A 576,716-nucleotide genomic window follows, 5' to 3' on the forward strand; every position below is an offset into this window, starting at 1 on the left:
AGTGCTCTTGTGGCTATCTCAGGATATTTAGCCTTGACTTTGATCCAGAATGATGGCAGAGATTTTATGTCAAATATGCTTTCCAGCCGGCCGTCATTTACAAGCTCGAGGAGCTGATCTCCTTCCCGCGCTGACATGGATGATCACGGGGAATGACCTCGCATGCGTTCAAGTTCAACAGTGCGTGACAGGGAATGAGGAAAGGTGCAGCTGACTCATATCGCCAAACCATATGGTTTCCTCGCAGCCCAGAAGCAAATGCTTTGCGGCCCAGTACCGGTCCATGGCCCGGTGGTTGGGGACCATTGGTATATAGTGACATGTATGTACTTTGATAATAAATTTACTTTGAACTTTGAATTCTTTGAAGAGGTAATGAAGACTACATATTGACGAGGAGTGGGTAATAGATGTGAATTACATGGACTTTAGTAAAGCCATTGATGAGATCCCACGTGGTTGACTGCTTCAAGATATTAGGGCCTATGTGATACAGGGTAAGTTGGCAAACTGAATCCAAAATTGGCTTGGTGATAGGAAACAAAGAGTTAGGGTACAGGTTGTTCAAACGATTGTGTCCCACAAGGATCAGTCCAAGGAACCTTGTTATTTATAACATATGAATGACCTGGCTAGAGATGCAAGAGGCGCACCACGCTCGCTGCCATGCGAAGATACCTAAGGGCCCTGTCCCTCTCTCTGCCACCACTCTGGGCCTCGCTCTCCACCGTCTGCCATGGACCTCACCGTCACCATCAAACCTGCTGACAAAGGTGGTGCCGTAGTAGTCTGATGGACGGACCTCTACCTCACTGAGGCCAAACGGCAGCTCTCTGACACCTCCTCTTACTTACCCCTGGAACAGGACCCTACCAAAAAACATCAATCCATTGTCTCCCGCACCATCACCGCCCTTATCAACTCCGGGACCTTCCATCCTCAGCCGCTAAACTCATTATTCCCACACCCCGTACCGCTCGGTTTTACCTCCTCCCAAAGATACACAAGCCTGACTGTCCCAGTAGACCCATAGTTTCTGCCTGCTCCTGTCCCACCGAACTTGTATCTGCCTACCTGGACTCCATTTTGTCACCCATAGTTCAGTCCCTCCCCACCTACATCCGGGATACATCCCATGCCCTCCACCTCTTCAATAACTTCCAGTTCCCCGGTCCCATCCGCTTCATTTTCACTATGGATGTCCAATCCTTATACACCTCCATTCCCCATCAAGAAGGCCTCAAAGCCCTCCGCTACTTCCTGGATAATAGACCTCACCAGTTCCCCACCACCACTACCCTCCTCTGGTTGGCAGAACTGGTTCTCACACTTAATAACTTCTCTTTTGGCTCTTCCCACTTTCTTCAGACTAAGGATGTAGCTATGGGAACTCGCATGGGACTCAGCTATGCCTGCCTCTTCATTGGTTATGTGGAACAGTCTGTGCTCCAAACCTATTCTGGTACTGCTCCCCAACTTTTCCTTCGGTACATTGACGACTACATTGGTGCTGCTTCCTGCACCCATGCTGAGCTTGTCAATTTCATCGACTTTACTTCAAACTTCCGCCCAGCCCTCGAATTCACTTGGTCTATCTCGGACACTTCTCTCCCCTTTCTCGATGTCTCAGTCTCCATCTCTGGAGACCGACTGTCCACTGACGTCTTCTACAAGCCCACTGACTCTCATAACTACCTCGACTATACCTCTTCCCACCCGGCCACATGCAAAAATGCCATTCCCTATTCCCAGTTCCTCCGTCTCAGCCGCATCTGCTCCGAGGATGAGGCTTTCCGTTCCAGGACACCTCAAGTGTCCTCTTTCTTTAAGGATCATGGTTTCCCTTCTACTGTCATCAATGATGCCCTCACCCCCATCTCCTCCATTTCCCACATTTCAGCCCTCACCCCATCCTCCCGCAACCACAACAGGGACAGAGTTCCCCTTGTCCTCACCTACCACCCCACCAGCCTCCGGATCCAGTACATTATCCTCCGCAACTTCCACCACCTTCAACAGGACCCCACCACTAAGCACATCTTCCCCTCTCCACCCCTCTCTGCTTTCCGCAGGGATCAGTCCCTCCACGACTCCCTTATCCCCATGTCCATCCCCACGGATCTCCCACCCAGCACTTATCCCTGTAAGCGTAAGTGCTACACCTGTCCCTACACCTCATCTCTTGCCACCATTCAGGGCCCCAAGCAGTCCTTCCAGGTGAGACAACACTTCACTTGTGAGTGTGTTGGGGTCAACTATTGCATCTGGTGCGACCTGCTCTACATTGGTGAAACCCGACGCAGATTGGGGGACCGCTTCGTCGAGCACCTCCACTCTGTCCGCCACAACAGACAGGATCTCCCGGTAGCCACTCACTTCAACTCTGCCTCCCATTCCCATTCAGATATGTCCATACATGGCCTCCTATGATGAGGCTAAACTCAGGTTGGAGGAGCAACACCTCATATACCATCTAGGTAGTCTCCAGCCCCTTGGTATGAACATAGAATTCTCCAACTTCCGGTAATTCCCTCCTCTCTATCCATATTTCACTCTGCCCCCTCCCCCAGCTGCCTATCACCTCCCTCATGGTTCCGCCTTCCTCTTCTACTACCCATTGTTTTCCTGCCTATGGCGTCCCTGCTTCCCCTCCCCCAGCCCTTTGTCTTTCAAATTACTGGTTTTTCAACTGAACCTACCAGCCTTCTTCCAACCCTCCCCTACCTTCTTTCCTCAGTCCTGACGAAGGGTTCTGGCCAGAAACATCGACTCATCATTTCCACTGATGCTGCCCAACTTGCTGAGTTCCTCCAGCGTGTTGTGAGTGTTGCTTTGATCCTAGCATCTGCAGATTATTTTGTGTTTACGATGCAAGAGGCAGGATCAGTAAGTCTATGGAAGACATGAAGATTGGTTGAGTTGTTGATGGTGTGGAAGGAAGCCTTAGGCTGTGGAGAGATACCAGTATTTTGGTGAAATGGGCTGGAAAAATAGCAGATGCAATTAAATCCAGACATATTTGAGGTGATGCAATTTAGAAGCACTAATGAGGCTAGGAATTACACCATGAATGGTAGTACTTAAGGGAACGTTGATGAACAGGAAGATCTCAGAATAACATAAGTAGACAAGGTGGTTAGGAAGACATTGGGATACTGGCCTCTATTAGTCAGGACATTGAACACCAGAGCAGAGAGTTAATGCTTCAACTTTATAAACCATGGTCAGACATCAGCTGTGTGCAGTTCTGGTCACCAAGGTAGAGGAACGAGTATGAGGAGAGACTAGTGAAGCTAGGTCTCCAGAGGAAGAGGTTGAGAAGGCGTGTAATTGAAGTATACACTCAGTGGCTACTTTATTAGGTGTACCTTTATATCTGCTCATTAAGGTATATATCTGATCACCCAATCATGTGGGAGCTACTCAATGTATAAAGGCATGCAGACGTGGTCAAGAAGTCCAGTTGTTGTTCAGACCAAACTTCGGAAGGGAAAGAAATCTGATCAAAGTGACTTTTATCATGAAATGGTTGTTGGTGCCAGAGTGGGTGGTTGATTAACCCAGAAACTGCTGATCTCCTTGGATTTTGAATACAGCAGTTTCTAGAGTTTACAGAGAATGGTGCGAAAAACGTAAAAAAATCCAGTGAGGGACCATTCTGTGGGTGAAAATACCTTGTTAATGAGAGCAGCCCGTGGAGAGTGGCCAGACTAGTTCAAGTTGACAGGAAGGTGGACAGTAGCTCAAATAACCACATGTCACAACGGTGGTGTGCAGAAGAGCATCTCTGAATGCTCATCACATTGAAACTGGAAGTGAATGGTCTATACTACAGCAGCAGAAAATCATGAACGTGCACTCAGCGGCCACTGTATTAGGTCGAGGTGGTATCTAGAAAACTGGCCACTAAATGTAGAAGAGCATGACAGCGAATTATAGCACCAAGTGTAGGAAGCATTACACCATGTCAGAGGTGGATAAGAATAGAGTATATAGAATAAGAGTGGGAGGGGGGAAGAAATCTGGAGAGGATATGAATAAGATCTTCTTCAGACAGGTATTTGGAATTCACTGCTTGGGAGTGACTTATGTTAGGCCACTGACTGCATTTAATAGGAACACCCAAATTCTTCCAGCATAGGGGACTATGGACCAAATACTGGGTGGCAGGGTTAATACAGAACTATGCCTATTGGGTCAGCATGAATGAGTTGGGCTGAATGGCCATTTTCCACGCTGTATGATTTTACAATTCTCTCTGTGATTATGGGCAATTTACAAGTTAAACCATGCCAAGTACAACATAAACCTGAAATATTCACCCACTTGTGCCTGTAAACGATTCCGTAAACCTCCATCTGTCCAAGCATTACCTTAATGTCTACGGCATGGAACGTTCTGATTTCCGGTGGAGGGGCTTGCATTTGGAATGTAGCGTCAGCCAGTTGCGCGCCTATAGGACCTGACTTCTTGACAGAGTGCCAGAGGTCAGGGCAGGCAGGCTGATAGGAAACAACATGAGAACTAGTGGAGGAGCAGGATAAAGACCAGGACGATTGTTATCCTGAGAGAAGACAGCAAACATATTTCTCTAGTTTGGCACATCAGCAATCTCACTTTTAAATTTTGGCCTCTTGTGAGACCAAGCAAGCCCCTTTAATGGTCTCCAGAGGACTGATGACAGTAGGCTGAGTCTGTAAGGTTGCTTACTGAGCTTGGATGAACGATGCAGCACCCAGTTCCTGGGTGTTTTCTGCTTCTGTGTAATCAAAGGTGAAATATCAGCTTCAGCAATTAGATGATGGTTGAGTTCACAAGCCTGATAATTGCTTATTAAATATTGAAAGGCCTAGATACCATGGACTTGGAGAAGATTGGGGAGTCTAGGATCAAAGGGCGTAGCCTCAGAATAGAAGGACATCTCTTTAGAACAGATGAGGAATTTCTTTAGCTAGAGAGATGTTGAATCTGTGGATTTCATTGTCACAGACAGCTGTGGAGGCCAAAACATTAGGTATATTTAAAGCAGAGGTTGAAAGCTTCTTGATTAGTAAGGGTATCAAAGGTTACAGGGAGAAGGCAGGAGAATGGGGTTGAGAGGGTAATAAATCAACCATGATGGAATGGTGGGGCAGACTTGACAGGCTGAATGGCCTAATTCTGCTTCTAAGTTTTATGGTATTAGAATGAAATTACTGCCATTTCCATTCTGCAGTTGAGGGCTCCAAAGCACATGCAAAGAACTGTGTAAAATTGTTATCAGTCTCCTCCATGGACCTTGATGTCACATTTTGGCTTTCTGGCAATAATTCTGCCTATCAATCAATTTTTTCCTTCAAAAATATTATGGTCTACCAAGTTATGCCACAGCATTCCTGCTTTTTTTTTTAACTCCATGCCTGGTTAATAAAGGCACCTCATACATATTCTTCACCATATCAGCATTACCACCTTATGGAATTCACGGTTCCTCAATAGTTCCTAGGACCTTATCATTCATGGTGTACATCCTATCCTTAATAGTCCTCCAATGTTTATCACCTAATCCTTCAGGATTAAATTCCATCTGCCATTGCTCTGTCCACCTTGCCAGCTGATCAACTTCATCTTGTGACCCAAGTCTATCTTCCTCAGCATTAATTTTAATGCTATCTGCAAACTTATTAATCACACCTCCCATAGTTCTCAGCAGCAGCACTAGTGCATGACCTTGCTTCAGGGAAGGTGGGGAGTGGGGTTGATATTTGTATCTCCTTACTTGGTCTGTAGTCCAATATGCCAAGCGATGCACCCCAAATCTAACCTCTACAGCATACAAAATGTCAGACCTGGTCGTTGCAAGTGTCAAACTGAGTAACTTTCTGTTTTCCCTTTCCTCTTGCTCTTCTATAATTGCCATTAAGTTAGATTACTCCTTTAACTGAAAGTTGGAAAGGTGGTGGAAGGAATGCTGTATGCTTACACTGTCAGAAGTTTATAAATCAAAGGAAGAGAATGGATGTGGGGAGGATGATTGAATATGTAAATATCATCAGCTTCCATGTTCTCAGATCCTGCCACAGGCTGTGCACTCTAGGGATGGTAGGCACACTCTCCTTCATGGGGGAAAGGTGATGCTCCTGTGCCTGATCCTGCCTATTTTCTGCTGCTCGTGTTTGAGTATCATCTCATCCTACAAGAGAGATGAAAGTTAATTCTACGTGAATGCGATATATTGTGTTCCGGTGACATGTTTTTTGTTGGATCACTGGCAGAGTCTGCAAGTTGGGAAACATGAATATGAAGCTTGAAGAAGGGTTTGTTGTCCAGGGGTGTGATGTAGCATGCATTAGATTTCAGTACTGAGATTGTGATTGAATAGCGGAGCAGACCAGATGGGCTGAATGGCCTATTTTTGCAAAGTGTCTGGAGTCAATGGGATTACAGTGCTATCTGATGTGTTCAATGTCAGTGAGGTTGTTGAACTGTATTGGTCTTGTTCTTGGCTTTCTTCTCCACAAATGTCTTAACCCACTGCTTTTCGAGCAGATCAACATGGCATCATGATCCCCTGAGAACATGGGACATCCTGCTATTTTCCTACATCCTTCAACAAAGCTGTAGTTACAAAACGTATGACTTGTGGCAAGTCAGACCACCACCTGCTGCTGCCGTAATGGATGCCTCCCTTCCAATGGTGTCGGCTAGCTCTATGCAGCGCAGCTTAGCTTGCAGTGGTACTGATCTCTCATGATACTCCTTCCTGCTGATGCGATATGGCAAATGAAGGAATTTCATGCACCGTCTGCAGCTTATTGGACCGGCAGGGTGAAAAGTCACGATTCCTTTGTCTTTTCTTCAAGCACTGTCCAATTTAACCTCTCAATTGCAATCAGGCACCAGTGTCATATATGCCCAGCTCTATTTCTTTCTCATTTACTTCTGTTTTTAACTCATCCTCTCACTTAGGACTTTGTCACTCCGCTGTATATTCCTCTCGAGTCCTCAAATCAAACCAACGTAAATAAGCTTTAACTTATCCAAAAGGCAAGAAGCTGCTTTCTGCCTGCGACCCCAAACACAATGTCCCTTGAGTATGGAATTCCCACTGTAACTCACCTTACCCTTAAAATTCACCCCTCAAATTCACCCCTCAAACCTCCATGCTCCAGTTCACCCTCACCTCCCATCCACCCTTTCTGAGAAGCACCTGTGCTGTTTTCCTGTATTAAAGTTGACAAACGAATTACTGTTATATATGTAGACATTCCACCACTGAAATAGCACACTTTCACGTGTCCCAAAAACTGAGATTGTCTTGATTATTGAAATTAGTTTGCTTTATTCATTTTGAAACACATAAGTATCAAGATTGTTTCTGTACATGTAAATTTAGATCATTCACACTAAATATATTACAAAAAAACCAGGACCATTTGAATTTCCACAAGAGTTGATTTTAATGTTCAGAAAGCACAATCAAAATAAATAAAAAAACATATACAGTATAGTGTTACCACTAAAACATTGCTGTGTGGGCAATACATATTATTCTTTAGCCCCATAGCCAGTATCTGTAGGAACAAAGTTAGACAAATCAGAGTGGTGTGTCAATGTAGTGTGCATCGTCTGAAATCCCCTTTACTAAATCACACACTGAGCTGAGGAGTTACAGCATATTGGCAGAATACCCAGTCTTTATTATGTATAATTTGGTTTTTATTTAGTCAGGAGGGAGATGCTTATGTGATATAAAGGTCAGAATGCTGGTACTTTTATAACTGTGCAGAAGTTCCATATAAATAGACACAAAATATCACAGGAGTGTCTCATTGCTACAGAGAAAAGTCAAATTGTATTCAGAAATTGATAATGTAATACTAGGGAGGTTCAACAAAGATGCAACTGAACTATAATAAAAGCAATTTTATATATTTAGAAAACTTTATTGCTATGTTTTAGTATTTTTAATGCAATCCTACTATCCTTTCTTAACATGCTTTATCCCATCTGCCAAAATGCCGTAAAGTACATAATGCACAACTACATTTATTTCATATAAGAGAAATTTAGTTTAAAGGCTTTATTTATAGGTATGCCTTATGAACCAAGTCTTGAAAATACACTAGTAATTGCAAATACTGGTTTAGAAAGCAAATCTCAACGTGGGATGTTGGATAGCTTACCATTTGTAGAATGAATCTGTTGGTGAAAATACAATAAGCCTTTAAACTTGTTCAAAACCCTTATCAATGCATTCATTCCCTTTTTGTTCTGAAACATCACATAGAGGGAGGAAGGCTGGATTAGGATGAAGTTTATATGTAGTCAGTAAGGATGGGGAGTATACTTTTTTAGATTTAAAGAAAATATAAACTTGCATGAAATCAAATAAGTGCCCAAACCAAAATTCTTTAAGAAATTTCCCAGAAATGGTAAAACTAGCATAATGTCAAAAAGTGTCAAGCCGTTTCTTAATGACTAAAATAGATTACCTCACAGTTTAAATTAAAAAGTTTCTCCTGGATATTATTAAGGATTGTAATTTACAATTAAACACTAAAATCCAAGTAAAACACAAAAACTCTCCAATTCTTTAATTTCCTGTTAGACCAACAGCCTGGAACATTGCTTCTCTGCTTATACAACGCAGAAATCTTTTACTTCTGATTCTTTTAATAATTTGGTCATTTCAAAAAAATAATCATCACAAAGAATTTATCTACACATTTGTGGAACAAAAGTTACATTGTAACACACCAACACTGTCTTCTTTTAAGGCACAACACATCGTTTATGTATATTCTTCTTGTCAAGCTTTACAAAAAGTGACTATCCTCATGAAAGCAATTATGTTTTTGAATCCAGCTGCTAACTTAGTGTAAGCTCTCACAGTAACTAAGTTACACATACTGCAGGTCTAGATGTGATTGTCAATGTAGCCCAGTGCACTTCTAATGCAGGTTCAGCCTGGATAAGCAGACTAAAGTTTGCTAGAAACCCTGCATTATTGAGACAATCCAATGGCAAGGAATGCCGTTGAACAACTTCATGCCGGATGCACTGGAAGCAGCTTCATGTTTCTTAAAAGAACTAGTTCATTGTATGAGCTGTTCAAGCATCCTGGGCATTGTATAATCACTTGAAGAGTTGTAAAATACACACAACTTTTACTTTTTCTATAATGAACAATATTTTCCTAAGACCAACATAGTTCCTTATGCAGAGGTTCAATGTACCAGTCACTGTTCAGCAGTTTGAATTCTCAATAGCCTCACATGACAGAATCAATTCTCTTCATTTCTTAAGACAAACGTGGAAGCCAGAGGTGCTGTAGATCACGGAGGGAAACTTCACATATTCCTAAGGGTTGCTAATAGTTGTTGACTTTGTATCTCTGGCTGTGCAGCACAAGGCAGCTACAAGTATTCAAGTTCCAGTGCTTGGTTCAAAGCCAACAGATCAGAGTGGCTTGATATCCTCCAGAAAGGCATATTGTGCTGCAGGAAGAAGAAGATGAAACAAACTGTTCAGCATTCATAGTCATCGAACTGCATTAATAACATGCTGATCAATTTAAATTCTGCACTCTTAAGCATGTCTTAGTAAATATAAATATTGAGAGTAGATAGAGTATTTTGCTGCAACCAATTGTGTTAAAGGAACTGTGCATGAAATTTCAGAATCCGCTTCACATTTTTTATATTATCAACAAGTTGTCAACACCCTTGCCATATCATTTCAGATGGCTTTTGGAAAGGCATAAGACTATAGAGTGATTTCTTGTAATATCACACCATGGTCTTAAATTATTTATGTGCCTTTTGCTTTGGTGCAAATGCCATGAAACATGGTGGGAGATCATTCTTATATGTGAACCTATGGATGCCTGTGCTCTTTTTAGTGTGTCTGAAACAACTACCGAGGGAGGAGACATGGGAGTGATTGAGTTATAGAGTTGTACCCCACAGAAACAGGCCACTCAGCCAATCACACCTATGCTGACCTTTTGCCAGCTAGTACTTACCTGACTCTGGAGATTTATTGCTTCAAAGATCCATTATATCCACCTTCCTGATACTAACGTGTCCTGTACGATCAACCTCCTCTTCCCTGAACTTGCTACTTGTGTACCCTTGTCTATGGTGAATGCAGGTGAGAAGCATTCACCAACAATGATTCTCACCCTGGGGTCCATGGCCCCCTTAGTTAATGGTAGGAGTTCATGGTATAAAAAAGGTTGAGAACCCCTGAATTCTAGGACAGCCACATTCCCTTGCATCATACATAGATTACTCTTTTGGTTTCTCCAAAGGAGACCCTACTCTTTCTCTGGCTACCCTCCAGGGATATTTCATGACTCTTATTTGCACTTTTAATCCCTTTCTTAAGTTATCTCCTACTTTCTAGAGATCCCTGAAGAATATCATTTAATTCCAGTTGCCCATACCCATCACATACTTCCCTTTATTTCCTGATCAAATTTTCAGTATCTTTTCTCATCCAATCTTGATGGTGGTCAATCACTTGTGACACTCACAATGACTGCAATTAGCTCCTTTTTTTTAAGGCTATAAACTCCTGTGTAAACATCACTGATCAAGCAAAAAGGGAAGTCAAATTCCATGAGTTCATGTGGACTTTTTCCTCAGTCACCTTTAATTTTATGTCCTCTGGTTATGAAAAATTGACATTAAATTTATTCAGGGTAACTAACACAGCTGTTCGCTCAAAGCACCAGTGACCCAGGTTCAATACTGACCTCTAGTGGTGACTATCTGGAGTTTCTACAGTCCCTCTGTGAATGTGTGAATTTTGTTCTGGTGCTCCAGTTTTCTCCCGCATCCCAGAAAATGTGTTGGTTAGTGGGTTTAATGGTCCACTGTAAATTGCCCTTGTGGGAGGGGAGGGGGCGTGAGTTTGATGGGAATGTGGGAAGGATAAAATGGGTCAGGATAGGATTAGTTTTGAAATGGATGGTTAAAGATTGGTGTGGACTCAGTGGTCAGAAGGGTCTGTTTCTGTGCCCTATCTCATTGTAGCTCTATCACTCGAACATATCATGCAATGTGATCTAATTTCCCATCAGAAGTCTTCAGGATGAGATCACATGTTAAATCACGACTCTTCCCATGAACTTGGTGAAATAAGAAATCCCATGGCACTTATTCAAGAAGAGTGGTGTCATCCTGAAGGAATAAATAAGGAGCAATTATTATCAGTAGTAGGAAGAGGACTGAAATATAAGGCAATGTCAAAACAATGGGCGTGATCACGAATTTCTTAAGGTGTCAAGTCATTTTTATATGTTTGAAGGTATGATGCAAGTAGAATGGTAACTTTCAAAATGGAACTGAATGGGTACTCAAAAGGAGGAGAATCCCAGAGATATTGTGAAAGACAGTGATGCAGGGCTTTTTCAGAGAGCTGACACAGGAGCAATGGGTGGAATGTCCTCCTCTCATGCCAATTCTGTTATTCAGGCTCACAATTTTCTCTTACCAACATTATCAGTCAAAAAAAAATAAGAGATTTGCAATGTCCTGGATTGCAAAAGGAGCTCTGCAATTAAAGTAGGCAAGGGCCAAAATCAAAGGTAATCACACATGCTACAGTTCTAATGGGTACTGGCTGCTGTCGGATTATTTCAGGCTTCAAAAACATGTTGGGAGCCTGACACTCACAATCTAATTTTGTTACTTTATTCACTGTGTTACCACAGATCCCACAACAGAAACAGTTATATCTATTCTCTCTGATACCTACTGAAAGTTAGGTGAACATCAGGACTGTGCAGCAGGAGGGGATACTACATGTGGATTTCAAGCTACTAAGGGATGCCCAATCTCTGCCCTTTAGCCTTGCTGATCGATTTATCAAGTGGATCTCAAACACTGGCCTTCATCCATTTACCAAGTGCAAACAGACTCTGTATGGTAGCTAATTTATGTCAGTTGAGAGGAAAAGGGATCTTAATAGCTCCTTACATATTCACCAAAACAGTAGGATCGACAACCAAAGCAAACAATATTTTTGGTTGTGTAAGTAGACCATCATTATCTTGCCCTTGCACAAGACTCTGGTTAGACTGCATTAGGAATCCTTTGATCAGTTTTGGTTTCTTTTTTTATTTAGAAATATAGCATGAGTCTGCACTGCCCAATTACACACATGTGACCAGTTAACTTACGAACCCATACGTCTTTGTAATGTGGGAGGAAATTGGAGCACCCAGCAAACACTCACATGATCATGGGGAGAATGTCAAACTCCTTACAGGCAGTGGCAGGTATTGACCCCAGATTGCTGGCACCGTAAAGCATTATGCTAACTGTTGTGCTAGTGGGCCACCTCTTTCACACAGTGAGCTTTAGAATCCTTAGCTGTCGTTATTCTTTGCAGGAATACTACATTTTGTGATCTATTCATGGAAGGATACGATATTGCCACATTATTTTCCTCTTGAGAGGATATTTTAAGTAGATTGCTTGGGGAAGACCAGAGGATATTTGAATAATCTGCAAAAGCAGAGTTTCTTAATTCAATTTTAAATACTTATGAATTTCCTGGAGGAGTGCAGATATATGGGATAATCAACCGTTTTCACTGTGAATGTGGAATCTCTCTATGCCTTCAGGGTAACACTGATTGTGATGAAGTTGCACATTGAGCACTGTCTGTAAAATCTGCTGGTCTTTTCAAACTCATGGTGAGGCACTTTCCTGAACCTTTGGTGGACCTGCTGCTGAATGAGTTCCTACTTGCTGATAGAGACTTCCAGGATCTTGACCCTAATGAAGATGAAGGATGGGGGATGTATTTTTCAAATCAGGATTTGTGTGAGTTGAAGGGGATCCTTTCGTGGATGGTATTCTTATATGCCTGATGCAATTGTCTTTCAAAATGACAAGGATTTAGATTTGGGATGTGCTTCTGAAAAAGCCTTGGTGAGGTGCTATTGTGCATTTTGTGGATTATACAGACTCAATATCTAGGGTTGTGCCAATTAAATGGGTTGTTAGTATTAATTGCTGTTGTGTATGAGTGTTATTGGGGAAGGAATCACCTACAGAAGTGAAAAACAAACCATTTGCTTCCTAACACATGCCTTACAGATGAGAGAAAGGCTCTTGAGGACCAGAGAAGCAAGTTCACTAGTGCTCTTCCAACAAATAGTGTAATTGGCCAAAAGGAGGATTGAAAAGTTGTTATGACAATGTACACCCAGTAACGTGTGCTAAAACAGGACCTGCATGGTTCCTAATTGGATCATGCTAAATTCAGTACAGTTGCTGTTGACACTTGGCTGTGGAGTCATCATAGAAGGACATCAGCCCTTAAAGGCATCTGCCTTATTGCAGGAAGTGGAACAACATTGTGACTATCATGAAGGGCAGGGTGGAGAAGGCTTCACACAACACACCAAAGCTGTGATGTATGAGGTGGATACCGAGAGAGAGAGATGCCTTGAACCCTGAGAGTTGGGCAGCTGTCTGGGATGTCTGGAGGTCCACTATGCAGTAGGTCACATATGTGGCAGCACTTTAAGAAATTTCATGACCTGACCAAAAATGTCAAGATGAGCTCTCAACCAATAGAGTAGTAACTGTTCTTTCAAGGTGATACCTGCTCAGATACACAAATCAATCACACAACTGTTACCCTTCACATCTCTCACCTCATTGTACACCATCACCCTCCTCTCTCCTCACCACGGACATTCTGCCCCCTTCCACTACCCACACTGACCTCAAACCACAAAAAGCATGATAATGATTGCCTTTCATCACAACCATATTGGCAGAAACGGGAAGGGCAGCTGCAGAGATGGATGGTATTTGCAAGTGCTTGTTCTTCACCAGTAGTGAAGACAACCTGCACCAATTGGGCGGTGGGGATTCGCAGCCCTGAACCACCTCAAGTGCAAGTACGTTTGGCAACCTCCCAGAAATGTCTGCTGTCAGTATTTCATTGTGACAACCACATCCCCTCTATTTGATGACTTCATTACCCACATGACCAAAAGGGTTTTCCTGCCCCGGCCTACTAATGAAAGAGGACATGGAACAAGAGAAGCATCAGGAACAAGAAGGGACATTGGATAGAGAGAGAGAGGAAGGGGAAGAGGATGATAAGACCTCAGAGTGCCTTTGGATCAACAGATGAGTGTAGAGGAGCATGTGTTATAGGGAGACGCACGGGGCACTAGTCTTCTGCAGTTTGGACCACTGACAGGAAATCTGGTGCAGTAATTCAATAGAGTAGGGGGCGGAGGGTGTCTATGCATATGTATTCACCATGGCGCTCAGATGATGAGCCTGCCCTAGCAAGGCTGGTGCGGGTGCACGGTTGTACTGTGCTGCCATTAGCAAGGCTGGTGTGGTTGCACAGTGTACGTTGGCAAAGCAAGGCTGGTATTGCTGCACAGTGACATGGTACTGTTAGACTTAGCTCAATGCATGCACGGGCATAGAAGGACAGAAGCACTACAGCAGTATACCTCTGTAGTGTGGGGCCAGGATCAATGACCGACATTCTGCAGGACTTGTCGGGGAATGTGACAATCTGGCCTCACAGCCTCACCTAGAGCTAGTAACAGCTGTTTTGCAGGTACCATCGGAGGTCTTAGGGCAATTCAGCTCTTGGGGCAAGAGAGCGGCTCTCTGACATCAGGAATAGATCGATGCTCACGCTGTTCGGAAAGATGCCGCTTGGGAGCAGATTTGGATGGAGCAGGGTTGCTGTCCGCATGCGGGTCATTGTGGCTGAGCCACAAAGGGATGGTTCCACCTGAGCTGTTGCTGATGCTGCAAGGCACAGAATGTGGAACAGTACAGCACAGGAACAGGCCTTCGGCCCATGATGTCTGTGTCAAGCACGATGCCAAATTAAACCAATCCCTTCTACCTGCATTCTCTGCATATTCATGAGCCTACCTGAAAGCTACAGTAACATTCACAGGGAAACTCAGCAGGGCAGGCAGTATCGATGGAAACAAATAGACAGCTGATGTTTCAGGCTGAGACCCTTTGACAGCACTGGGAAGGAAGGGAGAAGATGCCAGAATGAAAAGGTGGGGGAAGGGAAGGAAGCTTGCTGGAAGGTGATAGGTGAAGCCAGATGGGCGGGAAAGGTCAAGGGCCGGAGAAGAAGGAATCTGATAGGAGAGGAGAGTGGACCATAGGAGAAAGAGGAGGAGGAGAGAATCCAGGAGGAAGTAATAGGCAGGTGAGAATAGGTTAAAGATCAGAATAGGGAAGGGAAGCGGGGTGGGAAATCTGTTTACCAGAAGGAGAAATTGTTGTTAATGCCATCATGCTGGAGGCTACCCAGATGGAATACAAGGCATGGCATCAAAGGTTACGGGGAGAAGGCTGGGAACTGGGGTTGAGGAGGAGTAAAAAAGAAGTATCAGCCTTGATTGAATGGCGGAGCTGACTCGATGGGCCAGATGGCCTAATTCTGCTCCTATATCTTCTGGTCTTATGGTGTTGCTCCTCCACCCTGATGGTGGCCCAGTACCTACTTCCATTTCCATCCCTAGCAGCGCGGTCTAGGCACCGACCATTGTCTGTATAAAGAACCTGCCCTACATATTCTCTTTAAACTTTCCCTTCTCACCTTAAAGCTGTGCACTTTAGTTTCCACATGTCTACCCTGGGAAAAAGATTCTGGCTGTTTATCCTATCTTTGCCTCTTATGATTTTACAAGCTTCTATCAGGTCCCTCCTTTGGTAGTGTCAGTACCAAAACCCACAATGGATGAACATCTTAGCAGATAAATGCTGGAAGGACCATATCCAGTCAATTTTCATGCTATGTTAAGGTAATGTAAATATAGTGACTGGCTTGAATTAAAATCAGTGACATAAATGTTCTGTGTTATATACATTTACAACTTTATGAATGAAGTATATTTTTTGGAAAGAAATCTTGGTTTTGGATAACTTGGTCTGTGAACTTTGGAAGACGCCGAAGCAGTCTGCAGTGAGTTAGCTGCCCAGTCAGACTGTCCTAGAGCCAACAAAATATAACTTCCAATAGAGATAGAAGTGACAAAATAGCAGAGTGTTGTTCTGAGAAATGAAGGTTGTAGACTCCTCCTCTGAGCTCTAACTTGTGTTGATAAAGGCAGAAATCAACACTGTATGACTCATGATTTCATAAGGCATCTGTGTCCAATGGGGGAGAAATATCATGTACACTAACAGCATGAGAGCAAGCCTACTAAAATGCTTGTCCAATTCTAACATGAGCACTACTTTATCACAAAATGATTACAAGTTTTTTTTTGAATTCCTAAGCATGCAAAGGGTAATTAAATATACTATTTGGTTTGGGAAATATTTGATGAAAAGTTCAATGGGCCAAATGGCCTACTTCTGTTTCTATATTTTATGGTCTAAAAGAGAGTATCGTAGAGAAATTCAAGGTTCATAGAATCATAGGGATTCAGCCCACCAAGTCCATACCTAATATTAAACACCTATTTTCACTAATCTTACATTAATCCCATTTTAAAATTCTCCTCACATTTTTATTAACTCTTTCCAGATTCTACCACTCACCCACACACAAAGCGCAATCTGGAGTGTCCAATTAACATATAGGTCATGGGTTAAGGGTGAAAGCTGAAAAGTTTTAAGGGGAAAGGGGGGGTGGAATTTCCTCACTTAGAGGGTCGTGAGAGTGTGGAACAAGCTGCCAGCACAAGTGGTGTATGTGAGCTTGATTTCAACATTTAAGAGAAATTTGAATAGGTACATGGATGGCAATGGTACAGATCGATGGGAGTAAGCAGTCAAAATGGTTTTGGCATGGACTAGATGGGCCAAAGGGCCTGTTTCTGTGTTGTACTTTTCAATGGCCCTATAACAATCTGCCTAACTTTGGGATTTGGGAGGAAACTGGAGCAGCTGTTGGAAACCCACGTGGTTGCAGGGAATGAGCAAACTCCATATGGACAGTATCACAGTCAGGATTAAATGCAGGTCTCTGGCATGCTAGGCAGTGACTTTACCAGCTATACTACTGTGCAGCCCTGAGTAAGTTTATCATCCTTCATAACCAGAGAACATATGCTAAAGAATAAACGTACTAATTAGCCCTTGTGGGTGATTCTAGAACCAGAACATGGTTTCATCAAAAAGGGGTTGGAGATGAGCAATTTCTATCATAAGCCTGTAAATCAGTGGAATTTTCTTTCCTAAGTTCTACAATGGTAGATTCAATGAATCTAACGAGCTGGTGGTAGACCTGAGGAGAGCTAAGGTACGGTGACCCCTGTTTCCATCCAGGGGGTCAGTGTGGACATGGTGGAGGATTACAAATACCTGGGGATATGAATTGATATTAAACTGGACTGGTCAAAGAACACTGAGGCTGTCTACAAGAAGGGTCAGGGCCATCTCTATTTCCTGAGGAGACTGAGGTCCTTTAACATCTGCCGGACGATGCTGAGGATGTTCTACGAGTCTGTGGTGGCCAGTGCTATCATGTTTGCTGTTGTGTGCTGGGGCAGCAGGCTGAGGGTGGCAGACACCAACAGAATCAACAAAATCAACAAACTCATTCGTAAGGCCAGTGATGTTGTGGGGATGGAACTGGACTCTCTCACGGTGGTGTCTGAGAAGAGGATGCTAAGTTGCATGCCATCTTGGTCAATGTCTCCCATCCACTACATAATATACTGGGTGGGCACAGGAGTACATTCAGCCAGAGACTCATTCCACCGAGATGCAACACAGAGCGTCATAGGAAGTCATTCCTGCCTGTGGCCATCAAACTTTAAAATTCCTCCCTGGAGGGTCAGACATCCTGAGCCAATAGGCTGGTCCTGGACTTATTTCATAATTTACTGGCATAATTTACATATTACTATTTAACTATTTATGGTTCTATTACTATTTATTATTTATGGAGCAACTGTAACGAAAACCAATTTCCCCCAGGATTAATAAAGTATGACTATGACTATGAATATATTCTAGCCTTAGCCACATAGATTGCTGCACCACACCGGGATTCCTGGGATATGGGAAAAAGGCAGGAGAGTGGAGTTGAGGTCAGAATCATATCAAACATGATTTTGTTCAATGGCAGAGCAGATTTGAGGTGAAGAATGTTCTACTCCTCTTCCTATTTCATATGCCTTAGTCCAAGTAAAAAATACCCAAGTTCAAAATATCTAGCTGTCAGAACGTGATGTGAAGTTATCTTTGAATAATCAATCCAATACTCACTCCCTAACATGCCAAAGTCTTTCCCCATTTGCAAGTCATAGAACTGTGATGGAACACTTTCCACTTGCCTGGATGAGTGCAGATCAATTGTCAAGGTGTTCAATATAATCTAGGACAAAGCAGCCCGATTGATTCACCCGAAAAAGTCTATTTTCTGCACTGACAATACACAGTGGCTGCAGTATGTGCCATCAATAAATTTAGAACATTTACTCTTAGAGTGCCTTCTAACTCTGTATCGTCCTGTATCAGTATGGACAAAAAGGTTCAGTCCATGTGCTGAAACTGGAGAGAGTTCAAAGGAGGTTCACGAAAATTATTCCAGGATTGAACGACTTGTCATATGAAGAGCAATTGACGGCTCCGGGCCTGTATTCACTAGAATTCAGAAGAATGAGGGGTGACCTCATTGAAACCTATTGAATGGTGAAAGGCCTTGATAGAGTGGATGTGTGGAGCAGATGTTTCTTATGGTGGATGAGCCTAAGATCAGAGGACACAGCCTCAGAATAGAGAGGTGGAGATGAGGAAGAATTCCTTCAGCCATAGAGTGGAGAATCTGTGGAATTCTTTGTCACAGGCAGCTGTGGAGGCCAAGTCTTTACATATATTTAAGGCAGAGGTTGATAGATTCTTGACTGATTAGGGCATGAAGGGATATGGAAGAAGGCAGGAGATTGGGACTAAGAGGAAAAATGGATCAACCATGATGAAATGACGGAGCAGACATGATGGGCCTAAAGACCTAATTTTGCTCCTGTACTTTATGGTCTTATGGAAGTAGGTTTCCCTTTGCCACACACTATCCTAATTTGGAAATATATTCCCATTCTTTCATCATTATTGAGTTAAAAACCTGGAACACACTCACCAACAGCACAGTGGGAGTACTTTCATCAGAAGGAATGCAGTGGTTCCAGAAGGTGGAACAATCTCCTTAAGGGCATTTATATATAGACAAAACCTTCTGGATTTACCAGTACAGTACTGCCAAAATCCCAAAAATAAGCAAATATCAACTGAGGATTATAAATTTAACAACAATAGCTAATCCGTTATATATTATATCCTGAAGAGTCTTCTATTCTCATCACCCACACCCTCAGATTTGGTAGAACAGCAGAACTTGAAAGGTTGCTGCCAAAAGATAAGGAAAAATAGTTCTGATGAAAGGTTATCCACATGATACATCAACTTTGTTTCTTTCTCCACAGAAGCTGCCTTCATTTTTTTTTATTTTGGATATCCAGAATCATCAGTTTTATGTTTACTGGCCCTGTTCCCATCTCCAGTGCAACACTACAGATCATCGCTTCTGGATGTAAGTGTTGCCCTCAACCACATCTCCAGCTGACTGGCCTCACTTTCTATATGCCTATCTTTTGCCTAACAGGGCCATCTTGCTTCCTCCAGCAACTGAGGTCCTTTGGAGTATGCAGGCCTCTCCTTCACATGTTCTACCAGTTTGCTGTTACCAATACAATCTTCTGTTTGATTGTGTACTGGGGCAATGGCATCACCACAGGTGATGCCAACAGGCTCAATAGTCATAGTCATAGTCATACCTTATTGATCCCGGGGGAAATTGGTTTTTGTTACAGTTGCACCATAAATAATTAAATAGTAATAAACTGATTAGAAAGGCTGGCTCTGTTATAGGAATCAAGTTGGCCACACTGGAGGCTGTGGTGGAACAAAGGACCCTACAGAAAATCCTGGCAATTCTGGACAATGTTTCTCACCCTCTGCATGCCACATTGGCTGAACATAGGAGTAATTTTAGTAACAGACTAAGACAACTGTGCTGCTCCAAAGAATGTTATACGAGGCCATTCTACCCTCAGTCATTAGGTTCTATAACGAGTCAACCTGTAACTGGGGAAGAGATGACCCCCTCCTATTATTCTGTTTGAGGTAACTTATTCTTTATTCTTTCTCACTTCTAAGATTTGTATATCTGTGCACTTATAATACTGCCGTGACACTGTAATTTCCTTTGGGATCAATAAAGTATGTCTACCTATCTGTCCTGTCCTCGTTTAACCTGACTGGCACCTTCAGCTTGCTGAATAGTGAGCCAATGAGGCTGACACATGTACTCCTGCTACCATCCATACTTAAGTCATGTTTTGGTTACTATCCAATATTTAGGCCAATGTATCAATTACTTTTTGTAAAATAAGCATTTATTCTTTTTCTATTAAAAGTTTCATCTTCTCAGAAAATATCTGCACTTGCCACAAATATATGTTACTCTAACCAGCATCCAAGTTCATAATAGAAACGTTGACTCCATTATAAACAATTTTGAAGTATTTAGATGAGCTTATTGTAAAGTCAGCTATATCTTTTATAGCTCTTATTTAAATTTGCAGCAAATGTTTCTGAATCCCCTGACTGATTTTAGGGGGAGGGTCATTGCAAATGCTAGAGGAGATGCAAAGGCTTATTAATTTCCTCTTAGCTGTAGTAGCTTAGTTTTGTCAATCAGAGTTTGGGATGATGTGGACTCAGAAGTGGAAATGAAAACTGAACGAGCTGAGTTCAGATGAGAGAATGTGGGCAGCAAGATGATCCCTACAGTCCAACTCTTGGCTATACACTGAAACTTTAAGCCAGAATATCCCAGACTGCAGTGAATCCAGTGTCTAATTGGGACACACTGTCACAAGATTTACCCCCAAAGCTTAATAATTGAACTATAACTTCACATTATTATTTATTTAAAAATGTATTTTGTTTCCCTGTACCTGATGACGCTCCTCCCAAAGTTACACATTATGATGCCTTCTGCTTAAGACTACAGTATGTCTGTTAGCTCTATAATGAGTTTTTCAGGACACAGACACTAATGGTTTATTATGAGTCATTGTCTGATTTTCCTATTGTGATGAAGTGCTTAAAATGCTGCTAACAATTGTCTTAAAAGGGTTCTTGTCTTCGTGAAGACTGTTGTGGACACAAAGATAAGTTATTGAAGGGTATTAAATATGGGCACAAATTAAGGACACAAATAATTCAAAGTCTGATTATTTGTCTCTCTCTTTGGCCTCCTCCAAGAATACACATCTTTGATCACAAATTTGATCAGACTCTCAAATTGATCCCAGGTTACTGCTTAATTAACTTCCAACAGAAGTTTCTCCCCTGAACAATTATTCATTGGTAATCATTCAGGAAAGTGCCGGGAAAGGGAACAAAAGATTTTTTTTGGCAGATCAGTAAAGTTTTGATCCTAGAGGGTGTTGCATTTCAACATTAATGCTACAGGAGTGCTCAGATCCTTTAGCATTAAACTCCCATTTGGCTGATTCATAATCTTGTGTCTGTCAGAGCTCAGGCAGCTCAATGAGAGGGGACTTCAGGCTATCAATAGGCTTAATGCAGGGAACAATTATTTAGTCTCTTTTGGATCATTAATTTTGCTTCACCTCCTGTAGGAAACCACAATACGTATATTGTAATTTCTGATTTCATTCCTACAGATGTGGAATGTAGTTTTCTTAAATGGAAATCATGCAACTCTACATGGAAAAAAACAATGCAGACTGGATGAAGTAGTTTAAAACAAAGGCCTTAAACTATACTTTGCTCCCATTTCAGAAAGCAGACATAAGCTGCCAGCTGTGTGAAGTCAGCAGTTTCTACATATTGGTCCCCTAAGGAGTAACGGTGATGACTAATGAGTTCAGTGAGTGGAAAAACTGTTACAGTAAACAGTCAAGTTTTTAGCTTTGATATTAAGTAATGTCCCTTACTTTCTCTATAGCATTGGTTTGTCTCTAAAGACACACACATTTCTACAGATGTACCATGAAGAGCATTCTAACTGGTTGTATCGCTGTCTGGTATGGAGGGGCTCCGACACAGGATCGGTAAAAGCTGTAGAAAGTTGTAAACTCCGCCAGCTCCATCACAGGCGGTAGCTTCCCTTGCATCTAGGACACCCACAAAAGGTGAGGCCTCAGAAAGCTGGCACCTATCATTAAGGACCCTCACCTCCCAGGACATGCCTCTTCTCACTTGTCACTGCTAACATCAAGGGGGAAGGACAGGAGTCCGAGGGCGCACACTCAACATTTCAGCAACAGTTTCTTCCCCTCTGCCATCAAATTTCTGAATGGACAATGAACCAATGATCACTATAGCTTTTTTCCTGTTTTTGCACCACTTACTTAATTTAATTTTTTTAATATATACTTTTTATTGTAATTTATAGTTTTTATTTTTATGTATTGCAGTGTACTATAGCCGCATAACAACAAACTTCACGACATATGCCAGTGATATTAAACCTGATTCTGATTCTGATACTATGGGTGATTTTAAACTCTAAAAATATCCTGCAGTGCATTTAAATCATTTGCTGTATTTTGGACAGCAAATTGACATTGATACACTGCATTATACTTTAGTTTAAATTCTTTCTGTGAGGGTTGCTTTTGAACACATTAATTACACCCATGATAAGACTTACTTCAAATTCAATTGTGAATTAATTATTACAAAATCCAGTAATTAGTGGGATGGTATCAGAAAAAAAATGACTGCAAAAGGTGCTATGTTGATGGCAGATCTACATATTCTGACTCCTAATCATTACAATAGATTTGACTTTTAATGTTCGTTACATTAACTTAGAAAGATTCCTACTAGTAACATAATTGCTGCAGCATGGGCAATAACTATCGTTTTGCATTGTGCTTGCTCACATTCTAAGAAAGCTTAAAGATTCCAAAATATGTAAATTTCTACTGATGTATTATGTTTGATGAACCAGCCAATCTGAGAGTGGATTTATTGTTGTATAATATCAAGATTCAAAATTCTAATTTATTTTTCACATGTATATGGAAACATACAGTGAAATGCATCATTTGCACAGGATGTGTCAGGGCAGCCCACAAGTGTTGCCACGCATTCCGGCACCAACATAGGATAACAATCAGTTTTATCTGTTGAATTCAAACTTTTTCCAACTGCTTATACTTTTGAATCACAGAAAGATAAGCTCCTATACCATTATTATTGGGATTTGTTCCTTTATTTCCGATTTCCAGCAGCAAATGTAGAGGTTCAGGAAATGACATTAAACAACCTTGAATCAAACTGTTATCAGCTGCATCTGTAATGCTATCAAAATACTTTTGTCCTTGTTGATGTACTTCCACCAACAAGGAGATGATTATTTAGCAGTGAAATAATGAATTAGTGTGACACAAATATGTTTCATTTCCTGATGATGCCTAGCATATCCAACACAATATAGACGTCACGATTTTGGAATTCTTTGGCATTAACTCCAAGAACTGTATAATCTGATCATACTACAGTTCTGTTTCTCTCCTTAGATTTTCCATTTCTCTTCACCCACATTGTTTAAAAGATTGGCAGCAGGAGTGCAATTTATAAATCAAAGTTCCATTCTCTTTTTAATTCTGTATTTCTTTCCAAAGGTACAGGGAATAATTGGTCAACTGGTGGGACATATTTCTTGATTTATCTGTAGACTTCAGAATATACAGCTCTTCTTAAATGAAACAAAGGAATACAACTTCTGCCAGGGTTCCATCATCTAAAACATGTTTTTTTCTACAAATTAAAACACACAAATGAAATAGTAGGCATCTAAAAAGACAGAGGTTCACCTGGGTTTACTTTCAGACCTAAGTAAAATCTACATCTTTCTTTTCAAATCTTTTTATTGTATATATAGGAAAAATAACATGAGTACATTGAAGTGACAACACTTACAATGCCTCAAAAAAAAACCCCATCATCTTAAAGATTAAAACCAAAATTTTGTGATAACAAAAAAAAACCTACTGAGCAGAAAAGTGAGAGAAAAAAAAGAGAACCTATTAGGTGTACAACCCCGGAGCCATGCGTCATACAAAAAGCTTCTAAAAATAAACATCAAACCGCCAGCAAGAAAAGAAAATATACTAAAAAATTTACAATTAGATCGTGGAAAAATTATATCAATTAACTCAAATGATAATAACGAGCAAATGAGCCCCATCTTTTCTCAAAATCAAGTAAAGGTTCAAAGGTTCGACTTCTAATTTTCTCCAAACTAAGACATAGCATCACTTGGGAGAACCATTGTGACAAAGTGGGAGCTGATGTATCCTTCCACTTCAACAAAATGGCCCTCCTAGCTATCAATGTAACAAATGCAATAACATGTTGGTCAGACACAGAAATACCATGAATATTTTGAGGAACTATTCCAAAAAGCACAGTTAATTTATTAGGTTGTGAATTAATTTTAAGTGCTTTAGAAATTGTTGAGAAAACCGAGTTCCAGAACTGTTCCAATATAGAACAAGACCAAAACATATGTGTCAGTATAGCTATCTCATTTTTACATCTATCACAATGACTATCAACATTAGGAAAGATTTTAGAAAGTCTCTCCTCTGTCAAATGATAACGATGTACAATTTTAAATTGAATCAATGAATGGCTAGCACAAATTGAAAAAGAGTTAACCAACTTCAATATCTGCATCCAATCCTCCGTCATAAAAGTCAAATTAAGTTCCTTTTCCCAATCCTGTTTAATCTTAGACAAAGGACGCTTATCCTTTCTACATCTATGCTACAATTTGAGGTGAAATGCTGAGTCCATACTTGGTCCCCAACCTCGTCCATAGTATAAAATAAGTGCTATATTGGACTATAATGAAGAAATATCCACAATACTAAATAGGTGCTATATTCTTCTATAATGGAGGGAATGTTGATCAGCTCAGTAAGCGGCCAAGGAATGGCAAATGGAGTTTAATTCAGGTAAGTGTGTGGTATTGCATTTTGGAAAGTTAATTCAAGGAAGGGCTTCTACAGTGAATATTAGGGCCTTGGGGAGTGTTGTAGAACAGAGGTACCTTGGACTTCAGGAGTACTTTGGTCCCACCAAAAGTAGAGTCACAGGTAGACAGGGTGGTGAAGAAGAGTTTTGGAACACTGTCCTTCATCAGTCAGGACACTGATGATCCACAGACCTGATTGCCTGTGTAGGCCCATTGTCTCTGCCTGCTCCTGCCCCACTGAACTCATCTCCTCATTCCTCAATTCCATTCTATCCCCTTGGTTCAGTCCTTTCCCACCTACACCCACGACACTTCTCATGCTCTTGATCTCCTCTCTAACTTTCAGTTCCCTGGCCCTAACCACCTCATCTTCACCATGGATGTCCTGACCCTATACATTTCTATTCCCCCATCAGGAAGGCATTAAAGTTCTCCACTTCTTTCTCAATAAAAGAACCTACCAGTTCCCCTCCACCACCAACCTCCTCTGTCTGGCAGAACTGGTCCACACCCTCAACAATTTTTCCTTTGGCTCCTCCCATTTTCTCCAGACTTGAGGGGTAGCCATAGGTACCTGCATGGTTCCCACCTCTGCCTGGCTTTTTGTTAGCTATTGTAGGTAGAGCAGCCTGTAGGAATTATGTATCTATTTTCTATCTGCCTGCATTGTATTTTGTGTTGTGTGTTGTGGTAATTTGACATATGGGTTTGGGTGTGGTAGAAGTAAACAAATACAGTCACGTATTCACCTTTTGAGCTGTTAGTTTAGTTAGAGAAGGACTGAGCAGGGGATGGATTTTTTTTGTTGATTGCTAATTCTGTTTTCACTTATTTTGCTTATATTGCTAATTCTGCAAACTTCATTAATATCACTAATTTCCCTATTGTTCTTTTTGATCGTTCGTCTTTGCTGGTTTCATAATCAGGGAGAGAGTGTACTTTTTTCCCCACTTGAAACTCAGTTATTTGGAAGCGCATTGTACGGTGTCAATTCCCTTACTTAGCCTCTCAGTAGTGTTGGTTGTTTTCCAAGTAGCCATTACATTTTGTCAACAAAAATAATTATACCAAATGAACACCAGTTTATGGCAAAGAATGCCTTGGACCTGTTGGTGAAATGAATTGCAACACTGAGGAGCTGGTTAGTCATCAACAGGAGCAGCTCGCGGTAGGTTTATCTGCGGTCTTCTGTTGAGTTATGCTGGGTATTTGTGGTTCTAACACAGTTTTCGATGGTTGGCGTTACCTTTTCAGTGGGGACTGATGTAGTGCTTGCCTGAGGGTTTGTCGCTTTGTTTATTGGTCAGCTGAAATATTGTCCTGGTTGCCGACATTTGAACTGAATGCTGTTTGTTTGGTTTGGTTTAAGGGCAATGGATGCACGGACAGTTTGCTTTTTGCCCACACTTATTGAACGGATTATCACCGGTGCATTTTGCAAATGTGCTGTGAGCCAACAAAGAGTTAACTGCAAGTTGCGCAATAAGGAGAATGCAACCTGAGTGAATCGAAGCATGGAACTGACATCAGCAACCCTGATGACGGGGCTGGCACAAGAGAAATTAAACTTACTCTCAATGCTTTGTGGAATGGAAATGAAAGTCTTCAAAAAGAATATAATACAATGGTGAACAAAATCAGAAGTTTAATATCATCAAATGAGGATCTTATGAAAACTAAGGAAAATGCCTTTAAGTGCAATCTCATCTTGAGAATTTGACTAATCTCCGTGAAGGTGTTGCTAAGCAACATCAAATACTGATTTCTTTGTTTCAAGGAGGAACATGAAAAGCAGAATGTATGTTTCTCAAGCATTGGTATCTATAGCAGTGCATTCAAAAAGGACGTGAACCAATAGTTGACCCAAACATGTTACATTGAAGGTCATGTTGCTGGAATAAGTTAATATATGACACATCTTCCAACAGATGACATTTCTCAAATTCCAAGACATGTTTTGGCTACGCATATAACAGATGACCCACAAGATGAAGTGAAACTGAGCGTGTGTGTGTCCAATGTCAGCACTTGAAGCTCTGCTGCAGGAAGAAAACATTCTGTATCAACTACCTCCTCCGCACGCATTAGAACAGAGGCTGATTCATCTGCATTAATGGCATGACAATGATTATTGAGAACAAGCATGTGCTGGAATAGCAAGAGCTATTTCTCTTGGAACAGCTATGGAAAAGGAAGGAACAGTTTAAGTTGGAGGAAGAAATTGCCATATATATGGCTAAAGTTAACAGTAAAAGTTAAAGTGCTTCAAGTGTGGCAAGTGCTCAAAGTGCTCCAGCATGACAGTCCCATGGTGTGAGTTCCTATATTGAAAAGGCACAAAGAAAAACATCTACACCCAATGTCAATGCTGATTTATTCATTCCTCAAGCGTCTGTGAAACATGAACAAAACCCTCAAGAGGTAGTTCAGGGTATTTACTCTCAGTCTGCACTAATGAGATACTCTGAACTTGTGTCATATCCAGCAGCTCAAAGTGCTCATGGGGACATGTACTAATGCAGACATTCACATATAGCATAGAAATACTCTTGTTTCAGACAATAGAGGTTAAACAGTATTATTGATATTATGATGATGCAAAATGAAATAACAACCTTATTGGCACAACAACGCATTTGCATTCGTGAAGGCTTTTGAAAGCAAGACCAACAGCCATAGAGACTGACTCTATTTCCTTGAACAGTACACTAGGGGCACCCTAGAGAACTTGTCAGAAGTTGCCATCATGCTGACCCTAAGAAAGGATATGTCAAGGCTAAGGCTTTACTAAAGGAACATTTTGATAATGAACAGAAAATTGCCTCTGCCTACATGCAAAAGGCTCTTTCCTGGGTACCTATCAAATCTGAAGAGGAAAAAGATCTTCAAGACTATGGTCCTTTTTCTTTGAGGCTGTTGCAATGCCATGGAAGAAGTGCAGTACATGTGTGAGCTGAACATGCCTGCCAATAAGTTGATTGTACTAAAGAAACTATCCTATAAGCTTAGGAATAAATGGAGAACGGTGGTCTGTAAACTGCAAGAAAAGCACAACCATAAGACTACTTTTGTTGACATTGTTATTTTATTGAGTGACAAGTAAAGATTATTACAGACCCTGGTGTCTGGGAATGTACAAGATGCTGCATCACTGGCAATAAGCAAAGATGTGAACAAAACTAAGCCACAACTTTGTTCTAAGGCTTTGCCACCACTGTGGCCACTGTGAGAAGTAAAGTTAAAATGGAACCTGGAATAATGGAAGGGAAATGGTCTCATCAGTCAACAGGGGTTTGTCTGTTCTGTGAGGGTGAACACACATTAGACATGCCCTCAGCTGGAGAAAAGGGCTTATAGTGAGAAAATTGACTTCCTAGAGGAGAATGGTGTCTGCTTTGGCTGCTTGTGTAAAGAACACATCAACAAGGATTGGAGGAAGCATCTTTCATGGAATGTATGCAGTTTTATGCATCCCTGTATACTTCATATTCACTCTAATGAAAAGGATGCAGAATCAAAACAGGCCATGAAAGAATCAGACACAACAGTTAGTAGTGCCCTGGTATCCAATGGCCTTAAAGGGAGTGGCGATCATGACTGTAAGCCTCCCATAACTCCAGTGCAAGTGAAGTCTAAGAAGGGGAACAAGACAGTGGTTACTTATGTTTCTCTAGATCAAGGAAGTACAGCAGTGTTCTGCATAGCCTAATGACCAAGCTCAACCCCACAGAAAAAAGGATATGCATTCTTTTACCCACCATTGTTCAAGAGAAAGTCATGAGTAGCTACATTGTCTCAGGATTAGAAATGACTGGCTTAGATGATGAAAACTATTGTGAAGTACCTAACATCTATACACAGGAAAGTATGCCTGTCCACAAAGGGAACATTCTACGACAGAGGGATCTCCAGGAATGGTTTCACCATTTGACAGAGATTGATTCAGAAATTGAGCTGCTGATAGGGATGAATGTGCCTAAAGCACTAGAGCCATTGCAACCGATTTGCAGTGTTAATAATGGACCTTATGCAATTAGAACAATGTCAGGTTGGGCTGGTGGATGGTCACTACCACATTAATTTACTTCTGAGAAAGAAGCAGGTTGACATGCCAAATTGTAGGAAGATTGCAGACAGCATGTTCTAAATCTAAGTAGGAGGTTCAAGAAGGATTTGTCATATCACAACTTTCATGAAGGATGTCACCGCCAAAGATTATGCTGAAAGACCGCCAGCAGAAGATCTAGAACGCAGTGATGGGAAAGTCTGGTATATTCCACATCACGGTGTTTATCACTCCAGAAAAAAGAAACTTGTGTTGTGTTTGACTGTGGAATGACTTTTCAGGGAACATCACTTAATACTCAGCTCTTACAGGGACCAGATCTTACTAGTTCACTGAGTGGAGTCATAACCAGATTCAGAAAAGAGCCAGTGGTGATAATGGCAGGTATTGACTCTATGTTTCATCAGGTTAAAGTGCCAGCAGAAGATGCAGATCTGCTGAGGTTTCTCTGGTTGCCTGATGGCGACCTCAGCCAAGTTATGATGAACTTTAGAATGGTGGTACAACTCTCTGGAGCACCTTCATCACTAAGCTGTGCCAATTTTCCCCTTAAGAAATGCACAGAAGACAGCGAAGAACAGTTCAGCTGTGAGACAGTGGATAAGGTTTTGCTTCCATGTTGATGCCTGCCTTGTGTTAGTGTCCTCTGAGAAAGAAGCAGTGTGTCCCTAACATGACCTTGTATCCATTTGTGCTAAAGGTGGCTTTTGACACACAAAGTGGATAAACAAATTATAGTGTGCTAGCGGTGATACCAGAGGAGCAAAGAGTGAAAGACATGAAGGATTTGGATTTGGATCAAGGTATACCTTTGGTGGAGAGAGAACTGAATGTGCAATTGCACATTCAGTCTGATACTTCGAAGTTTAAGATCACAGTCCAAGATAGACCATTCACCAGAAGGGGGATCCTCTTCACAGTTAGTTCCATCTATGATTCTTTAGGAATCTTGAGTTCAGTGGTCTACTTTCTCAGAAGAACCTACAAGATCTATGTAAGAAAGAGCTTGGCTGGCTGGGATGACGCTATACCTACGTCAGTTGCTCATGAGTGGACAAGCTGGCTGGAAGAGCTCTGTCAGTTGGAAGACTTCTAAGTTGTTAGGTGTTTGAAACCCCTGGATTTTGGAGAAGTTACTGCTACACAATTATACCACTTTATAGATGTAAGTGAGGATGTCTATGGAGCAGTGACCTACCTATTGTTGCACAACACATGCTGTCAGGTGCACAGTGCTTTTATCATGGAAAAATCTAGGGTAGCTCTGTTGAAGTCAGTTTTTATCCCTCGTATGGAGCTCACTGCTGCTTCAATGCAAAACATATGGATGCATTGTGGAGGAAGGAGTCACACATGAAGCTTCATGACTCAGTGCTTTGGACTGATAGTACTTCTCTACTAAAGTATATCAAGAATGAAACTTCCAGATTCTGAACCTTCATTGTAAACAGTTTCAGAAATTCTTACGACCTCACAGGCATCTCAATGGTTGTATATAAACACTTGAAGCAACCCGCAAGATGTGGCCTCCAGAGGGTTGAAGGTGAAAGCATTCCTGAAGAATGAAACATGGGTATCAGGGCCTCAATTTCTTCTTCATCTTGAAAGGAAATGGCATGTAAATTCCGATTGTTCTGAAGAACTCCTGCTAGATGATCTGGAGTTCAAGTGGAGTGCTACAATGAATGCTGTACAGTTTGAAGAGGAGGTGGATGTGGTAATATGTATCACCCATTAATTCTCACCTTGGACCCATTAGGGGAAGACAGTAGCCTGGATTCTAGATTTAAGAATCTGCTCTTGTTTCTGAGTCAGGAGAGGAAGCAATTGAGCATCACTCTTGCTCATTCTGACTTGGATGAAGAACAACAAGGATATTCTTTGGAGAGAAAGATTGAAATGGTCTGATCTGCCAAGGTTGTCTCTCAGCAGAGGAGCTCAGAAAGGCTGAAATGGAGATCATTGGGTTTTGCCAAAGACAGAGAAGTGTGAATAGGAACAGCCATATTTTCACGCTCAATCCAGTACTTGAAGACGGTGTCTTGAGAGTTGGTGGACAGCTTAGTAGGGCAGCTATGCCTAAAGAGTCTAAATATCCTGTTATACTCTGGACAGGGTCTCTCCATATCTCAGAAATCCTTCCAAGCACATACATCAAGAGGTGAGACATGGTGGCCATAACCACATGTTGTGCAGGCTGTACCAAAAATACTGGATTCTCGGTGCTCGTATAGCTATAAGTATCCTATCTAAGTCTGTTATTTGTTGATGGTTGCACACAGCTCCAGGTTGCCAGCACATGGCAGATTTACCTCTGAACAGGGTCTTTCCAGATGAACCTCCATTTACATGTGGAGGAGTGGGCTACTTTGGACCTTTTGTGGTGAAGAGGTATGGGGACATATTTACCTGTATACCTATATGAGCTGTTCATGTTGAAGTGGCATCTTCTTTAGACACAGATTCCTTTGAAAATGCACTTTGGCAGTTATAGCAAGACAAAGACAGGGTCATGACCTGTGGTTTGATAATGCAATAAACTTTGTTAGAGCTGAGTGTGAATTAAGAGAAACCATTAAGAAGTGGAACCATTCACAGATCAGTGATGCCCTTCTTCAGAAAGGAATTAAGTGGATTTTTAACTCCCCATCTGGCTCACATAGGAGAGATTAACCAGGTCTATGCAAAAGGCTCTCAATTCCACCATGGAGGTATGGAATCTTGACAAAGAGGGTTTCCACACAGTCCTTTGTGAAACAGAGGCTATATCAGTTACTAGAAAGCACTAACATCCAACCATCTGTTGTTTCTGAAGACCTCACTATCCTTACCACCAGGAGAGTTCCAAAAGGAAGATGCTTACGCTCGTTGTAGATGGAAGCTGGTTTAATATATGTCAAACTCATTTTGGAAATGATGGACAAGGAATACTTACCATAGCTACAGGAACATCAGAAATAGACAGGTATAAGGTGCAATTTCCTCCAGAAGACATTGTGCTTTTAGTTGACAACACAGAGCTTCACAATTCATGGATCATGGGAAAGAGTCATTCAAGCCTTTCCAGACGGAAGAGGATTTGTGCAGCAGGTGCGCATCAAGACCAAGACCAGCTATCTGGACAGACCTATAACCAAGACCCGTCTTTTACAGGAGGCAGAGGTTTGAGGAGCTACAGCTCTAGAAGCTTCACTTATTTTGCCTGGACTTATTGACTTGACAGAGAATGGTGGTATTGATCACTCTGTACTGGTCTAAGTGCTTGTAACCTCTGGACTAGATGACTGTTACATGGCTTGAAGGAGGAAGAACAAAGAGGACATTTGCATAAATGTTAAGATGCTTTTCCATGAAGATTTCATGCCTCCTACTTTTGCAGTATGTAATTATTATAGTGTAATAATAATGAGATGGCTGAGATGGAGAAGCCATGTACTCTATTTATTTTCTGTCTGTATTGTATTTTATTGTGACATCTTCCCTTTCTGTTCAAGTCCTGAAGAAGGGTCTTGGCTCAAAACGTCAAATGTTTGTTCATTTCTGTAGACGTTGGCTGACCAGCTGAATTCATCCAGCATTTTGTGGGTATTGCATTGGGTGTAAAGACTTAGAGCAGTTGTACAAGATAAAGGTACAGCAACACTTGGAGTATTGTGTTCAGTTTTTACTGTCTGCTATAGGAATGATGTTTTTAAATGAGAAAGAGTTCAGAAGAAAATTTTGTCAGGACTTCATGAGAGTTTGGCAATCAGGGACTTTATTCCTCAGAGTGTTGGGAACTGAAAGGTTTCAGTCTATGAGATGATTATAAGTGGAATATACTCAGTTATTCCCCTCTCAGGTTGAGCAATCTGCAACTAGAAGACATGGGTTTGAAGTAAGAGATTTTTGAACAAAGAATGTGATCTATATGGATTGAGCTACCAGAGAAGTTGTTGAGGCAGGTACAAACTTTTAAGAATCACTAGAGTCTGGAGTAATTCCGGAAGACTAGAAAATTGAAAATGTCACTCCACTGTTCAAGAAAGGAAATTATAGGCCAGTTAGTCTTTCTTCAGTGGTTGGGAAGATATTGGAGTTGATATTAAGTATAAGATCTCAGGGTACTTGGAGATACATAATAAAATAGGCCATAGTCAGCATGGTTTCCTCAAAGGAAAGCTTGTCTGACAAATCTGTTGGAATTCTTTGAAGAACTAACAAGCAGGAAAGACAAAGGAGAATTGGTTGATGTTGTATACTTGGATTTTCAGAAGGCCTTTGACAAGTTGTCACAGATGAGGCTGTTTAACAAGCTATGAGCCCATGGTATTACAGGAAAGACTCTAGCATGGGTAAAGCAGAGGCTGTCTGACAGGAGGCAAAGACTGGGAATAAATGGAGTCTTTTCTGGCTGGCTGTCAGTGACTGGTTGTGTTCTACAGGGGTGTGTGTTGGGACCAATTCTTTTTACGTTATATGTCAATGATTTTGATGATGGAATTGATGGCTTTGTTGCAAAGTTTGCAGACAACATTAAGATAGGTAGAAGGCCAGGTAGTTTTGAGGAAGTAGATTGGCTAAGGAAAGACTTGGATAGATTAGGAGAATGGACAAAGACATGGCAGTTGGAAAGATGGAATACAATATCAGGAAGTGTATGGTCATGCACTTTGGTAGAAGAAATGAAAGGGTTGATTATTTTATAAATGGAGAGAAAATACAAAAAAAAAACTAAGGTGCAAAGGGATTTGGGCATCCTTGTGCAGGATTCCCTAAACACTAATTTGCAGGTTGAGTCTGTGGTGAGAAAGGCAGGTGCAATGTTAGCATTCATTTCAAGAGGACTAGAATTTAAAAGCAAAGATGTAATGCTGAAAGTTTATAAAGCACTGGTGAGGCCTCACTTGGAGTATTGTGAGCAGGTTTGAACTTCTTTATCTTGGAAAGAACGTGCTGAAACTGGAGAGAGTTCAAAGGAGGTTCATGGAAATTAATCCAGGATTGAATGACTTGTCTTATGAACAGCATCTGATGGCTCTGGGCCTGTATTCACTAGAATTCAGAAGAATGAGGGGTAATCTCATGGAAACCTATTGAATGGTGAAAGGCCTTGATAGAGTGAATGAGGAGAGGAAGTTTCCTATGGTGGGAGGGTCTAATACCAGAGGACACAGCTTCAGAATAAAGTGGTGTCATTTTAGTTTGGAGATGAAGAGGAATTTCTTTAGCCAGAGGGTGGTGAATCTGTGGAATTCTTTGCCACAGGCAGCTGTGGAGGCCAAATCTTTATGTATAATTAAGGCAGACGTTGATAGATTCCTGGTTGGTCAACGCATGACGGGATAGGGGGAGAAGGCAGGAGATTGGGGCTGAGGGGCAAATTAGATCAGCCATGATGAAATGGTGAGGCAGATTTGATGGGCCAAATGGCCTAATTCTGCTCCTGTATCTTAAGGTCTTATGGTCTAATAATGACTTTTAAATGACAATTGGACAGGTAATGTGGATAAGAAAGGTTTATAAGGTTACGGGCCAAATGTGACTAGCTTGGAAGGATTATTTGGGTCAGCATGGACCAGTTGAGCTGAAGGGCCTATTTTAATGTTGTATTGTATAACTCTATAACTCAATCTCTCCAGTCAACCTACTCATTTGAAGCAATTGTACACCATGTGCTTTGTTCGCATTTTAGGTTTTGTGGTTAGTGTGCAGAAGAATGCTGTGGAAATGGGAAAAGTGGATAGAAGTATTAAGGAACACACATCAAAGTTGCTGGTGAACGCAGCAGGCCAAGCAGCATCTATAGGAAGAGGTGCAGTCGACGTTTCAGGCCGAGACCCTTCGTCAGGACTAGACGAAGGGTCTCGGCCTGAAACATCGACTGCACCTCTTCCTATAGATGCTGCTTGGCCTGCTGCGTTCACCAGCAACTTTGATGTGTGTTGCTTGAATTTCCAGCATCTGCAAAATTCCTGTTGTTTGCGAAGTATTAAGGATTTGGAGGAGCATTTCAAAAAATCCTCAAAGCATGCCTGGTGCTGATGACTTTAGAAGATTCCTGAATGGAATAACTCCTTATTTCTGCTTTGCCTATTCCCAAGCAAGTTATGCCAGTGGGATTGCTTCTGTACTGTCTGGTTTCTGGTTGATGTCAGCTTGAAGGACACATGAAACATGGTATAACCTAGTTCTAGGAAGGACCTTTATCAAATCTCTACTAGGCATCTGAAATTTATTGCTGATTTTGGGGCCCCTGTGCTAATTTACCAGCGGTACAGCAGGTAACAACAATCAAATCCTCCTCTATGTTTCATTGCCAGGAACTGAAAATCAACAAAAAAGTAAGCGGACACAGTTTAATACTCTTGTTGCTTGAAAATTGTATTTACCTTCATTGTAATGCTTCCTAATTTAAAAGAAATAAGCAAAATCCCATGGTTCACCAAGCAATTCATATTTTTCACCTATAGCTCTCTTGTTACTCATTTGATCATAACTATAATAACCAGTGAATTGATTGGCAACTGGAACCATATAAGTTTCCAACTATTAATCTTCAATCTTTAATTGCATGCAAATTAGATTTTTCATTCTTTCTTCTTAGAAAGATCTCTTTTACTATTGGTTCCATGGTTTGTCCAATGCAAGATACAACTATTGTTGCTTTTTAATGTAGTAAGAAATTCTAGTAGCATTAATTATTTCAATGTAAATGATTACCCTTGCTGTGTTTAAATTCAGCATCTTACAATTACATGTAAAATTTCAATGATTTAATTTTTGAAGAAAGGCACATCACAATCAGTAATAAAAACATGCAGAAATCTGTTTTGATTCACTTAATTCCTTAAAGACAGACATACCATTTCTTTAAAAAAACATGCGAGAAAGAAAAGAGTTAACCACCACCTTAAAAAGGAAACCAAATCCATTTTTTAAATAATGTTAATACCATTAATTCTAGTTCACAAAGCAACTTGTTCAAAGCACTATCTTCATCATGCTCTACAAGCTAATACATTAAGGCACACTTGGAAAAGTCTTTTTCCAACATCACATGAACTCAAACAAAGCAAAGCCCAGAGTAATAAATCTAAATGATGCACCAACAATATTTAGCAGACTTGTTACCTTTTTTGCTGCCTGTTCTTCTTCTACACCATCCCCAATAACAACATATACTACTTTTCTGCCAAACCTTTGCATAATTCGTTCAAAGCAACTTTCTTTGCCTGGAAAAAAACGAGGAAGAGTTCAGGGTGAATTTACCTGAGTAGCGGCATGCTCTTCATCTCGGGCATCTCCAATGACAACATAAGTAACTTTAGTGCCAAATTTGGACACTATACGCTGAAAACAGCTTTCTTTGCCTGAAAAACAATGCATGGCTCAGCCTTTCAACAATAAACCATATTATTATAGTGTATTCAATTTCTCTCAAATTACCTTTGAGAACATGCTCAAATATTTTTGGCCAAAAATATAAAAATGTTATTTGCTGCAAAGTCCTTTGTATTTCAGATGAGAAGTGTTAAGTTCTTCTCCTTCAATTCAATTGTAATGACTCAAAACCAGCATGACACCTGTGACTATTTGTCACTTGCCAGTGGGATTAACAGATTGGCCTTGTCATTATATTTACTCATGAGAGCTGGAAGTTGATCACAATTTGGAATATGATTGTTCCCAATATCTAAATAGTAGTTTTCCTTTCTCTTTCTCCCTCTCCTTACATGAAGGCACCAACTTATGCTGGACCAGAAGGCTCTACTATGTTTAAGGATGCAAATTCTCAAAAAATTCTTCTATACAGGATGATGGCCAATTGATGTTACTTTTGCCTAAATCCAACATACAGGAGGTGAAATTAGCATTTGGTAGTTATTAAAAATGGGCAATAGTGTATCAGTGTCTGATTTGTCAATCCATTGACCTTATAGTGCCCATATACTGTTGTGTTCCACAGCCATCAATGGAAGTTTCAGGATGTGGTGGTGAATGTCCTACCCTAAGTTTTACCATTAAAAAGGGAAGATTTTCAAAATTTATTACTCACTTCAGAGTATTAATTATTATGTTCTTGCTGTAATAAAATATCAAGGATTTATTAATATTGTACTGTGCTTCCAAAGTTCACGCTTTATCCACTGACCACCTTTTGGGAAGGGTGTATTGTACATTTTCAATGATGCCCCAATCATTTTGTTGCATTGGGAAGTTTTCTCAGATGATGGTTCCCAATGTAAGATCTCCTTGCATTTGTTACATATGCTCCCGTGCCTCTAAAATGGGCAATATAGGCTACAGTTTCTCGTGCAAGATGTTGCTTCTTCTGAAGATTCATTTCTCCAGATTTTACCACCTCCTGTATTCTGTGTAACTTTGGTACATAATTATCTGGCGTACTTGATGATATAAAAACTTAACAATATTATGTTAGTAACACACACAAAATGCGGGAGGAACTCAGCAGGCCAGGCAGCATTTATAGAAAAAGAGTAAGTGGTTGAAGTTGCGGGCCGAGACCCTTCATCAGGAATATTACATGAATTCTTCATACAGTAATTTCTAATTATAATTTCTTTATACAGTGTTGACATAAATTAATGTTAAATCTTGTGCAGTATCTCTCCTATTAGCAAGTAGTCTCTTGTAGAGTCAGGGTTTATACGCAGGTAGCATTTGTGGTCAGTTAAACATCCCCCCAAATGGTAATATGCACTCACAGATTACTACTAACTTGAAACCACTCTCTCTTATGCTGATTACTTTTTTTTAGCCACTTTGATAATAGACCATTACAGTAAATAATAAAACAAAGCAAAATAAGTGAAGGCTCATCATAACTCTTCATAAAATTCATGTTATTTTCAAAAATATGCTTGTATAATCATTTGGTGCCCTGTCCAAACACAGCAAACAGTATTGGATGGTGTTGAAATATCATGGGTTAACTCGGTTTAGTTTTCTAATTTGATTGTTAGATCATTTGGCAAAAGGTGAGAGGCAGGGTAAAGCCTCAAACCCATTTGGAAACATTAATACTTAACCATTGACTTGGTGTATGTCCAGTTTTCCTAGCTTGGTACACAGGGGACTTGGTCTGCTTTCTGTTTCAATAGTAGCAAGTACCCTCAATTGCCCACATCATGCACAGACAGAAGTTCTATAATAGGGGCTCTGCACAGATTTGATGATGGAAGTCAATTGTTTTGAAAGACAGGTCCAAATACTTATTATTTATTGAACTATCCTGTGCAAACTTAGTTGTTTAGGGTAGCCTTTGATTACATGACTAACCTGGAAGGTCAGAAAAAAAAAAGACGCAAGCGACTATAAATGCTGGATTATGGAGCAACAAACAATTTGCTGGAGGTACTCTGTTTGCTGAGCAACATCAGTCCAGGTGAAGGGGTTTGAAATGAAATGTCCACAATTCTTCCCTCACACCAACAGATGATGTTCAACCCACTGATTTCCAGCAGATAGTTTGTTGCTCTAGGAAAATTGTACGCCCAGTTACAACCTGCTCATGGGCTTGGGAAGCAGTGAAATCACTTGGGACCTGGGTATTTTATGGCCATGCCTTGTGTCTTAGAAACTACTGCATCTGGCTCAAAACTAGCCCGTGACACTTGATGGGATAGGGTTTGCGTAATGAGACGGAAAGAAAGAGAAAGAAGATGTTCTCTCAGGGTCTCTATTTAGCATCAGTATCACCAAATGATCACGATTCTTGAATGAATCTGGGGTTCTTGACCTGAATACATCACAGGTCATAGCACCAGGACAGTGAAAGTGATGACAAGAGTAACTTCCTTAAGTTTCTGATAAAGGGTGTCAACTAGGATGATAAATGGCTGGTGGCAGAGGCAGATGGTATATGGTTGACTGGTGACATTTTTCTTAATCACCCCCTACTTTGTCAGTGCCCAAGTTAGACACACAGTAGGCCTGAGCAAGGCCATTGTTACTTTTGTGGGATGCCAAAACTCCAAATGTATTGCGAAGGTCACTTGCATCTACACTTTTGTATTTTTGCTGGATGATTCTGTGAATCCTTGTGATTCAGCATTAAATAAAATTAAACCAAACCAGTAGTTTGCCTTTATAAACACAAGAGATTTTGCAGATGCAAAATACTGGAGGAGCTCAACAAGACAGACAGCATCTATGGAAATAAATAAACAGTTGACGTTTCAGTTCTGTTGAAGGGCCTTGGCCTGAAATGACAACAGTTTATTCTCCTCTGTAGATGCTGCCTGACTTATTAAGTTTCTCCAGCAATCTTTATGTGATAGCCTTTGTAAACTTAATGTAAATACTGTACTGATAGAACATAGTAACCTAGACATTCACTGTGATAAGTGACAGGTGTGCCCTTGTACTTTGTGATGTACTATAATCACAAAAAGTACTTTCAGTGATCATCATTCTGAAAATATTCTCTAATGAATCCTTACCTATTTTTGTTGCACTGTAAATATTTTCAATGGGGAAAACACCACCTAAGCTGTACAACAGGACTTTGGCCAGTGCTGGTACAAGTTGCGTTGTGGTTACCAAGACATTAATACAGTTACTTCTGCAACAAAGATAGACAAGTATAATCAGCAGCACTCCTTGTTACATTAGTACTGAAAAGTTATTCATATGATCAAAAACAGTGAGATTCAGTTTGGTAAGCTGATAAACACTCAAGTCTCAGTTCAGTACACAATCTAAGAGCACACAGTTCACGAGAATAGACTGCATCGATGGATGGTGCTTTACACTGAGATCTACTCTCTAAGAACGTAGGAATGTCTAGCACTACAAGCCTGTTCTGACATTTCAGTTACATCATAGCCATTTTGTGCTCTTTGGCTCTGCATCTGACTATGTCCTAAATCTATTGGACAACAAATGTATTGATAAGTTGATTAACAACTGACCGTCAGCTGTACACCACAGAAAGCATCTTATCTGGATGCACATTGGTTTGGTGTGGCATCTGCTCTGCCTGAGGGCAAGGAAACCACAAAGAATTGTGGACATTGCTCAGCACATCACGGAAACCAGCCTCCCAGACATTCTCTCTTCTCCCCCCTCCCATCAGGCAGAAGACACAAAAACCTGAAAGCACGTGCCATCAGGATCAATGACAGCTTCTCTCCTGCTCTAATAAGATTATTGAACAGACCCCTCGTACGATAGGGTGGATTCCTGGTCAAGCAATTTACCTCGACATAGTCTTGCACCTTATTGTCTCTCTGCACTGCACTTTCTCTGTGACGGTAACACTACTCTGAATTCTGGTATTTTTTTCTCTATACTACCTTGATGTGCTAATGTAATGAAATAATCTGCATAGATGGCTTACAAAACAAAGTTTTTCACTGTAGTTCAGTACTCATGACAATAATAAACTACTTTACCAATTTACTAATTGCAGATTTAAAATTAAGCACCATCATCATTTAGGTCTTGTCACAGAACCAAGATGTGGCTGCATCCCACAAGCTTTAGCAGCAAACAACAATTATTCTTATTTAGGAATTTCTGTTGTTTCTAATGAGAGTTATTTTAAGGTAAATCCTACCTTGAACTGATGATTGAGAGTGATTTAAGTGCATTTGACAGCCAGGAATCTGTCAGAGCCTCAACCTCAGCTCTTAACTGAAGCCAAGCATCTCTTTTTGCTGGACCAAGTAATCCTAAAGTAAAAAAGAAGGAAATGTGACTAAGAAATGTACATTGAGAATCTGTTGGCTAAATCTATGCCTAGTATCCAGTCATGCACCAGATATACAATAGGTGGAAAATTATGGATATAATCCCCATGATTTTCATTTTACAATCTTGGGTACCGAGAAATTTTTGGTGCACAGTAATTTATATTTGGTACAATTGCCCAATCAGGTTCTCTGCATATTACAGTACAGTTGGACATTTGAAATCAGTGTAGATTGGTTTACACACACCAGAATGTGACTTGTGATTTCCAATGGAAATCAGAAATGGGCTTTCCAACATCTTGGGGTGCAGCAGTCACTCAGAGATGTGAACACTTAAAGGTACAATCCCGATGCTAGCCAGATAATTGCAACAGTTGTTATGGCTGCCATGGAGAGGAGAGGCTGAGGGGAGCTGGGAGATTTTAGCATGTCTGGTGGGAGCTCTTGTGCATCAGCAGATGGTATTGGTAGAGCCATCAGCCAGACTTCCCACAGCATGGAGTAATGCTGAAGGAAGTTTCATGGTCTGCCAAGATGGCAGTTATATACAGGCCTCTCAACAGTGGGAGGTGGACCACAGATTACAACAGGAATTAGAAAAGGCGTGTCAAAAGGGCAATGTTATGATAGTCATGGGTGACTTTAACATGCAGGTCGATTGGGAAAATCAGGCTGGTAATGGATCTCAAGAGTGAGCTTGTTGAATGCCTAAGAGATGGTTTTTTAGAGCAGTTTGTCATTGAGCCTACGAGGGGATCAGCTATACTGGATTGGGTGTTTATGTAATGAACCAGAGGTGATTAGGGAGCTTAAGGTGAAAGAATCCTTAGGAACCAGTGAACACAATATGATGGAGTTCAACTTGAAATTTGATAGGGAGAAAGTAAAGTATGAAGTAACATATTTCAGTGGAGTAAGGGAAATTACAGTGACATGAGAGAGGAGTTGGCCAAAGTAAATGGGAAGGAGCTGCTGGCAGAGATGTCAGCAGAGCAGCAATGTCATGCATTTCTGGGAAACATGAGGAAGATGCAAGGTATGTGTATTCCAAAAGTGAAGAAATACTTAGATGGTAAAATAGTACAAACGTGGCTTACAAGGGAAGTCAAAGCTATTGTAAAAGCAAAAGAGAGGGCATACAACATAGAAAAAATTAGTGGGAAGATAGAGGATTGGGAAGTTTTTAAAAACCTACAGAGAGTAACTAAAAGAATCATCAGGAGGGAAAAGATGAAATATGAAAGCAAGTTAGCAAATAACATTAAAGTGAATAGTAAAAGCTTTTACAAGTATTTAAAAATAAAAGCGAGGTGAGAGTGGATATAGGACCACTAGAAAATGAGGCAGGAGAAATAATAACAGACAGGGAGATGGCAGATAAACTGAATGACTATTTTGCATCAGTGTTCACTGTGGAAGACACTAGCAGTGTGCCAGGTGTTGTAGTGTGTGAAGGAAAAGAAGTAGGTGCAGTTACTATTACAAGGGAGAAGGTGCTCAAAAAGCTTAAAGAACTAAAAGTACATAAGTCACCTGGACCAGAGGAACTGCATCCTAGGGTTCTGAAAGAGGTAGCATTAGAGATTGTGGCAGCATTAAAAATAATCTTTCAAAAATCATTGGACTCTGGCATGGTGCCAGGGGACTGGAAAATTGCAAATGTTACTCCACTCTTTAAGAAAGGAGGAAGGCAGCAGAAGGGAAATTATAGGCTAATTGGAAGAAGGCAGCGAGCGGGAATAAAAGGATCCTTTTCTGGTTGGCTGCCAGTGACTCGTGGTGTTCCGCAGGGTTGGTGTTAGAAATAAACGTGTGGACTATTTTCTAAATGGGGAGAAAATCCAAAAATCTGAGTGCAAAGGGACTTGGGAGTCCTTGTGCAGAACACCATAAATGTTAACTTGCAAGTTGAGTTGGTGCAATGTTAGCATTCAAAGACTGTAACACGGTAACAGTGACTGTTGGTCTCCCCTTTTACTGTGAAATGGGTGACATCTCTCTACCCCTTGTTTGTGAGAGGGAGAGAGCGCCTCTGGCATGTTGAATTGTCTGGTAAACACTGGATTTTGTTGACTGCAGATCGTGGTCTCTCTTTGGGTGCTTTGTTATTGCTTGGTGGGTGGTGGGCACTGATGCTCTTTTGCTGAGCCATTTTGGAGTGAGGGGGAAGGTTGATACATGCGGCTACTTGCGTGGGGGAGTGGGAGAGGGTGCTTTGGGGTTCTAATATTTTTCTGTTGTTTATTCTTTTGGGGTTCTATTTTCGTGGATGTCTGCAAAGACCAACTATGTCACGACGTATACTGTATACATTAGTATAAACATAACCCCACCCCCCCGTCATTCAATAAGATCACGGATGGTGTCTGCCTTAACACAACCTTCAGCTCTTCTCATATTCTTTCATTCTTCTAATTTCCAGAAAACTATGTTGAATGCAATTAATGGCATAACTCTAACAAATAGATAACTGCACAGAGTTATCCTCCTTTGAGTGAATAAATTCCTATTCATTAGTCACAAATATCCTCACCCTTAATTTGAAGCTATGGCTCCCTAGTTCTAGACTCTCAGACAAGGGAATCATTCACCTCATATCTAACCTGATAATTTGTATGTTTACATTAGGTTACCTGTTTTTCTTCCAATTCCTACACCTAGCCTACTGACACCCTCCTCATATGAGAAACCTACAGAGATGGCCTCACTGATGTTCTGTTAAGCTCTGATGGCTGGTATCTTAGGCCCACACAATCTCAGCTGGTCCTCCAATTTGTTTTATGAATAAAGTACCTCTGTTAGCAGCTTAACTTATCAATTATTTCCAGTAAGTTAGAGGGAGAATAACAGAGACATTGATACATGGTGTCCCAGAAGTGCAGACTGATCAGCCGATGAAATTTAGACACAGGATTCCTTGCAAGGGAGAAGCCAATATTATGTGTTAACCAATTGACACCATGTATTATGGAGCAAATAAAACAGGATAAAGAGCTAGACTTCCAGGTGATAACCTGACTAAAGAATGAAGATAAGAGAAGGAAGAGGTCACTCTGTAAATTGAGTTGACTCTGGCTGATAAACCAGAACATAGGATTTTAAAGATATTACTGTATTTCACTGGTGCCATGGGGAGAGAACTGTACCAAACCATAAACCATAATGAGACCTTGGAAAATGCATTAGATTCACTACAAGCATATTGAAACCCACCAAGAAATGAACACAGTTAACCTTTAATGGTTGTTCATGAATGGGAGCAGGGAGAATCCTTTGATGCTTTCTTAAGAGAGCTAAAATTGCTAGCATATAACTGCAATTACACAGATTTGAAGAATTCACTTGTCAAGGACCGTATTATTTGTGGAATTCAGGGATGCAGCCTGAAGGAACGGCAACCACACAAGCAATTAACTTTAGAAAAGTACATACAGACATGCAAAGGAAGATTGCAAATGTTGGATGGCCAAACGGAGGAGGTAAATGCAATGAAGGACAAAAAGTATGAGGGGAAAGTACAGTTCAGGTAGTTCAAATGTTGCAAGTATTTTAGGTCCCAATATAAGTAACAGACAAGCCCTTTTATAGATACATGACCTGGATAACAAATCATTTCAGAAGATTTTAAAAGATTAGCTTTATTTGTCAAGTATATTGAAACGTATAATGAAATGAGTTAGTTTGCATCAACAGCCAACACAGTCCAAGACGTGCTGGGGCAGCCCGCAAGTGTTGCCATGCTTCTGGCACCAACGTATCATGTCCACAACTTACTAAACCTAACTTGTACCTCTTTGGAATGTGGGAGGAAACCAGAGAAAATACTTGTGGTCACAGGGAGAACGTACAAATGCCTTACATACAGCAGCAGGAATTGAACCCCGATCTTAAAGCTTTAAAGTGTTGTGCTGATCGCTGCGCTACCATGCTGCTCCATGGTTTCACCATTTCTGCAAATACTGCATGATGAAGATGAAACCTTAGGTCCAGCGACTGAATGTGATGAGCTTTACAGTGATAGAGACAGGGTCAGATACAGTTGAAAACCATTTCCCAGTGTCAAGCAAGGTCATTTTTTCCAAGCCCTGGGAAAAAGCCATTAGACACACCTACATCAAGATGTTTATTGAATGGCAACCAGTGAGATTTCAACTTGATTTAAGAGCATAAACAATGTGTTTTTGAAGTAAGCCATCAAGAGTTAAGATGGCAACACACACAAAATGCTGGTGGAATACAGCAGGCCAGGCAGTATCTATAGGAAGAAGTACAGTCGATGTTTCAGGCCGAGACCCTTCATCAGGACTAACTGAAAGAAGAGATAGTAAGAGATTTGAAAGTGGGAGGGAGAGGAGGAGACCTGAAATGATAGGAGAAGACAGGAGGGGGAGGGATGAAGCTAAGAGTTGGAAAGTTGATTGGCAAAAGGGATACAGAGCTGGAGAAGGGAGAAGATCATGGGACGGGAGGCCTAGGGAGAAAGAAAGGGGGAGGGGAGCACCAGAAGAAGATGGAGAGCAGGCAGGGAGTTATTGTGAGAGGGACAGAGAGAAGAGAGAGAGAGAGAGAAAAGGGGGAAAATAATAAATAAATAAATACGAGATGGGGGTGAGATGAGGGTAAGAAGGGAAGGAGGGGCATTAACGGAAGTTAGAGAAATCAATGTTCATGCCATCAGGTTGGAGGCTACCCAGACAGAATATAAGGTGTTGTTCCTCCAACCTGAGTGTGGCTTCATCTTTACAGTAGAGGAGGCCATGGATTGACATATCTGAATGGGAATGGGCTGTGGAATTAAAATATGTAGCCACTGGGAGAACCTGCTTTCTCTGGTGGACAGACCGTAGGTGTTCAGCGAAACGGTCTCCCAGTTTGCGTCGGGTCTCACCAACATATCGAAGGCCGGCACCAAGTGGTGCCTCTTTGAGTTCATCTGTGGAACCAGATTAAATTCCTCTCCTTAATGTCTATTTTTTCCCTTTTCATGTGGCTGGGGTTCTATGGAGGTCCCTGATCTGCAATGTTACTCCAACTGCGGGTTTTTTATGGCGGTTAAGTTCCCACTCCTGGAGCTTGCCGGCCGGCAGTTTTTCAGGCATGGCTTGGAAGAGCCTGAAAGATGCACCTCCCGGTTGTGGCCCTGTGGATGACTGATTCCAGGCTGGTGTTGCTGACTGAGGCACCACAGGAGAAGGAACATCAGAATTTCGCTGCAGTGATATACAGATGGAGGTCTTTGTAGTCAAGTGCTTGCACTCCCTCCTTCTCTTGATGGTGGGGAGAGTTTGCTGCTGATTCTCAAGTTAAAGAATCTCAGAATAAAAAGCGAAGTGGCAGACTGTAACGCGGTAACAGCAACTGTTGGTCTCCCCTTTCACTGTGAAATAAATGGGTGACATCTCTCTGCCCCTTGTTTGTGAGAGTCTGGCATGTTGAATTGTCCGGTAAACACTGGATTTTGTTGACTGCAGATCGTGGTCTCTCTTTGGATGCTTTGATATTGCTTGGTGGGTGGTGGGCACTGATGCTTTTTTTCTGAGCCATTTGGAGGTGGGGGGAAGGTTGATGCATGTGGCTACTTGCGTGGGGGAGGGGGTGAGGGGGCTTTGGGATTCTAATATTTTTCTGTTGTTTATTCTTTTGGGGTTCTATGTTCGTGGATGTCTGTGAAGACCAACTATGTCACGATGTATACTGTATACATTAGTATAAACATAACCACTTGAATCTCCAGGTAGTGGAGTTGAAACCAACATGCTGACGTACACCTTGGCCACACTGAAACCCTCTGGAAGTTCTCTCTTAAGGCGGTGAATTCAAATAATCCAGACAGATCATAGAATAGAAATGTACAGTACAAAAAAGAAGTTAGCTTCCTTGAACTTCAGTAGTCGTCTTCACAGAAAACAAATGTCTCCTTGCCCCAGATGAACAGAAGCAGGGATAAACTTAAAGACCAATTGCAGAAACTAACTAAGACAGAGGTACAAACCCCTTTCGATGGGCCTGGCCCTGGTGTCAGCACCCAGCATGGTGTGTGTGGAGAAATCAATTGGCAAACTGGAAATTTGCTAGAACCACAAGATAATAGATCTCTGAAGAGGAGTGAATTCTATGATGATAAAAAATGCTTTGACATATCTGAATAGAAGAAACATTTCTTGTGTGCTGAGTATAAAGAATAGGTTCTGACATGTAAAGCTCAGTGAAGATAGTTCATGTTTAGCATCCTTCAATATGCCATTCCTAGGATAGCAGGAAAAGAAATTTGAAAATGGAAATGAATTTGAAATCACAACAGCATCAGAGAAAATCTAATGAAGACTAGATGTTGCTCCTGAAGATCTCTGTGGTGCAAAGTTCAAAGCAGATGATATCTCTGTCTTCACCAAAGGGATAACTGTGGATGTTAGGTGACTGGAAGCTGAGTGTCCTGAAGAACAGGCGGAGGGATAAGCAAATTAAGTTGAATGAATAATAAAGTTCAGGCTCAAAATGAAGATGCCTTCCCAGGTCACATGATCACCAGAAATGGTCTGAACCTAGATCCAGGAAATATCAAAGAAACAGAGAATGTGCTATGCCAAACAGATATGGCAGGAGTGCAACAATTTCTGGGGTTCTTCATCTATCTCAGCAAGTTCCAATGAAACCAATGAAGGAGATGGTTAGAGCAGGTGATTTCTTGATGTTGAGCTAAGACTATATGTAGATGCCCCAGAAAAGGGCCATTCGCATTGATCTTGCAGGAGGTTTGCCAGAAGCACGTAGTACAAATGGTGTCTGTTAGACATGGACAAACGTTACATGTAAACGAAGTAGGAACTACTTGTTGCGATCTATAGTTTGGAGACATTTCATCAAATCACATACAGGAGATTTGCACAGTGAACATAAGTTACTTATCATCATCACTGTTAAGGCCATCAGACAACATTGGTGAGAATGCTTCTGAGGATCTAGGCATTCAATGTATACTCAGTACAATTCAGTTCTGTATACACAGCTATAAATGTAGCTGAAGCCACAGCTTGCCTTCAGGACATAAGACATGTTGAGTGCACTGTGCCTGAGAAAACTAACATGTTGAGTAAACTCCAATCTCTAATACTGAACCAGGAGACTGAGGAAGCTTCTAAGCAAGATGATAAAAGAAGATGACCTTTATTTGGCACATGTACGTTAAAACATCGAAACATACAGTGAAATGCGTCATTTGCGTCAAATCAAATCAGTGAGGATTGTGCTGGGTAACCCGCAAATGTTGCCACATTTCTGATGCAAACACAGCATGCCCATAACTCACTACCCGTAACCCATACATCTTTGGAATGTGGGAGGAAACCAGAGCACCCGTAGGAAATTGGCACAGTCATGGGGGAGTTAATAAACTCCTTGCAGCAGGAGTTGTACCCCAATCTTACAGCTGGCACGCTACTACATTGCACTACCACACCGTCCTATGATGCCGATCCTAATTCAGAGAGGCTAGGAAGAGACACAGTCTTGTTAGAGCTTTCTTATATGTGAGAGGTAAGATGGGTATTCCAGTGATAGGACCTTTGGAGGCAATAGGGTAAATATTCACAAGATATGAGGGGATAGCATGTTAGAATGTCTTCACTCCTGACTTCTCAGGTGGGCAGTTAGCCTTGTAAAGTGAGAGTAAGTGACTACTAGCCAAGAATGAATGGGGAGATCTGGGACTGTTTGCAGAAACGTGAGATGTGCAGAGCCCTAGTAAACAGCTAACCAAAGGAAACACATTGCCCTTACTATGTCCCAGACAAAACCTGGGCAAAGTTTGTATCAGATATGTTTCATTTAGATGGGAAGTTGTATCGGGTGACAGCTGATTACTTATCAAATTTCCCAGAGACAGACTTAGAAAACCCCCACTTCCTTGACAATCATTCACAAGGCCATTGTACAATTGTCACAAACAGTATCCCTGAAATACTGATAACAAATAATGGGCTACATTTCACAATGGACAATATTGTGAGGTTGTTAAAGCACTGGAATCTGACATCAAGACAACTACACCCCACTTACCACAGTGTAATGGAAAGGCGAAAAACAATGTAAAGGTGGCTCAGGAACTGATGACCCAACACAAGATCATAAGACAAAGGAGCTGAAGTAGGCCATTCGGCCCATTGAGTCTGCTCCGCCATTTTATCATGAGCTGATCGATTTTCCCACTTAGTCCCACTCCCCTGCCTTCTCACCATAACCTTTGATGCCCTGGCTACTCAGATACCTATCAATCTCTGACTTAAATACACCCAATGACTTGACTTCCACTGCTGCCTGTGGCAACAAATTCCACAGATTCACCACCCTCTGGCTAAAAAAATTTCTTCGCATCTCTGTTCTGAATGGGCGCCCTTCAATCCTTTAGTCATGCCCTCTCGTACTAGACTCCCCCAACATGGGAAACAACTTTGCCACATCCACTCTGTCCATGCCTTTCAACATTCGAAATATTTCTATGAGGTCCCCCCTCATTCTTCTAAACTCCAAGGAATACAGTCCAAGAGCAGACAAACGTTCTTTCTGTGTTAACCCTCTCATTCCTGGAATCATTCTAGTGAATCTTCTCTGTACCCTCTCCAATGTCAGCACATCCTTTCTTAAGTAAGGAGACCAAAACTGCCTACAGTACTCCAAGTGAGGTCTCACCAGTGCCTTATAGAGCCTCAACATCACATCTACTCTCACCTGTCTTTTACTCTTTATATACTTGAAAAAGTTTTTAGTATCCTCTTTGATATTATTTGCTAGCTTCCTTTCATAGTTCATCTTTACCCTCTTAATGACCTTCTTAGTTGCCTTTTGTAAGCTTTTAAAAACTTCCCAATCCTCTGTCGTCCCACTAATTTTTGCTTCCTTGTATGCCCTCTCCTTTGCTTTAACTTTGGCTTTGACTTCTCTTGTCAACCACAGTAGCATCCTTTTTCCATTTGAAAATTTCTTCTTTTTTGGAATATACCTGTCTTGCACCTTCCTCACTTCTTGCATATACTCCAGCCAATGCTGCTCTGCCGTCCTTCCTGCTAGTGTCCCTTTCCAGTCAACTTTGGCCAGTTCCTCTCTCATGCCACTATAATTTCCTTTACTCCACTGAAATACTGACACACCAGATTTCAGCTTCTCTTTTTCAAATTTCACAGTGAACTCAGTCCTGTCATGATCACTGCCTCCTAAGGGTTCCTTCACCTCAATTTCTATAATCACCTCCGGTTCATTACACAATACCCAATTCAGTATAGCCAATCCCCTAGTGGGCTCAACAACAAGCTGTTCTAAAAAGCCTCGCAGACATTCTACAAATTCTCTCCCTTGAGATCCAGTGCTGACCTGATTTTCCCACTCCACTCGCATGTTAAAATCACCCACAATTATCATAATACTACCCTTCTGACAAGCCTTTTCTATTTCCTGTTGTAATTTGTAGTCCACATCACTGCAGCTGTTTGGAGGCCCGTATATAACTGCCATCAGGGTCCTTTTACCCCTGTGATTCCTTAGCTCAACCCATAAAGATTCTGCACCTTTCGATCCTATAATCACCTCTTTCTAATGATTTAATATCATTTCTTACCAATAAAGCCATGCCACCCCCTCTGCCTACCTTCCCATCCTTTCGATACACCGTGTATCCTTGGACGTTCAGCTCCCAGAGATATGCATCCTTTAGCCACGTCTCAGTGATGGCCACAATATCATACCTGCCAATCTGTAGCTGTACGACATGATCATCCACCTTACTCCTTATGCTGCATGCATTTAAGTATAATACCTTAAGACCAGTATTTGGTACTGCAATTTTATTGCACTGCAACTCATCCCAATGGTTACAAATTTGCCCCATCACCTGCCTATCTTTCCTGACATTTTTACTATTCACTATCTTAGATTTATTTCTGTTTTCCCCTTCCTCCGCTCTACCATTCTGGATCCTATAACAAGGATCAGTCCTTTACAGAAGCACATGAACAAGATCACTTATCCTAAGGCTGTTAGATCCAGGAAATGTATGAAGGCAATAAAAGACAAGCAAAAGACAGACACACTGCTCCAACAGAGGTGAAAAGACTCGGCACTGTCAAGAAGTGGTGACATTGGCAGGATGAAGTCCACATCAGACTAACACTAGGTGTGATAGAAGTCAGTACTGTCTTGACACACTCCATTCCCCATTCTGTGAGGCCATAGGAGAAGGTATGAGGGTGATAGAAATGTTCCATATTAAAGGTATAGGTATCCTCTTGGAAAGACCACTGAGCAGGCTTGTTTGACTGAAACAGATGTGAAGATATCAGATGCATCACTACCCCTGCAGAATGAGAACAGCACAGCCCAACACTGCCCCTAAGGAAATGCAAATCCCAAGGACAAGATCAAGAAGTCCAATCTGTCGTACAAGTATCGTGAGGACTTTTTGCCCAAGTAAGTCACGTAGACACTGGTCATTTGGATTGTTTCATTTTTGTCTTTCACTATTAAAGAAGGAATTGAACATATCCATCATATACTTAATTCTGTTGACAATAATTGTTTCTTTAATGCAGTTAACCCTTGGTTCATGTGACTACTTGATGCTACTGCCACAAAAATGTTTGGTGAAGGAAGTTCCAAAAACAGGCTATTGGAAAGATGGTAACTGTGAGGATGCTGGCTTCCTGTGTAAGCTGTTTTATACCTTGCAGATAGCTGAAATTAGTGACTATTTCCAGTAGCTTACAGGGTGGATAAGGGAGATAACAAGACATAGAGCTTGTAATAATTTTGTATGTGGTGTGGTAATTTTGGTGGGGATTCAACTCCAAAGCTGTAAGATGGGTGATAAAAGAGACCACAAGAACACTTTGTTCAATAGCAGTGCTGAATTGGATAACAGAACTGCAAGACCATACGACAAAGAAACAGAATCAGGTCATTTGGCCTATCGAGTCCACTCTGCCATTTGATCACGGCCAATTTATTTTCTCTCTCAGCCCTAGTCTTCTCCCTGTAACCTTTGACTCCCTTACTAATCAAGAACCTATCAACTTCTGCTTTCAGTACACCCAATGACTTGGCCTCTGTAGCCATCTGTAACAATGAATTCCACAGTTCCTCCACCCTCTGGTGAAAGAAATTCCTCATCACCTCTGTTCTACAGGCATGTCCTTCTATTCTGAGGCTGTGCCCTCTGGTCCGTTAATGGAAACATCCTCTCCACATACGCTCGATTAAGGCCTTTCAATATTTGGCAGTTTTCACTGAGATTCCCCCCCTCATTCTTCAAAACTCCCGTGAGTACAGGCCCAGAGCCACTAAACACTCCTCATACATTAACCTTTTCATTCCTGGGATAATTCTTGTAAACCTCCTCTGGAACCTCTTCAACGCTATTTTATCCTTTGTTAGATATGGGGCCCAAAAACTGCTCACAGTATTCCAATGTCTGACCATTGCCTTAAAAAATATCAGCAATACACTCTTGTATTTCCATTCTAGTCCTCTTGCATTGATTACTAACATGCATTTGGCTTTCTTACTACTGATTCAACCTGGAAGTTAACCTTTAGGGAAACCTGTACTCGGGCTCCCAAGTCCTTTTGCACCTCTGATTTCTGAATTTACTCCCCATTTAGAAAATAGTCTACACCTTTACTCCTTCTACCTAAATGCATGGCTAGAGACTTCCCTACATTGTATTCCATCTGCTACTTCTTTGCCCATTCTCCTAATGATAAGGAAAACAATACCTTAGAATTTCTGTTGTTTGCTGAATCACCAAGTCTCAGCAAACAGAAGCAGACTCACCTCCTACATTGTTTTTGTAAGTGTTATATAGTTCTTTTACACGCCTGTAACGGAAGGCTAGTTTTCTCATCCAATCGACACCTCCTCTCACACCAGTTGCTAAGCAGAGGTTTGCACTGGTGGCGGCTGCATGGAAACCATCAGTTGCAAAACTGTAGGTACTGCAAATAGAGCAAATAATATGCATTCATTATTCAAGTCCTTAAATGGCAATATGAACTTGTGATTGGATAAAATCCTACCTTAAATCTTGTCCATTGTCATCAGAGGACACATCATCTATATGAACTTGATCACATTCCTGTTAAAAGATGATCAAATGAATAAAACAGAAAAATCTTCACTCTGTTGAACTAATTTTACATGTGATTACTGTTTTAAATCAAGTTGAATTCAATGACATTTGATAATACTATTTCAATCATATTTCACATTACAAAATGCAAGAAGTTTGGTTCAAGATATAATTATGGCACAATAAATTAATACATCTTGTTCAAGTTTCCTACCTTCAATATTTTTCCTTTTATCATAAAAGTTCTTTTAATGATGTTTGTTGTTGATTTATATTGCATTGATTGAAACATAAATAAAACCAGATGCTCTGGTTAGTTAAATTGATATATTTTCCATTAATACTTATCTATTTAATGCTACATGGGTGAAGAAAGCTAAGAAATACAAAACTCCACTGGAGAAGGAACCTTCTTCGTGTTATGAGATTGAAAGTGTTCCATATTTGGAATGAAACTTGATAAAAGCCATCTCTGGACCATTGTATCACTCAAAAGTCTAACAGGACTTTTCCCAAGAATGAACCATTCTTGTGTTAGACTTCACTTGAGCAACAGATGCACATGATGTGATATCAACACCTGTGCAATGCTACTACTGGTGAACTGCGGATGAAATTAATTCATATTGCCCTGGGGCAAAACAACCTTGTTAAATAGAAATGATCATATTTGAACAGTGCAGCACAAAGTGGGAGCTCACTAAATAATTTTGGTGAGATCTCACCTAATGATTTCAACTCTCTTATTTTTGACCTCATCATTCTGAGGTTTGAGCCCTGGCCTGCAGATTGCTCAGCCATCCAACGCACAGAGGTCCCATTCTCCCAAACTCCCTGTGGGTCTCATCAAACTAAATCTCTGCTCTCCCATTGAGGTGACTAAGGAGCCTCTGATGCTTCAGGGCCTTGTTCTACTGACATTCCAATATCCCTGACAGAGACCCCAATATCCTTTCCACAATCAACACCCTCAGCCCCACAACTATTTAATGGCTGGCTTCAATTCCTTGTTCATTCCTTGGTATGTAGGTCATCCAAGCCATTGGTCTCCCACCCTCAAGCCCTGATGGCCTCTAAGCACTGACCCGGTCCACATCTGGATCTTCTAGAGCAGGCCTACATCCCCCACCATTTTCCTTCATATATTCTGCATCAGTCAAAGAAAATGTCTAATCTTGGTTCAGTAGCACCTAAGGCTTTGGAGCAAATCTCTAACATTACACCAAAATCCCCAGGGGATTCTAAAAATAATGAGAAAAACATCCTCAAATTACTGAATTTACATCTCATTATGTCTGTTCTAGACACAAATAGATTTTATTTCCTCAGTCCAACTCTATAGGATCTATAATTCTGCAAGTTATGCACTTTTGAGCTTGTGAGAGTAAGACAGTATTCAACCAGAAGATGGCAGAGTTGTTACATCCTTCACAACCATTGGCTCGTACACATTTTAAACATTTGGCAAAAATGATAGTTATTGTTTCCATTCATAAACTTATTGTGGGAAGTAAAACATAATTTATAATTGCTTTAATGTGTATCATGTTACTATCTTTTAATTTAAAACAGTCAATAATAGTTAATTGTACCACCATACAGCCTACAGAAATTTGATTACATAGTGCAAAATTGCATAATCTATTGCTGAATGGCAGGGATCCCATATTATTGATTGACACTGATTAAAACATTAATATGTCCTTCTGTGATCGGCTTGTATTCCCAAAACTGTGCATTTTGTATGAAGTATTTCTTTTGATGGAAATATACAATCAGCATGAATCATTTTAAATGCCTAGAGATAATTAAACTTCACATCGATCATGCCGGAGTTTTGCCAATGCATATTTTTTTGTTCATTAACACATTATACAGGATGGTTATATGCTTGCGAAAATTATCTTGCAGTAGCCAAGATGCATTTTCATTGTCTTTTTATATTACCCTTGTCTGTTAATGGAACTTAATACACTGGAATTCCATGAATATTTCTAGTTGAGACTGAACAGAGAACTTGAAGTTCAGGACATTATGTTAATGATGGTTAGTTTTCAGAAGCCTATAATAAATGAGTGTCAGGGATTACGTTCACATCCGTGACTAATAAAGTATCAGCAGTGTGGAACAGTGCACTGCTGTTTGCAAAATAAAATGAAACCATCAACAAATCATTTTAATTTCTCAATCAACCCAAATGCCTGGTACTGTCTGACCGCAAACCTTAAGAGCTATATATCGTTCATACGGACCCAATAATTTACTGCATATGAAACTGACCTCAGCACAGCTGAATCAATGAATGTTCTCCACAAATAAGTGAGTAGAGATCACAGTAACATTCTTGTACCAACAGCCAAATATGATGAGGTTAAGCAAATATGGTCCCAAGTGTCAAGTAACTTGATGTTTAATATACAAGACTAATGTCTTACTTAATATTTTTGATGAAATTTATATATAAAAGCATAGGGGAAAATTTAATAAATTGTTCCAACTGCAGTATCCTAGAAATAGAGTTATTGTGAACCTTATGATCAAATATTGTTCAAGTGACACAACAAGTATTAGCTCTTCACTGCAACACTCACCACTATTGCTTACAGTATTTCTAACTCTGTCATTAATATGGAAACCAGAGAAAACATTATTGTGTGCTTTCTGTACCATTCTCAGTTGATAGTGTTACAGAGCAGGGATCCGCTGCAGTGAGTTGAAACACCATGCAGCACATGTGTAAGAGATGACAGAGGTGCAGGAGGAGATTGATGGAGAGAGTTGGATTTCAGGTCATGGTGGGTACATGGAGACCCTGCTAATCCTAAACACAGGGGAGCTCTGTAAGTGTGTCCTGGTTATTCTTAGTAGCAACTTATAAGTCATGTTGTTTTTTCATGAGGCCATTTTAATAAAGTTTTCTGTACTGCAGTTCATTTTGGCAGTTTGTATTAACAGTGAATGCCTGGCAATATCAAAATCTTCTGCAGTCTGGTTTATGCGAGTATGCACTGTTGCACTGCTGGAGATTTCTTTTTAACAGGCTGTGAGAAAGTCAGGGCTTGTGCCTAAAGCAGGCTCGGCAGTACTTTATTTAGATACTGACATGGTAGGTCAACATGGAAGATTAGTAGTGTAGAAAGCCAAAGTGAGTACAGGCAACGCTTGCGTTATGGCCGTTCATGTTACGGTCTTTCGCCCTTACAAAATTTACAAATCACTGTCCAAAAAACTGGGATAGGGACTAAAATTTACTCTATGGAATTTATGTAAAAAAAAGGTAAATAAATAATAAAATTTATTTTTGTCAATTCTCTTTTCTTGAGATGTGCCTATGATAATGTGTCATGTTCTGAAAAATTGCAATAAAGACTACTCTCTAGGAATACAAGCCCCTATAAAGGAGAATTTGCCTGTAAAGTTAGTTGTGTCTCAGAGTGACTGAAAGGGAATTGGTTGCAATAATTAAATAAGTAGCTGAAACATAAATAAATGTTTCATTCTTCTGAATTACACCAGTCATGTGATCTCTTGACCTACAGGAGTATCTGTTCCGTAGATCCACAATTCTAACTTACACATCCTTGTTTCCAAATCCTTCCAGGGTCTTCCTGATTCTTCCTTCCAGCCCTGTCACTGACCTACATAGCTGTATTCCTTCAACTTTGGCCTTCTGAACTCCCCAGTGTTAAGCACTCAGTCAATACTATTCATGCATTCAGCTATCAAAGGTCCTTTCCAAACATTACTCTTTCTCTCACATTTGACCTTAAAACTACTTTTATCAAGCTTTTGATTGGTTTGCCGAATATTTACTTGTGATTGCCAAGGTTTGTTCAATAATGCTTCTGCAAAGTGCTTTGGATGCCTTATTAAGTCAAAGGAGGTTAACTGCCCTAAGTTGCTTCAATTTGATGTTGGTCTAACAAAGACCTGCCCAGTGCCTGAATGATTGCATTTTGAACCCTGATTCTGTGACTCCCATTGAATGGATCTCTCGGTAGAAATTGGGGTATATTTTTACTGATCGTCCTATAGCAATTTTCCTCACACATTCTGCCTGACAAGTTATTTTCACTGATTTTCTGGTCAGCTTCAAAGGGGGACACTCACCACTGACCATGGAGGAAACAATGAGAAAGCTCTATGGGATCTGTGCAGTGCATTTCCCCTGTTCCACTGGGGTTATTTGCTATCCTGAAGCATTCTGTTTGGGAATTCAATATCCAATAACAGCAATGCCCTAAACCCCCAACCAGATTGAGAATTCTGGTAAATGGAAAACAGTAGAATTGGAAATAAACGTCTCTATTTAAATAAATTTTAACACATTTTACAGAAAATGAAATAAACATCGGGTCACAGTTTCGAGAAATCTTGTAAATTAAGGTCAGTTATTTTATCATTTTAAAAATTATGGATTTGCTATATTTGCTATATCAAAGTCAGCTGTCAATGTAATGAGGACTTTACGTTTCACTGAATGTTTCAGACTTTTAAAAGCTTAGAATTTCACACTCTGGATTTAATGCAGAATCATGCATCGAAGCAAACTGTCAGCAAGTTGAAGACTTTCACACTTAACAGTACATGTATGCATGCCCAAAATTTATGTTTATTTAATGGGGCAATGGAATTAGTTCTACTTTGGTCTTGAGTCTGATTTCTGCCTCAAGAACACTACAATAAGAATATTGAATATATTTACTACCTGGAATTACACTGCAAAAAAAAAACTACCTGGAATTGAATTAATGTGAACAGAAGTTTCACTGTCTATTTACATAAAATGGCAATTTTCATAGTATTACTGACAGTTTAAGAGGGGGAGCTCAAGGTATCTTCCAAGGCTGATGATTAAAATTTTAATGAAGTAAAGTTTTTATAAGAAAATGAAAAATACGGGAGGGGAATCTAAAACCTATTTCTGCTGAAACAGATCAGCTTTGGTTTTTTATGCCTTTGAGATCTATGTAGGCTTGGTATGAAAGGCATGTGCAACCTTGGCTGCCATGGCATGGACTAGTCTGAAAGAGGGTGAACTGTAAAGATTTCCCAGGGAAGGTGTTGAACAAGGCAACTTCCTTTGGGCAGATGGCAAGTTTAAAAGCACCTGTCCACTCTGCTGCTTGGTGTGTATTTTCCAACAAGAGATGTGTGAGATGGCTGCTGGGTGCAATTTCCAAATGTGTTGGCACATAACTCCCTCCCCGACACAACGTGTCCACCCCCAATCTAATAACCAGAAATGCTCCACCTTTCCTGAATTCCAAGTACATTCCTGTGGACAAAAAATAATTATAAGGAACAGCATATAAAACATTTATCCTTTTATAATCTTTAGTTTTATTTCTCCATTTTCATGCACATTTTTCTAATGTGTGTGAAGGGATGATAAAGAATGAACTTTTAAAAATCATAAACAGTACAAAAGATTTCAATAAAAGGATTCCGAAGAAGGAAAAAATAGTTCACATTATGAATTGTCTATACTAAGATATATTTCCACATTGTCAATACAATTGATATTTGCACAACACTATAATTAAACAGAATATGTTGCTAATTTTATTGGGGTTTAAGATTATTCAATTCATATAGTCCACTGAATAAGACTTTGTACTAAAGGTTCTCATCAAGATGGTAATAAAACTCACTTCTCTAATGTTTACTCAAATGTTTTGTGATTAACATTATTACAGCAACACTAGTGCAACAAAACATTAAAACAGGCATCTTATAAAAGAAACCTATTTTCAAAGTCTGCCTCATTAAGAGCCTGATTTGTCCAGCTGTTGTACTTCTTCCATTGAATCAGAAAGATGAGGATTTAATTAACACAAACTCTATCAAATATTCTGGTTGAGCACTGAGGGGCCTATGGATTGCCAGAAGTGCTACCATTTGGATATCAAACTACAGCTTGCTTGCCAGATATGTCAATGCAGAAAAACTCTTGGGACTGTTAGAAAAGAGCATCTTTCCACAGCAATGCAGCCAACGTTTACACCTCAATCATAATTTTCACTTGCTGGAGACAAATTGGCTGCTGCATTCCCCTTTTAAACAACAGTGACTGCACTTTAAAAGCATCTTTTCGGGGGTGCAAGAATTTTAGGATGCAAAAAGAAATGAAAAACTGCTATGTAAATGCGGTTACTTTTTTCCTCAGGTGCCTAAAAAGTTAACAGGGGAAACCAAAAGTTTACAGGACTATCTTGGCAATGTTATTTAAATGTTGGTAGAACATAATAACATAAGAAATAGGAGCAGGAGTAGGCCATCCGGCCCATCGAGCCTGCCCCGCCATTCAATAAGATCATGGCTGATCTGTCCGTAAACTCAGCTCCATCTACCTGCCTTTTCCCCATAACCTTTAATTCCCTATGTAAAAATCTATCTAACGGTATCTTAAATATATTTAGTGAAGAAGCCTCATCTGCATCCCTGGGCAGAGAATTCCACAGATTCACCACTCTCCAGGAAAAACATTTCCTCCTCATCTCCGTCCTGAATCTTCTCCCCTGAATCTTGAGGCAATGTCCCCTAGTTCCAGTCTCACCTACCAATGGAAACAACTTTCCTACTTCTACCTTATCTATCCCTTTCAAAATTTTGTATGTTTCTATAAGATCCCCTCTCATTCTTCTGAATTCCAGAGAGTATAGACCCAAGCAAATCAATCTCTCCTCATAAATTAACCCCCTTCATCTCTGGAATCAACCTGGTGAACCTCCCCTGCACTGCCTCCAAAGCCAGTTTATCCTTCCTCAAGTATGGAGACCAGAACTGCACACAGTACTCCAGGTGCGGCCTCACCAGTACCCCGTATATTTGCAGCATGACCTCCCTGCTCTTGAATTCAATCCTTCTAGCAATGAAGGCCAACATTCTGTTTGCCTTCTTAATAACCTGTTGCACCTGCAAGCCAACTTTTTGCGATTCATGCACAAGCACTCCGAAGTCCCTCTGCACAACAGCATGCTGCAATCTTTCACCATTTAAATAATAATCTGCTCTTCTATTATTCCTTTCAAAGTGGATGATCTTGCATTTACCAATGTTGTATTCCATCTGCCAGATCTTGGCCCACTCACTTAACCTATCTATATCCCTCTGCAGACTCTCCACATCCTCTGTACAATTTGCTTTTCCACTCAGTTTAGTTTCATCAGCAAATTTTGCTACGCTACACTCAGTCCCCTCTTCCAAATCATTAATGTAAATGGTAAACAGCTGCAGGCCCAGCACCAACCCCTATGGCACCCCACTCACCACAGACTACCAACTGGAGAAACACCCATTTATACCAACTCTCTGCCTTCTATTGGTTAACCAATCCACTCTCCATGCCAATACACTTCCTCCAACTCCATGTATCCGCATCTTATTTATAAGTTTCTTGTGCGGCACGTTATTGAACGCCTTTTGGAAATCCAAGTATACGACATCCACCTGTTTCCCTCTATCCACTGCACTCGTTATGTCCTCAAAGAACTCCAGTAAGTTTGTCAAACAGGACCTGCCCTTTCCGAATCCATGCTGCACTTCCTTAATGACAGCTTCAAGCATTTTTCTGACTACAGATGTTAAGCTAACTGGCCTATAGTTGCCCGTCTTTTGCTACATCCTTTTTAAAAAAAGTGGTGTGATATTTGCTGTCTTCCAATCTGCCGGGACCTGCCCAGAGTTTAGAGAATTTTGGTAAATGATTACCAACGTGTTTACTATAACCTCCGCCAATTCCCCCAGCACCCTGGGATGCATCCCACTAGGACCAGGGGACTTATTTACCATTAGGCCCTCTAGTTTGCTCATCACTATGTCTTTAGTGACAGTGATTTTATCGAGGTCCTCACCTCCCATTTTGTCCATAACATCATTCTTTGGTATATTAGACGTGTCCTCCACTGTGAAGACCAACAAAAAATAGTCGTTCAATGCCTCAGCCATTTCCTTATCCGATATCAATTTCCCCTTCTCGTCTTCCAAGGGAGCTACATTGACTTTAGCCACCCTCTTCTGCTTTATATATTTATAAAAACTTTTGCTATCTGTTTTTATATTTCGTGCTAATTTACTTTCATACTCTATCTTCCCTTTCCTTATTTCTTGTTTAGTTGTTCTTTGTTGCTTTTTAGAAGAAAAAGTACAGCACAGAAACAGATCTTCTGGCCATTTGGTTAGTACTGAACCATTTAAACAGTCTACCCCCATTGAGCGCACTAGGACCATAGCCCTCCATGTACTTATTCCAACCACTTAAATGTTGAAATTAAGCTCACCTACAATCCCTCATAATCAATTTCTGTTCCTAACTGCACCCTCAAACACTTGGCACAGCTCCAATTTTGCACAAAGCTCACAGCTTGCATAATGCATTCAGCTAATCAATCATGACAGAAAAGTTATTCCAACATATGCATGGGATTCAGTGACACATTTGGAGGGAAAAGTAATGTACAACCGGAGGCAACAGTAGCAGCAAGCTGCTCAGGGAAATGTTTAACTCATATGGAAGAGGAAGTGCTCACCATCATTGAACCAGCCAAAATCAACAGCCAGCCTTGGCTAGGTGGTGATGGGAGGAGCAAGAACATGGAGCATGTTTGCTTCTAGCCAGAGAAATAGTAAAGGAAAATGTAACTGCCAGTGTGGTCGACAGAGGTTCTGTTGCAAAAGACTCAAATGAAGACTGTAACAGTATTGTTAACACAAAGCTGATGGCTGTTCAGAATGAAATAGTTTGGTGCATTGGTTGGACTGTCAGAAAATCTATCCACAGATTCAACCGTTGCAGAAGGTCACACATCTGGGACCCCAATCTTTCCAGCAACTGGAAACATCCAACCATTATAAGCATCAAGCATTTCAAGGTCAAATCAGCAACTTTGTTGCCTAGGTGGAGGATGATCACATTGCCTGTGAGTAGCGCAAAGGTATTTTGTAACATGATTCACAGAGAGTGCAAGAAGTACTTATGAGAGCATAAAGCCAGGCTGCTCCATCGCATACTGCAGGCATAGCCCAGGGTAGTCCAGGCTGCAGATTCAATGCTTGAATATGGCAATGATTTCTTCAGTCACTCTTTATTTGGCAGCATGGCATTTGTTGACTATCATGTATGGGCTACACAACAGTGTGAAGAGTCACATTGTTAGCGTACAGCCCTTTCCAAAAACATTGTAGTGTTTGTTCAGATGGAGATGACACAGCAGCTGTTGCAATATGAAGGTAGCAAGGATACTGAGCACTGAACTGCACAATGTGCTGTGCATTAACAATGACAGGGAAAGGAATGCCTTCTGCTTGTGGCCCATCTCCAAGCAGATATCTGATGCCCACAAAGCTAGTGCATGCGGTTAATGAGCACATGAAAGACTGTAATTCTTGTGAAGCCACAGCCTCACTCCATCTGCTGCTCTCTGTAAGTAGCTGACAATTGCTTTACATTGCTATGGAGAAGGAATGTGGAGAAAGTGTTCATCCTGCTATTGAATGTGTGAGGTTAATGCACTAGCTGCAGAGTGGCACTGCTGGCATCAGATCAACACTGCCCTGATGTCATGACCTGCATTAATGCACTAACAGCCTTACCGATAATTTGGTGGTAGTGTTCACTACTTATTTAGCTGAGTCAGTCATCCCATTGGAACAATTTGGGATCCATAGTTCCTAAACAATAGGGACTCCAGAGCCAGTGGACAATGGGAATGAGAAAAGGGCAGATTGTTATTCCAAAATGCTTTTTGAACCAAAAGCTTATCTTAAGTGCAATGAATTAACATGACATTCCTGTGTACTGCAAGGGTTTAATTTTTACTGGTCTCAGAACTAGTCCTTCCTATGTTTATTGAGTGACAATGGCATAACTATGTAACCTCTCATAATACTCAGGCACGAGGATTCATCTCTGGCATCTAATTTAATCTACTACAGCTGATGCCTAAATTTTCCATTCAATATCACTCAATCAATTAGCATCTCTGTGGTAGGATTACATTTAATTTGCTGAAAGGATTTCAGTACTATGGTTTGTCATTTGCTCAGTTTCTCAGCTCTCTTCCTTTGCAACAATGGCTTTGACTAATTCCCAAATCTCTGTTAAAGTCCTTGATTGTTTACTGTCTGCGGTGCCACTGAGTAATATAACTGATTTATTTTACTGTTGTTCTATTCACTTCGTTACAATCACCAATTCTTCGACAGACATTCATTCCATTGTTGCATAATAAATGCGTTTGCATTATTTACTTGTGTACAGGGGAATACTCTGCAAAGTTAAGTGAAGCTACTGACTAACATGAATACTTAATAGCTATGTTCCCCCTCTGAGCCTCACTCAAACAGGATTGATCTGTAACTGATACTGGATTTCTTAAGTACAAAACATTCAATGTGGAACATACTGTCATTTTTAGCCTAAAATTATTACTCATTTTCTCCTCAGATTAAAACATTTCTCTCCTGCACTCCTTAAAATTGTTCTGCAGCCTAGTTGCTGATAATCTCCTATACTCAATCTCTGAGTTGTTATAGGGCATAGTTATAGGGCATGGTTTTTTTTAAACCAAGCTTTTGCTCTTTTTCTATGAAGAATTAATAAAATGTCCTGGCCGAGAACCGGCACAACAAATCCAACAAGAAGGCAAACTTGAGTGTCAGGCAAAGCTGGAACTTGAACTAATGGCCTCCTGGCTGCAAGTCAAAGACAAAGGCTTAACTAATTTAGCTATTGGGCAAAGTCTTGCAATTCAGTCAGTCTTTTCTTTTTTAAAATCACACATTCACTAACAACTTAACCTAAATCTGATATTTCAATTAAATGGTCGGAATAGATTCATTGTTTACCCCAAAATAAAATGAAAAATTTGCTCTAAATTATTAAAGTTACCACCTGCAAAACAATATCAATTTTAATAATGTTTGTATCAATCTGTACAATATCATTTAATACAATATCAGTAAAAAAACATAGGATTCATATTTGTCCTTCAATCATCAAAAAAAAACTTTGATTAATTTTGTGAAATATGAAGTTTGGCACAGTTGCTGTAAAAGTGAAGACATATTTTGGAAACTTCTGGACACTAAAATGAACTCTGTAGTTGATAAAATGCTTGTACCTCTAAATCATTGAAAAACAAATGTGTGTCAGCCAGATTGAAAATCATTTCTTCCATCCGAAGTCCAAGTGTAACAGCCATTGGTGGATCCTGAAAAATAAAAGTTGCCATCAGAAACCACCTTGCTTTACAGTTTAGAGGGCTCATTATGTTGTATCTCCAGTTCACATAATTCATGGAGGTGAGCAATAACCTGAACCAGCACTTCAGAGTTTAACATGTACATTCACCACATACAACTTCTTAAGGAAAAATGTAAAAACTAAAGGAAAGAGATTTCTTTTACTAAATGGTAAGTTTATGTTAACTTGATTATGTCATGAACTCATAGGAACAAGATTCAGTAATGAATTCATAGTAACTATGAACCATGTAACTCTTGAAATATCAGATTCAATAGCAATACACATGGCAGATTACTTAATGAGAATGTGTTTACAACAATACCAAAACTTGCCTATGAAGCTTCCACTGAAATATTTAATGATCTGTGAAGATCTAGTGTGGTATGTATATACCTCAATACATTTTGCACTTCGGAGATCAAATTGAGATATGTGGGAAACAAGAAGACAGGATTTATTTTGTGTATCTATTGTGTTTCCTGCTATCAGCTCATTGTAACTTCTCTGTGATTTCAAGGGCCTAGAACTCTGACTGAATCAAAGTGAGTGTGAAATTACAAATGGACTAGCCACTACAGGAAACATAATTTTTCTTTCTGTAGGCTTGTTACAACTCATCCAACACATTTAAATTTATTCTCAGTTGTACTTGCTTTATATTTTCTCTTTCATGTTTTTTCACAGAACTGATACTCATCATTTTAAAATTTAAACCATTTTCACAAGTGGATATTGTTAAACAGACGATTGCCTAATATTGGTGATCAAGTGCCCTGACAGGACGGTGGAGATTATGTTCTCCCCACCATTATTTTGCTCTTGCCACCATGCAGCCAGTGTTTCTTAAGGATGTGATTCCCAAGGCTGCTTAAAGACATTCTGTGAAGTCACCTACAGTCAGCAGGCTGCAGCCTTTCAGTGTCAACAGTGTTTGGACTTCTTAGCAACTCTTGGGCCAGCAATAACACATGGCATCACATCACAGGGCTAATTGGCTGATGTCTTTAGGAAATATGGCATATTTTTATGTATACATTCGGTTTAGAATGATTATTTTTATTTTTTGCTTTGTGGCCAAATGGACAGTATGACATTCAACAACTGAAGGGAAGTAAGGGGTAGAAAGTTGGTAAATGGGATTCCTTTGCATATATTGCATTTGGGTGAGTCTAACCAGAGAAAACATGAGCATAAAGGCCCCTGTCTAAAAACAAGAGAAAATCTGCAGATGTTGGAAATCCAAGCAACACACTCAAAATGCTGGAGGAACTCAGCAGGCCAGGCAATATCTATGGGAAAGATACCCATATCTTTCAGTTCGGGCTGAGATCCTTCGACAGGACTTGTCTAGGTTCTTTAACTTGTCCTCTTCTCCTACCCAACAGTTGTCCACTGTGTAATCTAAACCATCCCGGAGATAATGTTGTATTGTTTACAGCAGGTCTTGACATCCACTTCACTGAATACCGCAGAGTTCCTCCAGTGAGTCAACACAGTGAAACAGTCACAATGGTTCATCACATTTTGCTTGTCAGCACGGTGTTAGTTGTATGAATGCTGTCTAGTTTTGCCTGGGTTGTGCACTGGAGTGATCAACCATGTCATGACAGCTCTTGTTCGCCATATCCAACCTCCAGCTTTCTACTGGGGGCTCAAATATATGAGCACAGCAGGCTGCAATGAAACTGACCAGTGTGATGCTTGTTGTTAGTAAACCGCCAGCCATGCTTGTTCAAAAGTATTAAGCAGTGTTCAGAAAACAACCATGTGTGCAGTCAATGGCTTCCTCCCATGAGGAAGAATGTGATCCTTCCAACTCTAGTCTGCTTTCTGTATCCAGAAGGAGAAAAAGAAATGCAAGAACTTAGGCAGAGAGTGTCACTGACTTGCAACTGTGAACGGCTACCCTCAGGACTTTTCCAGTACCTCTATTTCCAGCCTGAAAGTGCCCTGGTGCATTAGAGCACAAAGCAACAGTTACATTAACAGCTATTGGTAAAACAGCCCTTATCTTATTCTAGTGTTTTTGGTATGGATGGAGCAATTTGCAGATTTCAGAGAGGATGTTCTTAAATGAAGTTCCTCTCTGACATCTAGGTGAACACCCTAAAGTGTACAAGCCTCATCTGATATCCCTTCTACCCTCTCTATCTAGTTGCTTGGCTGGTTCTGTATACTCATTCTTCATTTTCTCAGTCACGTGTACTTCAGAAGATGGCAGAAGTATGAGAATATTACTGCAGACTGTTTCAGAAAGTGGATTATACAAAATCACATTTTGTTGTGCTAATTTCTACGGAAAATAAATAGGGACTTACCCTGTGGATTATAAAGTCTGTGAGCACGTTATTGCAAATATTTTTATTAAAATTTCTGTTTCATTCATTTTGTGTGCCTCATTTATTTCTGAGTATCAATATAAACTTTTGATGTAGATGCACGTAGTACAATTTGAAAAAATAAACTGGGCAAGTTGAAGTTTCTACATGCAGCAAAAAAGTTAATCAAGTAACTGTAGTCTTCTTTGACACCTGTCTTGTTCTGTCAAGAACCATTATTTAAGGGTTCAGCATTTTTAAAAATTCTGCAGACCAACTGGCATCAGCTGCAGAAACCATCATCAACTGCAGGTCAGAATAGGTCAAATACCAGTCCTCCTGATTTGTTGTTATGGTAACTAAACTAAAATAAAAATAGATTTACTACCATAAGATTTTTTGTAACTCTACAATGAACATAATAATTTGACATTCTTGAGTATAAATATAGTGAAATATTTATTTCAGTCATTTAATTTTACCCAAGCAAAAAAATTGTTGGAAAAACTGATCTTACTGTACATCGGATGAATATTTTGAAAAATGCTACGAGAACATAACTATTGTTTTTTTTGCCATACTTTAAGTAAAGTTCAGAATTTTTTACAAAACATCTATTTTAATAATTTTGAACTGAAATGAGAAGTGGTCTTTTACAATATATTTTAAATTTGATTGCTGTGACTATATTTCCTACGAAAATAAGACTATGGATTCCACATGGTTGTAAGAAGAAATACATATGTTAATTATAGTTCTTCTTTACCCTTCTACCAGCAATTACACTCACATTGCCTCAGTTCTATTTACATTTTGGCAAGTTGGCCATTATTTTGACATTGTTTTTCACAGACTGTCTCATTCTCATTTAATGGCTCAGTAATTCTTCCTGTGTGCATCTAGTAAAGTATTCCAAAGTACTCTTGAAACTGTCACTGCACTGATAAAATATACCACATACCCTACAGTCAATAGCCTTCATCCTCCCACCTATCCTGTTACGGCTATATTAGCTGCAGTTCTCATTCTAATGTAAATCCTGAGGAGTGAACTGTGGATGGTAATAATTAAAAATTTATTGATGTCTAGACAACTGGAAGATTCATTGATACCTTTTGTTCCATGGCCGAGAAAGCAGAGACCAAATTACTCCTGTTATACATACCTAATATGCTGGTTTTCTTATCATTGTGACTTGACATTTAGGTTCTTGCAACATATATTTAAAACAAGCACTTTAAACAGTAATAACTCAATTACATAGACCAGCATGACAAAATAATAGCTACATTCATGACCTTAGTTATTATCTATAATTTCCCTTAGCAGTTACTAGATTTTGGTGTCCAGCAGCAGCAGCAGACAAAAACAGTGTATTCTGATGTGTGAAGAACAAAGATCCAACTTGACTTTGATGAGGTGTCCAAACATGAAATTCTGAGCAGTTTGATTCACTGGTACCTTTTCTAGGTTAGTTAAGTAGCAAACCTATTATGTTTCTTTTTCCTAATTTAGAAAATACAGATTTCCGTAAAATTTGACAGCAAAATAAATAGTTTTCAAAATATCCTAATTGTAAGGTAGAAGAAATTTTAGTCACCCATTGATAACAAGGATAGTTCTGCAAATATGCAATTTTTAAAAAGTTATTGTGAAAATCTGATCCTAGAAATCCCAGAGCAAAAAATGGAAGCATTTATGTTCCACAGTGACATGCCAATATAAAAATTCAAAACTGAGATTTGTGGATTCACTTTCTGCATATAAAGATTGCAGAATTGGGACAGTTTTACAGCCATTGTCCAAGATGATAACATTTGTAATCGGAACAGTTAACAATCTTATTAATGGTTTAGGATTAAAAATAAAATATCTGTTTATTTTTGTCAATGTTACAATAAATAAAGCAGAACATATGGAATTATTAAATTACTCAATGCTTAATTTTTTATTGCATAACAGATATCGATTGATTAAGCAAATCAAGGTAAATTGATTTCAATATAGGCAAGTGTGAAGTCATCCAATTTGGATTTTAAAAGAGTGGAACAGAATGGAGAAATTTTAGATTATAGATGAAGAGTTAGACATCTGTGCACATAGATCATTGAATTGTCATGAATGTTATAAAACTAAACAAAAAATCTAATTGAACACTAGTCTTTTTATCTCTGGGATGTGAGAATGTGGATGTTGCTATTATCCATCTCCGACTGGCCTTGGGAATGCGATGGTAAGGTGCCTTCTTAAACTGTTGGTTCTTCTAGTATAGGTACTCCCAAGATTGCTTTTGGGTTTGGGAGCCCCAGAGTTTAGATCCAGTGATAATGAAGGAAGGACAATACGCAATATTTCATTGAAGAGAGTGTGCAGTTTAGAAGAGAACCTGCAGGTGGTGGTGTTCCACTAGCTAGTTGCCCTTGTCCTTGGTTGTAGCTTTGGCAGGTGCTGACAAGATAACCCAGGCAAATAAATGCAGTGCATTTTGTTGATGATACGTACTGCAGCCACTGAGCTTCTGTAGTAGAAAGAATAAATGTTAAGGTTTGCCAATTGGGTGCCGATCAGACAGAGTTAGAATGACACAGAGTCGGCCCACTATGTTCACAAGAACGAGCGAGAACCAATCTATATTAAACTCATCTTCCTGCACTTGGATATTTTGTAACTATCAGCAAATTACTATTTGGGCCCTTTCTGTTTTTATTACCATTGCCTGGGATAATAAATAAAGTGCATGATAGATTCTGGAATCAATATGTTCACACTGATTGGAGCTTTGAAGGACAATGGCTTCCTGTAATTTTCCGCAACACAATTGTGACTCAGTACAGCACAAGTCAACACTCAACCGCTCTATGCTCTGTCATTTGTTGACATTTCTGGTTGGCTTATCCTTCATTAGAAATAAATTGATTTTTATTTAGCTTTTCTTGCAAACATTTCCTATACACTGACAAAAGAAGAACAACCTACATTTCTACAGAACCTTCAGTTTAGCAACACATCTTAAATACTTTACCGCTACTCTGTCAAACATTATCTGAGATAGATCCATGAGAGCAAATATCTATATAGGGAGAGAGACAGATAAATTCTGGGGTTGAGGCCCCAGATGATCCTTGGTGGAGTGACTAAATTCAGTGATGACTAAGGAGTCAGAAATAAAGAAGTGTAGGACTGGAAGAGTTTACTGGAATGATTTTGAAGGTACGACTTCAATTAATGGAGAGCCAGTTGTGGAAATAATAGGTGAACTGAATGATAAATCCAATCTGCTATCTTCCTCTGGATTGTGTGTGATTTAACCTTCCAGACTAGCCTGCCACAAGTGATCTTAACATGGTGTTCCACAACTTCTGCAAGTGTCTCTCCCCAATTTAGAAATTATGGTGTGTAATTAGAAACTTCAAAAATGTTTACATAATATTTAAAAAAATATTCAAGCAGGACAATCTGAGCCATAAGCAAAAGCAGCATTTGTTAAGATATGAAAACTGCACTGCTGTACTTTTCAATGGTTTTGGTGAGAACAATGGAACCTACATGATCAGTGTACCACATGAAAGAAAACATGTAGTTGGAGAGTACTGTTTTGAACTGCAAGACAGACTTTAAAGTCTGAATGTGATGCAACCAATTTCTTTTAAAAAACACCTACAGATCTCAATGTTGTGAATGTGCTTTTTATTGAACTACTGCATGATTTAAGAAGGCTTCAATTAAAAAGAGAGTGGAAAAATAAATCTCTGGTAAACAGAGCAGGAAAACTGTGGATTTAAAGTTACTTTAATTCTTCTGAGATTCAAAGTCTGAGTAGTGCATTCTAGTTAACCATAAAAACGTAAGACATCAAAGCAGTATTTGGCTCTTTGGCCCATTGAGTCTGCTCTGTTATTCCATCATGGCTGATTTATTATCCTTCTCAACCCCATTCTCTTGCCTTCATCCTCATAACCTTTGACGCCTTGACTAATCAAGAACCTATCAACCCCCAATTTAAATATACCCAAAGAGCACTGTGAAAATAGATTCCACAGGTACACCACCTGACGGTAAATGCAATTCCTCCTCATCTCTATTCTAAATGGATGTCCCTGTATTCTGAGGCTGTGCCCCTTTGTTCTGGATTCCTCCACTATAGGAAACATCCTCTCCATATCCATCCTATCTAGGCATTTCAATTTTTGATAGGTTTAATTACAATTCCTTCCCCCCCCCCGCCATTCTTCTAAACTCCAGTGAGTACATTCTCAGAACCATCAAACGCAACTCATACATTTACCCTCTCATTCCCAGATTCATTCTATGAATCTCCTCCAGACCTTCTCCAATGCCAGTACATCTTTTCATAGATAAGGGGCCCAAAACTACTCACCACAGTGCGGTCTGATCAATGACATACAAGGCCACAGCACTGCATCTTTGCTTTTATATTCTTATCCTCTCAAAATTAATGCTAACATTGCATTTGTCTTCCTTACCACCAACTCAATCTGTTACTCAATCTGCCTCAGGATTCAGGGGAGAAGATTTAGGACTGAGATGAGGAGAAACTGTTTTTCCTAGGGAGTGGTGAATCTGTGGAATTCTCTGCCCAGGGAAGCAGTTGAGGCTTCTTCACTAAATATATTTAAGGAACAGTTAGATAGATTTTTACATAGTAAAGGAATTAAGGGTTATGGGGAAAAGGCAGGTAGATAGAGCTGGGTTTACAGACAGATCAGCCATGAACTTATTGAATGGTGGGGTAGGCTCGATGGGCCGGATGACCTACTCCTGCTCTTATTTCTTATGTTCTTATGTTAACCTTTAGGGAATACTGTCCAAACATGTGGAAATCTGTAAGTGCTGGAAATTCAAGCAACACACACAAAATGCTGGTGGAACGCAGCAGGCCAGGCAGCAGCCATAGGAAGAAGTACAGTCGACGTTTCGGGCCGAGACCTTTTGTCCGTCCTGATGAAGGGTCTCGGCCCGAAACGTCGACTGTACTTCTTCCTTTGGATGCTGTCTGGCCTGCTGCATTCACCAGCATTTTGTGTGGGAATACTGCCCGATGACTCCCAAGTTGTTTTGCACCTCTGATTTTTGAATTTTTTTTCCATTTAGAAAATAGTCTACACCTTTATTCCTTCTACCTAAGTGCATTACTATACACTTCTCTACACTATATCCATCTGCCATTTCTTTTCAATGCTCTTTCCTTTATTCTGTCTCCCTTCCTTCTTAAGGAATGGAATGACATTTGCAATTTTCCAGTCCTGTGGAACCATTGTGGAATATAGTGATTTTTGAAAGATTACTATGAATGCCTCCACAATCTCTTCAGCTACCTCTTTCCAAACCCTGGGGTGCAGTCCATCTGGTCCAGGTGACTTATCAATCTTCAGAACTTTCAGCTTCCCAAGTACCTTCTCCTTACTAATAGCAACCACACTCATTTCTATGCCTTGACACTCAAATTTTTGGGATACTGTTAGTGTCTCCTACAGTGAAGACGGACACAAAATGCTTATTATGTTCATCTGCCATTTCCTTGTCCCCCATTACTACTGATCCAGTGTCATTTTCCAGCTGTCAGATATCCACTCTCTCTTTTACTACGTATTTATATATCTTAAAGTACATTTTATATCCTCTTTTATTTTACTGGCTAGCTTACCTTCATATTTCATCTTTTCTCTCTTTATGGCTTTTCTAGTTGTTTTCTTTTGGTTTTTAAAGGCTTCCCGATCCTCTAACTTCCTACTAATTTTTGCTGTATTATATGTCCTCTCTTTTGCTTTTATGCCATTGTTGTTCTGTGGTCATCTCTGCTAGTGTCCCTTCCAATCAGTTTTGGCCAGCTCTTCCCTCATGCCTCTGTAATTCCTTTAACTCCACACTGTAATACTGATACATCTCATTTTAGCTTCTCCCTCTCAAAGTGCAGTGTGAATTCTATTATATTATGATCACTGAGTCCTAACAGTTTCTTAACCTTAAGCTGCCTAATCAGGTCTGGTTCATTACACAACACCCAATCCAGAATGGCCTTTTCCCTTTCACATCCACAGAATCCCCTGTCTGTTCCTCAAACTACAGAATCTTCTATAACTATTGCACTCCTCTTCTCCCCCTTCCCCTTTGAGCCACAGAGCTCAACTCAGAGACCCAGCCACTGTGGTTCCGTCTGGTAGGTTATCTCTCCACCACCTCCCCCCAACACTATCCAAAGTGGTATACATATTATTGAGGGGAATGGCCACAGGGCACTTTGCACTGGCTGCCTATTCTCTTTCCATCAAATTTGCTACCAAATGAGCAGCAGATAACTCATCTCTCATGTGGTGTTTCCATAATTGTTGGTTTCTCATAACGTGAGTATCAGTATCCTCGGTTCCAACACTTCTTAGGGCTTTTTAGGCTCTGCTTCTCTCATCTTCAGTATCTTTGCCAACCAGAATCTACCTTTGAAATTTCTTAATTGACCAAGCCTCACAACTTTTCTAGTGGAGTGTTTTCCAAATTTTCAGTCCTGTTTGTGGAAGAAGGGATTCCTGTTGAGGTGTGAGTAGGGTGGTAGACGTTAGATTGGAGGCAATCCTGGGCACAGCCCCATAACCTAGAAATTAGACTTACATGATAACTCTAAGGACGTGTACGACTCTCCAAGCCAGCAAATTTAAAATCTTGTGCAGTGTTCCCTCTAATTTTTAGTAGTCAGTTGTGCAAAAATCTTATGTTGTGCAAATTTTTTTCCTGTGACAAAAGTATGTGGGCGCTGAATGCACACATGGCACAGTTTATGTAGGTTTACAAAATATTTGACATAAAACTGCACAGAATAACAACAAAATAACATACATATTAAGTCAGTCAGTTATTTTATCTCTCTCCTGTCTTTGGCATGTACCCATTCTTTGTAAACTGTATCTAGACTAACAGAACTTCCATCCAATTGACAGCTTTTGATTCTCATTAACATATCCAAATGACATTCACCTAAACGGTTTCTCAGCTTGTTTTTGAGTTGATTCATTAGGCTAAAACCTCGCTCACAGTCCGCACTAGACGCAAGAAAGTTTCCCCCAACGTCCATCAACTGTGCAGAGTCGCAAAACTGTTCATTTTGAAGTACAAATGCCACCATTTGAGCAAAGTTTGGATTTAATTTTTTCTTGCACAGAAAATTTGAAATCATTAAACTGTCTAACTATTACAGTATTTTCAGCTAGAAAATCATACTATTTTAGACATAAGGCATTAACTTGTTCATCGCCAAATATGAAGTCACAATCTGCAATTGTGGAGAAATCAAAAGCTGACCATTCTTGTATCTCATCTTCAGGAAACCTTTCTTCTAAATGAACACAAAGACTATTTATAAAAGTCAACTGTGAACTTGTATCTACTGTGATGTTTTCTTCACATTGTTGGCTTAGCAAAATTTTAACTTCGTCACTCGCAAAACATTGTCTCCCAGATACTGCTTTCTTATCTTGTTGCCTTATCTTATCTTTCTTATCTTATTTTGCCTTGCGCAAAATGAAGTGAATCAATAGGTGTCAGGCCACTCTTTTGCAGAATCTTGCACAGTGCAGCCAGTTCATCAAAGACATCACTTAAAACCTGTAAAGCTACTTTGTATGTGATGTTTATCAATTTCTTGTGACAGTATTTAGCCGATTAACTAATTAACAGAAACATTTAGCTGAAAGATTATTTTCAATAAGTATAATTATTAATGACTACATTATTTTAGGTAACTAACCTTTTGTGCACACATTAATTTCCTTTGTGCGCTGGTTGAAAAACGTGTGCGCGTGCGCACAGCTTAGAGGGAACATAGCCCCTGAGTTCCTGACATCATCTCTAAATCACTTCCCTCCAAATTTAATGCTATACCTTCTTGCTTTACATTCACTTTCTCATTCAAATCCACTAATCGCTTTAGAGTGGATGAAAACATCAAGAATACTGCAATACACCAGAATTACAGTACATCATAAGGAATGGAGTGATTTGCAACCTATCAGGCACTAAGGCTGGCCGGAAATTAAGTAAGAAGTGGTTGTGATGTCTATTGCTAATGCTATTGATATTTTTCTCATGCCAAAATTGTACTGGGTGAGATTATTGTTCCAAACTTGTTTTCCCTGTGCTTTTCCCCTGGCTGCTCTGGCTTCCTTTCACATCCAAAAATGTGCAGATCAGTCAGTTAATTGGCCTCTGCAAATTGCCCCTATTAAATGGTTGAGTCTGGGTGACTTGACAGAATGTAGGGAGAACGGGATTAATGTAGGATTACTGTAATTGTGTGGTTAATAGACTTCATGGGCCAGAGGGGGCTGTTTCTCTGGTATGAGTCTATGACTCTAAAGTAAATTTAAGGGCCAATCATACCAAATTTGGCATGCTGGTTGATCGAATGAAAGAGTGCTTGATGGTGCAGGAAGACGTCAGTGACTGGCTAATAGGGCACAAAGTGGCAAATGGAATTCAATCTAGATGAGAAGAAAATTGTACACTGAGACAGCACAAAGAAAGCTGGTAAAAAATGGGAGCATTAGTAAGAATAGACAACCACAATTTTTTTCCCCATGATTAAAATGCCTCGTATTTAAAGTGAGAGGAAGATACAAGGGAGTTGTCCAAGGCAAGTTCTTTTACACAGAGATTAACGGGGGCCGGAATGCTCTGCCAAGGGTGGTGGCAGAGGCAGTTAGCATGGGAGATTACAGGACTCTTAGGTAGGCACATGAATACGCCAAGAAAGGAGGTTAATGTCGGGGGAAGAGGGAGTTATTGGTATAATTAGTTTGACAGAACATTGTGGGGTGATGTGCTGTACTTAGCTGCATCCTATGTTTAAAGACGAGAGTGATCTCAGAATACAAGTGTACAGATACTTGAAGGTAGAGGGACAGGTATATACTGTATGGTGATTAAGAACACATAAGAAATACCCGTATTTATCAGTCAATGCATAGAGTATCAGAACAGAGAAATTATACTGGAATTGGATGAAACACCAGATATTTCACAGCTGAATTACTCTCCATAGTTTTGGTCACTAACCCAATGAAGGATGTGAAGAGTGGGAGATTCCAGTTTCCATGGTATTGACAAGGACACACAGAGTGCTGAGTGCCCGGACGCAGTGGAAAGTGTTTGGGGAAGTTTCCTAAGTCAATGTGTAGAGGACCCCACATGGAGGATGCACTACTGGAGCTCTTCTTAGGGCATGAGCAGGGACACTAATAACAAATATGCTGCAGATGCTGCGGTCGAAGCAACACTCACAACACGCTGGAGGAACTCAGCAGGTTGGGCAGCATCCGTGGAAAAGATCGGTCGACGTTTTGGGCTGGAACCCTTCGTCAGGACTGTAGAGGGAAGGGGCAGAGGCCCTATAAAGAAGGTGGGGGGAGGGTGGGAAGGAGAAGGCTGGTAGGTTCCAGGTGAAAAACCAGTAAGGGGAAAGATAAAGAGGTGGGGGAGGGGAAAGGCAGGAAAGGTGAAGGAGGAATAGGGCTAAGCACAATGGGTAGTAGAAGGAAATGGAACTCCTCCTTTTTACCCAATTAGACAAAATTCTGGAAATCACTGTTTTAAATGAAGGCAGGAACACTTGTCATATTTAAAAGGTACTAGGATGAGCTCTTGAAAAGCTTTAAACTAAAAGGCCATGGAGAGGGAGATGGGAAAGTCAATTATTTTTGGTAAGCATAGGCAAGATGGTCCATGGAGTAGTATTATTATGTAAATTAACATCTCAGACATAGTATGCTCGTTAATTTCCGAATATGCGGGTGATACATAGACTGCCAGAGGACCACGGAGGCTGGTCATTTAAGAACACAAGTGCAGATGGAATTTAATACAGAAAATGAGTCTTAGCAGAAAGAATGATTTGACAATATTAAAGTGGTTGTATTAAATAAAGATTAAATGCCATAGTTCTAAAAGATATGCTGGAAAAATGACCTTAGTGTGAATGTGCCTAAATTTTGGAGATGGGGAAACCCAATGGATTGTGGTAAGTGAAGTTAATTGTATCCTGGGATTCTTTCTTAGACAGATAGATGAACAAACCGAGGTTGTATTCCATCTTTAGACAACGCTTATTAGGGTCATAATGCCAGTTTGCATCCAGTACTGTCACTATACTTTCGGGAAGAACAGAACTGCTGCCTCACAGTGCCGGATATCTACATCCAGTACTCACTTTGGAGGCTGTCTGTTCTCCCTATGACCACATGTTTCAGGGTTCACTTTGTGACCATGCTAATTTTGTCCAGGTGCTTTGTTTTGTTTACCCCCTTCCCAAAGACATATAGGTTGGGAGATTAATTGGCCAAAGTAAAGTGCACAGTGTGAGTGAGTGATAGAATCTATGGGAGAGAGGGTGGTGGTGGGGGGTGGGGTGGGGAGGATGGAAATATAAAGAAAATAAAACCTGAAATTCACATAGGAGTAGTATAATTGGTTGGAGTAGTGAAATTCACATAGGAGTAGTGTAATTGGTTGGAGTAGTGAAATTCACATAGGAGCAGTGTAATTGGTTGGAGTGGCAAAAACTCACTGTGCCAAGTGAGTTGTTCCCCTGCTGCATGTCTCGACAGCATTAAGGATGTGAGTATTCTAGAGAGCATACAGAGGAGATTTACATTAACGGTTCCATGCATGAAGAATTTGACATAAGGTTAGATGGGGGATGCTAGAAATGTTCTCATCAAGACTAAAAGTTGAAAGGAAATTTTGATAGAAGTTTAGAAGATCATAACATGCAATACGATGATGGGAGGTATCTCATTAGAGGGCAGTTAACTTTCTACATTAAAACTTTAAACAAATAAAAAAATCAAGCTGTATACAAAGGAGGTGAGAGTAATATTTTCTGCAGATGCTACCTGTGCTCCAGGGCTCTGCTTGTAATGGACTCAGTGAGTAAGAGATTTTAAAACAGCTTTATACCCATATCATGGGGAATGTGTGGAAGAATGGGAATCAAGATTGCTTTATTAGGAGTTACCATAGAGTTGATGGGCTGAATGGATTCCTTCTGTGCCACAATAACTTTATAATTTTATGATAAAATCTTGTTCTTGGATGGATGTTTAAAAGTGTGGATAAGTAGGTAGGCTTCAAAATGACGTTAGACTATTTAGTGCATTGAGATTGCAGTAAGAATCACTTCGGCTCAGTTTATATCACACCACAAATCTGATGGAACATTTATTTCCTGATGTGAATTATGCTTGTGTGTATGACACCATATCCATGTCAAATATACAGTAAACAAGGTCATTATTTGGGGCTTTAATATGACAGTTTTTGAAAGGCTGTAAATAAATAAATAAATCTCTAAATGAAATCTTTGCAAATTAAGTTGCAAGTGGCATAAACCAAAGGCCTCTTCTTTAAATACACACATATTACGATTTGAATACAAAACCTGAAAAACAGTGCACCAATTCTCCGCAGTTGCATTGTCAGTCTGGGGAAAGGCACATTTCAGGCTTCAGAAGACATACAATAACTTGCATCAAGTTTGAATAAAGTCAAATGAACACTTGCTTATGACTGCAATGCTGTACAAATAGTGCTCGTTTTTTGCCTTTCTGTTGTTATAAAAAACTTATAGTACCCTGTCCATACTTGTAAAAATAAAGCAATTTTGACATTGCACTCAATCTAAAAATATTTCGAAACTTTGTTTTCCCTGCTGTGAGATTAATTTTTATACTTTGCTCATTAGACATCTGCAATCAAATCAAAATGACACAGATAGCCTGAAAAATTGCCAAATACATAATTTACACAGTGCAGAAAGTTAAAATCAGCAAAGTGCCACTTCAATAAATAAGAGCATTAAATTTATGTTTTCCTCCAAAAACTGTTAAACTGCCGTTTATTTCATTTTCAACAGATTTTAAAAATGAAAAATTTGAGTTTTTGGGGAATGTTCCTCTTGTGGATAATTTTTGAAGCTGGTGTGAGCTGGTTTCCTGTGGAGTTTAATTTCATGGAGTTGATAAGTAAAATGAATGGTTTTTTATTAGTTTCTTCTTCCCAGAAAGGATTAGTCTATATTTAATTGTCACATTATAATCAATTTTGGAGATGTACTTTCTATGACACAGAACACAGATCAGTAAATCACAGAAACAAGGTCTCCGGCCCATGATGTCTGCACTAATCATGATGCCAATTAAACTAATTTCATTTGCCCATGCGTGGTCTATATATCCCCTACCCCCATTCCATACCAATTCATGTGCCTGTCAAGCGACTGCTAAAATGTCTTATCAATGTTGCTATCGTATATGCTTGTACTACCTCTTCTTACAGTACATTTCCAGCACCTACCACTCGCTGTGTAAATACCTGCCACTCACATGTCCCTTAATTTTTTCCCCTCTCACCTAGCTATGCCCTCTAATATTTGACTTTACAACCTGGGGAGAAAGAAAACCTTACTATCTATCTGACTATGTCTTTCATAATTTTATATATTTCTATCGGGTCGCTTCTCAGCCTCTGTCACTCCAGATAAAACGTTGCAAATTTGTCCAAACTTGCCTTATGGCTAATACATTCTAACTCAGACAACATCCAAGAGAAACTCTTCTGCATGCTCTGTGAAACCTCAACATTCTTCCTGTAATGTGATGACCAGAACAGCACACAGTACTCCAAATGTATCTAACCAGTTTATACAGCTGCAGCATGACTTCCCAAGTTTCATTCTTAAAGCCCCAACTAATCAAGTGAAGTGTACCATATTCCTCCTTCACCACCCTACCTACTTGTCATACCACTTTCATGCAGCTATGGAGCTGTATCCTAATATTCTTCTGAACACTGACACTCTTAAGGCTCCTGCCTTTTACTATATACTTTTCTTGTACATTTGACCTCTCAGGGTACAGCATCTTATACTTATCCGAACTAAACTCCATCTGCTGTTTTTCTCCCCTATTTCCAACTGATTTATACTCTATGTATAACTTGGCAAGCTTCCCAACTATCCACAGGTCCACCAATTGTTGTGCTGTTGGCAAACTTACAAATTAGCCCACACACACACACACTCAGTAGACACTTCATCACAAACTCCTGTACAACTCCTCATTAGTGCAAATATCTGTTGGCCAGGAAGGAATTAAAATATGGAAGAAAACAGCAAACTCAAATAGGTTAACGTCAGTGGAAGTAGGCAAACTGAATGTCTTCATTCCTGCCACATGCTCGAAGGAATGGAGGCTGCCACCTTGAGAAGCTGCGATGTAACCTCCATTTTGTGAAGTTTTTTTGAACTGAATTTTGCTCAGAGATAACTTAATCAGAGCAATTGAATGTGGACACAAAGAGTTTCTGCTATCGATCTGCTAGACCTGAGATCGTTCTCAGATAGTTCTTTATGGTGTACAATGACAGGTTTGCAGAAATAACCTTAGTCCTGACGAAGGGTCTCGGCCTGAAACGTCGACTGTACCTCTTCCTAGAGATGCTGCCTGGCCTGCTGTGTTCACCAGCAACTTTGATGTGTGTGTTGCAGAAATAATCTTGTTATCTTGGCCCAGTGTTTGTATTTGACTGGTTTGAACCAGAGTCGACTAGAACAAAAGAAGTATCCTAAAGCATGAAGTTGTGTAGCCTTTGGCTACATCCGATAGGAATCTGACACAGGTTAGTTAGATAACCTTGAGCCAAGAAGATTGAAGTGCAACATTTGAACTGATAAGGAAAGACAATAAGAATTAGGGGCTTCAAATGCAAAGTGGTGAGAACTCCGGAAACTAACTATTGCAAAGAAGAATCCCCATGCCAAGAGGTGGGAGAAAGAGGATTGATTGTTTGGCCAATGGGAGATATTTTATTTCAGTGCTAGAAATTGGAGAAGTGGTCTGAGTATTGGTACAGAAGGAACAGTAGAATTCATGTCTTAAGTTGTTGGCCTGGGGTCAACATAGTTATGTTGTTGTTTGTACAGAGACAATGAAGTGCAGGCCTTAGTGAGAGTTGTGTAGTGGCCTAACCTAGATCCGTTGATGATAGGTCAACACACAGTCAGTGGTCACTTTATTGGGTACACTGATACACCTGCTCATTAATGCAAATATTTAATCAGCCAATCATGTGCAGTAACTCCATGCATAAGGCATGCAAACATGGTCAAGAGCTTCAGTTGTTGGTCAGACCAAATATCAGAATGGGGAAAACATGTGATCTAAGTGGCTCCGAAAGTGGAATGATTATTGGTGCAGGGCAGGGTGGTTTGAGTATTTCAGAAACTGCTGATCTCCTGGGATTTTCATGTACAATGGTCTTCAGAGTTTATAGAGAATGGTGCAAAATACAACAGACATCCAGCGAGTGGCAGTTCCGTGGGCAAAAACACCTTGTTAGTAATAGAAGGCAGAGGTGAATGGTCAGATTGGTTCAAACTGACAGTAACTCAAATAAGCACATGTTACAATGGTGACAATAATAATAAAAATTAAAAACTTATTTATAGGGCACTCTTCATACAAACAATGTTGTGTGCCTTCAGGCTTCTGTAACTTCCTCCTGATGGTAACAATGAGAAGAGGGCATGTCCCGGGTGATGGGGGCCCTTAATAATGATGCTGCCTTTCTGAGGCACCACTCTTTGAAGATGTCTTGGATACTACAGAGGCTAGTACCCAAGATGGAGTTGACTAATTTTACAAGTTTCTGTAGCTTCTTTCAATCCTGTGCCACAGCACCCCCCACCCCCCAACAAGACAATGATGCAGCCTATCAGAATACTCTCCACAGCACATCTATAGAAGTTTTCAAGTGTTTCATGAATAACAGAAGTCCCAACATCCCCGTGAACCTCACTGGCCACAGACCTCTAGTTAGAATAACAACCCACCACTACATTCTATCTTCTGTGCCTAAATCAATTTTGAAGTTGATCTACCAAGTCTCTGTTGGTTTCATGTGCATTAATTTTTATATCAGTCTGCCATGTGGAATTTTGCCCAATGCTTTATCCATGTTGACAAAACCATTTTCCCTACTCTCATCAAACTTCTTCACTTCCGCAAAAAATTCAGTCAAGTTTGTAAGACATGATATCTGCCACATAAATTCATGCTGACTGTCCCTAATAAGCCAAAATGTGAGTAAATCCTATCCCTAAGAATCTCCTTCTGTAATTTCCCAAGCACTGATGTAAGAAGTAACCAGCCTATAATTTTACTATTTGTCCCTTCTGCCCTTCTTATGATTTATACCTTTTAGGTATCAGTCTCTTTTCACTTTCTCTTTCTTATGTTCTTTGTTCATTTTGAACTGGTGGGCTGCTGAAGAAGGATTCTTTACAGTCGTGACCATGCCTCACAACAGCAGATTAAACTCAAATGTGGAAGACAGCTTTGTACTTTCTGAGATTCCACTGTGGGAATAGAGACTTTATATGCAGATATAAGGTCAGAGCTAGAGAGCTATTGGAGCAAGTTTTAACAAGAGTGGGAAATCTACAGGTACTGATTCAATGGTGTTCCTACCCAATATTACTTTTCACTGCCTTCCATCGCTAATCACAAGCTTCCAGTATTCAATCTAAGTTAAAAATATCACCTAATTGTTATGTTTCTTTCTACATTCCAAAGTAATAGTTGTTATTTCTGCTCTGTAGAGTTTCTCTTGTTAACTTTTTCCAGTAACATGGCCAAAGACCTTAGGACTTTATAACCAGCGGTTCACAGTTTCAAATTAAATAAGCAAACTTGCAACGTGTAAGCTTATAGACCACTAGATGACAGCCTGGTAATTCTGCTTGCCTTGGGAGTGAGCACTGATGACCGATTCTGCGGCAGTGGTCCAAATTCCCCCACAATGTTCTAAAATGAACACTGCACGGGGAATTGGTTCATTATATGCACCCCGACTCAGAAATCATTCTCGGCACGCAAAGGTGACTCATGTCTGGAGGCGTTCAGTTGAATTTCTGAAGTGACATAAAACAAGCCAGAAATAGTTGTCATCATATTTCACTCTGGAAAGGAAACATTGATTTTCAATTGCAGAATGTTGAAAATATACAGCCATTGAATTTTTTGACAAACTCCTTTGTTAGTGAGACTTTTAGAACCAATCTGATTGATATACAGGCAGCAAAGTAAGGAAAGATAAAGAAGGAGTTTGCTCCCTGTCTATTCGATCAGTTCTTTATCTGCGATCAGTTTTCACAATGAATCATATAGTCTTTGTTTTTGCCAAAGCCCAGGCAATTTTATATTGACATCATTCATTTGCTATCATCGTTATTATTTGATTATTGCCAGATTTTATTTTAGACATCTCTGTGGCTTCTTAGTGAGGCACAAGTTAATAATGTTAGGATCTAATGGTAATAACTCTGTCAGCTTGGGCAGCTGAAATAAGTATTTCCCCAGGATCTTCAGGCAACCGTTGTGACAAAGTAATCACGTTTTCATTTAATTCAAATCCCTCATTAACCCATGAGAAGTACCTGCTACCTACATGAGGAAATATCTGGAATTCTAACCAGGAGATGGCAGAGAATGGAAATGCTGGAATCTGGAGCAAAATGCAAACTTCTGGAATAACTCAGCAGGCGATGTGTCATCTCTGGAGGCAAAGGGATAAGGGATTGGTGGGTGGATTGAGCCAGGTCCAGGAGGGGAGGCGGGAGTGTTGAGAGTGGTAGCTGATAGACAAAACTAGATATGGTGATGGGCAGATGGAACTAGGTGTGGGAGGGTGATAAGTCTCAGTAATGGTGGGGGGAGCAGAAGGAGGGAAAGGATGAACAAAGGGAGAGGGATTCTGGATGTACTGATGAGTGGGTAAGGAAGAAAGGGGGTGTGAGTGAAATTCAGTTTTCATAGGCTAAGTGGAACATGAGGTGTTGCTCTTTTACTTTGCATTGGGCCTCACTGTGACAGTGGAGAAGGCTGGGTCAGACTCGGAAGCAGAAGTTGGATTGACATGCACCCAGAAGCTCAAGATGGCCAACTGCAATAATCAAGGTTGGAGGAATGTGTATATCTGCCTCACCTGGATGGTGATAAATGGGAGGTGTGGGGACAAGTGTTGCACAGTCTATAGTTGCAGGGTAAATGCATGGGATGGGGAGATAGGAGTGGGAAAGAATCTGTGGAATAGCGCCTGCAGAAAGCAGAAATGGGAAGGGAGGGGAAGGTGTAGCTGATGGCAGGATTCCATTGGAGTTGGTAGAAATGGCAAAGGCCACATTGGATGCAGAAGCTGATGGTTTGAAAGGTGAAGAGAATGTTATCTCTGTTTTGCCTGGGGAAAGGCGGTAGCTAGTTAGAGTGGATGTGCGTGAAATTAATAGACTCCAGCCAATATGGTTATTGACCAACTTATGCAGGAATTGTTCTTCTATCAATGAAAAAGAACCCAGAAATTCAAGCTTGATCTATAGTTTCTTCATGGGCAAAAATTTGGCCAATTTGCTTTCAACATGGCTTATGGACCTGGCACTATAGTTGCACTAAATCTTTCAAAACGTGGAACAGTATCACAGTTTTGCATTTGCTAACATTATATTTTAATCCATTGATTATTTCTCACAATATTACAGGTTAATTACTTTGATACACTACAGGATTTAGTTTTTGTTGCATATTTGTAATTTGTAAGGAGATAGCAGATATATGTAGTAAGCACAAGGTTGTGATTGTGGGAGATTTTAATTTTCCATACATAGACTGGGAAGCCCATACTGTAAAAGGGCTGGATGGTTTGGAGTTTGTAAAATGTGTGCAGGATAGTTTTTTGCAGCAATACATAGAGGTACCATCTAGAGAAGGGGCACTGTTGGCCCTCCTGTTAGGGAATGAGATAGGTTAGGTGACAGATGTTTGTGTTGGGGAGCACTTCAGGTCTAGTGATCACAATGCCATTAGTTTCAATATAATTATGGAGAAGGATAGGTCTGGACCCAGGGTTGAGATTTTGATTGGAAAAAGGGTAACTTTAAGGAGATGCGAAAGGATTTAGGAGGAGTGGATTGGGCCAACTTGTTTTATGGGAAGGATGTAATAGAGAAATGGAGGACATTTAAAGGTGAAATTTTGAGGGTACAGAATCTTTATGTTCCTGTTAGGTTGAAAGGAAAGGTTAAGAGTTTGAGAGAGCCATGGTTTTCAAAGGATACTGGAAACTTGGTTCGGAAAAAGAGAGATATTTACAATAAATATAGGAAGCATGGAGTAAATGAGGTGCTCGAGGAATATAAAGAATGTGAAAAGAATCTTAAGAAAGAAATTAGAAAAGCTAAAAGAAGATATGAGGCTGCTTTGGCAAGTAAGGTGAAAATAAATCCCAAGGGTTTCTACTGTTATATTAATAGCAAAAGGATAGTGAGGGATAAAATTGGTCCCTTAGAGAATCAGAGTGGACAGCTATGTGCGGAGCCAAAAGAGATGGGGCAGATTCTGAACAATTTCTTTTCTTCGGTATTCACTAAGGAGAAGGATATTAAATTGTGTAAGGTAAAGGAACCAAGAAGGGTAGTTACGGAAACTGTGATGATTAAAGAAGAGGAAGTACTGGCACTTTTAAGGAATATAAAAGTGAATAAGTCTCCGGGTCCTGACAGGATATTCCTTAGGACATTGAGGGAAGTTAGTGTGGAAATAGCAGGGGCTCTGACAGAAATATTTCAAATGTCATTAGAAACGGGGATGGTGCTGGAGGATTGGCATATTGCTCATGTTGTTCCATTGTTTAAAAAGGGTTCTAAGAGTAAACCTAACAATTATCGGCCTGTGAGTTTGACATCAGTGGTGGGTAAATTGATGAGAAGTATTTTTAGAGATGGTATATATAATTATCTGGATAGACAGGGTCTGATTAGGAACAGTCAACCTGGATTTGTGCGTGGAAGGTCATGTTTGACAAATCTTATTGAATTTTTTGAAGCGGTTACTAGGAAAGTTGACGAGGGTAAAGTGGTGGATGTTGTCTATATGGACTTCATTAAGGCCTTTGACAAGGTTCCACATGGAAGGTTAGTTAGGAAGGTTCAATTGTTAGGTATTAATATTGAAGTAGTAAAATGGATTCAGTAGTGGCTGGATGGGAGATGCTAGAGAGTAGAGGTGGATAACTGTTTGTCAGATTGGAGGCCGGTGACTAGTGGTGTGTCTCAGGGTTCTGTACAGGGTCCAATGTTGTTTGTCATATATATTAATGATCTGGATGATGGGGTGGTAAATTGGATTAGTAAGTATGCAGATGATATTTAGATAGGTGGAGTTGTGGATAATGAAGTAGGTTTTCAAAGCTTGCAGAGAGATTTATGCCAGAAAAGTGGGCTGAAAGATGGCATATGGAGTTTAATGCTGATAAATGTGAGGTGCTACATTTTGGTAGGACTAATCAAAATAGGACATATATGGTAAATGGTAGGGCATTGAAGAATGCAGTAGAACAGAGGGATCTAGGAATAATGGTGCATAGTTCCCTGAAGGTGGAATCTCATGTGGTTAGGGTGGTGAAGAAAGCTTTTGGTATGCTGGCCTTTATAAATCAGAGCATTGAGTATAGGAATTGGGATGTAATGTTGAAATTGTACAAGGCATTGGTAAGGCCAAATTTGGAGTATTATGTATAGTACTGGTCACCGAATTATGGGAAAGATTTCAACAAAATAGAGAGAGTACAGAGAAGATTTACTAGAATGTTACCTGGGTTTCATCACCTAAGTTACAGAGAAAAGTTGAACAAGTTGGGTCTTTATTCTTTGGAGTGTAGAAGGTTGATGGGGGACTTAATAGAGGTATTTAAAATTATGAGGGCGATAGATAGAGATGATGTGGACAGGCGTCTTCCATTGAGAGTAGGGGAGATTCAAACAAGAGGACATGAGTTGAGAGTTAGGGGGCAAAAGTTTAGGGGTAACATGAGGGGGAACTTTACTCAGAGTGGTAGCTGTGTGGAACGAGCTTCCAGCAGAAGTGGTTGAGGCAGGTTTGATGTTGTCATTTAAAGTTAAATTGGACAGCTATATGGACAGAAAAGGAATGGAGGGTTATGGGCTGAGTGCAAGTCGGTGGGACTAAGCGTTCGGCACTGACTAGGAGAGCCGAGATGGCCTGTTTCCGTGCTGTAATTGTTATATGGTTATATTGCATGGTTTGGGAAAGACAACCTAATCTTCCACCTGTCTTGAATTTTACAGCTGTGGTCTTCCTTCTTCGCACTCATTACATTAAAAGTCCATTAACAGCACGAAAAGCCTCACTCATGAATGGCAGCTGCTTTTCTGTACAAAGTTACTTCTTGTAGAAAAAAACACTGAGCTGTAATACTTTGTATGAGGTTGTCATATTTCTCAAAATTACAATTTTTTCTCAACTTACTGAGCCTTGGGAACAGTATACATTCAGAAATATGCAGAACATTTTGGCAGAGCAATTTTACAATGGTAAGCAGAATTTTACTTTTTTATTTCGTCATCTTCCATTGCCTATAAATTTAAACTCATTCAAAACACTGTGGCTTGTATTCAGCTCATATCACCCAGTTTACTCTGACTCTGAACACAAGAAATTCTGAAGATGCTGGAAGTCCAAAGCAACATACATAAAAGGCTCGATGAACTTCCTTGGACTTTAAAGTAACAAATAATCTGGATGTTAGGATGAATGTGAACTGCATTATCAATCAAAGACAGAAAGCAGGACCTGTTAGGATAGAAATGGAATCCTATCCTATCTGTTCTTTTAATGGAGTGTTCATGCAAAGGTCTGCAGAGAAACCAAGAAGCTACCGATGGTCACCTTCAAATGACAGAAAGGTGCCACAGTCCCTCCCCAATGAGAATTGGTGGCCATTCAAACTGAGTGGGCCATTACCAGACACATTACTGTCAACTGATCCAAAGATTCTTTTCACCTGATTATTTTTGATTATTGCCACTGAATCAAATAACAGTCTAGTTTCAGTCAAGAGAACTGCAGTGTTGGGCAGCAAGTGTAATCTGTCATGTAAAGATAAATATATTTTTCATTTTTAGTCAGTGTAGTTTAATATTTTGTGTAATCCAGCTGTAGCATTGTTAAATAAGGACATGGGAGGGGTTGATAACTACCTTCATTTCAACAAAAGAATACTTTAGCCCTGTGATTTGTAACAATACCCAAAATTCTATGCTGTATCCATTAACTTGTCTGGTGCAGTGAAATAGTGCTATTCCTACTGGGCTAGTAATCCAGAGAAATGAACTAATGATTTGGCAATATGAGTTGAGATCCCCACCATGAGAGTTAAACAAATCTGGAATGAAAGACTAGCGCGAGTAATGGTAACCATTAAACTACTACGTTGTGAAAAACTCTCTGGTTCATTAATTCCTTTAGGGAAAGAAATCCGATGCATTTTTCCAGTCAGGTCTATATGTAACTTCATAGCCATAGGAATGTGGTTGACTTTTAACACACTGTTGGAGTACCTTCACCACACGGAATACAGTAGTTCAAAGAGGAGGCCAAATGTCGCCTCCTGAAGGACTATTAGGAATGGGTAATAAATAATTGTGTTGTCCATGTCCTGTGAATAAATGGTAAAAAAAATCTTTTGTACATAAATTAACTGCTCTATTTCATAGCTGTTTACATCCTGCTTCAGTTCTAGTACTGAGTAATAACAACTGCTGACATATAGAAAACTCCCCATTATTGCTATGGTCACATATAGCTTGGATTTAGAACTTTACTTAAGTACAGAAAGAATTCAAAGAGGTGTTTTGGGAAATCTTAGAAACACTTGAACCCACAAGCTGAGCAAACCGGTGCTCGTTGGTGCCTGAAGGGAGACTGCTCAGGAAGGCATTGCACGACTCATGGCCATGGGGTGGGTCTGAATGGCCTGTCTGCATTTCCTGCCTCTGAAGCCCCACCAGATCCATATCTGTTCCACATAGCCTCCCACCACACTTGCTGCCTGAATGGTAGGGCAGACAGCAGTCATACTGATATGGAGTGTCAGATTACATATAAAAACTGACAGAGAATGAGGCATCGAGGGTGTACCCTACAATGGCATCTACTCCTTAAAAGTAGCAACTATGATGTCCTTGGGAGATATGTGGGGATACCTTATGCAGTGCCGCAGATACTGCGGTTACAGGGCAGGGGAAGGATTCAACAAACCCATCATTACACTTTTACTGTTTGATGAGTGCCCTGGAGTCTACCAAATACAGAGCCTGGGTGACCGAATTCATCTGACATGGACCTGGGGCACAGAATCCTGGAGAATAAAATGAAAATAGGCCATGGGCCCAATTGAGTCGTGGACCAAAAAACCAGGGTTGGATTAATTGGATCTAAGTAGAGGGGATAAAAAGAGGGACAGAGAAGGGGCAGCCAGAGGGACAGAAAGGGGACAGTGAGAACAGGGGGAGGTAGTGACACAGATAGGAAGGGGCAGCTAATGGAACAGTGAAGCGACAGTGAGAGGGTCAGCGAGGTGGAAGTGAGTGGGATAGGGAAAAGGCAATGGCATAGACGGGGAGCGGGCCAGTGAGGGGCAGTGACTGAAGGGCGAGTGGTGTTGAATGGAGCAATGCAGAAATGATGAATGGAGCAGAGTGGCGGGGGGAGGGAACTGAGCAGTGAAAAGTCATTGAGGGAGTAGTGAGTCAGTGAGAGTGAATGAAGCAGGGCTAGAAATATCATTATTTGTTTATGTAGGATCATCAATAAAACACTTTGCTTAAGAATGCTTAGGATTCAAAGCATGTTGGAGCATCTAAGTGTTCAAGGGATTACTGCAGCATGGAACCGGTTTTTAACTGTAACTCTGATGCCTAACAAAGTTTGCAGAAGGATCTGTTGCTTTGCCGAAGTTCCAAAAGCAATACTACCTTTGGGACAGATGTTACAATAATAGCATTTCAAGCCAAAAGAGATTTCTCTCCTTTCAAAGTATTTGTGAAACATATTGAAGTTTTAGTGAATAACATCCACCCCTGTTTATAATTTGGCAATTCTTTGCAGAACTTTGCCAAGTCCTTTGACAAAACTTGAAGGGATAAAACATCAATGTTTGGCAATATCACGTAAACAACCCATTTGAGACATTTATTTTGCCGCCTTCTCTAGGCAGGGAATATATTTTCCCAAATGTGTTTATGCTAAAACGATGCAAGTGAAATAAATCAACGTGGCTTCCAAGATCTTTGTACGGGTTTACTGAGAAGTCTCTAAAAGGACAGTTTTAGTTCACGATTTGCAGACATGTCAAATGGTTTTAGCTATCTAACATCACAAAGCTGCATGTAATTTGTGCCTGAAACCTTTCCAACAGACTTGGAGAACCAGTGCATTGATATCACTTTCATTTATCACTTCCTACAGTACAACTTCAGCCACTGACAAAACCTGACTTAGAAAGTTCCCTACTGATCCCAGTGTCATAGTTACTACTCTTTCTGTGGGTTGCTAGCTGTTAATGTGATCTTGCCAGACCAAACAAAATTACTTCAGAAGCTCTATTTAAAAAAAACAGAACCTTCACAATGTGCCCTAGACAGAAACATTATTACATCTATTTACCTAATTATTGAAAAAACAAATGAAAGGAAAATATTCGAATGTTAGTAAAAGCTTTGCAGAACAAAGTGTGTCTACCAGTAACATTTTTCTATCAGTAATCTCACTACTTTTCTTTAACTGTCTGGTGATCATCAGGAACCATAACCTTGACTGTTTCAGTTTCAATTGTGAAACTGACAGGACTGGAAGAAGATTGCTGTTTTTGTGCCTAAGCAAATATTCTAAAATGTGTGATTTTGAAAGATGAAGCACACTTAATTGAAAAGAAAGCACAGATATTTGAGGGAGCATTTGAACATTTCCTGCCAACCAAATAACCCTGCACTTGATTCCTGCAGCCAACCACTTTTAAAATAATGGACATTGTTTTCCACAGCAATGTCGGCTATGTTACAAGTTCTCAGAACTCCAGGAATACTTTTCATGCTTCCCCTGAGAGCAGTTCCTCAATACAGGTGGAAATAGCTCCAGAAATCTGTCCAATATGTTTACATAGCTAAATAACTAGGGTGATGGTACTGGCCAGGGCAGGCTGAGAGCAGAGAAGGGAAACTGGAACAGAAGAAGTAGTAGAAATAATAGCCATCTTGCTCATTGTATCTCACTGGAAGGACAGCTTTCGAAGCTCTTCAGAGAATCACACACATAGATAACCTCCACTCTGACTGATTCAATTGATATATAATGCCAAAAGTGTACTGTGATGTTACAATGTCACAGGAAGCTTAAGCTAAACATGACAAAATTTAAATATTTAGTTAAAAATTAAAATAAGATCATGAGGTACAGGAATAGAATAAGGCCACTTGGCCCAATACCATCATGGTTGATCATCCTTCTGCAAAAAAATACATCTCCACTTGTGTATTTAATAAGTCAGTAATATTGTAAATATATTGTTTGATTAAGCATTCTTTGTTGTTTACATAATTCAATAAACGTTATATGTTAAAGTACATGAATGGCATATGTCATTACACCACCTCATCATAACTACGAGCCTTGCTAAAGGTAAAAATGAAACTAAGACGCTTTATTTCCAGCTTTGTGTTCTTCTTTCGATTAGTTATAACACTGGCAACGAGGAAGTTTTAAGTGAACCCGAGGCAACTACCTACCTGCTGAAGTGCAATGAGCTGTTAAGTTTAAAAAAAAAGCACAGAGAGACATTTAAGTTAAAAACTGTTCTTCGGAAGGGGAGAGATGATCGAGTTAAAAAAAAGGCAGAAATAGGATGAAATTCATAAACAGTGAGTACTGGATGATAACAATAATAAACGATGAGCAGAAATGGATGGTTATATCAGTGTGATGCATTAAATTGCACAAAAGATAGCTGGATATTGTAAATCGAATGAATTTTGAAGCAAAGGAAATAGCCAATGAAAGACAGGTGTCAGTTTTGCGGATTCCATTGCATGGAAAAGCATACAATTTGCTAAGGAGTTTGACTGCTCCAACCAAACCAGCCGAAATCAGCTTTGCAGATATTGTGAAAGTAATGCCGGAATATTTAGAACTGAAACCATTGTTGATTGCAGAATGCTTTAGGTTTCATAAGAGGAATCAAAAGGAAGGGGAGTCCATTTCAGTTTACAGTATGTGGCTGAATTGAAGAAATTATCAGAGCATGGCCAGTTCAGTAATGGGCTTAATGATGCACTTGGAGATCGTTTAGTTTGTGGAATCTCACAAGAAAGCATTCAAGAATAGCTCCTAACTGAATCACAACTCACATTTAAAAGAGCAGTTGAAATCACTGCATTTATGGAAACATCAGCCAGAGACACGACTGAGTTGCAGTCACAAAAGAAAGAGAGTATGAACAAAATTGCAATGTCTAAACAGAAAACTGCTTGGCCAAACAAATATACCAGACAAATGAAGGCAAAAAGGTGAAACTTGTAGAAAATGCAACAAAGTGGGACACGTACAAGGAGAATGTCAGGCAGACAAAAATAAATGGACTACACAGGGAAAAGATAAAGATTATAAGTCAATTTACAGTTTCAAATAGAGCACAAATCTGCATGCTGTTGATAAAAAATCTGATAATAATGAGAGTGACACAGGACTGGGTAGCCATGAGGTTTGTATTGTTAAAACTAACAAGAGACAACCAATATGGCTTACACCAGAAGTGAATAGCAAATTAATTAAAATGGCACTGACACTGGTTCAGCTGTTTCAGTCATTCCACAAAATTAGTTTGAACAGCATTTAAAAGATAAAGAAGCCTACAGATATCCAAGTAAGAACTTATACAGGAGAAAAGATAACTCCTGTGTGAATGACATTCATAACAGCGGGCTTGTATGTCATAAAAATAGGAGGGCCGGCATTGTGGGGGTCAGCATTTGCATGCCACATCCTCTGTAATTGAGTTAACTGAAAGTGAATTAAGAAAGGTACTGGATGATGCCACAGCAGTGTTCAAGGATAGCTTTGGGAAACTCAAGCATATCAAGGGTAAAATAGAATTAAATGAAAATGCTGGACCCAAGTTTTCCAAAGCCCATCTGGTTCTATATCATCCATGATATAATAGCTAGTGAGCTAGAGCACATGGAGGCTGATGGAATTATTTTCTAGGTTGAGTGGAGCCCATGGGCAATGCCGATGGTCCCAATAGCCGAGAAAGATGAGTATGTCAGAATCTGTGGTGATTTTAAGGTCACCATCAACTCAGTACTGAAAGTAGAATTCTTCGAGGAAATAACAAACAGGGTGCACAAAGGAGAGACACTGGATGTCATTTACTTAGATTTTCAGAAGGGATTTGATAGGTTGCCATACATGAGGCTGCTTAACAAGATAAAATCCTATAGTGTTACAGGAAAGATACTGGTTGGGTAGAGGAATGGCTAACAGGCAGGAGGCAGCAAATGGAAATAAAGGGGGCCTTTTCTGGTTGGCTGCCAATGATTTAGATAATGGAATTTGTGGCTTTGTGGCAAAGTTTGTGGATAATCTGAAGATAGGTGCAGGGGTAGGTAATCCTGAGGATACAATGTGATTGCAGCAAGATGTAATCAAATTGGTAGAATGGGGAGAAAAGTGGCAGATGGAATAAAGTGTTGGGAAATGTATGATAATGCAAAAGGAATAATAGCGCAGACTATTATCTAAATGGGGAGAAAATTCAAACATCAGAGGTGCAGAGGGACTTGGGAATCCTTGTGCAAGACTCCCAGAGGGTTAATTTACAGGTTGTGTCTCTGGAAAAGAACGCAAATGCAATGTTGCCATTTATTTCAAGGGCAATAAAATATAAAATCAAGGAGATAATGCTGAGGCTTGACGAGACACTGGTCAAGCAGCATTTGAATTACTGTCAACAGTTTTGGGCCCCATATCTCAGAAAGGATGTGTCATCATTGGAAAGAGTCCAAAGGAGGTTCACAAGGATGATTCCAGGAATGAAGAGGTAAACATATAAGGAGCATTTAGGCCTGTACTCATTGGAATTTAGAAAAATGGGGGGGCGGGGGGGGGAATCTCATTGAAACCTACCAAATGTTGAAAGGACTAGATAAGGTGGACGTGGAGAGAATGTTTCCTATGGTGGGGTATCCAGAACAAGAGGGCATAGCCTCAAAATTGAGGGGTGACCTTATAGAACAGAGGTAAGGAAGAATGTTTTTAGCCAGAGAGTAGTGAATCTGTGGAATGAAAAGTTCTATTTTAACTTCATCAGTCCACAGGACTTGTTTCCAAAATGCATCAGGCTTGTTTGGAGGTTCCTTTGAACCTTTTGAATAAAACTTTTTGGCCGCAATGAGCAAAGGTATGTTTGGAGAAAAAAGGGTGCAGGATTTCATGAATAGTACCCCTCTCCAACTGTTAAGCACAGGGGTGGATCGATCATGCTTTGGGCTTGCGTTGCAGCCAGTGGCATGGGGAACATTTACTGGTAAAGGGAAGAATGAATTCAATTAAATAACAGCAAATTCTGGAAGCAACATCACACTGTCTGTAAAAAAAGCCAAAGGTGTAAAGAGGATGGCTTCTACAACAGGATAATGAACCTAAGCACAACTCAAAATCCACAATGGACTACCTCAAGAGGCACAAGCTGAAGGTTTTGCCATGGCCCTCACAGTCCCTTGACCTAAACATCGAGAATCTGTTGATAGACCTCAAAAGAGCAGTGCATGCAAGACGGCCCAAGAATCTCACAGAGCTAGAAGCCTTTTGCAAGGAAGAATGGGTGAAAATCCCCCAAACAAGTCTTGAAAGACTCTTAGCTGGCTACAAAAAACGTTTACAAGCTGTGATACTTGCCAAAGGGGGTGTTACTAAGTACTGGCCATGCAGGGTGCCCAAACTTCTGCTTTGGGCCCTTTTCCTTTTTTGTTATTTTGAAACTGTAAAAGATGGAAATAAAAAAGTGTTCTTGCTTAAAATATTAAAGAAATGTGTCATCTTTAACTTTATGCCTTTTGGAAATCAGGTCATCTTTTACTCGCTCAGCTATTCACAGTAACAGAAATTTTGACTAGGGGTGTCCAAACTATTGCATGCCACTGTATATATAGTGTTGTTGTTGAGTGCCATCGAATCGTCGTTGTCTCATGGGGACCTTATGGATAGTATAGTTGTCTATAGGGGTACAGAAGTAGATTGCCAGGCGTTTCTTCTGAGCAGATATTGCAGCTGCCCAGTTTGAGACCCGGCTGGATTCAAACTCAGGACCATCTGTCTCCAAGTTGAGTGCTGATACCACTCCACCCCCAGCCGGCCCATGTACACTGTATAATTCAATTATATACAATGTATATAACTGTGCAAAAGTTTTAGACTATATTTATATAGCTAGGGTGCCAAAGACTTTTGCACAGTACTTCAGTAATTTTATGTATTGCACTATACTGCTGCTGCAAAAAAGAGTCTTCATGACATATGTGAGTGAAGATAAACCTGATTCCGATATGGGTCTCTATTGTGCACTGAGAGTGGGAAGGGGGCAGGGAGAGGGGAATCAAGTTTGGGAAAAGGGAAGGGAGGGACATTCTGTAATGATCAGTTAACCAATTGTTTGGAATCAAATGATCTTGCCTGGTGTCCCAGGGCTTGGTGTATCTGCACCAGCACTACCCCTGGCACTCCTTCTCTGCCACCTGTCCCACACACCTCCTGAGGTGATCCACCCTCACCATTCCCAACATCCTTTGCTTCCAACAAGCTTTGTGCCTGAACCAAAAATGTCAACAGATTTACAAACTTGATCTCTGCTCCACGTTGACAAATACAGCACTGTGCAAAAGCCTTAGGGCACGTGTGTGTGTGTGTGTGTGTGTGTGTGTGTGTGTGTGTGTGTGTGTGTGTGTGTATGTGTATGTGTGTAAACAGTACTGTGCAAAACTGTTTGGCAAATACAAAAAAATTCTGTAAGATGAAGATGCTTTCAAAAATAATGAAAAGTTTCTACGTATCAAAAAATTTACTATAAAGAACAGTAAACAGAGTAATCAAATCAATATTTGATGTGACCTTTAAAGTTGCATCAATTCTCTTAGGTAATATGTTGTGCAGTTTTATAAGAGAATCAGCTGGTAGATTGTTCTAAGTGTCTTGGAGAACTTGCCACAGTTCTTCTGCAGACTTTGGCTGTCTTGCTACTTCTGTCTCTCCAGGTAATCCCAGACTGCCCAGAGATGTTGAGATCAATACTCTGTGGAGGCTATCCTATCTGTTGCAAGCTCTTTGTTTTTCTTTTCATTGAAGATTCTTTATGACCTTGGCCATATGTTTGGGGTCATTGACCTGCTGAAGGATGAAGTTGGGATCGATCAGATGCCTCCCTGATGGTATTGCATGATGGATGAGAATTTGCTTGTACTTCTCAGCATTGAGGATTCCATTAATTCTGACCAGATCACCAACTCCATTTGTGGAAATGCAACCCCAAACCTGCAGGGAACCTCCACTGTACTTCACTACTGGCTGCAGACACTAAGCTATGTACTGCTCTCCAGCTCTTCTATGGACAATTTGCTTTGTGCCTGAACCAAAAATGTCAAGTTTTGACTCATCAGTTTAGAGCATTTGCTGCCATATGCTCTGCTTTTTGAAAAGTTTGATCAATTACTTATAACGATGATGCTGTTTGAAATGATTGGCTGTCAGCTTAATAACTTGTACACTACTGCTGATCAAAAGCCTGTTACTGTTGGTTTGAAGGGGAAAGCTATTGCTGTAATAGCTGGTATATTTTTTGTTTTATTAAATAAATTGGAGAGATAGAGTTAAAAGGTTTAATGTAGACTAGAAGTGCAGGATGTGGTTCTGTGTTAAGATGTCATTAATTGCCTTTTCAAAAACCTACTCTTCAGCACTCTAGCAACACACACAAAATGTCGGAGGAACTCAGCAGTCCTGCCGAAGGGTCTCAGTCTGAAACGTTAACTGTACTCTTTTCCATAGATGCTGCCTGGCCTGCTGTGTTTTTCCAGCATTTTGTGTGTGTTGCTTGGATTTCCAGCATCTGCAGATTTTCTCTTGTTTGCCTCCAGCACTCCAGATGGATAGAATGTAAATTTTGCTTGTTACTCACCTGGACAAAGTAATATTTGCCAGTTATTTTAGATCAAGCAGGCAGACATTGTTCAAGCTTAAGAAGAGAAAAATAACTTGTACTGAATGCAAAACCTATGTTTAAATGTAACAGGAGACTGCATTACGTAGTAAAAACAGCACTTCTTTCTGCATTAATTGACTGATTTAGACTTAAGAACTAGACAATAGACTTCATTTTATTATTATAAAAATAAAAGTCCTGGCAAAATCATTGACACATTGACCCCAATTGACCATTGCACAGATTTTCAGTATAAATCAGTAAAAATCTTATTATTCTGTCTGCTGTACTGACTGCAAAGTTCAAAAGTAGGCCTCAGTACAATAGTCTCTTTCAATAGTAGATGTTATTGGTTTGGTTTTCTGTTTAATGACAATGCTACAAAAGTAGAATACATGCTGAGTGATGGCTGAAAAGTCTATTTTCCACTTGCCAAAATTAATCCTCTGAAAGTCAGAAACACAGTTTGCTCAAGCAATTAAGTCAGGCAAATGGTCAACAAGCAAAAACCTTTTCTCTCTGACTGTAACTGCATATTATATCTAACAAATGATTTTTAAGATTAATATATTCATACCTTTCTAGTGTCCTTTTACTAGCACCCAACCAATTTTGCATTTTTAAAACTCAATAATTAATTTTTGTATTTTGCAGTACTTAAGATGAGATTGGCAATTCAAACATTTAAAAAATGAGCAGAAGTTACTATTTTAGAATGCATTAAAACAATAAAAAGGCAACATATCATAAATGTAACTATTTTGGCAATACATAATGTTTCCTGTACCTATTATTCCCTTTGTACATACAGTATTTGTACAGTTAGGGTCTTTTTAATGATCCCTGAACTTGTGTGATTTTACGGTCTTGTTGGCTTTTTTCCTCAAACATTAGGAAATACTACCATAAAAGGTATCATCAATAATAAATTTCATTAATGGTCACATTCAAAGCCACTTCAAGAACAGAAAACATTCAACATATGCTTCAGTTTTTGTCAAGGACTTTTTCAAAAGCAATGGCTTTTACTTTACTAAAAGCCTATAATAATACCCAACAGTATTCTAAGAAAATTAGTGTCTATCTGCTAGAGGAAGCAACAAAGTCCCACAAGCCAAATGAACAATGTTACACAACAAATATTCAGCATCATTTTGGAAAATACCCAATATAAAGTTAACCATTTAGGAGACATAGAAGGAAATCCCAACTTTTCCTATTAGTGCAAAAATCTTTGTCATGAATAATGAAAGCAAACTGCACGGTTGGCTTAATTTCTTACCTTACCATACTTTTGTGCATATGATCCTGTGAGCAAAGAATGAAAGATGATGATAGTCTCATCTAGATCCCAGACAAATACTCGCTGTAAATACAAAGATAATCAGTGAAATAATACTTACTTTACATTGCATTGCAAAATATTACCCTTTGGTGGAATAAGTTTTAAAGATGCAAATGAATGAACTTGACACTATGTATACTAATTATATTTCTCACATCAAAACAAAATGCCACAGACAACACTAAATAGAATTAAGTAAATTTAAAGGTTTGTTCACATAAATGAAATTTAAATCTTTAGAGATTTAATCGGGGGATGGGGGGAGGGGAAGGAATACAAGGTAGAAGGAAATTAGGTGAAGCCAGGTGAGGGGGATGGGGGAAGAGGGTATGAAGTGAGAAGCTGGGAGGTGATAGGAAGTAACAGTAGAGGGCTGAAGAAGAAGGAATCTGATAGGAGAGGAAGAGGAGAGGAGCTGGAAAGAGGATGGGTACCAGAGGGAGGTGATAGCAGGTTAGGAGAAGAGAATTGGTAAGAGGGGAGCCAGAGTGGGGAATGGAAGAAGGAGGAAAGGGGAGGAAGAAAATTACTGGAAGTTGGAGAAATCAATGTTTATGCTGTCAGATTGGAGGCTACCCAGACAGAATATGAGGTAACCTCATCATGTCAGAATGTGAGTGGGATTGGAATTAAAATGGTTGACCACCGGGAAACCCTACTTACTGCAGATTGTGTGAAGGTACTCAAGAATGTGATCGCGCACCTTCACTCCATCTGCAGTACCCAACATTCTATCAGCCTTCCTAATTACTTGTTTCACTTGAATACTTGCCTTTTGCAAATAATATTCTAGTTATTAGAATAGGATACCAGGAATTCTCTACATCTCAGTATGATTCAATCTTTTTTTTTAGATAAGATGCTTTTTAAAAATACTTCCTTTTTGAAAAAATTAAAATTTTTAACATCTCCCAAATTATTTCATATTCTATTTAGCAAACCTTTATCCAAAATACTCAAGTCCTCTTTTCACTTTGTAGCCTGATTTTGCCCTTTTCACAACTTCCTTTCCTATCTAATTTTGTTTAATCTCTTATGCTGTTCTTTCTGTTCCTTTTACTGATGAGTTATGCACTGATTTCCCTTCTAATTTTGAGTATTTTCGAAGTGCTCCTTCCCAGGCTGCTGCTGTAGTTTTTTTCTGATTGCCCTGATGATTCCCTCCCTTTCTTCAGCTGACAGTAAAACACAGCTTCAAGTGACTAATCATTGGTCACACTGATTAGATATCCTGATTACCCTGCCAGCCCAATGGAGATCTCACAGATGAAATCTGTTGAGAGTTTTGAAAAGATAATTGATTTTGAGGCAGGAGTTCAAATCCCACCATAGCAAATGGGGAATTTTATTTCAAGTAATTAAATAAATCTGGAATAAAAAGTCAGTTTCAATAATAGTTACCATGATACTATTGGATTATTATGTAAACTCAACTTGTTTATTAATATTCTTTAGGAAAGAAAATCTGGTTTTCTCATAAGTGACTTTAGAATTACTAAAGAGGTGATTCTTAACTGCTCTCTGAGATGATCTGGCAAGCATCTAAATCCAATACTAGTGCTTCCTCTCTCTCCATACTTGCTTCATAACCTGCTGATTTTTCCCAGCATTCTCTGCATTTATCACAGATTTCCAATATCTGCATATCTTTTTTGCTTTTCAATTAAGCTTCAGAGAGAAACCAATAATGCACAATAAATGACAGTCTTGCTGGTGACACCCCAATCCTCAAAATGAATAAACTAAACAAGAATACCTGCAATAAAATACTGAGCTTGTGTAATTGTACTGTGACCCACTTCAATGGTCCTAAAGCTGAATCATCTCTGGTAAAGTGGAGACTTTGCCTTGTGTAAATCAGAAAGGTCAGAAACAATGAGTTCAATGTGAAATTGCTCTCTGATTCTGGTTTAATTGCATATTTTTTTCCAGAGACTTCAATGTTCTAACCTCAATGTAAGCTGTACTGTCAAGACAGTATCAAATATGATTACAAAGGACATTGACAGGCTACAGCTACTAAAATAAAGATGACCACCTTTGGAACTTTCAAACAACTAGATAAAGAGATTCTTCTTTCCTTGTCATCACTGTCTCAAACTCCCATTACCACTCCTACCTGGTTATAATGGTTAGACGCTCCTACCGGAAATCAGGTGAGCATTCCTCGGGGAACAAATTGCCTGGCGGGGCATTTCGACCAGCAATTACAACCTAGTTATCTCATGCATCTGCTATGGGAGGGTTTGTGAGGGAACCTGTGTTTACTTCCATGAAACAGAAAGACCTATGTTGCTGAGATATAGAATGATTTCTGGATCTGAGCCCTAACTGGGATAGTTATCTGTGGGTTGAAATGTAAATTTAAAGGGATCAAAAATTTAAGTGCAAATTATATCCTTAAATGCCCCAGAGGTACTAATCTGAAAGGTAGCACCTCACGTAAGTGGCTGCTGTGTTGTGTTAAGACCACTCGGAGGGTATTGAGGCAACTAATATCTTTCAAATCAATGGTGATGGAGAAACAAAAAGCTTGGAAAGGTAGCAGATTTACTGCTTGCCCCATCGGCTATAAATTTACTCATACTGCCACAGGACAAATTGTGCATTTTAAGGTGATCGGGTTTTGGGAAGGAGGGGGAAGGGGACACAGCAGGACTCTTTATTTGAAAATAATTATACCTCCTTAGGAGACATGATGCAAAACCTCCAGTGTTTGTGTGTGAGATTAAATGGACAATTTTAAATAAAAAGGAAGCTAAGCTGCTTCATATCTTTAGACAACAAGTGAGGTAAATCAGTCCAATTCCAATTAAATTACACGATCCGGCTTTCTTAATACATAAGTGAGCTAAGGAAAGTATAAAAAGTTAGCCCTTGTTACAATTGCATCCATTCATGTCTTTGAAGTTCATACTTGATTTCTTTCTATGCCGAGGAACAATTTTAATTTATGTGCACAATTTCAGTGTTGGCATATATTTAACTGGAACTTACTTTCTTAGTATTGAAGTGAAACAGCAACATTCGGGAAAATGTAATGCATAGACATAAGTGCAAAATGCACAGCCCCATTACGACAATGTACTGACAAAATAATGAAAAAGTATTTCATTATACCAGAAAGTAATTTTTAAAGTCATGTTCCATAAACATGATGTCTCTTGAATAATAGGCTATTATGTTGCAATATTGCCATTGTGATATATATTTTGTTGCTTTGCTCACTTTACTTCCTTAAGTTGACACCAGCTCCTCTGAAAAGCATGTGACAATCCAAGCTCGCAGTGATAAATAGTTCAGTATAAACAGGCCTTAAATCTGACAGGCTCTTGGTCTTTTGGGATAATGATGATTGTAATGATGATGATAAGTGTACTTATAAAGCACTTTAACATGTCCAAACACCTTAATGTCTCACATCATTTATTTCTGAGATGCATCATTTCAGGTTCTGTTAGTTGACCCAGCTGGGAGAAATATCAGCAGGAAACAATTCAAACCAAACATTTTTAACTTGGTAAGTTGAACTTATACTCTGCACAGATAAAAATTTTTGGAAGTAATCCTATATTGTTATGTACAGTGATTTAAAAGTTGTAATTGTATCTCTCCCTTCCATATCATGATGCATTGAATACTCCTACAAGAAGTCTATGCCACCTTTGTTAGTGTTGATATTATGGAAGAGTCATTACACCTGTAGATGGCGCTGCAGCAGAGGACTGCGGTGTAGTGTAACATTCCTTCAAACTTTCTTTCATTCACCCTTCCCCTTTTTTTACATTCACTTCACTTTGTGAATATGTGTCCAATGACAATGTAGCAAACTGGGTGCATTACTGAGATAATTTTTTAAAAAAGTAATTTATCCTTTGCTGCTTGTTTTCACAATGTGTTCTTGAAACACAAACATGAGAAAGTCTGCAGATGCTGGAAATCCAAAGCAACATGCACAAAATGCTGGAGGAATTCAGTAGGCCAGGCAGCATTTATGGAGGAATTCAGTAGGCCAGGCAGCATTTATGGAAAAGAGTGAACAGTCGGTCTTGGCCTGAAATGTCGACTGTTTACTCTTTTCTATAGATGCTGCCTGGCCTGCTGAGTTCCTCCAGCATTTTGTGTTGTTCCCTATTCTACATTTGTTCAAGTTGTAAGTGTTTACCTCCATTCCATGCCTACCCTCCCACCTATAATAATGAGTCCTGTCAGGAAGCTTCCACGCAGTATCTAATTAACTTCTTGACTCAAGAATTTGCCTAGTGATTCATGTGCTGGCACAGCTGCAAATTCATCTGCTGTTCTTGCTGTGACTGCTGTCCTGCTGCTGTGTTAACAGTCTCCTCATCTCTTTTCCTGACAGAATCCTTTATTTTGTCAAGAAGTCATCCCATGAATTTAACAAAGGCAGGCAATTTGCCTAATCAAATCCCAGGACCTTGTCATCCTTTTCTAATTCATCCTTGTCTACCAATGCAATTAACTCCACTCATAGGTCTGATACTGCGATCTCCTTCACTCTTCTGTGGTTTCAACTCTAGGCCCCAGGACAAGGGCAGTGAATGGTGTTTGCTATCCCATTGTGCACCTGGCTGGCTCCGCGCTCTTAGTGCAACCCCACAGCTCTCACCAAACTGCTGCGTGCGATTAATTAGACTCCCTCATAACATTCCTGAACTTCAATGATTAGTAATCCCCATCCCTTTCCAGCACAACCTCTCCTCTTGGATCTAGTCTTCAGCTAAGGGTAGAATACTACATTGGGTAAGTTAGAACATAGGACATAACAGCACAGTACAGGTCCTCCAGCCCACAATATTGTGCCAACCTTTTAACCTACTCCTAGAACATTCTAACACTTCCCTCCCGCACAGCCATCCATTTTTCTTTTACCTATGTGACCCTCATGTATCTGTGCATCACCAACCCTGGCAGTGCGTTCCACACACCATCCACTCTCTGTGTATCTGTCTCTATCACCACTCTTAGCAATGCGTTCCATGTACTCTCCACTTGTGTTAACAGTTAACTCTGACATCCCCTCTCTATTTTTGTCCAATCACCTTTAAATTATGCCCCCTGTACCAGCCTTTTCTGCCCTGGGAAATAGGTGCTGGATATCCACTCTTTCGGTGCCTCTGGCACACACATCGAAGTTGCTGGTGAACGCAGCAGGCCAGGCAGCATCCCTAGGAAGAGGTACCGTCGACGTTTCGGGTCAAAATCCTTCATCAGCACTAACTGAAAGAAGAGCTAGCAAGAGATTTGAAAGTGGGAGGGGAATGATAGGAATGATAGGAGAAGACAGGAGGGGGAGGGATGGAGCCAAGAGCTGGACAGGTGATTGGCAAAACGGATATGAGAGGATCATGGGACAAGAGGCCCAGGGAGAAAGAAAAGGGGGAGGGGGGGAAAATCCAGAGGATGGGCAAGGGGTATAATCAGAGGGAAAGAGGGAGAAAAAGGAGAGGGAGTGAAAAAGAATGTGTGTATATAAATAAATAATGAATGGGTACGAGGGGGAGGTGGGGCATTAGCGAAAGTTTGAGAAGTCAATGTTCATGCCATCAGGTTGGAGGCTACCCAGATGGAATATACAGTGTTGTTCCACCAACCTGAGTATGGCTTCATCTTTACAGTAGTGGAGGCCGTGGATAGACATATCAGAATGGGAATGGAATGTGGAATTAAAATGTGTGGCCACTGGGAGTTCCTGCTTTCTCTGGCGGACAGAGCATAGGCGTTCAACAAAACGATCTCCCAGTCTGCATCGGGTCTCGCCAATATATAGAAGACCACATCGGGAGCACCGGACGCAGTATATCACCCCAGCTGACTCACAGGTGAAGTGTCACCTCACCTGGAAGGACTGGCTGGGGTCCTGAGTGGAGGTAAGGGAGGAAGTGTAAGGGCACTTGTTCTGCTTACAAGGATAAGTGCCAGGAGGGAGATCGGTGGGGAGGGATGGGGATGGACAAGGGAGTCTCGTAGGAAGCAAACCCTGCAGAAAGCAAAGAGAGGCGGGGAGGGAAAGATGTGCTTAGTGGTGGGATCCCGTTGGAGGTGGTGGAAGTTACGGAGAATAATATGTTGGACCCGGAGGCTGGTGGGGTGGTGGGTGAGGACCAGGGGAACCCTATTCCGAGTGGGGTGGTGGGAGGATGGAGTGCAAGCAGATGTGCATGAAATGGGGGAGATGCATTTGAGAGCAGAGTTAATGGTGGAGGAAGGGAAGCCCCTTTCTTTAAAAAAGGAGGACATCTCCCTCGCTTTAAAAAAGGACAGAGCTACTCGGACTTGATGTTTCAATCCCTATGGTAAGTTGGCACTATTGACGTTGGCAGTGGGTTTGGAGTGGTGACAAGGAGGGAGGGTCGGTACGTCATCGGGGTCATCAGGTGGGCACCCTCCTTCTTTGACGTTTCGTTGATAAGCCCACGACATCTCCAGAGGGCTCAATGGTGCTACCTGGTGTCCCAGATACACCCCCCTCTGTTCCATACCCTCCTGTCTTCATCTTGCAGCCCAGTTGTTGTCTTTCCTTTTAATCCAAATCCAATTGCTGCTTTCTTCTGCTGCATTTGACAAGACGTGGATTTTAATTCCACGTCCCATTCCCATTCTGATATGTCTATCCATGGCCTCCTCTTCTGTAAAGATGAAGCCACACTCAGGTTGGAGGAACAACACCTTATATTCTGTCTGGGCAGCCTCCAACCTGATGGAATGAACATTGACTTCTCAAACTTCTGCTAATGCCCCACCTCCCACTCGTACCCTATACGTTATTTATTTATATACACACATTCTTTTTCTCTCTCTCCTTTTTCTCCCTCTGACCCTCTCACTATACCCCTTGCCCATCCTCTGGGTCCGCCCCCCCCACCTTTTCTTTCTCCCTAGGCTTCCTGTCCCATGATCCTCTCATATCCCTTTTGCCAATCAACTGTCCAGCTCTTGGCTCCAACCCTCCCACTCCTGTCTTCTCCTATCATTTTGGATCTCCCCCTTCCCCTCCCACTTTCAAATCCCTTACTAGCTCTTCTTTCAGTTAGTGCTGACGAAGGGTCTCGGCCCAAAACGTCGACTGTACCTCTTCCTAGAGATGCTGCCTGGCCTGCTGTGTTCATCAGCAACTTTTATGTGTGTTGCTTGGAATTCCAGCATCTGCAGATTTCCTCGTGTTTGCACTTTCGATACCTCTTATCATCTTTTATATCTCTAACAATTCACCTCTCATCCTCCTTTATTCTAAAGAGAAATGCCCTAGCTCATCCAACTTTTCTGTTAAGACATGCTCTTTGATCCTGGCAGCATCCTGGCAATCTCCTCTGCACTCTCTCTAAAGCTTCCACATCCTTCCTATAAAGTGGCAGCCAGAAATGAGTGCAATACTGCAAAGTGTGGTCTAACTAGAGGTTTATAGCTGCAACATTACATCACAGCTCTTGAACTCAATCCCTTGACTAATGAAGGCCAATACACCAGATGCTTTCGAACTACCCCGTCAACTTGCATGGGAACTTTGAGGGATCTATGGATGTGGACCGCAAGGTCCCTCTGTTTCTCCACACTGCTAAGAACGTTGCTATTACCCCTGTATTCAGCCATCAAGTTCGCCCTTCCAAAGTTTATCACTTCATATTCCATCTGCCACCCCTCAGCCCAGCTCTGTATCCTATCAAAGTCCTGTTGTAACCTACGACAACCTTCTACACTATCCACAACACCAACAATACAGCTCAATAACAAGAGGCCTTGACCACTGAATAATAGACATGAGTTCAAATTGAAATTCAAGTGACTAGAATAAAAGGCCACTATCAGGAATGGTGACTTGTAAACAACTGGATTGTTTTAAAAACCAATCTGGTTCACTGATACTCTTTCAAGAAAGGAATTAGGTCATCCTTACTGGCCTATGTGACGCCTGATCCAACATTTGTTTGGTTAGTTGACTTGTAATTGCTGCCAGAGCAAGTATCTGAGCTCGGAGTGTAATCAGGGAAGAACAATAGATTCTGGGTGACTTGTTGGTAACATCCATATCCCATGAATAAATAAACAAAAGCTCCTTTTTTTTCCAAGGAGCTTTCATATTGTAACCCTCAAATACAGATTCCATTCACATCCCTGGTTCCACTTACACCCCATTCAATCAAGTTAAAGTCCCAAACTTGCACTGGCCTCCATTTCCAGCGCTGTGTTATTCCTGGATTGACTGAAACAGGAAACACCCTGCTTGCAGGATGAAATTGATGCTTGGAGCAATTCTTTCCACCACTCACTGAGTTTAATCTCCGGGGGTCTGATATAGGGAAAATGAGCTTTGTTGCCACTAGCTTAACCCTCTGGTTTTTCCATTTCACTCTCTATATCATTCCTTTATTGCAATCTACTTCTCCCGCATGATCTCTCCTTATTTGCCAGTTCCTCTTTCTCCCTCTTGTCTATAACCACATTCCCCATTCTATTTGCAATTCTCCCTACCTTCTAACCACTTACTCCAGCACCATTTAATCCTCTATACAACTCTGCACTTCGTGACATCTGCCATCGCATAATCGAAAATTGGCACTCAGTTTTTGCATTCTTTTACCGTAGCAAACTTCGTTCAAATGCATTTAAAGAAAATCAAGCCAGAGTCTGAATATATTAAACATTAAAACCATGTATTAGTAGGTTCTGTAATTTTGCACCTTCCACGTGGGGTATCTGTTATAATATTTCACTAGCAACAAAGCGCTTATTATCAATTGCTCCATACCTGTGTAGTTCACTCATTCTTACACAATGCTCATATTATTTGAACTGAGGAAGAAAATTATTGTTGCACTTTACGGCATATTGTTAAAAATAACAGATAGCTAGAAAATGAATTTCTAGCCAAACAGGTGCTTCCCTTTCTTAAATTTCACTTGAACACCAATTTATACCAGATAGATTAGCATGTGCACTTTGACACCAGCTCTTTGTTGGTCTTGACTTGTGTGTCTTGGATTCATACACTAGCCCAGAAACATCCAGGACTCCACTGATTCTGTTGATTTAATTCTGGATAACCAATTAGTTACATTTGCCTAGGAATTGGATTTCACTCATTTTTGGTACAGTAGGCTGGAAATGATCAACACCTATTTGGTTTCCCTGCAGAAAGTTATGAAGTTGGCCAAAAAGACAAATGTACTGTGTTAGAGTACCTTACACCAGCACTGTTACTAAAGGAGCCCTGGTTCATCTCATTCCTGATGGGACCACATTCACATTACTTCCCTAATTTCAAAACAACAATATTTTATTCCCCTAATTTAAATTACAACTATTTATAGATCAAAGGAGAGGACTGATTGGCTTTGTAATTGTTTAAAATTCTGCTTCTTAATTGATTGTTAAAGCCAATTGAGATTTCAGAAGTTTACTCAGTGTTATCATTCCTAACATTATGGGGAATTATACTACTCTTGCAGTTGGTGGTAGAACAGTAGGTTTAAAAGAAATGCTGCCAAATTTATAATGGTAAATAGTAAAGAGTAAAGCATGAAATGTCCATATTCCAATCTTGAGAAGTGGGACACCTCTTACTTTGGTCTTAAATATCAAATGAAGGATGTGCTGGGCACTAGAGAGGGTCCAGAGGAGGTTTACAACAATGATCCTGGGAATGAAAGGGTTAATGTATGAGAGCATTTGATGGCCCTGAGCTTGTTCTCTTGGAGTTTAGAAGAATGGGGTGGTGGGGGAATCTGATTGAAACTTACTGAATTTTTGAAATGCTTGGATGGACTGGACATGGAGGGGATGTTTCTAGTAGTGGGAGGTCTAGGATCAGGGGTCACAGCCACATAATAGAAGGATGTCTGTTTAAAATAGAAATAAGGAGGGATTTCTTTAGCTAGACAGAGGCGAAACTATGGAATTCATTGCCACAGATGGCTATGGAGGCCAAGTTGTTGGGTATAGTTAAAGTAGAGGTTGACAGATTCTTGGTTAATAAGGGTGTGAAATGTAATGGGGAGAAGACAGAAGAATGGGGTTGAAAGGGAAAATAAATCAGCTATGACCGAATGGCAGAGCAGACTTGATGGGCTGAATGGCCTTCTCTGTTCCTATGTCTTATCGTCTTATTTTTGGAAATTGATTTAAATTTCACACCACAAAACAATCTAACACTCTCCTTCCTCCTAATGGCCTGTCCAAAATCCCCCCCACCTTCACCCATCTGAGGCATGATTTCTCTTACATCCATTCTCCCGATTACTGGTTGCACCGAAACCCTGGCTCCAACTGACCTTTCTTCCCATTATTTCAAGCTAAGATTACCCATAAGAATTTTGCACAAATAAATTGTCCACAGCCCATGAATAAATTTCCAACACTACACTGAGCATAATTAGATTGTTTATTTTTGCCTTGTAGTCTCGTCCAATTTTAACATCATGCTTTGTTCACACACAAATCCCTTCTTATAGAGTTCTGCAGGAGCAGTTTTCTAACTCATTACTCATGCATGTTGCAGTTAACTGCTTAGTTCTGAACTTTGTCTTAATTGACAGCAACTAATGCATTTCAACCTGGGAAAAGAACCAAAATTCTCCCTTTTTATGGCTCAGTAACCACAGTAGATAGTTCATTTAATAAGTAATTATCTTTTGGCAGGCAGGCAGGAAAGAGGTGCAGGTAAATACATGATGAAAAATTGATGGAAAACATTTAAACTCAATGCAAAACCATTTTCTGATTGTACTTTGTTTTTATTTCCCCCTATATCAGCAATCTAACTCTTTGTGATGGCAATGTGCACTTTAAACTAGGTTGAAATCTTGACAAATCCTCTAATACTTTTTGATCTGTATTATGTAAAATAAATGCTTATGTGATCTACAGACTAGCAACAAAATTGCTGGTCATTATATTTGGCAATCAAACCATTTTCAGCAGCTTTTAATTTTATTTCAGTTCCTTTCTCTCCAGAAAGCAAAGGGAGAGAAATATGCCTTCTGAAAACTATGCTTGCTGAGCCACTGTTATAACTCTCATGCAGTATGGAATAAAAATCACCTCACAGCAACCAATGTAACCTTGGTTGAAAACATTTATTATGAACCAAGCTTTAGGGAAAAATGCTCAACTTGTAGTCTGCATTAATATAATGATGTCTTCCATTTAGCCTTTATATCAAAAAATGTGCAATCTTAAACTTTTCATCAATTAATGTCAAGGCATACCTCCAAGTCGTTGTCAGGAGGTGGTGATGGATTATTCTTCCTTCCCCTTCCCCGTGACTTTGACCCTGAACTCCTACACGTTCGCTCATCCAAGTCTTTGATTGGTGTTGATGGTCTCTGCACTGTGTCAAACTCTCCTGTAAAAGCAACCATTCAGATTGTAGCCATCACCCTCAGTTTTTCTCCACACGAGGAATGAGTGTCAACCACAAGTTCACACTGCTGTAGCAACAAAGTGATTTCTGATGATTGCACTACGTTCAGTTTGACAGCCGTTCTGCAGCTGAATAATTATGTATAAAGAAAATACACCAGGCACAGAAAAACAAGCAGTTACACAATTTATTTAACTGTTGCCACAGCCAGAACTATTAAAATTTTGTGATGTGGAGCTTTCAACTTTTATTCATTTGCTCTATGTATTTGTAGGGACTGTCTAAGAATTCAGGAGACAATTGGATTCAATTCAGAATCAGCGATTCCTTTTAGCACAAAGCTTGTACCACAGGGCAGCTGGGAGAAATTTTACCTGAAAATCAGGGTCTTCTGGTATGTTGCTGTAAGTCTGGCAGAGGTCAGTGGAACTGCAGTAATTTTGTGAACCATAGCTTCATTTGCTCTATGTATTTGTAGGGACTGTCTAAGAATTCAGGAGACAATTGGATTCAATTCAGAATCAGCGATTCCTTTTAGCACAAAGCTTGTACCACAGGGCAGCTGGGAGAAATTTTACCTGAAAATCAGGGTCTTCTGGTATGTTGCTGTAAGTCTGGCAGAGGTCAGTGGAACTGCAGTAATTTTGTGAACCATAGCTTACTTGGCAGCACGCTCATCTCCAAATACAAAACTGTGGCTTCAGTCCCATGCCATACACTTAAAGCACAAAGTCGAGAGCCGACAAATGGGGAAAACCATGTTGTCAAAGGTGATATCCTCGAGAGAAGATTTCAAACCAAAATTCTGCTATGTCTTCACAAGTGAACATCAATGTTTTCCTGCATTTTTTGATGGGGATTAGATCAGAGATCACATTGGTACTTTTGGTCAATATTTGGTGGATACCTAGGTGAAGAGTTTCTATGAGCAGTGGTGAGACTATGCAAAGAAGTCTTTCAGAGGTGCTGGGCGGTGGGGGAGGGGGTTGTCAGGCGGAGTTACTAAGGAATTGCAGTTGTATCTCTGGTGCAGGAGGAGAGTTAGGTAACCAGCCCAAGGGTTGGCAGACATGGGCATAGAGAGAAACACTCTCAGTGAAAGAAACATCTGTCTACTATGATGAGGTGCTCCCCCCCACCCGCCATAACTTATGTTGAAAAATAACATCCATGGGTGTTCAGCTCTACGGATTTAGCGACCTTGTCAAAGCTCATATATTAAATTTCTGCTTGGGTTTCAACACGGAAGCTCCATTAAGTGTAGAATTTTAAAAAAATCCAAGCAGTAATGTATATTATAGTTCTACTAGTGAGCTGTTTACTTGTGGTCTGATGGTTTTGTCCTTTATCATACGTCCAGACAAGAGTGAGTGAGCTGATGAAGAAATAAAAGACTCCATTGAAAGCAAATAACGTAATCAAGGGCCCTCCCACCAAGGTCATTCTTTCTTCTCCTCTCTCTATTGGGCAGAAGATTGTACCATCAGACTCGAAAACAGCTTCTATCCTGCTCTTATCAGACTCCTGAATGATAAATTTTTGATCTCCCAAACTACCTTGACATACTCATTGCACTTGACTTGCTTCCCGGCAGTGCTGTAGTTGCTACGGCACTATATGCTGTATTCTTTTTATTACCTCATTGTACCTCATTGATGGAATGATCTGTCTGGATGGCAGGCAAACAAAGGTTTTTCACTGTGCCTTCATACATGTCACAAAAGAAAACCAACTCTTGCAAATGTTTAGAAGGCATTCAGATAGACACATGGATAGGCAGGGAATAGAGGGATATAGACCATGTATTGACAGGTGTGCAACTTCAGTTGGCATCATGGTTGGCAGGGTTTGTTCCTGTACTGTTATTTGCTCTAGTCTACATTCTAACACCAAGGATAACTTTCTGCTTTGCCTCCTCACAATCCTTCGATGTTTTCATCCCTAATGACAACAAGACTTGCTTAAATTGCACAGCTTTCTATTCAGGTGGGCCTGCTTTTGCCCTGTCCTGCCTTTATACAAAAGTAATGTTGAGAGGGAAGGTGTTTTGATAGCACATAGCTGGATTCCCTGCATGCCAGCATATGAATGTAAATCAAGCAGTTAAGTTCTGTGAAAGTAATTTGGTGTGTGAAGCCCTTTAAAGATCTTAGTGTGTCAAGGGTTTTGGTTGGAAGTTGCAGCACAAATGTGTGGCATGCGTGGTAAGCAATGCAAGTACTGTATGCATCAGCAGTAAACGCGTGCCAGGCAGCAAACAGCACTTGTGGAATGCTGACTTGCAACATGTGGTACATGACACTGCTGCAAAGCTACTCTGAGCAAACTCTTCTTCTTGTTGCAGACTTTGTTGGGAGTTCAATTCCTGCACCAATCACCCAGCTAGACACTCCACTTTTTTTAACCTACAGATTCTGCCCTGGGACAGTTTTACTGTATTTGCAATCTTCAGAATCTGGTTCAATCCAACTCACCAGCTCTAGCACGCTCAAACATCAGCAGTTCCCAAGACTCAGTTTTCATTTGGAATGGTTTGGCACTTAAAGGTGAATACCTACCTTTAAGGACTACCCTCACTGCTTCACTGCCACAGGTGAAATATTTACACCAGGTTATAAAACTTGGCCAAGTGCAGAGAAAATGGTTAAGACATTGTGAGGAATGCAGTTATACTTCATCAGTGCATAGAACTTTCATAGAGCATAGAACACTACAGCATAGGAACAGGGCATTCGCCTTACAATATTTCACCAAACTAATTAAACTAGTCATTGGTAGGTCAAATGTAAAGAGACAGTACACTGTTAAGGCAGTGTTGATGAGCAGAGAGATCTTGGGGTCCAAGTTCATACCTCCCTGAACAGGGCTACACAGGTTAAAAATGCATATGGCATGTTTGCCTTTATTAGTTGAGGCATTGAGTTCAAAAGTCAGGAAATTATGTTGCAGCTTTATAATACTCTAGTTAGGCTGCATTATATACAGTTCTGGTCACCCCACTATAGGAAGGATGTTGAGGTTTTGGAAAGGGTGCAGGAGAGGTTTGCCAGGAGGCTACCTGGATTGGAGAGCATGTGCTATGAGAGGTTGGACAAACTTGGTTGTTTTCTCCAAAGCGGAAGAGGCAGAGGAGAGATCTGATAGAAATTTATAAGATTATGGAGAGGCACAGGTAGAGTAGACAGACAGTATCTTTTTTCCCAGGGTTGAAATGTCTAATACTAGAAGGCATGTATTTAAAGTGAGAGGGGATAATTTCAAAGGAGATGTGAGGGAGGGATAAGTGTTTTTACACAGAGAGTGGTGGGTGCCTGGAATCTGCTCTCTGTGATGGTGGTAGAGGTAGATACGCTAGGGACTTTTAAGAGATGTTTAGATGGGCACATGAATGTGAGGAAAATGAAAGGATATGGACATTGTGTAGGCAGAAGGAACTTATTTAGCTGTCCTTTCGATTACTAATTTATTTGGTTCTGCATAATATTGTAGGCGAAAGGGTCTGTTCATTTGCTGTACTGTTGTATGTTCTAAGTTTCTAACTAAATGAATCCCCTCTTTTCTTCTTTCACATCTCTTCTTTAATCCTTACAAACCTTTTCTCCTCATTGTAATTTTTTGAATTTTATCCAATTGGCTTTCAACATTCAAAACAAGGTCACTTTTTCAGCCTCTGGAGAATGAAGTGAAGCGCGTGGAATGCTTTGCACAGTTCTTTTTTACTGTAAAAATCGACACTGTTTTCATTTACATGCTGTGCCAAATTGTACAATATGAATCTGCTTGTAACTGAATTGCTGTCAGTAAGTATGACTGCAAGAAAACTGTGAGAAAGCAAATTACATTGTAGCGATAAGAGTGGGTTGTCTTGTTCTGAAGGGAAGAAGTAGTAGATGAAGCATTTTAGAATCTCATCATTTGAAGCAAAGCTTAGTTGGACAGAACTGTCATGGGCAATACAAATGTTCTGCTTATTGAATGAATTCATGCATCACATTTTGACATATTTTCATTGGACTTCATTCATAAATAACATCAAAACCCCACTGCAGAATTGTAGACAATATATCACACAGAAAGTCATTTGGCCCATCATGTTTGTGCCAGTTGAACAAAGCTATCACATTTAATTCCACCTTTCAGCACCAGCTCCATTGCCCTTACATCAGGGCTTTTCATGTAGACATCCAAGTACTGCTTCAAAGTGACGAAGGTTTCTGCTTCTATCACCCATTCAGGGTGTGAATTTCAAATGGATTAGAAAAATCTACCTTCTAATCCTTCTAGCAATTATTTTCAATCTATGGCTTTGGTTTTTGCCCACTCTGCTAAAGCAATTAGGTCGTTCTGTGTGACTCTATTTAGTCCCTCATAATTTATAAACTTCAATTAAAACCTCCGAATAAAACCTTTAGTATATCCATTTTCCTCAGAGCTACAATTTCAAGTACTTGTAATATCTTTGTAAATCTCCTCAGCTCTCCCTCCAGAGCAATTATATCTTGAACTGTGGTGACCAAAGCTGTACTTGGTCTCCAGCTATGGCCAAACTCATGTTATTTACATTTCTAATAAAACTACACATCAGAACACCAAGTATTCCTGCACTAAAATTGATTACATATATTCTGAGGATCTTCATGTATCAAAATTAATCAAACTAAATACTAAAATGATTAATGATGTTAATGAAAAAAGGACATATACTACATTTTAGGAAATATTGCAAGATTCGCAAGTTACATTATTAAAAAGATTTATTGCATTTCTACTATGCATTTGATTTTAAGTTTGTTGTTCAATTGTAACGATTATTAAGGCAGAGAAATCAACTAAAGACCACACAGACCAAGGATCCCTCATAATTACCCATGTTTAGTGAGTGTAACTGAAGGGTGTTAGGGAAAAATGTTAACAGGAAACAGAACAGGTTTTAAAGCACTTATTGTTACGTCTCAATAATGAAAAACAGCCTAACTCTTTGGAATGGAAAATGAAAATGTGTGTGATTGAAGAAGAATGATAAGCTTCCTTAATCAAAAATCTGTAAGCTTGCCAAAGACAACTGGGAAAAAAATAAGACTTTAAGTTCAAGAATGTTCTACTTTCTTGAGAAAGCTTTGATATCAGAGTTCAAATGCCCTCAATTAAAACAGTCAAACTCTGGAATAATAGAGTATGCTGTTTTCACACTGGTATTAATAGCAAGTACTAATCTTGTTTTAAATTTACTATAGATACTTTAAATGATGAAACACAGCCAGTACATGTTTAAGCCAGCTCTATTTATCATACAATGAATGCAAAAATAAATTTAAAATTAAAACATTGTGAGGAAACTCAAAAATAAACACACCATACTTCTGTTGTCTCTTTCAATCTGTGCTGTGCTTCAGATAGTTTACTGCATCAATGTGTGTTACTTATTTACTAAATTGGAAACCTGCTTCTGTTTAACTCAGGCTGGCTGTATTCACTTTATGGCTAAACCTCAACATCACACACCATATAATAAAATGCTGAACCATACAAATCTATCAACAACATTGGTTATTGTCCTCTGTGCTCTGCTTTCTACTTGGACCAAAGGCAATTTGCTGTGTTACACCCACACAACCCAATTGTCATCAGTACATGTGCATGCCTGTGTGTCTGTTGCATTTTACTGTACCAACTGGAACTCATTTAACAAAATATCCAAATCTGAGGCACAAGCTATCCCTCTGTCAGTCTACCTACATAAATACATGTTTCTGCTTTAGAGGAGCAAGTGCAGTAGTCAGCAAAAATGGGTTTGTTTTGACAAGTGTAAACCAAGCTGCTGGATTTTCTGTTTCTCCCCTACCCCCAATCAACACTTTTAGAGCACTACCTTGGAACTTTTACAACTGCAAGAAGTCCTGACAACAGCAAAAGATCCAAAAACTATAGGGGAATTAAATTCATCTGAGCTTGGTTGCTTGGATATTACAATGGTGAAACACAGATTAAAGGTTTATTGCCAGCAGTTTGCAGGATGAATAGTTAAAAGACAGTTATAATCAAAAATGCAATCTGTTATTGCGCCAAATTCAAACAGTCACTTTACTGTTTGTCAAAATCTTGACAACATTCGATCTTGTAGTAGTTTTGAAAGATTGACTACAGTTCAACTAGAAAGGAAGTCATTTACCTCCAGGAAGATCCGTGGATGGTTGACCAGGGATATTGGGAGGATCTTGTAACTGGTATGTTGTTGATGTTGAAGAGGTGCCGTCAACAGTATCATTTGAGGTCATATATGTGCCATATGTTGCAGATGGATAATACTGTGCATACTGGTTTTGGCCAAACGCAGTGTAGCCAGGATAATCCTGAAGAAAAACCATCAGTTTAAGTCATTTCTCTTGTAGCGGAGCAATCATATGCTCAATGAAACCACACGCTTATCAACTTAACCATAATTGAAACAAAATGAAAAGAACAAAGTCAAATGAGCAATTGATATAGTATTTAAAAGGTAGATCCTTAAGTAATTGAGGTCATGTGTAAGCATGCATGAATTGACAGTGGAGGCAGATGGGCCTGGGAGGTCGAAGAACAGCTAAATTCAGTTCAGTGCAGAGAGCATAAAGTGGGATGGGCTCTGCATTCCCAATTTCTGTGTCTAGGAGAGTTCCTGGAAATACATCTGCAAGTACATTGTGGTTAGGCAGGCAGTGCTATCATGAGGGATGGTCACTTCAGCAAAGTAACAATGATAACAATGTTTGTGGCATTAACCCGTCAGCAAGGTCAAGAAGGCAGATCTTTTGAGGAGCAGTATCCACACAAGTTCACCAGCTGCATACTATAGATGCCTTTGAGCATCCAGCTCCCACAGGATTAATGAGGATCCAAGCAGCCTCCTGACCGAAAACCACCATCCGTTCCACAGTGACCTAAAGTCCACAAGTTTCCAGTCCTTTGCATGTCAATTGTTAGATAAATTGGACCCTTGACCGTCCTTCACACATGATTGCGTTGTTGTCAGTTGATCTCCTGCTAGAAGCAATGTTTTTAAATGCTTACTAAGACTGGTCAGTCTGTAGAGCACTGCAAGATTGTGTGTTGGCTGCAATGCCTATGCTGTCATAAGCTCTTTCCTGGTCTAAGACAGTCATTGAATGACTGCAGCTCCAGCTAAGCTCATTTCTGAATTCATGTTAGCCATAATAGCCCCCACTGCTCCCTCAGTGAGAAATGGCCATTAACTCTCTCCTATTTGATTATAGTGGAAGTGGCCATTTGGCCCCTCCTGCACAGTCAGGCTTTCAAAAGCTTATCCATGTCCAATCCACATGTCAGGTTCCTGCATTTACGTTCCTTTACATGTAGTACAATCTTAGTCTCCTTCCTTCTCTTCCCTTATTCACCATATAGTCCCTACCCTCTTCCCCCTATACAGCTATTTAGTCCACAACCTCAGAACATCCAGGACAAAGAGCAAGTATGAGGCTGGGCCAATCTGGGTCTGATGCTGGAAGGTTCAGATGTGTCTTCTCACGTTCACTGGTCCTGGAGGACTACGTTTGTTTGCCTTTTCTCTGATAAAAACTCTGTATGAACCAGTAAGTATGGGGGCAACTGTTGGCAGGGCACTGGCGGATATGTCCTTTTGGAAAGGAACAGCAGGGAAAATGAATCCCACTCCAGACTGAATGTTATCTGTTAATTATAAGACATAAGATGTAGGAACAGAATAAGGCCATTTGGCTCAATTGAGTCTGCTTTGCCATTTCATCATGGCTGATCCAATTTTCCCCTCAGCCCCAATCTCCTGCCTTCTCTCCATATCCCTTCAGGGCCTGACCAATCAAGAATCTATTGACTTTTGTCTTAAATATACATAAAGACTTGACCTCCACAGCTGCCTGTGGCAAAGAATTCCACAGATTCACCACTTTCTGGCTAAAGAAATACTTCCTCCATTCTAAATGGATGTCCCTCTATTCTGAGGCTGTGTCCTCTGGTCTTACACTCTCCCATTATAGGAAACATCCTCTCCACATCCACTCTATCAAGGCCTTTCACCATTTGATAGGTTTCATTGAGGTCAGCCCTCATTCTTCTGAATTCTAGTGAATACAGGCCCAGAACCATCAAATGCCCTTCATATGACAAGCTGTTCAAACCTGGAATCATTTTTGTAAATCTCCTTTGGACCCTCTTCAATTTCAGCACATTCTTTCTAAGATAAGGGGCCCCAAACTGCTCACAATACACCATGTGAGGCCTCAACATTACATCCTTGCTTTTATATTCTAGTTCTCTTGAAATCAATGCTAACATTGCATTTGCCTTCTTCACCACTGACTCAACCAGCAAATTAACCTTTAGGGAACGCTGTACTAGGGCTCTGAAGTCCCTTTGTACCTCAGTTTTTTTTGTATTTTCTCTCCATTTAAAAAATAGTCAACACTTTCATTTCTTCTACCAAGGTGCATGACCATACACTTCCTGGCACTGTATTCCATTTGTCACTTCTTTGCCTATTCTCTTAATTTGTCTAAGTCCTTCTGTAGCCTCTCTCCTTCCTCAAAACTACCTGCCCCTGCACCTGTCTTCATAGTCAGGAATTCCAGCAGATTTTTCAAGCAAGACTTTCCCTTGAGGAAACCAGGCTGACTACAGCTTATTTTATCATGTGTCTCCAAGTACCCTGAGAACTCATCCTTAACAATTGACTCCAACATCTTCCGAACCACTGAGATCAGACTAACTGTCCTATAGTTTCCTTTCTTTTGTCTCTCTCCTGTCTTGAAGAGTGGAGTAACATTTACAACTTTCCAGTCTTCCAGAGCCTTACCAGAATCTAGTGACTCTTGATAGATCATTATTAATCCCTCTACAATCTATTCAACCACCTCTTTCAGAACCCTGGGGTGTATACCATCTGGCCCAGGTGACCTGTCTACCTTCAGACCTTTCAGTTTCCCAAGAAACTTCTCTCCAGTTATGTTAACCACACACCTCATGACTTCCACCAAATTGCTAGTGTCTTCCACAATGAAGACAGATGCAAAATACTTACATACTTCATCCACCATTTCCTTGTCCCCCATTACTACCTCTCCAGCATCATTTTCCAGCGGTTCGATATGCACTCTCATCTCTCTTTTATACTTTATATATCTGAAGAAACTTTTGGTATCCTCTTTAATATTATTGGCTAGCTTACTTTCATATAACATCTTTACCTTCTTATTGACTTTTTAGTTGCCTTCTGTTAGCATTTAAAAGCTTCCCAATCCTCTAATTTCCTACCAATTTTTGCTCTATTATAGGCCTTCTCTTTGGCTTTCATGTTGGCTTTGATTTCTCTTATTAGCCACATTTGTGTCATCTTGCCTTTAGAATACTTCTTTCTCTTTGGGATGTTTATGTTTTGTGCCTTTTGAATTGTTTCCAGAAATTCCAGCCATTGCTGCTCTGCCTTCACCCCTGCCAATGTTCTTTTCCAATCAATAATGGCCAACTCCTCTCTTGCAGCTCTGTAATTCCCTTTACTCTGCTGTAATATTGATACATATAACTTTAGCTTCTCCTCCCCAAATTTCAGGTGAATTCAATTATATTATGATCACTTTCTCCTTAGGGTTCTTTTACCTTAAGCTCTCTAATCGATCTCAGTTCATTGTACAACACCCAATCCAGAATAGCTGACCCCTTGTGGGATGACCATGAGCTACTCTAAAAAGCCATCTCGAATGCATTCCAGAAATCTCCCTCTCTTGGAATCTAGCACTAAGCTGATTTTCCCAATCTGTCTACATATTGAAATCCCCAATCCCCAATGTCTATTGTAACATTGCCGTTTTGGCATTTCTTATCTCTGATTGTAATTTGTAGACCACATCCTTACTACTGTTTGGGGGTCTGAATCCAACTCCCATCAGGGTCTTTTAACCCTTTCAGTTCCTTAGCTCTATCCACAATGATTTAACACTTTCTGACCCTATGTCACCTCTTTTTAAAGATTTGATTTCATTTTTTACCGTTAGAGCAACACCGCTCCCTCTGTCTTCCTGCCTGTCCTTTTGATGCAGTGTGTATCCTTGGACATTAAGCTCCCAGCTATCATTTCTCAGCCATGATTCAGTGATGCCTAGAATATCATACATGCTCATTTGTAACTGTGTGATAACTCCATCTACCTTATTCCGTATACTACACACATTCAAATATAACATCTTTAATCCTGTATTCACTCTTTTCGATTTTGTCCACCTTTTACATTGCAACTCATCCTGTAATTTTGCCATATCAACAGCATTTCCTCACTACTTATTGCCTCTGTTTGTAAACCAGCATCTCATCTTTGGCACTATCACTTCAGTTGCCATCCCCCTGCCAAATCAGTTTAAACCCTTTTGAGCAACCCTAGCAAACCAGTCTGCAAGGATATTGGGCCCCTTCGGATTCACGTGTAACCCACCCCTTTTGAAGTCACTCTTTCCCCAGAAGAGATCCCATTGATCATAAATCCAAACCCCTGCCCTCTGCACCGGTTCCTCAGCCACAAACTCACCCACGAAATCATTTTATTCCTACCCTCACTGGCATGTGGCAAAGGCAGCAATCCAGAGGTTACTATTCTGGAAGTCTTGTTTCTCAGCTTTCTACCTAGATCCACAAAATCTCTCTTCAGGACCTCCTCACCTTGTGAACCCATGTTATTGGTGCCAATGCACACCAAGACTTCTGGCTGCTCACACTTACTCTTGAGAATACCGTGGACATGATCCGAGACATTCCTGACCATGACACGAGGAAGGAAACTTTCCATCCAGGTGACTCTATCACACCCATAGAAAAAATCTCTGTTCCTCTGACTAGGGAATCCCCTTTCGACCCTGAAGTCCTTTTTACCTCTCTGCTCTTTTGAGGACAGATCCAGACTTAGTGTCAGACACTTATTTATTGTGGCTCCCCCGGATGGCTGTATCAAAAGTTGTACACTTATTATTGAGGGGAACGGCTGAGGGTGTACTTATGATTGAGGGGAATGGCTGAGGGTGTACACTTATTATTGAGGGGAATGGCTGAGGGTGTACTTATGATTGAGGGAAACGGCCGAGGGTGTACTTATGATTGAGGGGAATGGCTGAGGGTGTACACTTATTATTGAGGGGAATGGCTGAGGGTGTACTTATGATTGAGGGGAACGGCCGAGGGTGTACTTATGATTGAGGGGAACGGCCGAGGGTGTACTTATGATTGAGGGGAATGGCTGAGGGTGTACTTATTATTGAGGGGAACGGCCGAGGGTGTACTTATTATTGAGGGGAACGGCTGAGGGTGTACTTATGATTGAGGGGAACGGCTGAGGGTGTACTTATTATTGAGGGGAATGACTGAGGGTGTACTTATGATTGAGGGGAACGGCCGAGGGTGTACGTACTCTGCACTGGCTGTGCATTCCCCTTCTTCTCCTGACAGTGTAAGGGTGACCACCTCGCTGTAGCTCCTGTCTATCATCTCCTCATTTTCCTATGTGTCGAAGGTCATTGAGCTGCAGCTCCAGTTCCTTTATACCTTCTCTCAAGAGCTGCAGCTCAGTGGACATGGAGCAGATGTGTTTATCTGGGAGATATGAGGACTCCCAGACTTCCCACACCCCGCACACAGTACAAGACACTCTCCTGCTGCCATTCTTACTAAACTACTGTGCCCTAATACTCAAAGAACTAAACTACTATCCCCTAACAGATAAGGATTTCCTCATCTTTTAGGGTATTAACTGAACCATTGATTACGAATGGACACTCTAAATGTGATCTAATTTCCAATATTAGATGTGGCATTCTCAGCTTTAAAATATATTATCGTGCAAAGTATTGAATATTTAACCAATTGTTCCTTAAGGAGTTTCCACAGTCTATGAGCAAGGTGCTTTATAAGCTATGTGCATGAAGTAGAACACTGGCATTCATCAAATATGGAGTACAGTAAGTCTCTCAATTTGTGAGTAATTTCTTGCCTACTCCACTAAGGAACTGAATGAAAATTTAATCAATGAGTACTGGTTGGGTTTGTTGTGATCATGCAATATTTTACACTGAATCCCACTGTCTCTAAAGCACAAGCACTGAACTTATACGAAGACAATTTGTTTGTCATAGTTATGTGCAATAACTTCAAAATAAGGCTGAATTTATAGACTGTTTATTCCCCTGCAAAGATGTTGTCTGACCTGCTGAGTTCCTCCAGCATTTTGTGTATGTTGTTTTTGGACTCCTGCTGCCATTTAGGCATGCTTGACAGGTGATCACAGCCTTGGATGGAGTAAAGGGCCAAAATGATTTAAAGCAGGTGCAGGTGGATTTCTGGGAAGGATGAGTGTGGAGGGGGCTTGTCTTATGAGGAGAGATTAAGCAGAATAAGCCTAGGAGCTCTAATTCTTCTCAGTTGTAAATGAGCTGAGAAGAATTAGAGGTGACTTCATTGTGAAGTACAACATTCTTAAGGGGCTTAACATGCGTTGATGCCATGTTGATGTTTTCTCTGGATGGGGTGTCCAGAATAATAATAAGGTGCAGGTGCAGGCTTTTCACGACTGAGATTTCTTCTTCCAGAGGGTAGTGAATATTTGGGAAATTCTAATCAAAAGAGTTGTGGAAGTTCATTTGCTAAGAATATTCAAGTTGATGTCAATAAATTACTAGATTTTAAGGGATGTAGGGTTGCTACAGGCAAATGACAACAAAAAAAAACGATAAGCTATGATCTTACTAAATGACGGAAAAGGCTTGAGGGACTATACAGCATTTTTTTACTTTTAACTGAAGTTCTAATTTTCCATATTTCCTTATAACATAGAGGAAATGCTATAAGGAAATATGGAAAAATGGAATGAGTATTGGAAGCCTATTGATTCTATACCAGCTGAAATATCATCCATTAATTGTCTCTATCATGCATTCTCTCCACATTTTCATCAACATCTCTCTGATTTTACAACTCACCTACTCATTCCACCGAGATGCAACACAGAGCATCATAGGAAGTCATTCCTGCCTGTGGCCATCAAACGTTACAACTCCTCCCTTGGAGGGTCAGACACTCTGAGCCAATAGGCTGGTCCTGGACTTATCTCCTGGCATAATTTACATATTACTTTTTAACTATTTATGGTTGTATTACTATTTAATTAATTATGGTGCAACTGTAACGAGAACCAATCTCCCCCGGGATCGATAAAGCATGACTACGACTATGAATGTGACCAAATTTCAGTGGCCAATTAACCTGCCCATTAGCCTCCTTTGGAATGTGGGAGAAAATATGGAGCATTCAGGGGAATTGTCCTCATTAGAAGAATGTGAAAACCCTTCATACAGGAGAGGACTGACCTCTGAGCAACACCACCATGTATCTAGGTTCTTATGTTCAAAGAAGTTTGCTTCTCTATGCAATATCAATACACAGCAAAATTAATTTGGTTTTCAAACTGTTCAAGGAGTTTGTTGAACTCCCTACCAAGGTTATAAACCTGCTTGACCTTAATATAAATGTTTAAATAATGGAGATTCTGCACTCTTTTTCTATTAAATATTTTAATGCCTAATGTATATGGATCTGTGTGTGTGTGTGTGTGTGTGTGTGTGTGTTTAAGAGAAAGAGAGAGATACAGAGAAAGAGAAACTGGACCAAAAACTGGTAGATCCTGACAAAGAAGAAGAATGCTAGAAGCACTAGGTCACATCAGTAAGTCAGGAAGAGAAGCAGTTGATATTTCATGTTGAGAATCCTTTACCATTACTGCAGCAGACAAACCTGTAAAGTTGGAGAGAGGTCTGGGGAACTGGAGAGGACTCAGGGAGTATCTGTGTTAAGATAACAATTAGTTTCAATGTAATGGCAATTGGAAACATGAAAGAAAACAATTTGATTCAAAGAGGTACAGCCACATCCATGGTGAGATGGAGAAAAACAAAGTGGAATGGTTACTTGAAAATAAGTTCAATATTGTTCTGAATGACCCCCCCCCCCCACACACACACACACACACACACACACACATGCACACCCACCCACATGTACACTCACACACACACCCACATGTACACTCACACACAGACACAGGCATATACACACACACCCACACATGCACACACACCCACATGTACACTCACACACACACACACAGACATACACACAGACATACACACACACACACACCCACATGTACACACATACACACACACACATGCGCACACACACCCACATGTACACTCACACACACGCACACACACACATGTACACTCACACACACACAGACATACACACACACACACACACACCCACTTGTACACTCACTCACACACACCCACATGTACACACACACACACACACAGACACACACACACACCCACATGTACACACACACACACACACACACACAGACACACACACACACCCACATGTACACTCACACACACACACAGACACACACACACACCCCACCCACATGTACACTCACACACACAGACATACACACACATATACACACACACACACACCCACATGTACACTCTCTCTCACACACACACACATGCACACACCCACATGTACACACACACACACACACACACACACACATACACACACATACACACACACACCCACATGTACACTCACACACACACACACCCACTTGTACACTCACTCACACACACATGCACACACACCCACATGTACACACACACACACACACACACACACACACACACACACAGACATACACACACATACACACACACACCCACATGTACACTCACACACACACACAGACACACACACACACCCCACCCACATGTACACTCACACACAGACATACACACACATATACACACACACACACACCCACATGTACACTCTCTCTCACACACACACACATGCACACACCCACATGTACACACACACACACACACACACACACACACAGACATACACACACATACACACACACACCCACATGTACACTCACACACACACACACACACACACCCCACCCACATGAAAACTCACACACACACACACCCACATGTACACACACACACACACACACACACACATTTCTGTTGCATGTACTTCTGTTTCACCACCTCCTGTGCTGCTGAGAACAAATATAGTGGTTCCTGGTCCTCAGTTTCCATCCCAGCAGCTTCCACACTGAATGGATCATTCTCCATCATTTCACCATCAGACACACCTTCCCCAGTTTCATCTCTTCCCTTACCATACTCTGCACAAACCAGACAGTCTTTTAAGGTAAGGCAGTGATTCAACGTCACTTCTTCCAGTTTAGTATATTGTAATTCAAGCTCATAATAAGAACTCCTTTACAGTGGAGAAACTAAACACAGATTGTACAGCAGTTTTGCAGAACATCGCTGTTTAGTCCTCAACGGCAACTCTGAATTCCCGGTAGCCTGCCTCTTTAATTTTCCCACCCCCACTCTGAATACACTTTCTTCAGTCTCTTACATTGCACCAATGATGCCACAACATCATGGTGAAAACTTGAAGAACAGCGCATCGTCTTCCACCTAGGGATATTGAAGTCCTTCACATTTAATACTGAATATAACAATTTCAGATAACTTCTGTTTTCTTCCTCTTTATCCACTGTATTTTTATGTTTCAATCTGTTTCTGTTCTCTTTTCCATCTACATCAGCTGTTTTTTCAAAATAATTGTTACTTTGAAAAGTTTTGTCTGAATCCTACCACAAACATTTGCTCAGTACCATGCATCTCTCTTAGTAGCTTAACACACTCGTTTTCTCAAAATTCCATTTCTGATGAAAGATCCTCGATCCAAGATGCTGCCTGACCTGCTGAGTGCTTCAACATTTCCTGTTTTAGCTTCAACGTGTATCCAGACCTGTACATTGCTATCCTCAAAGAGGTCACTTAGGTAGGAAATTTAGAACATAAAACAGTACAGAATATGACAGGCCCTTCAGCTCATGATGTTGTACTAACCCTTTAACCTATTCCCAGATCAATCTAACACTTCCCTCCCACATCGCCCCCCCCCCACTCATTCTTCTACCATACATGGAAGGGAGGAACTGCTCTTGTCAGGTCCTCGCCTGGCCAGCACTGCTACACTTCCCATGCACTCTCCAAGCATCTTCATCATTTGAGCTTTTCTCTATACAATGAATTTAGATGGCAACGGGACTGGTTGAGTTGGGAAACCTGTTCTACTTCTCAAAAACAAACAGAAAATGCTGGGGACAGTTAGCAGACCAGGCTGCATTTCAGATTTCCAGAATCTCCATTTTTTTTTGCTTCTTTCATTTTAATTCCCTCCTCCTTGCATCAAAGGCTACCAGCCAGAAACCACCAAGGAAATGATGCTGGCACATATGGGGCACAGATGTCATCCCAGCTGTAAATGTTAGAAGAAGAAGCACTTCTCTCCTCCTAAAACCTCATTACTTGTTCCTAGTTGGCCTTTGCATGTTGTGGGCCTTGTCTAGCAACAGGAATAACAAATTTATCCTTTTAAATGGCCTCTCCCGCTTACGGTTTCTAGTGTGTGGGACTACTAATTTTTATTCCTTCACTCTTTGAGTATTTCTTTGTTGCCTCATGGAAAATAATTATTATTCATTATTATGGACCCCCATCACCCAGGACATGCCCTCTTCTCATTGCTACCATCAAGAAGGAGGTACAGGAGCCTAAAGGCACACACTCAATGATTCAGGAACAGCTTCTTCCCCTTGCTGTCTGATTTCTAAATGGACATTGAACCCATCACTACTTTTTGTTGCACTACTTATGTAATTTAACTATTTATATATATATATAAATATATAATTTACTGTAATTCACAGTTTTAATATTATGAATTGCAATGCATTCAGCACTTGTACTCTTTTGCTTTTTGTTTGGAACTGGAGACAAGATGAAACATGATCTAAGAAGTATACTACTGAAATAAGCTTGAAGCTGACATTGGAATCTAGACAATAAAGATTTACTTTAAGTTACAATATCACATTAAGATGTTTACTTTTGAAATTCTGAAATAAAATTCAAAAACACATCAAGATCACAGTTGGAAAATATCCAGGCTCAGACACTGGCAGAAATGAGAACTCTAAAGTTGGCTTAACATCCTCATTCTGAAGGCACAAGATAGCCAAGTGTCCCACACAATTGTTATCTATGGTCCCCTTCTAACACCATATGACTGTGAAGTTTGGTGAGACAAGATCAGGCTGAAAAAGATTTAGCCTGGCAAAACACAGGTTAGGTACACAGTGACAGTGACCTGAAGTATGGAAGCCAGTGACATTTCTGGGACATGGTCAGTGAATCTGCCTCTGCATTCAGGAAAAGATAGCTAACAGAAGAGAATACCTGATGGGAACTGTTGAAGCTTGTTGAATTGGAAACGGAGTTGCTGCTTGCATATATACCTGGGGATGGTGCAAAACTAGAACCTGTGATAAAAAAAATAAGGATAAGAATATTAATAACAGATGCAGATGTTAGAAGTGTAGCAAAATAGTGTTGGGAGTACTCCCAATATTTCCAGTAACTCCAATAAATGTAACACCAATGCTGATTCATATTTTCATTCATTTTTTTCAGCAGGTAGGTGCTGCAGCAGGCCAGTAATTATTATCCATCCCCATCAATGGTCAGCCATCTCTCAGTGATGTTGGGTTGAGAGTTCCAGGATTTAAACCCAGTAATCATGGACAACCAGCAGTAGGATTCTAATTAAGAATGATGTATAACCCAGCCACTTGCTGCTCTCGACCTTTTGGATGGTAGAAAGTATGGATTTGAGAAGTGCAGCCAGAGTAGCCTGGACCAGTAACTGCGGTGTATTTTATGGATAGATGGCGCACAGTGCAGCCACAGTGCACCTGTGGCAGAAGTAGTTAGTATGTATGATGGTGAATGGATGGTATTCAATTAGGATTTCTCTTGGCTAGTTCTGTTCCCTGGACAGGTTTTAGCCCATTCAAAATGACATAAATGCTGTCTTCTGTACTATACATTCATTTCCTCTCTCAATCCCTCTACTCCCTACTGCAATTAACTCCTAGCTACAACTCCCAATCTTGCTCACCAGTGAAGCCCTGACTGAGTCCTAGCAACTATCTCAGCATGGCTTCTCTTCATACAATCTGTATGACCCAATGCATGGAGCTAAGTGTGGAAGATCTATCCATCATACTATTACTTTCGGCCTCAAGTGTTGCACCTGGCAGTACCCCTCTAACTCTCTGTCCCAACACCACTAAATTTCTAAACCAATAGTCATTACATTTCCAATGACAGATGCAGGCAAAAGACAACCACTTATGAATTCACTGGACTGGAATACAATCATCGTCTTACTGAAAGTAATAGCATTTTGTGGGAAGGACATGACTTCCCATTGATTTTCTGCTATGGGGGCTTCTACCTCGAACCCCGCTTTGTGTGAAACAAAGACAGGATTATCCCAGGAAATTTAACATTGAGAAGTCACTGGAAGTAGGATCACCAGTGCTGGTTCGAATATAAAAACGTTATTCATGCTATCAATTGAAGCTTATATATTTCTGCCGTTATATTATTTTCAATTCTAGTAAGACGTGTTGTGAAGATGGAGCTGAGAATAGCCCAACTCACTAGGGTTTCTCATTGTGGCTCCCACTCTGTCACTTTAGTTTGTTTTGTATAAGTGACCTTTAGCAAGGGTTGCAAGTGGATCACTTTGACTTAGAGAAGTATTATCACTGGATTTAAATCCTGGTACTCCCTACCCAACATCACAGTGGTAACACAACCAGTCAAAGGACTGTAGTGGTCCCAGAAGGTGGATTATCACGAGCCTACATCTTAATAATTAGATACAAGTCTGCGAGAGTGGAGAATGAATTGCTCCAAGGAATCTGCAGGGTAAGTTTGTCCTTGTTAAGAGTTTCTTTCAACAGTTCCGATGAAAGTTCTTTGACTCAAAATGTTTATACCGTTTTTCTCTCTCTACAGATGTTGCCCTACCTACTGAGTATTTTCTGTTTATACATTTTACGAGTTTCAAACTCCAATAAGTTCAGGGATGGTGCTACAGGCTTGGAAAATTGCAAATATTAAGTACTTCTTCAAGAAAGCAAATAAGCTAAATACTACCGAGGTTAAATAGTCGGGTCTGTTTAACACTTGAGTGGAGTAAGTTCCAGAAACATTTTAACGATGGTCAGAGTTATCAGTCACTTGGAAAACTGTAGCTTGATTTGAGAAAGTCAGCATATGTTTGATAAAGGAAAACTATGTCTAACTAATGTAATAGAGTTTTATGATGAAGTAGAAAATTATAAGGAAAAGATGTGTTTGGTGGACTCTTTTTGGGACTTCCAATATGGATACAAAATTGGCTATTTAATAGGAAAATAAAGGAGCAATGAAAGAAGATTTGAAAATAATGCTGGAAATACTCAGCAGGTCAGGCAGTATCTGCGGATGGAAAAGCAATTAATGTTTCAGCTCAATGACCTTTCATCATATCACGAAAAAGTTAGAAACCAAGCATGTTTTGTGTTGTGGGAAAGGGAAGGGCAGAGAGAACAAAGGGAATGTTTGTGGTAGGGTGTGCATCATATTTACAGATGATACACAAAGTGGACTGTGAAATGGATAGAGCCATAGCGCAACATAGCAGAGAAACAGGACCTTTGGCACAGCTCATCCATGCCCACATATGTTAGTCTCATTTTGCCCATATACCTCTAAACTCTTCCCACCCATGTGCTTATACAAGTATATTTTAAATGTTGTTATTACATCCACCTCATTTACTTTCACTGGCAGCTTGTTCCATTTGTACCACCATAAACTTGGGCCTTCTAGTTTTTGGTTCCCTTTCTCTGGGAAAATAAAGACTATATGCATTCACACTGTCTATGCCCCTCATGATTTTACGCACCTCCGTAAGATCACCTCTCAGACTCCAAGGAATAAAATCACAGTCTGCCCAACCTCTCTATGTAAATTAGGCCCTCGGGTCCGGGCAATATTCTCATAAGTCTTCTTTGCACTCTTCTGTATAGCAGGGTAACCAACAGTGTATATGATACTCTAAGTGCAGCCTTGCCAATGTCTTGTACAAAACTGCAACATGATATCCAGACTCTTGTATTCAGTGGTCTAACCTGTGAAGGAGAACATGCCCTGCTTTCTTCACACCAGCCTGTCCGCTGTGAATCCACTCGCAGTGAACTACCCTCTGTTCCCCTGAGTGCTACCATTCAACGTACAAGATCTTTCCTGGTTTGGCTTTGATGAAATACAGACAGATTTGTGAAATGGGTTGACCGAACATAGAGCATTGAACACAAAACAGTACAACACAGTACAGGTCCTTCAGTCCACAATGTTGTGCCCACCTTTTACCCTACTCCAAGATCATACTAACGTTTCCCTCCCGCATAGCCCTCCATTTTTCTTTTCTCCATGTGCCACGATAGGAAACAGGGATCTTTGATGTTGAGAAATATTAAGTATTACATTTTTTTTTGTAGCAAGAATGAGAAGAGGTAATATAAACCAGAGGGCACAATCTAAGGCAGTACTAGATCAAAGTATCCATATGCACAGCCTATTGAACGTGTCAGCTTGAGAAATTGGTTAATAAAGCATATAGAATTTCTGACTTTATAAGCAAAGGGACAACATACAAGAGGAGGTAAGTCATGATAAACATTTATAAAACATCAGTTCAGCTGCAAGTGGAGAATCATTTTAGTGAGGGCTACTGAAATATTGTTGTTGTTCCTTTACATGCCTTGTGGTGCATCCGGCAGCATTTTTGCCATTTCCATCGCATCTGACTGTTTTTTTTATGAGGCTGAATTGCTAGCTCGATGCTCAACCCAGCACGGATAGAATTCAAATAAGGGACTATTTGCCCCGAAGTCCGGTGCTGTTGCCACTATACCCCCGGCTGGCTGAACTATAAGTGGGATATAAAGGCTTTGATAAGGGTGCTGAGATAATTACTGTGAGGGAGTCTGAAATCCACTGTCATGGGTGGTAATGGCAGCTTTCACAAGGGAGGTGGAAAAGCATCTGAAAAGAAGGAATTTGCAGGGCTATGGGGGGAGGGCAGAGAATGGGGACACAGAGGCAGTATGCACTTTCCAGATGACTGTGCAGCTAGGCATAGTTCAAACGGCATATATAAATTTGCTGATGATGCAACCATTGTTGGCAGAAGTTCAGATGGTGATGAAAGGGCATACAGGAGCGAGATATACTGGTCAGTTGAGTGGTGTCACAGCAACAAACTCGCACTCAATGTCAGCAAGACCAAAGAGCTGATTGTGGACTTCAGGAAGGGTAAGATGAGGGAACACAAACCAATCCTCGTAGAGGGATCAGAAGTGGGGAGAGCGAGCAATTTCAAGTTCTTGGGTGTCAATATCGCTGAGGACCTAACCTGGATCCAACATATTGATGCAGCTATAAAAAAGGCAAGATTACTGGCTAAATTTCATTAGTTTGAGCAGATTTTGTTTGTTAACTAAAACACTCAAAACCTTCAACAAATTTACTGTGGAGAGCATTTTGACTGCCTGCATCACCATTTGGTATGGGTGGAGAAGGCTACTGCACAGGATTGAAATAAGCGGTAGAAACTTGTAAAATTAGTCAGCTCCATCATGGGTACCAGCCTATGCAGTATCCAAGAGATCTTCAAGGAATGGTGCCTTAGGAAGGCGACATCCATCATTAAGGATCGTCACCACCCAGGACACGCCTTCTTCACACTGTTACTGTCGGAAAGGAGATAGAGAAGACTGAAGGCACACACTCAGTGATTCAGGATCAACTTCTTCCCCTCTGCTATCCAATTTCTAAACAGACATTGAACACTACCTCACTACTTTTTTACTTCTGTTATTTTGCACTACTTATATTAACCATTATATAACCATTGCTGATGTCACTGTCAGCTGGTGGCACAGTGACATCAGCGCTGGACTCTGGATTGGAGGTTTCCAGGTTCGAATCCAGTTGGGCCATCCCCAAATATGCTTTCCATCCGTGCCGGCCGGGATGAGTGATGAGCTCGCAACTCGACCTCGTAAAATAAAGAAACATACTGTACTGCGAAATGTCTGTGTGAGGAGTAGTGCACCACACAGTCTCTCGTTCTACGCCTTGTAAGCCTCTCAGGCCTCAGTCAACGTCATTATCATCAACCATATACATACTTACTGTAGCTCAGTTTTTTTGCTATATTTATTTATCGTATTTTATTGTACAGCTGCCATAAAGTTAACAAATTTCATGACATATGCCGGTGATATTAAATCTCATTCTGATTCTGAAATTCAATGGCCACCTTCTGCACTGTGTAGTCCAGTGATTCTGTGAAGTTTTGCACGTGCTTGCAAAAACAGCTTCAAGCTGATTAATCAGCTGAAATAGAATTTCAAGTGCCAGAACTTCTAAATGTACTCGACCCTGAGTATTTCTGGAGCTTACTCTGTAAACTTAAGCCCCTGATCTTTGCCTGATTTATTTGCTGAGATCTTGGCGGGTCTGCTACATGAATCCTGGCTTTGGTGTCAGATTTTGTTGATGAGCCATGATGTGGCTAATGACAGTGCTAACCTCCTGGAGAGCAGCTGCAAGAGGATACTGGTTCCAGAGATTCACCAGGTCACTTGAGAAAAATGTTGTCATTTATCATAGTCATATGGTACAGAAGCAGGCCTTTCAACCAACGATGTCCATACTGACAACCAACTACACTAATCCCATTCATCACGACCTGGACTATTGCCTTGAATGATTCAAATGCTCATCTAAATACTTCTTATATGTTGTGAGTATGTGCTTCCACCACCTTCTCAGCCAGATTCCAACCACTCTGGCTGGAAAAAAAAATTCTTCAGGACCCCTATTTTCTTAAAACCTTATCTTAAAACAATGCTCTCTGGCATTAGGAGTTTCTGGTATGGGGTATTTTTCATGATCTAGTCTCTCTAATTTTATGCACCTCTAGGACAACTGCAAGAATGGAATGTGTATGGTACATCAAGTTACTAAACAACCATCACCCTTTTACTAAACCAACTTTGGATCCAATTTAAAAGTTGCTGGTGAACGCAGCTGGCCAGGCAGCATCTCTAGGAAGAGGTACAGTCGACGTTTCAGGCCGAGACCCTTCGTCAGGACTAACGAAGTCAACTTTTATGTGTGTTGCTTGAATTTCCAGCATCTGCAGAATTCCTGTTGTTTGGATCTAATTTGCCAACTTGCCTTGGATTTCATGGTCTCTAACCCTTTGGACAAGACTTCCACGTCACACCCAACTGATTCATCACCATATGATTCCTAAACTGATTCCTAAGCTCCGGAACCTGGGCCTTAACACTCAGATCTGCAGCTGGATCTCCAACTTCCTCACAGACAGGACCCAGGCTGTAAAAGTAGGGGACAAGCTCTCCTCTACAATCACTCTGAGCACCGGTGCCCCACAAGGCTGTGTACTCAGCCCCCTGCTGTACTCACTGTACACCCATGATTGTGTAGCCAAGTTTCCATCAAACTCAATATACAAGTTTGCTGATGACACAACAATTGTAGGCCGTATCTCGGGTAATGATGAGTTTGAGTACAGAGAGGAAATTAAGAACCTGGTGGCATGGTGCGAAGACAATAACCTATCTCTCAATGTCAGCAAGATGAAGGAATTGGTCATTGACTTCAGAAGGAGTAGTGGACCGCACGACCCAATTTACGTCGGTGATGCGCAAGTGGAACAGGTCAAAAGCTTTAAGTTCCTCGGCGTCAATATCACAAATGACCTGACTTGGTCCAACCAAGCAGAGTTCACTGCCAAGAAGGCCCACCAGCGCCTTTACTTCCTGAGAAAACTAAAGAAATTTGGCCTGACCCCTAAAACCCTCACTAATTTTTATAGATGCACCGTAGAAAGCATTCTTCTAGGGTGCATCACAACCTGGTATGGAAGTTGTCCTGTCCAAGACCGAAAGAAGCTGCAGAAGATTGTGAACACGGTGCAGCACATCACACAAACCAATCTTCCGTCCTTGGACTCACTTTACACTGCACGCTGTCGGAGCAGTGCTGCCAGGATAATCAAGGACATGGCCCACCCAGCCAACACACTTTTCGTCCCTCTTCCCTCCGGGGGAAGGTTCAGGAGCTTGAAGAATCGTACGGCCAGATTTGGGAACAGCTTCTTTCCAACTGTGATAAGACTGCTGAACAGATCCTGACCCGGATCTGGGCCGTACCCTCCAAATATCCGGACCTGCCTCTCGTTTTTTTTTCACTACCTTACTTTCCATTTTTCTATTTTCTATTTATGATTTATAATCTAAAATTTTAATATTTACTAATTTTTAATATTTAATATTTGTAATCCAGGGAGCAGGAAGCGCAGAATCAAATATCATTGTGATGATTGTATGTTCTAGTATCAATTGTTTGGCGACAATAAAGTATAAAGTATATGAGGAGACATACAGTTAACAGTGGTCTGATGATGCCTCCCTGTATGGTGATGAAATGTTTGCAGGTAAATTGCTAAGATCAGAGAACAACTCAGCACAGCCTTCATGCACCTGAGCTACCCCAATTTCTGAATTATTTCCAATTTAATTAATTCTACATCAATTTTCTGCAATCTACAGTACATCAAACTCAATTCCCTCTTCAAATATACAGTATACTATTTCTACTTCAAAACAAATCAACCTAATCAGTCAGGATCTCCTACTAACAAGCGATGCTGATTATCTTTGGCCACCCCGTGCCTTTCTAAATGAATCCATTTTTCCAAGGCTCATCCTTCAGTTTTCAGTGATTTACAGCAACATATCCATTACTGTCAAGTAAAGGCTCTGTATTTACAGGTCCAGCTGCTTCATCCCATCACACCCAATTTCCCTACCTCTCTCTCTCATTGGTACTGGAAGATAGACTGATATTTAAGTACATAAAAGAATCTACAATGATATATGCAGCATTTCTCTACACTGTACCTACTAATACACAAGGAGACATTTTCTCCCTTAAAATTCTCTGAAATATTCTAGCCTAAATATTCTTGCAATATATACACAGAGTACAAGTCTTGTAGTAGGAACAAACAACTAGCTGAGTCATGTACATTAAACTAATTCCGGATAGAAATCAGAAAAACTGGCAGACATGAATGGGATAGAGGCCAGGACAGTGGTACTTTTCCTCACTCCTGCTGCCAGCTCACTTCCAGGGGCAAAGCTCGTTAAATTAGCAATATAGTTAGTTATTTGAGGACCTCGGCTAATGCATTAAAGATATCGAATTCTTATGTTCACTTTACAGATGCAGTGAAGATATACGATCAAATTTGCAGAATAATTTTAAGAGTGAGTTAATTTAATACCACGGTGCAATTTGCTAATTAATTTATTATTCAGAATAAGAACAGGAAGGACCAGAAATGTCAAAAAAAAGTAGATAAACAGACAAAGAGGTTTAAAAATAGTAACACACTAACCTTGCATCTGATAGGAATAAGGTGTTTGGCCTGGTTGGGGTGTAGTAAATCCTGGGCTGTAACTAAGGCATCCAGTCTGTAATGCAGATTGTGCTTGTGGTAATCCCCCTTCTGTCTTGATTCCTGACAACAGCATAGCCAAACTGGTTGAAATATTTTCTAATCTTGTTTCTTGAAATGAAATTTTAACTCCTTGGTTTTGCAAGTGACAATCGATTAAACAGATGGCAAAATAGTGTTCAATAACCAACTTCAAACCTTCAGAAATGACTTACCATAGGCGGGCAATCCATAGTGCTGGCCTGTTTGAGAATAGGCGGCATAAACTGCTGGCTGCTGCATTCCCGAATACTGAGTTTGTCCAGCATAAGCTGTCATTGACTGTGCTGTAGGTGTGGAAAGAATATGTGGGTATGGCCTATGAAGAAGAAACAGACAGGTTAGGTGCCTACTTCTATGAGAATGAGACATTTTTGCACCTACAACACACAGACAAATAGTGACATCAAGATTTGTTTGAGCTTCAGGTAAGACTTCATTACTTCATGAGTCAGTTTGTTATAAAAAGGATTAATGCTGAACTTATTGTTTCTGATGCAAAATTATCCACTTTCATCTTTTCTGATAACACGACTAGAAATAATACAAAGAATTAAATCAAATAAGAGTTCAGTAATATTAACATTAAAATTTTGTTTCCTTTTAAAATAAATATGTGAATACATTTCTGGAAATTGTTCACATTGACTTGTGAAAACTTTCTTCTACTCACTTGGAAGGATAAAGCTGTGGTGAATAATGATGTATTCCTCTTGGACTATATCCACTACTTGTTATTACTACAGGAAAAAGGAAAAACAAGTGAAACATTAAATGACAAGCAGAACAAATGAATTTTGGACTTTGTGGTACAAACTCAAGTTAAGCAGGTGTGAGATACAAGCTAAATTTAAATTGCAATTAGCAGAAATAAATGTACGGTACATGGAAAATAAAATCTAACATGATTAAAGGAATTTCAACAAACTTTGATTATGATTGCTACAAAAATGCTGGTTGGAATATAAAATGCTTATAACCAGAAATGGAATTTCGACCCTTTTCATGGGCTAAATCTCCGCTGTATAGTGATTATGACCAATCCAATTTCCTGTGAAAAAAAGATGAAATTGGCAAAAAAGCCTTTGAGAAATATGTTTGGGCTGTTTACACCCAGAGGAAACTCTAAAAGTAAAAGTACAGTTTCTATTGGGAATGTATACAATTGAGTGCAGCTTCTGACAGTTGGTTCTGCACCATTACGGTGAGGATATCAGCTTCATAGATGCTTCCTTTTAGCAGCAAATATCAAGAACATGCATCATAGCCACCACAGAGAAGACAAAGGCCACAGGGTTCAGGAACTGCTTCTAGATTCACGAAAATGATCTTGTGCACCCAGGAGACCAGGAGATCAACCTAACCACCACAGAGCAGGAAGCGGCTGGCTCCAGTTGTCACCCCCAGATGAGAAAGTCCTTTTACAATACAGTAGCAGAGAAATATATTTACAGATCTCTCTTAATGTGAGCTGCAGACTGCTGAAAACATTGTTGCAGGCCAGTGCACTAATCAAACTGAGAATTCTTTCTTTGATGAGTTGTGATTAGTGTAGATGGTCTTGATAAAGAGGGTATGAGGGATTATAATGTCTCATCTGGTCTCCCTTGCTTGAAGATTATAGCATGGATATGTTACGTAAATCTCTCTGTAAGGGAGCAGGTAATAGACCATGCAGTGTTCTGTTCTCCTCATGCTTCTGCTGCTCTTCAACCTGCACCTCATGTTCCTTCGGCTCCAGGTCTCTACTTCCTACTGATGCAGTCACTAGTAATTTTGGAAAACTAAAGGTGTTTCCCCAGTGGTTCAGATTGTTGTAGAGTTACGTGGAGCTTTTAATGTAGAACAGCACAGCACAGGAACTGGCCCACTGGCCCACATGTTGTGCTGAATTAATTTCATTAGCAATCAGTTGCCTAACTAAACAGATTCCAAAATTGATCCGAGCAGCCAGGGATGTGGACCTCTTGTGTACTAGTGGCTACCTCTCTGTGCAGCGTCGGTCATGGAAAACATCTGGTAGATGAAGACATCATGCATGCTTCTCAAAAAACCCGGCATTGATCATCAAGAATTTTTTCTGATGATTCACAAGCAGATACACAATGGGGAGTGTAATATTTTCCCCATTGAGGAAAATGTTCCAAGTTTTTAGTGGAATTTTATTAGTCCACAAGCACTGTCAATGGCTGCTTACAAGCAGTGGGTGGATCCCAGTAAGTAGGATGACAACTGTATGTCACTGAACATCAACGCAATCATTTCTCTGGAAGCACAGGACCCAAGTGAGGTATCTGATGTAACAGCGAACAGTCAATTGCGAAACATGACAGAGATCTGCTCCAGCTAATCAGAAAGATCCCAAGGTGAGGTAGATGACACTCATGGGCTTGCCCTCCATGAAGAGAGCAGCCCACGCACTGGAGAACATTAATCGTCTCGTTGATGACAGCTTGGAACCCAATCTATGAATGCTAGGGACTTTATAAAGTGTTTGAGGGCCTGCTGTCAATTCTGAAATTGCCTGGTCAAGTCTCCTGATTTCAGTGGAATATACAGTCAGTGGACACTTAAATAGATACAGAAATGGAACTTGGTGTAGCCCAACTATTTTAAGGTTTGATGTGTTGCGAATTCAGAGATGCTCTTCTGTACACAACTGTTGTAACACATGGTTATTTGAGTTACTGTCACCTTCCTGTCAGATTGAACCAGTCTGGCCATTTTCCTGTGACCTTGCTCATTAACAGTCGCTAATGGGATGTTTTTGTTTGTTTTTCATACCATTCTCTGTAAACTCTTAGAGACTGTTGTGCTTGAAAATCCAGGAGATCAGCAGTTTCTGAGATACTCAAACCATCTGTCTTGCACCCAACAATCATTTCATGGTCAAAGTCACTTAGATCACAGCTCTTCTCCATTCTGATGTTTGGTCCGAACAGTTGATAAACCTCTTGGCCATGTCTGCATGCTTTTATGCATTAAGTTGCTGCCACATGATTGGTTGATTAGACTGTCTCCGTCCCCAAATCCCCCTCCCTACCAAACAGAATGAAGGGAGAGAGATTTTCTTGCCAGAATTTCAGTCAATTCATTCAGCTGAGTCCTGCAGCTTAACATGGCTTGGTATGGTAACTGCTCTGTCCAAGATCGCAAGAACTTAACAGTAGTATAGTAGTGTAATGTTTAATGCAATGCCTTACAGCACTAGCTGTAAGATTGGGGTTCAATTTCCTCCACTGTTTGTAAGGAGTTGTATGTTCTCCTGTGACCATTTGGATTTCCTTTGGGTGCTCCAGTTTCCTCCCATATTCTATAGACATATGGGATAACATCAGTAACTTGTCGGCATGCTATACTGACACTGGAAGTGTGGAGACACTTGCAGGCTGCAGACTGGCCCCAGCACATCCCCAGTGGATGCGATGCATTTCATTATATGTTTCGATGTACATGTGACAAATAAAGCTAAGCAACACAAACAAAATGCTGGAGGAACTCATCAAGCCAGGCAGCATCTATGGAAAAAAGTAAACTGTCAACGTTTTGGGCCAAGACCCTTCAGGATGACATCCACTGTTTATTCTTTTCCATAGGCGCTGCCTGGCCTGCTGAGTTCCTCCAGCATTTTGTGTGTGTTGCTTGGATTTACAGCATCTGCGGTTTTTCTCTTGTTTGTGACAAATAAAGCTAATCTTTCTTTCCTTAGTCTTCCTTTCAACTGGCAAATACTCGTGGATACAATTCAGTCCATCACAATAAACATGGACTCTGTCTACGTTTCTTGCTGCCTCAGAAAAGCAGCTGGCACAGTTAAAGACCCCTCCAACCAAAATGAAAGGATGCACCATCAGGCTCATAGAGAGCTTCTATTCCACTGCTATAAGGCTATTGAATGGATCTCTTGAACAGTAAAGATGAAAACTTGACCTCATAACTATCCCATCATGGCCCTTGTATTTTACTGTCTACCTGCATTGCCCTTTCTCTGGAACTGTAATGCTATATTCTACATTCTGTTACTGCTTTTTGCTTGTACAACCTCAAAGTACTGTACTTATGCTTTGAAATGATCTGTTTAGATGGCATGTAAAACAAAGACTTTCACAGTATCTCAGTATGTGTGACCATGATAAAACAATTACCAATTAACCTGAAGGGTGTCAATAGTGGATTACATCTGGAAGACTGAAGAGGGATATGAAATGAAGAGGCTACCTCATGGAAACCTGTAGGAACACTGGTGGTGCAGGGTAAGTGCAGATGCTTGAGAAGGGTTAAAAGCCTAGGACTGGGAGGCTGATGACATACTTACAAGATCTGCATACGTTACGCTGTTCCTCACCGTACCCAGGACAGTATGAAGAAAACTGCCTTTTACTGCGTAGAATCCAAATGGTATTACAGAGCCCAGATTGTGCATATGGTTGAGCCCCTTTGATAATTCATAGTACTGTGCAAAAGTCTTACGCATATATATAGCAAGGATGCCTAAGACTTTTGCACCATACTGTAGTAGTTTTATGAATTGCATTGTACTGCTGCTGCAAAAAAACACAAATTTGCAGACATATGTAAGTGATGATAAACTTGATTCTAATATGGGTCTCCATTGTGAACTGAGAGTGGGAAGGGGCAGGGAGAGAGGAATCATGGTTGGGAAAAGTGGAAGGGAGAAGGAGAAGGGAGGGAGCAGGAACTTTTGGAATCAAATTAGCTTGCCTGGTGTCTCAGGGCTGGGTGTGTGTCACCCCGCACTCCCCCACCCGGCACTCCTTCTCTGCCACCTGTCCCACACCCCTCCCATGGCGCACCACCCTCACTATTCCCAACATCCTTTTCTCTTGCCAGATTTACAAATTCACTCTTGACAAATACAGTACTGTGCAAAAGTCTTAGGGACTCTAGTCATATATATACCTAAGACGTGGGCTGAGAAGTGGCAGATGGAGTTCAACCCAGATAAGGGTGAGGTGGTTCATTTTGGTAGGTCAAATAGGATGGCAGAATATAGTATTAATGGTAAGACTCTTGGCAGCGTGGAGGATCAGAGGGTTCTTGGGGTCCAAGTCCATAGGACGCTCAAAGCAGCTGCACAGGTTGACTCTGTGGTTAAGAAGGCATACGGTGTATTGGCCTTCATCAATCGTGGAATTGAGTTTAGGAGTCGAGAGGTAATGTTGCAGTTATATAGGACCCTGGTCAGACACCACTTGGAGTACTGTGCTCAGTTCTGGTTGCCTCACTACAGGAAGGAAGTTGGAGCCATAGGACAGGTGCAGAGGAGACTTACAAGGATGTTGCCTGGATTGGGGAGCATGCCTTATGAAAACAGGTTAAGTCAACTCGGCCTTTTCTCCTTGGAGCGACAGAGGATGAGAGATGACCTGATAGAGGTTTAAAAGATGATGAGAGGCATTGATTGTGTGGATAGTCAGAGGCTTTTTCCCAGGGCTGAAATGGTTGCCACAAGAGGACACAGGTTTAAGGTGCTGGGGAGTAGGTACAGAGGAGATGTCGGGGGGTAAGTTTTTTACTCAGAGAGTGGTGAGTGCGTGGAATGGGCTGCCAGCAATAGTGGTGGAGGTGGATACGATTGGGTCTTTTAAGAGCCTTTTGGATAGGTACATGGAGCTTAGGAAACTAGAGGGCTATGAGTAAGCCTAGTAATTTCTAATGTAGGGACATATTCGGCACAACTTTGCTGTAGGTTTTCTATGTTTCTATAATTTCTAGCACTGTATCAGAATTTCAAAAAATCAAATCACATTTTCTATCCAAACAAAAAAATGTACTGATGTATTCTGGTGAATATTGTAACATCTGATTTGGTTATATTTTTAATACAAACTTGTATTACAAACTTGTTACAAACTTGTGATAACTTAAAATCTGTTCAATTTTAGAGTTCTACCTTAAATAATTTGAGGGCTGTATAACTGTAGCAAAAGACCCTTTTCAATTATATGATAGTGGACCAATCCAGTAATGTGGCATTTATTATGCAATATGGTAATAATAAATGACTGCTAAAGTAGATGCTTATGAGTCTTGCTGTAAAGTTTTCCCTATTTTTTCTTTTTAAAATTCAGATAAGGCAAGAACTCACAGGAATGGAATGAACAAGGCCATTGTGGAAATTTCTCCCCTCTCCTTTGTGCAAATATTAGTAAAAATATTATGATATGCTTGAACCAGTGTGGGCTTTATTTTCAGCTCAGCATCTGACAGAACAGGAAACACTTGGCATTTCCTAGTTCAAAATTCTTGACAGGAATTGTAAATGTTTCATTCCACACACATGAAATAAGGAAATATAAACTTCAAATGTTTCATTTCCTTTGTAGTACTAAGGAAGTTTGCCTAATCAATCCATAAAATGAAAAGTTAATGACAAATGGAAAGAACCACTATTGGTATTAAAGGACTTATTTCTATATTCTTCAACATTTTAAAGTTTTTTTTTCTGCAGCCTCGCTAAATAAATGCAAGTGGAAGGAGCAGAATTACAGATGGATTGAGTTGATATTTTTTAATTAAAATTGGAATAAAAATGACCAAAGTGTGAGATAAAAATAACAGAATTTCCACACAAAATTATGCCTCGTTCAAAACCAATTTCCATGATTTTCTCTGCTGGATTTAAAAAGTATTATGATGGAGACAATCTCTTCCCCAAGTCAAAACCTCATTTAGTCTGATACTAGCTTCAGACTGAATGAAGTTCTGACTTGGGGTTTTCTGCTAACTGTGTCCATTTACTGGTTTTCTCAGAAGCTTCTTAAATTAAGCAGCATTTTTATATGTATAAGGGACGACTTTTCAAATCATTTAAATATTGTTGTTAAAAATACTCAGAAACTAACCAAGGAATCCTACAGTGTATTTTTTAAAAGGCATTTCAGTGATTTGAAAATGAGTTGTTCATGGTGGATTGCAACTAAAGAAATAGTCATTTAAATGAATAAAAATGTACCAGATTACCAGCAGAATTAGATGTTATTGTGCTGGATTGTGGAAGATTTTAGTCCAGCGAAGTGCAAATAAGTTTGAACAGAAATTTGTGCAAAGAAATTCATTTTAGAAAACAACTCCAATTTTGAAAGTATTTTTGAGACCAGATTTCTGGTTACACCAATGCCAAGCGAAAAGTCTATCCCAATATTTATGACTATACCACCTCAAGCTATTTACTTTGCAATGAATTACACCTATTTATTGTAAACACATTCCTAAATATTACTTACATGTAAATACATATACAGTATATTAAATAGTCTTGCCAATCCTTAAAGGGACCACTCATCTTTTCCCAATGGACTCATCAATATTCACTTCCTAACAATATGACTACAATAAGTTTATCTGATCATTATAGATAGCTTTTTGAAGGACCACAAGTTGGCTGTTGTGTTTTCTACAACATAACAGCAAATGCGTTTCATGCCAATGACTGATATGAATCTTAGGAAGTTCTGTAGTCAGGAAAAGCACTATATTAATGCAAGTCTTTTTTTGCTTCTTAGAATCCCATAAATGATGTTTATGTAATTGTTAAGATAGTTGCTCTCTTGACAGGAGATGAGTTTTGAGTTAGTAGTGGAAGATGCTGAATAACATTGAACTCCATTGGAATTTACCCTATTCTTCTATTACGCTTTGAAGATCTTACTGAATTTCTACATCTTCATTTTCCAATTTTCAAACTACTGTATGTCCCTAGTTTTGATTCCTTGGACAGTACAAATAATTTGACAATATGAGTGCACAGCTTGCCATTTTATAGGAAAATAATTTCTAAAATCTTTCATTATGGAAAAGATTTTCATATGAATCGATCCCAGCTTCAATGGGACATTTATTCATAATTTAACAAGAACTACATCTTGCTTATAATCAGAACACAGGTCCTATTAGGTAAGCATCAAAATACCAATGTGATATTGGAAGAGGTTGAGCAGGACAATGAAACTGGATCTGTTAGCAGACATTATTTGAAGAAAGTTCCAAATCACTATGTTGGAAAACGGGAAGGAGTTTCTTACATGACATGTCCCCCATAAGACCAGTGTGTTATTTAAAACATTTTTCTTTATCCATCCTATTCCCACAACAGTTCTAGAGTGTGGAGGATAAGACAGAAAGGTGAATTAGCAGAGAACGGAATGATTGGCATTGTTTAATTACATGCATAGAAACATAAACTCATTCAGAAATATTTTGTAACACCGAAAGGTCTGGTTCCTAAAAACATCATTTTAGCTCATGTAATGCGCACAGTGTACCTCTGTCAACTCTCTTCTGAATGCATGCTGAGCAATGTTCCCTTTAATTTTTAGTAGTCAGTGTGCACAAAAATCTTATGTTGTGCAAATTTTTTTCCTGTGACAGAAGTATGTGGGCACTGAATGCACACATGGCACAGTTTATGTAGGTTTACAAAATATCTGACATAAAACTGTACAGAATAATGACAAAATAACATACATATTTAAGTCACTCAGTTATTGTTTCTCTCTCCTGTCTTTGGCATTTACCCATTCTTTGTAAACTCTATCTAGACTAATAGAACTTACATCCAATTGATAGCTTTTGATCCTCATTAACATATCCAAATGACATTCACCTATTCCTCAGCTTGTTTTTGACTTGATTCATTAGGCTAAAACCTCGCTCACAGTCTGCACTAGACGCAGGAAAGGTTCCCCCAATGTCCATCAATTATGCAAAGTCACAAAACTGTTCATTTTGAAGTACAAAGTTTGAAATCAGTTTGGATTTTATTTTTTCTTGCATGGAAAATTTGAGATCATTAAACTGTCTAACTATTACAGTATTTTCAGCTAGAAAATCATGATATTTCAGACATAAGGCATTAACTTGTTCATCGCCAAATGTAAAGTCACAATCTGCCATTGTGGAGAAATCGAAAGCTGACCATTCTTGTACCTCATCTACAGGAAACCTTTCTTCTAAATGAACACAAAGACTATTTATAAAAGTCAACTGTGAACTTGTATCTACTGTGATATTTTCTTTACATTGTTGGCTTAGCAAAACTTTAACTTTGTCACTCCACGAAACATTGTCTCCCAGATACTGCTTTCTTGTCTTGTTAATTTTGCCTTGAGCAAAATGAAATGAATCAATCGGAGTCAGGCCACTATTTTGCAGAATCTTGCAAAGTGCAGCCAGTTCATCAAAGACATCACTTAAAACCTGTAAAGCTACTTTGTATGTGATGTTTATCAATTTCTTGTGACAGTATTTAGGCACAGGGTCATTTGACTGATCTTTTTCAATAAAAACATAGTAAGCTATCTACAGGATTTGAAACAGATCTTTGTAAACTTTACGATATGAACACTGTCTGCCAAAGATGGCGCCGCCGTGATACAGCTGTACAAACTGGAACAGGAAAGGTGTGGTGACGTAAATTAGTGATGTGCATTGTGGTATTTGAAAAACCGACTAAGTAGTTAACAGAAACATTTAGCTAAAAGGTTATTTTCAATAAGTATAATTACTAATGACTACATTATTTTAGGTAACTAATCTTTTGTGTGCACATTAATTTCCTTTGTGCACTAGTTGAAAAACGTGTGTGCGCGCGCACACGCGCACAGCTTAGAGGGAATATAGATACTGAGGTATCATCATTCAGACCATTCCAAAATCAGAGAAGATCATGTGGAGAAGTGAGGACCATTCTTTAGTGTCTGCTATGCTATTGTCCCACTCTGTTTTTTCCTGGCAAACCTAATGCTCTGTTTTTATCAGAGATTTATCAGTATCAGCTGATACCATTGGACATAACGGCACTTCTCAAAATGCAGTGACAAGTAAGCCATTGTACAGAATCTGAGCAAACCTTTATCAGTATAAAAGATCATTATCCTACAGCAACAAACCCTAAAGTGGGGGAAAAAACGTCCCCAAGAAATCTCACATCACAATGGACTTCAGGAAGGGGAAGGCAGGAAAGCACACATCAGTCCTCATTCAGAGGTCAGTGGTGGAAAGGGTGAGCAGCTTCAAGTTCCAGGGTGTCAGCATCTCAGAGGATCTGTCCTGGGCCCAACACATTGATGCAAACATGAAGAAAGCATGTGGTTATACTTGTTACGAGTTTGAGGAGATGCATTATATAACCAAAAGCTCTTACAAATGTATAGTGGAAAGCATTCTGGCTGGTTGCATCACAGCCTGGAGTGGAGGCTTAAATGTGCAGGATGCAAAGGGTCTGCAGAGGGTTGACAACTCTGTCAGCTCCAGCCCTCCCCGCCATGAGCTGATGCTTCCGTTAGCAAGGCCCCTTGCCAATCAGGATATTTACTCTTCTCATTACTACCACTGGGAAGGAGGCACAGGAACCTGAAGACACACACTCAATGTTTTAGAAACTGCTTCTCTCCCTTTGCCAGCAGATTTCTGAATGGTCTATGAACTCATGAACACCACCCTACTTCCATTTTTTTGAACTTTTTTTTTGTAACTTATAGTCCTTTTATGCCCCTGCACAGTACTGCTGTCACAATACAACCCATTCCACATCATTTAAGTCAATGATAATAAATCTGATTCAGTCTCATCCCACTCAGAAACATAGCAGTTTGGAAATTGCTGGTAGAGTGGATTCTGGTTAATTGGGGCAGCTGCTTATTTGGGACAACCCTCAGTTAATCTGGGTCACTAGCTGCTTAATTAGGACAGGAGACTGATGTTGAACTAGCATTTCGAACTAGCATTAGTTGAATGCACTTTTGTGGCCATAAGACACTACACTGTGTTAGAATGAAAAGTTTTAAAAATAGTGTCAGTTGCATGTGTCCAAAAAATCAGAGATTTTTGTCACTAATAGTTGGCAAGAAATTAAGCAGTAAGAGAATTCACAACTGTTTTAATCACTGCAGTTTCAAGCATTAGCCTTAGAGATGCCAGAAACAGCCGGGAGTGAAAATGAAACCATTCACTACTTCAACAAGTTAGGAACTACGAAGAATTTGAAGGTATTGACAACCATTTTGAATGGTGCAATGCAAATGAAGATTTGGAGGATACAATCGTCGAAAACATTGTATGAAGGGAGTCCATTATCTGTACTAGGTGTCCGTGCTGATTTCAGCATATACTGGATGGATTCCTCCATTGATATCTATTAGTAACTAAAACACAGTTTCATAGTTCTGGAGTGGTACTGGTAGTGTTCTATTTTATTCTGCATTTTATTTAAATACATAATTTGTTACTCAGCTAAACAGTAATTTGTCTTTTTTTATATACCTTTTTAACTATTTCCATGAAACTTTGGCTAATTGGGACAGCACTTAATTGGGCCAAAATGTACTGGTCCCGATGTGTCCCAATTAACTGGAATCCACCATACTAAATTTCCCTGGGGAAATTTGCCCCTTCCCCACACCTAACAGTTTCAAAGGTAGTCTATGTACAAATCCTCTACAATTTATCTGCACACAGGTCTTAGTGCTGTGCCTTCATCTAGAAGAATTTGCTGGAGACAAGGAAAAAGACAAAAAAGCACCATTCAAGAGTACAATAGGAGGCAAATGACAGTACCCTATTTTCTTTACATTGAATCTATTAGTCATGTTAATTGATCGTAATTCTAACCCCATTAACTACCACCTAGAAAATGACAAAACAGCACTGTTTATTTACTTCTATAGTTTTCTACATAGCTGGTCAAAATGCTAAAAGGCATCATTAAAGTTTCAAGTAAAACTTCTTGCAAGAAACTTGATGGTTCAAAATCTGTTACATTCTATTTATAATGAAGGATTTACACTGGAGTTGAACCTGTAGCTGTACAAATCTGGGACCATATGTCAAAATAAACAATCTTAAATAATGGTTTGCTTGCAGTGGATAAGCAGCTGGAGAAGTTTCAGGAAAACTATAAGGGAAAAAGAATATTAGCAATGGAAGTGGCCCAGCAAGGCAGTGCACTGTAAATGGGACTGTTCTGCCCATAATTCCAGGAGAAAAACAAAGGCTTGAGAGAGAGTAAGGACTGCATTTCAGAACACAAAGAAGGTTCAAACAGGAACTCTCTCTTTGTTGTTAATGCCTGTCCTAGATCAGTCAAACAAGCTTTGGGTATTGGACTTACACATTGGGGTAGACCTCCAAAAATAAAGTTAGTTAGATCTTAATTGGATCGGTTCCAAATGCGAATAGGACTATTTTTTTCCAATCACCTGACTTGACTAAGATAGATGTAAGATGCATATAACCTGTACATTACTGAACCAAACTCATCAGAGAAAGACCAGACTGGGAAAAGACACAGAGTTTCTTTATTATCCCATCTGCTATTCATTCACCATGCTGAAGATTAAAGTGGCACATTATACAGCTCAGGAATTACTCTCTCCTAATCCATCATATCTGTACTTCAAAGAACACAATAAAGAATATGGTATTTTACTTCATTATAGTTTTAAGAATATTTTTTATAGTATGTGTTTTTGACAGATAACTGCTGTTGTGGAAAGAAATTCCCTTATACAAAGCATACTGTATGAGGTGTATTCAAACCATCCCACCTTAGAAGCTGGATATAATAACTTAGAACTTATTGAATGGGAATTAATTGCCGGTTTGAACAATTTATAACCATTTACGGAATTGCTGCAGTTGAACAATAATAAACAATTACCTTGTAGTTCCCCATCACAACCTTCTACTACTAAAACTATTTGTTCATTATTCTCCCTTACTTCATTAGTACAAATTAAGATTCAAAATTTGCTAAGCTTTTCATCCTCTGCCCTGTAATAACAAGAAACTATACACATAAATGATATACTTGTTGATTATACAGGCCTCCACTAACAGCTGTGTATGCTGATTGCATTCAGTTTATGATGAAAATCATATTTGATTTTAATTTATCCTTGTCTTGCAGAAAGCTGTCACCAGTGGTGATAGGGTGGTAGGTTAGGGTGGGGATATTTTACCTTTGCAGACTATGATTTTGAACTGCAGAGAGTAAAGAACATTTTGCTGAAGCTAATGGAATCCTCTTTAAATATATGGACTTAGGTTATGGGATTTGCACTGTGGACTAGTGGAAGCTTCAACTCCAGGCAAGATTGAAGGATTATAAAAATTTTTAGTTTCTGGGATGAGAAGCAGGATTGCTCTCTCTGACTTCACAAGTGAAAACGTTTAGCTTTCCTGCCTTGGGTTACTATCACAACTGGAGACCTGGTCCTTATCTCCTTGTTGCAAGGATTGTACCCTTGAAGGTGATACCTTGCTGTCAAGTTTTAATGGGCCAAACAGTTACTTTCCATTGGGTTCTCAGCTGCTCAGCTGGGAAATCTGAAAGCAGTCCGTCAATGAGGCCCTGCTGAGTGAAATTATTATGGCAAGATGCAACAGCCTCACAATTGTGCAGGCAGCTTGTGGTTGCATAACTTAAATAAAAGGCAACAATAATTTTACATTGTTTTTAGCTTATGTTGGTTTACCTCATCTGGTTTACATAGGAAACCAGTCCCATGTATTGTGGCCAAATCCAAATAACCCTGAGGGTAGTTAGGCATAGATAATAAATATTTTTTTCCCATTTTCTTCTCATATCCTAAAAACAATTAAAAGTTTTCAGGATAGAGCTTAGAATGTAGGAATTGTCTGGAGATTGGTTGCATACTGGATTTTGGATGACAGACTGATATCCCTGGTGATCAAATTAATATAATGAAGTTCCATTGCATGCAATTGTGCAGAAGCAAATGGTCCATAATTCAGGATTAATTGACATTATCCTGGCATCCTCAGTGAGAGAAGCCACAAGAATGAAAGTCATGGGTAATGGAAATTCCACGGTGGTGTAGTAAGAAGTACATAACTGAACTTTGGACGAGCACACAAACAACAATGTATCTGCAGCTGTAACAAAATGAACACCTGAAATTTCTCTCTAAGTCCTCGAGCTAGTACTCTATTGATCACTCTGTTTTTGCCATTTTCTGTTTTTACAAGGGATCCACCAAAATTCTTGGTTACATTATGGCAGAAGAACAGAAGAATCCTATGGTAAATTCAGCTATTCTACTTATCTTTTTTTATCACTTTTGTAAAATGCCAACAAATCCCTTTTCACTGCTAATGTTGTGGCATTTTACAGTAACATTTCTGGCCAAGTACGTTTGGGGAGAAAGCCACACAAGATCCTATGTGTCAGGCATAAAACTGGTGCTGGATTTTTGTCGATGATCTCATATGCCTGAACTTGGGAGAAAAATCCCAAGCTGATTTAGTCAATGTTTAATCCTTTAGGGTGCATAAGATAAAGAGAAGGCATCTTAAATACACAAATTGTCCTCCATTAGCAGAATACCAAGTTTACAATTCAATCACAACTGAGGAATATTGTGTTATGCATACTCTTAGAAGCTGCACCAAGGACACAGCAATCTGACTATCAGTTGCTGAAGTGAAAAAGGCATAAGAAATACTTATTATTTTTGTTATTTTTCTACATGGTGCCTCCTGTGTCAGCCAAGTGCGATGTGCTAGGTGCTCAAAGCCATTAACTTTGTCCTGCTGGCACTGGAACTGGTGGACCTTCAGCCCACTTTATACATGAACTGTGGTGGGGTGCCTGTTTGGCACCCACAACCCATTGGCAACATGTCAATTGGGCCCAAAGCTGAACTTGGTCTGGGCCTCAAGCTGGTGTGAACAGGAGGTGTCACTCTGCCAAATTTGCGCCTGTTTTGGGTGTGCGTCAAATTTCTTGGCCAGCACATCAGTCCACTCTAACGCTACTCTGTGCAAGAAAGCAAAAATAGAGAGCTGCTCAGCTGCAGCACATAAATCAGAACACTTGACAGAGGATTGTGTTTATGAGCACATTCTTTACATTTTACTGTTTGACATAGTCATGTTTTTCTTTAATCGAAACAAAAATTCTCACAAAGACAACATTAAAAGTTATGCTACCAGTCTAAAACTCTTCGCACATATTGCTTGAGAACGGTTGTTAAATGGGATTATTTTCAATTTTAAGACATTATGAACTGTCTATGAGCACATCTGAGATGAATAAGATGCAGTAACATTATTTCCATCAGCTTAACCCAACTACTGCATATGATGTCTATTAACTTCTGACCTAGTGTACATGGTCCCCTGACAAAACATCCACAACATGTTACATTTCCCCACAATTTTCTTCTCTGTTGTCTGTTTTCTGTTACTCCCTTCTTTCCTGATGCAACTGCCCTCCATTACATCATCTAAGAGTGGTCCTAGTAAATCTAGACACCAAGTTTCTACAAAGGCCAATATGCATGAGCCTAATTTTGTCCTCATACAATAACCATTTATTTACTTCTGTAAGAAGTAAGATCAGCATTGCAAGAGCATAACACCTCCGATCCCACTGATAATCATACTGGAATAAGACCAGCTGCAATGTCATTCTGAACAATGGCCAGCCCCTGATGATATTCAGGACGGATTCACAGTTTAACATGGGACTTCCTAGTGATTGTGGATTACTGTATTGTTTTATGCATTGTGCCTAATATATCCTTCACTAGGCTGTGCTAACACATCATTCATGAATAATTCAGATATGGATTTGATCCTAATGACCTCATTTCGAAAAAATACTACCTAGGCTGAACAGGATACTTTACTGGTGGAAGTCTTTACTAATAAGAATAGCTATTGTTGATAGTAAAGAGCATTCTTTAAATTATTTTTCCTTTCATTCGGTTATGGAAATGACCATTACTGAGAATCCTATCTATATAATTACTGAAGGGAAATTCTGCATAGATAAAGCAAGATCCCTTAAGATAATTATACAAAACTTTGGCAGCTATATATTTCTCATATTTCACTTTTGTCTGCTTTCTTTCACAGGAAACAATCACTTGGCCCTGCCTTCAGCGCCAATGATAACAAAAGCATGCCATTCATTATATGAATTTTTCAGTCTACGTCCATCACTGAACTCCGGATATTCCAGCTAATCTAAACCAACACAGTTACAAAATGTGATCATGTAACGTTGTGTGCAAAAGAACCTTCTATCCGTTTAGGACTTTCAGAAACACCAAAATTAATTTGTAAGGTCATTTCTCATAAGTTACAAAAGCATAACATTTCTTAACAAGCAACTTTAATCAATGAAATATATGTAATAAAATTTAAATTTATGCTTCCTCAAATTAAATTTTAATTTGGAGATATATTTATCTATATATTCTATGTAATATGTTCCTGTATCTATTGATCTGGCCTGACCACTTCAGTCCTAACTAGCATTTTCGCATTAGTTCTGCTGTGCTATCAAAAAGGAACGAGAAGCTGCAAAAAAGCATGAAATCTATACTTTTGCCTGAAAAAATGCTTATTATGATGGCCCCTGTTTACGATTACATCTTATAAGTCATTTCCTAATTTAAAAAGATATTAATTATTAATAGAATTTAATTTCTAAAACCACTGGAAACACAAGCCTTCTGTGTTGCTTCAATATTCTTGTGGCTGACATGTTCAGATGTACTTACCTTGAAGTAATGCATGAACAATGGTGCTATCATTGATACACTTGCTTCTTTCAAATTAAAAAAAACACACACATAGCTATTTCACCGCAAACATATTCTTTTGATAGTTACACACTAAAAATTATCTGGCCAGAAAAAGAACATTTCACTCTCTAAAATTATTAGCACTAGTACAATGGAGCACTAATTGCTAATCTAGCAGTTTGAATTCTGGTTTGTGACTAGCTAACGAGATCCAGACAATCATGCCTACTCTGTGAGTTGAACTATGTGGCCAGTGCCTTACCTGACCCAGTGTAACTGTCAAGTGATCCATCTCCTGTTGTGGTGGCAGTGTCACTGCTGCTCATTGGTTCTGTTTTGACTGCAAGAAGAGACACTACATAGAAGAATAAGTATAAAAATAATGTAACCCCCTACTTTGTCATTCTGATTTATATAAATTAATGTTGGCAGACAGTCCCAGTGTTGGTTTTATAATCATATGGTTTATGGTTAGGGTACACCAATACTGGAACTTGGAGCCACCAGGTCAGGTCAAAAAATTAACTAATGTTGAAGAGCAGGACAGTTTCAGAATCAGATGATAATTGTTTTGTTTTGGTTTTTAAAAAAGTCCTGATTTTTTGAAGTACTTTTTGTACTATGCATTTTTTTTTGGTACACTGATCCAAAATGATTCCTAGTAATTTCACAAAGGAAATTAATATCTTCTCAGAAGTGTTGAAAAGCACTTAAACTCTCTTGGTGATAAGGAGGCATTGCAATTTTTAAATTATAAGTACAATGCAAGCAATTTGGGCTATATAGAACAAAAAAAGTATCAGCAAGCAATCTCAAGACTGTAATCTAATCTTGAATCTTAAATGACATTGATAAACCACTTAAGCTCTGCTCTTGCAATATATGATATCACATGACCCTTTGATCAGACTGTAACCTTGTAACTTATGCCCAGGTATCTATTATTGTATACAGTATGTATAAATAGAATACAACAGATAGTGATAGTTCCACTAAAAATAAATTACTTGTTACATTGGGTGAGTCAGGCCACTCAGTGGTTTACTTCTCATAAATTGTTGCCCATCACATATCTATTCTTCAGTGCTTCACTACTTTTGATATTTTATGTCAATTCTGGATTGTAGCAAACTACCAGGTACTAAACTGTGAATACACCACCATTAAGCTGAACAAATTAAGCATGTATTGAATTAGAGACAAGTGTAAACTGAAATGAAATTATTTTCTCTCTATATATGGTACAGCATAGTTAACACACACTAAAATCCTGTGAAAACCAAACATTGCTAACTTCTTATGCCAAGAGAACACAGCAAGGCAAACATAAGAAGTTAAAATAAGAAAAGAGTGCTTCAACACACACACACACATGCAATTTGTAAGATTCAGCAGGGAAAAGGGAACAAAACAACTGAATAATGTGCTGTGAGATTCCTGGTCTTCATGAGATGTAGAATTAAAAAAAACATATATTCAAGAGGGACAAAATGGAAGCACCGAAACCTTCTTAAAAATTCAAGTCCATAAATATTGAGGGGATATTTCAGTTAATTAATGTGTTGGCGGGCTACTGTCATGGATCAATCTCTATCTTTTTGGTTGCTGTTGCAATATACTATCTGTCTGCTTTCTGAGAAAAGGGTATTTAAATCTCAAATCGACAAGGGATTTAGAAATATTAACTCAAATTATTACAATTAGAATATGCAATTCTACAAAAAACATACATGAAATATACCATCACACAAAGCTCAAGCTAGTTGATTAAACAAAGGAGCCAGCTCTAATAATGTGAGTAATCATAGAAATTAATATGCCATCCCTCCATTGTCCATCATGTATGCTCTGATTCATTATTGCAAGCAGTAAAGATTATTTACTTTACGAAATTACAATGTAGTTTAAGGACAGAATACCGACATGTTGAGTGTCGAATATAATTAAAGCTGTCTGTTGGGAAAGCAGCTTAAGCTCAAATAATGTACACGTGTACGGTTGTGGTTTTCCACTCAAACTTCAACCTTGCAAATTTTCATTTTAATTTTGCAGTTCTGAATGAAATTGATATCTAAGAAGTACTGAAAGTTAACTCACAATTGTAATAGCTAAACTAGCTGAGTACCAATTTTTGGTGATCTTGTTCACCAAAGGTTTAGGGAAATTAAATGTTCTAAGGCCAACCTTGTATTAAATTCAATTCCCCATGCCTAGTAAAACAATTTTCCATTGACAACCCAAGAGTGTTCAAGGCTCTCTGTTTGTATTAGTGATTACATTCTGCTGAGGTAGTTTAAGAATAATTGGAGGTGATTATCAACCTTGCCTATTTAACAATAATAATAAAATTTCTCTCAGCTCTCATCTGGAGATATACAGTAAGAAGATTGGAATTCCACCTCTGTGAAAATCACAGTAATACAAGTGACAAGTTGGTGAGATATTTTTAAAATCATGCCCAATGTGGAGAACAGATCATATCTGGAATGATTGCCCAGATTTTACCCTACCTGAATTTATGAGCCAATGTTCCTGCCACAGGCATTAGATTAAAATTAAGAATTTGACTTCTGTACCAGCTCATGTGTGATAAAATTCAAGTGAAACCCTCAGGGACACATTATCATTGTTACCACTTGAGATAATTCGTGGTCCATCACCTGCCATAGAACCATTCTGATTGTAGTACAAGCTGACTTTTCATAGCTTCACACAAAACTAATATGCAGCAGGAACCAGGGACACAGTATAGAATATATACATATCTGGGTTCCTTCCTTTCAGCTCTTGGGCTTCACTTACGTGGCATAATTCTGAAATTTTCTGCCACTGAAGGGAGAGATGTCACTGGCTAATGGGGAATACGTTAAATGCACTGCTAAAGCAAACATCCCCTTTGTAAATGAAACTGTTAATAATGAATAGAATACAATATTACATCACCATTGGTTTAAACTGAGTTTCAGAGTCACAGAATGAACACCAACTGTTGTTGCTGTGTAATAATCCTAAATGTAGTAAGTTTCAATATTTCAAAGTTGCTGGTGAATGCCGTTTTTTTGACTATGTTCACCAGCAACTTTGATGTGTGTTGCTTGAATTTCCAGCATCTGCAGAATTCCTGTTGTTTAAGTTTCAATATTTTATTGCTATGTATCAACTGAGATTGGATCATGAAGGCTTCAGTTTCTGTAGCCATATCAGCAATATGAAATTCATTCACAAATAATTAGCTAAATACAGATTTTTCAAAATTCTTTAGCTTTTCACAGTAAGCGTATGTTACAAGTAAGACTCAATTGTATAAAGTAAACAAAAAACAAACATCATTTTAAACTGGTATGGATTACTTATGATACTCACTTCAACTTTAATGATAAAAGCATCTCATGAGCATTTGAACTGAATGTTTACACCAACTAACTTTTGTTCACTATTTATTGTACATGTTAAGTCATTTAAAATAAATTGATGATAATCTGTGAGATAGGATAAATTATTAAATAATTTGATATGAAAACATTAATAATTTGCAAGGTGTTTTTCAAAGGTTTAAAGGAGGATAAAATAATCCCTTTTGTCCTTTATAGTGAAGGTTTATTCAGAACCAGACGGTTTGACAGGTTAAGCAATGAGCACTGTTTGTTTGAAACAATGTATTTTATCATCAGCAAGTCAAAGCTATTCTTCTTTCACTGCATTCTAGGAACAATTCAATGTAAACCAAATGCAAGGTGAGATCTGATCTACAGTTACACTTTCTAGAGAGTTTTGATTGTTAACTAAATTTTTGTTATTAATTAAAAATATAGATAATGATAAGTACAAATAAATACTTCAAAATTTGAACTATCTACTGAAATTCTACTTGACATGGATTTTCCTGAGAGTTGGGAAAGGATAGTATCTCAAACTATAGCTGAAGTAGCCTGATCATAATTCCACAATGTACATTATATTTGATTTCTATCCCAATTCAAAATGCTTGAAGCTTATAGAAACATGTATTAATGTAAACACTTGCATTGGATAAAGTACAGTTTCAATATCCAGGATCTAGATGAAAGATTTTGATTTGATATATCTAAAATATTTTCATGAATGATTTCTGACAACAGGAATTTCAAACACCCAACGGTTTGGAATGTATTTTCTGTACAATATGCATGGCCTGTAATTTTGAAAAAAAAAGTTCCGAAATGTTTGCAATGTCTTTTCTGTACAATGTACCGTATAGGATTAAATTTCATAATTTGTTGAGTCCTCTAATCCCGTGACATTTCAATTCATAGATTGCATTTCTTTTCAACAGGCAAGAATGTAAAGGGCAATAATTTCCCAAACATTTTGTGGATACTTTCTTTTAATTTTCTTGAATTTTTACCTTTTTTTGTTACATCTAAACAGCTAATAGCTCGATCCTTAAAGACTATGACCACATCATCTAGCTCCACAAAAGTCTTTCGAAGTGGAAGTATATGACAGCAAGATAAATTGGGTATTAGATTTAATCTGGAATCAATTTATTGGTACATAAATTTTTGCACCACTTCTAATCCCATGCAGGTTGTGCCTCTGCACAGAAAACATTGGAATTCTTTAACAGTACACCATTCATTTATACTCTATGATGTATTTCTCAGACAAGTCCAGGACAAAAGTGATAACTAAAACTTCAAACTGTCATTTTGAGGTAGGTAGAATGCACTTATATAGACACATTACCCATGACATAGCACAGGGATAGGCCTTTCTGCCCACAATGTCTATGATGTACATGGTACTAAATTCAATTAATCCCTTGTGCCTGCTCATGATTTATCTCTGTCCATCCCCTGCATATTCATGTTTCTGTCTAACAGCCTCCTGAATGCCACTGTCACACCTGCAATTCAATTTGGATCTGGATTTCAAGATAGCTTTTAAAGGAGCAGACTGGTGGTGTAGCTATTTGCCTAATGCTATCACAGTGACAGTGATGCAGGTTCACTTCCACTGCTGCTGGCAATGAGTTTGTACGTTCTCCCCATGACTGTTCTCCTCCCACATTCCAAAGATGTATGGGTTAGTAGGTTAATTGGTCCTGTGGGTGTAATTAGGTGACATATACTCCTTGGCCAGAAGAGCCTGAATATAATAAACTATCTAGCTTATATTTTTCAATTTTTCAACTCAAAAATAGCAAATGCACATTGCCTTTACAAAAAGTAATTTATATCTTATTTTTTATAAATGACCTGGATGAGGAAGTGGAGGGATGGGTTAGTAAATTTGCTGATGACACATAGGTTGGAGGTGTTGTGGATAGCGTGGAGGGCTGTCAGAGGTTGCAGCAGGATACTAATAGGACGCAAAGTTGGGCTGAGAAGTGGCAGATGGAGTTCAATCCAAATAAGTGTGAGGTGGTTCATTTTGGTAGGTCAAATATGATGGCAGAATATAGTATTAATGGTAAGACTCTTGGCAGTGTGGAGGATCAGAGGGATCTTGGGGTCTGAGTCCATAGGACCCTCAAAACTGCTGCGCAGGGTGACTGTGTGGTTAAGGCAGCATATGGTGCATTGGCTTTCATCAATCGTGGGATTGAGTTTAAGAGCCGAGAGGTAATTTTGCAGCTATATAGGACCCTGGTCAGACCCCACTTGGAGTACTGTGCTCAGTTCTGGTCACCTCACTACAGGAAGGATGTGAAAACCATAGAAAGAGTGCAGAGGAGATTTACAAGGATGTTGCCTGGTTTGGGGAGCATGGCTTATGAGACTAGGTTGAGTAAGCTCAGCCTTTCCTCCTTGGAGTGATGGAGGATGAGAGGTGACCTGATAGAGGTGTATAAGATGATGAGAGGCATTGGAAGTAGGTACAGAGGAGATGTCGGGGTAAGTTTTTATGCAGAGGGCGGTGAGTTCATGGAATGGGCTGCCGGAGACGGTGGTGGAGGCGGATACAATAGAGTCTTTTAAGAGACTCCTGGATAGAGCTTAGAAAAATAGAGGGCTATGGGTAACCCTAGGTAATTTCTCAGGTATGGACATGTTAGGCACAGCTTTGTGGGCTGAAGGGCCTGTTTTGTACTGTAGGTTTTCTATGTTTCTATGTTATAGGATTACTGAGTTAACTAGTCTTGAAAAGGCTTTATGGTTAGACTGTGTGGAAAGAAGTGAGCAAAATAGTTGATGTGTTTGGGACACATTTCCATTAGGTTCTAGGAATGTGCCAAATTGACCATCCTAACTTAAATTAAGTGATTGCAGTACAATTTGGAGTTTGTTGCAAGCTCTTCATAAGATTAAGGAATTCGAGGGAACAGAATGTCAATTTTACTGTGAAATATAGAAGTGGTCTAGCACGGTTCTGAAAAACTGGTACACATGTGATTTCATAGAAAATTTATTTTAATATAAGTTATTATCAAAGTAAAAGAGTGGGAGGTGAGTATTCTCTCTAGTTCAGCTATAATACCAAAGATCTATTCAGCTCCCTTCCCCCCCCCGCCTAATTGCTGCTCCATCCCTTTGCAATATTTACAGCAGAATCTCATTTGATCCCCTTGTTTCAGTAAGAAATGGAAACAGAAGTAAGCCATTTCCCTAAATCTGCTCTGCCATTCAAAAGATTATGGCTGATCTTAAACCTCAGCAGGACTTTGCTTTACTCAGCCAAGCTCTGTTTTTCTCTTATAATCCAAACATCTATCAATCTTCATTTGTCAAAAATTAAAGCCAAGATAATTACTTCAATTCTATGGCAGACTCATAATACAAAGCTTACTTTGATTTCTGAGATATGGATGGAAGAGATTTACAGGAGATGGAAAGTACTCCTTGAAACTACTAGCAAACATAATCTCATTACCCTGTTTAGCCCTAAGACTTACAGCCTTCTCCTTGTATTGTTAGACTTAGTTGGCAAGAGTGTTTTTTTATTATATGTGGATGCAAAGGATTTAATTTAAGTACATTTAAAGACTTCTTTGTGTTTATATTAAGTTCTGGAGTTAGGTAAGAGGAAGAAAAAGGAGAGAGAAAAAATATAATAATAATAAATAATAAATAAATAAATAACAGATGGAGTACGAGGGGGAGGTGGGGCCTAGCGGAAGTTAGAGAAGTCAATGCTCATGCCATCAGGTTGGAGGCTACCCAGACGGAATATAAGGTGTTGTTCCTCCAAACTGAGTGTGGCTTCATCTTTACAGTAGAGGAGGCCGTGGATAGACATGTCAGAATGGGAATGGGATGTGGAATTAAAATATTTTTTTCTCTCTCCTTTTTCTCCCTCTGTCCCTCTGACTATACCCCTTGCCCATCCTCTGGGGTCCCCCCCCCTTGTCTTTCTCCCTGGGCCTCCTGTCCTATGATCCTCTCATATCCCCTTTGCCAATCACCTGTCCAGCTCTTGGCTCCATCCCTCCCCCTCCTGTCTTCTCCTATCATTTTGGATCTCCCCCTCCCCCTCCCACTTTCAAATCTCTTACTATCTCTTCTTTCAGTTAGTCCTGACAAAGGGTCTCGGCCCGAAACGTCAAATGTACCTCTTCTTATAGATGCCGCCTGGTCTGCTGCGTTCACCTGCAACTTTTATGTGTGTTGCTTGAAATTCCAGCATCTGCAGATTTCCTCGTGTTTGCCTATCTCTATATGATATTTTCAGCATTCTTCTAAGAAACCACATTTCTGTTGCTTCCAAGTTTCTATGGAGTTCTGGTGTTATAGTCCATGTTTCAGAAGCATACAGCAAGATTGACCAGATGTAACAATTTCCATAGGGATCAATATCTCAGTGACTTGCTTGTCTCTTCCCACCAACGGCCCTCTGGCACTTATCTTTGTAACTATACTAACTATTATTCCTGACCGACACCTCTGCTGTCATCACCATTCAGGGTTATAAACTATTCCTCCATGTGAGGAAGCCATTTATTGCATCTGGTGCTCCCTCTTCTAAGTTGGTCAGATCTGACGCAGACTGGCTTTGCAGAGCACTTTCACTATGTTCATTGTGACACCCTGAATCTTCCATTGGTCTGCCATTTTAATTCCAATTCCCATTTCTACACTGACATGTCCGTCCATGGCCTACTCTATTGCAATGTTGAGGCCAGACGCAGATCAGAGGAACAGCACCCTATATTCTGCCTTGGTAGTCTCCAACCTGATTGGATGAACATCAGTCTTTCTAACTTCTGATAACCACCCCCTCTGTCCCCCTTTTGTTTTCCCTTATCCATCACCTCTTTCCCCTCCCCTTCCCTCAATCTGCCTAACACCTACACATTCATCCTGCCGATTCACTTCCTTCCCTTTATTCCAAGATCCTCTCTATCAGATTCCATCTTCTTCAGCCTTTTATCACTTGCATCTATCACTTCCCAGCTTCTTACATCATTCCCACTTCCCATCTTCCCCCCACCTCCCTATTATCCCCCTCTTATCTGGATTCACCCATCACCTGCCAACTCTTGCTCCACCCCTCTGCCAACTTTTGATAGTGGCTACCTCCTCTTTTTCTTTTTAGTTCTGCTACGGAATCTTGATCCAAAACGTTGAATATCCATTTCTCTCCATAGAGGCTGCCTGACCCGCAGAGTTCCTCCATCATTATGTGTATTGTTTCAGACTTCTAGCATCAACAGACTCTCTTGTGATTGTCTTTATTGCAAGGAAGTTGGAATACAAACAAAGTAAATCTTGGTAAATTACAAATGATTTTGGTGCACCATGCGCTGTTTTGACAGCTGCAGCTGGAGGATATACCTGCTTTGAAGTCAGTGGGATAAATGGATTATGCTACTGACTTCAAGACAAGTATATCCGGGCAGAATTGGCATCTCTTCCCCACAGAATATGAAATAATGAGAAACGAACAGATTTTGACATGGAAGGTTGTGTCAGATGCAGCGTAAGCAGCTCCTCCACCCATGACTGTTCTGTTGGATTTATCCCATTCTCAAGATAAAGGGTTGCCACTTAGGACTGAAATGAAAAAGAAAACTTCATCCAGATTATTATCAAGGTAGATGAGGCATAGCATCAGCCTTGAATTTTCAAAATGGCAAGAAATTTTTTAGTATTAGCTTCTTTTCTCGTGTGAAGATGTCAGTGGAGTATGACTCACATAGGAGACTGGAGTGGGAGAAGAAAGATTCAGTTGTCCTACAGAACCTAAGAATAGATTCTTGATTAGTAAGGGTGTCAAAGGTTATGGAGTGAAGGCAGGAGAATGCAGTTGAGAAGGAAAATATTTATCAGCCTTGATCAAATGATAGCACAGGCTCAACAGGTTGAATGGCCTACATTCTGTTTCTACTGTATATCTTATGCTCTTATGGACTGTAAGACTGGTAATACATAATAATGGTTATCATAACACATGCAAATCATTACTCAATTATCATAAGGAAAAGTATTGCCTTGTTAACAATCATTGACCGGGACAAATTGAATTGACAACCCTTCAAATATCAGATACCAAGAATCCGTATACAAATATTGTAACGGGTGAAATTAAACCTGAAGGATGTGGAGTGAGAGCCATTTTAACTAACTGACCTCCTCAACATGAATAACGCTGGGAACTTGCCAATTTGTTTGCAGGGTTGGCAACAGCCTGAAATAAACATCAGGACCCACGAACCTATTAATTGCTTGCTAGGTTTTACATTTTTAATAATATGCACTCAAATAGAAAAAAAAATTGACACTGCCAAAAAACAGTTGCATTTTTGATTGTGGATTGCTTTTAACTTCCTTTAATGTGGAGTTAGACAAATTCTTTATGTCTCCTCAGCTTTATGGTTGTCATTCCTTCCCACCACAACCCTTATAAAATACCCGAGAGAGTCCCTAAGAGTCTGAAACAACCTGACATCTTTTGCAGCTTCCTAACAATCTGTCTGCAGGTAGAAAATGGACATTCAATGGTTTCTTATAATAGTTTAATGTTACTTCAGCATTTTGAGCTTTACTGTTCCTCTGTCTGCAGTATTACCTGTGCCCAATTCACAGGCTTGCAGGGGCACATTTTAAATAATTGTCAATGCGTAACATTGGTGCATAAAATTCAAAATGCAAGCAGATGAAAAACGGAGTGATGAGATTCACTCAAACTGCATTGCTTAAGAAAATACTTGAGAGAAGTTTGACACGATCAGACAGACATCAGCATCACAAAGCCTGAGTGAATGTGAGCAAATGTGTAGAGGGCAAATGTGCCACACGCATCATCTGTTCAAATTTTCATTAATTCACAGTTGAAACATCTTGACTAGAAAATTCTCTGCCTTGTTTTCCAATGGTTCCAAATCATTGCCCTCGCCTGCAAATGTAATCTTGATGCAGCCCTGTAATAAGTCTGAGGATGAGCAGAAGTGTAGTGGTCATGAAGCTAGACTAGGAAACCAGATGTGTGCATCAATAATCTAGACACAAGTTCAAAGACAATAATGGCAGCTGGAGTGTTTCATGAATCCCAGTGATGGGTACCCAATTTAAGGCCCCTCTAAGAAAGAACTTAGCCTACTTTCCTCCAGCATCCTTCACAATCCTCTGGCGAGGGCCACTCTCTCCTGTAATCCCCTGAATTACGGGATTCACTCAACATCTCTGCAATGGCAACATGTATAAGGAACGGGCTTTCCTTATGTAAGGCATCATTCTGAGTACACAACCTCTTTGGCCTCTCCATACCATTGAATTTTCCGGCAGCAAGTCCTTGAATACATGCCTGTTGGCCTTCCGTAACCTGCTAACACGCCTTCGAAGTTACGGCCCAAACACTGTTGAAAGTTCTTCTTGTGAATATCTGGAAACTATTGGCTAGGTGTGGAGAGAGAGTATCCAGGGACATTGATCAGCCTAACAATTCTCAGACTGCTTCATCATGATCTATGATTACATCATGCCCAATCAACAGAACCAACAACCCATGCTGAGACAAATGATAACACTGTGGTGAACAGTTGGAATGGAATTGCTCCAGGAGTTTTGACCGTGGAGATCCAGGCCTAATGAACATCAAATTATACATTAGGCATCAAAACATTGTTCTCCCACAGCTGATTAAACAATCGTCTTGCTGAACACCAACTGGAAGAAAGTGTCAGCACAAAACACATTCTGGTTGGGGAATTTCAATATCAATCATCCAGACCAAATCTCCTGGGTTCAGCTGCCACTCAAAGTTTGTATCTTATTGTTTGAGAACCAATGCCAGAACCAACCTTCCCGAAATCTTCCTTATCATTCAGATGCAATTTTCCATGACGGCATTTGTAGAAGTGACTGCTGCAATAGGTAATGGAAGAAGGCAAAATCCAAGCTCAAGAATGTGATGCATAACCGAAGTATAAATCGTCACAGAACTCATCAGACAGAAACATTATGTGACTGAGTCATCTCATTCTTCACTTGAGGTTGGTCCACAATAGAAAACATACTCTACTTAACTCAATCCAAGTGATATCAGTAAAATCTGACAGCAATTGACCTAGCCAAGATTATAGGGATAATAGTCCTTGGCCATATTGCTGTTATAGTGTTGAAGATGTTTATTTCAGAACTGGTCCCAACTCCTGCCAAATGATCCCACAGCATGTATCACCCTGGCATCCACCTAATAACATGGAGAAGTGCCCTCTACTTCCAATTCATAAAAAAAGAACAAGAACAAAATAATATTTACCATGCCACTACTCTTATCTCAATCATCAACCAACGATGCCATCAGTACCATGTATTAAGTAGAACATCATCACTGCTTCTTAGTGAGGCTTTCAGCGGGCCAATGTGGATGCATTCCTCATTGCAGCATTGCATCGTAAAATATCAAAACTCATGAGGTAAGGTAAGAGTTGCTGTTTTAATGTCAAAAGTGAATTTGGCAGTATGGAATTAAGAAACTCTACTAACAAAGAAGTCAGTGTGAAATGAGGGAAGCTCTCCGACTGCCGAAATTATAAATCACACAAAAGAAGATGGTTGTTATGACTAAAGGTCAATTATTTTAGCTCCATGAATTTGCTGCTGGAGTTTTTCAGATCCATATCCTTGGGTCAAGCATCTTTAACTACTTTATTAAAGATATTCCACTTTAAGTTACGACAATCTCCAACAAGAGGGAGATACTTCTCATTGGCAATTAACAACATCATCATTCACAAATTTCTCACTGTCAACATTCTGGGTTCAACATTGAGCATTATTTCATAAACACTGTGACTACACGATTAAGTCAGACATTTTGCCTTCAATAGTAACCGGGCTACCTGACTTCCCAATCATACAGACAGCACTTTAGGAATATGAAGGACCTTCAACAACATTTGAAACGATCTGCACCAAAATCCCGAGATAATCACACCAAGATAAATATCCACTACGTTCCTCACTGTGAAAATGATGTTAGAAAGTGAACAATAAGCCAAGGCTTTTTTGACTCAAACCTAGAAGGAGCGAGGCAGCAGGCGGATGGAAATGGCAACGGTTACAAGTTCTGCAAATCACATGACACCCTGACATGAAAGTGTAGGACTGTCCTTCATTGTCACTGGAGCTTGCAATACTGGGGAATACAGTGGATTCTGGTTAATTGCCCATCAGTTAACCGGGGCAGTCACTTATTTGGGACAACTTTTAAAGAACTGTTGTCAGCAAACAGTTTCTAACTAACAGCAGTTTATTTATTTACTGAGATACAGCGTGGAATAGGCCCTTCAAGCCACGCTGCCCAGCAATTCCCTGATTTAATCCGAGCTTAATCATGGGACAATTTACAATGACCAATCAACACAGCAAACAGTACATCTTTTGGACTGTGGGAGGAAACCAGAGTACCCAGAGGAAACCCACACGGTCACAGGGAGAATGTACAAATTCCTTACAGGCAGCAGCGGGATTTGAACCTGGGTTGCCTGTACTGTAACCACTACACTATTGTTCAGCCCATTTGCATGGCCATTAGACACCACAGCATGCTTACAGTGAACAATTTTTAAATAGTGTCAGTAGTGTGTGTTTGTATTCAAAAAGCAGTGATTTTTGTCACTTACAGTTGGTGAGAAATAATCATATGGACAATGCTTTGCTCACTGTGGTTTCACGCATTTGGGCTTGGAGATGCCAGAAATGCCCGGAGTGAAAATGAAACAATTTCACTACAAAGAATTTGAAGGTATCGAGAATCATCTCGAATGTTACAATGAAAAAGATGATTTGAAGGATGCAATCATTGAAAGCATTGTATGAAGGGAGTTCATTATCTGCACTAGGTGTCTGCACTGATTTTGTTCATTTACAGTCAATGAAAAGAACACAGTAGTGTACACTGGATGAATTCCTCTGTTGATAACTATTAGAAACTAATATACAGTTTTATAGTACTGTAGTAGCATTAGTAGTGTTCTAATTTGTTCTCTATTGTATTTAAATACATAATTTGTTACTCAGTTAAACAGCAGTTGGTCTTTTTTTTGACCTTTTTGACTATTTCAATTGGGCTAAAATGTATTGGTCCCGAAGTGTCCCAATTAACCAGAATTCACTGTATTTTCAACACAAGGCCATCGACTGTCCAAAAGGTGGCTTCTTCCACATTCACAAGGACAATAGGATTAGTATTAAACGCTGGCCTTGACATCAAAACCCACATCATGAGAATTGATAATATCTGCCCTCCTCTAATACTGGCCGCTTGATCATCCATGAAGTTAAGACACTCTACCACTGATGGTTGATGAGACTATCAATGCCAAGAACCTAACAAAAGGCATTTCTTGACTAAGCCATTCCAAGCTTTCTGCTTTATTTTTCTTCTTTAAGACTCTCTTTTAAATTAATCTCTTTGACCATGATTTTAGTCATCAACACAGCACTGGATGTCATCTTACTGTCAAATTTTGTTAAACATCTTGGGGTGACTTACTTCATTCAATTATCCAGATAAATAAAAGTTGTTCCTGTAAGTGTATCAAATTACAGAAGAGCATGCCAACAAGCTCTACTTCATTAGGAGCTTGAGAAGATTTGATATGTCACCGAAAACTCTTGCAAATTTCTATAGGTGTATGTTGGACAGCATTTTGGCAGGTTGCATCATAGGCTATTATAGAGGCTTCAATGCACAGGATTGCAAGAGGCTGATGAGGGTTGTAGACTCCCCACCATCAAGGATATAGTCAAGATACTTCAAGGTGTCTCAAGAAGGCAGCATCCATTACTAAGGACCCTCACCATCTCGGACATACCCTTTTCTTGTTACTACCATTAGAAGATCCATATTCAATGATTCAGAAACAGTTTCTTCTCCTCTGCCATCAGATTCCTAACTGGTCCATGAACACTACCTCATTATTCCCTTATTTGCATTCTGTACTTATTTGGTAATTTATAGTAAGTTTACGTCTTTGCATTGTACTGCTGCTGCAAAACAACAAATTTCATGTATATAAGACAGTGAAAATAAGCCCGATTCTGATTTTCACAAATTCTTTAACTGGCCCGAAGAAAATCTATAGTATCATTGTTAGCATAGTTCGATAGAATATAGTCATAGCACAGAATAAATATTTAATTAATATATTATAAACTTATTAGTGATGTATTAGACAGGAGAGCAACAGGTTTATTTCCATTCAAAATATATAGTTATTCTGCCAACAACGTTATTTGGCAATTGCTTTTGTTTGTTGCCAGATATTATTAGATATAAAAGCAGAAATTCAGAACGAAGAAGCACTGCACTCTGAGTACACACTGACACACACATGCACTGTACCATAATCTGTCATACTTGTCGCAGATGAGGGGGTACTACAACCCAGCAACCAGTCTGCAGTGTTTAAAATAGTCATGGTATCTCCTGAAGAGGAAAAGTCAGAATTATGTTTAGTTGGAGGCTTTAATATATATATAATTGACAGTATGCTAATAAATTTATGCAATCATAAACAAAAGATGGTGGAGGGGTTGAATAAATAGTTTTTAGTAATGTATCGGTTAAATGACAGCTATTTGGTGCTTGAGTTACCTAGAGAAAACCAAAAACTGCCAGTAAAACAAGTCTGAGATATTTTACTTGCCAAGCATTTTAATGGTGCCAATATAAGAAGTGTAAGTGACAAACATACAATTAATGAGATACATTTATAAAGATAGCTGAGCAATTATGGAAAATGAATATGGCTGATATCAAGCATAGCAAGCCCATGTCATTGTAAATCCCCTGCAGTCTGCACATTCATTAGTACAAGAAAGGTTTACATTAGTTAAATAAATAGCTCTGTGTAGTTCAGCAAAGCCACAGAAATTATTTAAACCACATCTAAGTAAGATATCAAAGTAACAGTATGCTTCCCCTTGGAAAGTCAATCACTACAGAATCCTTGCCCTTGGTTTTTCTTGGCCATAGTGCATCTGAGTGAATCCAATAAATATGTTTGGAAACAACCTTCTTTTGCCTTTGGCAATTTGGCAAACAACATGACAAAATCTACACGACGAATAAGCTGAACAGCAACTCTAGGGACGATCACTTAATAGTCATAAGAAACAAATCATCGAAGCCCTTAGTAAATTCAGATCCTGGCAATTTTGGATAATAGATTGATTTCTTACAAAACTAGATAATTAAAAAAAGACAAATCAGAATTAAATTCAAAAAGACAGCTGGCCCATAATGCCTCAAATACACCCACGCCTGGGGCAATCTTCATCCAGTTCACTTCCAGTACTGTTGAAGAAGATTTCAGATGTGCTTTTTTAATAATGCAGTATGAGTAGCTATACCAGGTTTGCCTGAAATAATCTCCAGCTGCATTATGTGCACAATGAAATATCAATATATCGGTGGATGCAACCAGTTAACATTTTACCCAGTAACAGTACTGATTGGTAGGAATTTATTATCCCATTTATTACAATGTAACAGGAAATTAGAAAGACCCCCAAGGATCAAAGATAAACAAATTTTTAAGAAAAAGGAAAATGTAATTAAAACACATAAATCACAGTTCTAAGTCCCATGTCACACCTGCTTCAGTAAATTCTTCTCATTGAGAAACAAAATAATGGTAATAAGACCAGGAAATGGCAAGAGGATTGAATTACAATGACATGAGAGTTCATATAATTTATAATAGAACTGTCAGATTTGGTGCTTTTCTAATACCAAATCCTGCAGGCAAGAGCACTCATGTTTTCTAGATGAGCAAAACAGAAACGAAAGACAAAAGGGAGAGGGGTTTTGGGGGGGGAGAGGGGGGGAGGGGGAGAGAGGAGGGAGTGAGGGGGAGAGGGGGAGAAGGAAGAGAGAGAGAGGGAAGAAAGAGAGGGAGCAAGAGGCATTGGAGAGTGCATTTGGAGAGAGGGGAGAGAGGGAGGGAGTGGAGAGTGGGGAGAGACTGGTGTGACAATGAGGGGGGAGAGTGACAGTGGGGGGAAGTCTGAGGGGGAGAGTGAGAAGGGAGAGAGGGTGTCGAGTGTGTGAGAGAGGGGGAACATGAATTGAGTGGTGAGTGAGAGGGAGAGAGAGTAGAGGGGAGGAGAGTGAGAGTGAGAGAGATTATTCTGACAGCATGACTCAGTGTTAAACAGATATAAGCAAATCTTTGTGACTATCTGTTGTCCAAATTTATCTTTGAAGAAACCAGGAATTTTATGGGCAAAGTTTACAAATTTATTTCATAAATAATAGTGAATTATTAAGTGGTAACTAACTAGAGGGCTTGCAGAAATATCAAATAAACAAACAAGGAAAATAATATAATTGTCAGTTGGATATCAATAGTTATGAAAAATTTCTGTCTATGTATGATCTGCCTAAACCCGTTTTGACAAATCAGATAGCTTTTTGTGCTGTTTATCTTAAGGCAGGATTTTGTCTACATTCTCACAGTAAAAAATTATATATTGGCTATGGAAGAGACTGGGACTACTGATTTTGAAAGCTGCTACATCGATGCTCATCAGTTAACTTTCAAAGCGTGCATATATTCATAATGGCAACACTAAGTCTATTTGGGTAATGGACAGCCAAAGATTGTCCACGTACTGTATGTGCAAGAGTTCAAAAAGTGGATGGTTCAGAAGAGGGGAATACATCTTACTCAAAAAATGGTTTTTAAAAAAATGGTTAGAGATATAGGCAATTTGGCTCACTGTGTCATTGTCAGGTAATAAATCTCTGATTTATTCACCCTCCTCAGAATGCCATGGGTAGCTTAGTCATTGAGCACATTCACGACTGAGATGAATAGATATCTGATGCTAAGCAATCAGCGCAAACGAAGATTGTGCTGGGAAGGAGACTCATGATACAGATCACCATTACTGAATAATAGAGCAGGTTTAAACTGGACAGTATAGTCCTGCTTCTTTAATTTGAATTCAGCCTCATTATCTATTATTCTTATAGAAAGGAAATGCACATTTGTAAATTATGCCCAATGTTGCTTATTGTTCCAGAGCTGTTTACATTCTCTCAGGAAATAGCACTATATTGTAAATAGACCAGTGAGTTGCATTCACTGATAGAGTGATCACTACTGCAGGAATTTCCTGACTGATGGTTCTCCATTGGGCTCATTTCAGAAATATGATACACTGTTATTATTTACCTGCCTGCAATGGATGCTTACAGTATTATGTTAAATAATGGTAGGGTGAAAAAGGAAATGTGTACATATTGTTTGACAATATTAGCATTTAAAAATAATTTTTAACAGTGACAATACTTTTGAACTTATTCCCAAGGGGTACTATAAAATAGGAATGTTGCAATATTTGGAGTAATATTTATTTCTGCCTATAAAATCGTAAATGAACAAAAGGCATTTCAACATTAAAATTCCAATTATGTTTGTACTTTAGTTTTTATTTTAAAACATCTTAATGCATTGGTATTTGTTAATAATGTTGTGCTGGGAAACTGCAGGGCACAGTGGAAAACATTTTGCACTAACCAGAATAGATGAGGTGATAATCTCCTCTCTGATGCCTGTGAAGAACTTTAAGTGAAATGTTCAGAGAAACTCATACTCCGAGACAGTCAGTCAGTCATGCAATATTTGCACACTGGAACAGCAAGGTGTTTGCGGTCTGGCTGATCCATACTCAAAGCATTGCTTCATAAGAACCAGAATAGGGCATTCAGGCACAAACCTTTGAATCATCAGTAAGATTGTGGCTGGTCTTCATCTCAACTCTACTTTTTCCTTGTTCTTAATATACTTGGCTAACAGAAATATATTGATTTGAAATTATTTGGCATGCATCAACTACTTTTTGTCAGTAATAAACACACATTTCTACCACACTTTGTGAATAATATTCCCAACCTTTCTCCTGAAAGTCCTTGTTTGTCCTGGGCTTCTGAACAATGGAAAACAATTCTCCCAATCTATCCTATCATGCCGTTTCAGATTCTTAAGAGCATTAGTTAAATCCCTTTTTTTATGTTCCATTAATTACAAGCCAAACTCATGAAATCATAATGTACTTCTTACAGCCCTGGCAACACTCTTGTGACTGCACTCACTCTTTTCATGGCCAATGTGTCCTTCCTGCACCGCACTGAGAAACAAACATATTTTAGATGTGATCCAACCAGGGCTTTGCATGGCCTTGGATTGTTTTTTTTTCCCTCTCTGATTATAGCCAAATGTAAAGGCTAACATTACCTTTAATTATTGCTGGACTCCTGCATTGCTTTGTATCTCCACTGTTCAAAGGTTGTTAACATTTAAATAGTTATTTTAGCTCATGAGTAAATGATGTCCAATTTATTTTCACATAATAATCACAGTTCAAAATTACTTTATAGATTGCATAACACTTTTGGAATATCCTGAAATTATGAAAAGTGTTATATGAATGAATATCTCTGTGTCTTCATGTAATTTCTACATCAACTACTGTACTGTTAACTTCTATATTGCTGAATGACTGGATTTTTAATGTGTTAACTATTACTAGTCCTGTCCTTTGAGTCAAGCGCCCTCACACCTACCTCCAAATGACTCAACAACATTCTAACTAGATCAATATTATCATGATCTTTAATGTTAGTTCCCAGTCTTTTTAGTGCAGTCTTATGGAATGCCTTCCAGAAGTTAAATTAAAATACATCTATTACTTCTGTAGAAACTCCAAGTACAGCAGGATTTTCTCTTTACAAATATATGCAGTTTCTTTCTGTCCAGCTCAAATTTCTCTAAGTGCTTAGCCATTCCACTCTTAGTAATTGATTCCAAAAATTTCCCCATAGAGATGTTAGACTAAATGGTGTTTAATTTCCTGGTCACTCTCATTCTTATCTTCATTCAATTAATGCAGTTGCATTTAGCATTATCTAATCTAAAGGGAAAATTCCTGAATTGATGAAAGTTTGAAAGTTCTAGTGAAAGCAGCTGTAATTGTCTCAGCTACTTCCTTTAAGTCCATGCCTTGGGAATTTGTGAGAATTTAGGACTATTGTTTTTTTCTAATATTGTTTTCTTGCTTATATCATGTTCAGAGAGTTTCAACTCTTGTTCATTCTTTGTTTTCTGGAACAAGTACTTAATCCTTTTGCTCTCTTGTTATGACAGGTAAAGCCCTCCCCACCATTGAGCACATCTACAGGGAGCACTTTTGTAAGAAAGCAGTATCCATCATTAAAGACCCTCACCAACCAGGCCATGCTCTCTTCTCAGTGCTGCCATCAGGAAGGAGGTACAGCAGCCTCAGGACCCACGCCACCAGGTTCAGGAATAGTTATCATCCCTCAGCTATCAGGCTCTTGAACCAGTAGAGATAACTTCACTTGCTCCATCACTGAACAGCTCCCACAGCCTATGGACTCAATTTCAAGGACTCTTCATCTCATGTTCTCTATATTAATTGTCTTACTTATTTATCTTCTTGTATTTGCACTGTTGGTTGTTTGTCTATCCTGTTGGGTTTGGTCTTTCACTGTTTCTATTGTGTTTCTTCTATTTACTGTGAATGCCCACAAGGAAATGAATCTCACAGTTGAATATGGTGACATATATGTGAAAATAAATTTGCATTGATCTTTGAACTTTAAAAATTGCTACTAAACAAATTTTCTAATTTGTAGCATAACAATTTGTTTTTATTTCAATATTTGCCACACCTGTTTTAAAAGCCCTTCTTTAACAAGTGTAAAAACGAGCTCCCTAAGATACCCCACATACTTTCCCTTCTTTATTCTCCCTTAGTGCTCACTGTATTTTCTTCCTTCTTTTGTTCCTTCTGTCTCTCTCACTTTCTGGATTCAAATTATACATTTCTCCTTTTAAAACCTAACGGTGAATTTGACCATATTATGATCACTGTTAAGGTCTCGATCAATCATACTATTAGCTAATTCTGGCTCATTAAGTTAACAATTCTGGTTTATCTTGCCCCTTGTTGTTTTAGAATACAGTAATTAAGTTCACTGTCTGAAAGACTTTACCCACACTGCTATTCAAATCTAAATGAAAACTAAGGAATCCTCTGTTAAAGCAACCCAGCTTCTGCTACAAACTTCCCTGGTCTCTGAAAAAATACATTTTACTACTTTATTCCTGCTTTCAGAATACTTGTGAATGTTTCAGAATCCACTTTTAAAACCCATTTCACAATTATAACCATAGGTCCTTTATTGAGCAACTTGGAGAATAGTATGATTCTCACAGAAGATATTCCCTGTCTAAGGCACCCTTCATCATTCAATGAACTATCAGTAATTTTTAAACATGAATGCAAGAAGATGTTTCAAATGAGAAAGTCTATGTAGTCACCTCTGTCTCCTATTAACATGGATTCCAAAATAAAGATCCAGTGGGATAAAATTCTCAATGAATAAAAACAAATATTTTAAAAATACACACAGAGTGCTGGAGGAACTCAGCTTTCCAGGCAGCATCTATGGAAGGGAATAAACAGTTGAAATTTCGGGATGAGACCCTTCATCGGGTTCTGATGTCCTTCATCAGGATCCTTCACGAGGACTAAATGAATAAACAATATCTACCTTTGGAGATTTTTTGTTTTTGTGTGTCTTGGAGTTCCAGCTAATTTACTAGGGCCATCGATTTTGCCTGTGACAATCCTTTCTTGGGAGGACAGTTCAAACACATATTATCTTTCACACTGCTTCTTGGCAACATCAACCAAAGATGTCAACAGAGTTCACTGCACAGTAATCACTCATTTTTTTTTAAAATCAATGCCTTCCCTCCAACGCTACTTCTACATTTTCACACTGTATATCTTTCAGCTCATGTGAGTGACATTCAGTTTTTGCCAGATGGTACTGGGCAGACAAAAGCAAGTTCTTTAATACCTCCCTTTAGTGCACACTATCTCAAGAAAATTGAGATTATTTGCCAATTTTTCTCAGTCTATAACACTATGAAGTCCGTGTTACAAATCACCTACTTCAACATCTGTTATATTATCAGTTTTAACTCTTGACTCATGCCATCTGTATCTGAAATCCTTAGTCATGTCCTGGTACATTCACATTCAATAACTCCAGTACGCTCTTGTCCCTCTCCCTCTCAACTTCAGTTCACATGAAACTTAATTGCCTATATCACTTCTTACAGTAGTCCTACTTACCTATAACTTCTGGTTTTACTGAGAGGGAAACACAACTAATCTCCTAGTTCCTAGTTCCCATTGCCTCCAATCAAATTTCTGATTGTGATTGCACACACCATACTTAACCTTGAATCTCCAAAGACACACAAGGTCTACTTGTCCCACAGCCTTCTGTAGGACATCTAATTCCCTGAATCCAATATTTTATGCATTCCCCTCCCTTCTCCCTTCATTGCCTTAGCTTCAACAGTTTTGATTTCATATTCTGGAAGTCCCACTTTGGCTCTCTATCTGCTTTTCCTCAAAATCGACATCATCATTCCTGTTTCTCTTCTTTGGTTTGTTTATTTTGTCTGAATTGGTTTCTTTGAATCTCCTCAAGCTGCTTACCTACATTATATTTGTGAGTTATATGTAGGCTAAGGTGATAATCCTTTCTTTATGTAGACAGGTTTATGCAACATTTTCTTCTTTGGGATTTGTATGTACATTTTGGTTGCTATTCAGAGCACAAACCAGCAATTTCCTTTCCTTATCTATTTATAAAACCTTTCTAAAGTCCAGTCATTATGTCTCTTTTATTTCGCCTTTCTATAGACACCACTTGCAAGTTTCATTCCAAGCCACACACGACACCAGCTTTTAAACCCTCTGCATTACCTTCATTATCACTAAGTCTAAATCATGGAATTCCAAACCTGATAGAAGTGTGGGGGAGTTTTCATTAATAGTACTATATATTGCATGTAGATTTAAAGATATCCAAAAATTTGGTAGCCTTACCAGTGACACTATTGCAGGATCATTCTGAAAACCAAAAATACATCCCTCTACTTTGTTGTCATGCACAAAGCTTCTCCTCTCACTTTAATCCATATTTCCAATAACAAATGCAAAGATTTCATGGATAATTGTGCTACTAAGATTCAGACTATGTGGTCTCCTGCTATGTTGTTTTCTTTTAAATATATAATGTTAATCCCAGACTAAAACTTCAATCTTTTTCTCATTTATTCCTTTAGGATCCCTTTGAATTTAATGTGAAACTCTGCTGCCTCAATCATATTCCCACTAAACCACCACTTATCAAACTTACCATATTGGCCATTATGATAGCTGACATTGTCAATGTTACTTCAGTAGTTCTTACCACTTTGGGGCAAATTTTGATTCTTTCGTGTTTGCAAGTTACCTCCTCACTTTTTTCTGTTCAAAGTCCTTGAGTGCTATATCCCCCAAAATCTGTGTCCTTCCCATGTAAAACTCTTTGTTACACCACCCACTGCAGCCCTGAAGCAACTTGATCAGTTACTAATGACATCTTATGAGATGGGGCAAAGGTAAAATCATCCTTTTTCATTCAGTTTTAATGAATGCTCATCAGCCCGAGAAATTAGTTTCGTTTCCCTCTCTGTAAAGTCTCCCTGACCTGCTGAGTATTTCCAGCTGTTTCTATTTCAGCTTCTTAACTGCATTTTTCCTATTGTAATCTATTCATTCCCTTGATCTGTCTGTGTCTGTGACATGTTTGGATACACCATTCTTCACCAGTTACTCCACTGTCATTCAGCTGTATAGAGCATACTCAGCCGGTTCTATCCTTATTCATCCAGTCATAGCCCCAGAGTCACTCGATCGGCTTCTCCACCCTCAGCTGTACTGTTTACTCCGATGTCTCACAAAGACCTATCATTAACACTTCGTGAAGCAAGCTAATTTTCTTTGACATCTACAGATCACTCCTAGCATTTGGTTCCATTTTTTTCAAGTTAGGGATGATTATCCAGAAGATCAAGTCATGAATCCATTGCAATTTGTTGTGATGTTTTTCCTACGTTCTCCTGTTATGGAAATAACAAACAGATTTGCTAAGTGCTTACAAGGTATAACAGGAGAAGGTGGGAAAACTTCTCTAAATTAGTTATAGGACTGTAGTAACAAGTGAATAACCTTGATAGCAGAAGGCAGTAAAAGACAATTAAAATTTTTACAGGCAAAGAAAAATTATCAATAAATATTCTGCCAAACAAAAATAAGAAAAATCTGGGGAAGTTTGTCTCATATATGAAAAGTTCAGTTCAGAAAATGCACATCAAAAATAACCTAACTCAAAGCAGTCTTGTTCACCCATTTTGAAATACAGAAATGTTTCTTTTGTTCTCTTGTTCAAGTAGCCACTGGAAATTATGAGAGTAAACCGGGTATAAACAGTTTATTGCTAAATAATCTCAACAAGTAGTAGCTCTGCCCTTCAGCTGGAGTGCACATACAAGAAAAAGAAGTGAAACACCAAGTCTAAAGGAAAACCCTTCTAATTGATCCTTGATACTATATTTGATACTACATTCTGTATTATTTTGTACAAACCCCATTTCCAGAAAAGTTGGGATATTTTCCAAAATGCAATAAAAACAAAAATCTGTGATATGTTAATTCACGTGAACCTTTATTTAACTGACAAAAGTACAAAGAAAAGATTTCCAATAGTTTTACTGACCAATTTAATTGTATTTTGTAAACATACACAAATTTAGAATTTGATGGCTGCAACACACTCAACAAAAGTTGGGACAGAGGCATGTTTACCATTGTGTTACATCACCCTTCCTTTTAATAACACTTCTTAATCATTTTGGAACTGAGGATACTAATTGTAGTAGATTTGCAATTGGAAATTTTGTCCATTCTTGCTTGATATAAGACTTCAGCTGCTCAACAGTCTGTGGTCTCTGTTGTCTGATTCTCTTCTTCATGATGCGCCATACATTTTCAATAGGAGATAGATCTGGACTGGCAGCAGGCCAGTCAAGCACATGCACTCTGTGTCTACAAAGCCACGCTGTTGTAGCCCGTGCAGAATGCGGTCTGGCATTGTCCTGCTGAAATAAGCAAGGACGTCCCGGGAAGAGACGTCGCCTTGATGGCAACATATGTCTCTCTAAAATCCTAATATACACCTCAGAGTCAATGGTACCTTCACATACATGCAACTCACCCATGCCGTGGGCACTGAGGCACCCCTATACCATCACAGATGCTGGCTTTTGCTCCTTTCGCTGATAACAATCTGGATGGTTGTTTTCATCTTTGGCACGGAGAACTTGACGCCTGTTTTTTCCGAAAACTAGCTGAAATGTGGACTCATCTGATCACAGCACACTATTCCACAGTCTTTCGGTCCATCTGAGATGAGCTCAGGCCCAGAGAACTCGCCAACGTTTCTGCATAGAGTTGATGTATGGCTTCCTCCTTGCGTAGTACAGTTTCAAGTTGCATTTCTGGATGCAGCGACGGACTGTGTTGAGTGACAGTGGTTTTCCGAAGTACTCCCGAGCCCAGGTGGCTATAATTATCAGAGTAGCATGACGGTTTCTTAAGCAGTGCCGCCTGAGGGCTCGAAGATCACGCGCATTCAACAGTGGTTTCCGACTTTGCCCTTTACGCACCGAGATGTCTCTGAATTCTCTGAATCTTTTCACAATATTATGTACTGTAGATGTTGAAAGACCTAAATTCTCTGCAACCTTGCGTTGAGAAATGTTCCTTTTGAACTGACTAACAATTCGCTCACGAATTTTGGCACAAAGGGGTGAGCCACGACCCATCCTTGCTTGTAAAGACTGAGCCTTTGATGGACGTTACTTTTATATCCAGTCATGATACCTCACCTGCTACCAATTAACCTCCTTAATGTGGAGTCTTCCAAACTGGTGTTACTTGAATATTCTGTGCACTTTTCAATCTTATTTTAACTCTGTCCCAACTTCTGTTGAGTGTGTCGCAGCCATCAAATTCTAAATTTGTGTATATTTACAAAATACAATTAAGTTGGTTGGTAAAGCTATTGAAAATCTTTTCTTTGTACTTTTGTCAGTTAAATAAAAGTTCACTTGAATTAACATATCACAGATTTTCGTTTTTATTGCATTTTCGAAAATATCCCAACTTTTCTGGAAATGGGGTTTATAGTAAGCTGTTTGGACCCATATTACTACCATACTTTTCAGTGCCTATTTGGACTCTTTAAACAAGAATGACCATGCCACAAGTGAATGTGTAATAACAGATACATTACAAGTGTTCTGTTTTGTGAGGGAGACCTTAATGCATCTCCTTCCCTAAATTTGGGAGGGGAACTGCTTTCATGACTCTAATTTGCATCAGTGATGATCCTTAATTTATGTTTTCAGTGGTTGTATTTTTCAATTTTTTTAAACTAAAACTTAACTTTCAATAGACTTCTCAGTTGAGAAAAATGTCAAAGCAAAAAGCAGCACCAAGAGCAGTCCAGACAGGCCAGTATCACTATCATTAGCTTGAATTTCCAGATTTCTGGTCAGGGAGTATTTCCAAATATGCCACATGATATGATTTACATTTGTAAGTTTTCAACAATTGTACCCATGTTGTTAACTGCCAGGAGATACAGATATTTCTGCAACATGTCAACAACATGTAGTATATCAAAAGATAGGATGTTTTATTCATAAAATAGTAATAGACTACAGATACATTTTATAATTATGATCACATATGATTGCATTTATTTAGTAGCATGTACTGATTTTTATAATATATGTTTAAAATATTTAAAGCAAAAGGCTGACAGTTCTGTATTTTTGAAAAAGCCACATTCGAAGAACCTTCATATCACCTTAGGAAAGTGGAAGACAATTCTTTCTCTTGATCATTGAAAAAGAGAAGAAACAATGATAAAATTTAAAATAACATTGCAGAATATAAACAAGACTGGGAAGTGTGGAAAAGACATTTGCCACAACTCACCTGCTGTTCCATTTGATATTATTGAAGTGTTACTCAGGCTGGCCTTGTCCAGTTTTGAGCCAGCTGAAGTATCACTGCTGTTCACTCGACTGTGAGGACTTGCTAGGTCCTGCATTTCCATAGACCTGCCAGGACATGAACATTTCTTACATCATAGTTGTGAGTAAAATATTCAATATTACAACATACCTCTTAAAAAACATGTTGATCACTACTGCGCAGCAATTAAGGACTGTGAAAGCATAATTGGGATCATTGACTGAGTTTTTAGGTCACTGGATTTATTTTGTTCAAGGAAAAGAACAGAGTTATTTGGCAGGTTAATATTTCCTGATGTGTCTAATTGTGGCAGGACCTTGTTAAGAAACCACTGTGTTGGCCACGATACATTTTCTGCTCCTTTTACTGTATCACATTTCATTTATGCAGTGACTGTAAGAGAATTCTGTATTGCAGTGGTTTCAAATGAAAGAATCGATTTCCACTCAAAATTACGTCACGCTGATGTCCTTGATATGCTCTTGAAAAGGGCAGGTTGACTATTAGCAGTCAAAAGAAAGATTTTTTTTACCATGACAAACATCACGAACCAAGATTCATTCAAAATCAGCTCCTGTGTCTGAGATTAAAAAACAGGGGAACTTTTTATTGTTTTCTTTAAAGACCTTGAAATGACCACAATCCAGTATGTATGCAATTTTCTTTCAAGCCCCTCTAAAACAAAAATCAACATCTCACTGGAAATAATAAACTATGATAGAATTTACAACCTTGGTAGATCTGTGCTTTAGGAGTCAAGTGTAAAGTCAGGTACATCTTTAGAATCACTAAGGTCAGTACTGTTCAGTCTAGTTTCCACATATGCAGAGTTAAGTGGTCAGGAGTTCGATATGAACCTGCTATATTTTTGCATAATTGTCTTGTTATTAAATGTGGCACAAATGAAGTCTTTTGTCTGGAGAGGCTGGGAAGCTGATACAGGGATTTGCAGTAAAGAAATTACATCAGGTTTTAATATTTTTCATCAATTACCAAAGGACACAGCTCAAATTACTTCTGCAAGGTCATCTACTATGCAAATTACAAATTAAAGTTTATAGATTGCAATTTATTTTCTAGCCAATAAATAAATAGCAACAAATCTGGGGCAATTTTATGAGTCAATGTCTAATCTCCTCCAGGATAGACTGGAAAATAACAGATCCATGTGGCATATGATTCACAGAACACTAGATCAACAAGTGATGGTACCTCTACATCCGCATGAAACACTGAACAGAAAATGTCTATTCCTACACCTCCATTCTTTTAGATAACCAAAAATATGCAACCAGCTTATGCAATGGAGGAACTGCAAGAGATAGTGATGATGAAAATATACCACCACTAAACTTGACACTCTCAGTTATCACCTCAAACGCAGGCACTCCAGAGGAAGGCACTGCACTGATAATTGGGCAGTCCTGTTTGATTACACATAATTTTTGACTAACTTTGTATTGTGGTGGAGCGCTTTTTGTGAGCCAGATAGGAGAAGATGAAAATTCTTTACACATCTGCATGTGTAGTTTGATGACTCAAAATGCTCATCTTTTAGTAAGTACCTCCACCCAGCGTTGAGGGCTTATATATCTTCTGCTCCTTCCCGATTTAGGGATAGGCTGCTTTTCTTTATTCTTCGTCATCACCTCACCAGCTTTAAGGAATATTGATTATTTCACCACAGAAAGGTAGTGTAGAGTACAATAAAGCAAAATTCGTCTGGAAAATTGCTGTATATACTGCACAATGGGCTAAACTTTCCTGGGCAATGGGAAATTGTTCCCTGTTACTCTCAGCATTGTTTCAAAGGGAAATTAAGTAGTTCTGCAGTGCAGTCACTTTTGTAATATGGGGAAATGTGGTAGCCAGTTTGCATGAAGCAAGATTTTAACAGCAACATTGATGTTGGCTGAAGGATACGTATCAGTCAGTACCTGCTCCTCTTTGCAATGTTGCCATTAAACTAAGGGGAGCAAGTGAATCTTGATCAATTACCTCATCATGTTGGGCTCTGCCCCTGCAGGCCAGTTCATCTCTCAATATTGGATGTGGACTTGAAGCTACCACCTTCTGCCTTAGAAACAGCAATACTGCCAAACGAGAGGTTCCTGAAGAGCCTGTGACCTCGAATGCACATGGTTTGTTTACTATCATATTTGCTGTCTATCTGTGGATATCTTACTGGAATCATAAATCATCAGGGCTATTATCACAAGATCAATAATTCTGAAAGAAAAATGCTGGACCAGCATAATGAAGATGGTGGCCTGGAAACTGGTTCCTCCACCCCTAATTTTATGTGCAGAAGGTGGTTTTATTTGGGGTAGTAATCACATCTGCATGAAACCAGGTGAAGTTAGAAAAAGTATCCCAGGTGTGATTTTCTTTTGCAAGGCTAACATTTGTCCATTATCAATTGCCCACCCAACAACGATAGAGGCTTTACATTTCCTCTACTACTAGCAGAAATTGGATCTTTCAGGGCCACTCTACAACCTTCAGTATCTACAGACAGAAAAACGGGGAGATTGGAAATGAAGAAGAATACACATATCAGATCATTTTCCACCCTCACTTGTCAAGGGTCTGCATTATAGATCAATTTATGCCTGCTTTACTGATTAGTACCTTTTTGTTTGAACCATTTCTATCTTGCATGCTGAGAGCTTTTGTCCCTTGATCAGTTGCAACCCACAATGGTTTGGGCTCATTGGTGGAAAAGGGGTTAATCAGGCCAGACCATCTTGTGAAGATTACCTCAACACACTAGGGATTACTGTGTCCTTCTCACTCGTGATTTCCTTCACCTCTTACTTGGATGGGGAGAGGGGCAGAATGCTATACTGTACCTTTGTACATCCTACTGTGCGGCAAAATGGTCTATATTGTGGTAGAAATGAACAATTTAAAGATAGAAATTCTACTCATTTGCAAAGTTTACAAGCAACTCTGTTCAAAAAATCCACTTGGCACACAGCACATCATGTCAGTAATAAGCACAAAGGGATAGTGATTCAATATGAATCAATCCAAGAGTCACAGAGTCCCATATCAAAATCCAACGTTCCCAGGAGCTATCATGCCAATAATCATTAGAGTAGCAGAGGCAATGACAAGCATATTGAGCATTTGTTTTCTCTTGCTTAACAAAGCTTTCAATTTCTTGCATGCAGTTTTACAGTCTGCTTGGATAAAAATTGATATTATTATACAGTCAATAATTGTTACCTTTTAAATTACAATTCACAATGCAAGTAAGATTCAACATGATGCTAGAATAATTTATTGAATAACATGCGAGGTTTAACAAAGTTGTCGATTTAAGAGAATGTGTACTGCAGTGTCACTTCACTTAGTAACCCTAAATTATATTGGCAGATGAAGCAACAAGTCTATACACACAGATTATTTAAACTTTATATTTATATTCATATAATGAAAGGGAGCAGTAGTATTTCATATTTATATGCTTTGACCAGCTAGTTTATTGTAGATGGGTGTGTGGTTCCTCCCACATTCTACAGTACCAGAGAGTAGCTCAATTGGTCATTGTAAATTGTCATGTGTTTAGGCCAGAGTTAAAAAGGTAGATTGCTGGGCAGTGGGGCTTGGTGGGACAGAAGGGCCTGTTCTCCACTGTATTTCTAAATAAATAAATAATGATGCTTAAATACACTTTGGTTCTATTTTGTCTCCCGTGTAACTTCTTAGTCATAGTCATAGTCACAGTCATACTTTATCGATCCCGGGGGAAATTGGTTTTTTTAAGAAAAAATTTTCAGCGCTAAAAAAACAAGTAAAACTCTCTCCACCAGCATGTTAGAGAGGGTGCAGCTTCAACGTGTTACTGTGAGAAAAAATACAACAAATAACTAAGTTAAAAAGTTTAAAAGTAAGAAACTACGGAGCAACTGTAACAGGCACAACCGGCGCATGTGCACTTTCATTCTGAACCGCTATACAGAGACTGGAGACAGAGAAAATTCCTCTTAAATGCAATTCTGGTCTGCACCTACAATTATAACACCCTGAGTGGAAATCATAACTTTAGGTGTCTTACTTGGAGTATTTTGTAATGGAGGACCCGTTTCCCACAATTGTTGCATGGCCACGTAACCCAAACTTTGGGCATTGCAACTGTGAGGGAACTGAGAAATGGTAACTTTGCTATTTTCTGCAATGCTCCCTTATTTTGGCTACTAAATATTAACAAAGTTAGTTATTAACATTAAATTTAATATTTCTGTCATTTGTTAAACCTTCTAAACGCAATTTTATAAAAAGTGTATACCATATAACACTCCCATTGGTATGAAGTTAATTCAACAAAAAAAACAATCATAAACAATGGCACTCTACAATATAAATGTTCAATGCTGCTGATATCATAATGGTAAAACTTTCATTATTGTGTCAGTAGCAAAATGCTGCCCAGGAACATGAGCTGAGTACATACTAAGTATACTGACCTGTTTCTTTATAGTTATCACCAACACAAAAATGATCAAGAAATGAATTAAAATATAACATCCAAAACAAAAGCAAATGTTGAACAGAGGTTTATAGTTTGTGGTTTCTGAATTCACAACTTAGTGGTTAATTACATTAAAAATAGCTGTACTGTTACAAGATTTTAAAAAAATTATAAGTTTATTGTTGCTTGAAACTGGATGCCCAGACTTGGTCATTATTCCTTAGTTTTAGTTAAGTGACTTTACATTGCATGCAAGCTACAAAAGGAACAGTATTGCAGACGAGCTTGGTTGGCCAGTTTCTCATAATAGTACTGGTTAAATCCTATAATGCAATCTTGCCCTGTGGCAAAATTGGCAATTACTATTACTAATTTTGCAAATAAAATAACAAAAGTAATTGTTAAATTAATATAATGGTTTGTATGAGCGGAAATAAAACCACATTAAAAAATATCATCCCCAGGAGCACTTCACATGAAAGTGATTTTAAATGGGTTTGAAGCAGTTCAACGAGCCAGAAATTTTGTGTTCAGCAGGGATCTGTTCTGAGACCCCTGCTCTTTGTGATTTTTATAAATGACTTAGATGAGGAAGTGGAAGGGTGAGTTAGTAACTTTGAGATGACACAAATGTTGGTGGTGTTGTGGATACTGTAGAAAGTAGGTTACAATGGGGTGTAGAGCTGGGCTGAGAAGTGGCAAATGGAGTTCAATATGGAAAACTGTGATGTGATACACTTTCTAAGGTTGAACTTGAAGGCAGGGTACAAGGTTATTGGGAGGAGTCTTAGTGGTGTGGAAGAACAAAAGGATCTTGGGGTCCAAACCATAGATCCTTCAAATTTGCCATGCAAGTTGACAGAGTGGTTAAGAAGGTGCATGGTGGTGTTGGCCCTCATTAGTCAGAGGATTGAGTTCGAGAGCTTTGAGGTAATGTTGCGACATATAAAAAAAACTCCAGTTAGGCCACACTTGAAGTATTGTTTTCAGTTCTGGTTGCCTCATTATAGGATGTGGAAGGTTTAAAGATCGTGCAGAGGAGATTTACCAGATTGCTGCCTAGATAAAAAAAAGCATATTTTATGAGGAAAGATTGAGTGAGCTAGGCTTTTTCTCTTTGGAGTGAAGGAGGATGACAGGTAACTTCATAGAGATGTATAAGATGATAAGAGGCACAGATACAGTGGATGGCCAGCGCTTTTTCCCTGGGTGGCAATGGCTAATATGAAAAGGCATAATTTTAATGTGATTGATTGGAGGACAGATGGTAATTTTTTTAATACAGAGGTAGGTGGATGGAATGCACTGTCAGGGGTGGTGGTAGAGGCAGAGACAATAGGGAGATTTAAATGACCTCTTAAATAGGTACATGGATGCAGGAATAATGAAGGGCCATGTGAGAGAAAAGGGAATGGATTAATCCTGTAGTAGGTTAAAACACTCAAAGCTGCTGTGTAGGTTGACTTTGTGGTTAAGAAGGCATACAATGCATTGGCCTTCATCAGCTGTGGGATTGAGTTCAAGAGCCGAGAGGTAATATTACAGTGAAGAAGGTGCAAGACAGGTATATTTCAAAGGAGAAGAAATTTTCGAGTGGAAAAAGGATGCAACCGTGGCTGACAAGAGAAGTCAAAGCCAAAGTTAAAGCAAAGGAGGGGGCATACAAGGAAGCAAAAATGAGTGGGAAGACAGAGGATTGGGAAGTTTTTAAAAGCTTACAAAAGGAAACTAAGAAGGTCATTAAGAGGGAAAAGATTGACTATGAAAGGAAGCTAGCAAATAATATCAAAGACGATACTAAAAGCTCTTTCAAGTATATAAAGACTGAAAGCCCGGTGAGAGTAAATATAAGACCGATAGAAAATGATGCTGGAGAAACTGTAATGGGAGATAAGGAGGTGGCAGAGGAACTGAATGAGTATTTTGCATCAGTCTTCACTGAGGAAGACATCAGCAGTATACCTGACACTCAAGGATGGCAGGGAAGAGAAGTGTGCGCAGTCAGAATTACCACAGAGGAAGTACTCAGGAAGCTGAATAGTCTAAAGGTAGATAAATCACCCGGACCAGATGGAATGCACCCACGTGTTCTGAAGGAAGTAGCTGTGGAGATTGCGGAGGCATTAGCAATGATCTTTCAAAAGTCGATAGATTCTGGCATGGTCCCGGAGGACTGGAAGATTGCAAATGTGACTCCGCTATTTAAGAAGGGGGCAAGGAAGCAAAAAGGAAACTATAGACCTGTTAGCTTGACATCGGTGGTTGGGAAGCTGTTGGAGTCGATTGTCAAGGATAAGGTTACAGAGTACCTGGAGGCATATGACAAGATAGGCAGAACTCAGCATGGATTCCTTAAAGGAAAATCCTGCCTGACAAACCTATTACAATTTTTTGAGGAAATTACAAGTAGGCTAGACAAGGGAGATGCAGTGGATGTTGTATATTTGGATTTTCAGAAGGCCTTTGACAAGGTGCCGCACATGAGGCTACTTAACAAGATAAGAGTCCATGGAATTATGGGAAAGTTACATACATGGATAGAGCGTTGGCTGATTTGCAGGAAACAGAGTGGGAATAAAGGGATCCTATTCTGGTTGGCTGCTGTTTACCAGTGGCGTTCCACAGGGGTCCGTGTTGGGGCCGCTTCTTTTTACACTGTACATCAACGATTTGGATTATGGAATAGATGACTGTGGTGAAGTTTGCTGACGATACGAAGATAGGTGGAGGGGCTGGTAGTGCTGAGGAAACAGAGAGTCTGCAGAGAGACTTGGATAGATTGAAAGAATGGGAAAAGAAGTGGCAAATGAAATACAATGTTGGAAAGTGTATGGTTATGCACTTTGGCAGAAGAAATAAACAGGCAGACTATTACTTAAATGGGGAGAGAATTCAAAGTTCTGAGATGCAACGGGACTTGGGAGTCCTCGTACAGGATACCGTTAAGGTTAACCTCCAGGTTGAGTCGGTGGTGAAGAAGGCGAATGCAATGTTGGCATTCATTTCTAGAGGAATAGAGTATAGGAGCAGGATGTGATGTTGAGGCTCTATAAGGTGCTGGTGAGACCTCACTTGGAGTACTGTGGGCAGTTTTGGTTTCCTTATTTAAGAAAGGATGTGCTGACGTTGGAGAGGGTACAGAGAAGATTCACTAGAATGATTCCAGGAATGAGAGGGTTAACATATGAGGAACGTTTATCCGCTCTTGGACTGTATTCCTTAGAATTTAGAAGAATGAGGAGAGACCTCATAGAAACATTTCGAATGTTGAAAGGCATGGACAGAGTGGATGTGGCAAAGTTGTTCCCATGATGGGGGAGTCTAGTATGAGAGGGCATGACTTAAGGATTGAAGGGCACCCATTCAGAACAGAAATGCGAAGAAATTTTTTTAGCCAGAGGGTGGTGAATCTATGGAATTTGTTGCCACGGGCGGCAGTGGAGGCCAAGTCATTGAGTGTATTTAAGGTGGAAACTGATAGGTATCTGAGTAGCCAGGGCATGAAAGGTTATGGTGAGAAGGCGAGGGAGTGGGATTAAATGGGAGAATGGATCAGCTCATGATAAAATGGCGGAGCAGACTCAATGGGCCAAATAGCCGACCTCTGCTCCTTTGTCTTATGGTCTTATAGAGTACCCCGGTCAGACCCCACTTGGAGTACTGTGCTCAGTTCTGGTCACCTCACTACAGGAAGAATGTGGAAACTATAGCAAGGGTGCACAGAGATTTACAAGGATTTTGCCTGGACTGGGGACCATGCCTTATGAAAATAGGTTGAGCGAATTTGGTCTTTTTTCTCTTGGAGTGGCAGAGGATGAGCGGTGACCTGATAGAGGCATATAAAAGAGGCATTGATCGTGTGGATAGTCAGAGGCTTTTTCTGAGGGTTAAAGTGGCTATCATGAGAGGTCACAGTTTTAAGGTGCTTGGAAGTAGGTACAGAGGAGATGTCAGGGGTAAGTTTTTTTTTTACGCAGAGAGTGGTGAGTGCGTGGAATAGGCTGCCAGTGATGATGGTGGAGGCAGATATGATAGGGTTTTTTAAGAGACTCCTGGATAGGTACATGGAGCTTAGAAAAATAGAGGGCTATGTGTAACCCTAGGTAATTCCCAAGGTAAGTTCATGTTTGGCACAGCACTGTGGGCCAAAGGGCCTGTATTGTTCTATGTTCTATGATTAGAGCACATTTTATCAAATATAAACATTTGTCTGCTCATATTGACGAATGTCAGGCAGACTATTATTTAGATGGGGAGAGAAATCAAAATGCAGAGATGCAAAAAGACTTGGGAGTCCTTGTGTAAGATACCCTAAAGATTAACCTGCAGGTTGAGTCAGTTGTGAAGAAGGTGAATGAAATGTTGGCATTCATTTCTGGGGGTATAGAATATAAGAGCCAGGATGTGATGTTGGAACTCTATAAGGCACTCATGAGACTGCACTTGGAGTATTGTGTGCAGTTTTGGGCTCCTTATTTTAGAAAGGATATCTTGATGTTGGAGAGGGTTCAGAGAAGATTCACAAGAATGATTCCAGGAATGAAAAGGTTATCATATGAGGAACATCTCGCAGCTCTTGGGCTGTATTTCCTGGAGTTCAGGAGAATGAGGGGGGATCTCATAGAAACATTTTGAATGTTAGAAGGCCTGAACAGATTAGGTATGGCAAAGTTATTTCCCATGGTAGGGGATTCTAGGACAAGAGGGCACGACTTCAGGATTGAAGGACGTCCTCTTAGAACTGAGATGCAGAGAAATTACTTTAGTCAGAGGGTCGTAAATCTGTGGAATTTGTTGCCACGAGTGGCCGTGGAGGCCAAGTCATTGGGTGTGTTTAAGGTAGAGATAGATAGGTTCTTGATTAGCCAGGGCATCAAAGGGTATGGAGTGAAAGTAGGGGAGTAGGGATGAGTGAATGAAGTGGATCAGCCCATGATTGAATAGCGGAACAGACTTGACAGGCTGAATAGCCTACTTCTGCTCCTAAATCTCATGGTCTTATGGTTTTATTCAATCTAAATGCAGACTTTTTGGGCAAAAGGTACTATCAATCATTTGTCTTGTGTTTTTTACTTAATAAAAATATCTTGCTGTATAAATTCTAGACAGTGATCAAATTTTTTTAACATCTCAGAAGCCCAGTGATATGATGTTACAGTAAAACTGATTTGTATTTTCATTTTGTTGTATGCTTCGCTTAATGGATCAATTTAGGGATGGTTTAGTTATTTGTGCTCTGGTTTATTGCTGATTATGGTTGGCATTCCAAAGGTTAAAACAGTATGAAAATATCCATCTCACAGAAATGCAATAATCTGCAACACACAGCCCATTAAAATGACCCTGCTGCATCTTTCCAGTATCTTCATCTATTTTCAAATGCACTTAGGTAACCAGAGAAGGGCAGATATGTGGCTGAGGTCTGATAAATGAACTGGTTTGCTTGGATCAGGACTTCTGTAGAGTGCTTAAACAAAAATAGTCAATCAGTAATATTAATACCTCAAAACATTTAGTCACTACCATGCAAGTGAATCTAAATTTAAACAGCTTATTATGGTATATCTGAAGAGCTAGTTGTGTATAAAAGTAGATTTGAAATATGTTGAGAAGACTAAACTGATTGCATGGTGCAATGCAAACCCAAATATCTCACCAATACTTGTTCTTAGAGTTATAGAGTCAGAGAGGAACACAGCACAGAAACACGTCCTTTGGCCCACGTAGCCCATGCCGAAACCATTTAAATTGCCTTCTCCCACTGACCTGCACTGGGACCATCGCCCTCCATATCCCTACTCTCCATGTACCTATCCAAACTTCTCTCAAATGTTGAAATTGAGCTTGCTTGGACCACTTGCACAGGCAGCTCATTACACACTCTCACAACCCTCGGAGTAAGAAGTTTCCCCTCATGTTCCCCTTAAACCTCTCACCTCTCACCCTTAACCCATGTCCTCTGGTTGTAGTTCCATCCAAGCTCATTGGAAAAATTGCATTTGCTCTCTCTACGCCCCTCATAATTTTGTATACTTCCATCAAATCTTCTCCCAATCTTCTATGTTCTAAAGAATACAGACCTAACTTATTCAAGCATTCCTTATGACTCGGGGTCCTCCAGACCCGACAGCATCCTTGTAAATTTTTCTGCACTCTTTCAACCTTGTTTACATCTTTCCTGAAGGTAGGTGACCAAAACTTTAGACAATACTCCAAATTAGGCCTCACCAAGGTCTCATACAACTTCAACATAACATCCCATCTTCTGTACTCAATACATTGATTTATGAAGGCCAATGTGCCAAAAACTTTCTTTACGACCCTACTTACCTGCGACACAACTTTCAATGAATTAAGTACCTGTATTCCTAGAGTCCTTTGTTCTACCACACTCCTCAGTGCCCTACCGGTCACTGTGTAAGACCTACCCTGGTAGGTCCTACTGAAGTGCAAAACCTTGCACTCAACTGCATTAAATTCCATCTGCCATTTTACAGCCTATTTTTTCAGCTGATGCAGATCCCTCTGCAAGCAACTATAGCCTTCCTCACTGCCCACTACACCACCAATCTTGGTGTTATCTGCAAATTTGCTGATCCAGTTGACCATATTATCACCTAGATCATTGATATAGATGACAAACAACAAAGGACCGAGCATCGATCCCTGCAGCACACCACTAGTCACAGGCCTGCAGTCAGAGAGGCAACCTTACTATCACTCTCTGGCTTCTTCCACAAAGCCAATATCTAATCCAATTTACTACCTCATCCTGAATGCTGAGTGACTGAACCTCCTTGACCAGCCTCATGTGCGGGACCTTGCCAATGCCTTACTAAAGTCCACGTAGACAATATGCACTGCCTTGCCTTCATCCACTTTCTGGGTAACTTCCTCAAAAAACTTCATAAGATTGGTTAGACATGACCGACCACACACAAAACCATGCTGACTATCCTTAATCCGTCCATGTCTATCCAAATACTTATATAACCAACCCTTCAGAATACCTTCCAATAACTTTCCCACAACTGATGTCAGACTCACTATCCTATAATTTCCTGGTTTCTGTTTACAGCCTTTTTTAAACAGCAGAACAATATTGGCTGTCCGCCAATCCTCCGGTATCTCTCCTGTTACAAAGAATGTTTTAAATATCTCTGCTAGGGCCCCAACAATTTCTGCACTTGCTTTCTGTGGGGTTGGAGGGAAAGCTTTGTCAGGTCCTGGGGATTTATCCACCTTGATTTGCCTCAGGGTAGCAAACACCTCATCCTCTGTAATCTGGACAGGGTCCATGAAGTTGATGCTGCTTTGCCTCACTTCTATAGACTCTGTATCCATCTCCTGAGCAAATACAGAAGCAAAGAATCCACTCAAGATCTCCCCCATCTGTTTTGGATTCATACATGGAATACCATTCTGGTCTTCCAGAGGATCAATTTTGTCCCTACTAATCCTTTAACTCTTAACATTATTGTAGAATCCCTTAGGATCCTCCTTCATCTTGTCTACTAGAGCAACTTCATGCCTTCTTTTAGACTGCCTGATTTTTTTCTTGTGTTCTCTTGAATTCCTTGTACTCCATAAGCACCTCATTTGTTCCTGCTTGCCTGTACCTGCTAGGCACCTCCTTTTTTCTCTTAACCAGCGCCTCAATATCTCTTGAAAACCAAGGCCACTTGCTATCTTTACCTTTTATTCTGACAGGCACATTCAAGCTTTGTACTCTCAAAATTTCATTTTTGAAGACCTCTCACTTTCCAAATACACCTTTGCTAGAAAACAGCCTGTCCCAATCCACACTTGTCAGATCATTTCTGATACCATCAAAATTGTCCTTTCTCCAATTTCGAATCTCAACCTGCAGACCAGACCTATCTCTTTGCATATTTACTTTGCATTCAGTGACCACAATGCCATTAATGTTCCCCTACACAAACTTCTGTCACCTGCCCTGTCTCATTTCCTATAGCAGATCCAGAATCACAATCTCTCTTGCTGGGACTTCTATGTACTGGTGGAGGAAACTTTTCTGAACACATTTGACAAACTCTGTCCCATCTAGTCCTTTTACAGTATGGGATTCCCAGTCAATATGTGGAAATTTAAAATCACCTCCTATAACAACCTTATGTTTCTTGCAACAGTCTACGATCTTTTTACAGATATATTCCTCTAAATCCCATGGACTGTTGGGCAGTCTGTGAGACAGCCTCATTAATGCGGTTGTACCTTTCTTATTTCTACCCTTAACGCCTCACTAGTCGAGTTTTCCAGTATATCCTGATGGAGCACTTCCGTGACATTTTCCCTGACTAGTAATGCTACCCCTCCTCCTTTAAACTGCCCCGCTCTGTCACGTCTAAAACAAAGGAAACCCGGAATATTGAGCTGCCGGTCCTGCCCCTCCTGCAACCAAATCTCACCAATGGCTATAATGTCATAATTCCAGGTGTTAATCTACGCTCTGAGCTCATCCACCTTTCCTACGATACTTCTTGCATTGAAATATACGCAGCTTAGGACACTACTTGCACCATGCTCAACCTTTTGATTCCTGACTTTGTCTGAGGTCTTACCAACATCTGTCTCCACAACCTCTCCACTAACTGTTCTGCCACTCTGGTTCCCATCCCACTGCAAATCTAATTAAAGCCCCACCATGCAGTATTAACAAACCTTCCTGACAAACCTTCCCGCTAGGATATTAGTCCCTCTCCAGTTCAGGTACAAACCATCCCTTCTGTATAGTTCCCACCTTCCCTGGAAGGGAGCCCAATGATTCAAAAATCTTATGCCCTCTCTCCAACACCAACTCCTTAGCCATGTATTAAACTATAATCTTCCTAGTTCTGGCCTCGCTAGCACATGACATGGGTAGCAATCCTGAGATCACAACCCTGGAGGTCCAGCCCTTTAACTTAGCACCTAACTCCCTATGCAGAAACTCGTCACTCATCTTACTCATGTCATTGATCCCGACATGGTCCACGACTTCTGGCTGTTCACCCTCCCACTTAAGAATGCTGTGGACTCGATCTAAGATATCTGGACCCTGGCAGCTGGAAATCTCATTCTCACCCACAGAACTTCCTGTCTGTTCCCTTAACAAACAAATCCCCTATCACCACAGTGCGCCTCTTCAACCCCTTACCTTCTGAGTCACAGAGGCAGACTCAGTGCTAGAAACCCGACCACTGTGACTTTCCTCTGTTAGGTCACCCCCCCCACCCCACCCGACAGCATCCAAAGTGTTGTTGAGGGGGTTGGCCACAGGGATATTCTGCACTGGCTCCTCAACCCCTTTTACCTTTCTGACAGTCACCCAGTTTCTTGTGACCTGCACCTTGGGTGTAGAGGAGGGAACATTGAGAGGGGAACGTCAACTCAGACCATGAGAGGCCTGCATCGGGCACTTTCATGCCTTACAAGGCGCAGATTGGAAGTCTGTGTGGGGCGCCACTCCTCACACAGACACTAGAGCAATGTGTGGTTAAGTGCCTTGCTCAAGGACACAAACATGCTGCCACAGCTGAGGCTCGAACTAGCGACCTTCAGATCACTAGACGAATGCCTTAACCACTTGGCCATGTGCCCAACACAACCCACATATACAGTAGGTGTAACAACCTCTCTATATGTCCTACCTATCACCCCCTCAGCCTCCCAAACGATTCAGAGTTCATCCATTTTGCACTCCAACTCCTGAACATGGATTGATAGTAGCTGCACCTGGATATACTTCTGGCAGGTGTAGTCGTCAGGGATTCTGGATGTCTCCCTACCTTCCCACATCCCGCAAGAAGAGCATTCCACTATCTTGCCTGGCATCTCTACTGTCCTCGCTGAGCAGATATAAAGAAGGAAACAAAACTTAACTTAGAACTTTTCTTTTCTTTGCTTTCTCTGACTGAAGCCTCTCTTCGGCGAAGCCTCAAAGAGTTAAAGCCTCAAAAACCCCACTCTGACTATACCCATTCAGACAACAGCCGCTGCACTTGCCCCTGCCTTCCTTTAATTTACTCTTGCTAATCAACATGGATTGGTTGCTGGTCTAAGCTCTACTTGAAACAGTTTGTTTTATATGATAACCGAGTGTTATGCACGCATCATGAAATGAACGGATAGTAAATTGTTGCATTGAATGTTATAATTGTAAAGGCTACTTATGATAAGACGATAAGCAAGTAAGGTTAATGAAGGCAAAAAGACATAGCGTTGACACCACAGGTTCTAACAAACTGTCCTACAAAGTCTATAATGACAGACTGCTTAAGAAAGCAAAACCCATGTGATCTCAGGGGAAGTGACAAGTTGGATTAAAGAATATATTTATTCATAGAAGCCAAAGTTTAAAATAGAAAATGGGAGCTTCAGTGACCGGACAGCTGCGATCAATAGAACTCCCTAAAGTTTAATACCAGGACCCCTGCTTTACTTGTTAAAAATTGTTCTTGAATGTCAGGGCCACAATTAAGACTTCTGTTAATTAGATCAAGACTGGCAAAGCGGTTGAATAAAGATATCAATGAGCTAGTTATTAGGTGCAAAAGTGACAATTCAGTCTGGTAAGGCTATGTATTTGGGAGTGTGAAACTGCAGGGGAGTAAGAGATGAAAATCATATCTCACCACACTCTAGAGGGATGGCCTAGCAAATCCTTCCCTTTATCAATACTATACATCAAGTGGTTTGAACCTGATTCACTGAGTTCAGAAGGGCACTCCTACAAACAAAGTGCCAATCTGGCACAAGATTACATGAGCACTTACCAGTAAAAACAGCATGCAAATGACAGGATCAAACAATCCCTCATACGTATATTGGAACAGAACAAATTCAGCTGCTGTGACCAATTAAACAGCTAACTGTAGGAAGAGATTCCAGACCATCCCATTCTCTGCAATACTGAAGCCCACAAAAGATCTCCAAACACAAGACTGAAGATCTAGGAGCTGATTATTGACTTCAGAAGGAGGAAACCAGAGGTCCATGAGCTAGTCCTCATTGGAAGATCAGTGGTTGGGGCCAGCAACTTTAAATTCCTTGGTATTATCATTTCAGAGGACCTGTCCTGGGCCCAACATGTAAGTGTTATTATGAAGAAAGCATGGCATTGCCTCTACTTCCTCAGGAGTTTGCAAAGATCTGGCATGAAATCTCCACTTTACCAAACTTCTAAAGATGTGTGGTAGAGAGTATATTGACTGGTGGCATCACAGCCTGGTACGGAAACACCAATGCCCCTGAACATTGGAAAATCCTACAAAAAGTAAGGAATACAACCCAGTCCACCACGGGCAAAGCCCTCCCCACCACTGAGCTCATCTACACAGAGCGTTGTTGCAGGAAAGCAGCATCTATCTTCAAGGACACCCACCATCTAGGTCACGCTGTCTTCTCACTGCTGCCATCAAGAAGAAGGTAAAGAAGCCTCAGGATTCACATTACCAGGTTCAGGAACAGTTATCACCCCTCAACAATCAGGCTCTTAAACCAAATGGGATAACTTCACTTGCCTATCACTGAAATATTCCCACAACCTATGGACTCACTTTCAAGCACTTTTCATCTCATGTGCTTGATATTTATTGTTAATTTATTTATCATTATTATTTCTTTCTTTTTGCATTTTCACAATTTGTTGTCTTTCCAATACAAGTTGAACACCCAGTTGTTGCGGTATTTCATCGATTCTATTATGGTTATTATTCTTTAATGGATTTATTGAGTACGCCTGCAAGAAATCTCAAGGTTGTATATGGTGACATATATGTATTTTGATAATAAATTTACTTTGAACTATGAAGTATTAGCAACCATTTTCAGCTAGGAGTAGATGACTCATCCTACTGAGGTAGTTGCCATCATAGGAGACATGAACAAGGTACAGTATGTTGTTCTGGTATGTATACCACATTGATATCTACCTGACAAGGTGGAGAATTACTCAAGAATGCTCCGTCCATAAAAGCAGGATAGATCTAATCCTGCTGATTGCCACTCTTAATCACCAAGAAGGTGATGGAAAGCGCTGTTGGCAGTGCTATCAAGTGGCATTTGCTTTTCTGTTTAGTGGGTAAATGAGGAGAGGTGAGGCTCACTGTCCATAGAAGTCATATCACAGGAGCACTTGATGAAGTGTGGCATCAAGGAGTGACACTAATGTGGTCAAGAGAATGCTACTGGCTTGCACAAAGAAAAGAAAGTTGTGGTCATTGAAGGTGGATCAGACCAGCTCAGTATATCATTGCAGAAGTTCCCTGGGGCAGTGACTCTGCCTGACAGTCTTCAGCTGTGTCATTTGTGATCTTCCTTCCATCATAAAGTCAGAAGTGGCAAAACTGGTCACTAGCTTCCCAATATTTAATTCCATTGCAACAAATGAAAAAGCTGTACTTAAGTGTTTTTCCAAAGAGTTAGGGAAAGTTCTAGCCTTGGCTACTAAGTGGAATGTAACATTAATACCACACAAGTGACAGGCAAAAACCATTTCTAACAAGCAAAAGTCGGATGACATATTCTTGAGGTTCATTCTATGCCATTGCCATCATGAAGTTCTATATCTTCTGCAGGTCACCATCAACCAGAACTTGAACTGTAGCAGCCACATAAATCTCTGCTTATGAAACAAGTATCCCCAAATGACTGGCTCTACAAAGTTACTCTTGAGTTTAACTTGATTTAGTTTAATGCCACTAGTTAGTAGCAATGTTTGGGTTTGCTTCTGATGTGTTGTCCACGAGGCCCAGTCATGAAGAAACCAAATCAAACTTTAGTCAGAGATGGAAGCTATCTTTGCATGAATACTTTTAAAAGTGGAAAAGCTTTTGCACACTGCTCAGTAATTAAATAAGGTCATAATATAGTTGGAAAGGAGCCTTAAACAGCTGGAGACCAACTGATGTCACCTCTGTTGGCAGCACTTACACATGTGTCTGCTTATGTGCACACATCCACAGTGAAATGGACACATTTGTGTATGTATACGTACACGCACACACACACACACGCTCAGACGTAGATTGCCTAGTGCATTGCCTCTTCCTAGTTTCCTACTCTATCGGTATTCCTCTTGTACCCTCTCACTCTCATTGCTCCCTCTTCCTAACTTGCTCTCATTTATCTCTTCACCTCCACTGACCCTTTCCCTCAGGTCTTGTTTGCCACTGCCCTCCATCACTACGTTGCACCCTAGTCTCCTCCTTCAATAAATGCAATGGACATCTCCCCTCACTCTCCCCATAGTGCTGGGCCTGATCTGTGGAACATTGTGGGAGTAATTTCATCAGATGGTCTGGGTTCACCACCACTTTCACAAAGGGTAATATGGGATGGACAATAATTACTGGCTTTGACAGCATTAATAGCATCTTGTAAACAGCTATAAAACATAGAAAGAGTTTAAATCACTAGGGGACAGTGACTTAAATTGCTAGAAAGCTTTCTTTGCATTATGAAAAAAATTGACTGGAATATGAAAGTTGCAGTAAGGCAAGAATAGCCTTTTTTTTAATTAAATGCAATTGTGAACGATAGTCAGATCAGAAATGCTGATCAAGTCAAATAGTTCCCAAAGAGAACTCTGATAGGCTGATCAGATGGTTCACTGCTGCTCAGCGATAGAACACAAAAAAAATCATATGTACAATTAAAAAACAGTAGAAATACTGGAGTCATGATGATTATGATGAAGTCTGCTGGAGAGAGACATTTATACACATGCTGTCCTCCATAATTCAAAGAGATTGAAGGATAAGGTTGCAGGGTGACAAAACGTGGCAGGAGCACTTGGAATTAAAAACTAATCCCTACCGGGAGAAAACAGCACCTGTTCTTTCCCCACTGTTCTCCAGCAGTTTAAGGGCTAAGTCCAGCCGGAACATAACTCACAAGTGCTCTTGAAAGTCAGGTATTAGCCCTACCTACCAACAAGCAAGCATTGCCATCCTGGTCCCCTTTATAATAGCTTATGAAGAAGCCTGTGACTTCCCTCCCAGAGATGATAGCTGTTTGTGCACTCGACTCTCGAAGGCTTGGACCCCATCATCACAGATATTTCCAACCACAGCATCTGGAAGGCCTTTCCAAATTCTGATAGCACAGTGAAGGAAGCTTCTATCCAGTGTGTAGGTTCTCGCATCAGGGATAGAAACAGCATGAGCAGGCATAGATAAACTTGATTGTGTGGTGTGCCGTCTCTCATAAGATGAAGGCAGCATGGCGTGAGGGTCTGCAGGGCTGTGGCTGGTGTGCATTTTGTATAGCACGGTAGCTGCAGCAACCTGTCGTCTGTGGTGTAAGCTACTGATGGCTAGTTTCTCACGAGCTGTGGCTTCATCTACACCTATAATCCTGAGAGCCTTTCTCTGAATGAAATCAAGCTGGCTGAGGACACTCTGTGAGGCATTCATCCATGATAAGCAGGCATACTCCATGATACTTCGTACCTGGGCTTTGTAAACTGTGGCTCTGCCCTCTTTGTCTCGTTTGGATGCTACTTTCCACAGAGCTCCAACCTTGTTTGAAATAGTGGAAAGGTGGTTATCCCACACTAACTTGTTGTCAATATTAACAGCAAGGATTACTAGCTCCTTCTTTAAATCCAGCTTGCAGTTCCCAAAATACAGGTCGAGGTTAGAAGGATTCCTCTTCCCAGACATCACCATCGCCTTGCACTTAGTAGGTTCAAAGGTGACATTCCAGTTGTCTGGCCGGGCTTTCATCCTGTCAAGATCCCTATTCAGGCCTGCCACCACTGTATTACTCTCTCCTGCTCTAACTGGTGCAAATAGTGTAGAGTCATCAGTGTACAGGTAAAGCTTGTTACTGCATGCATCAACCAAATCATCAATAAAGATGGAAAACAGAAGTGGCCAAGTATTGAACCCTGTGGTACAGATGCATTGATGGTTGAAGAATCAGAAGCCTGACCAGAGATAACAACTTTGATGGTCCGCCCATGAAGGTAGCTCTGCAGCCACCTAAGCAGCTTTCCAGATATTCCTTTGAAGCCTGGGGCAGTTACAGTCGGGGAGACCTTTGAAGTGAGACTGCCGGAGACACCTCTGCTTACAATTGACCAGTAGACCATGGCAGTGTGTAGTCAAGCCAAAAGAGTGAGGCCTCTGGAGTGAGACTTTTCCAGAAAGGTCTTCCTAAAATATAGCATTAGGGGTGCCAGAGGTAGACAAGATAACAGAAGGATGGGAAACATACCCAACAACCAAGACTGCATTGTCTTTACTAACTTCAAAGTATCATCAGCAGTCCACTTGAAGTTTCAATTGACTTCAAACACCCCTGTTTCCCTGACTAACCTCAAAATATCATCAGCTCTCTGCTTCAAGTTGTATGAGTGTGTGTGTTCTGGGCCCAGTTATTTGAGCTTTTGCTAAAGTTGTTTTACTTATTTTATTATTTGCAGCAAGAGTTACTTTGACAGTTACTTGGAGGGTCCATCCAGGTCAGAATCAGAATCAGGTTTATTATCATCGGCATGTGACGTGAAATTTGTTAACTTAGCAGCAGCAGCTCAAAGCAATACATAATCCAGCAGAGAAAAAGAATAATAATCAATAAAGTAGTAAATCAATTTCATATATTGAATAGATTAAAAAACATGCAAAAACAGAAATACTGTATATTAAAAAAAAAGTGAGGTAGTGTCCAAAGATTCAATGTCCATTTAAGAATTGGATGGCAGAGGGGAAGAAGCTGTTTCTAAATCACTGAGTGTGTGCCTTCAGACTTCTGTATCTCCTACCTGATGGTAACAGTGAGAAAAAGGCATGCCCTGGCTGCTGGAGGTCCTTAATAATGACCTTTCTGAGACACCGCACCCTAAAAATGTCCTGGGTACTTTGTAGGATAATACCCAAGATGGAGCTGACTAGATTTACAACCTACTGCAGCTTCTTTCGGTCCTGTGTAGTAGCCCCTCCATACCAGACAGTGATGCAGCCTGTCACAATGCTCTCCATGGTACAACTGTAGAAGTTTTTGAGTGTATTTTGTTGACATGCCAAATCTCTTCAAACTCCTAATAAAGTATAGCTGCTATCTTGCCTTCTTTATAACGACATCGATGTGTTGGGACCAGGATAGATCCTCAGAGATCTTGACACCCAGGAACTTGAAGCTGCTCACCATAGAAACCATAGAAACTACAGCACAGAAACAGGCCTTTTGGCCCTTCTTGGCTGTGCCGAACCATTTTCTGCCTAGTCCCACTGACCTGCACATGGACCATATCCCTCCATTCACCTCACATCCATGTATCTGTCCAATTTATTCTTAAATGTTAAAAAAGAACCCACATTTACCACCTTGTCTGGCAGCGCATTCCATACTCCCACCACTCTCTGTGTGAAGAAGCCCCCCCTAATGTTCCCTTTAAACTTGCCCCCTCACCCTTAACCCATGTCCTCTGGTTTTTTTCTCCCCTTGCCTCACCCTCTCTACTTCTGATCCCTCTATGAGGATTGGTATGTATTCCTTCGTCTTACCCTTCCTGAAGTCCATAATCAGCTCTTTCGTCTTACTGACGTTGAGTGCTAGGTCGTTGCTGTGGCATCATTCCACTAGTTGGCATATCTCACTCCTGTACGCCCTCTCGTCACCACCTGAGATTCTACCAACAATGGTTGTATCATCAGCAAACTTATAGATGGTATTTGAGCTGTGCCTAGCAACACAGTCATGTGTATACGGAGAGTAGAGCAGTGGGCTAAGCACACACCCCTGAGATGCGCCAGTGTTGATTGTCAACGAGGAGGATATGTTATCACCAATCTGCAGAGTTTGTGGTCTTCTGGTCTTGATCAGGATTGTGGGAATGATGGTACTAAATGCTGAGCTATAGTCAATGAACAGCATCCTGACATAAAGTGGGATGCAAAAGTTTGGGCACCCCCTGGTCAAAATTTCTGTTACTGTGAATAGTTAAGTGAGTAGAAGATAAACTAATCTCCGAAAGTCATAAAGTTAAAGATGAAACATTCTTTTCAACATTTTAAGCAAGATTAGTGTATTATTTTTGTTTTGTACAATTTTAGAGTGAAAAAAGGAAAGGAGCGCCATGCAAAAGTTTGGGCACCCCAAGAGATTTGAGCTGTCAGATAACTTTTACCAAGGTCTCAGACCTTAATTAGCTTGTTAGAGCTATGGCTTGTTCACAGTCATCGTTAGGAAAGGCTAGGTGATGCAAATTTCAAAGCTTAAAATAAATACCCTGACTCCTCAAACCTTGTCCCAACAATCAGCAGCCATGGGCTCCTCTAAGCAGTTGCCTAGCACTCTGAAAATTAAAATAAATGATGCCCACAAAGCAGGAGAAGGCTATAAGAAGATAGCAAAGTGTTTTCAGGCAGCCGTTTCCTCAGTTCGTAATGTAATTAAGAAATGGCAGTTAACAGGAACGGTGGAGGTCAAGTTGAGGTATGGACGACGAAGAAAACTTTCAGAGAGAACTGCTCGTAGGATTGCTAGAAAAGCAAATCAAAACCCCCGTTTGACTGCAAAAGACCTTCAGGAAGATTTAGCAGACTCTGGAGTGGTGGTGCATTGTTCTACTGTGCAGTGATACCTGCACAAATATGACCTTCATGGAAGAATCATCAGAAGAAAACCTTTCCGGCATCCTCACCACAAAATTCAGCGTCAGAAGTTTGCAAAGGAACATCTAAACAAGACTGATGCATTTTGGAAACAAGTCCTGTGGACTGATGAAGTTAAAATGGAACATTTTTGGCCGCAATGAGCAAAGGTATGCTTGGAGATAAAAAGGGTGCAGAATTTCATGAACAGAACACCTCTCCAACTGTTAAGCACGGGGGTGGATCGATCATGCTTTGGGCTTGTGTTGCAGCCAGTGGCATGGGAAACATTTACTGGTAGAGGGAAGAATGAATTCAATTAAATAACAGCAAGTTCTGGAAGCAAACATCACACCGTCTGTAAAAAAAAGCCAAAGGTGAAAAGAGGATGGCTTCTACAACAGGATAATGATCCTAAACACATCTCAAAATCCACAATGGACTACCTCAAGAGGCGCAAGCTGAAGGTTTTGCCATGGCTCTCACAGTCCCCTGGCCTAAACATCATTGAGAATCTGTGGATAGACCTCAAAAGAGGAAGCATGCAAGTCGGCCCAAGAATCTTACAGAACTAGAAGCCCTTTGCAAGGAAGAATTGGCGAAAATCCCCCAAATAAGAATTGAAAGACTCTTAGCTGGCTACAGAAAGCGTTTACAAGCTGTGATACTTGTCAAAGGGGGTGTTACTAAGTACTAACCATGCAGGGTGCCCAAACTTTTGCTTTGGGCCCTTTTCCTTTTTTGTTATTTTGAAGCTGTAAAAGATGGAAATAAAAAAGTAATCTTGCTTAAAATATTAAAGAAATGTGTCATTCTTAACTTCATGCCTCTTGGAAATCAGGTCATCTTTTACTCGCTTAGCAATTCACAGTAACAGAAATTTTGACCGGGGAGCCCAAACTTTTGCATGGCACTGTAGGAGTTTGTGTTGTCCAGGAGGTCTAAAGCCATGTGGAGAGCCATTGAGATTGTGTCTGCCATTGACCTATTGTGGCGATAGGCAAATTGCAATGGGTCCAGGTCCTTGCTGAGGCAGGAGTTCAGTCTAGCCATGACCAACCTCTCAAAGCATTTCATCACCATCTATGTGAGTGCTACTGGGTGATAGTCTTTAAGGCAGCCCACATTATTCATCTTAGGCACTGATATAATTGTTGCCTTTTTGATGGCTAAATTCTAGCCTGTACATATTTGAGCAAGGGATTGCGTCAGCTGGTGGAATACAAATTTACTCCTGTATGGGTAGACAATGTATGCCACCTTAGTCACTGACATTGGAAAGCTGCAGCATTAAAATAAAAGACATGGTTGCCGAGGCCTGGGTTGGAGTCCCACACGAGGTGTTGCTGTGCCGGGTTGGAGTCCCACACGAGGTGTTGCTGTGCCGGGTTGGAGTCCCACACGAGGTGTTGCTGTGCTGAGTTGGAGTCCCACACGAGGTGTTGCTGTGCCGGGTTGGAGTCCCACACGAGGTGTTGCTGTGCCGGGTTGGAGTCCCACACGAGGTGTTGCTGTGCTGAGTTGGAGTCCCACACGAGGTGTTGCTGTGCCGGGTTGGAGTCCCACACGAGGTGTTGCTGTGCCGGGTTGGAGTCCCGCACGAGGTGTTGCTGTGCTGGGTTGGAGTCCCACACGAGGTGTTGTCGTGCTGGGTTGGAGTCCCGCACGAGGTGTTGTTGTGCTGGGTTGGAGTCCCGCATGAGGTGTTGTTGTGCTGAGTTGGAGTCCCGCACGAGGTGTTGTCATGCCGGGTTGGAATCCCGCACGAGGTGTTGTCATGCCGGGTTGGAGTCCCACACGAGGTGTTGTCATGCTGGGTTGGAGTCCCACACGAGGTGTTGTTGTGCTGGGTTGGAGTCCCACACGAGGTGTTGTCGTGCTGGGTTGGAGTCCCGCACGAGGTGTTGTTGTGCTGGGTTGGAGTCCCGCATGAGGTGTTGTTGTGCTGGGTTGGAGTCCCACACGAGGTGTTGCTCTGCAGGGTTGGAGTCCCACACGAGGTGTTGCTGTGCCGGGTTGGAGTCCCGCACGAGGTGTTGTCGTGCTGGGTTGGAGTCCCGCACGAGGTATTGTTTTGCTGGGTTGGAGTCCCGCACGAGGTGTTGCTGTGCTGGGTTGGAGTCCCACACCAGGTGTTGTTTTGCTGGGTTGGAGTCCTGCACGAGGTGTTGCTGTGCTGGGTTGGAGTCCCGCACGAGGTGTTGCTCTGCAGGGTTGGAGTCCCACACGAGGTGTTGCTGTGCCGGGTTGGAGTCCCGCACGAGGTGTTGTCGTGCTGGGTTGGAGTCCCGCACGAGGTATTGTTTTGCTGGGTTGGAGTCCCGCACGAGGTGTTGCTGTGCTGGGTTGGAGTCCCACACGAGGTATTGTTTTGCTGGGTTGGAGTCCCGCACGAGGTGTTGCTGTGCTGGGTTGGAGTCCCACACGAGGTATTGTTTTGCTGGGTTGGAGTCCCGCACGAGGTGTTGTTGTGCTGAGTTGGAGTCCCGCACGAGGTGTTGTCATGCCGGGTTGGAATCCCGCACGAGGTGTTGTTGTGGGCCTGGTTGGAGTCCCACACGAGGTGTTGTCGTGGGCCTGGTTGGAGTCCCACACGAGGTGTTGTCGTGCTGGGTTGGAGTCCCGCACGAGGTGTTGCTGTGCTGGGTTGGAGTCCCGCACGAGGTGTTGCTGTGCTGGGTTGGAGTCCCGCACGAGGTGTTGCTGTGCTGAGTTGGAGTCCCACATGAGGTGTTGCTGTGCTGAGTTGGAGTCCCACACGAGGTATTGTTTTGCTGGGTTGGAGTCCCGCACGAGGTGTTGCTGTGCTGGGTTGGAGTCCCGCACGAGGTGTTGCTGTGCTGAGTTGGAGTCCCGCACGAGGTGTTGCTGTGCCGGGTTGGAGTCCCACACGAGGTATTGTTTTGCTGGGTTGGAGTCCCGCACGAGGTGTTGCTGTGCTGGGTTGGAGTCCCGCACGAGGTGTTGCTGTGCTGGGTTGGAGTCCCGCACGAGGTGTTGCTGTGCTGGGTTGGAGTCCCACACGAGGTGTTGCTGTGCTGGGTTGGAGTCCCACACGAGGTGTTGTTGTGGGCCTGGTTGGAGTCCCACACGAGGTGTTGTCGTGCTGGGTTGGAGTCCCGCACGAGGTGTTGCTGTGCTGGGTTGGAGTCCCGCACGAGGTGTTGCTGTGCTGGGTTGGAGTCCCGCATGAGGTGTTGTTGTGCTGGGTTGGAGTCCCGCACGAGGTGTTGTTGTGCTGGGTTGGAGTCCCGCATGAGGTGTTGTTGTGCTGGGTTGGAGTCCCGCATGAGGTGTTGTTGTGCTGGGTTGGAGTCCCACATGAGGTGTTGCTGTGCTGGGTTGGAGTCCCACACGAGGTGTTGCTGTGCTGAGTTGGAGTCCCACACGAGGTGTTGCTGTGCTGGGTTGGAGTCCCACACGAGGTGTTGTTGTGCTGGGTTGGAGTCCCGCATGAGGTGTTGCTGTGCTGGGTTGGAGTCCCGCACGAGGTGTTGCTGTGCTGGGTTGGAGTCCCGCACGAGGTGTTGCTGTGCTGGGTTGGAGTCCCGCACGAGGTGTTGCTGTGCTGGGTTGGAGTCCCACATGAGGTGTTGTTGTGCTGGGTTGGAGTCCCGCATGAGGTGTTGCTGTGGGCCTGGCTGGAGTCTTGCATGAGTTGATTCTGTGGGCCAAGCTGGAGTCCCACATGAGGTGTTGCCATGGGTTGGGTTAGAGTCCCACATGGAGCACAGGAAAACTGGATAAGCGTGCGTGCGTGTGTGTGTGTGTGTGTGTGTGTGTGTGTGTGCGTGTGGTAGCATGAAAGTCCCCTGTTCCAGACCGCATAAGGGCTCCAGTAGAGTACATGTTTGTACCAGAAAGTATTAAATATGATGAGAAATATATTGAAGTGTGAAGAATGGACTAAGTGAGTGACTGTAGATGTGTGTTAGAGAAAGGAAAAAATGTGAGAAGACTGTCAGGTGGTCTGTGTTTGTTTAACGTAGATGTGAAATGCAGAAACAGTTAGATAAATCCCACAGAAAAAGTAGGAAAAAAAATGAATAAAAGCAGGAGATGGAAAAAGTACAAAAAAGTACAGGCAAAGATGATGATGTCTACTTAAAGGGAAAAAAATAAACAACTTAAACAAATGGTGCCAGAATCTGAAGGTGATTTAGATGACTATAATTATCTGTATCCTCAATTACAATTATCACAGGTGCTGCCTCCCAATTTTCTGTGACCGCTCAGTGCCCACCAGTGCTCTGGCACTGTCTGAGATTTTGACTACTACTTCAAGAGGTAAAGAACAGTGACGGGGTGTGGGAAGGGCTACTGGTTCACTAGATGAAGGCCCAATGGCAGATAGTATTAGATCTTATGACTCTAGTGTACACTATGCACATGTTTCCAGGAGTGCACTGGTGCCCAGCTGAAGGTTACAGACCATTTTCTAGCTCTGAATTACGGGCTATGAATAGTGTTGACTCCTGATCATAAAGAGGATGTAGACGTATTTCTCCATATGATGGAAATCCTCTGTAAATGTCATACTCCAGAAGTTGATATGCAGTAATGGATGACTGTTTTGGGATAGTTAAGTGGACCAAGTGAGAGAGCATATTGAATGGCCAAGATAGGCCCAAGATGTTGATGTGAATGTGCTGCGGGTTACTCTACTAGAGTCATTGAGGAAATGTTTCTCTCGCTTTGTAGATTGATGAGAATAGATGAAAATGTTGACAAACACATGGAACGTATCGCATTGCGTTTCAAAAATATTCTAGATTGCCCTCAGAAATGGGGATGCCCACCTTGGTAAATATTATTGTGAGAGGGATGCAGCCCAGGTTAAACGAAATGTTCAATGCAAAAGGTCAGGGTGGTGAGGAGTGAGCTGCTTCAGTGCTTGAAGTGGCAGAACCTGATGTTCGGATGTAAAGTTAAGCATCGGGTCAGATTGAAAAGGTCAAGGTGTTGGAGCTCGAGGCGAGGTACGGGCTGATTAAGATCACTGCTCATAATGTTTCGCTCCACTTCTGTGCTCTACTATGGGTCTCAGACTCTCTTTGGGGACTTCAGTTCAGAAACACTGTTTGGTTGCGTTTACTGTTTGTATGGTGCTTTTTGATTGCACACTGGGTGTTCAATGGTCTTTCTTATGGGCTATTTCATTCTTTTGTTTTTTTATGGGCATGATGTGTTTTTTTATTCTCTGTACATTGGATGTTAGACAGCCTTATTTCATATATATGGGGTTTGTTTTTGGCTTTCTTTGTTTTGTGGCTGCCTGTTAGGAGACGAATTTCAAGGTTGTATAATGCATGAATACTTGGATAGTAAATGTACTTTGAACTTTGAACCTGTGTGGGATGGAAGGAGGAAGAGTTAAACAAAGTAGAAAATGTTTTACAATATTATCAGAGGCAGTTACAATATCAAAAGATTAGAACTGTTAAAGGAAATGAGGATAAAACACTCGTAACCACACCAAGGGCTATCTTGCAAGGTTGGGGGTTGGGGGGGGGGTGGTGGATGTGGCAAAGGGATGGGAAGGAGATGTCCGCAGGGGTTGTGTTTTGTTTGCGGGTAGCCTGGCCACTAGGGACAAAACTGCCTTTGGCACCAAGGTTACTTTGAAAGCAGTCACCTCGCACTCCACCACCACCTGTGCAGCGGACGAGACAGCTTACTGTAAATATCTCCTTTTGGACAATATCTCTAGCCTCCACAATAGCACTGCCACACTCAAACCCTGCCTGTTGTAAAGATTTCTGAGTCTGTTATTCCTTTGACTGTAGATGGACAACAATTAGATTTTTTGATTTATCCTGGAGCCACTTTTTCTACAATCCATGCTTCCGAATGGCCACAAGCATCTCTAAGTGATGCATCAGTAAACGTCATGGGACTCATGGGACAACTCGTTTCTCTACCCCTTCCGCATAAGGTAATTTAATCTGATTTTTGGACATGAAAGAGAATATCAGTTTCTAATAGCCCAGAATCAATGATTATTTATTGGGTCTGGACCTTCTCTGTAAGTTGGGACGTATGCTCTGCAGAAGATGCAACTTGAGGTGCCTGAGACAGTCTACCCAATTGTTGCAACACACATAAAAGTTGCTGGTGAACGCAGCAGGCCAGGCAGCATCTCTAGGAAGAGGTACAGTCAACGTTTCAGGCCGAGACCCTTCGTCAGGACTACCCAATTGTTTGTGCTTTATTGGAAGACTCCATTCAAAAACAACCAGAAGTCTGGTTGTGGAATTTCACTGATGAATCTTTGTTTGCTAATACATTAACTACAGTTAGGCAATTGTTGGGAACTCTCAGAGGCCTGTACAGTGCTAGAGAAACATCCACACATGACGTGTGAGTGGCAGGCGACTGTCCACTGTATGGCACCTTATTCCACAGACGGTCTGGACCACCCATACGAGAAAACAGCGAAACAATTACCCTGAAGATCGCAACAATAAGTCATTCCCTCTTGCTATTTTTCTCCTCTATGTGGATTCCGAAGGTGTTGCTGCTGTTGTAAAGACACCGCCCGATGCTGGACCATTTCTTAAAATGTTGCCCGATGTGAGCCCACACATTACCCTTGATGTTGCACCATCAGTGCCCTCAGGAGATTTGGTACCCATGGTTAATGGTCTGCTGCAAAAGCATCAAAGATCAGGCGGAACTCCTCCACTATTTTCCCAGGCAAGTGTTTTTTATGTATAATAACCCTATTTCCTGTTCCACTCAGTTTGAACATCAAGTCCTCAGGCTCTCCTGTAAGGGATGATGTAACAACTGAACGGGTGCTCGCTCAAGCAGCAGAAACACTGTGGGCGAAGGAAGCAATGATGTGGGCTGAGTACTGTCTGCAGAAAGTTTTAAAGTATGATTGGATTTGGCAAGACCCCTCCTACGCAAACCTCAGTATCCCTTGAGCACAGAGGCAGCGAAAGGCATTAAGCCTGTATTGGAAGCATTCCTACAAAGGGGGATTGTCGTTCCAATAGTGAGTCCATGTAACAGGCCTATACTGCCTGCATGGAGGCAGGGAAAGGACACCCGGCGTTCAGTCCAAGATCCGAGGGCTGTAAACGAATCTGTGATACCAACCTACCCCATAATTCCGAGCCCAGCTACGATCCTCGGTTGTATTACCAGGAACACTAAATACTATACAGTTGTTGACATGCGGGGCATTTTTTCGATCCCAGTTCACCCCGATTCCCAAAATTTGTTCACTTTCGCCTACCAAGGCAAGCAATATACCAGGACGCGCCTCCCACAGGATGTACTGAGAGCCAAACAGTCTTTTCTCAAACTCCCCAGAAGGACTTGACAGATGTAGTTTTCCCATCTGAATCCACACTGCTGTAATATGTAGAGGATCAGCTTTTCTGTTCCCCGGACCATGAAGCCTCTGAATACAACTCTGAAGTCTTTCTGTGCACCCTGGCTACCAAGGGCCACATGGTGTCAGAACAATTGCAGCTTTGTCAATCCAAACTGCATTATTTTGGCCTCCTCTAGAGTGGGGCCTGCTGCCTCCTTTCTGACAAAAGGGTGAGGGCCCTTGTCAGTTTGCCTAAACAAGTCCTCAGGAAGCATCTAGTCCACTTCCTGGGTATGACCGGGTATTGCAGACAGTGGATTCCTTACCATGCTGAACTTAGTCATCCCCTTCAAGGCCTCACTTCACTGTCAGCAAAAGAAGATCTGAAGTGATCCACTGAAGCTGACAGGTCCTTTGAAAGCTCTTATGTCTGCACCAGCCCTCAGACTCCCAGATTACAGTAAGCTTTTCCATCTGTTTGTACACAAAACCAGAGTTTCTCAAGCAGTACAGCACTTACTCAACGACATGGTGATGCCTATTGTCCAGTAGCCTGTGACAGTACTCATCTGGACCCTGTAGATCAAAGCCTGGAAGTTGAGACTACAGCCTACCATGCAGTAAATTAATCTCAAAATCTGACCTTGGGCTACCTATTTGTGCTACATGTGCCTCATGCTCTCTCCGCGTTACTTAATTATTCAGCACCCAACATTTAACGGCCACCCGAGTGACTCATTGTGAGACCGTTTTGCTGTCTAACCCCTCTATTTCTAATCTCCCTGTGCCACACTCTTGCTGACTGAAGATGTTGGGGAACCTTGCAACTGCGAAGCAGTGATTCAGACTACCTCCCTTCCACAACTGAACCTATGAGATGTAACCGGGTGACTGTTGAATCTCATTAATTATCATTAAAAGAGTACTTAGGCATCCATCCGCGTAATGCTAGAATAGTTGTCTGTGCCTTTAAGTGGAGACGGTGATGTCATTACACACACGTGGGATAGTGGGAGACCATTTTTTGTTTTCTGCAGAAGAAGCTGGTGGGACTTTGGGATTAAGTTCCTCCCAGAGATACTGGGCATAGTGAGGAAAGGTGAGTGTTAATTGACGATATCCATGTGAATTCATTTATGCTTGTTGGCAAATCGAGAATATCGGTAATTTGACATGTTTTACATGTGGATGCTTTAGCTTTTCATGAGTGAAGGCATTGGCGCTGGATAGTGTGACTTGTGCAAAGTTCCTTACCAGACAAGTAGGCCAGTCTTCCAGTAATTTAACTACCAGGCAATATCTTGTAAAAGTTGTGCCAAAGTCTACCTTTTGTCTAACTTTATTGTATCATGACTGAGTGTGAATGTAACAGTGTAATGTGAATGTTTAGTCTCTGTTTGGAAGTTCAGCACGTGTACCAAAAAGTAGCAGATGTCTTAGATGAGATGTATTCGCTTCCATTTTCGCTGCTATGTATAAGGTACAGGGTTGGTGGGATTCTAATATTGTTTGTATTGTGTTCCTTCAGAATTGCCACTACTGTATTAGTTCTGTATTAGTTTTGTGTGGTTTGCTTTATGTATTTTTATACTGCATACGCAATTTATCGATGCACAAGGGTGTGGATCGAAAGTTAAACTGAGATTGTGACGGCAGGAACTGGTTGTAAATTGGTTTGTTTTGTTTTGAGACCCTCTTCCAGCACTAAAACAGATAAAGGAATTAAAACCCGCAAAAGTATTTGTTGTTCTGAGTGTGTACTTTTACCCAGGCTACAAAATTTGGTGTCAGGAATGGGATCAATTCCAAGCCAGTTTAGAGGGTCTCTGATTGTTGTATGAAGTATAACATACAATACCTAATATGGTAGTGGTGAAGACTGCGACCGCAGTTCCCGTCAGGCGGAAGGAGGGAGCGCCTGTTGCCTGGAGCCTCGGGAATGGGCTGGTTCATCAGCAACAGATGTCAGGATGCAGAACGGAGACGTGGATCCAGGGAACTGCGGGCTGTGAAGCCATCGTGTTTGCAGTAAAGGACGGCAGCAACTCCTTTTGCAGGCTTGTTGTGAAAACTTTAAAGATTTCAGCTTTTACTATGTTACACTCAGACACACCAGTTGAACTTGATTTGAATGAACAAATTAGGTACTTGCATAGTAGGTGTGATGAAGCCATGGCAACCATAGATAAATTAAGCAAAAGGTCCTATGTATATATTCCAAGGGAAAGACACATTGTTCCATTTACGGGCGATGTTGAGAAAGATGGGAGGTCTGTTGGTGACTTTATTGAAGAAGTACAACGTGCACTTCATAGTAGAAATCAGTCTGACCAGGATCAGTATGACCTTGTTATGTCCCTGCTCAGGGGTGCAGCCTTAGAGGAAGCATGTATGTGCAGTGATGCTGGGGAGGACCGGGCTGATGACTTGTTCACCTATCTCAGGGAAGCTTTTAGAGACAAGCCTAGTGCAGCCCAGCAGTGGCATAGCTTCTACAGTCACAAACAGTGTGAGGGTGAAGATGTAAGAGAGTTTTCACATGCCCTAGCCCAAGCTCTTAACTTGCTACTGAAGCACTTCCCTGATGCCGTGACCAATAAGAAGGTGGTGCTAAGAGATCAATTTATAGAGGGGATCAGCGATCCTTCCCTCAGAAGGGAGCACCACAGATTCGTGTGGGACCACCCTGATTCCTCAATGATAGAAGTGCGAGAGGAGGCTTGTCTGTGGCTTGTAGAAGAGCCCCTGGGAAGTCAAAGTGTAGCGGTGGCCAGGCACAGTGCTCGATTCTTAAAGCTCGGGAATCTGAGTCGGTCACACTAGATGACGTCCTTAAAGTGGTCGCAGAGCAGGGCAAAGCCCTTTGTGAATTGACTCAAGCAGTGAAAGATCTCACTGTGCAGAGGGATTTTACATGCACTACTAGCAGTAGACATAATTTACAGCCGAGGTTCACAGAAGATCGGGTCCTGAATATTCTAAAGGGGGAAGGTGAGCAGCCAGTTGTCCTGGTACATGTTGGTACCAATGACATAGATAGGACAAAGGAGGAGGTCCTGAAGAGAGATTTCCAGGAGTTAGGAAGGAAGCTGAGAAGCAGGACCTCCAGGGTAGTAATCTCGGGATTGCTACCTGTGCCACGTGCTAGCGAGGGCAAGAGTAGTCAGATCAGGCAGATGAATGCGTGGCTGAGAGACTGGTATAGGGGGCAGGGCTTCAGATTCTTGGATAATTGGGATCTCTTCTGGGGAAAGTATGACCTGTTCAAAAAGGACAGGTTACACCTGAACCCGAAGGGGACCAATATCCTGGCGGGAAAGTTTAATAGAGCTGTTAGGGAGGGTTTAAACTAATTTGGCAGGGGGATGGGAACCGGAATGATAGAGCGGAGGAAGGGGAAAACAGAAATAAATTAAGATAGTGAGCAGTAAAGATGTCAGGAAAGACAGGCAGGTGATGGGGCAAATGTGTAGCCATTGGGATGAGTTGCAGTGCAATAAAGTTGCAGTGAAATCAAAGCAAAAAATATCAAATACTGGTCTTAAGGTGTTGTACTTAAATGCACGCAGCATAAGAAATAAGGTGGATGATCTTGTTGTACAGCTACAGATTGGCAGGTATGATATTGTGGCCATCACTGAGACCTGCCTAAAGGATGCATGTCTCTGGGAGCTGAACGTCCAAGGATACACGGTGTATCGGAAGGATAGGAAGGTAGGCAGAGGGGGAGGCGTGGCTGTATTGGTAAGAAATGATATTAAATCATTAGAAAGAGGTGATATAGGATCGGAAGGTGCAGAATCTTTATGGGTTGAGCTAAGGAATAGCAGGGGTAAAAGGACCCTGATGGCAGTTATTTATAGGCCTCCAAACAGCTGCAGGGATGTGAACTACAAATTACAACTGGAAATAGAAAAGGCTTGTCAGAAGGGCAGTGTTATGATAATTGTGGGGGATTTTAACATGCAAGTAGATTGGAAAAATCAGGTCGGCACTGGATCTCAAGAGAGAGAATTTGTAGAATGTCTGCAAGATGGCTTTTTAGAACAGCTTGTTGTTGAGCCCACTAGGGGATCGGCTGTACTGGATTGGGTATTGTGTAATGAACCGGAGGTGATTGGAGAGATTGAGGTGAAGGAACCCTTAGGAGGCAGTGATCATAGCATGATTGAGTTCACTGTGAAATTAGAAAAAGAGAAGCCGAAATCTGATGTGTCGGTGTTTCAGTGGAGTAAAGGAAACTACAGTGGCATGAGAGAGGAACTGGCCAAAGTTGACTGGAAAGAGACACTGGCGGGAAAGGTGGCAGAGCAGCAGTGGCTGGAGTTTATGCGAGAAATGAGGAATGTGCAAGACAGGTATATTCCAAAAAAGAAGAAATTTTCGAGTGGAAAAAGGATGCAACCGTGGTTGACAAGAGAAGTGAAAGCCAAAGTTAAAGCAAAGGAGAGGGCATACAAGGAAGCAAAAATTAGTGGGAAGACAGAGGATTGGGAAGTCTTTAAAACCTTACAAAAGGAAACCAAGAAGGTCATTAAGAGAGAAAAGATTAACTATGAAAGGAAATTAGCAAATAATATCGAAGAGGATACTAAAAGCTTTTTCAAGTATATAAAGAGTAAAAGACAGGTGAGAGTAGATATAGGACCGATAGAAAATGATACTGGAGAAATTGTAATGGGAGATGAGGAGATGGCAGAGGAACTGAACAAGTATTTTGCATCAGTCTTCACTGAGGAAGACAGCAGGATACCGGATACTCAAGGGTGGCAGGGAAGAGAAGTGTGCGCAGTCACAATTACGACAGAGAAAGTACTCAGGAAGCTGAATAGACTAAAGGTTGATAAATCTCCTGGACCAGATGGAATGCACCCTCGTGTTCTGAAGGAAGTAGCTGTGGAGATTGCGGAGGCATTAGCGATGATCTTTCAAAAGTCGATAGAATCTGGCATGGTTCCGGAGGACTGGAAGATTGCAAACGTCACTCCGCTATTTAAGAAGGGGGCAAGGAAGCAAAAAGGAAATTATAGACCTGTTAGCTTGATGTCGGTGGTTGGGAAGTTATTGGAGTCAATTGTCGAGGATGAGGTTACAGAGTACCTGGAGGCATATGACAAGATAGGCAGAACTCAGCATGGATTCCTTAAAGGAAAATCCTGCCTGACAAACCTATTACAATTTTTTGGGGAAATTACCAGTAGGCTAGACAAGGGAGATGCAGTGGATGTTGTATATTTGGATTTTCAGAAGGCCTTTGACAAGGTGCCACACATGAGGCTGCTTAACAAGATAAGAGCCCATGGAATTACAGGAAAGTTACATACGTGGATAGAGCGTTGGCTGATTGGCAGGAAACAGAGAGTGGGAATAAAGGGATCCTATTTACCAGTGGTTACCAGTGGTGTTCCACAGGGATCAGTGTTGGGGCCGCTTCTTTTTACATTGTTCATCAACGATTTGGATTATGGAATAGAGGGCTTTGTGGCTAAGTTTGCTGACGATACGAAGATAGGTGGAGGGGCCGGTAGTGCTGAGGAAACGGAGAGTCTGCAGAGAGACTTGGATAGATTGGAAGAATGGGCAGAGAAGTGGCAAATGAAGTACAATGTTGGAAAGTGTATGGTTATGCACTTTGGCAGAAAAAATAAACGGGCAGACTATTATTTAAATGGGGAAAGAATTCAAAGTTCTGAGATGCAACAGGACTTGGGAGTCCTCGTACAGGATTCCCTTAAAGTTAACCTCCAGGTTGAGTCGGTAGTGAAGAAGGCGAATGCAATGCTGGCATTCATTTCTAGAGGAATAGAGTATAGGAGCAGGGATGTGATGTTGAGGCTCTATAAGGCGCTGGTGAGACCTCACTTGGAGTACTGTGGGCAGTTTTGGTCTCCTTATTTAAGAAAGGATGTGCTGACGTTGGAGAGGGTACAGAGAAGATTCACTAGAATGATTCCGGGAATGAGAGGGTTAACATATGAGGAACGTTTGTCCGCTCTTGGACTGTATTCCTTGGAGTTTAGAAAAATGAGGGGAGACCTCATAGAAACATTTCGAATGTTAAATGGCATGGACAGAGTGGATGTGGCAAAGTTGTTTCCCATGATAGGGGAGTCTAGTATGAGAGGGCATGACTTCAGGATTGAAGGGCGCCCTTTCAGAACAGAAATGCGAAAAAATTTTTTTAGTCAGAGGGTGGTGAATCTATGGAACTTGTTGCCACGGGCAGCAGTGGAGGCCAAGTCATTGGGTGTCTTTAAGGCAGAGATTGATAGGTATCTGAGTAGCCAGGGCATCAAAGGTTATGGTGAGAAGGCGGGGCAATGGGACTAAATAGGATAAGATGGATCAGCTCATGATAAAATGGCGGAGCAGACTCGATGGGCCGAATGGCCTACTTCTGCTCCTTTGTCTTATGGTCTTATGGTCTTATGGTCTAAGACGGGCAACCAATATGGTTCAAGTGTCAGGTGGGAGGGCATTTGGCCAAGAATTGCCCACGGAAGTGGGGTGCAAGGGAAGTGGAGTCTGCATCCTCCTCCCCTCAAGAGGTTGGGAGTCGGGCAATTCGGCGGAACCTCATCGATACAGATAATGTACAGCTACCCTGTGACCAGTTGCTGCAATGCGCCATAGGGACATGTCCAGTTGTTGAGCTTGAAATATCAGGTGTCGCTGACCGTTGTCTGTTGGACACAGGTAGTCAAGTGAGCACCCTGACTGAGCAGTTTTTTCGAGAACACTTGAATGGAGAGGATGAGATATGTTGTCCACTGCTGGCTGGCTTAGGCTAACAGCTGCAAACGGTCTTGATATTCCTTACCTTGGGTATCGAGAGCTAGAGGTTCAAGCAATGGGCATGAAGATACCAAATTGTGGCTTTCTAGTAGTCAGGGATCCTGTTAACACTGAACCCCCTATCCCATGTATTGTAGGCATGAACATTATCAGCCAGTGAAGGCAACTTGTCTACGCAGAGTTTGACACAACAGTAGACGGGAAGCTGGATCCTGATTGAAGAGATGTTTTCCAGAAAGTGCAGATGCACACTACTGAAAAGAAAGCAGTAGGCCGAGTATTGGGAAAAGATACTGGGCACATATCTGCTGGATCTGTAGTCACCATTGTGGCTAGCAAGGTCATTGGCAATGCTGGTAGTGACCATAAAATGTTACTTGAGCCATTTAACACCCCTTTACCAGGGGGTATTGTAGTCATTCCTACGCTCATTGACTCTGGTAATCGTATGGTGCCAGTACAGATTTTAAACTTCTCTCGAGAAGATGTATGGCTCACAGATAGGACCTGGCTGGGTATCCTGTTAAAGGTGGAGTGCGTAGATAGTGATCCACAATGTGCAGTGAGATTTCAGCGGATCTCAGCTGACATTGATCACGTGACAGTAGGTGTAAAGGAGGAGTGTAGTAATCACAAGTTAAAGTGAATTCTAGAGAAGCTCGACATTGGGGGTAGTGAAGGACAACAAGCTCAGCTAAGAGCTTTACTGGTTAAGTACCTGGATATCTTTGCAGTTGAAGAAGAAGACCTTGGGTACATTGACAAGGTCAAGCATGAAGTTCAGTTAATTGATGACGAGCCTGTTTCACAGCCATACCGTCGCGTTCCGCCGAATCAGTACAATTAAGTGAAAGAGCACATCTCAAAGTTGTTGAAGAAGGGTGTGATTCAGGAGAGCAATAGTGCGTATGCCTTACCTGTGCTGTTGGTCCGGAAAGCTGATGGTAGCATAAGACTGTGTGCAGATTATTGGAGATTGAATCTTAAGACCAGAAAGGACGCGTTCCTGCTCCCGCGTATTGATGAGAGTTTTGATGCCCTGCGGAGAGTGCAATCTTTCTCGACAATAGACCTCGCGAGTGGTTACCACCAAGTGGCGGTAGAGGAGTGTGATAGGCATAGGACTGTTTTTTCGACCACGTTTGGTCTGTATGAATATCTTTGCATACCGTTTGGGGTCTGCAATGGACCGGCAACTTTTCAAAGGCTCATGCAGGCAACCATGAATGCTTTAGTCTTCCAAATCATGCTTGTGTACTTGGATGATATTCTGGTGTATTCACAGACATTCCAGGAATACTTGGAGAGGTTCGACACTGTGCTTATGCACCTTAAGGAAACTGGTCTGAAAGTAAAATTGGAGAAGTGTCATTTTCTGCAGTCAGAGGTCAAGTTCTTAGGACACCAGCTATCAGTCAAGTGGATAGGCACAGATCCTGAGAATGTCTCAGCTGTTCAGCAGTGGCCAGTACCATCTACAGTTAAGGACTTTAAGATCGTTTCTTGGCTTTTGCAGTTATTATTGACGATTCATTCAGGGATTCTCAAAGATTGAGGTCCACTGCATGATGTAGTGAATTTCTGTACTAATGTAGGGAGTCCAAGTAAAACAAACCGGCTGTTAAAACAGTCTGGGATGGAAGAATGTCAAACTGCCTTTGACTTGCTCAAAGAGAAACTGACCAGTTCCCCCATCCTTGGCTTTGTCAATTCCTCCCAGCCCTTTATGGTGGAGACCGATGCCAGCAATCATGGGCTAGGAGCTGTGTTATACCAACAGCAGGGAGGGGGAAAGAAGGTTATTGCATATGCCAGCCAGCGATTAAGGAATGCCGAAAAGAATGATAGGAATTATAGCAGCATGAAATTGGAGCTGCTTGCACTTAAGTGGGCTGTAGTAGAGAAGTTTTGTGGATACTTGTTGGGTTCCAAATTCACTGTAATCACTGACAATAATCCCCTATCCCACTTGAAAACTGCCAAGTTGGGAGCAGTGGAGCAGAGATGGATCTCACAGCTGCCAGTGTTTGACTTTGATGTCCAGTATCGTCTGGGTTGGAGCAATACCATGGCTGATGCACTCTCTAGGCAGCCATTTGCAGGGGAGCCGAAGCCTGTCTCAGAGGATGCGGAGTTCGATGGGTCTGTGGCGATCTGTAGTTTGTTCTTGACCCGGCACTGGTTACCGCTGGTCTTAATAGCTGTAGGGTTAAGCAAATTTGAGCCTGGGAAGCTGGTACTAGTGATGTAAGTGGTCCGACGGAAGGGAACACTCCAACCCTCCCAGGTTATTCTAACAAGGACTTGCGTACTTTTCAGCAGCAAGATCCCATGTTAAGTGTCCTAAGAGACTTTTGGGATCAGAAAAGAAAGCTGAGTGGCCAGGAGCGTAAAACTCTGCCTAAACCTGTTTTGTCTCTCTTAAGACACTGGGACAGTATCAGGGAGCGTAAAGGGTTACTGTATAGGGTAGATGAGGATGAGAAGCTTGGGGAGTGTTATCAGCTTCTGGTACCTATCAGCTTGAGGAGCAAAGTGTTAGAGTATGTACATGACTCTATGGGCCATCAAGGCATAGAACATACTCTGCAGTTGTTGAGAAGCCGATGTCTTTGGGTGGGCATACACGAGGATGTGGCACGATGGATCGAAAATTGTCCACGTTATGTGCTAACTAAGATGCCGCAACCTAGGATCCGTCCCCCCATGAAGTTATTTCTGGCTTCTAGGCCGCTTGAAGTTGTAACTGTAGATTTCACTGTGTTGGAGCCAGCAACTAATGGGCGTGAGAATGTCTTAGTGGTCATGGACGTTTTCACTAAGTTCACCCAAGCATTTCTGACTCGCGATCAAAAGGCGGTTACCACAGCAAGGGTGCTCTTGAGGGAATGGTTCATGAAGTACGGTGTTCCTGAGAGATTGCATTCTGACCAGGGCTTTAACTTCGAAAGTGCAAACTATATGGGGTAAAGAAGAGCTGTACTACACCTCATCAACCTACTGGCAATGCACAGTGCGAGCGTTTCAACAGGACAATGCATGACTTGTTGCATATGTTGCCTCCAGAAAAGAAGCGCAGATGGCCAGAATATCTACCCGAGTTGGTGTATGTGTATAATGCGACACCTCACGCACCCACCAGGTATTCACCTTACTATCTGTTGTTTGGGGTAGATCCCTACTTGTCCGTGGGTGCTCTGCTGGGGCAAGAACAGACTGTGGACCGGAAACATGACTGGCTAGCTGTACACCAGAGCGACTGAGGGATGCGCATGCCAGAGCAAAAGAATTCTCTGAACAGAAGGCGGCAGAACACATTGCCTGGCAAAAGGACAAAGTGTACTGTCCCAAAGTTGATGGGAATGCACTGGTTTACTTGAGGAACAGACCATTAGGCCGTAATAAGATCCAGGATGTTTGGAACTCAACCCGGCTACAGGGTGGTAGAGGTACTGGGCAACACATACACTCTGGAACCTTGGGAGGGTGGGCCTAGCAAGAGGGTGAACAGGGTCGACATCAGGCTCTGTGAGAACCATCCCACTCCAGCTACCCGAAGGAGACTGCAAACTCCAGTAACAGGCCAGCTCACCCCCGAGGCATGAATCAGATTCTGAGGATTCAGGAAATGGTGTGATATGGGTAGAAGGTATTTCAGAACAGGGTGCACAGAGTCTTGACCCTAGCCTAGACAGCATATCTTCCGAAAATATGACTCCTTCTGGAACTGAGACTGGGGAGCCGACAACTGCTAATGCAGGGGTGGAGGTCGGTAGCCCTCCTGTGGCAGCACCCCACAGGAGTAAACAAGTAAATGCTGGACAGCACCCTAACCCATATCGCGAACGAAGGTCAGTCCTTGACAAGGTCTCCATAAGTCCGGCAGCAGTGCCTGAGATACTGGCTAGTCTTAGTTCAGTTCTCTTTAGAGAAGCAGTTAAGGAGGTTAAAAGACTCTTGTAGTGAGCGAGTAATCGAGGACGACTACTTGAATGCAGGGGAGAATGTAACCGGGTGACCGTCAAATCTTATTCATTATCGTTAAAAGAGTACTTAGGCATTCATCCAGGTAATGCTAGAATAATTTTCTGTGCCTTTAAGTGGAGACGGTGATGTCATTACGCACGTGCGGGATAGTGGGGAGACCATTTTTTGTTTTCAGCGGAAGAAGCTGGTGGGGCTTTGGGATTAAGTTCCTCCCAGAGATACTGGGCATGGTGAGGAAAGGTGAGTGTTAATTGTCGATACCCATGTGAACTCGTTTGCTAACGAGAATATCAGTAATTTGACATGTTTTACATGTGGATGCTTTAGATTTTCACGAGTGAAGGCATCGGCGCTGGACAGCGTGGCTTGTCCAAAGTTCCTTACTGGCCAAGTAGGTCAGCCTTCCTGTAATTTAACTACCAGGCAATATCTTGTAAAAGTTGTGCCAAAGCGTACCTTTTGTCTAACTTTATTGAATTATGACTGATTGTGAATGTAACAGCGTAACGTGAATGTTTGGTCTCCACTTCGAAGTTAAGCACGTGTGTACTAAAAAGTAGACGATGTCTTAGATGAGATGTATTCACTTACATTTTCGCTGCTATGTATAAGGTACAGGGTTGGTGGGATTCTAATATTGTTTGTATTGTGTTCTTTCAGAATTGCCACTACCGTATTAGTTCTGTATTAGTTCTGAGCTATGCTATTACAAAACCCAAATTTAATTTTCTTTGAGGGCGGTTCATCCTCCTGATCTGATACAGCAAGAAATTTTGGTGGATATGCAGTGTGTGTACCCCAAGCAACAGTTGAAGCAGCACAACTCAAGCAGCTGAGCTTTTTGCTTTAATACGAGCTCACATCCTTGCCACTGGTACAATTGTGAATATTTATGCAGACTTTCGTTATGCCTTCAGAGTGGCACATGACGATGGAAAATTATGAAAGCTACGCGGTTCTCTCAACTCTTCAGGAACTCCAATAAGGCGGATTGCAAATCTTCTGTCTGCAATTCACTTACTTTCTGCTATTATGTGTACAGCTCACACTAACAGAAATGCTGAAGTATCTAAATGAGCTGATTCTACTGCCAGTCAACAACAACAGATCACCAATGTGTCAAAGAATTAGGAAACTTTTAAAAACCAACAGAAGGCAACTGAAAAAGCAATAAGGCAGGTAAAGATGAAATACGCAGATAGGCCAGGCCCAATAATATCAAATAGAATATGTTTTTTCAGATATATAAAGAGTCAAAGAGAGGCGGGAGTAAATAATGGACTGCTGGAAAATGATACTAGAGAGGTAGTAATAGAGAACAAGGAAATGGCGGATAAACTTAATAAATATTCAGTCTTCATTGTGAAAGACACTAGCAGTATGCAGAAGTTCAAATGTGTCAGGGGGCAGGTATGAATGCAGTTGCTATTACTTGGGAGAAGGTGCCTGGGAAACTGAAAGGCCCGAAGTCACCTGGACCAGATAGACTACACCCCAGGGTTCTGAAAGAAGTAGGCAAAGAGATTGAGGAGGCATTAGTAATGATCTTTCAGGAATCACTAGATTCAGGCATGGTTCTGGAGGACTGGAAAATTGCAAATGTCACTCCAATGAATGAAGGGAGGCAGAAGAAGAGGAACTAAAGGCCAGTTAGCCTGATTTCAGTAGTTGGGAAGATGTTGGAGTCAATTGTTAAGGATATGGTTTTGGGATACTTGGAGGCACATGATAAAATAGGCCAAAGTCAGCATGTTTTCCTTATGCGTAAATCTCACCTGTCAAATTTGTTGAAATTCTTTGGAGAAATAACAAGCAGGATAGACAAAGGAGAATCAGTGGATGTTGTGTACTTGGATTTTTAGAAGGCCTTTGACAAGTTGCCGCACATGAGGCCACCCATGGTATCACAGGAAAGATACTGGTATGGAAGGGACGTTGGTTGATTGGCAGGAGGCAAAGAGTGGGAATAAAGGGCGCCTTTTCTGATTGGCTGCCAGTCATTAGTGGTGTTCTTAAGGGTCAATGTTGGGACAACTTCTTTTTATGTTGTATGTCAATGATTTGGATGACAGAATTAATGGCTTTGTGGCCATGTTTGCAGACAACATGAAGATAGATGGAGGGGCAGATAGAGTTGAGGAAGCGGGGGGCTGTAGAATGACTTTGGATAGCTTAGGAGAATGGTCAAAGAAATGGCAAATAGAATACAGTGTTGGGAAGTGTATGGCCATGTACTTTGTTGGAAGGAATAAAAGTATAGACTGTTTTCTAAACTGGGAGAAAGTGCAAAAATCTGAGGTGCAAAGGGACTTGGAAGTCCTCATGCAGGATTCCCTAAAGGTTAATTTTCAGGTTGAGTCAGCGGTGAAGAAGGCAAATGCATTGTTGGCATTCATTCTGAGAGAAAAATAATACAGTATAAAAACAAGGATGCAGTGATAAGGCATTATAAGGCACTGGAGGGATCTCACTTGGAGTATTGTATTTTAAGAAAGGATATGCAGACATTGGAGAGAATTCAGTGGAGGTTCATGAGAATGATTCCAGGAATGAGAGGCTTATCGTATGAGGAGCATTTGGTGGCTCTGGGCCTTTACTCACTGGAATTCAAAAGAATGAGTGAAGGGGGACCTCACTGAAACCTATCGGATGTTAAAAGGCCTTGATAGAGTGGATATGGAGAGGATGTTTCCTATGATGGGAGAGTTTACAACCTGAGGGTGCAGCCACAGAATTTAGGGACGTCCATTTGGATTGGAGATGAAGAGGAATTTCTTTAGCTAGAGTGTGGTGAATCTGTGAAATTTGTTGCACTGGCTGCTGTGGAGGCCAAGTCATTCAGTGTATTTAAGGCAGAGTTTGATAGGTTTGTGATTAGTCAGAGTGTGAAAGGTTATGGGGAGAAAGCAGGAGAATTGGGTTGAGAAGGAAATGGGTCAGCCATCATGAAATGGCAGAGCAGAATCAATGGGCCGAATGGCCTAATTCTACTTCAATGCCTTATGGTCTTATGATGAGCAACACACATCAAAGTTGCTGGTGAACGCAGCAGGCCAGGCAGCATCTATAGGAAGAGGCGCAGTCGACGTTTCAGGCCGAGACCCTTCGTCAGGACTAACTGAAGGAAGAACTCCAGTTAGTCCTGACGAAGGGTCTCGGCCTGAAACGTCGACTGCGCCTCTTCCTATAGATGCTGCCTGGCCTGCTGCGTTCACCAGCAACTTTGATGTGTGTTGCTTGAATTTCCAGCATCTGCAGAATTCCTGTTGTTTGGTCTTATGATGAGATGGGTTCTCGGCCTCACAATCTACCTCATTATGATCTCACACTTTATCATTCACCTTCACTGCAATTTTGCAGTGGTGTTTGCACTTTACTCTGCATGGTATTGTTTCATCTTATTCTAGCTCAATGCACTGTGTAATTATTTTATCTGTATGAACAGTATTTAAGACAAGTTTTCACTCTGTCTTGGTACATGTATAAAAAATAGCAAAGATAACCAGCTTCCCTGATTGCTTAGGATATTTCATTTGAACATTTGATGAAGTTGTTTCTATCAAAAAATCTGTTTATTTTTCTGAAAAGTTTATATTGACTTAATCATCTACCCTAATATTTCCATCAGTTGCTACTGGCATACAAGTCCAAAGGTGCCTGTAGGTGGCAGCACAGGTAGAAAGGGTGATGAAGAAAGCACATGGAATGCTTGCCTTCATTAGCTGGAGCTTTGAGTGTAAATGCTGGGAAGTCTTGATACAATTTCATAAACCAGTGGTTGGACACAGCTGAAGTACTGAGCACCACACTATTGGAAGGATGCACCAGCAAGGAGGCAGAGGTGATTCACCAGCATATTGCATGGGATGGAATGCTTCAGTTACAGAGGGAGACTGAATAGGCTAGATTTGCTTTCCTTGGAACAGAGGAGGCTAAGGGGATCCTAACAGAGATACAGAACTTTACGAAAGACAGCGATAGGGCAGATAGTAGGAAGCCCTTCCCAATGGCAGAGGTGTCTAAGGCCAGAGCTGTAGCTTTAAGGTGAGAAATAAGAGGTTTAGAAGGGATCCAAGGAAGAAATTCTTTCACACAGAGGTGGTTGCAATCTGGGACCCACTGCACAGGTTCTCTCACCACAGTTAAGAAGCTTTTGAATGAGCAAGTCCAGATCATCAGTGTGGGTATACTAGGCTGAAGGGCCTGTTTTTGTGCTGTATGGCTCAAAGACTCAATCAGTTGTTTTGTTGATGCAACAAGATACAAATATTACACCATATACACAAGTCCACTTAAAAATGGGAAAGATAATCTAGCTTAGCTTGATTCAAATTTATATACATGCTAAGTGAAGCTAAAATGTAAGGAACTTGCAGACTGCATTGTTGGTAAAAGGCAGAATCCAGATTTGCCAATTGGAGTAAAATATGCTCCTAGTAGTGGAGGAGGGGCCTGAATCAAAAATAAAAATGTTCACTTCAAGAATTCTTCCACCAGAGTGCCTTTAAGTAAGTCTTGCTTCCTTATCATCTTTTGGCTATTAAGCTGGAATTCTGTGTTTTACAATTAGTTAAACAACAGGACAAACTCTCACATCATTAGTCTGCAGTAGGCACAACATAACAACTGCCATTTCTCTACTTAACAATGTGGAGATGTTTGCATTACCTGGAATTCTGAGGCTCTGTAACATCTGAATCTGGCTGCGTTTTCTTTATCTGCGAATATAAACATTTACCATTTACTTAAATCATGAAGTGACTTCAGTTCCCTTCAAATACATATGGCTAAGATGGTGAAAGAAAAAGCTATATCCATAATTAAGACATATCTTTTTGGAAAGTATTTTGCTTGGTAGAGTCTTTCTAAATGGTTCATCAAACTTTCTAGCACCAGCATAAAGTAGTATGAAACGTTATTTCATTCAATAACAACCCGGAAGATTATGGGGTCCAGGCTGAGCTAGACAGTGGGGCCCAAACTTGGTTTGGTGGAAGGTGTCAGAGGATGTTAGTTGAAGAGTGGAAGGTTGTTTATCAGACTGAAGATTTGTGACCAGTGGTGTACCTCAGGGGTCCATGCTGAGTCCCTGGCTGTTTGTCATACATATTTAAAAATATGGATGAGAATGTAAACTGGCATGATTAGTAAGTTTCTGTTTGATACCAAAATTAGCACTGTGATGGACAGTGAAGAAACTTTTCCAAAGTTACAATAGGAACCAGATTAACTAAGAAACCAGGCAAAGGAAAGGCAGATGGCATTTAACTCAGACAAGTGGTGCCTTTTGGGAAATCAAACTGAGCAGGAGCTGCACATTAAATGATATGGCCCTGTGTAATGTTGTAGATCGGAGAGGCCTAGGAATATAAGCACATAGTCCCAGATAGAGTGGACGTGTAGAGGATGTTTGCTGTAGTGACAGAGTCTAGGATCTGGGCACACAGCCTCAGAATAGAACAGAGATTAGGAGGAATTTCTTTAGCCAGAGGGAGATGAATCTGTGGAATTCATTGCCATAGATAGCTGAGGAGAGCGAGATATTGGGAATATTTAAAGCAGAGATTGATAGGTTCTTGATTAGTCAGGGTGTCAAAGACTACGAGGGTTGAGAGGGAGAATAAATCAGTAACGATGGAATGGTGGAGCAGACTCAATGAGCCAAATGATCTAATTCTGTTCCTATGTCTTATGGTCTTAACAAGTTCTCTGAAGACGGTGACATGGTAGACAAAGAGGCAAGGAAGATGTATGGCATGCTTGCATTCATCGGCTGGGGAATTAAGTATACGATTTGGCACATCAGTTTACAGCTATATAAGGTTGCACATTGAATATTGGGTGCAGATCTGACAACATACATCCGACAATATAGTAAGGACGTGATTTAGCTAGAGAGGTGCAGAAAATATTCACAAGGATGTTGCTGGGACTAAAGAGCATGAGTTCAGAAGAAACCTTAGACAGAGTGGGACTGTTTCCCCTGCAATGAAAGAGGCTGAGGGTGAACCTTACTGAGGTTCATAAAATCATGAGAGGCATAGATAAAGTGGATAGTCATAATCTTTTTGCCAGGGTATTTAAACAAGACCTGGGAGACAAGATTCTCCACACAGAGTGTGGCGGGTATATCGAACGAGCTGCTAGAGGAAGCTGTGCGTGGTCGGTAAAGATTAGCTTTATATGTCACGTGTAAAATATATAATAGTATCCAAACATTTCTCACAACTCATTGGAATGTGAAATTCAGTTTTTATTGGTTAGGTTCTTAGAAAGGAAGGAGTTAACAAACTGGCTTAAAAAGGTCCAGTACTTAAAATGGAAAGTGATACTCCCAGAGCTCACTGGAGCATCAGGTTATGCCTTTCCTTAAAAATGCAAAATACTGTAGTGAGTAAGCTGGACGTGTAAACAGAAAATGTTTAGAACACTCAACAGATCAGTGTTCAACTGTGGAGACTTATTGTTTCAGGCCAGTAATAATTACTGACAGAGAAACATTTAAGATGTAAGAGATTTTACAAAAAGGGAAAGGTGTGGAGGATGTAGAGAGGTGGGAAAAGGAAAAGGTGTGTTGCAATGAACATAAAAAAGGTCTGCTTTTTCCACAGTTCAATTATTTCCTTCCCTCCACCCCACCTTTTCCTACAAATTCTACCTTAAAGTCAATTATTTAGCAAACATTTTCCAATTCAGATGAACACGAGCGACCTGAAGCACATTACTCTTTCCACTGACAATACCTGATCAGCTGTGCTTTTCCTCCTCTGATCTGCTCTCACTTTGAATATTCACAGCAAAAATCTTATTCTTTGTTGAATCCATTCAAGCAGAAAGCAAGTATTCAGGTATATCAATTTCTCTTCTCAGGTATCTAGTTGTTTCTGTCACTACATCTCATGGTTTTAGTGCACATTCAAACCATAACTTTTTAAACCAGAATGGAAATTTGACTTCACACAATTTTTTGGTACAGATTTAATTTATAACAAATAGAGATAATTGCTTATCCATTCAAACTTTGTATAGAGACTGTTCAGCACACGGTGTAAGAATATTTTGCATACTAAGAAACAAAGTTGTGCATTATTTTAAAACTGTCTTTTTGTTCTCCTTTTCCTGGAATCTATTGTAAAACTAACTTTTCCAGTTCTGATGAAACGTCAGTGGCCTGAAACACTAACTTTGCTTCTTTCTCTCCTGACAATGCCTGATCTTCCTTTCCTGATTACTCACTGAAACTACTTGCATTAAAGTTGTACTCTGCCGAGTCGATCCAAGCAGAGAGGTAATACTAACTTATTTAATTTCTTTTCTTGTGTGCTGGTAGGCACTTTCATCAGTACAACTTGCTGCCATTTTTTAAGTCAGACAACACTGTGCACATTAAAAAGGCATGTTAGTGTATCAGTAGGCATGGCTAACTTTCCAGTGCACTTCCCAGGAGTTTGCCTTTTTTGATTCTCTTTGAGGGGTTTGGTAGGGGAGTAGTCAATGGGAAGAGGGGTGGGGAAATGTTTGGTCATGGTGTTATTGTCATTAGGACATGAGGCAGATTGATCAAGTACTTCAGTACCACATGGGTCACTAAGTTGGGATCAGAAGGCATGGTTGATTTTATCTTCTCTAAATCTGGGACACTGAATAAGAAGTGGGAGAGTTTGGGAGATGGAGATATACTTTATATTGAAGCTCTTTCCAGAACCTGCTGGTGCTGGAATCTGGAGCAACAAACAATCTGTTGTAGCAACTCAGCAGGTGAAGCAGCATCTGTGGGAGGAAAGGAATTGTTTGAGTCAAAACCTCGCATCGTTGTAAACACCTACTATTTCTTTCCTTCCTACAGATGCTGCTCGACTAGCTGAACTCCTACAGTAGCTTGTTTATTGCTCTTTCCCCAACCAACTGAACAGAATTTTCTGCACAACCGAAACTGATTTGCATTGTTAAAAAGTTAGCCTTTTATTAGGAATGTGTAAAAAAAATGGAATTGCTGCTTCAGAGCTCCAGCAACTTTGGTTCAAATCTGACCTCAGGTACTGTTTGTGTGGAGTTTGCACGTTCTCCCTGTGACTACATGGTATTCTGGTTTCCTCGCACATCCTAAAACTGTGTGGGTTGATAGGTTTAATCGAATGCTGTAAAATAATATGTGGGTGAGTGGTTGAATCTGGAGAGAATAAGATTGGTATGGGTAGGATTAATGCAAAAACGTGTGCTTGATAGAATGGTATGGATTTAGTGGGCTGAAGGACCTGTTTCTGTGCTCTATCTTTCGATGTTTACATGATTCACAGCTGTACAATACATTAACTGAAACATTTAATTAATGATAATACAACTGAATTGGTGTGATACTGATTTACTATGGATATATCAAAGTGGGTGTGAATGCAAGTATTGGGTGCATATTTGCATCTCTAGTTGAATGGCGAAAACATGTAGAACTCATGAAAATCATAAATAATGAAAAGCTACAGTTATACATTCTGTAACAGTCTGAGTATTCAGAATGGAAAATCTTGAAATGACATGAAAATAAATGCCCATCAGTTCAGCATATTTGCACAAGTGGCATTTGCCAAGACTGCAGACTGTTCACACTTATAGTACTGTACTTGGTAATATTGGCAAGTAGTCCGGTCTCATGTGTATAATTTGATGTATGAGGGAGCTACTGTAAACATACAATGGTACACATTGGAACTGCTATGAAGTCTATGCAAATGTCACAAAAACTCTTATTAGCCCAGAAAATATCACGCTGTAAATATAACCTTTCAGAAACATGTCGTTTGGATATATAATAAAAGATTCTCTCACAAATTGAATCCATTTTGCACGCTGAGGCTATATCTTTCATGACACCCAAGGCTATATAAACAAGTGCAGAGTGATATAGTACTTCATACAGAAACAGGAAGCAAATAGACCTAGCTCCACTTTTTGAAACAATGTAGCAATATCCAAAAAAGCAGTTACACATTGGTTAGGTCCTTTAGAATGAACGACTAGGTTGAACTTCTCACGAGGGAGCACCGAGACTGGATTCGAACAGGAGCTGTTCCTCTGTAACTGGAACCTTAACTTTCTCATCAGCACCAATTGGTGATAACATCTCCTCCTCCCAGACAATCAACACGGGTGCACCTCAAGGAAGTGTGCTAAGCTCACTGCTCTACTCTCTCTACACTAATCACAGTTCAGACACCATTTATAAATACAAGGATGACATCAGTATTATTGGTAAAAACACAGATGGTGCCAAGGAGGCATACAGGAGTGAGATAAGTTGTCTCGTGTCATAACAAGCAACCTTGCACTCAATGTCAACAAGAGTAACAGATTGATGGTGGCCTTCAGGAAGGGGAAGTCAGAAGAACAAACACCAGTTACGCATTGAGGGGTCAGCAATGGAAAGGGTGAGCAGCTTCAGAGCTTTGGGCATCAGCCTCTCAGAGGACCCATCCTGGGCACAACACATTGATTAAATCACCAAGAAGGCATGCCAGGTGCTCTACTTTATTAGGAGTTTGAGGAGATTTGGTTCGTCACCAAAGAGTCTGTAGAGGGCGGTAGACTCAGCCAGCTCCATCACAGGCACAACCCTCCTCACTATCAAAGATATCCTCAAGAGGTAGTGCCTCAAATAAGGCGGCATTCATCAGTAAGGACCCTTACCTTACAGGACAGGCTCACTTTTCATTACTAAAGTCAGGGAGGAAATACAAGAGCCAGAACACCCCCACTCAACAATTTAGGAACAGCTTCTTCCCCTCTGCCATCAGATTTATGCATGTCCATGAAATCATAACCATCACATTATCGTTCTATTTTTGTTTTGCGCTCTTTATTTACTTATTTTGTAATTTGTAGTTATTTTATGCCCTTGCATTGTACTCTTGCTTGCAAACAACAAATTTCACAAATAAACCTCATTCTGCTTCTGAGACCTGAGGGGCCTATAGATGGACCGCAATGTGGAGAGCACAAGTGTGACAGTGATTTTCTTACTCTGCTTCAGAAATTACAGCAATGTGTCTGGATTTTGCAACCACTAATAATGACAATAAAGCTGACAGCATGGGGATAATATCTAAGTAGGTTTTATAACGAAAACTATAAATAGTATATAGCAAATGTCTCCCATGAAAGGATGATGGAAGCAGATTGAAGAGTAAACTTCAGAAGAAACTGGATCCCCTCCTTAAAAGGAAATATTTGCAAGCCTAAGGCAAGTGATCAAGAGAGAGGCAATAACTAAAAAGCAAAAAACTGCAGATGCTGTCTATATGAAGTTAAATCTTGGCAGGTCAGGCAGCATCTGTGGAAAGAGTTAATGATACAGAGCAATAAACTGTAGAAGTAATTGGTAGCTTCTTCAGACTGAGGATAATGGGCAGTATTTACATCGTATTGTGCTTTTAAAAAAATGATTCATAGCTAAATCAGATTAAATACAAATCTGCTATTCCAAACATATATTAAACAAAGCTACTGTATAAACAAGTCATTAGAATATTCCTCATCCACAATTATGTCTTCTTTCTCTTTCTTTTGACACCAAAATAAGGCCTTCAGCAGTAAAATGGTAAAACTTGCTTTGACTTTACCCAAATCTCACAAATCACCTTCTGCCCATTTGTTTAAATATTTAAAATGAACAGATGACCGCATATGGAATGCAGCCTGAACTATCCTGTGACACTGTGGCATGGTCTATTCATGTCGTGCATTACTTGTTTGCACTAAATTAAATACTGCATAATCATTTGGAAAACATTTATATGTGAACTTATACATAATAAATATGAACTAATGAGCAGGAGTGCATCTTCTCCTAAATATATGTTTCGCCTTTCATTCATTCTTAAATTGTGCAACATGCTAATATTAATAATAATAATAATATGATCTTCATATGTGTGTACTCTGTTCTTTGGATAAAGAATTTAATCAGCAAGAAAGGAAGTTTTGATTAAAAACATCCCTAAGCTTTCATTAGCTCTGTGGCTTGATAAGTAAATAGAGCAATTAATTTGTAGCTCACTAGATCCATCAGCAAGCAAGAACAAAAAAAAAGCTATGATTTGGAATGTTTTAGCTGTGGAATAAATGTTGGCAGAGTATCCTACTCTTGCCTGGGTTGTACAGTTGGAGATCTTTTATACGAGTATGCCTGTTTAAAATCTCAATCCTGACAATGCATCAAAAAAATCAGAGACTTGTTTAAAGTACATCATTGTGCCAAAGTATCAGTTTAAACTATCCAATCAAGCTCTGTAAGACTATTTGACCATAGCCAACTTCAGTCTTTTTTTAAAATGTCAGATATTCCAAGGACATAATATTAAAAAGTTAGGTAAATTCTTTTCAAAATTAATAAGGAAATAAAAGTTAAAAAAATCTATTAAAATTCATTAAGTTGTACAGTGATCAATGAAACATTTAATCTAATGTAAAATAATTTAAGAAAAATTTACCACACTCATTCTGTAGGTGAGGTCTGTTTACTGAGAACGATATTACAGAGGGGTTTGGGAGTGTGGTCTCCCTTTGTTCTCTACAGATTTTTTCCTTCTTAAATTCCTTTTTCCTGTACACTATTTACAATGCACCATGCCAATTCATATCAATTGCTGTAATGTTGATTTTCTAATGTTAGGAAATGTATCTAATTGAGTTCTGATGAAAGGTCTTGTCCTGAAAAGCTGACTCTTTATTCCTCTCCATAGATGCTGCCTGATCTGCTGAGTTCCTTCAGCATTTTATGTGTGTTACTCTGGATTTCCAGCATCTGCAAAATCTCTTGTGTTCAAGCATCTAATTAATTTCCTGATAGAAATTCCCAGGAGGCGAGGGTTTACCACTGGGAGGTGCTGTTCGGAAAATTGTAACTTAACTTTATGCGTCCAGATTATTCAATAAAAAGTAGCTTTCATGCTAAATCAGTCAATGAATGCCAGTGAAGGAAATGAGGAAACTGCATTGCATTTTAATATAATACCACTTACTGTGTGGCACAGTGGTACATCAAGTGGTACTGCTGTTACACAGCTCCAGTGACTCAGATTGCAGCCAGACATTAGGTGGTATTTTTGTGGAATTTGCAGATCCTCTCTGAGACCATGTGGATTTTCTGCCACATTTTGGAGTTCCTTCCCTATCTGAAACATATGCTGGTCTCAGTAAATTGCTTCCAATTTAGGAGGGAGGCTGGAGAATTAAAGGGAGTTGAGGTGCATGGGAGAGGGAATAGGTTATGTGAGTGGGGCAGTGGGTTGGTGGGTGTGCCCTGAGAGCCAGCATACACTTGATGGGCTTGATAGCTGGCTTGTGTGTTGTAAGAATATATAAGTCACATATAAATACAACATGTGAATGGTATTTAAAAAAGAAATGTTTAATAACTACAGGAAAAAGAAAGACAACCCTTGCTGTAAGTAGATCAGCAACCTTTTCTAACGGCAATATTTAAGTACAAACGACCACAGATATGGTTCTGCTATGGTAACCAATTATCTTAAACAAAAAGAAATAGCTCTATAAATAAACATAAATAAATGAAAGATTTTGACTCTCTAGGCTTGAGATCTCCCTAAGGAACACGTGCTTAAAAGCAAACGATATTAAATTACCGGCATAAAGATATTGTTCACTAAAATGGCAAAGACTGTGACTTAAAAGCTTTCTTGCATTATAGAAGAACTGAGGAAGGCTTTCTCAGCTGTCTAAATGCTTACATGAGCATGGCAGGAGAGGTTGGGCATAATATGTTGGGATAACTAACCCGCAAAAAACTAAGAAACAGTAAAAATAGGTAATTTTTGAAGGCAAATCAGTAACTGGCAGGTGTTACAGGTATCAATGCTGGAACTTCAATGGTTTATAGCCTATATTATGGAATTAATGTAGGGACTAATTGTACTGGGAGTTAGGAAGCTGACAAGGACACCAAAACCCTACAAAGCTAGTTTGTGAGTGGGCAAAAAGTCAGCAGACTGAATATAAAAAGAACAAATATGAGGTTATCCACTTTGAGGAAAGAATTTTAAAAAACAAATTAGATTAGATTAGATTAGATTATGAGGACACTCAGTCCTCGTTCATTGTCATTTAGAAATGCATGCATGCATTAAGAAATGATATAATGTTCTAATGTTCCTCCAGAGTGATATCACAAAAAAAACAGGACAAACCAAAGACTAACACTGACAAGACCACATAATTATAACATATGGTTACAACAGTGCAAAGCAATACCACAATTTGATAAAGAGCAGACCATGGGCACGGTAAAAAAAAGTCTCAAAGTTCCAATTGACTCTCGATAGTCCCGATATCAGGCAGCAGAATGGAGAAACTCTCTCTGCCATAAACCTTCAGGCATCGACAACTGTCGATGCATTGGAAGCACCCGACCACAGCCGACACTGAGTCCGTCAGAAAACTTCAAGCCTCCGACCAGCCCTTTGACACCGAGCACCGAGCACCATCTCTGCCAAGCGCTTCGACCTCGTCCTGGCCGCCGAGCAACAAGGAAAGCCGAGGACTCGGGGCCTTCCCCTCTGGAGATTCTGGATCACACAGTAACAGCGGCAGCGAAAAGGGCATTTCGGAAGTTTCTCCAGATGTTCCTCCATTCTCTCATGTCTCTCTCCATCAAATCAGGATTGTGCACGGCACCCTACTTGACAGATTACAGATATCATTCACCGGAGTGGCCGGGCAAGCTGCGTCACGTCACCGTCTTCTCCTCCTCCCTAAGAGTCCCTCTTATCACTTAGAGTGGGATTAAAAAAACTTGTTATCCAAATGGAACCAAGGGTCCTAGCACATAAAACACAGAAAGAAAGCTGAAGTTGCAGCATGTAGTGTGATGAATATTCACCGTCCTAGGCTAGGGCCCTTTTTTGCCAAGCTCAGCTTTCTTAACACAGCAGCTGACACCTCTAAGGCTCAAGGGTTGTTTTTGATTAAGTTAAACTTCTAACCGATATTCTTTGTTCAGCTTCTTGTTATGTGTGAGCCAGTCTTCAGTTCTTAATGTAATTGGCAAGCAATAATCAGTCTGAAGCTAAAAGGGCAGTTTTGCAAACATACAGCGTTGTGGAACATAGGAAACTGACTCACAGTACCTGGCCTAACTGCTGAAGAGATGCAGTGTAGGACAATGGGATGATATTCATTGGCTTATATCAAACCAGACAATGCAGGCTAAGTTATTTAGTTCAAGGAAACTTGCAAATGGGGGTTGATGCTATCACTTAGCAAATCAAATAGCTGATGTATTAATAGGTGGAAGATTTATTTACTCAGAATCATAATTCACAGCATTAATTGTGGATATCTGGGAACTTTGTTCCCAGAAGCCTTCAGACCACCTGTATGAATGGGTGTCTGAAAGAATATGACATGTGCATGTCACCCAAGTGGCAGAAAAGTAGTAAGCTGTCAAGTTTTTTAGGAATGGCCAAAGAACATCAAGAAGAATGACAGAAACACGGGATGAAGTAGAATCTATTCCTCTGCCTTCATTTTCTACAATGGACAATTTGTTCATCTGCAACTTGTTGTTGGTATGTCTTTTTAGATTATAGGAATTGTACCTGTGTTTTGGAAGTTCTTTATGCAGACATCCCACCCTGCAAAAACTCATTTCAGGGAGGTAGCACCATCAATTTGCGGGAGACTCCTGGAACTTCCGGGAGAGGTGGAATGTCTGCAATAGAGTAGCTCCTTAGCAGCTAGCCAGCTAGTTTAAATATTGTTAGCTACGCTAATGAACGAATGACACCTGTTAAACTCACCTCAACATGTCTTTTACAGTCCTAACCCACCATGGGCAATAGAAAAGTCACTGTTGCAAACAATGCAGCGAGAACACTGTCATTATTTTAACCCCTATTAGGCAGGGGTACACTTTAGTGTAGTCTGAAGTGAAGTATGTTTTATATTTTCTTTTTTTGGAACGCTCTGCCATGGCGCGCTCTTGCTTTCTCTCTCGCTCACGCTCTCTCTCTCTCGTGGTCACTCTTGCACTCTCTCGCTCTCAAAAAAATTGATTTCCGTGACATTGTATATAGTTTGCGAGCATCAGGGAGCCACTATTAATATGCGGGAGACTCCTGGAACTTCCGGGAGAGGTGGCATGTCTGTTTATGTTGTACAAATTGTTTTACTTGTAAATCTTTTGTAAGATAGAAATCCTCTGAGTTTTAAGTTTATTTTAAGAATTTTGTCTAAATTTAAAAGTATTATTAAAAATAAATGAACCGTACTTAAACTACTTTGTTAGCGGTATCTCCTCTTTGGTAGGGAGGGGGTGACCTACCACTCAAATAGTGGTTATTGGCACTAAACTTGCTGTGGAGGATAAACATGGAATTGAACTAGTCTTTAAAGATTGGGTCGCTGCAGTATAACCTCTCTTTAGTGAGGGTACCGGCAGCTATCTATATAAGATAGGGTTTAAGTTCTTTCCTTGAGTTTAGAACTTCATGGTCAGCAAACCTGATGTCATCACACCCATCAGGAGCATTAATGGAATGTTGACCTTGACGGTACAAGAGCTTGAGGTGCTGCACCTGGAGCATTACGTAGAGTTTGGTTTTCCATATTTACGGAATTTACTTGAATGGAACCAGTGTAGTGAACATTCATTGGGTTAATTGGTGGGATGAATGTGATGACATGGCAAGAAAAGTTGAGCAGTTTGGGAATTTACTCAACGAAGCTTAACAGAATCAGAGATAATCTTATAATAGAAGCAGAATTGGCAGATGCTGAAATGATGTTTCTCTGAGTGAGGTTATCTCGAAGTAGGAGATGTAGTTTCATTAGGAGGAGCTTCGTCCCCCAGAAGGTCATGAACCTTTGGATTTTTTACCCCAGAAAGCCACAGAGAGGGAGCCATTGAATATATTCAAGACAGAAATTACCAACCATTTGACCTACAAGTAAGTCAAGTTTGGGGAAAGAGCATGGAAGTGGTATTGAGGCTAGGATTGGATAATTGAATGGCATAGGAGGCTGAAGGGGCCAATTTTCCTACTCTTGATTCTGCTTTTTATGTGCTAAAGAAAAAAATCAATATCTATTTTCTAAGTTCAAATTGAAATCTGACTGTAGTAAATAGATATGCAATAGGTTATTCTTAGTTACTAACTCTTTAGATTGTTAATCTTGTATTACATATACACAGTGGCCACTTTATTAGCTACACCTACCTGTACACCTGCACACTGATTCAAATATCAATGTGATTTTGGGACAAAGTTTGGTTTATCTAATAATTTCTCACAAGTTTCATGGTTTTAGGATTCAGGGAATTATTTCAGTCTTTTCAAAATTTTACTATAATTTAAAAAAAAAATTGAAATAACACCCTGAATCCTAAAATCATGAAACTTGTGAGAAATTATTGGATAAAATAAACATTGTTCCATTGTAATTTTAATGAACAATCTATATCAGTTTTGTAAGAATTTAGATGTTTGGATATCGTATTGGAAACTTATAGTTATGTACTTCATTTAGTCAAAAACATAAAATATTTATAACTTTTTGCAGCCAGAAAAGGATGAACCATTTGATACCTACCCAAGATACAGTGCTTTGCATGATTAGCTCCCAGAACTTAACTCTGTGACCAACCCTTCAACAATGCTGTGTGTTAGGTGCAGTACCTACAAGACAGGCCAAACTTACATGGACACCATTTCCAAGCCTCACAATGTAATCACAAGAACAGTGTTATTTCCAAGTTTCTTGTAATGTGCACACTGTCCTAACTTGAATATATGTGGAAAGCCTAGAGAGTAAACACATTTTGCTTTGCAGAGATGAATATGCAATCACTGTCTGGAGTTGCAGTGGATGGAGAGCTTCTATAGCATCAAGGTGGCTTACTATGGAAACAACACTGGATTATGGGCTGTTGTGCTGTTGACAGTAACCCATAATTTAATTCTAGGATGGCACACGGAACTGTTTGAAAATCTGGACAGGTACAGGAACGTGGTGCTGTACTTGGAATTCTAGGTAGAGAGGAAGATGGCTGTGCAGGAGATGGTGATGAACTTCAAGACTCCAGAGGAGCCAAGAAGGGCATTCTTCCAACTTCCAGCTTTAAACAAAATTCCTTTATGCAGATTCTCTTTACTGATTCTGTTAAGGATGATTTTAGATCACCATATTAGCCCACTCTTCTTCATGAAATTTGAATAGAAAATCAATTTTAACCGATTATTTTGTATCAGAAACATGGCTTCACAGAGGCATTTAGGTTCTTATGTGGGAACAATTTGAGACACATACCCTGAATGCCTTTTCTCCCCTGCCTTTAATTATATGACAGGCAGCACACTCTAAGTATGAAACATGTCCATAAATCCTATCTAAGCTATACTATGCACTTACATTAACATTTTGCATTCTTTAAAGCATGTATGAATTGCGAATTTGATTTTGGTTCATACTTGTTAGAGTGAAGGATAATGTGTCTTCTTTATGACCATATAAGGTATTTTATTAAATGTCAACTGCAATAAATCCAAAGAATTTTACATATTAAAGTCAAGAGTTTCCATGTCTGATGATGAGAATTTAAATGTGAAAGTGTGCTCCAAAATCAACTCAGCAAAAGACAAGTTCCATTAATTTATTGGTTTATGAAAGGAAAAATTTCTTCTCTCCTGATTTGTGATATACAGTATCACAGCGCCAAACTTCAAACTGAGCTGGGAAATCAACACTCCATCATCACTTGTCTAACTACAGATTTGTGCATTCAATCTCAAATTGCATTTTATTGTGTTAATATATTCTTTGTGGTGCAACTAAAGAGAATTCCCTATCTATCTTTGGAAAGCATCTGACTTCCATCCCACAGCGATTAATGATAAAACTTTAACCTAACACCTTTTGATCAAACAAGAAATGAATTGTTTAATGTAAATATGAAACATATGGAGGAACTATGGGTGAAAAAAAAATGAAATAATAATAAATATGACGAGAAAGCCACTTATACTTCAGCTTCCATTAAATTTTCCACTGTAATGCTGTTGAGACCAAATTTTGTTTACTTCTCCGATTCAGATTTATCTGTCACATGAACGGTACATCGAAACATGCAATGAAATGCATCGTTTGTGTAAAACACCCAACAAAACCTAGGATTGTGCTAGGGACAGCCTGAAAATGTCACCGCATGTTCCAGCGCCAGCACTGCATGCCCACAATGCTTGGCAGAACAACATGAAACAAAACAACAGCAAAACAAGCCCACTTCTCACTTATAAAGACAAAGCTACAACATAGCGAGTCAGAAGCTGCCGGCAATGTTTACTTCTCATTCTAACTCTCCCATTATATATTAAAAATCCACTTATTCCATATGTGCTTGGTATTCTTCAGCATGGGTGGATTTTTTTTTAGCCTCTAATGAAATTTAAACACTCGGATTCACAGATTGCAAGGGAAATACTTGGTCTAATGGTCTTCAAGTGAAACATTTTCCAAACACTTCCTAAATTAGGAATGCAAACTATTTGACAATAGTTAAAACTTCCTTTAACATAAACAGATATAAAACAAATATTCAGTTTACCATGTGCTATGTCTAGTCTGCAAGGTCAACAAAATTCTGCAGTTGTGTCACATCCAATTGATGGGTCTAGTTGACAATTACTCAAGAGGAGATAAAGCCCAGCGTTTAAGTTGAAAAGAAAAGGCCAATGTACTTCTGATCATTTTACAGCCCTAAGTGTGAAGTTGAGGTTCTGCTTCTGAGGTTTTTACTTTCACACAAGACTGCCTTCAAACAGTTTGATATTGAGATGAGATTAAGTGAAGCCTCAGGAACTCAGTAACGTCCTAGTAACTGTTGAGATTTGCTCCGTGACTAGTTGTTCCTTTACCAAGCTACTCTAATACTGATACAACACTGGTGTCTACCCATCCAGATGGGTAATTGGCTACATTCACCTTTTCCACAAATCCATTCCAGGTAATTATCACTCCATCAATCAACAACAAAGTTGGTGGTGTTGACAGTAGTATCAAGTTTGGGTTATACCAAACTAGGTTTACAACAGGCTTTGACAAGAGCCTGCACAGTAGGCTGATCCAGAAGGCTAAAGCACATGGGATCTGGGGGACTGTTAACATACTGGATCCAAACTGGTGGAGTGTGTAGTGTTGGAGAGTTGTTTTTCTGACTGGGAGTCTGTAACTAGTGGTGTAGTACAAGGTTCGATGCTTGGAATTTTGTAGTTTGTCATATATACAAATGATTGGGTGAGAATTTAGGAGGTCTTCTTAGCAAATTTGCTGATGACACAAAAATTGGTGGAGTTGTAAATAGTGAAGGAGGTTGCCTAAGGATATAGAGATACAAATTAGCTCGACAGTTGGGTAGAGTGTGGCAGATGGAACTTAATACAGTCAAGGGTGAGATAATGCTGTTTGGGATGTTGAATTTTGGCAGGACATATAGAACAAATGGCAAGGAGGTTAGGAGTGCTGACACAGAGAATTTAGGATCATAGTTCCCTGAAAATGGCAAGTCAAGTACAAGGAGTATTGAAGGAAATATTTTGCAGGCTTGCCTTCCGAGGCACTGAGTATAATAGTTGGGATGGCATGTTGCAATTATACTAAATTTTGGCTAGGCCACATGGGGAGTATTAGATTAGATTAGATTATGAGGACACTCAGTCCTCGTTTATTGTCATTTAGAAATGCATGCATGCATTAAGAAATGATACAATGTTCCTCTGGAGTGATATCACAAAAAAAAACAGGACAAGCCAAAGACTAACACTGAAAAGACCACATAATTATAACATATAGTTACAGCAGTGCAAAACAATACCATAATTTGATAAAGAGTAGAACATGGGAATGGTAAAAAAAAGTCTCAAAGTTCCGATCGACTCCCGATAGTCCTCGATAGCAGGCGGCAGAAGGGAGAAACTCTCTCTGCCGTAAACCTCCAGGCACCGACAACTGTCGATGCATTGGAAGCACCTGACCACAGCTGACTCTGAGTCCGTCCGAAAACTTCAAGCCTCTGACCAGCCCTTTGACACCAAGCACCATCTCTGCTGAGCGCTTCGACTCCGTCCCGGCCGCCAAGCAACAAGCAAAGCCAAGAACTCGGGGCCTTCCCCTCCGGAGATTCTGGATCACACAGTAACAGCAGCAGCGAAAGAGGCATTTCAGAAGTTTCTCCAGATGTTCCTCTGTTCTCTCACATCTGTCTCCATCAAGTCAGGATTGTGCACGGCACCCTACTTGACAGATTACAGATATCATTCACCGGAGTGGCCGCTGCAAGCTGCGTCGCGTCGCCATCTTCTCCTCCTCCAATTATGTACAGTTCTGGTTGCCACACTTCAGCAAGTACTATATGCGGTAGCTTTAGAAAGAGTGCAGAAGAGATTCAGAGGAATGGAAAGTTTTAGTTACAAGGAATGATTGCATAGGCTGAGTTCATTCTCACTGGAGTGTTGGAGGGATGGCCTTACGGATCTTTATAAGAGATGAGAAGATAGCCAGAGTCTTCTCCCGGGGGTAAGGGAGTCTAAAACTAGGAAGCAAGGGTAATCATGAGAAGGGAGTAACTTAAAGGAGATTTGCAGAGCATGTTTTTCCACTCAGGTAGAGGTGATTATATGGAATGAGTGGGCAGAGTAGCTGTTACAGGGTAAACCAATTAAAAGGCAGCTAATCAGATAGCAAAGGAGCAGAGGGAGATGGGTATAATGTAGGCAAATTGGATTGGATAGGCTCACTCATGGTATGGACAAGTTGCAGCAAAGGGTCTGTTTTTGTGCTGTAAATCTTTATGACATGATGTTGTCAGCTGAATTGAAGGTGGTGATGAATCAGGATATAGAAAGGAGATTGAAAATCTGGCTGAGTGGGGTGATAACACCAACCTCTTACTCAGTGTCAGCAAGACCAAGGAGCTGATTATAGACAGAAGGAAACCAGAGATCTATGAACCAGTCCTTAACGGAGGATCAGAGGTAGAGAGGGTTAGCAACTTTAAATTCCTTGGTGCTTGTCATGAAATCTGTTAACTTTGTGGCAGCAGTACAATGCAATACATAATAATAGAAAAATTGTAAAATATAGTGAGTAAATCTTATACTTTATACTTTACTGTCGCCAAACAATTGATACTAGACATACAATCATCACAGCGATATTTGATTCTGTGCTTCCCGCTCCCTGGATTACAAATCGATAGTAAATATTAAAAATTTAAATTATAAATCATAAATAGAATATAGAAAAATGGAAAGTAAATGTAGTGCAAAAAAAGCGAGAGGCAGGTCCAGATATTTGGAGGGTATAGCCCAGATCCGGGTCAGGATCCGTTCAGCAGTCTTATCAGTGTTGGAAAGAAGCTGTTCCCAAATCTGGCTGTACGAGTCTTCAAGCTCCTGAGCCTTCTCCCGGAGGGAAGAGGGATGAAAAGTGTGTTGGCTGGGTGGGTCGTGTCCTCGATTATCCTGGCAGCACTGCACCGACGGCGTGCAGTGTAAAGTGAGTCCAAGGACGGAAGATTAGTTTGTGTGATGTGCTGCGCCGTGTTCACGATTTTCTGCAGCTTCTTCCAGTCTTGGACAGGACAACTTCCATACCATGTTGTGATGCACCCTAGAAGAATGCTTTCTACAATGCATTTATAAAAATTAGTGAGGGTTTTAGGGGACAGGCCAAATTTCTTTAGTTTTCTCAGGAAGTAAAGGCACTGGTGGGCCTTCTTGGCAGTGGACTCTGCTTGGTTGAACCAAGTCAGGTCATTTGTGATATTGACCCCGAGGAACTTACAGCTTTTGACCAGTTCCACTTGCGCACCACCGATGTAAGTTGGGTAGTGCGGTCCGCTACTCCTTCTGAAGTCAACAACCAATTCCTTCGTCTTGCTGATGTTGAGGGATAGGTTATTGTCTTCGCACCATGCCACCAGGTTCTTAATTTCCCTCTGTACTCAAATTCATCATTACCTGAGATACGGCCTACAATTGTGTCATCAGCAAACTTATATATTGAGTTCGATGGAAACTTGGCTGCACAATCATGGGTGTACAGTGATTACAGCAGGGGGCTGAGTACACAGCCTTGTGGGGCACCGGTGCTCAGAGTGATTGCAGAGGAGAGCTTGTCCCCTATTTTTACAGCCTGAGTCCTGTCTGTGAGGAAGTTGAAGATCCAGCCACAGATCTGAGTGCTAAGGCCCAGGTTCTGGAGCTTAGGAATCAGTTTATTTGGAACGATGGTATTAAAGGCAGAGCTGTAGTCAATGAAAAGGAGCCTTACGTATGCATCGTTATTCTCCAGGTGTTCTAAGGAGGAATGTAGGGCCAGAGAGATGGCATCTGCCGTTGACCTGTTGCTCTGGTAGGCAAATTGCAAAGCGTTGCGGTTGACTGGTAGGCTGTGGTTGGTGTGTGCCATAACCAATCGCTTGAAGCACTTCATAGCAATTGATGTCAGAGCCACAGGTCAGTAGTCATTCAGGCATGCCACCTTGCTCTTCTTCGGCACTAGGATTATCATTGCCTTCTTAAAACACGAGGGGATCTTAGACTAATGCAAGGAGCAGTTGAAGATGTCAGCAAACACTCCAGCTAGCTCGCTTGCACAGGCCAGGAGAAACCGTCCCGAGACGCCATCTGGGCCCGTTGCCTTCCTTGGACTTATCTTCAGGAAGGCCCTTCTAACGTCCTCCTCGGTGACGATGAATCTCGACGCCACCAGGTCCGGTTCATCCGGAGGGAGCGGGACGCTCCTCTTCTGTTCGAATCTTGCGTAGAATACATTAAGTTCATCAGGAAGAGAAGCGCCACAATTACATAGAACATAGAATAGTACAGCACAGTACAGGCCCTTCGGCCCACAATGTTGTGCCGACCCTCAAACCCTGCCTCCCATATAAGCCCCCACCTTAAATTCCTCCATATACCTGTCTAGTAGTCTCTTAAACTTCACCAGTGTATTTGCCTCCACCACTGACTCAGGCAGTGCATTCCATGCACCAACCACTCTCTGAGTAAAAAACCTTCCTCTAATATCCCCCTTGAACTTCCCACCCCTTACCTTAAAGCCATGTCCTCTTGTACTGAGCAGTGGTGCCCTGGGGAAGAGGCGCTGGCTATCCACTCTATCTATTCCTCTTATTATCTTGTACACCTCTATCATGTCTCCTCTCATCCTCCTTCTCTCCAAAGAGTAAAGCCCTAGCTCCCAGCCTTATATTGATATTCCCAGCCTCTTCTCTGTGCCCAGTGATCTCACTTAGACCCTGTCATAGTCTACTGGCATCCCTCTGGTTAGCCTGGGCTTCCAACTTGGCTCGATATTGCCTCTTGGCGCCCTTAATGGCTTTCCGGAGTTCACGCCTGGATTCCGTGTAGTGACTGGTATCCTCGGACCTAAAAGCCGCAGCTCTAGCCTTCAAAAGGGACCTGACCTCATAATTCATCCGAGGTTTCCGGTTAGGGAATACCCGGATCATCTTGCGAGACACACAGTCCTCCGTGCATTTCCAAATAAAGTTATCTATATTAACTTACATCTATATTAAGTAGTTAATTAAGTAGTGCAAATATAGAAATAGAAATAGTGAAGTAGTGTTCATGGGTTCAACATCCATCAGAAATCAGATGGCAAAGGGAAAGGAGAAGTTGCTGAATCGTTGAGTATGTGCCTTCACACTTCTGTACCTCCTTCCTGATGGTAGCAATGAGGAGAGGGCATGTCCTGGGTAATGGGGGCTGCATCACTGCCTGGTATGGAAACACCAATGCCCTTTAGGCATTTGACAAGGTGCCCCATGCAAGGCTTATTGAGAAAGTAAGGAGGCATGGGGTCCAAGGGGAGATTGCTTTTGTGGATCCAGAACTGGCTTGCCCATAGAAGACAAAGAGTGGTTGTAGACAGTCATACTCTGCATGGAGGTCGGTGACCAGTGGTGTGCCTCAGGGATCTCTTCTGGGACCCTGACTCTTCGTGATTTTTATAAATGACCTGGGTGAGGAAGTGGAGGGATGGGTTAGTAAGTTTGCTGATGACACAAAGGTTGGGGGTGTTGTGGATAGTGTGGAGGGCTGTCAGAGGTTACAGCGGGACAGTTATAGGATGCAAAACTGGGCTGAGAAGTGGCAGACGGAGTTCAACCCAGATAAGTGTGAGGTGGTTCATTTTGGTAGGTCAAATATGATGGCAGAATGTAGTATTAATGGTAAGACCCTTGGCAGTGTGGAGGATCAGAGGGATCTTGGGGTCTGAGTCCATAGGATACCCAAAGCTGCTGCGCTGGTTGACTCCTTGGTTAAGAAGATATACAGTGCAGTGGCTTTCATATATCGTGGGATTGAGTTTAAGAGCCGAGAGGAAATGTTGCAGCTATACAGGCCCCTGGTCAGACCCCACTTGGAGACTGTGCACAGTTCTGGTTGCCTCACTACAGGAAGGATGTGGAAACCATAGAAAGGTTGCAGAGGAGACTTACAAGGATGTTGCCTGAATTGGGGAGCATGTCTTATGAGAATAAGTTGAGTGAACTCTGCCTTTTTTCCTTGGAGTGACAGAGGATGAGAAGTGACCTGATAGAGGTGTATAAGATGATGAGAGGCATTGATCGTGTGGATAATCAGAGGAATTGTCCCAGGGCTGAAATGGCTAGCACAAGAGGGCACAGTTTTAAGGTGATTGGAAGTAGGTACAGAGTAGATATCAGTCGTAAGTTTTTTTTATGCGGAGAGTGGTGAGTGCATGGAATGGGCTGCCGGCAATGGTGGTGGAGGCGGATACGATAGGGTATTTTAAGACACTCCTGTATAGGTACATGTAGCTTAGAAAAATAGAGGGCTACAGGTAACCCTAGGTAATTTCTAAGGTAAGGACACGTTTGGCACAGCTTTGTGGGCTGAAGGGCCTGTATTGTGCTGTAGGTTTTCTTTGTTTTAACGGAAAATCCTAGAAAATATAGTGGCCCAGTCCATCACGGGTAAAGCTGTCCCAGCCGTTGAGCACATCTACATGTTCACTGGAAAGCAGCATCCATCATCAGGAACCCCCACCACCGAGGTCATGCTCTCTTCTCACTGCTACCATCAAGAAGTAGGTACAAGAGCCTCAGGACTCATATCAGCAGGTTCAGGAACAGTTACTACCCCGCAACCATCATGCTCTTAAACCAAAGGGGATTCAACTTCACTCAACTTTACTTGCCCCATCATTGAAATGTTCTCTCAAACAATGGATTCACTTTCAAGGACTCTTTATCTCATGTTCTTGATATTTGTTGTTTATTTACTTATTATTATTATTTCCTCTTTTTGTATTTGCAGAGTTTGTTGTCTGTACTCTGGTTGAGTGCCCTAGTTGGGCAGTTCTTCATTGATCCTACTATGGTTATTCTTCTTTAGATTTACTGCGTGTGCCCTCAAGAAAATGAATCGCAAGGTTTTATATGGAGGCATATATGTACTTTGATAAAAAGTTTATTTACTTTGAATTTTGAGTGAGATGCAGTTGATTCTCATATCATAACAGCTTTGGTCTAAACATGAACAAAAGACACTGCAAAGAACTGAGTGCCCAAGGTAACCTGAGTGCAGGAATATTAAGTAAAATTGAGGACCATAGAAATCAAGAGAAACTTTTGAATGGCTGAAGTCATGTTAATAATATAGAAAACTGTCTGTGATTGATGGATGTTGTTCTATATCTGGAACTTGCTGCAGGAGTCCTTTAGGGCAGTGACATAGATCCAAACACACAGAATGCTCTCCACTTGCCTTATTGAATGCAGTTCTAACAACATGCAATGAGCTCACCAACATCCACCTTGTTCAATTCTCACCCAGTCCTCCATTGTAAACATTCACTCTCTTTGCTACTGATGCAGCATTGCTGCAGTATGAACAAAAGGCATTCAAATGTTCATTAAGGGTTCTTCAACAGCATCTCCCAACTCACCAGCTACCACCTGGAAAGACAGCACATTCATGGGAATGCCACCACCTGAAAATTCCCTTTCAAGTCATGTATTATAATGTTCTGGAAAGATAGTGTTGCTGTTTTTTTTAATCATTGTTGTTACCAAATGGTTCCATGTAGTATTGATTGTTTTTGTTCAAGAAGGTAGCTTATGATCTTCTCAGGTGTAATAAGGGAAGGACTATAAATCTTGGTCTTGCCAGTGATGCCCATGCCCAGTAATAATAAAATGTTTACATACTGAATAACCATGCTTGAGCCCCTTAACAAATAATTGATTCGAAAAAATGATGCTACAAAGAGATAGGATGATTAGAAATGCAGCTCAAATGTGATAATAATTGTACCAGAGTGTCAACTCAGTTTATTTACTGATATCTTGGAGAAGATCATGAATCAATAACATACTTATCCTGAAATGAAAGTAATATTAGATGCATAAGCTGAGACCAAGAAAAATATCACAACATGATTTGAACCTAAAGTATACAGATATATTTGTTACTAAGATGTCAGATGCTGAGTAATTTCTGAATTAACCATCCAATTAAATTCACGCTTTCTAATCCAGTCATCAATACTCAAAATTTCATCAGTTAACAAACTATAAAAATGTTTTCCTAACTTTACTATACTTGTTACTTAGACATTAATGACCATCAGAATATTGCAGCAAAATTGTTATTTTAAAGTTTTATTGATAGTTTTTTTTATTCTTGTAGTAAAATACTGTATGTTACGAGATAAATATAGGGAAGTTGCAGGTATAACCAGTACTCCTCTATTAAAAAGGACATTCAATTAAATTACTGAAAGTCTGAATAGGAATATTTTTCTATGCATGTTCATGGAAAACGATGCAGTGCTTTCCATTATAATCACATTTATGATGCTTCCATCCTGTCCTTCCTACAGTTCCACTCCTTACAGAAGAAATAGAGGCACACTTCATTTCTCATCAGATTCTTGCTTCACTGAGCTAGAATCTTGCACATTTCTATAGATGCAAGGTGAAGGCTCCAATGCACAGGATCGCAAAAAGCTGCAGAGGGTTGCAGACACAGCCGGCACCATCACGGGCACAACCCTTCCCTTTATTGTGAACATCTTCAAGAGGGAGTGTCTCAAGAAGGAGCCATCCATCACTGAAGACCCTCTCCATTCAGGACATGTCCTCTTGTTGCTAGAAGTGGGGTGCAGGTACAGGAGCCTGACAACACACACACAATGATTAAGGAACAGATTCTTCCTCTTTGCCATCAGAACCCATGAACACTACCTCATTATTTCATTTGTTTTGCATTATTCAGTTTGTAAATTATAGTAACTTTTATGTCTTTGCACTGTACTTTTGCTGCAAAACAAAATTTAATGTCATATAAGTCAGTGATAATAAATGATTTTGAAGAAGCAGATAAACAAAAAAAAAATCTAGGTAAAGACACAAGCAAAACCTTTTGCATCTGACTATCAAAATTTATAAAGTTTGGACTAGGAATATCATCATCACATGCAACATTAGAAGCTCCAGTTGTCCTTAGCATTGCGAACTTCTGGCCCTGATATCCACTGCTGCACTGCATTATGAGTGCCCCCCCATCCCCACCCCCACCCCCCCACATTATATATGTCCTGAAAGAAACATTAATGAATTTGAGAAGCCATGTTTTAAGAAATTGTTGCGAAACCTTTAAATCATCACAAAAATAACCAATTACAAGATGCATTTTAATGTATTCATAAAGTGCAGCTGTGTCATCCCAATCTCCCTTTGAACTGTGAGTTCTGCAATGTTGCATTGGGGATAATTTTCCTCATGGATGCTAGCAAATCTGACAGCTTCTTTAAACCTCAGTTAACAGGATAACAGTGCAAGAAGTCATAATGTACCCTGTCATTTGCTCATGTTTGTTCTAAGTAACCAAACTGATATTGGCCATATTAATTTATTATTCATTTTTATTTCCTTCCCCTTTCTTGACTTCTCTGTCACCATTGTCTAGCACATTATTGCATAGTATCTACTCTAAGCCCATGGACTCCTACATTCATCTTGGCTACACCTTCTCCCACCTGCATTCCATTTACTCAGTTTCTCTGACTCTGCCCTCATGATCATACCTTCCACACCAATGAAAAATTGATTTTGTGGAATTACTATTGACCCTACGAAAAAACATTCCAAATATAACACAACTCCCTTGCAGTGTTAGCTTGGTTGATCGCAGAATGTGTAGAACATTTCTTTCCCTATTTTTCTTGTCAGAAAGCTGAATGCTGTCTATCGGGGACACACAGATGGAAAGTGATAATGTGTCCATTCTGTGGAATATAAACTGAGATTTCTGCCATGATCATATGCTCCTGGCTTTCTATAACATTAAAAAATATATTTGCATATTGCAAGAGCAGTACTGGATGCAATGTTTTCTATTGCAGCATTTTGTAGTGGATTTGCAGATCCTTTGTTTACATTTAATGATCTTCAAGCACTTTTCTAATTATGTCTGGATGTCTGAGATCACCAGACAGATACTCTTTAACCAGAACTAACAATTCCTTGGCTTCCACTCAGGTATAGCCATCACTTTCACTAAGTCTGGTTTATTAACAAAAGGCCACTTTAAGCACTGGACTACCCCTGATCACTCCCAGGAAAATATACTGATTATCTCATAAATTCATCATGCAAAATTAATATTCACTAAAATGTGGTAAAGCTGTCAGACCACAATATCTTCAAATCAGTGAACAATACATGAAACATTATATCAGAAACCAACAATTCCAATGCACATAACTCTGGAGTCATGCGCATTAGGACAATAAATGTTCAAAAAGCAATACAGTAGAGTAACATCTCGGAATACTTTTCATTATAACGTGTATTACTTGAAGCTAATCCTACACGTATGAAAAATAGCCAAAATTTCATTCTTTTGTTGAAAATATTGATTCACTTATTTACTGTAAGCAGTTTAATATACTGCAGCAACAGAATGATGTGCTCATTGATGTGATGTAATTTATGACTTTAGGAGTTGCCAATGACTTACAATATTTGCTGATGTTAATTACCATCATCCATCAAGACACATTTGATAGGTAAAATGTTATAATGCCAAAACATGTGTTATTTGATAAATTCTATCTTTTTAACAATGACAATTATGTAGATATATGGTTTCTCTTATTAAATGGTCCAGGAAAGCATTCACATGAACAAATATTGGAAAGAATATTAGTCTGTGACAAGAAACTTTAAATGGATACAGTACTCAATTGTATTGTGTGTGGGTATCCGAAGAGGAAAGGTCTGTGAATTAGACACCTTGACATCACTGAAATAACACTGTACGTAGCAGAAACTTTGCCCACAAGTCGGTAAAAAGTTTGCAATTTCATTTTTAGACTCAACCGAATCTTAGTCTCTTTTTCTGGGTTAAAGGTCAGCAAGTATTCACAGCAAGTTTGTGATTAGATACGCAGTCAATATGGGAGCTCTCTCATGCCCAAGGGAAATGTACCATCGTTACAATATCAAGAAGATTACATTAATATTTCCATACTCAATGAAGGATGAGCTAAGGCAGCTCAGCTAGTTGGAACTACAGGGACACGAAATGAAGTGGAATTGGCACCATACGGCCCCTGCTTTTATAAAGAGACCTTGCCACTTTCCATATCTTCAGTGTTTCATGCAGCAGGGATAGACAGCAAAGAAAACCAATAAGTTTCTTGACAACACGGCATTGATATACATTGACAGAGCAGCCAAGGAGAGTCTTTGTTCAGAGTGAGAGAAAAGCAAATAAGATCCCTCAAGGAGGCATTGCTGGCCCTTGCCACTGAACTTTACCTTTTACCCACAGTTGTTTTGCTTAACATTGCAGTGAAGTCAGACAAAAGTGTAGTTGATTACAGTAATTTCGAGAAATAATAACTATCCTTAAGCTGTATTGATTCACTCAAAATTCACAAAATAAATCATTAAAACTTTTACATTCACTAAACAAATGGAAAAAGAAACCAATAAGGGAGTGCAAAAGCCATTCTATTAAATCTTATTTTGTAATAAACCCAGTCATTTAAAATTGACAGAGATCACAGAATGAACCAAAACTCAACTTAAATACTTTCATATTACTTTCAGCTGTCATTTTCCTTCATTGCTTAGATAAATCCATTGAGTGATAAAAGAAAACTTAAAATAATATAAGAATAGTTCACTTTCTTAAAAGAAGTCAGTGAACTTCTGGTGACAGGTGTTTTCCATCATACAGAGAAGGACTAGGAAATCATGGATGACAACGTTTCTTTAGAATCCTAGGAGAAGGTGCTTCAAAAGAGGTGGGAATGGCAGAGGATGATTTATTGGATGTGGAAGTTGGTGAGATGGAAGAGGAAGCTGTAAACTGAGGTGGGAGGGTAGAGATTAAGGGATGGAGTATTGAATAGATTGGGGGGAGACAAGAGAATGTTATTATTTGAGGCAGAGTGTGGAAATCATAGGTCAGGAAAGTGGGCATTTACTATTGAGGCCCATAAGTAGTTCTGAAACAATAATAATCTCCTGATTGCTGCTATTCTCATATTCCTTCGGTTGCTACATTCCGGGCTACATATTCAATTTCAATGGGTGCTAAAATCCTCCAGCAGAAAGCCTCATCTTGAAAATAGATACAGTGGAGACAGAAAAAAAACAAGAAAACATTGTTTCCTCAGGAACTTCTGGTAGCCTTTAACAGATGGGAAAGATGAGGGGCAGAGATTAAGCTTTTGTGACTTTGTAATGATTTTTAAATGCCTCTGATATGCAGAGATAACTAAAGCTAAATAGAAAATAAAGATATTTAAAAGCACATAAACCATAAATAAAAATATTAAGCTAAAATTATGACATAGGAGTAAATTTCACTTGGCTTCTCCCTTCTCTCTGATGAAAATTCCCATTCAAACGATTGGATTTTTCAATCCTACTGCAGGTCTAACTGGGAAGAAGATTTTCCAAAGTACTGCTGAAGAAACCCATCACCACTTGGCCTCCATGTGGAGTCCAGTGGCAGAGTGGAATGACAGACCAGTGGCATATGTAGTCATGCATTCCCAAACTAACAGACAGTCTATGCAAGTCTGGGATTAGTTTAACTGGGAAAGGCTGACAGTTCTCTTTGGGATCACTGAACACACTCTGTACAATCTGGCCCATGGTTTTGGGTATTGCATATTTTCAGAACAACCTTGTAAGTCCCAAGAGCCAGTTCCCTGTTAAATAAATTCTAAACCAGGATTAATGAAACTTTTGGCATATCAGAAAGTTGAAAAGAACATAACTTCCTGCAAGAAATTTCCTAAATAATTCAATGTGTCTCACCAGAAAGTTATGCAGCAACTCTGTAGAGCATAACAAGAATAATCAGACAGCATCAAGAATTCCAGTTTTGAGATATATTACAATCAATTAAAGGACTTCTGGCTTTGCAATTTTGCCTTCAGAGTTTATGATCCAAATAAATGTAATATTTTCCTATTTAAATGGGTTATACACAAGTTTCTTTAAAACAAAAGATGGATATGGCTTTTCTCTAAACAGAGGAGAATTATCCCTGTCTTTTCCAATATTTCTTCAAACAACAGTAAAGACAAAGCCATGAACAAGCCATTAGAATGTACACATGGGTTGATATTATCAATTCATCCTCTTTACTGAAAAACTAAATGGCCTCTTCATCCTCCTTAGAAATAACTTACCACCTAGGGAATAATGGACTTGTATGATGACAGAGAATTTCAGACAGAAGGCAGATGTTTTGCTTACTTACTGTCTATTGGAGGATCAAACCTTGACCAATTGTAAATTATACTGAGTTGCACAGACTATGGCCCCACTTCATGTAGTCAGATGTGTGAGCAAACAATCGGGTCATCTGGGTAAGGCAATAATAGACAGAGAAATCTGCAAGGTTGGCAGGCTGAGAATTTACACAAGTAAGAGGCTGTATGAGGTGGGTGGGTGTGGGTACTGAAGTAGAAATGGAATTAGAGAGTCCATTACCAGCCTGAAAACAGTTTTACCTGGTGAATTCAATGATTCCCGTGCATCTATCAACTGCAGTTGTTTCTAGGGTTGTCAAATACAGCAAGAGTCAAATTTACATGTGAGTTTAATATACCAGAGAATGTTCAAGTAGGCTGGCAGTGAGCACAGAGCAGGCAGGCAGGTCAGCAGGAAAGAAACACAGCTTCTGAAGGGTTTAAGACGCAAGACTGTTTTATCTCATTTCCAGTACACAAGTGCTAAGGAGAATGAAATGACTGTTACTCCAGATCTGATGCACAAAAAAACATAATAAGATAAAGAACACAATAAAAAAAAACCTCAGTGAATACTGTATAAACACGTAGGACAGCTTATATACATAAATTGATTTAAATCCATAGCGTGGCACTAGACACGGGGGGGGGGTGGTGTCTGAAAATAAGATATAATTTTATTGGACATAAGAACAATATAAAGACTCTGGAAAAACAAACTTTCCATTGGATTTGTCAGAAAGTATGTATATAATTCCAAAACAGTAGATCAGGACAAATGCAAGCACATGATTGTAAAAGACAAACTTTGTACTGTAGAGGACCTGAATCAGTTTTTTTTTAAATTTCTGGAAATGACTTGTGTATACAGGCAATATTAGAATTTACTTTTGTGTCAACAGGGTGAAAGATGGACATAAGAAAAATATTTTCAGAAATTGAACTGTCTCAACTTCTAAACTGGTTGGCCTTACTGTATGTGTCCTTATCAGAGTTTAACATCACTTTTTCTCATGATTGACAGAAATGTTGTCTATGTATTTTGACAGTGGTATAGAAATAAGAAGCTTAAATCAAAGGCTAGTGTGATAAAGGCTTTGCATGTCCGAGGGATTATCCTTAATGGGTGGCGCAAGGAAGTGTGACTTCAGGCAGGATCATTGTCCACAAAAACTGACATGGGTATTTTTATATCTTGCAACATGCGATTATGCTGGAGAGGGTGCAGAGGAGATTCATCAGGATGTTTTCTGGAAAGGAGTGTTCCAGTTATGAGAAAACACTGGAGACTCTGGGTCTGTTTTTCTTCGTTAAGAAGAGGCATGTCCGAGATATAAACTATTATGAGGGGTGTAGATAGGGTAAGCTACAGGAAATATTACCCTTTATCAGAGATAAATAACAATAGAGAAAATAGATTCAGAGTAAAAAGTAGAAGACTTAGGGAGGATGTGAGGGGAACATTTTCCACCCAAGGAGTGGTGAGTATCTGGAATGTACTGGCAGAGAAGTATAATTGCTGACAGCTTTTAAAGAAACATCTAGATGAACATTCAGTCTTCTAGGCATTGAAAGCTATGGCCAAGTGCTGGAACATAGGATTAACACTAGTGGGTGCCTACTGGTTGCATGGGTGTTCTAAGTTTCAAAGGTTTATTTATTATCAAGGTATACAACTCTGAAATTCTTCTTCTCCAGACAGTCATGATACCAAGAAAGAAAAGAAAGGCAACATGATCATCAATCCCCAAATCCCTCCTCCCTGCACAAGAAAAAACAAAAATGGAACAGGCAGATTGACCCCCAAATCCCCCTCTCCTGCACACAACAAAAACAATAAAGATTGGGCGAAAAACACAGAATACAAAAAAAAAAGTAAGACTAAAAAAAGGTTCACAGTCCAAAATGCAGAAAACCTGGGCAACATTCTTCCTTTCTATAGCAGAGCGATCTCACCAGCGATAAAAAGGCAGTCTCCCCTCTCCAAAGTAGAGTGATCTCACCAGCGATAAAAAGGCAGGCTGAATGTGGTGGTCTGAATGGCCTGTTTCCAAGCTGCATAACTTGATGTCATTTCAGCTTACTAGTGCTCCATTTCTACTGAAACCTCTAACTTCTGTTCCATCTATTTCACCCAATCTAATTACAGTAATGTAAGTAAGTAGCTAGAGATGTGCAATATTAGTCATACAGCACAGAACAAGGTTGGGTCCATCAAGTCCATGCTTACTAACTATCAGGTACTTACCTATACTAATCCCATTTACCAGCACTTGTGGCTTTCTATGCCTTGACAATTCAAGTGCCTGTCTAAGTACTTTGAATGATTGTGAAGGACCTTTCTCCTCCTGTCACTCAGCCAAGTAAAGAATGTTTGGGTAGTGAGGATTTGTTAAAACACTGATTATGCTATAGCTGAAGTACTGTATACATTTCTGGTTACCACTCTATAGGAAGGATGTAATTACACTGGAGAGGGTGGCGAGGAGATTCACCACGTTGTCACTATGGATGGATCCTTTCACTTATGGGTGTGACCGGAAAGGTATGCTTTCTCAAGTTTGTCAATTTCATTAACTTTGCCTCCAATATCCACACTGTCCTTAAGCTCATTTGGTCCATTTCTGATACTTCTTTCCTCTTTCTCGATCTCTCTGTCTCCATCTCTGAAGACAATCTGTCTACCAACATATTTTGTAAACCTACCAATTCCCATGGCCATCTTTACTCTACCTCTTCCCACCCTGTCTCCTGTAAAAATGCTGTTACTTTTTTCTCAGTCCCTTTGTCTTCGCTACATTTGTTCCCAGGATGAGGCTTTACTTTCTAGAAAATCAGAGATATCCTCCTTCTTCAAAGGGCAGGGTTTCCCTTCCTCTACCATTGATGCTGTCCTCACTTATATCTCCTCTATTTCCCAGGCATCCATGTTCACATAACCTTCCCGCCGCCTTAACAGGGTTGCAGCTTCTCTTGTTCTCACCTACCACTCCAACAGCTCCGCATCATTTTCCACAACTTGCGCCATCTTCAATGGGATCCTACCACCAAACATGTCTTTACTCCCCCCTGACTTTCCACTTTCCAAAGAGATCATTATCTCTGTGATTCCCTTGTCCAATCGTCCATCCCCACTAATCTCCCCCTGGTACATTTCTCATCCCTGCAAGCAAGAGAAATGGTACACCTGCTCCCTCACCTCTATTCAGGGTCCCAAACAATCCTGTGAATCTGTTGTGTTCATCTATTGTATCTGGGGCTTCCAATGTGGCCTCCTCTACATTGGTGAGACCTGACGTAAATTAAGGAACTGCTTTGTTAAGCAGCTCCGCTCCATCCATCAAAAGCAGAATTTCCTGTTAGCCAAACATTTTAATTCCTATCCCCATTCCCTTCCCGATCTGTTGGTCCATGGTCTCCTCTTTTGCTACTCTCAGGGTGGAGGAACAACACCTCATATTCTACCTGGGTAGCCTCCAACTTGATGAAATAACATTGATTTCTCCTTCCAGTAATTTTTTTCCCCTCTTTTTCTCTTTACCCCTCCCCCTTCCCTCTTCTTCCTTTCCCCACTCTGGCCTTTTACCCTTTCTCCTCACTTGCCTATCACCTCCCCCTAGTGCCCCTCCTTCTTCCCTTTCTCCCATGGTTCACTCTCTTCTCCTAATAAATTCCTCCTTCTCCAGTCCTTTAACTTCCCCACCACTTTGGCTTCACCTATCCCGTTCTAGCTTGTCCACCTTCTTCTCCCCCGACTCTTTATTCTAGCAACTTCCCCCTTCCTTTCCAGTCCTGATGAAGAGTTTTGGGTTGAAACATCGACTCTTTATTCACTTTCAGAGATGTTGCCTGACTTAGAGTTCCTCCAGTGTTGCTCATGCTTTCTTTTCTTTGGAGGTTAAGGAAGGACCTGATGGAGGTATAAAAAACTTATGAGTTGCAATGAAATGGTTGCTTGATAGAGGTATACATTTTGATAAGAGGTAGAGATTAAATGAATAGCCAGAGACTTTTCCCAGGGAGGAAATGACTAATACAAGGGGGCATAATTTTAATATGTAGGAAGAAAAGTATGGGGGGGAGGGAATGTCAGCGGCAGGATTTATTTTTTTCAAACTCGAGAATGATAGGTGCATGGAACATGCTGCTAGGATTGGTGAAAAAAAAGGAGGGCTATGTAGGGGGGAAAGGTTAGAGTAATCTTGGAGTAGGTTAAAGAGCTGGCACAACATCTGGACTGAATGATCTATGCCCTATGTTTTTAAATACTTCTACTAATGGAGAAAACTTCCTACTGTCTACCTTTCCTATGCACCTCATAATTTCATATACCTCTAGCTCTATTAGGTTCCTGCTCTGCACCCAAGGCAAAAAAAGCAGACCTTCCCAGTCCCACGTCATAAATGAAATGCTCCACCCCGGTTAGCATCTGGGTGAATCTCCTCTCCACCCTCCCCAGTGAAATTATATGCTCCCTATAATGTGACAACCAGAAATATAAACAGCAATTAAACTGTGGTCTAACCAATGTCTTAACATGACATCCCTAATCCCTGACATTGCCCCAACTAATGAATGCAAATTTCCCATATACCTCCTGGACTAACTTATCCTGACACCTTCGCAGATCTTCGGACTTGTATTCCAAGGTCCCTTTATTCTTTAATATTCCAATGGCACAACACCTCATCCCCCCCCATTCATTTTGTACTGCATATAATACACTGGTTAGTCCTTCCAAAGTGCAACACTTTGTACTTATCAAGATCAAATTTCTTAAGTTTATTTTCTTTGATTTGCGAAGATAAAATATGACCAGTCTACGATTAGATATTGTTTTCTCAAATTTCAAGATTAGGTCTGATATTAGGGTTAAAAGAGCACATTATTGCCAACAATTAATTTTTAATGCAAAGTTTACTCCCCAAAAGATATTCTGATTGGAGCTTAGTATTTATTTCTACTGTGATGGTCTCACTGGCAGTCAGTCATCCTTTGTATGCAGCTGGTCTGGGAGAGGTTCTGTGCTGCTGCTGTGAGTTAATTTCCCCACCTGGTCTGTGTCCAGTACAAGGCTAATGTAACAGCATGGTCAGGGGCAGGTGACCAGCCATAGATGACCTCTTTTTTATTCTGCGTGTTCAACTCAGAAGCCTCGCTACTTGGCCTGAGTAAAACCTTACTGACACATTGTCCCAGACTGTGAAGCATCTAGAAGTTTGGTGCTTGTTGGTGGGAAAGCTTGAAAAAGTGGAGAGGTGATATACGAGGATGTTGTTGGGTCTTGTTGAACAGGTTGGGATTTTTCCTCATGGGAATGTGGAACGATCTTATAGAGTTGTATGAAATTATGAGGGGCCTAGATTGGGTCAGTAGATTTAGCCTTTTTCCCATAGTCAGCGAATTAAAAACAAGAATGCATAGGTTTAAGATGAGAAGCGAGATATTCAGCAAGATTGACTTGACACCTTATGCATATGAAATATTTACTTTCTTAAGGACCATTCATCTTAAAACTATTTTAATCTTCTCAAGCACTTTCCAAATCAATATCTGTTGGACAGTTGTCTCTTCATCAGAGGAACATTTAATGATAACAAAAGGGCTTTTGTCATGAGGCATAAGCCGCTGCCTGGACCAGACATAACCAATGGATATTTGGCTTAGCCTGGGTGTTTCAAGAAAGGAAGGGCCAGGTGCAGAAGCAAGCCATTCTGTCTCTAAAACAAGCTGTACCTTTGGCTTTTGTCTAGGAGTAATAGCACCTTCTCATTATTCAATATTCAAAATTCCAAAAGTAAGCAAGCCCTTGGAATACCACAATATCCTGGTTAAACACCATTTTTGACATTTCTGGAGAATGCTAATTTTGGACCTTCCAGCCAAACAGCACTGGAACTGAAAGTCAGAGAAGTGGTGCTGACATTGTCCAATTTGGAAATATTACTTTCCTAAATGTTCATTGGCATCAATTGATTATGATTTGGCAGCTCAGCACCCTCAGCACCAGGTTTCAAGTACGTAGATTCTGGCCTTGACAGTTATATTGACAGCTCAACAATGAATTTTAAAAAAAGCTCAAGGTTTGAAGAAAATATGGGGTTGAACGCAAGGTCCAGGGACTGCTTTAGATAGCTTGGAATCTGGTCGTATTGGCTATAAGAGTCTAATGATTAGGTGATTCTGTTTAGATATCAATTTTTAAGATGAAGGACCTGGCTTTGTTTATGGGAATACCAATTAAGAATATGAAGACTTTACTAGTCTCGTAACTTCTGTTTGTTGAATTTTTTTCCATATACTTGAAAACAGTACTTGTGTTTCATGAAAAACTTCCAATTTTTTTGTTTTTTCAATTGGAGTGTATTATGTCTTAAGTGTGACAGTGTGCATGCACATACTTAGCTGTTTTAAAATTACATGAGCTCAAACAGATAGACATACATAAAATGGTACACAAATTGGTTTCAAGACAGTAACACACATCAAAGTTGCTGGTGAATGCAGCAGGCCAGGCAGCATCTGTAGGAAGAGGTGCAGTCGACGTTTCAGGCCGAGACCCTTCGTCAGGACTAACGAAGTGCGTTCACCAGCAACTTTGATGTGTGTTGCTTGAATTTCCAGCATCTGCAGAATTCCTGTTGTTTGCGTTTAAATTCAAGACAGTAATCTCATTTTAGAGTTCAGATGATGTTTATAAGTATATAAGTTTATAAACTCACTGTTTATAGCATCCTCCAGACCACCCAATGAGATTAACACTACTTTCTACAACCATTACTTAACATACATATTTTTCAAAGAAAAGAAATTCTATTGTAAGATTTTAGCAGCTAGAAAACAATTTTTTAGCATTAAAAAATCCCAAATTATAAAGTAATTTGGATTGCTTCTCAACTATGATACACAAATAAAATTTGTCAGGGTATGGATTGTATAAAATCTGGTTGAAATTAATTCAGAATTGTTGCCCAGATGGTTACAATTTTACATGCAATTCTTTGCCTAAAATCCTCACGTCAAGGTAAAAAAATGACTGCTCTCTAAAATCTCAATAACAGCACTTAAATGTTATGACATCATCTGAAATGTGCCAAAGAAGACGCTGATCACTGGAAATATTTGTTTTTCTGCCGAGGGAAATCAGTCAATATTATCCTTTGCTCATTTATAAGTGGGGAAAGAAGTATTTAGGAAAGAGAACTTATTTGAAAGTTTTTTTTGCCTGTGCATTTCACTCCAATGCCTCTATATATCCCCTTCAAGAGATATTGGAATGCGGTGACTGCAGGGTTAGGCGAGATTCTCCATTAACGATGACCTGCCAAACAATATAGGGTCGTGATCCTCAGCAAAGATCCGGCACTTAACTAATCCTAGTTCCTACTGGGATGAAATATCTAAAAAGAATTTGCTAAAGGCTGAGATTTAATGCTTCTTTTGCTTACAGATAAAGGACAACTGCCAATCATGTTCATAAATAATTCAACATTGCAGAACGAGTGAAAAAATTAGTAAATGAGTACTTGAGGTAATGGGGGAAGGGAGATTTCCTCTTCACATTATATAGAAGAAAATCATTCCGATTCTCTTTCCAAGTGTGCCTACAGTTTCTAAGTGTGGAGGAAATACCCATGGACAAGGTGGGATCATTTCTGCACATCTTGAAACCTCAAAAATATATAATTTTCTTACAATGTTATTGTAATTTTTCAATGTACAGTGCCTATAGAAAGTATTCACCACCACCGCACCACCCCCCCACCCCGGAAGATTTCACGTCTATTGTTTTACAACACTGAATCACAGTGGATTTAATTTGGCTTTTTTTTTGACACTAATCAACAGAAAAAGACTGTCATGTCAAAGTGAAAACCAATCTTTACAAAGTGATCTAAATTAATTATAAATATAAAGCACAAAATAATTGATTGCATAACTATTCACCCCCTTTAATATGACACACCAAATCATCAGTGGTGCAGCCCCAATTGGTTTTAAAAGTTACATAATTAGTTAAATGGAGATCACTGGGTGCAGTCAAGGTATTTCAATTGATTGCAGTAAAAATACACCTGTATTTGGAAGGTCCAACTGCTGGTGAGTCAGTATCCTGGCAAAAACTACTTCATGAAGACGAAAAAAGAAACACTCTAACTAACTCCATGAAAAGGTTATTGAAAAGCACAACTCAGGAGATGGATACAAGAACATTTCCAAGTCTCTGAATTTCCCTTGGAGTACAGTTAAGTCAACCATCAAGAGATGGAAAGAATATGGCACAGCTGCAAAAATCTGCCTAGAGCAGACTATCCTCAGAAACTGAGTGACCGTGCAAGAAGGTGACTAGTGAGGGAGGCGACCAAGAGACCGAAGACAACTCTGGAGTTACAGGCTTCAGTGGCTGAGATGGGAGAGAGTGTGCAAACAACTGGTGCCCGGGTGCTTCACCAGCTGCAGCTTTATAGGAGAGTAGCAAGGAGAAAGCCTCTGTTGAAAAACCTCAGATGAAATCTTGGCTAGAGTTTTCCAGAAGGCATGTGGGAGACTCTGAAATCAGTTGGGAGAAGGTTCTATGGTCAGATGAAAACAAAATTGAGCTTTTTGGCTTTTAGACTAAATGCTATGTTTGGTGTAAGCCAAACACTGCGCATCATCAAAAACACACCATTCCTACCATGAAGCATGGTGGTGACTGCATCATGCTGTGGGATGCTTCACTGCAGCAGGCCCTGGAAGGCTTGTGAAGGTAAAGGGTAAAAGGAATGCAGCAAAATACAGGGGAATCCTGGAGGAAAACCTGATGCAGTCTAAAAGAGAACTGCAACTTGGGAGAAGATCTGTTTTCCAGCAAGACAATGACTCCAAGCATAAAGCCAAAGCTGCACAGGAATAGCTTAAAAACAGCAAAGTTAATGCTCTAGAGTGGCCAAGTCAGAGGCCAGACCTCAATCCAATTGAGAATTTGTGTCTGGACTTGAAAAGGGCTGTTCACTCGCGATCCCCATGCAATCTGACAGTGCTTGAACAGTTTTGCAAAGAAGAATGGGGAAAAATTGCAGTATCCAGAAGTGCAAAGCTAATAGAGACCTACCCACACAGACTCAAGGATGTAATTGCGGCCAAAGGTGCATCTACTAAATACTGACTTGAAGGGGGTGAATACCTATGCAATCAATTATTTTGTGTTTTATATTTGTAATTAATTTAGATCACTTTTAGAAAATTGTTTTCACTTCGACACAAAAGACTTTTTTACTGTTGATCATGTCAAAAGAAGGCAAATGAAATCCACCATGATTCAATGTTGTAAAATAATAAAACATGAAAACTTCCAAGGGGGTAAATACTTTTTATAGGCATTATACATGGAAAAAAAAAATTCCGATTCTCTTTACAAGTGTGCTTACAGTTTCTCTGCATTAAGTAAAGAGGAAATACTTATCCATGGACAAAGTGGGATCTTGAAACTTCAAAAATATACAATTTCTTACAATGTTATTGTACTTCTTCAATGTACAGTATGTTAAACCAATAACTGGTATGAGGCAATACAATTTATGGAATAGTTCTTGTCTTGTATGCTGTACTCCCGAGAAATAATTTTGCTGATAACTTTCTGCATAAAATGCAAAGCAGAGCAATAAGAACAAAGCAAAAATTAATGAGATAACAATAGAAACTGTTAACATGATGAGACTAATGGATTTCTGTGCTATTTCATTTGATTCAGTTAAAGTATTGATCGAGATTTTGTGGTGGGGCCAACTGTGGTGATTTCAGCGCACACCATTATTATGCAGTAAAATGGAAAGCATCTTCTGGACTGTGTCTAGGTGTAATTGAATTCCGAATCAGATAGCCCAGCTATGATGAGTTCTGCTCCTCCACATGATACGTATCAGTATTGTTGAGTGATTTGGTGATACAATGCATGAAGTTGGTAATTGTTACCTATTAGACAAACTAGTCAAAATTAGGTCTTCTCTATTATTTAAAATTTTAACAGGATATACAAAAACACTTCACCCCAAACCACTCCAGCACTAGAAATATACTGTTTAAGAGTGAAAACTTCTTATTTTGGACTTGAATTATTGCTGCAGTTTTTATAAGACTTGTTTTTTTTTAAATCTTTCTAATCATCACATCTTGCTCAGTGAAGTTCACTCTTTATAATATAATTTTACATTTATATTATATACAGTATAATTCCTAACTCTGTAGCTGAATGCCAAATGTTAACCCGCTAAAAGTAAGAGTAGGATCTGAAGTAAAGTCAAAACTTGATAAATCTTAAACCTGATCATTATTAGTCCACTTTTAGGGTGACCAAAAGTAACACAAGGGGAAGATTCTCAACCCTGCCCTCAGAAATGAGTCTGACATTTAGATATTACAATGTCTGGAAGCCTTTGATGAACTGCTAGCAGACTTAACCATACTGACCAGGCTTGCCAGGTGCTGGGAAACACAAAGCTGAGGAGAACATGGAGCTAAACACACACCCTTATGCACCATTTCTGCCTGGCTCAGGAACAGCAAGCTGCTACTTCCCCAACTCTCAGCCACTCTTTACCAATGAACCCTTTCCCAATAGATATCCGCATATAAAATCCCGAATCAGAAGTCAGGCTTGAGATGTGTACTGAGGATCAGGGTTTGAACATCCCATTTGGGGTTATGGAGTAGTCACCCCTTGGACAGAAGTTCCATCTTATAATCCCCTCCCTTCCCTGGTTAAGGACTGTTCAAGTCATAGAAAGTTTCTGCTTTGACCCCACCCTGACCAAATGCAAGCCAAACAGATCAAATAGGAGAAAAGATCTATGTTGTGGAGCTAACACCCACAGCACATGGAGATATCCACACCTTTATATTTATTTTCTGGAACTCTGCTGCCACTTACAGTAATCACCCTTATTAATACCAAGGCCTGCCTCAGTGAGAAACAACTTCTGCCTGCTCCATTCACACAAGCTACCGTACACCGGTAGAGGGCGATACAATGAAAAAGGTCTCTAGAAACCGTATACAGACATTCTGAAGCCATGAAGGCTGCTGTGGGTTGCTATTGTTATGAATGACAAATGCCATTCTTTCACCACTGAGTACTAAATCCAGGCTGCTATCTGCAAGTACATCATATCCCCATCCACCTGGAGGATGGGTATCAACTTTCCACTGCACAGTATTTTTTACTTCATTATCAAGGTGACGGAATTGTATTCATCTTTCAATAGAATACTACTGAGTCTTTGTTCAGCTGTTTGGGGGTTCCATCATTGGAATGGTAGAGTCTGGCGAAGAGTCAAAATACCATAACAATGATTCATTGATCCCTGCTCTCTTTTAGACAATAACATCATAAGACACAGGAGCCACTTGGCCCATCGAGCCTGCTCCGCAATTCCATCATGTCTGATTTATTATCCCTCTCAACCCCATTCTCCTGCTTTCTCTCCGTGACCTTTGATACCCTGACTAATCAAGGACCTGTCAACCTCCACTTTAAATATACACAATCACTTCACTTCCACAACTATCTTAGGCTAAAAACCTCTGTTCTAATAGACATCCCTTTATTCTGAATCTGTGCCCTCTGGTCCTAGATCTACCCACTATGGGAATCATCCTCTCCACACCTGGTCTGTCTAGGCCTTTCAATATTCAATATATTTCAATGGGATTCTAAACTCCAGTGTGTACAGGCCCGGGGCCATCAAACGCTTCTCATACATTAATTCCTTCATTCCTGGAATCATTCTTGTGAACCTCATTCTTCAATGACATCTTTTCTTAGATAAAGGGCCCAAAGGTGCTCACAATGCACCAAGTGACTCCTGACCAATGTCTTCTAAAGCCTAAGCATCACATCCTTGCTTTTATATTTTAGTCCTCTCAAGATAACTGCTGATATTGCATTTGCCTTCCTTACCACTGACTCAACCTGCAAGTTAACCACTAAGGAATCCCACACAAGGATTCCCGGATCCTTTTGTACTCCAATATTTGAATTTTCTCCCTGTTTGAATTTCCCCCTTGTTTAACTGGCTTTTTATTAGGATTAAGGGAATTCACCTCAAGGACCCCTTTCAGGTTGCCATTTTATAAATTACGTTTTGTCATGATGATGAAAATCAATTAAATTGACCAGGATTACTTCCCTTTAAAATTTTGAATATTTTTTGTTATTTGATTCCTCACCAACTTTGCTTTCAATTCAGTAAGCAAGGCAAAGCCATTATAGACTGATGACTTGGTGATAAAGCTAGTTAAACTATATCAACAACCACGATAGAGTATTTTTTTGTTGTGGAACGAACATAGAGTTCTAAATTTAGACTTAGCCAGAGAAAATTACATTAAAATTCAAGAAAAATAATTTTGCTTGCTGGAAATGCTGATCCAAGATAAAATTAGATGATAGTGACATCTTGCTTTCTGAATTTGCTTATGTTCCTAGGGATAGGGATGGATTGTGAAGAAAATAGTGGAATCATCACATTGATGTAGTAGGAGGTTGAACCATTTGTTGAAGAAAAAATGTATAGGATCAACATTATTTTTTTCAGTTTGACTTTAAGTTTTAGCTCATTTGAACTATTATGGTTTTTGGTTAAAGAACAAGTGGGTCAAATTGAATTGCATTTTAAATGTGGTTTGGGGTTAACCCATTCCTGGTCTGCCCACTGCAGGCGGTATGTGGACTTCAGGCTGCTTTCTGACTGACATGTCTGCAGCATCCCACCAGTGGTGATTGCGTGGTTAAAGTGATTAGTAAACCAGCAGGGAAGACAATTTCAGGAGAGGCCAGCACCAGTTGAAGCCAGCCTGCACTAATTAAAGCCAGCTTCTACTTCATAAAGGAGTGGCTGCATTTAGCTTAATTACTGATAGGTGGGAGAATAGCAGCAAATGCTTCTTGTTAACGCAGGGATAGCACAGTGTGACAACATTTCTCATCAGCAAAATTTTCTTGGCTAGTACTGAGAAGGCCTTTGTCTTGTCAGAGCCTTTATTTTCAGTCTGAGTGTCAGTGGCACCCCATGCTGCAGTAATCCATGTAATGAGACAGTCATCCAGCTCCTTGTAGGAAGCACATTTACCAGGAAGGTCTGGGATGAGATGCACCTTGAACAGAAGTGTATCACAGGTCTGTTCCCAGGGACATACACTGGGACAGATAACCACTATTGCAAGAAGATTATCAGTGAGAGGCGACTTCTGTTCTGCCTGAAATTCATGGGTCTTCCAGAGTGCAAGGTCCACTGTCCATGATCAAGTGTTGCAATTTTTCACCGTCCAAGATCCAGAACCACACACTGAGGGGATTGCTGAAGGTGGCTGCGGCTACTGAAAAGGCCTCAGTTTAAGGACCACTTGCCACTGCTGGAATCTGTTATATGTTTAAAATTAGTACATAATAATAATTGAAGTCATAACTCGCATGCTTCAAAATGCTGACTTGAAATGTTTTCCATTATAGAGCAACCTCAATGTAATGTGAGTGTGGGTGGATTTGCACTGACACTAACATTAACCTAATTTCTTCTTGGGCACTTAATAACACCATGGTTATCATGTAGCAAGACCAAGAAACTGATTGTGGTCTTCAGGAAGGGGCAGTCAGGAGGTCAGTCCCCTTTGAGGAGTCAGTAGTAGAAAGGGTGAACAGCTTCAAGTTCCTGGTATCAGTGACTCAGAGAATCTATCTTGGGCCACTGGCTCTACTTCTTTAGCTGTCTGAGGAAATTTGGTTGTCTCTAAAAACTCATGCAAGTTTTTACAGATGTATGGTGGTCAGCATGCTGACTGATTGCATTACAGCCTGGTATGGGGCTCCAATGCACAGGATTACAAGGGGCTGCAGAAGGACGTAGACTCAGATCCATCATGGGTCCAATTCTCCTTGCTAATGAGGTCATCTTCAGGAGGTGGCACCTCAAGAAGGAAGCATACAACATTAAAGACTCCAGGGCATGACCTCCTCTCATGACTATTATTGGGGAGGAACTAAAGGAGCCTGAAGACTCACATTCAATGTTTCAAGAACAGCTTCTTCATCTCTTCCATCAGATTTCTGAATGGTCCATGAACTCATGGACATTACCTCACTTTTTTGCTTTTGCACTATTTTATTTTGTAACTTATGGATATTTTTTCATCATTGCGCTTTAATGCTGCCACAAAACAACAAATTTAATGACATACTGTATGTCAGTAATAATAAATATGATCAGAAAATCTCCAAAACCCCAGTATAATGAGACATGGTCTATTGAAATTACACCACAGATATTTTATGAATGAAGTATAGATTTGAATAAAAATTATGAGAAAGAGAATGCAGCCTACATTTTCAATGCTGCAGAGAAGGCATTGGAGGAGGAAAGATGTCTGCTTTCTGAAGGGTGCAGGAGTCTTTTCCAGGCATGCAAAGTGAAGGCAATGGGAAAGATTCCCCATGGGGGCAGAGGCTGGCGCAAAGCACAGTGAAACAAAAAGTTCAACGTCTTCACAGATGAGGATAAGGGAAGTGAATTTTCTTCAAGAGTCCTATCTCGCCTACAATGGAAGTGTTAGACCTACACCCTGCTTGGTGTAGACTATATATTTCACAATCCCTAGTAACAGGGCTCATATACTTATAACATTTACATGTTAACCTGTCTGTACCTGCAGGTACACATCATGGCTTGCTCACGATGTCTAGTCTTCAACCACCACTGGCACATTATCCACACATGTTCAGATGAAGACATAGACAGTTCCCAAAGAATGCTGATAGGTAGTGTATAGGAATGCTTGATGCATTGGCTGGTGAAACTGAAGGCTTGCATGTAAATCCATACAATGCGAGGAAGTCCATCACCAAAAACTTCCACAGAGACTAAACATTGAATCCTGCTCCATTACAGCTATCCGTGAAGAAAAGATACTCGATGTCTCAGTTTCAAATGCAGCACAAGCAGAAACTGCAGTGGAAGGTTACGGTGCCATTTTAAGGTGATTGGAGGAAAGGATGGGGGCGCATAAGAGGAAGGTGATTCTTTTTCCTCACAGAGACTCGTAGGTGCATGGAACACCAGGGGTGCTGGTAGAGGCAAATACGTTTGGGAGATTCATAAAACTCTTAGATAGGCAAATATACTCAGTGTCACTTTATTAGATACCTCCTGTACCTAATAAAGTGGCCACTGTGTGTATGTTTGTGGTTTTCTGCTTTTGTATCCCATCCACTCGAAGGTTCGATGCGTTGTGTGTTCAGAGATGCTTTTCGGCACACCACTGTTGTAACACATGATTGCTTGACAGTCTGGCCATCCTCCTCTGAACTCTCTCATTAACAAGGCACTTTCACTCACAGAACTGCCATTCACTGAATGTTTTTTTCTGTTTCTTGCACCCCCCCCCCCATTCTCTGTAAACTCTAGAGACTGTTGTGCATGAAAATCCCAGGAGATCCGCAGTTTCTGAGATACTCAAACCACCCCATTTGGCACCAACAATCATTCCACTGTCAATGACACAGACTACATTTCTTCTCTTTCTGATGTTTGGTCTGAATCACAACTGGAACTCTTGACCATGTCTGCATGTTTCTATGTATTGAGTTGCTGCCACATGATTGGCTGATTAGATATTTGCATTAACAAGCAGGTGTACATAATATGATGCCACTGACTGTAGATGATAAAAAACATGGTTGGCTCTGTAGGAGGGAAGAGTAAGATTGATCTGTGGTTAGGTTAAAAGTTTGGCACAACATCATGCTGCAATGTACTATGTTCTAGACAGAAGACTTGTATGATGTTGCATCAGTTAACCAATCTATGCATCGAGAGATATATCGATTGCTGATGCAATAGCCTGGGAGACTGACAGTGGTTTCACAGAACAAGTTACTTCTCCCAGAATGACAGCATGCTTAATCCCACACACACAGATCCTGCCAGTATATTTATCATTGCCTGCTAGCCAGTTCACCCAAATTTCTGGCACTTATATTAAAAGTGGTCAGCTAAATCAATAACCACTACCCCTGAGCTCCTTGAGACTATCCTGCCAGGACAGCTGTAGTCTTGTCCACAACCTTAGCATTCTATCACCAGCCACTGGTTCAGATCACTCATGAGTACCAGAAGAGCAAGCAGGAATGGAGAAAAGATGCTGTGAGAATTTATGAGATTGATTAGGTGAAAGTTGCGTGGCATTTGGCACGTTTTTATGTGCAAAATTGTGATGGTTTAGAATAATTATCTTTAATGACATTGCTTTAGCATGGGTGGTGAATGGTCAGCAACAGATTTAAGGTCAAATGATAGTTATAGGTGAATTGGGATTTGTGGTTGTTTTCTTTGGTATCACAATCAGATTTGCTGGTCACATATATCCTGCCAAGGGGCTGACTCTGTGGTCTGCTTCTGTCCTCCTACTCCACTTGGTCTACCTTTTACTGCTCTGCATGGGCTCACCAAAAAACTAGTGGCATGGGATCATAATAATGAGACTGTGCAGCACAAAGATTCTCCAGTTCCTTTCAATTGCAGCCATCCTCCCGAGTAATCCAGGCAGAGAATCTTTGCTTGATCACTGCAGTGCTCTGTTCTATCAACCTGCAGGTACAAAGAATGTATGTGTGTGTGTGTGTTATGAGCAAGAACACTGAGCGAAGCGATAGCTCTTGTTATCACAGAACCAAGTCTCTTTAAATGGCGAATTTGAGTATTGATTGCATCTGCTACAATGTTACAGCAACGTGATCAGTGCCTGGATGTATTGCATTGATTCGCATGATGGTTTTGTATGATCAAAGACTAAAGTGGGCACTGATAGCATGGAACCCTAACTTCTAAATTAATATGTGGTGCCCACATTCTGACCAGAGTGCAGTACTGGCACCTTGTGCCATTGGGAATCCTGTAAATCCAGGTGAAGTAAGGTAGTCAGTTCTTCTGCCCTGATCTCCAGTGCACTTAACAGCTAATGGCAACATTATCCAGCTCTATGGTTGAAGTTTTAGGTTGAGCATGCAGCATTTTTCAATGAGGGCCTCTTAATAAATTGCAGGTACTGCATACACTTCCCCAAGGTAGGAGAATTACTATAGAATATTGATGGGTGCAACCACTTGCTGAGATGGCTTCTCCTGCTCTTCCTCTTCTTCTACCAGACTTTTCAGCCATGTGTTCATTCTAATCATTTTCCTTGCCATGCTGCATGCTGAGGAGAACGGGCAGTAAAGTTTAGATGCAACGGGTCATTGCAGAAACTTTGAAGTAAAAACAAATCTCTTTAGTTTCTGGCACAGGACTCCCTGCAGTTTTAGCAAACTCTTAAAAATTCTAAAAGCAGCAAACATTCATTGAATCAAAGCAGCACTCAGCAGCAATCAGTCAGCAACTAACCTACAAGTAATTGATGATCCCTTTTAATAGCGCAGGAGGAGATCTTTCCTGCTGCGGAATATGTGTTCAGCTGTGTGAGGTGGAAAGTACTCCTCCAATGCATACACTAAACGCACAATGTAGTAATTTTGCGTATTGAACTCCATCCCCTAAATTCATGTCTACTTGTTATTTATCATCATAAATCCAGATCTCACCTACTATTTGTTTCATGTAGTAGAATTCTTCATAAGCACTCTGCACAAAAACACACATAATAAACATACAACAATAAGGGGAATGGCATTTTTACAGAGCCTTTATTGTACTAAAATGACCCAAGGCGTTTCACAGGAGCAAACAAATGGGACATTTAGCCATGTAAGGAGATGGCAGAACAAGTGACCAAACTAATTATTCAGGCAGTGGCAGATTTTAGTGAATGTCTGACAACAAAAAAGAAATAAACCAGAGATGCTTAGGACAAGAATTCCAAATGTCAGGGCTAACAAATCTGAAAGGGTGGCAGTCATTGTTGAGTCAAAGGAAATTTAGGGATTGGTAATCGAGATTGAGAGATTTCGGGATTGCAACAGGGCACGGCAAGGCCATTAACATTAAGAATTTTGAAATATGCTAGGAGCTATCATCAGAGTCTCAGACTGAGGGGTGAATGTGGGTTGCAATACGTGGGAGTGAGTTAAAATATGGTTTACAAAGAAAATATCTACTTGAAATAATATTGATGTTCAGAGTTTTTCCAAAACTGTTACTAATTGATTTCAGATAAAGTCAAGTAGATCCTTAATTCATTGAAATGTAGCATTAAAAGGACAGAAGTTGAAACATTTATAAAAGGATATGGAAACAATCGAAGAATGTATTTATTGTTTTCAAATTAAAATTAATATGGGATATATTGCGATTCTTTCCACTGCAACATAAAATCTGGAAGCACTCAACTCAATGTACGGTTGGCCACTGTAGGCCATTTCTTCAATCAGTCAGAAAAGGTTGCAAGCATTGTAAAACTCCAGAAATGTTAAAGGCATCAAGAGGTAAATAATGAAGAGATATTTTTCATCATTGTGAACAAGCAGTGGTTTTCTGAAAGTCGAGACAGTAATTTTTTTGGAATATATTGATAATTAAATCATAAAATATAATTCAATTATTTTGGTGTTTACTCAACAATGTCAAAGCAGTTCAAAACATTATTAAAATAGACAGAATATATTAAATATATTAATTCCTGGAGTACTATTAGATACATTTGCGCAGCCAAAGCCAAAGAGGTATGTTTTTAGTTTGATGAGAGATAAGAAACTACATTTCAAAGTTGACTGGGTGCATGGCAATGCAACAATCCCAGCCTTTTGTTCAAATTCAGAGGTTTAGCTGGCCGAACAATTGGTCACTGGAGATTGTTCGAAGGTGACCGATCATTCCAGGGGCTTTTTGTAGAATATTGAGTTCCAACCCTGTTACTGATACTAAGTAATGAGGACCAAATGAAAGTTATGGAGTTAATGTACCTACTCATAAGAGCTGAACATGTGTATTTCTCTGACTTGTGTACCTGGTTCTGTGTGAGCTTTGTGAGAGATGAAACTTTTAAAAAAGTCTTCAATCCAAAAGAATAGAGCTACTAGCAATGTTAAAGACTTGCACATGAAAAAGAAGGCAAGTCAAAAAGAAAACATTAGTGCTAGCTATTATTATAAGTCAACCAAAACAGAAATTGTGGCACTATAAATACACTTAATACGTCAGATACACTGGTGGTTTTACATAGATTTTAAGAAAAGTGATTAGGAATTCTCCAGAAGCAAAGATATATATCGTAACAGAGAAATAAACTGTCTGCAAGTCATTTTCCTAGCAATTGAACTGAAATGTGACGTAGTTTTTACCTTGTGTTGGTCAACTTTTCATGACACAATCTTTTATTATAAAAATCTCAGCACCCAATATTAAGCTGTAATATTAAACCGAAGAATTCCCTGTTCCTTATCCTCTAATAAATTGCTTAACCTGGCAGCCTGGCAGTTTACTGTGTGGAGTTATGCCTCATAAATACAGAGATTCATACACATATCAGCTGTGTTCACTAACCAAATATATAAACAATTGTGAAGAAATGCAAAAAGAATAAAATGTATAACAGAAAACTTCAATAAACCTCAGAATTTTTATAGTTATGTATTAAATATCTTAACAAAATACATGCAACTAAAGATCTACTTTTAGTGCCAAGAAAATAACCTTGAAATTAAAATTACCATTAAAATTCAAATAAACAGGATTCAAGTTAAACATCAAAGACTATGTATCTTAATATAACATGTTACTCCAAAGTTATAGACAAACTTGTACTCAACTTTAAAACCAAAGTGAGCATAAACTCAGGAAGGCTCCCAGTCTGAAAAGATGCTGGCACATACTAAAGATCTCATACTACAGTCTGCTGCAAGTGTGGGAAACTATGAATAATTAGTTTCTGGATAATTATAATTAAATGAACTATTCTGTTATGCTTTTAAATCTTTCTGTATTCCTTCAACCTCACTTGAATTCTCTGGTATAACCTTCAATTATTTCAACAAAATAAATTTATACAAAGGCTTAAGTAAAATGTTTCCTACAGACCCTTAAATGGCGCTGTTGTTTTCCACTAGCCCACATACTAATCCAAATGTATGGTTCTAAATTAACAAATTGAGGGGAAATCGTGGAGATAATTTTTAAACAGTATTTACAGATATGAAAAGGAAATGTCAAAAAAAAACTCAAATTTATCAGAACACAATACTAAACTTATTTCATGCAAAGAAAATAATGACAGAGTCGCATGTGACAAATTAACTATCACACATAAGAAACAACTGATAAAATCATGAAGAGGGCAACTGCAAATTTTTTGGTTTGTAACATGCAAAATATTCCTAATAATAGAAGCTTTCACAGTTTGTTATAATTACAGAGCGTGGATGGAAATTATTTAGCAAACAAATTGTAAATAAGGAAGCAATTAAATATGTAAAATGACTTTCCCCCCTCAGGAATTATCTATATCAAGAGATTTCAAGAGTTTTGAATTATATATATTTGTATACCTTCTAGCTAATTATTTATTATGAAAGAAGCAAACATCAGTGAATAACTGACATTCTAGAATAAAGATAATCCATTTAAAAATTACATATAACTCAGAAGGAATTCAAAATTATGTAACTATTGGTAAAATTCAAACAACTTTTGAAACATCATATTCAAAAGAAAATGTAGCTAACATTTAGTCTCAAAAATTATTTATTTCTCCACTTTGAAGACTGCAATCCTGATCCGTTTTATATAGCTATTGCCTTATTTAGTAATTTAGGAGAGTAGACAAAGAAAACATTTTTGATAAAATAAGAAGCATTATAAAAATGTTTGCATGCAAAATAAACTTGTATGTACTCATTATTGAGCTTTAAAATAAATATGATCAAATTTATTTAAAATGCAATGCCAGCCTAAAGTATTTAAAGTTTAATTGGTACAAGCCACAAAGCGATGTTTTTTTCTGACAAGGAAAGAAATCAAACTGCAACTAGAGTTGCAGTATTCTACACAAAATACTAAGTTTCTGCACAGTTATTAAAGTTTACTTTCAAGTAAGTTTCAAACGTTAACTGCATTTCTCTCAACGTGTACCTCTGTACTTATTTTGGCAAAATAATCCGTCAATATCCTTAACACACACTGTAACACAGTATATTTTTCACTACAGCTAAACTTTAAGTTACACTCCCATGAAAGAACATATATAGAAGAACTACAACAAGGCAATCCACACAAAATTCTGCTTGCTTTAATCACCAACCGCTGGTTTGTTTCATTGTCTCACAGCATTTCCCTATAGAACTAAATGAGACAGGAAGACTTTCTCTTTTACACACTGCCATACCTGTTATTACAATGAAAACAGAAGCCAGGTTTTCAAAACAATCCAAAGCCCTCAAGGAAAAAACCAGATTTCAAACACAGAAGAGCCCAGTCTGTGGTATTCTGTTTCCTCCACAAGCATGATAACGAGACACTCCTGTGGTAACCTCTCTCTGGTTGTGTCCCGTGAATGAAGCAGACTTTCAAGAAGTCAGCAAATGCTTTGCCAACTCATGACATGGGTTCAGATTGTAAGCACCAGAGTTGTTTTTTAATCTGAAACTTGGTTTTAAGCAGTTTTGAATGTTGTTGCTCCAAACACAAATTATATTCTTAATGCTTAGGCTTGTTGTAATGAACTGATCAATAAGCAAATTAAAGATGGAACAGTTTGATTGCTTACCAGATTGTCACAAATTATTCCTGTATGTTCCTACTGAAAATGCTTCAATGTGTTTATCTGTAATTATAATACTTCAACTGGAAATGAAATTACAATTTCATCAAACATTTCAGTTACATTTTCTAGGTTTCTAGGTCTACACTTTGTGTTATCATTACAAAAAGATATATAACTTAAACCTTCTTCCACATATCTTAACTTCTTTTTAACAAATTGTTATCAGAATCATTATAGATAGGATGAAATACAAATTCAGATTTCTTCCTCACTGGTTTGCACAGGCCTAATACAAGTCTACCTACATAGCTGAAAGCTCAAAATTAAAAAATATTTCTGATCATATTTGTAAGCAATTTAAAGAGTAAAAAATGGAACATTGCAATAGGAGAAACTTGCTGAAGAGTAGAATTAATTGAACTTGATTCTCAATGTGTCAAGTGAAAAAATTTATTCTACAATAAACTGAAAAATATGTTCTGCAGTTCAATAGTAATAGGACACTCTTGTGTTACAAATACTGTAACCTATCTCTATAACAAGAGCTTGCCTTTCACCAACAAACCACATGGATGCATATCTTGAAGAACACCAGCAACCTCAAGAATTATTTTTTCTACTTTCCCAGAAATGAATCAGCCAGGTTATAAACAATTTAGTTTCACTCCACTGATTTAACAAAGATACTTTAGAATTACATTCACAATATAACATCCACCTTGACGTACGATTTTGAATGGAATAGAGGAAACGATTCTCAGGTAAGCTGTTCAATTACCTAGACCTTGCGCTGAATACGTGAAACAACGGCCTCATTGTTTTACAGGAAACAAAGCAAAAAAATTGAAGGTATGTCTTACCAGAAAAATACACAGCTCTTCAGTTAAAACTCCAAAATATTCATTTGTTTTCACCTCTGCAAGGAAGATTTGTTTTCTCTTTAACTTAGGTAATTTGGTCACCAGTTCAATGTTTCAAATGTACTGCAAGTTCTGAATTTCCCAAATGGTTATTTTCATAATAGTATTATTGGTATTTATTCTGTTGGTTTCTTCCCTTTTAAAGCTGTAATCATGTTCCAAGATTCAGTGCTGTTGATTTAAGTTTACCATGAGGATACTCAGCATAGTAAACAAGTTTCAGGCTGACCAATAGCTTTCCACACTCTTCTGTTTATAGCAAGCTGACTTACATTCAGAGGTCACCTCGTCAACAGCTTCTGTCTTTCACTGGATATATAATGTGCTGCATTTATCCCAGGGCTCATTGGTGTAGCCACATCCCCAGCCTCTGCTAGCCTGCTGTCATATTGTGACGCATCTGCTCTTTAGAATGTGAAGTTTCATTCACAGTCGGAATTTTATTTTTTTTTCCAAGAATACGATGTGATTTTCCTTGCAGATGTTTAAAAATTAGATAGATTGCAGGAAATATAAATATTACTTTGAAATGAATTGCTCTTCTTATAATTTATTGACTAGTAGAACCATTTTCATTTTATAGCTCTTTAAAAATTATAAGTACAGTTGAAGAGATCTTACAAATATTTTGTGCTCCTTCATAAATTAAATAAAGAAACGACCTTGGAAAACAAAGATCCAGAGATGACTTTTGCATGCGAATAGTTGGAGTGTATACAGATGAACTGAATTTGTAAATAATATTTTTAGGAACTCTATGGAAAATAAACCAGTGGTGTAAAAAGTAATTTGTTAATTTTTGTTAAAAATTGTTACTCTAAATTGAAAACTTAAGAACACTTACAGAAAGCTTAGGTGGAAAAAGCAAGTGAAATCCATGCGGCAAAATTAAGCAAATACAATTGCAGAATTATACTAAACACATTTCCCAAATTACCTAAACTCACACAGAATTTCTGCAATACCGACTGAAACCGAGGAGGGAAAGGACTGAAGATGGCACCCTTTCTCCATGGTGGACTCCACTTGGAAGCCTGTCACAGCTGTGGTTTGAGTGAAGGTTACACCTGCAGCACATTTCTGGTTCACTTTTGTCACCACTGCAATGTTTAAGTGACGGAAAATGTCCAAGTTCTATTAAGGATAATAACACATGATTGATGTGCTGTGTTAGGAAGTGGTGTCAGTACAGATTAGAACATCTGTGCCATCACTTTGACAACTCAAGCATTTTATTAATAGAAATGAGAGACCAAAAAATTCTCTTAAATGTTATTTCCAGTTCAAAAGTGTGCTGCTTAATGCATAATGAGGTATAAGTAAACTAAAATGGTTTGTAGTGTCAATTAGAAAAGGGCATCCTCTGCTGAGTGAAAAGCACGTTTTAAAAAATGTATAAAATATTAATTGAACTGAATACTGCTGAATTTCAGCAGTTTCCCGTAAGTGATATTTCGTACCATAAGAAATTTAAGAATAAGGACGTGTGTTAACTTTGCATTTCAGGCAATGTGCACTGTGTTCAAAACCTATTTTAAACTGCATGCGCCGCTCATAAAATGTACAGAATATCTGACTGAGTCACAATCTGTTTTAAACATACTGTCAACTTCTGAACAAATGAGGGCATTGCACGGTAATCTAGTGCGGTCATAGATAGTGCCAAATCACCCTGGCCAATTTGTGGCACATCAGTAACATGAAGGCTGTGCTAAATACAAGAGAGAAATATGGATTATAAAATCAAAAAAAACTAAAAGCACCCAGCAGTACATCACCTGCGAACAAAAGATGAAGTTCAGACACAGCATATGCAATTCAGTTAGTTTTACAGCAAACTACCAGAGCTGGAAGCGGAGGCGCACAAGCAGTTCTGCAGCCAGGATTGCTGGATAAGTCTGTAACTGTGTTGTGGAAACACAGTTCGGCAGTCACCCTGTCTGCAGAAAGAAGCATTTTTGTCTGAAAGCGTCGATCCCTTCAGGAAATACCTAGACTACTAAAAAAAATTAGAATGCTATTAGCTGCAGCCCTTGTCATATTTCTTCAACAGCACACAGGTAAACATCAGCTCTGGCCAAGTACTCAAAGATATTGCCAGAAAGCTAATGGAATACAGGCAAATCAAAGAAATTTAAGGAATTTCCTTGCATTTAGCCAAATGTCTACTTTCATTTCTAGCCATGCTATAGTTGATTTAAGTAACAATCTTTTTTTCTCTCACTAGGAGTTAAACTTTATTTTGTTATCATTGTTCTGATGATACAGTATAATGAAGTTGTACTTTTAAAAACATTTAGACGTTTGGCTCAGCAGAGAGGCACAAGTTAGTTACTAATACTTTAAAAATATTTTTCATGCCTTGCAATCGGCTTCACAAGTTGCTGAGGTTTAGAAACAAATCCCAAAGCACCCATTTTCCGGATGTTTGGATTAATAAAAGAAGTAAGCTGAATTATCGAGGTAATTCATTTGTGGGTTGAATCTTTCAACCTCTCTTAATTCCATTATGCTAATGTATTTTGCAGGACTAGTGTTACTTTGAAATAATTAATAAACATCTAATGCCTGATTACTATGAAAATTAATGCTAAAAATACTTAATGAGCTGTACTATAGTATAAAACTAGAGAAAATCAAATTAAATAAATACATTCCTGATGGATAAAACTTTCTTGCAGCCATTTTCAAGTTTAACAATGTAAATTGAAACAATAGTTTGAAAAATGTAACAAAATTTAAAATAAACTATGGAGAAGATGCACACTTTATCATGAGTAAGCTAGCAGGTATGTCCTGCAGATGGCGCTGTAAGTACTACTTCATGAGTTTTAACAATTTCACTAGGATGTTATTTTTCTGCTTTTCTCCAAAATGCATTTCATGTCACCCTAGTTTCACTAAACAATTTCTTTATCATGAATAAAATACAACATATCATGGGGATGCATTTAATACAAAAGTTTGGGAGCTCTGAGATCTTCAACAAGCCTTGAGGTTTTACTTATTCGGCTATTAATAATAAATATTGGCAAATCTTGCAAAGCTTTTTGTACGGATAGTTAATATAATAACTGTTTCTTAGTTCTAATTTTTTTTAAGTTTACGGTGCTACCATGGTTATCTACTTTCAGGCATAGTAACACATTCTCCTGGGAACCTCTCTGCAAGCAAGCAAACCACCTTCCTGACAAGGAGAAATATGACCCACAGCTTGAGTCATGTCCTACTGTATAAAGAAATGTATCACTGCTTTATTCTATTATTTTGACCTGTTCCTCCATCCTTCTATGCCATACCTACTCCTCTCCCACAGATCAGGTCTGAAAATACGTTTCTGTATATTTTCCAATATCAAAATGAAGAGAGAACACTATTTAGTTGGTGAAGTGAGTGCTGCTTTTGGAAGCAGATCAGACAAAATCCTCATTCATTATTAACCAAGTCTTACGCCTGTGTCAGCTCCTGATAAATAATTTAGATTAATCTCATTACAGAAGATTTCATTACCAGATAATTTAATTAAATGATGAATTGGCTCCCAGATGTCACTGTGTGTACCATCTTTTAAATAATGCTGATGATAACATAGGGAATTGCAAGGTTCCCAATCCAACTGGGAGAGGGCATTGTTTAAAACTAACAAAAGAAGGTCACTTTTGGTTTGCTATAGCCAAAATTATATTTTATGCTAATTCTTTCAGCCCCTTCTGGAATCACAGAGCTTTGATAATAGTCTGGTAGAAGATAAACTTATAACACAATGTACTTAGCATTGAGCCTCAGTTCAACACAGCAAAGGGATTTATACAAGTTCCCTAAACCATAAAATATGAGTAAGAAAATTAAAGTATATTTGTAAACTGAATGGACCCAAAATGTTTATCAATTTACTTGCCATCAAAACTACGAGCCAGCGCTGTACCATTCTCTTTCACTGTCTGACACACATGCTAGCTTTACGTATACAGGTATGAGCATCCAGGTTCCAATATAACAAGTCTTAATAATGAGTTTTTTTGATGTAAACTTTTTGGGTCGGGGGAGTGAAGAAGTCGGGTAATTGATCATTAAAAGATATTTTTCTTAAATAAATTCAAAGTGTAGCTAGCATTTATTGTGATTAAAATTAAAATTTATTGAAATACTTTATTTACTAGTGCTTATGGACATAAGTATACAGTATATCACAACTGTAAATTCAACTAATAGAAAGAAACTTAAGAGAGAAAAATCTTTTATTTGAAAATTATTTTAAAGAGTGTTTTAAAGTGGTGAGATAATAAAGTATTTAACCAGTGAATATACTGTATAAATGGCCACTCTAAAGTATTCGTTTCAAAGAAAACGTAATTCATTCATTCATTGACTGGGATGCTGATGTGGCATATTTTCTGAATTTGCAAATGAACCAGATGGTTCTGAAGGTGTAGTTTATATTTTATTCTCTTGTGTGTGAAGTTGTGCAGTTGCAAAAAATTAAACAATGTCACAGTATGATCATATCATGTGCTGTCCCCAGATTAAAGGGAAAATATCTACGACCTCGTTAAAGTCTTTCCCCCCTTAATTTTAGGTCTCAAGCCATACTCCTAACAAAATGGCAGGCATAAAATTCATCTCCATATGACTACCAAACTTACTTCAGTATCTGTGCCTGTAACTGAAACATTTTATTTTTTGCCATTTCACAGATGACTAGTAGCTAATGAAAAACTATAGCACAAACATTGTAGTTACAGTATTAGATGGATGCTCAGAAATAAACAAACACTAAGTACCATCATGAGATGCTCCTTGACAAATTATCAGAAAATTAAATCTTTTGAACCAGAAATTGTACAATACTCTTTCAGCTGCAGTTGTTAACACAGGCAGTATGCTCTCAGCCTTTCTACTCGATAAAACAACAAGATAAAACAATAATCCAGAACAGATGCAATAACAAAATGGTTGGTGAGAAATCCAATTTCTCTTAATACAGATAGTAGAAGGCAGCAATTTACCTCACAGATACTTTGCATCAAGTGTCTATTGCCTATGGTCTAATATCTTAATTTAGTAATTCCTTTCAAGAACCACGGCCTACACAGAAGTTCATGAAATGTTTATGTGGAAGGATTTCACCCAGTTTAACTTAACATCTAGCCCAAGATAGACTTGAAGGCAGATTTGTCAATTATATCCAATTACAGCTGTCACACTGTGCGTATTAAATCTGGTAGTGCTGAAAATGGGTACAGGGATCGTGAGGGGCAACTAACTCACTGCCACTTCAACCATCAAACACTGCAAACAATGTCATTAACACCACAAGGTCGTCACAGAAATTATTTTATTTTCAGTATATTTTACTTAGCATATGTCCATAGAGCTAACGTAGCTAATGATAGATGGCACTGATCAAAGTCAGAAAATGCTGGAAAAACTCAGTGGGTAGGGCAGTATCTGTGGAAAGTGAAACAATTGATGGGTCAAGTCTGAGACCTTCAAGGACAGTTGTGGCCATGACCAGAGGTTGAAGTTGTGTGTACTGTTATAGCTGAACACCAAAGACAGCAAGCAACTGTTCTTCCTGTTCTTAAGGTCTTGGGCTGGACAAGGGGGAGAACAGAGGACACCACGTTTCTGCCAGAGGAAGAACAGTGCAAACCATTGTCTCAGAACTTTACTGCATCAACAAAGGCCCTTTGACCTACCCTGTCTGTGCAGAACATCAAGCAGCCATTCTTTCTCCAATGGATAACAGTGTACCAAGTAAGTCTTCATGACCACTCATACCAATGCTAGATGAATAATGTCATGTTATTAGTTTACTAAGTAGAAATTTCCTAGTAGCCATAGCAATAATAGTGTTGAGGGGTTTGTTTTTTTGTAATGTCTCTGGACCAATAGTCCATGCTATTTCATTCCTCTGTTAAGATCTGTTCATTGCTTGTCTCCTCTCTTTCACTCTGCCTGCCTCCTGCACGAAATTCAAAGCCTGCCACAAATTCCGCTTGCCTCTTCACTCTCCAGTCCCCACTCACTTTGGCTATCTGCTGTAACCAAGTCTTTCCTTTACTTTTTGATAGCTGCACCAAAGATTGGTGCCAATTATAGAACATAGAATAGTACAGCACAGTACAGGCCCTTCGGCCCACAATGTAGTGCCGACCCTCAAACCCGGCCTCCCATATAAGCCCCCACCTTAAATTATTATTTGATAATGCTTCTGTAACACTGCCTTAGAGCCTTCCAATATTTTGGTACGGTGTATAAATGCACTGTGCTGTTTTTGAACTCAACTGCGTGGTTTGGAAATAAACACATTTTACTACATTATTCCAGGGAAGGAAAATACAAGCCCTCAATATTCAGTCCAATTAAATACCACGCTGAGCTGGGTGAGAACATGTGTACCTGTTGGCTAGATTAATAATCTTGATTGTGATATCCCCTCTGGTCTAAAATCCATTGGGAAGGGCAGGTGGCAAAATATCTATGGAAAAAGTCAAAATAATGGCTCAGGGTTGAGGAGAGTTGTTGCCTTTAGGACCTCTACTGCCATTGATATTATTCCATAAAACGTTAATATGCATCAGCATGGAATATGCAGAACTAGCTATAAAGAAATGCAAAATGAGAGAAGTGGATCAGACTCCAGTAATAAGATAATAATTGATCAGGTGAGTCAGTGGGAAGATGAGTGAATTTGGCTTGATTAGCATCAATGATCTCCTTTGCACAGCTGACTGTAAGACGGCAATCACAGCACCTACAACTTGAATAAGTGACAAAGATGGTACTGCAAAGATTTATGATCAATCAAAAATTAAAAAAATAGATTCCAGAGTCAAAGAGCAAGCTACAAGGCTAGGTAACTAAACTTCTGATCAAAGTGGTTGATAAATATAATCTTAAATGAAGCCAAGCAATAGAGGGGCAGAAACAATTATGACAACATAGAAAGCTAAAGGAGAAGTCAGAGAATGGGAAGGAAGTAATGCAGGGCAGGGTACATGCCACAAAACATCTTGAGCCAGGGGTTGGGAGAAGATGCTTATGCAGCTTGCTGGAACTTGAATCCATGACAATCTATTTAGTACAATCCTGGAATGAATTTCATCCATTCTACTTACTGTAGCTATGAAAAAGCACAGTTCAGCTCTGAGACCTTCTGTAATACAAAGGCTTACTCTGAGAATCACAGGCTTTATTTAGACTTGACTTCTTCCAAGTCCTTTAGCTGATCAATAGAAACCAATGGTGCTATGGGGAAAGCTTGTAAAATTTAGAGTTTTACAACACTGAAACAAGTTGTCTATGTTGACCAACTAACACCCATTTAACTGTATGTGTTCTCCATCTACTATGCTTTGGCAATTCAGGTGGTCATCTAGATGCTTCTTAAATGTTCAAAGAGTAGCTGTCTCTATCACCCACTCAGGCATTGAATTCCAACTGGGTGGAAAAAAATCTTCCTCAGACACCTCTAAAGATTATATTCCTTACCCTAAATCTTTGCCCTCTAGAACTCTGCCCTTTAATTTTAGTCTTGGCAATTAGTGGTTAATAAGTTACCAATAATATTAGTTTGTAGCTGATTACTTTCACTTGTGTGTATTTCATAATTGAAATAATTACTGGCAGTCTAACACTGGCTTGAATATGCTCCAATATCCCATCCATCTTATTTGGATTATGGGAAACTGGGAAGGGAATGGCAATCCAGATCTCATGTAAATGACTAAAGTCAACTTGCTGCTCCTGAAGATGGATTTATTATTACTTATTGACCTTGTCTTTGCAGCTGTGATAATGGGGCATATCCTTCCATCACCTCCAGTACGACTTCCTTAGGGACTTTTCTTAGCCCAGTCTTATCAGAAAATGAAAAAAAAACTGCTGTCCAAGCCACTCATTTAAGCAAGAGGACCCAGAATGGTATAGGGACTTCTCCACAAGGGTCAACATCCCTACAGAACTTTCTGTTCTTGCATCAGCAAGCAGAGCTCCTGCCACCAAAATTTCTTGCTGGTACGATCATATTGCGAGCACATAGAAACATAGAAAACCTACAGCACAATACAGGCCTTTCAGCCCACAAAGTTGTGCCAAACATGTCCTACCTTAGAAATTACTAAGTATGGGCCAATTACCCATAGCCCATATGCTGGAGAGCATTCTGACTGGTTGCATCAATGCCTGGTATGGAGGTTCCAACGCACAGGCTCAAAAGAGGCTGCAGAGGGCTGTGAACTCAGTTAGCTCCATCGTGGCCGCAAGCCTTCCACCATCAACAACATCTTCAAATGGTTGTGCCTCAAGAAGGTGTCATCCCTCATTGTGGACTCTCACCATCTGGAACATGCTCTCTTCTCATTAGGGAGGAGGTACAGGAGCCTGAAAACCCATACTCACCGTTTTAGCAACAGTTGCTTCCCCTCTGCCATCAGATTTCTGAATGGTCTCCGAACACTACCTCAAATCCCTGCCAAGCTCTGAATCTTCCTTCACTGATTTTCTAAGCACTCTAGAAGAAGAGGGAGTTATTGCTGGAAATGGAGAACTGGCAAAGAGTGAAGTTGTAAATAGCATGTTTTCCTCACATCGATGATAAATTTGAACTCCACTAAAAACACAATGCTCTTTTGGCCATTCAGGTAAGACGTGTTTCACAAAATTTTGCTTATCAGATGGTGGATGGACTGAAGGGTGCGCTGCTGAGCTCCAGATGCTCACCTTCTATTGGGAGATTGGCCCCAAAATATCTGCACTTACTGGTGTAAACCAAAAAGCTGCCTTTGATATTATAGCAGTCGTATATGGCATTTAAAAATTTCTGCCAAACCAATAAATCTTTGCATCGTAGATAGTATCTGCCCACTATTCAAATACACCCCTACAACCTCAAGACTTCTTGTGGTACAGGCTGCCCCTGGGTAATGACCAGGTTCCATTTAAAAAAAATGTCCATAAATTGATTTTGTCCATGAGTCGGAGAAAACACAAAAATCACTCAATATGGTAACCCCACCTCCACAGTATTATAACAAGTGGCATCGAAAGCACACAAGGCTAATAAGAACGACTAGTAGGAAGTTCTAGAGAGATCAGAAAATAGTTTAATAGGAATTATGTATTTACACACTTCAGACTTCTGAATTTAATAACATAGGATCTTTTTTGTATGTAGGACATGTCAATAATCAGGCTTTTTTAACACGGGGCAGCCTGTACCTCATGGGAAAAAGGGAGGGAAAATAAATCTAATCCTTTGTGATTCAACTCTTTATTGAAAATGTAATTTTTTGATAAAGGTGGTGGAGTGCAAAGCAAAATGTATTTTGTCTTTCCTTTCCTATTGAAAGGTTCATTTTTCTTTTTTGTCTCTATACATCAATCTCAGTATTTTGCTGAAAGACTCCATAGATGTTAGGGGCACCTACTTAAAATCAAATGCAATTTATTTCCACTTCAAAAGAATTAGTTTACTTTGCATTGATAACTTTAATTTAATCTTGCTGCAAATAAAAGATGCTTTCTAATTCTGTCACAGAGTTGTCTGCACCACAGACTGTTGTACAGATTGGTGAGCATGATCTTATCAAATCTTACCATAACAGAACAGAAAGTTACAATACAAAAACTACCCAAGACGTGCATCAGATAAGACAGTCTTATTTTGTTGTAGCAGGTTATTCAAGGTACTTTTATCAAGAGCTGAAACGTTAACTCTTATTGAAGACTTGAAAAGACAGGGTATAAAAAAAAATGTTAACTTTGCTTGAACTTAATGTTTTGATTCGGAATACTTTAAAACCATTAGCCAAACCCAATTGTACACAGTTCTGCACTCCAGGCTATGACTAGAAACATGAAATAAAGTACAGCAGACATAAAGTGGGATTTGTATATCCGGTTTCTCTACGGATGCAGGTACAACAAATATCAAATGTTGCTAAACCCTGAAACCCGATACAAAATGTCAACAGGCTGTATGTGTCCTCTTTCTCACTGTAATTCAGAGGATTTACATTGGAATGCACAATGTATTTCCTGAGTGATTGTTAACTAAGAACCCTACAACTTCCATATGGTAAGGAGGTTCACAGGAAATGTACCATATCAAAGTTTTTGAAGTTTGGATCAATGATGAACAATAAGTGAAACAGGCAATAGTGCTCTACAATATATCATGAACCTACCTGAGCCTTTAACTTTAAGTTGCAAGTATATTAATTGCAATTCCTGTGTTCAATAGCCTTAGCTAATTGTTGGTGAGTTAAACAGTATTTGACTTCAGGTCTGCATCTCAGCTAGGAACATATTGTAAACCTAAAGAATTATATTCCCACTATTTTGGTCCAAAATTCTTCTTAAAATCCCTATAGAAGGAGCACCTACCCATTGTGGCAGAACGATTTATTTCCACTTTTTACTCCTGTTATTTTTGTAACTTCTTTAGATGAGGTTGTGAACATCAGTCCAATTTACATCTTAATGTGGGAAGTTCTATGATGTAGGCTAATTTATAACAAAGTGGGATGGACAGTTTCACTCCACTTAGAACAGTACAGCCTGGAGAAAATGGAAGAAGTTCATTTCCACAGCTGTGAATAAAGTCAAATCCAGGTCTCCATGATGAATCAAAAATGTGTCCCTAATGCATTGTATGCACAGCAAAATCATACCAAATGTTGCAGCCCTCCTGTGCTGACATAGGGCTCAATGGTTTAACTTTATGCTCTTTGGGATCTTCTACAGCAATGCTTATTGCACAAATTTATATTTTCATATTCAATCCTTGTCATTCATTTCATTAGAACTACTTTACTCCATCAATCACTTCCCAATTCAATGATATTTGATGTACATGTGAAAATGTTAAAAGTTACTGATTATTGAAATTCATGAGACTTTAGAGTTAAATATGTTACAATTTTGAATGCTATCATTAATTACAAAGTGAACACGAGGAATTCTGCAGATGCTGGAAATTCAAGCCACACACATCGAAGTTGCTGGTGGACGCAGCAGGCCAGGCAGCATCTCTAGGAAGAGGTACAGTCGACGTTTCGGGCTGAGACCCTTCATCAGGACTAACTGAAGGAAGAGCTAGTAAGAGATTTGAAAGTGGGAGGGGGAGTGAACATAGTTTTATTGAACAGTAAAGGGGCTGTTCATTTGTATATTTTTGTACTACAACCATACATTGGTAACGTATGGTTACACCTTCCATTTCATGGCCTTCAAACTCAATGACAAGCCTATTATGTGGAATTTTATCAAATAACTCTTGGAAGTCTGTATCCAATGCCTCAACTGCATTTCCCTCATTAACCCTCTCATTTTCTCCACTTTCTTCAGTCAATCCTCACTGTCATCATTGTTACCACTAATGTAACTCATGTAACTACCTGAGGTAACCGTTAAAGCATTTCAGACTTCAAAATTATATTTTAAAAAATATTTGTGTAAGAACTTGAGGGTTGCTTTGCTTTGACAGAATATTTTCATCTGGGTGTTTTCTCAGGTACAATATGGTTATGTTGCATTTTAGTAGAATAGTGAGTCAAGAACATTTTAAATATAAATGCTATATTAAAATTAACAAAAAAAAGGGACAAAAGAACATAGAAGTAGGAACAGGCGACCTGCTCCTCAAGCTTACCCGGCCATTCAACATGATCATGTTTGATCTATGCCACATATCAACTCTTCTTTTTAACCAGCTCTCCATAGCCCACATTTCCCCAAACTTCCAAAATATGTGTCTACCTCCACTTTAAATACAGTTAATGAACTGCCTCCACAGTACTCCGGACAAGAAAATTCCAGAGATTCATTACTTTCCTCAAGAAGAAATTCCAAAGAATCTCAGTGCAAAAAGTAATTTGTCCTCATGTTTAAGACAGGACGAACATTTTTTTTTCATTTCTAAAGCTAATCAAAAGTACATCGTATTTCATATTTAGTAATTTCTTTTCCTTGCTACACCTTTACTTTTCATTTTTAAACAGATTTGTTATGAATAGTGACTTGAAAAAAGAATCTTCCAAGAGGTATCATTTCAACACTATTTATATCACGCAGCTGGAAGATGGTGGGGTGAGGGAGGGAGCAAGTGATTGTGTGTGTGTGTGTGTGTGTGTGTGTGTGTGTGTGTGTGTGTGTCTGTCTGTGTCTGTGTGTGTGTGTGTGTGTGTGTGTGTATGTGTCTGTGTGCAGGCGCACACTAAAGGTCAATGATATTATTAAAAAAACACAGCTATGGTGATCACAAAAATTTAACCAAACAAATAAATTGTGAGTATTTTGAAAACAATGATCTTTATAATGGATGTATTGTCAAAATCAATTATAACAAAATTAATGTTTTAAATAATCAACATATAAAAAACTATAACATTTTGGAAATGGAGGGCAAAATAAGCACTTCAAATTTCTTACTATACCTTCTTTCAGTTAGTCCTGATGAGGGGTCTCGGCCCGAAACATTGACTGTACCTCTTCCTATAAATGCTGCCTGGCCTGCTGCATTCACCAACATTTTTTGTGTGTGTTATTTGAATTTCCAGCATCTGTAGATTTCCTCGTGTTTGCGACCTTGGGACACTCTTTATTACGAAAGAAACTTCCAGAGTCTCAGCAAATGATGGTGTGTTGAAGATTCTGGATGGGCTAAAACTGATAGGGAAAGTACTGGAAAGGCTAACTGCCCTTAAAGAGGACAAATAAGACCATAAGACACAGGAGCAGAATTAGGCCATTCAGCCCATCAAGTCTGCTCCGCCATGGTTGATCCTGGATCCCACGCAATCTCATGCACTTGCCTTCTCGCAACCCTATACACCTTTGAAGCCCTAATCGATCAGGAAATCACCTACTTCAGATAGAACGCACCCTTGGTTGGTAAGGAAAGGAAGGAATTAATTAAATAATATTTGGTCATAACTTCCAAACATCAAAGATGGTGTTTAAGGACTGATACTTGCAAATTTAGACACTTCAAAAAACATTGCAGGAATAAATCCAGTTAGCTACAGATGAGTCAATTTAACTTAGATAATGGGAAAAGTTCTAGAAACAATATCAGGGACGGAATTAATGGTTACATTGATGAGAGTGGGGGCTGATGAGGGAAAGGCATTGGATATGGACTTCCAAGAATTATTTGACAAAATACCCCATAATAGCTCTTTGCCTCCTCCCACTGCTCCCCCACCCCCCACAACTCTAATTTCTGCTGAAACACACGAAATGCCGGAGGAACTCAGCATGCCAGTCAGCATCTACGAAAAAAGGTACAGTTGACGTTTCAGCCTGAAATGACCACTGTACTTTCTTTCGTAGATGTTGTCTGGCCTGCTGACTTCCTCCAGCATTTTGTGTGCATTGCTCGGATTTCCAGCAACCACAGATTTTCTCTTGTTTGTGGTCAGATTCCTGCCACATCTTTACCTTCCACTCTCTGAGGTGGAACATTCTGTCCTCAACAAGGCTCTTACCTTTGTAACCCCTTCACCCACACCTCAGTGAGCTCCACACCACCACAACACCAAGCTCTTCTATTGCCTCCATCTCCATGCCCACTTCTTTGGCAAGGATTCCCCATCCCACACTGTTGATTCATTCTCCTGTCTCCAAACCTCCTTTTCTCCTTTGACACCCCGCTCTGGTTCTCTGCCTGCCCTGGGTCTTTTTATCTGTATTTGCTGATGAGACATCAACCAGCTTGATTTCAGCATTCCTCCCTCCTCCTCGAATCTTACCCCCTCTGAACACTATGCCCTCCATTCTCTCCGCACCAACCCCAACCTTACCATCAAACCCGCAGACAAAGTGGGTGCTGTTGTAGTATGGTGGACTAAACTCTACCTTGCTGAGGAAAGGTGGCAACTCCTTTTACTTACCCCTTGAAAATGCCCCGACAATGGAACAACAGAAAATTGTCTCCAACACCACCACTAACCCCATCAACTCTGAAGAACTTACATCCACTGCCATCAATCTCATAGTTCTCTTGCCCTGCACTGTTCATTTCTACCTACTACCCAAGAACCACAAACCTGACTGTCTGTGGGTAGGCCCATTTTCTCTGCTTGCTTCTGCCCCACTGACCGCTACCTCGCCTACCTTGACTCCATTCTATTTCCCTTGGTTCTCTTCACATGCTCTCGATCTCCTCAACAACTTTAAATTTCCTGGTCTTGACCGTCTCTTTTTCACCAGTCCGCATACACTTCTAATTACCATCAAGAAGGCATTAAAGCTCACCGCTTCTTTCTCAACAAAACTCCCAACCAGCTCCTTTTCATCACCACTCCCCACCAACTGGTAGAACTAATCCTCACCATTAACAATTTCTCCTTTGGCTTCTCCCACTTTTTCCAAACTCAAGGCGAAGCCATGGGCATTCACATGGGTCCCAAATATGTCAACCTTCTTGTTAGCTACATAGAACAGTCCATGTTCCAAGCCTTACCTGATAATGCTGCTCAGCTCTTCCTGCGCTACACTGACCATTGCATTGATGCTACTTCAGGCACCAATGCCAAGCTCGTCAATTTCATCAACTTTGACTCCAACTTCCACCCTGCCCTTAAATTCACTTGGTCCATTTTTAACACCTCTCTCCCTTTTCTCCATTCTCTGGAGACAAGCTGTCTATCGACTTCTTTTATAAACTTGCCAATTTCCATAGTTATCTACACTATACCTCTTCCCACTTTGTCTTCTGTAAAAATGCTCTCAGTTCCCTTGTTTCCACTGCATCTGTTCCCACAATGAGGCTTTCCTTTCCCGAACATCGGAGATGTCCTCCTTCTTCAAAGAATGGAGCTCCCTTTCCTCCATCATTGATGCTTTCCTCACTCACATCTCCTCCATTTCCGAGACACCTGTGCTTACCCATCTTCCTGCCTCCTTAATGGGGATAGACTTCCTCTCATCTTTACCTACTACCCCATGAGCCACCACACCCAACACATCAATTTGGCAACTTCTGCCATCTTCAATAGAACCTTACCACCAAACACATCTTTATCTCCCCCATCCCACTTTCTGCTTTCTGCTAGGATCGTTCCTTCTATCATTCCCTTGCCCGTTTGTCCCTCCCCACTAATCTCCCTCCTGACACACATCCTTGCAAGAGACATAATTGCTATACCTGCCAATCACCTCCTCCCTTACCTCCATTCAGGGCTCCAAACAGTCCTTCCAGGTGAGGCAACACTTCACCTGTGAATCTGTAGGGGTCATCTATCGTATCCAGTGTTCCCAATGCAGCCTCCTCGACATTGGTGAGAACCAACCTAAATTGAGGGACTGCTTTCTTAAGCACCTCCGCTCCATCCGCCAAAAGTGGTATTTCCCAAAGGTCAACCATTTAAATTTCTATCCCCATTCCTGTTCTGACATGTCAGTCCATGGCTCCTCTTTTTCCACCATGAGGCCACTCTTAGGGTGGAGGAGAAACTCCTCAAATTCCACCTGGGTATTCTCCAACCTGATGACATGAACATCGATTTCTCCTTCTGGCAATTTTTCCCCTTCTTCTTCCCTCTCTTTCTATTCCTGAACCTGGCCTCTTGCATTTTCTCCTCGCATGCCTATCACAACCCCATGGTTCCCTCCCCTCTTCTCTTTCTCTCATGATCTACTCTCCCCACCAATCAGATTCCTTCTTCTTCAGCTATTTACCTTTCCCACCCACCTGGCTTCACTTATCACCTTCTAGCTAGTCCTCCTTCCCCTGCTCCCACCTTTTGTTTCTGGCATCTTCCTCCTTCCTTTCCAGTTCTAAGGAAGCATCTTGGCCTGAAATATTGACTGTTTACTCATTTCCATAGATGCTGCCTGACCTGCTGGGTTCCTTCAGCAATTTTTGTGTGTCATAGAGTTTGAAGGCCATGAAATAAAAGGGCAGCACTTTAGACAGAAGGGAATTTACAGTGTCAGCATAACTGAAGAAATAAGTAGAGGGCACAGTTGAATTGGAGTAGGTTTGTCTGCTTAAATGTCATTGCTGAGACGAAGGGACAAAGGCTGTATTTCTGTGATGTACAGTTCTGCAACTTTAATTCTAAAGGCTTTAATTGGGTACAAAAACGAGGTATATGTCCACGGTTCATTGAAAGTGGTTAAAATAAGCACAAATTAATAAAAACTTAAAATATAAAGATCAAGAAAAACATGAAGAACCTTGATGGAATTGCTTTGGACACAACTAGTGCATTTCTTCCAGTTCCTCCTGCTGTACGTGAGGAAAGGTTTAAAGGTTTTAGAGAAGCTGCAGAAGACACTTACTAATATCATCTAGGGATGAGGTACTTAAGTTTGTGGATTTTCTGGAGAAACTGTCAATGTTCTTCTTGGAAGAGCAGTTTGAGAAGGAATTTGATATGAGTATTTAGAATTATAAAGCGTATGGACTGAGTTGATTGGGTTATTATTTTTATAAGGTTATTATTTTTATTAAAATTGCCTTAGTAAATGACACCCTTCTTAAATAACCTTCAGTGTTAGTTTTGTGTATACAGGCAAGTACAAATAAGTGATACTTTGTTCATACTCTGAGTGTGTATTTAACTGAATGATTTTTATATTGTAGCACAATTGGTTGTAACACCACAGGCAAATGGGATGCACATTTCCATGTACAGAGTTCCTCTTCTTTGACTTCTCGAAAGCAGTTATAAAGAGCATTCTGTTAAATAGTAACAGTAGAGTAATAGGTTAAAGAACTGAGACATCCAGGGATTTATCAGCGTCAAGAGGAGACTACTGTAGATGCACTCTAATTCTGAATCCAGGACAGCTCCAGTTATAAAAATGTATATTGCTATTTAGAACTATGAGCAAACCTTCCGGGAATTTATAGACTTGGAAAGAATTTTGTATTTTCTTGAAATTTTACACGTGTTCCCTCATTCTGCTCCATCAGAAAGGCTAACTGTTTAGGAGTAGGTGAGTGATGCTCATGCTCATACCGGGTCTAAATCGAGTAGAAGCAATAGGTCTAACATGCTAAACTCATCTCTCATGTTTCAGCTTTCTCCTAACATTAAATCAATGAAAAGTAACATACCAATATCTATTTTCAATAACTGCAGTGCAACCAGAATAAAATCTAATCTAAAATCCAGAGAGGATAGCCTTCCTGTATTGGTCTTCGAAGCAAAAAGGGCAATCGTAGAATGATGATGTAAAGAGGGCATTCAACTATCATACTGCACCTGTATAATGCTAGTCCAATTAATGTAAATCTACTGCACTGATGGTAGAGCTCTGTAAATTCTTTCTTTAGCACTGTAAAGTCTCTCCTTTCAGATTCTTATCAGGCCCATTTCAGACATCCCACCTCTCCCGGAACTTCCGGGAGTTTCCCGCATATTAATAGTGGCTCCCTGATGCCCGCAAATTATATACAATATCACGGAAATCAATTTTTTTGAGAGCGAGCGACAAAAAAGCAAGATAGAGCGCGTGAGCGACCATGAGAGACAGCACGCGCGCGAGAGAGAGCAAGAAAGAAAGCAAGCGAGCGCGAGAGCGAGAAAGTAAGCGAGAGAGGGGGAGAAAGAGCGAGCGAGAGAGAAAGCAAGCGAGAGCGCTTGAGAGTGCGCGAGCAACCACTAGAGAGAGAGCGCGAGCGAGAGCACGCCATGGCAGAGTGTTCCAAAAAAATATAAAACGTACGTCACCCCAGACTACACTAAAGTGTACCCCTGCCTAATAGGGGTCAAAAATAATGACAGTGTTGCTCGCTGCACTGTTTGCAACAGTGACTTTTCTATTGCCCATGGTGGGTTAAGATTGTAAAAGACATGTTGAGGTGAGTTTAACAGGTGTCAATCATTCAGTAGCATAGCTAACGTTATTTAAACTAGCTGGCTAGCTGCTAAGGAGTTACTCTATTGCAGACATCCCAGAAGTCTCCCGCAAATTGATGGTGCTACCTCCCTGAAATGAGTTTTTGCAGGGTAGGATGTCTGCCATTTTGAAAACCTGCAGTGGATCTAATTCCACTCCCACCCCAAAGTCCATTCTAGATTCAAACCACCTGCTGCATAATAAGATTCTTTTGTCAATTCATTCTGTCCCCAGTAGATCACCTATAGAAACAGTTTCATACCCTAACACGGGCATATTTTGCAGAGGATATCTGCAGCATGCTCTGGGTGTATATGTCATGAGCTGAACAGTGGTATCACCTATAGTACCATGTGGGTGTCTGGTACCACAAACAGAAAGGCTAGGAATTAGTTTTCAATTCCTTATGCAAAACATGCATTAAGTAGGTGGAGACTGCATATTCTACTCTTTCTCAAAATTTTATTTGATTGCATTCAGCTTGTTTAGGTTCAGTTAAAAAGTCTACAGATAAAAACATTTTATAGGACATACTGACACTAAACATATTTCAGTGGACAAAGATGATCCACTTGAAGAAATAAGCAAAATTTATCTGGGCATATATTTGACAATATTCTTCTTCATCAAATACAAAATACTGCTATTGCTCAAAATCTCAATAGAAAATGCTGGAACACACATCAAAGTTGCTGGTGAACGCAGCAGGCCAAGCAGCATCTATAGGAAGAGGCGCAGTCGACGTTTCAGGCCGAGACCCTTCGTCAGGACTAATTGAAGGAAGAGTGAGTAAGGGATTTGAAAGCTGGAGGGGGAGGGGGAGATGCAAAATAGGAGAAGACAGGAGGGGGAGGGATAGAGCCGAGAGCTGGACAGGTGATAGGAAAAAGGGGATACGAGAGGATCATGGGACAGGAGGATAGCTAATGCTGGAAATACCTATATCTAAATATATAATGTGGTAAAGTTTTCTTGTGTAGCTCTAGGAAAAGATAAATGTCCATTGTCAGAAATAGTGCCCTTCATTAACTTGCTGTTAAGATCATCTGGCACTTCCCAGTACTAAACTAAGCATCAGATTTTCAGACATTTCCCTTTCAACTAAGATTTTGTTTAGCTTTATACACTGTTAGTTCAAAACACATTTCTTGATGTTTATTTATTTCTCAGCATGACTTTAACTGAAGTTATACTACCGGCTTTACTCATGACAAAATCTATAATGGGTCCAGAATTCTCAATTTTTAGCATTAATTTTCATTAAAAGTCTGACCTGAAATTAAACATTTTCTTGAAAAGGCATTTATTTCTGTAATAATTAAGTTTGTATTTTAATGGTGGCGAGCCCCTTTCCAGTGTCAGCAGCCAGACATGAGGTTTTGTTTCTTAATGACATTAACAGACTTGCTGGAGTTTTACAACAACCTGATAATTTCAGGAGCACATTTTACAGATAAGTCACTAGAAAGATAATTCAGATGGCTCAAACTTAAACTACAAAATATTCCTGCAATACAAAACTTGACCTAATTGCAGTTAGATTATGTGCTTTGGTCCTGACTGTATTTATCTTCAATATATGAGAAAGCTTTTCTGCTATTTGTGAATTTATTAGCCTGTCTCACAATTTTAACTATTCTTTAAATTCATGAGTAATACTTATTTTTCAGTATCTTTAGACTCTGTGGCATGGAACATTTTATGGAGTTTTGAAAAGAATATGCTAATCAATCTCATAAAACCTAATTTGAAAACTCAATAACAGGTTTTCCAAGTATTCTTCAGGCATCTGAATAAGGGGAAACCCATGTTTCAATTTAATTTAATGTTTTTTTTGGAAAAGGTGACTAGCCAGAGCATTAGGTCACCTTCCAATGTTAACTGCCACATGACATGCATTAGTCTCTACAACCAACTGTAAAATTGACCTGAAACACTGTAAAAGTTTAACACTACTTCAGACAATTTCTTAAGTCAAAACAGCTGCTGATTACTTTCAAAATGAAAGCGATCAGCAACAATACAATACTGTAATAACGTGACCTTGTGACAAAAGGGAGCATGTGACCTATATAAATGTCTGGCAAAGGAAAGCTGGAATCCTTCCATTCTCGTAAACACTGGAATACTAAATTAGTTAAATCTTCTGTACAGCTGTGGGTCCCTCACCCCAGGCAGCCAAAGTAATGAATTGTCTCTATAGAACTGTATGTTCGGAAAACAAGAATTTTTGAATTATAAAACTGCAAAATATATCATAGCAAGATAAAAACATAAAGTATGAAGAACAAATCAACAATTAGGCTTATTTTTAAATTGCATCATGTTGCATAGATTTAGAATACTCTTTTTTTCTTAAGAGTGAAACTGCTTGCCAAAAATAGATTTTTCTAAAATGAAATCTACTTCCAGACACAAGGACCACTTGGATCTATTTGCTTTTTTTTATACAATTACATTTCTGCCCATTATAAATAAACATGAATACCTTGTGCGCAAAAGTACAAAAAAGTTACCTTGTTGCACACCTGAGGACGAAAACAGCTTAAACTAAATTGAAAAAAAAATATCTAAATTTAAAAAAATATCTCTTAAAGTTTCTCATAGAGATTTCAGCATCAGTTTAGTGTTTGAGCTGAGTGTGACTAGGAACTACATAGGATTTCTCCAATGGAGTAACCTAGCAAGTATTGTGTTCAGCAATGTTCTGTGTGTGTGGTATAAGGTAACATGGTAAGGTGATGGTTATTTTATTGGACTTGTAATTCAGTGGCCATGAAAGACAATCTACTGTATGAATATCATTGTATCAGCTTGAAAACATGACTATTATGTTTTTTTAATAATCTGCATTATTGTAAAATTGCAAATGGCACATTAATGGAAGGAAACCAGTCCTCATGTGGCACCTTGAAAATATGAGCCCAGTCCATCACCAATGTAGCTGACTGTTAACTAGCCACTGAAGTGCTTGAGCTCACCATCTGGTTGCCCTCTTGGTCATGATATCCATTTCCCAAATATGCTTAGTGCTTTATAACCTTTGCGCAATATGTTCAGTCAGAGTGAAGAAGAGACCTTCATTCTTTAAAAATTTAAACCTTCAATTGCAATCATTTCTTCTTGGTGGACAATTGTAATTCCATCAAGGTGTAAGGGAGTTGCTTTGCAATGATACTGCACTCATTTTTGCCATGCTGGAGTATGGTTGCATTTGGTAGCAGTGAGCAATCAGGACCCTGCAAAATTACATAGTTTGCCAAAATCAATTTGAGGTTGTTATTGGAGTTTAGACCTGAAAACCAATGCAAACCCTCAGGCAGTTTTTCCACTGATCCTGACACTTTGTTGTGCACCGGCCAGAGAAGGGTGTCAGACCTTAAGGCCACACACTCCTGATGCAGTTAAGGAGAAAGATTCTGCTGACAGGAAGGAGAGAGCTGTCGAGGTCACTCTAAGGCGCTTGCAGTACATATACTTGCCAGAGAGCAGTCCTGGGCTTGGGAAGCGTGAGTGGGGAGGACTGTGGACACGTAGAGGGAAGGGTTAGTGGAACACCAACCAGAAGAGCATTACAGGCTATATTTGTTTCTTCCAGGAGTGGTACTCACAGCACAATGGAGCAGTAACAAAATTCATGCCTTTACAAACATGTCACTGTGATCTGTAGGCCCCTACTTGAACTGGCAGAGTGGTGATCCTTGCAGGAAATGTATTTCATGGCGAGGTCTGTGTTCTTTAAGTGAAGTACTACAGATGCTGCAGCAAACTGCTAAGTAACTGGAGCAGGGGCCAGCACAGCAGGACACAAGGGGATTTTATGTGTCAGCTGAGCTGCCACAACTGATTATTTGTGCACCATGTTAGGGCTACAATTTCGAGTGTGGACAGGGTCCCTTCATTTGCACCAGGGAACAGTATTTGGCAGTCTCCTTATGCAAAAGGCATCATTTAAATTCCTCGTGGCCAACATTTGCCTCCTGCGCTCAGTTTGGAGAAGCGGATGTTGGTGTTAAATAGGGATGCATCTGGTACCTCAGAAGCCACTGCATTCCCACCCCCCCCACCTCCCACCCTTTACCCTTGCTGTTGGCTGGGCTCTTCTCCCAGCATCGGCTGCTGTCTACAATTGGCAAGGTTGTGCAGCATGCCCTGGAATAATGAGCACTCAATACTTGCAGCGGGCCTGTGGACAAAGGCAGAGACAACATTATCTCAACTCCAGAATATCACTGGGGGTTTCCACTATGCTTCCGATACTTTTGTAGCTCTAGTTGTATCTATGCTTAGCTGCTGCGACTGGTGTGAGGTGTCAAGGAACAGAGGGCAACCCTTGTTCACCAGAATCCATCCCTGCAGGCAATGATAGGGGCTGAATGATCTGGCAATGCGATCTCCCTGAGGGTGAAGGGCTCATATGAGATTCCCAGAAACAATGCATTCACCAGGAGGAGTTCTTCTTATAATCCATAATGAGGAAATAGAAACCCTTCCTGCTCACAGTGGGCTTTCGATTATTAAGTAAAGTCTTATAAGCATTTGAGTACAGTCAACAGCTGCCAGTTTGATACTGATATCAGATGCTGAACACATTTCTTCTTGAACACTTCTCCCATGTGAATTTACTGTTAGGTTAGTGTGCGACAGATTAGTAGACATCGTAAAAGTCTATGATGACGATTTAGAAAGTTGGGAGTCAATGTGCTATTGACTTCCATGGAGAGAGTAGTCCATGCACAAGAGGGGCCAGAAGTCTTTCTGTAGATTGTCAGATATCACAGTAACATCAGCGGTGAAATAATTTGTTCATCAGAGAGATCAAGGCAGGACGTATTGTTTTCCAAGAATCTGTAGTGCAGTCCTTTGTCAGATAGGTGTTTCTTTGTCTCCTTCCCAAGCATACTGACCCTCTCTGATTGGTCTGCCATGGAAACACCTCCAGTAATGGGGTGCTGTGCAAAAGTCTTGGGCACATATATATAGCTAGAGTGCCTAAGAATTTTGCACAGTACTGTGTTTGTCAACATGGAGTGGAGAGTGAGTTTCCAAATCTGGCGGGAGCAAAGGATATTGGGAATGGCGAGAGTGCTGGGGGTGGGATGTGGGGCAGGTGGCAGAGAAGGAGTGCCAGGGGCAGGGGGTGGAGTGGGTGCAGGCACACTCAGCCCTGAGAACCAAGCAACGTCATCTGATTCCAAACAACTAGTTTATCGGTTATTACAGAATATCACTCTGGAGCTTCCCGCTCCTTACTTGGGCCTCTGCTGGAGAATCTACAGGCAAAATTTTCCTTAAGACAATGAAACTCCCCACTCTAACTCACCATTCAGTCAGTTACACTCACCGCTGAGATCATCAAGATCCCTAGGATATTTTCCCAGTATCTCTGGTCTTTTATTTAACCATATGTTTTCTTCTCCAAGACTTTACTCTTTCTTTCCCCAGCCTTTCTTATGTCAGTTCCCATTTACTCAAATCGACTGTCTGCTCCTCCAATCACATATATTCCTACCCTGTTCACTTCTTGCCTTAATTCCCATGCAGATTGGAACATCAGAGGCTTGGGGTCTAGCTCCATCATGGTGCAACACACACAAAATGCTGGAGGATCTTGCAGGCCAGGCAGCATCTATTTCATCTTCCTTTCCATAAGAGGCCCGAAACGTTGATTATACTCTTTTCCAGAAAAGGCCTGAAATTTTGACTATACTCTTTTCCGTAATGGATTTCCAGCATCTTCAGATTTTCTCTTGTCTGTGATTGGTTCCTTAAAAGCAGCGAGGCAGGTCAAGACACAGAATACAGAATCAGGGAGTTGGGCAACAGCTGTGGATGCTGGTGGTCATGGGTAACCGAAAGTTATGATTGCCATGGGGATGGGAGGGAATGGATTTATAAAGAAGTTTTTGGGTCTGGAAAATTACTACTATGTGGAAAGACTGGATAAACTAGTTGTTTTCTTTAGAACATGGGAGGCTGAAGGAAGACATGAGGGCATGAAATTGAAGAATCAGGGCTTCCTACTTCCCTCAGCAGAGGCACAGATTCAAAGTAACTGATTAAAGGATCAAAAAGGGGAAGAATTCTAGAGCCCACTGCTTAGAGGGAGTTAAGCGGCAAACATTTGAATCGCCTTCAGACAGTTCTTCCATGTGTACGTGAAATGCGGGGCCAAGGAAGGTGGGGTAAAAGCTGTAGTATTCTTTCCCCACTGGCTTGGATACCGGGGTTGTGGGGGGTGGGGGAAGAGATCTCCTTCCCTGTTTTGACTATAAGAGAAGAGAATTGCGATTCAAAAGCTTGAGTTTAGCAGGTAAAATATTTAGGGAATGAAGAAATTCCTATTTTGTTGCTCTCAATGCAAACTAATTGTAAAAAAACAAGCAGAATAATGCACAGTGGAATCTCCTTGCTCTCGAGGCAGTGTTGCAGACCCACTTGTCAACTTTAGCAAATAGCTACTCTGGGGATAACAGACCAGAGAAATCCTGTCTTAACATTGGTATAAACCAGCTGCCTTGACAAATACTGTAGCTACTCTGGAAATAATAGACCAGAGAAATCCCATCTTGCCATTGGTATAAACCAGCTGCTAAATGTTGGAAGTTTTCATGCTGAACTGTCAGCATTTGCTCCTGGTAAATGCCAACATGTTTGTGACGTTGGCTCATACATCCAAACACAGAAGCTCCAACCTTGCTGACAGAATCTAGATGTAAATATAGTCATTCATTTTGCTGTAGTATTTTGCATGGAGTCCAAATGTGGCTCATGAACTTGCTGAGAATCAGCTCATGGATTTGGCGCCAGGTTAGATCTGGCACAGGATCTGTGAGTACACTGACTCAAAAAGGGTTTTTTTTGGTTGAAAGGAAAAAATGCAGGAGGTTTTCATTGCTTAGCAGAACTCGTGTTTTCTTGTATTTTATGCTTATACCATTATTAACATTTTTGATTCCATTTTAATTGTCTGAATGAGGTAAGTGTGAGGGCAGGAGAAATCCAAGGGTCAAGTGCAGGGAGTGAGCCTCACTTAGCACTGACCTTTAATAATTATCCTATCCATCAGGGTGATGTCAGCTATACAGTCAACAGATTGCTGGTGTTCCATTTCCTGGCCTGTAGCAAACATCCAGTAAGTCCCCAAACTGAAGTCTGTGCTCGCCTTTAAATGTTGGTTGCTCATCTTGGCCTGACTCCTTAGTCAGGACTCTTCCTACAACACCGTACTTCTCTATTTGCATCCAGCCCGACATACTTTTGACATTATATACAATACAAATGCAAATTCCTTAGTTACCGATTGGCTTAAACTACACATTCCATCAAACAGCAATTAGAACTGTAAGCATTGGGGAACATGTGAATCATATACATGCCATCTATTAATGTAGAAAATCCTTTGAAAAGGTGCCATGGAGTAGGAAAGTGAGTGCAGATGATGTCGCATTTTTTTCTTACAAAACCTTACAAATGCTTTGATTAAAGAAGTTATTTTTGGTAAAAGCAAACAACGACATAAGCAGTTGTGAACAGCCAAATTGTGGGAAGTATTCAAAGAATTATTTGATATGAAACAAATTAAATACAAACTCTAAAATGGCAAAACACTAACTCTTTTTAAGTATCCATGGTTAACAAACAAGATAATAATAAATTTGAAGGCAAGCGAGAATCTGCAGATGCTGGAAATCCAAGCAACACACACAAAATGCCGGAGGAACTCAGCAGGCCAGGCACAGTCCTGCCGAAGGATCTCGGCCCGAAACATCAACAGTTTACTCTTTTCCATAGATTCTGCTGGCCTGCTGAGTTCCTCCAGCATTTTGTATGTGTTAACAAACTTGAAAGAAAGCTTTTCAGAAATGCAAAGGAAAGTGGAAATTCAGCAGTCTGGAAAGTAATAAAATGAAATAAAAGGATTGATACTAGTAAGGTATTATGAAAGAAACTTGGAAGGGATATCAAAGTTACACTGAAAGCTTTCATAAATATATTGAAAGTGGAGTGGCATATAATGGGAGTGGCAGAAGAGAATCTGGCTGGTTAAGGTCAGATGCAGGTGAAACCATCACTGATAACAAGGAAATGAAAATTATTTTATATGAAATATCTGCATCAATTTTCACAGGCCAGTAAAAAGACCAAAATATCAATGGCAAATAAGACTGACCTTGTCAAAGATCTATTTTATATGTTTAAGTTTTGGGGGAAAATAATGAGGTACAAATTTAACTTTCTCCTAGAGTATTAAACTAAATGTAAAGAAGTTTCAAATGAATTAACTAAACTTTTACAAAGTTGTCTATACATACAGAAATTATGTTAAAAAATTATGAATGTTATTCCTGCACATGGGACTGAAGATATCATGATGATCTGGAGCAGTAATTAATTGGGAGATAGCAGTCAAAGGGTTGAGATAAAAGATCAGTTTTTCACCATATATATTAAAGACATGGATAAAATAGCCAAGAAATTTGTTGAGACCATTGATGATTTTTCGAGTGTTATTTGGTGCCAGTGCTCAATATAGTAAATGCCAGGACAGTACCAGCTGCCATAATGGCAAACATTCAATGCAATCATCTAAGGGTCAATTGAATTTATGTATAAAGGTCCTATATCCCAAATGTGCATTGCATGAATGTACACAAATAAAAGAATAGAGTGAAATACATCTGGCGTAGAGATACCTTCATGCTACCTTACTCTTGTTTAGGATGTGCTTGGATTCCACATCATAAAATAGTTCTGTTGAATGCAGAGCCAAGATTAACACTCCTCCTCCTTCCACTCCCAGCTATCCAGTAGGTCCAAAGGGGCCCTTCTTTCCTGGTTGGTCCCCCTTTGTTTCCTACTGACTGACCTCTGATCGCTTCTCCACTACTGAGCTGACCTCCTGAGATCTGAAAAAATGGCAGATAAACAGGGCAACCATGATCTAACTATTGGCTCAGAAAGACATGAGAGAACCTTCCTCTAAGTCCTATTTCACTAAAGAAATGCAGTGGTATTGAAATAAAATATCCATGCTTGTTAGCATTTAATTGGGATTAGATTTACTAGCTGTCATAATGAGGTAGGTGTAAGTCCAGGCAGCTTGGAAGTTTGGAGCCTGTTGGTGCTAAGAATTGCGGACTGGGTGGACACAGCATGGGCAAACGGTTCACAGCGTTCCGATGTTGATACAGTAAGAGGTAATAGCAGCCAAATTCAGCTCCCACCATTCCCCACAACCAACTCCTTTTAAAGAGTGTGAACCAGATTCAGATACCAACAATTTCCATTTATACAATGTTTGAAGCTAGTAGTGTTCCCAGGGTATTCATCAAGTGTGTTACCAACAAAAATATGAAATCAATTCATGATGAAGGTATCAGGGTAGGTGACTTCAGAAGCATCTTAAAAGGAGAAGGCTAGTAGTTTAAGGATTATTTCAGAGTTTATGGGGCCTTTAAACTGAAAGTACTGCCTCATTGTAATCCTGCTGTAGCTTTAGGCAACCTTCCTCTTTATCCACAACACTGCCAATTTCATGTCATCTGCAAACTTACTAATTATACCTCCGACATTCAAAACCAACTCATTAATACACATCACAGACAACACTGATCCCAGCACCAGTCCGTGGGGTATACCATTGTTCACATATTTCAAATCTGAAAATCCACCATCCTCTATTGAACCAATTTTGAATCCAATTAGCCCGATCAGCTTGGAACCCTTGTGTCCTAATCTAATAGGCCAACCTACTATGTGGAATCTTGTCAAATGCCTTACTGAAATCCATATAGACAATGTCTACTGCCTTGCTTTCATTAATCGTAAAGCAATCAGATAGAAATTCACAAGCTGATGAGTGTAATGGCAGGGAACCTGAATGTATGAGTCTGAACTTACCTTTAGCTTATCAACTCCCTGCTATTATTATCTGCTTACAATGATGGAAGTCAGGGGTAAGAGCAGGCTTTTCCAGCTTCTAGACTGCATGGACACCTTTGGTAGATAAAATATCCATCTTCCTGGATATGGTCTTTGGTGTCATTCAAATTACAAAGGCTGTTGTAAATCTAGTCAAGAAGAAGAGCTTACAAAAGGTTCAAAAAACTAGGTAATGATGGAGGTGTAGAAGATTATAAGGCTAGCAGGAAGGAGCTTAAGAATGAAATTAGGAGAGCCAGAAGGGGCCATGAGAAGGCCTTGGTGGACAGAATTAAGGAAAACCCAAGGCATTCTACAAATATGTGAAGAGCAAGAGGATAAGACATGAGAGAATAGGACCAGTCAAGTGTGACAGCGGAAAAGTGTGTATGGAACCAGAGGAGATAGCAGAGGTACATAATGAATACTTTGGTTCGGTATTCACTACAGAAATGGACCTTGGCGATTGTAGGGATGATTTACAATGGATTGAAAAGCTTGAGCATGTAGATATTAAGGAAGAGGATATGCTGGACCCTTTGGAAAGCATCAAGTTGGATAAGTCACTGGGACTGAACGAGATGTACCCCAGTCTACTGTGGGAGGCAAGGGTGGAGATTGCTGAGCCTCTGGCGATGATCTTTGCATCATCAATGGGGACAGCAGAGGTTCTGGAGGTTTGGAGGGTTGCAGATGTTGTTCCCTTATTCAAGAAAGGGAGTAGAGATAGCCCAGGAAATTATAGACCAGTATGTCTTACTTCAGTGGTTGGTAAGTTGATGGGGAGAGAGACAATAGACAATAGGTGCAGGAATTATAAACATTTGGAGAGGCATAATATGATTAGGAGAAGTCAGCATGGCTTTGTCAAAGGCAGGTTCTGCCTTACAAGCCTGATTGAATTTTTTGAGGATGTGACTAAACACATTGATGAAGGTAGAGCAGTAGATGTAGTGTATATGGATTTCAGCAAGGCATTTGAGAAGGTACCCAATGCAAGGCTTATTGAGAAAGTAAGGAGGCATGGGATGCAAGGGGACATTGTTTTGTGGATCCAGAACTGGCTTGCCCACAGAAGGCAAAGAGTGGTTGTAGACGGGTCATATTCTGCATGGAGGTGGGTGACCAGTGGTGGGCCTTAGGGATCTCTTCTGGGACCCCTACTCTTTGTGATTTTTATAAATGACCTGGATGAGGAAGTAGGGAGATGGGCTAGTAAATTTGCTGATGACACAAAGGTTGGGGGTGTTGTGGATAGTGTGGAGGGCTGTCAGAGGTTTTAGCGGGACATTGATAGAATGCAAAACTGGGCTGAGAAGTGGCAGATGGAGTTCAACCCAGATAAGTGTGAGGTGGTTCATTTTGGTAGGTCAAATTTGATGGCAGAATATATTATTAATGGTAAGACTCCTGGCAGTGTGGAGGATGAGAGGGATCTTGGGGTCCGAGACCGTAGGATACTCAAAGCTACTACGCAGGTTGAATCTGTGGTTAAGAAGGCATATGGTGCATTGGCCTTCATCAATCATGGGATTGAGTTTAAGAGCCGACAGGTAATGCTGCAGCTCTGTAGGAGCCTGGTCAGACCCCACTTGGATTACTGTGCTCAATTCTGGTCGCCTCACTACAGGAAGTATGTGGAAACCATAAAAAGGGTGCAGAGGAGATTTACAAGGCTGTTGCCTAGATTGGGGAGCATTCCTTATAAAAACAGGTTGAGTGAACTCGGCCTTTTCTCCTTGGAGCGATGGAGGATGAGAGGTGACCTGATAGAGGTGTACAAGATGATGAGAAGCATTGATCGTGTGGATACAGAGGCTTTCTACCAAGGCTGAAATGGCTAGCATGAGAGGACACAGTTTTAAAGTGCTTGGAAGTAGGTACAGAGGAGATGTCAGGGTTCAGTTTTTTACGCAGAGAGTGGTGAGTGCGTGGAATGGGCTGCCGGTGACGGTGGTGAAGGCAGATATGATAGGGTTTTTTAACAGACTCCTGGATAGGTACATGGAGCTTAGAAAAATAGAGGGCTATGGGTAACCCGAGGTAATTTCTAGGTAGGGACATGTTCACCACAGCTTTGTGGGCCGAAGGGCCTGTATTGTGCTGTAGGTTTTCTGTGTTTCTACCTTTCTAAATTAGGAGGCAGAATTTTCCCTGCGTGAAGACTTACTGAATATCTGTAAATTCTATCAGTTAGGATTTTTTCCAATTACTTCCATACCACAGATATGAAAGTCACTACTCTGTAGTTACCTGGCTTATGCCTTCTGCCCTTCTTAAACAAAGGGACAACATTAGATATTTTGAAGTATTTTGGCACCTCATCCGTGGCTAACAAAGATGCAAAAATTTCTGTCCATTCTTACTTCCCAGAGCAACCTAAGATACCCAGCCTTTGGGGTTTATCAATCCCATATCATCTAATACCTGTATCATAAGAAATGGTGAGCATTTCAATGGAGAAATTCAACTTAAACATTTCTGATCCCTTTCCTACTGCTGGGCAAGATAGAGGAGGTCCCAAGAAAAAATACAGTTAAGGTTCAGTGAACTTTTCCAGATAGCCTAGTGTATCTAAGGAAAATGGAAAGTTCTTCTGGATATTTTTAGGAATAGAGGAAAAGGAGAAGCCTCAATTTGATCTTCTTGAAGTATTCAAGGTCACAAAGGGTCCCACAAGGTACAGGTGAATGGAAATCCCATCCAGACTCTGAAAAGTAAACTGAGCTCTGCTCCTCCCCCTAATGGAGCAATTGAAATTATAGTAAAGTCACCTCAACTGCAAATGACAGGTAGTCCTCTACCAATGAAGACAGTTGGTTGCTTGCAGTAAAAGTGAAGAAATTGCACTTGCAAACTACTTCAGTGAATGTTTGGCGTAAACTTGCTTTAAAAGTTTACTGATATGACTTATTCTGTTGACTTCATTCGAGGTCAGGATTCACAGGTGCCTCCTCAAATTACCAGTTTGTCCAATTTGATCCATCTCCTAACACCAAGGACCATATCTAAGGTAGATGGACATCCTACTGTTCAGTCACCCCTGTAAACTGGAAACTGAAAGAACTCCAAGCTGAGAAACCCTGTTCTTGTACCTGACTTCCATTATTGGGAACAGATAAAATTGTAGCTTGAGACTTGCAAGTGGAAGATAAAGGTGCGAAAATGCAGCTGAGACTCGAACAGGTTCTCTGTCAGTACACTCAGCAGCCTGTGAGATTTTATCTGTTCACTTTAATGGACATTAAGCTGCAGACTGGCAAGCACAGACACACAGAATCCCCGCCAAATACTTTACACAGGGAGTGGTAAATGTCTGGAATGACTACAAAGCCAGCCAATATCAACAATTTCAGAAGGAGTTGACTAGGCACCTGAGAAAAATCTTCCAATTGGTTAGTGAACCACTTGCCCCTCTCTTCTCTTATCAATCTTCCTTACAGCTATGACCAAGCTTTGGCAACCTGTCCTCATGTCTCATATAAGTCACTGTGCAGTTCTATTTCATAATCATTCTTGTGAAGTACCTAGGAATGTTTACTTCATTAATGTATTAGATAAACTCAATCTGTTATTGATGTAATATTATATTTGTAAGTATCTCTGAAGAAGTAGATCCAAACATTTGTACCTTTAATTAGACAGTAAAATAATTTAGTTTGAAAGGACCACTGTAATACATGCTAATTGCTCTGGTATACCAGGACATTACATTGTGATTTTCATGGTGCTATCAGTTAAAGGCTTTAAAGATGAATTGTTTGTGCAAGTTACAAAATATGTTAAACATGTCAGAGGAATCCAGCAAATTTCTGTCAGAGGCACAAGAAACATCACAGATTGATGGCTTAAGCCACTGAATCATGGCTCCGCTCTAGTGATTACAGTTTAACACTGTATTCATCACAAACTAAGTTCCTTAATCCCTACAAAAATAAACTGTGCAGATGTGCTGATTGGAAACTTCAGACTTGTGGTCCAGAAGTCCTCTTTCATGGAAATCAATGCATAGTGCTGTCCATGAAACACTGGTTGAATTGCTGGTAATTTCGCAGCTCACACACTTGCCTTTCTCCCACTCAAACCTCATGGTGGAGTACTGAGGCTGGAAAGAAATTAACTGAGCCAACGACATCAGGTCTGTCCATGTGAAGAACATGGGCAGGAGATAGATAAATGACACTGTAAAATTAAGAAGACCACAAGAGATAAAAAATAAATTGCCAAAAAAATCGCTGTCAGGGAAGTTTGCCAATAATTGCTACATCTCAAAAATTGACAGGCTTCAGTCTTGCCAATGTTTGACAGCCTGAGAACAATGATGAACCATGATCATCAGCAGGACTACAGAAAATATCACATCAGTAGCACACAAACCTAACATTTTAATTGCTCTGTTTTAAAACTAGGGCACACCATTGAGTGTTCAGTAGTGTCATCTCATATTCTTAAAGTCATAGATTCGTACAGCACTAAAACAGGCCCTTCAGTTCATCTTGCCCTGCAGAAGATTGAGTCTGCCTCATAATCAATTCTTCACGGTGCACAAATATACCAGTGCTGTCCCAATTCTGCTCACCAGACCTGGAATATCTAGCAGTTAAGTGCTGTCCTTTTTCCCTACTATGGGAGTTCTCCGGGGTCATTTTGGTAGTAGTGTATATTCCACCTCAGGCCAATGTCAAGCAGGCTTAAGATGATATGAGCAATGGGATCAACATGCATGAAACAGCACACCCTAATGCCTTCACCATCATTTTGGGGGACTTTAACCAGGCCAGTCTAAAAAAATCACAAAGCAATTACCATCATCAGATCACTAGAGGAAACAACACACTGGACTATTGTTACACCACCATCAAGAATGCCTACCGTGCTATTCTACGCCCTCACTTCAGGAGGTCTGATCACCTGTCTGTACTTCTACTGCCCGAGTATAGGCAGAGACTGAAGACTGCAGCACCAGTAGTGAGGACCAAGAAGGTATGGACAAGGGAAGCACAGGAGCACTTATAGGACTACTTTGATTTGGTGGACTGGACTGTATTCAGGAATTCATCTTCAAACCTAAATGAATATGCTATAGTTGTTACCAACTTCATTAAAACCTGTGTGAATGAGAGTGCCTACAGAGACTTACTGCACATTCCCAAACCAAAAGCCATGGATGAACCAGGCTGAAGGATAGATCTGCGGCATGCAAGTCTGGCGATCCAGGCTAGGTCTGTACCAGAAAACCAGGTATGCGTTGCGGAGGGCCATTTCAAGGGTGAAGAGACAATTTTGAATGAGGTTGGAGGTGACCTCAGATGTACAACAACTTTGGCAGGGTCTGCAAGACATTACTTCCTACAAAGTGAAACTCAACAGCATGAATGGCAGCGATGCTTCACAACCAGATGAACTCAACACCTTCTATGCCCACTTTGAAAGGGAGAATATAACTACAGCTGTGAAGGTTCCTGCTGCGTCTGATGACACGGTGATCTCTGTCTCAGAGTCCGATGTTAGGCTGTCTTTAAAGCGAGTGAACTCTCACGAGGTGGGAGGTCCCGATGGAGTACCTGGTAAGGCTCTGAAAACCTGTGTCAACCAACTGGCGGGAGTATTCAAGGACATTTTCAACCTCTCACTGCTATGGGTGGAAATTCCCACTTGCTTTAAAAAGGCAACAATTATACCAGTGCCTATGAAGAATAATGTGAGCTGCCTTAATGACTCTCGCCTGGTAGCACTCACATCTACAGTGATGAAATGCTTTGAGAGGTTGGTCATGACTAGACTGATCTCCTGCCTCAGCAAGGACCTGGACCCATTGCAATTTGCCTATTGTCACAAAAGGTCAACGGCAGATGCAATCTCAATGACTCTTCACATGGCTTTAGACCACCTGGACAACACAAACATCTATGTCAGGATGCTGTTCATCGACTATAGCTCAGCATTTAATACCATCATTCCCACAATACTGATTGAGAAGTTGGTGAACCTGGGCCTCTGTACCTCCCTCTGCAATTGGGTCTTTGACTGCCTAACCAGAAGACCACAGTCTGTGCGGATTGATGATAATGCCTCTTCTTTGCTGACAATCAACACTGGTGTACCTCAGGGGTGTGCGCTTAGCCCACTGCTCTAAGATCTCTCTATACCCATGAGTGTGTGGCTAGGCATAGCTCAAATACCATCTATAAATTTGCTGATGATCCAACCATCGTTGGTAGAATCTCAGGTGGTGATGAGAGGGCATACAGGAGTGAGATATGCCAACGAGTGGAGTGGTGTTGCAGCCACAACCTGGCACTCAATGTCAGTAAGTCAAAAGAGCTGATTGTGGACTTCAGGAAAGGTAAGATGAAGGAACGCATACCAATTCTCGCAGAGGGATCAGAAGTGGAGAGAGTGAGCAGTTTCAAGTTCCTGTATGTCAAGATCTCTGAAGATCTAACCTGGTCCCAACATATCTATGTGCTTATAATGAAGGCAAGACAGTGGCTATAATTCATTAGGAGTTTGAAGAGATTTGCTTTGTCAACAAATACACTCAAAGACTTCCATAGATGTACCGTGGAGATCATTCTGACAGGCTGCATCACTGTCTGGTATTGATGGGGTGGGGGGGGCACTGCACAGGACCGAAAGAAGCTGCAGAGGGTCATAAATTTAGTCGCCTCCATCTTGGGTACTAGCCTACAAAGTACCCAGGATATCTTCAAGGAGTGGTGACTCAGAAAGGCAGCGTCCATTATTAAGGACTTTCAGCACCCAGGGCATGCCCTCTTGTCACTGTTACCATCAGGTAGGAGGTACAGAAGCCTGAAGAGACATACTCAGCAATTCAGGAACAGCTTCTTCCCCTTTGCCATCCGATTCCTAAATGGACATTGAGCCCTTGAACACTACCTCACTTTTAAAATATATATTATTTCTGTTTTTTGCATGATTTTTAATCTATTCAATTTATGTATACTGTAATTGATTTACATATTTATTTATTATCATTTTTTTTTCTGGATTATGTATTGCATTGAACTGCTGTTGCTAAGTTAACAAATTTCACATCACATGCCAGTGATAATAAACCTGATTCTGATTCTGATTCTGAGCTATCTGTATTATTCCAATTTCCAGCATTTCACCACAGCCTTCTGTCGCTTGGCAACTGAAGTGCTCATCTAGGAATTTATTAACTGTTTGAGAGCTTCTGACTTCACCACCTCTTTAGGCAGCGACTTCCAGATTCCTCAGAATAAAAATAAATCCTTTGATCCTTTGTTACTTTCCTACCTCTTACCATAAACTTTTATCCTCTGGGTCATGAGACCTCTGCTGTAAAGAGAAGTTTCCTATAACCTGTCCTATCTATTTTCTTCAAAATTTAAAAACCTCACTCAGGTCCTCCTCATTTAAATCCATTCCATGGAAACTAACCCTTGCCTATTGAGTCTCTCCTCTGACCTGAAAAAAAGTGATTACTTTTGGAAAAAGTACCATTTCCTTTAGGTGAAAAGCACTTTGGGATGTACTGAGATCATGAAAGACAAATTTCTTTATTTTCGTATGCAGCCAGAGTCAAATTAGTCTTTTTTATAAAGTGGAAGGGAAACATTGTAATTTATTAAAAAGCCTTAAAATAAATGGAACAAGTACCTGGCCTTCCTTCTTTTTTGAGTTTTATGGTTAAAGTTCATTTCTAATTGTGTAACACTACTGAGAACGAGATTCCCAGCTCTAATAGAATGTGCAATAGGAATAGAAGAGAGAAAACGAATGTTGACTTGATAGATGGCTACTAAGTGTATGTCAGTATAGTTAGTTTAGATGTTCCAAGTTGCTGCATCTGCTGGTACAGTGCTCAGCTGTACAGATTTCTTTGTTGACCTAATACCCCTAAGAGAGGGAACATTCAGCTTCAAAAGCACACACATACAGGGAACAAGGGAGAAATAAACAGAAATCACAAATAAATACATCAATGTTCCTAAAATTTGGAATTCTCCATCCAACAATAAAATTTACTTTTCCAAATTGTGTTACTCATCATTCTTTAAACTGCAATCTCTGCCCAGCCATAAACAAAGTGTCAGGGCCATCCGCACTTCCAGAAATGAGTGCATTGTCAATATGCTAGCCTTGAGCCTTAGTTGATAGTGCAGAGGCCAAGATGTAAATTGAAGTTTGCCTTTGCTATCTATCTATGGAAATGTTAATGCAGGGAATGTTTGGTTCAGAGTTTAATAGACTACCAGATAAATGGAAGATTCAGTACGTCAGGAAGACACTTGCAATATTATGGCTATTTTCCACATTTTGATGGATAACCAGATGAGAAAAATGAAAAGATCTATCTCGGGAATAAATATCCACAACCATATACACACAGTGGCCACTTTATTAGGTACACCTGTACATCTGCTCATTATTCAGTCAATCATGTGGCAGCAACTCAATGCATAAAAGCACGCAGACATGGTCAATAGCCACAGTAGTGTAGCAGTTAGTGTTACAGCTCGGGGTGTCGAAATTCAACTCTGACGTCATTGTGAGGAGTCTGTACGTCCATCTTGTGGAATGCATGGGTTTACTCTCCATTCAAAAGACATACCAGTTGGTAGGTTAATCGGTCTATGTAAATTGTCCCGTGATTTGGCTGGCGTTATATCAGAGGTCACTGTGTGGTGCAGCTCGAAAGGCCTGTTCTGCACTGTATCTCTAAATAAAACAAATAAATAAAATAATGTTGCTGTTCACCAAATGACAGAGTGGGAAAGAAATGTGATCTAAATGACTGTGACCATGGAATGATTGTTGGTGCCAGAGATGGGTGGTTCGAATATCTCAGAAACTGTTGATCTCCTGAGATTTCCACATACAGCAGTCTCCTGAGTTTACAGAGAATGGTGTGATAAACAAAAAACATCCAGTGAGCAGCAGTTCAGTGGACAAAAATGCCTTGTTAATGCGAGAGGTCAGAGGAGAATAGCCAGACTGGTTCAAGGAGATAGGAAGGTGACAGTAACTCAAATAACCACAAGTTACAACAATAGTGTGCAGAACAGCATCTCTGAATGCACAACACGTTGAACCCGAAGTGGATGGGTACAGCAGCAGAAGACCACGAACGTACACTCAGGAGGTACCTAATAAAGTGGCCACTGAGTGAATATCAATCATATACAGATCTCAAACAGAAAAGATGGCAGCAGTTTAAGCTGTAATATTCTGGAACATTAACCACATTTGCATGTGATTGAGACAGCTTTGGCAAAATAAATAACTTTTTTATGTAGTCCTTAACACAGAATGATGTTCTAAGCAATTCAGATGTATAATCATACCAAACTGATACCATGCCATAGAAAAGGAGTGAAAAATTGTTAGGTCATATACCACCCCTAGATCCCAAGTAAGCAGAATACCCAGTCAATCATCTATATATCAATGGCCAAAAAATTTAAACTTGCCTGGACCAGATGCAGGAGTGTTTCCCATAACTCTAATGAGCCTCAGCTAGGCTTCAAGTAACCTCTCGTTATCTCTTTCTCCTCAGGACAAGTGCCAATTTCATTAGAACAAAATTAGGTTTGTCAACATAGTTATAGCTGACATAGATAGAGGTCATTTAAGGATTTTGAAATAGCAATGAAGCTCTACTTAATTAAACCAACCCCTAAGTGAGACAAGCAACATACATCAAAGTTGCTGGTGAATGCAGCAGGCCAGGCAGCATCTATAGGAAGAAGCGCAGTCGACGTTTCAGGCCGAGACCCTTCGTCAGGACTAACTGAAGGAAGAGTGAGTAAGGGATTTGAAAGCTGGAGGGGGAGGGGGAGATGCAAAATGATAGGAGAAGACAGGAGGGGGAGGGATGGAGCTGAGAGCTGGACAGGTGATAGGCAGAAGGGGATACCAGAGGATCATGGGACAGGAGGTCCGGGAAGAAAGACGGGGGGGGGGGGTGACCCAGAGGATGGGACAGAGGGAGAAAAAGGAGAGTGAGAGAAAGAATGTGTGCATTAAAAAGAGTAACAGATGGGGTACGAGGGGGAGGTGGGGCCTAGCGGAAGTTAGAGAAGTCAACTAAGTGAGACTTAAGTTTAGCTTACTTGATTGTCTTAAACTAGTCACTAAAGTTTAAATCTATAATAGAAACAAGCAAGTTGTCTCCATATCAATTCACTGTGCGTGATATTTTGCTCTATTGTTTCAAAATGTGGTTCAGCCACCAGGAATGTCAGCAGAGCCTTGAAATCAGCCTTCGCATCCTATTATTTAATTTTCTTTTCTAATTAAACCACTTACAATTAACAATGGAATGTTCTCTAAGCTGCAATTCCCCACATACACTTCTCTGCCATAACATGACTACCACAAACAAAAAAAAGGGGAAAATTCAAATAATAATGTACAACATCGGTGTATGGTAATAATATTTTTGACAGCTGGTTAGAGTTCTATTGTCACTTCCTTTCTTTCACAATCCAATTGCTTTAAAGAGTAATTGAATTAATTTCAATATTGATATTTTTAAAATGTATTTCACTAAAGAGAAAGTTAAAACAACATCAATATTAATTGTGTTGGATTTTCCACTATTGATTTTCTACTCAGAAAGAAGGATTCTGTCTAGGTGTAACATGGCCTCTATAATAACAAATTTGTAGGGTCATTCCTTACCCCATGAAATATTTTGTACCTTTAAGGCATTACAGAAAGTATAAATCATGCGTTAGGTTCAACTCCATATATTAATGGTGGGGTATGGTATCTGCTTATAGAATTTGGTTACTGAACAGTTACTGGATCTTCAGTAGCTGCTGCAACCTAATCCAAGGCCACCAGTAACAGGGAGGCTTGCATTTTCTTTTAATTAAATATATACATTAAAAGTTCTTCCAACTATTAATATTCTATCTTTTGTACTTAGTTCCTTTAACTTCCAATTCAAGACATGTATAGCAAAAAGCGAGTTGCTGCAGGAAGCTTTTTGCTCCAGATTCCAGCATCTGCAGTCCCTTGTGTCTTCCTCTCAGGAAGCCTAGAACCATTTTCAAAAGCTTTGTTAAACAGCAATCATCAACAAGCAATTTATTATGAAGCAAGTTTAATGGATTTTCATCATCTTCTGTGTCTCCACGTCAATGTTGTAAAATGAAGAATGTAATTTAATTATACACTTCATATAATGTGAAGTGTACCAAGAGGTCTAATCAGATTCAATTAAAAGTCTGACAATAATTTCTTTACATATTAATTTAATCACTTGAGAAATTAATCCCAGTAGTTTGTTGTTTTAAAATTGGCTTCATTAACCTGCATTGCTACCTCCAACAATTTGTGGATTGGTGTCCCCAAGCCTCTTTTCTCTGTTATGGTCTGAGAAGGTGATCAAATATTTTTCACTGAAATTAATTTGCCAGATGTGTACCTATTCAACAAATCTGAATACTATTGAATTATGATAGAGTCCTCTTCACTACAATTGATATTGTTTGCAAATACCAAAATTGTGCTTCATATTTCCAAGAATTTGAATTCTAAGCTTGGATAATTCTCATCTTGATAAGCACAAGTACTCTGAACTGGCTACTGAAGCTGCACAGAATGGCTGGAAGACCAAGATTTTCCCTGTAGATGTGGGATGCAGGGGATTCGTTGCTACATCTACGACCAGTCTATTGAAGAAGATGGGGGTGAGGGGTCACTCCCTCCAACAAGCAGTCAAGTCCTTGTCAAATGCAGCAGAAGAAAGCAGCAACTGGATTTGGATTAAAAGGAACGACAACAACTGGGCTGCAAGATGAAGACAGGAAGGTATGGAACTGAGGTGGGTATATCTGGGATGCCAGGTAGCACCATTGAGCCCTCTGGAGACGTCGTGGGCTTATCAACAGAACGTCAAAGAAGGAGAGTGCCCACCTGATGACCCCGATAACATACCTACCCTCCCTCCTTGTCACCACTCCAAGCCCACTGCCAACATCGAGAGTGCCGACTTACCATAGGGATTGAAACATCAAGTCCTAGTAGCTCTACTACTGAACCACAAGGGTTCATCACAAGAAAGTTTAAACTAATAACCTCTACTTTTGCAAACACAACCCTCTCAACAATTCATAACCATGTCAATTACGTGGTTACCTTAATTAGGGGTGAAAATATTATAAACCACAATTGAGTTAGCTTGGTTAATTATTTACTATATGAAATGCGTCAGCACAGAATGTTCAAATTATCATAGTTGCTCATTATTGATGACATTTACAAGCACCACAAATATTTAATGGCTAATGATTTTTATGATACTTACAGTAAGATTCAGACTGATGAATTTACAAGTTTTACATGTGCAATAATCCATTACAAAACACTCCAGGGTATATTTCTTACAAGGTCATCTGCTAACACCTAGGTAATAAAATACTGAAGCTGCTAAATTCAAATAAACTTTTTGAACAGGGTCAGACTATAATCAATACTGTTGTAATATCAAAAGTGTCTGTTACATGATATCAAAATCAATACCTCACTGCACTATTTGACTTGTCCCTTGACTTGAACATTTGACTAGTTGAAAAAAAGCAAACAATCACAAATATAAAATGTGTTTTTGAATTGCCAAGAACTGACAAAGAACAAGCACATGCATTAGGATTGTAGATAATAATATCAAGATGGTTTACGTTTGCTTTCTTTCTATACTTGCACTTTTAAAATAGCATATTAACAAACCTCCTTTAAAATTATTCAAGGGCAAAATTTGTAATAAATTCATGCATATGGATGAGCACCGGAAAAAATGCAATCATCAGGAAGGTAGAACCAATAAAACATTGTCTTAATTTAAATTTCTCTTGAAAAGATGTCGTAAACAGATAAACCACTGAGAATTAAACTCAAACAACAAACAATGCCTTCTGAGGGTGCTCCCAAAGAACACATTTTGAATCAGTCAGCTTGCTGACTGAAGCTGCACAAGCAGTGTTTCCAGTATCCCTTTACCTTCTATGATGATTCTGGCAACAGTGTCCAGATTTCCAGGAGTCAGGTCTCATATTTTCAGGAAGGATCAAATACTGCTTTCCAAGTATGTTCTAGAAAGCCTGTTTTATTTTCTTTAACTAGAATCCACACTAACATATAATTTAAAGTTGCTTCTTGCCATTATGTAATGTAAATAATTTGATGCTGCTGTTAATTTCCTACCACAGTGGAGAGGAATCATCATTTAATTTCCTGCTACCAACCCGAATATCAGAAACACCTTCCCCACTCCAACATGCACTACAAGTAGCTGAAGAATAATATTGCATTGCACCTACAAACAAATTGGTTCTTCAAGCAAGAGAGACATTGGCCATGAAATGGGAATATTGAAACAGTGCTGTGCTTGCTCCTTTGCGGTTTTACCATGATGTAAAGTGCAACAGATTTGTTTTCACTGCAATGGTTCCCATTATATGCATTGGCCTCATCTAATGAAATCGGCAATGGAAGTTTGCGCAGTTGCTGTCATTCAGCTATTAGGCTGTGACACTGGGGGTTCCAGCCCTTAAAGGGACCCACACACAGACCACTGCTTTCATTGGCATTACCTACACAATGGAAGTGGCAGAGGAACAATGGGGAGAGGATAAACCCTTGGCTTTATTAAGAGAGGTTTGGAAAACTGGTAGTTACAAGGGAGACAACAGGAATTCTGCAGATGCTGGAAATTCAAGCAACATACATCAAAGTTGCTGGTGAACGCAGCAGGCCAAGCAGCATCTATAGGAAGAGGCGCAGTCGACGTTTCAGGCCGAGACCCTTCGTCAGGACTAACTGAAGGAAGAGTGAGTAAGGGATTTGAAAGCTGGAGGGAGAGGGGGAGATGCAAAATGATGGAGAAGACAGGAGGGGGAGGGATAGAGCCGAGAGCTGGACAGGTGATAGGCAAAAGGGGATACGAGAGGATCATGGGACAGGAGGTCCGGGAAGAAAGACAAGGGGGGGGAGTGACCCAGAGGATGGGCAAGAGGTATATTCAGAGGGACAGAGGGAGAAAAAGGAGAGTGAGAGAAAGAATGTGTGCATAAAAATGAGTAACAGATGGGGTACGAGGGGGAGGTGGGGCCTTAGCGGAAGTTAGAGAAGTCGATGTTCATGGAGAGGTTACAAGGGAGAGGTGTTTTTAAATGATGGAGATGGGGTGTTGCAGGAGCCTTCCAGAGCTGGAGGCAGGAACCAACATTGCACCCAACCTCAAGGAGTGAGACACCCTCATACATGAACAGAAGTATAGTAACATCACAAGCTGATGCCTCTGGGCCATGTAGGAGAGTGAGTGGTGCCATCTTCAATTGAAATGCTCTGGTCATGTCAATCCCAGAACTCCATCCTATACTAAACATAGATTCCCTCACCCACCACTTACTTCCCCCTGTAATTCAAACAGTCAGAGTGACCTCCCTTCCTCACCTTTTCCTTTTCCATTTCTTTCTCAAAGCTCACTGGTGGGTTGGCAGTTACAGGCAGTTCACCATATAATCCCAATGTGTCATGCATGGATTTTGCTAATTCGTTGCTTTGTCTCACAGAAATCTGTATTGGTCCGTCTAGTTGATATGAGAGCACTCTTGGGATCAGATACTGACTACCGTGGAGGAAAGTGCCCTTTATGTTGATGGGTTCTCAGAATGTAGCACTGCAGTGCCCAGGGTCCACAAAGGACACCTACTACCTCTGCAGTGTGCAACTCTCTCATAATCTTGCAGCATCAATTGTTTTCCTGCTAAAATTACCTTCCCATCTAAAAGATTCTGTACATGTCAAGATGTTTTTCACAAGGCCGTCCTTTTGTCAAGGACTCTCACCAAACCTCTGGAAGTCAGATCATTGGTCAATGATTGTACTAAGACTGTGATGGGGTCTGAAGCTGAGTGATCCTGTTGAAACCCAAATTGCCCATAATGGGGTTATTTGTGAATAAATTACAGCACAGTCCACGGCACCTTCTATTACTTTGCTTCTGATTGAGATTAGACTGTTTGAGTAGAAGTCAGTCAAACTGGATTTGCCTTGTTTTTGCAAACAAAGCTCAAAGTAAGTTTAGTATCAAAGTACATCTATGTCACCATATGCAACCTTGAGATTCATTTTCTTGCAGGCAGCCTCAATAAATCCAATAACCATAATAGAATCAATGAAAGACTGTACCCACAGGCTCATTCCTCTGTGGTTCAACCTGGTTTGGAGTCCCTCACTCCTGCCTCACTTCCAGACATGGCGATCAACCTTCGTCCACTTTAAGGTGCCGTACCTGCTTGCTTGAGATTTAAATCTGCAGAGTCCTTCAAACGATTGTGAAACCTATAGTTCATTAAGTCGATTTGAAAATATGTTGCTTGATGGTAAATTACAAACTGCAGACTGCAGTGAGAGTAATTCAAAAGAGATATATTTAGAAGTATTTTATGTGACCTGCAGTACGTCACCATGGTCCCTTATATATTCAATCAATTTTCCAGATTATCAGACAGATACCATTGTTATCAATATCTAGAACAGCTTTATAAGAAGCACAGCAAGTTCTGGAGTGCTGGTCTTCAGGAAATATCAGTATTTAGATGCTGTCTGGTCTTTTGGCACTCAGTCATTTCTGGATATCACATGGAGTGAATCAAATTGGCTGATGACTATCTTCTGTGATGGTGGGGATCTAAGGAGGAAGTTGGGATGGATCATCCAATTTGTCCTTAAGGCTGAACGTGGTTGCGAATGCTTCAGCCTTGAGTTCAGCATTCATCTGCAGGGCCCCACTAGTGATAAGGATATGCATGTATTTGGAGCCACCTTCTTCAGCTGGCTGTTTAATCACTCACCAACATTCACGATTCAATGTGGGATTGACTGCACAGTTCTGATTGGATCCCGTAGTTTCGCGATCACTTTGCCTAACACATTGCATACTGCCATTGCTGCTCAACAAGAATGAGGCTCAGTGTTACAACTTTGTTAGGTTGGCACCTAATTTTTAGGAGTAATCCCAGTATGCCTTTCTGCACTGTACATTGATTCAGGGTTAATATTCTGGTCTGACAGTAACGGCACACTGAGCTCACAGATTGTGGCAGTCCATTTGTTGTAGGTTTTCAATTCTCCCTGCACCCTACAGATTGAGCCACTGAGTTCCTCCAGCAAATTGTTTGTTGCTCTGGATTCCAGCATCTGTGATCTCTTGTGCTTCCATTTCTCCAGTTGCTGATAGTCCACAATACCTCATGGATGTCTGGTTTAGAGCTGCACATCTGTCCTTAGTCCACTTCGTGCAATTGTAATGCTACCCAACACAATGGAAGGTGACATCCGCTGTCTGAATGTGCCATTTTGTCTCCACAAGCACTGTACAGAAGTCACTTTTGTTAATGCTCTCATGGAGAATTCATCTTCTGCATTCTGATAAGGGGGATGTGGCTGACCAAAGCCATTTCTGCCACCCATGAATGAAATCTGATGGTGACCTCATCAATGAATAATTTGGGACTACAGCACAATTACCTTTAAAGCTGGGACACAGACCTACCTGACAAAATGAAATTGGTTCACTCACAGGCAGATATGTCCTTCAGGCCTCAACCGACTCAGTCAGTGGTGGTACCGCCAAATAATTCCTGGACATTGAAGTCCCCAGCACAGAGTACATTCTTTACCCTTCTGAACCGTGGTATAAGAGAAGTTTAGCTGATAGATAGATAGCTGAAAGTTTAGCTGATAGATAGCTGAAAGTTTAGCTGATAGATAGATAGCTGAAAGTTGAAGGAAAACAAAATGAATTAGAATATTGAGCACTTGGGGTGTCCAGGTTGGTTATGTATGGATGGGTGGATGGAAAGGCAAATGAACATGGATTTACCTAGTACTTTCTGAAAGATTTTTTGGAGAAAATACATCGTAAGAGAAAAGAAATATTATTGGTAGATGGGTATGTAAAACAAAATCAACATAGTGCATATGTCGAGGACAAAAATGCCAAATGGGGAAGAAAATGAAAAAAGAATTGCAGCATAATGTAGTAAAGACATGGCATGCAATGAGGTTATTATAATCACAATGGAGCTATTCACAAAAAATATTTAAAAATAGAACAAGTGAAAGGAAATACCCAGCACAGCTGGACTATTAAAAAAACACAGGGGAACTCAGCCTGAGGTGGGTGGGAAATGATATTGGTGAACAAAACAACTGAGACAGCTATGTAGGGTTAAGAATACCTACCTGGAGGGAACTGGTCTGGAGTTAAGCTTACTGGTTGGTGATGAATTGGGCAGAGTCAATAACATAATGTAATCAATTAACTGAGATCAACAATCCACATAAAGTAACTTGTAGGCTCGGCTTGGAGGTGTGCATTAAAATCCTTTTATCATCAAAACCCTGGTTTATAAGCTGCTGCTCTTCACGAATAAATCCATGAATTCCCAGCAAACAGCTAACTAAGGCTGCCTCATTGGAAAGTGTCTGTGCGTGAACTTAGAGGAGATGTAACACTGAAGCTGGTCATGATTCTAGTCATGCCCATAGTTTTAGATCACGTGTGAGAGTGTTCATCTAACTTTAGTATAAATCAATATTATAGTTGTAGAGTAAGGAAATAAAAAAAGAGAAAATTCTCTCCATTTTCACATGAAGACCAGTGGAACCTCTTTTCTGGATTAATTCAGGAACTGGGAATAGTGGATATTAGTTACATCACTGGACTAGTAACCCCACGCAGGTGCACAAATTATGATGCCCAATAAAACCATACATGCTGAATGATTTGCAGATAGAATATCTGTATTGTACAACATGATCACTACATTAATGTTTGTGTGCAGACTGCTTATGCCACACTATTCACTGGCTGCAACCTCAGCAGCCCAATTTCCACAGCAGTTATGCTAGTCGATTTAAAGCTAGCCTATGATTTTTAGTGGGGTGCTAGGTCTTGCTCTAATCATTTCCTACTCAGTACTGCTGTCCACAGTCCCTCCCACACCACTCTTAACTTTTTTGGATGTGTAAGACATAATGCCATTCAATTTAAAATACATGATCACCAGCTTAAAAACTAACATTGTACAACTGAAGGGGTCTGTGCATGATGAGATGGCAGACAAGTGCCCCAGCATGGAGTAAAATATGCATTTGCCACCACCAGAGTTTGGGGTCACACACTGGAAAAGCTGCAGTACAGGATTTAAGTGCGGACATCAATGAAGCATTCCAATGAAGAACATTTAATGGCATCCATACTCTAATGCACGGTACACTGAAAAGCCTTCCTGGAAACCTGCGTTCAGTGCCAAGGAACATGGTGGAGTCCAGAATCATCAAGGTGCAGAGCTTGACATGGAATTTCAAACCAATCTTTATTTACATGGAACATCTCAAAGCAACTTTGCCTCTGATGGCTAGATTCTCACTTACTAAACCAGCTTTCACTGACACCACATTATCACCATAAATGTGCATCCTAATACCTGACAACAAAGAAAGGGGCAACAAGAATGCAGCGACCTAAAGGGAGCCCCACTGAACCAAACACATCTGGAAACAACTGCTTTGCCCTTGAACTTTGAAATAACGATAGTGAAGAATTTCAGTAACACCAGACCTATACCTGCAGACAACTGAAAAATTTAAGATATGGAATGAATCCAAAGTGTGTGTTATTACAGTGAGCAGTCAGCAGAAATGATCAGTAATTAATCTGTAATTTACAGGATGTTGGCTGTGAGTCTCTCATTAAGCAAGCAAGCACTTGGTGGGTTAAAAAGCTGGCAGTGTGGATGCCAAAGTTTGGAGTTTCAAAATGGCAGCAAGACTAAGGTATATTTTTTGGTCACTGGTCAAAATGAAAATTACCACCATTCAAGTTTGTTTAGTGGAACTTGCTCTGGAGCAACAATTGGCAAGTCTCCCTTAAAGCTGTTTCAATTTTGATTAATGTGTCACTCAGCAAAGTGACAGCCACATCAAAATGCCAAAAGCATAAGTTTATGAGTTATTACATGGATAAGCATAAAAATCCAAGCAGCTAAAAGATTCCTGACAGAGTAGTAATGTTTAATCAAACACAGTAGTATAACAATGTTCAGAATCAGCCTAAAGCAGACCAGACCAGGACAATTTTCCTGTCATGCTTATTTTACATGGCAATCAGCATGTTGGGAGCTGAAGATATGTAGTGGAGGGTGGGGGTCGGGGGGAGAGTGTCGGGGAAGCTTCTGAAATGCAACAACGGGACAGTTTGCGCAATTCACACAGGGCATTCTGAGTTTCACATGCCGGCAGGGAGGCCTTTAGTTCCCCCAAAATAGCTGTCAGAAAAGTGGATGTAATATGAATTGATGAAAGACTGGTGAGCAAATTTTCTAGCCTGTTCTCATCAGCACTGATGGTCTATACTAAAGATGACTCCAAGGAAAGAGGGGTGCAGTGCTGCTCTGGTGACATCTTCTATGTATCGAGGGACTGTTTTTATGGTAAAACTATATTTGTTAAATTACATTTACAAAAAAAAGCTGACGTGGGGCATGGAGAATAAATTTGTGCTCTAGTAGCTGCTGCTAAAATCATTAGCAGTGTGAGGGGTTGTTTGGACAGCTGTTTCAATTTTGATTACGGAAAAAAAGTACCTTCTATGAGCAAGAAAAGAAATTCTGAGTCCATTGGATCAAAGGGGTCTCTTTCAGGGGAAATGCTTTACAGTCTTTTAAGTATTGTAGTCAATGCAGCTTTCCATTATTTGAAGGGTGCAATTGTGAAAGATGCTAAATTACAATTCTGTCCCTAAAAGCAACAGTGCCACATCTGCTTGCAACAACATAGCAAACACCTTATAATTTTCCAGCTAGTGTAAATGTTTTTCATCACTGGCATCAATAGCAGTATGTAAAATTAGAAAAGGCTTTGCACTTATGTGATACCATATGTGGAGCTGCATCTAGTTATTTTTGTCTTAACTTGGCTTTGGTTTTGCACTAAGAGACCCAAAAGCTACATCTCAGGATCTGATTTAAAAGCATTGTGATTCTCCTATCCACACTAGGGAAACCAAATGCTGACAAAGTTACAAAAAAAAAACGTGGTTGCTTGCTGTACCTGAAGAAATATCATGATCAACTTTACACTGAAATAAAGAGTTACTTTGCAGGCAATTATGGTAACCATTTCTAATATGCAGGATCCTACATTGTCAGTCCAGTTTACGAACACAAGTTTAGGTGTTACCAGTTAATGGGCACATGTTATTCTCAATCCTCAGAGAAAATTCTGATTTCTTTTCCAAATAGAGTAATATCTTTAATTTCCTGCAAAACTATGAAAACATGAAATGATTAAGGATCTTCAATCTGAAGTGTTGGCTCCAGTTGCTACTCTTTCCAGGGACTCTGCCTGCTCCGTTGAGTTTTTCTCGCCATTTGTATTTCCAGCATCTGCAGTTCCTTCATTTTCAAAATAGAAAACGGGGCAGCTTTGCACTTGTTGATACAGCTGATCAAGGAGTATTGAAAGATAGATTTTTAAAAAATCACACATAGGTGTAAAGCTCTGATCTGGAAGGGTAGTAAAGTACAATTTAGATTTTATACGATCAAACTCAAGGGAGTAGCCTGCACCACCAATTTTCTGATTCATAGGTATGAGCAGAACTAAACAACACATGATCACTTCTATTCAGTCCCTGAGAAGCTGCCGGAAGGCCAGTTAGCCAACATTTTCTGTTCATAATTAAGGATTCACCGCAATATACTGAAGAGCTATAAATTAAATTATTGAGAAGTTCACGAGTAGGATTTTATTTCTCAACATGGTTCTGTTACTCTCTCTCTCCACAGTGACAAACTGTATTCATTTAAATCCAAAGGATATAGATGCTACCAAATATAAATGTGTTTGCTAAATTCAGTTGCAGTGGAAATCAAAAGCAGCCCACCTAGGGGCTGAAAGGCTGATGAATTATCCATCAGAATCCTAAGTAAACTAACATCCAGGTGAAAGAGAAATGGTCAGTTGATAGTAGTACACAGCACAGAAGGGGGCCTTCAACCCATTTGTCTATACCAGATCTTCGAACAAACTGCTCATTTAGCACTCATTCCCAATATGTCATGGTCCGGATCGGGGTCCCTTTAAATTTAGCTTGTTTATGTTACGATCCGGACCGTTGATTCCCTGTTTTCCCGTGTCCCTCGACTTTGGTGATTAGAGGCAATTAACACTCGGCTGAACTGGTAGTTTATAGTCTCCGGCATTCAGCCGTTCGGTCCGGGAGCGTCTGCAAGGTCACGGCGTGCCGATGTCATCTGGCTGCAGCAAGCCTTGTCTCCGCCTGAAGCGAGTGCCGGTAATTCGCCTTTCCTCACCGGAGCAACCCTGTCCAGTTACCTCGCTGAAGTGAGCCTGCAAAGTTTCCTCATCAAGGTGGGCCCATCAGTTAACCCACCGGAGAGAATCAAGAGCCGCTGTCTACTGTTCCCGGGCCGAGTCGAGAGTTCGGCACTACCCGGAGGTTCCAAGCACCACATCCTCGCTCCGGCGGCATCCAAGTACCATGTCCATGTCCTGGCTCCGGCAGCGTTCAAGTACCACGTCCATGTCCTGGCTCCGGCAGCGTTCAAGTACCACGTCAAGTCCTGGCTCCGGCGGCGTTCAAGTCCCATGTCAAGTCCTGGCCCTGGCGGCTTCCAGTTCTGAGTCTAGTCCTGGCCCTGGTGGTCTGTGATTCCTGTCCTACCCCCTTGTCTGAATCCCTTCTCTGCCCCTCTCACCTCTAGCCCTCATCTGCAGCCCTCACCTGTGCTTCGGTCTAGTTCTATCACCGGAGCTAGATAGGTACTGTCTGGTGTTCATTGGTGTTGGTCTTGTCTTGTCCTCGCCTCCATGGGGTAAGTCAGGCCATCTTGCCGTTGCCCTGCAGAGGGTCATGAGTCCCGGCCCTATGTCCTGTAACCAAGGAGAGGTCCCAACTCTCTGTTCTGTGTGCAAGTCCCGGCCCTATGTCCTGTACCCAAGGAGGGGTCCCGACTCTGTGTTCTGTGTATGTGTCCATGGTTCCATGTACCTGCTCCCCGAGACCGAGGCTCTGTGTTCCCATGTTCCTCCTCTCCCTAGCCCACGTCATGTCCTTGCCTGGTTCTGGGGTCCCAGCCCGAGGCAAGACCCAGGTACTGGGTCCTTGCCCAGTCTCTGGCTCAGAGTCCATACACTAGCCTCTTCATGTCTCCTCTAGTTCTGGGAGCCGATTCCGAGTCCAAGCCCAGACCCTTGGTCCCAGCCTAGTCGTAGTCCTGAGTCCTTATCCTGTTCGCTATTCCTGCTTCTGTCTTGCTCTCCTGGTATTGTACAATAAACTAAACCTAAGTAACCTCACAAGATGTGTCTTGCATTTGGGTCCACCCTTGCTCCCAATGCCCCACCACTGTGACAAATAGTCCTGCAAACAGTTTTGTCCTCTTAGGTATTTACCAGAATTTGTTTCCATCGTCTTTTTGTGCGGTGTTATTTTTCTCTATTCAACAGTATCTCCTGATATCCTCTATGGTTCATTTCCCTGACATCAGTATTTCAGCAGACGGACAGCAGACTTAATACTAGATGAGAATATAGTATCGAGAGAATCAAAAGTGACTCTCTGGATGCGATTTTTGTTAAAACCATTTCAGTATTTTCCATATGGATCCCTGCAATCTCCTGACATATCTTCAGTGGAAGTAGTTGATTTCTCTGGGGTTTCTCTTGATGTTTGCTAAGGTTATGGTGAGAGTTTATATGGAATTTGATTTTCTCTAATCAGTGATTAAAAAGCACATTACACCTTTCAACAAAAAAATCTATCTCGCTTTCTGATGAGCGTGAACACTTGCCAGTTACGTCTTTAACAATGGAAATAATTCAAACATTTTTAAAAGAAAATACTTTGTGAGTTTGGGAAAGAAGTAGAGAGAGGAGTTTTTAAACAACACACACACAAAATGCTGGAGGAACTCAGCAGTCCAGGCAGCATCTATGGAAAAGAGTAAACAGTCAACGTTTCAGGCACCATGTAGCACCATGGTCCTGAAAAACGTTGTCTCATTTTTACTGTGTACTGTGCCAGCAGTTATGGTCGAAATGTCAATAAAAAGTGACTTGACTTGGCTGAGACCCTTCATCAGGACTCCATTTTAAACTACATTTGATAAAGTCTTGTTAGTTTGGTGACTTGAATATGGAATAAAACCCAAACCAATTACAACATACACTAAGTCACATTCATCACCCTCAGATTAGCACTGTAGCCCCTAAATGAATTAAATATTTGTACATTATTTATTGCCTTTTCTTGTATTCTCCGGCCCAAGAGAAGTATGAAATGTTTTCAGCCAAAGGCTGTGAAGTTGCAGTCAGTTTATTTTATTGCACATTTGTGCGAAGTTATTACTTTAACAGCATTAAGTCCACCGAGTACCTTAAACAGCAAGTATGTTGCCAAAAACTAAAGTAATTTTCTTTTCTTTTTCATTATGTCAATTGTTAACTGTATGTAGATTTGTTCTGTGGTCTCATATCCTGGGGAAGTAGATTCAGACAGTTCAAATTACATTTCACCAAGAATTATTACAATTCTCAGTGGGGTCAATTTTAATTTATCTCAACTTGTGCAAGTAATACATTAAAATGGTGGTGCAATACCAATCATCATTATTTTTGTTTTATTTCCAGTCACCAATTTCTTTTTAAGAAGGTCTGCATTACATGCCAGTGTCAGGTGACAGATCCTTTTAACATGGAAGTTGAGATCCTGTTGCATATAAAGAGGGACTTCACAATTGCATCCTGCTGCCAATTTACAATGAATGTTCTCTCAGTGTGTCACATATAATACTGGACTCTGGGCAACAATTGTTCCTGAGGTGCTGTCACACCATTAAGGTTAGTTCCATGTGGGCAATACTGCAAAAAAATTGGCTGAGAAAAGCACCTCTAGAAGGCTTCTTGCCAGCCAGCACTGTAAGCTGACTGATAAATAAATGTAGCCTTGAAAATAAAAAAATAGTATAGATGTTGGAAATCTAAAATAGAAGATAAAGTACTCAACAGATTAGGCTACAACTGTGAGAAGAGAAACAAAGTTAATGTTTCAGGTCAAAGATCCTTCATAGTTCTGACCTGTTGAGTATTTCCAGCATTTTATGATAATAAAATTACATCATAAATATACTTGTTTGATAGTATAATATTTCTAGCATCTTAGAGAGAGAAGAAGGAAGATAATGAGATATGATGTCTGAAGGATTAGTTTATAAATTTAGGAAATTTAAATGTCATGCCAAAATTGGAAAACCAGATGCCGGGGGTAATCACTTCCTACTGAGGTGAAATGGTAAGGCAATAAAAGGCCTATATCTGAAATTCCAGATATACAACTTGCCTCAAGAATAGAGAGAGCAAAAGGAGGTTTTACACTGTGTAGTTCAATATCTGAATTTGCTCCCTGTTTCGACCTTTATACCTTCTACCAAAGTGCATAACTACACTACCCTACGCCGTCTTTCATCCTGCTGCAGTCCTGATGAAGACCCCCAAGGGACACCACTAGTTAACACTAGGCAGCCAACCAGAATATACCCCATTTTATTCTTAACTTTTGCCTTGTGCAAGTCAGTCAATCTTCTGTCTCTGCTGGCATCTTTTCTGTAATACCATGGGCTCTTATCTTGTTTAGAAGCCTCAAATGAGGCACCTTGAGGTCTACTGCAAATCCCAGTAAACAGCATCCTCTATCTCTCCTTTGTCAATCCTGCCTGTTATTTCCTCAAAGAATTCTAACAGATTTGTCAGGCAAGATTACCCCTTAAGGAAGCCGTACTGACCTTGGCCTATTTTATCATGTGCCTCCAAGTATCCAAAACCTCACCCTTAATATTGGACACCAACATCTTTCTAACCACCGAAGTCAGGCTAACTGGCCTATAATTTCCTGTCTTTTGCCCCCAACTCCCTGCCCTTCTTAAAGAGTGGAAAAACATATGTAATTTTCCAGTCCACTGAAATTATTCCAGATTCTACTGATTCTTGAAAGATCACTATTAATGCCTCCATAATCTTTTCAGCTACCTCTTTCAGAACCCTTGGGTGTAGTCCATTTGGCCCAGGTGATTTAGGTACCTTCGGACCTTTCAACTTCTAAAGCAGCATCTCCTTATTAGTAGTAACCACACTCACTTCTGCCCCCTGACATTCTCCAATTCCTTGCACGCTACTGGTATCTTCCACAATGAAGAATGAAAGAAAATACTTGATCAGTTCAGCTGCCATTTCTTTGTTTCCCACTACAGCCTCTTCAGCATCATTTTCCAGTAGTCCAAAATCCACTCTTGCCTCTCTTTTAGCCTTTATGTATCTGAAAAAGCGTTCGGTATTCTCTTTAATATTATTGGCTAGCCTACCTTCATATTTCATATTTTCTCTCCTCATTTTTTCAGTTGCTTTTTCTTGGTTTTTAAAAGCTACGCAATTCTCTGGCTTCCCATTATTTTTTGCTATATTGTATCTCCTCTATTTTGCCTTTATGCTGTCTTTGACTTCCCTTGTCAGCCATGTTTGCCTCCTCCTCCCTTTCTAATACTTCTTAGCCTTTGAGATGTACAGTATCCATCCTGCTCTTTTTAAATTGCTCTCAGAAACCCCAGTCATTGCTGTTCTGCCAAAATCCCTGTTAGTACCCCTTCCAATCAACTTTGGCCAGTTCCTCTCTCATGCCTCTGTAATTCCCCTTACTCCACTGTAATACTGACACATCTGAATTTAGTTTCTCACCTTAAAACTGCAAGGTAAATTCTCCCATATTGCGATCATAACTTCTTAAGGGTTCCTTTACCTCTTTGTCTTTCGGATGAACTGATCTTACATCTTCCAAATGACTCCTCTTACTGTATCTTCCAAATGACAGATACTGTCAAGTGTTTTGGGTAATAAGGTTTTTTAATATGGAACTAGGATACTCAGACATACAAAGTCTGCAGTATATCAGAGTTCAGAGGGATTTGAGAGACCTCGTACACAGCCACTGAAAGTTAAGGTCGAGGTGCACTAATTAATCAGGAAGGGAATCAGTACATTGGCTTTGGATTGATTATTGCAAAAGGATTGAATAAAGGGATAAGAACAACTCACAGATATCAGCCATGATCTTACTAAATGGCAGAACAGACAAATGGCACCTGCTTCTTTATTTTATTATGTTGTTGAAGAGGCAATCTGTATCTGCCTTTGTCTACCCACTTACAGTAACATTCCTTTATATTTTAGCTTTTGAATTCATTTTGACTCTCTCAGTTCAAGTCAATCTCTTCTCTCCCCTTCAGCATAAAATGTTAACTTCCATATTGCACTTAAAGGACAGACTTCTTTGCCTCTCTCCAGTTCAAATTTGGATGGTTGTTTCAAACTCCCGAGTTTTATATAACGTTGGAATGAATTTCAAAGTACATGTGCTATATACCGATATGACTTTCAGTGCATTGATCACCACTGACTGGAGGGTAAAATTCTCGGTCATGATATTTTAATAATTCATTAGTCTAATAGAAATTAAAACATATATCAGTGAATGTATTCACATATCCATTGCTACCTGTCAGGCTGGATAAGGATGACGGACGTTTCATTGAATATTCCCTGAGCTAGTGCAAAAAGCTATCTCAAATTCCTCAGGGCTGTCAAGTATGTCCCATCACCATCTACAGAGGGTAATTTCTAACAATCTCCTTTCTCCTTGAGGTCTCCAGATATCTCACCCAATAAGGTCACTTCTTATTCCTCTAAACAATGAGTGTTGCCATAATCTGCTCAAAATTTCTTCAAATGTCAACCTTTTCATACCAGAAATCATCCTAATGAAATTTTTCTATGTTGCCTCTCATACAAGTATTCCTTGAAAATGGAGAACAAAACTATACAAAGTATCCCGGTATAGTCTCACCAATGCACTGTAAAGTTGCATCAACGTATTCCTATTTTGTGTGCCAAAAGCCTCTTGTAGATCAGATTTGTTTAAGTAATACCTTACATTTCCACCTTCCCTCCCAACGTGACTAACCTCGAACTTTCCTACATTATATTACATCTGCAAACTTCTTGCTCACCCACTTAACCTATCCCTCTCTCTCTGAATGCTCTTTATGTAGTCCTCTGAAATTGCTACACCATCTCTGCTTTATTAGCAGATTTCAATACTTTACCAATTAGACCTTTGGATTTGGATACATGAGTAGATTTGGATACCTTATCACAGCTTGTAAATAGAGAAGGCCTCAGCACTTCTGCTGAGGGACTCCAAAAATATATTGACTGCAATTCCTAAAATTAGGATTTTTCTTAATTAGCTAGTCCCCTATCCATGACAAATTAATGTCATCAAAACATAAAGTAACCTTTTATGAGGTATCTTATTGAAAGTCCTCTGGAAATCTAAATATCTTATATGTTTCTAGTGGTTCCCCTCCAACCTGTTTGTTATATGCTCAAATAAATCTAGCAAATTTGTCAGACCTGATTTCCTTTTCACAAATCACATTGACCCTGCTTGATTATCTTATGATTTTCTGAATGTCTTACTATTACTTCCTTGATAATGGTTTCCAGCTTTTCCCAATGCCAGATGTTAGGTTAACTATAGTTTACTGTTTTCTCTGTCTTCCACTCTTCTTGAATTGTGGTGTTAACTTTGTGGTTTTCCAATCTGGGAATTCTCCAAAGTCCTGGGGAATGTTGGAAAATTGGAGCCACTGTACATTCTCTGCAGTCACTTCCTTTAAGACTCTAGGAGGCAGGCCATCATATCGAGTGATGTGTAGCCTTTAACCCCATTAGTCTGCCTAGTACTTTTCTTCCTTGCGATGGAGATGGTTTTAAGTTCCTCCCTCCCAAGAGGCCCTTGATTGCAAATTATTATTTTTGAGACTTTTTAAGGTTATTCTTTTCTGAAGACTGATTCAAAATAAATATTTAGAATAAATGCCATGTCTCTTTTTTTCTATTATTAATACCCCTGCCTTTTTCACAGTTAACTTTGGTTACTTTTTTTTCCCTTTTCATATTCATGTATAAGCTTTCAGTGCTTATTTTATATCATTTGCTAATTTACTCTCACAGTCTATCTTTTCCCCTTTTATAATATTTTTAGGTATCAGATGCCAGGCCTCTACCAATTTTTGCACCTCTGCATACCTTTTCTTCCTTACTATTGTAATTGCCTTTATTTGAATATAGAATGCTAGTTATTTGCTTTCAAACTGAATTTGAATTCTTTCAAGCTATGAGCACTCTTTCACCCTAGGGTAACTTCAACTATCTTGTACAAATGTAGCCAAGAATATCTATCACTCTGGCAATGATAATTCTCGCCTACTCTTTGTACAGGATCATCCCTCCCTACCCAAAAGGAGAATCAACTATCACTGGGAGAAATTTGGTGAATTAACTTCATCACACGTCGTAGCCAGCCTGTTGAAGTCCTCTGTAGTCTGGGGGAAAAAAAACACTGGCATATAGCTGACCAGGTACACTAGTTCATTACCTACCATTTTAGTACGTTTGACTAGTCAAAGGAAGCTGCAATGTTTCTACATTCACGTGTTAGTTTTCTGCAAGGCAAGCTGACTTGCACCAAACTAACACTCCAACATTTCTACCCCACATGAGACCCAAAGGACAGGCCATAGGTACTTGGTACAAAGACAGGCCTTTCTTCTGCCAACAGGATTGTAGATTGTGCACAAAGTGGTGGAGAGAGATTGGTATTTTATGCCCTGACTTTTGCCTTAATGCTGTCTTTGACTTCCCTTGTCAGCCTCAGTTGTCTTATCCTCCCTTTAGAATAATTTCTTCTTCTTTGGGATGTATCTATTCCGTGCCTTCCCAGAAACTCCAGTCATTGCTGTTCTGTCATCATCCCTGCTAGTGCCCCCTTCCAATCAGCTTTGGCCAGCTACTCTATCATGTCTCTGTAATTCTCTTCACTCCACAGTAATACTGACACTTGTGACTTTAGTTTCTCCCTCACAAACTGCAGGGTGAATTCTATTATATTATGATCACTTTCTCCTAAGGGTTCCTTTACCTTCAGCTCCCTAATCAAATCTGGTTCATTACACAACACTCAATCAAGAATTGCCTTTCCCTGAGTGGACTCAACCACAAGATGCTCTAAAAAGCCATCTCATAGATATTCTACAAATTCTCTCACATAGGATCAAGCACCAACCTGATTTTTCCAATCTATCTGCATACTGAAATGCCGCATTGGCAATCATGACATTGCCCTTTTTACATGCACTTACTATTTCCCATTTTAATTTGTAACCCACATCCTGGCTGTTGTTCGGAGGCCTGTATAATACTCCCATCAGGGTCTTTTGCCTCTTGCAGTTTCTTAACTTTACCCACAAGAATTCTACATCCTTCTAAGGACTTGATCTCATTTTTTATCAACAGAGCTGCCCCATCCCCTCTGACTAACTCTCTGTCCTTTTGATACAATGTATATCCTTGGATGTTACACTCATAACTATAATCTTTGTTCAGCCACAGTAGAGTGATGGCCATGTCATACCTGCCAACCTCTAAATGTGCTACAGATCATCTACCTCATGGGTTCCCAATCTTTTTTATGCCATGGTCTCCTACCATTAACCAAGGGGTCCAAGGGATGCCCTGATCTACCTTATTTCAAATACTGTGTGCATTCAAATATAACACCTTCAGTCCTGTATCTGTTACCCTTTTCAAATTTGTCCCCCTTTTGCACTGCAACTCATCCCACTGGCTGCAATTTTGCCCTATCATCTGTCCGATCTTCTTCACAGTCTCACAACATAATGCACCAAATTGTATACCAACTACCCCATCCTTAGCTCTATCACTATGGAGATTACTACCCTTGAAGTCCAGCTTTTCTGGTTTCTGCTAACGCCCTATGTTCTCTCTTCAGCACCTCATCCCTTTTTGATACCAATATGTACTATGACTTCCAGCTGTTCAGACCCCGTTTAGAATGCTGTGGACCTGATCCAGGACATTCTTGACCCTGGCACCTGGAGTGCAACATGCCATCCAGGTTTATCTTCCTTGTCCATAGAATCTTCTGTCTGCTCCTCTGACTATGGAATCCCCTATCACTGCTACACCATTCTTCTTCCTCCTTTCTCTTCTGAGCCACAGAGTCAGACTCAGTGCCAGAGAACCAGTTGCTGTGGCTTTCTCTTGGTAGATCATCCCCCTTCAACAGTATCCAAAGTGGTAAGCTTACTATTGAGGGGAATGGCCATGGGGTACTCTGCACTGGCTGCCTATTCTCTTTCCCTCTCCTGACAGTCACCCAGGGACCTACCTAATGCAATTTAGGCGTGACTACCTCCCTGTAGTTCCTATCACCTCATTCTCCTGTTTCAGGCAAAGGTCATCCAATTGCAGCTCCAGTTCGTTAACATGGCCTCTAAGGAGCTGCAACTTGAGGCACTTCAAGCATATGTAAGGAGCATGTGTAAGCATATTTATCAGGGAGACTTGAAGTTTCTCAGAATTCCCACATCTCACACAAGAATGTATCACTAACCCTGGATCCATTCTTAACATACTAGCTATGTATTAATACAGAAAGCAAGAGAAAAAAAACTTACTAGAAACTAACTTATAGTCTCCACCTGTTCTCCCTGAAGCCTATTGAACCAATGTCTGCTACGCTAACCCTGGCCTACTCATACAATGGCTGCACCCACCATAGTAGTGTTTCCACCTGGTTTGTGGATAATATTTTGCACCATTATGCATTCTTGTTTTGGACACCTTCTCTTGTTACAGTGCTTCCCTGTTTTTTTTTCTTGCTATATCTGCATTGTGCATGAAGCACCCAGACTGATTTTAAGGAAATGCATTACTTGTATACTTGGACGGCCAAGTGAAAAACTGTACCATGTAATAGAATTTCTTGCCAAATATGTGCTGGGCTTACCTCACTGTGGGTAATACAAACATCAGTGGATCACAAGTAGTGTTGAGAAAGCAGTGAGTGTGCAATAGGACTTGGGACAGATTAGGAGAATACAGTGTAGGGAAGTGATTGGCACTTTGGCAAAGGGGTAAAGGCATAGATTTTTAAAAATCTGAACATGAGAATAACCTTGGGAATGAAAGGGTTAACACATGAGGAGTGCTTAATAGCTTTTAGTCTGTACTCATTGGAGTTAGGAGAATGAGGAGGGATCTCATTGAAAGGCTTAGGTAGGGTGGATGAGGAAAGGACATTTTCAATATTGGGATAGTCTACAACCAGAGGGCACAGCCTCAGAAAAGAAGGAAGTCCCTTTATTCTCCCTTTCAAAGCATGCATAAAAGTGTTGGGCTCATCTGGGACTGAAGCATCACAGTCATTCATAATGTTAGTTTGGCTTTGTTGGAAGTAATGGTCTGCAAACCCTGCCAGAGCTGATACACATCCAGTTCTGTCTCTACCCACAATCGGAATTGTTTTTCTTGTCCTTAAAATAGCCTTCTCCACGTTATACCTGGACTTCTTGTACAGTTCTGAATCACTGATGTTGAATGCCACAGATCCAACCCTCAGCAGACTATGGAACTCTTGGTTCATTCACGACTTTTGGTTTGGGTATGTCCGGTATGTTCTCGAAGGCACACTCTCATCCACACAGGTCTTGATGAAGTTAGTGGCAAATGTGACATATCCATTCAGTTCTGAAGATGAGTTCCTGAATATTGTCCACTCCATCGACTCAGAACAGTCCTCTAGGTGCTGCTCTGCCTCCCTTGACCATACTTCCTTGGTCCTCACCACTGGTGCTGCAGTCTTTAGTCTCTACCTATACCTGGGAATAGAAATACAGCCAGGTGATTGGACTTTCCAGAAGGTGGGAATTGGATGACATTTTAAGTATTTTTGATGGTGGTATAACAGTAGTCAAGTGTGTTGGCTCCTCTGGTTCCACAGGTGATAAGTTGCTGGTAGTTGTTCAGAGACTTCTGTCAGTTGGCCTGGATAAAATCTACCACGATGATAGGGATTGCATTAGAGTGTGCAGTTTTGTGTCTACTGATGCTATTGCTCAGCTCCTCCAGTGCCTGCCTGACACTGGCCTAAGGTGGCATGTACACCACTACCAAGATGATGGCAGATAATTTCCTCAGCAGATAAAATGGACAACATTTGACCACCAGATGATCCAGGTTGGGTGAGCAGGATTGAAATAGAACCGCCATGTTTGTGCACCAACACACACAAAAAATGCTGGTGAATGCAGCAGGCCAGGCAGCATCTATAGGAAGAGGTACAGAATTTCCAGCATCTGCAGATTTCCTCGTGTTTATGTTTGTGCACCACGAGTTAATGCTAAAGCATATTCAACCTCCTCTGCCTTTAAAAGACTGAGCTGTTCTGTGCTTGCAGAGAATAGTGAAGCCATCAGGTTGCAGCGCTGTGTCAGCAGCTGCGGGTGTGAGCCATGTTTCCATAAAGCAGAGTACACAGCAGTCCCGGATGTCCCTCTGGTACAGCAATCTTGCTTAGAGTCCTCAATTTGATTTCCCAGAGACCGTACATTCACTAGCAGGATAGTTGGGATTGGAGGTCTAAGGCCTCTGTGTTTCAATTGTATATGTAGGCTGGCATGAAGTATCCGCTTCTGTTTTCTTAAAGGGGAATTGCACCCAGGAATCAAGTCTACAGTCCGCGGTTCATCGATTTTGAGCGTTGATAGATTTTTAAGGATAAGTCTTAAAATAATGCTGCCTATTGAAGTATCGACGGACGTGACTGCAGATTTCAGCTGCAATAGTCTTAAATGGGAATATTTGATGATTCCCATCAGAGCTGCATTTGAACAGTCCCCACTTGATGGTGCCATCTTACCTGAAGGGCTTGAGGGAAAATAAATCAGCCAATGGTGAATGGCAGAGCAAACTTAGAAGCCGTAGAAACCATAGAAAAACTACAGCACAGAAACAGGCCTTTTGGCCCTTCTTGGCTGTGCCGAACCATTTTCTGCCTAGTCCCACTGACCTGCACACAGACCATATCCCTCCATACACCTCCCATCCATGTATCTGTCCAATTTATTCTTAAATGTTAAAAAAGAACCCTCATTTACCACCTCGTCTGGCAGCTCATTCTACACTCCCACCACTCTCTGTGTAAAGAAGTCCCCCCTAATGTTCCCTTTAAACTTTTCCCCCCTCACCCTTAACCCATGTCCTCTGGTTTTTTTCTCCCCTTGCCTCAGTGGAAAAAGCCTGCTTGCATTCACTCTATCTATACCCATCATAATTTCATATACCTCTATCAAATCTCCCCTCATTCCTCTATGCTTCAGGGAATAAAGTCCTAACCTATTCAACCTTACTCTGTAACTGAGTTTCTCAAGTCCCGGCAACATCATTGTAAATCTTCTCTGCACTCTTTCAACCTTATTAATATCCTTCCTGTAATTTGGTGACCAAAACTGAACACAATACTCAAGATTTGGCCTCACCAATGCCTTATACAACCTCATCATAACATTCCAGCTCTTATACTCAATACTTTGATTAATAAAGGCCAATGTACCAAAAGCTCTCTTTACGACCCTATCTACCTGTGACGCCACTTTTAGGGAATTTTGTATCTGTATTCCCAGATCCCTCCGTTCTACTGCACTCCTCAGTGCCTTACCATTTACCCTGTATGTTCTACCTTGGTTTGTCCTTCCAAAGTGCAATACCTCACACTTGTCTGTATTAAACTCCATCTGCCATTTTTCAGCCCATTTTTCCAGCTGGTCCAAGTCCCTCTGCAAGCTTTGAAAACCTTCCTCACCATCCACTACACCTCCAATCTTTGTATCATCAGCAAATTTGCTGATCCAATTTACCACATTATCATCCAGATCATTGATATAGATGACAAATAACAATGGACCCAGCACTGATCCCTGTGGCACACCACTAGTCACAGGCCTCCACTCTGAGAAGCAATTCTCTACTACCACTCTTTGGCTTCTTCCACTGAGCCAATGTCTAATCCAATTTACCACCTCTCCAAGTATACCTAGCGACTGAATTTTCCTAACTAACCTCCCATGCGGGACCTTGTCAAAGGCCTTACTGAAGTCCATGTAGACATCATCCACTGCCTTCCCTTCATCCACTTTCCTGGTAACCTCCTCGAAAAACTCCAATAGATTGATCAAACATGACCTACCATACACAGAGCCATGTTGACACTCCCTAATAAGTCCCTGTCTATCCAAATGCTTGTAGATTCTGTCTCTTAGTACTCCCTCCAATAACTTACCTACTACCAACGTCAAACTTACCGGCCTATAATTTCCCGGATTACTTTTCGATCCTTTTTTAAACAACGGAACAACATGAGCCATTCTCCAATCCTTCGGCACCTCACCCGTAGACACCGACATTTAAATATATCTGCCAGGGCCCCTGCAATTTCAACACTAGTCTCCTTCAAGGTCCGAGGGAATACCCTGTCAGGTCCTAGTCATAGTCATAGCCATACTTTATTGATTCTGGGGGAAATTGGTTTTCATTACAGTTGCACCATAAATAATTAAATAGTAATAAAACCATAAATAGTTAAATAGTAATATGTAAATTATGCCAGGAAATAAGACCAGGACCAGTCTATTGGCTCAGGGTGTCTGACCCTCCAAGGGAGGAGTTGTAAAGTTTGATGGCCACAGGCAGGAATGACCTCCTATGACGCTCTGTGTTGCATCTTGGTGGAATGAGTCTCCGGCTGAAAGTACTCCTCTGCCCAACATCATGTACTGGTCCTGGGGATTTATCCACTTTAATTTGCCTCAAGATAGAAAGCACCTCCTCCTTTTCAATCTGTACAGTTTCCATGATCTCACTACTTGTTTCCCTTAATTCCATAGACTTCATGCCAGTTTCCCTAGTAAATACAGATGCAAAAAACCCATTTAAGATCTCCCCCATTTCTTTTGGTTCCGCACATAGCCGACCACTCTGATTTTCAGGAGGACCAATTTTATCCCTTACAATCCTTTTACTCTTAATATACCTGTAAAAGCTCTTAGGATTTTCCTTCACATTGACTGCCAAGGCAACCTCATGTCTTCTTTTAGCCCTCCTGATTTCCTTCTTAAGTATTTTCTTGCACTTTTTATACTCCTCAAGCACCTTATTTACTCCCTGTTTCCTATACATGTCATACAACTCTCTCTTCTTCTTTATCAGAGTTGCAATATCCCTTGAGAATCAAGGTTCCTTATTCCTATTCACTTTGCCTTTAATCCTGACAGGAACATACAAGCTCTGCACTCTCAAAATTTCTCCTTTGAAGGCTTCCCACTTACCGATCACATCCTTGCTAGAGAACAACCTGTCCCAATCCACGCTTTTTAGATCCTTTCTCATTTCTTCAAATTTGGCCTTCTTCCAGTTCAAAACTTCAACCCTAGGACCAGATCTATCCTTGTCCATGATCAAGTTGAAACTAATGGTATTATGATCACTGGAACCAAAGTGCTTCCCTACACACACTTCTGTCACTTATCCTAACTTGTTTCCTCACAGGAGATCCAATATTGCATCTCCTCTAGTTAGTACTTCTATATATTGACTTAGAAAACTTTCCTGAACACATTTTACAAACTCTAAACCATCTAGACCCCTAACAGTATGGGAGTCCCAATCTATATGTGGAAAATTAAAATTCCCTATGTCTTGGTCCGGATCGGGGTCCCTTTAAACTTACCTTGTTTATGTTAAGATCCGGACCATTGATTCCATGTTTTCCCGTGTCCCTCGACTTTGGTGATTAGAAGCAATTAACGCTCTGCTGAACCGGTAGTTTATAGTCTCTGGCTTTCAGCCGTTCGGCGCGGGAGCGTCTGCAAAGTCATGGCGTGCCGATGTCTTCTGGCCGGAGCAAGCCTAGTCTCTGCCGAAGCGTGTGCTGGTAATTTGGTCTTGGAGCAACCCTGTCCAGTTACCTTGCCAAAGCAGGCCTGCAAAGTTTCCTCACCGAGGTGGGTCCATCAGTTAACCCGCCGGAGGGAATCAAGAACCGCTGTCCACTGTTCCCGGGCCGAGTCGAGAGCTTGCCACTACCCGGAGGCTCCAAGTCAAGTTCTGGCTCCAGTGGCATTCGAGATCTAAGTCAAGTCCTGGCTCCGGCGGCATTCAAGGTCCAAGTCAAGTCCTGGCCCTGGCGGCATTCTAGCAGCAAGTCAAGTCCTGGCCCTGGCGGCATTCAAGCACCAAGTCAAGTCCTGGCCCTGGCGGCGTTCTAGCAGCAAGTCAAGTCCTGGCCCTGGCGGCATTCAAGCACCAAGTCAAGTCCTGGCCCTGGCGGTTTCCCAGTTCTGAGCAAATGTCCTGGCCCTGGTGGTCTGTGATTCCTGTCCTACCCCATTGTCTGAATCCTTTCTCTGCCCCCCTCAGCTCTAGCCCTTGTCTGCAGCCCCCGCACTTCGGTCTAGTTCCATTGCCGGAGCTAGATAGGTACTGTCTGGTGTTCATTCGTGTTGGTCTTGTCCTCGCCTCCATGGGGTAAGTCAGGCTGTCTTGCCGTTGCTCCGCGGGGAGTCATGTTTTGTCTTGTCCTGTCCTCGCCTCCACGGGGCTAAGTCTGGCCATCTTGCCGTTGCCCCGCGGGCAGTCATGTCTTGTCTTGTCCTGTCCTCGCCTCCGTGGGGTAAGTCAGGCTGTCTTGTCGTTGCCCTGCGGGCAGTCATGTCTTGTCTTGTCCTGTCCTCGCCTCCGTGGGGTAAGTCAGGCCGTCTTGCCGTTGCCCCGCGGAGGGTCATGAGTCCTGGCCCTATGTCCTGTACCCAAGGAGGGGTCCCAGCTCTCCGTTCTGTGTGTGAGTTCCGGCCCTATGTCCTGTACCCAAGGAGGAGTCCCGACTCTGTGTTCTGTGTATGTGTCCATGGTTCCATGTACCTGCTCTCCAGAGACCTAGGTTCTGTGTTCCCATGTTCCTCCTCTCCCTAGCCCATGTCATATCCTTGCCTGGTTCTGGGGTCCGAGCCCGAGGCAAGACCCAGGTACTGGGTCCTTACCCAGTCTCTGGCTCGGAGTCCATACCCTAGCCTCTTCATGTCTCCTCTAGTTCTGGGAGCTGATTCCGAGTCCAAGCCCAGACCCTTGGTCCCAGCCTAGTCGTAGTCCTGAGTCCCTGTCCAGTTCGCTATTCCTGCTCCTGCCTTGCTCTCCCGGTATCGAACAATAAACTAAATCTAATTAACCTCTCAAAATGTGTCTTGCATTTGGGTTCACCCTTGCTCCCAATGCCCCGCCATTGTGACACTCTACCACCACAACTTTATGTTTCCTGCAGTTGCCTGCTATCTCTCTGCAGATTTGCTCCTCCAGTTCTCGCTGACTGTTGGGTGATCTGTAATACAACCTCACTAATGTGGCCATACCTTTTCTGTTTCTCAGCTCCACCCATAAGGACTCAGTAGACAAGCCCTCTAATCTGTCCTGCCTGAGCACTGCTGTAACATTTTCCCTGACAAGCAATGCTACCCCCCAACTTTCATTCCTCTGCCTCTATCACATCTAAAACAGCGGAACCCTGGAATATTAAGCTGTCAGTCCTGCTGCTCTTGCAGCCAAGTTTCACTAATTGCTATAACGTCATAATTCCACGTGTCAATCCACGCCCTCAACTCGTCTGCCTTCCCCGCAATACTCCCAGCATTGAAATATATACACCTCAGAAGATTTTTACCACCACTCACAACCTTTCTATCTGCGGCTTTGCTTGAACTTTTAACATCATTTATTTTCACCCCAGCCACACTGCCAGCTCTGGCACCCTGGTTCCCATCCCCCTGCAAATCTAGTTTAAAGCCTCCCCAATAGCATTAACAAACCTCCCTGAAAGGATATTGGTCCCCTTGTAGTTCAAGTATAACCTGTCTCTCTTGTACAGGTCCTACCTGCCCTAAAAGAGGTCCCAATGATCCTGAAATGTGAAACCCTGCCCCCTACGCCAGTTCCTCAGCCACCTGTTCATCCTCCAGAGCATCCTATTCTTACCCTCACTGGTATGTAGCACAGGTAGCAATCTTGAGATTACCACCCTCAAGGTCCTGCTTTTCAGCTTCCTACCAAGATCTCTATACTCACTCTCCAGGACCTCCTCACTCTTCCTCGCTATGTCACAGGTACCGATGTGCACCACGACATCTGGCTGATCACCCTCCCACTTCAGATGGGCTGAATGGCTTAATTTTACTCCTATATCTTATGGTTTTATGATCACTGATGATCTTACTGACTTTTGCAAAGACGCATTGAAATTTGTCCAACATTGCCTTTTCTCTATGATGCCACTGTGTTTGCTCATATATTGTAATACAGGTCGACATTCACTAATCCGATTACCTGTAAACTGGTTCCTTCGATAATCTGCACTGATTTCAAATTTTCCGCGCAACCGTAATTTCAAATTTTCCGGGCCACCATACCAATCTGCTGCGCATTATTTTGGTTATGCTAGATCTGTTCACGTGTTGGTGCACTCTTGTAAGCACAGACAAGCGATTCCTGCTTGTTTTCCTACATTTATTAATATAATTTGCGTGAGGCACGGCCGCCCAGCACCTGTCCGTCTCACTGGCCAGCGGCAGGGGAGCCTTCTCACCCGCCTGCCGGCAGTCGTGCACTGCCCTCTGGCGTCGCTTGGCCCACGCTCTGTTCTCTTCTGCCTACGACCTCAGATCAGATGTGGCGACCTGCTGAATTTAAGCATATTACTAAGCAGAGGAAAAGAAACTAACGAAGATTCCCTGTGAGTAACTGCAAGTGCAATGTAGTCTTTGGGGTAACTGCAAGTGCAATGTAGTCTTTGGGGTAACTGCAAGTCTGTGTCTTTGCTATTGCTTAGCTCACGCTTGAGTGCTGGTAGTGGGTGCGCTTTATTTTTTGCCAGTGGGGAGGGGGGATTGTTGCTCGCTGCTGCTTATGCGTGGGAGGGAGGGGAGCGGGGGGAACTTAGGCATTCTAACATTTAACTGTCATTCATTCTTTGGGGCACTCCTCTGTTTTTGTAGATGACTGCAAAGAAAAAGCATTTCAGGATGTATATTGTATACATTTCTCTGGCATTAAATGAACCTTTGAATCCTTTGATATTTTAAAGGTAGAATGAGGCAGTTAGCTATTGCTTAATGTGATCCTTCTGTAATTCGGCATTTTCACTAATCTGGTACTCCTCAGGTCCCAATGGTGCCGGATTATAGAAGGTTGACCTGTACTATGTTTTCCTCACATGTCTTTCCCATTACCTGTGTCAAATTACTTACCTGAATTTATTTTGTCTCCCTTTGAAAGACAAGGGTTTCACTAATTTCCTTTCAGCTTATGAGAATATTCACATCGTGCACATAAAGACAGATAGATGTATAGTGCCTGCCTATAGTCTCTTAAGTTACTTCAGGTTTTTAATTCTATGTCAAGTAATAGCTTAAACCACATCACTATTATATTTCATTAATAATATTATTGAATTATAATATTTGATCATCATCTTCCAAAGTAAAGGCTGATGCAAAATATGCAATTAATATTTCCACCATGACTATCCCTCTTAGAAATTTCTCTGAATCTTTACATCTTCTACCAGCATTTTTCAGCAGGTTTTTGTTTATAACTTTCTTTGAGAATATACATAATTAATATAATTCTTGCACATGGTTAAATATGTCTTCAGAAAGAAGTAACAAAGTACTGAATTGTTCTTGTGGCAACTGTGTTTTGTCTAATATTAAAACAGGTTCTAATTTTAGTTTTCATGATCTACCCTCTGAAATTTTGAAAAGAGAAGCTTTCATGGCAAAGTACATTTGATTTCTGCAAAATGCATGCGCTACTCAAAATAGAACTTAATTGAAAAGATGAGGAATGGATTACACCAAGGAGTATGATGAGATGGACAGTTCCTTTAAAGAGTCAGCAATTGTATAAAGGTTTAAACATCATCTTCTGTGGCATATGTGCATAATGATTTCAAAATACTTGTTTCTTTAAATTTTTATTAATACTGGAAGGAAACAATTCAGAGTTCATCAGTGGTTTAAGGGTACATCTTCCAACTTTTGTATTTGCGTAATCATATGCTATGCTTGTCTGGATAATAAAATGTTTCAAACTGGGAATTCATCCTGCATCAATCAGCACTTATCTAATGCCCTCTATTCCAGCTACAATGAAAGAAGAACTGAATTGGATGCAGCATTTGAACTGAACCCTACCGTAAGGTTTTTTTTAAATTTAAGAGTAAATAGCAAGCTTTGACTTAGTATCAGCTGTCCAAGATATGCAATCAAGCATTCTATACTTTTAATTTATCATTTTGTAGCATAGGTCACGGAACTATATTGGTGCATGGTTTCTTGCTTTATCCACCTGCTTAACAATTATGCATGGACTCAGGTGATCTTGATTAATATTTAATCAAGTGATTAGGCTTATAGAATACTGCCTTCATCTTTCTGGTAAGTGTTGTTTAAGCACAATTGGATCAGCATCTCCATTCTTAGCTACAACAGAAAGAGTGGACACCACACAATTCTGTGCCTATCATTCTCACAATTTCATGTTCCATCTCCCGAACCAGTTTTCTTCCCTGTTTGACTTTTTGATATGGTTGACCACACCATCGTCTGGCTCAGCAGGCCTGCTCTCATTTGCTATCAGTCTTTCCTACTTTCTGTGTAGAAGTTCATAAGCAATTCCTTTTATTTCTGCAAATCAATGTGGTGACCTGTCAGTTCCACAATATCCTTTCCCTAGTATTCTTTTAGCAGTAGCATTGACTGAAAGGGTAAGGAGGTTATGGGCTAGGTCTGGGCTTCCAAGTGTATGCTGAAGATGTGCAGTTTTGTTTTCTTGACCATACTTGAATTGGAGGTTCCCAAGCTGGGGTCCATGGACCCCTTGCTTAAAGGTACTGATCCACGGTATAAAAAAGGTTAGGACACCCTGCTTTAAAGGAATCCACAGCTGCTATGCCATTGGACTGCTCAAATATAGGGCAATTTTGTGTGTTAGAAAATTAAGAACATTTCACAGAATCATAAAGGTGCCTAATTCGCCCATTCTGACAGTGGGCACCTTCCATATTAATTCCAGTATCCAGCACTTGGTCCACAGGTCTCAGTGCCTTACTGTGTGGATTCTGTGCATTAGGAATGCTTCTTCACCCCATCCCATATTAACTGACCTTCTTCATTTCTTTAATACTCACCTCTCCAGTAAAAGAACAACTTTCATTAATATTGGGTGTTTGAGATTCTAAAATACCTTTAAGGCACATCACATAGTGATATTAAGTCACTGGAGGAAATGTCTGGGCCTGGGATATAAAATGCTGGAGAGAAAATTCCAGAAGTCAGGACTCTTGGCAGCTAAAGACATGACCATCGCTGGGGAATGATTGAAGTCAGAAAAGTGAAAAAGAATAGAATTTTGAAATATTTCCTTTCTGATTGGTCACTCAACTTAGCTGCACAATTCTTACATTAAATGCATAATATAATTTCAAATTATTTTTAAATAAGAAGCATACAATCATGAAGACTAGTGAAACTAAACGGAGTAATTTCAGTTCTGTCGACTGAGATGAATTTATGAAATATTGAAAAGTGATAATCTCATAGTTCTAAGCTATAAATTTATGCATTCCCAAAAATAGCAAGAGAGCCGTGAGCCTTATACCCCCAAGTTAACAAAATATGAGCAGGGTAGCCCCTCCAGTTAAAGAAGTAACCTTCTGTGTGCAATAATTAAATCACATTATATAAAACTGTCAATCAAAGTTAAAGGCCCAAGGCCAAATGTTAGTGATTTCACAATGTTGAAGTTACATTTTAGGGCAAACCAAAACATGATGTTAACTTTACACTCCAGAATCCTAATGCTAATGAATGTTGGAAATGGGCTGTTGGGAATGCAGTCACCTTTCCTATTTAATTTGCTTTCCTTTCTTCTTGTAAGTATTGACTATTTTTTCCCACAAAGCTTCAAGGCCAACAGACGCCCTCAGATATTTTCCCCGACGCATGAGCCTTAACAACAGTCTAATTTGTACTTACTCAAGGTTTAGTTTACAACTGTTTGCTTCGCCAACGGATTCTAATGATATAGAGGTCCAGAATGATTTTACCCTTCCTTCCATACAGATCATTATGCAAATTCTAATACTCCTACCACCATTTAACTGGAACAGCTAATGTCTGGTATGACTAGGGAATTAAAACCTATTACTTTACCTGCTCTGTATGTTTCAACTACTTATTGTGTTAAACAGTAGAGTCCCTTAGGAATAGCAATTTAAGGATTATTCACTGCATTGCATGGGTTCATCTTAAACTTGGTTTATTGTTGAAGATATTGAATTTGAATTGGCCATGCCCAAGCAGTCAAAATCATTTTCTTAAAGTGCTCTGTAACATAACATGAAATTCTGAGGAGACTTTTAACTCCAATTACACAGTATTGTCATCTGTGTTGTAAAAGAGAAATCACTTTCTAATAACGTGTTGAGAGAATAATTATTCCAAATATAAAGTTACATAAAGGATTATATATAGGATTTTGTGTCTAAAGATTACACTGTAATTATTTAACCCTTAATGGTAATTGTGAACACAACTTCTTTCAGTGGGCAACTTTAATCCCAATATAACCTCACCATTATTATGTTCTGGGTTGCAAATTATGGAAGTTCCTGATATATTATGAGATGTAATCTTTAAAAATAAAGCCTCAGCCAGTGAAATTGGATACAAAGGCTAAATATTTTTTCTTAGAGGGTTGTTAGTCTTTGGAGCTCTCTGCCACAAAGGTTGGTGGAAGCAGAATCATGAGCTGATGGATTATTGATAAGTAAGGGGTGAAGGGGAATATGACATTTTGCTTGCAATCAGTTGAGCGATATCACAGCAGAGTTGAAGTGCAGAGATACTTACTCTTGCTCCCAATTCATGTGGCTACAGTGTTTCAAAGACCACAATTCTCAATCTTTGTTGTCTGGAATGGAGTCAGAATCAGTTTCATTGCCAAACAGCAGTCCTGTTTCCAACAATGGAGCGGGGACTGGGAAGTTCAGGCACTCAGAGAGCAAATTGGAAAGCTCACAAAAACAGGTGCAGAATCACAATACAGAGTTTCCCACATCTGTTGCTGTCATTGCAGGCTGCAACCCAACTTTTGTGACACCTGCTAATTCATATGATTATAAACATGAGAAAGTCTGCAGATGCTGGGAATCCAGAGCAACACACACAAAATGCTGGAGGAACTCAGCAGGCCAGGCAGCATCTATGGAAATGAATAAACAGTCAACGCGTCAGGCCAAGATCCTTCAGGACTGAAAGAAAGGGAGAAGATGGCAAAATATAAAGTTGGTCGGGGGAGGAGGGGAAGAGGGAAACTAGAAGGTGATAGGTGAAGCCAGGTGGGGAATAAAAGAAGGGAGTGGGAGGGAATTTTTTTTACATAAAGGATAAATTGATGTTCACGCCATCAGGTTGGAAGCTACTCAGACTGAATATGAGGTGTTGCTTCTTCACCATGGCACAAGAGGAGGGAATGGGAATTAAAATGTATGCCAAACAGGAAATTATGCTTTTGGTGGATGGAACGGAGGTGCTCGAAGAAGTAGTCCCCTATTTTATGATGGTCTCACCAATGTAGAGGAGCACCACACAATAGATGACCCCAGCAGAATCGCAGGTGAGGTGTTGCTTCCTTTGGAAAGACGTTCTGTGGCCCCGAATGGAGGTGAGGGAGGAGTTGAATGGGCAGGTGTAGCACTTAAACTACTTGCAGGGATAAGTGATGGGTGGGAGATTAGAGTGAAGAGACAAATGGACAAGGAAATCATGGAGGGAGCAAGCCAATCCAATCAGCATCGCTGATTCTGCCAGTCCTGATAATTTGGATCTGAATTCGTACGATTGTTGCAAGCAGTGAAGCTGATTGGATTGTTGTAGTAGCAAGCTGTACAATACTACATGAAGCAAGCTTCACATCTCAAAGAGAAAGTAGTGTGAGACTGCAGCAGCTGCAGAACTGATTCGGACTTGGAAAATAGAGACATTAAAGAGGAAAGAATAAAATCCCATATTTTCTGACACTGTGATGGGCCAATGAAGCAAGACGTGCTGAAGATGAGGGGTAGTCCATCCACATGGGGACAGGCAAACTCTAAAGGCATTGCATCCAATTAACTGTGATGATCAATGCTATGAACCTGAAAATAGAATCAGTATGATTTTACTGACCTTGCATGACTGATTAAAGTCTTTGAATTTTCTTCAAATACCATAATCCTATCAACTGCAAAGCCTATCACAAATACTGTTCAGTGGGATCCATATCATGTACCTACCAATAACCTCAATCAATCTGATCTAACATTCATATGATTACCTCAGCCTCACATATTTAGCTTTGCCTCATGTATCACACTCAGATCTCCCTGCTTGATCTCCTTGACAGCAACTTAAGCAGCACATAACCTTGGCAAGGATATAACAAAACACATTACATGAAAATTCTGATAAATTGGATCTGAATGTTCAGTGGGCCTGATATTTCAGCAGCTAGCATACTCATTGGTCAAGAATGTGAGGCAGGTCCAGCCTGCAGGCCAGTGCCATGCAGCTGGAGAATGGCTGGGGCCAGGGCCCATACTGTGGTACAGGTCCATGGCCTTAGGATTCAGATCCAAAACACCCAAGGTCAAGATCGTGAGAAAGTCTGCAGTTTGAGCTAAGGTCTGAAGTGATTACTGCTTCCTTTAAGCTCACTACGTCCACTGGAAAATGTATTACACAACCATTTAACAACTTAAAAAATGACAAAAGAGTGCTTTTGTGTATTAACAGGAGTAACATCCAGTAATTCAAAAATTCTGCCAGTCCTGATTACAAATCTCAAGGCTGCCAGATTATCAAAGTTGTATTGTTCATGGTAGTCTGATACAATTCCATCTCTCTTTGCAGGACAAGGTGATTAATAAGTGGTAGTAGTAGAAGCTGTTGGTGAGGGATAGATATCCTACATGACTTTAGCCCTGAGAAGGAGACTTTCTATCATTACAGCCACCACTGCTGGGGCTGCAGCCAGAGACAGGGCTAAAGGTAGCAGATAATAGAAGCTTTATATTTAATCATCCGACATACATGCTCCCCAGCTCACAATTAGATTCACAAACTCAAGTTCAAGTCCAGTTTATTGTCATTCAACCACATACATATACCGGCAAATGAAACAACACTCCTCTGGACCAAAGTGCACAGTACAATACAAATAACACACACACACACAACAGATAAAGTAATTAACTCTAGATGCTATCAACATGTTTTGATCTCCATTGCAGACAAACGAGACTGCAGATGCTGGAATCTGGAGCAACAAACAATCTGCTGCAGGAGCTCAGCAGGTGAAGCTGCATCTGTGGGAGGAAAGGAATTGACAACATTTCAGGTTGAAACCCTGATGTAGGGTTTTGACCTGAAACACGGAGACTTCTTTCCTCTTACAGATGCTGCTTGACACACTGAATTCTCTACCTGGATGTTTTTTACTCTCTATTGCTGTGCGTTTCTCCTTCCAGTGCACCAAGAATGGTAAGCTGCAGCACAGAGCTGCTGCAGCAAAAACAGGCCCACCAAGCAGCAGAAATACTGAAACTCTATTTTACAGTAAGAAGTGTTCATTTTCTGTCTGCCTGTGTGTTGCTTAGGGCATATATGTTGTGAGCTGGCAACACACATCAAAGTTGCTGGTGAACGCAGCAGGCCAGGCAGCATCTCCAGGAAGAGGTACAGTCGACGTTTCAGGCCGAGACCCTTCGTCAGGACCAACTGAAGGAAGAGTGAGTAAGGGATTTGAAAGCTGGAGGGGGAGGGGGAGATCCAAAATGATAGGAGAAGACAGGAGGGGGAGGGATGGAGCCAAGAGCTGGACAGGTGATTGGCAAAGGGGATACGAGAGGATCATGGGACAGGAGGCATAGGGAGAAGGAAAACTGGGGGGGGGAACCCAGAGGATGGGCAAGGGGTATAGTCGGAGGGACAGAGGGAGAAAAAGGAGAGTGAGATAAAGAATGTGTGTATAAAAATAAGTAACAGATGGGGTACGAGGGGGAGGTGGGGCATTAGCGGAAGTTAGAGAAGTCAATGTTCATGCCATCAGGTTGGAGGCTACCCAGACGGAATATAAGGTGTTGTTCCTCCAACCTGAGTGTGACTTCATCTTTACAGTAGAGGAGGCCGTGGATAGACATGTCAGAATGGGAATGGGATGTGGAATTAAAATGTGTGGCCACTGGGAGATCCTGCTTTCTCTGGCAGACAGAGCGTAGGTGTTCAGCAAAGCGGTCTCCCAGCCTGCGTCGGGTCTCGCCAATATATAGAAGGCCACATCGGGAGCACCGGACGCAGTATATCACCCCAGCCAACTCACAGGTGAAGTGTCGCCTCACCTGGAAGGACTGTCTGGGGCCCTGAATGGTGGTAAGGGAGGAAGTGTAAGGGCATGTGTAGCACTTGTTCCACTTACAAGGATAAGTGCCAGGAGGGAGATCAGTAGGAATGGGATGTGGAATTCCATCCCAAATGATCAGTAAAAACCACAGCCTCCTCTACTGTAAAAACCACGGCCTCCTCTTCTGTAAAAAGACCGCTTTGCTGAACACCTACTCTCTGTCCGCCAGAGAAAGCAGGATCTCCCAGTGGCCACACATCATAATTCCACATCCCATTCCCAATCTGACTTGTCTATCCATGGCCTCCTCTACTGTAATCCCCACTGATCTCCCTCCTGGCGCTTATCCTTGTAAGCGGAACAAGTGCTACACATGCCCTTACACTTCCTCCCTTACCACCATTCAGGGCCCCAGACAGTCCTTCCAGATGAGGTGACACTTCACCTGTGAGTCGGCTGGGGTGATATACTGTGTCCGGTGCTCCCGATGAGGCCTTCTATATATTGGCGAGACCTGACGCAGACTGGGAGACCGCTTTGCTGAACACTTACGCTCTGTCCGCCAGAGAAAGCAGGATCTCCCAGTGGCCACACTTTTTAATTCCACATCCCATTCCCATTCTGACATGTCTATCCACGGCCCCTTCTACTGTAAAAAGACCGCTTTGCTGAACACCTACACTCTGTCCGCCAGAGAAAGCAGGATCTCCCAGTGGCCACACATTTTAATTCCACATCCCATTCCCATTCTGACATGTCTATCCATGGCCTCCTCTACTGTAAAGATGAAGCCACACTCAGGTTGGAGGAACAACACCTTATATTCCGTCTGGGTAGCCTCCAACCTGATGGCATGAACACTGACTTCTCTAACTTCTGCTAATGCCCCACCTCCTCCTCGTACCCTATCCGTTATTTATTTTTATACACACATTCTTTCTCTCACTCTCCTTTTTCTCCCTCTGTCCCTCTGAATATACCCCTTGCCCATGCTCTGGGTTCCCCCACCTTGTCTTTCTTCCCGGACCTCCTGTCCCATGATCCTCTCATATCCCCTTTGCCAATCACCTGTCCAGCTCTTAGCTCCATCCCTCCCCCTCCTGTCTTCTCCTATCATTTTGGATCTCCCCCTCCCCCTCCCACTTTCAAATCTCTTACTCACTCTTCCTTCAGTTAGTCCTGACGAAGGGTCTCAGCCTGAAACATCAACTGTGCTTCTTCCTAGAGATGCTGCCTGGCCTGCAGTGTTCACCAGCAACTTTGATGTGTGTTGCTTGAATTTCCAGCATCTGCAGAATTCCTGTTGTTTATGTTGTGAGCTGGTGTGAGAAGACACGATGTTTCTTCATGTTTCTTTCTGTTGTGTGTGTGTGTGTGTGTGTGTGTGTGTGTGTGCGTGTGCGTGTGTGTGCGCGCGCGCATGTCCACACGAGTCTTTGTGTTTTCGTGAATTGAATGCATGAAAGTTACGTTTAGTCACAGCTGACTATCAAGAAATTAAAAAAAACAACCTTCATTTAATTTAGCATGAGAATGAATTAGTAGTTTGTATAATAATTGCGCCCCTCCCCCAAGAGAACTAGTGCCTGGAATTTGAGTTGGAAAGAAGTGAGCAGTGCTATTTTTAACTTCAGCAAAGATTCAATGAAACTAATCTGAAACAGCAAGAGCAAGCTTAAAGGGAAGAGTGGCCTACTCCTGTTACTAAACTGTATGCTCGTTTGCAAATGTAGTTGGAGCAGAATGAAACCATGATGACAGCTAACAGGATCCCAAGTATAGATTTACATGATGCACTGTCTATGGTCACACATCAGTTCGAGACTATGGAACTGCAAATTCCTTACAGTTACAACATACATCAGAATGTATATACAGGTCTGACAAAGTGATTTACATGTAGCCTACAGCAGCATACAAGATGGAGAATCCTTTAGTCCTTGCAGAGTTGCATTCTTTTTTTTGTCTACTGTTCTCTGACAAAAGAGAACAGAATCATAGTCAGCTCTTTCTGAATGGAATATGCCCGGTGACCTTCTTTATGCAACAATGGATGGGAAACACCAGATATTAAAATGAGCTCCAGTTTATGGCCAGAAAAAGCATAGAAGTTCATGTTCATGTTCACCTTAATATTCATTGCAAAGCTGTGCCTAATTGTTCAAAGTTTGTAGCTGCATTTGGAAGAGGAGGCTGATTTCAGAGAGGTTGTCCTGCCTGAATTTCAAATATCTGATACTGTTTCTTGTTGAAGTTCAGGTAGGAGAATTATTCCCTGAACAGTTTTGACTTAAATAGCCTCCTGCTGAGAAGCTCTTACCCCTTTCTCCTCCCTCTTCTAGTAGCATGTCCTGTTCTACGTGCCCTCTGCTCTTTGTCTCAGTTACGCTATATTCCTGGGGGACAACAGAAGCCTTGAAGTAAGGACAAAGTTCTTCAAAAGCTGCCAGCACCACTCCCCGTAGACTATAACAACTTTAAAGAATGTCAGAAAGCTATGAACACTTATGCAGTCATCCCAACAGCCAATGGAAATCAATCAACATGTAAGCTGAAAGAAGTTGATGATCTATTTAAATGCCTTTGGTAGGGTTTCTTCCTGTTGCTGAACAAGTGTTCAGCTATGTGAGTTCATTAATCATAGAATTGCTGAATGCTTCAGCATCGGGGGCCATTGGGCCTGATGGGTCTGCACAAACTCAATGCAAGAGCAATTCTGCCAGTCCCACTCATCCAGTTCAGTCCCCATACTGCTATAAAATTCTTTCAGGTACTTGTCCAGCTCCCCTTTGAACACCAGTATTCAATCTGCCTCCTTCATTAACCCTCATAGTCTATTCAAACCTTAACCACATTCTGCATAAAAAAAAATCCATGTTTGGTTTGCTTCTTTTGCCAGTCACCCTTTTTCTATGCCTACTTGTTCTTGATCCCTCTGCCAACCAGAATATTTTTTCTCTATCTACTCAGTCTTTACATCTTATGGCAACAACCACAAATTCCCAAATGCACCAGCAAACCAAATTATCATCCTTCAAATCAATTTAGTAAAGCCTTCTGCACCTCTCTGACGTATATATGCACTGCAGTTTGTTGACACAATATTCCAGATCTGGTTGCACGTAGTAAAGATTCATCATGGCTTTTATCCTCAATTCATAAAGCCTAGGCTGCCATGTATTTTTTAACCTTCTTCTCAACCTGCCGGTACATGAGTAATGTGCATATTGTCATAGTCATAGTCATAGTCACACTTTATTGATCCCGGGGGAAATTGGTTTATGTTACAGTTGCACCATAAATAATTAAATAGTAATAAAACCATAAATAATTAAATAGTAATATGTAAATTATGCCAGGAAATTAAGTCCAGGACCAGCCTATTGGCTCAGGGTGTCTGGCCCTCCAAGGGAGGAGTTGTAAAGTTTGATGGCCACAGGCAGGAATGACTTACTATGACGCTCTGTGTTGCATCTCGGTGGAATGAGTCTCTGGCTGAATGTACTCCTGTGCCCACCCAGTACATTATGTAGTGGATGGGAGACATTGTCCAAGATGGCATGCAACTTGGACAGCATCCTCTTTTCAGACACCACCGTCAGAGAGTCCAGTTCCATCCCCACAACATCACTGGCCTTACGAATGAGTTTGTTGATTCTGTTGGTATCTGCTACCCTCAGCTTGCTGCCCCGGCACAAAACAGCAAACATGATCGCACTGGCCACCACAGACTCGTAGAACATCCTCAGCATCTTCCGACAGATGTTAAAGGACCTCAGTCTCCTCAGGAAATAGAGGCGGCTCTGACCCTTCTTGTAGACAGCCTCAGTGTTCTTTGACCAGTCCAGTTTATTGTCAATTCGTATCCAAGAGTCCCTAGAAAGAGTATTCACACCCACCCCACCCCCCAGAAGTTTTCTTGTTTTACTGTTTTACAAAATGAATCACAGTGGATTTAATTTGCCTTTTTTTAAGCACTGATCAACATCAAGATACTCTTCTGTGTTAAAGTGAAAACAGATCTCTACAAAGTGATCTAAATTAATTACAAATATAAAACACAAAATATTTGATTGCATAAATATTCACCCTCTTTAATATGACACACCAAATCATCACTGGTGCAGCCAATTGGTTTTAGAAGTCACATAAAATTACTTAAATGGAGATCACCATCTGCAGGCAACGTGCTTCAATTGATTATAGTAAAAATACACCTGTATCTGGAAGGTCCAACTGCTGGTGAGTCAGTATCCTAGCAAAAACTTCAAGCAAAAATACAAGTCAGGAGATGGATACAATAAAATTTCCAAGCCACTGAATATCCCTTGGAGTACTGTTAAGTCAATCATCAAGAAATGGAAATAATATAGCACAGCTGTAAATCTGCCTAGAGCAGGCCATCCTCAAAAACTGAGTGATTGTACATTGTGAGGGAGGGCACCAAGAGACCTATGCCATTCTGGAGGAGTTACAAGCTTCAGTGGCAGAGATGGGGGAGACTGCACATTTAACAACTGTTGCCTAGATGCTTTACCAGTCGCAGCTTTATGGCAAAGAAAAGCCCACTGCTGAAAAAAACTCACATGAAATCTTGGTGAGAGTTTGCTAGAAGGCATGTGAGAGACTCTGAAGTCAGCTGGAAGAAGGTTGTATGGTCTGTTGAAACAAACACTGAGCTTTTTGGCCATTAGACTAAACACTATGATTGGTGTAAGCCAAACACCACACATCATCAAAATCACACCATCCCTACCGTGAAGCAGGGTGGTGGCTGCAACATGCTTCAGGGATGCTTCACTGCAGCAGGCCCTGGAAGGCCTGCGAAGGTAGAGGCTAGAATGAATACAGCAAAATATAGGGAAATCCTGGAGGAAAACTGTAACTTGGGAGAAGATTTGTTTTCCAACAAGACAATGACCCCAAGCATAAAGCCAAAGCTACACAGGAATGACTTAAAAACAACAAAGTTAATGTCCTGGAGTGGCCAAGTCAGAGTCCAGACCTCAATCCAATTGAGAATTTGTAGCTGGACTTGAAAAGGGCTGTTCACTCACGATCCCCATGCAATCTGACAGAGCTTGTAAAGACAAATGGGGAAAAATTGCAGTGTCCAGATGTGCAAAGCTGATAGAGACCTATCCACACAGACTCAAAGCTGCAATTGCTGCCAAAGATGCATCTACTAAATACTGACTTGAAGGGGTAAATACTTATGTAATCAATTATTTTGTGTTTAATATTTGTAATTAATTCAGATCACTTTGTAGAGATCTGTTTTCACTTTGACACGAAAGAGTCGTTTTCTGTTTATCAGTTTCAAAAAAAGCTAAATTTAATTGACTGTGATTCAATGTTGTAAAACAATAAAACATGAAAATTTCTGGGGGAGGAGGTGGTGCTGAGTACTTTTTATAGGCACTGTACATTTATCTTTGTTTTTCCACCCATTTTAGTCCTCTAGTTTATTTTGCCTATTCTATGTGCTCCCTTTAAAACATTTCTTTGCATTAAATTTTAAGCTGCCACATATGCACCCATTCCAGCACCTATTTCTCCTTTAAATCTGTATTTAATATCCTTACATTTTACTACTTCTCCAAGTTTTGTCACCTGAAGATTTAGAAATTGTACCTGTACAAACAACTACAGAAAGATGGCGCCAGCAAGCAACACAACCAAAGGTGACGTCCTTCAATCATTTTACGAAACTACTTCTCTTACTTCTTCTTCTTTCAAATATGATTCTGCTACTATTGCAACCTATGACTTACATTTTGATGGAGTGGTTTTGGGCCAACTGAGCGATCTAACTCTTTCCTTTCTCCCAGGGAGTTCAGTGAGGTTTGGAGTGGAGTGTGCGGCCTAGACATCAAGAAGCCTGGAGAAGGGGTATAAGCCCATGCTTGACTCCATTTTCCACCAATTTCACTGATTAAAGCATTGAGCAAGATTGAAATCAACAAGGACAAGATCAGAAGGCAGGTGGGCGTTCAGCACAGTCTGCCTGCTTTTGACTGGTCTCTTCCTCCCTCCTGCTTCTCTGCCAGAGGAAGGTGCCCGTGTTTGACTGGTCTCTCTCTCTCTCTCTCACTGCTCCCGGAAGAAGGTCATTGCGTTTGATCAGTTTCTCTCTCCCTCTCTCTCACTGCTCCTGGAGGAAGGTTATTGTGTGTGACCGGTTTCTCTCTCACTGCTCCTGGAAGAAAGTCATTGCATTTGATCAATATCTCTCTCCCTCTTGCTTGATACTGCCAGGGTCTTGTGTCTTGGGAAAGGTTCAATCAATGCAGTTTGCGGAATGCACTTTGTAGTTCATGTTATAACTGTTTCTGGTTACTCCTTTTTTAGTGCTATTTTTGCGATTTTGATCAGGGCAGATTGGCTCTGTGGCCTGCATTTAATGAACGACACAGAACTAAACTGAACTGAACTGCAATTAAAAAAGCTGCAATATAACTTGCTGCCTTGAGTACAAAAGGCAAACATGCTATATATTTTCTTTACCACCTTATTCTCTTACGTGGCTACCTTCAGATAGCTATGAACTTGGACCCCAAGATCCCAATGTACATCAACACTGTTACTGCGTACTCCTCCTTTATATTTTGCCTGTATTTGCAACACCTCACATTTGCCTGGATTAAATGCCATCTGCACTTTATTTGCAATTGATCTATATTCTGCTGTATCCTTTGGCAACATTCTACACTATCCACAACACTCCCAATTTTGTGTTATCTGTAAACGTAGTATATCATCCATCCACATTTTCATTAAAGTCACTGTATATCACAAATAGCAGAGGTCCCAGAACAGAAGCCTGCAGAACACCTTGGACCTTGAGCCAGAATAATACCTATCAACCGCTACCCTCTGTCTTCTATGTGCAAGTCAATTCTGAAACCAAATGGCCAAGTCACCTTGAATTCCATGCATCTTAGTCTTCTAGGTGAGCCTGCCATGAGGATACTTATGAAATGTCTTACTAAAACCTAATATCAGTGGTCACAAAGCAGCACACTCTGATGCTTTCCCTATCACTGTGGGTGATTTCAACCAGGCCAGCTTGAAAAATAAACAAGAGAAAATCTGCAGATGCTGGAAACCCAAGCAACACACACAAAATACTGGAGGAACTCAGCAGGCCAGGCAGCATCTATGGAGAAGAGTACAGTCAACATTTTGGGCTGAGACCCTTCAATGTCCTGTCCTGTCCTGTGCTGAAGGGTCTTGGACGAAAATATCGACTGTACTCTTTTCCATAGATGCTACCTGGTCTGCTGAGTTCCTCCAGTATTTTGCGTGTCAGCTTGAAGAACTCCCAGCGTACAGGCAGAGACTGAGGACCACAGCACCAATGATGCGGACAGCAAACATATGGTCAAGGGAGGAGGATTGCTTCGAATTGGTAGACTGGATAGTATTCAGGGATTATTCTTCAAATTTACTGTCAATGAATATGTCACAGTTGATACCAACTTCATGAAGACCTGCATGGTTGTGTGTGTGCCTTTTGAGTACATACTGGACATAACCAAACCAGAAGTCGTGGATGAACAAGGAGATTCATGGATAGCTAGAGGCTAGATTTGTAGCATTCAAGACCAGTGATCCAGAACTCTACAAGATTTCCAAGTATGCCTTATTTCAAGAGTGAAAAATCAATTTTGATCCAAGTTAGAGATGGAATTGTCAGCTCTGGCAGGGCTTGCAGGCCATTACTTCCTACAAGCCAAAACCTAACATCATAAATGGCCTGTGATACTTCACTTCCACATGAGTTCGACATATTTTATGCAAGCGTTGAAATGGAAAATAAAACTACATCTGTGCAAATTCCTGCAGCGTCTGGCGACTCTGTGGTCTCTGTCTCAGAAGTTTATGTCAGAACATCTTTGAACAGGGTGAACTCTTACAAGCTGAGGGGCCCCAATGGTGTACCTGGTAGGGCACTGAAAACTTGTGCCAACCAACAGGTGGGAGTGTTCAAAGACATCTGCACACCACACATCACTAGCAGTAATTGGATAATGCATAGCAAGAGAGAGATTCTAGGAGAGCAGGGGCAGTCAGGACATTCTATGCGCCACACATCACTGGTGATGTTGGATTGTGCGTAATTAGGCACTTAGCAAGGGACCATAAAAAGAAGTTAGGCTTAAGCAGAGCAACTAAGTGAGCAGGCCAGTATTAGAGTGGGGAGTTGAGGCTTTGGCTCATAGAAGCTTCAGCGAGAAGTGGCAGAGGCATCGATGAGGAGAGGTGGGACTGTAGGTAGATATTTTGTTTAATATTCTTTCTCTGTTTCTTTTTTTCTTATTGCACTGTTAGGACATTAGAGTTGCTGGGCAGGATAATGGAATGCTCCTCTTGCAGGATGTGGGAAGGTAAGGAGACTCCAGGGTTCCTGATGTCTATATCTACAAGAAGTGCCTCCAGCTTCAGCTTCCTACAGACCATGTTAAGGAAACAGAGCAGGAGCTGGATGAACTCTGGATCATTTGGGAGGCTGAGGGGTTGATCAACAGGCAATGCAGAGAGGTAGTTACACCCAGGATGCAGGACACAGGTAACTGGGTGACTGTCGGGGTGGGGGGAAGGGGAGAGATAGTCAGTGCAGATAACTCACGTGGCCATTCCCCTCAATTACAAGTACAACACTTTGGATACTTCTGGGAGGGCGGGAAATGGCCTTGCAGAGGAAAGCCACAACAGTTAGCTCTCTGGCACTGAGTGTGGCTCTGTGGCTCCAAAGGCAAGGAGATGGGGAAAAGAGGTGAGCGAAGTGGTTCAATGGTTATGGAAACAGACAGGAGGTTCTGTGGACAAGTACTAGATTCCTGGATGGTATGTTGCCTCCAGCTGCCAAGGTCAGGAACATCTCGGATTGAGTCCACAGAATTCTTAAGTGGGGCGGGGGGGGGTGAGCAGCCGGAGGTCATAGTCCATGTCAGTACAGATGACAGAGGTAAGAGGAGTGATGAGGTTCTGCAGAGTATTTTCAGGGAGTCAGCTGTTAAGTTAAAGAATAGGACCTCCAAGGTTGTGACCTCAGGATTGCTACCCATCCCATGTGCTTGTGAAGCCAGGAATAGGAAGATAATACAGTTTAACACATGATTAAGGAGATGGTGCAGGAGGGAGGGCTTCAGGTTTTTGGATCATTGGGCTCCCTTCCAGGGAAGGTGAGACCTGTACAGAAGGGATGGTTTGCACCTGAACTGGAGGGGGAACTAATATCCGTGCAGGGAAGTTTGCTAGTGTTGCATGGTGGTGGTGGGGAATGTTTTAAAATAAAGTTGCAGGTGATGGGAACCAGAGCAGATAGTGGAGAGTTTGTGGGAAAAGCCTTCATACCAGGTCAAGAACTGAAAGGTTGAGCATAGTGAGACTAATGTTCTGAGTTGTATACACTGCCTACAAAAAAGTATTCACCCCCTCTCTTAGAAGTTTTCATGCTTTATTGTTTTACAGTGAAACACAGTGGATTTAACTTGGCTGTTTCTGACACTGATCAACAGAGAAAGACTCTTTCATGCCAAAGTGAAAACAGATCTCTGCAAAGTGATCTAAATTAATTACTTTGTTCCTTTTAATAGGCACTCTATATTTCAATGCAGGGAGTACTGTAGGAAAGGTGGATGAGTTTAAGGCATGGATCACCACATCAGGGTGTGGTGGCATTACTAGCCAGGGAAAATGTCAAGGGAGTGTTCAACAGGACAAATTGGAGAAACTGTCTACTGAGGATATATTGGCGGAACTGATGAGTAAGAAAGGGATGACCAAGTTAATGGGTTTATATTACAGGCCACCCAATAGTCAGCGGTTTTAAAGGACCAAATTTGTAGGGAGATCGCATACAGTTTCAAGAAACATAAGGTTGTGATAGTAGGTGATTTTAACTTTCTACATATTGATGGGACTCCCATAATGTAAAAGGGCTGGATAGGATAGAGTTTGTCAAATGTCTTCAAGAAAACTTCTTTAATAAACAGTCTCCTGTAAGGAAATGAAATATAACAGGTGACAGAAGTTTGCACAGGGGAATGATCATAATGTCATTAGTTTCAAGATAATTATGGAGAAGAATAGTATTGTTCCTTGGGTTGAGATTCTAAATTGGAGAAAGGCCAATTCTAATGGTATCAGCGTGTGCTGCCAAAATACTGCCAGCATGTCTCCTGTCCCACCATAGCCATCCACACTTTGGTAAATCAGACAACTAGGCTGAGCTCCTACTCCCTGCATACAAACAAGAAGCTAAAGCAGGAGGATCCAGAATAGAAAGTCATACCATGCTGGTCTGAGGAAATAGATGAGCTTCGAAGCATCTGCTTTGAGTCAGTAAACTAGCCACGTTCAAAGACTCAGCTAGATGAGTATGTCACTACCATCACTGACTTTATCAGCAAGCGTGTTGAGCGCTCTGTACCAAAGATGACAACGTGGGAGTTCCCAAGCCAAAATGGATGAACCAGGAGATCCACTCTCTTCTGAAATCTAGGACAATAGCATTCAAATCAGGTGGCCCTGACCTTTACAAAAAATAAACATATAACCTCCTTAAAGCTAGTAGAGATGCTAAGAGACAATACCAGTCCAAACTTGAGTCCCAGACACCAGCTGTCAGTTGTGGCTGGGGTTACATCCTACAACAACAAAGTTGGGCAGCATTGCTGGCAACAACACATCCATTCCCAATCATCTGTGCTCTTTCTATGCATGTTTTGAACAGGAGGGGTTTGCTATGCCACCACAATGTTTTTCATTCATAAGCAAATATGGTTAACTTTCCAGAATATTGCAGATTAGATTGACCACAAAACCAGAAGAGATGGGAGCAGAGTTAGGCCATTTGCCCCATCGAGATTCCTCCACCATTTCAATGTGGCTGATCCATTTTCCTTGCTGCCACATCTTCTGTTTGATGTTGATCTATGGTATATATGATTGACATATACTCAGCAGCCACTATATTAAGTAACACCCATACCTAATAAAGTGGTCACTGAGCATCTGTTTATGGTCTTCTGCTGCTGTAGCCATCCATTTCAATATTTGACACATTGTTCACTCACAGATGCTCTTCTGCAAACCACTGATGTACACGTGGATATTTCGATTACTGTCGCCTTCCTGTCAGCTTGAAACAGTCTGGCTATTCTCCTTGGACATCTCTCATTAACAAGGCATTTTTGCCTACAGAACTGCTGCCTCACTGGATTTTTTGCACCTTTCTCTCAACCCTATTGACTGTTCTGCATGAAAATCCCAGGAGATCAGTAGTTTCTGAGATACTCAAACCACTCCATCTGGCACCAAAATTCCACAATCAAAGTCATGTAGATCACATTTCTTTCCCATTTTGGTGTTCGGTCTGCATAACAACTGAACCTGTTGACCATGCCTGCATGCTTTTATGTATCAATCTACTGCCACATGATTGGCTGATTAGATATTGCATTAATGAGCAGGTGTACGCAATGAAGTGGTCACTGAGTGTGCATGGTTATGGATATTTATACCTGAGATGGATCTTTTCATTTTTCTCATCTTGTTATCCAGGTGTACGGGTGTACTTAAGAAAGTTTTCACTGAGTATACATGCATATGCATCACACAATGCTTTGGAATGAAAATGGTGCATGTAGTGAACCAAAACACAGAATCAAATTTTGCACCTTTTTCACCTGTGAGAGTAACTGGTGACAATTTGGACATTAAGTTGTGATGAACAATGAAGCATTAATTCTGCTTCATTTTCCACAGACGCCAGCTGACCAGCTGAATCTTTCCAGCATCTTCTGTTTCACATCTTCTGTTTGTTCTTTTTAAAGACAACTTCCAAGTAAGTTAAAAGATCAGTTTTGGTATGAAGTCCAAGTGTTTCAAACAATAGCCAGAGAAATAAATAAATCAAATGCACGCGTGCTGCTTATAAAAACATAAATACTGTTTTGTTGGTGAAATGCTACGAAATAAGCAAAGATTTTCCACTTAATGCTATTAAATAAGTGGACATTGCAGTTTGGTTGAAAGAAAACAGAATGTAGCATTAAACAAAATAATACTTTCTTTTATTTGTTTAAATTTTTAAAAAAGCTTTTCATTTAATTATCTGCCCTCTGGATTGACATTGGTAAGTATTTTTAATGCAATTTATCTTATAAAATAAATAAATGTTCACACTGAAAGCACCTTGTGGGGTTATTAGATTCATATCTGGATGATGCTGTTCTGGAATAATTTAAATATCTTTTGGCATACTTTGTTCTTTGTTAAGGACAAATTACTTCAAATAAAAATTAGTGAAGCATTTTTTTCTGATACAGGTTCAGAGTTGAGATGTTTAATCCTACCCCAGCATGCAAACCTTTTATCTGTGCAGTGCATTCAGTTTAAGAAGTGCTTGATCAAGCAATGCTACCTCTTCATTCATCACTATACCTATGCTGGTATGGCATTTCATCATTCCACTCTGTCAAAATCACTTCAGAATCCCATCAATCACTCCTGATTTGCACAAGCCCCCACATTTTTATACAAACTCCCTCAATCACATTAGGTCAACCCTGCTTCCTGCTTCCACGCAAGCGACAGGGGATTCAGAAAACTACTGAGAAACATTTTCCAAAATTAATTGAGTTCCCTACAATTAAACTCCATGAAAACTGTCTGGCAAGCCATCAAATATAATCATGAGGATAATAAACTGATTAAGGCAAACAGTTAGAATAGTGTTGTAAATTTTAACTGCATCATAATTTAATCTAGTGCAATAGAATCTAATTTTACCCATAGAGAAATTCAAGGAAGATTACAGAATTCTAAATTTCCATTAATTTTAGTATGGTGATACAACTTCAGCCTTTAAGTGGATTGAATAATAAATATTTTCAATACATTAGTAAGCTGTGTACATACATCTATTGATGCTTCTGGACACATCTTCAGTGATGTTCCTGGAATCATCGGGTGTTTCGGGTCTTTCAACATCATACAACCTCCTCCAGGTGACCCAGCTGGGGCTGATCAGACCCCAGCTTGTGTCCAGACGGCTAGCTACTTATGACTCCATGGCTCCCCTCTTTTGAGCCACAGCCATCTTGAGGCCCTCTCTGCCACATCGGTGGTACTGCGGATGGTTCTCCTCTTCCTCTCTCCCTTGATGCCCAAAATGCTGAAGGTTCTAACTAAGGAATGGGCTACGAATCCCCTACAACCAACCTCCACTGGGAGACACCTCGCTCTCCATCCAGCCTGCTGACAGTTGCTGACCAGTCCTGCGTACTTAGAGAGCTTCCTTTCAAAGGCCTCTTCCAAGCTATTTTCCCATGGGACTGTCAGCTCCAGCAGCACCACTTGTTTAGTCAACTCAGACGCTAGGACAATGTCTGGTCGCAGGGTGGTGGCTGCGATATGGTTGGGGAACTTCAGCTGCCCTTCGAGGTCCACCACCAGCTGCCAGTTCCTTGCAGAGGTCAGAATGCCTGCGGATGTTCTTTTGGCAGGTATTGGCTGCTCCCCAGCTCTGACAAAGGCAATGGTCTGCTTGGAGGGTCGGGACCACTTCACCCACTCAACTCCTGCGCTGATGGCTTACAGAAATAGTAAAATAATAAAATACCTAATGAAATTGAATTTATTCTATTTCGAGATACACCACGGTAATAGACCCTTCTAGCCCAATGAGCCCACGGCTCCGAATTACACCCATTTACTATCCCATACATGTTTGGGATGTGGGAGGAAATGAGAAGACCCCGAGGAAGCCCATGCAGTCACGGGGAAAATGTACTAACTCCTTAAGAACAGAGGTGGAAATTGAGCCCAGATATCTGGCGCAGTTAAGTGTTACCCTAACCACTAAGCTACCATGCCACCCTAGCCATGAACTGTGTACCCAATATGTCTTAAATTTTTGACTATACTAGCACCTCAAGGCTACACAATACATGTGTGAAATATACCAGAAAATGCAACAACAGGTTGAGTATGCCTATTTCAAAATGCTTTCGACCCAGTAGTTTGGATTTTGGATTTTTTTCTTATTTTGGAATATATAATAAAATAGCTTGGGATTGCCATAATATCCCAATCTGAATTTATGTGCTACCTGTAAGCTGTCTTTGCCTTACACTTATTCAGCATATAGTGTTGCAGGCATCACTGAATCATGACTGAAAGAAGTTTATAGTTGGGAGTTTAATGTCCAAGGTTACACATTGTATCGAAAGGACAGGCAGGTAGGCACAGGTGGTTGCATTACTCTGTTGGAAAACATGAAATCAAATCATTAGAAAGAGGTGACACAGGCTTGGAAGGTGTTGAATTATTGTGGATAGAACTAAGGAACTGTAAGGGCAAAAAGATCTTGATGGGAGTGGTATACAGATCTTCAAACAGTAGTAAGGATGTGTTCTACAAATTACAACAGGAGATTTTAAAAAATGCATGCCAAAAAAGCCATGTTACAATAGTCATGGGGGATTTCAAAATGCAGGTAGATTGGGAAAGTCAGGTTGGTGCTGGATTCCAGAAGGGTGATTTTCTAGAGTGTCTACCAGGTGGCTTTTTAGAGCAGCTCGTGGTTGAGCCGACAAGGAGATCAGCTATTCTTGATGGGTGTTGTGCAATCAACTGGAATTGATTAGAGAGTTTAAGGTAAAAGAACAGTGAGGGTACGTAAGTGATCATAATATGATCAAATTCATCCTGAAATTTGAGAAGAACAAGCTAAAGTCAGATATATCAGTACGACAGTGGAGTAAAGGGAATTACAGAGGCATGAGCGAGGAGCTGGCCAGAATTATTGGAAAAGAACACTGGCAGGGATGATGGCAGAGCAGCAATGGCTGAAATTTCTGGAAGCAATTTGGAAGGCACAGGATATATCCACCTCAAAGAGGAAGAAGTATTCTATAGGAAAGATAACACAACCATGGCTAACAAGAGAAGTCAAAGTCTGCATAAAAGCCAAAGAGAGGGCATATAATAGAGCAAAAATTAGTGGGAGGTTAGAGGATAGTGAAGCTTTTAAAAACCAACAGAAGGCAACTAAAAAAGTCACTAAACACTTAAAGATGAAATACGAAAGTAAGCTAGGCAGTAAAATTAAAGAGGATACCAAAAGTTTTTTCAGAAACATAAAGTGTAAAAGAGAAGCGAGAGTGGATATTGGACTGCTGGAAATCGATGCTGGAGAGGTAGTAATGGGGGACAAGAAAATGGCAGATGAACTGAACAAATATTTTGCACCAGTCTTCGCTGTGGAAGACACTAGCAGTATGGTGGAAGTTCCAGGTGACAGGATCATGAGGTGTGTGAAGTTACCATTATTAGAGCGAAGGTTCTTAGGAAACTAAAGGGTCTGAAGGTAGATGTCACCTGGTCCAGATGATGTACAACCCAGGGTTCTGAAAGAGGTAGCTGAAGAGATTGTGGAGGCATTAGTTCTGATCTTTCAAGAATCACTATATTCTGGAATGGTTCTGGAGGACTGGAAAATTGCAAATGTCACTCCACTCTTCAAGAAGGGAGAAGACAGAAGAAAGGAAACTATAGGCCAGTTAGTCTGACCTCAGTGGTTGGAAAGATGGTGGAGATGACTATTAAGGATGAGGTCTCAGGGTACTTGGAGACACATAATAAAATATGCCATATTCGGCCTGGTTTCCTCAAGAGAAAGTCTTGCCTGACAAATCTTATTGGAATTGTTTGAAGAGATAATAAGCAGGATAGACAAAGGAGAATTGGTTGATGTTGTGTACTTGGATTTTCAGAAGGCCTTTGACAAGGTGTTACACATAAAGCTGCCTAACAAGCTATGAACCCATGGTATTACAGGAAAGATTCCAGCATGGATAAATCAGTGGTTGATTGGCAGGAGGCAAAGAGTGGGAATAAAGGGAGCCTTTTCTTACTGGCTGCTGGTGACTAGTGGTTTTCCACAGGGGTCTGTGTTGGGACTGATACTTTTTACATTACATGTCAATGAATTGGATGATGGAATCAATGGCTTTGCTGCAGAGTTGCAAATGATATGAAGATAGATGGAAGGGCAAGAGTTCTGAGGAAGTAGAGGGGCTACAGGAGGACTTAGACAGATTAGGAGAATGGGCAAAGAAATGGCAGGTGGAATACTATTTCACGAAGTGTGTGGTCATGCTTCTTGGTAGAAGTGAAAAGGTTGAGCTTCTTGGTAGAAGTGAAAAGGTTGACTATTTTCCAAATGGAGAGAAAGTACTAAAACTAAGGTGCAAAGGGACTTGGGAGCCCTTGTGTAAGATTCCCTAAATGTTAATTTGAAATTTGAGTCTGTGGTGAGAAAGGCAAATGCAATGTTAGCATTCATTTCAAGGGGACTAGAATATAAAAGTAAGGATGTAATGTTGAGACTTTATAAAGTATTGATGAAGCTTCATTTGGAGTATTGTAAGCGGTTTTGGGCCCCTTATCTTAGAGAGGACATTCTGAAACTGGAGAGGCTCTAAAGAAGTTTCACAAAAACGATTCCAGGTTTTAATGGCTTGTCATGTGAAGATCGTTTGATGGCTGTGGGCCTGTATTCAGTAGAATTCAGAAGAATGAGGGGTGACCTCATTGAAACCTATTGAATGTTGAAAGGCCTTAATAGCGTGGATGCGGAGAGGATGTTTCCTACGATGGGAGAGTCTAAAACCAAAGGACACAGCCTCACAGTGTCCTTTTAGAACAAAGATGAGGAGGAATTTCTTTAGCCAGACAGTGGTGAATTTGTGGAATTCTTTGCCACAGGCAGCTGTGGAGGCCAAAGCTGTACGTATATTTAAGGCAGAGAGTGATAGATTCTTGATTGGCCAGGGCATGAAGGGATATGGGAAGAGGGCAGGTGACTAGGGCTGAGAGAAAAATTAGACCAGCCATGATGAAATGGTGGAGCAGACTCAATAAGCTAAATGGCCTAATTCTGCTCCTCTATTTTATGGTCTTAGATATACTGAAGCAGCCAATCAGTGTGTTAGCATGTCATCAATGATGATCTTGGCAAACTCATCAATGAATTTCTCTGCTGCTTCATGATTAGCACCCCAAATCTTTAAAAAATTAATGCCATATCTTTTCTTGTAGTTCTGCAATCAGCATTATGAATATTCACAATTACTTTCAATTTTCAGTTTGTTATTCTAGATCTTTGCTTGTTTCCATGATCGACATACTGCTAAGCAGCATATGTTTACTCTGACACTGACAAGTCCACTCTTTCAACACACGATCGAGATCTTCACTTTTCTCTTTATGCAGTTTCTATTTTTATTTAACTTCTGTTCATTACGTATGTGAGGTTACTTCTCAGAACTAACCACTGCCTGGAACCTTCCCAGCACCTTGTGGAATTTTCCATTTGTGAAGTCATGTCAACACTCAAAAAAAATTAACATTTCAGAAGTTTTTGGATTTTGGAATTTCAACCTGTAATTTCTGTATGCTCCTTAGTTAATTTTCACATGCAAAGAGAGCAAATTGAGAGCGAACTTAAGTGTGGCAACACAAATTACATGAATCTTTGCAGTGTGTATGCACTGAGCTTCAAGGTAACATTATGAAATACCAACATTGTAACATAGAAAACACTTAACAAATCCACAAATCTTTATTGAATAGGCTCACCTCACTATGCATTAAACTCAGGCTGAAAGAAATTTAGAGTGGAAATTTGCATGGAACCAGCTGAATCCCACAATTTAACCAAAATAAATCCCCTACCATTACAACAGTTAGAGGTTCTCTTCATTATTATTAAAAAAAATCTGGAACATGGTGTCTAACAAATGGAAGTGCTTCTATTGTCTTATATAATGGACAGCAGACATATGTTGCAAATAAATACCAACAGCACATCAACTTGGATGTTTTCTGCAAGTGGACCCAACATTGTTGTACATCTCATGCTAAATCCATATACAAAACAACTGTGCTGTCTGTTATAAAAAGCCTAAGACTGTCCACAGCCAGAGAGACCCTGCAGCCTGTGCCAGATCACTCTCTATAAAAAGCTCTTCTGACAAATTATTAGATTGATTGTGTGTAATGCAGAATATGGTAGCTTCATGCAATCCAAATACAAGTTTTTGGTTGTGATTTTGCTTTTTCATATTTATCATTATATATATACACACATATATATATATATGTAAAATTGATCAAATATATTTACCTTTTGTTTTGGCACCACTGAACAATGGTGGCACAGTACTGTGATAAGGAGCTCTGCTGAGAATTACAAACTGATGATGTTCCCTGTTTCCTTTAGACTGCGGGAAACAATCCCGGTAAGTGGTTGGAGTGCAACTGGTTATCATACCTTCTGCACCCACAGTGTAGGAAACTGAGGATTGGACATTGAGTCCAGTGCTCAGAGTATCAGTCTGATGGGTTGTTTTATCCTGAGTGGGGTCAAGGTTCTCCGGTGATGTTGTATTGGTATATTGGTATTGGTTTATTACTGTCACATGTCCCAAGATACAGTCAAAATCTTGTCTTGCATACAGATCAAATCATTTTGCAGAGCTCTGAGCTATAATAAGGTAAAACATAACAATGCAGAATAAAGTGTAGAAGCTAATAAAAAGTGCAGTGCAGGTAAATGATAAATTGCAAGATCATAACAAGGAAGATTCAGAGGCTAATGGTCCACTTTATTGTACAACAGATCCATTCAAGAGTTTGATAACAGTGGGACAGAAGCTATCCTTGAGCCTGGTGGTGCATGCTTTCAGGCTTTTGTGTCCTCTGCCCAATGCGAGAGTGGAAAAGAGGGAATAACTGGGGTGGGTGGGGTCTGTGATTATGCTGTCTGCTTTACTGAGGCACTAAGAAGTATAGACCAAGTCCATGGAGTGCAGGCTGGTTTCTTTGATGTGCTGAGCTGTGACTTCAACTCTTTGCAGTTTCATGTGGTCACGTGCAGAGCTGTTATGCATCCAGAGAGAATGTGCATCATTAGATATTGGTAAGAGTCTATGGGAACATGCTGAATTTTCTTAGTAGAGGCATTGGTGAATGTGGATGTGTACATATTCAACCAGGTAAGAGAATGGTTGAATAAGTTAGCACAGGAGAATGATGGGGGCTCTTATCGAAGTACATAAAATTCTGAGCAGTATAGATAGGGTGAATAGATGTGGTCTTTCTCCTCTCACATTGAGTGGGATGAGAACTAGAGATCATAGGTATAGGATAAAAGGTGAAAGGGCACTCTGATGGGGATCTTCTTCACTCAGGGGGTGGTGAGAGCGTGGAATCAGCTGTCAGCAGAAGTGATAGCGGAGGTTCAATTGTAACATTTGAGAAAGAACATGGGTGAGATGGGTACAGAGGGCTATGGTTCAGGTGCAGGTAGATAGAACAAGGCAGAAAACCAGGCTGGCAGAGACTGAATGGGCCAAAAGGCCTGGTCTTGTGCTGTAGTGCTCTACAACTCGATGACCTTTCAACTGAAGAATACCTAGCTTTTAGTTAAGGGTTAATTTGGCTGGTAATGAGAGCTTCAGTACTGGTGATTCTTATGAAAATCAAGTGAATGGTGGATCTTCCTTTTGTTCAAGGTGGCCACCATGTCAAGTTGAGTTCACTGTCACGTGCACAAGTACGGTGAGGTACAGGTTCAGTGAAAAAACCTTCAACAGCATCACAGGATATAAGTTATACATAAATTATTTAAGACAGTGAAGAAACGGAGAACAAAAGACTATGTAAGAGTTAGACGTCAGTTCAACAAAACAAAGGCACACTCAGAGAACAGAGGAGCTCCTTACAGCTTCTTTGTTGATGATCTGGAGGCAGAGCGGAGTAACGATGGTGCTAAACGGTGACTCCTTCGCTTGCATCTTCGGAAACAGCTCTATTTCCATCTTTAATATCTTTATTTTTCCCTTTCAGGGTTCCTTTGAAGACCCTGACCTGGAGTTACATGCTGACTTTGGTTCTTTGCGGGAATGGGACCCACTCTCAGGGTTTCAGGACTGGCCGCTGTTTGGCACGCCAAGGGCTCGGACTAAGAGACAAGCTCGGATTTAGAAACCTAGGATCTCAGGGCTCTGGAGACGGGCAGATTGACGGTCAGCATCATAGCAGGAGACCCGTGTGTTGTCGGGAGAGTCGAAATATCTACGGCTTGGTGCCCGGAGACCTGAGATCTTCGAGATCTTCAGGCACAGAGCTTGAAAAAAGTGACATAATGGACTTTTAACATCATAAACTAGTGAGTTGTTTGTTATGTCTACTTGCTTGCTGGGAAAACGGAGACACCCCCTTCTTCCTTATTAGGGAGAGAGAGAGAGCCTGTGGTATGTCGTCTACTGGGTGAAATGCAAAGTCTTTGGGGTAACTGAAAGTCTGTGTCTTTACTGTTGCTTTGCTCACGCTTGAGTGCTTGATGGCGGGTGCCGATTTTTTTTTTGCTGGTGGGGGGAACGGGGATTGTTGCTTGCTGCCGCTTACACACAGGGGGAGTGGAGCTGGGGGGGCTTTGGGGTTCTAACATTTAACTGTCGTTCATTCTTTGGAGCACTCCTCAGTTTTCATGGATGTTTGTGAAGAAAAAGCATTTCAGGATGTATATTGTATACATTTCTCTGACATTGAATTGGACCTTTGAACCTTTGATACAGCAAAGCAGCTCCTTCTGAAGTTGGTGTCTGTGATTTCTGGCTTCTGTACTTCCCACCCACAGCAGTGAGAAAAGGGCATGATCCAGATGGTGTAAAAAAGGGTATCTGTGCATAAAAGGTTATCTGTCATTTGTAAGGTCAGAGAAAGGTTTTAATCACAGTTCTGGGGTAAGGTAGCAAACACTGGCTTGTTGTAGGATAGAGCTCAACAATGGGTTAGTGAAGAAACAGCAAACTATCTCTAATAGATAGTTTGACCCATCTATAAGAGATTGTTTGTCCTGATATATGTGAAGCTGAATGGACTCAGGACATATCCTGAGGAACTGCTACATTGATTTTCTGGAGGTGTGATTGGTAACTATGAAAAAAAGAACTTTCTTGCCATCATGTAGACTCCATTGGTTCAAATGAAAAGTCACCCATTTCTATTGCCAGTAAACTGCTGAGTATTCTCAGTTTCTCTCTTTTCATTTTGGATTTCCAGCATTATAACATTGTTCATCATTGCTGAATCCTCCCTCTGATTGGTATTAATCAATCTGCAGTGGTTCCTCCAATTTGCAATTATGTGAATGATAACCCTGGGGTTATCTGCCAGTGCATGACCAAGGGCCGAAAGCATAATTTCAGACTGCGTCTATTGAGTACTGAGTCTCCCACTGAAATTTGTTTCCATCTGTTGTCATACAGGGTGAAGGAATCAGCTTTAAAGAATGAAGAATAAATAATGGTAATTTCTTACCCAGGTAAAAGGAGAAGAATCTGGATCGTAATGAGGGCAGAGAGGTTAGTGGTTTCCATTATTTTAGTGAAACTGAAAGCAACTTACAGAACAGCGCCATCCAAGCATAACACAGCATGATTATCACAAAGTTGTCAGTAACTCAGCAGACCACAACAGGCTGCTTTCTTCTGCCATGTTCTCCAAATGAAGTGATTTAAGAAATAATTCATGTATATGCGAACTATTTTGTTCTCAAAAATGCCCTGAAAATGCACAAAGTGGGGCTGAGTTTTTAACAGTACAGTATATTAAGTCATTACTGCTACATGATAAACTTTCTTGTCCTAGAAGGCTGCTTATATGTCAATGGACTGTAATTGTCTCAAGTAAATATTCCAAAATATAATCAATTTTAATTCTATGTTTATTTATGAGATTTCTCTCTTCATTATACATTCGATAAAATGCTTACAATATTTACCAGATATTATGCTGCTTTCTTCCTGGTTTGGTGCCTGCGAGAATTTTTTTTACTGTTGAGGGGCTTTAAAGATCCTCTGGGTGTTGGTGCCTGACAGTAGATAACAATGGAAAATGAAACATTGATTTCACACAGTTCACCAGACACTTCTGAGCAAACTAAATATATTATCAACATATGTATATGTCATCCGAGATTCATTTTCTTGCAGGCATTCACAGAAGAACAGAGAAATGTAATAGAAACAATGAAAAACCTACACACAAGCAATGACAGAGAAACAACCAATGTACAAAAGACAAACTGTGAAAATACAAAACACAAGTAAATAAATGACTAGGTAGACAGACAGATAAATAAATAATACTGAGAACATGAGTTGTAGAGTCTTGAAATTGAGTCCATTGGTTGCGCAATCAGTACAGCGTTGAGGTGAATGAAGTTATCCACAGTTTCAGGAGCCTGATGGTTGAAGGTGTGAGACTTAAGATTCCTGTATGTCCTTACTGATAGCAGCAGCGAGAAGAGTGATCCCTTCAGGATCAATGGATGGTGCTGTTACACTGCCTTGATTACAGAGTGAAGGACAGAGTGCCACATTTAGTTGTGAGCTCTCAGTGAAGAGTCCGTCTACTGAAGTGACAAGAGTAGACAGTAATTTACTAACATACTCTTGGCCATAATCAAGTCTGGCCTGGCTGATGTTTAAAAGTCTCTTCATTACATAGCCCACTAATGGTGTCATAAGATGTTTTACTGATTCTAAATGTCTGGTTATCAGTAACAATTAAATAAAAATAAATAATCTTAAAACTTTAAAATTATTGCAAAAACAAAATTAAAATCTGATAAATACAAGTATATTTACGAATAAATGCCTGTGCTGTTAAAGTGCAAATAAACAGAAATGATCAAAAGTGAAAAAAAAATCATCTGAATTTACTTTTTATAGGAAGGATATATTTAATGTGCCAGCTACTGTCTTAATGCATAGTTCTGAGTGGGTGTTTTCAAGTCTTCATGCTGGTAACCTTTAGATCTTTTGTTGCCATTGGATGCAGGTTCTATATAATATTCCAGGACTGCCACAGAGGGCAGAAGAAGGAGTGCAAAGAGAAAAGATCCATTATTTCAAACTCAGAGCAATATCAGTAAAGGAACTTGGAGGGAGCTGACAGTTTCTCTCCTGCATCAGTCACAGGAGATATTGAGATATCAGGAGCTCTTTAACCAAGCATTTTCCTTTGAATTGCTGGGCAGCTTTGGGTTTAAACAAGACTTTGGTGGGTGAATATGTGAAAGGGCATAATTTGCCTCTTTTGGTTAATGAAACTGTGTGCTTTGAAGGTGCACAGTCAAAGTAGAGATGGTCATAGCCTTATTCTTCAGCCTGTTCTATAGGACATTGATATTTGGGACCTTAACAGTATTTTCTCTGCACCTCCAAGATGGTGCACATCTCAGGCTTTTAAAATAGAGTCTTAGAAAAATAGAGCATTGAGGCAGGCCCTTCAGCCCATCTAGTCCATGCCAAAACCATTTCAATGGCCTACTCCCATCAACCTGCATCCAGACCAAAGCCCTCCATATCCCTACCATCCAAGTACCTATCCAAACTTCTCCTTAACGCTGAAATCGAGCTTTCATGCACCACTTGTGCTGCCAGCTCATTCTATATCTCACAACCCTCTGAGTGGAGAAGTTTCCCCTCATGTTCCCCTTAAACTTTTCACCTTTCACATTGGCCCAAGGCCTCTGTTTGTAGTCCTACCCAACCTTAGTGGAAAAAGCCCGCTCGCATTTACCCTATCTATACCCCCTCCCCCCCACCGTAATTTTGTATACCTCTATCAAATCTCCTCTCAGTCTTCAATGTTCTAAAGAATACAGTCCTAACCTATATAATCTTTCCTTATAACTCAGGTCCTCCAGACCCAGCAACATTCTTGTGAATTTTCTCTGTACTCTTCCAACCTTGTTTACATCTTTCCTGTAAGTAGGTGACCAAAACTGCACAGAGTACTCCAAATTAGTCCTCACCAATGTCTTATACAACTTCAACATCTCCTCTACTCAATACTTTGATTTATGAAGGCTAATGTGCTATCTAACTGCGTGCCACTTTCAACGAATTTTGGACCTGTATACCCAGATTGCTGTATACTACCAAACTCCTCAGTGCCCTACTGGTCACTGTACATGATCTACCCTGGTTGGTCCTACTGAAGTGAAAAATCTTGCACTTCTCTGCATTAAATTCCATCTGCCATTTTTCTGCCCATTTTCCCAGCTGATGCAGATCTCTCTGCAAGCCATAATAGCCTTCCTCACTGTCCACTACATCCTCAATCGTGGCGTCATCTGCAAATTTACTGATCCAGTTAGCCACATTATCATCCAGTTCATTGATCTGGATGACAAACAACAAAGGACTCAGCACCGATCCCTGTGGCACAACACTAGTCACAGGCCTTCAGTCAGAGAGGCAACCCTCTACTACCATTCTCTGGCTTCTCCCACAAAGTCAATGTCTAATCCAATTTACTACCTCATCTTAAACGCCAAGTGACTGAACTTTCTTGATCAGCCTCCCGTGTGTGACCTTGTCAAATGCCTTACTAATCTCCATGTAGACAACATCCACTGCCCTGTCTTCATCAACCTTCCTGCTAATTTCCTCGAAAAACTCTATAAAATTGGTTAGACATGATCTACCACTTACACAGCCATGCTGACTATCCTTAAACAGTCCATATCTATCCAAATATTGATATATTTGGTCCCTTAGCATACCTTCCAATAACTTTCCTACAACTGATGATAGGGGATTCGATAGTTAGGGGGACAGATAAGAGGTTCTGTGGAAGAGATTGAAAAACCCGGATGGTCTGTTGCCTCCCTGGTGCCAAGGTCCGCAATACCTCAGATCGAGTTCTCAGTATTCTCAAGAGGGAGGGTGAGCAGCCGGATGTCGTGGTCCATGTAGGGACCAAGGACGTGGGTAGGAAGAGTGAGGAGATCCTGAAAGGTGAGTTTAGGGAGTTAGGCGCCAAGTTAAAGGACAGGACCTCCAGGATAGCAAGCTCAGGATTGCTACCAGTGCCACGTGCAGGCGGGTTTAGAAATAGTAAGATAGCGCAGATCAACACGTGGCTGAAGACATGGTGCAGGAGGGAAGGCTTCAGATTTATAGATAATTGGGCAGTTTTCCAGGGAAGGTGGGACCTGTTCTGGTGGGACGGTTTACATCTGAACTGGAGGAGCACAAGTATTCTTGCAGGTAGGTTTGCTAGAGAGGCTCCGGTGGATTTAAACTAGATCCGAGGGGGGAGGGGAACCACAGTGTAGGAAGAGATGTAGGGGAGAAGGAAGAAAAAGAAACTGGTAAAGTTGTTTGCACTGTTAGTGATAAACAGACAGTAAGAGGTGGAAACTTTCTTAAATGCATTTATTTTAATTCTAGGAGCCTTATAAGAAAGGCGGATGAGCTTAAAGCATGGATTGATACCTGGAAGTATGACGTGGTAGCTATTAGTGAAACATGGTTACAGGAGGGGTGTGATTGGCAACTAAATATTCCTGGATTTAATTGCTTCAGGTATGATAGAATCGGAGGGACAAGAGGGGGAGGTGTTGCATTGCTTGTCAGAGAAAATATTACAGTGGTGCTCTGGCAGGATAGATTAGAGGGCTTGTCTAGGGAGGCTATTTGGGTGGAATTGAGGAATGGAAAAGGTGTAGTAACACTCATCATGGGGGTGTATTACAGACCACCAAATGGGGAGCGAGAATTGAAGGAGCAAATTTGTAAGGAGATAGCAGATATTTGTAGTAAGCACAAGGTTGTGATTGTGGGAGATTTTAATTTTCCACACATAGACTGGGAAGCCCGTACTGTAAAAGGGCTGGATGGTTTGGAGTTTGTAAAATGTGTGCAGGATAGTTTTTTGCAGCAGTACATAGAGGTACCAACTAGAGAAGGGGCAGTGTTGGATCTCCTGTTAGGGAATGAGATAGGTCAGGTGACGGAGGTTTGTGTTGGGGAGCACTTCGGGTCCAGTGATCACAATGCTATTAGTTTCAATATAATTATGGAGAAAGATAGGTCTGGACCCAGGGTTGAGATTTTTGATTGGAGAAAAGATAACTTTGAGGAGATGTGAAAGGATTTAGAAGGAGTGGATTGGGACAATTTGTTTTTTGGGAAGAATGTAATAGAGAAATGGAGGTCATTTAAAAGTGAAATTTTGAGAGTACAGAATCCTTACGTTACTGTTAGGTTGAAAGGAAAGGTTAAAAGTTTGACAGAGCCATGGTTTTCAAGGGATATTGGAAACTTGGTTCGGAAAAAGAGAGAAATCTACAATAAATATAGGCAGCATGGAGTAAATGAGGTGCTCGAGGAATATAAAGAATGTAAAAAGAATCTTAAGAAAGAAATTAGAAAAGCTAAAAGAAGATATGAGGTTGCTTTGGCAAGTAAGGTGAAAATAAATCCCAAGGGTTTCTACCGTTACATTAATAGCAAAAGGATAGTGAGGGATAAAATTAATCCCTTAGAGAATCAGAGTGGACAGCTATGTATGGAGCCAAAAGAGATGGAGGTGGTTCTGAACAATTTCTCTTCTTCGGTATTCACTAAGGAGAAGGATATTGAATTGTCTAAGATAAGGGAAACAGGTAGGGAAGTTATGGAAACTATGATGATTAAAGAAGAGGAAGTACTGGCACTTTTAAGGAATATAAAAGTGGATAAGTCTCCGGGTCCTGACAGGATATTCCCTAGGACCTTGAGGGAAGTTAGTGTGGAAATAGCAGAGACTCTGACAGAAATATTTCAAATGTCATTAGAAACGGGGATGGTGCCGGAGAATTGCCGTATTGCTCACGTTGTTCCATTGTTTAAAAAGGGTTCTAAGAGTAAACCTAGCAATTATCGGCCTGTGAGTTTGACGTCAGTGGTGGGTAAATTAATGAAAAGTATTCTTTGAGATGGTATATATAATTATCTTGATAGACAGGGTCTGATTAGGAACAGTCAACATGGATTTGTGCGTGGAAGGTCATGTTTGACAAATCTTATTGAATTTTTTGAAGAGGTTACTAGGAAAGGTGACGAGGGTAAAGCGGTGGATGTTGTCTATATGGACTTCAGTAAGGCCTTTGACAAGGTCCCACACGGAAGGTTGGTTAGGAAGGTTCAATTGTTAGGTATTAATACTGAGGTAGTAAAATGGATTCAGCAGCGGCTGGATGGGAGACGCCAGAGAGTGGTGGTGGATAACTGTTTGTCAGATTGGAGGCCAGTGACTAGTGGTGTGCCTCAGGGATCTGTACTGGGTCCAATGTTATTTGTTATATACATTAATTATCTGGATGATGGGGTGGTAAATTGGATTAGTAAGTATGCAGATGATACTAAGATAGGTAGTGTTGTGGATAATGAAGTAGGTTTTCAAAGCTTGCAGAGAGATTTTGGCCAGTAAGGAGAGTGGGCTGCAAGATGGCAGATGGAGTTTAATACTGATAAATGTGAGATGCTACATTTTGGTAGGACTAATCAAAATAGGACATACATGGTAAATGGTAGGGCATTGAAGAATGCAGTAGAACAGAGGGATCTAGGAATAATGGTGCATAGTTCCCTGAAGGTGGAATCTCATGTGGTTAGGGTGGTGAAGAAAGCTTTTGGTATGCTGGCCTTTATAAATCAGAGCATTGAGTATAGGAGTTGGGATGTAATGTTGAAATTGTACAAGGCATTGGTGAGGCCAAATTTGGAGTATTGTGTACAGTTTTGGTCACTGAATTATAGGAAAGATGTCAACAAAACAGAGAGAGTACACAGAAGATTTACTAGAATGTTACCTGGGTTTCATCACCTAAGTTACAGAGAAAGGTTGAACAAGTTGGGTCTTTATTCTGTGGAACGTAGAAGGTTGAGGGGGGCCTTGATAGAGGTATGTAAAATTATGAGGGGGGCAGATAGAGTTGACGTGGATAGGCTTTTTCCATTGAGAGTGGGGGAGATTCAAACAAGAGGACATGAGCTAAGAGTTAAAGGGCAAAAGTTTAGGAGTAACATGAGGGGGAACTTCTTTACTCAGAGAGTGGTAGCTGTGTGGAATGAGCTTCTAGCAGAAGTGGTTGAGGCAGGTTCGATGTTGTCATTTAAAGTTAAATTGGATAGATATATGCACAGGAGAGGAATGGAGGGTTATGGGCTGAGTGCAGGTCTGTGGGACTAGGTGAGAGTAAGAGTTCAGCATGGACTAGAAGGGATGAGAGGGCCTGTTTCTGTGCTGTAATTGTTATATGGTTATATATGTCAAATTCACTAGCCTATAATTTCCTGCTTTATGTTTAGAGCCTTTTTTAAACCGCAGGACAACATTGGCTATCCTCCAATCCTTTGGTACTTCTCCTGTTGCTAAGGATCTTTTAAATATCTCTACTAGGGCCCTGGCAACTTCTGCACTTGCCTCCCTTGTCAGACCTTGGTTATTTATCCACCCTAATTTGCCTCAGGGTAGCAAACACCTCCTCCTCTGTAATCTGTACAACATCCATGAAGTTGATGCTATGTTTCCTTACTTCTATATACGCTGTATATGTCTCCCGAGTAAAAACAGATGTAAAGAATTCATTTAAGACGCCCATCTGTTTTGGTTCCATACATGGACTACCATTCTGGTCTTCCAGAGGACCAATTTTGTCCCTTACAATCCTTTTGCTCTTAACATATCTGAATAATTTCCTTTGCCTTGTGTGCTAGAGCAGCTTCATGCCTTCTTTTAACCTACCTGATTTCTTTCTTAAGTGTTCTCTTGCATTTCTTGTACTCCATAAGCACCTCAATTGTTCCTACTCTCTTATACTTGCTCACCTCCTTTTTTCTCTTAACCAGGGCCTCAATATCTCTTGAAAACCAAGAGTCGCTACACTTGCTATCTTTACCTTTTGTTCTGACAAGCACATACAAGCTTTGTACTCTCAAAATTTCATTGAAGGCCTCCCACTTCTCTAGTGCAGCTTTGCCAGAAAACAGCATGTCCCAATCCATACTTGCCAGATCATTTCTGATACCATTAAAATTGTCCTTTCTCCAATTTAGAATCTCAATCCACAGACCAGACCAATCTTTTTGCATGTTTACTTTAGAACTAATGGTAGTGTGGTCACTGGATACAAAGAGTTACCCTTCACAAACTTCTGTCACCTGCCCTATCTCATTCCCCAATAGCAGATCTAGTATAGCACACTCTCTCTTTGGGATTTCTATGTATTGCTGACTGAAACTTTCCTGAACACATTCGACAAGCTATCACATCCTGTCCTCTTATAATATGGGATTCCCAGTAAATACGTGGAAAGTAAAAATTGCTATCAGAAAGTTCTTAATCTTCGAGCTAGGGCCTGCTGCTACAGTGGAGGCCTGCTCATTATGCATACTGTACATCCGCAGTAATCAGTAGTTAGTTGGATTCTGTTTGACATCAACTAGCAGAATGACTGCATTAGATTGAGATTTGTGTTTCACATAGGTTATGCATGCACAGAGTATTTACTGCATTTAAAGTATGGATTCGGATGAAATTCCACGTTGTTCAGAAAACATGAGAGGGATTTTCCAGCACTTTATTGTTTATTCTTCTAAACAAGAAATGTGAGCTTTACTGAAGGGATATTCTGGATGCTAATTTAATGTTTTTAGGAAATGTGAAAGTAATCGTTGAAAATTAATGTTCAAGGTTTAATTATATTTGAAATGCAAAAAGTAGTAAATATTCCAGCTAAAAGCTTCAAAGCTTAATACCCTAAATAGTATTGCACTTGAGTTTAATAAAATTACTTTTAAATAGATTTATATAAACAGATGAGAGATGCCTTGCTGTATAAACCTGCTGTATTTATTCTGCATCTGAGTATTCTTTTCCCAAGCCATGCCAGCAATATAATTAGCTACTCCAAAATCTCTCAGTAAATTAATTCAAACTCTCTTTTGCTTTGTTGTCTATAATTGTTTCATCTATCAGGGTAACATCAAAATAAGGTTCCCTACCAGTATATCTGGACTGATGCCTTCAATTTATTTTTTGAAGAGTTAAGGAAGAAATTGGATGACAACATTTATTGCTGACAAACTGGGAAATTTGTTTTCATTTAGAACAGATAGTTCAGCCTGTGCTACCTCCTTGAGACTCACATACTGGGGAGCTCTGGTGTCTCTTTATGATTGTCAGCATATCTTAACTTGAAGTCATCCAGACTTTCTGGTGTCATGTTGGAGGGTCTGTTCCAGGCACCAAGGAGGTGGAAGAACGTTCTCTTCTAACCAAGGGACTTGGAGTCCTCCCAGCATCAGATCTAGGAGGCAGTGAATGATGGGCACAGTGCACGTGAATGTCAGAAGCCTAATCCTTAGGACATAGCTGTAGTGCCCAAAGAGGTCAAACATCGTTACCACACTTTTATTCTCTGCTTTCTGATTAACCACTTCAAGCCTAGTATTATATAAAATACTCATTTCCTCACTCATCTTCACTTTCCCACCCTCACTTAATCATTTCTCTACACTTTCACATTCATCACTGTCATATCTCACCTAGTCAGATGGAAGCTAATTCCATGTGCCAACATTTGGCCCAAAAACTTCTAACCCTTCTTATTGATGTACACATACACCGTCTTTTAAAAGTTATTACTGTACTTGCCTCAACCACTTGCTTTAGTAGTTCATTTCCCACACACAACCCTTTGATTTTATTAAAAAGAACACTGTCTCTCAAGTTCCCATTAAATCTTTTCTTTCTCAACTTAAATGTCCTATATGTCCTCTAGTTCTTTATTCAAAATTCCTGGTGAAAAGACTGACTATATTCACCCTATCAATACCCTTCATGATTTTATACACCTCTCAGGCTCCCACACTCCAAGAAATAAAGCCTATCTAACATTGACCTATAATCCAGTCTTTCAAGTCCTGGCAATATCCTTGTAAATCTTTTCTGCTCTCTTTCCAGTTTAATAGCATCTTTTCTATAGGTGGATGATCAATACTGAATCCAATTCTCTAAATGCAGCCTCTCCAGCATCCTGTACAACCACACCATGACCTCCCAACTTTATACTCCTGACTTGTGAAGGTCAGTGGGCCAAAAGCCTTCTTCACCACACTGTCTACTTGTGACTCCACTTTCAGTGAACGGGTACTTGTAACTCAAAGATCCCTCATTCGATGATCATTCAGTAATTTCACCTCTGACTACTGCTGTGACATTCACCTTAATCAAAAATGCAATTTCCCCTCTGCCTCGATCTCACCTAAAACACATGTTCCCTGGAATATTAAGCAGCCAGTCCAGTTCCTCTCTTACCACTTTTCTGTTTGAAAATTTAAAAAGTTCAATTGCCATTCAACCATACACACCAATACTGGTGAACAAAACAGCATTCCTCCAGGGCAAAGGTGTAAAACACAGTCCATACAGTCACACACAGCACATAAAGTAACGTATAACATACAGTCACAAGAATAATACTAATACGAATTCCGAAATAGCATTGCCTGAAGATTAATGGTGCATGGAGCCACGTTTTTGCAAGAACAAGTACACAACAGTTCCTCATGTCACTTTACCTGTCATATCTCTTCCATCATCATCATCATCATCAGGTGCCGTGCCCAGTTTGAGCTTTGACTGCCATGGCCCACACACTCCTGTTTCGGGTCAAGTGGATCAATTCATTGGTATTCATTTGCAGTTCTCTGGCTGCTGGCTCCATCACCATTTGTCTTTGTCTTCCTCTTGCTTTCTTCCGTTCACTCTTTCCCATAATTACTGTGCATTCTAACTCCTCTTTCTTAATCACATGTCCAATGAAGTTACATTGCCTTTTCATGATCTCATACATTATTTCTCTTTTTGTGTTTGCTCTGTTCATGACATCCTCGTTAGATATTCGTTTAGTCCATGATATTCTTTGCATCCTCCTCAAAAACTACATCTCTGCTGCTTCAATACATTTCCTCATGTTACTAGATATTGTCCAACATTCTGAGCCATATAGCATAACTGGATAAATGTAACATTTCAGTACTCTGAGGTGGGTTGTCATGCCTAGTTTAGTATTGGTCAGTATACTCTTCATTCTCGTAAAGGTGTCTTTTGCCATCCCTATTCTTCTTTTGATGTCCATGTCACACCTGCCATCTGATGTCACCCAGCTTCCTAAGTAGCAAAAGTTCTGTACTTGTTTTATGTCTTCCCCGTTTATTCTCAGCCTGCCGATAGGATTCTCCTTCTTTTTGGATATCATCATGCATTCTATCTTTTTGCAATTGATAGATTGGGAATCAAAGTTCACGGTGAAAACATCAATAATTTCAGATATGCAGATGACACTGTGTTAATTGCAAGTACGGAGGAAGAACTACAAAACTTAATTGATATAGTTGTTGAAGAAAGTGCAAAAATGGGTCTATCTATCAATTGCAAAAAGACATATCTCTTCCACTGAAATAAATTCAATTTATTCCTAGAGACCGTCCTCGTTTCCTGCCATTCTTCTGCTTTTTGTGCCTATTCAATTGCTTTAACTGACTGCTGCATCACATTCCAGCCTCTTATTTGCCTTCGTGATACTTGGGATCCCACACCCCTACAAACTAGCTTGAACTCAGGTGAGAAGGACTGGGAATGCTGCCTGCCATGATACTGTTCCCCCTTCATTTCACGGTACATTGCACCTCTGCACCATAAGAGATCCTAAAGGTCCAAAGATCTAAATCAGCGGTCCCCAACCACCGAGCCACAGAGCATGCGCTACCGGGCTGCGAGGAAGCGATATGATTTGGCGATATGAGTCAGCTGCACCTTTCCTCATGCCCTGTCACGGCCACTGATCAGCCATTACGCATGCGAGGTCCTGACCCGCGCATCACCTGTGTCAGGGTGGGAAGGAGATCAACTCCTCGAGCTTGCAAATGACGACGGGTTGAAAAGTATGTTTGACATAACATCTCTGTTGGCATTTTGGAGCAAAGTCAAGGCTAAATATCCTGAGATAGCCACGAAAGCACTGAAACCGTTGCTTTCATTTCCAACATTTTTCTGCGAAGCGGAGTTTTCTGCAATGAATGCAACGAAAACTAAACTGTGGAATAGACTGGACATAAGGAACCCCCTTCGAGTATCGCTGTCTCCCATCACCCCTCAATAGGACTGTGCTGTTGCAGGGAAACAAGCCCAGGGCTCCCACTGATTCAGCGATATTGGTGTGTTGCAATGATTTTATATATTTATACGGGGAAAATATGTGCTGTGTGTTTAATATCCAAATGTTACTTAAAATGTTATGATGCTATTGACTTATAAGTGACCGTATAACAATTACAGCACGGAAACAGGCCAGCTCGGCCCTTCTAGTCCGTGCCGAACGCTACTCTCACCTAGTCCCGCCGACCTGCACACAGCCCATGACCTTCCATTCCTTTCCTGTCCATATACCTATCCAATTTTTCTTTAAATGATAATATCGAACCTGCCTCTACCACTTCTACTGGAAGTTCATTCAACACTTACTTCAAGCTCCCCTGTCCTCCCCTGATAATTGACTTATCACTGTATTCATGCGAGGAAAATATGTGCTGTGTGTTTAATATTAAATTCATTAGATAAACCCTTTTAGAAACAAAATTGAGTGTATTACCCACTTATTGCCTATATTCCAGTAGTGATTAACACCCACCCCCATGAACAGAATCGCCAAAAAGGATTTGCTGGGGGGGGGGGCGGGGCAGGAATCGGCAGATCACGACGCGCATGCGCACTGGTGCCCGCGCAAGGCTTCATGGCCATTGTAGTCTCTCTGGGTAAACAACGCATTTGACTGCTACTCTTGACCGTTGGCAACCCTACCCCCCCTTCCCCCCCACCCCGGTCGGCTGGTCCGCAAGAATATTGTCAATATTAAACTGGTCTGCAATGCAAAAAAGGTTGGGGACCCCTGATCTAAATCTCTGGCCACTACACCAATTTTTAAGCCACATGTTCATTTGGCATATTCTCCTATTCTTACCCTCACTAGCATGTGGCACAGGAAGTTATCCAGAGAATATTACCAGCAATCTCCATTGATCAACATTGCCAGTAATCTCTACTTATTCATATTTCACATTTGGACAATCTGACTATCAGATATTCCACCATGACAGCACATTTCCTGAATGTATCACAAGAATCTCACTAATATTTTCATGTCTTTCCTGCCAAAGAAGATCTCACCAGGAAGATAGCATGTGAGGACAAAGCACCTTATGTAGAATGTCTCCAATTGCAGTATAGTGGCTGAGCTAGAAAAGTCTTGAATTCAGTCCTGGTTTTGGATAATGTCTAAAGAAGTTTACACATTAGTGAGGGCTTCCACTGGGTGCTCTGGATTCTTCTAAAATACTGCAGATGTGTGGGTTTGTTGGTTAACTGGCCACTAGAAATTCCATGTAGTGCGTAGTTGGTAGGATCTGGAGTTGTGTGTTGGGGGAGGGGTAAGATTGATGAGAATATGAGATTAATGTAGATAGGATTAGTGTAAGTAGGTGGCTGATGATCCTCATGAACTATTGAGATAAAGGGCCTGTTTTCATGCTGTGTATAAGACCATAAGATATAGGAGCAGAATTAGGCCATTTGGCCCATTGAATAATTAAAGATTAGCTTTATTTATCACACTTAGAAGAATCAGAATTAGGTTTATTATCACTGACATATCGTGAATTGTATTGCTTTGCAGCAGCCATGCAATATGATACATAAAATATATTAAAAATTGTAATAAGAAACATGAAATATATGTATAAATCAGATTAAATAAGTAGTGCAATAAAGTACAAAGTATAAGGTAAATTTATTAACAAAGTACCTATAAGTTACCAGATACAACCCTGAGATCCATTTTCTTGTGGGCGTACTCAGTAAATCTAAGAACCATATTAGAATCAATGAACGATCACACCCAGCAGGACAGACAAGCAACCAAAGTGCAAAAAACAACAAACTAAAAATATAAAAGAAAAATAACAACAACAATAATAAATAAATATCTGGAACATGAGATGAAGAGTCCTTGAAAGCCATCCACAGATTGTGGGAATAGTTCAGCGATGGTGCAAATGAAGTTGAGTGAAGTTATCCCCTCTGGTTCAAGAGCCTGATGGTTGAGGGGTAATAACTGCTCCTGAACCTGGTGGTATGAGTCCTGAGGCTCCTGTATCTTCTTCTTGATAGCAACAGCAAAAAGATAGCCTGGCCTGGGTGGTGGGGTCCCTGATGATGGATACTGTTTCCCTGTGACAGTGCTCAGTATAGGTGTGTTCAAAGGTGGCGAGAGCTAAACCCATAATGGACCAGGGCCATATCCACTACATCTTGTAGGATTTTCCATTCAAGGGTAATGATGCTTCCATACCAGTTAATATGCTCTCCACTACACATCTATAGAAGTTTATCAAAGTTTTAGATGTCATGCCGAATCTTTGCACATTTCTAAGGAAGCAGAGGTGCTACTGTGTTTTCTTTGTAATTGCACTTACCTCCTGCGCCCAGGATATATTCTCTGAAATTATAACACCAAGGAATTAAAAAATGCTGACCCTCTCCACCTCTGATCCCCTGATGAGGACTGGCTCATGGATCTCTGGTTTCCTTCTCCTGAAGTCAATAACCAGCTGCTTTCTCTTACTGACATTGACTGAGATGTTGCTGTTTTGGCATCACTTCGTTAGATTTTCAATCTCCTTTTTATATATTGATTCGTTACCACCTTTGATGCAGCCAATGACCATTGTATCATCAGCAAAGTTAAATAAGGTGTTGGAACTGTGCGTAGCCACACAATCATAAGTATAAAGTGAGGAGAGCAAGGGGGATAAGTACCACACAGCCTTGTGGTGCACCCACGCTGATGGATTTTGTGGAGGAGATGTTGTTGCCAATCTGAACTGACTGGGGTCTGCAAGTGAGGAAATCCAGGATCCAATTGTAAGAGAGCAAAGGTTGTGAGGTGGTGTTCATGGGCTCATTATCAACTCATTGTACTTCAAAACGTTGAAACTTACAGTGAAATGCATCATTTGCATCAGCAGCCAACACAGTCTGAGAATGTCCTGGTGGAACCCACAAGTTCCACCATGTTTCTGGGCCAGTGTAGCTTGTCTACAACTTACTACTCTAACCCTTGTGAGAAGAAACCAGAGTATCCGAAGGAAACTCGCGCAGTGACAGGGAGAAAGTACAAACTCCTTTAGACTCAATGGCGGGAAATGAACGCAAGTCACTGACAGCGTAAAGCATTATGCTATCCACTACGCTACTGTGCCATCTACAACTTCTCAATGCTCCAAAACCTATTGAAAATGAAATTATTAACTAAAAGATTTGTTATAAAATAAAACATTTAAAATTCTTAAAAACTTTAAGATAATTAAAAGAGCAGTATTAAAGTAAGTTCAAATTATTACTAGAAGTGTAATTTAGCTTACCTTTACTATTGCACAGAGACATCCCATCACCAATCCAATGAATGGGTTGGTGAATCCTGCTTCACGGCCAACAAATGTAAATGCTGGGAATCCCAATCATCTCTTAATCCACCTTGGAGTTGGTGTGGATTGCAGACAGGATATCACCAGTGGAACTCGATCAGTAAGATCAGGGTATCTTTGCTTGTGCTGAACTTTCCAGTTTACTGGCACTTATGCTGTATAGGTAGGTCATGCAGAACTACCATCAAAATCCAGGACAGACTTTCACCGCCACAACAGTGTATCATGAATTTGAATCCTTGACCTTCTGTAAGTGTGATATACTCAGGTGCTTGTCCCATATGGTAGATACAGTTAGTTCTAATTATCTACTATCAAATAAAACAGCAGTTTCATTAAAAGTTAAACAGGACTGATGAAATTAAGAACAGATTATTTCAAGTACCTGATTATTAGTCTCCTTCGTTTTGTGCAACCCATTTTTGTTTTGCATCCTTGCTGGTTCTTATACCTTTAATTGCAAGATTCCACTGTCTGGAATTCCCACAGTAAACCTCTCTGGCCTTCCACTTCAATCCACTACTTAAAAACAGACTGTAAAACCCACCTATTTGACCAGACTTTTGACCACTCTTCCTAATCTCCCCATCTTGGTTTGGCAGGTAGTTTAATTACATGTACCAACATATTGAACACTAAATTGGGGAAAAGGATACTGAAGGGGGCTGTCTGCCACACTCAGTTGCAGGAGGCAGAACTTCTTGAAGTTTGCATTGCTGCTGTAAGACACTTCATAAAACCAGAGAGAAGTTTTATTTGAGTCTTAAAATGTGTGAGGAGACAATTTCCGATGCTTGATCTTATTGTCAGCAATAAGAAAGCAGTACAGTTAACATGAACACAGCATTACAGCTGGTCACCAGAAAATATCTTTGGCACAGTGTGTTAGGATAAGACAGTCAGTGTTAAGGCCTGACATTTTCTCTCTTGCAGAAATGCTGTACTTTTACCATCTCGCTATCTCCGTGAGATCTGCCAAAACTCTCCAAGTAACGGCATTTGAGGTTAGAATGCAGATTTGTGAGTCAGTGGAAAATTAATCTGCCCAAGTTGCAAATATACATTTTGTGGCTGGATGATCAGTGGTTTACTGCCAGAGCTACCAGGCCACCCAGTTATAGTAATTTTAATCAAATGCATTTGCTGGGAATAATTTTAAACTTCTTACCACAGCAATCACATTGGACATGTATTAGAAAGTGACTACAGACAATGTGAAGTGTACAACTACATAAAAGCGGTTTATTAAATTGAAAAAGTAGAATCTAGAACAATAGTCTCAAGATCTGCCGCTTGAAAAGCTACCAATTCTCTGAATACAGCTGTTACATTTTAACTTTTAATAAATCTAAACTGTAAATGGTCTGAATAATGTTAAAAGTGAATGTGCTGTCCAAATAAACATAGCTAGGGCACAATCAAAATTGTTGTGGTTGACACATTTCCAACTATGAACAGAACCACTGGATTTTGGCCAATCAACATAAACATAACGGCTGATCATATCAATATTAATATTTAACTTGAATAACAAACTATAGAAACTTTATATACTATAACAGAAATATTTTGTCCACTAAGAAATGAAGAACATCTGAAGAGTTACAAAATGGAAAAATGGTTTAATTTTTTTCTTTCAAAATATGGAAGTATTTCCTTAAAAATAGTAAAGTGTATTACTGTATTTTAAATTATATCATAATGTGGTCATAAATGCACATTCTAAGTCTAAAATGTCACACCAACAACTTGCTCCCAATATATACTAGCAAGTGTTCCAATCTACAGTACTAAATCAGCCAAGCAATAATATTTCAGATGCAGAGAAGATACGTATTTTTTCTGACAATTTAAAAATTCATTGCATTTACACAGGAATCAGGATTTGGGTAAAAATAAGGTTCAGTAAACAAGAATCAGTCATTCTACAAACTACCTGGTTATTAATTTATGCAGCACAACTTACACAGTAATGAATCTAAATGCATTCTTGAAATGCATACAGTTTTATATTGAAAACACTAAATATATTCCTAAACTATTATCTGTGTTAGTGGTATAATTTACTTTTGAAATGTTAAAGCCCAAAGTGTGACTATAAATCTTCATGAAATATGGAGGATAATTTTGGAATTATTATGAATGACTATTGTCAAAAGCAGATTTAGTGAGAGTTCCATAAATGGATAAATAAAGTGTCTGTTGAAAGCTTAAGAAACATTGCAGGTAAACTGCCATTTAAAATTCTGAATTTTACAATAAATGCAACATTTGGACACCAATATTCCCAAAAATGAATTTACGTTTCGATTTGTTAAAACTTTTCTCTTCTGTCCAGGGAATTCACCTTACAATATTTGTTTGGAAATAGCAAAAAAAAAGTTCAGGGGCCTTAAACTCATCAAAAACTCAGAATGCAGAAAATAAACATTGTTGCAGCAAACAAGAAAGGATCTAAGTCAGATCCAGTAACAATTGAATAAGAACTGTCAGTCCTTCCATTTCTCTGGGAAATCATGGCAACAAAAAAAAATTGTGCTAGCTCTCAAAATCTGGCTTCAAATTAAGAATATTGCATTTATTTTAAGCCTTCTATGACATCCAAAAGGGTGTCATAGCTAATGAGGAATTTCTATATTACTGAAAATACTGCAAACAATTTAAATACAAAATAAATTAGCATTTATTTAGTGTTCTTAAAGCAGTAAAATATCCCAAAATATACTAAGGTTGGGAATAAAACAAAAAAGAAAATTCTATAATAAATTTGTGAGTCCCATGTATTTTTTTTTAAAAAGTCACCCAACATAAAGTTTAATTAAAAAGAATTTTCCAAAGAAAACAAAACTATTTACAATTCTGTTATCCATGAATGGTCTTGAATTGCAGAAAGTTCCACTAAAACATTTGTGGAGATATTGGGCAATTTGGAGTGAACCTTTGGTCTAATTGTAGCATTTCCACCTCTGACTCAGAAGACAAATGCCTAACCAATGAGAGCAGATTACAATAAGATCCCTACTGTGACCCTTGTGTCCAGATGTAGTCGCTGCTAGCTCTCATTCCACAATCTTAAAAAATCTTTTTCTTTCTCCTGGCTCCAATGGCCAGGCAGTTCTTCCAACATTTATATTGTTTCTCTTTTTATCATAAAGCCTTGTTTTTGATGTTAAGATATATAATCATAATCTATGGAAATAGTAATAACACATGATCAAAAGTTTGTAATTTCTAAGTGATTTCCTAATCTTAAAAATGACCTTATATCTACAATTAGCTTTGAATGTTATAAAGTAGTCTGGCTGTGGAATACCCAAAATGACTAGCCAATTTGAGTTGGAGATTTCCCAGAGGAGCTCTGCTGCTGGACTCATAATGTGGAATCTAGCAATGGAAAAGGAGCTTTGTACAATTCCCAATGGTAAATCCAGGGAAACTGGTTAAATCAGGCTCAGGAACTGTTTCCCTTCATTTCAATGGAGATGTTACCGTTGCAAGGAGGGCATGATACAATTCTTTAAAACATTTATAAGTATTTTGAGGTGATTTATGTTTTTAATTAATTTTATAAAAATTGCTAACAGTTACATATTGTTTTAGATATTGTTGAATATTATAGAGTCATTAACCAGTAACAATGGGAGATAGGCTCTAGTCAGTGAAATCTGGGGGAATGTCAATTTCATCTTTACCAATGGTAATATTTTGTGGTATAAATCCTTAAAGAATATTTACTGATCACAGATTATAGTCTTAGTGTCATAGCATTGTGCAGCACAGATACATGGTTGTTCACATTGACTGTTATGCCTGCCAATGCCAATCTCTTGTTTGCATTAAGGCTACATTCCTGTTCTATCCAGGTACCTGTCTAATTGCTCTTTAAAAGCAGCAGTTGTATCTGCCTTATCACTTCCTCTACCAGCTTGTTCGATATGACCAGTCACCTCTCTCTGTGTGAAAAACTTTCCTTACAGATCTCCTTTAAATTTTTCTATTCTTTTTAAACCTGTGCCTTCTATTTTTAGACACCCCCCTCAGAAAAAGATACTTTCTACCCTATCCTTGCCTTTCATAATTTCATAAAATTTATAACATCACAGCACAACCTTATATTTCTGGTCAGAATAATGCAAGTAAATGCCTCCATTACTTTGAAGATATTAAAGTCTACTGTGGTCATCAAAGTGAATACTGTATCACACAATGTTAACACTGAATAATTCCACCTTCTGAATATTGAAGGGAACTAGAACTCAACTGTAGAAGCTAGATTTCTGCATTGCTACATCCAAATATGTATTATTCAACTTCTGTTTAAGCAAAAGATGAACCAATTAATTGTATATATTGTGTATCTAATTAGATATAGATATGTAACACCCTGTAAAGTTTCACTGCTAATGTAATGGCCTCTCTGTAATGTTCCACTGTTAAGGTAATGGTTTCTCTGTAGCAGCAATGTTTGGGTTTTGACTACAGATAACGGGGCATGTTAGCCAATGAGCAGGACGTTGTTGTTTCTTCTATGTCTGGGAGAAGCATTTCGTGGTCTTTTGCCGGGGAGAGATGAGGAGAGAAGATGCGAATGGAGAGAGTTGGTAGACCACTGGACTGAGTGGACTTGGAGCGAGGGTCTGAAGGTTGGCAACGCTCGGAGGAGGTCAATGGTGGATGAACGGCCTTATCAGTGAGTTCTAACTTTTGCACATTAGACTGTTTCATGAGAATGGACTCTTTTCTTTATTTTGTTTCTTTACTAACCATATAGTCAAATTAAGAATTACAAAGCTTAATTGTTTAATTGCATATTGTGTACTGTTTGTTATTTTGTGGTACTGATTTGCAACAGGGGACACTTCATGCAGCATCCGCCCAAACGAGATTTCTAAGTTTGGCCAGGCCAGGGGGCTACCATTTCCTAGATTAAGCAGCTAGCCAAAGTGAGAGTTTCAGATAGAAATGATATTACTTCATTACATTAATTTTAGCTTTTTTTAATACTGTATTATGGAAAAGACTATTAAAAGTCCATAAAGCATTATTTTACTTCTTGCTAGAAATTAAGCTTCTGCAGAATTCAGTTTGCCTGAGATCCTTACACCAGATCTATGACACTAAACCTGTTGCTTTGGAGCTCTTCCGGTTCCAAAGGAAAGCTAAAGTATTTTTCAACCCTACATTGAAACACTGCATATCTCCCAAGGGCCACTGAAAATCCTTTCCGACTTCAGCCGCCTTCTTGAGCTCAGTCAAAACATTTGCAACTTCAAAAGCAAGTCTAGCTGGCTCTGAGACTAGCCCAGGTTGCTTTGCCCAAAAGAGTTTAGTTTGCTTGGTTGTGTTAATTTTTCTTTTGCAATCTGTTTGACTTCCATGACAAAATACAAGTTGACAGGAAAACTAAAGATTAAATGCACTTCTTAAAAACAGTAAGACTGTGTTTCAACTTCATATCGTATTTGCTCAAAGTTCTAAAAGGACAGCAGGGTACAAATTAATGAAATTTGTTACCTTAGGGGCTGGTAATCAGTTCATTCTGCTGTTAAACTAATTTTTGGTAGAGAAAATAAACAAAGAAGATTGTGTTTACAATACAGCTAATAAGTGATATTTTATGAAAATTAAATAAACCAAGGAACATGGTCATACAGTGTCCATTTTCAAACTCAAACATGCCTTTAAGCCTCAAACCTGGTAGAAGGAACACATGAATTTTACAAGACCACATACAGATAAAGGCCAATGTTTTGCCAAAGGAAATGAAAATTAGGGTCCAAAGGCTCTTTGCACCTACATTAGAACATATTTGGATGAATAGTTCTCTCAGCCACTGGTAAATTCTCCATGGCCACTGATGATTTTGTGGTGCAATTGATTTCATTTCTCCCTTACCAGAAGCATGCAGGTATATTTTGAAAGGCTCATTTATGAAAATCTGGCCAATGGCTCAATATCAGGAATGCCTTCAGTTTTGGCATACAGATTTAGAGATCTTCCTCTGTACCCAATAATTGATCAAAAACTGGTGAACGTGGTATTTCTAGACACATCAAGGAACATTTTACAGATGCAACATAATGATTAAAGTACCTCTTTATAATAGCCATAGCTCAAAAGAATTAAAGATTTTTAGCAATATCTCCCTCTTAAATGAATACACCTGAGTTATCCTTAACTGCTATGAACAATACCAGGTTTCAGTCTTAGGCTGAACACAAATAAGTCAAATGAATTTAAAGATGAATATATTTTTATTACATTAAAATAAATTTAGACCACTCACTAGACAGACAGAATTACTCTGCCATACTTTGGTATTTGGTCAGCACAAGCCAAAGAAAATGGTCTCACTAATGCAATGAGAGCTTTAAACATTAGGATATAAATTCCCACTGATGAGTGGAAAATCTAGACTTTAAAAAGAAAAAGATTTACTGACTGCAAAGCCAGCAAAAAAAACATCAACTATTTCTTGTGTTCAGGGAATTTTGTGACTATTTTTCACACCAGAGAAACAAATGAACTTTGATATTTTAAACTGTGAGGGATATTCAGACAATTTTAATTTCCTGTCTCTTATGCTCATATTTTTAAGTAAGTTTTGATCTTCCGAATCTTTTCTCAGTCCACTCGGCCGAAATCCTTGCAGTTGAAAGGGTAGGTAGGTGAGATGGAGTGATTCAATTCATTAATCAATGTCCACACTTAACCCACAGCTTCAGCTTGGCACCCTACTCTTCAACCAAGACCTTCAAACTTGTAGCTTTTAGCGTTTCATGATTCTCAACTATTCTCTCACTGGTTGGAAAAGATTAGAAATCTGAATACATAAGCTGTTTTATATTGTGCTACATGTAGGAATTTTCATTTTAGTCAAAGCAATTAGTGACTCCTTGGTCATTCCCAGTTCATGATTCTAACCATGTACTTCCAATTGCAAGTCTAACTTAGGGTGCTGATGCATTTTCTGTATCTACTAATATAATACTTCCTACAGGCAACCTTACAACAACCGGGCAATCTGACCTGTTGTGGGGACAATTTAGCGGGGCCTGATGAGCAAGTCCCAACCTAGACCCCTGACTCCAACTCCGACGGATTCACTTTGACCACCTGCTCCCTTAAGCACACAAGCACCACCCCACCAGCACCACTCATCATCCTAACCTCATAATTCTTGGGTGGTTCTCTCTAGACCACTATCCTTCATCACAACCATCATCAGGGACACCCACCATCTAAGAAATTATAATATAATAGAGAAGGAGGTACAAGAGCCTTAGTTCCCACACCACCTGTTTCAGGAACAGTTATTCCTCTTCAACCATCAGGCTCCTGAACCAGTGTGGACAACTTCACACACCATAGAAATATAGAAACATAGAAAACCTACAGTATAATACAGGCCCTTCAGCCCACAATGCTGTGCTGAAACATGTCCTTACCCTAGAAATTACCTAGGGTTACCCAGAGCCCTCTATTCTTCTAAGCTCCATACACCTATCCAGGAGTTTCTTAAAAGACCCTATCGTTTCCGCTTCCATCACCGTCACTGGCAGCTCATTCCACGCACTCACCACTCTCTGCATAAAAATCTTACCCCAACATCTCCTCTGTACCTTCTTCCAAGCACCTAAAACTGTGCCTTCTCGTGTTAGCCACTTCAGCCCTGGGGAAAAGCCTCTGATTATCCTCACGATCAATGCCTCTCATCATCTTGTACACCTCTATCAGGTCACCTCTCATCCTCCGTCGCTCCAAGGAGAAAAGGCTGAGTTCACTCAACTAATTTTCATAAGGCATGCTCCCCAATCCAGGCAACATCCTTGTAAATATCTTCTGCACCCTTTCAATAGTTTCCACATCCTTCCTGTAGCGATCACTGAACACTGCCAAGGACTCTACAACTCCTGCTCTCAGTTATTTATCTATTTATTTTATTTGCGCAATTCGTCTTCATTTACATATTGGTTGTTTGTCAGTGTTTGATCGAATACCCGCAAGAAAATGAATCTCTGGGTAGTATTTGGTGACATGTATGTACTTTGATAATAAGTTTACTTTGAACTTTTGAGCTTCAGAATATCTGAATTAGTTTCTGTCAGGCTCTACTGAAAGTCCAATTTTGCTACTCCAAATCCTAAAATCTGACCACCCCAGCCTGTAATTCTTCACATGCCACAGTAGTGTAGCGGCTAGTGTGACGCTATTGCAGGCTGGGGTGTCGGAGTTCGGAGTTCAATTCCAACAACATCTATAAGGGGTATGTCCGTCCTGCTGGTGGAATGCATGGGTTTTTTCCAAGTTTTCCGATTTCCTCCCACAGTCCAAAGGCATAGTTGTTAGTGGGCTAATTGGTCATTATAAATTGTACCGTGATTCGTTTAGGGTTAAATCGAGGGATTGCAGGACGGTGCAGCTCTAAGGGCCAAAATGGCCTGTTCTGTACTGTATGACTAACTAAACAAGTAAGTAAATAAATAAATAAACTCCAGCCCAGATACCTTGACTACCAGCTCCAATCTCCTGACCTAAACCCTGATTCTCCAAATACTGGAAACCCAGGACGGGACCTTTGACCCCAGTTCCTAATCTTATTCTTCAATCAAATATCATCGGGCTTCTGTCTACCACTCCAGGTCCTAATTCCACCACTCTGGATGCAATTCCACCAGCTCAGTCTTGCTGCAACCATTTAAAGTCTCCATCTACTTACTGCAGGCCCTGACGTCCAGATTCATTTGCGACACCGTGTGCGAAGGAAAATATGTAAGGGACATTAAGCATTCAACACTTTAGGTCCCAGATATTACTGAAATTTTAATCAGCAGGCACACAATCAAATCATGTGTCAGCGTGTTGACTAAGAGCAGATTAGTGCAACCTTGAAGCTGCCAAAGTTCTCTTTATAATACTTGACTCCTTGTTTTTAAACATTTCCTTTTCCTCTGTTTTTCACTTGGTCCTACAAAATGGAGATGTCCAATCGCTGGACAAATCTGGAACACTTCACCATTTCAGCAGCAGCTCCAGAAGATAACTACTCCAAATAGAGCCACCTGCAGAAACAGCTGAGCTGTCAGTGAGGAATGGAACAGACAGATGGTGTTAGCCAGCTCTCTCAGTAGGGATGCAACAATCTGTCACCTGCCTTCTGCTCCCACCAGTCAGGACCTGACATGAATTTCTGAGGCAGACTGTGCCTTGAGAAAGAAAGACAGTAAAGCTGCTGGAAGTAGAAGCAGATGTGGCCTACTCCCTTCCTTCCCAGGGACCCAAGCCTCAAGTAGCTTGCGTTCCTGCCCACTAACTCCACATTAGGGGTCTCAATATTATTTAAAAACTTACATCCTCCTTCCTGTATTACACGATAGAAAGAGTGTAGCAAGGATCTATTTAGATGTTACTGGCATTAAGAAATACAATGAGTTATAAATTGGTGATCTCTTGAGGATGTTAAAGGGGCTTTAAAGTTATCATGCATGGACATAGTGGGCAAATCTGTGTAGAAGCAGGAAAACAGAAAGAATGAGAGAGTGGGGGGGGGGGGGAGGAACCCAGAGGAGGTTTTGGAAGGACCCAGAGAAGGGAGCAGAAAATAACCGGCAAAAATTGCTCTCCAAGAATGTCGAAATAGCTCAGGAATTGGACAATGCAGTTAATCATAATTCTTCTTGATTTGAAACTTATTTATATTTTTGTCTCTGAAGTGTTTGCAGGAAGAGGCAGTGGCAGGGGAGCTCCAGCACACAATTTTGCCTGGCTCAGAAAATGATTTATGCATTTAGAGTTACAATTTGTGGTGCACAAATTCCTGACCAATGTTCTGATCCCTCTCCTTGGCTACTGCCTAAAGCCAACAGTTACATCTGAGAGTTTGCAACAATGATGCTTGATTCACTTACCACTTCATCACAAAGAACACTGTCTTCTACCTCTGCAATGTCTTCCAAATTTGACACTGCTTCTGTCAAGTGATGCTGAAACACTCAAACTTTGCCATTTCTCATCTTGAGTTTTCCAATGCTTCCCTGGTGGGTGCTCTCATCTTGCACCCGACCATCCTTATAAACTTGTAGTTATTCAAAGCAGCACACGCAAAATGCTAGAGGCACTCAGCAGGCCAGGCAGCATCTATGGAAGTGAGTAAAGAGTCGACGTTTTGGGCCCAGACCCTTCATCAGGACTGTAGTTATTCAGCAGCCTGCTGTCTGTACCTTTACTCATAAATCCCATTTACCATCTTTTGTCTGCTTCGAACATATAACAGCACCCTTTCAAGTAATGCCTCAGTTTTAAAATCCTTGTGTTAGTTTTTAAATGTATCAGCAGTCTCATCTATTCCCACTTCCGTGATCTCTTCTAGGTTTTGCAAACTCTTTTCAGATACCTTTTGTTTTGAAACCCAGGTAATACCTCTCCAGCAACACACACAAGATGCTGGAGGAATTCAGCAGAACAGGCAGCATCAATAAAAAAAAGTACAGTTGATGTTTAGGCTGAAGTGTCTCAGCCCGAAATGTCGACTGTACTTTTTCCCATAGGTGCTGCCTGGCCTGCTGAGTTCCTCCAGCATTTTGTGCGTGTTGCTCGTATTTCCAGCATCTGCAGGTTCTCTCGTTGGTAATGCCTTCCTAGACACTTCGCATCTCCAATTGGTCTCTAAAGCTTTCCCCAATAAAGAAAAAAACTTCTTGATTATCTGTCATTTAATTCTGTCAAGTTTTTTTGGATTGACATCACTTTTATCTCAAGTTCTGACAATGGTTCTGCAGGTCAAACGTTGCCCAATTTTTGACTTATTATACGCTTCAAAAGGTGTGCTTCCAATTTTTATTCATTTTCATCCTCTTGATTTCTGAATTCACGGATTATTGCTTGCTGTAACAGGAATATGAACTGCATTACCTTTATAAGTGCTTTGTGGATTTTAGATTAAGGTGATAGCCAACAAATCACCAACCCATCACATTTTTATAGACAAAAAGACTTAATCCACCATTGCTAAAATTGCAGATTAAAATATTTCACATGAATACATGATCACTCTGAGCAAGCTATGAGGTCTCCTGCATTGTTATAATCCTGCCCAACTTCAGCTTAAGGAACAACAATTTATCTTCCACATTGTAGCCTTCCTGTCACACTGCTGAATTTCCCAACTTCAGGTAACTCACTACTGTTGTATTCTTCAGAACTGGCCACTCTGCTACAGGTCACACATCCATGATAGTTTCTGTTTTTCTCTCTCCATTTGCACAGCTTGCTCTGCTGGGCATTTCTCATACCCCTGCATTTCACAACTTTTACATTCCTTAGCTTTTTTTTGCTAGTTGACTGTCCTCATTTCAAAGATTTTGCTCATTCTCTCCCCCTCCCCCTTTCTCTCACACACACTCTGACTGCCCCAATTAAATAATTGATCAGATGCCTTCCACAATTTATCCCCAGTATAACTCTGGCCTCATTGTATCAGAGATTTTCCCATTATCCTACCATTTCCATCTCATCCCTATCCTCTTTGTAACCTAAAACTGCTTGGTTTTCTTGCTCCCCCAGTTCTGACTAATGGTCTTTGAGCTGAAACATTAAGTCTGTTTCTCTTTTCATAGATGCCATTTGCTTCCAAAGTTTTCTATTTTTAATTCAGCATCTCCAATTTTTAAAAATAATTTTGCTTCATGCTTAATACATTTGCAAATAATATGGACATTGTGGCTACATCCATTAAATGTTCAATTTCAACATATCTAATGGGAGGAAATACACATAAATCAAATCTTAATGAAATACTTTATATGGTAGATTGTCCCTTGTTTCACTGTGGTTTTATAAAAGCTTTTATTGATATTGAATCCTCTACTATTCTACCAATCTTAAACATTCATCTGCATCAGGCATACTTCTGGTGAATTCAAGATTATGAAGTCAATATCTACAAAACTTATCAGCCTTGCAAAATCATAAGCACAGGAAATTGCAGAAACCAAAAGAGACTGGTTGCTAAAGACAAAAATATGGACTTTACATACCCATTTTTGTGAATCTTTTATAGCTCTGAAATCTGAAACAGGTAATTTTTTAAAAGATTTCAGCACATGCCTTATCGACATATTTATGTTCTTTCAAATAAAACTGTTTTCCAATGATTAACAACCAAGACTGCTTTTCAATTAGCCTTAAAAATTAAGACCTTTAAGATGATACTTATTTTTAAGTGTTATAAATATATGATCCATTTTATTTGGGAAAAGGATGTCACTGACAAAGTTTGTTTGATAATACTCACATGCAACATCCTGGAAAGTTTTGCTACATTATTGGTAAATTGTTGTTGTGCAGGGTCTGTAATACTTCCAACATGTTTCAGCTCTCTGGCTGAGACAATGACTCTGTTCCATAAATGAAAACTTTTGGTTTAGTCTTAAGTGAAATAACAGCAATAATTTAAGAATGTGAACAAATACTCAGTGGGACACATAATGTGATAACCAGCCTTTTCTCTGTGCAGATGTTAACTTAAATGCACCAGGCTTTCAGCATGTTCCATATTAATTTCTGCGCAATGATTATCCTCATAATAGTTATATACTTTAATGCGTATAGACTAAGATTAAATCTGAACTCGGAAAAAGTAAAAGAGCTGTGAGCAGTTAGACAGAGTATTCAACTAATAAATTATGTTAATGTTTATAGTTTGTTTGTAACAGAGTAATATCAAACCACCTATTACTTCTCTCCATTAATGAGGTCTTTGATCTAACTTTGTATGCAATCACGAAATCTGCCTGATCTACTTAATCACTGAGACTTAAAGATAAGATCAGCTAATACTTCCAAGAACAAAAAGCATTGTGATATTTCTTTCTAATCCTACGGCTAAATTAGCAAAATTTAGACACTTCAGTGTAACCATTAATGTGGCAACATTCAATTTAGTACACTTTCATTCCATTTAATCTTTGGTGATAAAGTTAGTGAAATAATGACAGATATTTTAGTAGTGATAAACATGGATAACACTACTCTGGTGGGAATTTAATCAATGATAATCTAGGGCAGATTTCAAGGCAAATGAGTAACAGGATAATTAAACTCAATGGTATTATAAACAAGAGAAAACCTGCAGATGCTGGAAATCTGAGCAACAGACATAAACTGCTGGAGGAACTCAGCAGGCCAGGCAGCATCAATGGAAAAAAAATATAGGTGATGTTTACCATGGATGCTGCCGAGCCTGCTGAGACCCTCCAGCATTTCGAGTGTGTCAATAATCTCACAGGTATTTAAATCTGAAAAATGGGTGGAACTGAATTTACATTTTAGATCACTGTCTTTTCAAGAGAATTCTGAAATGTTAAGTGGAGACACAAGAGACCACAGAGGTTGTAATGTGAAACTGCTGGAGGAACTCAACAGGTCAGGTCTGTGTAGGAAAATGGACAGTCGTTGCTTTGAGTTGAGACACTTCACCTCATCTGGACTCCAGCATTTTTTTGGGTCTACAATGTTACCTCTCTACAGGTGCTGGCTGACCTGCTGAATGTTTCCAGCATTTTATATTTCTGTTCCGATTTCCAGTCTTCCAAGTATTTAATTTTTGTAGGGTTGGGGAAGTAGGCGCAATTAAATTCAGAAATGGTATCATAAGGTATGTTAGAAATATTATATACATACACACACACACACACACACACACACACACACACACAAACACACACACACACACACACACACACACACACACACACACACACACACACACACATATAACATTTGCCACTTTAGAGTTAAAGTTGCTTTTATTTTACTAAGGATTTATGTGCTACCTCCAGTTCTAGTGCATGAGTTGCATGTCTAACTACCTTGTTCATTTTGTATGTCACCAAAGACTGCAGTAAATTTCTACAGATGTACTGTAAAGAGCATTCTGACTGGTTGCATCATTGCCTAGTATGGAGGCTCCAATGCATAGGATCATAAAAAAAAGCTGCAGAGGGTTGTAAACTCCATCACAGTACTAGCTCCCCACCATCGAGGACATCTTCAAAAGACAATACATCCATCATTATAGACCCTCACCATCCAAGATATGCCCTCTTCTCATTACTATCATAAGCCCGGAAGAGATAGGAGCAGAATTAGGCCATTCGGTCTATTGAGTCTGCTCCACCATTTTCACCATGACTGATCCCTTTTCCCTGTCTCAACCTGCCTTCTCCCCCTAACTTTTCACACCCTGACTCATCAAGAACCTATCTTCTTCTGCCTTAAATACACCCCGTGACATGGCCTCCACAGCAGCCTGTGGCAACAAATTCCACAGATTCACTACCCACTGGCTCAAAAATTCTTCCTCATCTCCATTCTAAATGGACAACCCTCTATTCTGATGCTGTGCTCTCTGGTCCGAGACTCCCCTACTTTAGGAAACATGCTCTCCACATCCACTCTACATATACCTTTCAACATTTGATCAGTTTCAATGAGATCCCCCTTCATTCTTTGAATTCCAGCAAGTACAGGCCCAGAGCCATCAAACGCTCCTCATACTTTAAGCCTTTCATTCCCGCAATCATTTTTGTCAATCTCCTTTGAACTGTCCCCATGTCAGCATATCCTTTCTTAGATAAGGGACCCAAAACTGCTCATAATACTCCAAATGTGGCCTCACCAGTGCCTCAGAAAGCCTCAATATTACATGCTTGCTTGTATATTCTCATCCTCTCAAAATGAATGCTAACATTGCATTTGCCTTCCTCACCACAGACTCAATCTATTTTGCTTTCTTTTTACACTTTTTTAAAGCTACGTATATACTCTTATTGTACTTTGTAGTAGACGTTATCTCTTGCACTGTACTGCTGCTGCAAAACAATAAATTTCATGACATATGGCATTGAAAAGATATCTGATTCTGATTCCGATTTTGAATCAAAGGACAAACTTGAAAAAGGCAGATACTCGTTCAGGTTAGGGCACATGCAATGAAAGACACTGGTTCAGAAGGTTAGGATATATGGAATCCAAGGTGTGTTGGCAAACTGGCTACAAATTTGGCTTGATAATTGGAGGCAGAGGGGTGCTTTTCTGACTGGAAGTCTGTAACCAATCCGACACAAATGTTTGCTCAGTGGCAGATAGTGAAGAAGATTGTGTAACGATACAGAGGCCTATAAAGCAATTGGAAAGCTGAGTGGTGACATAATTTAATTGAGGCACGTGTGAGGTAATGCAATCTGCAAGGATAAAAAATCTAATGGGGCATCCACAGTAAATGGCAGGACCTTCAGACGTGTTGATGTACAGAGGGCCCTTTAGGTGAAAGTTCACAGCTCTCTAAAAATGGCAATATGGTGGAAAGGGCAGTGAAAAGGGTATTTGGTATGCTTGGCTTAATGGGCTGAGAGCATTGAGTATAAACATGGGACATCCTGTCACAGCTATACAAAATATTGGGTACATTACACCTGGAACATTGTATAGAGTCCTTAGTTAGACCGCACATGGAGTACTGTGTTCAGTTCAGGTCACCTCACTACAGGAAGGTTGTAGATAATATACAGAGAGTGCAGAGGAGATTTACAAGGATGTTGCCTGGATTGCAGAGCGTGCCTTCTGAGAATAGGTTGAGTGAACTTGGCCTTTTCTTCTTGGAGTGATGGAGGACGAGAGGTGAATTGATAGAAGTGTATAAGATGATGATAGGCATTGATCGTGTGGATAGCCAGAGGCTTTTTCCCAGGGCTGAAGTGGGGGTGGGAGGGGGATAGTTTTAAGGTGCTTGGAAATAGGTACAAGGGGGATGTCAGAGATACGTTTTTCACACAGAAAGTTGCGGGTGCATGGAATGCACTGCCGGTGACGGTGGTGGAGGCAGATACAATAGAGTCTTTTAAGAGACTCTTGGATAGGTACATGGAGCTTAGAAAAATAGAGGGCTATGTGGTAGGGAGATTCTAGGCAGTTTCTAGAATAGGTTGCATGGTCACCACAACATTGTGGGCCGAAGGGCCTGTGATGTGCTGTAGCTTTCTACGTTCTATGTTCACACTACAGGAAGGATGTGCTAACACTAAAAAGAGTACAGAAAAGTTTCTCCAGGGTGACTTGAAAGAAGTTAATAAATTATGAGGGACAGAGATAGCTTAGATCATCAGAATGTGATCATGGCAAATGGATCAGCACGAATAGGCATCATGCTCATTGAAGGAAATTTGGGCCAAACGGGTCCGTTTCTTTGTTGGACAATTTAATGACTCTATGATAGTTCAAATTTACCTACTTAGACTGGATGGATCTGATTGTGTACATTAAGCAGCTTCCTACATCATTGCATAGACTGCCAAACTGAACATTCAGTTAAAATATTTTATGACTTTTCAACTGCAACATGTATACAAATAAATCAGCAACTGCCCTGTTACCATTTTAAGACTTCACGCATTGAGGAAATAATTTACTTAACTTCATACATGAAAATAGGCAGATGCCTCATTAAAATACATATTAACATAGAAGCCAAAATAATTTTTTATGTCTCCTTAAGCAGTTCATATGTTGTGGAGGACCTCACAACTTACGAAAAGCTATTGCACTATCAACAAGGCACAAGAAAGCAGTGTGAAAGAATGTTCTTTATTTGTCTGGTGATGCAGCTCCAAGCACCCTTAAAATACATGAAATAATCTGGGGTAAAATAGCCCACTTAAGTGGCACTCAATGCATCATCTGAAGCATTCTCTCCTTCCCCCACCATCTTCAATCTATACAATGCCTTGTTCCCATTCACCAAAGAACCTTCAACAACATTCATCAAGACTGAATTACTACTTCTAGAAATATATAGGCAGTGTACTTGTTGGGTTGTTTACTGAGCCTGGAGGTTAGGTCACTAATATTCCATCACCAGTTGGGGTAACATCATCCGTGCGCAGTTGAGTACTGTTTCCACCAAGCGCACACGTTCATAGTGGTCTGACTCGTTGTTCTGATTCACTGGCTTTCATGCTGGCCACTCATTTTGGCTAGGTCTTGCCCAAATGGATAGCTGATTGCTCTCCACAGGCTCGTATCCCTGATTATTGGTCATTTGTCAGTGTTGGTTCCAAGCAGTGTTGCTTGAGAACATCACCAATAGCAACTTCCAGCCTCAGTCATAGATTGCTGAAAATATATTTCTATTCATTGTTGCTGGGTCAAAGTCTCAGAGATCATTACTGAATAACACTTTGAGGGTAGCTTGATTACACGTACAGCAGTAGATCAAAGTTACCATTTGAATCTAAAACTACGGGTGTGAATCTTGGTTGAGGAGTAAAATAGAGCTCTGAGGAAGATCTCTTTCATTAGAAGATGGTTGGAAACTGCCTGGGTATGTGATGGATGGAGATACTCTCTCAACACTCAAGAAGTATCTGGACAAATACATGAATCACTAACACATAATAGGCTTTGAACCAGATTCTGGTAAATAGGATTACTAAGGATAGGTCTTGATTGTTGCATGGGATTGCTTGGCTGAAGAGTCTGTTGGTGTATTGCATGACTTTATGACTCTGTACATGGATAAGTAGCCTTAGTTCAGTAGTTGGAAGGATTTTTGAGAACAAGGGCATGTATGAAATTTTGATATCTCAGTTCAGCAATATTGCATTAAATCCTTGTTTCTCTAAAATTTCTTGAAAATGAACCAGTTGCAATATGGTTATTGTTAAATATCTAAATGGATAACTTTAGAAAACCCAATTACTATCAATCCCTTCTTCAGAACCAAGCTTTATCATACTCACATACAAACAAAATTGTATGTTTCCAAGAGATTAATATCTGTTGTATTCAGAGAGCTAAAATCAGTACTTACATAAATGCTCAGAAATTTAAATAGATTGTGTTACTGCAAAATAAACTCTAATCATCAGTGAATTCATCCAAGATACAAATGGAATTAATCTTTTAAGAGGATTATTTTGTCCTCAACTAAATATTATTGATGTATTTCCACATGATTTCTAAATAATTACAATGTAGTTAAACATTGCCAGCAACTATTCCATTTCTGAAGATGCTGAAATTTATCAGATTCTTCACACAGTTTGTAGTACTGGAACTATTTGTGGTGTGCAGCAGCAGCAGTAGGACACACAGAGAACAAGGCCACACATGAACTATCACTGGCTCATATACTGTATGACTCTCAGCAGAACTGTTAGTTCTGCAAGCTCAAACTCAGTAGGTTGAAATTTGAACATTGTGATAGAACAGGATATCCTTTCCATCTCTAGTGACAGAAGACAAGGTTAAACTGCTGTATTGTTAATATACTATACTATTAGTCTGTAGTTAAAGTACATTAGATTTTTAGTCATTGCAATATTTATGTATGCCAATGGTTTGCTTCACACTCTTTGATCAAACATTGTGAAGAGAAAGTTAGTATTTAAGATATTCAGATGATTATCTGCTGTTATAAATGTAATTCAAAATGTCATCCTGAATTTCATCCTGAAATTGGTACTAAGCTCCAACTTCAGCAGACTTATCAGTGAAAATAGCAAATAAAACAGAAAATAGCAATAGTTTTGAAAGCATAAGCAAATACCTCTTTATTGTGTTTAGTGCCAATTTTTATTTGCAACAGGATTTGGATAATTTTCTACATTAAAAGGAGCACTTAAATACCAAGGTGTTATTTCAACAGAGGTTCTGCTGAGATTTCTCTGAAATCTACACAGTAATCATGTCAATTCTTGTAGAAGGCTCACATAACTTGAATCCAATGAAATACATGTAACAGAAAGTAATTTGTCCGTAACTGTAATATTTTAAAATTAAGATATTTGATCTTGTGAGAAATATTTTATTTTAATTTCATAGATTGTTCTAGGACTCGACAAGCATTGGAAGAAGTTCCTGTTCTTTGAAGCCTTTACTGATCCTACTGGTCACCAGATCCAATAATAGAACCAGATGAAAATTTCTAATACAAGTAACCTCTTTGACTTGAATCTGTCGAAAGGATAGATAGCAGGAAATTATCTGTGTTACACTTGGATATTGCAGTGTTAAATTTGGAGGGGTTGTGCTACGACGGCACTGATCAGTGACTCCTTTGAGCTCCTCTGCAAAAATAGCTTAATTTCTACCTTTCATGTCACTCTTTTTCCTTTTCAAGGGGGATGGGGTTCTATCGGAGAACCTGATCTGGAGCTGCACTCAAACTTCAGTTCTGAGCAGTGGTGGGACCCACTCCTGGGAGCCCATGGCTGGCGGCTTTTCAATATCCCAAGGACGCGGCCTTGAAGACGAGTGTTCCTTCAGGGTTCTGAGGCTTTGAGGCCCTGTGGATGAGCTAACTGTATGCGGGTGCTGCCAACTGGAGCGTCGCAGGAGAAAACGGAACATCAGGAACAGTGGATTGGCTTTTCGGATATCGCATGCGCTCTCTCTCTCTTTCTCTCTTTCTCTGTGTCGTTGGTGGGGGAGAGTTTGTTGCTGATTCTCGAGTCGGAGAGCTCGGGAAGAGAAGCGTTGTGACAGACTTTATCATCACACATCAGTGAGTTGTTTTGTTATGCCTCCCCTCTTGGTATAAAAGGGTGACACCCTGCATTGGGGAGGGAGTGGGGGGAGAGAGAGGGGGAGACAGAGAGAGAGAGAGGTAGAGGTAGGGAGAAAAGAAAGGAAGAGAGAGAATAGAGATAGAGATAGAGAGAGAGAAAGAAAGAAAGAAAGAAAATGAATGAGAATTGTTAGGGTGAATGATTAGGTTTCGTTGTATTCCAAATCATGGTCTTTCTTGGGGGTGCTGCTAATGCTTGCTTGGTGGGTGGAGGGTGCTGATGCATTTTTTTTGCTTAAGTAAGTGGGAGAGAGCAAGGGTAAATGCTTTGCTGCTGCTTGTGCGTGGGAGGGGGGAATGGGGGCTTAGAGGTTCTAACGTTTTTACTGTCACTCATTCTTTGCAGCACTCTTCGTGGACGTTTGGAAACAAGAATTTCAGGATGTATATTGCATACATTTCTCTGATACTAAATGGAACTATTGAACTATTGGATAGATCAAGCATTGAACTCCTGGTAGGTTGAGATGATGACCATATTTGTAAATATCAGAAAAAAGCATTGTTATTCTGAAATTAATAACTAATTATGGTTCACATGGAATACATTATAAAATTATCAACTAGCTTGACTGGATTCATCTTTTAATAACTCTCATTTTACAGTTTCACACTTGCTTTCCCCTTTGCACCTTATAACCATAAACAGTTTAAGATAATGATGTTGTGTTACTATGTTGGAAGCTTTCACAGCTTGGGTACAAGTTATTTAGACTAATTCTTTAAATTCATTGGGCATGATGGCAACATGCTCTGCTGTGACAGCTGTCACCTCACTGCTTGCCAAATAATATTCTTCTATTTAAATAGTATTAATCCTATTTTAATTCCTATGTTTTAATCTTGTTTTATGATAATTAAATTCACGAAATAAGGAAAAAAAGAAACTATTCATCTATGTCTTGTTAATTAGATAATAATCAAATGTGAATCTACAACAAATAATCAGTTAAGTTTCAAAATACGGAACAAACCTACAATTAGTTTTTTTTTCCCAATTCATTATCATTCTTTATATTGTGTAAATAATGTCTTTAAAAACAAAACAGAAAGATAATGGTTAAAATAACTTGAAACCAGTGATATATATAAAGCAAACAAAGAAAGTACATAAGCAGAACAGTGTGCTCTTAAGATAGGGATAGCAGGTCATAAAAATAAACAGGATTAAATCTTTTCATGAATCAGTGCTGGTTTAAAACGAAACTCTATCTTTTGCAATGTTCTATAATACACGAGGCAGTGGAAGTTTTATATTACTCAATATTATAAAAAACATTTTGGTGTTCCAAGTCCTTAATTTTTACTGCAAGATTCAGGAGGTGTATTCATCTATTGATTAATTCAAAGAAAATGTTTATGTTTTACTTCATGCAAGGAAATATTCTTTATTGGGGTATTATTTTTATGCCAAAAATAAATATACATTTAACAAAGTAAAATGATTCAAATGAACTGGTCATTTGCTATATAGTAAATATTCCTCATCTGTTTTGACATTCTAGGAGACAAAATATTTTTGCATTGAATAGTAGTGAAAATTCCAAAGTCATTACATATTTTTGACAATGCATCTAAGACAATTGGAGAAAATTAGAGAAGAACAAAGTTCAAATTTCAATTTCAAAGTAAATTTATTATCGAAGTACATATATGTCATCATATAGAACCCTGAGATTCATTTTCTTTTGGGAATACTTGGTAAATCCAAGAAACATAATAGAATCAATGAAAGACTGCACCCAACAGAACAAACAAATAAGCAATGTGCAAAAGACAACAAACTGTGCACACAACTATTGCATCTACATCCTGCTAAGATTGTCTTAACAGGATATTGATACAAATTGTAACTTTGTCTCAGTATATCATTGTTACCTGTGAATAATAGCACATTACAACAACAAAAAATTGTGTCATAGTTGATAGAAATGCATTGAAAGATGAAAGTGAAAGCATTTTGGGACTTAACATAAGGTATAGCAAAGACCCTTTGTAAGTTACTCTAATGTCTTCCCATACTATAAAATGTAGTTAAAATCTAAAACTGGGCTCTATTTACATTGCAATTACTCAAGATATTTTATTGTTTACCTCCTGCAAAATGAATATTGTTTTGCCCACTTTACAGGTTGCATGGGCCAAATTACATGAGCCATGAATTTCCTGTAAAAGCTACAGGACATTAATTGCCTTTCAATGCAAGAAAATACAACTAATTGGACTACAAAGAGACAAATACTTCTTGCTTTACTCAAATATAATTAGAGAAGAGCTAGGTGTGTGATTTTGAAGAGGAAATGGTGCTTCACCATTTTTTCTCTACATTAGTTTAATTTCCAACTTTACTGAAGTAGTCTTTTTAATTAAGAAACTACAACGACTATCTATTCTTGCAGATAAACTGAAATGCAATCATGTAGTTTCAAAATGACTGGCATGCATTCAATGGAGTACTCATATAACAGGAAGAAAAATATCCTTTTTAAAACAATATTAGAATAGCAACATAAAAGTGTATTTGGAGCGAGGACTTGTGAGAAATCTGAAGAGGGGAAGGACAGTTTGAAAAACTACTTGAATGATAGGTAGGTGTGTGTATCATGCAGTTCCAGGAGACATAAATTGCCGTATGTGCCAAATAAACCTATATTTAATCCATATGTGTGGTAAAAGAAGCCATCTGAATATTCTCCCACAAAAATTAAAGATATAAAATAAAATGTACTGAGAAAATTTTGCTCATAATTTATTCTCAATCTTTTATAATTTAAAAGGAATTAGTCACCAATCAATGCCTGCCGTGGGTCTAGCATATGTTTAAAAATAATGACCCTTATAAGCAATCCAAGTATAATTTGGTATGCTTTCCATGCAAATAATATTATTGCTTTAAAAATCTAACAATATGTATCACACACCCTTTAAACATTATTGGCACCTACAGATGTTTGAATCATTTAGTGACAAGGGTAAAATTAGATCCACAGTAGTCCCATAGTACTTTTACTGAACATTAATAATGAGGGAAAATGAAATTTATGTTTTGCCAAAAATGAAAAGGAATTATTTTAAACAAAACTGATCTCTATTTCCACTTTAATTTCTTATATAATTGCTTAAATTATTGGCTATTTACATTTTAATAGAAGCACACACTGGGGGAAAAGAGTGAGCTAAACTTTAAGAGAAAGGAAAACATTTGAAATTAAAAGTACTGTCAAGTTTGAATGTGCTTAGACTTAAACTTTTATGAAGTCCACAGTGATATTTCACAGTTCAGTTACAGAGTCTGAACTTTTCTTATATAAATTCCTCTTAATAACCAATGGCGAATAACAAATAACCATATAAAGCAGCTTGCTGAAGTTCAGAGATGGGCTCTGCAATCCATAAACAGAAATGCCTTAAAAAGCTGTACACGAGTACTTGCTTATTCCTTTTATATTCTCCAGTGATCAAAATTTTAGAGTTAACTGTTGCCTTAAACTTTCCTTCCAAAACTTAAATGGTAATATTTCACAGATCATTTGCAAATGCTCCCCCACTCAACGGCAAGCTTGAGAAAAGAAATACAGTCTATCAGAGTTTAAAGCTGCCCCACTCCCTAGGATTTTGAGCTCTTATACTCTATGAAAATGAGTCATTTGCATGAATATTTGTCAGCAGAGAATGTTTTATTTTAAATATTATTGGGCTGTTTTAATGCCTAGAATATTAAAATGTTGGTGGGAAGTATATTTGCATACATGTATGTATGCTGCACACTGTGAAAGTTGATTGTCTATCAAAAGATTATCTCCATTTCGCTACAGAAATAAAGTGCTTAGTAGGCTAAATTCAATATCCTATGAATACAGTCTAGGGATCGCAATATGCTGTTAACCTGCTCCTCTTAAGCAGAATGCAGGCAGCAGGCCAGTATTGTGCTGCTTGCTAATTATAATGATTGTTGCATCCACCACTGCTGTGATGTTCACTGACTGGACATTTCAATGGGCCGCCAGTTTTCTGAGTAACTTGCACCACTGAAAGCTAGTCAGCTCAGCAAATATCTGCTTAAACAGGAGCTGTGTGTTTTGCAGGAAGCGAATCTGACTGGCAAATAGTGAAGAATGGCAGAAGATGTAAGATTTGGACACTGCAATGGAGGTTTTAGTAGAGGAAGAAGAAAGAGGACGTTTCTTGCATCTACAGGGGGAAAGAAGAGCTCAGTGACACATGATCATTAGCCTGTTTCAATAGTTAAAACAAAAGAAATTCTGCATGGAGCTATCTGAATCATTTCCTCCCTTCCTCATCCTCTGCAGCTTTGTTCTGTATATCCTGCTCTTTCTGCTTCTTGGTTGCTCACTCCATAGTTGATGACCTGAGCAGTGAATCATGAAATTTTTACAACACATAGGGCCTTTTACTAACTCCTATGCCAGTAATAAAGAGTTCTGTATTCTAATCTGCCTTCCAGCAACGGGTTCATAGCCCTAAAAGTCACAGCTCTTCAACTACTGTTTGAATATATTGGGCTTTCTGCCTTTACCAAAGACACTACCAAAACACACCATTAAATCCTGTTGTGCTTATGTAAACCAACCAGGTTCTTTGATCTTTACAATGACTCTGAAGAGGGCCATGGTAGTTTCCAGGGGAGTAATCCCATTAACTCCATTTCTTTCATTTTACATCTCTATACTACTCCCTCACACATGCCCATAAATTCCCCTTTAAACCTTAATGGCATTAGCCTATCATAGGATATTTTATCAGAGCCAATTAAATTTCCACTTCATTTTTGAGGTGTGGCAGCAACCCAGAGGACCCAAAGGAAACACTAAGAGTGTAAACGTTACATAAACTACAAGGCAGGTCAGGATTGATCCCAGGTTCCTTGTGCAATAAAAAAGCAGTGCTATGGTTTTGCTGCCTTGTTGTCCATATTCCGGTGAATTTGAATGCATTGGGATTTCCACAGCTATTTCTTTTTTTTTAAAATGCTGTGTTTTGTTATAATACCTATGCCATTTTTTGTGAATCTTTAAATTTCAGAAACATAGAAAACCAAAGTCACTGCATGCATGCTCTGCCATATTCAATGTAGGTGGACATGAGCAATGTAGGAAGTTTTTAGTTTGAATTGTAAAACTCCTGGTTCCATACGTTGTTCTTAGACACTTCCTTTTGCCAGTCCCACTGTCATCTAACACTATAAGCAAGCAAGACAAAAACTGACTACAATGTGATGGATATTCATGTCTCATTTTTTTCTAAGGTTGCTTTCTAAATAGCAGCTGCCATTTGAAAGATCATAAACGGATGTAGAATAAGTAAACTTTCAACTATATTGCTTTGTTTAACTTCTAGTCATAAATGGAAGTCAGTTCTTAAAATGTAAATGGGAAACAATAATCAGTTTGAAGTTAAATATACTCTTTACAGAATAGCTTTGAAGACGCTCTGCTTGTATTATAGCAGATGCTAGCTCACTGCAGCTACTTTATTACCGCTCAAGGTGGAGCGTAAGATAATGGGTTATTTAATTTGGGGTGTTTCATACAGACAAGCTGACTGTTAAGTTACTTAGTTCAAGGAAGCTTGCAGAACAGATGGATAATATCATTTCTTATATCAATAACTAATTTGTTTATATAGTGCTGAAGAAAGTTAGCTTTAAAGCATTTACATCATTAATTGTGAACTGTGAACATTAAGCTGAGGTCTATATCTCCAAGATAACTTTAGATCAATTGTCTAATTTCTGAGGGAATGTCATGTGTATGTGAAATCATCTCTGTGGAAGATAAAGGGCATAAATGTAGAGAGCAGTTCAGGCTTATTTGTAATTGGGTAACGAACATCAGGAGTTATGGAAGAAACACAGGGTGAACTGGAATCCATTCAACCAGCTTCAGTTTCTGTTACGGACTATTCATATTTCAGCATTGTAGTATGTCTTTTTAGTTTACAGGAATTGTACCTAAGTTTTGGAAATCCTTTATCCTTTGAGTTTAAGAAATGGTCTGTGCTTTATGGTTTGTATTTTAGAGATGTTTAAGATAGAAATTCCCTTTGAGTTTTAAGAGCATTGTTTGGATTTCAACATTTATCACTGTAAATAAATGAACTGTGTTTTAAACTACTTTGTTAGTTGGAAGTATCTTCTCCTTAGAAGAGAGAGAAGACACCATTCGAATAGTGGACACTGGCACTATTGGCTAAACTCACCATAGAGAATAAATAGGGAAGTAAAGTAGTACTTGAAGATTGGGTAGTTGGAGTATCATCTCCCTTTAGTGAGGGTACTCATGGCTACTTATATCCAATAGTGCTTAATTCTTCATTTGAGTATAGATCTTTGTGGTCAGCAAACCCAACACCACCACAACAGGGGTGAGGCATGGATTAATTATACTGTATCAAGTGGCTTATCTTAAGGTCTTATCTTATCTTAGATAAGTGGCTTATCTTAACAAAGCACTATCATCTGTAAGGTTCCTTGGAACCATGGAATACTAACTATTTTCCAAGATGAATGTGACTACAATATTCAATAAGCTTGATAACCGGGTTAGAGCAATCTAATTGCTTGGCATTCCTGTAATCTAACTTGAATTAGTCACTCCAGAAGTGGCACTGTGGCTATAGGTGTGCTCTAACTGATGCAGATTCTGACTCAATTATCAAGGTTACTTCTCTGGTACTTCTTAGGACAACTGGAACTACCATGATAAAGAATGAGCAATAAGATCAAGGGAACAATATCATTCTCTGAGGCATACACCACCCTTGTGTATTTTATTATTCATACTTGTTTCTACATCAGAATCCTGTATCTCCAACTGAATGATATTGAGAATCATTGGCCCACCAGGCTGTAACATTCAAGTTTTAAGAACATGAGAAAGTCTACAAATGCAGGAAATCCAGAGCAACACACACAAAATACTGGAGGAACTCAGCAGCTCAGGCAGCATCTACAGAAATGAATAGACAGTCAACATCTTGGGCTGAGACACTTCCTCAGGACTGAGAAGGAAGGGGTAAGGTGCCAGAATGAAAAGGTGGGGGGAGGAAGGAGGTAGCTGGAAGGTGATCAGTTAAGTCTGGTGCGTGGGAAAACTCAAGGAATCTGATAGGAGAGGATAGTGCTCCATAGGAGAAAGGGGAGGAGGAGGGAATCTAGGGGAAGTAGTAGGCAGGTGAGAAGAGTAAAAGGTTAGAGTGGGGAATAGATGAGAGTGTGGGGTTTACATCGGAGAAATTGATATTTATGCCATGAGGTTAGAGGCTAGCAGACAGAATATAAGGTGTTGCTCATCCATTCTAATGTGACCTCATCTTGGCACAAGAGGAGGCCATATGGACTGACATGTTTGAATGGGAATTGGAATTATAATAGTTGGGCACTGGGGAGTCTCACATTTGGTGGATGTGGTGAAGGTGCTCATGGAAGCTAATCCCCAATTTACAACTGGCCTCACCAATGCAGAAAAGACCGCTTCGAGAGCACCAGACATGATAGCTGACCCCAGAAGATTTGCAGGTGAAGTATTGCCTCACCTGGAAGGACAGCCTGTGGCCCTGAATGGAGGTGTAGCACTTAGGCCACTTGCAGGGATAAGTGCTGGGAGAAAGATCAGTGGGGAAGGATGAATGGACAAGGGAATCATGGAGGGAGCGATCCCTGTGGAAAGCAGCAGAGGAGGGGAAGTAATGTTTAGTGGTAGGATCCCTTTGAATATGGTGGAATTTGTGGAGGATAATATGTTGGATGTGGAGGCTCATGAGGTGGTAGGTAATGACGAGAGGAATTCTATCAATGTTAAGGCAACGGGAGGACTGGGTGAGCACAGGTGTTCAGGAAATGGAGGAGACATATGTGAGGGCAGTATCAATAGTGGAGGGAAAACCCATTCTTTAAAGAAGAAGGAAATCTCTGATGTCTTGGAATGGAAAGCTACGTCCTGGGAACAGAAGCGATGGAGGTGAAGGAACGGAGAAAAAGGAATTACATTTTTACAGGAGGTAGGGTGGGAAGAGGTATAGTGAAGAATCAGTAGGTTTATAAAAGATGTCAGTCGATAGTTTGTCTCCAAAGATGGAGACAGAGAGATCGAGAAAGGGGAGGAAGGTTTCAGAGATGGACCAAGTAAGAGTAAGGACAGGGTGGAAGTTGGAGTTAAAGTTGGTAAAATTGATGAGCTCAGCCTGGGTGTATGGTGAGCACCAATGTAATCGTCAGTCGAGAAAGAGTTGGGGAGCATTACTAGGGAAGGCTTCAAATATGGAAGTTTGTTTACCACATCGTTCTAACAGCACTCATATGTGTGCACAGAAGTTTGTTTGCATAAATCTGTGGCAAATCATGATGGAAGGGTGGAGGAGACTCGATAGGCTGAATGGCCTAATCTTGCTCCCATGTCTGATGGTCTAAGTCCTTCATGTTTCTCTTTATTACCTCCATTGTCCATAGTAAGGGTGCAGAATATTCAGATAACTTACAAATTGGTTACAAGGGTGAATGCCTGACTGTTGGGAAAGACTTCCCTGCAGGTCAAGGTGACCACTAGTTTTGAATTTCCTCTAGTAACTATGGCAGCTGCCAAATATAGGGATGTTATCTAGCGGGGCAGAGGTAACGTACCCAAGTTGATGCTAGAAAGTGTAGGCAGTAGAGAAAATACCAGCCAAACGCTAAACAGGAAAGGGGTATAACACTGTATTCAGCCCTGTATCATTTCTCCAATCAACTTCTCAGCTCCTTACTTCACTCCTCCCCCCTCCCAGTTTCATCTATCCCCCTGTGGCTCTTCCTTCTCCTCCCCCACTTTTTACTCTGACTCCTCATCTTTTTTTCCAGTCCTGCCCTGAAACATCGACTGTATTCTATTCCATAGATGCTGCTTGGCCTGCTGAGTTCCTCCAGCATTTTGTGTGTGTTGCTCGGATTTCCAGTATCGGCAGATTTCCTCTTGTTTGTGACTGGACACAACACTGCTTGAAAGGCTCACGGTTGTTCACTTTGGATCAGCTCCGGCAAAATTCTCAGAGGAAATTGTAGAGGTGCTGCATGGCAGGTTATGTGATAGTTCCAGTAATGTGGGGATTATGTTAGTAAGGGTGATGTTAGTTTAGTGAAATTGTGGCCATTATTTCACCACTATGCAGGGGAAATTGCATGTGTTTGTGTGACATCGTCCGTCTTGGCAGCAACAGAAGCAGAAGAGGATAAAGGGGCAGCTCAGACTCAAGCCCTTAAATATATAATCAAGTGTGTAAGTTTTTCAGTTCATTTACAAAGTGCATGGAAATGTTCTTTACAACAGATGACATGGTGGAAATTGGTAGTGGTTAGACTGCAGAAAACAACATTACCTGGAAACAATAGAAAGCTGTTCATCTAAATTGTGTCCAAGATATCCTGAAGTGGGAGGGTGAGGAGCCAGAGGTCGTGGTATATATAGGTACCAATGACATAGGTAGAAAAAAGGGAAGAGGTCCTGAAAGGAGAATATAGGGAGTTAGGAAGGGAGTTGAGAAAAAGGACCGCAAAGGTAGTAATCTCGGGATTACTGCCTGTGCCACTCGACAGTGAGAGTAGGAATGCAATGAGGTGGAGGATAAATGCGTGGCTGAGGGATTGGAGCAGGGGGCAGGGATTCAAGTTTTTGGATCATTGGGACCTCTCTTGGCGCAGGTGTGACCTGTACAAAAAGGACGGGTTACACTTGAATACTAGGGGGACCAATATCCTGGCGGGGAGATTTGCGAGGGCTACTGAGGTGACTTTAAGCTAGAACGGTTGGGGGGTGGGAATCAAATTAAAGAGACGAGGAGAGAGGAGGTTAGTTCACAACAGGGGGATGGGAACAAATGCAGAGAGACAGAGGGGTGTAAAATGAGGGTAGAAGCAAAAAGTAGTAAAGTGAAAAGTAAAAGTGGCAGGCCGGCAAATCCAGGGCAAAAATCAAAAAGGGCAACTTTTCAACATAATTGTGTAAGGGCTAAGAGTGTTGTAAAAGGGAGCCTGAAGGCTTTGTGTGTCAATGCAAGGAGCATTCATAACAAGGTGGATGAATTAAAAGTGCAGATTGTTATTAATGAATATGATATAGTTGGGATCACAGAGACATGGCTCCAGGATGACCAAGGATGGGAGCTCAACATTCAGGGATATTCAATATTCAGGAGCGATAGACATGAAAGAAAAGGAGGTGGGGTAGCATTGCTGGTTAGAGAGGAGATTAACGCAATAGAAAGGAAGGACATTAGCCGGGAGGATGTGGAATCGATATGGGTAGAGCTGCATAACACTAAGGGGCAGAAAACGCTGGTGGGAGTTGTGTACAGGCCACCTAACAGTAGTAGTGAGGTTGGGGATGGTATTAAACAGGAAATTAGAAATGCGTGCAATAAAGGAACAGCAGTTATAATGGGTGACTTCAATCTACATATAGATTGGGTGAACCAAATTGGTAAGGGTGCTGAGGAAGAGAATTTCTTGGAATGTATGCAGGATGGTTTTTTGAACCAACATGTCAAAGAACTAACTATAGAGCAGGCTATTCTAGACTGGGTATTGAGCAATGAGGAAGGGTTAATTAGCAATCTTGTCGTGAGAGGCCCATTGGGTAAGAGTGACCATAATATGGTGGAATTCTTCATTAAGATGGAGAGTGACATAGTTAATTTAGAAACAATGGTTCTGAACTTAAAGAAGGGTAAATTTGAAGGTATGAGACGTGAATTAGCTAAGATAGACTGGCAAATGATACTTAAAGGGTTGACGGTGGATATGCAATGGCAAGCATTTAAAGATCACATGGATGAACTACAACAATTGTTCATCCCAGTTTGGCAAAAGAATAAATCAGGGAAGGTAGTGCACCCATGGCTGACAAGGGAAATTAGGGATAGTATCAATTCCAAAGAAGAAGCATACAAATTAGCCAGAAAAAGTGGCTCACCTGGACTGGGAGAAACTCAGAGTTCAGCAGAGGAGGACAAAGGGCTTAATTAGGAAAGGGAAAATAGATTATGAGAGAAAACTGGCAGGGAACATAAAAACTGACTGTAAAAGTTTTTATAGATATGTGAAAAGAAAAAGGTTGGTTAAGACAAATGTAGGTCCCCTACAGACAGAAACAGGTGAATTGATTATATTGATTATGGGGAGCAAGGACATGGCAGACCAATTGAATAATTATTTTGGTTCTATCTTCACTAAGGAGGACATAAATAATCTTCCGGAAATAGTAGGGGACAGAGGGTCCAGTGAGATGGAGGAACTGAAGGAAATACATGTTAGTAGGGAAGTGATGTTAGGTAAATTGAAGGGATTAAAGGCAGATAAATCCCCAGGGCCAGATGGTCTGCATCCCAGAGTGCTTAAGGAAGTAGCCCAAGAAATAGTGGATGCATTAGTGATAATTTTTCAAAACTCCTTAGATTCTGGACTAGTTCCTGAGGTTTGGAGGGTGGCTAATGTAACCCTGCTTTTTAAAAAAGGAGGGAGAGAGAAACGGGGGAATTATAGACCGGTTAGCCTAACATCGGTGGTGGGGAAAATGCTAGAGTCAGTTATCAAAGATGTGATAACAGCACATTTGGAAAGCGGTGAAATCATCGGACAAAGTCCGTATGGATTTGTGAAAGGAAAATCATGTCTGACGAATCTCATAGAATTTTTTGAGGATGTAACTAGTAGGATAGGGGAGAACCAGTGGATGTGGTATATTTGGATTTTCAAAAGGCTTTTGACAAGGTCCCACCCAGGAGATTAATGTGCAAACTTAAAGCACACGGTATTGGGGGTAAGGTATTGATGTGGACAGAGAATTGGTTGGCAGACAGGAAGCAAAGAGTGGGAATAAACGGGACCTTTTCAGAATGGCAGGCGGTGAGTAGTGGGGTACCGCAAGGCTCAGTGCTGGGACCTCAGTTGTTTACAATATATTAATGACTTGGATGAGGGAATTAAATGCGGCATCTCCAAGTTTGCAGATGACACGAAGCTGGGTGGCAGTGTTAGCTGTGAGGAGGATACTAAGAGGATGCAGGGTGACTTGGATAGGTTAGGTGAGTGGGCAAATTCATGGCAGATGCAATTTAATGTGGATAAATGTGAGGTTATCCACTTTGGTGGCGAAAACAGATTATTATCTGAATGGTGGCCGATTAGGAAATGGGGTGGTGCAATGAGACCTGGGTGTCATTATACACCAGTCATTGAAAGTGAGCATGCAGGTACAGCAGGCAGTGAAAAAGGCGAATGGTATGCTGGCATTCATAGCAAGAGGATTCAAGTACAGGAGCAGGGAGGTACTACTGCAGTTGTACAAGGCCTTGGTGAGACCACACCTGGAGTACTGTGTGCAGTTTTGGTCCCCTAATCTGAGGAAAGACATCCTTGCCATAGAGGGAGTACAAAGAAGGTTCACCAGATTGATTCCTGGGATGGCAGGACTTTCATATGAAGAAAGACTGGATCAACTAGGCTTATACTCGTTGGAATTTAGAAGATTGAGGGGAGATCTGATTGAAACGTATAAAATCCTAAAGGGATTGGACAGGCTAGATGCAGGAAGATTGTTCCCGATGTTAGGGAAGTCCAGAACGAGGGGACACAGTTTGAGGATAAAGGGGAAGCCTTTTAGGACCGAGATCAGGAAAACCTTCTTCACACAGAGAGTGGTGAATCTGTGGAATTCTCTGCCACAGGAAACAGTTGAGGCCAGTTCATTGGCTATATTTAAGAGGGAGTTAGATATGGCCCTTGTGGCTAAAGGGATTGGGGGTATGGAGGGAAGGCTGGTACAGGGTTCTGAGTTGGATGATCAGCCATGATCATACTGAATAGGAGTGCAGGCTCGATGGGCCGAATGGCCTACTCCCGCACCTATTTTCTATGTTTCTATGTTTAAATGAAGTGGGTTTCAATACAACAAAATTTTCAATAACATGGAAAAAAATGGATGTCATGATTGGCGAACAAATATGAAAATAGTCATTTTATAGTGTGAAACTAGTCACTTTAATTTTAAATCAATAATAACTTTGCAAGTAGGGATCAGAAATCAGGTAGAAATAAAGGACCCAGTTTAGCATTGCAACTCTGGCAGTTCCATGGCCCACACAATGCATAATAAGTCTATTTGTGACTTAATTCATGAATAAAGACAATCAAAATTTATTGTCATGGAAGCAACTGTGAAAGCTGGACCTCTGAGCAGGAACCCAAGCACAAGAGAATTGCAAAGACTGTAAGAGTTAAACGTTTTAATTGGCAAAAAGGGACACATACATCTAGCATGGAAGACCAAAGCGGAGTTAGGGAACTTAAACAATGCCAGTGGTGTGACTTCTTCATGGGGGGTACGTTTTTACAGCCAGAGGCCACAGAGAGGAAGTACACACAGTATTGAGCTTATATAGAATTTACAGCACTGACAACAATGGCAATAAGGAGAATACCTTTCAGCTAAATGGTCAGTGCATTGAAGTGTAACAACGTGGCATCTTATTTCATAATTATGGAAAAAATATACATATGTAAATTCAACTAGGTACCCTTCACAAAGAAGTACAATGAACTTGAAAACTTATTTGGGCCAGGAAGGAACTTAAGACTTTAAAATGTACAAATGAAATGTTTAGCTTGTTACAATGATCAGCCTTGGTACTGAGCTGCAGTATTCAGTAATTATCGAGAAATATTCAATTATACCACATGTGTATCACAGGTTATAATGACCGTATTCATATCGAGCTAGGTGAAGAAGGGTTTTGGCCCAAAACATCAACTGTTTACTCTTTTCCATAGATGCTGCCTGGCCTGCTGAGTTCTTGCAGTATCTTGCGTGTGTTGCCCTTGCCTGGGTGCCGGGTTCAAAACGGAAGAACGGTCGCATCCGGAACAAAGGGGTCACAGTCGGTGACCACGGCAGGATCAGAAGGCATCGAAAGGTTTGCTGAAACCTCAACTGTATCTCTCACTCTCTCTCTCCAACGGCACAACAACAGTGATTACTTTGAACTACACTAGACTGAACTGAACTCTGCTTCACCTTAAGACTGATCATTTTACCCCTAAACTGCGATAGAGCTTGGTTGATTACTATTACTCTATTTCTGTGTATATGTGTACACTGTCATTGCTAACCTGTTACATTTATATCCTTGCGGTTAGTGCACTGTATTACATATCTTTGTTAATAAAACTTCCTTAGTTTCTAGTAATCACAAACTCCAATGAGTGTTCCATTTCTGCTGGTTTGACAACCCAGTTACGGGGTACGTAACAAGGGTAAGGTGGGCAAGCCTGTTCAACTATATGGTGAATACTTTGAACCAAGCAATTGAAAACAAGTAACACCCTAACAAGTAACTTAATTCATAGCATTGAGTTGGTAAGAGTCAAAGATTTTATTGGATTATATACGTCACATAAATATTGCCGGGTGTATGTGGATAGAACACGTCAGCAATATTTAACAATCAATATACATAAAAGATCTTTAGCCTTTTACTGAAGATCTATCAATCTATTATAAACAAGATACTACATGGTATAGATTATTGTCTTTGCAATCAAGATGATGTACTAATCAGCACAAATATGATAAAGAAAATCTTTGTATTTTGGAAATGCACGAAGAATTACAAGTCAAAAAATGCAAAGTTGCAGCTGTACAGAAAAAGTTTATGTTCAGTTTAAGTCAGATGTGAATGAATTGCAAGTAATTAAACAAAAGGTAGAATAAAATGTACAAGCACTGGTAAAGGCAGGGAAACCTGCGAGTATTGCGTAAATTAGGTTGCTCTGGGCCATCATGCTATGCAAGATTTTCAACAGATTTTGAAATACTGCTGATGTCATTACATCAATCACTGAAAAAGAAAGGTAAAATAGAATCATTCAGCAAAAAGCAAGAGGCACAGAGAATGTGTAGCAGATTCTAGAGGTAAATTGTTTTTAAGTGCCTGTGAATGCAACATGTACATTGATGCTTGATATTGTGGATTTGAATTTTCAATCAGTCATGTAATAGAAACTGCAATACGTATATTGATGAAGAGTGAAGTACCGAAGAAAAAAGGTGTCGAAATTGAACAAGATATCATTTAGCAAACTTTCTGTTACCACACTGCACAACAGATTATACTCATGCTGAAATATTAATCCATAGAAATTGTGGAATGTGATTTCATTTAGGTCAGGTGGATCTTGAAGGGGAGTTCAATAAAGATAACTCAGGCAGAAGTGGAAATATGGCTGAAATTATGGAAAGAAATAATTCAGACTAGATGATAGCATTTATGCGTTAACACCACCAAGCAAATTCGACATTCAGAAAGGCAGCAATGGGGTTACAGTTATTTTCTGTGGTGTAAAGATGTATATCTTGGCAAACAAACAAAAACAGAAGTGTATACATAAATCACTTAATCCTCACAAGCCATTTACAAGAGTATGTTAATGAATTATGTGATTACGAGAGGATTCCAGAAGATACAATAGAGAGTAGGGAAGAAGTAACATAATTTTAAATTAAATCAAAAAGAGGTATCTTTCTCAAGGTGAAAATACAATGCTATTGATATTTTTTAGAAGATTAGTACAACACAGTTAAAACCTTGAATTGGAAAAATCTGTAAGTAATGAGAATTGCTAAATAGCTCTTTTCAAAAAAGCAGAAAGCAATGAAATATCGGCAAAAAACGGACAAACATACAGGTATAATTAAAGAATTGAATAAACAAACAGCACATATTTAATGACCTCTCCTTATCACTTTTATTTCTCCATATTTCCTGTATTAACCACTGTTGCAGAAAATACATACAATACAGGAATCAAAACTTTCTTTGACAAGAAATATGGAGTAGTCAGTACCTTCCACAAAGGTCTAAATAGAGTAGACATAGAGATTTGGAGTCTAGGACCAGAAGGCAAAGCCTCAGAAAAGAAGGATGTCCCTTTAGAACAAAGCTGAGGAGAAATTTCTTTAGCCAGAGGGTGGTGAGTCTGTGGAATTCATTGCCACAGATGGCTATGGAGGCCAAGTCATTGGGTATATTGGAAGCGGAGGTTGATTAGGTTCTTGATTAGTAGGGGTGCCAAAGGTTATGGGGAGAAGGCAGTAGAATATACTGGACCTGATCTTTACCAACATTTCTGGAGACTACAAAGCTGCTTCCTGCCCTCACTTCTGATATTCAGACCACATAACCATTCTGCTAATCCCTGCATACAGACCACTGGTTAAATGAGTCAAACCAATTTGCAGGGAGTTCAGGACCTGGCCAGACCACCTCAGCGATGCAAAACTGTTTCAAAAGCACAGACTAGAGTATATTCAGGGAGTTGGCTACCTTCGACCATCACATCAACATTGATGAAATATGAGGGTTCAGTGACTGGCTACATACAAAAATGCATTGAGGATGTTCCCGTGATTAAACAGCATACTGCCAGGGCAAATCAGAAACCATGGGTGACTGCAGACGAAGAGCCTAGCCAAGGTAAACCCACGCAAAGCTGCGGGGCCAGACAATATACCTGGTCGGGTGCTGAGGGATTGTGCAGCCCTGCTAACAAAGGTCTTAACAGACATCTTTAATACCACTTTGAAACAGTCTACAGTCCCTGTGGGCTTCAAGGCAGGCAGCATCATTCCAATGCCCAAGACAGCGATCGTAAATGGCCTAAATGATCAGCGCCCAGCGGCACAAACCTCAACAACCATGAAGTGCTTTGAGCAGCTATTAATGGATCATATAAAATCCCATCTTCTAGCCCTTTCTGGACCCTTTCCAGTTTGTCAACTGCTCAAACCAATGCACCGATGATGCCATAACCTCGGCCCTCAACTCCATCTGGTCCCACTGAGAAAGCAATCCCTCATTCATCAACAGCTTAGTGTTTAGCACAATCATCCCTCAGAGGGTGGTGGGTTACCAGGCCTCACTGGTACTCAGCAACCTTCTCTGTAACTGGATCTTGGACTGCTGAATGGAAAGACCCCTGTCAGTCTGAGTTGGCAGCAATATCTCAAGCTCCAGTCATGCTGAGCACTGGTGCCCCCTGGGGCTGTGTGCTCATTTCACTGCTGTTCATGTTGCTGACACACGACTACACTGCCAGATCCAGGTCAAGTTTGCTGATGATATTAGTGACTGGCCTCATCAGCAAGAATAATGAGCCAGCATACAGACAGCAGGTAGAGTGGCTTGTCAAATGGTGTGAAAACAACAACTGATTCTCAAGTGGATAAGGCAAAAGAGATGATTGTGGACTTCAGGAAGGCACAAGTTGACAAATCTTCATTGGGTCTACCGTGGAGAGTGTGAAGAGCACAATGTTCCTTGGTGTACCTGAACTAATGACCTAATCTGGACCCACAACACCTCCTCACTGGTCAAGAAGGCACAACAGCGTCTAGACTTTCTGAGGAGATTGAGGTGTACAAGGCTCCCTGACCCCATTCTGACAACTTTCTACAGGAATCAACACAGTCATTCCTGTCTCTAAATGTGAACAAAAGAGATGGTTGTTGACTAAGGAGAGCACGGAGTGACCATTCTCCACTGAACATTGACGGCTCTTCCATTGAGATTGTTAAGAGCACCAAATTTCTTGGTGTTCACCTGGAGGAGAATCTCATCTGGTCCCTCAACACCAGCTCCATAGCCAAGAAAGTCCAGCAGTGTCTCTACTTTCTGTGAAGGCTGAGAAAATTCCATCTCCCCCTGCCCCCCATCCTCACCACATTCTACAGAGGATGTATTGAGAGCATCCTGAGCAGCTGCATCACTGCCTGGTTCAGGAATTGCACCGGCTCGGATCGCAAGACCCTGCAGCGGATAGTGAAGTCAGCTGAGAAGATCATCGGGGTCTCTCTTCCCACCATTACAGACATTTACACCACATGCTGCACCCGTAAAGCCAACAGCATTGTGAAGGACCCCACACACCCCTCATACAAACTCTTCTCCCTCCTGCCATCTGGAAAAGGTACCGAAGCATTCGGGCTCTCACGACCAGACTGTGCAACAATTTCTTCCCCCAAGCCATCAGACTCCTTAATACCCAGAGTCTAGACTGACATCTACATCATTTATTATATTGTAATTTGTCCTCTACTGTGCCTATTGTCTTGTTTATTATTTATTGTACTGCCCTGTGTAGGTCTGTAGTCTAGTGTAGTTTTTGTGTTGTTTTACGGAGTCTAGTGTAGCCTTGTGTTGTCTCACTTAGTCCAGTGTAGTCTTGTGTTGTTTCTTATAGCACCATGGTCCTGGAGAATGTTGTTTCACTTTTACTGTGTAATGTATGGTCGAAATGACAATACAAGCGACTTGACTTGAACACCATAGAAAGTGTCCTGTCCTGTCTGGGTATATCATTGCGTAGTATGGAAACTGCAAGGCATTGGAATAGCATGACCCTACAGGGGACAGTAAAAACTGCCAAGGGGATCACTGGAATCTCCCTCCCTGCTATTTGTGACATTTATCGGGGCTTGATGCATGGTTGAGAATCCTTACCATCCATCCCACAATCCTTTTGACACAATACTGTCAGGAGGTAGGTACAGGATCATCAGGACTAGGAATGCTAGACTGGGTAACAGCTTCTTTCCTCAGGCAGTGAGACGAATGAACGCCCTGCCACCACTGAGGTCTCATTACTAAGACAGCCAGCTGCTTATTGTTTACCTGTGCTGTGTACTACATGCACCTTGAATTATATTTTATTAACTTATTTGTGGTAATATTTTGTTTCATGTACTGTGTGTGTTATACGTTTTATGGGTGCACCGTGGTTTGGAGAAATGGTGTTTTGCTTGGTTGTATGTATGTACAGTCAAATGACAATAAATTTGTATTGGGTTGAGAGGAATAATAAATCACTCACGATTGAATGGTGAAGCTGACCTGATGTGCCAAATGGGCCAATTCTGCTCCTACATCTTATGATCGATTTATTCCAGCCTCTTACTCATAAGAGTAACTGGCGTAACAACATGTTTTATCCATTCTGCTGTTTTAGGCTATTACATTAAAAAGTGACTGTAAATCAAACTGATGTTTACAAAACTCTTCAGCGGTCTTAACATGGTTAAAGGAGTGATTATAGATCTCTCACTTTTGGATGGGAACACATTATGAGAGCAATTGTGTAACATAAATATTTGCTGTTATATATGAGCTCCTGCCACTCAATGTACCAAAACTTTCCAGACCTATCTTGTAGCAGTTTTCACTTTGGTGTCATGCCTTTTGTTTCATGGAAGTAATTTGCTCTAATAAGTAAGAGGGACTCAGTTTGTTAATCCCTTGCAAAGCCCACCTTGATTTAGTCACACATCTGAATATTCAAACACAAACAGTTGACTTACATGTTCAATGTCTACCTGAGAACAAGAACAGTACATTGTTCTTTTCTATTTAAAAACATCGAGGACTATTCAAATTAAAGCAAAAGGTCATTTGCGTCTAGCAGAAGAATATTCACAGTGACATCATAAATTGTGGCGAAATACAGATCAGTGCCACATCCTCTCACGCACTTTCAATGAACTTTTCAAGCAGCAAGGTGAAACACCATTGTAAATGTTGAGGTTGGTAGGGAGTGGGTGATTAGTGGTGGTGAGGAACAGCGAGTGAGGTAAATGCAGGATCTTAGAGCTGTCATCTGATTCTAAATAAGCATGATCTCCATTAATACATGTCCCAGAAAACTTCTGGGAATCAATATTTTGCTTCGAGCTGTAAACTAATAGCTAATGAGCAAAAGTGGGGGCCTGCATGACAATTCATGCATCCTTGCTATGTGCCATGTACTGTAACTAATGGAAAGGAGATGAACTTTTCCCCTTTCTCAACAGATTAAGCATTGTTATCATTAGCTTTGTGAGCATTTATGATATTGACTCATATAGGTCAATAAAGGATTAGATGTAATTAATATCTGTTCACATAAGACATAGGATTTAGCCTCCACAACTGCCTGTTGCAATGAATTCCACAGCTTCACCACCCTCTGGCTAACATGTGGACAAGTGCTTGATGGTGAACACATACATTTGTACTGTATCTTCTGACACACAAACACACACATATGCTCTCAATCAAATTCTTTTTTATAACTCCTTAGACTCAATTGTACTAAGGCCAAATGCAATAATGACACTCTATCTGAATTAACTTTTCTAATAATACTAGTTACATAAATGAGGAGTACTACCAGCTTAATTTGTATTGTATAAATCTGAGATGTTGCACTCCTTTTATACATTAAGTCACAAGGCACCCTTTTAATATAAATCAAATATGAAGGAAACATAAATCTAATTTAATTTTAATACTTTATAGGATAATTTAAATATTTGATTTATTATGGCTTCATCAACATGAGCTTGTAATCACTGTTGGAAACTTGTGACACTGATGAAATACCAGAGTTCAGTTTACATGTAAAGTGGAAAAATACTGATGATGTTAAAAGAATCTGAATCACAATGAATAAGTAGAAATAACACAAACTTAAAATGTGTGTAAATTAGTATTAGTTATTAGATTACCCAATCCAAGAATCAGGTGATTTAATATTCAGCCAATTAAGTCTATAAATCCATGATCAGAGCTTCTTCTACATTTAGTTTTCTATTAAAAATTCTCTGTCACATGCTCATTATCTTCTATCATGCACTACTCTTGGTATAGTTGGCAACAGCCAATTCATCTATCAGCGAGCATCTCTTTTTAATGTGGAAAGAAATCGGAGCACTGGGGAGAAATTGACAGTCATACGGAGAGTATGCAAACTGGTCATTGTAACCTCTGGATGTGAGGAATAAATCCTGGTTCTATTAACCTATATATTTTCACTGAATCATCTGATTTAGTTTTCCTGCATTTTTCATTACTTTCTATTGTTTGCTCTTGAAAATGCTCTCTAGCAATTTAGCCATTCTGCACACTCTTCACACAATATATCTACATCAGCTGTTGAATCAGAGAAGACATTGAGGTAGGTCAGATTCCACTGGCATCCAATAAAGAGACAAATTCTCGCCAGCAGACAACATACAGAGTAAGAATCCTGAGTGATTTTTATCCTATCCTGTGGCATGGAAATAATTCCAATAACTCCTGTACCTCCAGCAGACAGGCCCGAAGTTCAAAAGTGAAAACATTTCATTTCAATAATTTAGAAGTGCACAAATTCTCACTGATTGCCAAATCACTGTTATATGTTTACTAATTATTTTATTAACAAAAGAATCAAAAGCTTTCTTCAGTTGATAAAGCCGATATCATGAAGTTATTATTTGGAGCTAAGTAATACAATATTTCACAGGTAGATTAAAAAAATGAAAGCAAAGAAAAATTCCATAGGTGAGGCTTTGCTGTGATGAGATAAGAAAAATAACAATACTAATTGAAAAGTAGGCAGCTTCTTATCACTGAGGACACAAAAAATAAAAGCTTCAATCCATTTCTTACTATATGCCTGAATTAAACGAAATTGCAAGAAATAGCCTTTCTAAAGATTTAATGAGTTTGATAAAAACCTGACAATTACTAATTGTTCACAATTCCATCTCAATCAGACTGGAATCTAGTGAAGTTTTGAGGAAAAGGCAAAATAGAATAAACACACATGCTAATCCTGACTGAAGGCTTGAAATAAGTTCTTCTATCATTTGCCATGATCCAGCTTATGTAGGAACTTCTACTTCACTGATTTCTCTTCATCGTTTCAGTCTAAAAAGCTTTTATTTTACAGTGGGAAAAAAACACTATTTCCAAGGCTATTTCTTTGTCCTGCAGTAAAATATAAAGCATTTTTCCAGTAAGGTTTGAGTCAAAATTAGAGATCATTCTGGTCTTTAAATACTGGGTCAAACTGCCAACATTTTACTAACACTTGGTGTTTTGTATGTCTGAGTGTAAACTAAAATAACTTTTATAAGTTGTGACTTCTCACCTGATGTCACTAAACACACCATTAATTTTTCATTTGAAATGTAGTGAACTAAAGATTCTAAGATAAGGTATTGTATAAATAACCCAGTGACTGCAAACTAATTACCTCTAGAAAAGTACATTAAATTACCTTCATATACTGTTTCATTGCAAGTCTACATTATGAATTTAATTTTACCAGAAGATGGTAAATTGTTCTTAAAAGATTGCAGTTATCAAATCACTAATTCTAATGATAGAAATTTAATACATAACCACTTTTCCTTTTATATAAACATTACAGATTTCAAATACTTTAGAATTTCTGATGTTAAATTTAGCGTCTATTTAAATTTAAATTTAAATCTAGCTCCAACTTGGGCACAATCCACATTATTGAGGGCATCTTCAAGAGGCAGTGCCTCAAGAAGATTGTATCCATCATTTAGGGCCCTCACTATCTGGAACATGCCCTCTTCTTGTTTCTGCCATTGGGGAGGAGGTGCATGAACCTGAAGCCACCCGCTCAATGTTTTTATGTACAATTTTTCTCCTCCACCATCAGACCTCTGAGCGGTCCATAAAACCTATCTCATTATTCCTCTTCCGCACTATTTACTTTTATAACTTTTAATAATTTTTATGTCTTGCACTGCATGCTGTGCGAACATCATGCAAGGACATGACCCACGCAGCCAACTCACTTTTCGTCCCTCTTCCCCCCAGGAGAAGGCTCAGGAGCTTGAAGACTCATACGGCCAGATTTGGGAACGGCTTCTTTCCAACTGTGATAAGACTGATGAACGGATCCTGACCCGCCTCTGGGCTGTACCCTCCAAATATCCAGACCTGGATCTCAGTATTTTTGCACTATCTTACTTTCCATTTTTATATTTTCTATTTATGATTTATAATTTAAATTTTTAATATTTTTAATATTTACTATCGATTTGTAATCCAGGGAGCGGGAAGCGCAGAATCAAATATCGCTGTGATGATTGTACGTTCTAGTATCAATTGTTTGGCGACAATAAAGTATAAACATCTTATTTCACAATATATGTCCATGAATAAGAAACCTGATTCTGAAGTTTACTGTGCATCAGTTGATTTCCTAACTAACCAGAAGAGGTGCTATTCTACCTTCCCTCTGCTCCATCCCTCTTATTTCTTTCCTAATTGTAATTTCCTAAGATATTTTTATTGGGAACAGAAGAAAATGGAAGCTTTTGTACAAAATGGTAGTTGGCAAATAACTGGCTACTGCACAGGACTGAAAGAAGCTGCAGAGGGTTGTAAATCTAGTCAGCTCCAACTTGGGTACTAGACTACAAAGTACCCAGGATATCTTCAGGGCGCAGTGTCTCAGAAAGGCAACGTCCATTATTAAGGACCTCCAGCACAATCTCACTGGTGGATTGGATACTTCAGGTAAAAGGTACAAAAGCTTGAAGGCACACACTCATCGATTCAGGAATAGCTTCTTCCTCTCTGCCATCTGATTCCTAAATGGACATTGAACCCTTGGACACTACCTCACTTGTTTAATATACATTATTTCTATTTTTTGCATGGTTTTTAATCTAGTCAATATATGTATACTGTAATTGATTTACTTATTTATTATTTTTATTATTTTATTTATTATTTTTTTCTACTGTGATATATTATGTATTCCATTGAACTGCTGCTGCTAAGTTAACAAATTTCATGTCACATGTCAGTGATAATAAACCTGATTCTCAAGTCAAGTCAAGTCAACTCAAGTCACTTTTTATTGTCATTTCAACCATAACTGCTGGTACAGTACACAGTAAAAACGAGACAACATTTTTCCGAATTCTAATTCTGACTTGACAATTTCCTTTGCATGCGAAACAAAATGTCAAATATGCAAAAAATACAATGACAAAAAAAATAATCTACATTGCAAAATGAAACACTTTTTTTTTGTATGACAACAAACGTAACTCTCCACCTATGGATTTTTGCCACAACACAATGGATTAGCACTTGAATGCACTAGCTGTGAGGGGGTTATCTTAATTTAGAAAGGGTATTATATTTCCTCTCTATCTGTTGGCAAAGTAAGCACTGTTGTCAATATATGTGATACAATTTCATTTGTTGCTTAATTATATGATTCTACCCTGGGCGCCTCCTGCCTCTGATTTTCCAAATATTCCAACCATTAAAAGTATAAAATTGCAAGGTATTACTACTTTTCTATTTACTCTATGGAATAAAATGCCTGGTAATACAACCTACAATTCTTATGAACCAAATACTTTGCTCCTATTACAATTATAATCTCTACCCCTTAAGATTGCTATTTTCCTTTGTTCATTAAATGCCATAACAAGTCATGGTTAAAAAGAATTATAACAAGGTCAATGAGATGATTTTGATCTGATGATCACTGAAGTGACATGAATACAATGTACTGGGATACCGACAGGAAAATTAGACAGTTTTCATAGTGAAATGAGTAAACAAGCAATGAGGCTCTTTCACTTGACAGTTAAATCAGTATTTAAAGAGTTGATACTAAGATAATTTTTTCAAGTAATTAAGCAGAAGCAATGAGTGCACCTCTGTACCAGCATTCCCTGTAGACCTCTGGTAATACAGAGCAGTGAGGCAGCTGCACTTTGTACTCCTGCTCTAAATATGGGGACTGGCATGCATTAGAAATTGGTTTAGAAAGTGCATCATCTCAATATGACACAGAAGAGTAATATTCATAATAGCCTGAAGACAGAGAGATAAATCTGTAATTACTTTATAAATGTGTAAAGGAATAACAACATCACTTGTTCTGAATATAGATTTTTAATTATCTTTCAATTTAGAAACAGTTTAAATTGACTAAATTACAGTTCACATAACCTCCGTATCTGCATGTAAATCAACTATTAATGCAGGCGTTCAAAAAAAAAACAGTGGCTGCTGTAACAGATTCCAAGGGCTAAATGACCTGCTCCTGTTTCTGTGTTGCTATGGACTTTATTTATCCACATGAAATACAACGTGTATGCTTTTGAATTAAAGCTAGCAAAAACTCAGAATGCAATAAAAACATTTTGCATTAGTTGTTATGTACTTTAATAAACATTTTCAATCAAGGCTAATGTTTTTAGAAAGTAATACTGTAATGGCTGAAGTCCATCAAATAAGACCATAAATGTTTAAGAGCATAACTGGTGCTAAATTGGATTAGGCCTTGAAATAAGGTCCAGGGATCACATTGCACTCTTACCCTTTACCCATTCAATGTAATGCAAGCAGCAAAGCAACTTCATCCTTCACAATCATTATTATGATCTTAACATGTGACCACCACTAACTGGATCAGTCAGTAGTTACATATATCATCGAGGACTCCAAAACTGTAGCTTAGTCAGCTGTGTGCATTGTGTATAGCTATACCGAATCTATAAAAGGTGATGTGTTTTGTGAATGGAATAGGTGTTGTGCAAAGGAGGAGAGATAGTCTATGATCACAGGGAAAATGGGAGAAGAAAGATGGGAGCAGCTTGCAAAGAGTTGTCATACTCTGGAGCCATCTGAAAATGAAATGCTTTGAGAGGCTGCTCACGGCACACATCAAATCTGTCTCCCAAGCAACCCTGACCCACTGCAAATCGCCTAACACCAAAACAGAGCCATGACCAATACCATCTCCCACTCATCTCACAAACATCTGGATTACACTGACACTTAGTTCAGACTCCTATTTATTGACTACAGCTCTGACTTCAATACAATAATTCCTAACAATCTCCTCTCCAAATTCTTAGACCTAGGACTCAGCAACTTCCACTGCAAATGAGCCTTAACTACCTGAACAACAGATTGTAACCAGTAAGGATTGGCAACAACACCTCTGACACAATTATCTTCAACACTGATGCCATACAAGGCAACATCCTCAGCCACCTACCTTACTCCCTATACATTGATGAATATGTGGACAGATTCTACCCTAGCTCCATCTACAAGTTCACAAAGGACATCAATATAGTAGTTTGAATCTCAAATAATGATGAGACAGAGTACAGGATGGAGATAGAGAACCTTATGGTATGGGATAGCAACAACCTTTCCCTCAGTGGCAGAAATACAGAAGAGCTGGACATTGAATTCAGGAACGAGGACAGAGCACATAACCCTATAAGTATCAACGAAGCCGAGGCGGAAACAGAATATAGAACAGTCCAGCAATGGGACAGGCCTTTCAACAGGCTTTGAACTAATTAAATTAGTGATTAAATCTTCGTCTAATCCCTTTGGTTGAGATCTTCAAGTTCCTACCTGTAAGCATCACTAACAGCCTGACCTGGTCCAACTATTTAGAAGCACAACAACATCTCAACTTCCTCAGAAGTCTAAGGAAATTTGGCATGTTCTCATCAACACTCACCAATTTGTATAGTTGCATCATTAAAGGTATTCTATCCGGATGTATCATAGCTTGGTTCGGCGATTACTCAGCCCAAGAGACAAGAAGCTGCAGAGAGTTGTGGACACAGCTCAGCGCATCAGGAAAACTAGCCTCCCCTCTTCTACCCTTCTTGCTGCTTCAGTAAAGCAGCCAAAATAATCAAAGGTCTTTGCTCCACCGGACATTCTCCCTTCTCTCCTCTTCCATTGGGCAGAAAATACAAAAGCTTGAAAACAGACACCATCAAGTTCCAGGACAGTTTCTATCCCACAGTTTTAAGACAGTTAAAGTGACCTCTTATATATTAAAGATGAATTCTTGACCTCACAACCTACATCATCACGCCCCTTGCATCTGCTCTGCACTCTCCCTGTAACAGTACCTGTAACCTATGTTCTGCATTGTTATTGCTTTTCCCTTGTACTACCTCAACATACTTATGTTTTGAAATGAACTGTTTGGATGACTTGCACGACTAATTTTTCACTGTATCTTGATGAACGTGACAAGAGTAAACCAATTCCAGCTGTAAAGGTCAATGCTGGGAGTTTAGTCTTGAGGACTAGATAAATCCCAAAGTTCAAAGATTTCAAATACAAAATCAAGATTAGTGTTTTTATTGTCAATGATTGTATCCTACCAAGTATATAATAGTGTAAACCATGCAATCTATCACTCATAACTTTAACCAGCTTCCATTTTTGCCTAGTTCTCATACCCTCTGCACTGCTGCTGCAAACCTCATGCGAACATCTCAAAGCTTGTAAACACAGTCAGCCATTCAAACATAAATACCAGAGCTTCCAAAACAAATTACACAGCACTAATTGACAGACCTTTTCACTTAGAGGAAAAGATGCTGCACAACAGGTGGCAACAGAAACTAGGTGGAGAGAGTGTTGAGGCTACGTCTTCTAGCTCCATAAGGGGCTGGAACTTGCTTTTATTAGTAAAGCCACTGCTAGGTTGTGGTCAGCAAAAAGAACTTTGCATGAAGCCAGTCCTTTCCAGAAAGGAACTACAATTGGGGACATTGACAATTTTATGGACCCAAGCACGATGTAAAATATCTTTAAGACTTTATTGCAGTTTCTGTCAGGAGTCTGAGTACTGCAATGGAAGCTCAGAATGCAGTTACATAAGGTTAGCTTGTGACATTGCAAGCTTGAACCGCTCTCAACTTGGCTGCGAATATCAATATTCAAGGGCACTTGAAGGGTCTCGCAGCAGTCTAGTAATCCGCTGTCTAGTGTGATTGCTGAACAGTTTCCTGAAGGCAATGCCAGTTAGCCTGCTCTGCTGACCTTCCCTGAGATGACAGCATTTGTTGCCCCCTTTCAGCCCCCACTCTGTCAGTGCTCTTCTGGTGGCCATTTATCTCACCGGCCCGAACTGCTGCTGTCAGGATGGTTTAGTCCACAGCTGGGTCTCCGAGATTCGAAGTTGCTACAGAAAATCATCCGAGGTCATCTGCAGTCCCTTCACCAAAAGCACACAGCTTTAGAGAAATAATTCCGCAATCGGGGGAGGGCATGGAGAGAAAAGACAACTACAATCCTAACAAATCCATGCATTCCTTCAGACTAATAGTCTCTGGCTAAACAGAGTGAAAGTTAAGTCAGTTCACTTTGAATAGGGAGCACTGGTAATGTTTAGAAGAGCTGGTACACGTAAAGTAGAAGACGTTGCTAGTATTTTTACCAAGCTTCAGCGCTGTCATGTTACTTCAGTGCCCAAATCTGAGATTGAAGCTCTGGGTGTAACAAGACCTCCAAATTGATGCACAGATCAGAATCAGATTATTATCAATGACTTAAATGACATGAAATACTGTATGTTGTTTTGCAGTAACAGTACAGAGCAAGACATAAAAAATGTACTATAAATTGCAAAATAAATAAATGGTGCAAAAAAAAGCATAATGAGGTGGAGTTTATGTGTTCATCGACCATTCAGAAATCTGATGGCAGAGGGGAAGAAGCTGGTTCTGAATTGTTCAGTGTAGGTCTTCAGGCTCCTATGTCTCTGACTTGATTTTAGTAGTGAAAAGAGGGCATGTCCTGGATAGTGAGAGTCCCCAGTGATGGATGCTGCCATTGCCTCTTGAAGATGACCTCGATGGTGGGGTGAGTTGTTCCTGTGGTGGAGCTGGCTAAGTCAACAATGTTCTGCAGCCTCTTGAGTGGTGTCCTTTGGAATCTCCTTAACGGTCTGTGATGTAACCAGTCAGAATACTCTCCAATGTACATCTATAGAAATTTTTAAGGGACATATTAAACACTGGCCACTGCTAAAATTCAAGTTGGAAAATATCTCATTGAATACCTACAAAAGAAATCTTTATTCCTTCTCCTCTTCCATTTTCATGCTCATTTTGTGTTTATGCTTCTCGTTATGCTTGACTCGAAGTATTAATAATGGAACCATCATTTAGAACAATTGAAGCCCTGATGCCAGCACAAACTGGAAAAGTAGCACCTGTCCTACCACCAAGAGGGGCGGATCTTTGAAACTTGAAATGTGTGAAAACCACCAAACACTTGCACAACTGTTACACAGCTGGAGATCAGCCCGCAATATAACCTGTATTGTAAGTAGTTGATAAATCCTTTAAATATGCTGGTGAAGACATAGAGTACATGTTGAAAGTTCATGCTGCTCCATACTAGTTCAACAGCACATTAGCTCAAGTGGAGACCTATACAGTGACACCACTGGTTAACTTAATTTATTATCCACTTTCTTCAGTACATCGATAATATGGACCTAACACGTACTATCTACATTTTATGTCAACCTAATAAATGGAAATATAACAGTTATATTACTCTACTGAAAGCAGCTTTGGGTAAAATGTTAACGCATGTTCAAAGTATTTAAAATGAAAAACTGAGGCATAATTTCACAAAATTTATTTTTTCCTACACAAAAGTAAACCTGAAACAAAAAAAATACTATATATAATTTCCCATGATAGTGAAGGCTATTGACCAAATAAACAGAAACACAGATACTGTCCTATTTATTTTACCATTGATTGTTGCTATGTCTCTGTGACCTAAATATTTCCAGAACTTATATAGGACTAGTCAAAGGGATGAAATTACATTCTTCCTTAATGAACCTCTATTTGGAAATCTACACCATTGTGCTAAAAGCATTTTTTCCAACAATGAAAACTTTTCTGTAAACATAGATTACTGTATTGATAAATAAAATGCACCAAAGCTGCACATGTTTGGACCCTTCCTATTCAAATAACTGTCATTTAATGACTTTTTTTAAAGTACAGAAAATGCAATCCATTCAGTTAAAACTGAAAATGTTGTTATGCAATTTTTTTGATTCTGTTAAAATCCCAATCCTAAAGTTAGGTATTAATTTTTCTTAAAATTACTGTTACCTTTATACAGGTCAGAGTCATCTTCACGGAAAACAAATAAATAATTCACAACATTTCCGTTGTTGTGTAGCAAGCAAATTTGCCGATTGGATCACTACATAATAAGGAGGGATTTTCCCACATTTGATATATTTCCAACTGGAGTAAACATAACTAAAGATGTGTGCCTATTACACCAATAGTTCTTTTATAAGGAGACCAGTGAATCATGTTTTTCTTTTACTATTATGTCTGCAGGATCATGTGATTAAAATTAATAGAACTTGTTGTCCAACAGAGAAATACTTCAGTCTTGTTCAGCTGTCACATTTCGGAACTCATGAAGTTGAACCTCTAATTCTGCATTTTGGTTTCAAGTTTCAAATGATGCAATAGATGTTCAGTCACAGTCACCCTTAATCTAAAATAGCAATTTTTGGGTTAAAAAAAGTAAACCCACACTATATCAACTTTAAAACATTCATGATTATCTATTGTTGAAATTGCTTAAGTCTCAAGACCTGAAAATATTGTTAACCTTATTAAAGTAAAGGCAAAACAGCCTTTATTGTTTACAAATGGAACGTTCTTTTTCGGTGGGCATATTTTTTCTTTTGTTTGTGCACAGTGCTCTCATGAATTTGAAGTTCTACAGGTATATTTGAATGTTATCGTATTGTTGAACCACCGATATAACACAGCTATTATAACATTACACTTGGGATATGATACCCTTCCAGTTTTCATAACAAATGGCTTACTCATTCATGTAATCTGCTGACCTCAATTTTAAGATGCTTTTTTTTAAGGAATGGGAAAGCAAGTAATTAATAAAGAATATTGTCAAAGAAAAGTACCTAATATAATCTCACCTTTCAGAATGAGGTCCAGGGCCCTGAGGGTCACAGCTTATCATGTATATACCAAAGACAAGTATGACAGGTGTTTCTGCCACCACCATCTTTTCAGGCTGTGAGGATCAAGAACCTCATTATATTTTGAGTCAAACTTTTTTCTTCCTCTCCCTTTTACTCCTTTTATCAATAACTTAGCATCCATGCCCTTGGTGTATCACCCCCTTGCTACAGGAAAAAAGTTCTCACTATTCACTCTTTTGAGGTGCTCATAGTTCTAATTACCTCAATAAAGTCTCACTTTAGTTTCCTCTGTGCCAATGAAAACAACCATAAGTTATCCAAACTTTCCTCTTAAATTAAGTTTAGCTCTTATGTCAACATCTTGTTAAGTCGCCTCTACACACCTTCCAGAGCAATCATATTTTTTAACTGTAATAGAGTCATCAGAACTAGCAACAACAATATATAGCGATAGCCCTAACTGGAGTTAACCACAGTTCTGACAAAATCTTGCTGCTCTTATATTTTATGTCCCCACAAATAAAATAAAGCATCCTCTATGCCTTTTGAATCACCCTTCTTACCTGTCTTGGTTTCTTTAAGGGTCTTTGTATGTACATTCCAAAGCCCTCCAAACCACTCAATAACCTACTGTGTATTCCTTACGTATCCACTCTTCTGTCCTCACTAGCTACAGTATATACAGATGATACCAAATTGCTAGTATACTGGAGAGTGGATACTAGGATACAACAGTATAATGATCAACTTGGAAAGTGATCAAGTGAATAACTAACAGAATTTAACTCACACAAGGGCAAAATTATGCATTTTAGCAAGTTAAACCAGACGAACCCAAACACTGTGAATGGTGAGGCCTGGGGAGTGCTGTAGAATAGAGAGACTCAGAGGTACAACTACATACTTTCCTGAAAATGGCAACAAAGGCTGTGGCATTGAGTAGAGAGCTGGGAGGTCATGTTACAGTTGCACAAAAAGTTGGTTAAGATTGTATTTAGAGAATTTTGTACATTTCTGGTTTCTACTTTACAGGAAGGATACAATAGCATTAGAAAGAGTGCAGAAAGTATTCAAAAGGATCTGGCCTGTACAGGAGAGAATGAGTTATAAAGGGAGATTGCTTTGGCTGGTATTTCCTTCACTGGAACTATCGACAGTGATATAGAAGTAAATAGTCACATTCTGTTTCCTACAGTAGGACGTTAGTTTGGATAAGAGGGGAAAATGTAAAGGGGGTCTTATGGGAAAGTTTTTGTCACAAAGAGTACAAGGGAAGAGCTGCCAGAGGAGGTGTTAGAGACAACTACAAGTACAACATTAAAAAAAACACATTTGCACAATATACAGATAGGAAAGATTTTGAGGGATGCAGCCAAACACAGGAAAGTAGAACAGGCATCTTGGTCACCATGAATGCATTGAATTGACAAACTTGTTTTGCTGCTGTATAACTATAAATTTATGAATCTATATGTCCATCTAGTCTAAAGATTTTCTTCTCACTGTCAGTCACAAGGCCAATTTTTGTACCAGACATTTCATGCCTGCTACCTTTCACTAAATCATTAGGGTCTCGGCCTGAAACGTCGACTGCACCTCTTTCTATAGATGCCGCTTGGCCTGCTGCGTTCACCAGCAACTTTGATGTATGTGGACTGAGTACCATGTCCTTTGGAACCTTGCTGGTAAAAGTCTTCCATCACAAAAATACCAGCCAACCATTACCTAGGTTTCCTGCCACTGAGGTAACTTTGGAGCTAATTTGCTAGTTTGCCTTGTGTTCCATACACTTCACCATTTTGCAACACTCCATATTGAACTTTAACACAAACTATCTGAAAATGTATGGAGACTGCATTAAATGCATTGTATCCATCAAGCCTTCTTGCTACTTCTAAACAAATTCAATTAGGTTGATCAAACATTATTTACCTTAACAAATTGATGATGACTGAACCTGATTAATCTCCTTTCTCAATGCAGGATGGGTGCCTGTAATTCATCCTTAACAATCTCCATTTATAATGTAATGTGAACTGATCAAGAAAAAATGCTACCAGCACTGTATCAAAACTTAAACTTTCCACACATGAATAATCTATTAAGAAATTTGAAAAGTGCCATTAGCTACACCATTATGGAAAACAAAAGTTTGTTTAATTATCATAAAGAGTGCAAATAGAAGATCAACACAAGGGGTGTTAACACCATATAACATTTTTAAAAAACTGATGGAGCTGCTTAAGAACAGAAGACAGTGGCATTATTGTTAGGAAACTGAAGACATTATATATGACTGGTATTCAGATAATGAAGCCAACAAGTGCTTCTATTGGCTTTTGTAGGGACTATAGAATTGAAACATACAGTAGATCAACTGTCATATAAGCAGCTGGTTACAAGATATTAACGCTCATTTGACAACGCAAATCCTTCCTTAGCAAATTGCTGAATGTTTGCAAGCTGTATCATGGAAAGCTTTACAGTGTTATTGGTTCTGAACAAACAGTGGACTGTGGTTTCCAGTGACAATGCTAAGTGAAATATAGCTACAAATGGTTAACTAATCCTGAAAGTATTTTAAAATTATATGAACACATCTGCTTAATCCAATAGTTTAAGTAACAGGCCAGTTTAAATATAGAAGAGAGTTGTATTACTACAGCTGATGTACTATAAACCAAAACAAAAAAAAACTAATTCTGCATAAAAGATTAAACTGTATATTAAGTTTATATTTTACTTTAGGAATGCATCTCTTAATGTGCAATGGAGGTCTCTGACATCAGTAAAGGACTTAATTTAATATCAAATGCTGCATTAGATTTCCTTGTTTATAAGTATCCTGAATGGTTCATATTACTCTCTCCCTCTCTTTAGGAGTACCTGGTTAATAAATCTCCACATAATTCTGTGACTAAACAGCTAGTCAATTAGGAATCATGTCAGCCTTATTTATGCAGAGAAGGAATAAATGCTTTGTTAAGTAATTTACAAGCCTTGTAAAAATGTTACCGTATTCATACTGTTATCAACCAACTTAAGGCAAACAAAAATCAGAAATATAACCACAAACAACCACTGAAATTGCACTAAAAATCATCTGTTTTTCATTTGCTCCTCTCATGTAGAATTGATATCAACTCATTGAAAGAGAAATAAATGATTCAAACTTCTATTCTTTTTATGTCAACCCAAAGAAGATTACATTTTAAAAAAACATTTGCATAACATATAGCATGATATACTCATGAATATGTATGTTTATCATTTGGCTAAAACTAATTCTATTTCTTTATTTTCACTACAAAAGGGCAACAGCTTGTTGCACAATACATTTATTACCTTGAAAAAAATCTAAAGTGCATTTAATTAATGAAGAAGTGGCACCAAGAACAAATATGAAGCTTTTGTGAAATTGCCAGCATCATTATTTATACCGTTTTAAAAAATGTATTACATGCTGAAATATTCTATTTACTGCTAGTTACACACGGAGTATTTCACTTCTCTAAGTATAAAATTATTAATAGAAAACAATTTTATAATCCCATCTGAAGTGTACATTTTTGTTTCTTGAAAAGAAAAAGAAAATTCAACTTGCATATTCAGCTAATATCTCAGCAATAATTCAATTTTTTTTCTCGAGATGAAGTAATCATTGCAAAATATTGATTTACATAGTAATTCACTCACCGATTGTTCATTTAAGTCCTGTGGGTCTTCCATGTGGGGGTTCCTTGGCTTCCTTTCTTTTTAGTTTGCAGAAGCTATTGCTGCCCCTCCAGATTAGAGTACAATTGCTGAAAGGAAACCAGACTGCATTTGCTTCTGTGTTTTACATACGACTTGATCTTAATCAAAACATTTGTAAGGGACATGAGCTTTTGAGCTTTTTTATTTTAGTAACAGAAAGGTGCCGCCTATTATTCTACTAATTGGTGTTGAGACATTTGAAATATAGTCACATTTCATAATATAACCACCCAAAATATGATCAGGGAGTAATTAGTCTGTAAGTGCTTTAAAGTAGATAATGTGAGCAGTTCCAGTAAAGCCAGCATCCAAGCCAACTCCTGAGAAAATAACATTTGTTATGAAGTTTTTCAAATAGCCAGAAAAATACTCAATATGCATTTTGTGGCAATCCCTCTTAACTGCAGTCAGCCTGGTATTCCACCAGAAAGGGTCCTTATCCAATTACCAATGAACAATCCCTTCTCAGTGGCACAAAAAAATTCCTTCAGGATTATGTGAAATACACATAATGATAGAGAACAGGCTGTTTCTCCTAACGCGCAAAGTGATAGGCACTAACCTGGTTATGTCAAACTGATTAACTAAGCTGCTTGCTGAGCAATTATAGGGAAATGATAGGAAGATCAACCTCAAAAAATGTTCCCATTTAAAGTTGCTGACAGTTTCTTGCTGTATCATTTTATAAAACTGAGAATATAATTTGATGGCCGTCATTTACAACATTATCGAGGTCAGTGAGTAAAGAATTTTTGACTCACTTTTCCCCTGCTGTCCTAAAGTGTTCATTTGCAGGCTAATGGTTTCAAATGACAAAACTAACCCACTGTAACCATTGCAGGAGGTCAATTAGCAGCCATCAAGCTGCATTGACACTACATTTGTGATAAAAGGATGTCCAACAACGTAATTTTCTTTCATACATTTGCCTTCTTTCCTCCTTGTTCAAAATAATAATTTATTATAGGTAAACCTTCATGTGCATACTGTCCATTTAAACTACTTTGTGCAGCAACCTAATTCCATTAATATATCTGAATAGAAATGAGTAGTTCTTTGTTCTATGGCACTGCCTTTGCTGTGGCAATATCAGATATCAAAGACGGAAGCAGAGTGCAATCGCACTATCATCTACTTAGGCTTTCCTTTAATTACTTAAAAATGTTAATGAATAAACTTAATTTGAACAGCTGCTGGGTAAAGCATAAGTTCAAACCTCATAATATAATGCATGCATGTTTATTTAATTTTGGCACTATGACAGAAACAAAAGACAAAGTCAGATAGATTGAAAATAGTAATTCACTATGAAACAGTATGCAACACTGACTTCTTGTGTTATTGACTTATTTATTAGGATCTGAGCATCATTGCCAAGGCCAACATTTATCCATCATCCATAATGCCCTTGAGAAAGTGGTAGTGAACTATCTTCTTGAACAGACACTGTTGTTCTAGTGAAAATACTCCCACAGTGCCATTCAGTAGTGAGTTCTGGGATTTACACCCAGTGCATGAAGTGAACTCAACTAGCTGAGCACTAACTTCTGTGATGGTGAAGACAGATCATCTATTTACCATGTCTGGCTGAACCCAGCAGTGAAAGCTATAGCCTTGTTGGTATTCAGATGCTGCACCATGCTATTACTAAGGATACAAATTTCCTTGGAAGTTAGTAGTTTAATTGTCCATCACCATTCACTAGGCCTCAACTACACCTTTGCAGGAAAAAGGTTTGTGGAATAAATACAAATATTTGAATATAATCCATTCAAGTCAAAACATTTTTTTAAAATTGAGATGCTTTTATTTAATTTTGCATGGAATAAGCATTCTGAACAATCTATTTTATAGTTTTACAATAAAAACCACATTTCTTTTATTCAAACCCTACTACAGGCCACAGCACATAACCTGGAAAAGCAGACAGATTTATTACTGCATTGTCTGAGGTGCCATGTTTTTGACAAGTTGTTAAAGAGTGCTCATCTGTCTGTGCAGATTAAAATATTTCAAAGGAAATTAAGTTTCTTAAGAGCCTGGAGCAATAAAGCTGCCTCAAACAAAAGCAGAGAAAACAGATTTATCTAGTCATTCATAAATTATTGCTTCTCAGACCTTTCTCTGTGCAAATTAGTTATTGCATTTGCTTGCACAACAACTGGCAACTGCACTTTAGAGGTAATCTATTGACTGTAAAGTGCTTTGAGACATTAATAAAATGAGCCTGATATCAATGATATTCAATATATCATACTAACTGTTACTGTTATGGTATCTCCAATTACATTTTCTTCATTCAGCGTGCACCACATGTAAATTAATCTATTGATAGTACAAAAAAATCAGTACCTTTTTAAGTAAAATGCATTATTATATTTCTTTTATTCTCAAGATTCATTTGATTACGGAAGCAATACACTTTTATTTACATCACTCAGTTATGCGCTAAATTACGCCTTTAAAATGCTGTTAAAACCGTTAGGGAAATATTTTTGATTTCTTATTTTTCCACTCATAAAATTTCACATATTTGAATATTTAATTGAATATATAATATATAATTATATAATTGATGGTGAAGTTAATGTAAATATATTCCATTGCAGTAACTTTTGACATTTTGGGTATTGATTTACTTCCGATTGTCTGTGAGGGTTGCTAATTAACATCTCAGTTCAATTTATACCAACCAAGAAATTGGTTAGGGTGCAGTCCACGCTGGAAGTTGCTAAAGTAGGCAGATGATGACATTAATTCCACATGCAAATTTCATTTGATGGAAATGCTGCCAGATTTGGCCTTGGTGGTCCAGCTGATAGCATATGTTAAGCATACATGGGGAGCTTAGGCATGAAGTACTTCATTACTCATATTTTTTAAAGAATTCAATGGTTTTCTGCTTTCTTGGTGAGTGATAGGAAGGCGTGCTGATTGCTTAGTGTGTGGTGTTTACTAGTCATAGACACAGAGAGCCATATAGCGTGGAATCAGGTCCTTTGGTCCAACAGTCAATCCCATCGAAGCACGACGCATGTACCTGTATTTGGTCCATATCCCCGAAACTTATTTTATTCATGTACCTGTCCAAGCAACTATTAGATGTTTTTAATGTACCAGCCTCACAACTTCCTCTGGTAGCTCATTCCATAGACCAACCACCCTCTGGGTGAAAAAGTTGCTCCTCAAATTTATATTAAATCTTCCCCTCCCACTTTAAACTATGCCCTCTAGTACATGACTCCCCAGCTCTAGGAAAAAGACTAGGTGCATTCAATTTCTCTGGCAGGTGAAGATGTTGATCCTCAGACTTAGTCAAATCCCTCCCCTCTCATAAAACTTATTCCCTCAAGTTCTTGATTCCCTGGCCCTGGGAAAAAGATTGGGCACATTAACCCAAATTTACTATTTACAATGTTTCTAAAGTTATTGACCAGTGCTATGGCTGAGGGGTTAATTCCATCAAATATTACTGTTTATTGTACCTATGCCTGACATAGTTGGTTAGTCACCATTCCTCTAAAGATCCAACATGACAAGGAAAATGAACAGATGGTTTACAACCAGCCAGAAGAATGAGGCAAAGGACTGGGTGGATAGACTTTAGCAGGTGACCCAGTTCACAAAATGTGCAGAGGGAGCCGTTCTCTTTTGCACACCTTATTGAGGAGCAATGTTTGCACTAGCTCCGCTTCATTGAGATACCTACCTACCATCTGCTTCATATACAATTTAACCGCAAAACCAGGTTAGTAATGCTTTGCAAGTTCTGAGGTAATTGTGACCATGATTCCTTCAGTTTTGGGTCTTTCCAGGGGGGATTATCAGTCTAACTCTTAGAGAGTAATTGAGTCAATTTTGAGCAGGATTGAAATAGGCCTAATTTATGCATGTACAGTACATCAGGATTAAATTAAAGGTGTTATTTTCAGGTGTCAATGGATGGAGCACAGTCAATACTTGCTCATTGATTGATATAAAAGATACAATGGATCCTAAAGGGGTCATTGTGCCAGGTTTCACATAGAATGGTGACAATGTTTTCATGCTCTTTTGATTGTAGACTAAGCTTCAGACCTCCTGTCATATTATTACCTAATATCTCATAACTTTCGCGGTTCACCTCCATCCTTGTAAACGTTTCGTGTTGTCCAATAATGCCAGTGCAGGGGTGTAGTAGATAACTCTCCCACTGCCCATCTAATTTTTGCTGCATCTGAACATCACTCTTAATATGTGACAGTCGGTGGCTGGGTGATCAGACTCCATTGAGCTTTCAAAATGTCAGCAGGCTTGCTGGAAAATATTTCAGAGCATTTTGATGAAACGTTGACAATAATATATAATTAATTTAGCATGAGAGAATTCCTGCACAAGATAGTGGATTCTATCCAATAATTCTACAATTATTTCTTTCAGAAGTATGAATGTATTGTTGAATTTAACAAATACATTTGAATTACAAATAATCCTAGAATTTTAACATTTGCTATCCTTTTCTGAGGATGGAAATGCTCATGTTATGTTTATTATACAACCTAATTATAAGAATTCTCCTTCCAAGATATCTTGAAGACATAGATAGTTAGTTGCCAAAACAAATGGGAAATCCACCTCAATACATTTTTATTTATACAAAAGACATGGAAAGCTAAACTGAATGTCATTGTCATATAATAAGCTCGCAAACAAGAAACTCTGGCTTTACTATCTATATAGTTGGACGTTTTACTTTTTATTATGTGTTGGAACAGAAATAAAACTCTCTTCAGCTCACAGTGTCATCCTATTGTATTTAGGAATGGTCCTCTCCATTTCAAAACAAAACAGAGGACATCATCATATAAACAACTTAGTGCCACAACAACTTCAGAAAAATTCATGTAAAACCTATGGTAAGGATCTAACATTTTCAAATTATCTGAGTGTAGAAAAAACAATTTAGGAATATAACTAGAACACTCTTCTAATCTGAGTTGTGTCTAGGGAGAATAATTTGAATTATGTAGCGTTAGTGTGAAATACAAGCAATGTACATTGTGGCTATGTTTCCTGGAAATGAATTATGTACTACAACAAATAATATGGCTTCAGTGTAATTTTTCTAAAAGTATGTTGCAGACTGTGTGTTACGCATGTTCACTTGCAAACATATTTTATTGGAAAGGGAAAAATCTCTTAACTTGACACTTGTAGATAAAGGATCCCAACAATTCAATGTCTTGTTTTAATTAATATTTTCCAGACCTTCCAGGAAAGCCTGGTTATAGTCAATCCCTCTATTTAAACTACCCATTGATTCTCAATTTGCTAAACAAATTTATGATCTGGATGAATGAACAATTGACTGGAAAATTTTGAATATTTGATGCATTTCATAGAATTACATTAAACAAAGGAAACTGTAATGCTTTATTTGGCCCAATACCAATTATGTAACCTAAAATTAAGACTCAATTCTACTGCAGGAGCTGTAGAAATGGACATAAAACCAAGAATCAAGAAATCTCAGGAGAAATTAAAAGTGAAGCACCAAATTATATTTCAATTGATAGATTCAAATTTCACAGTTACCCAAAATTTTACAAATAGTAAAACCCAACAAGACCTGGAATGCTGCAGGAAAGTAAAATATGAAGAAGTAATCAAATGTACAAAAGGGAAATACAGAGTTGTAATAAATACACTAAGATAAAGAGTGATAAAGCAAAAGCATGCCCAGTAAACAACTCCATATAATTCTATAATAGACAATAACAAAATACAGATATGCAAAACAAATTAATTTACACAGAGGAAAAAGAGGACAAACATCAACAGTAACAAAAAGATCTATATAAATGTCAAAGGATGGAGCAGTGTAGATTGGGACAGCATGGTAGTGTAGTGATTAGCACAGAGCTTTACAGTACAGGTGAACCGGTTTCAATTCTCACCGCTGCCTGTAAGGAGTTTGTATGTTTTCCCCATGACTGCGTGGGCTTCCTCCGGGTGCTCCATTTTCTTCCCACAGTCCAGTGACTTACCAGTTGGTAGGTTAATTAGTCATTGTAAATTGTCCCGTGATTAAGCTGGCATTAAATTGGGTGAAGGACTGGAAGGGCCTACTCTCCATCTCAATAAACAAATAAAGATGTAATACAACTGTAGATTGGCAAGAGAAAAATTAATACACTTTAAGTCAAATAAACAAAAAAATGGCTTTATCGTTTCCATTCTGGGCATTAGGAATAAATGAGGTAATTGTAGATATAACTGCATCATTTTTCTAAGTTTTCTAGATCTTGAACTTTTTTCTTTGAATTGGAAAATTCCTACTGGCATTACATTAATTATGGAAGATTGGAGGAAGAAGTAGCATTATGCATGTGTAAGCTTATCAGTCAATGGTCGTATTCACCCCTAAAATATTTGGTTTAGGATGAAACAACATGTGTGGAGTACAGCTCATGCAAGTATAAGCGTTGACTTAAAGGCACATTTATTTATCCCTGATTAACTAAAGGATGATAAGACTCCATCAGCTTCACCTGTCAGGGAATTGAGTTTAGGAGTTTTTATTATGTTGCAGTAGTGTAAGTCATCAACGAGGCCGCACTTGAAGTTCTGAGTACAGATTTGATCATCCTAATATAGAAAAGACATGTTTAAACTGGAAAGAGTGCAGAGAAGATTTATAAGGAGTTTGCCAGGACTAGAGGGCCTGAGTTATAGGGAGAGTTTAACCAGTCCAGGTCTTTATTTCATGAAGTGTAAGAGAATGAGTGGTAATGTTTAAAATTATGAGAGGCAGAGATAAGGTGGATGGTAACAGTCTTTTCTCCAGTGTAGGGGAGACCAAAACTAGGGGGCATAGATTTAGGGTGAGAGGGAAATGATTTGCAAAAGACCTGTGGGCCACTTTTTCATGCAGACGATAGTGAGTAGATGGATCGAGCTACTAGAAAAGGTGGTTGAAGCAGGTGATATAGTATCATTTATGAAACACTTCGTAGTACATGGAGAAGTGGGGCTTAGAGAGATATGGGTCAAATGCAGGAAGTTGAGACTAGATGCATGAGCACAGTGGTCAGTTTGGATTTAATGGGCCAGAGGCATGTATCTGTGCTATGTTGCTCTAAGACTGTAACTGTGATGAAGCCAATGGAATGTATTAACAGTAACAAAAATAATGAACTACTTGATCAAACAGAGAGTTCAGCAAGGGTTTATAAAGAGTAGATCAGGTCTGATAGAGCTAGTTGCAACACACACAAAATGCTGGAGGAAGTCAGCAAGTCAGTCAGCATCCATGGCAGTCAACATTTCGGGCTGAGACGCTTCATCAGTCAAGATTTCCAGCACCTGTAGAATCTTCTGTGTTTCTGATTAAGCTAGTTGACTGTTTTGAGGAAATCAGTGCTTGGCAGATACGGAAATATGAATGCTGTCCATACAGACTCTCAGACATTCTGCAGTAAAAATCCAATCATATCATCATTATGTCTGTCCTGATTTCCGTATCTTTTCACTCCTTCAAGGAATATGGACAGTACTGGCACAGATAGCATTATGGGGAGTTCCTAAGTTACTGATACTTTTTTCATGAGGTATTACTGATTTTTTTGCAAATTTACAAAGAAATAAGGCTTTGATTCTGTTGATTATCCAGTTTCTCATAAATACCATTCCTGAAGGAGATACCTATTGTGAATTCATCCCAATAACCGATGTGGTAATGTCTGATAGGATAGTGAAGTTTGTCCTCTCTGTAGGAACAGGACTTTGTCTCCACAAATGTGGTATAGTAGTCAGACAATACTACCACAGCCAAATGCATCCACGACACGTAGTACAGTGAACAGCAGGTCAATTGTTTTTCCTTCATGTTGCTTCTCTTATCCCCTGCCACCCTTGACTCGAAGCCATACCCTTCAATTACTCTGTCCTTGTAGCCAGGAGGAGAATATGGATATTTTGGCTCAACAAATATTCAGCCAGATATTTTCTTGCCCATGTTTGACCTGACCAGATTCACCAGGTTCATCAGGTTCAGAGTGAATGTTAAAGACTCCCAGAGTAACTCCCTTCCATTACATCACTATATGTACATCATTATCCCATCACTTTTGGTAGATCTGTCCTGTTGGTAGAATAAGAAATACTTGGAAATGGTAATGGAGTTGAAAGACATCAGCTAAAAAAAGGTCTGACTCCATCAACTTTTCTAACTTAATGTGCTATCACAACTTCCCTGCGTTAGTGAGATGAACCTTGCAAGGTCAACTGAGCTTTGTCGTGACCAAATCTAATGTCTAAGTTGATGCCTAGTGGTTTATCCAGTTCCATTCTTATCAGACCAAAAGGTATCTACAAATTGCAGTTGGGTGGCTTGCTAAGTCTTTCAAAGCACAGAGCTCAGCCACACTCTCAAGCCCTATAGAACTGCAATTAAAGACAAGACAGAGTCAGGAAGGCATTATGGACATTTTGGATTTTTAATGAAAACTCAATAATTCATGGTCACAATTACTGATATTGCTTTTTACTTCAGATTTATTTGATTAACTGGATTTAGTTACCCTACTTGCCATGGTGGAATTATAATCTATGTCTCTGGATATTCAGCTGTGGGTAAGCTGTCAATAATTAAAATCATTGCACGTTTCTATTCACAAAATACACGTGATATTAATCAGAGTTTTCCTGTTTGCTAACAACACTTTTCAAAGTCAATTATTTTTGTCATCATTCTGAGGAAAGAAATAAGGGTGTAGAAGGTCATCCTTGGTCACTTGTCATTTGAATATATATACTGTACAACCTGGTGACATGCCGGAGTTTATGAGACCTGCCTCCAAAACTGAAATCAATGGAACTGATCTTTGGAGGCAGGGGAATACATATTGCTATCAACAGGCAAGAATGAATATCAACTAGACCTCAGATTATATTCAGAAAAGATGCTCTTTTTACATAAAACTTGCATTTGTTTTTCTCTTCCTGTCCCATACATTCACACCCACCGTGGTAATGTTCACTTTCATCCCTTGAGCAATGAGGTAATATAAATCATTTCATTCTCATTACCCAAGCACAGAGACAGGTTTTCTCTCCTGTGATATCACCTGGCCACTTTCACTTCCACTAAAGCTTTTACTTAAATAAACAGGATATAAGTTACTTATAAAAAAGGTACTGTATGAGATGACATGCCGTTTTGTACTTCCTTTGAGCAGTAAGGGAGTCCAAGTAATTTCAGGCTCACTACCTGCTTTGACAAAGCCATGCTGTTGATCTCTGATTTGACCCTGCCAGAGGTAATGGGTCAGAGGTTCACAGAGTCTGTAGGGATGTTGCAGTTATTCAAGGAAGTTTTCAGCACATCCTGGATTTCTCTTCTACGTCCATCTGGTAATATCCTCTGAAACAGAGCTCAGAAGGCAGTGTCTGTTTAAGGAGCCTGGTGTCACAACACTGTTAAGAGCAGAAAGTGGACATTCATGGACAATACTAACATCGTCTGCAAAATGTATCGCTAGTACTCCTGTAGAATTAAAAAGAGCCAGAATGATTTTCATTAGTGGCTCCCAGCTGAGCAAGTCCCATTTTAAGGGAGCCAAATCCCAAAGAACAATAATATTGCAGTTTGACTTATGTTAAAGTTATTTTCTAATTGTATTGTGATCCCCTGATTTAGGCAGGGAAATTTGATGTCAGATCTAATGCACAATTCAAGATTTAAATCAAATATATGCACAAAGGACCACTGAAGAACTTGCTAAACCACTATGGCAAAATGAGGTCAGCCTGAAAATTATTCTGTATCTCTAGACCTTTTCTTTTTGATTAGTTAGATCATAGAATCATTGAATGTTTACAGGTCAGGAGGACATTCAGGCCATATTGCCCACACTGCCTCTCTACCAGAGTAATACTCTTGTTCAGCACACTGGCCTTTTCTCTGAAGTGTTGCATATCTTTTTCCACCATATATTTGTCCAATTTCCTCTTAAAGCCCACAGTGAAATCCGCCTCTAACTCAGCTGCAGGCAGTTCATTCCAGATTCCATTCTTCATGTCTCATATAATTTTCTTCCCTTTTATTTTACTTATGTGACTACTTCTCAATCATTCCACCAATGGAACAATCTTCCATTATAAACTCTGCCCATAATGCTCATCACTTTATATATTTCTATCAAATCTCTCCTTATCCTTTCTTTTTCCAAAGAAATCAGTTCTAGACTCACTAATCTGTATTTTCACTCATCCTAGGAACCAGTGTTGCAAATCAACTCCAGATTTTCTCTTCAATGGGCAACCATAATTGAACAGAATTTTAGTTGCCATATTAAAAACAGCCACAATTGTGAGGCTAGACTAGTGTTTTATAAATGGACAGCATAACTTCCTTGTTTTTATACTCAATGTCTCTATTGGTAAAGTCTAAAACTATGCTCATCTTATGAGCACTTTGTCAACCTGCCATGCCAATTTCAATGATTTGTTTATTTATGTTCCCTGAACCCTCTAGTCTTGCACCCCCTTTAGGACAGTATCATTTATTCCATATTCCCTCTCCTCATTCTTCATACTAAAACCCCATTGGTTCATGCATCTGTCCATTCTCCTGCCTGTTTATATCCTGCTAAATGTATCATTATCCTTTTGAAACATGGACCCATGAGCATTTTGAAAACAATCATTAACAGTAAGTTGTGTGCCACTTGGCCAACTTTATATCCATGCGTTCAATGCTCCTTTTATATTATGGCATCCAACCCTGCCCAAAAGCCTCTTATGTGGCACCTTATCATAAGTCTTCTGGAAGCCAATGTACTCTACATCAACTGCATTATCCTCATCTTCTGTTATTTCCAAATCAATCTATAAAGTTGGTTAAACACAATTTAGATTAGATTAGACTAGATTCAACTTTATTGTCATTGTGCCGAGTACAGATACCAAGCCAATGAAATGCATTTAGCATCTGACCAGAAATGCAAAGAATAGTGTTATTTACAAAATAACTGCGAATAAAAAAGTGCTACAGCACACAAATATAAAAGAACTGAGACAGTACAATATGGATGCAATATTGCTTAGCGCTGTGATGAGGCTCAGCAGTGTCATAGCCTCAGGGAAGAAGCTCTTCCTGTGCCTGCTAGTGCGGGAGCAGAGGCTCCTGTAGTACCTACTAGATGGGAGGAGAGTAAAAAGTTCATGGTTAGGGTGAGATGCATCCCTGATAATGTTTTTCACCCTGCCCAGGCAGCGTTTATGGTAGATGTTCTCAATGGTGGCCTACTGGGTGCCGATAATCCGCCGGGCAATTTTCACCACATGCTGGAGTGCTTTGCGGTCTGATACGGGACAATTGCCATACCACACTGAGATACAGTTGGTGAGTATGCTCTCAATGGTACAAAGGTAAAAGTCCGTCAGTATCCTGGGACAGAGGTGAGCTTTCTTCATGCTCCGCAGGAAATAAAGGTGCTGTTGCACCTTTTTGATCAGGATGGAGGAGTTCAGGGACCAGGTGAGATCCTCAGAAATGTGGACACCAAGGAATCTGAAGCTTGATACACGCCCCACTACAGCTCCGTGGATGTAGATGGGGACATGAGTCTGACTCCCGGCATGCCTGAAGTCCACAATGATCTCCTTGGTCTTCTGGGTGTTAAGGGCCAGATTGTTGTCAGCACACCATGTAGCCAGGTGCTGTACCTCGTCCCTGTAGGCCGTCTCGTCATCCCCTTTGATCAGACCAACCACCGTTTTGTTGTCTGCGAACTTGATTATGGAGTTAGAACCATGTACAGGAACGCAGTCATAGGTGAAAAGGGAGTACAGAAGAGGGCTCAGTACACAGCTTTGAGGCACACCGGTGTTCAGGATGAGAATGGAGGAGGAGAGGTTGTCTAACTTAACTGTTTGGGGTCTGTTAGTCAGAAATTCCAAGGTCCAATTGCAGAGGGGTATGCTGATACCAAGCTGGTGAAGTTTGGTGATCAGCTTGGAGGGGTCACAGTATTGAATGCCGAACTAAAGTCAATGAACAGCATTCTGACGTTAAGTGTTGGGGCTGTCCAGGTGGGTCAGGGCAGAGCGAAGTACCTTGGAGATGGCATCCTCTGTTGACCTGTTGGTGCAATAGGCAAATTGATGGGGGCAAACTGATACCCTTATCAAGTCTACGCTGGCTTGTGTTAATTAATCCATTCCTTCAGGTAACTATTAATCTCAGATAAATGTTTCTAAAAGCTTTCCAAAGACTGAGGTTAAGCCAACTGGCCTGTAGTTTATGGGCTTATCCTTACTTTCTTGCCTGAACATCAGAGGAACATTTGCTGCTATCCAGTCTTCTGTCAAGTATCTACAGAGCATTGGAAAATTATGATCAATGCCCCAACCATTTTCTCATGTACAGTACTTTCAAAATCCGAGGATGGTTCCCATCTAGTTCTGGTGGCTTACCTACTCTGCCAAATTTTCTAATACTTCCACATTGTAAGTTTTCAGAATGTCGTGTGTCTTACCTATCACCTTCTTCATAAATACTTTGGAAGGACTCACTTTTCTTGTAAAGATAGAAGTAAATTATACATTAACAAAGCCTTCAGAATCCAGCTGCATGTTCTTATTTCTCTATGTGTTAAATTTTTTATCTGTTGAGAGAACAATATTGGATTCCTATTTATGTTTCAGTTAATCTTTTCTTAAATGCTCTTTTTTCCTCTTTTATTTTAATTTTCTCTTCCGCCATGATTCTTTTGTGACCAGTCTGGTTCCCACCAGTATTTACAATCTAACGCTAACATATACAGCTTTTTGAATTTGGTTTTATGTTTGATGTACCACTTACTTCATCCAGGGAACCTTGAATTTATTTATTCTTCCTTTTCAAGTAAATGCAAATTTGCAGCCACTTCAATATTCCGTAACAACACATACTCATGAAGGAACTATTCTGATTTTCACAAGCAATAATCAGAAACGTCTGTTGAAGCAGAAGTGTTTCTGAAGCACCTTTCATAAAACTCATAGTCAGTTTAAAAGTATATGTGTACTGACTCATAAAAGGCCAGTCATTTGTGAACCTGAAATTATATAACGTGCCTGAACAGGAGGTACATATTTGGTATGAAAAATTTTACAATGTTGTGGAAAGGAATGTTTGAAAAACACAACTATCAATGCTAAAAAGTTAAAATAAAAGGAGAAACAGCAAAATGTACAGCAGATCCATCAGCACCACAAAAGAGAAAACATACATTAAAATTTCTTGCAGAGAGTCATTAGTTCGAACAAGGGTCCTTATGTTTTCAACCTTTGAAAGAACTACTGTCCATTTCTAGAACTGTCTGTTTTTCTTTTCTCTTTCAGTAAAGCAATTCTTTCATAAGATTGAGTATGTATCATGGTATCAGAAAAACATTTTTAATTTTAATAGATGAATAATGAAAAGTTGATAAAACATTCAAATATACTTCTGATATATCACAACATGTAAGCTTGTAAGCTTATATTACATTCTTTGAATATTTTTTCAGAATTCTGTGGAAAAGCCAAACTCAGATGTACTGTGCTAATATCAATTGACTGGGTGCCTTTTAAATGACATACAAATCCTGAATAAATAATCATCCCAATTCAGGTTATATATTTTGATGCTATAGCTCCTAGGCTCATATTCAGCAAGAAAGATTTTGGAAGTGAAGCTCACCACTGCAGCTAGCAACTTCCAAAATCATCCATTACATTAGCTGACTTTGGTACATCAGTAGAGTCACATGCCCTGTATGGGAGTGTTTTGACAAATAGTTCCCACCTAGGTAGCTTTTTTTTTTGTTCCATCTATACAATCTAGTTGTTTTTACTAAGACCATTTCCCTTAATCTGAAAATTTTCCTTGGCTAGTTCAGTGAGCAGATAGCAGACAACCACTTTGCTCTGTTCTCAACAGCATAAACGCAAGGCAAGCTATGGCAGAAGATTTATTTTCTTGGGGATATTTGTGAGCCAGGCAGGTTTTTTCAATGGTTTTACAACATGGTCGCCATACTAAAACTGGCTTTTTATTCTGGATTCATTTTATTCATTAAAGCAAACCAATTGTTTTGATGGGATTTTAACCCATATTTTTATTCAGATTCATTTATCGCATGTACATCAAAACATACAGTGAAATGCACTGTCTGCATTAACAACCAACACAACCGAAGGATATGCTGGGGGCAGCCTGCAAGTGTCGCCACACATTTGAGCATCAACATAGCACACCTACAATGTTCACAATCTACTGAATAACACTGATTTGATTTACAGAACTGCTGCACTAACATAACTGATGGGTGAGCTTGCCGTCACTTCACAACTATCTCATCTGCTGGTTTGTTTTGTCTTGGGCAAATTTACATCCTTTCCTTGCATTGATGAAATGCCAAATCTGAAATAGTATCTATAACAACCTGAAATGTAAGGAGAAAATGACCATGAAGTGAGCTAGAACAAAACCAGTGAAGATGAAGATGAAGGGAGCCTGACTCAGCCAGGATATTTTTCCGTGGATACTAAACAATTTGCCTTTGATTCTTTTTGCCACTTACCTTCACTAAGGCAATTTACATAAGTCTCTAAACCTAACTGAAAACCTTTCAGATGTAGGAGAACTTGGAGCATAGGGGAGGAAACTCAGTACAGAAAGAGCATGCAAACTCCACACAGACAATATCTGAAGTCAAACTGCTGGAGCCATGAGGCAGCAGCACTAACTGCTGCACAACCATGTCTCTTCAACTTTGTTGCGTCCCACCTGGCCCACACAGTATTTCTATTTAGGCTGATTTTTTATGCAGGATTGCTCATAAGTCATAGACTACAAGATTTAGTTTTCAAAGTGAAGAGATCAGGGTTGCTCCACAGTTCACCTTGCAGAAAACCTCAGAACTAAAGCTGAATTAAAAGGCTGCTCATGGCAGCAATGTTACAGCCAAGGGAAGATGGTTGAGTAGATCCTGTCATTCAAATGAGTGACTACACTGCCACAGTTGATTTCATGAACTGCAATGCTTTGAAGGAATTTAGCAATTAACCACTAACTGGGTAAAGTTTCTGTTTCTTCTCTAAGTCAGTGTATTGACATTGTGTTTTTGGGACAATAGACAGTTTGCTTTATGTTGTATGCCAATCTACCTTCAACTCCTGGGCGGATGGATGGTTTGCAATAAAAATCTCTGTTAAAGTACACCTGATATTTTAGATAATTTGTTCCTAAATAATGAATTATTGTCTGCAATTATCTACTGTGATAAACTAACTGCACAAAAAATGATTAATTTTTGACAAGGTCCTATATGGGAGATTGGTCAAGAAGGTTCAGGTGTTTGCATTCAGGATGAGGTCGTAAATTGGATTAGATATTGGCTTCATGGAAGAAGTCATACAGTGGTAGAAAAAGGCTCCCTTTCTGACTGGAGACCTGTGACCAGTGGTGTGCCACAGGGATTAGTGCTGGGTTCATTGTTGTTTGTCATCTATATCAACTATGTAGGTGATTATGTAGTAAACTCGATCCGATTGGGGGTGTAGTAGACAGCAAGGAAGGCCATCAAAGCTTGTAGCAAGATCTAGACCAACTGGAAAAATGGACTGAAAATTGGCAGATGGAATTTAATGTAGACAAGTGTGAGGTGTTACCCTTTGGGAGGACAAACCAGGGAGGACTTATACAAGCGATAGGGTATTAAGGAATGCAGTAGAAGGCAGGGATCTGGGAATACAGGTCCATAATTCCTTGAAAGTGATGTCATAAGTAAATAGGGTCATTAAGAGAGCTTTTTGGAACATTGGCCTTCATAAATCAAAGTACTGAGTACAGGAGTTGGGATGTTATGTTGGAATTGTATAATTTCAACATATCATCCCAAGTCCTGTACTCAGGTGAGGCCTAATTTGGAGTATTGTGTACAGATTTGGTCACCTACCAACAGGAAAGATATCAATAAGATTGAAAGAATGCAGAGAAAATTTGCAATGATGTTGCCAGGACTTAAGGACCTGAGTTATAAGGAAAAGTTGAATAGTTTAAGACTTTATTCTCTAGAGTGAAGGAGGATGAGTGGAGATTTGTTAGAGATATATAAAACCATGAGGTGCATAGATAGGAGAAAATGGCTCCAAGCAGCCATTTTCCACTGAGATTGGATGAGACTAGAGATTATGGGTTAAAGGTGAAAGGTTGAAAGGTGAACTATTTAAAGGGAACATGAGGAGGAACTCTTTCATTAAGAAAGTGGAGAGTGTGAAATGCACTGCCAATGGAATGGTGGATTCACGTTCAATTTCAATATTTACAAGAAAATTGGATATGTATATAAATAGGTGACTTATGGAGGGCTATGGTCTGGGTAAAGGTCAGTTGGATTAGGCAGATTAATAGTTCTGCATGGACTAGATGGACTGAAGGACTTGCTTTTGTGCTGTAGTGTTCTCCGACTCTATGAATAAAACTACATTCTATCACTGTTGTGACAGCATTATGATGTAACAAAGTACCAAAATAAATATCTCCAATTAATGGGTGATCAAAATGGGTAATATTCATCAAATTAAAATATAGATCTACCTATGTGGAAATATCTTTGAAGAAGTCAGCATTAAAAAAAAACAAATTTTCCTTTTGAAATCATGAACTTTGAATACATTTTGATAAAAATGCATACAGAGATTTCATGTTTGGATAGGGTAAATTTAACCTGTTATTATCATTCATATCTGCAGGTTCTGCACAATGAAATGAAGAGGAATTTCTTAAGCTAGAGGGTGAAGAATCTGTGGAATCCATTGCCACAGATGACAGTGGAGGCCAAGTATTTGGGTATATTTAAAGTGGAGGTTGTTAGTTTCTCATTAGTCAGGGCCTCAAAGGTTACTGGGAGAAAGCAGGAGAAAGAGGTTGAGATGGATTACATATCAGCAATGATGGAGTGGTGAAGCAGACTTGATGGGCTAAATGGCCTAATTCTACTCCCATATCTATGGTCTAATATTAAGAGAGAGTTCACTTAAGAGTAAGCAGTAAGAATGCACCTTGATTACTGGTTAGTATTAAAAGCATAACTGATTGCCTGAAATCTACCAAAGTACAATGCACTTAAGTAAAACCATAATTATAAATCAACTTATTTGAATGCACCTTCATGTGTACTTCTTATTCAATTTTCATCATACAGTACAAGGATCAAATTATTTGTCACAGTGCTTGCTCATGAATCAGCTACATGACATAACCTTAACTTCTTCATACTGAGAATATACAGTGGTCTTTTGACAAAGCTCAGATTTGAGTCTCAAGATACTGCAGATGAGTTTTTTGAGTGTCTGGTAATAGGTAAGCAAAAACATCACCCTCTAATGTAGTGAGTGGCTAGGGCCTCAAATACTGGGGTTGATTTTGGCCTGGGTGAGAACACTGACATTGGTTTGCTTATCCTTCCAGTGAATTTAATGAAGTTTTACTTGATGGCATTGGTGTAATTTTCCAAAGACTTGAAATGCTTGCTGTTGATAGTCCAAGTCTCAAGTGTTAGAAGGTGGGGATCATGAATGGCCATTGTACCATCAGTTTGTGCAAGGTCTGGCAACTGATCCTTAAATACTCTTTTCCTCAATTGATCAAAGGCTGCCTTGTCACGTTGGTGGCAGTGGTGAATTTTGTCATCAATGCCTGCCTTTTCTGAGATGGGGTTCCCAAGATAAGGGAAATGGCCAATGTATTCTCATGCACTTTTCTTGACAGAGGGAAGGGTGGTGCCGCACAAGCGGACTGGTAGAGGACCTTTCTCTTATGAATGTTGAATGTAAGGCTCATCCTTCTATATGCTTCAGGATATGGGTTGGAAATTGTTACAAAGAGTCAGTGGCACTGCAAAGCAATAATCACCACATAATCTGTGACCATAATTGTGTTATCTTCAACCTGCTTTGGTGATGAACTTCTAGAAGCAATAGTAATTTTCAATTTATATATTCAAGTTTATTGTCATTCAACTATACACATGCACATAGCTAAACAACATAACGTACCTCTGGGATTTATTTCAGTAAAGTTCACAATTTGTAAGACTATAGAGTTAAAATAACATATATCATAACTTTCAGAAATAGAAATCATAAAAAACACTAAAATGTCTACAGTTTCATAGAACATAGAATAGTACAGCACAGTACAGGCCCTTCGGCCCACAATGTTGTGCTAACCCTTAAACCCTGCCTCCCATATCCCCCCCCCACCTTAAGTTCCTCCATATACCTGTCTAGTAGTCTCTTAAACTTCACTAGTGTATCTGCCTCTACCACTGACTCAGGCAGTGCATTCCACACACCAACCACTCTCTGAGTAAAAAACCTTTCTCCCATATCCCCCTTGAACTTCCCACCCCTTACTAGATATCTTTGTTTTAGAATTACTCTAAATTACTCTAAAAACTCCATTCATCGCTCTATAAAAAATGAAGCAGTCCATGGCTGCTTGAAACAAGACCTGGGCAACACTCAGACATGGGCTGATAAACAACAAGATAATCTGCAGACGCTGGGGTCAAAGCAACACTCACAACACGCTGGAGGAACTCAGCAGGTTGGGCAGTATCCGTGGAAAAGATCGGTCAACGTTTTGGGCCGGAACCCTTCGTCAGAACTGTGGGGGGAAGGGGCAGAGGCCCTATAAAGAAGGTGGGGGGAGGGTGGGAAGGAGAAGGCTGGTAGGTTCCAGGTGAAGAAACCCCTCTGACCTTCCCCTCTCTGAGGCAGAACGTTCTGTTCTTAGCAAGGGCCTCACTTTTGTCCCCCTCCGTCCACACCTCAGTGAGTTCCGTGCCCACCATGACGCTGAACTCTTCTTCCGTCGCCTACGTCTCTGAGCCTACTTCTTTGGCAAGGATTCCCCTCTCCCTACTGAGGACTCCTTCTCCCGTCTTCAACCCTCCTCCTCCTCCTGAACACCCCGCCCGGGCCTTCTACCTGCACTTGATCTTTTTATCTCCAACTGTCGCCGAGACATCAACCGTCTCAACTTCACCACTCCTCTCTCCTGTGCCAACCTCACTCCCTCTGAACGCACTGCCCTCCACTCTCTCTGCACTAATCCTAACCTCACCATCAAACCCGCTGATAAAAGTGGTGCTGTAGTAGTCTGGTGGACGGACCTCTACCTCACTGAGGCCAAACAGCAGCTCTCTGACACCAACTCTTACTTACCCCTGGAACAGGACCCCACCAAAAAACATCAAACCATTGTCTCATGTACCATCACTGCCCTTATCAACACCGGAGACCTTCCATCCTCAGCCACTGAACTCATAATTCCCACACCCCATACCGCTCAGTTTTACCTCCTCCCCAAGATCCACAAGCCTGACTGTCCTGGCAGACCCATAGTTTCTGCCTGCTCCTGTCCCACCGAACTTGTATCTGCCTACCTGGACTCCATTTTGTCACCCATAGTTCAGTCTCTCTCCACCTACATCTGGGATACATCCCATGCCCTCCACCTCTTCAATAACTTCCAGTTCCCCGGTCCCAACCGCTTCATTTTCACTATTTGATATGAACATAGAATTCTCCAACTTCTGGTAATTCCCTCCCCCTCCCTTCCCCTATCCCTATATAACTCTGCCCCCTCCCCCAGCCGCCTACCACCTCCCTCTTGGTTCCGCCTCCTTCTACTACCCACTGTGTTTTCCCCTATTCTTTCTTCACCTTTCCTGCCCATCACCTCCCTGCCTTCCTTCCCCCACCCCTTTATCTTTCCCCTTACTGGAACCTACCAGCCTTCTCCTTCCCACCCTCCTCCCACCTTCTTTATAGGGCCTCTGCCCCTTCCCCCTACAGTCCTGCTGAAGGGTTCTGGCCCAAAACGTCGACCAATCTTTTCCACGGATGCTGCCCGACCTGCTGAGTTCCTCCAGCGTGTTGTGAGTGTGGGCTGATAAACAGTAGGTAACAAACAGAGTGTATTAGTTCTAGGCAATGAGTATCTTTAATAAGACAGAATCTGATCAGCTACCTTTGACATTCAATTGGCCTACTTTTGCTAAGTACCCACTATTTATATCCTTGTGGGGGGGGAGAGTCAATGATGAGAAGGAAAATAATGGGACCAGTCACAAAAGTACCGTAGCTACAAGATCAGAAGCTTATTGAGCCTCTGACATCTTAAAAACCATAATCAAAATGCCCCAAGTCAGGAGTATAATGGATGACTCTCTCCAGTATGGTGGTACCATTGGGAAGGTTCTCTTCTCCTCAAATTGGGATGCTCTCCACCTCCCTGGATGAATGTCATTTCAACAACACTGAACAACTCAACATAATTTGAGACAAAGCAGATTCTTAAATTAATTGTATTACTTAATTACTTTAAAAAACATTTGACCTCTCTGCTACACAAGTGCCATGGCAGCAGGATGTTTCAAATGGTCTTGGCTATTTTGACTCCATCTCAAAAGCTTCCAAAATCTAGAAAGCACACTGAAACAACACTAACTGTAAGTTCCCTTCTACAGGACAAGATTTCCTGACTTGGAAATGTATCTCAAATTCCTTCATCATCACTGGGTCTAAATGCTGAAAATCCTTACCCAATAGCACTTCATTAGGACTGCAGTAGTTCAAGAAGGTAGATGAAAGGGGAATTGTGGTTGAATAACAAATGCAGAAATGCATGCAAATCCCATATCTCATTAATAAGAAAATTGATAATAAATTTATCATTAAACAAAATGTAATGTATTAAGAAATTCTTGCCTTTGCCATCTTATTTTCAATTTCAGATAAATCCAAGCCAAAATTAATAATAATTCATTCAGAAGATCATAAGACCATAAGGTACAATAGCATAATTAAGCCATTCAGCCCATTGAGTCTGCTTTGCCATTCAATGATGATATCGAGTTATGGAGACAAACAAATTGGAAATAACCCTTCGGTCCACTATGTTTACACTAACCATTTACACTCATTCCATATTAAACTTGTCTTCACAACATCCTCATCTGCTTCCCTCAGGTTCTGCCACTCATCAAGGGCAATTACAATGGCCAATTAATTTACCAATCCACAAGTCCTTGGGCTGGGAGGGGAAACTGAAGCAGCCAGCGAAAACCCACACAGTCACAGTGAAACTCCACATGGACAGAAGCAGTCAGGATGAACCTTGACTAGCTGTCATCATGCTGCGGCCCCACGACCCCCTCTCCCCAGTCAAAAGCACTAATTTGGCACTACTTTGTCAATCGTAATATACAGCACAATATAATCATTAGAAGTTAATGTAAATCAAAACTTAGCCTAGCATTGTCAGAAAGCTGCCTTTTGAATGAAACATGAGAACAAAGATGAAAGTGTATAAGATCACGAGGAGCATAGACAGGATGAAAGGGTAGTCTTTTTGCTAGGGAGGAGATGATGAAAACAAGAGGGTATATGTTTAAGATCAGAGGTGAGAAATTTAATGGTTCAACAGAGACAGCTTCTTCACACAACAAGTGATGTGTATTTGGAATGAATTGCCAAAAATAGTGGTTGAGGTGAACGCATTAGCAACATTTAAAAGCCAACCAGATAAGCACATGGGTAGGAGGGGTTTAGTGGGTTGTGGGCCAACACAGACCGATAGACTGACTTTTTGGGCAACACATGCTGTATGACTCTACGCATGGAAGACCACAACACAGTAACAGCCCCTACACCATGTGTACAGCAACCATAATGTCAATTTAACTAATTCCATATGCTTGCACATGGTCTGTATCCCTCTACTCCCTCCCTGTTCCTGTGTCTGTCTAAATGCCTACTAACCAATGCATGGTATCCGTTTCTACTCCCATCTTTAAATCTATCAACACAAACCTCTCTTTCCCTGTCCTTCATGTGCTTCCCTCTCATAGATACCATTACACCATTTCAAATAAGAACTTAAGTTTATCGCTGGTGCCTTAATCCATTCCTGAATAAGAATATTGGATCTTTTCCTGAACTAGATTTGATGAATCCCAACCAATGCTTGAACTGAATCATAAATCAGCACCTTTTAATTTTACTGGATGCCTTCTTCTACAAGGGGCAATCCGACCTCAGGTGGTGGAAACTGGGCCTACCTCCAGCACTATTCCGATGATCTTTGACTGCTTGTCTTTTTTAGTAATGTGTCCGTTATTCAAAACATGTAACAGTATTTTAAATGGAGTTAATCTAACTAAAAACAAAACAATTCAAAATAAAGTACAATATACTTAATTTTAATTTCATTAAGCTACCATTAATTAACATTAAAAATCAAAAATATTGACTCAAACTTCTACTTAATGGATGGTGACCCCATTCTATCCATGGCTGGCAGAAAGCTAAAAGGCCAGATTCCAAGTATATCCAGCACCTCAGCTCAGTGTTGTTGGAGTAAGTGATAAATTTGGTAGCTGGGCAAGGGTGGGTCATGTGCTTGGCACCTGACTTCAATGGCACCTCCAATTTACAAGTTGCTGTTTGCAGAAATGGAAATCAAAGATGCGCTGACTGTTAGAGGTGGAAAGGAGCCATTTTCTCTAAAGCTGCCAGTTGAGATTAATCCATCCCAACATGTTATTATGTTTACTGAAACATCACAGGGAAACATAATTTATTCAAAATAAATGTAAACGATAATTGCAGCTAATGCTATGTGATAAAGCTATTCCACAGATGTAAAATTAACAACTTCAGCAGAACTACATGCCAGGAATGTGAAAAAAATAAAACAGCTGTATGACTGTTCTCAATAACAGTGAGTACATAACATGCTAATTTGTCTTAAAATACATTCTCAGCATATGGGCATTGCTGGGAAGGTTGGCATTCATTGTCTATCCTATTCCTTTATGACAGTTATCATAAACCTACTTTTTAACTTTGTGTATCTCTCGAGGACACTTTAGAATGCAATTGAGTCTATCGTATTGTTATGGGACTAGAGTCACCTAGAGACTAAATGGTAAGAATTGCATTTTTCTATTCCTAAAAGGGCATTAGTAAACTTGTAGCACTTTTATAATGTTCCAATAGTTTCTGTCTCTTTTCTTGATAGCTCTTTATGTTGATAAATTTTAAAAAACTGAATCCCAATTTCGCCAATTCCATGGTGGGACTCGAACGGATTTTTCTAGGTTATTAGTCTAATTTTATCAAGCTTAATAACTTGCCTATCTTAGAGAATCCAACCCAACACAACTTAAGTCTGCAATTTCTTAATCAATTATATCAAGTAAAACATTTTACACTTACATCAAATTAATATAAAATTGAAGAAAATACATCATATACCAAAATTTTAAATATATATTTACTTGTACATTTAGATCTGCATCATCTGACTCCTTCTCCGCTGAATTACTATTACTGCAATTTCTTTCTACGGAGTACCATATTTACAGTTCATACCATGTACCAAACAAAGGCCATCATGTTTGATTTTTAGCCAGACTATTTTCTTTCTATTTGTGGGCATATAAGATTATAGTATGAATTAGACTAGTATAGGTCTGTGTTTTAAACAAATGAATTCCAACTCTATATATTCGTGATGAACCCACAGACCCAAGACACAACTGCAGCAGAGCCTTGCTTACAGTACTGTTGCCTTTTTGAATTATCAGTTTTTTCTTTGTTGAGAGATTTGTTTCAACTATTAATTCACAAAATCCAATGACAGATAATGATGTTGACTATATTAATCATTGTGTACTTAATATTACAGATTCTTCTGATCAATATTTTAATGAGCACATAAAACTATTTAAAATGCAGGATAATGCTAATTTTAAAAGAATAGACAGAGGTATCCATGTATTAATTTCAAATTACAATCGCTATATGATATTTACTAGACAGACAGACCTACATACACTAAGGAGGGATGGCAAATGCTTAATGCTTTTAGATTTTTGCATTTTGTATTTCATACTTGAAAGTGATTGAATCACTATACACAATAATCCTCATTTTCCTTCCCGTTCATTTATGATCATGGGGTGTTGAACCATATAAGCACAAATTCTATTCATTTTGCCTAATAAAAGATACGTAAACATTTCAGAGTATCAGAATTAATATACCAATGACATTGCAAAACAGCGGTGAGATCACGAGTGGAGATGTAAGATTCTGTTGCCAGTTTCTTAGCTCTACAAATGATTTTAGAAAGCATTTGCTAAGAAGCTCAAAGACTGTTAATCTTCTATTTCCAGTCTGTTCACTTCTGTTTCATTAAGGAATAACTTTAAATTTCCTCTGTAAAACTGAGATCAGAGTTTTGATCGATTGATAATTCTCAGTCATTTATTTTCACTACCCGGTAATGTGATCCGGTGAACAGTTTATTAGTAGCAGCTTCTGTATTATTCAAAATTCTTACCAAAAACGCATATATTATTACAGTAAAGTAAAATCATACAAAATTAATATTTGTAGTTTAATGCAATTATATTATAAATACTCTATTTAATAAATATGGTCAATAAAATGTCAGAGGCTTTTGTTGTACTTTTGTCCACACTTTCGCATCCCGTTTTTACTTTTAAGTACCTTTTCGGAATAAATTTATCCTTGTTGTATTTTCAGATTTTACACTGATTGTTATGCTTTAAAACACTTCAGATTAATTTAAAATGCCTGAATGTCATTGCGTTGATTTATTCTACTAAATGGTCGGGAATTTTCATTATAATCTACCTTCATTCAAACCCATTAATCGGGTTTAAACGTTGCATTTAGGGATGGTCATAAGAGCAAATGCAGGTTTCAATCGCTTTAAAAATGTTTTTCGTTTAAAACTTAAAAAGTATTTATGAATTATTTATTGTGGATCAATATTTCGGCTATTGCATGTCCGTTACTTCCTCGTCTGTATTTATTGTCACGAACAAAGTCTCAGAGCTGACTGCGGGTACCTCAAAACTAATAGTTTAGCAAGCAGCTGTTCGTGCAGACGGCACATCTTTTTCTCTGTTTAAAATCCATTAATTGTCGACCTTGACAGTAGATTCGCGCACATTTTAAAAATCGTGCTCTAAAGCAGAAATTGCTCGGTAAGGTTTTCCTGGTTTGTGATAACACATTCCTTGACTATTGACATGATCACTCGATGCATGAGGTTACTGCAATGTGCAGTCGTATTGAGGAAAGTGCCTTTCGATTTAAGATATGTAAGTGGAAAATGCGTTGAACAGGGTTTTCGAAGTGAATCAATATCTGCCAGTGAGAATACTCAGTCGCTGATTTAAGGTAAGGGCACATTGCGCATTTAGTGGCCAATTATAAAGCACAAAATTCGGAAATCTCTTTCCCCCATAAAAGAACAATCCACTACCTCCTTTTGTCTTTGTTATTCCAAATTGTTAGTGAAATGCGGCAACGGCTATGGTGCTAAACCGAAATGCGATCATACTTTTTCCGCGGCTTAAAAACCTGGCTAAAATACTGCAATCGAAGGCACTGGCAGGCAAAGTTCCGATATGAGCTAAAACTGATTCTTAAGCTTGCAACTTGTTTCATAAAAACAAGCTCAGCGAGTTGAAACCGTATCGAAATCTGCACCCTATTTTTTTTTGAAAAAAGCTTCTGCCATCGAGAAGAAATATTGATTCATCGACCAGAAATATTAATGATCCACACGGGTGGGTGTGTTTGTCAATTTACCGCATGTTCCGCGTCCAACACTAGGATATAAACGTCAGACCGACCTAGTTTTAACCCTTTGCGCTTACAAAACAACACTGAAACTGAGCAGTTCTTTACCACTTAGGAAGAGCCTTCTGTTAAGGAGGGGGGAGCTAAGATTAGTGAACAAAAATGTACAATTTTACTCTGAGGAGCACTATTAAAATATGGATATACTTACAATGTACTTTCTAAATATCTCACACTTTGCCCACAGTTACGACACTTGTTAGTATTTCTTATTCGGCGGCAATATATAATGTCATTCGCATATTTTAAAGTGATGTTACGACACTTTAGTTCGAGATATGATTTTTTCCCATGATTTTCCCTGCCTACCTCGAGATGTAAAGAGGTAAAAACGCGAAGAAACTTGACAGCTAATCCCAACAAGGATCCAAACGGGAACATTATTATTCTTTGCGGGTGTAATGAAAACATGCTGCCGGGAAAATAACTGTTAAGTACGTGTCGTTAATCTGAAATCCAACCTGTCCGTTTACTTAAGTATCGAATTCAAAAGGACTGTAATGACAGCCAGCAAGGAAAAATAATGGACGACAGCCCATTGGGCTTGGAAAGCGAGACGATGGTGCACCAGCATGTGTGTACGAGTGTGTGTGTGCGTGCATGTGTGTGTGTGTGTGTGTGTGTGTGTGTGTGTGTGTGTGTGTGTTTGTGTTTCTGCGTGTGCGCGCGCGGTGTCTGTGCTGTAAGAGTATCCTCCTCACATCACGGCAGATATAAACACTAAATGCACGTGGACTTCCACAATACAATAACTGGCCTTCAAACCCGCACAACTAAACATCGCCAGTAAACAGTGCAGGGCGGACATGGCAAGATAGCCTCTGCACTTTGAGCACTGGACCGCCAGCTTACTTGTGATTCTACATTTACGTTTCCGAGAATCTGATCTGAATTGTCTCAGTTGACTTCTTATAAACTCACATTCCCTTCATCACTCTGCTTTTTTAACGCTTAGCTAACAAACTGGAAATATATTCTCGCCCTCATCAGTGAATGAGACGCAGACCCAATCGTTTGCAGGGCCACATATTTTAAAAAGAAAAAAAAACTTACTTCCTCAATACAATTCCAGTTTCTTTCTCTCAAACCGTCTTGCTGGAAATAGTTGATTTCCAAGGTCTTCTTCGGAGCAGAGACCGAGGGGGCGGGGATGTGAACGGGAGACTGTTTTTGTTTTGCTGCCCCAGTGTCTGCGCAGAACGGGATGTGTGAGTAGCGCTTAGACCCGAGGATCCCTCTGACCCCGGGCTCGCGCTGTCTGCGGGCTCACGCACGATACCCGGACTCGCACTCAACCCTCGGGCTGGCGCGCTCACACTTCGGGCCCTTTGGTGGGTGTGTGTGTGTGTGTGTGTGTGTGTGTGTGTGTGTGTGTGTGTATGTGTGTGTGTGTGTGTGTGTGTGTTCACGCGCGCGGCGGGGGCAGCGGGCTCGCGCTGATCTTTGCCCGCGCTTCCGCTCACTCCACAGGCCAGCGCTCAATGTCCGAGGTCGCACGCACTCCGAGGGTTCGTGCCCGGTCCTCGGGCTCGGGCTCGCGCTCGATATTCCCTGGGCGCGTGCTCACTCTGAACCTGGAATGACAACTCTTTAACTCATAGATTCCCGCTCAATCGAGATACGCGCAACCTGAATCCCTCCGGAACAGGCTCTGTCCTTTCATCCGCACGCGTGCGCTATTCTTTCTTTCCCGGGCACGCGCGTCCCCGAGATTTCACCGACTCGCGCTCTGATCAGTGGCTTCGAGGAGCATGATCCCGGACACGCGCTTGGCCCTTATGTTTACGCGCAGTGCCTAGGCGCGTGGCAAGTGCTTTTGGTTCCCTAGCTCACTAAAATCCTCTTCAGTCTGTTTCTGACTCTGTATTTGCACTCTGTTTCCGCCTCTCACCCTGAGATGGTGCTTTGTTCCCATTTATCTGATTGTTCTTGCCTATTCATCTATCAGTTTGACTTCTTTTTCTTTCTCTCTTTTTCTCTCTCTCTCTCACTCTCATATCTCTATAGGCCTTGCGTTCTATCCATGTGTGCCTCACTCTATGGATGTCAGCCCCCTCCCCATCTCATGGTTTCTGAATTGTTTCTTGACCCTTCAAGCAGCAGAGCCCAGAAACCCTCCAACAACCACGATTTAACCCTAACAATCACAGGTTAAGTTTAATTTACAAATTAACAATTAACCTACCGGGTACATCTTTAGACTGTAGGAGGAAACTGGAGCACTGGGAGAAAACCCACTGATTCCACCATGAGGATGTACAGAGGATCCTTACAGAGGATGCTGGGATTGAACTCCAAAATCCGGCACACCGAGCTGTAAATGCTAACTGCTATATTGTTGAGTCATGCCAGAAGCTTTCTCTGCTTCTAGATGGTCATTTGTTCCTATCCATTTCTCTTCTATGGGTTTGTTAATTCCTGTCTATGTATCTTCATTCTGTTGCCATCTGTGTCTGTATCTTTGTGTTTGTACTCTTTTGCGATGCCAGGTTGTGCACTGTTCCTAAACGCCTCTCAGCCTCTGGGTCTGCACTCTAAATCTTTATGCCCCCTTATCAATGCTCTTTTCCTGACTGCTTCTAAGTTTGCCCTCTTTTGCTCTCAGTCTAACTTGGTTTGTACTCTCTCCCTGCCACTGCACTCTGTTCTGTCTCTCTCTAGTTCTATAAGCTCTTGCATTCTGTCTGTACAGTTGATCAGAGTGGCAGTTTCTGCCTGTTTGTAGGTTTGCATTTGTGTTGCTTGTGTTTCTGTCTATGGGATTACACGATCTTGTTCTCTGACCCCTTCCAACCCTGACCCAACCCTTTGTCTATGTTTTGGTCATTTTACTGTCCATTCGCATCTGGGTTTGCAGTTCCTATTGGTTTGTCTTTAGATTTTCCCTCTGTTCCAACTCTATGTCTATGTATCCATGTTCTGTCCCTATTTTCTTTTCTGGCTGTAGGTCTGTTTTCCACTTCTTTCTGTCTCTTTGTTTGTGGCTTTGTGTTCCATACCTGTCTGTGTCTACAATACCATACTCTATTTTTGTGTGCCTGAAAGCTTCTGAGTGTACCCACTGATGAATTCTGTCCCGTTCACGCCTGATTCCATTTCTGGATCTGTCCTTTCCGCCTGTCTTTTAGTCTGTGATTATGTGCCTCTCCTTTCTTTCTCTGGTCCTGTGCTGTGTATTTTTCTATCCCACTGTCCATGAGTTGGTGATTTGCTACAATTTATCTTTCTTTGAGTTTGGACTAGGATATATTTCATTATTTGTTAATTTTTCTGTGGTAATATTACTTTACGTGTAGTATGTGAATTATATGTACTGTGTTGTGCACTCATTTGCTGTTGATGCCCCTATCTCTGGGTTTCCACTTTTCCTACATTTTATTTTCATCTTTTTTTTCAATTCCCATGGATTTGCCATCTGTAGTGGACTATCTTTTTGTCTCTGAATCTGCAATTCCTTCTTCTGGCTTTCTCACTGTGCTTTATTCCAGACCAACTCACTGTCTCTAGGTCCAAACTCTTTCCTTTTCCATCTTTCTATCTTTAACTCTCTCTCTTGCTCTCTTTATATGTCGTTCTTGTCTGTTTGTTTGACAATGTATTTGAGCTCTTTTATTATTTTTCTATAGGTTTGCACTCTGTTCTAGTTTTTATCCCTTTGTCCTTAATCAGATCTATGCTCCTTTCCTGTTTCATGCTATGAATTGTGTTCTGTCTGTGCTACTGTTCTCTCTATCACTGGGCTTGTATTCTAGTTCTTTTTTCTACCCCCTCCCCACTTACCCTGACTACCTGCTTCTGGTTTTGTGTTTCCTTTTTTCCTGTCTTTCTGCCTTTGGGACTGCACTTTGTTTCTTTCTATCTGTCTCTAGGCTTGCACTCTATCTCTGGCTGACTGCATATTCCTGGTTTGTGCTGTCTGAATGTCTCTTTCAGGGTCTGTGTTTGTCTCATGTCTTGTTCTGCCATGCACAATTTTTTTTCCCTGGGCTGGCTATGTGTTTTTACATTCTTGCAAGTCTTACAGGCTAACCAAGTTACTGGGGTTCATATGTTTTGTTTGGTAAATGGAAAGCAAGTTAAATGTAACAAAAATATACAATTCTATTTGTCACCCATAAATAAGATATTACTGTTTAATGTCAGCTTTAAATTTAAGTATAATCTTAGTTGCAATTTAGTTGTAATCTCTGGTATGTCTTGGAGTTGGAACATAGCAGGACAATAAGTGTTGAAAATCGGAAAGATGCTCCTTTTCAGCATCAAGAAACTCCCTTTTGTGCTTACTTATGACCCATTGGACACCATTGTACTTAAGTAAATTTTGCATCTGGTCTAGTGCAAGGATATATATGAACCACAATATTAAATCTAATCAAAATTTATAACTGTGGTTCAAACATTTCCAATTAGTTTCACCCAGTTGTGTAAAATTGAAAAACAATATCTTTTTTTAAAATTAGGAACAATAAATGTTCATTAAAGTTACTTTAGAGGCAGTTAATACTGCACCAGACATCTTTATTCTTTATCATAAGGATTTATTTAGAGAATTTTATAATTAAACACAAATATTTTCATGTAGTTATGTTTTTATAATTTTCTAGAACAATGGATATAACTTTTAAACTTAAAGGACAGTGGACTAGAACTAGATATTTAATTCATTCCAGATATTTCATAAGGCTAATTCATATATAACCGGTGACAACAGATGGTTACAGAAGCTGTTACATCATAGTAAATGCAAAATACAAAATGAAGTGAATAGAACACATTTTCCTTTCACCTGAAACCTGGTGATCATTATGCACTCTTTTTGAACGATTAGGAATAGACAGTGTTTGCTTTATTTTGATTAAAATAATTCTAGGAGGGGCTTAATTAAGTGTTTTATAAGTATTGATATAGTGTTTTATATTTGAATATACCCAACAAAAGATTCATTTTATTGCATGCTTTTTCTTTATGCCAGTATATACATAGTTTTTGTTTCTTTACACCGATATAGGCCTGTTTCTTTCAAGACGTTATATGTAGCTAATATCGAAATTCAAAAAGACATCGATTGCCATTTTTACATCAAACGAGAGCACAAATAGCGAGCGCATTGTTCGCTTTATTGTCCTGCTGGAAATTTATACTGAACTCTAAAATGTGCTTGAAATAAAAATGAAATCAAGGCAGGAAAATAAAATACTAAATAATGACATTGATGTTTTGACGTGTTGGGCACGTGTAAAAAGCTCATTCAAGCTTAACATTAAATTCTGATGTTATCAGACCTGCAGCCAAGTGGAAAATTTCAAATGCATTACACCGACTCAATTGAAAGTGAACTCAACTTTTTTCAACAAGTATTTTTCACAGTATACTGTTTAATAAGCCAAGCACATTTATAATCCACTCAACCTCCGCTTTTTACACATACTGCATAATCAGTAGATTTTCAGATGCTATAACCCGAATTCAGTAACTATAGAGACAGAAAATATACTGAGTTTATTTACCTCTTGATACTCTCATCTTTACAAATGCTGCCTTAAATGTTGATTTGATTCTACTTCATTCTGATCCCTTACCACCTCCCTACCCGCCACCACCAGAATGTTGATCTGCTGTTGTGCTTCATTATAAAATATTCAGCGCAAGTTTCTGTTCACAGATCGAAACAATTATCGAAAATGCGTGGAATGTAAAAATGATACGTTTCAGTACATTCTCCCCAGTGCGGGAACTTGCTTGCTGCGGTCCAATCACCGCAACATTGCATTCAGATTGTTGGCATTTTACACTGTAAGCTTAAAATGTCTCGTCCAATTTTCTAACATATGAGGGCGAGCATTCACCTTCCGTTTGCTACAGCCTTGAATTGAAACAAAATGTGTGTGCCGAACATTAGTTGGCAGGAGCTGAGATGATCATCCGAAATCACTTTCGCGGCAATGCGTTCTTAGTCACGTTGAAGACTATTTTTGGTTAACCTTAGTCACAAATAGTGCCCTCTTAAGATCAATTACACGCAAAGTATTGGAAATCAGGCAAGGTACTAAAGGGTTCATCTTCGGTCTTGGGAGGATAACTACTGTGGTGGAGCCTTGTAGGGAGTGGTTCATTTGTTCATAATCCATACGAACGATTTGTATAAATTAATCAAATGTGATACTGTATATCCAAGTTTGCTGATGATGTGAAGCTGGATGAGAGGGTGGCATGTGAGGAGGCGTAAAGAGGCCTCGGGAGGATGCTGACCCGCTAGGTGAATAGACGAGGAACTGGCAGTGGCATATAATGTGGAAAATATGAAGTCATTCGCTGGTAGAAAAAGAAATGAAAGGTGTATAACTTTATAAATGATGAGGGATTTAAAGAACTTGGTGTTGAGAGGAGTTTGGGTACCCTGTTATTCGAAAGTTTACGTGCAGATAAGTCAGCCCATATGTGAACCTTTATTGCCGGGGAATGTGAATACAAGAGAAAAGGCATTAAAGTCCAGTTAGAAAGGATTTGGTTGAGACCGCGCCTGGAACATTGTATCCAGGTCTCCTCCTTCCTTAACGAAGGAAATGTTTGTAACAAAGAGAGTACAATGAACGTTAACCGTATTGATTCCTTGGATACGGAAGTGGGCGTTGCTCTATGCGTGGAGATTAAACAGACTGGGCCTCTAGAGTTTAGAGGAATGACAGGTGATGTCACTGAAACATATTTTTCCAGGCTTTGATAGGGCAGCTCTAAGGAATATGTATCCCTTGGCTCAGACGTCTAGAGCCAGGAGTTACAGAATCAAATTAAGGCGTAAGTTATTCGAGACATATGAACAAAAATCTTTATTTAGAAGCGAAGCAGTAGTATCGTGGAGCTCATCGCGGAGTACATATAGGACAGAGAGTGGTAATTTCTGGATACGAACTTATTCAAGAGAAATGGAGTAACTGAGGAAATATCACCTAAGATTTTACCGAGCACACGTGATGGCCCATATAGTCTACGACTGCTCTTAAGTCTTATTTTCTCATCTTATTAAAATGTCAATAAGGGCATCGAATCAAAGAAATTAAACAATATTCAATAGTTCTCTGGTGGGCCACGGCTACACTGCTGTATTTTTGACCATGGGCACATTATTCCCCAATGGTCCCGCAATAGCAATCCAAAATTAAATTTCGGTAGGATGTCTGGTCTAAGGTTGGGGGACCGGGTTTCGAGCCCGCAACCCGGTGCGGTCTCCCTTACATTGGTGAAAGCTGACGTAAATTGGGAGACCGCTTCGAGGAGCTCCTTCGCTCCGCCTGCCTGAAAAGGCGTGTTTTCTCGGTGGTCGTCCATTTCAATTCGACTTCCCATTCATTCCGATACGTCGGTCCTGGCCTCTTCTACCGCCACAATGATACCACTCTCAGGTTGGAGGAGCATATCTCCAATCTAATGGAATAAATATCGATTTATCTAACTTCTGGTAATTTCTCCCGCCTCCTCTTCTCTCATTTCCATTCACCTTTCTGTTTTCCCTCCCATCCATTCTCTTCTCCTCACCTGCCCATCATCACCCACTGAGGCCCCTCCTCCTTTCCCTTCTTTCATGGTCCTCCCATCAGATTCCTTCCTCAGCCCTATACTTCTTCCTTACCCCTCTTCATTCACCCTTCCTACCTCACGTGGTGTCACCTAACACTGCCATCGTGTACACCACTCTCTCCCCCACCTTCTTATTTTGGCTTCTGCTCGCGTCCTTTCCAGTCCTAATGAAGGGCCTCGGCCCGAAACATCAGCTGATTATTCCCCTCCATCGATGCCGCCTGACTTGTGCGTATGGGTCAAGATGTTCAGCATCTACAGAATCTCGTGTTTAAAACTCCCAAATGTTGGTATCCACACACTTTTTTTTAAGTGTATCTGAGTACAGTTCCACTGAAACTAGTGTTGCAGTTGAAACAGAGAGTATTACAGGGCTCTTCTCAGGTGGCAAAATGTTTTACTACTTTAGTTTGTATAATCTAAAAGGCGGAGTTTATAGAAGGTGTCATATTTGCATACCGTATATTTTATTTATAACTGTCAGGGTGAGTAAATTATGTCCTTCAACTGAACAGTAGCTATCTGATGCTTTTAAGATAGATTCTATAGTACAGTACAACGGCTAGTCTTACAAAGGGTGTCATCTTTACGTCCTCGGTCATTTATTTATAACACTGAAAGTAACCCTTCTAAGTTTAACGTGTAAGTAGTTAGGAACGGGAAGAAACGAATAATCTCCTGAGCCTAAACATGGGTAAAATGTATGACTTAAAATTTTTATAATTACAGCATCCCTCTCTCCCGCTGATAATTATTAGTGCCAGTTTCAAGAGGCATTTTCAGGTTCGGTTCTATTAATGCAGAGCAATGATGGAAGCTGGGGAAACTATCACTGTCAGCAGTTGCTATCGGGTAATAAGGAATCTTGATGGGTTGATGTACTGCAGCAACTCACCAAGACTCCACGGAGAGACCTCCCATACCCACAACCTCTACCAGCTAGAGTCGAGGTCGAAAGTTTGGGACCATTACGACCTGGAAGCAAGCCACGCGCCGCCGTTGCACTGAACTCCCCGGGCCTGTGCGGGGAGCCCGAGAGCGCTGGTTTTCGAGGTAATTTAGAGTATCTGAATTGGTTAATTGTAGTTTAGCGAGAGTCGTTAATCGTTTATTTTCCTTGTTAAGTTTATTTTGATAGGCTCGGGGGGACTCCATGTCACTTTCATTATTTAAGCGGATGCTTTATTAGCATTCTCGCGGGGTCTGCGTTTTGAGATTGTTTAGCCGCATGGTCGAGCCACTGACGGTCTGTTGAAATTCACATTTATCGGCTCCGGTAGCCGTCTGTACACGGGATTCTGTCTTTCCACCGCACTTGCGTTCCGACATTGCCAGTGCACACCGTGATCTGGAATTGTCATTTCATCGTCCCTGGGTAAAGTTCTGCAACTCTCTTCCCAAAAGCATTGTGGGCATATCCACCTTTCAAGGCCAGCGGTTCAGGAAGGCAGTTCACCGCCGCCGCCGTCCCTTGACTGGATATATAAACAGAAGTCCATGTGGCGAAAGGTCAGCACCTACAACAATGCAGGCGTTATGAAACCAGATGCCTGCAGGTCCTTCCGATAAAACAGGATTAGGATGGGCCTTATTGATTGCATTGATTTAAACATAAAAGTTTAAATGTATTAGAGTTCTACCATTTGGGAACCTGGTTAATTAAGTAGAGGATTATTTTCTGTCCTAAATATGCCTTTACTTCAGTCTGTGGTTAATTTCATCCCTCGCGAAATATGAAGTTTCACTTGGATGGACGCACGCAAACGATATGTAAACGTTACGCGTCTGTTCCATGCGCGCAATCCATGAAGCGGGGGAATTGAAGCAATTGTCACATCAAATTAATTGCTTTGATTAGCTAGATGAATATTACAAGGGAAGAGGCGGGGAGAGTTGGGATGGAATTACGACTGCCATGCATATTCGGAAAATGAAATGAACATTTTGCGATCTGTTATGGCTGCCTTTGTCTAGGAGGGAAATTTTTTAAGTTGAAAGTATATTTGAATGGTTTTCGGTTTCCATTTAAAATTCTTTTCCACTTTAGGGAATGCGCACTGACCGATAACCCGCTGTCCCGCTACTCTTCACTACTCGCACTCGCGCTCATGGGTTTGATTTCAGGACGGGCGGATGATCTTGTACGTTGGTGGTTCCGAGCGCCAAATCCTTTCAGCTGTACGCATGGGTGTATTACTAGACCTTGAAGAAGCATTTCCTTTTCATTTCGTTTTATAGAGGGAAAGAGAAGGATTGAATGAGATTGGACAGTAATATTTATCATTTACGGGGGGGAAAACTGCGCATCACTGCTAAAATGGCACTGTCATTTGTCACTGTCACTGTCAATGGCACGGAGTTTTAAATACAAATGATTTAAAAATGAAATTAAATATTACCTGGTATTTTATGTGTGGGAGCTTGTATATGTTACGAAGGCAACCAACTGGTTTTAATGTGCTTAAACAATAAATGAAATGTGCCTGTTATTGTTCTCTTTATACTAACTTCAGATATAATGGGGAATAAGTCCGGCCTGGCAATTCTCAATGACAGTGAAATGAGATGTCTGCGAATTCACTACAAATTCGTTGAATACAAATCATTAAAATAAAACTTCCATCCATTTAGTCCGATATGTCATTTTGAACGAAAGCTCACCTAGGAGTTTAAATGTCACTAGGTTTTAAAAGCACCAAGGAAACCGCGTCAACAGTATTACTATTAAGCAATGACATATAACAAACACAAAATATTGCTCGGGGATATACAGGACAATTTAGATTCGTTGAACACACTGGGAGTATTAAGCAGAATTAAATATAGATCTGGAAAAAAGTAATAGCAAATTTGCTTTGCCATTTTTAGTCCGCATAATCTCAGCAGTTCGTGGCGAAGTTCCCATCTGCGCCCCTCTCCTAAGGTCTGAAAATGTAAATGCCTGGCGTGAGCCTGCCCATTGGGCGGTATGGAATTATAAAATCTGCTACGTCAATGCAAATAAATCCGGATGTTGCCATTGGCGACTGGTAACCTTTAGACACTACCAAAACTTTGAAGTATCATTCCCATAATCAGTACGTTATTTTTAAACAATTCGAAATTAAACATTTTCCTATGCAAATTTTTTTATTTCCCTCTTGTACTTATTCCTGTGCACTTTTGTCAGTATTTAGTGCTTAATCTGTCTTCAATTGATTCAGTTTTCTCTGTGCTCTAAGCCTGCATTTAACAATCGATGTCCCTCTTTATTCCATCCAAGACCCGCTGCTGATTTTGCCTAGTCATTATCAACCAACATTTCCAGAAGCCTGCCATGCCAAGATTACACAAATTCAAGTTTGGTAAAATATTCACTTCATAGTGGTCATCAAAATATACTCAACTAGGGTTTTGTTTTGCATTTGGATGCATGTAATTAATGAAAACTCCTAAACCCAATGTTTGAGGATAATTAGCTTCCAGTCTCTGTGCTGATTAATGAATTTTATGCAAGATCCTTAGTCTCTGAAAGTGCAGAGCATTCTTACTGGTGGTACTTCTTGAATTGAAGACCTTGACCTCTTAAATGTATGTAAAAGATCAATGGCAGAAATCAAGGAAGGGTGGGGCAGTACTTTGGACAGTTTTGCCAAAATTTGTGGCTTAAAATTTATTGCTTCACCAAGACATACTATTTGGACATACATGTCACAGAAGGACCATATCATTTCCTGTTTGTCAACAAAGCAAGAGTATCTACAAATCAGTCAAATCAGTATCTACAAAATAGTGCTTTCAGTCCTGAAGTTGAAAGGGCGTTTTATTAATATATAGCTAATATTTTTGATACAGATACATTGGTTGAATGAAAAACTTATGAACATAACTAGACAACTGCCATTCAGCTTGACATTGATTGTTAATGCTAACACTTGAAATATTCTTTGCAGCACATAATTGGGAACAAGGTTACAAGTTCATCCCAAATTATTCTTGAAGGATTTTCTCAGCTGTTAATCCTGTATTAATAGATTTGAATATCTGAGCCTTTACACGTTTTCAACTTTAACTGCTTGAATTGATGTAGTGTCTATAATGCAGATAAGTGCTTCAATTTAAATAAATAGGTGCCTAGCCCAAGACAGACATAGTGAGTGTTGGATTATCAGACCATCAACATAGGAGCAGAATTAGGCTATTTGGCCCATTGAGTCTGCTCTGCCATTGGATCATGGCTGATTTATTGACCCTCCCAATCCCATCCTTCTGCCTTATCATCAAAAGGTTATTTGATGCCTTCACTAATCAGAAACCCATCAAACTCCATTTTAAGTACACCCAAAGACTTTGCCTCCACAGCCATATGTGGCAATGAATTCCACACATTCACTACCCTCCAGCTCAAGAAATTCTTTCTCATCTCTGTTCTAAAGTGACGTATTTCTATTCTGAGGCCGTGCCCTCTAGTCCTAGACATTCCCACCATTTCCACTAATGGAAGAATCCTCGATACAACTACTTACTCAAGACTATTCAATATTCAGAAGGTTTCAAGGAGATATCCCCCCCCCCCCCCACCATTCTCCTTACTTCCAGTGAGTACAGGACAGGCCCGGGGCCATCAAAAGCTTCTTGTACATACCACACGAACCTGACATGATTTTAAACTGCCAATAGAGGAAGGTGGGTTTTAAGGAAAGAAAATTAACATAATGAAAGAATATTGCTGATCATAAACACAAGAGATTCTGCAGATGCTGGAAATCCAGAGTAACACACAAAATGCTGGAGGAACTCAGCAGGTTAGGCAGCATCTATGGGAATGAATAAATGATTGCGCCTCTTCCTATAGATGCTGCTTGGCCTGCTGTGTTCACCAGTAACTTTGATGTATGTTGACTGTATACGGTTGATGTTTTGGGCTAAGACCATTCTTCAGCACTGGAAAAGAAGGGGAATGAAGAAATAATCTGACTGGAGTGGAGGGTGGAGCATGAGAAAAACAGAAGAAGGAGGAGCACCATGAAATGGTTTTTCTCAACACTCAGTTTTTGAGATCTTGTTTTGCAAAAATTAGCAATCACAGGTACTGCAGTGGTACAGACACTCGTTATCCATGAGGCATCTCTTTCTTTCTTACTTTTCCCTTTCCCCAATGTTCTCATTCTCCTTTCCCTTGAGGCGCCAACTCCTAACAGGCACTTTTCATTGCTGATGGTAAGTATTGCCTTTCACAATAGTGGGGTAGTGCTGCAGGCGATAGACTCTGTTAGGTTCTCACAACTCTGTCCAACCAGTGGAATTAGGGCCTTGAAGCTTCTACAGAAGAAACAATAATTCCACACAGACCTGACAGCTTTTATTTCTGTAAATGTTCCTGAGCTCAGGCTTGTGAAACATTAACTAAATTTAATGCAGGGATTATATCACCCACGATTAAATTAAGAAGGAGGAAATTAATTCACACCTACATGTCCTACTCTTGAAAAATGGAAGGCCAATGACTGAACATCACAGAAACATATTGTCCATCCCTTTGGTGCCCTCAATTGGATATTCTAGAATATTACACCAGGGGGAATTGTAAATGGATGACCAGCCTAACGGCCTCCAACAGGCCCTAAACATGAAAAGAGAAGTCATACACTTACTGAAGGATTCCCAGTTAGAAAATTAGATTTACAAATGTGTGAATTGAGTCGCATCTTTATTCACCAATATGCATCATGCTCAAAGTACCCAAACCAACCAGCAGTTTTTAGTCTGCTTCTCAAGCTTCATATAAATTCTAGAGTCCACAGATAGGCCACCTGGACCCCTCAGCAATCACCTTCCCTTAAACCACCAGAAAGCTCAATGTGGGTGCTGTTCAACTTCCCACCATTCTAGAAATGGAGAGCTGCAGAAAGACGACCATTTGTTAGTGATAAGGATATTTAATGATGACAGTCTTAAATTTGGTTCAGGCTTCATGATGGTAGCAGCCTATCTGTGCCCACATTTAAAAGGGTTGTAAGAAATATCTGATATGATGCCTTAAATTTATATCCCCATTCAAAATTGAATATGACCCTCTATTTCATTATGATCATTTACTGAAATATCTACACATTGTTATAAATAGATAGGATGTATTTATTGTCTGATCCATTGGCCGATCTGGTTAACGTCAAATATAGAACGAAGTTGCCACTTAAAGCATAGGTGTGTGTTTGGAAATTTTTTTTAAGTAGTTAGCTTGTGACGATGAAGCAGGATTGTGAGTTCTTCTAAAGAAAGGTTTGCTTAATAAATTGGGTCAACCGATTGGATACAGACAATTAACAAAGCCTCACGGTATGTTTGTTTAAAGATCTCACATTTCATGGGAAAACTCTGAGATGGCTTCCTGTTGAAGACTGCACTTCAATGTAGGGGGTTGCATCTCCCTCTGATGGACATCAACCAGTGCAAACTGAACCTAGGCAGACAAAAAGTACAGCAGTCAGTGTGCACATAATAAATCCACAGACACCAGCTTAATAAAGTACAAGTAATCTACCTTTCGTGATGGATCAATTTTGGCCAGAATGCGAGGGAGAACTTCTATTTTTTTAAAGTAATGCCACTAAACCTATTGCCTCCTGTGTCAGTCCAGAGTGGGGCTGAATTCTGAGGTAAAATGATGGTTGAAACATGATTATTCCTTTAGCGGCTTCTAAATCAAATGACTTGAAAGAATCTTCTCATTTATCATAGCACAAAATAAGGATCCGAACAGATATTGTGCTTCTTACTACTTCAGCTTTAGCTCTCTGAGAATAATTTCCTTTTAACATTAAAGCTTGTGCTAGAATTTCTATACCCCGTGAAAAGAAATGCATTGAGGATATATCATAAACATTTTGTTGGATGGTGTTGTAAATTTAGAAATGTACTGAAGATCTGTATAATACATGACTTCAGAATAGAATCAGATCCTGAATCATTTCTTATCACTGAGATACATAGTGTTGCCTTGCAACATCAGTGTAATGCAGATGTAATAATTACTATAAATTACAAAAAATAAATAAATAGTGCAAAGAGGAATAGCAAGGTAGTGTTCTTGAGTCTGTGTGTTATTCGTATTTAATACTGACTATATAGAATATTCTTATTGTTTCTGTTATTTTTTATATAAATATTTCTTCTAAAGAGCAGCAGAAAAGATCTGACTTTGGGAAGCATTATGAAAACACCAACTCCAATGCAATGTTGGGAGGTAAATAATTATGTTGAAATTGGCTGAGTTTAACAAAAGAATCGCATTGCCAGCAAAGTTAGGATTTCTTTATACCTTAGGTAAAGATTTTCTTATTTTTGTAACTGATCTTTGCCACTTTTTCCAAAAAGAAGTTTTACCCCACAGTAGAGATTTAAAATTTCTTATTTTAATTTATCATTATGTTTAATGCCCAATTTGCATTTTAATATAATAAGTTGGATTAACAAATGACAAGACATGCTTTCTTCAAAATGTACTTCATTTCCATAACCTCATATGACTTCAGAATATTTCATTAATATAGTCTACAAATATCACTAGGAGTAATGTAGAAATATGGAAGCCAATATTTACATATTCTTTTTATAATTTGTTCAAGAAAAATTTTAACATGGCTGGAACATGTTTTCAAGTTGTAGAGACACTGGTTATTTTCTACCAGTGAGTTGGTCGTCGTCATCGTGGCTATCCCTCGAGGTCGAGGATGATGGTCATCGTTCTGTTGATCTACTTATGGGCTCTCAAGTGGCTTATGAGTCCAATCTTCACTTTAAAAGTTCTTCTGCATTCAGGACAGGTAGTCCCAGATGGCAGATTGGGCTTTGGTTGTTGCTCCCTCTCTTTCCATTTTCTTCTCTTTTCTTCTAATTCTGCACATCTGTTGGCTTCGAAAGTTGCTGTTCCTTCTCGGATGACGGCTTGCCAGAGTTTCTTGTCCTTGGCATTGGTTTCCCAATTGTTGATGTCGATGTAACATTTCTTCATGTTGACTTTTAAGACGTCTTTGAATCTCTTCTGTTGTCCACCTCTTTTACGTTTGTCTTCTTTAAGCTGGAAGTAGAAGATCTGTTTCGGCAGATGTTCAACTTTCATCCGAACAAGATGACCGCTCCATCTTAGTTGGTTCTTGATGATGTAGGTTTCAACGCTTGTTGTTTTTGCTTCATTTAGCACACTGACGTTGGTTCTTCTATCTTCCCAGCTGATATCTAAGATGTTTCGAAGACAGCTTTGATGGAACTTTTCAAGTGCCTTCAGATGTCGTCGGTATGTTGTCCAGGTTTCTGATGCATACAGGAGCGTTGGGATTACCACTGTTTTGTACACTAACATTTTGGTGTCTGTTCGGATGTCATGATTGTGAAAGACTCTTGTTCTGAGACATCCAAAAGCTGTTCCAGCGCATTTAAGATGATGCTGGATCTCGTCATTAAGGTCGACATTGGAGGAGAGGTGATTTCCAAGATATGGAAAGTGGTCCATGTTTTCCAGGGTTGTTTCGCCAAGTTGAATTGATAGTTCTATCCAATTTGTCTCAATTGGTGATAGTTGATAGATGATCTGAGTCTTCTTGGAATTGATGGTAAGTCCAAGTTTTGTGTATGCACGGTTGAAGGCAGTCAGAATCTGTTGTAGGTGGTTTTCTGAAAGAGCTGCAACACTGTTGTCATCTGCGTATTGGAACTCGATGAGGGAACTTGTGGATGTCTTCGTTTTGGACTTGAGTTGAGCAAGATTGAAAAGTCTGCCATCTGTTCTGTAGACAATTTCAAGTCCTGGGGGTAGGTCATCCTTGATAATGTGGATGATTGTCACAATGAAGATAGTGAACAAAGTTGGGGCAATCACACATCCCTGTTTTACTCCTGATCTAACTTGAAAAGGCTCACAGTTACTGTTGCTGACCATGACTGTGGCAAGCATGCCATCGTGGAGGAGTCTCAGGATTCGAATGTACTTTTCAGAGCATCCATAGGCGGATAGGACATCCCATAGGAGTTCCCTTGATACTGACCGAAAGGCTTTGGTGAGGTCGATGAGTTGGTATTGGCGAGGGCAAAATATGTCGAGAAACAATCTAAAGTTAAACTTTTGGCAATGAAGCCATTAGACTGTTTAAGTATCAATTTTAAGCTTATGTTTTTTTTCTCCTGATATAAATTATTTCCTGAAACTGACTTTTGAACACTTCTGCACTCTTTTCCTCAGCTAATAAAGTGACATTTCATCAGACTTGTTGTCCAGTTCTGGTCATCTCACTATAGGAAGGATGTGGAAGCATTGGAAAGGGTACAGAGGAGATTTACCAGGATGCTGCCTGGTTTAGGAAGTATGCATTATGATCAGAGATTAAGGGAGCTAGGGCTTTACTCTTTGGAGAGAAGGAGGATGAGAGGAGACATGATAGAGGTGTACAAGATAATAAGAGGAATAGATAGAGTGGATAGCCAGCGCCTCTTCCCCAGGGCACCACTGCTCAATACAAGAGGACATGGCTTTAAGGTAAGGGGTGGGAAGTTCAAAGGGGATATTAGGGAAGGTTTTTTACTCAGAGAGTGGTTGGTGTGTGGAATGCACTGCCTGAGTCAGTGGTGGAGGCAGATACACTAGTGAAGTTTAAGAGACTACTAGACAGGTATATGGAGGAATTTAAGGTGGGGGCTTATATGGGAGGCAGGGTTTGAGGGTTGGCACAACATTGTGGGCCGAAGGGCCTGTACTGTGCTGTACTATTCTATGTTCTATGTTCTATGTTTAGAGCTAAATGGTTTTGACCCAGTTTTGTACTAATATTTATAGTGAATCTTTATAGGCCTGTACCTTCAGGTTAATGGTAATTCCTCAATCTCAAAGCATTCAATTTATTTGGTATCATACAGCAACCTTAACTTGAAGTAGGAGTCAAGGAGCGGAGTGAGGCCTTCTTGTAGTGATGAACATTTCTCTGATACTGACCAGAGAATCCCAGGAGATCATCAGTTTCTGAGATGCTGAACCTGTCCTGTCAGGGACCAGCAATCATGCCACAATCAAAGTCTCTCAGATCACATTTCTTCCCCATTGTGATGTTTGGTCTGAACAACAACTGAACCTCTGGCTGCCACATGATTGGCTGATTAGATATTTGTATGAACAAGCAGGTGTACAGGTGTACCTAATATAATAGCCAATGAGTGTATATTTAGTGAAATCACATCATGTAGCATCCATTACTATCTATTATTACTTACAGAGCTAAAAAGCCAGCCTTCAGTATCAATAATCCTTCTGCATAATTACCTTTCACGTTGTGAAATATGAAATTTCCATCCCGTAGAGACAACGTAGGATTCAACATCACATTAATATCAGTTACGTGCAAGCCTCTACAAAGCTTCTGGCACGTGCAGTTTAATGTTCGGACTGACAATACATATGAAGCCCTAAACTTGCCTCGAGTTGCAGTGCACTAATAAATAATGGTTGCTGAGTGAGAGGGTCATTGCTAAAGGCTGGGTCCTTTGTATTTGAGAAAGATACAGCTCGGTAACAGGCCCCCTGGTGCAACGAGGCTGCACCACCCAATTACTCACGTGACCAAATAACCTACTAACCTGTATGTCTTTCGGACATGGCAGGAAACCGAGGACCCAGAGGACCACGTGCTCACATGGAGAATGTACAAACTACTTACAGACATCGGTAGAATTGAATCTAGCTTGCTGGCACTGTAATAGCATCACGCTAACCGCTATGCTGCCATATTGCTCTCTTGTTATCTCTTTGATAACTTATATGTCACTTTTAGTATTGGTGGTATGGAAAGGTCAAGAATTAGTCTGTGTGTCCGCGGAGAGCGTTCTGACAGGCTGCATCACTGTCTGGTATGGATGGGGGTTGGGGGGGTGGGGGTGGAGCTACTGCACAGGACCGAAAGAAGCTATTGGAAGTTGTAAGCAACACACATCAAAGTTGCTGGTGAACGCAGCAGGCCAAGCAGCATCTCTAGGAAGAGGTGCAGTCGACGTTTCAGGCCGAGACCCTTCGTCAGGACTAACTGAAGGAAGAGTGAGTAAGGGATTTGAAAGTTGGAGGGGGAGGGGGAGATCCAAAATGATAGGAGAAGACAGGAGGGGGAGGGATAGAGCCAAGAGCTGGACAGGTGATAGGCAAAAGGGGATACGAGAAGATCATGGGACAGGAGGTCCGGGAAGAAAGACAAGGGGGGGGGGACCCAGAGGATGGGCAAGAGGTATATTCAGAGGGACAGAGGGAGAAAAAGGAGAGTGAGAGAAAGAATGTGTGCATAAAAATAAGTAACAGATGGGGTACGAGGGGGAGGTGGGGCCTTAGCGGAAGTTAGAGAAGTCGATGTTCATGCCATCAGGTTGGAGGCTACCCAGACGGAATATAAGGTGTTGTTCCTCCAACCTGAGTGTGGCTTCACCTTTACAGTTGAGGAGGCCGTGGATAGACATGTCAGAATGGGAATGGAATGTGGAATGAAAATGTGTGGCCACTGGGAGATCCTGCTTTCTCTGGCGGACAGAGTGTAGATGTTCAGCAAAGCGGTCTCCCAGTCTGTGTCAGGTCTCGCCAATATATAAAGGCCACATCGGGAGCACCGGACGCAGTATACACCCCAGTCGACTCACAGGTGAAGTGTTGCCTCACCTGGAAGGACTGTTTCTCACAGCTATCTGGACTATTCCTCTTCTCACCCTGTCTCTTGCAAAAACGCCATCCCCTTCTCGCAATTCCACCGTCTCCGCCGCATCTGCTCTCAGGATGAGGCTTTTCATTCTAGGACGAGGGAGATGTCTTCCTTTTTTAAAGAAGGGGGCTTCCCTTCCTCCACTATCAACTCTGCTCTTAAACGCATCTCCCCCATTTCACGTACATCTGCGCTCACTCCATCCTCCCGCCACCCCACTAGGAATAGGGTTCCCCTGGTCCTCACCTACCACCCCACCAGCCTCCGGGTCCAACATATTATTCTCCGTAACTTCTGCCACCTCCAACGGGATCCCACCACTAAGCACATCTTTCCCTCCCCCCCTCTCTCTGCATTCCGCCGGGATCGCTCCCTACACAGCTCCCTTGTCTATTCGTCCCCCCCATCCCTCCCCACTGATCTCCCTCCTGGCACTTATCCGTGTAAGCGGAACAAGTGCTACACATGCCCTTACACTTCCTCCCTTACCACCATTCAGGGCCCCAAACAGTCCTTCCAGGTGAGGCAACACTTCACCTGTGAGTCGACTGGGGTGATATACTGTGTCCGGTGCTCCCGATGTGGCCTTTTATATATTGGCGAGACCCGACGCAGACTGGGAGACCGCTTTGCTGAACATCTACGCTCTGTCCGCCAGAGAAAGCAGGATCTCCCAGTGGCCACACATTTTGATTCCACATCCCATTCCCATTCTGACATGTCTATCCACGACCTCCTCTACTGTAAAGATGAAGCCACACTTAGGTTGGAGGAACAACACCTTAAATTCCGTCTGGGTAGCCTCCAACCTGATGGCATGAACATCGACTTCTCTAACTTCCGCTAAGGCCCCACCTCCCCCCGTACCCCATCTGTTACTCATTTTTATGCACACATTCTTTCTCTCACTCCTTTTTCTCCCTCTGTCCCTCTGAATATACCTCTTGCCCATCCTCTGGGTCCCCCCCCCTTGTCTTTCTTCCCGGACCTCCTGTCCCATGATCCTCTCGTATCCCCTTTTGCCTATCACCTGTCCAGCTCTTGGCTCCATCCCTCCCCCTCCTGTCTTCTCCTATCATTTTGGATCTCCCCCTCCCCCTCCAACTTTCAAATCCCTTACTCACTCTTCCTTCAGTTAGTCCTGACGAAGGGTCTCGGCCTGAAACGTCGACTGCACCTCTTCCTAGAGATGCTGCTTGGCCTGCTGCGTTCACCAGCAACTTTGATGTGTGTTGCTTGAATTTCCAGCATCTGCAGAATTCCTGTTGTTTGCATTGGAAGTTGTAAAATTGGTCAACTCCATCTTCAGTACTAGCCTCCATAGCCTCCATCTTCAAAGAGCAGTGCCACAGAAAGATGACGTCCATCATTAAGGACCCCTATCACCCAGGACACGTCCTCTGTCAGGAAGGAGGTACAGAAGCTTGAAGGCAAACACTCAGCAATTCAGGAACTGCTTACTCCCCTCCTAAATGGACACTACCTCACTTTTTTCCCTCTTTTTTTAAAATACATATTTCTGTTTTTGCACTATTTTTAATCCATTCAACATATATACTTGCTGCAATTGATTTCTTTTTCTTTCTATATTATCATGTTTTGCATTGAACTGCTGCTTCACAACACATGCCAGTGAAAATAAACCTGATTCTGATTCTGATGTGGGAACAGGAAAATGGATAGTGCCAAAACAACCCCCCATACCAGCTGCTGTAGGCACTAGCCTAGATCCTACAAATGTTTGTAATTCTAAAGGCTTTCATTATCATATAGAATGGTTGTGGATCTGACCCCATGGTCAATCCTTGGGGTCAGGTGGATTGAAGAAGAGGTGGGGTGATTCTGGACCACCAGTGATCTGTTGTATTGCAAGTGGAGACAGTTGGAGAACTGTGGTCCAATACAGCAGTAAGCAAATATAAGAAACCTTTACCGGTCTTGACCATCTTCAAGACCTATGGTTTTTCTCAGAAAAACCATAGGAAATGTCCTGACGACTTCAGGCTGAATTTGCCATTAGGGTCATAATTAGGTTTTCCCAACCTGCAACTTACAAACAGTAAAATGGATGCAAACTTCCACAAAAGGAAATTCACTCTGGGATTCTTGTGTGGGTCTTTATGAAGCTACTTTGCACCTATTACACATACTTCAGAGTGAATGGTTACCCTGCTGTGCTTTTCAGAGCATGGTGGTGTTTGTCTTTAGCAAAGACCAACTATAGACACTTATGGTGTAATGGTCCAGCTGTTAGATCTGCTGCCTGGGTTTGATACTGGCATTGAGTGCTGCCTGTATGTGTTCCTCCTGGGTGCTTCAGCTTTATCCCAAAGACAAACTGGTAGGGGAAATTGCTACTGTAAATTACCCCTTAGTGTACATAGGTTGAAAAAGTGTCAAGAAGAGCTGATAGGCTTGAGAGAGAGAATGTTACCAGGGTATGAGACAGATAAGATATGTCTGCTGAAGCTGGCATATATCTAAAGGATGAGTAGTCTTGACCTCTCTGATCACATCCCAGTCACTGCTGAAAATGGAGAAACCACTCAAGAGGACCATCACTGTATGATCTAATGAGGCAATCTCTATGCTTCAGGACAGTTTTGAATGTTCTAGCTGGCAGATGTTCACAGAGGCTGCCACAAATAGAAAAGGCACAGACCTCGAGTAATATGCCACATCTGTCACTGGCTACATCTGTAAGTGTGTGGACAGCATCAAGAACAGTCATCTCACAGCCCATCCAGAAGCCCTGGCTGAATGCAGGTGCACTCCCTGCTGAAAGTCCGGGACACTGTCTTCCAGTCTAGAGACAAAGCAGCCCTCAGAGCAGGCAGGAGAAACCTCCCTCATCTTAGGCATCAAGAGGGCAAAGACAGCCTACGAACAAAAAATTCAGGAATACTTGTCCAATAACAGTCAGTTACTTTCCCCAAGCAGTAAGGCTGATCAACACCTTTACCCAGTAACCCATCCCACCGCCACTACTTTATCATCTCCTGCGAGAGTCAACTTATGTACAAACATCCCTGTACCTAACGTCGCTTTGTACGTACGATCAATGTGTATAATCTACATTATGTATTTATATTTGGTGTGTTTTTATTATTATGTTCTTTATCTTATTGTATGTTTTTTTGTGCTGCATTGGATCCGGAATAACAATTATTTTGTTCTCCTTTACACCTGCGTACAGGAAATGACACTACACACTTGAACTTGATTCTTGAACTAAATGGCAAGAAGATCTTCATTATTGATTCATGTTAGACTAGACTCCAGATGAGAATAAAATGCTAATAATTCACTGACTATATCAAGCAAAGTAATATTTTAGGCAGCCACTATTATGCATGTTTGAATTTTATCTTCAATACCACTATATGAGGGGTGACTGATAAGTTTGTGGCGTAAGGTAGAAAGAGATGAGTTATTAACTTCAAACTTTGTGCATTATCACTCAAAGAGTTGAACTGCACGTGCATGTAACAAGAGTGTCTTGGACCTCCAGATGGTCCACAGCAGGGATGATTGATAAGTTTGTGGCCTAAGGTAGAGGAGATGAGTTATACAGCTCTTGTTACATGCACGTGCAGTTCAACTCTTTGAGTGACAATGCAGAAAGTTTGAAGTTAATAACACACCTCCTTCTACCTTAGGCCACAAACTTATCAACCACCCCTGCTGTGGACCACTGCTGGAGGTCCAAGATGCCAACTTCTACAAAGAAGGGATCCATATGCTCCACGACCGCTGGACTAAGTGTGTAAATGTAGGAAAAATAAACGTGCTAGGTTTTCTAAAATTGACTGCTCCTATCTTAGGCCACAAACTTATCAATCACCCCTCATATAACTGTTGTTGCCATCACTTTCTTCTTCCTGATAAGTTCATCATTAAAAGAAATTACTGAAGAAAGCACAGTTTTATACTTTGACCAGGTTTTTGAGAAAACAGGAACATGGAGAATGGAACTAAACTATCCAGGGGGCAGTAAAACTAAGATACTAAAACAAACTGAAATGACCTGGCACTAAAACCTACTTAATTTCTACATATTTTATGTTAACCTTTGCAGTGATTTGCTTCCACCACACTCCTCTCCACAATGACAAACATAACCAAAAAAAGCATTGAGTTCAATTCAATTGAAGCTCCAAAGTTAGGCAAACAAATGTTCCTTTTTTTGCAGATTAAATGAATTGCCTTTGATGCATTTAAAATCATCAAAAAATGACGCAGCTGCACCAAAATAATTTTAGATTAAACAGTCTTTTCATTATCTTAGGCCAAATTTTGAAACTAATGATTTTTTTCAGCAATTCAAGACTTTCAATGTTTACCTTCTGAAAGAAATGCATACCTCTATGTTGCTGTGAACAATAGCACATTCCTTCATTGGCTGTGGACTTTGCCACAATCAGGTTGAGAACTTGCTTTCTTTTTTTTCTTTTTAAATCTTTTTATTGAATAAGTATACAAAAAGGTAAGCCATATAAACATTAATACAATGTTAAAATATAATAAAATTCCAGAAGGTATGAATACCAAAAAAAATACTACAAACAATGTAATTTAAACATAAGAAACCAAGATAACATAATAGTATACTAAATTTTATATATATCAATGGAAAAAAAGAAAACCCCCCCCCCAAAAAAAACCCACCGTGCAACTAACTAAAAGCAAAGCAAAGCAATGGGCTAACTTGAAACCAAACAGAGTTAAACTTAAAATCACGTCCTCAATCCCGACCTCCATTAAAAACAGTGAAAAAAAACAAGAAGGGTATATATTACATTAAATGAAAATATCGAATAAAAGGTCCCCAAATCTGTTCAAATTTAAATGAAGAATCATAAAGGTTACTTCTAATTTTCTCCAGATTCAAACATAAATTCGTCTGAGAGAACCAAAAAAAGGTAGTTGGAGCATTAAGCTCTTTCCAATGTTGTAAAATACATCTTTTCGCCATTAAAGTAAGAAATGCGATCATTCTACGGGCTGAAGGGGAAAGATTACTAGAAATTTTAGGTAGTCCAAAGATAGCAGTAATAGGGTGAGGAGAGATATCTATATTTAATACCTTAGAAATAATATTAAAAATATCTCTCCAAAAAGTTTCCAAAGTAGGACAAGACCAAAACATATGAGTTAAAGAGGCTATCTGCCCCGAACATCTATCACAAAAAGGATTAATATGCGAGTAAAAACGCGCTAACTTATCTTTGGACATATGTGCTCTATGAACCACTTTAAAGTGAATTAGGGAATGTTTAGCACAAATAGAGGAAGTATTAACTAATTGTAAAATCTGCCCCCAATCATCCACAGAAATGGTAAGCCCCAATTCCTGTTCTCAATCTACCCTAATCTTATCAAATGGAGCTTTCCTAAGTTTCATAATAATATTATAAATCATAGCCGATGCACCTTTCTGACATGGATTGAGGTTAATTATCGAATCTAAAATATATGTAGGAGGAAGCATTGGAAAGGAAGAAAGTATAGTACTTAGGAAATTTCTAACTTGTAAATATCTAAAAAAATGTATTCTTGATAAATTATATTTATTAGATAATTGTTCAAAAGACATAAGGGAACCATCTAAAAATAAACCCAAAAACCGTAAAATACCCTTAGTCTTCCAAGTTTGAAAAGCGCGATCTGTAAAGGAGGGAGGAAAAAATATGTTACCTAAAATAGGAATCGCTAACCCGAATTGATTAAGATCAAAAAATTTTCTGAATTGAAACCAAATGCGCAAAGCATATTTAACTATTGGGTTAGAGACCTGCTTAAGGCGTTTCGAATCAAAAGGGAGAGAGGAGCCTAAAATGGAGCCAAGTGTATAACCCTGAACAGATTGTAGTTCCAATGCTACCCATTTAGGAATAGATAGTATATCCTGATCAAGTAACCAAAATTTCATATGTCGAATATTAATAGCCCAATAATAGAATCTAAAGTTAGGTAATGCTAAACCTCCATCTCTCTTAGCTTTCTGTAAATGTATTTTACCCAGTCTCGGATTCTTATTCTGCCAAATAAATGAAGAAATTTTAGAGTCAACTTTATCAAAGAAAGATTTTGGAACAAAAATTGGTAATGCCTGAAACACATATAAAAATTTTGGCAAAAAAAACATCTTAACTGCATTAATACGCCCAATCAAAGTTAAATATAAGGGAAACCATTTAGATGAAAGTTGAGTAATATGGTCTATTAATGGTAAAAAGTTAATCTTAAATAAATCTTTATATTTACAAGTAATTTTAATCCCAAGATAAGAAAAATAATTATCAATCAATTTAAATGGAAATTTATAATATAAGGGAAGATGTTTATTAATCGGAAAGAGTTCACTCTTACTAAGATTTAATTTATAACCTGAAAAAAAACCAAATTGTGCTAATAACTCTAAAACAGCAGGAATGGATTTCTCAGGATTAGAAATATATAAAAGTAAATCATCAGCATAGAGTGATAATTTATGGGACTTTAATCCCCGAGTTATCCCAGTAATATTTGAAGATTCTCGAATAGCAATTGCAAGAGGTTCTAATGCAATATCAAATAATAGGGGACTAAGAGGACAGCCTAGTCGAGTACCTCGAAAGAGAGGAAAAAAAGGTGAGTTTAAAGAATTAGTACGGACCGAGGCTACAGGGGAATGATATAACAGTTTAATCCAGGATATAAATTTCAAGCTAAAATTAAACATTTCAAGCACCTTAAATAAATAAGGCCATTCTACTCTATCAAAAGCTTTCTCGGCGTCTAAAGAAATAACACACTCAGGAACATTTTGTGAGGGAGTATAAACAATATTTAACAATGTACGAATATTATAAAAAGAGTAACGACCTTTAATAAAACCCGTTTGGTCTTCCGAAATAATAGAAGGAAGTACTTTTTCTAGTCTATTTGCTAATAACTTAGAAAAAACTTTAGAATCAACATTTAATAAAGATATTGGTCTATAAGATGCACATTGAGCAGGGTCTTTATCCTTCTTTAGTATTAAAGAAATTGACGCTCTATTAAAAGATTCAGGAAGTTTACCAAGTTTCAGAGAAGCCTCAAAAACCCCACAGAGCCAAGGGATAAATAAAGAAGCAAAACATTTATAAAATTCAACGGTAAACCCATCCGGGCCAGGAGCTTTCCCCAGATTCATAGAAAAAATAACATTCTTAATCTCATCCATAGTAATGGAAGTATCTAATATAGAAGACATATCCTGTGAAATCTTAGGGAAGTCTAACTTATCTAAAAAATCATTCATATATTTAGAATCTCGAGGAGACTCTGATTGATATAAAGAAGAATAAAAATCACAAAAGGTTTGATTAATCCCCACATGATCCAGTATCAATCGATCATTTTGGTTATAAATCTGATTGACTTGAGATTTAACATAATTAGATTTCAATTGATTAGCCAGCAGCTTGCCAATTTTGTCACTGTGAACATAAAATTCACTTCTTGTTTTCTTTAATTGGTTTACAATCGAGGACGAGAGTAGTAAACTGTGTTCCATTTGAAGTTCAGTTCTTTGTTTGTATAACTCCTCAGAAGGAGCCATAACATATTTCTTATCAATTTCTTTAATCTTGTCCACAATTGCCATCTCCTCCTGCTTCTGTTTCTTCCTCAAAGCAGCAGAATACGAAATAATCTGACCACGAATATAGGCTTTAAAAGAGGTTGAGAACTTAATGAAACGAGTTAAACGCTGAGCTTTACAACATATGTCACTGAAGAACACCCAATCAAATAATTAGGTACATAGACCTAAATAATTATTTAATCATATATAAATTTATAACTTTTGCTATCTCTATAAGATTAATTTTACATGATTTCTAATTTCGTGATAAGAATATTTCAAAATATAAGCACTCTCAAGTGGAAAACAAGGAAATATTCACTTCAACTAGTTTATGTTCGACATTAATCATACATGTACTTACAATTAGTATTTGGTTCCTTATATATTGGTTGAAATGCTCTCAGATAGTCCATTATTGAGAATTCTTCAATAAATTTGTTCAGCCAAGTTGATGCCAACACAATTGCTATTTGTGCACTACAAGCCATTGGATACAGGAAGGTCCTCAGCACGGGTATTGCTAAGTCTTTGCATGGAACTTATCTTCAGGGCAACAGGTATTCTGGCACTAAATTACTCTTATTTTTAACTTAAGCATTACAGGTACTAGATCAGCACTTATGACAAATTCCGGACTGCCTTTGAGTAGGTGGTAGTGAATCAAGTTCTTGAAACACTTCAATTCTTTTTTTTTGGCGTGTGCCTGCGTGCATGCGGGTCTGTGCATGTGCGTCTGCGTCTGCATGCGTGCTCGTCGGTGCATGTGCGTGCGTCCGTGATGATGTCCTTTTCATGGCTTTTACAAGGCGTGGAGCCGGAGAAAGAGAGAGACTGCGTGGCACGCCACTCCACACACAGACATTTTTGCAGTATTTTTCCCTTTATTTTGTGAGGCGAGTTGCGATCTCGACACTCAACCCGGCACGGATGGAAAGTGTACTTGGGAGCGGACCTGACTGGTTCCGAACCCGGGAACCTCCGCTTCCGGCGCTGATGTTATTGTGCCACCTGCTGACCTGAAACACTTCAGTTCTTTTGATTTAAGTATTTACACAATGGGGTAACAGTCCTGAGACACAGCAACCATGAAGGAACAGAGAGATACTACATATCCCAGTCAGAACAATATGTGCCTTGGAGCGGAACATACAGGTGGTGGTGACGTTCCCATGTGCTTGATGCCCTTTTCCTATTTGGTTTGATTATGCAAATCCTGAAATCTCCAGCCACAAAGCTGTTATTTATACTTTACAACACAAATTCAGAAGTTGCATATTTTTTGATGTTCTGATACCTCTCAAGGACTGCACATTCAGCAGTAAAAGCAGTGTGTAAGTCAATCTTCAAGGCATGTTTAGAGAGGCCATAATGGGGAGTGAGCTACTGATGATCCAATACAAAATACACAGGTATGTTGTCTGACAAATCTTCTCAATCTTTGGCAATCAAATAAATTTCAAACAATGAAATCCGAAATAAGAGCACAGACTGCTCCTCCCCTATTGTCAAGCAGACCCCTTGCATTGACACGCTGATCATTAGACCATAAGACAGAAGCAGAATTAGGCCATTCAGCCCATTGAGTCTGCTCCACCATTCGATTTATATTCTCTCTCAACCCCATTCTCATGCCTTTTCTCTGTAACCTTTAATGCCTATATTAAAAAGTATCTACCACCCTCCGTTCTAGTGTCCTCACAGTGCACTGTGTACGAGGCTTGGCAGGGAGTTAAATGCCTTCTCAAAAATCATGAATGTCTTTCCACCAAGTTTGCTCCAAGTTGAAATCCAAAGTAACACATGCAGAAAGTGATGTAAAAAATAGCTTATGAACAGGAAGTAATGATTGCACAAAATGAACAACACCTCTAGAGGCAGAACATCCATTTTAAATATACCCAATAAATTGGCCTCCACAGCCATCTGTGGCATTGAATTCGACAGGTTCACCACCTTCTGGCTAAAGAGATTCTTCATCATCTCTGTTATAAACAAGTGCCCCTCTATTCTGAGGCTGTGCCCTCTGGTCCTAGACTATTGGAAACATTCATTACATATCTACTCTATTGAGGCCTTTCAATATTTGCTAAGTTTCAATGAGATCCTCTTCGTTTTTCTAAACTCCAGAAACAGCAAACACTCCTCATATGTTAATCCTTTCATTCCAGGGATCATTCTCTAAATCTCCTCTGGACCCTCTCTTAGATGTTGATCTAAAAACTGGTCACAGTACTCCAAATTTGGTCTGACCAATGTCTTATAAAGCCTCAGCGTTACATCTTTGCTTGTATGTTCAAGTTCTCTTGAAATGAATGCTAACATTAGACCATAAGACATAGGAGTAGAATTAGGTCATTTGGCCCATCAAGTCTGCTCCACCATTTAGACATGGCTGATTTTTTTTTGTCCCTCCTCAGTCTCACTCCATGGCCTTCTCCCTGTAACCTTTGATACAGTGTCCAATCAAGAACCTATCAAGTTCTGCCTTCAATACACCCAACAACCTGTACTCCACAGCTGCCTGTGGTAATTACTTCCACAGATTCACCACTGTTTGGCTACAGAAATTTCTCTGCACCTCTGTTTTAAATGGATATCCCTCTATCCCAAGTCTATGTCCTATTGTCCTAGACTCTCCCACCATGGGAATCATCCCTTTCACATCTACTTTGTCTAGGCCTTTCAACATTCGTAAGGTTTCAATGAGATCGTCCCTCATCCTTCTGAATTCCAGCAAGTACAGACCCAGAGCCATCAAATGTTCCTCATATGGTAACCCTTTCATTCTTGGAATCATCCTTATGAGCCTCCTCAAGACCCTCTCAAATGTCAGCACATCTTTTCGTAGATGAAGGGCCCAGAATTGTTCACAATACCCAAGGTGAGGACTCACCAATGCCTCAGCATCACATCCCTGCTCTTGTATTTGCGACCTCTTGAATTAAATGCTAACATTGCATTTGCTTTCTCACCACCGACTCTACCTGCAAGGTAACCTTTAGGGTGTTCTGCAAAAGGACTCCTGAGTCTGTGCGTCTCAGATTTTTGGATTTTCTCCCCATTTAGAAAATATTCTACACATTTATTTCTTCTACCAAAGTGCATGACGATGTGTTTTCTAACATTGTATTTCATTTGCCACTTTCTTGCCCATTCTCCTAATCTGTCCAAGTCCTTCTGCAGCCTACCTGTTTCCTCAACTCCACCTGCCCCTCTACCAATCTTTGTATCATCTGCAACTTGGCAACAAAGCCCCATCTATTCCATCATCTAAATCATTGATATACAGCATAAAAAGAAGTAGTCCCAACACTGAACACCACTAGTCACTGGCAGTCAATCAGAAAAGGATCCTTTATTTCCCACTAGCTGCCTCCTACCAATCAGCCAACGCTCTAACCTTGTTAGTAACTTTCCTGTAATACCATGCATGGGCTTTTAACTTGGTAAGCAGCTTCACCCGTGGCACCTTGTCAAAGACCTTCTGAAAATCCAAACATACAACATCCACTGCTTCTATCCTACTTGTAATCAACTCAAAGATTTCCAACAGGTTTGTCAGGCAAGATTTTCCCTGAAGGAAACCATGCTGACTTTGTTCTACCTTGTCCAGTGTCACCAGGTATCCATCACCTCACCCTTAACAACTGACTCCAACATTTTACCAGCCACTGAAGTCAGGCTAACTGGTCTATAATTTTTTTCCTGGGCTGTCTTCCTCCTATCTTAAAGAGTGGAGTGACATTTGCCATTTTCCAGTCCTCTGACACCATGCCAGAGTCCAATGATTTTTGGAAGATCATTACTAATGTCTCCACAAACTCTACCACAACCTCTTTCAGAATCCTAAGGTGCAGTTCATCTGATCTGGGTGACTTATGTACCTTCGGTCTTTCAGCTTTTTGAGCCCCTTCTCCCTTGTAATAGTAACTGCACTCACTTCTCTTCCCTCACACCCTTCAACACCTGGCACACTGCTAGTGTCTTCCACAGTGAAGATTGATGCAAAATACTCACTTAGTTCATCTGCCATCTCCTTGCCCCCCTTTATTATTTCTCCAGTCTTATTTTCTAGTGGCCATATATCCACTCTCACTTCTCTTTTATTTTTTACATACTTCAAAAATCTTTTACTATCCACTTTAATATTGCTTGCTAGCTTGCTTTCATATTTCATTTTTTCCCTTGTAATTATTCTTTTAGTTGCTCATAGTAGGTTTTTAAAAGCTCCCCAATCCTCAATCTTCCTACCAATTTTTGCTTTGTTATATGCCTTTTCTTTTGCTTTTATATTAGCATTGACTTCCCTTGTCATCCATTGTTGTACTATTTTGCCATTTGAGTATTTCTTTGTTTTTGGAAAATGTCTATCATGCACCTTCCTCATTTCTCCCAGGAACTCACATTATTGCTGCCCTGCTGTCATCCCTGCCAGCAGCTCCTTCCAATTTATTTTGGGCAACTCCTCTCTCTTACCACTGTAATTTTCCTTACTCCACTGACATACTGCACTATGTCAGACTTCTCGTTCTCCCTATAAAATTTCAAGTTTGATCATTGTCACCTCAGGGTTCTTTTACCTTAAGCTCCCTAATCACCCCCCACCTCATTACATAACACCCAGTCCAGTATAGCTGATCCCTTAGTAGGTTCAACAGCAAACTTCTCTAAGAAACCATCTTGTAGGCTTTCAACAAACTCACTATCTTGAGATCCATTACCAACCCGATTTTTCCAATTGACCTGCATGTTGAGATCTCCCATGACTAACAAAACATTGCCCTTTTGATACGCCTTTTCTATTTGCATTTCCATCTGCATTGCATTTGCTTTCCTTACATCTGATTCAATCTGCAAGTTAACCTTTTGGGACTCCTGCACTAGAACTCCCAAGTCCCTTTGCATTTCTGATTTTTGAATTCATTCAGAAGTTCAAATTTTAATTTGATAATTTTTAATTATCAAAGTATGTAAGTATCATCATATACCACCTTGAGATTCAGTTTGAGATTGAAGATTGTTCAATATCATTTTCAGTACACAAGTGTAAGTCAGAATAAAATAGTTATTATTCCATATCCAATGCAGCATATAAAATATTAAGATAAAGCACACATTAATTAAAAAAACACAATAAATATAAATACATAAGATAGCTTATATGCATACTGTAGATTAATTATATGTACATAAAGAGATGTTCAGTACAGGAGTGTCTGTATATATAAGTTGACTTTGACAGCTTATAATTAAACCATAAAACATAGGATTAGAATTAAGCCATCTGGCCCATTGAGTCTGCTCCACCATTCAATCATTGCTGATCCGTTTTTTCTATCTCCTCCTCAACCTCAGTTCCCGGACTTCTCCCAGTAACCATTGATGCCATGTCCAATCAAGTATCTATCTATGTCTGCCTTAAGTACACCCAAAAACCTGGCCTCCCAGCTCCATGTGGCAACAACTTCCATAAATTCACCACCCTTTGGCGAAGAAATTTCTCCACATCTCTGTTTTGAAAGGGTGCCCCTCTTATCATAGACTCTCCCACCATGGGAAACATGTAAAAGGTTTCAATGAGATCCCCCCTCATCCTTCTGAATTCTAGCGAGTACAGACCCAATGCCATCAAATATTCCTCATATGATAACCCTTTCATTCCTGGAATAATCCTTATGAACATCCTCTGGCCCCTCTCCAATGCCAGCACATCTTTTTGAAGATGAAGGGCCCAAAACTGTTCACATTACTCAAAGTCAGGCCTCACCAGCACCTTATAAAGCCTCAGCATCACATCCTTGCTCTTGTACTCTAGACCTCTTGAAATGAACGCTAACGTGGCATTTGCCTTCCTCATCACTGACTCAACTGCAAGTTAACCTTCAGGGAGTTCTGCACAAGGACTCCAAAGTCCCTTTGTATCTCAGATTCTTGGATTTTCTCCCCATTTAGAATATAGTCTGCACATTTATTTCTCCTACTAAAGTGCATCACCATGCATTTTCCAATGTTGTATTTCCTTTGCCACTTTCTTGCCCATTCTCCTAATCTGTCTAAGTCCTTCTGCATCCTACCTGTTTCCTCAACACTACCTGCCCCTCCACCAATCTTGGTATCATCTGCAAACTTGACAACAAAGCCATCTATTCCATCATCTAAATCATTTATATACAGCATAAAAAGAAGTGGTCCCAACACCGACCCCTGTGGAATACCACTAGTCACTGGCAGCCAACTAGAAAAGGATCCTTTTATTCCCATTTGCTGCCTCCTACCACACAGACAATGCTCTAACCATGTTAGTAAATTTCCTGTAATACCATGGGCTCTTAACTTGGTAAGCAGCCTCATGTGTGGCACCTTGTCAAAGGCCTTCTGAAAGTCTAAATATACAACACCCACTACATCCTCTTTATATATCCTAATTGTAATCTCCTCAAAGAATTTCAATAGGTTAGTCCGGCAAGAATTTCCCATAAGGAAACCATGCTGACTTTGTCCTATCTTGTCCTGTGTCGCCAAATATTCCAGAACCTCATCCTTAACAATTGACTCTAACATCTTCCCAACCACTGAGGTCAGGCTAACTGGTCTATAATTTCCTTTCTGCTCCCTTCCTCCTTTCTTAAAGAGTGGAGTGACATTTGCAATTTTCTAGTCCTCTACACTCTGCCAGAGTCTAATGATTTTTGAAAGATAATTTCTAATGCCACCACAATCTCTAATACTACCTCTTTCAGAACCCTAGGGTGGAGTTCCTCTGGTCTGGGTGACTTAAGTACCTTTGGGTCTTTCAGCTTTTTGAGCACCCTCTCTCTTGTAATAGTAACTGCATCCACTTCTCTTCCTTCACACACTACAACATCAGGCACACTGCTAGTGTCTTCCACAGTGAAGACTGATACAAAATACTCATTTAATTCACCAGCCATCTCCTTGTCCCCTGTTATTATTTCTCCTTCCTCATTTTCTAGCAGTCATATATCTACTCTCATTTCTCTTTTATTTATAACATACTTGAAAAAAACTTTTACTATCCACTTTGATATCATTTGCTAACTTGCTTTCATATTTCATCTTTTTCCTTTGAATGATTTTTTTTAATTGCTCTCTGTAGGTTTTTAAAATCATCCCAATCCTCTATCTTCCCACTAGTTTTTGCTTTTTTGTATGCCCTTTCTTTTGCTTTTACAATAGCTTTGACTTCCCTTGTCAGCCATGGTTGTACTCTTTCACCATTTTAGTATTTCTTCATGTTTGGAATACGCATGTTCGGCACCTTCCTCATTTTTCCACAGAAACGCATGCCATTGCTGCTCTGCTGACATCCCTGCCAGCAGCTCCTTCCAATTTACTTTGGCCAACTCATCTCTCATACCACTGTAATTTCCTTTACTCCACTGAAATACTGCTACATCAGACTTTACTTCTCACTATCAAATTTCAAGTTGAACACAATCATATTGTTCTCATTGGTTCCTACAGGTTCTTTTGCCTTAAGCTCCCTAATCGCCTCCGGTTCAGTACATAACACCCAATCCAGAATAGCTGATCCCCTAGTAGGCTCAACAACAAACTGCTCTAAAAAGCTATCTCTTAGGCAGTCAACAAACTCACTCTCTTGAGATCCATTGCCAATCTGATTTTCCCAATTGACCTGCGTGTTAAAATCTCCCATGACTACCATAACATTGCCCTTTTGATTTGCCTTTTCTATTTCCTGTTGTAAACTGTGGTCCACCTCCCAGCCACCGTTGGGAGGCCTGTATATAACTGCCATCAACATCCTTTTACCCTTGCAGTTTCTTAACTCAACCCAGAAAGATTAAACATCTTCCAATCCTATGTCACATCTTTCTACTGATTTGATGCCATTCATTACCAGTAGAGCCACACCACCCCTTCTGCCTACCTTCCTATCCCTCCGATATAATTAAATGGTGGTGGGAGTTGTGGTAGGGCAAGTGTAATTTTTACGGGCATTCACAGTAGAGCAGAGAAATACAATAGAATCAATGAAAAACTACACACGAAGAGTGACAGACAACCAACATGCAAAAGAAAACAAACTGTATAGATTTAAAAATAATTAAATAAATACATTAACGAATAATGCTGTGAACATGAGTAGTAGAGTTCTTGAAAGTGCATCCATACCTTGTGGAATCTGTTCAAATTTGAGGTGACTTCAGGGGTCTGATGGTTAAGGGGTAATAATTGTTCTACAACCTGGCGGTGGAGGACTTAAGACTCCTGCACCTCCTTCCTGATGGCACCAGCAAGAGGAGCACAGACTAGATAGTGGGTGTCCTTGATGATAGATGCTGCTTTCTTGTGGTAGCGCTCCGTGTAGATGTTTTCAATGCTGGGAAAGGGCTTTGCCTGTGATGGACTGGGCTGTATCTGTCGCTTTTGGTAGCCTTTTCCATTTATGTGCATTGGTATTTCCTTACCAGAGTGTGTGATGCAACCAGTCAGGATACTCCCTACTGTACATTTATAGAAATTTGTCAACATTTTAGGTGACATACCAAATCTGCACAATTTTCTAAGACAGTAGGGACATTGTAGTGCCTTTTTTATGGCACCTATGCACTGGTGCCTAGGACAAATACTTTGATATGTTAATGCCAAGGAATTTAAAGTTATCGACCCTATGGTGTACAATGGTGACTGTTGTAAATCTAGTCAAGAAGAAAAGAAAAGCTTACGAAAGGCTAAGAAAAACTAGATAATGATAGAGATCTAGAAGATTATAAGGCTAGCAGGAAGGAGCTTAAAGATGAAATTAGGAGAGCTAGAAGGGGCCATGAGATACCTTAGCAGACAGGATTAAGGAAAACCACAAGGCATTCTACAAGTATGTGAAGAGCAAGAGGATAAAACGTAAGGATAGGACCAATCAAGTGTGACAGTGGAAAAGTGTGTATGAAACCGGAGGAGATAGCAGAGGTACTTAATGAATACTTTGCTTCAGTATTCACTACGGAAAAGGATCTTGGCGATTGTAGGGATAAATTACAGTAGACTGAAAAGCTTGAGCATATAGATATTAAGAAAGAGGATGGGCTGGAGCTTTTGGAAAGCATCAAGTTGGACAAGTCACCGGGACCGGATGAAGGATGCCCCACACTACTGTGGGAGGTGAGGGAGGAGATTGCTGAGCCTCTGGTGATGATCTTTGCATCATCAATGGGGACGGGAGAGGTTCAGGAGGATTGCAGGGTTGTGGATGTTGTTCCTTTATTCAAGAAAGGGAGTAGAGATAGCCCAGGAAATTATAGACCAGTGAGTCTTACTTCAGTGGTTGGTAAGTTGATGGAAAAGTTCTTGAGATGCAGGACTTATGAACATTGAGAGGCATAATATAATTAGGAATAATCAGCATGGCTTCGTCAAAGGCAGATCGTGCCTTATGAGCCTGATTGAATTTTTTGAGGATGTGACTAAACACATTGATGGAGGTAGAGCAGAGAATATAGTGTATATGGATTTCAGCAAGGCATTTGATAAGGTACCCTGTGCAAGGCTTATTGAGAAAATAAGGAGACATGGGATCCAAGGGGACATTGCTTTGTGGATCCAAAATTGGCTTGCCCACAGGAGGCAAAGAATGGTTGCAGACGTGTCATATTCTGCATGGAGGTCAGTGACCTCTAGTGTGCCTCAGGTATCTGTTCTGGGACCTCTAGTCTTTGTGGTTTTTATAAATGATGTGGATGAGGAAGTGGAGGAATGAGTTAGTAAATTTGCTGATGACACAAAGGTTGGGGGTGTTGTGGATAATGTGGAGGGCTGTCAGAGGTTACAGCAGGACATTGATAGGATGCAAAACTGGGCTGAGAAGTGGCAGATGGAGTTCAACCCAGATAAGTGTGAGGTGGTTCATCTTGATAGGTCAAATATGATGGCAGAATATAGTATTAATGGTAAGACTCTTGGCAGTGTGGAGGATCAGAAGGATCTTGGGGTCCGAGTCCATAGGACACTCAAAGCTGCTGCGCAGGTTGACTCTGTGGTCAAGAAGGCATACAGTGCATTGGCCTTCATCAATTGTGGGATTGAGTTTAAGAGCCAAGAGGTAATGTTGCAGCTATATAGGACCTTGGTCAGACCCCACTTGGAGTACTGTGCTCAGTTCTGGTCACCTCCTACATGCACACATTCACTGCACTTGATTTGGCCAACAAGAGCAGTGTCATCAGCAAACTTTAATATGGCTTTGGAGCTGTGGTTAACCACAGATTCCCACTTCTGACATTTCTCCCTATTCCCACTGTCACATTGACATCTGCTTTCCCACTGTCACACTAAGCTCTGACCTCCCATGCTACACTGGCTTCTGCACTCCCACTGACCTCTGACCTTCCACTGTCACAGTGGCCTCTGCACTCCCACTGTCACACTGGCCTCTGCATTCCCACTGTCACACTGACCTCTGCCCTCCCACTGTCACACTGACCTCCCCACTGACACCCTGACCTCTCCCACTGTCTCACCGATCTCTCCCACTGTTCCACTTCCCTCCCCCAATGTCACACTGACCTCTCACTGTCATGCTGACCATTCCCATTGTTATACTGACCTCTCAACTCCTATTGCTGTTCACCTTCACCTTCCCCTCCCACTGCGTCATGCTACTCTACTTCTCTTTATTCAGGCTGCAGAGGAAAAAAAAATATTTTTCTTAAGTAAAGACCTTGAAAGGGATCATCCTGGTAGGGATCCTGGAGGGAATTACACAAAGCTATGGCTTACATACCCAAATTTACATTACTTCCTATTTACAGATGTATTTTCCTTTCTTGTATAAACACTGGTGTGCAAGTTAAACTTTCTTTAGTGTGCCTGCTGGGTTATCTCAAGGTGCCACAGAGCAATCTTGAGTAAACGTTGTTCAATCCGATGCCCTTAGTGATGAGATTGTGAAGCATCTGCAACATTTTACTTTGGTTTCTTCCCAAATGTTCCCACCTTGAAGAACTTTTACTTCTTTGCTTTTTTCCCCCCTTTCTTTCTCTTTTACATTGTGAACTGCATCTTTGAGGTCTGATGATAAATCATTGAGCTGAAATGTTAAGTCTGTTTCCCTCCCTCCGCAGATGCTGACTGACCTGACAAGTGTCCGCAGTAGCACACTTCAATTTCTGGCACCTGCTGGTTTTCTCTGTGGTTTGGGTGCAGTGACAGGGACAGCCCTAGAAAACACACACACACACACCATCCAATGGATGGCACAGCTGCAGCATAGGGTAGCAAAGTGGTGCGGCAGAGTGGTACAGCGTATGATAGGAAAGAATGTAAATCCAAACAAGAGGTGAACTCTTTGAGCAGTTACCATGCTAACTTAAGTAAGGGGCAGCTGAGCTTGTTGAGACATTTCAGAACATGAAATGCAGAACATGGTTAAAAGTTATGCAAAATTCACTAAATCACAAGAACTCGCTGAACTCTAGAAAATCTGTGAATGCTGGAAATCAAAAGCAACGCACATAAAATGCTGGACGAATTCAGCAGGTCAGGCAGCATCTGTGGAAACAAGTGAACAAGAGAAACTTGGTTATGCAAGGCATGAGGTGTCATTTCCCCCTAGAAGAAGTATAACTGGGGCAAACACAGCCACTTCACAACTTACACAAACTTCACCATCGGTCCGTGTCACCAGGAGCCGAAGAGGGAATAAAGGCACTCAGTAGTAGACTTGGGCCTGAGGGCATTAAGTTAGATAAGTATTGTTTTGCATAGGTTCCCTAGAGTACTGAATAAATTAACTAGAGCTTTAAAGTTTTTGTGCATCCTCTGATTTCTCTCACTGCAAGATCCTGAATTGAGTGTCACATACGGAGGTGCTTCTCCAGTGACTTGGATTCAATTCTGACTGGTGAGGCTGCCTCCTTGGAGTTTCGCATTCTCCCTGTCACTGCCTGAATTTCCTCTGTTTTCTCCAGTTTCTTTCCATACCCCATACAGATCCAGGTAGGTAGGTAGATTAACTGGCCACTGTAAAATATCCCTAGTGGGTCAGTGACTGGTAGAATTGGCAGGTTATTAAGTGGAACGTGGGGAGAATAAAATGTGATTATTGCAGGATTTTATTTAGCTAGATCAGTGTAGGTGGACTCACTGGTTTGAAGGACTTTCCTTCTGTGCTCGATGACTCTATGGACCTATTGCACCTGAAAAGGGCTATATGGCCTAATCCCACTTCCTATGCCAGGGCCAGACCCCCTGCAGGTTGCAGCCCTTCAAGTGCACATCCAATTACATTGAGGCAATGAGTTCCAGGCTCCTATTATCTTCTGAGTGGGAAGAAAATACTCATCCCTCCTCAGTGACTAGGGTTGCCAACTGTTCCGTATTAGCCGGGACACCCCGTATATTGGACTAAATTGGTTTGTCCCATACGGGACCACCCTTGTCCCATATTTCCCCCGCTAAGGTAGAGCATTCCTATGAAACCTTTCGTAAGCCGAAATGGCCTAAAGCACAGAAGCAATTACCATTAATTTATATGGGAAAAATTTTTGAGCGTTCCCAGACCCAAAAAATAACCTACCAAATCATACCAATAACACATAAAACCTAAAATAACACCAACATATAGTAAAAGCAGGAATGATATGATAAATACACAGCCTATATAAAGTAGAAATAACGTATGTACAGTGTATCAGAATCGGGAAGATTAAGACAAAACTGATTTGTAGAAAAAAAATCGGCACGTACACGCATGCGCACACAGGTGCCCGCGCAAGGCTTCATGGTCATGGTAGTCTTTCTCGGGGTAAACACAAGTGTCCCGTATTTGACTGCTACTTTTGTCCCTTATTTGGGAGTGAGAAAGTTGGCTATCCTATCAGTGACACTCACATAATGCTGGAGGAGGTTAACAGGACAGGCAGCATCTATGGAAAAGAATAAAGTGTCACTGTTTCGGTCTGAGACCCTTCATCAGGACTTCCTTTGACTCGTTTTTAAATCTATGCCTCTTCTTTTTGATCCCTCTGCTAAGGGAAATAGATCCTTCTTATTTAGCCTAACTAGGCCTCTCATAATCTTATACTCAGTGTAATGAGCCCTCCAGGCCTCTGCGGGGAGCTGGAGAGCATTGGGCTCCAAGGTTTTTAGAGCACCAGAATTGGTTAATTGTTATTTAATATGTGTCATTAATTGTTTCTATTTCCTTGTTAAGTTTATTTTGATAGGCTCAGGAATTCCATGTTACTTGTATTAGTTAAGTGAATGCGCTATTAGCACACTTGTGGGGTCCTAGTTTTGATAATGGTTTGTCTCGCTGTGTTGCTCGGTCAAGTCATCGATGTTCTGTTGATATTCTTATGTATAAACTATGGCCACCATCTCTTCATGGGAGGCTTCCTTTCCTCTGCACTTGGGTTTGTCATTGTCAGCTCACACCATGACACATATTGGATTGTGAATCCTGCTGTTGAAAATACTGTATTTCACTGTCCATAGTGAAACCTCTGAATGTGAACTCTGACAGTAAGTGTGTCCTTGAATTGTCCTCCCTGACTGATTCTACTTTGTCCCACCTCAACGCAGAAAGACACTGGCGTCTTTAAGCTGGCTGCTGTTGTTTACATTACTAAATTTGGTTCCTACAGATCACTGGCAAACAGTAGTTCCAGGTTTAGCCTGGTCCACAGTGTATTGTAACTGGATTGAATGGCTTAATTGATGAATCTCCTAAGAAAGACAACAGCTTCTTAGATCAACCAAGAGAAAGTAAAAATGTGTTTATATCCAAAATATATCCTGCTTGGACACATTGTCATTTCTTCATCATTGTCTGGCTTTCCTCATCCAACACTAATGTGGGAGCACCCTCTGGAGAGGAGGTGGTAAGAAAGTGGCTGACACAATCAATTCAATTGGCAAAGATAACTTTATGACTGTGCTGGGAAGACACAAGTTACTTTCACCAGGACTACAACAGCTTAAGGGGAAGTCGACCACCACTTTCTCAGGGAATCCAGAACTACACCAGAAATAGTGTATCTCAGCCTAAGTTGAAAAGGTGTCAGACATCTTGCTGTTTTTTCCTCTTGTTTCTTTTTAACCTCAGATCTGATGATCCAGGTGCAACATAATTCTAGTCTAAATAATCAATCATCACCTTGTCCAGACTTTGCATCTGCTATCAACTTTTGTATGATTGAGTGCTGTTGTCTTTCTGTGACAGTGTAGGAGGTACGATCCGACCCTGTTGGTGTGCTGGGAAACTAAGAAAGATTTATTACCAGTTAAACTCACAGTAACTTTTATAAATTCACCTCACCATTTTTTTTGTAGCCTTAGAGTGTGAATGGCACTGAGTCCTTTTATATGATGAAACTCTAGCGTTGAATCATTAATCGAGTTAAACACCAAATTGAACCAGGTAATTTATGTTTCATCACCTACTTTGTAATGAAGAGTTTCCTTCCAAGCAACTAAGGGAAGCCATTCTGGTGTACGGTGCACCTATTGTATTACATACCATTTATTTTTCTTGAAATGTTTCAAATAAAATTCCTACCCTTCAAAAACATTTTCAGAATGAATAGATATGAGCATTAACCATATATACAAAATTAGAAATATTTTAAGCACATGGTTTGAATGTTTGAGATGAACAATCCAGACTCTCAAATTTATATTTGTCAAAATTTTTGGCTTCTTGTTTCAAATAGCACCATTGCCTTGGAAAGATTCAGAAAACTCTAAAACAAAGGATATGAATGGAAAATGTAAGTATACATTGATTGGCTGTGAGCTGTATCATGTGCTGAATATTTTACAGTTTATCATGATCCTCTAAGTTGTGGCAAGGCATTGTTGAAATAGATTTAACTACAATGTAAACAAAAGGTACATAAAATATAAATAGTTTTTCTTACTATAATTGTAACATAAACTCTTGACTTTCTTTGGTAAATATGTGGTGGAAAATTACTGATTAGATTTGGATGTACCTCATTTCTTATGCAGTCAAGAGTAATTTATTTAACATAAATTAGTTTAAAGTACGGCAATGAATCCAGATGAATGCTGGCCTCATTCTGCTTTTTTATCAATTGCTCAACAGATTTAATTTTCCATTTTACTACTTATTTTAATAAAACACTCTACTTTGTAAACTTTTAAAAGAACCCCTTTCGCGAATCGGCCCGGACAGACAGGAACAGCAGGGCTCTCACAGCTAACGGTTTAAAAAGTTTGTCTGTTTGGCGAGGTAAGTGGGTGAGTAGACTTATTTTTCCTGTTTCATTCGTGTAGAATTAGATAGCATGCCTGCAGGGTTTGTACTTTGTTCAGGGTGTCAGATGTGGGAATCCTGGGAGACCTCCAGCCTCCCTGATGGCCACATCTGCGCCAGGTGCACCGAGATGCAGCTCCTCAGAGACCGTGTTAGGGATCTGCAGCTGCAGCTTGATGACCTGCTGCTTATCAGGGAAAGTGAAGAGGTGATAGACAGGAGATTCTGTGAGCCTGACAGAGATACCCGCATGGTGTGTTGCCTCCCAGGTGCCGGGGTACGGGATGTCTCGGATCGGGTCCTGAATATTCTAAAGGGGGAGGGTGAGCAGCCAGTTGTCTTGGTATATGTTGGTACCAATGACATAGATAGGACAAAGGAGGAGGTCCTGAAGAGAGATTTCCAGGAGTTAGGAAGGAAGCTGAGGAGCAGGACCTCCAGGGTAGTAATCTCGGGATTGCTACCTGTGCCACGTGCTAGCGAGGGCAAGAGTAGTCGGATCAGGCAGATGAATGCCTGGCTGAGAGACTGGTGTAGGGGGCAGGGCTTCAGATTCTTGGATAATTGGGATCTCTTCTGGGGGAAGTATGACCTGTTCAAAAAGGACAGGTTACACCTGAACCCGAAGGGGACCAATATCCTGGCGGGAAAGTTTAATAGAGCTGTTAGGGAGGGTTTAAACTAATTTGGCAGGGGGATGGGAACCGGAATGATAGAGCGGAGGAAGGGGAAAACAGAAATAAATCTAAGATAGTGAGCAGTAAAGATGTCAGGAAAGACAGGCAGGTGATGGGGCAAATGTGTAGCCATTGGGATGAGTTGCAGTGCAATAAAGTTGCAGTGAAATCAAAGCAAAAAGTATCAAATACTGGTCTTAAGGTGTTGTACACGCAGCATAAGAAATAAAGTGGATGATCTTGTTGTACAGCTACAGATTGGCAGGTATGATATTGTGGCCATCACTGAGACCTGGCTAAAGGATGCATGTCTCTGAGAGCTGAACGTCCAAGGATACATGGTGTATCAGAAGGATAGGAAGGTACGCAGAGGGGGAGGCATGGCTTTATTGGTAAGAAATGATATTAAATCATTAGAAAGAGGTGATATAGGATCGGAAGGTGCAGAATCTTTATGGGTTGAGCTAAGGAATAGCAGGGGTAAAAGGACCCTGATGACAGTTATTTATAGGCCTCCAAACAGCTGCAGGGATGTGGACTACAAATTACAACTGGAAATAGAAAAGGCTTGTCAGAAGGGCAGTGTTATGATAATTGTGGGGGATTTTAACATGCGAGTAGATTGGAAAAATCAGGTCGGCACTGGATCTCAAGAGAGAGAATTTGTAGAATGTCTGCGAGATGGCTTTTTAGAACAGCTTGTTGTTAAGCCCACTAGGGGATCAACTGTACTGGATTGGGTATTGTGTAATGAACCGGAGGTGATTGGAGAGATTGAGGTGAAGGAACCCTTAGGAGGCAGTGATCATAACATGATTTGAGTTCACTGTGAAATTAGAAAAAGAGAAGCCGAAATCTGATGTGTCGGTGTTTCAGTGGAGTAAAGGAAACTACAGTGGCATGAGAGAGGAACTGGCCAAAGTTGACTGGAAAGAGACACTGGTGGGAAAGACGGCAGAGCAGCAGTGGCTGGAGTTTATGCGAGAAATGAGGAATGTGCAAGACAGGTATATTCCAAAAAAGAAGAAATTTTCGAGTGGAAAAAGGATGCAACCGTGGTTGACAAGAGAAGTCAAAGCCAAAGTTAAAGCTAAGGAGAGGGCATACAAGGAAGCAAAAATTAGTGGGAAGACAGAGGATTGGGAAGTCTTTAAAACCTTACAAAAGGAAACCAAGAAGGTCATTAAGAGAGAAAAGATTAACTATGAAAGGAAACTAGCAAATAATATCAAAGAGGATACTAAAAGCTTTTTCAAGTATATAAAGAGTAAAAGACAGGTGAGGGTAGATATAGGACCGATAGAAAATGATACTGGATAAATTGTAATGGGAGATGAGGAGATGGCAGAGGAACTGAATAAGTATTTTGCATCAGTCTTCACTGAGGATGACAGCAGAATACCGGACACTTAAGGGTGGCAGGGAAGAGAAGTGTGCGCAGTCACAATTACGACAGAGAAAGTACTCAGGAAGCTGAATAGGCTAAAGGTCGATAAATCTCCTGGACCAGATGGAATGCACCCTCGTGTTCTGAAGGAAGTAGCTGTGGAGATTGCGGAGGCATTAGCGATGATCTTTCAAAAGTCGATAGATTCTGGCATGGTTCCGGAAGACTGGAAGATTGCAAATGTCACTCCGCTATTTAAGAGGGGGGCAAGGAAGCAAAAAGGAAATTATAGACCTGTTAGCTTGACGTCGGTGGTTGGGAAGTTGTTGGAGTCGATTGTCAAGGATGAGGTTACAGAGTACCTGCAGGCATATGACAAGATAGGCAGAACTCAGCATGGATTCCTTAAAGGAAAATCCTGCCTGACAAACCTATTACAATTTTTTGGGGAAATTACCAGTAGGCTAGACAAGGGAGATGCAGTGGATGTTGTATATTTGGATTTTCAGAAGGCCTTTGACAAGGTGCCACACATGAGGCTGCTTAACAAGATAAGAGCCCATGGAATTACAGGAAAGTTACATACGTGGATAGAGCGTTGGCTGATTGGCAGGAAACAGAGAGTGGGAATAAAGGGATCCTATTCTGGTTGGCTGCTGGTTACCAGTGGTGTTCCACAGGGATCAGTGTTGGGGCCGCTTCTTTTTACATTGTACATCAACGATTTGGATTATGGAATAGATGGCTTTGTGGCTAAGTTTGCTGACGATACGAAGATAGGTGGAGGGGCTGGTAGTGCTGAGGAAATGGAGAGTCTGCAGAGAGACTTGGATAGATTGGAAGAGTGGGCAGAGAAGTGGCAAATGAAGTACAATGTTGGAAAGTGTATGGTTATGCACTTTGGCAGAAAAAATAAACAGGCAGACTATTATTTAAATGGGGAAAGAATTCAAAGTTCTGAGATGCAACGGGACTTGGGAGTCCTCGTACAGGATTCCCTTAAAGTTAACCTCCAGGTTGAGTCGGTAGTGAAGAAGGCGAATGCAATGTTGGCATTCATTTCTAGAGGAATAGAGTATAGGAGCAGGGATGTGATGTTGAGGCTCTATAAGGCGCTGGTGAGACTTCACTTGGAGTACTGTGGGCAGTTTTGGTCTCCTTATTTAAGAAAGGATGTGCTGACGTTGGAGAGGGTACAGAGAAGATTCACTAGAATGACTCTGGGAATGAGAGGGTTAACATATGAGGAACGTTTGTTCACTCTTGGACTGTATTCCTTGGAGTTTAGAAGAATGAGGGAAGACCTCATAGAAACATTTCGAATGTTAAAAGGCATGGACAGAGTGGATGTGGCAAAGTTGTTTCCCATGATGGGGGAGTCTAGTACGAGAGGGCATGACATCAAGATTGAAGGGTGCCCTTTCAGAACAGAAAAGCGAAAAAAATTTTTTAGTCAGAGGGTGGTGAATCTATGGAATTTGTTGCCACGGGCAGCAGTGGAGGCCAAGTCATTGGGTGTATTTAAGGCAGAGATTGATAGGTATCTGAGTAGCCAGGGCATCAAAGGTTATGGTGAGAAGGCGGGGCAGTGGGACTAAATAGGATAAAATGGATCAGCTCATGATAAAATGGCGGAGCAGACTCGATGGGCCGAATGGCCCACTTCTGCTCCTTTGTCTTGTCTTATGGTCTAGAAGTCACATAGCATTTTTTGGTCACTACCATGCCATTCACAGTAAACTGTAAATAAGAAGTAGTTGACCTTTTGTATGGTTTCTTTATGGTTAGTGATTTTCGGATCATCTGCCTAAGAACTGTGCATATGCTGAAACATAACATCACACCCTCACACCCAGTTAGGCTAAAGTTGCATATGATATGAACTCTTCTGAACAGCTGTAAAGCAAGTACAAAGGAACTTCATAAATAATGTTAGCAAATAGTAAGTCAAGTACTTGTTCCACAATTAAAGTGATTTCAGTTATTGAGCAGTACAAAGATGATTTCATTTCCTATTTTTAATAAATGAATAAGCTGGAGCTAATTAATATATACACAAATATTGCTTTAACTCAAAATCCAAATCTGTTCTTAGTTGTCTCCAGAAGGGAGGTTTGTCATATGACATTTATAACTCCATGGTCAAGGCATTCACCAACTGTCCTGAGGCTTTCATTCCTGCCTCTCTCCTGTTATACCATTCCAGAGGCAAATGTACCGAGTTTGGTAGGGAGCGCTTCCTTGACAATTGGCTGACAGCTTTTCCATCCTTCACATCCTATCCTTTTAAATATCACCATAAATACTGGCATAGACTAGAACTAATTTGTGTCTTAAATGATATAAATCTACTTTTTCAAACGGAAGTACCTGGTGTTCTAAGATTAAATCAGGGACTGTCATAAAATGACTGGCAGCATCATCAAAATAAATTAAAATTTCAAGCTGTGACAAAGCTCAAAATAGATAGCACTGCAGTTGATCCAAAAATTTCTCACAGCACGTTGACACTAGTAACTGGCTTAGAGTTTACAGTGCTGAGAAAAGAACGTAACGGATGGACCCATGAAAGCAATTAGACTCTTAATCCAACTGTCAGTCTGGGCATATGAAAAGAGCAAGTATTTCAATTGTTGACTTAAAATTTTCTCCTAATTAGTGCAGTCTGATTCCAAAACTTATTGAAAACAGGACCAGATGGGCCTAACTTTGGAGGTCAGCTGTTGTGACAAAAATGTGTTTCCAACTCCTTGCCAAGTCAGACCATGATTCTTAGAGTGAGGGGTGAGTAAATGCCATTCAGCTCAGCAGTATTTAATGCCACGTAAGGAAGTTTAACTGGAAGCTCTGCTGACGATGTTAAACAAGAAGACATTTCCAGAAGTGTCTGTCAAACAAGGTATAAAAATAATCAGAGATGCGTCACATCATTAATGATTTGTTAAATATGATTTTGTCAGTTGAAGAAACTGTAATTCAATTGCAAGTTCAGGTTTAATTTCTGATTAATGCGCTTATTTAAGTAAGTTGAATAGCTGCCAAAATGCAGACAAAAATAAACACGCTGCACTGTATAATTTATAATTTTGTAGTTTGCTACATTGGAAAAGAGAACAGGAATTCCTTTTTGTTACAGTACACATTTATCTCCAATTATTTTGACAACATTGGTAATATGTTTAATAAAAAACATTTTTTTTGCCAAAAAAATGAGATACACTTTCAAATATGTTCTAAATGATTTTGCTAACCTATGTGACTTCTCTTGGCTGAATTTTTTTCAACTAACATTTTTCATTCCTTCATTCCTTTCTCTTTCCTTTGTATTCCCAACGGTCTCTCGCTTTTTTGCTATTGAAAAATGACTTTGCTTTTTCGGAGCTAGTATGTAAACCATTAATAGTCTGAAGTTTCAATTTAATCAGAAACAGCATTTGCAAAAATGAAACTTCTGAACATATCTGAAAAACAATGACATATTTTCCAGATGAAATTCATCAGCTGGTATTGAATTTTACAGGAGAAAAAGATGTTTTAGGGTAAATGGTAAGAAAAGTATATTTAGAGCTTGCAAATTCGAGGGGCTTGCTTGTTAAAAGCTCCTACAATTCTTGGTGTTCTTCTGTTTCATGTCATTCTATATTAACATACCTTCACAGAATAGCATTGTTGTTTATGTCACCTTGGTAATTGGGTTTAACTGTAATGGAATGCTCTTCAGAAGATATTTTCAAATCCATACATCCTTAATGGATATCTTTAAAGTAACCAGGATTTACAAGATAATTTATTCAAAAAAAGAACCAAGAATGAATATTAGATACAGTCTACAAGAAAATTGAGGTTCTTTTTTAAAGGTCAACAAAGCGAATGGCTTTTCCTTTGTTTTTAGTATATTTAGGATTAGTATTTTATTGGAGCATAATGATAATACAAGTTAATATTGAATTGCTAGAAGGAACAAACAATTTAAGGATGAATCCAGGAAAGTTTGATTATTTTTACTGATAGGTTCTACTGAGATTAAAAGCATCGTATGGCATAATAGCACCCTTAGATACTCAGCAAAGGCAGTTAATATTTTACATTATATTAAGTAGTGCGGGACAAAACTTGCCTATACAATCGCCAAGTGTGAAATAATATTTTGAAGACTTTTCTTGCATTGTGAGTTCTCTCACTGTATGAACTCTTTGATGCTTAACAAAAAACTCAGTCATAAAATAGAATCAGAAGGCATTTCCTAGGCTTTGTTTCTGCATGCTTTTTGTTGGACTGGGCACTTTACATGAAATACCACTTGGTTTCCTTGGGACCCCTGGAAAACCCATTTTGTATCAGGAACGTCACAGTTTATTATTGCTGGATTCTGCTGGCAGAAAATTGAAAAATAATTGAGAGTAGCTTACTATAAATAAAAAGTAAAAGAAAGAAGGGAGTACAAGGCAATGGAAAAGGAGATGGAGATGAAACATTCAGAAGCAGTACTGAAACAGTAAAGGAATTAAAAAAATGGGAAAGAAACAAAAATAAAACAAGCTAAAAGAGTAAACTTTCTTCAAAGAGAAAAAGTGGAAAAGATGTATGAAAAAGTATGGGGAAGGGCACGATGATATGAACTTTGCAGTTTGTTTCAAAAATATGTTTCTTAGTGAGGAGTGTTAAGGTAAGCCTAGGAATTGTGCTTCTCTGGCATGGAAAATGCATAGAAATGTATATAAGCAACATAAGCACATAAGAATCCATAGAATCTAACACATAACACGCTAATATCTGTGTCAAAAATGTATGGAAATTGTATCTTATGTCTTGTACCTCATCAACACAAATGTAATGTGCTACTTAAATATCTGACCTATCCACAACTATAACCTTTCAGGTTGCAATATATGTCTGCTTTCTTGCCTGATAAACCAGCTTGCAATGGTAAATCTATTTAAGTCATTGGTGACAATTAGTACTGTCAACTATTTTTTTTCTCATCACAGATACAAGAGCCTGAAAACGTATTCCACCAGGCCCAGAGGCATCTTCTATTTTGCTGTTGTAAGTCTAATGAATGACTCTTGACCTGACAATCTACCTTGTTGTGACACTGTACTTTACTGTATACCTGCACTGTACTTCCTATGTAGTGTAACACTTTATTCTGCATTCTGTAACTTTTTTACCTTGTACTACTTCAATGCACCATTGTAATGAACTGATCTGTATGGATAATACACAAGGAAGGCTTTTCACTGTACCTCGGTACATGTGACAACAATTAACCAATCAACCAGTGTAAAAAGTAATTACTTGTGCTACATGACCAAATTTCAAAATCATTTAGGAAGGAAGCTAATATGTGTGAAGTAGCCCATTCTTCTGCTTAAGTAATTCACTTTCAAAGTAAAATGAAATATAATGGGCCACTGAGGGCATTACATGTTGCATGATCTGTATTTGGTTCTTTCAGGGTCCTCTGTTCACCTGGCAGTTTGGTTACAAGAGATGCTCAAACATGCTTAGTGGAACCAATCAGCTGGAAACTTGTGGCCCTTGCTGTCTGTAGCACTCATACAGAAGCCTCCATCGCAATTGTGAGGCCTCCTTCAGGATTAATAGAATTCAGAGTCCAGATGCCAAGTCTCAAACTGCAACTTTGACTGTCCATCTCCCCACACAGCTGCTGCCTGAACTGATGAGTTTCTGCAGCTACACACATAAAAGTTGCTGGTGAACGCAGCAGGCCAGGCAGCATCTCTAGGAAGAGGTGCAGTCGACGTTTCAGGCCGAGACCCTTCATCAGGACTAACTGAAGGAAGAGTGAGTAAGGGATTTGAAAGTTGGAGGGGGAGAGGGAGATCCAAAATGATAGGAGAAGACAGGAGGGGGAGGGATGGAGCCAAGAGCTGGACAGCTGATTGGCAAAAGGGATACGAGAGGATCATGGGACAGGAGGTCCGGGAAGAAAGACAAGGAGGGGTGGGGGGACCCAGAGGATGGGCAAGGGGTATATTCAGAGGGACAGAGGGAGAAAAAGGAGAGTGAGAGAAAGACTGTGTATAAAAATAAGTAACAGATGGGGTACGAGGGGGAGGTGGGCCATTAGCAGAAGTTAGAGAAGTCGATGTTCATGCCATCAGATTGGAGGCTACCCAGACGGAATATAAGGTGTTGTTCCTCCAACCTGAGTGTGGCTTCATCTTTACAGTAGAGGAAGCCGTGGATAGACATGTCAGAATGGGAATGGGATGTGGAATTAAAATGTGTGGCCACTGGGAGATCCTGCTTTCTCTGGCGGACAGAGCGTAGGTGTTCAGCAAAGCGGTCTCCCAGTCTGCGTCGGGTCTCGCCAATATATAAAAGGCCACATCGGGAGCACCGGACTCAGTATATCACCCCAGCCGACTCACAGGTGAAGTGTTGCCTCACCTGGAAGGACTGTTTAGGGCCCTGAATGGTGGTAAGGGAGAAAGTGTAAGGGCATGTGTAGCACTTGTTCCGTTTACATGGATAAGTGCCAGGAGGGAGATCAGTGGGGAGGGATGGGGAGGACGAATGGACAAGGGAGTCGCGTAGGGAGCGATCCCTGCGGAATGCGGGGGGCGGGAGGGAAAGATGTGCTTAGTGGTGGGATCCCGTTGGAGGTGGCGGAAGTTACGGAGAATAATATGTTGGACCCGGAGGCTGGCGGGGTGGTAGGTGAGGACCAGGGGAACCCTATTCCTAGTGAGGTGGCGGGAGGATAGAGTGAGAGCAGATGTACATGAAATGGGGGAGATGCGTTTAAGAGCAGAGTTGACAGTGGAGGAAGGGAAGCCCCTTTCTTTAAAAAAGGAAGACATCTCCCTCGTCCTAGAATGAAAAGCCTCATCCTGAGAGCAGATGCGGCGGAGATGGAGGAATTGCGAGAAGGGGATGGCGTTTTTGCAAGAGACAAGGTGAGAAGGGGAATAGTCCAGATAGCTGTGAGAGTCAGTAGGCTTATAGTAGACATCAGTGGATAAGCTGTCTCTAGAGACAGAGACAGAAAGATCTAGAAAGGGGAGGGAGGTGTCGGAAATGGACCAGGTAAACTTGAGGGCAGAGTGAAAGTTGGAGGCAAAGTTAATAAAGTCAACGAGTTCTGCATGCATGCAGGAAGCAGCGCCAATGCAGTTGTCGATGTAGCGAAGGAAAAGTGGGGGACAGATACCAGAATAGGCACAGAACATAGATTGTTCCACAAAGCCAACAAAAAGGCAGGCATAGCTAGGACCCATACTGGTGCCCATAGCTACTCCTTTAGTTTGGAGGAAGTGGGAGGAGCCAAAGGAGAAATTATTAAGAGTAAGGACTAATTCCGCGAGACGGAGCAGAGTGGTGGTAGAGGGGAACTGATTAGGTCTGGAATCCAAAAAGAAGCGTAGAGCTTTGAGACCTTTCTGATGGGGGATGGAAGTATATAGGGACTGGACATCCATGGTGAAAATAAAGCGGTGGGGGCCAGGGAACTTAAAATCATCAAAAAGTCTAAGAGCGTGAGAAGTGTCACGAACATAGGTAGGAAGGGATTGAACAAGGGAGGATAAAACCGTGTCGAGGTATGCAGAAATGAGTTCGGTGGGGCAGGAGCAAGCTGAGACAATAGGACGGCCAGGACAGGCAAGTTTGTGGATCTTGGGTAGGAGGTAGAAACGGGAAGTGCGAGGTGTGGGAACTATAAGGTTGGTAGCAGTGGATGGGAGATCCCCTGAGCGGATAAAGTCAGTGATGGTGTGGAGACAATGGCCTGGTGCTCCTTAGTGGGGTCACGGTCGAGGGGTAAATAAGAGGAGGTATCCGCGAGTTGTCGCTGTGCCTCGGCAAAGTAGAGGTCAGTGTGGCAGACTACAACAGCACCCCGCTTATCGGCGGGTTTAATAATAAGGTTAGGATTAGTGCAGAGGGAGTGGAGAGCAGAGCGTTCGGAAGGAGTGAGGATGGAATGGGAACAAGGTGCGGTGAAGTCGAGACGGTTGATGTCCTGTCGGCAGTTAGCAATAAAGAGATCCAGAGTAGGCAGAAGACCAGAGCGGGATGTCCATGAAGAAGAGGAGGGTTGAAGACGGGAGAAGGGGTCATCGGTGGGGGTGGAAGAGTCCTTGCTGAAGAAGTAGGCTCGGAGACGGAGACGGCGGAAGAAAAGTTCCGCATCATGGCGAACACGGAACTCGCTGAGGTGTGGGCGAAGGGGGACAAAGGTGAGGCCCTTACTGAGGACAGAGCGCTCTGCCTCCGACAGTAGAAGGTCAGAGGGGCTGGTAAAGACCCGGCATGGATGAGAGCTGGGATCAGAGGGGGGAGGGCGGAGGCTGGGGGTGTCAGTGGAGAGGGCAGGGTTGGGGTGAGAGGAAGATGGAGCCTCTGAGGACCCAGGAGCTGACGATGGGTTTCTGCAGCTTCTTATTTGCTACATGAGAAATGTCTGCACCTGTAGATCATGTTTGCAGTTCTCTGCCGAAGAGAAAGATCAACTGGGACAGCAATTTTTCAATATTCTGGGAATGAGGGGCTATATGGTTTGTACCTGAAAGTAACACTTAGGTTAGAGATCTGTCATGTCTTTACTGAATGGCAGAGCAGGTTGAATGGCCTAGTCCTGTTTCTGCTTCTTCTTGTAAACTGATACGAGTCATTGGCAGTGGTTAATACACAGGAGTATAAATCTTTCTTAGATTGCCTGTAGTAATGCACATAAATAGCAGCAGCTGTGCATTGTGTTCCACTTCTAAAATTTAGTTCTATTGAAATCAATGAAAATAAATAGGCAACAAATTTTTATCGGGAATTATAGGACAAACACTTATGATGATCATCATTGAAATTAGGACCGAAATGAGGAGAATTATCCTGGAATAGTGCAAAGAGAAGTAGGAGCAATAGTTGATTAAGAAAGAAGTAGTTAAAAGCCTGTTGGGAGAGGACCAGTCAAGGAGAACAATTTAATATTTTGGCTATGAAAAAGGACAGACGTAGTTGAACAAATGTCTCTTCGTCTCCCCTGGAAAATCTTTGGGTGTTGCTCAAAATTGTCACATTAGTCACCTTCTAATTTTCATCTAGCCAATGCCCCTGATAATGCCATCTGTGCATTCAGCCCATTTTCACACCTGTGCACACCCACCCAGCATTTACCTATCTGATCCCAGTAATGAGTGAGCAGAAAGTTCCTTTAACTGGAGTTGTAAAGACATATCTAATCTTATTTATTTAGAGATACAGCACGGTAACAGGCCCAACAAATGTGCCACACAATTACACCCCTGTGACAAGTGAGCCTGCTAACCCAATCGTCTTTGGAATATGAGAGGTAACTGGAGCGCTGGAGGAAACCTACATAGTCACGGGGAGAACGTACAAGCTGCTTATAGACAGCAGCAGGAATTAATCCCAGGTGGCTGGTGCAGTAATAGCACTATGCTAACTGCTACGCCATCGTCACTACAGTGTCATCATTATTTAGATTTTGTTTGCTTCATTTTCATCATAACTTCCCCTTGCCTCAGCTCACCTGGCAGTGAAATTTTCATCCATGTCCCTGCTGTGTTTATCCAATTGCAGTCCCAGTCAACCTTCCATGTGTTCTATTTCTATAATGTTGAGGCTGTCCAAAAATGACTCCTATCAAACCCTGTTCACCCATTATCCTTGTCCTCCCTGAACTAGATGAGTTTCTAGTAGTGCCTCAATATTATAATTCTGAGCAATGTGCTTGTTTCCTTCAATAGTCTTGCCCCTTCTGATCTCAGAAGTCATCTTCAGCTTTTACAGCCTACAAGACAACTATGCTTTTCCAATTCTGGCCTCTTGAGCATTCCTGAATGTAGTTCTTTCACTGCTGGAAAGCTATGTTTATTTAAACTATTTTTCGCTTCTATCTCTCCTTCTTCCTTTCAAACTCTCTTTTTAACCTGTCACTTGGACGATGCTTTCAGTCAGCTGGCCCAATATCTCTTCTATGTGGCTTTGGGTTGTAGATATACAAGTTTTAACTAAAAAATAGACTGGGCACAGCCAAATTAGCAAGTTGACCAGAACTGGCATTTTACTGAAAACTTTACTCACCAAAACAGCTGTTCTCTACATAGCTTCCTTCAGTGCCCCATACCTTGCCTTTGGGCAGTTATGTCAGCCTCCAGCTATTCAATGGATCATATGCCACTTCCTTCAATAGACAACCAGTTGCTAACACCATTCCTTTACTTTACTTCATTTTATTGGCACCAAACAATTGATACTAGAGCTTACAATCATCAAAGTGATATTTGATTCTGTGCTTCCCGCTCCCTGGGGTACAAACCGATAGTAAGTATTAAAAATTTAAATTATAAATCATAAATAGAAAATAGAAAAGGGAAAGTAAGGTAGTGCAAAAAAAACCGAGAGGTAGGTCCGGATATTTGGCGGGTAGGGCCCAGATCCGGGTCAGGATCTGTTCAGCAGTCTTATCACAGTTGAAAAGAAGCTGTTCCCAAATCTGGCCGTATGAGTCTTCAAGCTCCTGAGCCTTCTCCCGGAGGGAAGAGGGACGAAAAGTGTGTTGGCTGGGTGGGTCGTGTCCTTGATTATCCTGGCAGCACTGCTCCGACCGCGTGTGGTGTAAAGTGAGTCCAAGGACGGAAGATTGGTTTGTGTGATGTGCTGGGCTGTGTTCACGATCTTCTGCAGCTTCTTTCGGTCTTGGACAGGACAACTTCCATACGAGGTTGTGATGCACCCTAGAAGAATGCTTTCCACGATGCATCTATAAAAATTAGTGAAGGTTTTAGGGGACAGGCCAAATTTCTTTAGTTTTCTCAGGAAGTAAAGGCACTGGTGGGCCTTCTTGGCAGTGGACTCTGCTTGTTTGGGACCAAGTCAGGTCATTTGTCATATTGACCCTAAGGAACTTAAATCTTTTGACCTGTTCCACTTGCGCACCACCAACATAAATGGGGTTGTGCGATCCGCTACTCCTTCTGAAGTCAACAACCAATTCCCTCGTTTTGCTGACGTTGAGGGACAGGTTATTGTCTTTGCACCATGCCACCAGGTTCTTAATTTACTCTCTGTAGTCAAGCTCATCGTTGCCTGAGATATGACCGACAATTGTGGTGTCATCAGCAAACTTATATATTGAGTTTGATGGAAACTTGGCCACACAATCATGGGTGTACAGTGAGTACAGCCGGGGGCTGAGTACACAGCCTTGTGGGGCACCGGTGCTCAGAGTGATTGTGGAGGAGAGCTTGTCCCCTATTTTTACAGCCTGGGTCCTGTCTGTGAGGAAGTTGAAGATCCAGCTGCAGATCTGAGTGCTAAGGCCTAGGTTCCGGAGCTTAGGAATCAGTTTATTTGGAATGATGGTATTAAAAGCAGACCTGTAGTCAATGAAAAGGAGCCTTACATATGTGTCTTTATTCTCCAGATGTTCTAAGGAGGAATGTAGGGCCAGAGAGATGGCGTCTGCCGTTGACCTGTTGCTCCAGTAGGCGAATTGCAAAGCGTTGAGGTTGACCGGTACGCTGTGGTTGATGTGTGCCATATCCAATCGCTCGAAGCAATTCATAGCAATTGATGTCAGAGCCACACGTTGATAGTCATTCAGGCATGCCACCTTGCTCTTCTTCGGCACCGGGATTATTGTTGCCTTTTTAAAACACGAGGGGATCTTAGACTGAAGCAAGGAGCAGTTGAAGATGTCAGCAAACACTCCAGCTAGCTCGCTTGCACAGGCCCGGAGAACTCATCCCGAGATGCCATCTGGGCCCGTCGCCTTCCTTGGATTTATCTTCAGGAAGGCCCTTCTAACGTCTTCCTCGGTGATGATGCATCTTGATGCCACCAGGTCCAGTTCATCCGGAGGGAGCAGGACGCTCCTCTTCTGTTCGAATCTTGCATAGAATACATTAAGTTTGTCAGGAAGAGAAGCGCCACAGTTATTGATACTCCCAGCCTTTTCTTTGTGCCCAGTGATCTCATATAGACCCTGTCATAGACTACCAGCATCCTTTCTGAGGAATATATTCCTGAGTATATTTCCTAAAATGGACCATAATATTCATTGGTTATTTGATGAATAAAGGTATCTTCCAATGCTTTGTATGGAAGAGGTGGTTTTTTTCAACATTCCAAAAGCTTTCTTTTCCTTTAAAACTTAAAAAAAATCTCTGGAATCAATAAACATTAAATGAAGGAGTAAATACATATATAAGGTTTATACATACTGCCAATTATTTCAACCAATGTTGGAAAAATATGATTAAATAAGATTTCTAATGATTATTTCCCTAGACTTCTGCATCTTTCTGTCTTCTGTAAAACCATCATCAAAATTCTTATCTTTGGTAAGTCCCATGGTCTTACCTGCTTGTAGCTCCTCTTTAAACTATAAGCAGTTTCATTTCTTGGCAGTTTTTCAGATTCATTCTTTTGAGGTATTTTTCTAATTTAAAGGTCTTATTTAAATGTCTGGAATTTATTTTGATTTATTGTCAGTTTTGGAAATTTCTTTTGACTTTCAAACATTCTATTTGTTATGATCCATGCTCTTTAATCTATTTTAATCTTGCATTTGTGCTTTCTAGTACTGGCTCTCTACTCTAAAGCAACACACACAAAATACTGGAAGAACTCAGCAGGTCAGGCAGCATCTGTGGAAATGAATAATCAGTCGATGTTTTGGGTTGAGACCCTTCATCAGGACTGCAAAGAAAGGGGGGAAAATGCCAGAATATAAAGGTGGGATGGGAAGGGAAGGAGGCTAGCTAAAAGGTGATAGGTGAAGCTAGGTGGGTAGGAGAAGAAGGAATCTGATAGGAGAGGAGAGTGGACCATAGGAAAAAAGGGTGGAGAAGGGACCCGGAGGAAGCGATAGGCAAGTGAGAAGAGGAAAGAGGCCAGTGTGGAGAATAAAAGAAGAAGAAGAGGGAGGTGGAAAAACAAATTACGGGAGGTTGGAAGCTAACTGGACAAAATATAAAGTATTGTTCCACCACCACGCGGGTGGCCTCACCTTGGCTCAAGAGGAGGCTATGGATCAACACGTCGGAATGGGAATCAAAGTATAGGGGAGGCCGCATTGGGAGCACTGGATACAATAGACGACCTCAGCAGATTCGCAGGTCAAGTGTTGCCTCACCTGAAAGGACTGTTTGGGGCTCTGGATGGAAGTAAGGGAGGAGGTGAATGGAGGGGTGTAACATTTTGGTTGCTTTCAAGATTAAGTGGCAGGAGGGAGATTAGTGGGGAGGGACAAGTGGACAAGAGAGTTGCGGAGGGAGCAACCTGTGCGGAAATTGGGGGTGTGGGTGTCAGGTAAGGATATGTTTAGTTGTAGGATCCCATTGGAGAAGGCAGAAAGTATGATAAAATATTCTTCTCTAATCGTGAGATATTGTATTTTTCTGTTCAGAAAGCTGATTTACTGGCTCCTGAAGCAAATACATAATGTTAAGTACGTGTCTACCTCATTTCAAAAGTATATTCATTTTTACCAAATGCTCATCTCCTAGGTTCATTCATGTTCAGGTCGACTTTCACTAATCCAACTATCTGTAATGCGGTTCCTTCGATAATCCACCACTGATTACACTTAATGTGATCCTTCTGTAATTCGGCATTTTCACTAATCCGGCATTCCTCAGGTCCCAATGGTGCCAGATTAGTGAAGATCAACCTGTATTATTCACTGAACTAAGCAGTGATAGCCAATTGTTGAAGTCAATTCAAGCATTATACAGCTTTGGAGTAGCTCACAAGAGGATTAAATGCAAAAGAAGTCAGTTATCTTAATTCCTTTGTGGATCTTTGAAACAAATGCCTTTCTAGAATGGAATAGCTGTGTTTTGCCTCCATGTGGTGCTTGTTTTAAAAACATCCGCACACTTGAAGAAGCATAGGAAATGAGTTTGATGCCTAAACTCATCAACCTATCAAACCACAGAAACGTTCCCTAATTTAGAAACCAATTTATGAGCCAGAATACCTGAGGTGCTCTGGATGAATATCTAATTAGTATTAACTATTTTACATAAATGTATTGCGAGAGAAAGGGCAGGCATTGTATTGGACATCATAGATGTTGGAATGGGGAAGGTTATTCCTTTGGAAGCTAATTAGCTTAAGACCATGAATAATTATCCTTAGTTTTGATGAATATCCTTAGATATCTCAATTATTCTGAAGGAGATTTGACCCCACCTTTTTAATATTCTCCGTCTAAAGGAGATTACATGGCTGGAGGTCAGCTCTACACCTGAGTAACTGACATGGTCCATGAATGAAATAACGTGGAAATGTATGGACTGCAGCCAGATGAACAGTGTGAGGCTGTGTTAATGGCACATGGTGTGGCAGGTCAATGGAAGCTTTATTTTCATAGGATCAAAATAAGCTGAGGAAAGTTGTAAACTCAGTCAGCTCCACCATGGGCACTAGCCTCCCCAGCATCCAGGACATCTTCAAGGAGCGATTCCCCAATAAGGCAGCATCCATCATTAAGCACCCCTTTCACCAGGACATGCCCTGGTGAAAGGAGGAGATGTAGGAGCCTGAAGGCGCACACGGAACAATTCAGGAATAGGTTCTTCCCCTCTGCCATCAGATTTCTGAATGGACAATGAACCCACGAACACTACTTTTTTTCTCTTTTTGTTTTACTTATTTAACTGTTTAATATACATATATAATATATATATTTCTTACTGTAGTTCACAGTTTTTATTATGTATTGCCACATAACAAGTTTCACAGCATATGCTGGCGATATTAAACCTGACTCTGATTCCCCTGTTACAGAATTCCAGAGTGCCGAAGTCTACTAATTTTCCTTGGCACGCTCCACAAAGGAAAGTCCTGTCAGTGCACAAAATGTGCAGAGCCCAAGGAGCACTGCAGAACTATGTGCAAAGTAAAGTAGCTCCATAATGGGTTTGGTATGTAGGTTGTCTTTCATGGTCAGCATGGGAAGTAAAGTGCTCTGTTAGGGATGTGATCAGTTCTCGAAGATTCTTTCTGACAGCAGATACTATGATGAATAAACTGTTTTTGGGCTTTCAGCCAGGTACAGGTATCGATTTTAACTGAAATTTCGATGACAAACGCTGTCACCTTCAACAGGGATGACGCCTGGGTCTAGTCTGGCCAACGGGTCTAGCCGGGTGGCATATATAACCCTGTCATGCATCCCTCCTGATTGGCTAGTACTCATCCAGTCAGGTCTCTTGTTTACAAGCGAGTTCCAGTTCTTACTTAGAGTGAGACCTTTAGCTTTGTAATAAGTCTTTTCCTCTAGTTTTATTTCAATGGCTTCTTTCACCAGGTGGTCCTAAAAGCCATTGGCATGGCACAGTAGTTTTGTGCCATCAGTCAATCCCATGGCCATTATGAATCAATGTTCTGCTACCGCTGATTTCTCTGGGTAACCCAAACGGATACATCTTCTGTGCTCCTGTGCTCAGGATCCCCTGTGAATGGTCAGATATGGTGGAAACCTGCATCAAGGAGCACAGGAGGTGTATCTGTTTGGGTTAGCCAAAGAAATCAGTGGCAGCAAAATATTGCATTTGCAATGGCCATAGGATTGACTTTGATGGCATTAACCTACTGTGCCATGCCAATCAGTTTTGGAATCACGTGGTGGAGGAAGCCATTAACATAAAACTAGAGGAAAAAAGAATTTTAATAAAGATGAAGGTCTCGCTCTAAGTAAGAACTGGAATTCAGTTGTAAACAAAGTGTGACAGTGGAAACCTGATTGGTTAGTACTCATCCAATCAGGGGGGACGGATGACGGGTGTACATACCACTGGACTAGACATGTATAGGCGTCATCTCTGAGGAAGATGGCAGGATTTGTCACTGAAACGTTGGCTAAGATCAATACCCATACCCGGCTGGAAGCCCAAGAAGAGTTTATTCGTCATATATGTCAGGGAAGCACTAGATCCTTTTTTAACAAATAACATAAGGGTAATTTTCAATTGCCTAGTGGTATCAATCTTATAAATAAGTTGGAGGAAATGTGGCAAGAGAGGGTTTTATAATCAGTTTGTTTGTTTGTTTATTTATCTATACATTGACATACAGTGTGGAGTAGGCCCTTCTGGCCCTTCGATCCACACACCCCGGCAATCCCCCAGTTTAACCCTAGTCTAATGATGGGACAATTTACAATGACCAATTAGCTTACCAAGCAGTAGGTCTTTGGACTGTGGGAGGAATCTGGAGTACCTGGAGGAAACCCATATGGTCACAAGGAGAACATACACACTCCTTCCAGGCAGCAGCAAGAAATGAACACGGGTCACTGGTACGGTAAAGCATTGTGCTAACTACTACACTACTGTGCTGCCCAAACCGATTATTGCTTGGTAGCGTTCACATCTACTATGATGAAGTGGTTCGAAAGACTTGTTATGGCTAGAATCAACCCCTGCCTAAGCAAGGACCTGGACCCTGGCTTTTCACATGGCTTAGAATCACCTGGAGAACACTACTACTTATGTCAGCCTGCTGTTTATTGACTACAGCTCAGCATTTGCTACAGTTCTGATCATAAAGCTCTAAAATTTGGGCCTCTTTAATTCCCTCTGCAACTGGATTCTCAACTTCCTCACAGTCTGTGCAGATCGCAAATAACACCTCCACCTCACTGATAATCAACACTGGTGCACCTCAAGAATATGTGCTTAGCCACTGCTCTACTCTCTCTACACCCAGTGATTGTGTGGCTAGGCACAGCTCAAATGCCATCTATGAATTTGCTGACAACATAACTATTGCTGGCAGAATTTCAAATGGTGATGAGAGGGTGTACAGGAGTGAGATAGATCAGCTGCCTGAGTGGTGTCGCAACAACAACCTTGCACTCAAAGTCAGTAAGACCAAAGAATTGATCGGGGACTTCAGAAAGCGTAAGATGAGGGAACACACACCTGTCCTCATTGAGGGATCAGAAGTGGAAAGAGTGAACAGTTTGACAGTCCTGGGTGTCAACATTTCTAAGGATATATGCTGGGCCTAACATATTGATGCAGTTACAAAGAAGGCATGACAGTGGCTATACTTCATTAGGACTGTGAGGAGATGTGGTATGTCACCAAAGACACTTGCAAATTTCTAAGAATATACCATGGAGAGCATTCTTACTGGCTGTATTACCATCTGGTGTGGGTGGGGGCACTGTGTAGTGTTGACATAAGCTGCAGAAGATTGTAAACTCTGAAGGCTGCATCATGGGCACTAGCCTCTGTAGTGTCCAGGACATTCTCAAGAAGTGATGTGTCAAAAAGGCAGCATCCATCATTAAGGCTTCCCATCACCCAAGACTTAACCTCTTCTCATTGCTACCATCAGGGAGTAGGTACAGGAGCCTGAAGGCACACACTGAATAATTCAGGATTAGCTTTTCCTCCCTGCCATCAGATTTCTGAATGACCAATGAACCAATGGACACTACCTTTGTAATTTTCCCTCTCTTTTTGCCCTACTTATTTAGTTTTCTTTTTACTTTCTTTATACTTACTGTAATTTATAGTTTTTGTTATTATGTATTGCAATGTATTGCAACAAATTCCACGACATATGCCAGTGATATTAAACCTGATTCTGATTCTGATCCTGATCCTAATGAATATGATTATACTCCCGGGAGCATGAAATTGGAAAAGGATAGAGCTTCCAGCAACAGTAAAAGAAGCAGAAAGATAGCAATTCCCATAAAATAGCCTAAGAGAAAGCAGCACTAAAACTGGTCCAAGAATAATTAAAACTTCCCTCTGCTCAGCTTCATTATTCCAACCCCTTTGGTTTTGTGAAGTGTGTACATCATACGCATAATGTAACTAAATACAAAAAAGAGAAGCTTTCCTAATTAATAAATTGATTGGTTAACTTAATACTCACAAAATGAACCACTTGAGTCTTATGAGCTAGTGCAGTTGTGTTTCTGCTGGCAATGGAGAATGAAGCAAAATAAAGTACAAAACCATGTTTCAGAGAAGCTGAGGGTTATTTCTAGGGGAAGAAATTTTAAAATGGCATGAAGTTATTTTTGGCTCTAAAGTCATCGCTTCAACTCCACGTGAGCACAGCGCTGCCTGGGAGGAAATCAACACAGTTATAAATTGCTGAATCTAAAAAGCAAACATGATTGAGATGACTGCTGTGAAATGTTCAACAATACTAAAAGGAGTGCAAAGACAAAATTGTTTTTAATAAAGCACAAGTCACGAATATATAGTGGGAATACAGAGGGTAGGAGGAAATCACAGGTCCTAACAACATAAGTTGCCTTGAAGGTAATTTAGAATGAAAGTCATAGTTTAAGTTGGAGAAATCCAGATTTTGGTAAGTCAAGTCATTTAAAGGTTACTGTATATTAAAAAAAACACTGGCCCATGTTTCAGAAAAAGAGCTGCTGAACAAATGAGATGGTGTGCAAATTTAATTTTGAGACTGACAGCAGCTTTGAGGGACTTCTATGGACCAACAGATACTTTCCTTTTCCCTTTTCACTGACATTGGGAGACTGAAAATATCCTCTAATGTTACCGTAATGTTATTTGGATCAGGTATAGTTTTATTTTTGTGCTAGTCCTGAAAGTCTAATAAGTTGCTTAAATATCTTAAAGGTTTTTAAAATTATATTATATTTGATGAGATTATTCCTTGAAGATGAATGGGTTGACTTTAGTTGTAGTCAGTAGGTTGAAAAAGTGTTAACGTGGTGGTGCAACACCTGTAACTCCTTTGCACAAACTCTGAGGCTGTCTTTATTTTGCTTCTATTTAGGATCCAGTCAGTACAGATACTCACATTCATCAGGTAGCAGTTTTACTTAAGTATTTAAATAGTGGTCCCACAATATAGATGGAACACCAGCAGTGATTTTGACAGGAATTAGCAGACCACCACTGAGTGAAAGAGAAATACTTGCATTTATGTAGCACCTTTTACGACCTAAGAGCATCCCAAAGCATTTTACTGGCAATGAAATTTTCTTGAAATATAACTTAGTGCAGGAACCCTACGGAAAATTGGCAGCATGGCAATTTGAAGCAATACTTGAAGAGTTGTTTTGAATCATTGGATCTTGTCAAAAGCTAACCTCACTTAGTCTGGAGTGCTTGATACTGTGTGAGGCCAGTTTAATTGGCCCTTTTGAAGGATTTAGAGATGAGCTGCTTTTGAACCTCTTAAGACTGATGGGAAGAAGATCAGGAGCAGCAACACCAACTGAAGCCACACAGCAGAAACTGTTAAGCTGCAGAAAAGGTGGTAGGAACCCTGTGAAAGTGTAAATGGGCAAGACAGTGACTGCAAACAGTCCTGGCAGAAACTCAATGTACTAAAATAAGACACAATAGCAAATACTGCACCACCACCTTACCACTTTCACCTTCACCTTCATACCTAGTGAAACAAGTTAAATCTGACACTTCTGTCTTCATGCACTAATATTCCCCAGTGTGATTTTCCTGATGATCATATTCATAATTACCTCATTGCTTTTGATGCTTTGGGATGCCTGTAGGCAGTGGAACTGCAAACTTTCTTCTTGCTTTTAACCATCTTCTAGGATGTTCTGTTTCAGCTTTGTGTCGTTTGCAGAAGCCGGCTCTAGTGTCTGCTATTAAAGGTACCCAAGACTGTGATCAAGATTACTCTGGATCCTTTTGTTTTCCTACTATTCCAGAATGTAGGATGCAGCATGGAGGCTGCCAGATGGCAGAACACATGTATTCAGCTGGTAAGTAATACACGAGGGCAATACACAAATGAAGTTCTCCGTGGATTGCGACTGCCAACCAAAGCAGATCGTTGGCTTTGCAGGGCATTGTGGGGTTTGTCACTGGCAGTGCTTCTATATGAAGCTGGTGATAAGCAGGAATCACTGCCACATGAGGGAGACTTACTTCCATTCGGATATGATTGATTTATGTTGGATGGTTGCCTGGCAATTACAGGCTGTACAGTTAGGGCCACCACATCCAGATACCTCCACTTTCTGAAGTGGCTTTCCACATGACCACAACAGATACTGCTGTGTCCAGTAACTACAGTTACAACAGCCATTGTTTTATGAGCCACTGGAGACTGAAAATAGATAAGATTGTATACCCGAAGGAGAAGGAAGAGAGCTCCTCCTTCTTGCAGGCTATTACAATAGTTGGCAAATGAGCATTGCTTGTCCCTATCTCAATATAGTGCTAGCGACCTGGGTTCAGTTCCACCACTGTCAATAAGGAGTTGTCTACAGGTGCATAGCAGTTAGTGCAATGCTATTACAGCTCGGGGCATTCTGAAGTTTGGAGTTCAATTCTTGTGCCCTTGTGTACAGTGTGTCTGCACGTCCTCCTCTTAGAATGTATGGTTTTTTCCTGGATGCTCTGGTTTCTTCTCACACACCAAAGTAGGTTAATTGGTGATTGTAAATTGTCCTGTGATTAGGTTAGGGTTAATTGGAATTGTGGGGTTGTTGGGGCACCATGGCTCAAAGAGCCAGAGGGGCCTACTTTGCGTTGTATCACTAAATAAATAAAGTTTGTACATTGTCCCCATGACTCTGTAAGTTTCTTCCTGGTGCTTCAGCTTTCTCCCACATACAAAAGACAGATGGATTCGGGTCAGTAAACTGTGGGCATGCTATGTCGATGCCAGAAGTATGGCAACAGTTGCGGGCTGCTCCCAGCACATACTCATACTGTTTTGGTTGTTGACACAAACAACGCATTTCATTGTATGTTTCAATATTTTGATGTACGTGTGACGAATTTAAAAAAAAATCTAATCTTTAATTCCTCTCCTCCCCCAGAACTATCGCCAAGGCACCCTAAGGATACAGCGCTTCAGTTTTTGCAGCTGGTGCATTGGGGCAGGAGCAGTCACTTCAGCATTCCCTGATGTTCCTTGTGGCCGTTATCTTGGTGCAATAGTTCATGTCATTGAGTTCATACCCAATTTTCTGTGTCAACTACCTTATAGATCACCATCCAATGGCTGTTTAGAGGTGAATTTCACTGACTGTGGCAGTGAGGATGGATTGAGCTGGGTATTTTGGAAAAGTAGAGTCTCTTCTGGTTGAGAACCAGGCCCTTGCCCAGAATAATCCTATTATCAGCCAAACAGCTCACTCCAAGATGTTTCACTTATTTGACCATGAAGCCAGAAAGACTAAGGCAAATAGGACTCAGTTGCTATTTAAACATTGGACACTGCTTCGATGCTTCCTCCACCTCGACCCACCCTTCCCCACCTTATAGTCTACTCATCTTTCTGCCAGACTCGCCTCGTGCCCAATGCAGCTGCATTTGCAGCTACATTTAGGACTGCTATCCTGAAGCCTCAGGAAGCAAGAAAACCAATTTTACATGGATCTGTTTCAGGGCAACAGATCACACACAGTTGGGCTAATGTTCGGACATTTTGCTAGATCTATATGTCTGGGTGCTCAACACCCACCCCTTCTGCCCTCCAATGGATTTCAACATGATGAAGAAGGACTAAGCTTTGAATTTGCTCTGATAATGTAATGAGGCAAAGCAAAAATCCTACTCTGTCATTGGAAATTAAGCCTTAATTTTGAAAATATTAATGCCTTCAAATACAAAATGTTATTAATGAAGCTACAGTGCTTCTGAAGAATTAATTTAATATCTGAAAATAATTGTTTTTGTTGTACTAAAGTGGCGTTTCCTAAAGCTTATTCCAAGAGTCTGGTAAAAAAAATGGAGGAAGATAAAGAAAAGCAGACTGTTTCCATGGTAATTGGTTTAGGTTGAGTCATGTCTCCGAGTGCAGGAGAGAATGCTTTTTGCAGATTTTGTTGGTGGAATTTACCAGAACGTAGACATCCTGCATCCTGAGAAATGGAATGTATCAAAAAATATAAATTCCTTGTCTGGGCTGAGAGATTCCCCAAGATAATCTTTTTTTAGAATGGCATTACTTTCTGGAGGGGTAAATTACAGAGTATGAACTGATGACAATTCCTGCAGAAGCAAATGAAACACCTATCAGCCAACACTGACCTTATAACAAAATGATAAAAAAAAATGCCAGAAAGCCAAGCCAGTTAAAGTCTTGATTGCTGACTCTGGTTCCTCTGATGTGGCTGAACCACATCAACTATTTTCAGGCCAGCATCTGTTGCTAGAAATGTTAACAACTTTAAAACTTCAGGTCACATCATATCAGGGAGTAAAGATTCTTTTCCGCACCATTCCTTCATACCTCTTTCCATTGTCCTCTTCAATACCTTTAACTCTAACTCTGGTTTTCTCACTGTTCCCTTCCACTTTACGGACAAATCAACCTCCGGCAAGGAGTTCTCCTGTTTTAAAGCTACAACGTTCTCCATTTACTCCCCATCATGCCTTTCTCATCTTCTCCGTGCAACCCACTTCTCAAAATATTGATGCAGCATCATTATGACTGACTACTGACTATTTCTTCCTAGCTCCACTGCTTGCTGACGGGCACTGTTTAATCTCACTTTCAAAACAGTCATCAATAAAACCCATCAAATATCCACAACAATGAATCCTTTGTTATTGTAGATGGCTGCTCCATATGCAATATTTATTCCCAGTACCCAACAATAGGCATGTAAAATTCTCATCTTTCATTGCTTCAACTCAGTTTTGCAACCTGCTTTAGCTCAGCAACCATGGTACCTGCTTATGCCACCCATTTACTTATCCACCACCCGTCCCCCATTCACACTAAGAGGCCTCTTTATTCGCTACTTTCTATACTTAATAAAGTGACCAATGAGGGTATTTTTGTGATCTTCTGCTGCTGCTGTAGCCCATCCCTTGAAGTTTCAATGTGTTTGGCATTTAGAGATGCTCTTCTGCACACCGCTGTTGTAAGGCGCGGTTATTTGAGTTACTGTAACCTTCCTGTCAGATTGAACCAGTCTGGCCATTCTCTCTGGACCTCTCTCATTAGCTAGGTGTTTTTGATCACAGAGATGCTGCTCACTTTTTTTTTGTTTTTCATACCATTCTTAGTGAAATTTGTTTTTTTTTGCGGCAGCAGTACATTGCAATACATAATAATAAAAACTATAAGTTGCAATAAAAAAAATAATAAAGAAAATTAAATTAAATAAGTAGTGCAAGACGAGAGGGGAAAATACTGAGGCAGCATTCATGGGTTCAATGTCCAGTCAGAAATATGATGGCAAATGGGAAGAATCTGTTCCTGAAACATTGAGTGTGTGGCTTCAGGCTCCTGTACCTCCTCCTCGTTGGTAGCAATGAGAAGATGGCATGTTATGGGTGATGGGGGAGGGTCCATAATGATGGACCACAATTCCAGGAGATCAGCAGTTTCAGAGATTCTCAAACCTCCCTGTCTGGCACCAATAATCATTCCATCGTCAAAGTCACTTAGATCATATTTCTCCCCATTCTGATGTATGTGCTGAACAACAAGTGAACCTCTTGACCATATTTGCATGCTTTTATGCATTGATTTGCTGCCACGTGATCGGCTGATTAGATATTTGCATTAACAAGCAAGTGTACAGGTGTGCATAATGAAGTGGCCGCTGAGTATAGCTGGTCAAATACGTATCTCCATTTGATCCATGCCTAATGGCTATGCTTCAACTTCCTCAGCTCTACACTGTGGAATTCCATGCACTGGCCATCCCATATGACCACTTCGTTAATAAAACTGTAAATAACTTATTCAAAGCTTAAAAGTTTAAAGGAAATTTAATATCAAAGTACATATACATCACTATATACAACCCTGACATTCATTTTCTTGTGAGAATTCATAGTAAGTAGAAAGAAACACAACAGGATCAATGAAAAAACCCACATGACACCCAATGTGCAAAAGACAACCAACTCTGCAAATACAAAAAGAAAATAAAAATAATAAATAAACAATAAATATTGAAAAAATGAGTTGTAAGGAACTTAAGTAGGTTGTGGAATCAGTTCAGTGTTGGAGTAATTGAAGTTATTCCTCTCTGGTTCAAAAGCCTGATGGTTGAGGGGTAATAACTGTTTGTGGACATGGTGTGGAACCTAAGGATACTGCACTTCCTTCTTGACGTGAGAAGAGAGCAAGGCCTGGATGGTGGGAGTCCTTGATGATGGATGCTGTTTTCCTGCAACAGTTCTCCTTGTTGATGTGTACTGTGATGGACTGGACTGTATCCATTTTTTTCTGTAATTTTTTTCCATTCAAGTGCATTGGTGTTCCCATACCAGGCCACGATGCAACCAGTCGGTATACTCTCCACCATGCTTCTACAGAAATTTGTCAAGGTTTTAGATGACATTCCAAATTTGCACATGCTCCTTGCTGTGCCATCTTTTATAAGCTGGACCCAGGACAGATCCTCCGAAATGGTAAAGTCGAGGAATTTAATGTTGCTGACTCTCTCCAGCTCAGATCCCCTGATGAGGACTGGCTCATGAAGTCCTGACGAAGGGTCTCGGCCTGAAACGTCGACTGCACCTCTTCCTATAGATGCTGCCTGGCCTGCTGCGTTCACCAGCAACTTTGATGTGTGTTGTTTTCTGGCTCATGAACCTTTGGTTTCCTCCACATGTAATCAATAAGCAGGTCTTTGGTTTTGCTGATGTTAAGTGAGAAGTTATTGTTGTGGCACCATTCACAAAACCTTCTTTGGGCTCCTTAACCAAATATGTCATTGCTATCGATTATGCTTTTGTGAAGCACCTTTGATGTTTTATATATGTGGAGATGTTATATAAATGTAAATTGCAAAAGATTTATTTTTTATTTTATGTTTTAAAATACTATGTGAGCCAGTCTATAATACATTGGCCATAAGTAGAGTAAAATAAACTTATCACAGCTGATTCATAATTTTAATTTTTTAAATCATATTTCTTTAGAAGTTAGCTGTTTTTCTATTCTCCAGAGAGTGGAGCTGTTAAAAATATGACCACCCTGTGGAAAGGCTGAACAAAAAATGGACTCAGACTATTTCCAGAAGGGTTATATTACAAGACTGTGCTGTTTTTTTAATTAAATAAGCATGTCGCTATACAAAGGCCTTTTCAAGATACACTACATTAATTGAAATATAGAAAAGAGAGAACCCTTGGAAAGATGGGTAAATGATTCAGATTAATCAGGGGATTCATCAGCTCTTAGAAAAACATAAAATATGGATCATTAGCAAGACATCTGTTCCTGATGGATGACCACAGGCACATTGAGCTTGTGTGCCTCTGCGTTCTAAAGCTGTAGGTGTTTCCACACACGTGTCCAGAGCTATAGTTTTCTTTCAGTTTATATCACTGTTATTTTAAACTCTGAGATAAAGTCAGACCTGAATTCACATAGATAGCCTTATTTGGCACACATATTGAAACATACAGTGTAAAACATTGTTTTGCTTCAGCACCCAACACAGTCCGAGGATTGTGCTGGAAGCAGCTTATGAGTTTGCCACCCTTCCAGTGCCAACATAGCATGTCCACAACTCCATAACACGCGTGTCTTTAAAATGTAGGACGAAACTGGAGCTTCTGAAGGAAACCCACACAGTCACGGAGCAAATGCTGGTGCTCTAAAGCAATTGCACTAACCACAACACTACCATGCCGCCCCCAGTAAAAACAGCAATAAATGGGGAGCTACTTGGCAGAGTTAGTCAATGCCGGATGGTTCAGAAATATCAACAATAAATAAACAAATGCCTTAACAAGTTAGGTCCCAACCTGAATAGTTGACTATCCTTTTGCCTCCTGCTGCCTGAGTTGTCGAGTTCCTCCAACAGTTTGTTTTTGCTCCAGATTCCAGCATCTGTAGTCTCCTGTCTGTCCAAGTCCAAACATGACTTGAATAGAGCTTTAAGTACAACTTCCTCAACAAAGCTGTCTCCAGCCTTGTTAGTGACATCATGTGAAGGATCTGGAAAAAGCTTCCATCCACAGAAGCATCAAAAGGTTCTTTGACAGATTTGCTCCATGCTTAACTGACTATCAAAAACTGTCAGCTAATTGTCTTAGACAATTAGCAACATTAAATAACTATTAAATGCTAATCTTAGTACAATTTTGAATAACTTATTGAAACATTTTTATTGAAATACTTGAACACAACTGAATGTATTTAAGTAAACCCAAGTGGTCAGAAATGTACAAGTCACAGGATTGTACATGTCCAATTCATCAGTATATCTGCTATGGAATTACAGGAAGTTTGCAATGAAATACAATTGGGAAATTGCTGTTGAGTTCCTCTCAGGAAGTTCTACGATCACACATGCTTGCACAAGAGTCCCAGGATTCTTGACACCTACGCAGGGAAAAGCCCACAGTTCCAAAACTGCCAGTATTTTAGGAAAATCAATCCCATTGTTCACTTCCAGTTTATGTTTAATTATCATATGTAATTCAAATTAACCTCAAGACACCTTTTGATTATTTTTATCTGTCTCTTGAGCTCTTTTGTAAATACTGGTCCTGTGAATAGCATCACCAAAGTTGGCTTTTGATTGGTGTAAAAAACTAGCAACTGTGAGCCTACAAAATGGATGAATTAACACCAGTTTTTTAATGTGCGAGTTGTGTAAAATCTGATTAAACTTAGTGTAGATTGCCTTAAAGGTAATTTCTATGTGAAATCACATCTGTTGCTAAATTGGATCAGGCAGTTCCACAGGTTATTTATGTCTTATGTTTCTCTGGCACCAGACATAGACCTAATGATATCATTATGTTCATTCAATTCACACAATGTCATCAATACCCTCCCTGATATAGAACTCAAAGGGTGCAAACTATGACCTTTGTGGAATAGACTCCGTACAACAATCATTGTTTCTTTTATCACAATTCAGAGGAACAAGTACCAATAATAAGAGATCAGATTGGATAAATTCAAACACACTGCAGTCTTCTCAAAGACCTTCTAATGTCCCTACAACGTGGTAAAGCTAAAACAGAGTGCTCCCACCAGCACTGAGCTGCAGAGATACTCATGAGTTTAACGGTAACACTCCATTTCCCGAGTTGTTGCTATTGCAATGACCAGAGTCAGAAAAGTCTTCATCAGTGACTTTAATCCCACAAATTCTTCAGAGACATCCCATTCTACCAGTTAGATCCCTCTGAGTGTGTGGTCCTAGAAGCCAGTCTTATCATATATGGAATAAGGAAAATTATCTTACGCAGTGAGGGTCTGTGTGTCCAGTGCAGACTGGGGTGTAATGGAGGCAGAGACAATACGAGCTGAATAAGTTCCCAAAAAGGAAGTATTTACAGACCTATGGGCAGAGGACAGGGGGGTTGGATTAGGTGTTTGATTATTCTCTGAATGAATCTACGCAGACCTGATGGGATGAATGGTATATTTCTGTGCTATAAACTTTTTTTATGATTCTGCTACTCAGCTGAACTATAATCTTCTGATCCCCAAAATACCTTATAACTACTGGCCAAGAACTGAAGGCAAAATGACATATTGGCAACTGTAGTCCCAGTCAGATTGTTTAAGTGTACATTTATGTGTGAATATGATACACAGACCGTGAAGAAATTTGGACTAAATTTACCTAAATTATATCCTGACTTCGACAGTCAAATTACAAAGTTGCAATGCCTGGAACTTAAAAAGCTAAAGGTTTGATTTAATAGAAATATTCAAGACATTAAGGGTATATAATAGAAAGTAATAAAGTCTGTGGAGAAAAAGTACTTAGCAGTAGAGAACATAGTCTAAAATTTAGACCTGTGGTTTCAGCTTAGCTAACTCTTATAGATACTGAGCTGGTAGGATCTTGGAACTCACTTCCAACAGTGATGCTTCATGTTTAGTGAACTAATCATCAGAGGTGTTCAGAATTACGACAAAGGTGGGTATGTGGATATAGGTGACAGTTCAATGAGAATCTTAGTAAACCTCTTGAATTTTGAAAAAGGCTTTAAATACCAACTAGTCCACTCCAGTGTCTATGTTACCACCTATTGTTATTGAGCAAATATTTTCAAAATTGCATTAGTAGTTGTAAACCTGAGTTGCAGTGAGTCCCAATGTCTAAATGCCACATGACACACCTACTTAATTTTTACAAGTGAAAGGCAGTAGTCCAATGATTCAGCATCAAACTGAAGTTTTCAGCTCACTATCTGAACTTTGATACTATATTCAACTTAATTGACACCATGAATAATAAGTAGCAGGGTCACAGTTTGTAGAAATGCTACCTCACTGCTCCAGCAACTTAGGTGTGAATCTGACCACCAATGCTGGCTGCAGAGCATTTACTGTTTATTCTTATGAAAATATTATTTTCCTCTGAATGCTCTAGTTTCCTCCAACATCCCAATGATATACAGGCTGATCATTTAATCTACTACTGTAAATTGGCCCTAGTGGTAAATCTGGAAGGAGGGTATGGTGGTGTTGGTAGGGTGGGTCGGGGGGGGGGGTGGAGGAGAGGAGTTGATAGGGATGAGGGTAGAATAAAATGATATCTGTATAAGTGGATGATGGTTGGTCAGCTGTTGGAGGGTTGGAAAGCCCGTTTCCTTGCTATATGTCTTCACGACTCTATTACTCTAGAAGTCAAAATACTGAAATGATGATGCAGAACATTTGAAAATACTCTCAACAGCATAGAGCCATGAGAACGTGACACTGATTCGTGTAACTGCCTCGGGTTTATGCAGTTTTTCTAATGGTAAATACTGATGTCGACTTTGTGGGAACTTGTCAGTGATAGTGGTAAACTTCTAAAACCTACTCGATGATATTGATGGAATAGGGTTGAACAGTCCCTCACCTCATGACAATGATGTGTTTCAGGCCAATGTTACAGGTACTGATAGTACATATGTACTGTTACTGCCCTGAGTTAGTTGAGAAGCTCTCCTGTATTTATCCCAAAGGCATGCTTGTGCACGAGGGAAAGAGATACTAAATATGATTGGAGCAGAGTTGCAGTTTTGCTTGACTTCACTGTGCTATCTGACAATCTTGAAGCTTGATCCATTCCATTGCATGTTACCTTCCATATCCCCATGGAAGGATTTGACTCTGCTGAGAAGTACTTGTTGGACTTCCAGTCCTTTCCAGCAATGTGAAGAAACTATGCCTGCATGTATCAAAACTCTGGCAGAGGTCTAAAAAAGCAATGCACAATGGTTTTCTTTGTTCTTGTTATTTCTCCTGCAACTGTGTTGGGAAGAAGATCACATTGATATTGACTGATCTGTTTGGAAGCTACATAGTGTTTCAGGCTGAACTCCCTCTGCAGGTTTTTTGGCCTAAAGCATTTACACATGATGCTGAGCTGCAGTCATTGTGGTTACGACTGTGGTTTTCGTTTTACACAAAATGACAATAATGGAGTCTCTCTCATCTTGAGAGACTTCTCCTTCCTTCCAGTAGGAACAGTACAGACTTCTGAGATGTTCAAGCTGAGGTGTTTGGTGGCTTATAGTGGTATTCCTTCCTTTCTGCAGATTTCCCATTTAGTAGATCAATGACTGTCAGTACACTGTCAAATTCCTAACGCCTATCAGTATTCAATGACACTGATGGCTGAGTCAGAGATGGCAGTTTCTTTGTATAGCTCTGAGTAATGTTCCATCCATTGGCTTTGCCTGAACATTTATAATTTTGTCTGCCCCAGTCCAAATGCTTCCTCTCTATCCCCACATGTTCCTCACACACTGTCTACCTCTGGTGACACCATGATGCCTTCATGAGTCACAGCTAATAACTCATGGCATTAGCATCTCACTGTCCATTTCAGTGTTTCTCACTGTCATTTGTCTGTGACATTTCTCATGTGGAGAACTATTTTGTCTTGCCTCGCACTTTCATTATTTTACAATTAAAACCGGTGACCCGACATAGTACGAATGGGAGAATAGTTGTCTGCTGTGTTGATTCATTGTCTAGTTGAGGTGGGAGGTGGGGAGGTGGAGGTGAAGGTGAATCACCCTGGGTTACCATTCCTCAGCCCTTGTTGCAGCTTGCAGTTTGATACAGAGCAACTCGCAGTTGCACTAAGCCAACAGCAAGTGTAAATCCAGATCATACTGATGCACAGGGCAGCAACAATGTTTGCCTAGCACAGGTTCGGGCCTCAATGAAATGCTGTTTTGGTTCGTGGTGAAGCTAATCCCCTTTACATTGGATGGGAGACTGCGGATTACATACATCTAAAAGTATTGAGTTAGCAGTGAATGGTGTGGTGTCAGAGAGAGGCTTTAAAAGGCAAATTGCACCTGTTGGTTTTCCATACTAACAGCATTCTTCACCTCGTGTCCTCATGACAAGTGTTTGCAGACATGCATTTTGGGCAAAATCTGAATCATTAGTGCTCTCCTGTGGCACTTGCTGCCGTTTGTGTGCTCTCATCCACTTCCATCTACCCACCTCCAAAGAGTGGCGTGGAACAGAGCTCTTTGACCAGCTCTTCAACAATATGCTGAGTAGTCAAGGCCACATCACCCAGAAACATGACATTTTGTGGACACTTGACCTGAAAGCACAGCACACTTCATTATGTTGGAAGAACAAAGCATTGGTAAGAAACTGGAAATGGAAGAACTTATTTTGGATGATGATAATAATTATTTCAGACTAAAACAAACATAATTAAGTTTAGTGCAATAATAGTATAAATTAAGTTGAAACCAAAATTATATCTTTAACCTTTAATTAAATGTGTTTCATTTGATAATTACACAAGAACCACAGTAATCAAACATTATTGTATCTCGACTTATAATTTTGAAGTTGTCTGCATGGTATGATAGATTGCAAATTCAGTAGGAAAATATATATAACAGGATATGAACACAAGAGGTTCTGCAGATGCTGGAAATCCAGAGCAACACACACAAAATTCTGGAGCAACTCAACAAGTCAAATAGTGTCTATGGAAAGGAATAAATAGTCGATGTTTCAAGCAAAAACCCTTCATCAGGAACAAGATATGACTGAATGCTTCAATTGATACTTATTATATAGGGGTTATTAGTAGTAAGTAAAGGAAAAGAATATTGATGGGTTTCAATCACAGTTACAACTTATAGGTTAGAATCTCTAAATAATACTTCTCTTAGAGGTTCATTTGTTTTTGGTCATCTCTTCATTTTTCCAAAGCTATTCAGGCAAAATCTAAACTGCGTGTTCAAAAATCATCCTCAATTGTTTGCATAATAAATTAATGACCATTCATTGCTCTAATACCCAAGTTCAGTTGCGTTGAGTATATAAATGGAATTGGAATTGGTTATTGGTGTCACATGTACTGAGATACAGTGAAAAGCTTATCTTTCATATTGCTCATACAGATCAAATCATTATGCAGTACATTGACATGAGTAGAAACAGGTTAGATTTTAAGATTCTATCTCAATAAATCATAAAATGGTATACTGCACAAGGAAACAGTTCAAGCTTGTCCCATTTCATTCACCTGTTTCCACAAACCTGGCAGGTTTCATAATTGCTTCACAACAGTTTATCAGATATCAGTCCTATGTCCTTTTGGACTGAATACCTCTTATAGTCAATGCTTCTCTTGTGTATATCCTCTGAGGTTATGTATAGTGGAAAGACCACAGCAGTGATAGAAACATAGAAACGTAGAAAACCTACAGCACAATACAGGCCCTTCGGCCCACAAAGCTGTGCCGAACATGTCCTTACCTTAGAAATTACCTAGGCTTACCCATAGCCCTCTATTTTCCTGAGCTCCATGTACCTGTCCAGGAGTCTCTTAAAAGACCCTGTCGTATCCGGCTCCACCACTGTCTCTGGCAGCCCATTCCACACACTCACCACTCTCTGTGTAAAAAACTTACCCTTGACATCTCCTCTGTGCTTACTTCCAGGCACCTTAAAACTGTGCCCTCTTGTGTTAGCCATTTCAGCCCTGGGAAAAAGCCTCTGACTATCCACACGATCAATGCCTCTCATCATCTTATACACACACACACATATATATATATATATATATATATACATCTTATGATATTGGCAGTTTATTGAGACAACACAGTCACAAAAGAATAGTCCAGTCCACGAGACTTGGGCCAATCCAGACTTTTGAACTTGACCCATCATCAGACAGTGTATTCAAGATCACAACTGGAAGCACACTTATTTCTTCGTATAATCTCTAGTCTTTATACCATCTTACATTTATGATATTTGTTTACTAACTGTTTCCCCGGAAGAAATTTCTCATTATTCATGATAGTAAAACCATGCATTATTTCAAACCTTTCAATTAAATCTCAACTTTCTCTGTCCAAGGATACATAATTCCAAATTCTCCAGCCTCGGCAGTATAATTGACATCACTTATCCTGCTATCACTTCAGTGTGTTTCTTCTGAACCCATTCAATAAACCTTGTCATCTTCAAGTGATATTGTGGGGAACTGGATACCATACTGCAGCAGAGGCTGAACGTTTTCAAAGATGTAACTCGGTTTTCATACTCTGTGCCTCTAATGTCATACTCTAAGGAATGTAAGAATCATGCAAAACTTGATCAATTGTATTTATGTCCTTCCTTCTTCAAGGATTTGTCTCTGCGTATCCTCAGTCTTCACTAAACTTCTATAGATGCTCAGTGGAGAGTATCCTAATTGGTTGAATCATGGCTTGGTATGGAAGCACCAATACCTCAGGAACGGAAAAGGCTACAGAAAGTGGAGATTAAAGCTCAATCCTCCCCACCCATTGAGTATATTTACATGGAATGCTACCACAATAAAGAAGCATCCATCATTGAAGACCCCACCATCTAAGCCATACCCTCTTCTCACTACAACCATTGGGCAGGAGGTACAGAAACCTTAGTTCCCACAGCACCAGGTTCAGGAACAACCATTACCCTACAAACATCAGGCTCATGAACTGCTGTGAATAACTTCAATCTCCAATACTCTGAACTGATTCTATGACCTACAGACTCACTTTCAAAGATTCTTTTCAACTCATGCTCTCAATATAATTTATACTTGCACAGTTTGCCTGTTTTGTTTATTCATTCACTGTCCGTCTTTCTTTGTTTATGTATGGTTTTTCAAAAATGTCTGTTGTATTTCCTTTTTTGTCAGTATATGTTTGCAAGAAAATGTATCTCAAGGTAGCATATACTTTGAAAATGAATATACTTTAAACTTTGAATCTTATTCTACCTGCCAGGATGTGCTGAATATTAATTTTTCAAATTACAGTAAACTTCATCTACAATTATCATATCCATTTTTTTTTCAAATAATCAATGTCCTCCTGTTCATTTTAAATTAGGTTTCTAGGTTTTGTGACATTTGCAAATGTTACAATTATGCCCTTTGGAGTCATTAATATATACATCCTCCAGGTACCACCCACTTGAGGACTTGCTCCCTGAAACAGGAGTGATTAGTTTTCTCCAGTAGTATTCACAGGGCTTTTTGCTTATGACACAATGTTTCTTTCTGTCAACTAGTCTTCACTGCCATGAGATTGACATTGCATTGATTTTTTATTTCCTTTGCAAAGCTGATTGATTCAGTGATGGTTCAGTGTTTGTAATACACACTAATTACAGATTCAAATTATAAAACAGTTATTACTATTCAGAATGCATTTGAGCCACTGTGCTTCTTCCCCAGGGACACATGGGGACAGATATAACCCTGGAAGAGGAGCAGGCAATTGACTCAAGCAGAACCCTTGACTGCCAACTGTCTAGACTTGTGAATGGCCATCTTGGCCAGACCCAGGAGCAAACAGACCGGGAGATCCCTCGATCAGTCTGTCCCTTCACACTACGTGAACAAAGTTCAGGAGTGAGGGGCTGTAGTGCTGATGAAAAGCCCCTTCAGCTACTCAGATAGAGGCTGCAGCCTCTCAGCGCCCATATACGCACCGTCTTATCTAGGCTACAAGAATGACAAGCAGCTGGGAAGGCCATAAACCAATTTAGGAATCTGTTACATGGTAATGTTATGTGCAACACTTTCCACCCCAGGTCCCCAGTGTAAAGCAGAAAACTCCGACGTAAAGAGACCTCCACAGGGGACCTCTGACATTGCATTGTTAATTCAATGTTAAAACAAAGTCAAAATAGTTTTGACATTATCAATCTGAATTAAAATGGATTTGGGAAGTCTGGACCTGGTTTCCTTTATTCCTTCTGGTCAAAGCAGTTAAAAAATTGGATTTAAATTAAGAATCTAGCTCAGAATACCAAAGGGAGCAAGAATGGAAATACTAGAGTTTGGGAACATGCACTTAAACTGGTTTGATCTGGAGGTGCTTAATGCTGACAGGCTGCAAAAAAAATTAAACAAAATCCATGACTTGCTTATTCTAAGTCAGTTAGAGTAACTCATTTAGGTTTTGGAACTGAACTTCAACAGATAAATTTTGACCGTGGCAGGATCATTCATCAAGACCATATCAATATTAATAATACTTATCGTGTTACAATGCATGAAAGATTTAAAATATAGGATAAGAATTAATCACAGTTCAAAGCTCTATGATCACTCAAAAAAGCAAATTTGCCTCATTGACAATGAGGCAACGACTTGCTTGGTAAGTTTAACCTTGTATTTTTGAATGTACAGACCAAGCAGTGGTAAAGACAGCAAAGATTCGAAACACTCAGCAAGTGAAGCAGCTTCTAAGGAGGAAGAAACAGTTAATATTTCAGATCAAAGACCCTGCATCAGAAAGTGAGAAGACAAATCTGTTGCAGTTGCAGAGATGTTCAGAGGAGGATGGATATGGTGAGGTCATGGTCGTCATGGTTATATGCTGTTAACAAAATCATTTGGTTGACAGGATAGTGAGAGCCTTCAACCTGAAGCTTCATCTGTGTTCCTTTTTCCAGAGTTACTGCCTGGTCTGCAGACTGTCACCACTTTTTGGCTTCTATTTCAGAATTCTAGATGTTTGAACATTAAAGTGTGATACTGACTGGATGAAACCTGTTCCACCACAACTCCTCACCCTTAAGTTCCAATAAGTTAATTTTATTTATTGAGGTACAGCACAGAATAGGCCCTTCTGGCCTTTCAACCCTCACTGTCCAGCAATCCCCTGATTTAATCCTGGCCTAATTACGCGACGATTAACAAAGACCAGTTAACCTACCAACCAATACATCTTTGGACTGTGGCAGGAAGCTGGAGGATACCCACACGATCATGGGGAGAATGTACTAACTCCTTACAAGCAATCAAGGTCATGCCAGCAACTCCCTCTTAAAAGATTGTGTTATAAACTAAACAGTGATTTTGGTGTCACTGAGGGAGGGATGTGTTGTCTGCGATGCTGGCTTTCAGACAACATGTTAAATTAAGCCCATATCTGCTGTTACAGTTGGATAAAAAGGTCCCCAGGCACTTATAGATAAAAATGATGCATTGATCAACAATTTTTCCTAACTAGGCACTAATGTAAGAAATCTTGTAGTATATTTCCTTGCGGAATTTTACTATGCACACACTGGCTGCTGTTTTTTTCTCTAAGTAAAACCTCAAATGTTATTTTATTTCCTGCAAAGTGTATTGGAAAGTCTGTAGTGTGTGAAAGATAATATATTAATGCAAGCCCATTCTAACTGGTAAGGCTAGGAATACACAAAAGTGATTGTTATGACTTTGAGCAAATCTGTAAAATGGGTAATAGCGAATGATTGCCTGTTTCAGTCTCTCCCTACTTGTTATTCCCTGTTTTACACTATCACACTAAGTCAACATTACCCCAATTTCATTTCCTGGAGGCCAACACTGGCAAATCCAGAAGTTTTATCTTTAATTTGCAGCCACCCCATGAGTTAGATACACACTGTTGATAGCACAAAGTGATTTAAAAGAACTACTTGAGCATAAGTTTAAGCATTCACAGTTAATTTTCAGTGAAACCAACTCTAATAACCACAAAATTAACAGAGGGTTTCAACTGCATTCCTGCACAGCACAGAAGTAAAAACTAGCAGTTAGTACTGCTCCCAGAAAGAAAATCACAAATGGGACTAAAATGGGACTTCTGTAGTGATGCTGTTAAACTAAAGTAAACCTACTGAGTCTCATTAATTCTACTAATAAATAACAAAAGTTTGCATAATGTTACAGTTGACATGAGCAGCCTCAGTGGCTTTCTAATTGCTACACCAGGCTACCAGAGGAGGAACAAAGGAAAAATTTAGCACATCGTAAATTCTTCTGCAGTCCCGCTGAGTTAGTTAAGAGCTGCTTGAGTTCATATTACACGTTTATTGCTATCATCTTGTACAAATTTCTACTTCAGTCATGGAGGTAGGCAAATGACTTGTTTAACTATTTCTGCAAGCTCTGGGACAGTCAGACAGCTTCAAGGTACATTTCAACTCAAAGGATGAATCTCTACATTATTTGGAAATGTGACAAATATCTGCCCGGTGGAGTGGCAAGCTGGTAATTTGGGCATAAATTAGACTCAAAATCTTGCTGATTTTCTGAAGTAATTTTGTTTTATTCATTAATGTTTCTGAATCACTGCGAATAGACAACATTCTGGACTACAAAGTATTTCATTTTGCTTTATAAATACTCCTTGACATTTTTAGGAGGAGTAACATGGTGTAAATTTAAAATCAGAATCATAATCAGCTTTACTATCGCTGACATATGCCATTAGATTCGTTATTTTGCAGCAGCAATAGAGTGCAAGACATAATAATTGATATATGTTACAAAAAAGTAGTGCAAAAAAAGAATAAGAAGGTAGTGGTCACGGGTTCATGGACCATTCAGAAATCTGATAGCAGAGTGGAAGGAACTTCTCCTAAAACATTGAGTGTACAGTATTGTATGAAAGTCTTAGGCACACATGTATACAGCTAGGGAGCCCAAGATTTTTGTACAGTACTGTATATTTATGTTTATTACTGTATACTTTCCATTCATCAAATAACTCTTAGTACTACTGCAAAGCTAAGTACTCTTATTTCCATTTTCCCAACTGCCTTCATATTTTAACTGTTATACAGGTACTGTGCAAAAATCCGAGGCACCCTAGCTATATACATGTGCCTAAGACTTTTGCAGAGTGCTGTAGGTCTTCAGGCTCCTGAACCTCCTCCCTGATGGTAGTAATGAGAAGAGAGCATGTTCTGGGTGGTGAGTCACCTTTTTGAGCCACCGCTTCTTGGAGATATCCTGATTGGTGGGAAGGCTTGTGCCCATGGTGCAGCTGGTTGAGTCTGCAGTCCTCTGCAACCTCTTTTGATCCTTCTTATTGGAGCCTTCATAACAAATGGTGATGCAAGCGGTCAAAAAGCTCTCCACTGTACACCTGTAGAAATTTGCAAGAGTGTTCGGCAACAGACTAAATCTCCTCAAACTCCTAATGAGGTATAGCTGCGTTCATGATTGCAAGGTTAAAATACAAGCTGAGGTAGTAGTATCTGCAGAGGCAAAGAATTGGTCAATATTTGAAGTAGGGTCCTAATCCTCAAAGTAAACAATCCTTTCCTCTCTAAAGATGCTACCTGACCTGCTAAGCTCCTCTAGCAGTTTGCTTTTGCTCCAGATTCCAGCATCTTTAGTCTTGCATGTCTGCGAAATTTCTAATATAGCTAAAATTGGGTTGGGTTCATTACACAAGAATAAAATGGCATGTGATAAATTAGTAGTTGCATTCCTGATTTCACAGTCAAGAGGACTGAACTATTAATCCAGAGATTCCGTGTTCAAATCCTGACCTGGCAGTTGAGAATTTGTCTTATTTTATTAGAAAGAGCCCTTACTCTCTGGAGTATGGAAGATTGAGAAGTGATATTAAAGAGTATAAAAATCCCAGAGGGCAATACAGGGAAAATGCTGAGAGGCTATTTTTCTCAGCTGGAGGGTCAATAACCTAGAAATTAGATAGTGTAACACAAACCTTTTAAGTGCTTCATGATCCAGAATTGATGTTACCCAGAGTAAATCACAAAAGGATAATTTCCAGCTGAATTCTCACCAATCCCACTGTTGCAATTGATGCACTGTATGTAAATATGCCTGATGTTCCCCTGACGTCAGACACTCACAAACTGAGGTTTATGTCATAGAAGAGACTCATTTGGACTTGGAGCACTTTTTGCTTTTAATGCCCTTTAAGGAGAGACTCTTGCTGATCTTGAGGCCTGACAGGCCAGCAACAGAACAGTCAGCAGTCTGTTCAAACACCTTCTAGAGTCCACAGAGGGTGCTGCAACTAGCAGGGGTTGCCTCCCCAGCAGCTGGCGGCTGAGCTACTCGAATTGTACAGTTGTATTGAAAGGAACCAGGCTCTTTGGTACAACTCATCCATACTGACTGTAACGCTTATCTGCACTAATCCCACATAAGACCCATATCTGTCGACTCCCTTCTATCCATGACCCTATCCAAATGACCAGTAAATACCACAATTGTATCTGTCTCAATCACTTCCTAAAACCACTTGTCTTTAACAGTTCTCCCCTATGCTCTTCAGTGCAAACCTCAGCAGTGGAATCACTGATAGTGCTCTGTTACTGAAGGTATCAGGAAAAATGCACCAGGCCACTCTGGTGAAGACATGTTGTCTTTGAACAGCCTATTTCTAGAAAGCTTTCAGGGAAACCACATTATTATGTTTTGTAACTTCAGAATCTAACCCAGGTGGGGTCTTTTCTAGTTTCTCTTTTGATAACTTTTGTCATAATAGATAATAACTGATTTGCCGCAATTTGCATTAGGGAAATGCAACAGAGTGTCCTCTTTTGTAAATTTTTCATGTATTTCCTTTTCAAAGGGTAAATGGAGAAATCCATCAGCATTTCCATGATTAGTTGTCCATTAGAATTTTATCTTGTATTTGTGTCCTACAGGAAACAGAGCCCATCTCTGCATACGAGCTGGAACACCCTTCCATAGATTGAAAATGGACACCAGTGGTTAATGATCAGTAATGAGGGTAAGCACTCTCCCATAAAGGTACTGGTTGAAATGTTTTACACCCTTAACCACACTCAAGGCCTCTCTATCAATCTATGTGTGAATTTTCTCTGCAGTGGTAAGGGAATGTGAAGCAAAGTTCACTTCCATCACTCATAACATGTGACATTATCGCACCTATACCATAAGGCGAGGAGTCACAGGCAAGCTTCACTGAACGATGTGGATCATAATGTGTGAGTGCAGTTTCTGATATCACCATTTACTTTGCCTTTTCGAAAGCCACCTCACACTGCTTTGTCCATTGCCACTTCTTCCTGATCTGTAGTAATGAGTTCAAGGGGTTTCAAAGGTTCATTTATTATCAAAGTATACAACTCTGATATTGTTCTTCTCCAGACAGTCGGTCATGAAGCCAAGAAGGAAAAGAATGGCAGCACAATCATCAACCCCCCAAATCCCTCCTCCCTGCGCAAAATTAAACAAAATTAGAACAGGCACATCGACTATCCCCTCCCCACCCTGCTCCCCCCTCCCCCCGCACACAAAAAATGAGAAAGATCAGTCGGAATACAAAAAAATCCCTAAGACTGAAAAAGTTCACATCTAAAATGCAGAAAATCTGGGCAACATTCTCCCTCTCCGTAGCAGAGAAATCTCACCAGTGATAAAAAAGCAGTCTGACCTCTGCATAGCAGAGCCATTTCACCAGTGATAAAAAGGCGGGCAGCCGGTGTTTCAATCCCCCTCGTCACTATAATGGAAACTTTAATCTGTGAAATGAAGTTGAACGTCGGCTCACAGCCTTCTTGCCACGAGGTTCCCGCATGCTATCTCTGCCTCTTGGAATCTCCTCAGAGACGCCAGAGCGCTGAAACACCCAACTGATCACTTAACTGCAAATCTCAGGTTCTAACAGTTCCAGAATCACTTCTGAGATGAAAAACAAATGTACAATACATGAAAGGAGTGAAATATATGGTTTCATCCAGAAGATGTTGACCAAAGGAGCATTGTACACAGGCGCCATCTTGACCAGAACTCCTGTGGAGCACGGTAGTCAGGTTTGGCAGGAACCTGTTATAGTAATTGACAAATCCTAAAAGGGACTGCAACTGTGACCCATCCTTTGGCCTTGGGACATCCACCACTACCTGAATATTCTCAGTACACTTGTGTAATCCTTGTGTGTCAATGATGTGACCACAGTAAATTATGCTGGGTTTAAAGAATTGACACTTCTTGCATTGTGCTCTGAGCCCATAATCTTCTAATCTTTCTAACTTTGTCTTAAGGTTTTGGCAATGTTCCTTATATTTCTCACTGGTAACAATGGTGACCTCTAGATAACACTGAGTGCCTGGGCAGCCTGGTCCATAGCATACTGTCAGAGTGCAGGTGCAAATGCTACTCCAAAAATAAGCCTATTATAGTAATAACGCCCTTTGTGAGTGTTTATAGTGAGAAACACTTTAGACTGTTCTTCCATCTCCATCTGTAGGTAGGCATCAGCTAAGTCCTTCAGAAAGGTTTGCAAGGATATCCTCTACCCTGGGCAGAGGTTATTGATCTATGTTCTTTACTGGGTTGATGGTGACCTTAAAATCACCATGGATTCTGACAGACCCATCCTTCATTGCTATTAGGACAACTAGTGTTGCCCATGGACCCCAGTCAAACTTGGGAAGAATTTCTGCATCCTCCATGCAATCTAGCTCACTGGCTACTTTATTACAAATGGTATAAGGAACCAGATGGTCTTTGTAAAACTTGGATGTGGCATTTTCATTTAACACTATTTTGCACATCATATGTTTTGAGTTTTCCAATGCCGTCCTTAAATGCAGTTGTGACATCATCCAGTAGCTTTCTTAATTTGCTTTCACTTGACTCTGTTGCAGGGGATGTGGCAGACAAATGGTGGATGGATCTCTAATCAAGTTGTAGTTGTCTTGGCCAGTCACAGCTCCACAATATTGGGCCTCCTATATATACCACATAAAAGCCCAGTGTGGCTTGTTGATTGTTGTATTTCACTGTTACGAATGTCATTCAGCATAATTTCTTAGATGGTTATCTGCAGGCTTCAGTTCAGTTACCTTTGAAATGCACTTCACTCATTTTGTGGAACGACTGAACAGCTCAGCCAGTGTCCAATTCCATTTTAATTAATTTGCCATTCACCTTTGGCATAAGCCATTTTGCTTGTCTCCTGTTAGTTTTCACATGTAAATCTTAAGGCTACTCAGTCCTGTGCAATTCTCATCATTATCAGATTTTTCATCAGCACAATGCAGATTAGTGCTTGCTTCGAAATGACAACTTGACATTTTAGCTTTTCTCTTCCCTGTGCAGTCCATTTATTTTTGTTTTCCTGATGTACTCTTTTTATGTGTCCTACTCGGTTGCATTTTCTGCAAGTTTCATCTTTAACCTTGCATTGTTCCAGTGTATGTGCTGCAAGGGTAACACAATTTGTTTGGCCACACAGGTTTCTGTTGAGGAGTTAAAGTTTTGTTCATGGTTACTTTCATTCTTGACTGCAACTCCCTTGTATCTCTGGCTGCGGTTTTCATTGGTACACTGCTTTACACTACACTTTTAAATGCGAGTTGTGCTTCAGTTAGGAGCCCTTGTTGAATGCTTTCTTGTAAGATTCCACAAACTGAAAGATCTCTCAGTGCATCATTAAGCCTATCACTGAACTGACATCACTCCCCATTCTTTTGATTCCACTTATGAAACTTAAAATGTTCTGCAATCAACAATGATTTCAGTTCCAAATGTTCTTGAATTACGTTCACGATATCAGCAAAGCTAATTTTGGCTGCTTTGGTTGGAGCAGTTAAACTTCTAAGCAAATGGTATACTTTCCCACCTATTACACTCAGTAACACAAGCACGCACTTTTCATTGGCTGTTTCATTTGCTTCAAAATACTGCTGAATTCCTTCAGTATCCATCATTCTGTTATCTGTTGTGGAATCAAATGTGTCTACCTTTTCGATGTAACCAGCCATTTCCGATTTTTTACGTATTTATTATTATCACCCTGTACTCATTGTTTACCAACCCATGAATTCTGTTTGTTTTCTGCTTTTTTTTTGATTCGACTATCTGTCTCTCCTTTTGAAGAAAAATCGTGCTGCAGTTGAACAGGTAGGTAGTCACCTGTAGCTCATTTTAAAACTTCCACATCACTACTTTTAGGTTTTGTAACTTCAGAAACTAATTAAAAGAAAAACAGGGGAACCCAGGGGATACTTGTGCAGTTAGTTTCTTCTTTTGTGAGGCACTTTCGTATAATGTGGTGGTATAATGATGTATTCCATTCACGTACTTCTGGCGTATAACACACAATGAATTATGTAAACAAACAATGATTAATCAAACAATATATTTACAATATCACTCAAATATTACAGAAATATTAAATACACTACACCTACGTTACCTTGATCTCTCTAACAATCAATTCACCTGCAGCTTCAGGCTTTCAAGGCCTAGTTTCACAGAGGTATGGACTTCTTCTAGGGTCATGTTGAACTCCTGATCTCTCATTCTATCTCACCATGGCTTTTGTCCTTTATTTATCTATCAGTACTGCACTTTCTCTATAACTTTAATGCTATACTCTGCACCTGTTTTCTTTCTTGCCTTTGCATCACTTTAATGCATTTATGTATGAAATGATCTGTCTGTATGGCATGGAAACAAAAGCTTTATCTTGTGACAATGACCACTTATCTTACAGGAAGCCCATCAGCCACACTCATCTGCTCTCGTCATGGAGGTCAGAGCCACATTGGCTGAAGGCTTTGGCAACTGGATTAGTCCAGGTCACTGTGGCAGATCTCTTCTCCATGTTCCACCTGCTGCTCACTGCAGTGGCAGGGAGATCACCCATGCTCACTACTCAGGATGGAATGCTTTCTTCTTTGTTTGGAGATTTGTAAAAGTGTCAGGGATTTGTCAACACTGCTGGCTTTGTATAACCACAGGCAATCATTGACCGCACTCCCACGCCCATAAGGGTTCCCATTTAGAACCCAGACCTCTTTATCAACTGTAATGTTTCAAGCAATGTGTGGACAATCTTCAGAGCTTCCTTATGTTGAATGCTACCCGGTGAGCTGTGGTCTATGCCTTGGAGGTGAACAATGAAACTTCCTTCAAGGGGGCTAACTCTTGCATAGCATCAGGCCCTGAAGATGTACCTGGTAGGATACAGATAATCCGTGATGACCAACTGGCTGCAGAGTTCAAGGACATCTTCAACCTCTTAGCACTGCTGTCTTCGTTAGGATTTTGAGGAGAATCTGTATGTCACCAAAAGGGCAGCAATCATCAAGAAATGCAAGGTGAGCTGTCTCAATGACTAGTGCCTGGTAGCATTCCCATCGACTGTGATGAAGTGCTTTGAGAGGTTGGTCATGGCTGGAACTAATTCCTGCCTGAGCAAGGACCTGGACCCAATGCAATTTGCCTACCACTGCAACAGGTCTACAGCAGTCACAATCTCACTGGCTCTCTGCTCAGCCTTGGAGTACTTTAGACAACAGCAGAATAAACATCATTCTGGTCTTTACTAATTACACCACTATCTCTTCTAATCAGCAAGCTTCTAAACCTGTGCTATTGAGTAATTCCATAACAGTAATCTCACACTCAATATCAGCAAGACCAAGGAAGTAATTATGGACTTCAGGAAGTGGAAGTCAGAAGAACCCTCTCCAGTACTCATTGAGGGGTTAATGGGAGAAAGGGAGCTGCTTTATGTTAATCGGCATCAACATTTTAGAGGATCTATCCTGGGCCCAACACATTGATGCGATCACAAAGAAGGTATGCCAGCACTGCTGTCTTCATTAGGATTTTGAGGTGATTCTGTATGTCACCAAAGACTGTTTGCATCACCGGCTGGGAGAGAGCCTCCGGTGCACGGGATTGAAAGAGACCGCAGAGGGTTGTACACTCAACCAACTTGCATCACAGTCACAACTTTCCCCATCACTGAGGACATCTTCAAAAATGTGGCATCTATCATTGAAAACCCTCCCCATTCGGGCATGCCCTCTTCGTGTTACTGTCACAGGGGAGGAGGTGCAGGAGCCTAAAGACCCACTCTCAACGTTCTAAGAACAACTTCTTCCCCTCTGCCATCTGATCTATGAACTTTTCAAGCACCCATGAACACTACCTTGTTACTTGTCCTTTGCACTATTTATTTTTTGTCATTTTTATACCTTGCACTGCTGCTGCAAAACAACAAATTTCATGACGTATTTCAGTGATAATAAACCTGATTCTGCCTTTGATTATAATCATGGAATATTTGAATGCAGCTCCCAATAGCTCTCAAACATTACTAGGATCCTCTCTTTTATTCCAGGATACAGAAGAGAATAAAATTATAGTGCTTAGGATGAAGTCATGAATGCCAATTTGAAGATTTTTGGATTTTTTAAACTAATCTGGTTAAAGTCAATAGACAAAATAAATGTATTATCCAAGTATCTATATGTCACCTTGAGATTTGTTTTCTTGCAGGCATTTACAGGAAAATAAAAACATACAATAGAATTTATGAAAACTTTACATAAACAAAGACAAACAGCCAATGTGCAAAAGATGACTAGTTGTGCAAATTTAAAAAGTACTGAGAATATTGGATGCTGAGTCATTGTAAGTGAGTCTGTAGGTTGTGGGATCAGTTCAGCGTTGAGGTGAGTGAAGTTATCCACGCTAGTTCTGGAGCCTGATGGCTGTGGGATAGTAACTGTTCCCTAACCTGGTGGTTTTTCCATATTCTTACAATAAGGGGAAATGAGTGTATCTGGAATTAGTTCTCCATGAATGTTGCAAAAAATAAACTTGGGGTATTAAATAGCTGCTCTCAAGCTCCCATGAATTTGCAGAAATGAAATTTTCAGAAATGACTAGCGTTTACATGTTTGTGGTTCACTGAGGAATTTCAATGATGAGGGAAAGTGACCATAAAACAGCATGTCAATTTTGTTCTCATAAAAGTAATGATATGTAACATTTCAGCAATAGAGTGGAGAATATACATTGTGTTTTTGAACACAGTTAACATAACAGGCAGTGCTAAAGTTAGTGCAGAGAAATTTATTGCTTAGTTACAAGAGGTGCAAATAGTTCTACGTGTGGGTAATAATTAACCTTTCTTAAGAATTAGACAAATGAGAATTCCCAGCGTAGCAGTGTCTAATCTTTTAATGGGTAGATGGCTGTTCACAAGAGGTAGTTCTCAATGCTGGAAAGAAATCTGCAGAACTGCATTTCTTATTGAAGCAAAGTTGGGTGGCTTTGTGAGAAGAAGCTTGAGGAAGCAAAGTGTATGGGCCTGGCAAAGCAGATGGAATATAATGTGGAAAATGTGAAATCATCTACTTTGGAAAAAATAGAAAAATAAAATGTGTTTTACAAAGTGAGGGATCAAAGAATATTTGGATGGACTTGAAATGAATGTAAAGACAAAGTGTTGAAAAAACTCCTCAGGTCAGGCCACATTTGTGGAACAAAAAAATAATTAACATTTCAGGTCTGTCAGTGCTGGGAATGAAAGCAAATAAGTCTGATTTCAGCAGCAGAGAAGGCAGAGAATTGGATCAGAATCAGATTTAATTTGACTGGCATTTGTTATGAAATTTGTTAACTTTATGGCTGCAGTACAATGAAGAACATGATAGAAATAAACAGTTACATTCAATATATATATACATATTTATACACACACACACACACATATATATATAAGCTCAATAAGTTCAACATCCACTTAGAAAATTGGATGGCAGAGGGGAAGAAGCTGTCCCTGAATCACAGAGTGTGTGCCTTCATGTTTCTGTACCTCCTTCCTGATGGTATCAGTGTGAAGAGGGCATGCCCTGGGTGGTGGCACCCTAAACAATGAATGCAGCCTTCCTAAGGCACCGAAGGGAGGAATGGTTTGATAAGGTGAGATCAGAATCTGATAGGATGAGAGCAAATGAGTTAACTGAGAGTTAGAAACACATCATGCTTTTTCTGAAAATGGGCCTCAGAACTGAAATGTCAACCCTGTTTCTCATAGCAGATGCTGCCAGACCTGCTGAGTGTTTCCAGCACTTTCTGCTTTCCTTTCAGATTTTGGCAGGTTTTTGACTTTTATGTAAATGATTTCCGAAGCTGCAGCCTCCACTAATGCCTACCCTCAGCCTTTTTGTGCATCTTTTTATATATTGCGACTGCCGTTGTCTGATGCTGTGTGGTAGGCTCTCTCTTGGTGATTGTAATCCTGCCAGGAGCTCACATTGCATGTTTTATTAATCCTGACAGAAGAAAATTTGTAGAGGCCACAATAGTTATGGGAGGCAGAAATCCTGGCCTGTCACCATTCTACCAAACACAGGGTAACTCTAGATGTGTGTCTTAAGCACCCTGATTTATGTCCCATCTATTTTGTCATTTTCTGTGATGGCTTAGACAAGAAGGGCTAAAACTAGGTTCTCAAAGGCAGATTCTTATGTTTCATTGTGTGGTTACACATGGACGGAAAACTTAACATTCTATTGTTTTTTTCTGTCAAGTTTTGACTTTTTGTTCTTTAATTTAAAAATAGTTTAAATTCATTTGGGGGTTTTCCCTGGAACTTTCTTCTTTCCAGGATAAATCTGTTTCAACAGTGGTGCTGGATTAATGGATTCTCCTCATGATTTATTTGCTGAAGGGGGTGCGGTAGATAAGTCAGGACTCCAGGGGTACACGACAGTACTGAAGGCAAACCTGGGCTTCAATGGATCCCCAACCCCCTTCGGCTTGTGTAACACCAGGAACTAAATCATCCATATGTATGTAATGTGACGTACCAGGAGAACTGTGTTCACTGTTCATCATATACAAAATCCACTGCTTGCAGCTGTCAACCTCTTCAGGTGGCTCCGCATTGTCCATCATTTCTGCTCTTATCCCTGTCACTTGTTGCACACCATCAGAGACTTGTGGCGGCGATTTCAAAATAGAATCGTAGTGAGGCTCACCATGGGATTGAAATGAAATCTGAGAAGTCCAAGTGATTAGGCTCATGCCTGCCAATTTAAATGTCCTCCTTGAAAGAATATCATTAGGTTAAACTTCTGCCTGCACAACAAAATGGTATAGATACAAAGAGCATGCATTGGAAGGGAATCGTGGCGATAAGGTAGGAGCAGGTGAACTGGGGCTCACTGGAGTGTTCTCTGCATGTGTCAGCTCAGGCACAATAGATTAAATTGTCTCCATCTGTCATCCAGAATCCTCTAAGCGTACAGGGTGTCAACCCACTTTTGGAGGAGGTGACTTTGGAACCCAGATCTATCAGGACCTGGAGAGAGTGGAAAGTCAAACTTCTCCCATGCCAGTTCCAATTCTCAAAGGTCTTGTCCTCCTCCTGACATGTACAGTACACCATATACAACCTCGTGATTCATCTTCTTGCAGACACCCACAACACAAAGAAATATGATAGAATCCACGAGAAACCACACAATCAAAAACTGACATAATGTGCAAAAGATGCCAAATCTTGCAAATAGTAAATCTTGGGTAAGAGTGACCATAATATGGTGGAATTCTTCATTAAGATGGAGAGTGACATAGTTAATTCAGAAACAAAGGTTCTGAACTTAAAGAGGGGTAACTTTGAAGGTATGAGACGTGAATTAGCTAAGATAGACTGGCAAATGACACTTAAAGGATTGACGGTGGATATGCAATGGCAAGCATTTAAAGGTTGCATGGATGAACTACAACAATTGTTCATCCCAGTTTGGCAAAAGAATATAAATCAAGGAAGGTAGTGCACCCGTGGCTGACAAGGGAAATTAGGGATAGTATCAATTCCAAAGAAGAAGCATACAAATTAGCCAGAGAAAGTGGCTCACCTGAGGACTGGGAGAAATTCAGAGTTCAGCAGAGGAGGACAAAGGGCTTAATTAGGAAGGGGAAAAAAGATTATGAGAGAAAACTGGCAGGGAACATAAAAACTGACTGTAAAAGCTTTTATAGACATGTAAAAAGGAAAAGACTGGTAAAGACAAATGTAGGTCCCCTACAGACAGAAACAGGTGAATTGATTATGGGGAGCAAGGACATGGCAGACCAATTGAATAATTACTTTGGTTCTATCTTCACTAAGGAGGACATAAATAATCTTCCAGAAATAGTAGGGGACAGAGGGTCCAGTGAGATGGAGGAACTGAGTGAAATACTTGTTAGTAGGGAAGTGGTGTTAGGTAAATTGAAGGGATTGAAGGCAGATAAATCCCCAGGGCCAGATGGTCTGCATCCTAGAGTGCTTAAGGAAGTAGCCCAAGAAATAGTGGATGCATTAGTGATAATTTTTCAAAACTCGTTAGATTCTGGACTAGTTCCTGAGGATTGGAGGGTGGCTAATGTAACCCCACTTTTTAAAAAAGGAGGGAGAGAGAAACCGGGGAATTATAGACCGGTTAGCCTAACGTTGGTGGTGGGGAAACTGCTGGAGTCAGTTATCAAAGATGTGATAACAGCACATTTGGAAAGCGGTGAAATCATCGGACAAAGTCAGCATGGATTTGTGAAAGGAAAATCATGTCTGACGAATCTCATAGAATTTTTTGAGGATGTAACCAGTAGAGTGGATAGGGGAGAACCAGTGGATGTGGTATATCTGGATTTTCAAAAGGCTTTTGACAAGGTCCCACACAGGAGATTAGTGTGCAAACTTAAAACACACGGTATTGGGGGTAAGGTATTGATGTGGATGGAGAATTGGTTAGCAGACAGGAAGCAAAGAGTGGGAATAAACGGGACCTTTTCAGAATGGCAGGCGGTGACTAGTGGGGCTCAGTGCAAGGCTCAGTGCTGGGACCCCAGTTGTTTACAATATATATTAATGACTTGGATGAGGGAATTAAATGCAGCATCTTCAAGTTTGCGGATGACACGAAGCTGGGTGGCAGTGTTAGCTGTGAGGAGGATGCTAAGAGGATGCAGAGTGATTTGGATAGGTTGGGTGAGTGGGCAAATTCATGGCAGATGCAATTTAATGTGGATAAATGTGAAGTTATCCACTTTGGTGGCAAAAATAGGAAAACAGATTATTATCTGAATGGTGGCCGATTAGGAAAAGGGGAGGTGCAACGAGACCTGGGTGTCATTATACACCAGTCATTGAAAGTGAGCATGCAGGTACAGCAGGCGGTGAAAAAGGCGAATGGTATGCTGGCATTTATAGCGAGAGGATTTGAGTATAGGAGCAGGGAGGTACTACTGCAGTTGTACAAGGCCTTGGTGAGACCACACCTGGAGTATTGTGTGCAGTTTTGGTCCCCTAATCTGAGAAAAGACATCCTTGCCATAGAGGGAGTACAAAGAAGGTTCACCAGATTGATTCCTGGGATGGCAGGACTTTCATATGAAGAAAGACTGGATGAACTGGGCTTGTACTCGTTGGAATTTAGAAGATTGAGGGGGGATCTGATTGAAACATATAAAATCCTAAAGGGATTGGACAGGTTAGATGCAGGAAGATTGTTCCCGATGTTGGGGAAGTCCAGAACAAGGGGTCACAGTTTGAGGATAAAGGGGAAGCCTTTTAGGACTGAGATTAGGAAAAACTTCTTCACACAGAGAGTGGTGAATCTGTGGAATTCTCTGCCACAGGAAACAGTTGAGGCCAGTTCATTGGCTATATTTAAGAGGGAGTTAGATATGGCCCTTGTGGCTATGGGGATCAGGGGCTATGGAGGGAAGGCTGGGGTGGGGTTCTGAGTTGGATGATCAGCCATGATCATAATAAATGGAGGTGCAGGCTCGAAGGGCCGAATGGCCTACTCCTGCACCTATTTTCTATGTTTCTAAAAAAAATCACACATGACTACAAGGCCAAACACCCAAATAATCACATTGCCAAGTTTGGTGATGACACAACTGTGGTGGGGCTCATCATCAACAATGATGAGACGGCCTACAGGGAGCTTGAGGCCTGGTGCCATGCAAATATCTCTTCCTCATTGTCAGCAAGACAAATGAGATGGTTATCGACTTCAGAAGAAATTGAATCATTCACGCTTCTCTTTACATTGGTGGCACAGCAGTGGAAACTGCGAGAAGTTCCAAACTCCTGGCAGCACACATCTCCCACAACTTCTCATGGTCCCAGAACACATCATACACAATCAAGAAATCTCAGCAATGCCTCTACTTTCTGAGAAGGCTGAATAGAGGTGGACTATGCATACCTATACTCTGTCATTCTGTAGATGCACAACAGAGAGAGCATCTATCAAGCTGCATCACAATATGGTATAAAATGGTAAAGTGTGCTCTGCAGCAGACAGTCAGGCTCTACAATGGGTAGTCAAAACTGCCCAACATATCACTGGCACTAGCCTACTGGCCACTAAGGATGTATATACAGTAAGGTGCTGGAAAAGGAGCCAGTAACATCAGGAAGGAACTCACCTGCTCTGGTCATGGACTATCTGTCCCATTTGCATCAGGGAAGAGGTTATGCAGCATTCATGCCAAGACCACCAGACTCAAAAACAGTTACTTTCCCCAAGCAATAAGGCTGATCAACACCTCCAACCACTAACCCTCTCCTCCACACACCAACCACCATTACATTGTGATTTCCTGTCAGAGTCACCTTATGTATGGACACTCCTGTGCCTAGAGTAACTTAGAGTAACATACAGTAATGTATATAAGCTATCTTATGCATATTGTGTTTTTTAATTATTACTATTATCAAGTTCCTTATCTTATTATGGATTTTTTGGGCTGCAACGGATTTGGAGTAATAATTATTTTGTTCTCCTTTACACTTGTGTACTGAAAATGACATTTAACAGGCTCGAATCTTGAAAAAGTAAACAAATAGTACATAGAGGTACAGACCATGTTCCGAGCCTTCCCTAGTAATGCCCCCAAATCTTCCTCCGCTGCATTGATGACTGCATTGGTGCTTCTTCATGCAATCATGATGAACTTGTAAATTTCATCAACTTTGCATCTAATTTCCACCCTGCCCCGGTCCACTTTTGACACTTCCCTCCCATTTTTTGATCTCTCTGGCTCCACCTCTGGAGACAAACTGTCGACCAGCATCTTTTATAAACCTGCTGATTTCCATGGTTACCTTGACCATATCTCTTGCCATCCTGTTTCTCATAAAAATGCTCTTCCCAGGATGCAGCTTTTCTTTGCAGGACACCAGAGGTGCCCTCCTTCTTCAAAGATCAGGATTTTCCATCCTCCACCATTGATGCTGCCATCACCCACATCTCCTCCATTTCCCGAGCATTTGCTTTCACCCCATCTTCCTGCCGCTTTAAGAGTGATAAAGTTCCTCTTGTCCTCACCTACCACCTTGTCAGCCTCTGCATCTAACACATTATTCTCCATAACTTCTGTCATCAGCAAACGGATCCTACAACCAAACGTGTTTCCACCTCTCCCACTCTCTCCGCTGTCTGCGGGGATTGCTCCCTCTGAGATTCCCTTGTCCATTTGTCCCTCTCCACTAACCTCCATACCAGCACTTATCCCTGCAAGCGGTCAAAGTGCTGCACCTGCCCATTCACCTCCTCCATCACTGCCCATCCACCTCCTCCATCACTGCCCATCCACCTCCTCCCTCACTGTCCATCCACCTCCTCCCTCACCTGCCCATCCACCTCCTCCCTCACTGTCCATTCACCTCCTCCCTCACTGTCCCTCCACCTCCTCCCTCACTGCCCATTCATCTCCTCCATCACTGTCCATCCACCTCCTCCCTCACTGTCCATCCACCTCCTCCATCACTGCCCATTCACCTCCTCCATCACTGTCCATCCACCTCCTCCATCACTGTCCATCCACCTCCTCCCTCACCTGCCCATCCACCTCCTCCCTCACTGTCCATTCACCTCCTTCATCACTGTCCATCCACCTCCTCCATCACTGTCCATCCACCTCCTCCCTCACTGTCCCTCCACCTCCTCCCTCACTGGCCATTCATCTCCTCCATCACTGTCCATCCACCTCCTCCCTCACTGCCCATTCACCTCCTCCATCACTGTCCATCCACCTCCTCCCTCACTGTCCACCCACCTCCTCCCTCACTGTCCCTCCACCTCCTCCCTCACTGCCCATTCATCTCCTCCATCACTGTCCATCCACCTCCTCCCTCACTGCCCATCCACCTCCTCCATCACTGTCCGTCCACCTCCTCCCTCACTGCCCATTCATCTCCTCCATCACTGTCCATCCACCTCCTCCCTCACTGTCCATCCACCTCCTCCATCACTGCCCATCCACCTCCTCCATCACTGCCCATCCACCTCCTCCATCACTGTCCATCCACCTCCTCCCTCACTGCCCATCCACCTCCTCCCTCACTGCCCATCCACCTCCTCCATCACTGCCCATCCACCTCCTCCATCACTGTCCATCCACCTCCTCCATCACTGCCCATTCACCTCCTCTCTCACTGTCCATCCACCTCCTCCCTCACTGTCCATCCACCTCCTCCCTCACTGTCCATCCACCTCCTCCATCACTTCCCATCCACCTCCTCCATCACTGTCCATCCACCTCCTCCCTCACTGCCCATCCACCTCCTCTATCACTGCCCATCCACCTCCTCCATCACTGCCCATCCACCTCCTCCCTCACTGTCCCTCCACCTCCTCCCTCACTGTCCATCCACCTCCTCCCTCACTGCCCATCCACCTCCTCCATCACTGCCCATCCACCTCCTCCATCACTGCCCATTCACCTCCTCCCTCACCTGCCCATTCACCTCCTCCATCACTGTCCATCCACCTCCTCCCTCACTGTCCATCCACCTCCTCCATCACTGCCCATCCACCTCCTCCCTCACTGTCCATCCACCTCCTCCATCACTGCCCATCCACCTCCTCCCTCACTGTCCATCCACCTCCTCCCTCACTGTCCATCCACCTCCTCCATCACTGCCCATCCACCTCCTCCATCACTGTCCATCCACCTCCTCCATCACTGCCCATCCACCTCCTCCCTCACTGTCCATCCACCTCCTCCCTCACTGTCCATCCACCTCCTCCATCACTGTCCATCCACCTCCTCCCTCACTGTCCATCCAGCTCCTCCCTCACTGTCCATCCACCTCCTCCATCACTGCCCATCCACCTCCTCCCTCACTGTCCATCCACCTCCTCCCTCACTGCCCATTCACCTCCTCCATCACTGTCCATCCACCTCCTCCCTCACTGCCCATTCACCTCCTCCCTCACTGTCCATCCACCTCCTCCATCAGTGCCCATCTACCTCCTCCCTCACTGTCCATCCACCTCCTCCATCACTGTCCATCCACCTCCTCCCTCACTGTCCATCCACCTCCTCTAGTGAGACGAGAGAGAGAGACGGTCAAATGCAAACAGACATCGCTGAACACTGCTCTGTTTTCCGCTCTCGGGCCTCTGCATTAACCTAGCTCATCACTTTAATCAGCATGGAGTAATGGAGCTGAGCACGCGTTTGTTTTCTGCTCTCAGGCCTTGATGCAGTGTCCGACCCCACTGGTGGTCGCCCAAGCGATGGCTGTACCTGTATTCTCAAAAGTCAAGTTCAGTGAATCCTTCAGTAGATCATAAAATTGTTAGCTCTTTTCGGCAGTCTAAAAGTAAATTTCTTAAAGGGACTTAGAAAAGAGTCTTATGGAGCTTAGAAAAACAGAGGGCTATGCGATAGAGAAGGGCCTGTAATGTGCCGTGGATTTTCTGTGTTTCTATGGTTGCACTTGGCAATGATCGTAGTTCAGAAGTATATCGAATGGAGTATCTAGTATTGTGAACTGCTCACAAAATGTCGCCGTATGTTGCCAGTGCCATCTCGGGCAGGTATTTTACCCATTGAGTAATGGAGCTCAGCACGGGTTTGATGTCCACTCCTGGGCCTTGGCACAGCATCGGCCCCAGCGATGGTCACCCTGGAGATGGCCATATTTCGTTCTTGAGAATCAAGTTCACTGAACTCTTCAAGGAAAATCATAAAATCACTAGTTCATTTAGACAATTCACAAGTACGTTTCTTAAAAGGAAATTACAGACTGCAGATTGTAGTGATCGTAGTTCAGAAGAAATGTACCTAGTAGAGTATCTAGTAGTTTTATGAGCTGCTTGCAAAGTGTCACCATTGGTCACCTGTGCCATCTCAGGTAGGGATTTTACTCATTGAAATTCAGGATAATGAGATGTTTTCATATTGAAAGATATAAGATTGTCAGAGAACCACATAAGGTAAGTGCTGAGTGGATTTTCCTCTCACAGGACAGTCCTAAACCAGAGGGCATGTTTTCCCAATAAGGGAGCTTACTTAACATTGTGATGATGGAGAATTTCTTCTTTCAGAGGCCTGGATGTCTTTGGAAATCTTTGTTGGAGAACCATTGAGGGCAGAGCACTTGAAAGGACAGAAGCATGTTCTTGAAGAGGACAAGATTAGCCATGAAGTTGGTGAATATTGACCAGGCTGAATGGCCTCGTCCTGCTCCAACTTCATATGGCCTTCAAACTATGGCGTCTGCCAGCAAGAAGAATAAGGACTCCAGGCATACAGGTACACCACTATTGATATATTACTGGTCAGGTCGCATCAACTTTACTTCCAAGTACACCCGGTGGCCACTGTATGAGGTACACCTGCTCGTAAATGCAAATATCTAATCAGATAATCACATGGCAGTAACTCAATGCGTAAAAGCATGCAGACATGGCCAAGAGATTCAGTTGATGCTCAGACCAAACATTAGGATGGGGAAGAAATGAGGCCTAAGTAACTTTGACCATGGAATGATTGTTGGTGCCAGATAGTGAAGATTTTAATGGTGGATGATTAAAGACTGGCCTGGAGAGTATTGAAACAGTTGAACATGGAGATAAGAAATGTTTCAGTGAATGATAGGTTAAGGTATGGATGGACTGGGAGATATATCATGAGGGTGCTGTTAGCCAATGTTTGCAATAAAAAGGCAGTGGGCTCAGGATAGAACATGATGCCAATTTTACAAACAATCTCATGACAATTAGAGTTACTGATAAGGCCAAGTAGTAAAGAAAGCTGATGAAGATGGTTTTCATGATTTAGCCACAGATGAGCAAGTTTGAGGCAATGTACATACTGACAGAAATAATAGAGGGGTGGGGGGTGGGGGGAAGTGTATGTCTGCATTCAGATAGAAACAGGGATGTTAGTACTGTACCAGAAAAGCCACGGACACTTCAGATTACACATTTGGTATGATTCAGGACATAGTATTGGTAGGGACAGTTTGGAGAGGGGCGGAGGAAATAGAAGTGGCAGAGAAAAAGAGGAATCTGCTGACCAGATTGTCAGACAGTTGCTATTTATGATGTCCTGCATTGTTGGGAACTCCGGAAATGTCTTGTACTGTGCCAAGCCGATGCATCCATTCCACAGGGAAATGATGAATGTATTGTCAATCAAGGGCTCTTCATTTGCCTAATGCACCTGTTGACAGTGATTTGGCATCTAATGCTGCTGGAGGTTTGGATGGAGTTGATAGTGCAAAAGCTGAACACAGTATTGACCTTCACAGAAAGTGCTGTCTCTATGGTAGATGTTGCCTGCCAGACTATATCCATGAGATGGCATAACAATGTTATCATCCACTAGTGAAATGGAAATTATGATTGCAGTTCTCTACTGACACATCCTGGATTATTTGTCTTAGTTACTAAATCTGGAGCTTAGGTTGAATATACGCTCAGAAACTGCACTTCCCCTCGATCTTTCAAACCCAGTCATCAGCACTGGAAAGCCCAAAGTGATTCCATTTCTGTTTGGTTTCTTCTCTCTGGAGCTGCAGCTGAGGACGTGTGACGTGCTGGACCCAACCCAATATAGCAACCGAAATAAATTGCAAACTAATTTGAAATGTGTCATATAGGAATGGAGAACAGTGGACTCTTTCAAATTATAAGAACTAGTTCCAGCATGATAATTAATCAAGGAATGAGCCTCACACTGGGAGGGGAAAAAGTAATTTTAAACATTTAGCATGACAGAAAAGACCAGTTTTGAGATCCAAGCACTGATGGTCATATATTTATCTGTAGGAAAGTTGAGTTTTGGTGCTTTTTTATTTAAGGTTCTAGAGTTTTGAAAATCTAGCTCATGAATTTATGTAGTTAGGGTCAAACTCAGTACATTTTGGGTTCTAAATCTATTTAACCATCACCCAGTGAAGCTTCATGTTAGAAGCAGAGACTTTTAAAACTGTGTTTAAACCTAAAGAGGAGTTGTAAAATCTGAGATTGTCTAAAACAATCTTCCAAATCAAAATTCTATATGCGTTGTTCAAAGTCCTTTTATAACAATACCATTATAATATTTACTTCAATAGATCTTTTCATGTGTCTTCAGCCAATGATTTTAGGGGTCAGCGCTAAAAAAATGGATTGTAGGATTCGGAAAACCATTAATTCTCTAATCCATACCCATGCAGCAACCACAGATCATTGTGGTAAGCGACTGGTAGTATTTCTGACCTTGCTTTGGCCTTTAGAAGCATTTCATCAGATTACCAGAATTCTGTGATTCCTTCCTGACCGTAAACTAGCATCAATTAGAAAACCAATTGGATCAATAAGAACAAAGCTGACAATCTGTGAAAATAGAAGTTGTTATCCGCTGAGTAAATTAATCCATTTTCCATATGCAAAGACAGTCACTGAAGGTTATGAAAGAGCAAAATTCCCTTTTGTTGCTTCACTTCTCTTGAGAAAGTGTGCAAATGTACAACAGGAAACAGAAAAATGATGGTGTGCAGGTGACAAGGATGTACTTTTCCTCTGAGAAAGTTGAGCCAAAGTAATTAAACATTATATTTGATTGACCAATACGATTGTCACATTCATTGTCTTCTGGGTTCTCACATTATTGCAGTAATTTTTTAAAAAAATAACCTACTTTGATTGAAGCTTAGCACTGAAAATTATTGTTTCAGCAGTCTGTCTCTGGTTCACAGAGAGTCTGCAAACTCATATTTGTTTTCAATTTACAACTGACCAAATATAAACAGCAAGGGATTATTCTAGGCAACTGGATTTTTGAAGTGTTGCAGACCAGATTGCCATCAGGTCAGTATAAGTGGCTGATGTGCATCTCCTGCTGATTTTCAACTGTCAAGTGTCAGTGCACCCATTAGGCAGGTCATTTAATACCTACTGGTGAATGAGTTGCCTTGGCTCTGGCTTCAGTTCTAACCTTGGGGGATCATTCTGAGTTCAGGGCACCCTGACCTGAACTAACAATGATGAAAGTATAGCTGGAGCTTGAGAGCCCACAGTGACAGACAGTTGGGGAAATGGAAATGGAAAATATCACACTGGTGTGGTAATGGGTGCTCTTCCGAGGTTAAGGCTGCATTACATTGTTCAAACGTTGTAGGGGAGCTCTGTTGCACATCTGCTTTTTATTTTGGCAATGTGATAAATGATATAGGATGCATGATGACGTCACTGGATAAATGGAATCCTACTGCAGTACTGATTTTAGCAACCAAATGCAAAGACCAAAGTTTGCCATTCATATTGGAAATGCATTCATTGAATAATTCTTGTAGACTATTAACCTTTTTGAGTTGATTTCCAGTTTTGAATTTTACATTTGGGAAACAGGCAAGTAATTTTAACCGATTTAACTTATTAAGACCATGACTCAATTCTTGCCTGGATTTCACCTCGGTGACTGTAGAGAATAGTGGTAGTGCGATCACTCGAATTCAGTATGATTTTCTGCCAAGGGGTTAGTCTCTTAGTAGAGGAAGCCTGTGCATAACTGTTTAACGTGGGGAGGCTGATGCATGGGCAGCATCGAGAGAGTCCTTAACAAATCAGAGTCAGGGTCCAGTTGTATGGCATTGCAAGACAATTGGGGACCCTTCACTCCTATTGCCTTTGCTTGCCATCATAGCTGTTGTGATGCTCTGCCACTGCGATCACTCATTACTTGAATCGTTCATAGCCTTGAACCTCTTCCTTGACCGTGACTGACCCTACCAGGAGCTGAGGTTCGGACTGCATCAGCCTCAGAATCTCAGGAACTGACAAAAGCCTCTCCACTGTGACAAGCTGATGATCCTCAGAACTGTAGAGAATATCCCCTCTGGGAACCAAGCATATTCAGAAAGTAATCTTCAACCTCCATTCGCTCAACTTATGGTGCTCCAAGTATTATCTCCTGTACTTCCCCACCTTTTCTATCATTTCATACGAGACCTTTAACATTCATTGCTAACTGATAAGCTCTTTTGTGTCATTTGATCGATCTAAGCAATACATTAATTTCAAACTGCATGCCATGACCAGTTGAAAACCTATCATTCCAGGAGGGAAATGTTTGACTTGTTTTTCTATCTTTTAGAGAAATGCCCTCAACATTCTCTCTGAGATTTGAACTAGTATATGGAATGAAGAGTAAAAAGTCCAAGGGTCTTTACAATTGATACAGAGCTCAATAAAGGATCCTCTTCAATGACTATTGAATCCCAAAAGGTTGGTTTGCAGGTGCAGCAGGTTATCATGAAAGCAAATGGAATGTTGGCCTTCATTGCTAGAGAGATTGAATTTAAGAGCAGGGAGGTCATGCTGCAACTATACAGGGTACTGGTGAGGCCACATCTGGAGTACTGTGTGCAGTTCTGGTCTCCTTACTTGAGGAAGGATATACTGGCTTTGGAGGTGGTGCAGAGGAGGTTCACCAGGTTGATTCCAGAGATAGATAGAGTTGACGTGGATGGGCTTTTTCCATTGAGAATGGGGGAGATTCAAACAAGAGGACATGAGTTGAGAGTTAAAGGGCAAAAGTTTAGGGGTAACATGAGGGGGAACTTCTTTACTCAGAGAGTGGTAGCTGTGTGGAACGAACTTCCAGCAGAAGTGGTTGAGGCAGGTTTGATGTTGTTGTTTAAAGTTAAATTGGACAGCTATATGGACAGGAAAGGAATGGAGGGTTATGGGCTAGGTGCAGGTCGGTGGGACTAGGTGAGAGTAAGAGTTCGGCATGGACTAGAAGGGCCGAGATGGCTTGTTTCCGTGCTGTAATTGTTATATGGTTGAACGGACCAGAAGGGCCGAGATGACCTGTTTCCGTGCTGCAATTGTTACATGGTTATATGGTTATATGAGGGGGTTAGACTATGAGGAGAGATTGAGTCACCTGGGACTGTACTTGCTGGAATTCAGAAGAATGAAAGATCTTATAGAAACATAAAATTATGAAAGGGGTAGATAAAATAGAGGTAGGAAAGTTGTTTTCACTGGTAGGTGAGACTACAACTAGGGGACTTAGCCTCAAGATTCAGGGGAGTAGGTTTACGATGGAGATGAGGAGGAACTGCTTTTCCCAGAGAGTGGTGAATCTGTGGAATTCTCTGCCCAAGAAGCAATGAAGGCCACCTTAGTAAATATACTTAAGACAAGTTTGGATAGATTTTTGCATAGTAGGGGAATTAAGGGTTATGGGGTAAAGGCAGGTAGCTGGAGATGAGTCCATGGCCAGATCAGCCATGATCTTATTGAATGGTGGAGCAGGTTTGACGAGCTGATGGTCTACTCCTGCTCCTATTTCTTAAAACTTCTTAAATGTTAAACTCCTTAAAATATATTTTATTGTTATTTCACAATGCTTGTGATTACACTATTTCCAAGTTAACTTACTTTCAGATCCAAGAATGTTCTAATCTTATCCTCTGAATACTCAAAGCAAATTAGATAGTGAATGTGTTAGGAATGCATTGGAGCTGTGTAAGTAACAGGCTAATATATAAAAAGAACCAGTTTGTTACCTATTTCCCATGAAAGTAAAATACCTGTGGCCAGCCCAGACTCTTTTAGAAAGACTTCCTTATGGTCTTCACTTGAGCTGATGGAGATCTTTGATTGAAAGCAGTTGGCAGTTGATGGGTGAACACAACTGTTGCAACTCCCATCCACATGCAGAGTGATTGGAATTGTCAGTGGAGCAGATACTGTGTGATACGATACTGTCTCTTTCCCAAGCATCACAGCGTCAGTGCAAATTTATTTGAAGGATAGATATTCCAAAAATGAATAATATTCTCATTTATATTATGCTAGATCAGTCAATCAAATATAATTGCAAGTTACTCTGAGGAATTGCATTCCAAAAGCCAGTTACTCATGCCTAGATTTTTATAAGTGGGGCTTACTGCTGGCACTCAACACATGCCCTTCCCATTGTACTCAAATTAGCATCTCTGGATATACAGGGCATCCTGAGATGCACCTTGAACTGAGTGTCAGTGAGGCTTTGAACCATGGAATTGAATGATGTGGCTGAATGATAACAAAGTCTCTCACTCCACCCACTCAGACTAACTAAATCCCTCTGGAATCCTTCAGTTGTTAGCAAAATCATACCCTTAGTTTTGCTCCCTGTCAAAATAGTCGTTTTTCTTCTGAACGTTCCTGACTTTCAGAGTCTTTTAAAAACTTTAAAAGATGCAATCAAAATTAAGAGCTTTAAAAAATTAAAGGCTCAGCTAAAACACTTAAAATAATTTTGAAGAACTGAAGCAAGAAAACAAAGACAATTAGTAAAACATAATTTATCTTACCCTTATACTTCCTCTCCACAGTCCCATGATTTCTATTCAACTAAATGGCTCATAGATCCTCAGAAAATTGAATCTGGTGCAGGATTTCCCACTGCGAGTGCTGGCCAATGCCAACAAACTGTGTTAAACTGTTGTGTGGTAAAGGAGGCATTGCTAATGCTGGTTTTGGTAAATGAGGTGAACCAAAAGAAACGTGTATAAGGTTGATTATAAGATTTCAGATAGCAGTGGAAAATATCAGCGGTCACAGTAAGGTCAATTAAAAAAAAACAGATCTAGACAGGCAAATTGAAATCAAAGAATGGAATGCAAAACTATAATTGAACAATGAACAGCCTTTAAAATATAGGTGGCTCAGATACAACGTAAGTGTATTTTCATAAAGGAAAATGGTGAGCCAATCAAAGTTGAAGCTTCCTGAATGACTAGAGGCACATGGCATATCTCAGTTTGCCAGCATGTGATTATGGTTTAGAGAGGAAATGAGCAAGGAATTAAGAAGTGTAAAGAGAGAGAAAAACTGGCAGCAAATAACAAATGGAACCCAAAATTCATCTGTAGGTCTGTGACAGTGAACAGATTCAAGTTCAATTTCAAATTGTCATGGGAAAACATACCCAGGGTATAAATTGTCATGAAAGTTAGCTTTTTGCGAAAGCGAGCACATTGCGTTACCATCATGGCACACAAACTGTAAATTACACAAATTTTAACTAATTTACATGATAAAATAAACATCATATCATTAGTGCATATTGATGGAAATGCAGCCTGAGATAGAGTTAGCTTTTCTCACGTCAGTTTAAGAACCTGATGACAGTGGCGATGAAGTTATTGTTGAACCATGAGGAGTGGGTCTTCATGTTCCTGGACTTCTTGCCATTAGGCAGCAGACCGAAGAGGATGTGGTTTGGATTGTATCGGGTCTTTAATGATAGACATCACCTTCCTGAGACATTGTCTATTTTAGGTATCCTCGATGGTGGGGAAGGTGTACCAGTGATGGAATTGGCTGACCCAGCCACTCTCTGTAGTCCCTTGCATCTGTGCACATTGAAGTTTCCATACTTGGTCGTGATGCAGCCAGTAAGAACGCTTTCCATTATATATAGCTTTGAAAGAGTCTTGCAGGTGAGCAGTTAAAAAAAAAGTGGGGTCTATTGAGGACCAAAAATTTGATTTATTTTGAGGACAAGGTTAAGATGCGAAGATGGGTGTATCAGTCTTTGCCTAGAACATAAAAATATATATCAAAACAGGAACAGAGCATTAGCCATCATGAATTCAATTTGCCATACAACAAAGCAATGGCTAGTTTTCTATCTTAACATTTTCCTTCTCTATCCTCATATCTCTTGATTCCTCAAATAACCAGAAATCTACTGATTTTAGACAATAGACAATAGGTGCAGGAGTAGGCCATTTGGCCCTTCGAGCCAGCACCACCATTCACTGTGATCATGGCTGATCATTCACAATCAATATCCAGTTCCTGCCTTATCCCCATAACCTTTGATTCCGCTATCTTTAAGAGCTCTATCCATCTCTTTCTTGAAAGCATCCAGAGACTTGGCCTCCACAGCCTTCTGGGGCAGAGCATTCCATATATCCACCACTCTCTGGGTGAAAAAGTTTTTCCTCAACTCCATTCTAAATGGCCTACCCCTTATTTTTAAACTGTGGCCTCTGGTTCTGGGCTCACCCATCAGTGGGAACATGCTTCCTGCCTGCAGCGTGTCCAATCCCTTAATAATCTTATATGTTTCAATAAGATCCCCTCTCAGCCTTCTAAATTCCAGAGTATACAAGCCCAGTCGCTCCAATCTTTTAACATATGACAGTCCCTCCATCCCAGGAATTAACCTTGTGAACCTACGCTGCACTCCCTCAATAGCAAGGATGTCCTTCCTCAAATTTGGAGACCAAAACTGCACACAGTACTCCAGGTGTCGTCTCACCAGGGCCCTGTACAGCTGCAGAAGGACCTCTTTGCTCTTATACTCAATTCCCCTTGTTATGAAGGCCAGCATGCCATTAGCTTTCTTCACTGCCTGTAGTACTTGCATGCTTTCTTTCAGTGATTGATGTACAAGAACACCTAGATCCCATTGTACTTCCCCTTTTCGTAAATTGACTCCATTTAGATAATAATCTGCCTTCCTGTTCTTACCACCAAAGTGGATAACCTCACATTTATCCACATTAAACTGCATCTGCCATGCGTCTGCCCACTCACCCAGCCTGTCCAAGTCACTCTGCATTCTCATAATATCCTCCTCACATTTCACACTGCCACCCAGCTTTGTGTTATCAGCAAATTTGCTAATGTTACTTTTAGTTCCCTCATCTAAATCATTAATATATATTGTAAACAGCTGCGGTCCCAGCACTGAACCCTGCAGTACCCCACTGGTCACTGCCTGCCATTCTGAAAGGGACCCATTAATCGCTACTCTTTGTTTTCTGTCAGCCAGCCAATTTTCAATCCATGTCAGTACTCTGCCCCCAATACCATGTGCCCTAATTTTGCCCACTAATCTCCTATGTGAGACTTTATCAAAGGCTTTCTGAAAGTCCAGGTACACTACATCCACTGGCTCTCCCTTGTCCATTTTCATAGTTACGTTTTCAAAAAATTCCAGAAGATTAGTCAAGCACGATTTCCCCTTCATAAATCCATGCTGACTTGGACCGATCCTGTTACTGCTATCCAGATGTGTCATAATTTCATCTTTTATAATTGACTCCAGCATCCTTCCCACCACTGACGTCAGGCTGACCGGTCTATAATTCCCTGTTTTCTCTCTTCCTCCCTCCTTGAAGAGAAGGACAACATTAGCCACCCTCCAATCCACAGGAACTGATCCTGAATTTATAGAACATTGGAAAATGATTACCAATGCATCCATGATTTCTAAAGCCACCTCCTTAAGTACCCTAGGATGCAGACCATCAGGTCCCGGGGACTTATCAGCCTTCAGAACCAACAGTCTATCCAACACCATTTCCTGCCTAATATAAATTTCCTTCAATTCATCCATTACCCTAGGTCCTTTGGCCACTATTATATCTGGGAGATTATTTGTGTCTTCCCTAGTGAAGACAGATCCAAAGTACCTGTTCAACTCGTCTGCCATTTCCTTGTTCCCCATAATAAATTCACCCGTTTCTGTCTTCAAGGGTCCAGTTTTGGTCTTAACTATTTTTTTTCCTTTTCACATACCTAAAGAAGCTTTTACTATCCTCCTTTATATTCTTGGCTAGTTTAGCTTCTTAACTTATTTTTTCTCCGCGTATTGCCTTTTTAGTTACCTTCTGTTGCTCTTTAAAAGTTTCCCAATCCTCCGGCTTCCCACTTGTCTTTGCTATGTTATACTTCTTCTCTTTTATTTTTATACTGTCCATTACTTCCCTTGTCAGCCACGGCCTCCCCTTACTCCCCTTAGGATCTTTCTTCCTCTTTGGAACGAACTGATCCTGCACCTTCCGCATTATTCCCAGAAACACTTGCCATCGCTGTTCCACTGTCATCCCTGCTAGGGTATTGTTCCATTGAACGTTGGCCAGCTCCTCCCTCATAGCACCATGGTTCCCTTTGTTCAATTGTAATACTGACACTTCCGAGTTTCCCTTCTCTCTCTCAAATTGTAGATTAAAACTTACCATATTATGGTCACTAACTCCTAATGGCTCCTTTACCTCAAGGTCCCTGATCAAATCCGGTTCATTGCACAACACTAAATCTAGAATTGTGTTCTCTCTGGTAGGCTCCAGTACAAGCTGTTCTAAGAATCCATCTCGGAGGGACTCCACAAACTCCCTTTCTTGGGGTCCAGTACCAACCTGATTCCTCCAGTCTACCTGCATGTTGAAATCCCCCATAACAACTGTAGCATTACCTTTGCGATATGCCAATTTTAACTCTTGATTCAACTTACACCCTACATCCAGGCTACTGTTTCGGGGCCTGTAGATAACCCCCATTAGGGTCTTTCTACCCTTAGAATTTCTCAGTTCTATCCACACTGACTCTATGTCTCCTGATTCTATGTCCCCTCTCGCAAGGGACTGAATATCATTCCTCACCAACAGAGCCACCCCACCCCCTCTGCCCATCATTCTGTCCTTTCGATAGGATGTATAACCTTGAATATTCATTTCCCAGACCCTGTCCACTTGAAGCCATGTCTCTGTTATTCCCACAACATCATAGTTACCAATTTCCAACTGTGCCTCAAGCTCATCCACTTTATTTCTTAGTTTTTAATTTAGAATAGGTTGATTGTCTGATCAATTTTAAAATTATTGCCTGTATTTCCATGGCCTCTATTATAAAATTCTGAGGATTCACCACTCTGTGGTGATATTTCTCATTCCAGTGCTGGTTTAACATTGAGAGAGTAATTGTAGTTCTACTTTCCTTCACTGGAGGAAGCATCCTTTTGTATTTACTCCAGTGAGTCTTCCACGAAATGAGCACATTTCAATTAGGTCATCTTTTATTCTTCTAAGCTCTAGGAATAAAAGGATTTTATCACTGACAAATGTTGTGAAATTTATCATGAAAGTGGAGAACAATAAATACTTCAAAATAGATAAACCAGTGAATATTAGGCAGCGAGTTTAGTCTATGATGTGAGGAAACTTTAATCCATGACAATCAGTATAGAAATACCAATCATTTCAATATCTGTGCATTGATTAGGAAAAACCAACAAGGGCACTTAAAGGCCAAATCATATTTAACTAACTTAATAGCATTTTTGAATTTGTAACTAAGAGAACTGGATGAAATTTTGTCAACAGAGTAGGAAAGAACTTTCAAAAGATATTTGATAAAGTGCTAGATTATAGGCTTGTCATTAAGACAGAAGAGCATGGAATTAAAGAGGCTTTGCCAGCAGTGACAGAAAACTAGCCAACTGACAGGAAGTTGGAGTTGTGATGAATGTTTGTTTCTTCGACTGGAGGGAAGTGTACAATGGTGCCTCCCAGAGATGAATCTAGGAACACTGCTATTTTTAATATGTATGGATATAAATATATGACTTGAAATCAGACACAAAGGACATATTTTCTTATTGTGAGTTCTGAGGATAATAGTATTAAGACTCCAATAGGATATATTCAGAATAGCGTGAAGGGAGAATATGTGGTAAATTGATCTTTACATAAGAAAATGAGGAATTCTACACTTTGGTATAAGGAATGAGTAGAAACAGTATAAACTAGGGGTCACAATTCTAATGGAGACAGAGGAAGAGACATTTGTGGCTATATGTTCACAAATTATTGAAAATAGTAGGAGTAGTTAGGAAAGTGGTTAAAACATTTAGGATCTGGGGATGTATAAATAATGGTATAAAATGCATGAGCAAAGAGATCATGATGAACCTTTATTGAAGGACAACTATTAGTGTGCCCATTTCTGAGAGCCACGCTTAGGAAGGATTTAGCAAGGATGCCGAAGAGTTGCGGTCAGGAGAAGGAGGAGTTGTTCTCCTTCAAACACAGGAGTTTGCAAATTAATCTGATGGCAGTTATTAAAATAGTGAATAGAATCAGAATCAGAATCAGGTTTATTATCACCGGCATGTGATATGAAATTTGTTAACTTAGCAGCAGCAGTTCAAAGCAATACATAATCTAGCAGAGAGAGAAAAAAATAATAAATAAAATAAAACATAATAATAAACAAGTAAATCAATTATGTATATTGAATAGATTTAAAAAATGTGCGAAAACAGAAATACTATATATTTAAAAAGTGAAGTAGTGTCCAAAGCTTCAACGGGGTAATAGTCTTTCCTTTTAGGTCTTAAAGGGAAACTTCCTATTGGTGGAAGGCCAAAAATCAGGGAGTGTAAAATAAAGGTGATTGACTAAAAGCCCAAAGCAAAAGGAAGCAAATCATCTGTATTTAGAATTGGAATTGGTTTATTATTGTTGCATGCTGTTCATATGGATCAATATATTGCTCTCTGTTTCAGCTCAGCAGCTCACTACTGGTGAGCACGCGAAGTCTGGAATGCCAGGGTGAATATGAAACTGATTCAGTCATGGTGTTCAAAAGATCTCAGGGTAAGTATTTGTAAGAGAAAGAAAAAGCAAAATTAACAGAAGAGGATGGGGGATTTAAACTAGCTGGCAGAGAGAAAGAATGTACAGTATTTGATAGGCCAAATGGTCTTTTATTCAGTGTTTCTGTGCACATCACCAATGGACCTCAGCCAGCAAGATTAGGACTTCTGCAGGAGTACTATTAATCCTGAACTTGGTGGCACTTACTGTAAGTATGACAATAAATGCAATGAGCAGACTTGTCAGCATTGACCAGCAAGTTCTGAGGACAAAGTGTTGAACTGTTTTATTTCATGGTATAAGGAAAAATATTTTACTTAGATTGAGCATCACAAAGTCAGATTGATGTTGCATAATTAGTGGATATCTTAATAACATATCTCATTAAACATCACTTAACATTACTGCTGTCAAGACTTTCACCGAATAACTGTGCAAGTAATTGCCCTTAATATGTCAGGGAAAAACTAACATGCCTAGGTTGTACATCATAATTTTAGTTTGCAGCTATATAATCAATGAATACATATGCTATAAAGCTGAAGTTGGCTGCCACAGACTGCTTCTCCCCAATTGAACTCTGTAACCAGACTGCATTGTGTCTTTATGTGAAATTATTTAAACTTGCTCTGCGTACTTGCTTTTTCCCTCTGGTACATTGGCCCCATTTTGTGTTGCACTTTAAATTGAACTGGTAGTTTGTTCTGATTTAATGCCACCTTACTCTCTCGTTTTTGGTATGTTGAATGCATAGGGAAATAACTGGCAGTTAAAGCACAATTTCCTTGACTTCCCATCCTTATTAACTCCATGTGTACTTAAAATGAAAGACCCTTGAAACCAGAGGCGTCCGTACTAGCTAATGAAGAGGCCCCTCATCCTGAGTTGTCCAGATGCTGCATGTTCGTGCCAACACTGACCTGCAGCACCAAAAGTCTCAAAGAAAAAAATGGCAAAAAGAAGGCTATGATATATATCCTTACTTGTGTCCCTTAAGATTTATATGCTGAAACATAACTGATGAGTGATTACATAGATTGCCTTAGAAACAGAGGAAGCAAATCTCTGGTGTGTCACATCCTGTTATCAGAATGTCAGTGCCAATACAAATCAATAATTGAGGATGGGGAGCTGAACAGGAAATAACATTTCAGTTTTCTTTTCTCTTTTGTTGTGCAGCCTGTTCGGTTTAAGTTTCCTACCAACATGTACATATGTATCAGTCACAAAGAGAGACTTTTAAAAGCCTGCCTCTGTTTCAAAGATCAAAGAACTTGTTTGTCTATAAATCAGTAATGATTCCTGGAATTGTCTTCATTAGATTTTGCAAAAAGAGGAAGATTCTGGGAGAGTGAATACAAAATCCCCTGAGAAGCATAATGGTTGGAGTTTATGGGCCTACTCAAGGTTATAGGCCTTTCCAAATAGAATCTCAGGATATACAAGAGTTAGATCAATGAAACACCTATCACAGCATCTCAAGAATTACTTATTCATGTATTTCAATATTTGTTGTTTGCTTGTTGAATCACTTACTCCACTAGTTTTGCCATATATACCAATTAAATTACAATCTGCAGTGACAGAACCATTTTACTTTGGAGGGCTAATTATTTGAAGTTACAACCCAAGCAGGGATCCTTCTGTAAAAGGTTTTGAGGCTTTGGATTATGTCTTGAGAAGCTTTGAGTTGCACCTCTTCATGCATTCTGCTTCTTTAAAAATATTTCAGAGATTCTCAGAAAAAAAGGTCATCAAGTGATGCTCCTGTAAAGTGCCTTCAGATGTGCTACCATTTTGAAGGTGGTATGAACATATAAGTTGATGTTGTTGTATCTATAGGTAGAAAGGAGAGGCAGAAATTAGATTGCATGGGAAAATATGTGCTACAGAGTTTGCCAGTTTGACCTGTGTAGATTATACTGAAAAATCACATACCTTTATCACAAATCTTTATCACGATTGAAGAACCCAGCTGGTACCAAAGACAAAATTTAACACACACACACACACACACACACACACACACACACACAGATTCTCGAGATGCTGGAAATTATGAGCAACATACACAATGCTGGAAGCACTCAACAGATCAGGCAGCATCTATGGAGTGGAATAAACTGGGAGGAAATGGAAGAGAAGTTGTTGAAAGTGAGAACTGGTTCCACTAGACGGAGAAGGGTGGTGGTGGAAAGGAACTGGTTAAGTCTGTTGTCCAGAAGGAAGTGGAGAACCATAAGGCCTTCCTGATGGGGAATGGAAGGATATCATAATTGGATATTCATAGTGAAAATAAGGCAATTGGGGCCAGGGAACTGTAAGTGACTGAGGTGATGGAGGGCATGAAAAGTGTCACAGATAGAGGTAGGAAGTGACAGGATCAGGGAGAACAAAATGGTCCTGATGAAGGGTCTCAGCACAAACTGTCAACTCTTTGTTTCCCTCCATAGATGCTGCCTGACCTACTGAGTTGCATGAAATATGTTACATGTGTTGCATGGAATTTGATCCACTGCAACAACTTCACAGGAGCAATTTTGGGAACTGCTTAAATCAGTTAAAGATAACTGTGATATTTGAAGACAT

General features: G+C 40.3%; 1 protein-coding gene and 1 long non-coding RNA gene across 16 annotated transcripts; one reads left to right on the forward strand and one right to left on the reverse strand.

Moving 5' to 3' along the window:
- Window positions 1-7,361: 7,361 nt before the first annotated feature.
- Window positions 7,362-464,669, reverse strand: eya4 (EYA transcriptional coactivator and phosphatase 4). Of its 14 annotated transcripts, none has more exons than XM_063040401.1 (20): window positions 464,334-464,669; window positions 437,457-437,563; window positions 222,855-222,904; window positions 177,965-178,089; window positions 166,380-166,448; window positions 151,858-151,935; window positions 135,692-135,758; window positions 135,195-135,337; window positions 134,920-135,042; window positions 126,762-126,844; window positions 115,532-115,712; window positions 109,208-109,344; window positions 97,920-98,003; window positions 64,036-64,125; window positions 52,860-52,918; window positions 52,618-52,778; window positions 40,665-40,779; window positions 39,547-39,668; window positions 36,215-36,315; window positions 7,362-9,479 (listed from the first exon to the last, which is right to left on the reverse strand). In XM_063040401.1, exons 2-20 carry the CDS (start codon window positions 437,487-437,489, stop codon window positions 9,399-9,401), a joined length of 1,902 nt encoding a protein of 633 aa, XP_062896471.1. In that variant the 5' UTR covers window positions 437,490-437,563; window positions 464,334-464,669; the 3' UTR covers window positions 7,362-9,398. The 14 variants fall into 14 exon arrangements, with proteins under 14 accessions (XP_062896471.1, XP_062896465.1, XP_062896467.1 ...); XM_063040395.1 differs by having other exon boundaries at window positions 151,858-151,950; XM_063040397.1 differs by lacking the exon at window positions 36,215-36,315 and adding an exon at window positions 36,353-36,453 and having other exon boundaries at window positions 151,858-151,950.
- A 45,597-nt stretch (window positions 464,670-510,266) lies between these two features.
- LOC134342367 (uncharacterized) lies at window positions 510,267-532,324 on the forward strand. Of its 2 annotated transcripts, none has more exons than XR_010017010.1 (4): window positions 510,267-510,394; window positions 512,484-512,541; window positions 527,063-527,233; window positions 528,299-532,324. It is a non-coding gene; the product is annotated as an uncharacterized LOC134342367 (long non-coding RNA). The 2 variants fall into 2 exon arrangements; XR_010017009.1 differs by having other exon boundaries at window positions 527,095-527,233.
- Window positions 532,325-576,716: the final 44,392 nt, after the last annotated feature.

Source organism: Mobula hypostoma, chromosome 2 (genome assembly GCF_963921235.1).
Source record: "Mobula hypostoma chromosome 2, sMobHyp1.1, whole genome shotgun sequence".
NCBI lineage: Eukaryota > Metazoa > Chordata > Chondrichthyes > Myliobatiformes > Myliobatidae > Mobula > Mobula hypostoma.

Coding starts and splice junctions, on each gene's coding strand:
- eya4 (XM_063040395.1), bottom strand. CDS start 437,489: ATGGAAGACCCACAGGACTTAAATGAACAATCG. Junction 135,759..151,857: donor TGACAGTTACACTGGGTCAG/GTAAGGCACTGG, acceptor TTTTTCCTGTAG/TAATAACAAGTAGTGGATAT. Junction 36,316..39,546: donor TTACAGTGCAACAAAAATAG/GTAAGGATTCAT, acceptor GTTTTTTTCCAG/GCAAAGAAAGTTGCTTTGAA.